General features: G+C 37.0%; 1 long non-coding RNA gene and 1 pseudogene across 1 annotated transcript; one reads left to right on the top strand and one right to left on the bottom strand.

The window, feature by feature from the left end:
• Positions 1–130,291: 130,291 nt before the first annotated feature.
• Positions 130,292–467,207, bottom strand: LOC135968995 (uncharacterized). The gene is made up of 4 exons (XR_010584045.2): positions 467,008–467,207; positions 425,335–425,462; positions 340,149–340,221; positions 130,292–132,679 (listed from the first exon to the last, which is right to left on the bottom strand). It is a non-coding gene; the product is annotated as an uncharacterized lncRNA (long non-coding RNA).
• A 23-nt stretch (positions 467,208–467,230) lies between these two features.
• LOC135968788 (MICOS complex subunit MIC26 pseudogene) lies at positions 467,231–469,309 on the top strand (annotated as a pseudogene).
• The last annotated feature ends 107,407 nt before the right edge of the window (positions 469,310–576,716 follow it).

The following is a 576,716-nucleotide window of genomic DNA, read 5'->3' as shown; positions in this document are numbered from 1 at the left end:
GTAGGGAGAGTAGATAAATACAGGACATTGTTAATGTTATGTGAGAGCTAGAGAGATACACATGTGCACACACACACACATAATTCTCTAGCGTCTATAAATGCAGTAAAAATTTAAAAATGAAGTGAAAGCAGAAGACATTCACTGGCATGCTAGCCACATTTTCCTTTAAACTAAGACACATATTCCCTGATGCTAAGAGAAGTGAAGGCTTGGAGCTTCGAAAAATCTAGAATCAAATCCTGGTTCTGCACTTGACAGCTGGGTGAAGCTTGACAAACCAACTTATTTAAGCCTTAGTTTCTTTATCAGTGAAATAAATGAAATGAAATAATCAAATACATTCTATGAGGGTGTTTAACACGATACACATACCAAGTTTGTAGCAAGGTTCTTAATCCAAAGTAGAAATTAAGTAAATATCCATTATTATTACTGTAGTAAAATATATGGAGTTTTCTTTCCACCGTGATGGTTCAGTCATTCTTATCAGATATTTTTTCTTCTTTATATTACTTTCTTAATTAAAAATGTAATTATTTTGTTAATCACAATTAAACTTTGTCAATGCCCCTTTGTTAATTAAATAACCTCTCCAGTTATCTATCTGTATCTATTGATTCACTGAGTCATATATATGTATATCTCATATACAGATATGTGTGAGACATGTGTACGTATACATTTACATATATATAAATTTCAATTGTTAGATATATCTATTTGCCTGGACCCTATCTTACTGGGGAAGTTAAGTCTTTATTTCCCAGATGGGAAAACAGGCAAACACCTCCCAACTCTTATACAGAGTTTTAGCTCTGTAAGTCTTTATTCTAATCCTATGTGTTAATATCATACAGTCAGTTTAAAGGTTTTTTCTATTTATCTATCCTATATTTGCCAAATGTCCCTTTATAAGGGACTTTTTTTTTTTATTAGACAGGGTCTTGCTTGTTGCCCAGACTGGTCTGAACTCCTGGTCTCAAGCAATCCTCCTGCCTTAGCCTGTCAAGTAACTGGGATTACAGACATGTGCCTCCACTCATGGCCCTATTTCAGGATGTTTCAGATATTCTATGTATGACTTGAAGACCTAATAATCAATTGTATAGGAAGAAAGACTATCAAAGAGAGGAGGAAGAGTAAATGAAGTATACAAGAGCTCTTTAGATAAGAAAAGCATTGTTTGAACACCTAGAGTCTATGGAAACACTCAACACTGAGGGATACAACTCCCGTGGGGGATAAACTGATCACAAATTGGGTTGCCCACCAGCTTCAAAAGGAATGTCCCTGCAGTGAGGTGCACTGTGGAAATGTTGCATGGTCTAGTCCCGTGGATTTTCCCTTTTGTGGGGGGAACCAGGATTAAATGTAAATATGGGGCCGGGCATGGTGGCTCACACCTGTAATCCCAACACTTTGGGAGGCTGAGGCAGGCAGATCACCTGAGGTAGGGAGTTCGAGACCAGGCTGACCAACATGGAGAAACCCTGTCTCTACTGAAAATACGAAAATTAGCCGGGCATAGTGGCACATGCCTGTAATCCCAGCTACTCAAGAGTCTGAGGCAGGAGAATCTCTTGAACCAGGGAGGTAGAGGATGCGGTGAGCCAAGATCACACCACTGTACTCCAGCCTGGGTAACAAGAGTGAAACTATCTCAAAAAAAAAAAAAAAAAAGGCATTCTTGATTTTGGGGGATTTAAGTTTCTACCTTTCAGCTATACCTACTTTTTACATACGATAAATATTAGGCCCCAGAAATGGCAAATGCTTTGTGGGCCCAATTTGTTAATAGACTCCACCTTAAGCTCAGTGGTCCAGCTGGAAACTGGAAATAAAATGAGAAGCTAACTACATAAATGAAATTGATCTCCTTATAAAATCCTGTAGTGAATTCCTGTAATTTTGTGTTACCTTGGCATTCTTTTAAAATTTTCCTCCAACACACTGAACTCCCTTCTTAGAAAAGCTAAATTGTCATGCTGCACTTTCACATGTAAACTTGCTACCCTGTTTGTTCTAAAGCTCTGAAAGGGCTTTGGCCATGTGGGACAGATAAACTTTAGCTTGTTCCATTTACAAAGTTTGAATCAAACTGTCCTTTTAAGCTAGTCAGTTTTACCCTTCTCATAGCTAAAATTTAAAAATGAAAGCCATAAAAATCCTTATTTGTCTGTATTTTATGTATACTTGTGTATGTGCCTGTTTGTATATTATCTACATAATGCCAAACTGACTTATAAATAAATGAGTGCCTATAAGTCAATAAGCCCAAACACTATTCAAGTTTACATGACTTTGACTTTCTTCCAGATTTTTTAAAGTCATAAATTCACCCATCCTCCATCCATAAAAGGGCAATTTGGAGTTGCCAAAAAAAAGGGCCTCTTTCTTTGGTGCCCTCTTGCTTTTACCTAGATGTTTCTCCAGCTGGGAATTCTTTGCCCTCTTTGCCTTGCTTTATTCCACTCATCTTACTTACCACTTTCTCTAAATGACCAAGCTTTTCTCCAAAAGACAAAACAAAATGAGTAAACAAACCAAAATAACCCACCATTCCCTCACTTGTGTAGGAATAACAACAGTTGAGGAGGTCAAAGTACAGTGGTGACGTATACACAACCTTGAGAATTTTTTTTTAAAAAAAATTGATTTGTACACTTTAAAAGGTTAATGTTATAGTACATGAATCATATTTCAATAAACAAATGAAAAAGTACGAATTCAAAATCAACCTGTGTTTGATTTTTCATTCTGCTGCATATTGTCTGCATGAGCTTCAAGGAGTTATTAAACTTTGTAAATTCCAATTATTTAATCTGTAGAATGAGGATAATTATACCTGCTCATTAATGTTTTCTAAAGATTAAATGAGATTATCTGGGCGAAATTAAGACAGTCTGAACTGTCTGTGACTAGCAATGACAGAAATAAATATATCCACATGAAATGAATATAGCCCCATATGTGCAAAAGTTATGCACGTATGCTAAAAGTCAAAATCTTAACTAACAAAAATATTCTTAATCCTTCTTCTATCTTCAATGTTACATTCCTTTCTTCTTCTGAAAGAATACCATGTCTTGCTTTCTTTTCTAATATATATCAGATTATCTTTTCCAGATGTATATTCTACTTCTGCTTATTGTTAAATCTCTTCTCCAAATGTTGACTAGCATCGTTTTCCAAATAGATATTGCAAGTCGTTCATTCATGAGTACAAAGACTTTCCTCCCTTTTGAATTCCAAAGTAATTCTAAAGAATTAGATGGGAGGAAGCCGGGCGCGATGACTCAGGCCTGTAATCCCAGCGCTTTGGGAGGCTGAGGTGGGCGGATCACGAGGTCAGGAGATCGAGACCATCCTGGGTAACACTGTGAAACCCCGTCTCTACTAAAACTACAAAAAATTAGCGGGGCGAGATGGCGGGCGCCTGTAGTCCCAGCTACTCGGGAGGCTGAGGCAGGAGAATGGTGTGAACCCAGGAGGCCGAGCTTGCAGTGAGCCGGGATCACGCCACTGCTGCACTCCAGCCTGGGTGGCAGAGTAAGACTCTGTCTCCAAAAAAAAAAAAAAAAAAAAAAAGAATTAGACAGGAGGGATTTGGGGTTGCATATATGTGTAAAAGAGAACTTATAAAACTACTGTGTTAAGAAATGAGATTGGAGGCCGGGCGCGGTGGCTCAAGCCTGTAATCCCAGCACTTTGGGAGGTCGAGACGGGCGGATCACTAGGTCAGGAGAACGAGACCATCCTGGCTAACACGGTGAAACCCCGTCTCTACTAAAAAATACAAAAAACTAGCCGGGCAAGGTGGCGGGCGCCTGTAGTCCCAACTACTCGGGAGGCTGAGGCAGGAGAATGGCGGGAACCCGGGAGGCGGAGCTTGCAGTGAGCTGAGATCCGGCCACTGCACTCCAGCCTGGGCGACAGAGCCAGACTCCGTCTCAAAAAAAAAAAAAAAGAAAGAAAGAAAGAAATGAGATTGGTAGCCCTGGTCAGTGGTAAATCACTCTCATTTCTTCTTGTTTGCCACATTCGTAGTAAACAGTACAAATCATATTTAAAATATGTCTTATTTCCACAACATTGTCCTGCAGTAAGCATTCACACAATTGGCATTCTGATCATGATCTACAAATCGGCAAATCTCTCCCTTCCCAGCCTGACCACAGGCCTTTCATCATGCCCTGAGCCCCACAAACAGGCATTTCCTCCATTCCTAGAGCTGCCACCCTCATCTCTACCTTGGCACCTTTGCCAATGCTTTCTCTTCTTTTGCCTGAAATGTTCTTTTCCCAGTTATTCACACCAATGGATTTTCTCATCCTTGTGATCTCAATTAAGATGTTTGTTTTCCCCAAAATAGCTTGTCCACCCTATCAAAAGTACATTCCATATTCTACCATCTTATTTCCTTTCAGAATATCCAGGTTGTGATAAATAATTTTACATCATCCTTTCAGAACAATTTTTTATTTCTGAATTGTTTGATTTATTGTTCCTTCTTTTCATTGACTATTCTCCAATAAGACAATGACTATCATCTCCTGTATTCTCTATTGCATTCCCCACACCAGCACAACTCTTAACACAGAGTAGATACATAGTTTAACTACTGAAGAATAGTAGCCTTTCCCCAATCCAGTGATTTGGGGAAATCTCTAAGGATGATAGAGAGAGTCAGTGCTCTCCTTCCTTAATGGCTTCAGTAGACCTCCCACAGTTGTATTTTTTAAAATCTGACTAATGAGTCAAGACTGATGGGTCTCACACTAAGAACAATCATTGCCTCTTCCTAAGAGTAGACCACAGATCCTAAATTGCTTTTCCTTTCCTCTCCGAAGCAGCTGAACTGGTACTTGCAAAAGGGCAGATGGCGTCACTCTGCCACACTCTGGATATGTCTGTCTTAGTTCCTTGTTGAGAACATCCGCTTCTTTCCACTCTTTACAACAGCAATTCCTCACCAGTGGGGAGACACACACCAAGGGCTCTGGCCTCCATTGGGGCAGGGAGCCACTTTGTGCTAATTCAGAGAGATGTCCAGAGGTGAAGGCAGGTAGTAGATGACTAGGCACCCAGTGGCACACACATCCTGTAGCAAAGTACCAATAGCAAGCTGTTGTTGGAACAGCAATATACCTTAATTTCTACATCTGAAATTTGAGGGAAAGAAAAGAACAACCTCGGTCTTTTTCTTACTGACTTAATTAAATTATATATCAGAGGCCAGGTACAGTGGCTCACGCCTATAATCCCAGTACTTTGGGAGTCTGAGATGGGCAGATAGCTTGAGCTCAGGAATTCAAGACCAGTCTGGGCAACATGGGGAGACCCTGTCTCTACAGAAAATATAAAGATTAGACAGGCATGGTGGTACATACCTGTAATCCCAGCTACTCGGGAGACTGAGGTGGGAGAATCGCTTGAGCCTGGGAGGTTGAGGTTGCAGTGAGCTGAGATCGCACCACTGCACTCCAGTCTGGGAGATAGAGCCAGACTTTTTCCAAAAAAAAAAAAAAATACATATATATATATATATATATATATATATATATATATATATATATATCAGAAACACCGAAAAGGAAGAAAAAAATCATTGAGTTCGGAAGACCAGGCTTTGCATCCGCACTTCTTCATGTATTGACATTGTCCCCTAAGATTCGCTAATGTCTTGTGTCTCAGACGAACTTTCCTTGCTTATGAAATGGATATAAGTAGGTCTGCTTCATGGGCGGCTATGAAAAGTCATGTTTCTTTTTTGACTTATTTCATTATTTCTCTACAATCATGCTTATTCTTTTTGTATGTCACTTATCTCAAAATGTCCTTAGACAACGTGCATCAGAATCACTCACTTCCCAGGTAATTGGAAGACATACTAAAGATTTTTCTAAGTCATTTGATTAGATCAAAATCTCAATGGTACAGGCTAGGCCACAGGCAAAAGGTATATTTTTCCCAATCTGAGAATTACGTTCCTTAAAAACTCATGTAGAACAATTTATAATCAAGAAATCTGGGACTTCATATATTTAAAAATTAGTTTGGCAAAATGTATGCTGTGGGTAAACTCCTCCCCCCGCCACACAAAGACTTTACAAAATTTTGAGCCTACAATTTTTTCGTATAGACAGAACACATTAATATAAAATTAGTGACAAGATTGTATATATCTTGAGACATCAAGATGGTGGGGGTTTTTTCTGTTTTTTTGTGTGTTTTTTGGGGGTTTTGTTGAGATGGAGTCTCACTCACTCTGTTGCCCAGGCTGGAGTGCAGTAGTGCGGTCTCTGCTGTCTACAAACTCTGCCTCCCAGGTTCAACTGATTCTCCAGCCACCTGAGTAGCTGGGATTACAGGCACCTACCAACACCCCCAGCTAGTTTTTGTATTTTCAGTAGAGACGGGGTTTCACCATGTTGGCCAGGCTGTTCTCAAGCTCCTGACCTCAAGTGATCTGCCCACCTCGGCCTCGCAAAGTGCTGGGATTACAGGCGTGAGCCATTGCGTCTGGCCTAAGACAGTGTATTCTTGATGGTGGTATTATTAACATCTGTTAATCATATACTTAGAGATATCCCTTTCCTACATTTTTCTAAGAGACATGGATAATTCCATCTGGCTTTGTAGCAGATCATCAGGGAATGATGTCATGCCTCTGCAATGTTTAATATGATTGTTATTTTAAAACAAGATTGGAGACTGGAGAATTTAATCTTTGTTAACTAACAATTACATACATTCACTATAACATTTGCTTAGTTTCCAAAAGGATAGCATATAGAATTTATAGTTTCATTCTCATGAATGCCCAGGATACTGGCAGCTAGGAAAAATCACCGACCCAGCAGCAAGCCAAATCCAGCATCTATATATACAGGATTAGCCGACAAGCAGTATGTCCATACGCAATAGATTTATAGCAGGTCAGCAGGATGGGAAAACTGCAGTCTGGGGATTGAAGCTAGGTTTAGAACAGGGCACAATGCTGGTGGAGGAGGAGGGGAAAAGAGTCAGAGAAAAAACAGCAGTGATTATCACTTACTGATTTCTTAGTAACTTAACTACACTGTCTCCAGCCTATGGAAGAGGTTTTATCAGCAATAATGGTATAACTGGATAATAGTAACTCTTACATTTTTCAGTCAACAAACCAAAAATAACAAACCATTTGAGAAAAGAATATGAATCTAAGTCATCTGACAGCATTCCACTGGCACTTTCTAATAAAATTAAGTACCAGCAATTTTTTAAAACAGTGATATTGGCATCACAGAAAATGGAGTAGGAAGCATCAAGTCACTCCACTGAAGCAATTATAAAGCTGGAAAACACTGATGGAATTAACCTTTGTGGAACTCTAAAATCTGAACAGAACACTTACAACAACCAAGTGAGTACTTAATGAAAAAAAGCGGCTGCTAAATTTTGGTGAGAAAGTGGTACGGTGATTTTGCTCACTTGCCTATCACCAATATTCTCCAATTTGACAGTAGTCATGGTGGTTTTTGAAGTTACCAGAAGGTGCAATATGAATCCCATTAATATCGTGACTATGCTTTTTGGCCTGTCTGATAATTGTCCAAGCGACCAGCACAGAAGCTTGCTTTCATTTTGCCCTCCTCTGGCTGGAGCAGCTTCCTGGGCTGATGTCGATCAAAGCATTTAAAGACCTGTACTACTTAGAGCTCCCTAAGGCAAGGCAGAGAAGATGGGGATTGCATATGGGCAAGAAGCAGACGGATTATAAAACCTGAGAAAGAGAAAGCTAAGAGGATAATTCTTGGGAAATAAGGGCTTTTAAGGGTTACTGTGTATATCAGGGACTTCAGAGTGCAAGATCAGGATGGGATACGAGCTCAGGAAAGACCTAAGAGGACCCTAAGCTTCACCCCTGGCCAATCTTTGAGCTCTGTGCAAGCAGAAGGTGAATGTTAAGTCAATGCCAAGGTGGGCTGGCTAAGCATTTCACAAGTGTCTCAGCTCAGAGATAATCTGCAAAGATAGGGATAGTAAGTTCATTTTCTTTTGGGTTCCAGGTGTTCAAAGAAATTTCTATCTGTTACTAACTTACTGCTGGGATATCAGAACAGAGGTTCTGGTGACTACATCTGACAAGAAAGACAGCCTTTGCAAAAATAGTTTGGAAAAGTCTCTAAACGAATGACTGCAAACCTCAATCAGCAACAACAGAAAAAGTTGGGGAGGGTAGAGGGATAATTCAATCTCCAGATGTACCACATAATAGTATTCAAAATGTTTAGTTTTCAACACTAAATTACAGAATATGAAAACACAGGAAAGTATGACCAATTCACAGGAAAAAAAATAATAGAAACTGTCTCTGAGAAAGCTCAGACATTGGACTTACTGGACAAAGACTAAATCAAATGCCTTATATATGCTTAAAGAGCTAATGGAGGCCAGGTACAGTGGCTCACTCCCGTAATCCCAGCACTTTGAGAGACAGAGGCAGGTGAATCACCTGAGGTTGGGAGTTCGAGACCAGCCTGGCCAACATGGTAAAACCTTGTCCCTACTAAAATTACAAAAATTAGCCAGGCATGGTGACAGGCACCTGTAATCCCAGCTGCTCAGGAGGCTGAGGCAGGAGAATTGTTTGAACCTGGGAGGCAGAGGTTGCAGTGAGCCGAGACTGTGCCATTGCACACTCCAGCCTGGGCAACAAGAGCAAAACTCTGTCTCAAAAAAAAAAAAAAAAAAAAAAAGAAAAAGAAAAAAGAGAGAGAGATAGAGATAATGGAAACCTAAGAAAATAACTAAAGGAAACCAGGAGAATAATATATGAAGTGGAGAATATCCAAAAAGAGACAAAAATTACCAAAAAGAACAAAATAAAAATTCTAGAAACAAGTCAATAGCTCAAATGAAAAATTTACTAAAGCATTTCAACAGCAGACTTGAGCAAGCAGAAAAAATAAACAGCAAATTTGAAGATAAAACAATTAAAATTATCCAGTACGAAGAGTAGAAATGAGAAAATGCAGAAGAGTGAATAGAAGCTAAGAGATCTGTGGGACACTATCAAGTTTATCAGCATATTCACTGGTGGAAATTCAAAAGTAGAAAAGAGAGGGAAGCAGGTAGAAAGAATATTTGAAGATGTAATGGCTGAAAACCTCCCACATTCCTACACATCTGAGAAGCTTAGCAAACTCCGAGAAGGATAAACTCAAAGGGATGCACACAGAGACACATTATAATCAAATTTTTCAGAAACAAGGACAAAGAGAAATATCTTGAAAGCAATAAAAGAGAAACAATTCCTCACATAAACAGCATCCTCAATAAAATTAACAGCCAATTTCTCATCAGGAACCTTGGAAGCCAGAAGGCAGTGGGAAGACTATTTATTTATTTAATTTTTAGAGACAGGGTCTCACTCTGTTGCCCAGGCTGGAGTGCAGTGGCATGATCATAGCTCACTGCAGCTTTGAAGTCCTGGGCTCAGGCGATCCTCCCACCTCAGCTTCCCAAAGTGTTGAGATTACAGGCATGCATCACTATGCCCAGCTGGAAGACATAAAGAGCTTAAACTAAAAAAAAAAAAAAAAAAAAAAAAAAAAAGTCAAACAAGGATTCTCTAACTGGCAAAATTAATCTTCAAAAGTGAAGTCAAAATAAAAACACTCCCAGATACAGATAATTTGGGGCCTTCCTTTGCTAGTATGTCTATCCTATAAGAAATGCCCCAGAGGCTGAAGCAGGAGAATGGTGTGAATCCGGGAGGCAGAGCTTGCAGTGAGCCGAGATCGCACCACTGCACTCCAGACTGGGGGCGACAGAGCAAGACTCCATCTCAAAAAAATAAAAATAAAATAAAATAATAATAATGCTTAAAGGGGTCAGGCTAAAATGAAAGAACACTGTACTGTAACTTGAAGCCATACGAAGAAATAAAGAATGCTAATTACATAGCAAAACATGAAAGCCATTGTTATTGGGTTGTTTGCTTTGTAACTCCTCTTTTTCTTTCACATGTGATTTTTTTAAATGCATTAAACAATAATTATGAAACTACATCAAGGAGCTCACAGTATCTACAAATGGAAACTGCAGCAATAACAATATAAAGAGGGAGCACAGCTGTAAAGGAGCAGAGAATTTCCATGTTGTTGAATCTAAGTTGTTATCAATTCAAACTACATTGTCAAAAATTTAGGATGCTGGCCAGGCACAGTGGTTCACATCTGTAATCCCAGCATTTTGTGAGGCTGAGGTGAGTGGATCACTTGAGGCCAGGAGATTGCGACCAGCCTGGCCAACATGGCGAAACCCTGTCTCCACTAAAAATACAAAAATCAGCTGGGCATGATGGTGCACGCCTGTAATTCCAGCTACAGGGAAGCTGAGGCAAGAGAATTGCTTGAATCTGGGAGGCAGAGGTTGCAGTGAGCTGAGATCATGCCACTGCACTCCAGCCTGGGCGACAGAGCGAGACTGTGTCTCAAAAAAAAAAAAAAAAAGAAAGAAAGAAAAGAAAAAAAAATGTTAGCAAAGATGTGAAGAAATTCGAAGACTTTTATGTTGCTGGGGATATATAAAATGATCTAAAATGCTATAACCACTGTTGAAAACAGTTCCACAATTCTTCAAAAAGTTAAGTACAGAATTACCATATAACCCAGCAGTTTCATTCCCGGCTACATACTCAAGACAATTGCCAAGAAGTACTCAAATATTTATACACACATATTTATAGCAGCAATATTTATAATAGCTGAAAGATAAAAATAACCCAATGTTCATTAACCAATGTATAGATAAAGAAATTGTGGTAAGTATACATAATGAATATTATTCAGCCATAAAAAGAAATGAAGTACTAGTCAGGTACAGTGGTTCATGCCTGTAATCCCAGCACTTTGGGAGGCTAAGGTGGGCAGATGACTTGAGGCCAGGAGCTCGAGACCAGCCTGGCCAACATGACAAAACTCCAGCTATACAAAAAAATACAAAAATTAGCCAGGCATGGTGGTGAACACCTGTAATCCCAGCCACTTGGGTGGCTGAGGCATAAGAATCGCTTGAACCCAGGAGGTGAAGGTTGCAGTGAGCCCATATTGCACTGTTGTACTTTAGCCTGGGCAACAAAGTGAGACTCTTGCCGGAAGGAAGGAAGGAAGGAAGGAAGGAAGGAAGGAAGGAAGGAAGGAAGGAAGGAAGGAAGGAAAAGGGGGAGGGATGGAGAGAGGGAGGGAGGGAACAGAGGGAGGAATTAATACATGCCACAGTGTAGATGGACCTTGAAAACATTTTGCTAAGTGAAAAAAGGCAGACACAAAAAGTTATATATCATACAACTCTTTATGTGAAATATCTAGAATGGGTAAATCCATAGGGACAGAAAGAAGATCGTGTTTGCCAGGGGATAGAGGAAAGGAGCAATGGAAAGAGACTGCTTAATGAGTATGGTTTTCTTATGGATGATGAAAATGTTTCAGAAGTAGGTAGAGGTGTTGGTGGCTCAGCATTATGAATATACTAAGTGCCACTGATGGTACACTTTAAAATGGTTAATTTGATGTTATGTGAACTTTAACTCATTAAAAACACATATACACAAAAATTGGATTCAGCAGCTTGTAAGCAAATCCCAGAGTTACCAGTGAAGCCCCTCGTTTAGAAAATGTAACATTCGTGTTGTATTAAAGGCAAGAATGTTAGAAAATACAACATTATCAACACTTTTGATGACATAAAGGATGATGCTGAATGATAATAAACAAACACCAACAATTCTAAATAAATTTCCAAAGAGCTGCAAACGGTCTGCCTCTGAATCTTAAGATGATGTATAAATGCCTAAATTCTAACACATTTCATACTAGAGAGAGAGAGAGAGAAACACAGATGATAAAAATGAAATTTGTCTACAAAAGTCTACAAAAAATGTCTATAAGAACTTACTAAAATTATTCCAAGTGTTGAAAAAGCATTGTATTAGAGTACACTTGGCAAATACTTATTTATTTTGTACATAATGCCATGGTGTTGTATTTTGCAACTAATGGCATCTTGAGTTTTGTGAAAATTAGCAGATAAAATCAAAATATTACTACACTTTCAACAGATGCTTTATATTACAATGGTGACCCATTCATTCACGTACTCACCTTCACTAATCAAGGCTCTCGAATGTGCTGTGCTGAATTCAGAATCTACATGATTAAAAATTTCACTGTGGCAAATTTGAAGAACATTTGATTAAAAAAGGATTTAGCATCAATTTCAAGAAGCATTCACCACCTTTCAAAAGTTCATTATTAAGTAGGAGAGAAACCTAAGAACTTTATTGTAAACTGAGTGCTATTGCAGAGGTAGTTAAAAGATACAGTTTGGTTTCAAAGCAGTGACTATGGCTTCCTAGAAGTTTATAGGAGGCTTTGTAGAAGCAGTAGTGTTTTAGCAGCTTTTTTTTTTTTTTTTTTAGACAGAGTCTCGCACTGTTGCCCAGGCTGGAGTGCAGTGGCGCGATCTCAGCTCACTTTAGCAGCTTCTTACAGGACAGATAGGAATTTTGAGTTTATCTCATTAAAATAAAGCAAGAATACCATTTCAGGCAGAGGTAATTAGCGGGGGAAAAGGGTATAAAGTACTTTGTGAAGAGAATGCAAGAGGAAAGGGGACAGGTAAAGGGTAGGGAAACAGGAGACAAGGCCAAAAACCAAATGAAGAAACTGTTAAAACACTGGATTTCTAAGTATCACATCAATAACATTTTCTTACTTAGCTCTCTTAACAGAAAGTTAAAGGCATTAGGCCATGCCATTAATCTTTATTGGTCTTTTTGATAAACCAAGTTTGATATTTATAATGACAGGAAGCAGCCAAATGCCTAGACAGATAGGGATGGGTGCCCAGTGAATCTCCACCTCCAAGCCAAAGACAGTTTAAAGTCTGAAAACCAAGCTACAACTTCAATCCTCAGACCAGATTGAGAACTTGTCTTCCTGTTTGATGCACTTCCCCTTGATTGATCCCCACCCTTCCTATTTTACATATACCTACCCTTTCCTATTCGCTTTTTTGCAGTATCACGCTCACCTTTGAGTAGTGGCTTCGTTTTAACCTTTTTTGCACACTGACAAACCAATCAGCATGCACTCCCCATCCTGTGCTTATAAAGCTCCCAGACTCAGTTGATGAGGCAGAGAGAACCACCCAACTGCAGGGACTGGGGACCAGACCACTCCCTGTGTCTCCTCTCCGCTTATTCAGTCACTCAATAAAATCCTTCTCTGCCCTAATCATCCTTCAATGTCTAGCATATCCTTATTCTTCTTGGGTGTGATACAAGAGATCGGGCACCACTGAACACAGGTACAAGCTATGACACAGACAAGCTGGGGCATGCCAGCATGGCCAAGTGATATCCAGGTGAGGATATCAGTTGGTGAGGTGAGTTCCTGTGAGGCATTGTTGGCTGGGGTTCCCTGGCTTGCAAAGTGACCAAGAAGAAAAATCCTACATCAATATAGTACCAGGACCGAAAGAAGGTTTAGACTTTGACCTGTATCCATGGCATATTATCTACAATCTCTACTCAATTAAAAAAAAAAATCAAAATGCTAACCCTATACAATAACTCACAATTATTGAGGATCTTCTTTTATCCCAGTAATCAAATTCAGTATACACACACACACACACACACACTCACACACACACACACAGATCTTTCAGCCAATATAATCATAGGACCACTTAAAAGATTAAGAAATATAACCTCATAGAGGTCTGACAAAATTTGCATTATCACAAAGCCGTAAAGCTGCTTAAGTCAACATTTAAGATTTCATCCTTCATTTACTCACATAAATGTGTATTGAGTAAAGGTCTGCATTATCCATTTTTATAAATTATTTAAAGAATCTTTTATGTATAAGAGTAATATAAATGTGTTTTTTCTAATTTCTCTGGGCCAAGCACTGATTAAAGCAGATGTGCTATGACCTCATGATCTCAATCCTGAATTCCCTTGGTTAATTTTGCAAATGGTGTGTGTGTGTGTGTGTGTGTGTGTGTGCTCTGTATAAATGATTAATCTAAAGAAATCAGAGGTGAAACATCTATTATTTTTGTTACAAACTGTCTTTAGTAGTGGCATAAAATATACTTCTGGGAGTGTTGACGCATATGAGAATCACAAACAATGCCATCTTTGACATAATCCTGTGATATTCCTTTTTGTACGTTCAGAAATCAATAGACAATTATACCTATAATTTCTTTGAAACAAATTATTGAGACCTGCAAGTATGTCCCTTTACTAGAAAGAAGAGACTCACTGAGAACTGTGGTTAAATTATTTTTTAAAACAGAAAGAAATTATCCATGACATACATGTTCATGTTCATAATACTGACATTGTCAAAACATATTTAATTTATCTTGGAATCAATGCTGTTATTTATATTATCATCTGTTCTGCAAATTTGGTATACTGCACATTTCAATTTATTTCTCTACTCATGTCCCTTCCCCTAACACCATGAGTTGCTTGAAGGCAAGAATGATTTCTGATTAACCTTTTTATCCTCAGATTCTAGCATTACTCCAAGTATGGAGCAACCTCTTGATAGCTGTATGAACTGGTAAAAAGAGAATGAGAGTGTGTTTAAGTGAGTGACTGAGTGAACATATCAGTAAATAATTGAGTAGGTAGCTCAATTATTGTAGGTTTCCCGTTCCATAAATGAAGAATTTGAACATTAGAGAATGCAAGTGATAAAATATTACATGCCATGATTATTATCAAGAAATGATTATGGAACAAGCATTCTAAGTTATTTGTATGTGAAATTTTCAAGAGATCTTTCCTGAGACTTTTGAAATCTACATAAGATGGGCTTGAATTTGGATGTCCATACACTTTATTTTACAAATGGCAACAAATATGAAAGTGAAAAGTATTAAAAGAAAAACCGTAGGCAAATTAAATTTAACAGTTTATTTGAGGAAAGAATGATTCATGAATTAGGCAGTACTCAGAACCAGAAGAGGTTCAAAGAGCCCTGCCCAGCAGTGTGAGCAGTAAGCTTTTATAGGGTGAACAAAAGCAAAGTAGATGATTGGCCACAACTAGGTGTCTGCCTTGTTTGGGCATGTTGTGAGCAGTTGGTCACCTGTGATTGGCTGAAGCTCAGCTATTTCTGATTGGCTGAAACTTGGAGATTTGTTCAAAACAATACTTCTGAGTTTGGTTTTAGTTTGTTGACATCCTAAGTTAGGTTGTAGTTTGTTATATAGGAATTCAAAGTACAGAATAAGCCTCAGACTAGTGGCCTCCTGCTTATATTTAATTTAACAAAAAAGGAATTGTTAATAATTCTCTAGGACAATAGAGGCAAACTAGAATTGTTCCAGGGGAACTGAGATTAATTATCACCCTACCTTAAACTGTAATATCATACAATTTTTTTTTTTTTTTTTTTTTTTTGGAGACAGAGTCTCACTCTGTCACCCAGGTTGGAGTGCAGTGGCACTATCTTGGCTCACTGCAACCTCCACCTCCCAGGTTCAAGCAATTATCGTTCCTCAGCCTCCCAAGTAGCTGGGAATACAGGCGCTTGCCGCCACACCTGGCTGACTTTTTTGTATTTTTAGTAGAAATGGGGTTTCATCATGTTGGCCAGGCTGGTCTCAAACTCCTGACCTCAGGTGATCTGCCCTCCACAGCCTCTCGAAGTGTTGGGATTACAGGTGTGAGTCACTGTGCCCGGCCAGAAATTTCTAAAAAATTATTTTTAGACTATCTCTGTTCATGTCTGACTCTGTGCTCCAGACTCATGAGAGAAAGAACATAGCTACAATTTTGGAGCAAATGTAACAAAGAATAGCATCTTCATAAAGCATTTATTAACAAAGCAGATTGAGCTAGTGAAGATTTGGAGATAAAAGTGAAAGAGAAATTTTAGCAAAACATAACCAAGAAGCTTGAGTTGAACATGAAGCACTGAGAATTTAAGTTACCCCATAAGCAAATTTCTACTATCCAATTTCCCATATAGAAATAACCTCAAAGAACCTATCTTACTTCTCAATCTTCTCACTTCCACTTTCCTCACTTTCAACTGTATAGGCATAAAAGGACAGATATCCTCTGTTGTTTTTGTTTTTTTTTTTAATGCATGGAGTTTCATCACCCCTTAGTTACCTGTGGTTTTCTTTCCTTCCTTTCTTTCTTTTTCTTTCTTTCTTCCTCCCTCCCTCCCTCCCTCCCTCCCTCTCTCTCTCTCTTTCTTTCTTTCTTTCTTTCTTTCTTTCTTTCTTTCTTTCTTTCTTTCTCTCTTTCTTTTTCTTTCTTTCTTTCTTTCTTTCTTTCTTTCTTTCTTTCTTTCTTTCTTTCTTTCTTTCTTTCTATCTTTCTTTCGAGACACGGTCTCCTGCTCTGTCACCTGGGCTAGAGTGCAAGGGCACGACTTTGGCTCACTGCAACCTCCACCTCCCAGGTTCAAGAGATTCTCACGCCTCAGCCTCCCAAGTAGCTGGGATCATAGGTTCACCACCATGCCTGGCTAATTTTTGTGGGTTTTGCATAGATAGAGTTTCACCATGTTGGCCAGGCTGGTCCCGAACTCCTGACCTCAAGTGATCTGCCTGCCTCAGGCTCCCAAAGTGCTGAGATTACAAGTGTGAGCCATTGTGCCTGACCCAGTTACCTGTGTGTTTGAAAATCCTTCATGGACTTATCTTCTATTCCAAAGGGAATATCAAGGTATTTCTTATTTCTGAGGCCGGGGCTGGTGGCTCACACCTTTAATCCCAGCACTTTCGGAGGTTGAGGCAGGCTGATCACTTGAGGTCAGGAGTTTGAGGCCAATCTGGCCTACATGGTGAGACCCTGTCTCTACTACAATTACAAAAATTAGCCAGGTGTGGAGGCGTGTGCCTGTAGTCTCAGCTAGTCGGGAGGCTGAGGCAGGAGGATAAACTGAGCCTGGGAAATGCAGGTTGCAGTGAGCCAAAATTATGCCACTGTACTCTAGCCTGGGTGAAAGAGCAAAACCCTTTCTCAAAAAAATAAAAAAGTGCTTCTTATCTCTGAAATCAGCAACTCCTCTCTTCTGGAAATAATTCAGAGACAGTTTTACATTACATTTTACAGTGTCAACAGAATTTAAAATATTTGTGACAATAACTTGTGAATACTTGAAACCACTTTTGCAAAATTATGACTAAGACACTGAAAGAAATCTAACTTAACCAACTCCATCTTGCTTCTAACCTCCAAGCTGTCCTCACTCATTCCAGGGCATAGACTGAACTAACTTTAAGAGGAACTTAGTTTATAAGTTATAGTTTAAAACAAAGATGATAACAGCCCTTTCCCACGAACAAACCTCCTTCTTGCCTGGGGACTGGACTACTAACATCAGCCACAAGATTAGAAATTATGGTTTAGGAGTCAGGCAGCTGGAGGCTAAAAGACTCTGACCCTCTCTAAACTGCTCCTAAGATCAGTGCTTAAGATGTTTGGCAAACCCTGTACTTGATGGATCAACGGGCACCACCCAGATCCATAAAGCTGGCTCATCTGATCTTGTGACCCCCACCCAGAAACTGACTCATCTCAAGACAGTGACGCCCTATGATTTTATCTCTGACCCAACCAATTAGCACTCCTTGACTCACTGCCTCTCCCCACCCACCAAATTGTCTTTAAAAACTCTGATCCCTGAATGCTCTGGGAAATTGATTTAAGTAATAATAAAATTCTGGTCTCCCGCACAGCCAGCTCTATGTGAACAGCTCTTTCTCTATTGCAATTCTCCTGTCTTGATAAATTGGCTCTCTCTGGGCAGCGGGCAAGGTGAACCCATTGGGTGGTTACATACCTACTGCTTCTAACTTCCTACAAAGGAGTCAGGTTACTTGCATGTCCCACCTAAGCTTTCGCCTAAGATCCTAGCAGAGTACCTAAGAGTCTATTTCTTTCCTGTTCCTTACACTTTCATATCTTACAACTGGGATTTTTATCCCTAGGATGTTGTCTGGAGGAACTTCCCTTCTCTGACCTCCACCTGCACTCGACTTTTACAATGCAACTCTGAAACTGCTTCAGATCATCTCTCAAACTTGCTTGGGACTGATCTGGGTTCTAACTTCTTGTTGTATGGGCACTGTAAGTATTGTTCATCCTCTCTGAATTATTAATCTGTTAGTTATAAGTGACAGAAAATCAACTAGACTAGATTATTCAAAAAAACAAAACAAAAAATATACTGGCCAATGGCCATTGTGCCCTGAGGTTAAAAAGTTCAGGGTAAGTGCTGGATTCGGTGCCTTGGTATTTTATTTGCTGTCTTCTTTACCTTGTATTAATCTTATTCTCAGCCTGAAAATGATGGCAAGATGCCAAAGGTAGCATTTTCTTTAAATCCTCCTAGATAGAAGTACCTTTGAGAAAGAAGATCCTCTTTGTATTAGTCCTTCCAAAACCAATTGAGTTTCACTCTCATTTAATTGGCTTACATTATATGTATACTGATCACTGAACCAATTTCTGTTGCCAGCAGCATTTGGGTCTTTGATATACCTGGCTTGGGGTCATATGCTACAGGCCTGAAACTTAACTCCAACTAACATGAGATGAACATAGTAAAATGTAGTAAATGAGATCTACATAGTAAAATGTAGGTCTCAATAGGAAGGAAGGGTTAGTAAAAGGCAAACAGCAAATGTCTTCTACAACTTCATTTTCAGATTACTTTATTCTCCCTCAGTTTTCTTTTTTTTTTTTTTTTTTTTTTTTTTTGAGACGGAGTCTGGCTCTGTCGCCCGGGCTGGAGTGCAGTGGCCGGATCTCAGCTCACTGCAAGCTCCGCCCCCCGGGTTTACGCCATTCTCCTGCCTCAGCCTCCCGAGTAGCTGGGACTACAGGCGCCCGCTGCCTCGCCCGGCTAGTTTTTTGTATTTTTTAGTAGAGACGGGGTTTCACCGTGTTCGCCAGGATGGTCTCGATCTCCTGACCTAGTGATCCGCCCGTCTCGGCCTCCCAAAGTGCCTCCCTCAGTTTTCTACATTCCTGCTCATGTCCCTTCCCTGTAAATTAATTACTTATCATGTTTCCTTCCACCAAGGTATAGGGCCACAGTCCTGAAGTTATTAATACTGACATAGTGGGAAAGATTGTGAACAACACAAAAAGTGAATTTCTCAGTTTAAACTCCTCTCACCATCTTTTCCTGTAGCATACAAATAATGCAGCAGTAAAGCAAGAATTTTGCAAAATGTTCACAAGGCAATACATTACGAAGTAGGCACTTGATAAATATTTGTTGATAGATGTTAAGTCCCACTAAACCACTTCCTGAAAGCCCCTTTGGCCCAATTAATATCTTTGCAAGAAAAGACAGATCCACAGAGTCATGCTGAAAAAAAAAATAGATTGATTTTGTATATAGCTTAGTCTATAATCTTCAAGATATATATTGCTTGGAGAGGTACTCAAGGTGGTTTGTCATTCCTATCTTGTCTCGTTAGCATCAATAAAGAATATGATAGGGAAAAGAACACAATTTCCCACTAAATATTGTAGCAGCAAACACTAAGATTTACTAGAAAAATGAAAAATATCAATTTGTTTTCTATGTTTAAAGCCATTACTCAAAGCAAGTTGGCTTTATAAAGAATGAGGTGTCTGTATTCTTTTATTTTCTGATGAAGGCAAACATAAAGCAAAACAAATTTTTGGCAATCTGGAGTGGGAGACTTCACAATGCAGTTGTATTTTAGTTTACATAGAAATGCTTCTATATTCACTGGGTAAAGTGGCTCACTCTTGTAATCCCAGCACTTTGGGAGACCGAGGCAGTCAGATCACTTGCGGTCACAAGTTCAAGACCAACCTGGCCAACATGGTAAAACCCTGTCTCTACTAAAAATACAAAAATTAGCCAGGCATGGTGGCATGGGTCTGTAGTCTCAGCTACTTGAGAGGCTGAGGCAAGAGAATTACTTGAGCACGGTAGGGAGATGTGGCAGTGAGTCAAGATCATGCCACTGCACTCCAACCTGGGCGACAGAGTAAGACTCTATCAAAAAGAAAAAAAATCAAAGAATGCCATAAAAAACTATGCATAAAACCAACAACGATAACAGCAAAGAGACAGATCGGAAAATTATTATGATATCTTATGAGACTTAAAATACTATTTTCTTGTGTTATTTGACTTACAGAATAGAAATTAGTCAGAATTGGGTTTTTTAAGCATTACTTGCATTACACACCATCCTTGTTTCTCAGTTTCTTGCTGTAAAAGAGAATAATGGTATCTACTTGCTGACAGTACTGTAAAGAGTCAAGGAGAAAATGCTAATAATATCTTAGTATAATGATGAATAAATATTAATATTACTTCCCTATTAACACCTACCATTGCACTCAAGAGGCCATGATCATAAATTGCTGGTACATCTATGAGCACTAGCCGCATCTCCCTCACTGTCCTGTGCTTCTCTGCAGTCTACTCAATGAAGTGTAAGGAGAGCTTCTTTAAGTGAATATCTGCTGTCAATCTTCTCCATGAAGTCTCAGCAACGCTTCTATCTCAGGTTAAAATTTTCTGTCCCATCAGCATTTAGAGCTACATAGCACTCAACGACTGGTTGGGACAGAAGTGGTACACGGGTTCATTTTGAAGAGCTCCTTTTGTTAGGGTTTCCACAGGAAAGCAATTTTTCTTTGGCCACCGATACTGTCAAAACTTTCCAGAAACTCATGTGGCAGAAACTCTACAAACACTCATGTCAACTGAGAGGATGTTACTGTGAAACATGGACATTTTTTTTTCCTCCAGAATAGTGTTCCCTGCCTTTCTATTGTTGTTCCTGTTTTCATTTCCTATCATAAGAGTTAGGAGGAAGAGTGGTAAAATAGTGTCATCTCTAGTCATCTCTTGTTAAACACTGCTTTCTTCCTGCATATGTCAGAATGACCTGAGGCACAGGTAGCAAATGTGGTTATCAAAACCATGAAGCAAATGTTTCTCTGTTTTTAAAACATTCTGACCACAAGAGTAGTCATTATCATCACTCCCCTTGGTGAAAACTTGCCCTGAAAGCAAATAATTTCAAAAAGGCTCAAAGAACAAACATAAACAACACAACTTTGAGAAGAAAAAGAAATGGCAACGTGATAAAATCATTTACTGATGACAGAAATTATTGCTTAGAGTGAAGTTTACAATATGGAATTTGAATTGGACTTTGAACTCACGTTTTGTGACCTTGTGATTAATCGCCACAAATGGATCTTTGTTTCGTAACCATTTAATCAGTGAGTTTCTTCCCTAGAGAGAGACTTTATTTTCAGTAGAAGAGTATCTCTTAATCGGCTCAGCGTAATATCCTCGTGTGTATTCGATAGCAACTTTTCATTTGGTAAAAAGTACTTGCAGGCTTGGGAATCAGAAAACTGTGTTTCAGAATTCACGTTGATGATCATGAGTTATAGCAATTTAGGTGCTCTCTCTCAGTCTTGAAAGGTCTTTCTACCATGATAAACTTTGTACAAACAAATTATTAAATGAAAAGAGGAGAAGGTTCAATAGGATTTTGAAGCAATGATAATTGAGGTCAGATTCACACTTGTTTCTAGTATCTCCCTAAGAAACCCTTAGAAACTCTCTGAGGAAAACAGTTTGAAAAACAATGATCTCCTTAAATTCAATCCCTTTTGTAAAAGGCTAGAAAATACCCCTCCTCCAAGATATACGCATCTTAATTCCTGGAAAGGGTAAATGTTATCTTATTTGAAAAATAAAATAAAAGGGGTCTTGAGAAGAGAAAATTAACATAGCAAAGTCATTCCCGCATTTCATACAAGACTAGACTGTCAGAATTGTGGTATGGTTCTTCCCTGAAAATACTTTCATCTTCCACCTTCACTGAGCATTTGAGCAACAACCTGAATTACAGTAGTCTTACTATCTTTTGTATCAGTCAGAGAACAGTGGACACAATATACACTATTAATAGTAAAGGGATTTATCACATTTTAAAAACACAACAGCCTGGGTGCAGTGACTCGCTTGCAAACCGAACACTTTGGGAGGCCAAGGAGGGTGGATCACCTGAGGTCAGGAGGTCAAGACCAGCCTGGCCAACATGGCAAAACTGTCTCTACTAAAAATACAAAAAATCAGCCAGGCATGGTGATGGGCGGGCCCTCTAATCCCAGCTACTTGGGAGACTGAGGCAGGAGAATTGCTTGAACCGCGGAGGCAAAGGTTGTAGTGAGCCGAGATTATGCCATTGCACTCCAGCCTGGGCAACAAGAATGAAACTCTATCTCAAAAAAAATAAAAAAAATAAAAATAAAGGCCGGGTGTGGTGGCCCACACTTGTAATCCCAGCACTTTGGGAGGCCGAGGTGGGTGGATTATGAGGGCAAGAGATCGAGACCATCCTGGCCAACATGGTGAAACCCCGTCTCTACTAAAAATAGAAAAATTAGCTGGGTGTGGTGGCGCACGCTTGTAGCCCCAGCTACTCAGGAGGCTGAGGCAGAGGTTGCAGTGAGCCAAGATGGCGCCACTGCACTCCAGCAGGCAACAGAGCAAGACTCTGTCTCAAAAATAAAATAAAATAAGAGAAAATGAAAAACACAACACAATAAAAAAGCTGGCTTCAGAATTGTTGGAAAGCCTGAAGACACAGGTCCCTAGCTGAGCTTCTAGTAATGACTTCCCAAGCAACAATGTAGGAGGAGTTTACTGAAGGAGCTGCTGTCCCTGAATGAGGAAGCTGCAGAATGAGAAAGTTATCTGTTGAATGAATCCCTGACATGGCAACCAGCTCCATAAACATATGTCTTCTGGACCATAATATATAACAGAAAAGAATGAATGTCTCCTTCCCTGCCTCTTTACCTGACTTGTTCCAGATCAAATTTAATTCAGGCTTATTTGATTGGCAGAACCTAAACTAACAGAGTTGCCCCCTCTGTCTAGGAATATGGAAAATGTACTTTTAAACTTTCCCACCATTGCTTGCTTGAAGAGGGATGAAATGTAATGTAAGCTAGTTGATTCTCAGTATCTACCTCCCTGTCTGAAGGGAAAGATATTAAATATGATTATACAGCTTCTGTATTTGATTCAAGGGAGCCACAGAAATTTTAAGTGTCTTTGGAGGTTAAATTCTCATCCTAGACAGACTTTGGTATAAACAAAAACTTTGACTTTAGCAAGACTGGCCTGAACAGTGGAAAAATGAGATAGTGAATGAATATAGAGGCCCTATAATATGTAGGCTTTAGGTAAGGCATCTTATTTAATGTTTATAACGTCCATATGGGATGGGAATTCTGAGGCTTGGAGAAGTGTCACAATCTTTCAACATTAAAAAACAAAATTCCTACTCACTCCATTTTACATCTCAGGCCTCTTGATACTCTGGCACCTTAGCTCACCTATTTTAGTGAAGTTGTGAAAGCCATATGTGTGACACCCTCACATTTATTTCACTCTTGCTGTACTCAGTAGCTCAATAACATGAGGGTAAAACTGCACATAGTATGTAATATACCATTTTGCAAAATCCCAGAACAAAACAACTGAATATAGAAATGTATGTGTACTCCCAAATGTCCACAAGAGAATCTTCAGAAAGGCAAATTTCCCATAAAATCATGTCATTTGTTCTGAAAAAATTAATAGTTGAAAAGCAAAGCTAAAAAAGACAAGAGCTGAAGGAGAGTCACTTGAAAGCTTATGTGAGAAAAGAAGATTTGCCCCAGAGACTCAGAAAGTAGAAAGTATATTAGACAAAAATATGTGAAAATGTGTCAAGAAATATTCATCACCAGGCTGGGCACAGTGGCTCGTGCATGTAATGGCAGCACTTTGGGAGACTGAGGCAGGATAATCTTTTGAGGTCAGGAGTTCGAGACCAGCCTGACCAATATGGTGACACCCCATCTCTACTAAAAATATAAAAAAATGCCAGGTGTGGTGGTGCACGCCTGTAGTCTCTGCTACTTAGGAGGCAGGAGAATGGCTTGAACCCAGGAAGCAGAGGTTACAGTGAGCCGACATTGCACCACTGCACTCCATCCTGGGCAACATAGTGAGACTCTGTGAAAGAAAGAAAGAAAGAAAGAAAGAAAGAAAGAAAGAAAGAAAGAAAGAAAGAAAGAAAGAAAGAAAGAAAGAAAGAAAGAAAGAAAGAAAGAAAGAGAGAGAGAGAGAGAGAGAGAGAGAGAGGGAGGGAGGGAGGGAGGGAGGGAGGGAGGGAGGGAGGAAGGAAGGAAGGAAGGAAGGAGAAAGAGAGAGAGAGAAAGAGAGAAAGAGAGAAAGAGAGAGAGAGAGAGAGAAAGAGAGAGAGAAAGAGAGAGAGAGAAAGAAAGAGAGAAAGAGAGAAAGAGAAAGAGAGAAAGAGAGAAAGAGAGAGAGAGAGAGAGAGAGAGAAAAAGAGAAAGAGAAAAGAAGGAAGGAAGGAAGGAAGGAAGGAAGGAAGGAAGGAAGGAAGGAAGGAAGGAAGGAAGGATCACCTGAGCAACATTTTTATGCATATTTCTGTGTGTCCCTGAATTTATAAGTACAGATTAGGTGAACAACCCTAGGCTATACTAAGAGAAGGTCACTTTAGGACCTGTATGTCTCCAAGGTAGAAGGACTTGTGGGTATGAAGTGAGTGACCTCCCACACCAGAGCTGAGAGGTATTCTTTGAAAGGGATTCCATGGTAAAATTAGTTAAGGAGATACTACTTAATCCACTCAGTTTCTTAAAGGGTTGCCCCTCACATTCCCACAGGACTTCTCAGATCCTCTAAAATCAAAGTTTGTACACATATTTAACAAAGTTTTTCTCAAATCTATTGACCAGTGAACCATTTGTGGATGTGGACGTGTGTGCATGTGTGCATGTGTGTGTGTCATGTATCTGAATCTATACCTATATCTACATAATACTTGTTCACATTCTGTAGATACGAAGACACTAAAGTAAAAATTCTGACCTGACTCACCCTCCAACTCCATCAGTTAACAGACAACACTAGATATGGTACAGGGAAGCGCGTCACAGGAGACATACTGCAAAAAGCATATGGAAGGCCAGGCAGAAAGCAATCATATATATACCTAAAGGAAAAATATGATTTTGAGTATTCTTTGAGAAAAACAAAATTGTTAGGGTCTTCTACCCTAGATGGAACCCTCAATAAAAGCACTTACTTAGACCTACTGAAATTTCAAAATGTATCATAACAATTAGCAAGTGATACAATTTATGTTCCACATTCTGGGTAACATTGACAAAGCAATTTTATAAAAGATTAATATCAATCTCAGATGAATACTATTTATAGGACTTGGTGGATCCATAATAAATTATTCTGAATGGGGTTGGGCAAGGTGGCTCATGCCTGTAATCCCAGCACTTTGGGAGGCTGAGGCAGGCAGATCACAAGATCAGGAGTTCGAGACCATCCTGGCCAATATGGTGAAACCCCATCTCTACTAAAAAAAAAAAAAAAATACAAAAAAAATTAGCTGGGCGTGGTGGCACATGCCTGTAATCCCAGCTACTAGGGAGGCTGAGGCAGGAGAACCACTTGAACCCGGGAGGCGGACGTTGCAGAGAGCCAAGATGGCGCCGCTGCACTCCAGCGTGGGTGACAGAGTGAGACTCCATCAAAAAAATAGGTAAATAAGTAAATAAATAAATAATTCTGAATTAATGAAACAGACATTGTATATTTGTTAGGTTTCATTTAAATGTGGTGAATATGAGTGTGAATAATAATTTTGTTAGGCAATGAAGCACACAAATAGAACCAAATGATAGTGTATTGTCTTAGATACATTTCACATTTACAATATTTTACTTTTAAAAAGCACCCACTTTTAAAGAAACAATCATCAGAGGATAAAATTACACAAAGCTCACCTTTTCAAGCTGTTAACTTAGAGCTCTTTTTCTTTTTTTCTTTTACTGCAGTCTAGACTTTTTTATTTTCAACTCCTAATAAATATTTATTATTTAAAAATTGTTGTTCATATCCCTTTTTACCTGTATTTTCTCTCCTTAGTATTTTCCCCTCCTATCACACAAAATACCTGGACTAATCTCTCCCGCCTACATCCTCAGTTCATCTCAGTGCTGTGGGAGATAAGATTAGAGGCCTTGATCCCCCTGCTGTTAGAACAAGACCTCAATCTCTCACTGTCTCTCTTTAATCAGGTCCCTATTTTAGCTGCCACAAAGCTGTCAACAAAAGAAAATCAGCTGTCCCCCCATCAAGGGGTTAAATTGGATTCCACAGTGTGCAAAGGCTGCTCTGAACAAAATTCCACCTGCACCCTCTGTCAGGCAAATTACTTCTGACTTTTAATTTATTTCTCCAGGAAATGGAAAGGTATGGCATCACCAAAGTCAACAGGGAATAAAAGTACAAGGTATAATAAGGTGCTCACCAATAGCAGGCCCCCTTCACTGTCAGCTTTAATAGGTTCTCAGAACACATAATTTATAGAATGCACAACATGTCCTCACTGTTCTGAGTTTTGTTTTGGACTTGTCTAGTTAACGGCCCAACAAGTGACAACTGATGTTTGCTTGATGCAACAGTGCCTGGAAGATACGTACATCATACATTGAGTTTAAGTCTGAGAGGCGGCCGGGCGCGGTGGCTCACGCCTGTAATCCCAGCACTTTGGGAGGCCGAGGCGGGCGGATCACGAGGTCAGGAGATCGAGACCATCCTGGCTAACACGGTGAAACCCCGTCTCTACTAAAAATGCAAAAAATTAGCCGGGCGAGGCGGCGGGCGCCTGTAGTCCCAGCTACTCGGGAGGCTGAGGCAGGAGAATGGCGTGAACCCGGGAGGCGGAGCTTGCAGTGAGCCGAGATCGCGCCATTGCACTCCAGCCTGGGCGACTAAGAGAGACTCTGTCTCAAAAAAAAAAAAAAAAAAAAAAAAAAAAGTCTGAGAGGCTGCAAAATAAGAATAGTAATTAAACTCTTGGGCTCTTGGCTTCTTAATGCATAATACCTACACTGGAGAAGAAATCTGATTCAGATGATGGCGATATTCATTTTGGAGAATTGTGGATGTTAAGTATAGGGGCGCACGCTGAAAACCAAGAAATATATATTTTTCAGATGAGGTTACCATATTGTGGCCAAATCACCTTAGTAGCAAATTATTAAATAATTCAAATAATAGTTTAATACATCACCTTTTTCAAAATTTAGCTAAATATAAAAGTATATGATTTAATTTCACAAAATCAATTTTAAGGGATGGAGTGAATTTATGTGAATTAATAACTGCAAGTACGTATTGCTTTGGGGGAAATGGCAGGCATTTTTTCTAAGAAATTAAAAGTCAAAAATTACAAAGGTACAAGTTTTGTATGTGTGCCCAGGGAATGCCTCTTCAGTGAAGGAAAAAGGAAATAATGAAGATAATTTTATTTTCATTCTAAATTAAGAGCTAGTGTAAATTCAGATACATGACACACACATACATGCACACATGTGCACACACATATCCACATCCACAATTACAAACATGTAGGCAGTTTTTGTTTTGTGTTTTCTGATGTTATTTAATGTTTGATTCAAGCTTGCTTTGATTTTCATACACCCCCAAAGAGTTTCAGTCCTTCTTCAATTGTAAAATACTGTTGACTAATATTATATTTTGATCAAGCATTTGAATTGTTAACAGGAGGATATTTATTGAGTGGAAAATTAGGGGAAGGTTATTAGGCAGTAATAATGTTTTCCAACTGTATATAAATAAAACATATTGGGTTCACCTAATAGAATAGACTTAGAAATTTTTTTTGGATATTTATAATGGTTTCATTGGTTATTTAAATCAACCTTGGCAAACCAACTGTAGATTATAGATTTCAAGAGGATATGGGTTTTAAATGAGGATCTGGTTATATAATTAGAAAATCCATACTCATTGTTATAAATGGGGACCTGTCCACGGTATTCTAAACCTGGAAAGTTACTTCTGTGATTTTCCATGAAAAAGACTTATGGGCTTGAATCACTCATGGAATACATAAATTGACTATATTTAAAAAACAAAAAAGCTGTAGAGAGCTCTCATCTTAAACAGCTATCTTATTGGTACATATAAAAAGATACAGCAGAAATATAACCCTAAAAACTCCCTTGGCAAGATTTTCTATAAAGCAGAAATCAGATCTAAAACAAGTTAAAATCCTTTGCATGCTCAAACTACCAGTTCTGGATCCTCTGCAGATCCACAATGAAGGGCACTCCAGCTTGTACTCCAGTAGCTAAGATCCTATGCTTTCACTGCTGCAGCCTGGGTTCGATTCCTGGTCAGGGAACTAGTCCCCTGAAAACGAAACACTTATAAGATGAAACACTTACAAGAATCGGTTCAAATCATTTCTTTTGAATGTGTATTGTTTGCCTCTTGACTTTTTGGGGTACTCATGTGTTATTGATCCTTTGCCTCCAATGGACAGTTGTTGTTTCCTGTTGATCTCTAAGTCTTTGTTTTGTTTTGTTTTCTTTAGGTGTTTTTGGGGATGGCTCTGGATCCTGTGAGGACCACGTCTTTGTACCTCTTTGGAGACATCTCATGTGTTCTTGGTTAAGTCAAAAAAACTTAATTTTATTTCTGAGTCACTTGGTAGATACCTTTGGCTTAGCAAAAAGAAAGTTCAAAAACCAGGAATATTGACTGTTTAGGCTGCATAAGAATAGTAAGAGATGTAAAGTTTCGTGGGGTTTTTTGTTGTTGTTGTTGTTTTAAGGGCTCTATGATCAGAAGTCAGCTTAATTAAAAGCTAATATTATTAAAAGTTGATATATATTTATATAAAATATTTTATACATACACACTCACAGCCTGAAGTATATACATATGTGTGTGTGTGTGTGTGTGTGTGTGTGTGTGTATGTTTGGTTTGTTTCCTTTCTTGACATGTTTTTGCTCAAAAAACTGTATTGCGTTGGTCTTTTGGGGAAGCTTATGATCTTCCCAAACTGGTTCCGCCAAGACTTATTCTTCCATTTGCTTCTACTCCTCTTTCATACCACCTATGACCTTCCATTCAGTTATTTTAAATCATTAATATTTTCCCTGTTAAGCCTCTACTTTTTTTTTCCATTGGTGGTCAGTGGATAAATAATAAGAAAGGACATCCCAGGTATTTCTTTGCATATTTAGATAAGAAAAGCCTCGGATTTCTGACTGAGTCAAACAGAAACTAACAGTAAGTGGCAATTTGGTATGAGAAAGTCACTAACTAGGTTGGTCAGTGAGGAATCTCAGACCCAGGACGACGGCTTGACAGTGAGTGCTGTTTGGTCGTTTGGAGGCTGTGGAAACACCTCCCCCCAGGAAAAGAAAGCCTACGGGGATGAGCTAATCACAGAAAGGGCTGGTTGGAGTTAGGTCACCCACCAGCCTCAGGGCAATGTCCTTGCAGCGAGGTATCAGACCCAGCTGGTGGTATTTTCCCCTTGCGCCTTTGCCTCCGCTTTGGGATACCTGAGATTCAGTTCAGGAATGGGATCCTTGATTTCTGGAAATCCAGGTGCTTCACTTTACAGCTGTACCTGCCTTTTACATGTCTGAGTACTGGGCCTGAGAAGCTTCAAACGCTTTGTCGGCCCTATGTATTTATTTGTTGCTTCTGACTTCAGTGGTACAATTGAAAAGTGGAGACTAAACTGAAAGCTGTCTATCTAACTAAAATTGAGCTTCATATAAAATCCTATGATACATTGTGGGGAAAAGAAAGAGAGATCAGACTGTTACTGTGTCTATATAGAAGGAAGTAGACATAAGAGACTCCATTTTGTTCTGTATTTGAGATGCTGTTAATCTGTGACCCTACCCCCAACCTTGTCCTTGCAAGAGACATGTGCTGTGGTGACTCAAGGTTTAACGGATTTGGGCTGTGCAGGGTGTGCTAAAAGTCATCACCATTCTCTTAATCTCAAGTACCCAGGGACACATACACTGCAGAAGGTCGCAGGGACCTCTGCCTAGGAAAGCTAGGTATTGTCCAAGGTTTCTCCCCATGTGATAGTCTGAAATATGGCCTCATGGGATGGGAAAGACCTGATCGTCCCCCAGCCTGACACCCATGAAGGGTCTGTGCTGAGGAGGACCAGTACGAGAGGAAAGAAGGCCTCTTGGCAGTTGAGATAGAGAAAAGCATCTGTCTCCTGCCTATCCCTGGGCAATGGAACATCTCCGTGTAAAACCCGATTGTATGTTCTGTTTACTGAGATGGAAGAAAACCGCCTTAGGGCTGAAGGTGGGACATGCTAGCGGCAATACTGCTCTTTATGCACTAAAAAGGTTTATGGAGATGTTTGCATATGCATATCAAGGCACAGCGCTTTTCCTTAAACTTATTCATGTCACAGAGATCTTTATTCATATGTCTTACTGCTGACCTTTTCCCTACTATGACCCTATTATCCTGTCACTTCCATTTTCTAAGATGGTAAAGATAATGATCAATAATTACTGAGGGAACTCAGAGACTGGTGCCAGCGCGGGTCCTCTGAATGCTGAGCGCCGGTCCCCTGGGCCCACTTTTTCTTTCTCTATACTTTGTCTCTGTGTCTCATTTCTTTTCTCAAGTCTCTGGTTCCACCTAACGAGAAACGCCCACAGGTGTGGAGGGGCAGGCCACCCCTTCATAAATTCCTATGATTTTGTGTTGCTGTGGCATCCATTTTTAATCAACCTCTGTGTCTCCTCTGACACACCCAACTCTTTCTTGTAAAAACTTAACAGCGTTGGACCAGGCGCTGTGGCTCACGCCTGTAATCTCAGCACCTTGGGAGGCTGAGGCAGGCGGATCACAAGATCAGGGGATCTAGATCATCCTGGCTAACACGGTGAAACCTCATCTCTACTAAAAAAACAAAATAAAATACAAAAATTTAGCCAGGCGTGGTGGCGCGTGCCTGTAGTCCCAGCTACTCGGGAGACTGAGGCAGGAGAATCGCTTGAACACGGGGGCCGGAGGTTGCAGTGAGCCGAGATCGCACCGTCACAAAAGAAACAAAACAAAACAAAACAAAACAAAAAACTTAGTGTCTCTCTGTGCTTTCAGATGTAAATTTGCTCCCTTATTTTTTCTAAAACTCAAGAGCTTCTACTATGTGCAACAGATTAACTTCGTTCCATTTAAGTCACAGTTTGAATCCAACTGTCATTTTAAGCTAGTGAGTTTTACTTATCTTACGGCTAAAATTGTAAAACTAAAGCTATAAAATTTATATTTCTGTTTGCATTTTTATGTATACGCATGTACCTGTGTTTGTATACCATCTGTGTTTCTAGTGGGTAAATCTAGGACACAGATAAGCCCTGTCCTTCATAGCTACCCTGGATGTTATGTGTAAACCCAGGACGATTGGAGAAGACACTGGGGAGGGTACCTGTGTCCAGTATCTCACACACTTTGCTTAAGATAAGACTGATGAATGCAGGATTAGCTTGGTTTTGCTTTTTCAAAAGAAAAATATAATATAATTTAAATGGCTAGCTTTATTTTTCATGAACAATTCAAATATAATTGTTAAAAATGAGTAAATTAGATAAGTCTAAACAAAATAAACTTTTTAATAATAATTACATTTCATGATCAGTTTACTTAAAAGTTTTCAAATCTCTTTGATAACTGGTAAACTTACAGTTACGCTTAGCTAAATTAAATGAAGAATATTCATTTAATATCTAGATTATTTCCAAATTTAACATAATGCCAAAACAATCATGACTAAATGAGTTTAAGCATATATACTTTTGTCTTATTTTAAAGAAACAAAAGATATTTGAGTTTGTTGGTAAATGTAATCTGTTTCACATTGAAAAAAATTGTTCTACAAATGAGCCTATGCTTCTAGAAATTATAAAATATGTATTCCTAAAATGTTTTGGTACATAACAATTAAAATTTCTTACTTCCTATATTTTTATGGAAAATTAAGGTTATAAAGAGTTACAATTGGCCGGGTGTGGTGGCTCATGTTTGTAATCCCAACACTTTTGGAGGCCGAGGCTGGCAGATCACCTGAGGTTAGGAGTTCGAGACCAGCCTGGCCAACATGGTGAAATCCTACCTCTACTAAAAATACAAAAATTAGCTGGGCATGGTGGCGGGCACTTATAATCCCAGCTACTGGGGAGGCTGAAGCAGGACAATCGCTTGAACCCAGAAGGTGGAGGTTCAAGCCAAAATCGCACCATTGCACTCCAGCCTAGGTGACAGAGTAAGAGAGTAAGATTCGGTCTAAAAAAACTATAGTTAATATATATAATTACAAGCGTAAAATTCAGAGAAACAATTTCACATGCTAAGTACCAAAAACAAACAAACGAAGAAAGACATGTTTTTGATGAAAAATGTTTTAAGCAAGTCATGAAGAAGTAGATTTTATTAAAAGAAAATTAATTTTGTTTAGTTTGAGAGTTATCTAGATGTTGTTTCAACATTTTAAAAAGGCAGGCAAAAGTGAGAGGATATAAAAAGTTAGGAAATTTTTTAAATTTTTAAGTGGTTATGAAAAGTGTATGGGTATCTTTGTGTGGTCAACGTTGAATGATATTAGACAGATTTGTTTACAATGTTTAGTTAAAATTAGCTTTAGTGGCCGGGCGCGGTGGCTCAAGCCTGTAATCCCAGCACTTTGGGAGGCCGAGACGGGCGGATCACGAGGTCAGGAGATCGAGACCATCCTGGCTAACACGGTGAAACCCCATCTCTACTAAAAAATACAAAAAACTAGCCGGGCGAGGTGGTGGGTGCCTGTAGTCCCAGCTACTCGGGAGGCTGAGGCAGGAGAATGGCGTAAACCCAGGAGGCGGAGCTTGCAGTGAGCTGAGATCCGGCCACCGCACTCCAGCCTGGGCGACAGAGCGAGACTCCGTCTCCAAAATAAATAAATAAATAAATAAATAAAATAAAATAAAATTAGCTGTAGTATTAAAGACACATTTGTACAAAAGTTAAGTTTGTTTTTCTCTTTTCAACAAGGTTTTTGTGTAATATTAATACAAGATAGCAAAAGATTTTTATTCACCTTTGAGTGAACTACAAAAGGGGAAAGTTGAGAAAGAGGAGAGATTTTGTGTGTCTCACATGGTCTTTATTAGGCCTTTTGATTACTTGGAAAATTTAGTTTTCTCTCTCCTCAATGAGAAAAGATTTTTGATTTTTAAAATGTTTTACTTATCACTTTGGCTAAATGAATGACTTAATTTACAGTGACCTATAATCTTTTTTTGATCAAGTGTTATAAACCTTTGAAATATTTGACAATCTTCCCCAAATCAAATTTTGTATTCTAAATTAAGTCTTTTTGACTTCAAATAGAAAAATACAGAGAAACCCTGAAAACATCTGAAAGAAAGATAATAAACCCAATCAGGCTTATTTAATATGTTAAATAATATAGAAGACATTAGCAAATAAAAAATGATGCTTAGCCTTCTCTGAGTTATATTTGTATAAATGTATTGTTGGTATGCACCTCAAACTTGTTTATGATTCCTAAAAATCTGATATGTTAAATTGTTGTAACAGAAAGTAACCAAATTTCCTTGTCAGTTCCATCTTTAACTATGGCCATTGTAAGTCTTGTTCTCCACAGTTAAGAGCTTTAATTCTGATGATTCTTCTCAAAAATCTTTGCAAGCAACTATAATTCTAAAGTATTGTGTTTTCATGGAGGTTCTTCAAAAAGGTTAAAAAGACTCTGACAGGTACTCTGAAATACAGGCTTCTGCTGATGACTGAAATTATTCAATTAAACAGGGTAAGAATTTCAAAAGCTCCAACAGGAGAAAAATTGGATTCATAAAACTGCTAACCAAACATCAAGCAGAACAAGAATTAATCACATGGGACCGAACTGATGAAAAATTATGATTTTTTATAACTTTTTTTGTTTGAAACACTGCTGATCATGTTATAAGAGTTATTAAGAAATTATTTTAGGCAGATAAAGAAGAAAAGGGGTCCTTGGGAAGTTTTTGTTTCTTTTAAAGCAGCTCCAGAAACGTTTCTTGTCTAGCAGGAAAGTCTTGACTCTTAGAGCTGGGCGGACAAGTTTTGATATGCAAATGCAGCCATTAAAAACTGGGTCCACCCTAACATTGATATTCCCACCATCTTTTCCACTGTCCCCTCATGCGCCTGGCAACATGGCCACCTCCACATATCCACACGTGTGTTAAACATTATAGTGCCCTGCATTTGCATATTAAAAGGCTAGGGTGGGAAGGCCAGTTTTTTCGCAGGCTAAATGAATGACACACCCGGGCAAACCAAACCCCTGAGCCCTATGCAAATCAAACACCGCCTCCTCCTTCAGCCTCCTCATATAACTGGCTGTTTGCCGTTGCACTGGGGGTTTCCTCTCTCAACTTGGAGCCCGCCTCCCTCTGTCTCTGTAAAGAGGAGCTTCTTCCTTCTTTCTTGCCTTTTAAACTCTCCGCTCCTTCAAACCATTCCACGTATATCCATGTCGTTTTATCTAAATCAGCCCAAAACCAAGGACTCTGGTGTTCCTCCAGTCATTGAAACCTTATCAATAATTTTTATATTTTGTTTTCCAGAGTACAAAAAGCTTTTTTTCTTTTAAGCTATTTATAGCTTACAGCAATTGGGTAAACTATACTTTTCTGAACAAAATTGAAACATTTGTCTTTCTATTTGATTCCTCCAGAATTTGGACGATTCATGAGTATTACTATTTCATGGCAATACAGTTATTTGCATAAGCTCACTAAAGACCTGTTTTCTTTTGTAACAGGACACAATTGAAGATGCAAATTATTTTACCCAGACTTTGACTGGAATGTCATATCTTTAGACAGCTTTGAGAAGCTGGGGTTGACTTTATAGAGCCAACATCATACCCTTGGAAAGACTTGCCTAGAACCTTACATACACAGTACCCTCATAAAATTCCTAGCCCTGTGGTAAGTAAATAATGTCACTTTTTGATAGGCTGAGGAAACTCAAGAGAAGTTTTAGAGACCTCAAGAAGAGAGGAATTCACCCAATTCATACAGGTATTACCAGTCTGAAGGTGAGTCAAATCCTTGGCTTGGTTTCTTAGCCTTCAGTGGCTTTTAAAAGTCTAATCTTGGATTCCTTTTGAGAAGTTACAGCAAAACTGATAAGTAGAGCCTGTATGATAAATCATGATCCGTAACTTTACAGAAAGTTACAGGTCAAATTAATGCAAGTTATTTTACAAACAAGTTAGTCTTTCCATAAATAACTTTGATGGAAATGAGGGACCAGAGAAAGAAAAATTATGTTTCAGAAGAAAATTATTGCACACCTACTATTAGATTCTAGTCCTGTCCATAATTTTTGAGTTATGTTTTATTATCTGGACTGAATACTGAATTTGTAGCTTCCTCCAATATCTGGCTGCAACTCTCCATACTGTTTCCCATTTCCCCCCACTTTTCTGACTTAAAATCAGCAGAAATTAAAACTTCCTTTTTCCTGACACTCTATAAACTGAAGTTAGACAGCTTGAGAAACAGGAACCACAGAAATCACCACAATGGCTTTTGTATAGACAACCTTTATGCTAGGAAAATTTGTGAGATTGCCACTACCCTCCCTTCTCTAACTAAAGATGCTTCAGCCTAGATGCAGTTGTCTTTGCAACTGGCTGCCTTCCAAACTAGAGAAAAACTAGTTTATAGACTACTGTACACTGTAAACTTTGGTGTTTTTTTTTTCCACCTTGTTTTCATAAAAATACCTCTTATTAACAGTCTTTTGGCCTGTATCATATATAGAGGCCTAGCTTTGAGAATATATCTGCAACACCATCTTACAGAATGAGAGACAACTGTTTAATTGACTGGCCTATTCCCAGAAATGAGAGACTGGTTTAATTGGGTGTGAAGAAAAGTGCTCAGATTCATTCTTTTCTATGTATTCATTCTCATCCTAATCTATTTTGTTTTCTTCTTTCTCAGATCCCTTGCCGTTTAATTACCAACCTGATTTCTCTCTTCATAACCACCAATCCTATTTTAATATGTGAAACTTTCTAAAAACATTATTTAAAATGGGAAACTGAAGGAAACCAGAATATTGTATCCTGAAATATGGCTGAACTAAGGAAACGACACCGGCATCTGTCTGACCTTCCTCCACTCCTGCCTCTTCACCCTTTGTGTCTCCCAAAGCATTTTGGGAGGCTTTTCTCTGAAGTTCTCTTACCTACCTAAAATCTGGGCCCCCGAAGACAAACGCAATCGCCTTCCATCCTCTCCCTAAATTCTCATTATCTATGGTAGAAAAGAAGACTGAGGAATGCAACCACACCAGGAAAGAATTTTTCACATGATAATGTCTTCCTCTTGGGGTCTTTCAAATTTCAGACAGAATTACTTAAAAGTTAATTTCTGCCTTCCAGGCCCATTCATCCTCTCTAAAAATCAATTACTGCCTCTCAAAAGAATTGTCTCTGTGCCCCGCCTTCCCCCTACCCTACGTGAAGGATAGATAAGCTTTTGTACCCCATTGGGTTATTGGATAATCACTCTTCTGCAATGTCCCCACTGCTATGTGTGTTAAAATGAATTTAGTATGCTGTTTGTTTGTTTATTTATTTATTTATTTATTTATTTATGAGATAGGTCTCACTCTTTCATCCAGGCTGGAGTGTGGTGGCATGATCATAGTTCACTATAGCCTCAAACTCCTGAGCTCAAGTGATCCTCCTGCCTCAGCTACCTGAGTAGCTAGGAGTACAGATAGGAGCCACCACATAAAAAAATATTTTTTATTTTTTAGTTGAGATGGGGTCCCAACTATGTTCCCCAGGCTGATCTCAAACTCTTGGCCTCAAGTAATCCTCCTGGCTTGGCCTCCAAACGTGTGGGTATTGCAGGCGTGAGCTACCACGCCTGGCCTATGCTTTTTCTTCTATTAATCTTCCCTTTGTCAATTAATTTTCAGTGAAACTTCAGAAGGTGAAGGGGATGTTTTACTTAGCCCCTACAATACAAAATAAAAACTAGTTATTTAGGAAATCTACTGGCATAGTCATTAAGCAGTGCTCCTAAACTTTTTCTTATCAAGGAGCAAAGGGAAAGTGGTCTATTTTTAAGATGCACTGTGATAAATGAGTTTTCTCTCAGCCAGGAAGGATGAGCCCTAGGACCTTGCCATTTGTCTCTGAATACTGAATGAATCAATATTTTGTCATACCTCCCAGCTCACCAGTGTGCCATGGACTATGCCTTAATCATGATTAAGGGCTTTTTTATAAAAGACACACTTGTTGACAAATTTTCTCAGGCCTTGATACAAGTAAGGTCTATGTTTTCCTAAGACTGACTCTTATTATGGCCTTTAATGCAAGTCCATGGAACAAAGTCCCGTTCAGTAAAAGCTATTCCATCATAGGCTTAAAGATTATGGCCCAGGTACCTGACTTTGTGATTATCTGAGTAGACCCAGAGAGAAAATTTACCATATCTAGAGAAATGGATAGAGTGCTTATCCTTCAGGCGTATTAAATTCCTTCTAGTTGATAAAACCTTGAGTAATCAGGAAATGAAGGAGACTAATAGATTCACCCTTGATGAAAATTGACACCCACATGCAAGTCTCAGGGAAAGTGAATTTTCCAGACAAAACCTGCTTGCGTAATGTAAATCAGGCCTGGGAGGCACCATTTGAATGCAAACAGACTTAAGGACTTAGTGCAATTGCTTTCTGTCATCTGGATCACAAATAAGATGAACAGATTTAAAGTGAAAGGCTTAGCTATAAACCTGGTGGAAAATAGAGCTAGATCATTGTACAAAGAAATGAAGAAACTTAAAGGGGGGAAGCAAACATCCATCCAATTAGATCCATCCATCCATCTAAAATTGAAAGACCTTATCTTCTTCAGGGGCTTGCTCAGATACTTGGTATCTTTTTTATTCCATCATCACTATTAAACTCTACTCTTATAAACGACTTAGTTTTTAAATGTTCATAGGTGTTTTCTCATTTATTTTCATATATAACTAAGGGGATTAAGGTAGAAAGAACTCTATAGGCATATACTCCAATGTTGTTTGGGGCACTGTAGTTTGTCTTTTGTGTCTTAGTGATGTTTAAATGTAAAACAGAAAATATCTGTTTATTGGACTGGTTATACCTTTTATGGCCAAATTTTCTTCTTCGCACCGTATTACTTGCAAGGTATCCTAATTTATCCTATCTAGATTTAAAAGATTACAGATGTGTCATAAGTGGAGATATTCTACCACTGTCAAATTCAACATTAGCTTAAAGAATAAATTCATTCTGTTGACAAAGGGAAAGCAAAAATAAAGTGGTAGGTGAAGTAGATCATCTTGGTAAGAAAGCTAAGAATTGGTGGCAATTTCTGTGACTAGGAAATAGGCGAAAAAGAAAAAGATAAGCAATAGTGAATATATCTGCATTCCTCAAGTGAGAATAAGAAATGAAATTGTGGCCGGGCACAGTGGCTCATGCCTGTGATCCCAGCACTTTGGAAGGCCGAGGTGGGCAGATCACGAGGTCAGGAGATCAAGACCATCCTGGCAAACACTGTGAAACCCCGTCTCCACTAAAAATACAAAAAAAGAAAAAAAAAAATTAACCAGGCGTGGTGGCAGGTGCCTGTAGTCCCAGCTACTCAGGAGGCTGAGGCAGCAGAATGGGCTGAACCTGGGGGATAGAGCTTGCAGAGAGCCGAGATCAAGCCACTGCACTCCAGCCTGGGCAACAGAACGAGCCTCCATCTCAAAAAAAAAAAAAAAAAAAAAAAAAAAAGAAAAGAAATGAAATCATTTGGGAGTGTTTTCTTGCGTGTTTGTTTGCAAGTGAGATAGAATTCTATCCAAAATGGATTAAGTCATATGGATATTTGACGGCTATGGTAACTGACAGGACCAGGAATTAAGGGTTTCCAGCATAACTGATTGAGAACTCAAATTATAACATCAGTTCTTATTTGTTCTGCCTCTTAGGTTTGCCTTTCTTTGGTCATTTAAATCCCACCACTTCACGGAACTAAGATGCTCTAACTATAGCCTTCCATGTCTCAGGTTTATGACTGACTAGTGGAGAAAAGAAAAGCTGAAACAAAAACCCCAGGTTTTCTCTGACTTTTCCAATGATCTTAACTTAAATCCCATGGTTATGACATCTGAACCAATTGCTGTCAAGAAGATTGAACGCACTCAATGACTGAACCTAAGTTATAAGATTCCCTCCTAGATGGAAGAAGTAGGCATTGGTGTTGTGGAGAGCCATCAGATCATCATAGAGTAAGTGTGATAGAGGTGTGCACAAAGGGCTGTCACTAAATGTCGTGTAAATGGATTTCATCAGTCTAATAAGAGGAACAAACACAGCACCAAAAATAACAGCAAGAAGAACAGAAATAACAATTAACATTTACTGAGAGCATGCTATACATCAGGCCTTATTATATACCTTGTTAGCTCATTTAATCTTCACAACAATAGGACGCCTCACATGGTATGGGGCAGAAAGATAGGAAGCTAGCTCTCATGTTTCTTCTTACAAGGGTGCCAATTCTATCATAAAGAATTCACCCTCATGACATAATTACCTCTCAAAAGTTCCACCTCAAAATGCTATTACACTAGGGACTAGGTTTCAACATGGATTTTAGGGGGAAACATTTAGTCCATAGCAATCTACTTCACCCAAAGTGAATGTCAGATATTCTTTCATGATTATGCTTAATGTGCTTCCTGAGATATACATGATCTGATATTTGGTTCATTCACCAAGATTTTGTCGACTCAATTTTAGCATTTAATTTGTGGGAGATACTTGTTGTTTAGTGTGGTACAACATATATATATGTGTATGTATGTGTGTGTATATATATATATATATTTTTTTTTTTTTTTTGAGACAAAGTCTTGCTCTGTCCGCCAGGCTGGAGTGCAGTGGTGCAATCTTGGCTCATTGCAACCTCTGCCTTCCGGGTTCAGGCGATTCTCTTGCCTCAGTCTCCTGAGTAGCTGGGATTATAGGTGCCCACCACCACGCCAGGCTAAGTTTTGTATTGTTAGTAGAGACAGGATTTCACCATGTTGGCCAAGCCAGTCTTGAATTCCTGACCTCGTGATCCGCCCACCTCTGCCTCCCAAAGTGTTGAAATTACAGTCATGAGCCACCAAACCCAGCTATTTTAGAATTTTATAATAATAATTTGTTATATATTGATATATATTAATGTGTTGCACACTGTACTAATGGATATACATTAAATTTTATCTTTACATCTTTCCAACAACCTTATATTTTAAAATTGACCTAACTCTCCTTCTGAAAATAGTTTCTTCCACTTTTGCTTTTTGTGACACCACATTTTTCTAACCTCCTCTTTCTTCCCGGCAGTTTTTCTTTCTTTTTTTTTTTTTTGTGAACTATAGTTAGTTCCTATCTTCCAAACTTCTAAATGTTAATATCTTTGAGGTTCAGTTTTTTATCACATTTTCCCTTGTTTAATACTGTATTTAAATGACATATCATTCCCATGGCCTAAAATTCATGCTATAACTTTCAAATTTGTTCAAAGTTACTCTACTCCCAGTTTGGACCCAGAACTATTCTGGATAGCTGTGCAACACTGATATGAGTCTGGGTGATGAGCAGTTGTCTTAGTCTGGTTTGTGCTGTACAACAGAATACCAGAGCTTTGACAATTTATAATAAACAGAAATTTATTTAGCCCACAGTTTTGGAACTGGGAAGTCCAAGAGCATGGTGCCAGCATCTGGCAAGGGCCTTCATGCTGTGTCATCATCATCCCACAATGAAAGGTGGAAGGGCAAGAGAGGACAAGACCAAGAGAACAAGAAATGACTAAACTTGCTTTTACAACAAAGCCACACTTACAATAACAAATCCACCCCTACAAGAAAAACATTAATCCATCATAAAGACAGAGCCCTGTTGACCTAATCACCTCTTGAAGGTGGCACTTTAAAAATAGGTACGGAATATGCAGCCATCATGTTTAAAAAAAAAAAAATTACTCCCAGAAATAGGGTAAGAAAGCACAAAGACTCTTATAGCCACAGAGAGTTAGAAACAGTCTTTGTGCATACAGTGTCTCTAGTACCTCACAAATTGGTGGAGACTTCCAGTCACAGAACTGTTAACCTGGGATACTGGGTAGATCTTCTTGGGATTAGATTTTCCCAGGACTGACTAGGCAACAAGAGTTAAGACAGCAGAAGCTTCTTATATATAGGACTTATTAAGAAACATTTTCCTGACTGGGCACTGTGGCTCACACCTGGAGTCCTACCACGTTGGGAGGCCAAGGCGAGTGGAATGCCTGAAGTCAAGAGTTTGAGACCAGCCTGGGCAACATGACAAAAGCCCGTCTCTGCTAAAAATACAAAAAATTAGCTGGGCATGGTGGCATGTGCCTGTAGTCTGAGCTACTCGGGAGGCTGATTCAGGAAAATTGCTTGAACCTGGGAGATGGAGGTTTAGTGAGCTAAGATAATGCCACTGCACTGACTCTGTCTCCAAAAAAAACAAAAACAAAAAAAGAAACAAAAAAAGAAAGAAAGAAAAATTATCCTGACAGCCTTGCCCATTAGGAACGAAGAGTATGCTGCCTAATATCTGACGTGTCGCAGTACTCCAGTCCTTTCAGAGTGGCCACTGTATATGATGCAAAAATCACGCCTTCCAAATGGTGAAGATCAAGAGAGAGTGCTCCCACTTGGTCACAAGTCACCATCTCATGGACATAAAATGAGAAGGAATCTACAGAAAGACAGAGACAAAGGACAAAGTAGAGACTATTTTGGAGAGGAAAAGGATCGGACAATAGGAGTATACCAAACATAGACCAGAGTCACTACACCTAAGACTAGTCATACAAATGCTTTTCTCTCATTAATCTCAAATTTGAAAAGGAAAAACAGTGATTTTTATTATCTATTGCACTGGATTCCACAGAGAAGAGACCAGGACTGCTAAGAATTTCTTACCTTTGCCTGTTAGTCAAGCCCTGTATTCCTTTACAACTGTGGCTTCCAGAAGAGCAGAGCAATATTGGTTACTCTGCTGATAGCACCAAAACTGTAGGGACCAAGAGAAAATGGTGCTTTTGCCCTCTGAATATTCACTAAAAAATCACCTGACAAAAGGCAGACTAATAGGAGAAAAGGCATACAAAATTCATTTTAATATGCATAGCATGGAGAAATTGCAAGAGTCTTGAGGTTTGGCCAGCCTGCCTTCCTTCCTTCCTTCCTTCCTTCCTTCCTTCCTTCCTTCCTTCCTTCCTTCCTTCCTTCCTTCCTTCCTTCCCTCCTTCCCTCCCTCCCTCTTCCTTTTCTTTTTTCCTTTTCTTTTTTTCTTTCTTTCTGTTTCTTGGAGTCTTGCTCTGTCACCCAGGCTGGAGTGCAGTGGCGTGATCTCAACTCACTGCAACTTCTGCCTCCTGGGTTCAAGTGATTCTCCTGCCTCAGCCTCCCAAGTAGCTGGGATTACAGGCGTGCACCACCACGCCTGGCTAATCTTTCACATTTTTAGTAAGACGAGGTTTCACTGTGTTAGCCAGGATGGTCCCAATCTGACCTCATGATCTGCCCACCTCGGCCACCCAAAGTGCTGGGATTAGAGATGTGAGCCACCAGGCCTGGTCTTTGTTTGTTTGTTTGTTTTTGAGAGGGAGTCTTGCTTTGTCCCCCAGGCTGGAGTGCAGTGGCATGGCATAATCTCAGCTCACTGCGACCTCCACTTACTGGGTTCAAGCGACTCTCCCACCTCAGCCTCCCAATTAGCTGGAACTACAGGCATATGCCACCACACCTGGCTAATTTTTGTATTTTTAGTACAGACGGGGTTTCACTATGTTGTACAGACTGGGAAGTTTCATTCAAATCTATGTTTGTTTTATGACTTTAGTTTGTATGTTTACAGGTATGTGCATGCATACCCTTTGTGAGTGTGTGTTCGTGCATTTTCTTTTTTTTCTGTTTTATGGTAAGTAATTCTGTTAGTCACTGTCAAGAGAGACAAGGTGACATATGGGGGTAACAAAATATTAAAAAATACAAATATAGGATGTATACATTAACAAAACTGATTACTTATGAAACAAAACAGTTTTAATTTATTCTCAGGCCAATTTAACATATAGTAAAATTCTATCATCTTTTCAAATAAAGGCCAGTAGAAGGTGTATTTCTCATAGTAAAACTGAAAAAACATAGCAAAAAGTAAACTTTGGATTTCTTAATACAGGAACAAAGTATATTTCTATTGTTAAATTCAGTTAATCTCCTCAGTTAGTCAAACTTAAACAACATCACAGCTGAGAAGAGACAGTAAAATAAATCAAATGAAAACAACAAAAACAAAACTCTGTTATTGAGTGTTCCTTTGAGAATACAGTTACTGATTTTACAGCATCAAAAAGGAGGGAGATACATTGATTAAGGAAAGACAACATATCAGAACTTTATTTGCATGCCATTCACTCCATTGCTAACCACTCTGTGAAGTCGTATTATGCACGTCTTACAAATGAAGCAACTGAGGCTTATAGAGTTTCAGTATTTTCTTTAGGAAAACAGCATGTTAAGTGTCATTGCCAGATGCAAACCAGAAGCAGTGTAATTTCCACTACTAGAATTTGTCTTTAATAAACCCATAAACAGTGTTAAAACACTTGACAAGTCTTCGTGGATACCAGTTATAAATGTAACTGATCATTTCCATCTGGAGAAGATGGTAAGGCCAATTGTCCAGTGTGGCGTACGCCTTCATCCCAGAATGGTCTTTTGGTTGTCTAAGTCCTAATTCAGGTGGAAGAACAGAGCAGCAATAGAAATCCAAATATGATGGAAAAGGGGGAAAGTGAATGTCTGCAAAAAGCATATCTTCTGCTTTCCAACCATGCTCAGACATTATCTAGAAACCTGACTAGGAATCCTCTGCAGTACTTATTGGTCTTTGTACAAGGTGTCCTCACTGTCTGGTTTGGTTTTAATTCCATTCTACTGGCTAAGAAATTACCCGACCTTCTATTTTCCTATACTTATTCATTCAGCAATTGTTTAATATGCTAGGTGGTCTCACCATTGTCTCTTATACATACTTCTGTCGTAGAACTTAACCAATTGTTGACATATTTTTGTCTTCTTTTGTATGAGAGTTCGTTTCTTGGATAATTCTAATTCCTAAGGATTCAGCAATGTGGAAGACACAAAGTCAGCCCTTGAGATACTGGGGGTGCTTGTTACTAGGCACCTATGCAGGCTGATGATATGAATGGATGAATGAATGAACATTTAGATTGGCCAACTTGACACTTGTGGGAACTTAGAGAAGAAAAAGTTCACATGATGGTCTGTATCAGACCTCTGAGCCCGAGCTAAGCCATTGCATCCTCTGTCACCTACACGTATAAGCCCAGATGGCCTGAAGTAACTGAAGAATCACAGAAGAAGTGAAAATGGCCTGTTCTTGCCTTAACTGATGACATTCAACCACAAAATAAGTGAAAATGGCCCATCCTTGTCCTTGCCTTAACTGATGACATTACCTTGTGAAATTCCTTCTCCTGGCTCATCCTGGCTCAAAAAGCTCCCCCACTGAGCACCTTGCGACCCTCGCCCCTGCCCGCCAGAGAACTACCTCCTTTGACTGTAATTTTCCTTTATCTACCCAAATCTTATAAAAATGGCCCCACCCCATCTCCCCTTCGCTGACTCTCTTTTTGGACTCAGCCCGCTTGCACCCAGGTGAAATAAATAGCCTTGTTGCTCACACAAAGCCTGTTTGGTGGTCTCTTCACATGGACAAGAGTGAAAGTCTGGTGACCTATTAGAACACTTATCTGATAAGAATAAGGGAAAGGCTTCAAAATATTCATTTGCACATATTTAAAATCAAGTGCTAAATGCTCACATAGGTGCTAGAGAAAACATAGTCAATCTTCTTGGATGCAGAATCTCTTCCTCATGTGAATAGGGCATATTGGTAGTGAGTGGCAGGGTAGAAGAATCCATTCCTTTATTTTTTAATGTGTGCAGTCATTGGGGCTCACTTTAATCTTCTGTGAAACTGTGAGACAGATTGATAGCTATTCAGTACAGACGTAAAACTGGCTTTTGACTAAGCTACTACCTCTACAGAAGGATGAAGGAGCAGACCAGTGTCTAGGTATTGGTTTAAAGTTTGAGAATCACTTTAAGAACATGTGGGGAAATGCAGGTTGCCAGGCCTACTCCAGGCATTAAGCTTTAATAGATCTGCTGTATGAACTTAGAATCTATGTATTTATGTTTCTATTTTATCAGATTTCTAGGCAACCGTAGCACCAATTTTGGGAAGCATTTCTTCATGCACGTACGACCCATGAAATGTGATTAGACTGATGAGTGCCCAGGGGACTGTTGAACTATGCCACTAAAGAAAAAAAGAAAAAAAAGATTTCCAAAAAGTTTTTTTTTTTTCCAAAGAGTATTTTCCCTTTTCAATCTTGAGAAAGATCTGCAGAGCTTATTCTCTTGCTATTGAAGGCAGTGCTTTATATTAAAGGCTCCCTGCTGTGGAGCTATCAACGTCAGGACCAGCCTTGGCTTTTAAGTGTTAATGATTATCAGCCCTCTTTCCCCAGAGGAGTGAAGCAAGCTTCTCTGTCCTCTTTAGGGGCTCTCAGCACCAGGCTCCAGTGTGGGCCTGATATTCTGGGAACGGTCAGACAGCAGAGGCCTTCCTCTAAGGTGTAGATATGTTCTTCTCCAAAATCACTCTCTCACTTTGCCTGTTTGCTGCCTGTAATCCAGGGATTAATGATGGAATCTTTCTCCACAGAAATGTCTTTCTGAAAATCTGTGAGTACATTGAGTGTGTGAGAAACTGATAGAAAGGCTTGTAGTGGGGTGGACCTGGTTCAAAAAGGGATTGGCCACTTACTAGGTGTCTAACATTTGCTACTTGATACCTCCAAGTTTCCCCATCCGTAAAATGAGAATAGTAAATCTGCCCTCAAAAAGTTAATTCTCGTAATGTGCACATATACATTGATTCACTTTTAAGGACCAAGCACACTGCTAGGATGGGCTATATGATTATTAATAAAGTGTGCTTGGAGGGGCTGTCTGTTCATAAAGAAACAGTCAGCGTCTCTGCCTTTTGGAATTTGGGAAGACAAGGAGTGCTGATAAAAACAGCTAGATGCCCAATTTCAAATTATGGTAACTTTCATGAAGTAAGAGATGCAATAAAAGATTATATCAATGGTTAAAGGGTGAGATTGGAATACCTAGAATGGCAGAATCTTCCTGGGGAAGTAACTTGGGGGAACACAGTTAAGCAGACAAACAGTTGGAAATGGCATACAAAGTAGAGAAAAATGTGAATAAGGTCCTGAGTTAGTGCGGACTTCACCAAGGAGAGAAAAGGAGAAAAGGCCAATGGCACCAGGAAAAAGCAGTAAGTTTGGAGTTTGGAGAGTTGAATAGTGGCACAATCATTAACAGCCTAAGGAGCCAGAGATAGGAATTTGGGTTTTATTCTAAATATAATGAAAAATTATTTAAAGGGAAAAGAATATTCCAATTACGAGAGTGATATTAAATATGACAGTTTCTTGTATATAACAGGTATTCTATGAATAGTAGTTCTTCAGAAGTCATGATTCAGATTCCCAGTATAACTAAGCTTTCTATCCCTGAACGTGACAGAATAACAGAATCACATTGGTTAAGGAACTCATCAAATTATTGACTGTCACATAAATTGGAATGGCCCAATCTATACAATACTCCAGTTCTCATATCTGTGACTTGATCATATTTCCTACAAATGCTGAAAAAAATATCAAAGGGCATTGTTTCAAAATATAGAATGGGAAAATAGGTACTTAAGGAATATTGAGTGAAATAAAATATTTTTAAACAAAACATTTTTATGTACTTTAAAGCCTATATGGAATAGAAATTTGCTAAATACCTACTCTGTTAATTTCATGGTGGATATCATTAACTAATGCTCGCTGATGAAGAGGGTATGCTTCAGGGTGGTTAAGTAACTTTTCCAATGACATCCAGCTAGTGAATGAGAGCTGGGAAGACCAAACAAGCCATATCACTGTTTCTTGTATTTACAACTATAAATTCATAGACTGCGGAGTTCTTGTAGTTTTCATTTGAAATAGAAAACAATGCAAGTAGTAGAAAAAAGAGCAGGTTAACTAGGCAATTAAATGTAAAGTTACCAATAATTGATAGCAGGTAAAAAGATTATGCAAGTGAGCTATGCGCTGTGGCTCATGCCTGTAATCCCAGCACTTTGGGAGGCCAAGGCGGGTGGATCACCTGAGGTCAAGAGTTCAAGACTAGCCTGGCCAACATGGTGAAACCCAGTCTCTACTAATAATACAAAAAAATTAGCCAAGTGTGGTGCTGGACGCCTGTAATCCCAGCTACACAGGAGGCTGAGGCAGGAGAATTGCTTGAACCGGGAGGCGGAGGTTGCAGTGAGCCGAGATCGGGCCATTGCACTCCAGCCTGGCTGACAAGAACAAAACTCCATCTCAAACAAAGAAAAAAAAAAAGATTATGCAAGTGAAATATTTAGTATTTTGACTGGCCTAATGACAACAGAAGACAACAAAACCTCAGCTCCCATGGGACTAAGAATGGGATTAAACCAAATCGCCTACATTTGAATAATAACAAAAACCTCACTTGGTTAAAAATTAGTAAGGCCATTCCAACTAGAAATTAAATCTAGTGGTATTTAGCATTTAAAATAGAATAAAAGGGCACCATTACTCTTCAAATAATATCTAAACCAATCCCCCCTTTCAGTTCATGCTTCTGGATTTAACAAGGCAATCTTAATTTATCATCATAATGACTCAAAACGATGATGTTAGTAACCATGCAGTATGAATACATGGTGAAATGCAATTTCGAAATTGTAATACAAAGAAGAATGATGCATGAGATTTCTGAATAAGATAAAAAGGACAGCTGCTATTTAATCAGACGTCCTGGCTCTGCCATATGTATGGCATAGGTCCTTGTTCAACTGAAAAGCAGCTGGCCTCAGTTTCCAGTTACGCTTCCCCAACTATAAAACATGAAGAACACTCATGTTCATAAGATAATGAAAACGAAAACACTTTTCAACACCATGATGGTGTTTGTTGCCACATTTAATGAATCTAAATCACTTATTTTTATTTATTTTTTATTTTTTTAGGAGCAGAGGTTTAATAGGCAAAAGAAAGAGAAAGGAGAAAGGAAAACAACTCCCCTCTCTAGTGAGAGAGAGGGGACTTCCGAGAGAAAAAGGTCCTCTGAATCACTTTTTAAAAACAATTCCTTTAACAGGGATATGAAAAACCACGTAAAATACAAATGTCAGCAATCAATGTAGATGTTAGAGTCACATATCCTTCCTCCAAATAATCAATTCTCTTCAAACGATTTGCTTATTGGTGTTACTGGTTTTTTGGTTTTGTTTTTTTGTTTGTTTGTTTTGTTTTGTTTTTCCTCCCTTTTCTCCTTCCAATCACAGATATCAAAGATGTGTTTCTTCGTGGAAGCCAGCAGGTGGCTCTCTGGTGTACTGCTGCCAAAACCAAAAAAAAAAAAACCTCTCAAATCCCCAACTTTCTCATAATCCAGTTTGAAAATTTATAATCATCCCCAAAACGGACAGCTAGAAAGCTCATATAAAATCATTACTAACATCACAACCCTCCTTTAGTGCACTAACTTCAAAGTTGAAAAACAGTAGTTTAATTTCTGTTCAAAAGTCAACAAGCTAGAATGAATTTCTCACCATTCTGACAGCTTCGCATAGGGAGGTAATTTTGTTTTTTTCCTCCTCCCTATAGTAAACAGTAACCATTAGAACAAACAAATGACAACAAGCAAATTCAACGAAGAACACAAACACGAATACCTAAAATGGCAGAGTTTACATTTCTGGAGGACCAGTGTTAATAAAGTAAATGACATGAATTTAGTATTGATTTATTTAAACTCATTATTATCCTTATAACACTCATTTCATAAATCTCAAAACAACGTTGAGCCAAACTCAGCTGAAGTCATATTGTTACAGGAAAGGGGTCCCGATCCAGACCCCAAGAGAGGGTTCTTGAGTCTCATGCAAGAAAGAATTCATGGAAGCCCGCAGTGCAAAAATGGAAAGCAAGTTTATTAAGAAAGTAAGGAATAAAAGAATGGCTATTCCATAGACAGAGCAGCCCCGAGGTCTGTCGGCTGCCCATTTTTATGTTACTTCTTGATTATATGCTAAACAAGGGATAGATTATTCATGCCTCTCTTTTTTAGACCACATAGAGTAACTTCCTAAGGTTACCATGGCATTTGGAAATCGTCATGGCGCTAACGATTTCCAAATGGTTCCAGTGAGGACTACCAGAGGTCACTGTCGTTGCCATTTTGGTTTGGGTGGGTTTTGGCTGACTCCTTTACTGCAAGCTGTTTTATCAGCAAGGTCTTTGTGACCTGTATTTTGTGCTGACCTCCTATCTCATCCTGTGACTTAGAATGCCTTCACTGTCTGGGAGTGCAGCCCAGTAGGCTTCAGCCTCATTTTATCCAGCTCCTACTTAAGATGGAGTTTCTCTGGTTCACTCACCACTGACAATTTTAATATACATTCAGTCAAACTTCTGGTCAGATATAATAGATTAGTGTGTAGTTTCTGATAACTGATCATTATCCCCAGGTTTCACAGGTATGCCATGCCATGTTCACTACTCAATTGAATACATTATACTCAGAATCAGGTTTGTGATTTACAAGATACAGATCTAGGGGAATAGATTATGATATTATATCACAGATCTCTGAATTTGAGGCACAAACTGCTGTTTGGATAAAGATTGTTTAAAAGACAGTTACGTATTTAGCTTTTTAATCATAACTAGCTAAAACAGGTTATCTCCAGCCACACATTTGTTTTGCCAAAGGAACTCAGAGTTTACTGTAAATATGGTTTATTAGGAATGAAACGCTACAATTTGGAGTGCTACTCAAAGCTGGTAACTTGAATGAATTAATTACTTATCACGGCTTTAAAGTTAATTCTTACTTGAGGCTTTATAATCATACATATTTTAACATCAAAAGCTAGATAGTAGAAACTAAAAATAATTTTTAAAAACTCTCACAGTACTCCAGATTTGAAATGAGCAGGTTATTTGTGTGTTATTCTGTAAAGGAAGAAAATTAACTATCCTGGATATATATTTTTTTTTCTTGGGGAAAAAAGGAAAAAGAAAAGGAAAGTAAATACCCAGATTTTGGCTTCCCATCTATTTGTGGAAGTTACAGTGATGAAACGTGATTTTTCTTTTTTTGAGATGGAGTTTGGCCCTTGTTGCCCATGCTGGAGTGCAATGGCACGATCTTGGATCACCACAACCTCTGCCTCCCGGGTTCAAGAGATTTTCCTGCCTCAGTCTCCTGAGTAGCTGGGATTATAGGCATGTGCCACCACGCCTGGCTAATTTTGTATTTTTAGTAGAGACAGGATTTCTCCATGTTGGTCAGGCTAGTTGTGAACTTCCGACCTCAGGTGATCCGCCCGCCTCAGTCTCCCAAAGTGTTGGGATTACAGGTGTGAGCCACTGCACCTGGTAAGACAAAATCTGGTTTTTCAAGATTCATAACGATGCTGTAGAATCAGGACATCAGAATCTGCCCCACCCCCGCCACACACACACACTTACTGACTCCTTTGCTCAGGACTGTCGGGCAATCTTTTTACACCATCCTTCTTGTCAAGGCAGCTAAAAGTTATATTTACAGGAATGCACATCTGCAAACTCAGTCTTAATCAGTGACCAAAACTGTTACAGTAGGTACTGTCAGTTGAGACAAATGACAAGACAAGTCTCAATCATTTTAGGAGGTTTATTTGTCAAAGTTAAGGACGTGCACCTGTGACACTGCCTCAGGTGGTCCTGACGACACGTGCCCAAGGCAGTTGGCGCACAGCTAGGTTTCATTCATTTTAGGGACACATGAGACATCAATCAATACATGTAAGAAGTACATTGGTTCAGTACAGAAAGGCGGGGACAACTCAAAGCAGGGAGGGGCTTCCAGGCCACAGGTAGGTAAGAGAAAAATTGTTGCATTGTTTGAGTCTCTGATAAGTCTTTCCAAAGGAGGCAATCAGAATTTCACTCACATCCGTGTGAAGAGACCACCAAACAGGCTTTGTGTGAGCAACAAGGCTGTTTATTTCACCTGGGTGCAGGCGGGCTGAGACCGAAAACAGAGTCAGGGAAGGGAAATAGGGATGGGGCCATTTTATAAGATTTGGGTATGTAATAGAAAATTACAGTCAATGGCGGGGGGAGGACGGAAGGCGGGAGTAGTTGTCTGGAGGTCAGGGGTGGTGGGCAGGGGACACAAGGTGCTCGGTGGGGGAGCTTTTGAGCCAGGATGAGCCAGGAGAAGAAATTTCACAAGGTAATACTATCAGTTAAGGCAGGAACAGACCATTTTCACTTCTTTTGTGATTCTTCAGTTACTTCAGGCCATCTGGATGTATACATGCAAGTCACAGGGGCTATGATGGCTTAGCTGGGGCTCAGATGCCTGACACAGAACATGTATCCATTTCTCAGTGAGCAGAGGGATGACTTTGAATAGAATGGAAGGTAGGTTTACCCTGAGTAGTTTCCAGCTTGGATCTTACTTTTAGCTTAGTGATTTTCAGGGCCCAAAGTATTTTCCTTTCACAATAGCTAGTCAGACATAAACAGGGCAGGAGAGGGCTCCGCCCTCATCCCTCCATCCAGGAATATCAGGTGACTCAGGTGATGGTCAGGTGGTTGTTAACTGTCTCTCTACGCTGTCTAAAATAATAATACACGCAGATGGCACCAGGGAAAGGCAGCCTCCACATAGAAAAAACCTGAAAGTGGTGATCAACAGCTTCCTGATAAGATCTGGGGTGAGTGACTCAAGCTTGCTGAGTAAGAGGCAAAATGGCAGAGTTTAACCAGTAAATGACCTCGCAGGGACATTGATTTGGTAAGGGAAGAATGCCTCAAGTGAGCATGCTACAACTCCAATAAACACAACGAGAATGCTCACTTCCCAAGTGCTGGTAGGTCACTGCACATGAGGACGGCTGAGCCCAAAGGAAGAATCACGGGAGAAGTGACACCTGACCTCAGAGGTATGCCATCATCTAGAACCCCAAGTCAAAAGGTCAATCCGTGCTCTTGTTCTTCAAGTTGTTCACTTGGCCCTCTGTCAAGTGTCCTTTCCTTCCTTTTGTTCATTTCTGCCCGAAAGCTTTTTCATAAACGTTCACTCCTGCTCTAAAACTTGCCTCGGTCTCTCCTTCTGCCTTGTGCCCTTCTTTCTTCTGAGGAGGTAACAATTCAGGTTGCTGTAGACCCGTACTGATTCGCCATCTGTAAAAAACCTTAGTGTTCCTCTGATTGTCCATAAACTTTTTTTTTTTTTTTTTTTTTTTTTTGAGACGGAGTCTCGCTCTGTCGCCCAGGCTGGAGTGCAGTGGCGCAATCTCGGCTCACTGCAAGCTCCGCCTCCCGGGTTCACGCCATTCTCCTGCCTCAGCCTCCCGAGTAGCTGGGACTACAGGCGCCCGCCCCTGCGCCCGGCTAATTTTTTCTATTTTTAGTAGAGACGGGGTTTCACCATGGTCTCGATCTCCTGACCTTGTGATCCGCCCACCTCGGCCTCCCAAAGTGCTGGGATTACAGGCGTGAGCCACCACGCCCGGCCCATAAACTTTTTTTAAAAAGACAAATTTTAGAGCAAATTAAGTCTCCAGTGCCTCTGTTAAAATAATAAAGGCTGGAAGTTTGATTCAGGTGAGGCTGGATTGAGGAGGCTTCTGTGGGTCAAATTTGTTCGAACCAAGGAACAGTATATTTCTCCCTGCCACACAAACACACACACAAGCACATGCACGGGCACATACACACATCTTCTGAAATTCTAATTTTTTTTTCACTTGGCTTGAGGGATTTCTGCTCCTTAACTCAATTGTGTGTTCATCTCCCTACAATCTAAAATGCAAATGACATCCCAACTGACTGTGTAAAAGGGAAAGATTATCTATGCCTGACAGATGCAGAGTCCCTTGCACTATTCCACTCTTCCCCATTATGAACTATTCTTCACAAGGAGGCAGAGGCTATAAAAGCCACTGTCAGTCGGCCCCCCATCTCCTGCTGTTGGTGGTCGATATGCTGCCTTCCCACTGTGCTAAATCATTCAGTTCCTCTCCCAGCAACACCTCTCATTGATTACTCCAGAGGGGCTGCCACTGAAAATGTTGATTCAACTCGGTGGGGAAGATGGGCTGGTGCAGGCGGAGTGGGGAGGACTGGCAGAGACTCTTGAAAACAACGTAGCTCCTAATTTTCATTGGCAGGAAAAGCAAGCACATCGGCTCCTCCAACCCCACCCCCGCACCTTTTAAGCAAACTTCTGCCAGCCTGGCGAGTGATTTCAACTTGAAGTAAAGAAGGGCAAGTAGAAAATTCATCACATTGCATCACACAAAACACCTGTTTATGTCTGTCCTTGCCCTATATGCATACTCCCAGAGAATCTGAAATGCAGCGGCTTTCAGAGTTCTCCTGCCTGAATCTGTCTAGATTCTAAACCTGGAAAATTTAGATTAATGAAAAGTACTTTTGCCACTAAAAATACCTTTCCCAAAGCAGTCATTTCCTAACCCACAACTGTTTAGACTAGCATCGTTTAACAATGTTTATAAGTCATAAAACATGCATTGGGTTGATGTATGAGTTTGTATCTTTGGAGGAACTAGAATTGCAAACAAACAAAAAAAACGCAGGGAGAGAGAAAAGAAAAACGTTCTAACAGATGTGTTCACTACTAAATAGAACACACAACATGTGCTGAAAAATAAAAGAAGCATTTGGCAACATAAAATATCTTGGCATCTGTGTTAGATTTGTAACCACAGTAAAATATTGATATGGATCATAAAATTCAAGTTCTCTATTCCTGGGCTTCTGGGTGACTCTGCTTTGAAAGACTTTTTGCACTGTGGAATTGTTCTTGTTCATCAGAGACATTTTATGACAAACCTGCTTTATGACATTGCATGATTGGCTCATTTTCAGAAAGTGGATGCAAAAAATAGAAATGTCCATTAATCCCAAAGCAAGGCATAAATTTGACATCTTAAATGAGCAGAGAAGATACAATACAGCTTGAACCTAAGGGAGGAGACCACCCCTCATATTGTCTTATGCCCAATTTCTGCCTCCAAAGAAAGAAGTAAAAACTAAAAGGCAGAAATGAAATCCACAAGCAGATAGCCCGGCACCACACCCTGGGCCTGGTAGTTAAAGATCGACCACTGACCTAATTGGTTATGTTATCCATAGATTACAGACATTGTATAGAAAAGCACTGTGAAAATCCCAGTCCTGTTCTGTTCCGTTCTAATTACTGGTACATGCAGCCCCCAGTCACGTACCCACTGCTTGCTCAATCGAACACGACCGTCTCACGCGCACCCCCTTAGAGTTGTGAGCCCTTAAAAGGGACAGGAATTGCTCACTCGGGGAGCTCAGTTGTTGGAGACGTGAGTCTTGCCGAAGCTCCCGGCCAAATAAAGCCCTTCCTTCTTTAACTCGGTGTCTGAGGGGTTTTGTCTGCGGCTTGTCCTGCCACAAACCCATTGGTAGGAAGGTGTATTTAAGAAAATTAGGTCTACATAAAGATAATTGAATACTAAACATAAGTTTTAACATTATATTTTGAAAATATATCATGAAATTGGCTATTTTCAGAATGGATCTGATAAAAAGGTACTATCTATAAAGATCTAGAATATACTATATAATATTTTATAAATTAAATAATTATATAACTGCATAATTATCTAAGTCATACAATATACATTTTAATAAAATATTAATTATAATTTACATCCACACTTTTTAACAATGTATATAATTGTGTGATAATAAATATATCTTTGATCTCTGTGTCTGATTTCTGGAAAGTGGTTCCTAAAATCCTTGGGATCTCTGGGTGAAGACTACCTTCTTTTTTTTTTTTTTTTTTTTTTGAGATGGAGTCCCACCTGTTTAATCTCCAGAGAGAAGAAAGAAGCTGAAATTTGAGTTGATCTTCAAAGCCCAATGATTTAATTGGTTGTGCTTATGTAATGAAGCCTCCATGAAAAGCTAAAGAACAGAATTTGGAAAGCTTCCACATTGTTGAATATGCAGAGGTACCTGGCGGGTAGTGCTCCCTGAGAGTGCATGGAAGCTCTCAGCTCCCTCTCCCATACCTTGCCCTGTACATCTCCTCTATCTGGCTGTTTATCTATATTTTTTGAAATACTTTTTATAATACATGGATAAATGTAAATAAGTCTTCCCCTGAGTTCTGTCGGTCATCCTAGCAAATTAATTCAACACAAGAAGGAGGTCATGGGAATCCTGATACATAGCTGGCTGGTCACAGGTTACAACCCACAGCTTATGATTGACAGCTGAAGTGGGGGACAGTCTTTTGGGACTGAGCCCTCAACCTGTGGGATCTCACACTATCCCCAGGTATATAGCTCCAGAATTGAGTTACATCGGACGACACTCAGCTGCTGTTTACTGGAAGATTGCTTGGTATTTGGAAAAACCTGGTGTCAGGCAAAAACCTGGTGTCAGGGTGTTGTATTGAGTGGCATGTGAGAATACAGAGTAGAAGAAAAAAATGGTCTACTTTTCCTCTGTAGGGCAGGAGGAACCTACTAAAATAAACTGGCATTAGACCATTAGACAGGTGAACAGGAAAAAAAAGCATAAACATTTATCAAGGTGCACATCTGCATGGGAGCCACAGAAAATATGAAACTCAGAAGGCCCAGATGACTAAAGTTTTTATATTGTACAGAAAGGGAAGGAGCTTGGAGATCCTGGGAAAAGAAACACACTGCAAACAAAAGTTGTTGTCTTATTCTGCAGATAAAGTCTCTCAGGTCCAGAAGAACAGGTGATAGCCTTTGGTAAAAGTGTCTTTGTCAGACCTTAAAATGTGTTAGACTCTTAATTTTCTTTTCCTGTGAGTTAGTCCTTCCTAGATCCAGATAAGACAGGGAAGGGGCTTTAAGAGAAAGACTGCATCCACTCTTTGCTTCACTAATGTAGATTTTCTTTCTAGAAGTAGATTTCTTTTCCAAAAGGACATTTTTTTAAAGCTAAGCCTGTTTCCCTGAATAGCCGTCTGGAAATATGCCAAAGAAGTATATTCTGGGTGGCATATTTTAACCTCTCACACCTTCAATAATTATTATAATATAAAATATAATACATATTTTAAAGTAACATAAAAACCGTAGTTCATAAAGATGAAATAGTATACAAATACTAACAGGTTTTTAGAAAATGCCTTTTCTAAACTCCACTACTTTAAATTTCTTTAACTTTTTCTTCTGATAGCTATCTCTGTATTTTAAAAGTGTATTTATGTTGCTATTTCAAGGCTTATCAATTTTAGACACTGTCAAGTTCCCAATATAAATGATGAATATTTAGTGTTTTTACATGTATCTCTCAACATATTTATATCACAGTTATGAGTTAAATAATAAGCAGTTAAAGTTACTTTTTATTGAGCAATATTTATGCAGTAGTAGTGAAATAATCATGGTATACTGATTTCCTCAAAATGAGACAGAGTAGGGACCCCTTGTAGGGGCCAGCTTAGAAAAAGAAAGGAAAATCTTGAGTTCCTTAAAGGAAATTCTAGCTACCTAAGCTAGCCCTGAGAAGTAAACAGGCAACTCAACAAGTGAGAAGGTCATAGGAGCTTAAAACAATAGCCAAGGAAGTTAAAATTGTAGGATGTTTGGTTCCCTACAGAAACTAAAGATAACAGTTTAACATATGTCCATGAGTCTTTCAGAAATCTGGACCTCCACCAGACAGATCTGCTGTCACATAGACCTCGGATAAAGGGAAACTGAGGACTGCATTCTGACTGCAGGTCTTTGCTCTAAAGGTCTACCTGAAAAGCCTGGAGAAAATCATATCCATGAGCCAGAGCTAACCTTCTTTTCTGTTAAACCCATGTTTTAAACAAAGCTTCTCTTCCTACCAATTACAAATAAGGAAACCTTTGCATCTATCTATAACCTGTAAGCAAGCCCCCAAATAAAAATATCCTGCCCTTTTAGGCCAAACCAATGTATCACCTTAATGTATTCACTTAGGATTTTGCCTGTAACTTCTACTTTCCTAAAGTTTACCCCTTCCTTTAAAGACCCTTACTTGAAAGCTCTCAGAAAGGAAAAAGTTAAGGCCTTTTTTTTTTTTTTTTTTTTTTTTTTTTTTTCAGACACCCTCGCTCTGTGGCCCAGGCTGGAGTACAGTGGCTTGATCTTGGTTCATTGCAACCTGAGCCTTCCAGGTTCAGGCGATTCTTGGGCGTCAGCCTCCCAAGTAGCTGGGATTACAGGCATGCACCACCACGCCTGTCTAATTTTTATATTTTTAGTAGAGACAGGGTTTCGTCATGTTGGCCAAGCTGGTCTTAAACTCCTGGATTCAAGCAGTCTACCCACCTCGGCCTCCCAAAGTGCTGGGACTACAGGCGTGAGCCACCTCGCCCGGTCTGAAAGGTCAGGTCTTAAGTGTGAGCTGCTGGTTTCTTCTTGTGTGGCCCCCTCCAGATAAACACCCTCCTTTTTCCTGCTGCAAACCTCAGTGCGGATGTTTGGCATTACTGCACCAGGTAAGTGGATTCCAGTTCAGTCCAATAACAAGAATGAACAGAGAGTCACCTCTTGCTAAAGTTTATGAGTTGATTTGCCCCTATTAATAGTTCATCACAAACTCTAGCAGGTACATAAACGTATGCAGAAAAATTTATCAGGTAATATCACCAAATGCTTATCCCTGCATTCTCATCTGTCACCGGTTCTGGCACATCCTTCTTAAAGCCTTCTGTCCATCTCTGCCTGCACTGTAAGTCCTCTTTCTTGGCCTCTTTACAACTGTCATCCTGGAATTTGTCTTCTCTGCTTCTTGATGACTTGCTTCATTTCTCTTATGCACTGCAGTCTTTCTTCCTGAATTCTTTGTAATCTTGCTTGTTGGATTACTTTCTCATTTTCTGGAACACATTTTCTAGTATCTTCCTGAAAAATGGTGTATGAGAGGGCAATTTCATTTTGAGACCTTGCACGTCTAAAAGTGTCCCCCATTTCTCCCTTCCGCCAAATTAACAGTGTAAGCATTGAAACCAAGTTTGAAAATAAATATTCCCACATTCAGCATGTAGAAGGCCATTTCTCAATGGCCATCTAGCTTTCTGTTTTTCTCAGAAATATCGGATGTCCTCATGAGTCACAGTACTTTCTGAGTTTTTGAAGATCATCTCTATCTCAGGTGTTTAAATTTTTATGACAGTAAGTCTTGTTGCAGGACTATTTTATTATTCATTGTGCTGGTCCATGGTGAGTCCTTTTAAAAAGGAAAAATGTGTCCTAACTTTGGGTACATTTTATTGCATTCAGTTCTTTTACAGGAATTCTAGAAAACATAAAAGAGATAAAATGGACCTTGGATTTTATCTATTGGATGTTAAACCTCCTAAACTGGTTCTTGTTTGTTCACTCTTTTCTCTTTAATTTTCTCTCTCTCTAATGTTTTACTTCCTGAGATACTACCTCAATTCTATCTTCCGTCATTCCTTCTTTTCTTTTTTCTTTTCAGGATGGGGTCTCGCTCTGTTGCCCAGGCTGAAGTGCAGTGGAGCAACCTCAACTCACTGCAACCTCGGTTCACCACAACCTCCACCTCCCGGGTTCAAGTGATTCTCCTGCCTCAGCCTACTGAATAGCTGGGATTACAGGCTAATGGCACCATGCCTGGTTAATTTTTGTATTTTCAGTAGAGACAGGGTTTAGCCATGTTGGTCAGGCTGGTCTTGAACTCCTGGCCTCGAGAGATCTGCCCACCTTGGCCTCCCAAAGTGTTGGGATTACAGGCATGAGCCACCATGCCTGGCCATCTGTTTTTTTCTTAATATTTCTGACATCTCATTTTTACTTTCCAAGAGTTCTTTTTATAACGGTTTTTTCTAGTTTCCTTTTTAGAGAGAATTTTCTATTTAAGTTCTGTTTGTAATGACTTATCTCTCTTAAGATATTAATTGTTAGATTTTCCTTCTGTTCCCTTTATTATCTCTGTTCCCTCTAATCCCTTTTTGTTATTATTTATTTGACTTCTATTTTTCACCTGAAGAATTTATTTATACATGTGGTGGTCAGAGGCTATCTGTTCACTTTTAAAAGTGAGACTCTTGGGATTTAGGCAGAGTTTGTACACTGAAGGGCTTAACTACCAGGAAGGAAAGAAATTATTTTGTTCTCCCATAGGGATTTATTTTCTGTATGCATTTTTATTAGAAAAGTCATATTTAATCAAAATAATATTAACTTGTTTTTCTCTTAGCTGTAAGAAAACAGAAGTTTAAATTCAAAAGAAGATTACATTTAGACAGTACAAAAATCAATAATAGAAAAAAATTATAAATCTTTTATTCCATAGGGAGAATTGGAATAAAACTTTTACAATTTATTCTCAGATCACTTTGTCTTATCTCCTTTAAATTTTCTCTAAAAATACCAAGGGTCTTTAAGAGTGATAATGCAAAAGAAAACAAATGATTTTATTATGTTAAATATAACTGGAATTGGTAAGGTTCCTCTAAATATAGCAAGTGCATAAACACGCATAGACCACATTGCCAAAGATAGATCACTGTCAACAATTATATAAATTAAAGGAAGGAATTGTTTTCCCAGAATTGAATAAGCAAAACGTGCACACAATGTATGAGATAAGCCATTAGTAGGAATAAACTTTCAGTCTTCCAATAAAGATATGACTAAGTAGTTTTAAAATATCCATTGTTCCACTCAAGGTGACTTATGTGTAATCTCAGGGAGATAGAACTAAAATATAAAGTAACTTAGAAAGGACATGTCTAAACAATTGCATCAAACACTGTTTAGAAAAAGACAGTGTGAATAAAAGAAGAAGTTTTTTTTTTTTTTGAAACGGAGTCTTGCTCTGTCACCCAGGCTGGACTGCAGTGGTGTAATCTTGGCTCGCTGCAACTTCTGCCTCACGGGTTCAAGTGATTCTCCTGCCTCCGCCTCCCGAGTAGCTGGGACTACAGGCGCACGCCACCACGCCCAGCTAATTTTTCGTATTTTTAGTAGAGACGGGGTTTCACCGTGTTAGCCAGGATAGTCTCCATCTCCTGACCTTGTGATCCACCCGCCTCGGTCTCCCAAAGTGCTGGGATTACAGGCGTGAGCCACCGCGCCCGGACAAGGAAGTTCTCTTGATGAAACACAAATAAGAAAAACCCAGTGAGCAGTTATGTTGGCAAAAGTCATCTGTTCTACACTAACAAAGTGGTAAATCGATAAAATAGATTTATCAGGGTATTACAGGAAATTTGCCCTCAAGCTTAAGAAGACCATGTACAGGCCTTAAAATGTTGCCATATTATACCAGAAAAATAATTCCCAGAAATTCACCTTGCATTTGGAGATGTCTCTATAATTATTCTGCCATGACTGTAATGACCCCAATGAGATGGTGCCGTATTTGATCACCTGTCCAGATGTAGCCAGCAGCCTATTCTTTGATTTTCTATTGCACAGCTGATAACAAGACAGAATATTGAATAAGACCTTACTAAATAGTCTAATAAATGAAAAAAGAATCTTAGTAGGATAAGCAAAGAAATATTCAACTGCAGTTTTCTACTTACGAAGTTCAATGGCCACAGGTTTTGCTTGGTGCACCCTATAGTATTATTTACGCCTCTATTGCCACAAAGCAAAGCCAAGTTTCAAGAGTCAAATAAGAAATAACAAGTCCAGGCCGGGCACGGTGGCTCACGCTTGCAATCTCAGCACTTTGGGAGGCCGAGGAGGGTGGATCACTAGAGCTCAGGAGTTTGAGACCAGCCTGGCCAACACAGTAAAACCCTGTCTCTACCAAAAATACAAAAACTAACCTGGCATGGTTGCGTGTCTGTAATCCTAGCTACCAGGGAGGCTGAGGAGGTAGAATTGCTTGAACCCTGGAGACGGAGGTTGCAGTGAGCTGAGATCACGCCACTGCACTCCAGCCTGGACAACAGAGTGAGACTCCTTCTCAAAAAATAAATAAATTAATTAATTAATTACTTAATTAATAACAAGTGCAACCATGTCCAGGCTTAGTAAGGAGCTTCTCTCAACTGCCCAGTTTTCTCCTTTGTGTCTGAGTACTTCCCTTCCCCTGGGTGACTGGCAATGGGAATATGTATCCTCTTCAAAAGATTACTCTGATATTTTGTCACAAAGGATTGCTTTTCTTCTGTGGTATCAAAAGAGAGACATTAGAAGATCAGTCTACTTCTTAACACTGTGTAGTAATCCAAACTAAAAAAATGCACGTACACTGTAGCATAGAACTGTCTTATTTTTAGGAAATGGGCAATACAATTCATATATTTAAAGATATCTGTACTACCTCTCATGCTCTCATTGAGGGATCATACTAAGTAGACTTTATACGGGAGACATGTATATTACAGAAGACAGCTGGCTTTTCCGTATACATTTTTTCCATAGACAGGGGCAACATTGAAGATGCCATGGAAAGCAGAAAACCAACAAGATAACTTAATTTTACTTTAATATTTACAAGCTATTCTTATTTTTTTTGGATTGTTCTGCAATCTTTTATTAAGGTGTTTAGTTAAAGCTAGCCTCCTGAATCCTACCAATCTGAGGACACTGACAAATTTGGGTTTCTTATCTTGCACAGCTGATGACAAAATCTTTTGTCATAGAGACTGAAATAAGATATTGTCTAACCAGAAATCTTGAAACTCAGTCTGCCTATCTCAGTGATAGTGGTAAGCAGTTAATTGCAGCCATCACACTCTATGGAAAGGAGAGGTTATAGAGAAGGACCGAGGCAGGACAAGCAAGCCCCCAGATTGAGGCTTAGCCCAGGAGGGTTCTTGCTTTGCCCAGGAAAGAATTCAAGGGCAAGCTGGTGGTGTTAATCCGTAACTTGTATTGAAGCAGCAGAGTGTACAGCAGCGCACGGGTACTTACCACTCCTTGTTAAGCAGGACTACCCCATAGGCAGTGTGCCCACAGTAGCAACTCAGAGGGAGTTCTGTACTCCTATTTATACCCACATTTAATTACATGCAAATTAAGGAGTAGCTGACGCAGAAATTTCTAGAATAAGGATGGTAACTTCCAGGTTGTCAGGTCATTGCCATGAAAAGGGGTGGTAACTTCCAGGTGTTGCCATGGCAATGGTAAACTGATATGGCACACTGGTGGGCATATCTTGTGGGGCGGTGCTTCCACCCCTGACCTGTTTTAGCTACTCTTCAGTTTGGTCCAGTGTCCAGGCCCTACCTCTGGAGTCAAGTCCTGCCTCCTACCTCAAGATCATCATTAGATAACGAGTAAGAAAACACCAATGACACTTTAGGATACGAGAGGGGCTATGTTAGCATCAGGTTATTAAAGAAAACAATATACAATATTAGGTGATCAAACAGGGAAATTCAGACCAGAAAACTGCATTTCTTACAGACACTAAAGAAGGAAAATTGTTCCAAAGTCACGATCTCTGTGTTTGCTGTATGACAGGTGTTGGTTCAATGGGCCTGAAGTCCATTTACTGGCAGAACAGCAGGCATGCTGGAAAAAGCAGTAATGTCTCCACCCCTCCACAAACCATGGCAAAGCTACTCACTAGTGACTCAAGGCCTATGAACACCCAGTGAGACTGGCAGAATCATGTATTGTAAATTGTTAAATTCAAGACTGTCCTATAGCGTGTTTTAGCCTCTGAGTCTCATTCTCTGAGGGATCCACTAAATCTAACAGCAGGGTGACAATTAGCACAATCTGTCATATGGAGACACCTGTTTATTAGGAATTGAACTAGAACTATCCATTTTACCTAGGCTACAGAATGGGAAGTAACTATTACAAAGTAATGGCTTCCAGCCGCTATTGCTGAGAGCCAGTTTTGGATTAGTGGTGAGGAACTAAAAAGGCCTTAAGTACTTTTACAAATCCCGCAAAATGTTCTCCTTAGTTAAGTATATAATGATGCATGAGGGCAGAGACCATTTGCCTACACCAGGCTTTCATCTTAGATGTGCATAGTCCTCGGTACCCTTAAAACTTGTAGACACTCATGTAAGAAATATTTGAAGTTATTTTCTCATGAAGTATAGCCACTTCATAGTACACATAGTTTCTTTTTGCTTTAAAAAATTTATTTGATCTGTACATTTAATGTGGTTCTATTCCTTATTATTGCCCCTCCATTTTATTCATTTATTTATTTGTTTCATTTTTTTTTTAGAGATGAAATCTCACTCTGTTACCCAGGCTGGAGTGCAGTGACACAAACGAGCTACAGTGGGCTCAGGTGATCCTCCCACCTTAGCTTCCTAAGGTAGCTTCCTAAGTAGCTGGAACTACAGGTGTGTGGCGCAACATTCAGTTTTTGTTTTCTTTTGTTTTGTTTGTTACTTTTTCTGTAGAGACAAGCTGTGCTGCCTAGGCTGGTCTTGAACTCCTGGCCCCAAGTGCTTCTCTTACACTGGCCTCCCTAAGCACTGGGATTACAAGCATGAGCTGCTGGGCTCAGCCCACTTTTTTAACTTTTAAATTTATACGAGTATCTATGGGTTTGAACACCTACTTCCCTTCACATAACCACCATCACAATCAGGATACAGAACAACTGCAACTTTCAAATAATTCCATCGTGCTGAACCTTCGTATTCAAATGTTCTCCTCACTTCAAACTGTGACAATACTTAACTGTTCTTTGTTCCTATAGCTTTGCCTATTTCTGGAATGTCACATAAATGAATTCATGCAGTTTGTAATCTTTTAAGTCTGACTTTCTTCACTTAGCATAATGCAGTTGAAATCTATCAGCATTGTGTATCAATAGCTCATTCTTCTTCATTACTGAGTAGTAACCTCATTGCATGGAGGAATGACAGTTTGTCATTAAAAGACATTTTGGTGGATTTCAGTTTGGTCTATAATGAATAATACCATTATAAACATTTCTATATAGAAGTTCACATTTTTTTTCTTGGATAAAGACCTAGGAGTAAGATTTTTGGGGTTATATAACTTTTGGATGTTTACTACTTGCTCTTATTTAGAGTTGACCATATGGTTAGATTCTGACTGTGTCTATACATAATCAATATATCAGTATTTTGTTATGAAGTATGTATTACATTCCAATAGTGCTAGGTACTGATGACTTAGAGATGAATAATGCATAGTATATTAAAAGAATGCACTTAGGTGTAAACAGTGTATTAGTTTTATAGGGCTGCTCTAACAAAGTACCACAAACTGAGTGGCTTATTGTTTCACAGTTCTGCAAGATGAAAAGTCCAAAATCAAGGTGTCAGAAGAACCATGCTCCCTCTAAGACTCCAGGTAGAATTCTTCCTTGTCTCTTCATAGCTTTTAGGGGTAGCCGTCAATCCTTGGTTCTCCTTGGCTTTTAGACATAGCACGTCAATCTCTGCCTCCCTCTTCATATGACTTTCTTCCCTTGTAGCTTCCATTGTCTTCTTTTATGGACAAAGATCATATTGGACTAAGGGCCCAGCCTTCTTAAGTATGACCTTAATCTGCAACAACATTATTTCTAACAAAGCTCACCTTCCAACATTGTGGAAGTTAGGATCTCAATATATCTTTTTGGCAGACACAATTCACCCCATAAAAAATAGTGACAATGACTTTCTTCATAGAATTGGAAAAAACTGCTTTAAAGTTCATACGGAACCAAAAAAGACCCCACATTTCTAAGACAATCCTAAGCCAAAGGAATAAAGCTGGAGGCATCACACTACCTGTCTTCAAACTATAGTACAAGGCTACAGTAACCAAAACAGCATGGTACTGGTACCAAAACAGAGATATAGACCAATGGAACAGAACAGAGCCCTCAGAAATAATACCAAACATCTACAGCCATCTGATCTTTGACAAACCAGACAAAAACAAGAAATGGGGAAAGGATTCCCTATTTAATAAATGGTGCTGGGAAAATTGGCTAGCCATAAGTAGAAAGCTGAAACTGGATCCTTTCCTTACTCCTTATACGAAAATTAATTCAAGATGGATTAGAGACTTAAATGTTAGACCTAATATCATAAAAACCCTAGAAGAAAACCTAGGTAATACCATTCAGGACATAGGCATGGGCAAGGACTTCATGTCTAAAACACCAAAAGCAATGGCAACAAACACCAAAATTGACAAATGGGATCTAATTAAACTAAAGAGCTTCTGCACAGAAAAAGAAACTACCATCAGAGTGAACAGGCAAACTACAGAATGGGAGAAAATTTTTGCAATCTACTCATCTCACAAAGGGCTAATATCCAGAACCTACAAAGAACTCAATCAAATTTACAAGAAAAAAACAAACAACCCCATCAGAAACTGGGCAAAAGATATGAACAGACACTTCTCAAAAGAAGACATTCATACAGCCAACAGACACATGAAAAAATGCCCATCATCACTCGCCATCAGAGAGATGCAAATCAGAACCACAATGAGATACCATCTCACAGCAGTTAGAATGGCAATCATTAAAAAAAATCAGGAAACAACAGGTGCTGAGAGGATGTGGAGAAATAGGAACACTTTTACACTGTTGGTGGGACTGTAAACTAGTTCAACCGTTGTGGAAAACAGTGTGGCAATTCCTCAAGGATCTAGAACTAGAAATACCATTTGACCCAGCCATCCCATTACTGAGTATATACCCAAAGGATTATAAGTCATGCTGCTATAAAGACACATGCACTTGTATGTTTATTGCGGCACTATTCACAATAGCAAAGACTTGGAATCAACCCAAATGTCCACCAGTGACAGATTGGATTAAGAAAATGTGGCACATATACACCATGGAATACTATGCAGCCATAAAAAAGGATGAGTTTGTGTCCTTTGTAGGGACATGGATGCAGCTGGAAACCATTATTCTCAGCAAACTATCGCAAGAACAGAAAACCAAATACCACATGTTCTCACTCATAGATGGGAATTGAACAATAAGATGACTTGGACACAGGAAGGGGATCATCACACACCGGATCCTATTGTGGGGAGGGGTGAAGGGATAGCATTAGGAGATATACCTAATGTAAATGATGAGTTAATGGGTGCAGCACACCAACATGGCACATGTATACATATGTAACAAACCTGTACGTTATGCATATGTACCCTAGAACTTAAAGTATAATAAAAAAAAAAAAAGTGACAAAAATGTATTATGTGTTGACAGTTGGTCTGGCATTGCCCTAGGTATAGAGGATAGAATGGTCAGCAGATTAGGAAAAGCTCTGCGTTTTGTAGACTTTAGAGCCTATTAGGCAAGGCTGACTTTGATACAATTATTATAAAGAATCTGTTTATAAAAGTATAGTAATTATTTTTTTGAGACAGAGCTTTGCTCTGTCTCCCAGGCTGGAGTGTAATGGTGCAATCCTGGCTCATTGCAACCTCCTCCTTCCGGGTTCAAGTGATTCTTTTGCCTCAGCCTCCTGAGTAGCTGGGATTACAGGTGTGTGCCACCACACCCTGCTCATTTTTGTATTTTTAGTAGAGACAGGGTTTCTCCATATTGGCCAGACTGGTCTCCAACTCCTGTCCTCAGGTGATCCGCCCTCTTTGGCCTCCCAAAATGCTGGGATTACAGGCGTGAGACACTGTGCCTGACCTTAAAAGTATAGCCTTCTTAAGAGGAGCACAAGATCCTCTGAGAATGTAAATAAGGGGCCCCAATTTGGTTCAGGGTTTAGAGAATGATTTTTTTGCAGAAGTAACATTCAAGACAAACCAAGGACTAAACAACCTTAGACAACAAAAATGGAGGAAAGAGTACCCCACACAGAGAGAAAAGAACATAGAAAGGAGGATTGCAAGTTGGAGATAATATCATGTTCCAGGAATTCAGCATAAAAGTGTGAAAGAAAAGTGTCAGATATGGCCAGAGAAGCTGGCAGGTGTTTGATGACACAGAGCTTTGTAGACCTGCCTTGGATTTCAGACCATACTTTAAAGGCAATGTGAAGTCATTAAATGGTTTTATTTCAGAGGTTGGTATGATCATAAATGCATTCCCCATTCAGTTGAGAATAAACTGAAAAGAGAAAAATAAATTGAAATGAAGAAAATTAGAATATTTAAATGTTTAAAAGAAGATACAGTTGTCAATTTGACTAAAGTGGTATCAATGGAAGTAAAGAGATAAGGTGAAGATTGAGAAGTGTGTTAGGTGTTGCATCGATAAAAATTAGATCCAGGCTGGGCACGGTGGCTCACACCTGTAATCCTAGCACTTTGGGAGGCTGAGGCAGGCAGATCACGAGGTCAGGAGTTCGAAACCAGCCTAACCAATATGGTGAAACCCCGTCTCTACTGAAAATACAAAAATTAGTCAGGCGTGGTCGTGCGCACCTGTAATCCCAGCTATTCAGTAGGCTTAAGCAGGAGAATTGGTTGAACCCAGGAGGCAGAGGTTGCAGTAGTGAGCCAAGATTGCGCTATTGCACTCCAGCCCAGGAGACAGAGTGAGACTCCATCTTAAAAAGAAAAATACATACAATATAAAGGTGAGGGGAACAGAGATGTCAAAGAAAGCCTTCGAATTTCCGGGGTGAGACCGTAGGTGAGCGAAAGTGCCTTTTCGGACTGAAGAACCACTTGCAGACATTCCATTTGGAGTGTGGGATGTGCCAGGAGTTCCATTTGTGACACACTGAGTTTTAAATATCTGGAAAATACTCAGATGCTTCTGTCAAGCTAGGAGGTGGATGTAAGACTCTACAGCTGGAAGAGGTGTCTGGGCTAGAGACATACATTTTTGAGTCATCAGCATATAGATAGTAATTTAACTTAAAGAATGGATGAAATTATCTAGGCAAGGAGGATAGAATTAAAAGAGCTAAAATTGAGCCCTGAGGAGTTCCATCATTAAAAGGTCAGGCAAAGAGGAAGTGCTGGGGAAGGAAACTGAAGGAAGCTGACATGTTTGCCATTAGATACAACCCTAGCACAAGGGCTGGGGGTGGGAGCAAATGGCCGACTCTGGATGCAAGGGGAACAATGAAGAAAAAAGGCAAAGCTGCAAAAAAGTTAAATTCAAAACATTTTGGCACGTTGGTTAGTTTGGTTGCAAAACAGAACGCAAGAATTGACTCAATAGCAGGGAAGCCTTTAACATTAGCGATGGTTCAGATCAAGGAAAGCTTTGGCTCAAACATCTGACTTTTTATCTAATCAGTATCACTTAAAGAAAATCACTTTAGAACAGTGTTAAATGAACTGCCCTGCAATCAATCCCAGAGGTGGGGGAGTTAATTCAGACTTTATTTTAATAGTGTACTTTATTTTAATAATGTAAAACTAGATCCTAGTGTAGAGACTCTTTTTAGGGACCAGTATCTTATGCTTTCTTCCTATGCAAGTGAATAGTTTCTATTTATTCCAAATGAAGCTGACTTATACCTGATAGTGTAAATATGGCCTTCCTTCTCCCAACTGTAACAACAGTTTCTTGAAAGGCAGTCTTGGGAAAAAAAACAAAACAAAGTCCGGTTAAAGAATCTTTTTAAAAAGTAAATATTGCAATCAACTGGCGATTTGATTTCTGGCAGTCACACACACTTTCTAAGTCCCTAAAGTGTGATTTTCCTATTCCACTGAGCCAGTGTAGGCCACCATGGAAATCAGTCAAGAGCTGGAAGTGACTCAGTACCCAGCACAGTGACTGGAGACATTAGCTACAGTGTCAACCTAATTGTAATGTAATTCCAGTAATATATGCAGTTAGTGCTGAGCACAATTTAGGGTTCCCTGCCTAGAGTTTCAGGAAAGCCATGCTGTTATTGTAATGAATCCACTGCTTTGCTGCTCCAGTTTTAGTCCTTAGTTTTATTACTCAGGAAGAGCAACCCAGTTATTTCCAAAACTTCTCTAAAAGAAAGAAAGGTAATGATTCTGCATACCACTATTATATTACTTAGAAAAATGTTATAAATGTTAGCTATTACAAGCTATTTCATACCTCAAGACTGTACTTTTTGCATGGATTATATAATTTAATCTACTCAACAATCTTATGGGTAGGCACTATTGTTAACTGTTAGTTTAGAGAACTTGATCAGAGTCACACAACTAGTGAGTGGAGGTGGTAGCGTTCAGACTGCCCTCAGTCTGACCCCAGACTTTACATTATTGTTAGTATCCTGCAGTTTTACATTCACCTGTAGTTGCATGTTAATTTTCTCTCTCAATTGCAGTATCAGATTCTTCAGGAGTTCTGCTTTTATCAGATACTTTGCAGACTCATAAAATACTCAGTGTTCACATAGAGAAGGAAAAAAACATTAAGAAAAGAGAATGAAAAAGAGAAAGAAGAAAGAAAGAAAGAAAGAAGGAAGGAAGGAAGGAGAGGAGAGGAAGGAAGGAAGAGGAGGAGAGGAAGGAAGGAAGGGGAGGGGAGGAAGGAAGGAAATTAAGAAAGAAAGAAAGAAAGAAAGAAAGAAAGAAAGAAAGAAAGAAAGAAAGAAAGAAAGAAAGAAAGAAAAAGAAAAGAAAGAAAGAAAAAGAAAGAAAGAAAGAAAAGAAGGAGGGAAGGAAATTAAGAAAGAAAGAGAAAGGAAGGAAGAAAGGAAGGAAGGAAGGAGGGAGGGAGGAAGAAGAAAGAAAGAAAGAAAGAAAGAAAGAAAGAAAGAAAGAAAGAAAGAAAGAAAGAAAGAAAGAAAGAAAGAGAAAGAAAGAAAGAAAGAGGAGAGGAAGAAAGAGTCGCTACCACAAAATTGGGAATGGCTAAGCTAATGTTGAGAAATCTTTATCAAGTCTTTTTTTTTTGGTAAACAGTAAAACAAATCAAAACAAAGAATTCCAAGGTAGGAGCATTTTCATTTATTTGATTATAGATTTGTGTATTTACTAGAAAAAAATGATAGCAATATTAATTTTAAATGCCTGAGCTCTTAAAATACTGAATTAAACTAATTCTGGAATATTCATCTGTATGGGAAGTTTTGTGGTATGAAATACATAGCAAAGCTTCAAATCTGGTTCCACTCTTCTTAGCTGTGCAATCTTTCATAAGTTGTTTAAACTGAATCTCAAATTCAACTTCTACAATATGCATATAATATCATGAATTTAATAAAGTTTATGTGAGAATTCTACTTTATACAGTTTTGGGGAGAGCTCTACCTTATAAAGTTTTGGTCAGGATTCCACCTTACAAAGTTTTGCTGAGGTTGCCTGCAAGAGTTAGATGATTTGGGATTTTCACCAGGTTGAGGATGATTTCACGCTAGGATATCCCCAAATCATTCCCTGTATCCATCTTTGTTTATCTGGAAAATTCATGAAATTGATGCATGAAATTCCCTGTTCACTTTTGTTCATCTATTCCACACACTGAGGAATAGCCTTTCTCAGCAAAGACTGGAGATGACCCCTTCCTTACTACCACGAATTTGGAAATCAAACCCAACAGCAACTCAGAAAGGTAGGTATTATGGTTCTTATTTTACACATGTAGACACTGAAATTCAGGTTCACACAGAAGACTCAGAATGTAACAAAACCAAAAATAATGGTGAATATTTATTATGCACTTGTATTGTGCAAAGTTTGTTTTTTTCTCCATCACATAGAACTTAACTCCTGGAATGATTATGAGAATTTCATTATTTTTCCCATTTTATAATAGTAAAGATTAAATGTTTGAGAAGTTAATAAACTTCCTTGAAGCAAAGCTGACAAGAGATAAAGCAGAGACTTAAATTTAAGTCCTTTTAACTCTACAGTCATACCCTTGTCCAGTATGGAATGTCTTTTCTGTGGACAGACTTGAGAAATTTGGTGACAAGGACACATTTGAAATATTGCATATTTTCCACTGATGTTTGTCTACTTCTCTGACATCCTTAAGTCTATATTTTTAGGGCACTGATTAGTAAGAACATTAGTTACCTATTGCTATGTAATACCCCAAAACAAAAAGACATAAAGCAAAATAATCATTTATCATGGTTTCAACGGGTTGGGAGCTTAAAAGTGGCTCAAGGTCTCTCATGAGGTCACGCTCCGGATGTTGGCTGGAGCTTCAGTCTCCGAATGCTTGACTGGGATGGGAAGACCTGCTTCCAAGGTAGCTTACTCACATGGATGGCAGTTTGGGGCTGTTTTTCAGCAAGTTAATTCAGTTTCTTCCCACACTGGACTCTCTACATTCTGTTTGAGTGTCCTTATGACACCACAACTGTCTTTCCCCAGAGAAGGTAATCTAAGAGAGACAAAGGTTGGAATCACAATTACTATTTGGACCTGGCTTCAGAAATGACACTCAGTACTTCTCTTGGACATACAGGCCAGCCATATTTCCATGTGGGAGGAGACTGCATAAGGAGGTGAGGCTCATTGGTGTCCCTCTGGACTCTGGTGTAGGGGTCAAAGAAAAATTACCCCTTTGCCGTGTGAAAGGTCACTGAAAAGTCAATTCACAAAAGACAGTCTAATTGGAGAAAAGGGATACAAATTTATTTAGCGCATATGCACAAGAACCTTCAGAATGAAAACTCAAACATACAGGGAAAATTGCCTGTTTTAATGCTTAAGTTCAATAAAGTATGAACAGCTGTGAAGAAATATAATTGGACAAAAAGGGTCTGATCTAATGTTAATAGACTGACCGGGGAAACCCAGTGAGGTTGGCCTGTCTAGCCTCTTCTTGACCTCTCTGAGTATGCATTTCTTTCTTCTGCGCATGGGGCAGGACCCTCTCTTGAATAGGGGTTCTTATGACCTCGGTCAAACAAGGTATAGGTCAGATAATTTCCTTATGGCCAGTTTCTACAGAGAAAAGTGGAGGAAAGTTAAGAGTAATGTTTTTAGGCTTTTTGACTGGCTGTGGGAAAAAGAGGTTCTGGTTTCTGTGACCTACCTTGGAGAAGAAGGATTCTTCTAGTTTTTATGGGTAGCTTTGGGTGAAAATAGGACTGAAAGAGGAAAGGAGGAGGGCAGAGAGAAATTGTTGCTTCTGAGGCTGCTACTGAGGCCCTCATTTTGGGGGTGTTGTTTTCTAAGTCCCAATATTGTCTACCATAGTAAGGGTCAAACCAGGAAAAAAGAGGAGGTTCAGTATAGACAATTTGTTTCATAGGTGGTAGAAGAGATAAGCCAACAAAGGAAAATGAGACAGTCCAGATATCAGCAACAAGAAACCACTACCATCATTCCATATGCTGGAGAGACAAAGGAAGGAAGAAGTGGAATCAGCAAAGCCCACAGCTTGGGTCCCATGATGCACACTGGAACCACAGTTCATTCTAGGGGAATCCGGAGATGCAGAGGAGGTACAGCTGCTGCTAGAGTTGTTTCTGGAAGCAGAAGACTAGGGAAAACTACTTATTTCTCCCTTCCTCTAGCCCTGCGGTCACCCTGTCTCTCTGGTTGAACCAACCAGAATCTATCTGATGCAGGATCCTTACAGCATTCAAGGTTCAGCTCATCTGCTGTGCCCAGCAGAGCAGGGGAAAGTTTGGGAACGAAACAAAGGTAAAATAGGTTCAGGACTGGTCCTGGATAAAACTAAGGAATAAAACATAATATATCTATTTTCTTTTGAAAAGAAAATCAAAAGCAAACTCTTCTTACACCGTCTTGTCTAATATAGCACTAATTGCAAGAATCATTCTATAAGAACCCCAAAAGTGAGATTTGTAGACTTCAACTTGTCTTAATGGATGTGGAGGTATGAATATCTGTCATAAGTCTAGACAGGAAGGGGGGTAACTGACATACCTCAAATATCACCCTCTCCCTAACACTTGTATTTTTCTTTCCTTTTACCCTCTTTTCAACTCATATCATTTATTATTTCCTGAAAACAAATATGTATCTGTTTATTGGTTGTTAATATGTCCCATGAGGAAGCCTGTCATTTTCACCACTCGGACCTGGATCAGCATCTGCAACATAGACAATGTTCAATAAATATTTACTCATTCATTCAAAAATAATTGCCATCTCTGAAATGTAAATGTATGGGCAGAAGGAGTAGGTACTTTTAACCAAAGACCGATGGAAATCAAAATATGAAAACACCAGCTTCCTCAGATAGGACAACTCTAAGGTCTCATTTATGTCTGTAGGATGAAGCTACACTTTTCAGGATTTTGTCTGAAATCATTCCCCTGCTTAGCTCCCTCCCTTCCCTAGCCTGTTTCTTCTAGTTTCTTACTGATTTCCTTTGGGAACAATTCCTTTAATAACTTATTTGCACATAAACCCTTGTCTTTGACTTCTGCTACATATGCTGTGATGACTTACAGTTAAGAAAATCAAGACAAGGCAGAGTAAACTGTCTTTACTAATTTACCTATCTCATAGGATGACTGGGTCAATCAAAAGAGATCAAATATGATAACCTTTGCATAGAAACTGGAGTATTTAGAAGTAGTAACTAGCTTTACTAACAGCTCCTCAGCAGCATACACTTAATATGGTGCTTTTATTTATGAGCTCTCTTTTGACCATCCTAAGACTCCTCCAAACTTGAGAACATGTTGCATTGTCATGGTTATTTTAGAGATAATGCTAATAAAGTTCAAAGGAAGAGAAGCAACTTAGATTCAGGACCAGTCCTGTTAATGGTTGTGTGAATTTTTTAACAGAGGTCCTTGGTCTCCAAGGTCATCTGTCTTTACTCACTAGGAGATTTTTAGTTCTTTTACTTGAACAGATCATTCTCTATTTTGAAAAGCATATATAGGATTACAAACTGAAAATGTGAGAGTTCTCCAGTGCACAGCCTCCATCTACCCAGCTTATCCACGATGGACCCCAGAAGGCTCTTCCAAATTCCTAAGGCACTCCTGGACCCAGCTTAAAACTATGTCACTTCATCATGCTCAAGAAACAGCTCTGGTAGTAGCCCTGTCATCTCACAGCACAATCTAAAGGAGCTCAGCAGCTCAGGATGAAAAACTCAATCACTTCCATCCATCACTAGTGAAAGGCAGGAAAATAATTGGATGGGTGTCCTGAGCACGTTGGTCTCCACCAACTTGCTATATTAGATGTTATTACTAATGGAAGAAGGAGTGAGTAAATGCCCTACTGTGTATAATATCACCCGCATGAGTCTCGATAGATAAATGTAACTTTTGCAAACTTTATGGATTAGCCATCAAGAACCTCCACCGTATTTGCAGACAGGTTTTCAATGCCACCCTGGATAGCTGGGCACTAATATAAGTAAAGCAAACACCTATGCTCAAGGGAAGAGCTGCAGTTGATCTTTAATGGTCCGGCCAGAGGAGACCTTCAGTTCAAAGGATGAAGAATGAGGTTCTATAGCATTTATGGTTTCCCTTTGCCAGGTACTTTCTATCTGTTATTGCAGGCAAGGCCTTCATTGATCGTTTCTTTCAGCTGTTATTTATTCTTTTCTTTTAGCCTCAGCAAAGGAGGAAGATGAAGGGTTCAGGTACTTTGTCATTCTCCAGTACTTCTAAACAATGTGGCACTTCCTAGATAAGAAAGCCAATAGTTATTTTCTTCAGCGCTGTCCACTACAGTTTGCTACCCTTGGGAAAGGAAGGGCTGCCCCTTGGGAGTAGAGAGATTAGAAAGGGCAGGAATTGAGAATATACCTAATTTATTTTTCTTCTTTCACTTCTTTTGGGATCTGTACTCTCTTGCACATCTGAACTTAAAGCCCTAAACTTACAGTTTCCAAAAATACAGCATGCTCCTTCACCTCCAAAACGATTCCCTCACTTTTAGTATATCCATCTCTTTCTTCTTTCCCTGCTCAATTTATTCCATCATAGGGCAGGACATCTTTGTAGCAGGATAATTGGAGAAGTGCCTTTGGCATCACAAAAGACCCATGTTCTAATGCCAGTTCTATCACTTTTTAGCAGTGTGACCTAGAGACAGGTTCATAACTTCCCTGTGCCTTAGCATGCCCTCTATAAAAATAACAATAACAGTACTCACTTCCTAACATTGTTGGGAGAGATAAGACGATGCATGTAAAGAAGTTGTTTTATGGTAGACAACAATATGTCAGTAAAGACAAATAATTATTTAATGTTATTTAAATGAAATTAATAGTAATGACAATAAAAATTCAGTGCTTCTTTCTTTCCCCCTAGGGCACCTTTCTTGATCTGGCAGTAATCTGATTTAGATGTCTTTCTCAGGCCTCACTTATAGCCTATACTTACTATATTAGTTTGTTCTCACATTGCTATAAAGAAATACCCGAGACCGGGTGATGTATAAAGAAAAGAGGTTTAACTGGCACACGGTTCTGCAGGCTGTACAGGAAGCATGGTAACGTCTGCTTTTGGGGAGGCCTCAGGAAGCTTCTAATCATGATGTGAGTCAAAGTGGGAGTGAAATGTCTCACATGGCAGAGCAAGAGCAAGAGAGAGTGAGAGGGCGAGGTGCCACACACTTTTAAATGACCAGATCCCATGAGAACTCACTCACTATCACCAGGACAGTACCAAGGAGGATGGTGCTAAAGCATTCATGAGAAATCCACTTCCATGATCCAATTACCTCCCACCAGACCCCACCTCCAACACTGGGGATTACAATTTGACATAAGATTTGGTGGGGACACAGATCTAAACCATATCACTTGCCTACATTACAGAATTATGATGGTCAATTTATATATCTCTCTCTTCCTCTAGATTTTAGGTATCTAGAGGCAAGGCTTACACTAGATGATTTTGTGTGCTCAACACGTAACAAAGTACCTGCAACAGGGTAAAATAAATGATTAGTGACATTGCTTCCTTTGCTTTATTCTAACACATTAATCATTTCAATAAGCATTTAACATCTTGACTATGCTCTATGGATAGCTGGGCACTAATATAAGTAAAGCAAACACCTATGCTCAAGGGAAGAGCTGCAGTTGATCTTTAATGCTCTGGTCAGAGGAGACCTGTCTCTCTTAGACGTGTTGGAGACATAGGTATGCATTAGACAGAGGTGTTGGAGATGCAGGTATGCATTAGATTTGGACTCAATAATTCATTGTCCAGATGAAGAAAGACATTTATAAACCAATAGTTTCAATTCAATGCAGTGCATTGTATGATAGAGTGATGCCCAGAGAGCCAGAGGAATAGAAAGAGAACTTGATTGCGGCTGAGAGTGAAGAGGTACAAAGAAAAGAATCATGAAGGTCACCCAGTGGAGGAGATACTCAGATGGGATCTTGAAAGAAGAGAAGTTGTTAAGCAAGTAGACAATAGGGAAAGAGCTGATTCTTACAGGCAGAAACAAAAATGACCTCTGCAAAGGAAACAGAAGAGCAAAACGGCATAGAGAATTTAGGGCATATTACACAGTTTAATATCCCCCATCACCAATATCAAGGCAGTGGCAGGAGATGAGCCTTGAGAGGTGGGCAGAGAGAGGTGGGCAGAGGCCAGATCACAGAGACCTTGAGTATGATAACGGTAAAATGCCAAAAGCCTGGGAAGTACAATGGGATACATTTTTTAAACAACTCAGCCTACAGTCTTGACCGGCTATTTAATGTGAGAGGGTGACCTATATATTAAAATCCTCCTTTTAAAGTGGCATAGATAGTATTCAGCTGGGAGAGCAATTGAAGTGTTGGTATTCAAAGTGCAGTTCCCATCATGAAACACCTTACAGGTCGGAGTCACAAAGCGGAGGAAATAACAAAGTGCATGGATAGCAAATTGCCTCAGTAGGCAGAGAAAATGGAGCATGAAGTTGGAATTGTTGCTAACCTGTCACAAAGTACATGACTAGGAAGAAAACTTACCTACGGTGAGGTTACAGGAGAATGTCAGCACATAGCAATGAAAATGAAACTCACATGGTCAAACCTAGCATCCCCATGAACCTATAATTAAGGAAGTGTGAACTCCACAGTGTCTTTGTTTAATGTGTGGCATTCATTTATAATTAGAGACGTGAACTGAATCTTCAGATCTAATTGTTATGATGAATATACCTATGGTGAGATTTTCTTCTACATTACCTCCTCCTAAAATGTCTATTATGAGCCTATTAATGAGGATTAAAATGGGCATTTTGAAATATATTGTTTCTCTGCTCGAAAATGCATACTTAATTTAAAAATTATGTTCTTTAGCTTCAATACATATTTATTCACCTTCAAGTTTTTTTCTAGGCAGTACTCTGATACCAAAAGATCTTAGAAAGAGTACGGGCAAAATTGGAGTCATATATAGTATACCTGTTTTACCAGCTGTTGTTATTTTAAAATTCAGCCAATATTTGGCAACAAACTTTGAGATAACAGACACTGTGCTGTATACATTTTTATTCAATCTTGATTTACAGTAAAGTCATGACTTAAATCTTAGTATCCCTGAGAAATCTGAGGTCCAGAGAAATTAAGTAACTAGCTCATGCTACAAAGCTAGTTAGAGGTGGAAATGTAATTTGAACTTAGGTCTGCCTGGTTTGAAAAGCTATGCTTTCCGAATATATGGCATTAGATGTCACTGTGGCAGATCCAGAAGGCAAAATTGGAACAACTGGGACAAGATGAGACTTAGAAGCCCCATTCTGAGAACTGAGCCAAGAACACATCACCCAACAGAGTGACTTTGAGATAACCTTCAGTTAGCATGAAAATCTGAATATAAACCAGATTCTATGGTTGAGAACCACTGGTTCATCAAAGCCATCATTATCGCTGACCTGGACCACTGCAATTGCATGTAAATACATTCCTGCATTCACCCTTACTCTTCCATCCCAATACATTATCTACAGAAGCCACAGTGACCCTCTCCAAATATAAAACTAATTAGGTAAAATGTTCTTCATCATATTGTATTGTTCTTTTAATAGACTTTATTTTTTAGGGCAGTTTTAGGTGCACAGCAAAATCGAGTGGGAGGTTCAGGAAATTCCCATATATCCCCTCTCCATTACTTGTACAGCCTCCTCCACTATCAACATCCCAAACCAGAGTGGTTCATTTGTTACAACTGATTAACTTACGTTGACACATCATTACCACCCAAAGCCCATAGTTCATATAAGGATTCACTCTTGCTGCTGCATCTTCTATGGGTTTTGAGAAGTGTATAATGATGAGTCCACCATTATAGCATCATACCAAGTAGTTTCTTCACTCTAAAAATCCCCTGTGCTCCACCTATTCATCCCTCAGTCTCCTCTAACCCTTGACAACCATTGATGTGTTACTGCCATCATGATTTAATTTTGCCTTTTCCAGAATAACATGTCAGTGGAATAACACAGTATGAAGCCTTCTTTGTTGTTTTTTGTTTATTTCTTGTTTTTTTTTTTTTTTTCTTGTTTTTTTTTTTTTTTTTCTTTTTGAGATGGAGTTTCTCTCTCTTGTTGCCCAGGATGGAGTGCAATGGCACGATCTCAGCTCACGGCAACCTCTGCTTCCCAGGTTCAAGCAATTCTCCTGCCTCAGCCTCCTGAGTAGCTGGGATCACAGGCATGCACTACCACACTAGCTAATTTTGTATTTTTACTAGAGATGGGGTTTCTGCATGTTGGTCAGGCTGGTCTCAACCTCTTGTCCTCAGGTGATCCACCTGCCTTGGATCCCCGAATTGCTGGGATTACAGGCATGAGCCAGCGTGCCTGACCCTTTTTTTTTTTTTTTTTTTTGAGATGGACTCTCAGTCTGTCTCCCAGGCTGGGATGCAGTGGCGTGATCTCAGCTCACTGCAACCTCTGCCTCCTGGGTTCAAGTGATTCTCCTGCCTCCGCCTCCCGAGTAGCTGGGACTACAGGCACGTGCCAACACACCCAGCCAGCTTTTTTATTTTTAGTCGAGATGGGGTTTCTCCATGTTGGCCATTTCTGGTCTTGAACTCCTAACCTCAGGTGATCCACCCGCCTCAGCCTCCCGAAGTGCTGGGATTACTGGCGTGAGCCACCGCGCCCGGCCTCATCGTTTTTAAACAGTCATTGCTTCATAGCTCTCAGTCTAAAGATCAGATTCTTAATTAGCAGAGATCCTGAGGTCCTGCTATAATCTAGCAGTCATCTCCCCTTTCCATTTGTGTAGCAGCCCCAGTGGCTTTCTTTCCGTTTCTTGGATGTACTTTGTTTCCTCCTGTCAGAAGGTCCTTGCACATGCTATTCCTGTGTTTTTTTTGTTTGTTTTGTTTTTTTTTTTTGAGACGCAGTCTCACCCTGTTGCTCAGGATGGAGTGCAATGGCGCGATCTCAGCTCACTGCAAACTCCGTCTCCCAGGTTTAAGCGATTCTCCTGCCTCAGCCTCCCAAGTAGCTGGGATTACAAGCACTGGCCACCACGCCCAGCTAATTTTTTTTTTTTTTAAAGTAGAGACGGGGTTTCACCATGTCGCCCAGGCTGGTCTTGAACTCCTGACCTCAGGTGATCTCAGCCTTCCAAAGTGCTGGGATTACAGGTCTGAGCCACTGCGCCGGCCATATTCCTTCTGTCTTGAAAGCTAAGTCCTACTCAGTATTCAGAGCTAACTTAAGTTGTCTCACTCTCCAGGAGTCTTTTCCTCACCTCCCAGTCTAGGTCAGTTCCTTTGATATTCAATTTCATTTACTCTGTCTTCTCCTCACTGCACTAATTTCAGTTTGTATCAGTGTCTTAGCAGCATATAATACGTTTGTTGTGGTTCTCGAATCGGATTATAAATCCCTATAAATTCAATCTCTATCCTGTTTACCAATACACCATAGGCCAATTAGAGAATCTGGTACATATTTGTGAAAAATAAATAAATGAATGATTAAAAAAAAAAATCTATGCCTAGAAAGGGAATTATAGCAAAAGAACAAGATCATTGGAACCAGATCTCAGTTGAATCATCTCTGGCACTAACTAGCTATGTGCCCTTGGATACCAGTATTTATGGATTTATTTTGTTCTACGAACTTTAATTCAGCTACAACTTTTGCAAGGTGCCAGGCCAAACAGAAAAGATACAACAATGAGCAAGACCCATGCAGTCCCTGACTCACCATGTCTACATAGTAGGGATTACAGGTTTTGTTTCTTTGTTTTCAACTGAATTTTTTTTTTTTTTTTTTTTTTTTGAGACAGAGTCTGGCTCTGCCGCCCAGGCTGGAGTGCAGTGGCCGGATCTCAGCTCACTGCAAGCTCCGCCTCCCGGGTTCACGCCATTCTCCTGCCTCAGCCTCCCGAGTAGCTAGGACTACAGGCGTCCACCGCCACGCCCGGCTAATTTTTTTTTTTTTTTTTTTTTTGTATTTTTAGTAGAGACGGGGTTTTACCTTGTTGGCCAGGATGGTCTCGATCTCCTGATCTTGTGATCCGCCCGTCTCAGCCTCCCAAAGTGCTGGGATTACAGGCATGAGCCACCGCGCCCGGCCTCAACTGAAATTTTTAATGAGAAATCTTTGCATATACATACAAATACAAGGGATTCTGTGTATACTTTTCCCAGTTCATGCCAATAGTAACATTTTACAAAACTATGGTAGAATATCACAACCGGAAAACTGACACTAATACCGAGGTACAGATTTTAAACAAATAATTGCAAGTGCAATAAACATTAAAAAAAGGGAGGGAGGTAGAGACGAGCTCAGGAGTTCGAGACCAGCCTGGGCAACATGGCGAAACCCTTTCTCTACTAAAATACCAAAAATGAGTCAGGCATGGCGACATGTGCTTGTAGTCCTAGCTACTTGGGAGGCTTAGGTGGGACAACTGCTTGAGCCTGGAAGGCAGAGGTTGCAGTGAACAGAGATTGTGTCACTGCACTCCAGCCTGGGTGACAGAGCAAGACTCTGTTTCCAAAAAAAAAAAAAGTGGGAGGAAGTTCAAAAGTGGAAAAATTCCAGAACAGTAAAAGCAGAGAGACTAAAGTGCAGAGACAAATTCCTGAGTCTGGAGTGTTAGACTCATGCTAGCTCACAAAATAGATAGATACATATATATATATATATATATATATATATATATATATTTTTTTTTTTTTTTTTTAAACAGAATCTCACTCTGTCACCCAGGCTGGAGTGCAGTGTCGTGATCTCAGTTCATTGCAACCTCCCTTGCCCAGGTTCAAGCAATTCTCCTGCCTCAGCCTCCCAAGTAGCTGGAATTACAGGTGCGCGCCACCACACCAGCTAATTTTTTGTATTTTTACTAGAGACATGGTTTCACCGTGTTAGTCAGGCTGGTGTCAAACTCCTGACTCCGGTGATCTGCCTGCTTCAGCCTCCCAAAGTGCTGGGATTACACACATGAGCCACTGCACCTGGTTAATGTATTATATTTTAAAAAATCAATTGGGAATACTCATCAGAAATAATAAAAGAAAAAAAAGAATAAAATGCTGCTAGATGCCGCAACATGGATGAACCACGAAAACATTGTGCTCTGGGAAAGAAGCCGACCAAAAGAAGCACATATAATATAATTCCATTTATATGAAATATCCACAAAAGGCAAATCTATAGAGACAGAAAGTAAATTATTGGTTTTTAGGGACTATAGATGAGAATGAAGACTATCAATAAACCAGTATAAGGGACTTTGTTGAGATGATTCAAATCTAAAACTGGGTTATACTGATTGCAGACTACAACTCAGTAAATATGCTCCCAAATCCTCAAATTACACACTTGAAATTAGTGTACTTTATGGTAAGTAAACTATACCTCAATAAATTGGTTAAAAAATAAAAATTCATCTTATTAAAAAGAACTTAGTCAAGGGGGCACCTTTTTCGTGAAATATAAAGCATCATTTGTTTTACATTCCTTACCTAAAAAATGAAAATATTTTTTCTGCTTGCCTTAAGATATACCCAACTCCAGTTTTCCTTTTCTGAAAAACAATTTGTTTATTCCCATATCCTATAGGACACGGCTGCCTTGTTGAAACTGCTTTTCTTGGGCAATTTCCGAAACATAGATTTTCTGTTGTTTGTCCATTGACTTTTTAATTCCTAAGTTCTTGACAATAGGGACTCAATATGTGCTAAAGGTTTAAAAACACCAGATGAGACGAACAGAAAATCTTTGTTTGCTAAGTTTGAGTAAAATCTAATACAGGTGGGTGTGTGGCTAACATTTTTGCCACAAGATAGAACAAATGATTTTCATCGAACTTTCTCTCAAAAGCAGTTTAGGCAGATGCTGCATAGGTTTTGCTTCCATTTCTCAAGCACGAATGAGCAAGTGGGCTCAAGGCATCACAATATTACTCTCATGTCCTCTACACTACAGACAATAAGCCTTTTCCAAAGAAGAATAACAATGCAATTAAGAACAGTCACATCCTGCAAACTAGTGGTTCTCAAAGTGAGATTTTCAGAGATGTAGTAGCAGCGGCATCTGGGAATACAGAAATGTGAAGTATTTAGCTATACTCAAGACTTACTGAATCAGAAACTCTGGAGATGAGAGCCAGAAATCTATCTGCACATTCAAAAGCCATCCAGGGGATTCTGATCCATGCTAAAGTTTCAGAACTACTGCTATGATCACAAGAATTCAAACGTGGGTGTCAGCAGATCTGGATGTGATCCATGATACTAGACTGACATTGCAAGACACGTTTGTGTGTAATATATTTAACTTCCCTGAGCCTCAATTTTCTGTAGGTTAAATGGCAATGGCAAAACCTGTATTAGTTCCCTAATGCTGTTATACTACCACAAATTTAGTGGTTTAAACAACATAGATTTATTACCTCACACTTTCCATAGGTCAGAAATTCAGGCAGAGTGTGGCTAAGCTAGTTTCTTTGCTTAGAATCTCACAGGGCCAAAATTAAAGTGTCTGCCCTCTAGGTACTTGTCTGGAGGCTTTTAGGGAAGAACACACTTTCAAGCTCACTCGCATGTTATTGGCAGATTTCAATTCCTTGTGATTGTTGAAGTGAGATCCAGGGTCCCTCTACCTTCTAATCCTTTTCATGCTTTGACCCAACAGAGCATCAAATCCTTCTCATGCTTTGAATCTCTCTGGATTAATCTTCTCCTTCTACGTTTGTCTTCTACAAGCCAAAGAGTGTTCTCTGCTTTTAAGAGATCATGTGATCATTAGTGCCTCTGCAATAATTCAGAATAATCTCTTTTTTTCTTAGGACATCTGATTAGTACCTTTAATTACATATGTAAATTCTTGTTTGCTTTTTTTTCTTTCTTTGAGACAGAGGAGTCTCACTTGGTCACCTAGGTTGGAGTGCAGTGGCTCAATCTTGGCTCACTGTAACCTCTGCCTCTTGGGTTCAAGCAATTCTCCTGCCTCAGCCTCCCTAGTAGCTGGGACTACAGGCATGCGCCACCATGCCCAGCTAACTTTTGTATTTTTAATAGAGACGGGGTATCACTACATTGGCCAGGCTGGTCTCGAACTCCTGAGCTCAGGCAATCCACCATTCTCGGCCTCCCAAAATGCTGGGATTATAGATATGAGCCATTGTTTGCCTTTTATGATAATATAATTGCAGGCATAATAGTTCCTCAAATTCCTAGTGTGAAATCCTCTTGGGCCATAGCATTGCTTATCACAGAACCTATTCTTGTAGGTCCTAAAAGAATACCCCCAAAGGTATTGGAAGGGCTGAAGTATGGGAGTGTTATTAAGCATTAACTTCAGTGATTCCTGGAGAAAAGAGTGGGGATAGACAGAGATGTCTCGCTGGGTCACCCAGTCTGGAGTGCAGTGCGGTGATCTCAGCTCACTGCAACTTCCACCTCCCAGGTTCAAGTAATTCTCTTGCCTCAGCCTCGGGAGTAGCTGGGGATACAGGTATGCACCACCACGTCTGGCTAATTTTTGTATTTTTTAGTAGAGAAGGGGTTTCGCCATGTTGGCCAGGCCGGTCTCAAACTCCTGGCCTCAACTGATCCACCCACCTCAGCCTCTCAAAGTGCTGGGAATACAGGCGTGAGCCACCGCACGTGACCTTGTCTTTTCTTAAAGTACTACAAAGTAAGACCTCTCCAGGTGACTACTACATTTCACCTACTTCTTGGAGTTCTAGAACCATTTCTCTCTAGGTGTAGTCGAATGTGTAGATACTGATGGAGCCAATGTAGCTGGATAAAACATAGCACCATGGCAAAGGATAAAATGTATTGTTTAATTAAAGATAAAGGTCACAGGATAATATCATGAGTGAGTCTAGAGAGTGTAGAACTTGCTCTCTCAAGTTTCAGGGTTAGGTTCTTACTGGCCACTAACGAGAGGTGATTTGTTCTACCCTATCTCACATAAAAACTTTTATTGCACCTTAAAACACAACTTACTGATCATTGAAATAATTTAATCTGTAGTCTTCTTTTAAAACACTTTACAATCATATTTAATCCATGCAATATACATGCATGGATAAAATACTAAAAATAAAAGATAGAATAAAGGACATATTATGAAGTATAGCATTTTCCCTCCTTTTTCAACGTACCAATGAGATACAGCCATTCTACTGAGGGAATTAATTTTGATTTTTCTTTTTTAACTCTTCCTTCTAGTTATTTTTTGCAAGTTTTTGTTTAACCCTTGAAGTATGATACTTTTATCAAGAGAAGATGAATTTATTTTTTCAATAATGGTAGGGTCTTATGCCCTTAATCCTTTTCAATTTCCTTGCAAATCATCTTCCTTTGGTCTTCATCCTCTAACTTTTTTTTTTTTTTTTTTTTTTTTTTGGAGACAGAGTTTCGCTTTTGCAGCCTAGGCTGGAGTGCAATGGTGCGATCTCGGCTCACTGCAACCTCCGCCTCCCAGGTTCAAGTTATACTCCTGCCTCAGCCTCCCAAGTAGCTGGGATTACAGGCACCTACTTTTAGACGTATTTTCAAAACATGTTACCAATGAATGAACAGGTCTTTAAATTTTCTGCCAAATACAAAACCACACAATTGGAAATTGCCTCTACATTCCACTATTGGATGGATCTTTTGAAAAAGTTCATAGAGATTGCAATATTTATATAGTTGTGTATGTTTTATATAATGTTAGCAAAAATACACAAATAAGTATTGAGTTTATATTTATTAAAGTGCCTTCAACTTTGAGGCAAATGTTAAAAAACTTATCCTTGGGATTGTCTTATTTTCCCAGCATTCTGCTTCAATATGTTCTTATTTCTGATTTGAACATTTATATTTCTCTTTGCATTGACACTGTGAAATATGTACCATTTTAACAAATATTTATTGAGCACTTACTATATGCTACAAGCTTTTCTAGGCATAAGGATATAGCCACGAAAGAAACAGACAAAATTCTTGACTTCATAGGGTTTACATTCAGCATCTAAAGATATCGAGGTGTGATGGGAAACACAAAACTTTTCTGGAATCTGTTGTCTCCTAACATTTCATTCAATTCTTCAGCTGACATCCAACATTGGGTTCCTATATAAAAGGTAATTAATGTCTCTGGGCTTTTACTTCCCTGGCTGGAAAGATCCTGGGACTATCTACTTCATTTATGTAAGCATCTCACAAACAGGAAATACAACAATATTGTAGATTTTAGGGTGTTTTTAGAAAGAATGAGAATTTTAAAAGTAATCTAAGCAAATCAAGATTATCTCAAAAGCTGAGTATCAGTATATATATATACAGAGAGACAGAGAGAGAGGAGAAACAGAGAAACAGATTGATTTTATTACAGTCTAACACCAATTCACTTTAAAGATACTAAAAGTTGCCCCTAGCCGGGCGCAGTGGCTCACGCCTGTAATTTCAGCACTTTGGGAGGTTGAGGCGGGCAGATCACCTGAGGTCAGGAGTTCGAGACCAGCCTGGCCAACATGCCAAAACTGCGTCTCTACTAAAAATACAAAAATTAGCCAGGTGTGGTGGCGGTCACCTGTAATACCAGCTACTTGGGAGGCTGAGGCAGGAGAATTGCTTAAACCCAGGAGGCACAGGTTGCAGTGAGCCAAAATTGTGCCACTGTACTCCAGCCTCGGTCATAGAGTGAGACTCTGTCTCAAAAACAAAACAAAACAAACAAAAAACAGTTGCCACTAAAGAAGGCCTGCAAGGTATGAGGCAGCTTACAGACCATCTACTGTATTGATATGGCATGGTTGCTACAAGGAGATGTACCTGCAAATCTAGTTTTGGTTTGGATATTGGCAGTATTATGGAATGTCTTAAGGCAGGTTGCCTTTGGCAAGGACTTTCTTCTTTCTACTCTATTCAAAGAAAGGATGTTTTGAGGATGGTTGTATAATTTATAAATCCAAGCCAGTATCATTTGCTTTGGGTACTATTTCCGGATCTTTGCCAATCATTATAGCTAGTCAATCATATCTTACTCACATTGCTGTGCCTTTCAATTAGTGGGTATCTGATACAGAAGAAACCATGAAGTGAAAAAGTCTTGCTCTCTTGGGGCCCTGGATATGTGAGTAGGGATCAGAGTAGTCTAGCCAGTCTGTTTTCTAGATTGTTCTCTCTTACCTTACTGAATGAATGCCTCATTTTATAGAGGTCCAGAGAAGGAAGGTGACATTCTCAAAGCACATAAAAAAGATGGAAATCTGAGATTTGATGCTAGACAGCCATGGCTTTCCGAGCTCTCCTACACGATGCCACCAAAAGAGAAATAGCGAAAAATCCATTGGCTAATTATCACTTTTACTATTGATGAGCTTTGTTTGTCCTACACATTAAAGCCTTTGTAATTGCATCGTGTGATGATAATTTTAGGAGTCAACTTAAATGGATTAAGGATTGCTTAGAGAACTGGCAAAGCACTATTTCTTGGTGTCTGTGAGGGTGTTTCCAGAGGAGATTGGCGTTAGAGTCAGTGGACTGAGTGGGGAAGGCCAACAACCATGAATATGGGCAAGCACCATCCAATCAGCTGGGGCCTAATATAACAAAAAAGGGAGAGAAAAGGTCATCTTTTCTCTCTCTCCTGCTCTTTTACGTAAGAACTACAGGCTTTTATACCAGTTTCCCCCACCCCGGGCTCTCAGGTCTTCAGTCTCAAACTGAGCATTACACTATCGTCTTCCCTAGTTCTGAGGTTTTTAGACTCCAGCTGAGCCATGATACAAGCATCCCTGGGTCTCCAGTTTACAGATGGCCCACTGTGAGATTTGTCAGCTTCCATAATCATGTCAGCAATTCCCCTAATAAATTCCTTCTCATATTCTATCTCTATCTATATCATCTCCATCCATATCATCTGTGTCTCCATCTACACATCCAATTGATTCCGTCTCTATGGAGGACTGAACAATACACATTGTTCCCTATCAGTGCTTATTTATTATTCTCGCACTGATATATTTCCAGAATACCTACATATGCCAAGGTCGTAAGTTGGGGAACTGATCCTGTGAAATAAAGAAAATGTGCTATTAGTTTGTCAGAAATGGTGAAGTGCAAATCCTTCATTTACTCTGAAAAGCTCCTCTTTTCAGCTTGCATTTAATATCAGAGAAGCATCCCATCAGAGCTTGAGATCCATATTGGTGATTGCATAGTTACATTGCGTGCTCTGCTCTGCCGTTTCTTGATTATAATTGAGTCACTTACACAAATCTGAGTAAAGGCAGGAAATCAGTCATTTGTGATGAATAATTCCTGCAAATTGAATGCAAAGCTACATTTTATAAATTCAGATTTGGTAATATTTCAGATTCTCAAGAAGAACCCTACAGGTATGTATATTATATGATCTCACTCAATAACACATTCATTACACACAATTACGTTGACTGCATGCCCCATTGTCTGGGACAGTCTTGGTTTATACCTCTTGTCCTATTTACTATTTGTCTTAGGCAAAAGTAACCCACTTGGGAAGGTAAATTATATGGTCATCCTGCACAACATACATATAATGTATATGCCTCTCAATAGGCAATGCAGCCCTTTAGAAATTGCATAGGTTTTAAAGTCAGTTGGTCCTGAGCATAAATTTCAGCTCTGCCATCCATTAGTTAAGTAATCTTAGGAAAATTTCTAAACTCTCTGGGATTCTGCTTCCTCAAAGTGAAATGTAAAAATCTAGCTCAGATTTCCATATTAAGATCATTGTGAAGATTAATTAAATCCTGCGTGCACACAATGCCTGAAATATAACCTGGTATGTGGTTTTCAGTAAAAGTTACACATCTGTGTGTGCGTATATATGCATGTATATAACTTTAATGTTTTATGTATATATAAATATGTACTTACTTTTATAACTTTACTGATATACACACACACACACACACACACACACACACAATATCCCCTGTTTTGGGATTTGTCTTTTATTTTTGTTTATTTATTTTTAGATGGAGTTTCACTCTACCACTCAGGCTGGAGTACAATGGCCTCATCTTGGCTCACTGCAACCTCCGCCTCCTGGGTTCAAGTGATTTTCCTGCCTCAGCCTCCCTAGTAGCTAGGATTACAGACGCCCACCACCACACCCGGCTAATTTTTGTATTTTTAGTAGAGACAGGGTTTTGTCATCTTGGCCAGGCTGGTCTCGAACTCCTGACCTCAGGCGATCCACCGGCCTTGGCCTCCCAAAGTGCTGGGCATACAAGAGTGAACCACCACTCCCAGCCAGGATTTGTCATTTAAAAGAACTTACACTTACTTCAAAATGAATGCAGACTGAATTCTGCCTACACACTCCCCCCTAAAAAAACACCATGAAATTTGTCAAACTAGCTAGTTTTACAAGTAGAAAAAGATACATGTATGAAGTGAAATAATGGATAATGGTCAGGGAAGTTTTAGCTAACCAATGCTAAGGGATTGGTTTCCTTGAAACTTTTTTCTGCTAACTCTATCACCTCATAATCCCAGCTTTGCTATTTATTTCCTTCTTCCTCTCTCTTTCTCCTCTCTCTTTCTATGATCCTTGAAGGAGGCAAAGCATGACTGCTTCTCCACACCCCTATGTCAGACATTGGTGGATTCACGAGATGCTGCAATTAGAAGTATTCCCAGCCTTCTATGGCATCTTCAGCTAGTCCCCCAGAAAGCAGGATGTGTACTCTCATGCCTTTGATTTTCTCCTTTAATGATGAACAAAACTCGGCATCATTGAAGAGAGACTTGCAGAGATTTGTTGGACTTCACAGTCAAATCCATTAGCCCTTTGATGTTCCATCCTCCTCAGCAACTCCTTTCTCATTTTCTTCTGTGAAGTCAATAGCTCATTACTGTTTTCCATCTGCACTCAACCTCTCAGTTACTATCTACAATAATAATAATTGTATTCAAGTTTATTTCCAATCTGAAGATCCACTGATGTAGATAAATTGCAAATACCCATGCTGCTTTTTCTTTCATTTTCAACAGAAAGCACCACTTGAATGATACTTCAATAATACAGATTTTATAATCTTTCATAAATACTTTATCTAGGTAAAATGCTTGTGCTTCTGGAGGGTAAGACTATTGCAAATTTTAATGTATGTGTTTACAAAAGTCTTCAAAATAACTCCAGCTACTACTTACACAAAATCTTACTTTAAGTAAACTCATATTAGCTACTGTAATTTTCTCAGTTTATGTATTTGGAGTCAAAATGTTTAGATAAGATTCTTGTATTATTTTTTAGATAAGATCTACAATTGTATTAAAGATATAAAAATCCTCTCTGGAAAAAGGTTTGACAAAATTATGTGTACTATGATGTGTGTGTGTGTGTGTGTGTGTGTGTGTGTGTGTGTGTGTCTATAGAGTATCCAAAGAATGAACCATTACTAGCCCACAAATCATTCTGTAATTGTCAATCCAATTTCTCCCTCCTTTTGCATCCTATAGAGGAAGATACCTAGATACAAATAATAAAATCGTGGGGAGGAAATTAAGAGAAAGAAGGCCAAAGCCTTAGAGTATAGGGTACAAAAGATCCAGCACTTAATGTAAAAAACTGCAGCATATTCAGGAGGTAGATGAGGGCAATTTGGTGGCCAAATTGTTCACAGTGAAATAGCTGATCCTGTCCTTGACCACTGTATTGTCCCACAATTTCACAGTCAAATCATTATCAAATCATGTCATGTATACTTGCAAACTGTACACTAAGACCTTGGTTGAAGTTTTCATCCTTCCGTGTTTTCTGATTTGCTTAACTGCTTCTGTTCTTAGACTCGTATAGACTAGATGCAACAAGACATGCCGAGTGATCCTTTTAAGACAGGATGTTCAAAATGCTTTCATAGCTCTCTGTCTCTCAGAGTGGCAGTCAAGGCCTTAATGCATGGTAGGCCTCCAAGGAATATCGCCAGGTCTAGCAAATAAAAATACAGGATGCATAGTGGAAAACACAGAACACTTGTACTGAACTGTAGTAAAGTTTCTCTGTTCCTTTACATTTGCATGACTCAATGAGTTTCCATTTCCTGCAATGGAGGAGGCTGTCAGGTGAACAGGTTTGGACTGAGAGACATGCTCAAATATCATCTCATCAGAGAGGCCTTTCCTAGCACTTACCATAGCACTTATTACCACCTGACAGATAATGATACAAACTGTTGACACGTCTCCCTCCATTAAAATGTGGAGCTTCACAGGGAATGTGATTTCCTACTGCCTTGTGACTAATACCTAGAATGTTGCTTGCTACAAAATAGGTGCCTAAAAACTCTTTAATGAACAAACGCTTTTCAAGAGACTCAAGTAAAAACAATGGAAGTATTAAAATTTTCAGTGCATTGTTCAAGGCTGCATCACTAGGAAAAGGCAGAGCTATGATCAGAAGCTATTAAATCTAGCCTCTTAACAACTATCTTACCTTTGTTATATATATATTTTTGTTTTGTTTTGTTTTGTTTTTTGAGACGGAGTCTCGCTCTGTCTCCAGGCTGGAGTGCAGTGGCACGATCTCGGCTCACAGAAACCTCCACTTCCCTGGTTCAAGTTATTTTCCTGCCTCAGTCTCCCGAGTAGCTGAGATTACAGGCACACGCCACCACACCCAGCTAATTTTTGTATTTTTAGTAGAGACGGGGTTTCACCATGTTGGCCAGGATGGTCTCGATCTCCTGACCTTGTGATCTGCCTGCCTCAGCCTCTCAAAGTGCCGGGATTACAGGCGTGAGCCACCGCGCCTGGCCTCCTTTGTTATATGTTTTAAGTGGGAAATAGAAATTTTTCACTCTTCTGTCTAGAATTTGTTTTTTATCCATTATTCATGATAAAACAGTATTTCTCTGGGACAGATAAAAAACTCATAAACTGAATTTTTTGTCCTTACCACTTGTATATGATGCTATTTACTTTATAGTCCTCAATTTTCTGATAATTTAAATTGATTAGAAAACAAGGAAGCAGTGATAATGGATATTGTGTTTAGGGTAACATTGACAACTCTCTAAAATCCAATCATAATGATTTACACTGTCTAATCTGATAACTGTACTCTTGCATGCTGTATCACCCCCCACTTGGCTGCTGAAAGCTCATCAGAATGGGAATGAGAACAAAAGGAGGAAAGAATTAGTATAAATCCATAATCATAATTCTAGAAAATACACTGTTCAACTTCTTTAGTACATATTATTTCAAAATGTTCTAATACACAAGTAGAAATGAAATTTTTCATTTAGCAAATGTGGAAACTTAACTCATTTTAATTAATCTGTGTCTTATCTATAAATTAGAACAGTATTTATAATCAGTCAGCTATTTCTTTATACACTAACTCCATAAAGGAGCTTAATCAATGGTAAGGTAGCCTTTCCTACCTGGACATATCCCTGAGAGAGAAGTGTGGAGCTCCCCCTTGACCACATGAATGTGATTAACATATCGTATTCCTTTTTGTTAACCATGTTGTGAACAAACGTGATGTAAGGGAGAAAAAATAATTCATACTTTTTATTTTATTGGAAAAGTTGCTGAGAAATGGAGAGTTTTCATAATCTCTGAAGGGCCACGCAAGATAAGGATCCTAATCTTTCTACTCTCTATTCATAGCTATATTCTTTAGAGAACTGTAATTCAAGCAAGAGCCTATATAAAGAACACTCCCAAGGAGCTAAAAACATATTAAAAATTCAAACTAATTACATCTTGAAGGAGAAAAATATATTTTTGTTACAAACATCCATAATCATTTATGTATATATAGATAGACGCATATATCTGTATCTATATATACACATATATACATTAGAAGATCTATTTATATCTTCTAATGCATGTGCAAGGAGCTGAGGGACCTAAGGGAAATAAGCCCAGTGGGAGAAGCCCACATATATAGTCTAAGCAAGTGGATATAACTGTGCAATGATGGTTTCTCATAGATGCTGTTGGTGTCCCTCTAGGATCACTTACACTTTAGTGTACCTATCATACAGGATTGTTTTAAAGTAATATAGATAAAACATTTTTTACAATTTTTGACGTGTCTCATGCTCAGTAATTGACACAGAAGTTAATGTTTATATTCTACTATACAGTAGAATCTCTGCAGTATGGAGTGTGAAGATACCATCTCCGATTTTTGGGAGGGTTCAAGGCCTAAATCCCACTGAGCCTCGGCCTCTGGCCTCAATCATGATGGTTTGTATAAAAGCCAAGTTTTACTATGTGAGGCAATGTAAATGAGATTTTTTTTTTTTTTTTTTTTTTTTTTTTTTTTGAGACAGAGTTTCACTCTTGTTACCCAGGCTGGCGTGCAATGGCACAATCTCCTCACAGGTTCAAACAATTCTCCTGCATCAGCCTCCCGAGTAGCTGGGATTACAGGCATGCGCCATCATGCCTGGCTAATTTTTTTGTATTTTTAGTAGAGATGGGGTTTCTCCATGGCTGGTCTCTTGAACTCCCGACCTCAGGTGATCCACCCACCTTAGCCTCCCAAAGTGCTGGGATTACAGGCGTGAGCCACCGCACCCAGTCTGGCACACAGTTTCTTAACAAGACCTCTACCATATTTGGTTTACCAGCCAATTAATTGTGCAACATGCTTTGTTCTTTTAAAAAGCTCTTATCTGGTAAATTCAGTCTTTGAAAGACTGATTGATTATAGTCTTGAGTTCAAACAGTGGGAAATGCCACCACATTACCAAATTTCTATTTCGCTTGATAAAAATACGTAGGATTTTAATCTAAGCTAGTAGGCTTCAGATCTAGTAGGAGATCCCAGCCAAGAAATCACATAGTAATGAGGGACTCACTTCCAAAAGGCAAGAGAAAAAATTAAAACTGATTCCAAAAGTGAAACTGAACAGGAGAATATATGTAAGAATCTTAGCTAGGTTACCTTGCTCTGATAATTTTTAAAAATATTTTTACTTAAAACCAAAGGACATGCTAAGTATTTTCAAGATGAAAAGGCTATTGGACATTGTATTAAAATAGTATTACCTTTGGTCACAATTCCAATATTAAGAGTGCCTATGAGAAAAAAAAATTGCAAAATATGTTTTGGAATATTTGAAGTCAGAGGACACTGTGTTTCATCTTCACATTTTTAGTGCCTAGCCTAGTTGTTCTAGATCTTTTCCAATTGTCATTCCAGATTCCTTTTCTACTTTGACTCCTTGAATTCTCTGCCTTGGGCAGTGGATCTTCATAAACCACACTCACAGTTCACTTTACTCCCAGGTTCCTGTTACATTTGACTAATGAGGACCCCTACAGAGACCCAAGGAAGTTATGGAGGACAGTCATGGCAGGATACTTAGTCCCCAGTTTTTCTCACTAGGAGATCACCTTTAGCTTGCTGTGTTCTTGACCTAGAGTTACTGATTTCAAAGAGGCATCCTGCACTCTAGTATTTGTCAAACATCAACATGCATTCAAATCAACTTGGGAATTTATGAAAATATAGTTTTTATTCTGCCAGTCTAGGGTTGGACCTGAGATTGCTTCTTTTCCAGGTAGCTTCCAGGTGAAATCAATATTGCTAGTTTGTGAACCACATTTTGACTAGTAAGACTTTATGTGACTGGGTCCTTTTGATTTCCGATTTTGTCCTTTGTCACATCCTTTTTGACCCAGTTGCAGCATTACAGTTGCAATGAGCTTGTACTACGTTCTGCACTATCCCTTGTGGTCTCTTATACCACATGCAGGCCTTTTAAAATATTATCTTTGAAAAGAAACCAAACTTTCCTCAATTGGCTGGCTGGTACCTTCTGAAACACCTGTTCTTGGCACATATAGTAATTCAATAAATGGGACATCAATCTCTCTGTATTATAATTATATAGTGGAGGTGGAACTTTTTAAAACATATATTCTGCTATAATTGTGTCTGACAAAAATTCATAGTATATAATTTGAAAGCGTGAAAGAATGACTTGAGTTTGAACAGTTAAAAGATTGGTGGTGATAATGTGGTTTGGCTGTGTCCCCACCCAACTCTCATCTTGAAGTCCCACATGTTGTGGGAGGGACCTGATGGGAGGTAATTGAATCATGGAGGCAGGTCTCTCCCATGCTGTTCTCATGACAGTGAGTAAGTCTCACAAGATCTGATGGTTTTAAAAACTAGAGTTTCCCAGCACAAGCTCTCTCTTTGCCTGCTGTCATCCATGTAAAATGTGACTTGCTCCTCCTTGCCCTTCCACCATGACTGTGAGGCTTCCCCAGCCACTTGGAACTGTGAGTTCTCCATTAAACCTCTTTCTTTTTTAAATTGCCCAGTCTTGGATATGTCTTTATCAGCATCATGAAAACTGGCTAATACAGGTGACTTTAAAAGTAAATAGCTTTCTCTTATTTTCTTATGACATTCAGTATAATGGCAGAGAAAACTGATACTAAGGTAAAGGAGGCAGTTACATAATTGAAACAACTTAATTTAGAAAATATTTGACATTTTCCCTGGGCATGTGAACCAAACACTAGCAAATCACACAAGTTGGCATCAGACCAACAATTTGGGAAAGAACATGACATTCCAGCATGTAGTCATTATAAAGCTTTTATACAATATTCAAAAACAGCTGAACTGGAACATATGCTATCTAAGGGAATTCCTTTTCCTTCAAAGTATGTATTTAATTAACATTAACATTTGTGAAATTTGGAAATGCTGAAATACGTAAAAAGCATATTCTGTAATAAGTAAGCTTAGCTATCCAGATTAGTTTCATCTACTAGCAAATGTCCACCAATTACTTGGGTATAAAAAGTCAGAATGAAAAGACAGCTGGATTTATTCAGCAAGTTCACTGAAATTTTACTGCTTGCCTATTATCTGCCATGCTATACAACAGATTCTGTATTTATTTATTTATTTATTTATTTATTTATTTATTTATTTATTTTTGAGACAGAGTCTCATTCTGTCACCCAGGCTAGAATGCAATGGTGTGATCTTGGCTCACTGCAACATCCGCCTCCCAGGTTCAAGCGATTCTCCTGCCTCAGCCTCCTGAGTAGCTGGGATTCCAGGCATGTGTCACCATGCCCAGCTAATTTTTGTATTTTTAGTAGAGATGGAGTTTCATCATGTTGGTCAGGCTGGTCTTGAACGCCTGACCTCGTGATATGCCCACCTCAGACTCCCAAAATGTCTGAATTTAAATTTTATATGACAGCTCCTGAGTTTAAGTCTCATCTTTATCATATAAGAACTAAGTAATCCCGAGAAACCAGAATTAATTTGTTGAAAGCATTTTCAGAAAGCTAGTATATGTGAAAACATCCTTAACCATAAAGCACGGGCTAAAATTAGACTTTTTATAAACATGTAATATGCATGAGATATTTTATGAACATGTCAAAAAGGATTATATTTAAACTAGCAGTATAAATAAACTTTTTATTCAGACATATATATCTTGATTCTTATTGATTCTTGCTTCCTGCTGTCTTTCATAGAGAAGACAAGGAACAATAGTTAAGGAATATATGATTTTTTAATGTCACCTTCAGAATCGGTATCATTCATTAAAAAAATAGTTCATTTTTGTCAAGCAGTTTTAGACTCACAGCAAAATTGAGCAGAAAGTTCAGTGTTTCCCTGTATCCTTTGTCTCCCCACTGGTATAACCTTTCCCGCTATCAACATTACACATTAGAGTGGCACATTTGTTATAGTCCATGAACTTACATTGAGGCTTTATTATCACTTGAAGTCTATGGAGTCCATTAGGTTTCAGTCCTGGTGCTGTACATTCTATGGGTTTGGACCAAGGTATAATGACTGGTATCTACCATTATCATGCAGAATAGTTTTATGGCCCTAAAAATTTTCTGTGCTCTGCCTATTCCTCCCTCCCTCTTCTCTAATCTCTGGCAACCACTGATCTGTTTACTACCTTCATAGTTTTGTCTTTTTCATAATTTCATATAACTAAAATCATATAGTACGTAGGCTTTTCAGACTGCCTTCTTTTACATAGTAGTGTGCATTGAAAATTCCATCATGTCTTCTCATGGCTTGATAGCTCATTTTTTCTTTAGCAGAGAATAATATTCAATTGCCTGGATGTACTACAGCTTTTTTATCCATTCATCTACTGAAGGACATCTCTCCTGCTTCCAAGTTTTAGTCATGATGAATAAAGTTGTTATAATCATTCCTTTGCAGATTTTTGTGTGGACACTTGTTTTCAACTCATTTGCGTAAGAAGTGTGGTTGCCAGAATGTATGGTAAGAGTTCATTTAGTTTTCTAATAAACCACCACACTGTCTTCAAAAGTGATTGGACCATATTGCGTTCCCACCAGCAATGAATGAGATTTCCTGCTGATGAACATCCTCACCAGTAGCTGGTGTTAGCATTTCTAATTTTAGCCATTCTCATAGGTGTGAAGTGGTATCTCATTGTTTTATTTGCAGTTCTCTAATGGTCTATGCTGTTGAGCATCTTTTCATATGCTTATTTGCATCTGTATACCTTCTTTGGCGAGGTGTTTGCAGGTCTTTTGCTCATTTTTTAATTGGGTTAAGTTCTTTATATACTTTGAATAACAGTCCTTTATCAGATATGTGTTTTGCAAGTATTTTCTCCCAGTCTGTGGTCCTTATCTTCTCATTCTCTTGACAATGTCTTTTATAGAAAAGATATTTTTAATTTTAATAAAGTCCAGTTTATCAATCATTTCTTTTATGAATAATGTCTTTGGTGTTATATTTAAAAAGTCATCATCATAACCATGATAACCTGTATATTCTCCTGTTACATTCTAGGAGTTTTACAGTTTTTGATTTTGCACTTAGGTCTACGATCTGTTTTGAGTTCGTTTTTGTAAGGGGTGAAAGGTCTATGTCTAGATGCATTTTTATTGCATGTGGATGTCCATTTGTTCCAGCACCATTTGCTATGTTTCACCCAATTTTAGAGCTAGTAAAAGCTATTTGGGAGAAAAAAACCTAGGCAGCAAGTTGGACTTACACATATTTTTCTAATGCAACATGAAAATTACTCTACTCTACCTCCAAGAAAATAAGCTATTTAGGCCGGGAGAGGTGACTCACACCTGTAATCCCAGCACTTTGGGAGGCTGAGGCAGGCAGATCACTTGAGGTCAGGAGTTCAAAACCAGCCTGGTCCACATGGTGAAACCTCATCTCTACTGAAAATACAAAACAGTTTAGCTGGGCGTGGTGGCGCGCTTGTAATCCCAGCTACTTGGGAGGCTGAGGCAGGATAACTGCTTGAACCCAGGAGGTGGAGGTTGCAGTTGAGCCGAGATCATGCCACTGCACTCCAGCATGGCCCACACAGCAAGACTCCATCTCAAAAAAAAAAAAAAAGAAAAAAAGAAAAAAGAAAAGAAAAGAAGGTATTTAGGCAACAAACATTTAATGCATTCTCTTGAAGAAAAATTGAATGCAAATTGAATACAACAGAAAATGAATAAGAAGAGAGGGATCCCAGAATGATCTTTGTGGGCCACAATACAAAGCTATATCTATCCCACTGTGTCTGTGGTTGCTATGCTTGTGATAAAACTTTTATAAACTTGTATTGCCCATGGCATCTTCACTAAGGCAGATCACTGTGAAAAACGCCATAGAGACCTATTTAGTCGATGGTAGCCTGCTCAGCTTATTTCTCTCAGTACTAGTGCCTATATCCTATGGGTTGTGGGCCAAAGATAGCAAAAATTCCTTCCAGGGGTGCTATAAGATGGGGCTTCAATATAAATACTCAAAATGGAAATTGTTAAGGAGCAATGAAAATTTAGCAATGTGGTTTAGGTAAAGTAACAACACATATAATTGTGAGTAAAAATACTCAGTATTATAAAGATGAGCCATCTTCAATAGAGTTCTGTAGAAGTAGAGCCTGAGTAGAGACTATTTGTGAAAAGTATTCATAGAAGAAATGTTCTCACGATAATCCCACAAGAAAGTGAAGCAAGCAGGATAGAAAGGGGGAGTTAAGGAACTATATCATATCAGCTGGAATCTAGTCTCAGCTTATTCCATTGCAAGCTCTGAAGCTTAAATGACGCCATGGTTTTGAACTACATGGAAGTAAGGGGACTGAGTTGTTGTAGTGGGTCATTCCATTATTGGCTGCAGGCTGCCCCAGGGAAGGACATACGCTCTCAGGCACTTCCTAGTGAGGTGGCTCCCAAAGGCAATTCTCTACAGAAGAAAGAGTTATGAGGTGGCAGCCGAGAATGCACATTACAACTGGGGCATCCAAAGAGATTATAGCTTAGCAGCATCTATGAGAGGCCATCTTTGTACCAGTAGAATGAGTTGGTTCTCCAATGTTTATTTTGTCAAGCATAAGCTCTCCATAATTCTGGTTGGTCACAATATGGGGAGAAATTTATAAGAGGAAGGCAGGTGAAACAAATTTCACTAGTCTTGCAGTTGTCCTAAAACCATAACATCATCTGTTGTTTCTACCAGCTTTCTAATTTCCCCTCTTCCTTGGCTACCTATTCCATTGGTCTACATGGCTTTCAACGTGCAATACCAGACTCTCATCCCTGAGGGGCCTCAAGTCCTTGTTAGCATGTTCTCATCAGGCTGTAGCTACAGTAATTCCACACTTAAAGTTATATTTGGGCTTAGAAATATCAAGAGATGTCTCAGTGGATCACCTGACTGCAAAATCTATGCCTCCCTGCCAGCATTAAATGGCAGCAGAGCTACTTAAAGTGTTGTAACTCCTTTCTTTTTCTGCTCACCTTCTAGCCTAAAGTTCCCAGATGGTGGGCATGGCATTGAGTCAAGTGAGACTCTTGCTATATGTCTTGGTAGGGAAAGTCCCCATCTGGAACCCAGACCTCTGGGCCCACACAGCCTACGTATAGGGAAGGAGCAGAAAGCTCTAATACCTCAAGTGATAAGTGGAAGTGATGGTGGGAGTGGTCACTCTTATTCTCAAAACTTGTTTCTCATGCTTTTTTTTACATCTTAGGTACCTAACTCAATTTAAGGTATATACTGCATCTCAAAAGATACAGTACTTTCAGGGAATGTCACTCCCAAGTTGATTCCTCAGCAGCATATTTTAAAGACAATTCCCGTACTCTTTCAGGGCAGCAACTTCTGAATGCTATTGTTTGCAGCAAACATAGTGAATCTCGAAGTCATGCGCCCAGGGATGCTCCTTTGTCTTAAAGTTGCAAAGTGTGTCCCTTGACCCAAAGTATACGGTATCCTGTGTCAGTAGGTCAGACACTCTATGAGTCCTCAGGTAATGGTTAGGCACTGGGAGCAAAAAAGAAAAGCACATATAGAGAATGTGTCAATATCTGTTTGGGTAAGTTATCGCCCTTGTTAGAGAAGGAGTTTAATGTAATCAACTTTCCACCAAAGGGCTGGCTGTTCTTCTGGAAAGATGGGACTATATCAGGGGCACAATGTAGGTCTTATTTGCTGACAGATGGAACACTCATCAGCAGCAGGAGCTAAATCACACTTGATGGCTGGGCGCAGTGGCTCACCCCTGTCATACCAGCACTTTGGGAGGCCGAGGCAGGAAGATCTCCTGAGGTCAGGAGTTCAAGACCAGTCTGGCCAACACGGTGAAACCCCATCTTTACTAAAAATGCAAAAATTAGCTGGGTGTGGTGGTGGGCACCTGTAATTCCAGCTACTGGGGAGGCTGAGGTAGGAGAATTGCTTGAACTCAGCAGATGGAGGTTGCAGTGAGCCAAGATTGCACCACTGCACTCTAGCCTGGGCAAGAGAGTGAGACATCATCAAAAAAAAAAAAAAAAAAAAAAAATCACACTTGATGAAAGGGGACTATGCTAGGATGCTTATCTCATAATTCATTGATCAAAGGTCACTGTGGCAACTCCATTCAAAAGTCTATTGCATAAGCATCGAGGTGGTCAAGAAAAGAGGTTTGCTAACTCAACTCTCTGAGTCATCCTATTCTTCTTATTCATTGTCTCTTTTGTAGTGGGGGCTCTCTGATAGGCACTAACATCTAATACGAGAGTCTGGCACTTTGAGCCAACTTCTTTAGGAATCTTCGATGCCTCTTCCTACAGTCTTCTTATCTCAATTTTTTAATCTTCCTATACAGTGGCGCTTTCTATATACGTAGCTAGTAGATTAGCATAAGTGGAGTGAAGGAGAGAGACAAAGAGAGTAGTTGAATTGTCCATTAGAAATAAGAGAGGCAAAGAGATGGCCAAGTCAATACAGAAAATAAACACCAACGTTTATGTTTTAACTTTATGTACAACAGGAACATATGAAGGTGTTGACACTTCTGGGGGAATAGCCTAGAAATGACTTAGGGAAAGATTACTCTGACACTGGTATTGGATTGGAAGACAAGGAGGCCAGTTGGTAGAGAGGGGGTGATAATGGTAGCAAATGCCCCAGTTCTGACATACAATGAAGTCTGTGAAAATGAAAAAATGATGAGTTTGATAGATATTAAAAAGGTTGAATCTAGAATTTGGTGATTGATTAAGATGTAAAGTTTAGTGGAGATTAAATTTTTAAAAGTTCAGGGAGTTTGGGCATTATCTGGTCTCTCAGGACAATAGGATAATTCTTTATTCAGCACGTTAAAAGCACCTAACAGAAAAATACAGATGGTGCTCACACCTGGTATTTAAAAGATCTTTCTTTCTATAATTATCACACTATGTATATTCTGTAATAATATTCTTCATAATTGGTACAGTATTGTTGCATTAGTTTTTGAAATGTGTGTTTTTGCTTCAAATACACTGAACCACAGCTTCAGCTGCTTTAATTTTTTCTTCCCTTCTGGAAGTTAATAATGCTCCTGAAAAAGCAATTAAACTGAAAAATAAAGCTTCATTTTGAAGAATAAGCAGCTTGCAACCTGGTTTAATGCTGAGACGGCACTAATAACACAGCACTTATGATCTAAGGGAGAAAATGAAAAGTCTTTATTATTTCCCCAAATGATGAAACAACCAGGGCCTAAAGACACAGTATCACCATTTATTGCACTAGATAACGTGCATTTTTGTAAATGAAATGCTTACTTCTGAGCATTATATCCTCCACTTTAGTGATTTGGCTAAATAGTTAATTTGATCTCAAAACATAAAGAGGTCTAATGTCATTTCAAGACTCAAAAGCCAACTAGAAAGGTGAGAGGAAAACAAAACTAAGCAGAGCCAATGAGGCAGGCTCTACTCGGAGGTACCTGATGGGGCATGAATACTCATTTGTTTGAACCCAGAGAAAATAATCTTCGTATTTTAAGATCAGGCTATTGTAAGAAAACCTTCTTTCTAATCCCAGCACTGCTTTCAACAAGGCGAAGGATTAGACAGCCAGGTTATTTCAGTAAAATAAAAGTAAAACTTGGCTTTTAAACGTGAGATTTAAGCCTTGCTTTCTCTATTCGCCTCGAGAAATTGGACCCACTCTTGTAGTTGGCATCCTGAGTGGTTTTAGCACAGGAAAAAAAAAAAGCTTTTCACAGACAGCCCTTATGCTCCAGAAATGAGCACATCTTAATTCAATTTGACCCTACATTAAAAAACTGCTATCCTAAAGAGAAAACTTTGTATTTAAAGCAAAAGCCATTTTAAACAAATGATTTAAAGTTAATAAAATGCCTAGTATTTCAAAACTTTCAACACCACCACTAATGGTCACATGGTCACTATGCTCACCTCTTCTGATGGTGGTCAGCAGGTGATTAGGATGAAGATTGTGTCTTCTGAAAGAAAGCCATGTATCTCTCATTAGCATAGACACCCTTATGCCATGCAGCTTACACTGATTCTGAGAGCAGAGCAAAGTATATAACGCTTATTTTCTTTCCAGAAATAGATTCAAGCTCGATGTTAACAGAGGAGAAGGAATCTATGCCTTATTCTACTATCAACCCCAATTATTCCTCACTGGTTGCTGGAAAATTCTGTTGGCAGCCCTTATTTTATTTCAGGTATTTCTAAATCCCCTCTCTTCTCTCTCTAAATGGTTTTAGGTAACTTTTTTATCCAAATAATTTCAATTTCCTCAGAGAGCAAATTTTTTCAGTTTAACTTTTCTTGTAGTGAGGATCTGTTTTCAGCTTTTGTGTGTATGAGAAAGTATAGTTGACTTTACAACCCAAGCATTAGGAGTACCAACTCCTCCACCCTTGCAGTTGGAAATGCATGTACAACTTTTGATTCCCCCAAAACCTAACGACTAATAGCCTACTGTTGACTGGAAACCTTGTAGATAACATAAACAGTTGACTAACACATACACTACTACCTGCATATATTTTATACATTCATTACAAACCTAGCTTTTCTAAATTTTTTCAATATTTCTAAGCTACAAGGTTCATCTGTGATTTTTTTCAACTTGTACCTTAAATTCTGGGATACATGTGCAAAATGTGCAGGTTTGTTACATAGGTATACACGTGTCATGGTGGTTTGCTGCACCCATCAACCCGTCATCTACATTAGGTATTTCTCCTAATGCTATCCCTCCCCTAGTCCCTCCCACCCACAACAGGCCCCAGTGTGTGATGCTCCCCTCCCTGTGTCCATGTGTTGTCATTGTTCAACTCCCACTTATGAGTGAGAACATGCAGTGTTTGGTTTTCTGTTCCTGTGATAGTTTGCTGAGAATGATGGTTTCCACCTTCATCCATGTCCCTGCAAGGGACATGAACTCATCCTTTTTTATGGCTGCATAGTATTCCACGGTGTATATGTGCCACATTTTCTTTATCCATTCTATCATTGATGGGCATTTGGGTTGGTTCCAAGTCTTTGTTATTGTGAACAGTGCTGCAAGAAACATAAGTGTGCATGTGTCTTTATAGTAAAATGATTTATAATCTTTGAGGTATATACCCAGTAATGGGATGGCTGGGTCAAATGGCATTTCTGGTTCTAGATCCTTGAGGAATCGCCACATTGTCTTCCACAATGATTGAGTTAATTTACACTCCCACCAACAATGTAAAAGCATCCTATTTCTCCACATCGTCTCCAGTATATGTTGTTTCCTGACTTTTTAAAGATCACCATTCTAACTGGTGTGAAATGATATCTCACTGTGGTTTTGATTTCCTTTTCTCTAACAACCAGTGGTGATGAGGTTTTTTTTTTTCATGTTTGGTGGCCACACAAATGTCTTCTTTTGAGAAGTGTCTGTTCATGTCCTTTGCCTACTTTTTGATGGGGTTGGGTTTTTTTCTTGTAAATTTGTTTAAGTTCTTTGTAGAGTCTGAATATTAGCCCTTTGTCAGATGGATAGATCACAAAATTTTTCTCTTATTCTGTAGGTTGCCTGTTCATGCTGATGATACTTTGTGGGGTTTTTTTTTTGTTGTTGTTGTTGTTGTTTTGTTGTTGTTGTTTTGCTGTGGAGAAGTTCTTTAGTTTAATTAGATCCCATTTGTCTATTTTGGCTTTTGTTGCCATTGCTTTTGGTGTTTCAGTCATGAAGGCTTTGCACATGCCTATGTCCTGAATGGTATTGCCTAGGTTTTCTTCTAGGGTTTTTATGGTTTTAGGTCTTACATTTAAGTCTTTAATCCATCCTTAGTTAATTTTTGTATGAGGTGTAAAGAAAGGATCCAGTTTCAACTTTCTGCATATGGCGAGCCAGTTTTCCCAGCACCATTTGTTAAATAGGGAATCCTTTCCCCATTTCTTGTTTTTGTCAGGTTTGCCAAAAATCAGACGGTTGTAGATGTGTCACATCATTTCTGAGGCCTCTGTTCTGTCCCACTGGTCTATATCTCTGTTTTGGTACCAGTACCATGCTGTTTTGGTTACTGTAGCCTTGTGGTACAGTTTGAAGTCAGGTAGCGTGATGCTTCCAGCTTTGTTCTTTTTGCTTAGGATTGTCTTGGCTATGAGGGCTCTTTTGTGGTTCCATATGAACTTTAAAGTAGTTTTTTCCAATTCTGTGAAGAAAGTTAATGGTAGCTTGATGGGGACAGCATTGAATTTATAAATTACTTTGGGCAGTATGGCCATTTTCATGATATTGATTCTTCCTATCTATGAGTGTGGAATGTTTTTCCACTTGCTTGTGTCCTCTCTTATTTCCTTAGCAGTGGTTTTTCGTTCTCCTTGAAGATGTTATTCACATCCCTTCTAAGTTGTATTCCTAGGTATTTTATTCTCTTTGTAATAATTTTGAATGGGAGTTCACTCATGATTTGGCTCTCTGTTTGTCTATTATCTGTGTATAGGGATGCTTGTGAGTTTTGCACATTGATTTTGCATCCTGAGACTGCTGAAGTTGCTTATCAGCTTAAGGAAATTTTGGGCTGAGACGATGGGGTTTTCTAAATATACAGTCATGTCATCTGCAAACAGAGACAATTTGACTTCCTCTCTTCCTATTTGAATATCCTTTCTTTCTTTCTCTTGCCTAATTGCCCTGGTTTAAATGGTCACAAATCTCAAAAAAAGTTTCCAATATATTTATTGAAAAAAATTCAAGTACAGGGTACTCACACAGTTAAAATCTATTTTGTTCAGGATCTGCTGTACTTATCTCATCTACAGTTTTGAAAGTAGACATGTCTTACAACTGCTGGAAAGACCGAAAGAACTAAAGTATGAAAAGTGGGAATAGCTGAAGAAGCAAAAGAAAAAAAAAAAGAAGAGGGAGACTGTTAATTCAAATACCACAGAGTTGCTACTGCCCCCAGACAGCAGTCTACAAGTTCTAGCCTTTCTTCCTTCTGTTCTATCCACTACCTTCTGTTTTCTAGTCATCTAACATACTTTGCAGACTTTTAGTCCCATCAATACAGAAGGGAGTCTATAAAAGAGTAAATATGAACCTGAGAGAAAAGTGTTCCCATCTGGCATAGATAAGAAACCTTTGTGGAGAGCTGCTTGGCAATAACAATGTTTTTAAAAAGTGCATGTTTGAATCTAAAAATTTATTTCTGAAATCTAAAGAAGAATAGTTCTGTGTATGCTCAGAGTTATGTATATGGATGGGCACTGCAAAATTTTTCTAACATTATCCTATTATGAAATAGGAAAAAACAGTCCACAAATGTCTGATAGTAGGGTCATGATTAAATAAATTCTAGTTTATATCCATAGTATGCAATTTTACACATAGATCTTCAAAATATATAGTAAAAGAAAAATATCATAGTAATATTTTTCAATATTTATTGACTATTATTGTTTTTCAATATTCATTTACTATTTTCAATACTTATTTCAATAACTATGTTGCTCCACGTTGGATAGAAGAAACCTCTCCAAAAAATTTTAATTATTTCATTTCCCTTTATTTCCAAATTGTAGGCAAATGAAGAAAACAAATGTGCCAAAGCTTTTTTGAAGTGGGCAGAGTAAATATCTTATGATAATAAAATCCCAAATAGCCATAATTTCAAGGATTCTTTATTAGATTTGATTCCAATTCAGTCACATAGATGTCCTTCAGTTTTCATTAGCTTCAACTATGAATACTTTTGTGCTCAGGAAAGACATGTCTATTTTGTTTTGTTTTGTTTCTTTTCAAACTAGGTGCCTGAATGTTGAATTTAGATAACAGACAATGGAATTGTTATAGTCATGATTATTATCATTAATATGTAGAATTTATTGTACACTAAACGATGTTCTGGTAATAGTAAGTTACATCATGGGATTACAATGCGAATTCTCACATTGACCTTTTTATGGTGGTACACTATAATATCTATTTCATAAAAGAAGAAAGTTGAAATGTGGAGGTGAAGTATCTTAGAATAAAACCCAGATAACTTGACTCCAGGACCCACGCATTAGCCACATCACAAAACTGTATTAAAATCAAAGTTTGTTTAAAGACATGAAGGAGATTCTGGTCATCTTAGGTGTCATCATGCTCATGGCTATTACTGGATGTCACTGTCTGATATGTTATACAGACCAATCACCTTTTTGACTTCTTTGCCAGGATGACATTGTCATCGTTTTCCCCTCAGGTGGCAATATTAGGCCATTTTGTCACCAATGAGAAGCCAGCAATTATTTTTTTTAAAGCAGTGTCTTTTACAAGATACTACCCCAAATGCCCTACTTCAGTCTACTTCTTAGTTAAAATGAATGCTACCCTAAGTGTCTGGATGGCGGGAGAGGACAAAGACGACTAAGATGGCGCATTTCCAGGTTCTTCATCACCAACTTACTGGCGCGTGAGAAAACGCAGCCCACGCCCGGGAAAAATGCAGACCAACTGCGCAGGCGCAACATGATGTCCGAAGGAGGAGACCAAAACCTACCTAGCCGCGCCTATGGAACGCCCCCCTACACGCCCGTGTCCTGCCTACTGCCCTCCCACTCCCAAGCCCTAGACATAAAAAACAGCTCCCGGCAGACGTTGGGCGCGAACTGCCTCGGCCCCTCCTCATATGCGGACCTAGGAACCTTGCCCGAGAACGCCGGAGCGACTTCCTCGGCCTCCACTGCCGGAGACCGGTGAACCTTGCCCTTTCCTCCTTCACATTGGCTAGCTAATAAAGTTTTTTTTTTTACCTTGCCTACTTGCCTCATCTCTGGCGCCTGCTCCGGTGGTCGCATAAAACAAATCATTAAGCTTTTCAATCAAGTTTGAATTAAATGCATGTGAAGGACTCTGTGGGCTGGGGGATTGTGTGGGGGTGTCCTCATTTCACATTCTTTGCTTTTTCTGGTAGATAAACCCAGATAGCAACAGACCATGACTTGGGCTGCTAGTCATTTCCAAATCAATAGTTATCTGGAGAAATTCATTAGTTTCCAAAACAAACCAAAAAAAAGAAAAAAAAAAAGTCAAGTGTCAAGTTGAACATGTTCATGCACTCAGGAGAAAAGTAGAGCAGTAAATAAGACATAGAAAATCAGAAATAGGTTAATCAAGAACTGTTAAAGCATGAATATGTAGCTTCTGAGCGAGCCCTCCAGGCCCCAGTTAAACATACTATATTTACTGAGATAACTCCCCTGTATCTGGGAATCCTGGTGGCTATTACTTCAACTGGAGAGGTAGAAAGTTGGTAGACTTAACTCTTCTCAAAGGAGAGGGGAAAAATAGGAAAGGAAGGTGGCTTTTTTCCATTGTTAAAAGGAGAGGGGTTTTTTTTCCTTTTTTTTCCTTTTTTTTTTAATTTTTTTGAGATGGAGTATAGTTCTTGTTGCTCAGGCTGGAGTGCAATGGCGTGGTCTCGGCTCACTGCTACCTCAGCCTCCTGAGTTCAAGAGACTCTCCTGCCTCAGCCTCCCAAGTAGCTGGGATTACAGGAGTCCAGCACAACACCTGGTTAATTTTTGTATTTTTAGTAGAAATGAGGTTTCACCATGTTGGCCAGGCCGGTCTCGAACTCCTGACCTCAGATGATTTGCTCGCCTTAGCCTCCCAAAGTGATGGGATTACAGGCATGAACCACTCCACCGAGCCTATTTTTTCCTTTTTTAATTTGTATTTTTATTTGCATAGAGCAGAAGTCTGAACTGTGGCTACCATATGAGACTATGAGTGCTATCATTGCTATTGCTTTCAAGGTGCCTCTGACAGGATTCCTATTTCAAACTCTAAAAGAATCTGTTATTGTAAAAATAAAAAAAAATTGTGTATATATATGTGTGTGTGTATATTATATATATATAAATACATATATATATAGACTGTGGTCTATGAAAAATAGGAGATTGATTGAGGACATTTAAGAGGTGGCAGGTAAGAAAACAATCCACTCATAGCTTAACCTGAAACCTCAATTATGTATAATGTACCTTAATTAGGAAAGATGAAACAATTGAAAGGAAACTGCAAGAACACATTTTTACCAAGACTGGTGACCTTTTAGCATACTTGAAGAATAATTATTCTTATTGTTTTAGCAAACCAAACGGAACACACTTTTTCAAATTGGGGCTTGCATTTAATCTCATCATTTAAGTGATTATTGCCTATTTGAAAATATGTGCATGAGCATTACCATTACCAAATCACCTTTTCTCCCCTCATTTCCTTATTGAGCTTATGAATACAATTGTTTCAACATCTTTAGAAAATAAATATGCCTACAAGAGTTTTAAACTTGTGGTTTATTAAAATATAACACTTGCGTGTTGTAGAGGCCAAAGTTTCAATGTTAAGGTTCTTGTTCAGAAATTTTTCTACTGACAGATAATCAGCTTTTCTTACAAGATATCTCATGACATTACTGAAATGCATAATTCTGGTTTGATTGATTGAGACAGAGTCTTGCTCTATTGCCCAGGCTGGTGTGCAGTGGCATCATCTCTGCTCACTGTAGTCTCTGCCTCCCAGGTCCAAGTGATTCTCCTGCCTCAGCCTTCCAAGTAGCTGGGAATACAGGAGCCCACCACCATGCCTGGTTAACTTTGGATTTTTAATGGGGATGGGGTTTCACCATGTTGGCCAGGCTGGTCTCAAACTCCACACCTTAGGTGATCCGCCTGCCTTGGGCTCCCAAAGTGCTGGGATTACAGGTGTGAGCCACCCCACCTGGCCTTAAATGTATAATTTTATAGTTCCTAGACACAGAGGAGATTCATTTACTAATCTTTGAAAATTGTTTTTTAAAGCAAAATGAACTAACTGAACTTCCTAATTTAATGCATTGCATTTAGTGTTAGGCTGATTCCAAAATGAAAAAAAAAGACAAAACTTGTATTTTCAGGCTTACATGAACCAACTTTTAAAGCAACATTGGGCATTTTTCTTTTCTATTTGGATAGATAATTTAAACATAATTTAGGTTTCTGGATTCATAATGGCATGAGAAAGCATTTGAATAAATGACTTTCCTTCATTGGAAATAGTAGAAAATACCACACGATAAAGAGAATCTCAAGTCAACATGTGACTACATTATGTGTAGGCAATTTATAACCAGTACAGTGGGGAAGAAATTGATATTTTCATTTAACAGATGATATTTCAAACACTCTAGATGGCACATTATTTGTTAAAGAGAAAAAAAAGAAAAACACTGTAAATTGACTTATATTACAGATTATGCCTGTCTATATTTGCCATCTATATTGCATGATTTAAATCGACATATGTCTTCTTTCATCTGTGAAAGGACTTATTACCTTGTCTTTTCTAGGCTCACTCTTTGAATTTTATTTATAGATAGTGAGCAGAATTTATGGAAGAGGCCATAAGTAAAAAATGCAATTATTTTGAGAGCGGTATCTGTTATCAAGTTGGTGCTAGAGATAGGATTAATAAAGTTTCTGATTCTTTCCAATGACTTTTAAGTAAACACTGAGATGTACCTAATTAATCACCACAATGTTATTTACTCTGTCAGTCAGTGTTTTAAAACTAACCATAGGACGCATATTAGATGTGGAAGGAATGTGTTAATTTTATTTAAAATGGGGAATACCTGGTATGGGAAATGCTTTTCACGATCTTACAATGAATCAGCCTACGCATGACTTTAGGATTATGGGGAGCTAGCAATAAAGAAATGGTTTTGCTATCTCTAAGCTTCCCAAGCCTCTACAAAATATAATTTTTTTAAAAAAAGGAAAATTATATGCAATTATACACTTAGAGTCTGTTTTTAGTTTGTTTATTGTAAGCTTCATTAGCAAAGATTTCTGGGAAAGATCTATGTCTGGTAATTATATATGGAAATCCTGAAATACGAGAGACTTCACAGTGTGTAGTAGTTTCTTAGTGATTTTTTTACCCAGCTTGGAGAAACAGAAGTGGAGAAAGGAAAAATAATGTCAAGTTCCTACCATTCGTTTTGATGTTATGAAACTCCCCAGTAGGGAGTCACTATTTTTATCTAATCTAATACAATATTCTAAGTGTTTACTTAATGATTGGTAACTCAAAAATTTGGCAATTCAACAATTTTCACTTCAGTATCTTTCTAAATTTTATATTCTAAGAATTCTAAAATGTCTTGTTTATCTGAGTGTTGTTATTTAAAAGAAATGTGGGAAGATTAGACAAGAAAGTCTTGACCTTACACTGTATGAGAACAACGCAGAAAACATTCCTATATTCTACATGTCTCTTGTCAAGACTTCAACAATTCATGAGACAATTCTACTATGAGTCAATTTCACTGCCACGTGTGCCATTTTTTCCCATTTGGGTGGCTGACATCTAATATAAATAACTACTTTTTAGTTGGTAAGTTTTCAGCAAAATAAATTATGTAAAGGAATCTGAGCATAAATTATTATTTTTCTATAAGATTTTGAAAAGTAAGTTGATTTTAGAAGTAGATATATTAATTCCTCATAAATCAATGTTAAAAAACCTAATCGACTTTGCATTATCAGGAGAAAAATATGCCACCATGACATAAATGCAAGCCCATTATTAGTTCAGATATAACACTTAACATTTAAAGGTGATTTATCCTAATTCAGCCACATCATATTCAGTTACCTTTTAAAAAGTTAGCTCAAATCAGGACTCTAATATATGTTCAGTATATAGTATAAAGAAAGTTTAAAATAAAGCCTTCTGAGAAATATTTAGTGCATATTAGCAGTAATAAACTCCTTAGTAACATCAAAGAGTGAGGATGAAGTGAAAGAAAAAGGCAGGACAAGAAAATAATTTAATTTACACTTTATACTTTTCATGATACGGCAAATATATACATGAAAATACTTTTATATATGTCTTTTTAAAAGCAAATGTTTGTATTAGAATTATTGTATATATTTGAAATGTTTTAGAATGACAGCCAGAATGTTATGACTACATGCAATAGTGTTTTTCTTCAGAACATCAAGATTGAGTAAATTTTAAATGCATAATTGTATTTCATCATTCAAATATGAAGGTTGAATAGTGAAAATACTTGGCTATATCTGTAACTTTATCCACATTAATGGTTCTTTCTGTTCACTTTCTGTAATATCTCCAATTTTCAAGCTCTATTTAAATTTCTTTCAGAAAAACTTTTCATAATCACTCCCCAAAATATCTGCCAACTCTAACCTGATGTCTTCAATTTTATCCGATGAGTAAGAACTACAGGAAGAGAGAGGTTTCTCATTCTCAGATCTATTTTGTGCATATCCTCCATCTTTCTTTTTTTTCAAAAGTAGAAGCAGTGTTCTAACTTCTTTGTTATGTCACACAAAGCTGGGCATATTCTGAATGTTTGTTGAATAAACACATATTTAATAATTTCGTTGTTAGCATTTTTTTTTTCATTTAGACCCACCTGTTTGTTTGTTTCTTCAACTTTTTTTCTAAGTTCAGGGGTACATGTGCAGGATGTGCAGGTTTTTTACATAGGTGGTGTGCCACAATGCCTTGCTACACAGATCATCCCATCACCTAAATATTAAGACAGCATCCATTAGCTATTCTTCATGATGCTCCCCCTCCTCCCACTCAGCCCAATAGGCTTCAGTGTGTGTTGTTCCCCACTGTGTGTTCTCATCGTTCAGCTCCCAGTTATAAGCGAGAACATGCAGTGTTTAGTTTTCTGTTCCTGTATTAGTTTGCTGAGGATAACAGCTTCCAGCTCCATCCATGTCCCTGCAAAAGATATGATCTTGTTCCTTTTTATGGCTGCATAGTCCTCCATGGTGTATATGTAGCAAATTTTCTTTATCCAGTCTATCACTGATGGACATTTGGGTTGTTCTATTAGACCCCCCTGTTTTCATAGAGATTATCTTTTGAATAGAACGGAGTCCTTATTTTAGGGTCCTGCAGAATGTCGTTGTTCTGGTTGCTTTTACATACTTTTAAATAGCCCCCATCAATGTGTGTGTGTGTGTGTGTGTGTGTGTGTGTGTGTGTGTTGACAGGAATTTTGAGGTTAAAATTGAAATGAAAACAAGTCCAGGTATATAACTACTCAATTACAAAATACAAAAATAGAAAAAATGAAACAAAAAAACCCACAAAGGAAACCAAATAAATACGTCTTTCAATCATTTTACATTATTTCCTCACAGCACTCATAACACTAACTTCATGACACTAAGATCTCCACATGGCCAATCCAGGGAGCCTCTTTCTTACTCTCTGTTCTTAGCCTTTTGAGAGCACTGGCATACAGCACCTCTCCTTTCCACATGAAAATCTTTCTCTTTTCCCAGCAACTCCCATCTCAGGTTTTTGACCATGACCTCCACTTCTGCTAATCTTCAAATATTCCAATGTGGAGAGCTTGCTCTGGAGTGGGGTAGAAGCCTCCACAGCCAAAATCGAATGGCGAGTGTGGAAAGCATCCCAGCAGTAGGCACTGAAATTATGCTCTCCCCCGTCACAGATGTCCCCTGAGAAGACAGCTGTGGCAGACACAGTTTCTTCTGGATAATGAGACGCAACCAGGGCCAGTTTGGCAACCTATAAGCCATCTGTCTGTGCCACTGCTGGGTGCCTGCTTTTCTGAGCTTGTGGTGAAGTGGAGCCCTCTACACTCCAACTCCAGGCATATCTCCAGGCACTCACAATACCTGCCCACCCAGATTAGCACCTGAGCCACCCCACTCACCCTAAGAAAAGACCTTGGTGATGTCCTGTTTGCTTCACGTGCAGACATATCTGCAGGCATTAGAGCACGTTTCTGCCCAGATTAGCAATCTCAGCCTCTCTACTCTTCAGGTGCAGACAGCATGGTACAGCAGGGCCCTCTCTGGCCCCTCCACTTCCAGGCAGACCTCCAGGCCCTTGGAGGAATCCAGGCATTCTCCTGGATTAAGAGTTTAGGCCACTCCCCTTCATCCACTCTTCATGCAGAGAACTTGGGGCAGAGGAGGTTTCCTAGCTTCATGCCTAGGCACACCTCTGGATGCTTGATAGCTTCCCTCAGGACCACCCCCTTGCTGCTGTTGCTTGTGCCTGCAACAGTCCAGCCCTACCTATCCTGGTACCCTCCTCCAGGGCTGAGCAAGGAGCTCAGACCACTGTGTGCTCTAAGAATCAATGCATTGCCTGAGGCAACAGAGAGCTTCTCCCACTAAACAATGATCAAGTATCTCCTCAGTTATGTTGGCTATGGCTGGCTCTTACCCACAAGAGCCTCCTACTGGCCCAGAGGTTGAAGGACACAACACAATAAAAAATCTGCTGACACAAGCACACAGCATGGGAGAATGGGACAAGCTTCCTGAGCCTGATGTCATCCCAGCCCCACAGGAGCCAGTGAGCCTATGGAAACACCCAGTACATCGCCGCTGCAACCAGCGTTTGGGTAAGCCACTATACAAAGACTACCTATAACCAAGGAACTTATACAGACTCCTTGCCACTAAAAATACTTAGAATCAGAGATCTAACCTTCAACATGGCCTGACGCTGAGTGAGAGGGGAGCGCAGGCCACCAAAGACCCCCTTCAGTCAAAGGAAACAGGGAGGCATTATGAGCTGCTGAAGATGGCCTCACCATAGGCCAAGAATAGACATGGGAAGGGTGGTCATCTCTCAACCCCTGGTTCCCCCGATGAGTGCACTATTGTGCACTTGGCAGTGGCTCTTTCCTTCAGGGCCTGGGGAGAGTGGGCTGAGAGAGACCACTTCTCAGGCTTTTACAGTGGCTCCACCCCACTGAAGGCAAATGCCCTCAGGAAGGGTGCTTTTCGTGCTTTTCTGTTACCTCCACTCTTGTCCCATCTGCTAACTTTTACTCTTTTGTGCCACTTATTGGACTGTAGTTTGAACTACACCACCAAACAAAATTACAACAGTGTTTCAGAAAGCCACACCAAGGAAACTCATACAGAGCCTTGCCACCCTAAAAGCACTCAGAAACAAAGCTAGTCAATCATAGACAATATAAATCACAGTCATTTCCACCTTGGAAAAAATATTAAAAAATCAAGGAGCCCCATCCAACCAATATCAAATGCAGAAAACAAAACAAAACCAAACCAAAAAAACAGCTCTCTCAGATGAGAAGAAAACCAGAGCAAGAACTCTGAAAATACAAACACCCAGGGTGTTTTGTCACCTCCAAAGAATCTCATCAGCTTTCAAGCAATGAATCCTAACCAGAATGAAATATCTGATAGGACAAACATAGAATTCAGAATATGGATGCAAAGAAACTCAATGAGATCCAAGAGAAAGTTGAAATCAGCACAAAGTAAACAGCAAAATGATCTACATTTTAAAAGATGACATATCTATATTTTAAAAGAGCCAATCAGAACTTCAAGAGTTAAAATATTTTCTACACGTATTTCAAAATACAGTTAGATGCCTTAACAACAGACTAAACCAAGAAGAAGAAAGAATTTCAGCAGTCAAAGTCCTTTGAATCAGCCACATTAGAAAATAACAAAGAAAAAAGAACAAAAAATAAATAAAGCCTTTAAGAAATGTGGGCACATATAAAGTGACCAAATATATGACTTATTGGCATTTCTGACAGATAAGAAGAGAAAATAATCAACTTGGAAAACATATTTGAGGATATAGTTCAGGAAAATTTCTACAATATTGCTAGAGAGGTCAGCATACAGATGGAGCAAATCCAGGGCATTCCTATGAGATACTCTACAAGGTGATCATTCCTAAGGCACATAGTCATCAGACTATACAAGGTCAAACCAAAAGAAAAAAAAAATCTTGAAGGCAGCTATAGAAATGGTCATATTACGTATAAAGAGAAACCTGTCAGACTAACAGTGGATGTCTCAGCAGAAACCTTACAATCCAGAAGAGATTGGGGGCCCATTTTTAGCATGTTTTTTAAAAAGAAATGCTAGCCAGTAATTTAATTTCCTGACAAATTAAGCCTCATAAACTAAGAAGAAATAGTCTTTTTCAGAGAAGCAATGACTAAAGGAATTTGTCACTACCAGACCAGCCCTACAAGAGATGCTTAAGGAAGTTCTAAATATAGAAACAAAAGAATAATGCTGGATATCACAAAAGCACACACAAGAACATAACCCACAGACCCTATAAAGCAACTATGCAATTGAGACTACAAACCAAATAGCTAACAACACTATATCACAGAAATTAAACTTATCACATGTCAATATCAATATTAAACTATATCACATGTCAATATTAACCTTAAATGTAAATGGCCTAAATGTCCATTTTAAAAGACATAGAGTGGAAAATTGGATGAAAGTAAATAAGATCCATCCTTCCGATGTCTAAAAGGGATGCATCTCACATGTAACAGCACCCACTGACTCAAAGTAAGGGAATGGAGAAAAATCTATCATGAAAACAGAAAACAGAAAGAGCAGGGGCCATTAGCCTTTTATTAGATAAAATAGACTTTAAGCCAACAACAGTAAAAAAGGACAATGAAGGGCATTACATAATAATAAAGAGTTCAATTGAAAAAGAAGCTTTAACTATTCTAAATACATACACAGCCAATATTAGAGAACCCAGATTTATAAAACAATTACTTCCAGACCTAAGAAAATGCTTTGGCAGCCACACATTAATAGTGGGAGACTTGAAAACCCCAATATGGCATTATACAGATCGATAAGGCAGAAAACTATCAAAGAAATTCTGGACTTAAATTCAACACTTGACCAACTGAACTTAATATACATCTACAGAATATTCCACCCAGCAATCACAGAATATACATTTTTCTCATATGCACATGAAACATGCTCTAAGATTGACCACATTCTTGGCTATAAAGCAAGTCTCAATAAACTTAAAAAAAAAATGAGAGCCTACCAACCATCTTTTCAGACCACGATGGAATAAAAACAGAAATCAATATCAAGAGGAACTCTTAAAACTACACAAATACATGAAAATTAGACAACTTGCTCCTCAGTGACTTTTGGGTACACATAAAATTAAGGCAGAAATCAAAACATTCTTGGAAATAAACAAAAACCGAGTCAGAACATACCAAAATTTCTGGGATACAGCTAAAACAGTGGCAAGAAGAAAGTTTATAGCACTAAATGCCTACAAGAAGATAGGTTTCAAATTAACAACCTAATCTCACACCTAAAGGAACTAAGAATAACAAAAACAAATGAGCTAGGAGAAGAAAAGAAATAACTAAAATACGAGCAGAACTAAATAAAATTAAGAACTATATAAAGGGTCAATAAAATTAAAAGTTTGTTCTTTGAAAGCAAAAACAAGATTGATAGACCTCTAGCTACATTAATAAAAAAGAGAGAAGATCTAAATAAGTTGAATCAGAAATGCCAAAGGTAACATTACAAACAATCCCACAGATGTACAAGAGATCCTCCAAGACTACTATGAACATCTCTATGCACACGCATTAGAAAATCTAGTGAAAATAGATAAATTCCTGGAAACAAAGCCTCCCAAGTTTGAACCAGAAAGAAAAAGTAATACTAAAAAAAATCAGTAACAGGTAACAAAATTCAGTCAGTAATACAAAAAAATCTAACAATAGGCCTTGGACCAGACAGATTCACAGCCAAATTCTAACAGACATACAAAGAAGAAATGGTACCAATTCTACTGACACTATTCCAAAAAAAAAAAAAAAAAAAAAAAAAAATCAAGGAAGAAAGACTCCTCTCTAACTCAATCTGTGAAACCAATATCATTCTGATACAAAAACTGGGCAAAGACACAGCAACAACAACAACAAAAGAAATAAAGCAAAAAACTATAGGCCAATATATCTGATGAACATAGACACAAAAATCCTCAACAAAATACCAGCAAACTGAATCCAGCAGCACATCAAAAATTTAATTCACCATGATCAAATTGGACTTTATTCCTGGGATGGAATGATAGTTCAACAAACACAAATCTATTTTGTTGTTGACGTTGTTCTTATGAAAATAAAACATACCCCAGTGTATTCCAGGCAAATAAATGTCTTCCCATTGTTTCTGTATTGTCAGAAACAGAATGTCTAAAAGAAGAGCAAAATAGATCCTCCCTCTTCTGAAATGAAATGAGGTGACACCGAGAAATTTGTATCAAGGCACTTGAGGAGCCACAAAAGCTGGTTGATGGGTAGGCTTATTGCACTATTTAAAACCTTTTATTTTAATGTCCATCTGAGCACAAAATATGATTGCATTTTGCTAGTTTAATATAAATATCTCTGTTCACTAGTGAGGTTAAGTGCCTTTCTACATGGTTATTGCCACTGACACTTTTTTGTATGATTTGCTGTGTGTATTTTGGCCATTTTTTTGTGTGTGGTGGGTTTTCTGTCTGTTTCTTTCTGATGGAAAGAAGATATATTCAAATGTTGGGTATCAATACTTCGTATCTTATGTATTGCTTGTCTTATGTATCATATTGCTTGTCCTTTAACATAATTTACATTGTTCAGTAACACAGATTGGTTTATCTGCTTTTGTAAAAATTATATTTATTATAAAAGGATACAACTCAGGAACAGTAAGATGGAAGAGGGGCATAAGGCAAGGTAGAGGGAAGAGCAATAGAGCTTCCATGCCTTCTCCATGTTTACCAAACTCCCAGTGCCCCCACAATTTCCCACACCTAGCAAGTCTCGAAATCCCACCCTTTTGGGTTTCTATGGAGGCTGTATTATGTAGGCATGACTGATAAATCATTGGTCATTGGTGATCAACGCTACTTTTTAGCTCCTCTCCCCTCCCTGGAGGTCAGGGGATAGGGCTAAAATTTCAATCCTCTAATCACATGGTTGGTCTCCCTGGAAACCTGCCTCCCTCCTAAGGTTACCCAGGAGCTCTCAGCCATCAGTCATCTTCAGGTACAACAGGATCTTTATCATTTAGAAGATTCCATAAATTTTGGGAGCCATGTGGCAGAAAATGGGGGTAGAGACCACATGTGTATTTATTATGACACAGTCCAATCCTGGTTTCTGGCCACAGATCCCTTACAGGAAACTGGTCATAAACATCATAAGAAGTCGCATTTAGCTGTCAGCAATTTAGTAATTAGCCCAGTCCATCAATATGTCATATAAAATATCTCCAGGGTGAGGCTACCCAAGTTTACAGGTTTCTGTTAGAAATGGTATTATGTCCTGCAGTGCCACATGCCTACTCACTCACAGATCTAGGTGGCCACCCTGAACAAGCACATGAGAGCATCTACTTGTCACTTCCAACCACCTTCCGAATCTGGGAGTTGTTCCGATGGGCATTGACTGACATGTCTTACTTTAATGCACACCCTCCTCAAATTCCCACAGTAAATTACACAGGGCCTTCCCTCAAATGGGCACCCCTGTACTAGGTCAGGTTTCTATTGTTCTTTTGCCTGAATGTGTGGCCAGGTCACTGGTTCTGAATCACAAAAACCTAAAGATAAGGGCTCCTACTACTGTTCAGTTCTTCCATCACTGTCAGAAAAACAGCATATCATGTAGCCCACTGTGATAATTTGTTTTTATGTTCTTTAATCATAGTAGTGGCCTTCCAAACAAGATGTTGTCCATTCATTTTGGAACTGCCATCCCCAAGTTAATCAGCTCTTTGTTGGTTTGTTTACAGGACACTGTCCAAGTGATAATAGAATCCAGTAGCTCCTCACACAGTCCCAGAGTCAGCTCTAGGGGAAAGGCAGCCCCCCGCTTGTAAATATCTCCTCTTTGCAATTTCCCACACAGCATGATCCCCTATAAACCACCTCCCATTTTTTTTAATGAAACTTTCCTGGGCACTGCTATCCCCATTAGAATGTTTCTCTTACATCACCATGACAACCTGGGTATTTCAAGTTTCAAGATTATTCGATGTCCTTAGTCTTTGCAGTAGTTTCAATTAACATCCAAAAGAAAGCTGACAATTGCCCCTTGAAAGGATATTTTTTAGTACAAAGTCCCAGTAGTCATGGCTGGGAGGAACTCGCAGGCTTTTACCATGAGCACCAGTCTAGACTCCACATAGGACCTAGCACCAAGAATTTGTTCCTACCAATGTTACAGCTTCAGTTCTATACAGTGTGGGATTGAGCCATCTTATTGGTTCCCATTTAGCATACCCAATTAATATTATTTATTTTTGGTTTTAATTGTAATCAAATCTCCTAGATGTTCTTTGAATATTACATCTTAAAAGATGGAAGACAGCGTAGCAATTCCTCAAAGACCTAGAACCATAAATACCATTTGACCCAGCAATTCCATTACTGGATACATACCTAAAAGACTGTAAATCATTCTACTATAAAGACACACGTATGTTTACTACAGCACTATTGACAATACTAAAGATTTGGAATGAACCCAAATGCCCATCAATGATAGACTGGATAAAGAAATGGTGACACATCTACACCATGGAATACTATGCAGCCATCAAAAAGAATGATAGGATGTCCTTTGCAGGGAAATGGATGAAGCTGGAAACCATCATTCTCAGCAAACTAACACTGGAACCGAAAACCAAACACCACATGTTCTCACTCTTAAGTGGGAGTTGAACAATGAGAACACATGGATGCAGGTAGGGAACATCACACACTGGGGCCTGTTGGGGGGTGAGGGGCAAGGGGTGGGAGAGCATTAGGACAAATACCTAAGGCATGCAGGGCTTAAAACCTAGATGTAGGGTTGATGGGTGCAGCAAACCACCATGGCACATGTATACCTATGTAACAAACCTGCACATTCTACACATGTATGTTATCGAAAACATAGGAGTAGGCCGGGCGCGGTGGCTCAAGCCTGTAATCCCAGCACTTTGGGAGGCCAAGACGGGCAGATCACGAGGTCAGGAGATCGAGACCATCCTGGTTAACACAGTGAAACCCCGTCTCTACTAAAAAATACAAAAAACTAGCCGGGCGAGGTGGTGGGTGGGCGCCTGTAGTCCCAGCTACTCGGGAGGCTGAGGCAGGAGACAGGCGTAAACCCGGGAGGCGGAGCTTGCAGTGAGCTGAGATCCGGCCACTGCACTCCAGCCTGCGTGACAGAGTGAGACTCCGTCTCAAAAAAAAAAAAAAAAGAAAACATAGGAGTAAACCTTTATGACCTTGGGTTAGGCAATTACCTTAGCTATGACATCATCTTGGATATGTCATCTTGTGTTTGACAGAATTTCTTCTGGGGTTAATGAAATATTCTAAAATTGATTTTGATGATTGTACAACTCTGTGAATATACTAAAGAGTACTGACTTAAACAGTTTGAATTACCACCTACAATGGTATATGAAATACATCTCAATAAAGTTGTTAGTAATGATATTTTAAAGATTTAATTCATATTAAACAACCAGACATATAAAATTCTGGTTCATATCTTTAGTAAATATTGGGATATGGGGGAAATATACAGAAAATAGAGCAAAAATTCTGGCTAAATGAAAAATGAATGTGGGAGTATGCTGAGACAACAATGTATTGTGTAAAAAGACATCAGATAAATCAGCTAAATTTTCAACTTTATCCTTCTGTTTTTCATGGCATGGCAAGAGAGTTTATTCCCTCTAAACATTGTCATTCTCTCATTGTGAAACATATTGCTGTATCTCTTTAGTGACATAAACACAGAGCTCCAAAAACTTTACCTAAATAAGTAAACTGATTTCATCTTGCTGGTGGTAACAATTCCCTTCGATTTGCAAGTTAATCTGAACCACTCCTGTAAGAATAACCTTTTGTTATTAGGTGTGCCTACTGGGCCAGCTCTGTGGGCAAACCTTGTCTACCCACAGAAAATGAAGAGGAATGAATAAGTAGGGACAGAAGATTTCAATTTATTACCCAAGCTGCATCGCATGCCTTCAAATCTCTTTTAAAGTTACAGGTTATATATATATATATTTTCATTTGGTTTAAGAACTCAAAGAGATTTCAATGAATATATGGTCATAATCTTGTAGCAGAAATACCTGGTAGTTCTACAAATTACATAGACCATTTGGAATATATTTTCTGCTTTGGTAATGAGTCCACTTATATGGTTGAAGTTATGCGTGTTAGTTCCACATTATAGATTATTTAATTTTACTTTCCACACTCCTCATTTTCTATAGAATGTTTTTTCCCAAATTATAATTTGTCAATAAATGCTGAAATTCTTAATTTATACTCACAGGGTTCCAGAGCTTATTAATAGAAATACACATTTGTATGATGCTATGTCAAAATATTTGGATCTGTAAACTCCCTCTATTATTGTGAAACTGAATTAATACAAAGTCAACTAATCAGAAATCTGGAAGAAGCTCTTTGGTATAATAGAATTAGCACAGGTTTTGGAATCAGGGAGACTGGTGTTAAAAAATGGGTTCAACCCTTTATTATCTGGGTGACACAAACAAAGCACTTAAATACCTTAAAGCCATACATTCATAATTTTTATAAAAGGGTCCTTATGCATACCTTGGATGTTTTTTAGGAGATTAAATACAATAATAACAAGAAAGAAATTAGACTATGTCTTAAGTATAATAGACCCTCAGAAAATATTTTGTTCTCTTCTCCCTTTCTCTTGTGAGTTTAGAATACAGTATTTTTTGTTTGCATACAAAACGTACCTGCTAGAAGCTTGTGGTTCACTCTAGAAATGAAATGGAAACAAATGCACATAAAGACAAGCAAACATCAAACTGTGTTGTAAGTTTATGCGTGATTTGGAGATAATGATGAAGGGTTAAGTAGCAGTGGTTAGAATTAAATTCTTAAGAATTACTAACAAAGAGTAAGGAGGACTATATTATCTTTTAAGGAAAGGGAATACAGAGAAAATCAAGGATAAAATGTCGAGTTCTCAAAATACTGAGTTCAAGCAAAACGGTATCACAATTAGATGATTCCATTGACTATTTTGTGAGAGACAAAGAATGGAGACGTTGAATACGGAAGTGATTAAGAAAATAAATTAGGGAGAAAAGACAAGGATCATTTAAACATTTTGAGCCTGATTGTGAAGATGAATACAACATTGGAAAACCATGCAGAATGAAAAAGAGCTAGTTTTAGGATGCCAAGTTAGCTTGCTTGTCTTCTTAGATATCTCATTAAAAATGTGTAATATGAAGTGTGTCAGGTCAAAATCACATAGCCCAATTTTTTTTTTAATCTAGGTTCTCTCCTACTATTAGCTATATGCAGTTAGATACCTTTTTTAATGTCTCAGAAATTGATAATTTTTATATAAAGAGTGGAGATATATTTAATGAGAAAGTTTATTGTGAGAATTAGAATTAATTAATATAAATTACTTATAGTTTTGAGATCTTATTCTTATAGGCACATATTAATGGCAGAAATATCATTGTGAGGCTTTCAAAAACGTGCATTCCTTTCTTCTTTTAGGAAAAGGATGTGAATAGTATTTGAAAATACTAGTAAGTTTTAGCTTGGGTCACATAAGTTCTGCTATTTAAAGTTCTGTTTACAGTAGAGTCTGTTTTCAGGTAAGCTCTTGGTAAACTCCTTCATAGTTATATAGAAAGAGAGTTAATCATCCTCCTATAAGGCTACAGGGATCTTTTTATCTTTCAAACGTGTAAAGTCTCGTTTCAGTTACTCAGAGGATTCCAAAAATGGTTTCCCCCAGCCAAATCACCATGCTAAACCACCTCTTCTTGTTTGGCAGTTTCTCGTGAGAAACAACAACAAAAAAGTCCCTCAAATTGTTAAACAAGATAATTAGAAGCAGCTAGAACTGGGCTGATAATAGGCATGGGAATTTTTCAAGGGCTTCCATGTCAAAAATTTTATTTAATACAGGTCCAAGATTTGTGAAAAACCATACAAAGCGAAATGTTGCCTCTGTGGCTCCCTGAGGAGTTCAGTTCTTGGCCAACATGAATGGGCTGCATTGTGCACAGTCCATTGCTCCATTTCTAAGCAAAACATTGAAGCGGTTAGTGTCAGTCTGATTCTTATATCTTCACAGTTAGCAACTTAAAAAGAAGAAGAAAAAGAAATGGATTTCAAGCCTTTTAATGTTACACATTCAGAACTCTAGCCTGGGAATTTTATACTTAAATGTAAGAAAACTATGATAGTTAAAATATTATGTAAATCAGCTCTTCTCAAGGGGAACAAGAAAACATTTTATAATGGGAGCATGTGATTTCAGAATAATTTTTTTGTTTGAAGAAATACATTTATTTGTAATTGACAATTAACTCCAATTGCTCATTAGTGCTTTTCAAAAATATTAAATGGATGAAGAAATGAAAAGTCCTGAAGTAACCTTTTGCTTTTACCATTGCACACACTGATCATTAAAAAAATGACTCAACTCTGCATTCACAAATATCTTGGTAAATACATGTGATGATGGATACATTTAACAACAACAAAATGTCCCCTAGAAAAAGGCTTTTGGGCAACAGATAGTCTAGAAAAACTTCAGTAGTTTTTTCTTTCTTTTGTGATCAGACATTTAAATGGTATAACATTATCTTAACCATCTCTAAGAGAGACAGTGCATTGTGTTAAATGAGATACATTTAAACAAAATCCTCTGAGACACTACCATTCTTTAAAAACTTCACCCCATGCTATTTCCTACTATTCTTCCACCCTAAATATAGACCAGAAGATTAAGGTTCCCCTCTTTTTTTTTTTTTTAGACAGAGTCTTGCTCTGTCGCCCAGGCTGGAGTGCAATGGCGGGATCTCGGCTCACTGCAACCTCCACCTCCTGGGTTCAAGCGATTCTCCTGCCTCAGCCTCCCAAGTAGCTGGGATTATAGGCACCCGCCCCTACGTCCGGTTAATTTTTGTATTTTTAGTAGAGACGGGGTTTCATCATGTTAGTCAGGCTGGTCTCGAACTCCTGACCTAAGGTGATGCAACGGCCTTGGCCTCCCAAAGTGCTGGGATTACAGGCATGAGCCACCGCGCCCCGCCCAAAGTTATTATCTCAGATCTGTCTCTCACCCACTAAAAATGTCCTGACACATCATTTAGCAATACAGAGGCTTCATTTTACCAAGTTTAAAGATTCTTTGTACTTTTAAGCTACACAAATATCTCATACCTGCTGTACTGATGCTTATAAGAAAATGTATCCATGTTGGCCAAGTAATCTATTTCCTCTGCTTCTATAAACACAGGGAGACTTCCTTAGGAAGGCTATTACTTCGGACATGGTGAATAGGTTCCACAAAATTTTATGGGAAGTAAATACAACTAAAATGGATTTCCAATTCTGGTGAAGACACAGTTACGGATAGCCTACATATACTCCAACCATAAAACTACTATACTGATGGATAAATTATATGAAGCAGCTATTTGTAGTCATTGGACAACAGAAAGAAGGGAAATTCTGTACGTGATAAAAGCTCAACATCTACCTTATATTCTGTCCGGCTGAAGGCTTTTTCCAAACTTTGTCATAGGGGAGTAGTGGTCAAGCAGAGAACAATAGTCTCACTGGGCAGGAAAAAAAGAGATCAGAATTTGAAGCTGTTAAACAGAAATTTATGGGGACCGGAAGCAGCATAGTGCTTTTCTTCAGGCTTTGCTGAATACAAATGTGTACTTTCGAGGTGAGACTCTGGGAAGACTGGCAGAAAAGAACTTTTTAAATGAAGGTCAAATAGTGCAGGTGAAATGGGAAAAGTTCCCTTGTCCCCCTCGCAGGGCGTGTGATGGGGGAGTGGCTCACTTCTTCGGTGCCCCCCTGCTCAAATCTCTAGGGTAGCATAAGACAGGCAGGTTGTGGAGCTCCAAACCCACCGCAGTGTCTAGGGGTGAATGTTTACAGCTGAAGCCCCAGTGGGTGTGTGTTACAGGATGCTCTTTTAGTTTAGCCATCCATAGGTGTCTTGTGTTAAAGTCAGCTCAATTAGACCCTTGCCTTATCGCAAGGACAGAAGGCTTTCTGTAACCTGGGGTTCTTCCCTTGGTATACTGAAAGAATCTGATCACATGTGGGCTTGGAGAATGAGTGCAAGATTTTATTGAGTGGAAGTAGCTCTCAGCAGATCAGGGAGCCAGAAGGAGTTTGTTTTGAGAGGTGAAGCCAGCAGGGCTTCTGGTCAGGTGGGGACTTGGAGAACTTTTCTGTCTAGCTAAAGGATTGTAAATGCACCAATCAGCGTTCTGTGTCTAGCTAAAGGTTTGTAAACGCACCAATCAGCACTCTGTGAAAATGGACCAATCAGCACTCTGTAAAATGGACCAATCAGCTCTCTGTAAATTAGACCAATCAGCAGGATGTGGGTGGGGCCAAATAAGGGAATAAAAACAGCCCATCCAAGCCAGGAGCAGCAACCCAGTGGGGTCCCTTTCAACACTGAAGAAGCTTTGCTCTTTAGCTGTTCCCAACAAATCTTGCCACTGCTCACTCTTTGAGTCCATACTGCTTTTATGAGCTGTAACACTCACTGTGAAGGTCTGTAGCTTCACTCCTGAAGCCATCAAGACCATAGACCTTCACTCCTGAAGCCATCAAGACCACGAACCCACTGGGAGGAATGAACAACTCCAGACGTGCTGCCTTTGAGAGCTGTAACACTGACTGTGAAGGTCTGTGGCTTCACTCCTGAAGTCAGCAAGACCACAAAGCCACCAGAAGGAAGAAACTCCAGACACATCTGAACGTCTGAAGGAACAAACTCCAGACACACCATCTTTAAGAACATTAACACTCACCACAAGGGTCCGCAGCTTCATTCTTGAAGTCAGCGAGACCAAGAACCCACCAGAAGGAACCAATTCCGGACACAGTTTCACCACACTCCATTACCTGACTCTTCCCCAACAGCCCTGGCTAAACTCCGCTTCGTGACACCAGTTGATGGCCTGCCGCCATGCCCATGTGTTCCTATATGGGTGTGTTCCTCTTGACATCCAGCTGCCCCTGTGTTCCTCTGCTAATGTGCTTCTCTTGAAGTCCAGCCACCTATGTGTCTGCCTGCTAGGGTCTCGGGGTTTTTATAGGCAGAGGATGGAGGCGTGGTGGGCCAGGGTGGTCCTGGGAAATGCAACATTTGGGAGAGAAGTCAGGAGGGCCTGCCCTCACCTAGGTCTGTGGGCACAGGCCCAGGGGTGGAGCCCCAGCCAGGTACCATACCTTCCTCTTCCCAGCACTTCCCTGCTTCACCCTCCTCTGTATCACTGGGAATAATTGGAATTTATAATCAACCATATAAAGAGACATCACTGAACACCAAGTCATTCAAGTAAAATTCCAGAAAAGCCTTTCTTTATAAATAGAGCTGATGTAGCCTTAGAATAAGAGTAACTCTAGATGATTCCTGCTAAGACTTAAAACTAGCTTGAGTATAATTAAGCTAATCAAACAGTAAGTGAAATGCTTGACAGAACAAAAGTGAAGGTTCTTGAAAAAGAAATCCAGATACACACAGTGCAGTTTAAAAATTTGTAACACATACCCAGGAGAAAACAGTGAATAGAAACATACTGAGTCATTATGCTATTGTAGGAATTAGCAGAGTAGTGACTTAAAGCAGCTATGTGAATATGTTCAAAGATTCAACAGAAAAGATGGATATAATAATGTATAAAAAGATATCCATAAACTCAAGTCGAAGTAAAGGCAGGTGGAAATAAAAGAGTCTCCAAACTTTATAGAAATATTAACCTACAGATTTAAGAAACAAAACAAGCCCCAACCAGTATAAATAAACATATAAAAAAGGACAAACCTAAGCACATTACTGCTTACATTGCCGAAAACCAAAGAGATGAAATCATAAAACAACTCAATGAAGGAAGACAAAAACACCTTAGGGTCCATCGATAAGAATGGGTGATAATGTTTCATCAGAACAATGCAACAAGGAGCTAACAAATTTTAAATTGCTAAAAATAAAAAATTATTCTTTAGTTATTTGGTCAGAGAAAATGGCATTAACCATGTAAGCAAAATAAAAACATTTTTAGTTTAAGAGCTAACAGAGGCCGGGTATGGTGGCTCATGCCTGTAATCCTAACACTTTGGGAGGCTGAGGTGGGTGGATCACCTGAGGTCAGGAGTTCGAGACCAGCCTGGACAACATGGCAAAACCACGTCTCTACTAAAAATATAAAAATTAGCCAGGCATGGTGGCAGGCGCTTATAATTCCAGCTACTTGGGAGGCTGAGACAGGACAATCGCTTGAACCCCAGGGTTGGACGTTGCAGTGAGCCAATCGCACCACTGCACTCCAGCCTGGGCAAAAGAGTGAAACTCTGTCAACAACAACAACAACAACAAAAAAAAACTGACATAATTTGGCACCAATAAAAAGGAAGTTAAAAAAATATGCTAAAGTAAGTTTTTCAGCCTAAAGGAAACTAATAACTGGTATTATCATATTCACATAATTGAAAGAAGAGAAAGCAAACTGAGAATTTGTGTGCAAGTACTGTGGACTACTCTCTTCCCATTTAAAAGAATATTTACAAGGTAATTGTTTAAAACAAAATAACAGCGAAGTATTTGGGATGTATAATAAGTGTAATAGAGTAGAAAACAACTGAAACAGAAAGGAAGATAATTGGAAATTGAAGCTTATTATTTTAAAATTCTTACATGTGAAGTGGTAAATTCACAACATAGTACACTGTAGATATTAACACTGAATATTATAATCCCTAGATGTGCAGCTGAAAGCTAAATAAAACTGAAAAAGTCAGGGGCCTTTTAGAAGGGGGAAGGTGGGAGGAGGGAGAAGATCAGGAAAAACAGCTAATGGGTACTAAGTTCAATACCTGGACAGTGAAATAATCTATAAAACGAACCCCTATGACACAGGTATACCTATGTAACAAACCTGCACTTGTACCCCTTAAAATAAAGGTTAAACAAAAAGATGAAGGTCAAGGAAAACAAAGTACTTAGTTAACCCCAAAAAAATTCAGAAGAAGGATAAAATAAGGACAGATGGGGCAAAAATACTAAATTTAAAATCACATAATGGTAAACATAAACAAAAGCATATCATTAATTATATGAAAATTCAATGCAAGTCTAATGAAAGACAGAGATTCTCAGATTAAGTAAAAAAGGGAGACCCAACTATATACTGTTCACAAGAGGTGCCCTTTATTCTACTAGTAAATAGTTAAAGGAAAGCAATGGAAATAGTAAGGAAAAGCAGGTACACTTATGTGCGTATCAAACAAAGTAGACCTCCAGAGGAAAGGCTTATTATCAGAGACAAGAAGGCATTTTGTAATGATAAAGGTCAATTCATCAAGAAGACAGACACTCCACCCTCAGTAATTGATAGAAAATGTAGACTAAAGTTCAATAAGGATTTAGCCATTCAAATATAACTAAGAATCCAGTTGATATTTATAGAATACTATGTACAACCAATATGAACATACATTTCACAAGAGCACATGGAACATTCACAATGATAGACCATATTTTGAAGCATAATACTAGTCTCATTGAATTTCAAAAGTTTGACATCATATAGTATGTATTCTAAGATAGAATTAAATTAGAAATTTTAAAAAAATTGGGAAATCAAGCAGCATGCTCATAAATAACTTGTGGTTAAAACAAGAGCTAAAAATAATTAGAAAATACTTAGAATTTAATGACAATTAAAACATAGCATATAAAAATATGTAGGGTACCACTCTCATAGTGTACAGAGAAAAAATTATAGCATCACTTGCTTATATTAGGAGAGAAGAAAGGCATATAACCAATTATACAAATGTCTATCATAAAAAAACCCATAAACATGATCTAATTCACTCAAAACAAATAAAAGCAAATAATAATGATTAGAGGGAAAATTGAAGAAACAGAAACAGTCAAACATAGAGGAAAAGCAATGAAACTAATTATTAGTGGTATAGAAATATTGTCTCCTTCTCCAAAATATAAAATAGATTAATATAAAATAAAATTAAGTAGCCCATAACTATAATGACCAAGGGTAAAAAAGATTTAAAAGAAGCACAGTTATCAGAAAAGAAAGAGGTAGCATCAGTACGTGTACTACCATTATAAACAAGTTGATGGTTATAAATTTGACAACTCATATAAAAAGACCATTCTTTGAAAAACACAATAGGCACAAGAAGAAACAGATAATTAAAATAACTCTATATTTGCTAAATCTATTATATTTTTGTAATTAACACTCTTCCCACAAAGAAGCCTTCAGGGACAGATGGCTTCACTGTTGAATTCTAGAAAACATTAATGGAAGAAATAGCATCAATCTTGAAGTCTTTTGGAAAATACTGGAGGATGGAACTCTTTCTAATTCATTTTATAAGGTCTACATAACCTTGATAAGTAAACTAGACAAGGACCTAACACGAAAATAAAAACCCAAACCAGTATCCTCAGACACAAATAACAAAATATTTGTAACAATATATGAGAAGGAAAGAAGAAAATATAAGATGATAAAGTTGTGTTTATCCCTAAATGGAAGACTGGTTTAACATTTGAGAATCAATTAATGTAATTCACCACATTAACAAAATAAAGGAGAAAAACATATGATTATGTCAATAAATGCAGGAAAAGCATTGACAAAATTTTACCTACATTCATGATAAAATTTCCCAACAAACTAGGGCGAAACAAAAGAACTTCCTTAGTTAGATAAGGCCCTTCGTGAAAATCCTACTAATATCATAATATTGAAAGACAAATAATTTCTTTCTAACATCAGGAGTGAGGTAAGATGGGCTGCCCTGACCAGTGCTACTTAGCATTGTTCTGGATGTCCTACCCAGTGCAATAATAACAAGAAAAATAAAGAACATAAACATTAAAAGTATAAAGGTAAAAAAAGGCAACATAAAATGTTCTTTTCTGCACATGTAGAAATCTTAAAGAAATTCTAAAGTAATTACTAGAGCTAACAAGTGAATTCATGAACACCGCAGACTACAATGATGATATATCAGTGTTATTTATATGCACTAGCAATGAACAATTGGCAAATCAAATAAAATTGGCATATACAACAGCATAACAAATTATAAACCATGTAGTATTACTTTTAATTAAAAATGTACAAGGCCACTCTACAAAAAACTGCAAGACTGGAGAAATTTTATAAAGAAATTTTATAAAAACTTAAAATGTTGGAGAGATACTCCATGTTAATGAATTGGAAGGCATAATATTATTAACGTGCCAGTCCAGTTCCTAACAAAATCCCAACAAAAATTGCTACAGAAATTAAAAATTCTTCCTTCATTTTGATTGTCTGCTTTCCTCCAGTATGAGGGTCTTCTAGTCAGAGTTGGGTGAAGATAAATACATATTTTGATGCATATTTGTCAAGTACTTTTCAAAACACTACTGCTATATCCATAAATTTGGGAAACTAACTAAAATTGCTCATGTATCTTTTCACTTAACCCTAAGAACACTATGACACAGGTATTGTAATTCTTTCCATGTTGCAGGTGACAAAATTAAGGCTTGCACAAGCTATGCTACTGGCTCAAAGTTGCATAACACAGAAATAGAGAAGTCTGGATTCAAACTCAGTCATATCCAAAGCCAGAGTGTTGGCAGTAATAATTTCCCACATACTGCTAGCAGGACAAATGATCCATAGGCTTGCCACAACATCATGGAATTGTTATTACTAAGTCAACATTTTTTTTTCCATCAAGTCCAAGGAAATTCAGTTATAATAGAGGCATTTACCACAGTTACATTTTCATCATAACTAATGCCAGCTAATATTCTGTATAAAATTACTATCATGAATTAACTTTATGTCTGGAGAAAATGGGATTGTATGTAATTACTGATTTCCACTCACAATAAAATAAGCAAATTATCTTCCCCAACATAAATGCACCATAAATTGTTTTGAAGCATAATGAAGAAATGAATTTCTGAAAGAAATATGAGCCAAATCTGCCAAATTATTGTAAATGATAGCCCCTTTAAAATTAGAGCATGTAATTGCAATTGGAAAACATTATCCTCTGAATGGTTACATTATTATTTGGGTGGACCAATAATCCTCTTTGTTGATGTTCTATTTCTGGGGTATTGACAGATTTTACACATTTTCATATCAAAATGCCATCAAATTTATATATAGAATAATTTACTGTTTCCTATACGAGATGTGTCATAATGGAGTGTCATCCATGAGTGTAACATAATGACATTTTAATTGAAAGAAGATGCTTTGGCAAATAAAAAAGAAAGCTATTTTTCTTTGGATATTTCTGAGTTTGTTGACAATTTTCAGCTGAGTATATTTTCAATTCAAAAGATTGTTCTAACATATGGCCACACACATTTAATCTTCATGAGTGAAAATAACCTTTACTATATGACATTTTAAATCAAATAGAATAATCAGCCTAATTTCATTATAGTATTTTATAACAATTATCTATTGCATTTTGCATAAGAATGCAACATCTGCATCACAAAATGTCACAGATAATAAAGGTGTGATCATTTTTTTAACAATATCCTGTTATCTAATAGTGAGAATCATCTGTGTTATGTAGCCAATTCTAGCCAACCAGTAACACTCAATTAAAATATTTTCAAATCAAACTTTTATTGAATTCAGAGTACCTAATCAGTGAGTGATTTGAAAGAGTCAATGAATTAAGTAATGTGACCCCTTTTCCACATTGCATGCTCATTTAACTGAGAGACATGCATGCTAATTTTCTTGTAATTTTACTGGTATTTCTCCAGCATTCACTTCTCCAATTGTGACTTCTCTACAAAAAAGTGCATCTATTTACATGCACACATATAGCAAGCACTATGTTAAACACTTTGAAACACTCCATTAAGATGATTCCTCTAGGGATGTTGTTTTCAAAACTCACACATATCACAATATGTGATCATTCTTATAATAGTAAAAACATCATTCTAAGTGATTATTCCTAATAATAGGAAAATGAATACATGTATGGGAACCAATTTCATTTTGTAAAGACAAAAGAGACACTGGGGAAATTATTTACATATTAGTTTTTCTTTTCTTTTAAATTTGAATTATTTGGATACTGATTGCAAGATGAAATTTATCTTATGAATTTGGTAATAATTGCTAAGAATTTCCTACATTTTTTGTCATGATAATCTCATTCTTTGAGGCAGAGATACTAGATTTACTAATGAACTAAATTTTATTTTCCAAATTCCTATTTTACCTGGGATTCCCCCTTTTCAATCCCCACTATATAAACGTTTCTAAGCTTGGAAAAACTTGACTAATGAAGAATTTATTTTTACCTACTTATTTTCATCTTCAGCCTTCAAAATCTCTGAAAACTGCAACACCTAGAGGTAAGAAAAAATCGTGAGAAATAACACTTGGCTCTATTAGAATTGGCAAAAACAAACTATTTGAGCTTCATTTTACTTATGTGTGTAACACGATCAGAATAGTATCTACCTTAGTGGAAAATCTAGATGACTGGTTGACAGAATATGTGTAAAACAACTGGCATGCTAATGGTTACTTCTACAAGTAAATTGTTTTGAAGCATAATGAAGGTCTGTGAGTCCAGGACTCATAACTCAGATGTAGTTTTGTGGGAACAAAAGACAGTTAAGTGCAATCTGGGCGCGGTGGCTCAAGTCTGTAATCCTAACACTTTGGGAGGCCGAGGCGGGTGGATCACTTGAGCTCAGGAGTTCAAGACCAGCCTGGCCAACATGGTGAAACCCTGTCTCTACCGAGAAAAAAAAAAAAAATAGGTAAGTGCATAGTGTGGTCCAGACTAGATTTCCTTCACAAAATTGTTTTTATAGGAATTTCTGCTATGAACTAGTTAGTTTCATCAAATATGGCATGGCATATTTGATGAAAATCATATATAAAAGAACAAATCTATGTGTAATGACCAGAACAACTAATTTTGTGGTTTTAAACAATAATTATTTCATAAGTATTATTTGAGCAACTGTGTGTGTGAGATACTACGCTGGAAACCAAGGATAACATTGACAAATAAGGCAGACATTCTTCTGAAATGTGTTGTTTCTGAAGCGTGGTTACCATCTTCCTTTCTTTTTCAGATTCCAAACAAGTGAATGATACTATGTATTATAACACGAATTATTTCAACTAGAAAAAAATTATTGCAACTTTGTGAACTAGATTTTTTAAATGGACTTCTAAGTACACTATAAATATGAATAGCACACTTTACAGCTCATTGTGAACCATATCCACTAAGTGTTTTGTAATAGATTTCACGATGGGACCTCTCTTCAGGAGGCATGTTTGGCTTTGTCTTGATCAAAAACTGGATAAAGATATGAAAGCCACATGCAGTTTGAATTTAAATCAAAACCAGGGCCAACATCCAAAATAACCTCAACAAGCTGTAGTGAAGAACAAAAATCAGCAGGAATAAATTTGACAGCTGAATGTTGTCTTGCTTTTATGTGTAATATCCCTCCTTATCACTGTACATGACCATCATGTGAAATGGCTACCTGACAACATTGCTTTGCATGAAGTCTAGAACTCTCGCTAACTCCACACTTGCCCCTGGTGGGGCTACAAACCAAGCTAGAACATTCTGATAATATCTGTGCCTATCATCTTGCTTGTTCTGCAATTTACTCACAATTTCATAGAATAAAAGAAGGTAGTTGTCCTGATTTCAAATCTTGGATCCACTATTACTACTTAATCAAACTATTCAGCAGTTAAAAATAAAATAAAATCATATCATTCGCAGCACCACGAGTGGACCTGGAGGTCAATGTCTTAATGAAATAAGCCAGGAACAGAAAGACAAATATTGTATGCTCTCACTCATGATGTGGGAGCTAGAAAAATGAAACACAGAGGTAGAGAGTGGAAAAATAGATAACATGACTGGGAAGGGTGAGCAGGGGGGATAGGAATGAAGAGAAGTGGGTTAAAGGGTACAAACATACAGTAAGACAGATAAATTCAATGATTGTTGCAGAGTAGGATGACTATACATAACAAAAATGTATTGTATTCAGGTGATGGACACCCTGAAGACCCTGATGTGACCACAACATATTATATACATATAACAAATTTTCTCATGTATCCCATACATTTGCACACAAAAGAATAATCTGTAGCCTTTTGTCAGAATTGAAGAAGATAATGACCTTAGTTCTATTGGTATACATATATACATATTACCATTTATTGGGCATCTTCCATGAGCTAGAAGGAACTTGATTATCTTACTGTCCATATAAGTAGAAACAGAATCAACCAGAAAATCAGTAAACATTTCTAAGGTCCTACTACTGGCAAAGTCATGAGTAGAATACAAATGTGTTATCCAAATCTACACTCAATTTAAAAATAAATGAAAATCTCTGTTCATTCCTATAAAGGTAAGTACAGAGCTGTCTTTTTTAATGCAGCTGCAAACTGATAGTTCTTCAAATACTTGTCTTATTACTGCTTCTTAATAAGTGCTATAATTCTTTTTCTAAGGTGGCCATCTTAGCCCACTCTAAAGATTTTTGTTTATTTGTATAACAATTGAAGTCGTCTAATAATTCTGTGGATTTTCTAATGATGGAAAAAGTTCTGTATTACTGGCAGTTATCAAGGAACACTTTCATAACTTATTCCACAAAGGAAAAAAAAGGCAATTTCCTTTGAAAACAAACCAGTGACTTTTTGATGGATAACATTGAAGAGTCTCAAATAAATATTTTCTGTCATTTTGTTTCCTGCAAATTGAAATTTCGCTATTTTATGTGTTTCCCCCATAGCCTTACACGAGGAATCTCTGAAAATAGAGTAAATGGAGGCAAGATAATACTCCCTCACATACATACTTAAAGGAAATTTGGGAAATGATAAAAACGCTTTATGGCAGGACCTAACATTAATTCAGCACTAGCTGAATTCTGATAGTAAGAGTTCTGGTATTTCTGGAAAAAACAGGTTGCAGGAATTAATGCCACTTCCTGAGAGGAGAAGTACAGAAAAGAACAAATACTGGAATAGCTACAGCGTACCAGAGATAGTGTGCTGGGTATTTTATCCACATTTTCCAGTTCAATTATTCAAATGCTTTGGAGACAGGTATTACTATCTTTATGCATGTAAAGAAACCAAGGCTTTGGAGAATTTAAGTAATATACTTCAGTTGAAGCTAAGAAACAGTAGAGCTAGAATTCAAATGTAAGTGCAATATATCTGACTTCAAAGCTCAAGCTTGTTCTCTGATATCAGGCCTTCTCCTACCAGTTGGCTTCATTCAACATCTTGCCTAGAGACCTAGGATTTGCAATTTGTTGGTATTCTGCTCCTCTGCTGTTTCATTTCAGTTCTTGCTCTGTAACCTCAAATTTGATTGGGAGAACTCGTTGGATTTAGAAACAAGATTGACCTTGTCACATTTATTTTATCTGCACCCTTCTTACCCATTCATATGAGTTAGGAAAGTGACTGACAGTTGGTTTAAATTTCTACCATTTAATTTCTTTGCAAGTGATTTTGTTCTAGTTAGCCTTACCCAAGTTTTCAAGGAAGTGCAGCCCTATGTCATTGCTGTGTAAAACAAGGACAGTTCTACAGAGTCTGTGGGGATGCTGATGACTAGGAAATTATTTTATAATGAGAAAACAAGCATTCACCATGATCAACATGAACAATATGCTGTTTGCCCTCAAGCAAGAGAAAAAGCCGCTGGCATGTAATGTTGAGACAAATAGTCAAGGGAGGCCAAGGAAAGATAAATAACATATACATACATACATAAAACATCTAGAACAGAGGATGTTCAATATCACATCGGAATCTGGAAGGATTAACTATCTATCTATGTTTCCCTCTTTAAAAATAATACAGAGTGTGAATTTATTGTAAATCAATTTCTTTTCTAATGGTTTTGGTGATTATAAAGTAAATACAATTGACTTTAAGGTCAGGCTTACATATTTATATTTCCAATCAGCTAAAAATGTGCATGTGTTACAATAATAGTTGCATTCTTGAATGGAATAAGTTTTCTTCTCTAGAGAAACAAGGCTATTTCTGAAGTCTATCTGTAATGTAATAGAGCTCTAAAAGCAGAGAGAAAAATATCTGCATTTTGATTATTTATTTAATTGTAACAGAAATGAAATACACATGTGTAAAAAATGCAATAATTACAAATAAGTGTAAAATGTTAGTGTTTTTATTTTATAAAATCAGAAATTTTATTTTTTGTAAAGGACAATTTTAAAGAAATGTAGCAGCCTTTTCCCCTAGTTTTTATATAAGTTTTAAGTTTCCAGTTCATTTCATTTTGATGTGGCATCATTTCACAAAAATATCTTGCCAACCATTTTTGTTAACATTCTAATATGATGAATAAAAGCAGCAATACAAAAATGACAATGGTTTAGCCTCCCCCAAATTTAAGATGCTAAAATCTTTCTTAAGCTTTCATCATTATAAAACACCAATTCTGGATGTGAGGTTTAGTAAACTGAATATGAAGGCATAAGCGTACATATAACTGCCCTATTGCCTCAACCTAGAACGTTGCACAAGGTTAACGGAAATGGGTCAACCACCAAGCATGTTAGCACTGTTCTAATCTGTGCACAAAATTCTCTTATTTAAATATTCATAACAATTAGGAAATATAAATTTGGACAGAATGGATCCTCTCATCTGTTCATCATCTTCAAGGACGCTTATTCTTCCCTCTTGGTGGGACATAGATTGTGCTGTAGTTTAAGTGAACAATAAAAAAGGCAATCTCAGCCTCCTACTCCATATGCCAGAGATAGGAATCAGGGACTAGGCCTGTGTATAGTGTTTCACGCCTGTAATCCCAGCACTTTGGGAAGCCAAACAGGAAGGATTGCTTGAAGCCAGGAGATCGAGACTAGCCTGGGAAACAAAGCAAGACCACTACAAATAATTTTTCAAAATTAACTCGGAGTGGTATCATGCACCTATAGTCCCAGCTACTCAGGGGGCTGAGGCAGGAGGATCACTCGAGCCCAGGAGTTTGAGGCCACAGTGAGCTGTGATAGCACCACTGCACTCCAGCCGGGGTGACAATGAAATATCCTGTTTCTTAAAAAAAGACCCAAAAAACAAAAAAGAATCAGAGACTTTTGGCAAAAACCACACACTAGAGCTGATTAATGTTAGGCAGAGAGATACTGAAAAATCACTAGCTCTTAATAATCATGAAAGTCTAAGAAGGATTTTTCATACCTCAACTCTTTTTGTTAACTAAATTGCTGTTATGTTTTCACAAAAGATAGTACAGGCAAAGGGGAACTAAGGTATTTCTCTCCCTTCATGTCACCCTGAAATTATTTCCAGCTTCATCAAAGGGAAGTTCTTATAAATAGGAATGACTAATTGCCTAAGCTACAGACAGTGAAAAAAGAATGTGTCCTGGGAAAGGAGGGAAGTCGGGGTAGGGTGAAGAGATGAAGAGAGTAAAGGTTCAGTTGGCAATTTATGAATGATAAACTGATAGGTGACCCTAGGGAGTAAGGGTCACATAACACCACCCTTAAAGAATTTCAAATTTTTTTTAAAGCACCCTTAAAGGATTTCAGGACTGAATGGAGTGCTGTACAAGGTCACTACTGGTAAAGTTTATGATATCTTACAGAGCGCTAGTCTTTACTCTGGCAAGGTCATATTTTGTATTTTATAAATATTAGTTTCTAAATTTAATTAATCCTCACAACTACTCTCTATCGTAGATACTCTTATAAGCCCAATTTCACAGTTAAGAAAAAGAAGATTCAGGATGGTTAAGTTACGTATTGAATGTCATACCTCCAGTAAGGGGCTGGACCAGGATCCACTGGCAGGTACAGCTGTATTTAGACATACACCTCTTTATCTTCATGCAAGAATAGAGAATTTCACAAGTTGGCCTTCAGAGAGGCAGTTTGGCAGGGGTGCCGGGGTGGGAGCAGTTGTGGGGGAGACGCTTAGCCTTGAGGCAGGAGAATAGGGTCTGGAGGCAGAAAACCTAGGGCCAATTCAGTCGGATTTCCTAGAACTGAATCAAAAGGAAAACCCCACTTCTTCATGCTCAAGTAACAAAAGGATTAGAGCCTACTTCTTTTGGAAGCGCCCCTGCCCTCTCACCCCTATTTTCCATTTTCCCTGTGAAAAATGGAAAGTACCTCTGATTGGCCCCCTCCTGCAATCAGTCAGATTGGTCAGGGGCCAAGCCTTTATGTGCAACTTCGTAACTTCTCTTCAGCCTCTGATTGGTTGCCTCCCGCGACCAATCAGACTGGTCATGGGCCACTCCTTCATTTACATAAGGTGTAACCAAGTAACCAATGTGAAACCTCTAGAGGGTATTTTTAAACGCCACAAAATCCTGTAACCAGCACTCTTGAGCTGCTTGCTTGAGCTCACTCCCACTCTGTGGCATTTACTTTCCTTTCAATAACTCTGTGCTTTCTTTGCTTCATTCTTTTGTTGCTTTGTTTGTGTGTTTTGTTCAATTATTTGTTCAAAACGCCAAGAACCTGGACAACTCATGAAGTCAACAAGACCCTCCGCCGGTAACAGCCTGGGAACAATATCCCTAGTATGCAATTGAGACAGCGAGAACAGAACAGGGATCCCTCCCGGTTTTTCCTTGCTAACTCCTAATGGACTAGCTACACTCAGCCTGGAAGCTGCGCCACCACAGACGCTTCCTCTCACAAAATCGACCGATTAGGCCTGAAAGAAACAAAGCACTTTAACCGCAAACATCTTGGTTGCCAAGTGTAGAGACTTTCTAAGAGATCTTCCCCATCGCTAAGTAACATCTTAGTTTGTCCTAACTTGAACTTTGCTTCATTTTAATAGTAAAAGTCACATTTCTGGGTGGAGATTTAAGATGCAAATGAGACATACCACGCATGTTAAGGTATGACATGAGACTGTGCAGACACAACCGCTGAACCACCCCAAGAATGTCACCTGGAGGAGGCTCAAAGGAAAAGAAAAGCCTAAATTACCTGATTTGGGGAAGCCAGCAGCAGGTTCCTTCCTGATGTTGTCTCCCTTTCTGCTTAAGGTGAAAGCCCCAATAAACTGCCTTGTTCAAGCCCATTTCAGACTCTTGGTTTACTTTTTTTTTTTTTTTTCTGAGACGGAGTCTCACTCTGTCGCCCAGGCTGGAGTGCTATAGCGTGATCCCGGCTCACTGCAACCTCTGCCTCCCGGGCTCAAGCTATTCTCCTGCCTTGGCCTCCCATGTAGCTGGGACTAAGGGCACACACCACCACGCCCAGCTACTGTTTTTGTATTTGTAGTAGAGACGCGGTTTCACCATGTTGACCAGGCTGGTCTCAAACTCCTGAACTCAGGTGATCCATCTGCCTCTGCCTCCCAAACTGCTGGGATTACAGGCGTGAGCCATCGCGCCCAGCCTCTTGTTTTACTTCTATTTACGGAGGGTCAAGATCCACCACTGGTAACATTGTAAGAAGAAAACCATGGACAGGGACTACTGATAGAGAAATGGTGGGAAATCACTGGCGAATGTGAGTTGCTCTGCATGAAGTCATCATCCACATAGCTAAAGACAAATATCTCTGTGCGTTGGGACAGAGGAAACAAACAAACAAAAGTTGCTATGGTTTTCTTTATTCTACATAGGTGAAGGAACATGCATCTCTACACTTACGGCAGAGGATCTGCAAAGCTTTTCCAGCCTCCAGCATCCAAGACACACACTCTTACAGGAACAAACAGGAAATTAATATTAGGAAACTTTTGCCAAAAACAAACTGAGGCAAAAACAAAGACGATACTTAGGTGACTTTCCCAAACATGAATTAGCCACTAGAACTAATGCATGTTAGGAAGAAGGATACTGAAAGATGACCGGTACTTGATAATAATGGAAGTCTTCTATGGTTTTGCAAGATCCGGGTAACAGAATTAGTACAAAGAGCAAGAATTCAAACACATATTATGTCCCATCTCAGACACAATGCTCTTTGCTGTGCCTTTTTACATGCAGCTAGACAAAAGAGCAGGAACTAAGTTGCAAATGAATTGAAGCAATTATTATAAGTAACTGTTATAGAATATCTCTACCTCTTGCTGTGGAAATTATTCTTTCCTTGAGTAAGCATTTTAACACTTATATAATTAATAGGGGAGAAATCTAGCTCTGAGAATAATTTCTGCCAGAGCTTGTTTGTTGATAGTCTTCCCTTCAAGGTTGACCAGAACAAAACCTGATGAGAAAAATAGTTCAAACCATAAATTTTACCACTGAATGAATGAACTGGAGAAATAAGAAGCTCAACGTGCAAAGATATTCTACCCTTTTCAGAGGAACTAATATTGGAATCTTTGAATAAGAGATTTATTTATTTTTTCCTACAAGTGATTATTAGGCGACTTGTAGACAAGAAATGAAAATATTTTTCTGAAGCAGTTATTAAAGTCTTCTGACGAAGCACTACTGACATTTGCAATATTTACTTAAGGTTTATAAAGCACTTTTGTCTTCTGGGATTAAAGACACTAAAGCATTTGGTGAGTTTATCATCGTATTAATGTTAATGACTGGTATTCAATTGCTCATCAAAAATAAGATGGTGTCCAGTGTTCCTGTATTAATTTTGTTTCCACAACAATAAATTTTTAGCAGAAAATAAAGGACGCATTTTCTCCAAAAAACAACCCCAGAACTATGAAAGAGATAGCTTATGAGTGACAGATTGTAGGATAAAACACCATCATCAGTGAAAATGTATGATTTAGGGAAAGCAAATTCCTTCAGCTTCTGGTGGCTGCTCTAATCCTGTGAATAAAATAACAGCATGCAAATGCTTGGTCTAGAGTTTGACAAGGCTGTCACTTTCCCTTATCGGACACAGTGCTTTATCACAATGCAGTCAAAAGAAAGGAGGAAATGAGGTGGAAAATATTATTATAGGATTTTTAGGGTACTTTGATAGAAACTAGAGACAGCTGTTAAAACTACAGTATTTAAGAACAAATGTGAGTAATGAACCGTAAAGTGAAATATGTAAGGCAGGGAAATATTTCTGGCAATACATATGTTCTATATAAATTTTACTTATGTATAAGGATACTAAAGTGTAGGATGAGGCTACATAGAGACATTGATTAAGCAATCACCAGCACCACTTTGTTTATACATTAGTGCTTGTGTAGTACTTTCTGAAGAGTTGCAGAGTTGTCTTGTGTCATGAAATAGTAACTATGTAACTTATCTCCTTCCTTCCTTTCTGTTTTTTTCTGCTTCTCTCTCCCTCTTTGCACTGGCTACCAGGGAGCACAGAGTGTGATATACTGAGCAAATAGCTCAGCCCTGCCTTGGAGCAAACTTATCACTTTCTTATTAATGATACCTGTTTTTCTAATTTTTCTATATCCTTGCATACCATTTACAGTGTTACACAACTGGTTTTATTATGAACAATTTCAAGTACCTTTTAGAGAAGCAGATTGCTAATTCAAAGCAAACATGAAAGAGATACCAGCATTTGTAATTAATTTTGAATAAATTTCAAAGAATACAGCAGGACGGTGATCTGATTCTTTTCCTTTTGCTTTTTTTAATTCTCTTTGCTGACTTTAATATACAATGAGGTGGTGCCAACAATGAGAATGTGCTGTGTTGTGTTCAGAATCCTTGCTGACAATGTTTTCGGGCAAACACATGAGTAACAACACATTGTACTGATTGCCGTTGTATTGATTATCATTGCACAGTTTTTCTGTTAAAGCTTTGTTATTATTTTTCTGGCATTGTCAGGGGGAAATCAAATTTTTAAATGTATTACAAAAATATGCGTATCATTTGTGTAGCTATCTGTCTCCCTAGACAATATTTTGAAGTTGGTGTAAAATAAATATCTAATACTTCAAAGAAAGCCCATTGAGTTGGAAAGATTTATTTTGATTTACAAAATACTCTCCTTTGATTTTTTTTTATTTTAGATGACTGATACTGGAGTTTTCTTCTATTTAATTGTTGTTTTACTTCTGAGTAGTTTTTTTTTTTTAATATTTGTTGGGGGTAGAAAAAGAAAGAATATTTTTAAAGAGTTTGTTAGATATATGAGAGGGTAGGAGGAAATAAAGGCAATACTACTTATGCTTAAGCAAGTAGAGATGTTTTTTAAAAGCAAGTGAGACTACCTATAAAAAAAAAGAGGGCGGTCATAGGAGTCACTGCAGTAATTCTATACACTAAGAAAAGGAGGTTAGAAATAAAACCTCACCTACTATTATCAAAGACGGAGCTGCTTGGCCAAGCAGCTAGCAAATATTTCTTCCCACAGAGAATGCTGAGAAAGGAAAACACAACACCTCCAGTTTGAACTCCGAATAAAACCTGGCCCAACAGCCTTAAAACCCTAGTGGTCAAATTGAGAAGAATCTGGAATGAAATGCCATTTTAAACTCGGAAGCAAGCATCTGTCTTGCAGGAGTCAGAGGCTTGAATATTCCTCTGGGGTGAGCTGTCACTTCTTCCTGGCAAACAATTTTAGGTGCACAAATGTGAAGGCAGCCAGCACCCATGAGGGGAGCCCTTATCGCCATCAACCTCAACTGTCTTCCATTACCCACGGCTACCAAGAAGATGTTTGTGTGTGTGTGATTTACATGAAAATCAGGAAAGGGCTCATTTGGTGTGTCTTTATTTATTTATTTATCTTTAATAAGCATATGTATATTTATTACCTTTTAGGGTACTTATGTAATCCATCTCCAAAATCTAGATTTATGTGAGAGTAAAATAGGGCTCTATTAACAATGAGAGCAGGACAGCAAAAACAAACTGGAATTAACATGGGAATTTAATCACGCTGATTTTGTTACCTTGAATATAAGTTTTCATTTGGGATGCAATCATTATCATCATTTTCAGTAGAAGGTTTAGACGAAGCAAACATCAATATTCCAGAAGCAGGATCTTTAACTATCAGAACCAAAAGGTGTGACTAGATGCTGAACTGATTCAGTATTTAGCCCAAGCCATCATCCCTAAGATTTGCTAGAGTGTCATAACTTGTTCTTGTAAGGGTGAAAGATTTCTCTAAACTACTACTCTTAAAATTAACGGGCATATGCATAGACCCAGGGAGGGGAACAACACATACTGGGACCTGTCGGGGAGGCAGGAGGAGAGAGAGCATCGGGATAAATAGCTAATGCAAGTGGGTCTTAATACCGATGTGAGGGGTTGATAGGTGCAGCAAACCACCTTGGCACACGTTTATTTATGTAACGAACCTGTACGTCCTGCACATGTATCCCAAATTTTGAAACAAAATATAATTAAATTAAAAAGAAAAAAATGAATGTGTGAATGAATCACCTAGGCATTTTGTTAAAGTACAGATTCTAATTCAGGAATATTGTGGTAGGGCCTGAGATTCTCCATTTCTAACAAGCTTCCAGGTCATGTCAATGCTGCTAGTGTATGAACTCCACATTGAATAGCGCTTCTCTAAATTATTTTAGTCAAGTCACAAATCTTGTTTATCCCTAATGTTGCCATTGAGAGCTCATTTCATCACCCTACTTTACAAGATGCTGCTAGATTCCCCCAGTGAAACTCCATGTTAGTATTCAGTAAACTAGTTAACAAAGCATTGGCTACTGATGATAAATAGGAATCTTAGGAAGGCTTCTGTTAGCCAGCTCTGGAGAAAAGCTCTTGAAATAACTTTTTAAATTAATTTATTTTTAATTGAAAACTATTAATTGTGTATATCTGTGAGTACAACGTGATGTTTTGACCTATTTAGAAAACACCGTGGAAAATTTTAATCTAATTAACATATTCTTCACCTCACTAACTTATCAGGCATGCTGACCATAGATAATAATAATGTATTATATATCCCCAAATTGCTACAGGAATAGAATGGTTTATAATGCATGTCATGACTATGGGTTGTTCTGAATCTTCTTCCTAAAAGACTTTTATATTTTTGCTTGTTTCTCTGATCCTTTCCTCTAGATGGTAATGACCTTACTCTTTGTATCAGAATTCCCCTTCTTTTGTTTGGAGAAAGTAAATTTCATCCATTATCTTCAAGATCGGTTCTGAGATTTCAAAACCAATGGTGTCCTCTGCACTAGAAAAATGCTTCAACAATATCAGCTCTTCTTCTCTTATGAAAAGAATCTTTTGACACTACCCTGCTTTCGTCAGTCCCTTATCTTGGGAAGAGAAGAAGCATATAGGAAAATTGGAGAGGTAGGGATTGGAACAGACTACTTATCAGTGTGGATTAAGGGGCTGCCAATTAGTTACCTCTTTGTTTAGAGACATCACATGCAGATAACCTTTATATCTCTTACAAAACCATGCATTTGAGACCATTGGAGAAATGAATAAATGTTTATAGAGTTATCTTTATATGGTGCTCTCACCCCTAGCCAGTAAATACATCTTGACACCCTTAATCAACAAAGCAGGTATACTCTTTGACATATCCATATTGTTTTCAGAAAGGAGAAACACACACCTACACATGCTCACATAAAACTCCCCACATTCAGTACATAGAGTCAATGCCAGGACATTTATTAACTTTCTTGTTCAGCAAATATTTATTTCATTGTATGAAAAAAGGAATAAAAATATTTTTATTCCAAACAAATCAAAATAAAGAGAATCATGATAATATGAGAGTTGAAACAATCAGATTAAGGAATTTTAAAGAATTATCTGAGGTACCACCCTCATTCTAGTTCCAGTTTACTGCCAGAACTGAGATAGGTTATTGATCTGGCCTGCTCCCCAAACATCTTTGTCAAACTATACTCAAAATGCTTAAAATGCTCCCAAATATACCTTATTCTGTACACTTTAAAATTAGGTACTCCCTGTTTTTCTTAACTTAGGCACGTTCATGGAATCTGGTGATGACTGAAAAGTCTATTTTTCATTCACTGTGTTTTCTGGACATCCTTGCTCATCTATAACAGCCATAACTAACAGTTCATATACACTTCTAATATGTATCCACATTTTTGATTGACCATTACAAAAGTCATTCTAATAAAAATGAAAAAAAGATCATATCAGTGCTTCCCTACAAGTCCAATGTGATGTGGCAAAACACTATCACTTAAAAGCCAGATTAAATGATTAGAATTCAGTCAATCCTGATGTAAGAATAAACAAATAGAGATTGGTGACAGGACAAGATAATTGAATAGAAGCCTCCACTGATCATCCTCCCTGTAGGAACATCAAATTGAACAACTAAAAAGCATCTTTACAAAAACCAAAAATCAAGTGAGTCATTACAGTACTTTGTTTTGACTTCATATCACTGAAAGAAGCACTGAAAAAAGTCTTAAATTGCATATGCCACCGCTTGCCCATCCCTGCACAGCAGCTACATGGCATGGAGAGAGAATCTGTGCATTTGGGAGAGAGAGAGCACAGTGACTATGGACTTTGCACTTGAACTCAGTGCTGCCTTGTCATAGTGGAAAGCAACACCAGACAGAAATCAGCCAGCGCCCATGAAGAGAGCATATAGACCACCCCTAGCCAGAGGGGAATCACCCATCTCAGCAGTCAGAACCTGAGTTCTGGCAGGCCTCACCACTGTGAGCTAAAGTGCTCTGAGGTTCTAAATAAACCCCCAAAATAGTCTAGGCCACAAGTCATGCAATTCCTGGGCAATTACTGTTGTTGTGCGGGGCTCAGAGCCAGTGGACTTTGGGGGGCACATGACAATAAGACACCAGTTGGGTTAGTCAAGAGAGTGCTTGTACCACTTCTCCCCTATCCCCAGGCAGTGCAGCTTACAGCTCCAGGAGAGATTCCTTCCTACAGCTTGGGGAGAGGAGAGGGAAAAGTAAAGAGGACTTTGTCTTGCAACTTAGATACCAGCTCAGAAATGATAGAATAGGGTATTGAGCAGAGTCATAAGGCCCACATTCCAGGACCTTGCTTCAGAATGACATTTCTAGACATGCTCTGGGCCAAAGGGGAATCCGTTGCCATGAAGGGAAGGACATAGTCTTGGCAAGATTCAACACCTGCTGACTAAAGAGCCCTTGAGTCCTGAATAGCGAGCAGTGGTACCCATGCAGTACTCACCGTGGGCTTTGAGTGAGGTTCACAGACATGCTGGCTTCAGGTGTGACCCAACACATTCCCAGCTGTGGTGGCTATAAGGTGGAACTCCAGTTTGAAAATAAAGGAGGAAGGAGTAAAGGGGACTTTTGCAGCTTAGGTACAAGCTTGGCCACAGTGGAGTAGGGCACCAAACAGGCTTGAAGTCACAAATTCTAGGATTTGGTTCTTGGATGGCATTTCTGGACATTCTGTGGGCCAGAAGGGATCCCATTGGTCTAAAGGGAGAGTCTTAGACCTGGCAGAATTCACTGAAAGTTGACTGAAGATCTTTTGAGCCTTGAGTGAACATTGGTGGCAGCCAGACAGTACTCACTGTGAGTCTGGGGCAGCGGTGGCCATAGGGAGAGACTCCTCTACTTGTGAAAAGGAGAGGGAAGAATGGGAAAAACTTTGTCTTGTGGTTTGGGTGTCAGCTCAGCTGTAGTAGAATAGTAGAAGCCTAAGATTTCCAACTCTATGTCCTGGTTTCTAGATGGTATCTCTGGACTCAACTAAGACCTAGGGAAACTCACTGCTCTGAAGGTAAGGCTGGCTTCACAACCTGCTTATTGTAAAATCCTACAGCCTTGAGAAAACTCAGGCAGTAGCCAGGCAGTGGTTACTACGGGTCTTGGGTGAGACCCAGTGCTGTGCTGGCTTCAGGTCTAATGTGGATTCCAATGGTGGTGTCCAGAGGGGTGCTTGCTTCACCCCTCCCCCAGATCCAGGCAGCTCAGCACAGAGAAGGAGACTTCAAAATTTGAGAGAAAGTCAAGCAAGAGAACAAGAGTCTCCACCTGGTAAGCCAGCGAATTCTTCAGGATCTTATCTATGACCATTAAGGCAGTATATCTACAAGTCTGCAGGAGCCACATCTTTACTGGGCTTGGGGTACCCCTCAGGCAGATATAGCTGCAGTGACCAAAAATCTAGTTTATAATACTCAAGTCCCTTCAAATACCTGGAAAGCCTTCTTAAAAAGGATATATACAAACAAGCCCAACTTGTAAAGACTGTAATAAATACTGATGAACATCCACAAACATCAAGACCATCCAGGAAAACATGACCTCACCAACTTAACTAAATAGAGCACCAGTGACCAATCATGGAGAGACAGAGGTATGTGACTTTTCAGACAAAGAATTTGAAATAGCAGTTTTAAGAAAACTCAACAAAATTCAAGATAACACAGAAAAGGAATTCAGAATCCTATCATGCAAATTTACCAAAGAGATTGAAATACTTTAAAAAATCAAGAAATTCTGGAGTTGAAAAATGCAATGGACATACTGAAGAATGCATTAGAGTCCCTTAACAAGAGAATTGACCAAGCCAAAGAAAGAATTAGTGAAGTTGAAGACAGGTTATTTGAAAATACACAGTCAGAGGAAACAACAGGAAATAAAATAAAAAAGAATGAGCATGCCTAGAACATTTAAAAATAACCTCAAGAAGGCAAATCTTCAAAGGGATATCAAAGAACTTCCCAAACACAGAGAATGATATCAACACTCAAGTACAAGAAGGTTATAAAACTCCAAACAGATTTAACATAAAGAAGAGTACCTCAAGGCATTTAATAATAAAACTCCCAAAGATCAAGGATAAAGAAAAAATCCTAAAAGCATCAAGAGAAAAGAAACAAATAACATACAATGGAGCACCAATACATTTGGCAGTAGACTTCTCAATGGAAATTTTACAAGCCAGCCAGGAGAGAGGCTTGACATATTTAAAGTACTGAAGGGAAAAAAACTTTTATACTAGAATAGTATATTAGTGAAAATATCTTTCAAACTTAAAGAGGAATAAACACTTTCCCAGACAAACACAAGCTGACAAATTTCACCAACACCAGACCAGTCCTACAAGAAATACTCAGGGGAATTTTTCAGTCTGAAATAAAAGGATGTTAATGAGCAATAATGAATGTTCTGAAGGTACAAAACTCACTGGTGATAGTAAGTATATAGAAAAACACAGAATATTGTAACACTGTCACTGTCGTGTATAAACTACTCATATCTTGAGTAGAAAGACTAAAAGGTGAACCAAACAAAAATAATAACTACAGTTACTTTTAAAGATATAGACAGTAAAATAAGATATAAACAGAAACAACAAAATGTTAAAAAGGAAGGGGGAAAAAGCCAAAGTGTGGAAATTTTATGAGTTTTCTCTTTGCTGGTTAGTTTGTTTAAGCAATCAGTGTTAAGTTGTGATCAGTTTAACATGGGTTATAATACATCATTTACAAGCCTCATGTAACCACAGATTAAAAAACATACAACAAGAAATTAAAACAGACCATCAGAGAAAATCACCTTCACTAACAGGAAGACAGGAAGGAAGGAAAGAAGGGAGAGAAGACAACAAAGCAGTGAGAAAACAAAGAATAAAATGGCAGGAGGGAGTCTTTACTTATCAATAATAATATTGAATATAAATGGACTAAACTCTCCAATCAAAAAACAGAGTGACTAAATGGATTAAACAAACAACCAACCAAACAAAACCAAAAAACAAGACCTAGGATCTGTTGCCTACAAAAAACACACTTCACTTATAAAGACATGTATAGATTGAAAATAAAGGGATGGAAAATAAAGGGATGAGAGACGCGCCTAGTCTCTCAGCCTACATCTTTCTCCCATGCTGGATACTTCCTTCCCTCTATCCTCAGACTCTACGTTCTTCAGTTTTGGGACTCTGACTGGCTCTCCTTGCTCCTCGGCTTGCAGACACCCTAGTATGGGACCTTGTGATGGTATAAGTCAATACTTAATAAATTCCCCTTTATATACATATATATCTTATTAGTTCTGTCCCTCTAAGAGAATCCTGACTAATACGGACCCAATAAAATGATAGCTAGAAACTTCAATACCCCACTCTAAGCATTAGACAGATCTTCCAGACGGAAAGTCAAAAAAGGAACATTGGACTTAATCTGCACCATAGACCAAATGAATATAGTAGATATTTAAAGAACATTTCATCCAGTGGCTGCAGAATACTCTTTTCAGCACATGGATCATTCTCAAGGATAGAACATATGTTAGGCACAAAACAAGTCTTAAAAATTTTTAGTAAATTGAAATTAAGTATCTTCACTGATCATGATGGAATAATACTAGAAATCAATAATGAAAGGAATTTTTGAAACTATACAAATATATGGAAATTAAACAATATGCTCATGAATGACCAGTGGGTAAATGAAGAAATTAACAATGAAGTTGAAAATTTTCTTGAAACAAATGATAATGGAAACACAACATTGGAAACAAAACCTATGGGATACAGTGAAAGCTAAGAGGGAAGTTTATAGCTTTAAGCACCTATATCAAATAGGTAGAAAAACTTCAAATAACCTAAAAATGAATCTTAAAGAAATAGAAAAACAAGACCAAATCAAACCCAAAATTTGTAGGAAAAAAGTGATTGTAAAGATCACAGCAGAAATAAATGAAATTGAAATGAAGAAAATAATACAAAAGATCAACAAAATTAAAAATTGTTTTCTTAAAAGATGAAACTGACAAACTCTTAGCCAGACCAGCTAAGACAAAAAAAGAGAAGATCAAATGAGTAAAATTGGATATGAAAAAGGAGACATTACAATCAATACTGCAGAAATTCAAAGAATCATTAGAGTCTACTGTGAGCAACTATATGCCAATAATTTGGAAAACTAGAATAAATGAGTGCATTTTAGACACATACAACCAACCAAGATTGAGTCATAAAGAAATAATAAAAACTGAACAAGTGAACAATTAACAAGATCAGAGCTGTAAGAAAAAGCCTCCAATAAAGAAAAGGCTGGGACCTGATGGTTTCACTGCTGAATTTTACCAAACATTTAAAGGAAAACAAATACCATTCCTACCCAAACTATTTCAAAAAATGGAGGAGAAAGGAATGCTTCTAAACTCATTCTGTGAGGCCAGTATTATCTTGGTACCAAAATTAGACAAAGACACATCAAAAACAAAACAAAAAAACCTATCAGGTCAATATCCCTGAATAAACATTGATGCAAAAATCCTCAACAAAATACTAGCAAAACAAATTCAACAACACACTAAAAAGGTCATTCATCATAACCACGTGGGATTTATCTCAAGGATGCAAGGATGGTTCAACATATACAATCAACATGATACATATAGACAGAATGGAGGACAAAAACCATATGATCATATCAATTGACGATATAAAAAAAGCCTTTGATAAAATTAAACATCTCTTCACAGTGAAAATAAAACCTTGAAAAACTGGGTACAAAAGGAACATACCTCAACACATAAAAGCTATGCAGAGCAGACCCACAGCTGGTATCATACTGAATGGGGAAAAACTGAAAGCCTTTTCTCTAAGATCTGGAATATGACAAAGATTCCCACTTTCATCACTGTGATTTAACATAGTACTGGAAGTCCTAACCAGAACAATCAGACAAGAGAAAGAAAAAAAAGGCATCCAAATTGAAAAAGAAAAAGTCAAATTTTCCTTGTTTGCAGATGATATGATCTTATATTTGGAAAAACCTAAAGACTCCACCAAAAAATTATTAGAACTGATAAATTCAGTAAAGTTGCAGGATACAAAATCAACATACAGAAATTGGTAGCATTTCTGTATGCCCACAGCAAACAATCTGAAAAAGAAACCAGGAAAGTAATTCCATTTATAATAGTTACAAATAAAATTAAATACCTAGGAAAAAACTTAACCAAAGAAATGAAAGAACTCTGCAATGAAAACTGTAAAACACTGGTGAAAGAAATTGAGCTAGACACCAAAAAATGGAATGATATTCTATGTTTATGGATTGAAAGAGTCAATATTATTAAAATGTCCATACTACCCAAAGCAATGACATTCTTCACAGACTAACCCTTTAAGTTTATATTCTGGAATGAGAAAAGACCCAGAATAGTCAAAACTGTCCTAAGAAGAAAAGAATAAAACTGCAGGAATCATGTTACCTAACTTCAAATCACACTACGGAGCTATATTAACCAAAACAGTATATTACTGGCATACAAACAGACACACGGCCAACGGAACACAACAAGCAACCCAGAAACCAATCCATACATTTACAGTGAACTCATTTTTTACAAAGGTGCTATTTAGTCCGTTCTCAGACTGCTATAAAGAACTGCCCAAGACTGGGTATATTATAAAGGAAAGAGGTTTAATTGACTCACAGCTCCCCAGGTCTGGGAAGGCCTCAAGAAATTACAATCATGGTGGAAGGGCAAGCAAACACATCAGTCTTTACACGGTAGCAGGAAGGAGAAGAATGAGAGCCAAGTGAAGGGTAAGCCCCTTATTTTTACCATTAGATCTCTTGAGAACTTACTATCACAAGAATAGCACGGGGGAAACCATCCCCACCATTCAATTACCTCACACCGGGTCCCTCTCACCACACGTGGAGATTATGGGAACTACAACTCAAGATCAGATTTGAGTGGGGACACAGCCAAATCGTATCATGTGCCAAGAACATTCACGGGAGAAAGCACAGTCTCTTCAATAAATGGTGCTGAGAAAACTGGATATTAATATGCAGAAGAATGAAATTGGACTCCTATCTCTAGCCATAAAAGAAATCAAATCAGTCTGGTGCGGTGGCTCACGCCTGTAATCCCAGCACTTCGGGTGGCCAAGGCGGGTGCATCACCTGAGGTCAGGAGTTTGAGATCAGTCTGACTACCACGGCAAAACACCATCTCTACTAAAAATACAAAAATTAGCTGGGCGTGGTGGTGGGGGCCTGTAGTCACAGTTACTCGGAGGCTGAAGCAGGAGAATCGCTTGAACCTGGGAGGTGGAGTTTGTAGTGAGCCGAGATCCTGCCACTGCACTCCAGGCTGGGTGGCAAAGCGAGACTGTGTCTCAAAAAAAAAAAAAAAAAAAAAAAAAGAAATTATTAAATTAAAATTGATTAAAAACTCAAATCTAAGAAGGAAAACTATGAAATTACTTTTTTAAAAAATTGGGGAATCAATCTCTCCAGGACATTAGACTGGGCAAAGATTTTTTTCTCACTGCTGAGGAGGGTATTGGGTTGGGTGAGGGGAAGCAGGAATGGTTAATGGTACAAAAATATAGTTACATAGAATGAATATGATCTAGTGTTTCATTGCACAACAGGATGACTACAGGGAACAAAAATTTATTGTACATTTAAAAATAATCAAAATAATATAATTGGATTGTTTGTAACCCAAAGAAAGCATAAGTGCTTGAGGCAAAGTATACCCCATTTACCCTGTTGTGATTATTAAGCATGGTATGCCTGTATCAAAATATGTCATGTACCCCATAAATATATACACCTACTATATACCTACAATATTTTAAAAATTAAAAGAATAAACAAATGTATAATAACTGCTCTTTTTTCCCTTATAAAAACGTTTCTTCTGCATTTCCTATTAAAATTAATGGAATTAAGTAAAAAGGAGGCAAAAAAGGTAACCATAATTCTGTGCCTTACTAAGTGTGAGATGTTGGAAATATTTCTCTGCCTAATATTTTTATTATAGTGATTGATTGTTATGATTAGAGATTAGAAGACAGTTTTCAATAATAGTTGTCATTTGTTGAAGACTCCCTTACACCACAAGCTAGGGACTCTATATTAATCGTTTGAAGTGCTCTTAACTGGGTTTTAATATTCTCATATAGTGGATAATGGACCTAGAGACCAGAGAGTTTAAGTAGTTTCTTCATGTCTAACAGCTTGTTAGTGGCAGACTTTGGAATCAGACAGACTGGTTTTCATTTGAATTATAATTTCATGTGCTGGCCATGACATTTATATTTTCTTAAAAACTGCGTGCCCTGAATGCACCCTGTTCTTTTATGTTGTCCAAAAGTATGTGTACATTGATAGTTTCTGAAATCAGAAAATGAAGAGAAAAAATTGCTACTCCCCAGAAATACTATTTTTCACAACTTAAGCATAGGACTATTCATATTTTGTACAAATTTCTTTTTCTCCATCAATTGTTTTTCTCTTAAGAAATTTGTGCCATAATCATAGATAAAATTAATCACACTATTTTGAGTTAATTATTGCATTAACCATCTACATTTCTACCTTTATTTCTGTAACAATTCGATGCTACTCTTATTTGCACTTTTTACATTCTTGCCTCTCGTATTTTTGAGACATAATATTCTAGTATTGCACACCAACAACAACAAAAACCTGCAGAAACAAAACACATAATAGATCACAAAACAGTGAAACCAGAGGCATAGATGACTTTTCACAAGTACCTTATGTCACTTCTAGGGGTAAAACCAAGCTGACTTGGTCTTGCTTTAAAGAGTATCTTTGTTCCAGTTTATGAAATTGATATGCTAAAACTCCATTGATTGAATTATTTCTGGATACATGACAATATTTTATTAATCTATGTACATGTGTTTTTCTGTGATGTGCATTATGATTATTCCTTCCTCCTCTTCTTTCCTTTCCTCTTCTCCCGCCTCTTTTTTTTTTTTTAATTTTCTAAAAGCAATATCTCAGGTTTAATGTACTTGATTGGTTTACCATTGCCTAGATGAGTAACAATCTAAACATTTTTTAGCATGCACTTATCAGTAAAATATGTAAGCATGTATCCCCAGTTCATGCATTTTTATTTGCAAATAATATACAAGGACTTCTGCACTAATATATTCTGTATATTATCAAATATACAGAAAATAAAACATTTAAAAGTTGATAAGCTATAGGAAAATAAGTTGTCACATTTGCTTTCCACATTTCAAAAAATTTATTTCTCATTTCACTTTGGCTCAGAACATAATGTATAATCTCTGAACTCTAGCTTTCATGGTCTAATGTACAATAATGATACCAAAATAATGCTCTAACTCTACCTCCTATTCATCATTTATCATTCCAGGCAGACATGTTTTTCTTTGCATGGGCTTTGACCTGGGAAAGGGAGTAAAGTGACACGGTCTGGGTGAACTTGAGCATCAATAACTCTTGAGTAATAGAACATTTGGCAAATATCTCTTGGCACATTTTTAAGCATAAAAATGTTTCCTGTGCTTTGACTAAACAGCCAGGACCTAAAGGATATGTGTCATAAATAAAGGGTATACTTGTTTTCTTTTTTCTGCAAACAATTCAGAGTTAATTTTTACATCCACTGACACCACACAATTTAACGAAAGTTTCTTAGGAAGGCAGGAAATGACCTCATTGAGCAATCTTTGGAAAAGCAATTTCTTTATACTTTTCTACCAGATGAAAAATGTGATTAATGGAACATCAGAATATTTCAAGTGAATAGCTTATTTTACATTCTTTAAAATTAAAAAAAGCAATAACTAATATAAATTAGCTTTTTCCATAGATGTCATAAAAAGTAGGTAAAATGTTGCCCATAGATGCCTTAACTACTCTGACTTTCTACATAAAGACGCATTTGTCTGAAAATAGAATAAACTTTAAGAAGGTATTTCAAAAAAAGATCCTCCTTTGTGGTAAGTGCCAACAAAGAACACATTTTACATTAATTGGTTGTCTCAGTCCAGACCATCTGTCTCTCCAAATGTAATGAATGCTGGCATTCTTATTGGTATGTACTCAATAGTTCAAATTGGTCTGAAATAAACCCTGCTCAAAATCTTGTTATAGTACCAGCTTGTGAGTTGTGGTATGAATGTTAAGTTTCCTTTTATCAGGGTCTCTCCCAGTGAAAAATTTGAGTTTCATTCCATGTATCTAGAGCATGGGCTTCAGAGAGATGTATTTTCTATTTGCATAGTTGTATTATACATTGTTCTCACATTATATAACTCATGTATATGTATATGATATTACATAATATAGCTGTTTAGCATTTTATATATGAAATTAAATTTTATGCATACCTTTTAATGGAGAGTGCCACTGGTTTCTGGCAATTTTGTCAGATATGTAGGGAACCATCATTAGCTCCAGATGAGAAAATTATTCTCAGATTACAGGTAAGAATATTAAGGCTTAGAGGCACTGTTTGGTTTAGCCCATGACTATTTCTCATGTGATATTCTTTTTTTCATCCTGTTGGCATCGACTATCTGATCATTTCATATAGGCCAAACTCCTTCCCACCCTAGATCTGTGTAATTTATGAAAGAGGGAAGAGGGAGAGAAAAGTTTCCCTAAGCTCCCTCTCTAGAGAGTGGCATGAGGCTCATCTTAAATACGCCATCACCACAAAATCATTCCTTCTCTCAGACCAGGTTAGATTCCTTCTATGTGCTCTTATGGATACTTACTTTTTCTTTTAAAAATAATATCATAGGCCAGGCATGGTGGCTCACACCTGTAATCCCAGTGCCTTGGGAGGCCGAGGCGGGCGAATCACAAGGTCAAGAGATCAAGACCATCCTGGCCAACATGGTGAAACCCCGTCTCTACTAAAAATACAGAAATTAGCTGGGTGTGGTGGTGCACACCTGTATTCCCAGCTACTGGGGAGGTTGAGGCTGGAGAATCACTTGAACCTGGGAGGTTGTAGTGAGCTGAGATGGTGCTCTAGCCTGGTAACAGAGTGAAACTCCATCTCAAAAAAAAAAAAAATTATAATTAAAATAACAAATACAAAAATATGCTCCCCCAATATAAAGTAAACTCCAGGATGAAAAGCAGAGACTGTCTATTTTTCTGGTTACAGTCAGCAATGATATTCAATTCCTAACACTGATTAGAAAGCTAATTATCAGATGCCATACTAGTAGCACAATCATAATCATAGACTGAGAAATATGAAGCTTTCTCTCAGTAATCCTTTCTGTGCTAAAAGACAAATGGAAAATGTAAAAGTACTAACTTCAACCAATACTGTCATCTGTTGTGGAGCTTGTGAGGAGCTTTTGGAATTAGATAGGTTTGAGATTGGTTGGTAGTTCATCCAGACTCTGGGTGTAACATTACACCTGTCACTCTGTTAACTCTGTAACTATTAATATCATCTTATTAGAAACATCTATTTAGATGCTTTGAGAATTTTTCAATTATTTGGAAATGGTTAGGAATACATGCCTTAATAATACGATCATTTGATAGATAAGAATTTCTCTTGCTCCCTTGTCTCCAACAAGATAGCTCATAAGGTTAAATGTAAAAAGCCTAGATTGTGGATAGCAATCATTGATATGGCTGGAATTACAAAATGAGGAAACCTTAAAAAATGACTGATTGCTTTAATTCGTAGTTAACACCTAATTGCAGTGAATTAAAAAAACAAGGGTTACTTGACCACTTTCCCAAAAGAACAGAAGAAAATGCACCCAACATACCAAAGTCTAAAGCTGAGGACCAAGAGGTTAACTTTGTAGAGCTACCTATGATCTGGACAAACTATCTCTACCCAGGTACTGTTTAGGAGTTCTGAATCCTTTGCTGTCTAGATCACTGCTACCATTCTGTTAATAAAAAGTAGGACTAGCAGAGGGGATTTTGGTCTTTGGGGCAGGAGAAGCCTCTTAAGGAAGAGGCTATACTTTCGCCATGTGCCATTTGCTGAATTCAATTCTGTGATCTAATGGGAAACAAAATAAACAGATGTAGGTCCTATCATCCGAGAGTTTATAGTTGACATAAGTTAAACAAATTACGTGTGATTGTCTCATCAGTGCCTGTGAGAAACAGGCATGTGATTATCTGATCAATGCCTATGAGAAATCGAAGCAGATATGAATGTGCATGGTATGAGAACCAGATGTGGTCTGGAAGCTCAGGGCATTTCAGAAGCAATTAGAATAAAAAGAGGTTCTCTATAGGAAAAGTAAGGAGGAACAGGGGGCATTTTAGACTGAGGAAACAGTAAATGCAAAGGTTTTGAGATTGGACGGAGCATAACACAAAAACATGTAAAGCCTCATTCATCTTCCAGTCACTGCACATACATTATCTCATTTAATCTTCACATCTACCCTATGAAATAGGTACTGTTGTATTCCCTAGGGTCAAAAATGAAGACAAGTGCTTAGTCAGAATGACTGACTTTCCCAAGGTCTCAGAGCCACTGAACTCATATTTGAACTCAGATCTCACATTTCTGATCCAAAGCAAACTCAATCTCAATTAAAATGCAGAGTTTATTAGCAAACTATAATAAGAGCTTCCTTGGGCAGTTTGACGTGAAAATTAGATAAATTGATACACTTTAAGCATCTAGATCAATCGATTCTGTATCTGCAAATTCCAAATTAATGTATAAATAGTTTTGGCTTATTATTTATTGGTAGAATGAATATTAAGTGATGGCATTAAAATTAGCCAGCATCCTACACTTTCCTTGCAAGCACAGACTAACTTTGAAATTATTTAAGAAGGCTGACAGATGCTTCAAGATTATCCAACCTGTTTTAAGTAGAGAAAAATAGATATCACATTCTATTTTTTTCACTCCTACATTTAAATGTTTAAAACTCATTCTAAAATTGACTACAAAATATCTACCTTTGAATATAGAGCTATTTATTGCAAAATGCCATACTAGCACATATGGTTTATAGCAAGTGGCCTTTTCTCCTACCGAAAAGAACAGAGATGAAGTGGACTAGATTCACAGTGACAATCTTCATGATTTTTATTTATGTTCTTATGCTTGACAGCTTCTCAGATAATATTATGCCATAGGAAAGGTTTCAGTTATCAGGCCTATATGATTTATCTAAGAGCTTAAAAATATGTAGGCAGAAAAAAAATACAGGAATATTTGCCTATCAAAATAATAGATTCCTTTTTTTCCATGTATTCAGAAGAGATGAGTGACTTTGAGTCTCATTAGATTGACAACTTATTTTGCAACATTTCATGGTCAGCTATCGTGTTTTTCTTTAAATACTGAAAAAAATGTTTCCAAATTTTCAGGAACAGAAAACTACATATGACATAGATTGTTTTCCATGCTGCTACCAACAAACATTTCATGCTTTGTGCTCCCTTAAAGTCATGCCCAATCATGTTTTAGACAGTTTTCTGGGAAAACCACACTAAAGCCTAGCTCTATTATCAGATACTGTGGTCCCTAAGGAGAGGCCAGTGGCAGGACACTACATATTGCATTGTTTGTGTAAGGCTGAAATACATATTATAAAACATCTGGGTAGACTTTTGAAAAAGTCATGGTCATCATTTTCCAAAGTCTCCAAAGATAAGATGTCAGCCATGATGATTAAAATTCCATTTAAATCATAAATTTTTGTTGGATTTTTAAAATACTTTTAATTCATAGTGTGGCAGATGCTAAGGGGATTTTTAAAACTTTCTACATACAAGGTGATATGGTTTGGCCATGTCCTCACCCTCATCTCATTTTGAATTCTCACGTGTTGTGAGAGGGACCGAGGGCAAGTTTTTTCCATGTTGTTATCCTGATAGTGAGTCTCACCAGATATGATGGTTTTACAAAGAGGAGTTCCCTGGCACAAGCTCTCTCTCTTTACCTGCTGACATCCATGTGGGATGTGACTTGCTCCTCCTTGCCTTCCACTGTGATGGTGAGGCCTCCCCAAGCATGTGGAACTGTGAGTCCAATTAAAACTTTTTCTTTTGTAAATGGCCAGTCTCGAGTCTCGAGTATGTCTTTATCAGCAGCATGAAAACAAACTAATACAGTAAATTGGTACCAGTGGAGTGGGGCACTGTTGAAGAGATACCCAAAAATCTGAAAGTGACTTTGGAACTGGGTCACAGGCAGAGGTTGAAACAGTTTGGAGGGCTCAGAGGAAGATAGAGAAATTTGGGAATGTTTGGAACTCCCTAGAGACTTGTTGAGTGGCTTTGACCAAAATGCTGAAAATGATATGACAAAGAATTCCAGGATAAGGTGGAGATGAGGAACTTGTTGGGAACTGGAGCAAAGGTGCCTCTTGCTATGTTTTAGCAAAGAGACTGGTGGCATTTTGCCCATGCCCTAGAGATTTGTGGGACTTTGAACTTGAGAGAGATGATTTAGGGTATCTGGCAGAAGAAATTTCTAAGCAGCAAAGCATTCAAGAGGTGACTTGGGTGCTATTAAAGGGATTAATTATTATTATTATTATTATTTTTGAGATGGAGTCTCTCTCTGTTGCCCAGGCTGGAGTGCAGTGGTGCGATCTCGGCTCACTGCAAGCTTCACCTCCCAAGTTCACGCCATTCTCCTTCCTCAGCCTCCCGAGTAGCTGAGACTACAGGCGCCCGCCACCACGCCCGGCTAATTTTTTGTATTTTTTAGTAGAGACGGGTTTTCACCATGTTAGCCAGGGTGGTCTCGGCCTCCCAAAGTGCTGGGATTACAGGCGTGAACCACAGCACCCTGTCGTCATTCAGTTTTAAAAGGAACACAGAGCATAAAAGTTTGGAAAATTTGTAGTCTCACGATACAATAGAGAAGAAAATTCTATTTTCTGAGAAGAAATTCAAGCTGACTGCAGAAATTCGCATAAGTAACGAGGAAGCCAATGTTAATCCCCAAGACAATGGGGAAAATGTCTTCAGGGCAGGTCAGAGGTCTTCACAGCAGCCCCTCCCATCAGACACCCGGAGGCCTAGGAAGAAAAATGGTTTTGTGGGTCGAGTCCAAGGTCCCGGTGCTGCGTGCAGTCTAGAGACTTGGTGTTCTGCATTCCAGCCACTCCAGCCTTGACTAAAAGGGGCCAAGGTACAGCTCAAGACATGGCTTCAGAGCAGGGAAGCCCCAAGCCTTGGCAGCTTCCACATGGTGTTGAGCCTCAGAGTGCACATAAGTCAAGAAATGAGGTTTGGGAACCTCCACCTGAATTTCAGGAGATGTATGGAAATGCCTAGATGCTCAGGCAGAAATCTGCTCTAGGGACAGTGTCCTCATGGAGAACCCCTGCTAGGGCAGTGCAGGAGCGAAATGTGGGGTGGTGCCCACACACAGAGCCCCTACTGGGGTATCACCTAGTGAAGCTGTGAGAAGAGGGTCACAGTCCTCCAGACCCCAGAATGGTAGATCCACTGACACCTTGCACCATGCTCCTGGAAAAGCCTCAGTCACTCAACATGAGCCTATGAAGGCAGCCGGGAGGGAGGCTGTACCCTGCAAAGCCACAGGGGTGGAGCTGCCCAAGACTATGGGAACCCACCTCTTGCATCAGCGTGAAATGGATATGAGACGTGGAGTCAAAGGATATCATTTTGGAGCTTTAAGATTGACTGCCTCACTGGATTTCGGCCTTACATAAGGCCTGTAGCCCCTTTGTTTTGGTCAATTTCTCACATTTGGAATGACTGTATTTACCCAATGCTTGTACCCCCATCGTGTCTAGGAAGTAACTAACTTGCTTTTGATTTTACAGGCTCATAGGCAGAAGGGACTTGCCTTCTCTCAGATGAGACTTTGGACTGTATACTTTTGAGTTAATGCTGAAATAAGGCTTTTGGGGGACTGTTGGGAAGGCATGATTGGTTTTGAAATGTGAGGCCATCAGATTTGGGAGGGGCCAGGGAAGAATGTTATGGCTTGGCTGTGTCTCCATCCTAATCTTATTCTTGAATTCCCCTCTTGTGTTGTGGGAGGGACCCAATGGGAGGTAACTGAATCATGGGGGCGTGTATGTCTTTTCTCTGCTGTTCTCATGATAGTGAATAAGTCTCATGAGATCTGATGATTTTATAAAGAGGAGTTCCCCTGCGCAAGCTCCCTCTTTGCCTGCCGCCATTTGCGTAGGATGTGACTTGCTCCTCCTTGCCTTCCACCATGATTGTGAGGGCACCTAAGCCACATGGAACTGTAAGTCCAATTAAACCTCTTTCTTTTGTAAATTGCTTAGTCTCAGGTATATCTTTATCAGCAGTGTGGAAACGAAGTAATGTACAAGGTAACGCAGGTTTACATTTTCTACTTTGTATGATTATTCAGGTTACTGTCTCTTTCCGCCCATGTGAATTGCTTTAACTTCTCTCTCTTTGTCAAGATTCTTTTTGACGCAAGAAACAAAAACATAATTTGGCTAGCTTAATCTTTTCAAGCAATTGGTTGAAGGGACACTGGGTAACTCACAGAATCAAATGTAAAGCTGAACACTTGTGGTTTGGCTCTTTGTCCTCACTCAAATCTCATCTCAAATTATAATCCCCACGTGTCAGGGGAGGGGGCTGGTGAGAGATGATTGAATCATGGGGGTGGACTTCCCCCTTGTTAATCTCTTGATAGTGAGTGGGTTCTCATAAGATATGATTGTTTGAAAGTGTGTGGCAATTCCTCCCTAGTGAACTCACTCTCTCCTTCTCCATCATGGTAAAGAAGTGCCTGCTTCCTCTTCCTTTTCTGCCATGATTGTAAGTTTCCTGAGGCCTTCCAACCATGCTTCCTGTTAAACCTGTGGAACTGTGAGTCAATCAAACCTTTTTTATTTGTAAATTACCCAGTCTCAGGTAGTTGTTTATAACAGTGTGAAAATGGACTAATACAACACCTGAATACCTGGGAAGAGAAATCTAATCACACGTTGAAATATATCTGTAACAAGTACTAATGCACAATATCTTTATAGCATTGACATCTGCTGTGTATCATTATGTTAAGAATTAATTGTAGGGATTGTTTTAGTTTAGGTCTTGAACTCACCATAGTTGTGAGATGGAGGAAGGGAATTATTATAGGAGACTCACTAGTACAGTATAGAATGTAGGAGTGGAAGATTCGCAAATGACAACTGAGGTGTTGTTACAAAAAAGGAGACAAAGGAAAAGAATGCTCATAAATATCGTTTTGATTTGGTTTGTTTGTTTGTTTTTCTTTTTTTTTTTTGCTACTCAAATGTCCATCAGTCATAAAGGGAATAAGGTCTGAAATATGCACACAATGGAACATTATACAGTAAGGAGACTATGCCTTCTATAAATGTCCACAAATATGGATTAATCTCAGAAACATAATATTGAACAAAAGAAGCTAGACAAAAGGAGAATGTCCTGTATGATTTTAATTATTTAAATTGCAAAAATAGGTGAAACTGATAATGTTAAAAGGCAAGATTTTGGTAACTCTTGAGGAAAGAGTAGGAGTGACTGAAAAAACACATCAGGAGGTTCTGGACATATTGGTTATGCTCTGTTTCTTGATCTGAGTGCTCATTTCAAGGACTGTGCTTTTTTGGTGAAAATATGTTGAGCTGCAAAGTTATCCACACAATTTGGTGTGGACATTGCCTGAAGCAAAAGGAAAATTCAGTAATACTAATCCTGTCTTTTAAAAATTTTTTGCCGGGTGCAGTGGCTCATGCCTGTAATCCCAGTGCTTTGGGAGGCCAAGGCGGGCGGATCATGAGGTCAGGAGATCGAGACCACGATGAAACCCCGTCTCTGCTAAAAATACAAAAAATTAGCCGGGCACGGTGGTGGGTGCCTGTACTTCCAGCTACTTGGGAGGCTGAGGCAGGAGAATGGAGTGAACCCAGGAGGCGGAGCTTGCAGTGAGCCAAGATCGCACCACTGCACTCCAGCCTAGGCGACAGAGTGAGAGTCCGTCTCAAAAAAAATAAATAAATAAAAATAAAATAAATAAAATAAAATAAAATAAAATATTTCATAGCTGGGCACAGTGGCTCACACCTTTACTGAGGTAGGAGGATTGCTTGAGCTCAGGAGTTTAAGACCAGCCTGGGTAACCTAGTGAGATGCCATCTCTACAAAATAATAATAATAATAATAAGCCAGGCATAGTGGTGTGCACCTGTACTTCCAGATACCTGACAGGCTGAAGTGGGAGGATTGCTAGAGCTTGGGAGGCAGAGGTTGCAGTGAGTTGACATTGTGCCACTGTACTCCAGCCTGGGTGACAGAGTGAAACCCTGTCTGAAACAAACAAACAAATTTTGATATTGTGTTAATCATGGACTTTGATCCATTAGACAAACCTGACAAAAACAAGCAATGGGGAAAGGATTCCCTACTTAATAAATGCTGCTGGGAAAACTGGCTAGCCATAAGTAGAAAGTTGAAACTGGATCCCTTCCTTACTCCTTATACAAAAATTAATTCAAGATAGATTAGAGACTTAAATATTAGACCTAAAACCCATAAAAACCCTAGAAGAAAGCCTAGGCAATACCATTCAGGATATAGGCATGGGCAGGGACTTCATGTCTAAAACACCAAAAGCAATGGCAACAAAAGCCAAAATTGACAAATGGGATCTAACCAAACTAAAGAAAGCTGAAATTGGATCCCTTCCTTACACCATATACAAAAATTAACTCGAGATGTATTAAAGATTTAAATAGAAGACTCAACACCATAAAAACCCTAGAAGAAAACTTAGGCAATACCATTCAGGACATAGGCATGGGCAAAGACTTCATGACTAAAATACCAAAAGCAATGGTAACAAAAGCCAAAATAGACAAATGGGATCTAATTAAACTAAAGAGCTTCTGCACAGCAAAAGAAACTACCATCAGAGTGAACAGGCAACCTACAAAACGGGAGAAAATTTTTGCAATCTACCCATCTGACAAAGGGCTAATATCCAGAATCTACAAAGAACTTAAACAAATTTACAAGAAAGAGACAAACAACCACATCAAAAACTGGGCAAAGGTTATGAACAGATACTTCTCAAAAGAAGACATTTATGCAGCCAACAGACGTATGAAAAAATGCTCATCATCACTGGTCATCAGAGAAATGCAAATCAAAACCGCAAAGAGATACCATCTCATCCCAGTTAAAATGGCAATCACTAAAAAGTCAGGAAACAACAGATGATGGAGAGGATGTGGAGAAATAGGAACATTTTTACACTGTTGGTGGGAGTGTAAACTAGTTCAACCATTGTGGAAGACAGTGTGGTGATTCCTCAAGGATCTAGAACAAGAAATACTATTTGACCCAGCGATCCCATTACTGGGTATATACTCAAAGGATTATAAATCACGCTACTATAAAGACACATGCACAAGTATGTTTATTGTGGCATTATTCACAATAGCAAAGGCTGGGAACCAACCCAAATGTCCATCAATGATAGACTGGATAAAGACAATGTGGCACGTATACACCATGGAATACTATGCAGCCATGAAAACGGATGAGTTCTTGTCCTTTGTAGGAACATGGATGAAGCTGGAAACCATCATTCTCAGCAAAATATCACAAGGCCAGAATACCAAACACCTCATGTTCTCACTCATAAGTGAGAGTTGAACAATGAGAACACATGGACACAGGGAGGGGACCATCACACACTGGGGCCTATTGGGGGTTGGGAAGCTGGGTGAGGGATAGAGTTAGGAGAAATACCTAATGTAAATGACGAGTTGATGGGTCCAGCAAACCAACGTGGCACATGATACCTAAGTAACAAACCTGCACATTGTGCACATGTACCCTAGAACTTAAAGTATGATTTAAAAAAAAAGAAAAAAAATGTATTGCATTATAATGTTATTTGTTTTGAATGCTGGATATTTGGTGTCCCTTAAATTTTGTGTTCAAGGCAAGTCTCTCACTTGCTTTTTACCTTAGACCAGGCCCTATGCTCACCACAGAGAGAATAAAAGCCAAAGGATGCTAGATGACTGAGTCAAAGTCACAGAGATAATTTCCTCTAGTGTATTTTTTTTTTTAAATCAGTTATGGATCCTTCCATGCCTACATTCTGCTTTTATACGGTTATATACCATGAAATGAGTCTCACTACCTTTCATATTTTCCATTATTCAGCCAAGTCATAGTTTGCATTTCCAAGAGAAAAAAAAATTCAAAACCCCAAACAAACACACAAAAAACAAATGACTTCTTCCTCAAGACTCATTCACGTCAAAGTGAAAAATTGTTTTTTTTCTCTAAATGTCAGCAAATTAAGGAAATTCAGTTACATTAAGGTCCAAGGTCAGAATAGCTTTTTAAAAAATATGGACTCTACTATTCAATTTACTCAAAGAAATTTACATTTTAAAACCATCAAATATTTCAAGATTAATTATCTTTCTTTAGGGAGATAACAATAGAAGGCAATTATAACCCAAAGTGGCAAAACAAAGAATTTATTATTTTCAATTATTGCTTAGTACGTGTGGTTTTTGTTTTTTTTTTACCTTTTCTTTAACAATAAGATGTATTTAATGTAATCGGGTTCTTTTCTTTGACAGTTTAAAGATCTATTGAGTACTTTTGTCTCTCCTTTTGCCTTGGTTTTTGCTTTTGGATTGCCTATTTCTGATTAACAGAAGGTTGAAAGTCTCTGGCTCGGAAGTCAATCAGAATGCCACCGTTTAATAATGGTACACTGAACAGTTGACACATTGCCGGGCTAACATCTTTTTGACAAAATGATTACATCTACTGCACATCAATCACTTGACATAACCAAAATAAAGCCAGCTTAATAGAACAATATCTCATGATAAATACCTTCCCTTGAAACTTCCCATCTTTGCCTTCACACTTCTATATTGATAAATGATGTTCCTTCACCTTGATGTTCTTTTCCTCCAAGCAGAAGCCCTATTGTCCTGTGACAGCCTCCTGTTGAATTCACTGCAACACCTAGATGTTTAAGGCAGTTTTCAAACAATGTCTTCTCTGTCTCTGGTATTAATTAACCAGTTAATCAATAAACACCAAGAGAGAGCCCAACGTTTAGAAAGGTAGCTGTTTTCCCTCATCCAATGGAACAAGTAAGACACCTGTTTTTTACTTTCTGTCATCTTTATATTCACCAGCAAAATCATGAGCTAATATCTGAATCCCTGCCATTCTTAGCAAGTTTAACAGGTCCCAGGTGAGCGTGAACTCAGTCTGAGCTTCCACCTTCAGTGGTTTGTTCCCTTAATGGAGTGAGACAAGCAATATTTATTTCTTGAACACTTATAGTAAGACAATCAAAAGCAACTGTTGGAAATGCACAAGACAGGCTTAATAATGGAGACATCATTTTTTGATTGCTATAGAGCTTCTTCGTAAGTCAGTTTTTGCTATCCTCTAAATGAGTTAAGACATTTTCTTATATAAATTCTGTATTACTCAGCTCTTGCTGTAAAAAATGTCACCCCCAAAATCTCTAGCTTTTAAAAAGAAGTATTCATTATTGCTCCTGAGTCCACAGGTCCTCAGGGATGATTTGGTGTGGCTCAGTGTTGTTTCCACACTGGCAGGAACTGATTGCTCTAGTGTGGCTTCAGTCGCATGCCTGGAGATGGGATGGCAGTCAGTTTCCACAATGAGGTGACTGGGCTACTTACGTCCCATCTTCCCACAGACAAGCTTCAGCTTATTTACATGGCAATGGCAGAACCCAACACACTCTAAGAAAGCACAAACCACAACACTGCGTCTGACACATTCTGTTGGCCAGAATAAATCACAAAGACAGTATAAATACAAGGGATGGTGAAATACATGCTACCTCTTGATGGGAGGAGATTCAAAATTGCATTCCATGGGTTCTGAATATAGGAAAAGGAAAAAAATATAATCAATTTTGTAGTCAACTTATGGTAAAACCAGTAGCGCCCAAATAGTCATATAATAAGAAATATATTTGCATAAATTTAAAAAAGTATTACCCATAATTTGCTTTATTTTGTACAACCAGTTCAATATAATTATTTCTTTTATACATTGTTATATTTTTTTGAAATTCCACTAGTGGCTTTGTTTTAATTTTTGGATATCTGTTAAGTGGAAAGCAACATTATAGGTATGAACTCTATAATATCAATTTCTGCTTTGGTGACACCATTTCAAATTCATATAAAACATTTTTAATTGCATAAACATTAGCATTAGGAATTTAGAATCTTAAGTAAGCTGTATCTGAAAGAAACAACAATGTATATTTTATTTCAAATGACATATTCTTTGGTATAAAGAGTGAAGTGTTCATACATTATATAACACAAAAATAAATATCATATCTGTTCACTTTGGTCACCATCCAGTCATTTTGATTTGCCTTTAGAAAGCCCAAAGGAGCATGTTATACTCAGAAATTTATAGCAATTTCATAAACGGAATGTTTAAAAGAATACAATTAACATCAAGGAATTTAGCAAAGTTAATATAAGCAAAAATATGTTTAGAACAATTTGGTTTATACAAGGGTTAAATAAAATAATGTATGTAAAGCACTGCTAGCGTATCTCATATTCATCACTCAACAAATGGTGCTATTTTTATTCTAGAACTTAGCATAATATTCGTTTTTTAAAGGCTAGCATATATTTTTGAACAAATTCTATGAACAGCATACATATATCACTGTTATGCACTTGTGATATTTATTTTTCAACAGTAAATATTTTCATGCTCTACTGACTATAACAACCTGGCATTTTGTAATTTAACTATTTTTTATTCTTATTTATGTAGCTTCATTATTTTCTGTCAATTTGTTCCTTAGAGGAAGATTGTTTTCAAATAGAAACTATGCTATTATATTAGTAGGTAAAAAAAAAAAAAAAAAAAAAAAAAAAAAAAAGAAAGAAGGAATACTACAATTTCAAATATGTATTCAGCACTAAGCAAACTATGTAAAGATGAGAAATGATAATAATCCTAACTAAGGTTTCAATAATCTACAAGAGGAGACACAAGAAGTTAATTTATTATAAGAAAAACAATGAAATAATTGTTTAAACAAATATTTTAAAACTTAATTACTATTTCTGTATTTTAGTCATTTTTTTCTTTAAGTAGGCTTGTGAAAACTTTAAATTTTGATATTGAATTTTCATGGTTCACTACCATGAGATGCAATTCTACAAAATGTATGACAAATTTTTGTTTGTTATTTCATTTTTTCCTCTGAGATCAAATCATCAGCAAACAACACAACAAACTTCTGAAAGGGTCATATAAATTGTCTGCAAACAGAAAAGGGAAATTCAAGAAATCATTATAACTGACACCATCACAAAACCCTTTTTGCCTAATTGAGGGTTTACAGTGAAGAAAAAAATATATGTCTCAAGAAAAATGGCTAGTCAAGTTAGCTTGGAGACTTGGAAACATTTTGTAGAATTATTGTGAGATTACATAAGATTATTGTTACAAAGTGCTTAAAATAGTACATGCCCAAAATGCGGGCTGAAAACAGTATTATCACCATCATTATTAACATAATTATTATCACCATTACAATCTTTAAAATGTTTTGAAATGTTTAGATATTTACAGAGTTCCATTTCGTGAAAGAAGTGCTATAAAAGTATTTGAATTTATCTCTTCTATCCACAGCTTTTTACTCTTATCCACACATGTTTTAACTGAAGTTGATATAGGGGAAGAGATTCCTAAGTACAAGACTTTAACGAAGTGTAATTATAATAATAAACTAGGGTATGAAGAGACAAAGTGATACTGCATCTTCAGCTAATGTTCTCTGTGTGCTCAGCCATTTCCAAAGCAGTATAGTAAACCTCCAAGTTAGACACAGCTAAACTTTTTTTCAAAGAAAACAATACTATGTTCTCTAACACTTTATATAAACATTTACTTTTGCAGTCTTTTCCCATTTTGGAATTGCATAAAGACCTAAAGCCAGGTAAACGCCGACCCCTCCTTCTCCCATTCAATTCTGTGCCATCCTCCTTCTTCAGTTTCACAAATACCCTTTCTCTGGGATGGAAAACGGAACACTCATGTGCAGCCTCAGGTCCCTCAAGAACTGACTGTCTCTTAGGTGTACGGCTCTTTAAGAGAAGAAACTGCGCTGATTGAACTTGCTTTGCACAGTGTGTACACAGTAACAGAGCTCAGAAAGATGCTTAATCAATACTGACTACGGATGATAATTTGAGAGGTGAAGGAAAATCTATGTGGATTTCTTTGGAAAAGCCTGAACCATCAGAAACAAGATATCAATTTAGAGTTTAATCTGTTGTAACAAATTTATACAAAAATGTTTTAAGTACGCCACAATCATGTCAGCATATTTTTGAGTACCACGGTGATTTGGACACTGTGTTTGTTGTAATGTAATGTAAATGTCATTAAGGCACACATTCTGCTCTGGAGAAACACTGGGAGCAGTCTAGTGACATTTTCTGGGATTTTTTTTTATATTTTAACATATTGAAGAAGAATAAGAGGACATGATAAAAATAGTGCCTTTGAATTCAAGGATAAGATGTTAATACAAACAATCAAATGTTTATCAATAAGCATTTCAAGGAATTAACAAAAAAATGCATTATGTGTATTCAGAACAATAATTTATTAGCTAGTACTACAGCAATCAAAACATGGTAAGCCTCCATTATTAAGCCTGTCTTGTACATTTCCAATAGTTCTTGTTGATTGTCATAGTATAAGTGTTCAAGAGATAAACATTGTTCGTTTCACTCCACTAAGGGAACAAATTTTGAAGGTGGAAGCTTAGACTGAGTTCACACTCACCTGGGACCTCTAAAACTTGCAAATGGCAGGGATTCTGATATTAGCCCATGATTTTGCTGGTGAGTATAAAGATGACAGAAAGTAAAAAACAGGTGTCTTGCTATCTAGTTCCATTGGATGAGGGAAAACAGCTTCCCTTCTAAACTTTGGGCTTTTAGCATTTATTAACTGTTTAATATACAGAGACAGAGAAGACTTTGTTTGAAAACTTCCTTAAACATCTAGGTACAGGAAACTTAGATAGTTTATGTATCAGGCCTTCAGATTTTATCCATCTTCATCCACTGGGCTTATGATGATTGCACCCAAAGAAGCCTGGTCTACATATCATGACGCTAAGTTACTTGTAGGATATAGCTCTACAAAGATCACAGTACTCTGTTATCTTTTTAGGCAAAAGAAAACTTGTTTAGCTTCTCTTAACATCTTGGTAAGTTTAGAATAAGCAACAATTTGAATTTTCTCAAAGACTAACTTCATGTTCTACACACTTTGTTATATAAGATTTCTTTTCCTTCTTCATTAAGTTAGTTGATTGTTTCCTGGAGAATAACAAAAGAAAGAACAGTGACTTTGTCTCTTTGTCTTCCTTTTTCCTTCTCTCTTCTCTTCTCTCTGTATAAAGTCGCACTAGTACTTTTCATATGGGTTATTTCAGTAAAATTTCACACCAATAGTTTAAGTTCAGTTTCCCATTACATAATTGAACACTGCAAAGTAACATTAGCTGAAAGAGAATTAAAGTCTATTTTCACACATATAAAGTAAGTTTGAACATAGTCCAGAGGTGACTTGGTGACTTCATAGTGATACCCGGGACTCGAGCTGTGCCATCTTTCTGTTCTGCCATCCAGTACATCATATATTTTCAAGACCACTACATGGATCAAGATGGATGCTGAAATTCCAGTCATTAATGTCAACTTCCTTCTTCACAGAACAGAAGTGGAGAAAAAGCAGAGGGGCAAAGAGGGGTCCTCTACGTGAGATAGCACCTTTAAACTTGAACCTGCACAGAAATCTCATGCAACATTTCTGCTAACATCACAGTAGCCAGAACACAATCTCTTGACCAGACTTGGAAAACAGGCACATTTCACTCCTGAATAATATCACAGTTGTATTCCCAAGGAGGAGGAACAGAATGAAACAAAAGACTTGGAGACAGACAACTAGCTGACACCATCCCCAACAAACTTGTGAGCTTATCCAAGTATCTAAGAAGAGAAAACCGAGATTAAATTTTCAAACTCACTCATCTTTTTGTTGCTCACTCGTTCTTTGGGGCAACTAACAATATTATTGATTTTTTTTTCTGAGGTATAAAGAAAGCAATGTCTAGTGCCATGGTAGATACTGTAGGTATTGTACTTGCTTTTACATTGCCTCCAGTACAGTAACAAAGTTTTATCAAGAAAAAGGAAAATACGATATAATGTGATATGGTCCATGGAAGGGTAGGGGACTATGAGAGCAAGCAGACAAGAGCTATTCTGTTTAGAGGCCACTTACCGTGTGAAATTTCTGATCAATTAAGAGTTATAATTGGGACTTGCCCAAGTGAGATCAAGAAATGTGACTGTTCGAGTACAGAGACAACTCATGGGACAACTCAAAACCACAGAGATCATAGTATTGAGGAATTTTAGTTCAACATGACAGTTGCCATCAGGAATGTAACAATGGACAGAGGAATAGAAAAGGCATAGACAGAAACATAACTTAGTGAACCACTTAGATAATTTTCTTTTTCAGAGTGGAGCTAGCCATTGGGTGCAAACAGAAAAAAAAGGACTGGATTAGCTTTGCCCTGAAATATGTAGAATTCCAGAACCAATGAATGGCACAACTGGTCTACTAAACAAAAACTTCATATGCTTTTCCAAACTCTCTTTTCTAAATAGGATGATACTATTTTCTGAATTCAAATTTAGAAAACAGCATGAAAAACAGAAGAAATTTTATCTGTCTTGGAAAATTCAATTTCATATTTCTGTATTTATTGAAGAGCTTTGCTTCACATGAGATGTGTACTATTTAAAATCATATATAGGATTTACCATCCTTCCTAAAATCAATTTACATAGTTTCTAAAATAATTTTCATATCTTTAATGAGTTTTGTAAATCACCTCTGAGAACACACAGACTAATATTCTTTGTGAAGCTACTGGAAGAACAGTACTCATAAAAGAAAGCTATGTTAATGAATGAATTGTATTGGAATATTTTTTCACTTTATGTTTTCCATTATTTTAATCAAGCAAGTGACAAAGAGAATCTCCATACTCATTGTGCAACAACAACAACACCTGCAGAAAAATGAGGACTATGGCAGTTCGCAAATGTAAAACATCGAGTATGTTAAGATGAGCAATATTTTATCAAGACTGAAAATAACTCCTCAATACTGCAAGAGGAAGGGTTTATATTGTCATTCACAGGAGTTAAATATATAATTATAACAGATCCTGAAATCCAGTCAACATAATCACTGTATCTTAGTTGTCTGGGATTAAAAGAAGAAGAAGAAAAGAACTGTGATTATATAATTTTCTTTTTCAGAGAAAATCATTAACCAGAAAAAAAGTGCTCAATTGAAAAAAGAAAAAAAAAATCTTACTAAAGTGGAATCGTTTTTGTGTTAATTATGTCCAGTGAAACTTCTTCAGTGATACTAAAATGTACATGCTTATATGACAGATAATTATAATGTCCCCGAGAATGAGACAATATGAGCTTTATTCAGTATGAGTTCTGGTATCAAGGCATCAGAATTATTTTGAAAAGAGTCCTTACTCTACATTTAAGAAATGACAAAAGAGACACACATTAAATAAGATACTGATAATCTCAGAAAAATAACTTCCAAAGTATATATGGTTCTTAATAATTTTGACATAAGGAAAGTACTTATGTTTAGATTTGTCTGAACTGCTCACTGTGACATCAAACCAAACTGGATATCAAATAATTCTTTAGCCACTCTCAGAGAGCCTTTGCTCTCTTGAATAAAGCTATAGAGCATATTCATGCTGCCTTCCTTCATTTATTAATTTTATTTTCATACCTTCTTCAAATAGTTAAATTCAACTGGGAGTCTGAAAGTGTCTTAGGCTTGTTCAGAACTGAAGTACTCTCAGAAATCTCCAGTAGTAAAGTGAACTGGAAAACTAGACTTCCATAACTTCAAAAGCAAAGTTGAAATTTTGATACAAGAGAGTTGATGAGAGAGTTATTTGAAAACATAAAACCTATTAATATGCGAGTTCTTAAATAGTCATTTTCTATTTTAATTGCTGTCCTATATCAGGTCCATCAATTGGAGAGTCAATGTTTTATGCGTGCATAAATGGTACTGTGGATAAACTGGATATCAAAACGGTTGTTTAGAATACTGTTTCAACAAGCACACTTCAATACATTTATTTAATTTTTTAATTAAGCCACATTATTAATATATCTTTATCACTTTCTCGGTATAGATTTTAGTTGTAGGTCCTAGGTAAGTGTATATCAGTGAATAGAGAGACATAATATAGTACATAAAGGGGAGAAATAGAACTAGTATATATAAATATGCTCTAGGGGATTATGGAAGAAAAAGGAATTCTCTGAATTAGTATACTTAGGGCAAGTTTCCAGGAATCCGTTAGCCACTCTTAACCTCCACTTACCCATCCACCAATCTATCTTTAAAACACTATTGATTGACTTGACTACTCCAGATCATTTCTTAATGCTGAGTACATATAACGTGACTTCAAGTATATTTTATGGAAACAGAGAATTAAAAGATAAAAATAAAAAATATAAACTTTATTTCTCAACAGAAACTCAATCAAAATCAAGATAGTTTTTAAGTGATGATACCAGCCGTTTAGTCTATTTCTGAAGAACTGAGGGTGCTGGGAATTTAACTATGTCAATGAAGTCTTTTATACATTATTAATGGAAGCAAAATGGGCATTCTTTAAAGATTCTTTGAATTAGGAAAGAAAAAAAAAATCAGGAGGAGCCAAGTCAGGGCCGTAAGATGGATACCTCATTATTTCCTACTGCAACCATCCCCATATTGCCCTTACTTGATGAGAGGAATTAGCAGGAGTATTGTCGTGGTGGAGAATGGCTCTCTCGTGATGCTTTCCTGGGTGTCTTCCTAGTAAAGCTTTGGCTAACTTACTCAAAACACTCTCTTAATAAAGAGATGTTATCATTCTATATCATCTCTCTCATTTCCTGAGCTCTGCCTATGGCTGAAACCTTGTGGTAGCAAGCCTCCAAGATGGTCCCCAAATTTTACTCCTTCTTGGCATTGACATGCTGTGAATTTTCCTCCTAAATCACACCGCAATTGGTCTGTGTGATCAATAGCACATGGCATAAGTGAAGCTATGTCACTTCTAAGACTACAGCTTCTGTTGTGAACACTCTCTCCTTTACACAGTCTCTCTCCAGTACTTGCTTAATTTGCAGTGTTGTATAGCCCTAAGGAGAGGCCTATGTGGTGAGGAACAGAGGCCTCTAAACAACAGTCATCAAGGAACCAAGGTCTACCAACAACCATGTGTGTAAGCTTAGAAACTGCTTCTCCATGCCCAACGGAGCCAACAACTTAAATGCAAACTCAATGGAGATGATGATCCAGAACCACAGAGCCAAAGTGTTCATATTCAGATTCAGGATAAACAGAACTGTGAAATATATATATATATATATAATTTATATATATAAATATATATATAATTTTTAAGCTGTCAAGTTCTGACGTAATTTGTTATGCAGCAGTAGCAAACTTTTATACCCAAACAGATTTGAGTACCTGAATGTGGAGTACTGCTGTGGCAAAAATCTAAAAATGTGGGATGGGCTTGGAACTTGGAGGTGGAATTTGAGAGGAGCGTTAGTAAAAGCCCTGTTTGTTGGTGAAGACGTTACTAGAAGCCTCGTGGTCTCTGATAAAGCTGAAAGTGAGGGCTTTAGAAAGTGAGATAAGTGCTATTGGAAACTGAAGAAACGGATCCTTTCTAAGTAGTCACAGACATTTTAGCAAGACTGTTGCCTGCAATTATGTGGGATATGATAAAGGTATCTAATGAATAAGATAATCTAACTAAAGAGATCTCCAAACAGAATACTGAACCTGCCATCTGGTTTATTCGTGCTTATAGTAAAATGTAAGAAGAGACAGATAAATAAAAGAAGGGCAGTGAAACAAAAAATATCTAAAACTTGGGTTTGAAAATTCTCAGCCTCTACAGAGAGCAAAATGCAATCTAAAGATAAAACTAAAAGTATGACTCTAAAATCTTTTTTTAAGACCTCAGAAAGATCAAACATGGTATCACAGAGTAGGATTATGTCAGACAAAAAATCTTTTAAAGGAATTGAAGGTATACACATATATTCTGTATGAAACAACAGAGCTTCTAGGATGTTTAAAAGTATTGTCCTCAGCAATCTCAGCAGAAGCTAAAGGTAAAGGATTATCACAGATACTTGTGAGTGTGGGTTTTGTGTTTCTGTTTTTGTTTTTGCTGATGAAATGGACCCCAAAGAGATTCACAGAAGATCTACAAAGCTTTTACAAGCTCTATAAATGCAGAAACAGTCAGTTTGAACTGGGTTGATAGAGTGCAAAAAGGAAAAACTTTTAGACACTCCAATTTCTACTGACAAGAAGCAGAATGAGAAAATGACTTAGCTGCAAACATGTGGTGCCTTTCATGATACAGGAAGAATTACTGAGAGTTCTGAGCCTTATCTATCTCCTCCAACATACGGGTCTGACATAGAAGATGAGATTCTAGAATTTGAGCTGATGCTTGATAGAATGATAACTTGAGGTGCCTGGAGAAAGGATGCATATACATTGCATGTGTGAAGGAAAGGAATGATTAGGGGTCAAAGAGGAGATTGTGGTCACCTGTCTGCAAGGTGACCACTGCAAGGACCCACAATTATCCCTGCTTCTTGGTACTCCCAGCCTTGTGTCATCCCTCCATGATGTTAGAGTTTGGTTCTGTGTGATTCGAAGCATACGGTAGTATCTCACTTCTGAGATTAGGTTATAAAAGACTTCAGTTTCTTCTGTCTTTGGTGTTTTCTTGTTCTCATGTTTCTCACTCTTAGATTCCTTGTTCTTAGGAAGCCAACTGCCCTGCCAAGTAGCCCCATCATGAGCACATAGTGAGGAATGGAGACTTCCAGTCAACAGCCAGCTAGGAACGAAGGCCTGCCAATATGAGTGTAGGTGATCTTGGATGCAGAATCCCCATCCCCAGTTGAGCTATGGGATGACTGAAACCTTGAGCAATAGCTTAACTGAAACTTCATGAGAGACCCTGAGTCATAACCACCAAGTTAAGTCATCCCTGGTTTTCCAAACCATAGAAAGTGCATGATAATAAATGCTTAGTGTTTTAAGCTGCTAAGTTTGGAGGACATTTGTTAGGAAGCAATAGGCAATTAAAATGCCATCCTCACCTCTTTGAAATGCCTCATCTTTTGTTAATGGTAAAAACGTAATACTAGGTGCTATGGCTTGAACGACGGGCAAGGCAGGTTTGGGGAAAAGAAAAATGGACAAACAGAACAGCTTCCAACTGGAAATCTTTTTAAGGCAATTTATTCTCTGCAACCAGCTCTCTTTAGAAGCTTAAAGGTCTGTCTTTATTCACAGAGGTGAATTTGATAGAGAAATAGTCCAGTCTTTTCTGGTAGACTTATTCATTAGCTGAGAGTGGCTGCTGTTATATTCAGTATACCTGTATGTTTCTGACTGAATATGAAATGTTATCCTGGGAATGTACTTGAATCTCTTTTGAGGGGTTTAATTCTTTTATGGTATTGATAGAAATCGCCTTTCATGGACCTGCATGGAAGTGGAATCCTGACCAAAAAAAATTGTTATTATGGAACTTGACAACACATATTTTAGGCATGTTAACACCAAATGACAAGTCAAGTTATTACAATAGCTAGACATTGGTTCTCACGTCCTGAAATTGCATATCAAATATCCCTTAATATATAACTAATATTTCAGATCCTGTATTTAAATCATATGTGAGCACTCACATTAAATAATGAAAACAGCATTTATCTTTGCCTTCTCTACACAGCTGAGAAAACAAGGCAACTGAATGCTCAGTTCATGCACTGAGTTTTAAAAGTAAAATTTTGCTTATAAATCCCTTGAATCATAAAGCATATTCTGTGCTGTTCTTTCCAAATGCGGAAATAATTATTTTTAAAAGAATAAAAGTTCATTCTAAGGGACAGAGTAATTAAGATAAGAAAAGTAATATAAAAGTGGGTGTTGGGGTTGGTGACAAGATGAGCTAAGTGTGCAGGGGAAGGGAGAGCTAGGAGTGTAAGCAGAACTCCAGGACTGGCTGAGGCTGTGACTTTGAATGTGGAAGTAGAGCACAGAGGTGAATCTCAATGTACACCAATAATGTTGGTTCAGATTGAGTGGAGTCTGGGTTATTACTAATTTTATAGTCCATGATACTGCTCTAAGGAAAGCTGACACTGGCAGTCATTATTGGACGAGTTCAACATTAAAAGACTGAGAAAGAAGTCATTGATCTTCACACTTAGATATAGCCACCATTCTTAATTTTTTTCTACTATAAAACAAATAATCATTGATTTTTATATCCGTGAAAAATAAATTATATTAATGTGTCATCGTTGTGCATGCTAGCTATAACTCTATCATTTTTCTCTGTTACTCAAGAAATTATTATAGGAATATAACTGTGTGAGCATGACATTAGCTGTCTCGCTTGCTTTTGTACTAATTTATTACAAAAAAGGAATAGTCCTCTAACATGGATACTGTTATCACCAATGGTGACATTTCTCAAGATCCACATCATTGGCCTGGCATGATGGCTCACGCCTGTAATTGCAGCACTTTGGGAGGCAGAAGCAGGAGGATTCCTTGAGGCCAGGAGTGTGAGACCAGCATCAGCATAGTGAGATCTTATATATTACTATATATGTATATATAGTAGAGTCAGTGCACCTGTAGTCATAGCTACCCAGGAGGCTGAGGTGGGAGGATTGCTTGAGTCCAGGAGGTCAAGGCTGCAGTGAGCTATGATCAAGCCACTGTACTCCAGCTTGGGCAAAAAAAAATGACACTTCATCTATTTAAAAAAATACCCACATCATTAGTAAAAACCAAGGTTGTAAACCTTCAAAATACAGAACAAAACAAAACAAAAACACAAGTTTGTTCAGAAGGCTATCAAAGTGGTGGCCAGTTAAAAAGGAACAAAAAGAGGATCCCAGCAACTGACCATTGTGATAAAAATCAGAAGGGTGTCAATAGGCAACTTAACATATTGTGAGGTTAAACTGTTTTAAAGAATTTTCTATGTCTCAAGCTATGTATGTTTCATTTTTTTTCACCCTGGTTGGATTGAGGTTGGATTGAAGGAGTATCTCGAAATGCTACTATATTATTTTTCAGATGTTTCTGGTTGGAACCAATAAGGCTATGGCCCGTGGTCATAGCTACTCAGGAGGCTGAGGTGGCAGAATGGCTTTCTAAGTAGCTAGAAATGTTGAAAGGGGCGAAAGGGAGAGCATTCAGCAGGTATCTTTAGTCATGGATTTAGTAAGTACATTGAAGTGAAACTGATCATTGATTGGCGGAGGGTCTGGCAGAGGGAAGGAACTAAATACATGTAGAATATGAGTCCTCAAAAATGGATGACACCCACTAGAATTCCTATGGCAGCCGATTCTTTTGAAAGCTAGAGAAACTCAGCTTCTTTTTTTCCCGAATGATTTAGAGAGGTAATGATAACACAGTTTAAAACTTAGACTGTGGAATGGCTCAACCACTTATTTGCTCAATGCGGTTGAGCAAATGATTTAAATTCTATGAAACTCACTCTCCCGAGCATAACAAGTGGTTGTTCCAAGTTCTAACATTTGTGTAAAGTGCTTAACAGAATGCCTGACACACAGAGAGCATTCAAGAAACGATAACAGGAACATTAGTACACAAAGGTGCTAACAGACCAGAGATGAGGATTGATGTCACTTGCATCCAACGCTATTTTTACATCTATTCTCAAATTCTAATTGAACTATTATTTATTGACCTTTTACGCATGGTACATATTAATTTCACATATGTCTTGCTAATCTTACAGCATGCTGCCTATCAGTTTTCCTTATGATCTCTTTCTGTCAGAATTGCTGTCTAACAGTAAATGTCACTACAACCAGCTCATTTTTTTCCTAGTAATATTCCTTCTGTTATAATTCCTGAACATTTCAATTCATCAGTATTAAAGATAATTTCCTCACCTCATAAAATATTAACATTCTTTTTTTGTGTGGTTAAGAATGGTCTTCAAGCAAACTTCTTCCTGTCGTTAATTAAAATAATGAGTAGTGTAATATTAAGTGTGTAATTCTCTGACAAGTACTCAAGTGTTTGCCAAGAAGTCCCTTTCTACCAAAAACATCTGGAAAATAATTTGGTAAATTAAAAAGCTGATACTTTAATATACTACAGGGTAATCCCCCAATCTAGGTAGGCAAAGTGCCAAATTGGCAAAGCTCTTGCCCCTGGCATGGTGCCACGGTTTCATTTTTCTTTTCTTCGTGTGCTATATGAGGATTTTGCTCAGCCCCTCTCTATTTCCACTGCATTAATTATCAGACAAGAAAATGACAGCAAACACATTCCAACACAGGTTAGCGTTTCTGCTTGCGACAGACAGTGTTTCACACAGACACAGCGATCATAAATATTTTAGGTACTCTAATAGACTTGGGAACAGTTGTAGTTAGTAAAAATAGTTGCATCGCTCCTGCCCCAGCAGTAAAAGTAAATTGCTCCTTCTCATTGGTTTTATGACCCCTGCTAGATGCATTTTAATGGGCATTCAGGTCCTCTGAAAAGAAGCCACTGTCCTTTCCTTCTTTTTTCCCCCTTTCTCAACTTTATCTTTTCAGGGTGTTGAATAGTATATTAAGAGCTTGAAGCTTTAAAACTCAGTCATCCCACACTTTGTGAAATGAGTTGCTTGATTTGTCCAGGACTTAATGTTCTGATTACAACTCTACACGGCCATATGATGTTTTACAGTTCATACAAGACTGTCGTATTCCTAACATCCTTGCTCCTCAGATGTCCGCAAAGAAGGGCTAATTTTCCCATTTTTCTATTGAGAAAACTGAAGCTCAGAATTCTAAGTGGTTCCTCCCAAAGTCAAGAGACAGAAAATGCAGAGATGTGCTTAGTAAAATGTAAAATTTGCATAAAGATAATCATTCTACGTATTAGATACATGTAAGTGGAAAAACAAAAAACGGGACTAGAATTCAGATCTTTTTGACCCTGCATCCAGAAATCTTCCCATGGCAGCACCACGAATTACAAACTCTAGGGAGGAGGAAGAGAAATAGTGTATGAAAATAGTATATGGAAAGGCTTTCCGATCATATCCAACTATGTCTCACTCATTAAGTCCCAGGAAAAATATCATCGAAGACCTTTTCCCTTTCAAATAAAAACAATTCCATATTTCTCAACATCCCTGCAGAATTTTTCTCTTTTATAGTGTAGAACATTTTCTACTTTATAATTTCATTATTTATATGTATATATTTTACTCAGGGTACATCAGAAACTCCTTGAGAATATTTGATTAATTTGTCTCACGAGCTTCCCAAGTACCTTGTACTGTGCCCTGAATACAAAAGGTGCTCATTAAGTATTTGGCAATAAATGTATTAATTTATACTCATATTCTCCAGCTGAAATCCAGGCAGGAGGAGGAGTGTGAGACTCCAGAGTTGGCTCCTCAATGTAATTATCCGTGTACTTAACGATTGCATTTAGAAGGTAGAAGCACTGTGGCATGAGTCTGTCTATGAAGGCAGTGACTATGACTGTACTCTTTGCGCCAGTATTTCTACCACCTACACAAGATAAGGCACATAAAAGAGATACTGTAAATTTTTTTCTGACATTTTATTATATTACTTTTTAATAGGGAGAAATATTTATCTGATGTCATTACTGAGGTGGTCTATAAAACTTCATTTAACAGATGGGTGAAACTTAGCTTTTTGCATTTATGTGAACTTTACTCGAAACTACAAGTCAGTTGTACTGCTACCATGATAGGCACCTCCCTTGACTCTTGCTATTACAATTCAAATTACTTTTCACTTCTTGTCAAAGACTCATTATCAGAATGTAATGATCATATATATGTATGATGTAATCACTTTCTCTAACCCTCAGTGTATTAAGTGCTTCATGTGCATGATTCCATTTCAATTTTAACATCATTATGAAGTTAGTATTCTTTCATGTCTTCATTTTTCAGCTCAGGACACCAGAGGGTAAGTCACACTCCTAAGATCAAAGAACTAGTAAACAGTGTGGCCATACCTTTTTCACTGCACTCTGCTATACAGAAGATTCAAACTCAATACATTAGCTTAATCCATTAGTTTTTCACAAATCCGCTTCCTCAGCAGCACTACACATCAGGGTTAAGAATCATCACTTCCTTGTCAACCAATCATCTAAACCCAACTCATTTTTGGCCCCCAGTTATCCAAAACTCATCTTTAATCATCCTCCTCATCTAGTTGCCAAGAATCCTTACACTTTCAACTCTTAAGAGCCCTGAATTAATCCTTCCAATTCTTGCTCAGTCATCTTAAATATGAAGACCTGAAAAACTTATTGCTCCATGGTTACACTGACCCCCTTGCTCCCAAGAAAACAGAATAATCCTCTCCCTCTAAATTCCTTCTTCAGTTTCACAGTTCCTAAAACAGGATATCATGCACTGAGATGGGCCAAATTGCAAAGGAAAACAATTCCTTTCTGCAAGATTGCAACATCTTCCTGACCAAAACCTACCTCATTGCACCTATAAAACCTTTCTCATTCCCCATGATTGGAAGGCACACCATGTGGGTGTTCTCTCTGTTACAAGAACCTTAAAATACTTTTTTTCCTTATAATTTGAGTCAGAGGTAATTTTTTAAAGTTTGATAGCAGAAGCCATGATCTCATTATTTTTACCACATACTGCAACAACATCTTTTGTAAGTTTTTTTTTTTGTTTTTTTTTTTTTTTTTTTTTTTTTTGAGACGGAGTCTAGCTCTGTCGCCCAGACTGGAGTGCAGTGGCACGATCTCGGCTCACTGCAAGCTCCGCCTCCCGGGTTCACGCCATTCTCCTGCCTCAGCCTCCGGAGTAGCTGGGACTACAGGCGACCGCCACCACGCCCGGCTAATTTCTTTTTGTATTTTTAGTAGAGACGGGGTTTCACCGTGTTAGCCAGGATGGTCTCGATCTCCTGACCTCGTGATCCGCCCGCCTCGGCCTCCCAAAGTGCTGGGATTACAGGCTTGAGCCACCGCGCCCGGCCTTGTAAGTATTTTTTAAACGAGAGACAAAATTTAGCATAAAATTTCTAATAATAGAAGAGGAAACAGAGCTAGGATAAATCACTATCTGTGTTTTTTCCTATGGCCATTTGACTGATCTTTCTCTTTCAGTCATGTACCATAAAAAACAAACAACAACAAGAAAACAACAAATGAAAACTCTTAGTGACTTCCCAGTGTCCACAAGATAGCTCTGAATTCCCCAGCCAAGGTCTTTATGCTCTCTTCTTCTCTATTAGCCACGTATTCAGTCCTTCCCTCCAACCTCACCAAATCCATGCATTATGCCTACTTAACCATTGTCTCTTGCCTCTTGCCTTTTCTTGGTATTTTAAACAAATAATTCCTTTTCTCTATATCTTAGGTAAAGTTCTCCAGGAAACATATTATAAGATGGATATTTGGACCACAGGAAGTTTACTGGAGCATGGTCTATGGGAAAAAAGCTGAAAGGAGTAAGAGAAGTAGAATTGGGTAGCAGGAGAAATTAAACTGTGAAACCATTGAAACCAAGACCTTAGAAAATCTTATTTGCCACTTTTCTGAATTAAAGCAAAGAAGCCAGGACTTTGTAGTCAAAACTGACCTGTCATTAAATGTGGTATCTCTCTGGGGGGTATGGAGGTGTAGTCTTGAACAAGGCATCTTTCTTTGGCTGAACGTAAGCAACAGAAAGAGATTCAGCTATAAGCCATCAACAGCCAAAACTCCAGACAGATGGAAGCATAACTTCCTTGGTCTAAAAGATGAGTCTGAGTAAAATACCACAGTGTCCCCCTTAGCCTGTAAAGCCATTCTAGGCTCTTTAAACAAGACAAATATGGGGCAAACACCATTGCCTTTGTGAATCCATCTGTAATCACTCATCTACAGTTATCCTTACATCATTGGTCTACTATATATTGTATGCCTCTAGAACAGTATTTGTCACAAGCCTCACTAGGCTATGGGCTTTATGAAGATAGGCTCTGAATCTTTTTTATCACCTTCTCTCCAGTGCCCAGCAGAACACCAGGCTATAGTAATTAATGAATATTGAATAAAAGACCCACTGAGCCAACAGCATACTGAATACTTCCCTCCTTCATATCTCAAAGATGTAATGGAAATTAAGTCATTTTCATGGATAAAACTAGAGATTATTTGCTGGTGTTCTGTCCTGGGGTTCTTGCCTGAAACATTTTGTTGAGGAAGGATTTGTATCATTTACCCAGAAAAGAAGGTAATATAAGAGACAGTTGTAGTAGGAATTGCACATAACTTAAAGTTAGGAGAGCTAAGCTCCAGTCCAGACACAGCCATGTGCTAGGTGGGAGCTCTTAGGAAGTACTAGCTCTCTGTATACTATGATTTCCTAAATAATAAGTGTGTAGTTTAATCATAGAATGATTAGAAACTTCTGGAAACCTCAAGTCTTCTGGAACTTCCAGAAAACTTCTGGAACTTCCAGTCTTTATTTTATATCACCAGGATGAAGTGAGGAGTGTTGAAGGAATGGAGTATATATTTATAACGGCAAAAGGAAAGGAGTAAAAGGGAAAATAGCAAAAGAAAATTGAGAGTCGAAAACATTACGCATACATCCTGTATCAGTTTCCATGAGCAGGGGAACATTTTTAAATAAAAGATTACATGTTCCAGTATTCCTTTTTTTTTTTTTTTTGATACGGAGTCTCGCTCTGTCGCCCAGGCTGGAGTGCAATGGCCGGATCTCAGCTCACTGCAAGCTCCGCCTCCCGGGTTTACGCCATTCTCCTGCCTCAGCCTCCCGAGTAGCTGGGACTACAGGCACCCGCCACCTTGCCCCGCTAGTTTTTTGTATTTTTTAGTAGAGATGGGGTTTCACCGTGTTAGCCAGGATGGTCTCGATCTCCTGACCTCGTGATCCGCCCGTCTCGGCCTCCCAAAGTGCTCCAGTATTCCTAAATGCATTCTTAAATTCGTTTTGTTTAAAATGTCTTTGGCCAGGCGTGGTGGCTCACGTCTGTAATCCCAGCACTTTGGAAGGCTAAGGCCAGTGGATCACTTGAGATCAGGAGCTCAAGACTAGCCTGGCCAACATGGTGAAACCCTGTTTCCACTAAAAACACAAAATTTAACTGGGTGTGGTGGTGAGCGCCTGTAATCCCAACTACTGAGGACACTGAGGCAGGAGAATCATTTGAACCTCAGAGGCAGGGGTTGCAATGAGCGGAGATCACACCATTGCACTCCAACCTGGACAACAGAGTGAGACTCCATCTAAAAAAAGAAAAAAAGAAAAAAAGTCTTCTAGAAACCTCATCAGTCTAATGTTATTTAATTTTTCTATTATGAATATGGCTAAACCTATAAAAAGATGTACTAGTCCACATTGTTACTAGACGGATTCCCAGTAACATGTACTGTTGTCAACCAAAAGATTTTGGAGTCCAATTAGAATATTACATGTATAAATACAATGGTAATTGTTGAATTTCGTTCTCTTTGAAGAGGTACCTGTCCAGGGCTCTAGCATTACAACAGATGAATCTCTGAAATATTTCATCTCCCTTTTGATTTCATTTGTGATATTTTTGTTCTGCTTTGCCTAAATTATATTTCGCTGGCTTTTGTTTTTAAAAGATCAAAGGGGATTTCCATGTGTGGGAGAATGCTGACTTTAGCTGAAAATGTTTGAGGGTTTTTGTAGTTTATTGTTTCAAGTCAAGATAGAAAGTGAAGTGTGGGGTATAGTTATCCCAGAAATGAGGAAGCTATGAGAGGGGGAAATCATAAAAATGTGAAAAGAAACTCCTTCCAAATTATTGAATGATTCCTAAACTGTGCATATGCAGAGTGAAATTTCAAACAAAAGCAATAGCTATAATTGAACAGTTTCAGCAACTGTCACCATAAAATTTAGGATTTGACTCTAGACAGTTTAGCTGGTTAATCAATTAAATACTCTGCAAAGGAAAATAACAGAATAGAGTGCCTCTAAAATGTATTATTCACAATGTTTAGTATGAGATAAAAAAAGATATATACAAAAATAAAGATATATTTATCTTTATATAAATATAGATACATGTATAACCTAAAATTAAGAAAAAAAGAGGTAACTAGAAGCTGCCCCAAATTACATAGATATTTTAAATTTCAGACAGGGTTTTAAAGCAGCTATAATAAGTATATTAATAACTTTTAACAAAGATAATCGTAATGAGTGAAAATATGGAGACTTTTAACAGTAAATGGAAATAATAAAAATATAATAAAATGGAAAAGTATAACATTTGAAGTGAATAATTCATTTGAAAGTCTTAACAGCAAAGTGGAGAAGTAGAGGCAGCAGAGAAAAGGGTCAGTAAATTTGAAGAGAAATGGGAAGATATTTATCAATTTTATAAAGACAAAAAAGAAAGATAAAAGAGAGATGAAAGAAGTTTTAGTTTTTAGTGACCTGTGGAATAATATCAAACCATAGGGCTAGAGTGGAGAGACAGAAAGACAAGAGAGAGAGAGAGGAGAGGGAGAGGTGAGGGAGAATGGAATAGAAAAATACATGAAAGAATAATTTTAAAATATAGATATAAACACACACACACACACACAGTTTGTCATTTTCTTCCATCTTAAAGGTTTTAAAAGTAATGGCACACCCTTAGCAAAAAAGATGCATAGCATTCAGGTTCAGTTTTCTAAGTGCAACCCTTCTTTAAACTAAGTTAAGGTGGCTTGGAGGAAAGATTGACTTCAGGGCTGGGTCAGGGAAAGTAAACAATAAACTTGATACTCTCTCTTTTTTTTTTAATGTTTTTTTCACGCATTTATTATTAAGAAATTCTTTCATTGGATTCACTGGTTGAGGATTACCTAAATAATCATAATGCAAGTCCCCTAAATTTGAATTAGAGAAACACAAACAGTGGTCGATCTGCTTCCAATTAAATTTCTCACTTGCTTTGTCATATGCTATTTTGTTTTCTTTTTTTTTTTCTTTTTGATATGCCTTGAAGTGAGGAATATATAAAGAAAGTACATATCCAAGTGACACAGAAGCCACCTTAAAGGGACTTGACTGGCCAAAAACTAAAAACAATTTGGACATCAAAATAATAATAAGAGTAATGGGCTATGACTCATTGCGTAACAAAAGGATTTGTGAGTTCAAAATTATATAGATAATTAACTGAATAAAGAAATGAAAAAGAAAATTCTTCCTTACAGTTGAAGTTTAACTAATAAATGCAGAACGAACGGTAGCTTTGGAAAACCATCAATGGAACTAAGCTATTGAGTGATACTTTGTCAAGAAAGAGAAGAGTTGAGTATTTTTAGGATACCTGTCCACAAGCGACTCATTAATTACAAGGAGAAAATAGTAACTTCGTGGTAGATATAACTCAGACACTTCAAGTGTCTTAATGTGTTCTCACTGCCGTAACAAAATACCTTAGACCAACTAATTTATAAATAATAGAAATTCATTTCTCACGGTTAAAATGGCTGGAAAGTTCAAGACCAAGAAGGTAGTAGATTCACTGTCTGGTGAGGGCTCATTTCTGCTCCATAGAAGGCACCCTATTGCTGCATCCTCACATGGTAAAAGGGGCCAAACAGGCAAGGCAGCTCTCTGTAATCTCTTTATAAGTGCATTCATCCCATTTATGAGGGCAGAACTCCCATGACCTAGCGTCCTCCCCAAAGCCCCTCGTCTTAATACCGCTGCATTAGGGATTCAGTTTCAACATATGCATTTTGGAAGGACACACACATTTAGACTATAACACCAGGTTCTCAAAGTCAATATCACCAACATTGGGACTAATGGATATCATGTGCTTATGATAAAATACACTGAGAAGGATACAGCACTATCTCTGTAGTATTCCTTCCAGGAGAGCATATAGGAATCTAATTATTAAACAAAATCAGATAAACTCAAATTTAGGACACTCTTCATAATAACTGTCCAGTACTCTTCAAAATTCATAGTCAACAAACTTGAAGGAGGGCTGAAAGGCCATTCCAGATTACAGACTAAAGAACCATGAACACTAAATATGCTATGTAATCCTGCGTTGGATCCTGGTCTAAGAATAAAATAGTATGCAAAACATTACTGGGATAACACACAGATTTTAAATATGGACTGTAGAGTACATAACAGCATTGTATCCACGTAAATTTTTCTAATTCTGATCACAGTACTGTGCATATGTAAGATACTATCTTTATTCCTAAAAATTACACTAGGAAGTATTTAGAGAAAAAGGGATATGATATTTACAACTTCTCAAATACTTAAAAAATTGTGTGTGTGTAAAATTAGATCATGGATCATGCAGCTTAGTTTTATATGTGTAACATTTATTTTACATATATACTCATACACACAGAGAGCAATAAAAGCACTTGGTGAATCTGGATACACAGTTTACAGTTTTCCTGTAAGCTTCCAGTTATATCAAAATGTAAAAGTATAAAATTTAAAAGCACAAATTCAAAAGGCAGTTGCTGAAACTGTTCAATTATAGCTATTGCTTTTGTTTGAAATTTTACTCTGCATATGCACAGCTTAAGAATCATTCAATAATTTGGAAGGAGTTTCTTTTCATATTTTTATGATTCCCCCACTCATAGCTTCCTTATTTCTGGGATTACTACACCCCACACTTCACTTTCAATCTTGACACATGTAAAAATATCTATTCATTTAATGTGTATTATATAATGTTTTGTGCTATGTATAAGCTTGTATGGGTTAATATGATTTTATTTCTAGATAAATACATTAGTTACTTTCAAAATTAAAAACAATGTAACAGTGATGGATGCAATGTTTTCTTTTCATGTTTCATCATTCAGAGATGGAACATATTAAAATACATATATATGTTTGATTAGTAATCCATATATAAAATACTAGGAAAGCTTTAATTCAATAACAATGACTCCAGTAATATATCACATGGTTTGTAGCTTGCCCTAATTCACTCTGGTATTAAGCGTATACCTTTTATTCAATTTGTTGTTAACAGTATCCATTACACATTGGCCACATTTCCAAAGAGCATAAAATATGTAATTCAATAAGCTTTTACTGTCTAACAAGGAGTCATCACAGGTCAGATTTAACAACATTAATTTTAAGAAGGTCAAACTAAACAAAAATAGATGGCTGACAGAGCAGAGTATGAATCCTAATCTTGCTAACCAGGTGAACTTGCACAAGTCACTTAACTTCTCTGAGACTCATTTTCTAAATGTAGAAACTAGAACTAATAGTGAGGTAGCAGAGAGATGGTTAAGAGATTGGAAAGACAGGAGAAGAGAGAGAGGAAGAAAGGAAAGGGTAAAGCAGAGGGACAGAGTTACAGAGAGAGTGGGGAGAGAGGATCTACCCACAATTTCAATGAGAAGGGAAAAGACAGAGAAGATAGTGCAGTGAGAAGATAAGCCAATGAGAAGACAAAGAGACTGGAAGGGCATAGAATAAAGTTGATCGGTGAAAAAGAGAGTATAAGACAGTAAAAGGCAGTATAAGAACAGGAATGTTAAGTGTTCTGTTTCAAGGGTATACATTATTGGAAAATAGAAATGAACCATTCCTCTACACTACTGTGTTCCCAGAATCTTCAATATTCTGCAAATCATTTGTGTTAAATGGAATCAAGAAACTGAGAAATTGCAAAATTCCCTATCCTGACTAATTAGGTTGGGGTAAGAATGACTGTATATAGAAACACAAACCACAAACATAGAGAGCCTTGAGAATGCAGTTAACCCATTAAATTCCAGAAATATTGGTGGTTGATTTAAACTTCTGTGGAACACAGGACAGGGGTTGAAACAGGGATATGTAACTCTCAAGAGATCAGGAACACATACCTGTCATCTGGACCATATTGTGTTTAGAAGGAAAAAAGTATACTGTAAGCATTGTCTTAAAATAGTGGAATTCTACCATGCAAGAAAGAGAGTAATTTTATTTATTTTTTTCTTCATGTCTCTAGAAAGCATAACGTAGATTTTTTTTTACAAAGGTTACAAAGAGGCTAAGTTGAGTTCATTAAAATAAAGCCTATTTTGACAATTAATCATGTACAAAATTATTGGGATGTTGGGAACCAGCTGTTCCATAAATTGCTTAAACAGAACAAAAGGACCACTAGTTGCCATTACTGCAGAAAGGATTTAAGAGTGAGAGAGGAAAATAAAGTGGCAGGTCTTTGGAGCTCCTTCTAAAAAGAAGTGTAGAAAAGAAACAAAACAAAAGAAAAACATTAGAAAAGGAACAAACTGTAAAATTTAGTAATAACTGGTTCTGACTTGAATGCAATTTTTAAGAGAATAAATTAAGTCTAAATGACAGAGGAGGGCAAGAATCTTGCCTTCAGAAAATTCTGAGAATAACAGACACTGGGAAATAATGATGTAGGAGTATGGATACACAACATTTGAAGCAGAGAAATACTTATAGCCTAATAGTGCCCCCAGGGCTGATTTTATGGTATTAATATGAGTTTGAAGCCAATAAAGCAAAAAATGTGCATCTGAGAGATGTGAGAAATAAAAGTGAAAGCTGTCATATATATGTCTCTATAACATGTGGGCAATGTAACAATTTGCACACATCTGGGAAGATATGCAATGTTTAAAATATTTTCTATCACACAACAATGATTTATTGGATACCAACTAGGTTTTGGGTCTTATAGTTGAAATGATGAATTAAATATGGGATAGATATTCAGAGTTGACTATAGATAGCCAATTAAGCACATAGTCATACCATTGTTTGGTAATGACAAATATATTTGGTCTTATCTGTAGATGCTAGAATCAATTCCCACCTTCCCTATTCACTTATCATTTGACTATTGTTTAAGACCTTAAGTTCTCTTTGGAGAAGTCAGAATGTAATAGAATCTTTTCAAAATTATCTTACTTATTTTGCTATTGCTCAAGACTATAAATTTAAATGGCTTTTCTACATCATTTTGAGGTCTTATTCCATAGAACCCTTGTTTTAGTATCTTTCTGTCATTCTCCTTCATTCTTTTCTCCCACTTTCTCTTTCAGAAAATAACTATAAAGAATTTCTTTCATCTTTCCAGATTTCCACATTCTCTTTCTTCTTTAGAGTGAAACACCCCGTTCTGCCTTCTTCCCCTTTTTAAATTGGTAAACATTTTCTAATCACTCAAACTTCAAATTAAAGAACACTTTCTCAAGGTGGACTTTAATGATACCTACACTATGGCATTCTTCTTTTCCTAGTGTTCAAACTAGACCAAACACTCATTGCACATTTCCTTGTAACCACTTGTTAAAGCTTGTCTTTCAGACAAGAATGTCAGTGAAGCCAGGATAGGTACTACTGTCTGTTCATTCACTGTGTCTTCGTTACGGTTCATTCACTGTATCTTAGTTACCATTGAGTATCATATAAAGAGCTCAGTATTTATGTGAGAGCTGATAAATTATTGAATAAACAGATGGCTAGATTTGTGGATTAAAATATAAATTAATAAGTCTAAACCTACCAGGTACCAATAGTAATCTAGATAATATGGGAGTGAAATATAGAATTATATTGGATGTGGCCCCTTACCTTAAGATGATAAAAATGTCTATCAAGAGATGCAAGTGTTAATGACTAAAATCAAGGCAATAGAATAAAACACACGTTATTTCAAAAAGTATAAGTAAAGTACTGCTGGCAGTGCAAAGGAAGGAGTGAGTCTAACTGGGAGCATTAGATAAGGCATCACAAAAGGATGCCTTCAGTCTAAAAAAAGGAGGAGTTCATGTCCTTTGCAGGGACATGGATGAAGCTGGAAACCATCATTCTCAGCAAATTAACACAGGAACAGAAAACCAAACACTGCTTGTTCTCACTCATAAGTGGGAGTTGAACAATAAGAACACATGGACACAGGGAGGGGAACATCACACACCGGGGCTTCAGTCTTTAAGAAATACTAGGAGACTGATAATTGTGGGGGCAGTGAAAATACCGTCCCAAGCTGTAGGAGCAGCACCAACAAAGGCTCAGAAGCTTGGTTAAAGATGAGTTAATGAAGACTGTTAGGTCTAAGCTTTGTATAAGTACATTCCTATAAAGTAATTTAATCAGAAAAAACAAGGGCATAGAGAAAAATAGATAACTTTAACAATTAAGCTAAAGAGTTTAGAATTTATATCTGTAGGAAACAGAGAGGCATACAACATTTTGAGAAAAATAGAAGTTATTTTTTTTAAGGATAATAGGTCTGGCAGTAATATGGAGAGTTACCTATAGAGATTGAAAGTATCCAAATTAAATAGGTCATTTAAAAAATGATAATGACAAGAGATGACGACAAATGTAATGCCATCACAAAAACCCAATCATATAAAGTTCATATGGCCTACTACATTTGAACCACCATCCTCAATGTATTTGTAACATGCACATCTATTTAGATGTAATGCTGATAAGCCATTTACCAAAATTTATATCCTCAAACCAAATTTAAAAAGAGACATGTATTCAAACACAAATTAGAACAATGAGCTCATTAGGAATATTTATCTGTTAAGTCAATCAATATTAAGTTTATACATGTGTCTATGGCTTACATATGGGAAGCCTCAATTGTATCAAAATTTGTCTTTAATACTGTAATGACTTGTTTTGAGATCAATAGCCAATAAATTGAAATAACATGTTACATTGGTAGCTGAAAATTTTCATGACATGTATATTGACTTGGGAACTTATTTATTTAGCTTTTCATTGTGCATTTTTTTAAGTTATTGCAGGGGTTGTGGGGTGGGGGCAGATATTAAAAGAAGGTGATTGAAATGGCTGAATTTATTTTAAGGTCCTTGGATGTGTGTGTTTGTTTCACCCAGATTAAGCTGCAGCTTGTGTTAACCTTGGTGAATGCATATCTTTTTCCTGATTTAATTGCAATTGCCTGGAGCTTCAATCTGCATCTACCACTGTGACAGCTTATAAAATAACAACAAAACAAACCCAAACCCATGTCAGCTGGAAGGAAGAGGGAAAGTGAGAAGTGGGGGCTTTCCATTGTGAGCACATTATATATTTGTTAACACCAATTTTTTCCCTTCCAGATGCTATCTGCGTCCTCTTTCTCCCAAGCAATTTGGTTTTTATCTACAGAACAAGGTTAGGATGTGTTTTTTTAAATCAGGTTTTCTAGGTGTTACCAACTGTGAAATGGAAGAATAACTTAGTTTACATATAACAACTTAAAACAAAACTACAAAAGATGCTTCATTTTAAGCTCTGATGCTTAAAAGCTTCAGTAACAAAATAGTTATTTGGATTTTAACAGTTGCTTGTATGCGCTCCTGGTATAGCCGGCTTCTTTGATACACAGTCTATATGTGCCCATGAGGATGGTACAGGATTAGATAGGCAGAGAGGACATTTTTAACTGTGAAGTCCTTATATGAGGCTGGTGAAACAGCCCAGTCAAGGTGACGAGTAAACCAGAAATATGGTGGAGAGAAGTCAAAGTGGAAATTTAGACAGAGAACTCTAGTTGCAATTACAAAGGATGAAAAAATGCAGGAAGAATGAATGATAAACATCTAGGTTAAATACTGGGGAATATAGATGGAAAGCAAATTAGTTTTTATGAACTGTTTTCAAAGAACAGTCAAGGAAGACTGTTAATTTCAAGAGAGACCAGAATTTCCAAAAAATTTGATGTTTTCCCAGCCCATTTGGGTTCAACCCACATAGTCACATAAAAGAATCACTAAAATTATGTTGCTATTTTAGTTATTGCAAAATATAATTGGGCCTTCCTGACCACCACCCCCATCCTTCTGAAGTCCTCTGCTTCCTCTGCTTCTGAGATAATGCATTAGCCTTGTTCCTTGTCTCCTCTCTTCTAGCGGCTCATCTTTTCCTCAGACCTCCCATATTGAGGATCTCAAGAAGAGTACAGCCAGCTGTTATGTGGCCTTCTAGGTGCACTTGTGGCATCTCACAATCAATATACCAATGGCTCATTTTTTGTTGTTGTTGTTTGTTTGTTTGTTTTGCGAGATGGAGTCTCACTCTGTCACCCAGGCTGGCATGCAGTGAAGCAGTGAAACAGTGAAGTGATCTCAGCTCACTGCCACCTCCGCCTCCTGGGTTCAAGCAATTCTCCTGCCTCAGCCTCCCTAGTAGCTGGGATTACAGGCATGTGCCACCATGCCCGCCTAATTTTTGTACTTTTAGTAGAGACGGGGTTTCACCAGGTAGGCCAGGCTGGTCTCGAACTCCTGACCGCGTGATCCACCCACCTCAGCCTCCCAAAGTGCTGGGATTATAGATGAGAGCCACTGGGCCTGGCCTCAGATGCTCATTTTCTTTATCTCCACACCAACTTCTTTTCTTGATTTCTGAAGCCATTTTATAGCATCTTTAGCACCCAGGATAGTATTCTCCTGATCACTTTTCGGCTCCTTCATCTTTCTTGCTCACTCCATCTGTGGTCCTCTTCTATTCCTATTCTTGAATTTTAATAACAATAGCATAAACAGAACAGCATTAAAGATAAGGGTTATACTGAGAAATAAAATAAAATCTGAAAGTTCCTATTATTTTTCCCTTAGATGTAAATTTCTTATATCTGGGGAATTTCCTGTGTGGGATTTGAATTCTCTTGTTTAGACGTATTCGTTTTAATTTATTTACCTGTATAACAGATGTTCTTACAGATTTCCTTCCAAAAATATTTTGTTGTGCCTCTCTTAGTTGTATGTATGTGTATTGTTTCTGTGTGAAAAGCACATTTTCATCCCTCTTGAAATTTGTGTATTTTTCTCCTCACCTAAGTCAATTAGCTACTGCATAAGCAATTGTGAAGGTAAATGGGTGTAGAGCTCCTAATAGGGTCTTTGAGGTACATTAGGTGCTAGATAAGTGCTGTGGTTGGTGAATGTCACCAATGCTGTTGCTATTATGGTAGGTATGCTTTAAGCAAGAGTGATGTTGAGACCAGCCTGGCCAACATGGTGAAATTCCGTCTCTACTAAAAATACAAAAAATTAGCCAGGTGTGGTGGCGGGTGCCTGTAATCCCGGCTTCTCGGGAGGCTGAGGCAGAAGAATAGCTTGAACCCAGGAGGCGGAGATTGCAGTGAGCCAAGATCGCACCACTGCACTCCAGACTGGGCAACAAGAGCGAGACTCGATCTCAAAAAAAAAAAAAAAAAAAAAGAAAGAGTGATGTCCATTAAAGGGGGTGGACCTAGGGAAATGATAATACATGTAGGAATATAGATACCAGTAAGCATAATAACTGACAGTTGGACTCATAATATAGAAGATGAATCAGTATTATTATTATATAATAAAGTCAAGGGCTCATAAGACAAGGACATATGTGACCAAGCAAAATCTGCTCACGCGTCATTAATACTCACCAATGGGACTCATTTCATCATGATCCAATTATTGATGCAATAAACTCTGGGTCATTTAGAAAATAAATATAAATTTATCTTAACTTGGTTTAAGAAGACAATGAAGCATGCATGTCATTTAGAAAGGTTTCTGTTAAACATTGTTAATATTTTAAGTTAAAAAGGTGCATTTAACTGAAGCAATGTAGAAAACTGAGAGAAAAATTGCTACACAAATATTAATGTCCTAAGAGAATGGCACATCTGAGAAAAGAAAATACAAAACAAAGCCCTTTTACCAGAAGTTGGCAGCCTGTATTTCTACCTGCTTTGCATGACTGCTTGGTACACAGGTACCAGGTCACGGATGCAAGATGTTGAGGACCATTATACAGTGTAAATGTTTATAATATATCATAATTATGAACACACCTGTGGTAAATAACTTTGGGAGGTTCTGCAGCAAAGATGCTGAAAATGCTCAATAGAGAAAGCAAGAAATAAAACTCTCATTTTTAACCTACTTCTGGATGGGATCCAATTTGAATGTTTCTTAAGTTGAAATAGCTACTTGCAAGGCTATGAAACAGAAGTTTGTGTTTAATGCATCCTATGCTCCCCTTCTTCCCCACCACCTCCTTAGCTCCCAATATCAACCAGCCAGGTTGCTTGGGGACCGAATCTATTCCATTGCCTTGTCTTCTTTTCTAAGAAATGCCTTGTGTTTAGCTTTAAAGAAAAACAAATAAATTAGGTATTTACTCAAGAAGTCAAGCAACCGTAATTAACAAGTCAAAAATTATAATTAACTATTGTAAATCCTAAGTCAATAATTTTAGTGAAGTTTTTCAATATTAAACTGACATATTTATTATCACATCACAAATTAATGTATTTGCTTCTTTAGCTGTATGTTTTGCATCCAGTTTGTCTTAATGATATACCAGAAAGAAACTTGGTCCAAGATGGAATGTTCTAACAGATCTGATGGTGGCCTCAACTATGCACTGGAGAAAATTCTCTGGACACCAACACCACTGGAGATTTAGAATGCCTGTTTTAAGACCTAGTCTTGGATTACATGGGATGAATAGAAAACTCCATATTTAGACAGCATTACTGTATTCTTCCTTCTTTCACCCAACTTCATTCCATTTATGTTATTGAAATGTGTTTCAACCTTATACTAATGGGCAAATTGAGAAAAATTCTTCAAAGTGGCATCTGTACTACAAGGATATTTTTGAAGAACTGTTTTCATTACAACCTATAATATCCTCCTGAGTACCATTAGATGTTAGAGAAATTGAACAAACAGAAATGATGAATACATTTTTTTTTGGCATGTGTGTTTTGTTTACTTTTCCCTTTCTTCCCTCTAGAGACATTTGAAAAGGCTTAGAGTCCCAGGGTTAATTATGAGAAAGTTTAGAGCCCAATTGATGGCCCATCGCTGAAAAGGGTGCAGGTTTTCAGGATAATAATTGTGGGTAGTAGCGTCATTCTCATTTTTATTATCTCATTCTGAGTCTCATTTTCCATTTGTTCTAATTTCTTCACTCTCTTCTTTTAGATTTTGTTTTTATCTTAGGTGTTTATATGTAACAGGAGACACACAATTAGTAAATATTTTCAATGTATTGAAAAAAGAAAACTATTATCTAAACCTTTGCCTTGGCCTATTTCATCTCTTCTCATCAAACAAGCAAGCTGAATAATAAAAGTAACCCCCCAAATTATTAAATTGCATCCTCTGGAGAAATAAGACCAATGGCATAACAAAGAAACCACGTGTCTGTTGTGGAAAGTCTCAGAAATAGATGTTGTGAATACCTAAGCCAGAGCCGATGATAGCTAATTATTTTTTTTCCCCCAGCTTTTAAGTTAACATTTCAAACTGAACTCTCTTATGGGTCAGAAGTGCTCACAAAGGAATAGGCAAATGCTGCACAGCCCAGCAAGGCTGGATGTTGATATACTTTTAAGAGGGAGAGGAAAATCTTTACCCCATGAACTCACTGAGAAAGAAACACGGCCTGAGGCTATATCAACAGGGAATTAATGAGCCACAGGACATAAAGTCTAATAGAGAGCAAAGCATATTAATGAGCTCAAAGCTCTTGTTCACCCTCAACCAATTAGTCCGAGAAGACCTACCTGGTGTCCCTATCTCTGATTCCCCCTCAATGCATGATTCACGGTGCTGCCAGAGGGTCACAGCATTCCACATTTCAGTTCACTGTAACCTAGTGAATGAAGTCCAGAATGTTTCATCTAGCATTCAAGGCCATCCATAATTAGATCTAAAATTACCTTCCTGCTTATCAGATATCTCATATTACTTTCAGTCATGCATTTTGCCACATTTTTATCTGAATATTTCATTCAATTACAAGTTCTTTTGGATCTTTGGTACAGGATGATCCTTTAGAACAGAATATCCTTTCCATCATACTCTGCCTGCTCAAAGCCCACTCATTCCCCAAGATACAGCTCAAACGTAAAATTCACTGTGAAGGCTACCTACATGTTCTTGTCGGCATCTTCCTAGATGCAATTTGTACCCTGGAAAAAAACTAAATTTATGGTGCCTAGCATTTTGATACATAATAAAATGAAACTGACAATTTAGTGGGGCTAATGTTAGTGTTTAGTTCAAAGGTTTGCTTGGAGAATTTAAAAAGTATCTAATACATTTTGTCCTTAGTATTGAATACATATTAATTACTTGGTAAGTATTCATACCAACAAGTGACAATTTATTAACTCTAAATCTGGGCTCTCTAACTCCAAGAGTTATCCTTTACAGGTGAGCATACTTGTGCTGAGGTATGATGTTACTCTAGTACTGCAAACTCTGTGTTCTCAGATTGGTTTATTTACTCTCTTAGCCTCTTAGAGACTCATCCTTAACAAAAGAACTTATCGGAGCTCTTTGATACTGTGTTTCAGACAATTGCAAGACCTATTCAAGTCTAAAGATGCAGATACAGATGGTAATGGAACAAGGAAAAAATTAAGCAGTGCAAAAGCTTGTAGTGCTGTACCAAGTCACAGGGAATGGCTAGCGCAAGATGGAATTTATCAGATTTTTTTGGAGTTTTGACTTTACCATATGGGTTCAGACAAAACTGAAATGCAAAACAGAATTCTAAATCATTCAAAACTGTGAATGAAAATTGCCAAGTTTTACTGTCTCAACTATGAAATGGCAAGACCATGAGAAGCAAGAGAGTTGTCTTACAGGGAGAAATGACTTCATCCTCTTCAACTTATACTTAATGAGCACTTACTATGTATGTGACATCTGCCAAAGATGATGGGGAAAACAAAGAAAAAACACAGAAGAAAGCTCTCCTTTTTAGCCGTAGCAGAAATTAAACTGTGGTGAAATGAACTCCACTTTTAGAAGGAGGATATGTTTGTGGTGTCCTTCCCTCTTCCCTTCAATAATTGTGATATCCTGGACAACACAAATCTTGGTTGAACAAACAGTAGTTGTATGTCTTCTTTGAGTCAAGTGTTTTTGTATATTTAGTGATCCAAAGATTAAGTATGATAATTACACCTGATTTTGAGAGGAGCTAAAAGACCCAATTATTATGAACATTGGATGAAATATTTTAAAAACAGCCATAGACACATGTGGGATTATATATACTTCTCTTCGTACATAAAAATATTGAGTGATACCAGGTTTCACATATTGACACACAATATGATTTATTATCACCAATATCTTTGCCTTTTTAAAAAATTTAGCTAATATTATTATTAATCTAATGTATGTAAACATATATAACATACACAGATATAGTTACCAATGTATATTTATAATGTGATTTATTTCACAGATTTTTACATTTTTTACCATAAAAACAATAATGAAAACTATAAAAACTATTTTTATTATAAAAACAATGCCACTTTCTTTTTTTCTTTTTTTATTTTTTATTATTATACTTTAAGTTCTAGGGTACATGTGCAGAATGTGCAGGTTTGTTACATATGTATACATGTGCCATGTTGGTGTGCTGCACCCATTAACTCATCATTTACATTAGGTATATCTCCTAATGCTATTCCTCCCCCCAGCCCCTCCCCACAGTAGGCCCCGGTGTGTGATGTTCCCCTTCCTGTGTCCAAGTGATCTCATTGCTCAATTCCCACCTACGAGTGAGAACATGCGGTGTTTGGTTTTCTGTTCTTACGATAGTTCGCTGAGAATGATGGTTTCCAGCTGCATCCATGTCCCTACAAAGGACATGAACGCATCCTTTTTTATGGCTGCATAGTATTTCATGGTGTATATGTACCATATTTTCTTAATCCAGTCTGTCACTGATGGACATTTGGGTTGATTCCAAGTCTTTGCTATTGTGAATAGTGCCGCAGTAAACATTCGTGTGCATGTGTCTTTATAGCAGCATGATTTATAATCCTATGGGTATATACTCAGTAATGGGATGGCTGGGTCAAATGGTATTTCTAGTTCTAGATCCTTGAGGAATTGCCACACTGTTTTCCAAAATGGTTGAACTAGTTTATAGTCCCACCAACAGTGTAAAAGTGTTTCTGTTTCTCCACATCCTCTCCAGCACCTGTTGTTTCCTGATTTTTTAATGATTGCCATTCTAACTGGTGTGAGATGGTATCTCATTGTGGTTTTGATTTGCATTTCTCTGATGGTCAGTGATGATGAGCATTTTTTCATGTGTCTGTTGGCTGTATGAATGTCTTCTTTTGAGAAGTGTCTGTTCATATCCTTTGCCCACTTTTTGATGGGGTTGTTTGTTTTTTTCTTGTAAATTTGACTGAGTTCTTTATAGGTTCTGGATATTAGCCCTTTGTCAGATGAGTAGATTGCAAAAATTTTCTCCCATTCTTTAGGTTGCCTGTTCACTCTGATGGTAGTTTCTTTCGCTGTGCAGAAGCTCTTTAGTTTAATTAGATCCCGTTTGTCAATTTTGGCTTTTGCTGCCATTGCTTTTGGTGTTTTAGACATGAAGTCTTTGCCCATGCCTATGTCCTGAATGGTATTACCTAGGTTTTCTTCTAGGGTTTTTATGGTTTTAGGTCTAACATTTAAGTCTCTAATCCATCTTGAATTAATTTTTGTATAAGGAGTAAGGAAAGGATCCAGTTTCAGCTTTCTACTTATGGCTAGCCAATTTTCCCAGCACCATTTATTAAATAGGGAATCTTTTCCCCATTTCTTGTTTTTGTCAGGTTTGTCAAAGATCAGATGGCTGTAGATGTGTGGTATTATTTCTGAGGACTCTGTTCTGTTCCATTGGTCTATATCTCTGTTTTGGTACCAGTACCATGCTGTTTTGGTTACTGTAGCCTTGTAGTATAGTTTGAAGTCAGGTAGCATGATGCCTCCAGCTTTGTTCTTTTGGCTTAGGATTATCTTGGCAATGCAGGGTCTTTTTTGGTTGCATACGAACTTTAAAGCAGTTTTTTCCAATTCTGTGAAGAAAGTCATTGGTAGCTTTATGGGGATGGCGTTGAATCTATAAATTACTTTGGGCAGTATGGCCATTTTCACGATATTGATTCTTCCTCTCCATGAGCATGGAATGTTATTCCATTTGTTTGTGTCCTCTTTATTTCACTGAGCAGTGGTTTGTAGTTCTCCTTGAAGAGGTCCTTTACATCTCTTGTACGTTGGATTCCTAGGTATTTTATTCTCTTTGAAGCTAATAATGCCACTTTCTAAATGGCACAACACATAAGTTTATCTTCATATTTTCTCATTTTATTTATGTATATAGTTTTTGCTTCACAAGTTTTAGATCTATAGAAAAGTCGGTAGAATATGAGAGTTCTCTTACATCCTATGCATGGTCTCCCATGTTTGTTAACAACTTCAAAATGAATTGGCCAGTATTGATAAATGATAATTTACTAAAGTTCATACTCACTTCAAAGCTCCTTAGTTTTTTGTTGCTTCATTTTGTAAAGAAATGTTTACCTTGAGGGATGAATGCCACACGCAGTTGTACCAAATAATAGAGAGATCTTCTGTATATTCAGTTTCACCCAATGGTAATATCTTAGAAATCTGTAGAATAATTTCACAACCTGGATATTGACATTGATGCAATTGAGACACAGAACATTGCCATCAATACAAGGATCCTTAACCCTTTGATAGCAATAATCACTTCCATCTCACTCCTACTCTCTCATCACTGACAACCACAAATTTCTTTTCAATTTCTATAATTTTGGTTATTTCAAAAATCTGATATTAAGTAACATTTGAGGATTAGCTTTCTTTTTTCACTCAGAATAATTCTCGGGCTATTCATCCAAGTTACTGCCTGTATCTATAGTTTTTAATGTGTTACTATTGAGTAGTGTTTCATGGCAGAAATGCACCACAGTTCATGTATACATTGAAGAATACCTAGGTTCTTCTCAATTTGGGTTATGAAAAAGCTACCATAAATGTACATATAGACTTTATGTAAACATAAGTTCTCACCTCTCTAGAATAAATATACAAGAGTTCGGTTGTTAGGTTGTATGGTTAATTTTATGCTCAGTTTTTAAGAAACTGCCAAAATTTTTCAGAATGGCTATGCTTACTGAGTGACAAAACAATCTATACATTGACCCCCTGTGACATGCAGTTTACCTATATAACAAACATGCACATGTACTCCTAAACCTAAAATAAGATTTATAATGAAAAAAGAAATGGCCAAACTTTTTCAGAATGGCTATGCCATTTTGTACTCTCACAAGCAGTGTATTAATAATCTAATTTCTCTTCATCCTGTAAAACATTTGGCGTTATCAGTGTTTTTTGTCTGAGTCATTCTGATTAGTATATAGAGATATCTCATTATCCTGTTAACATACATTTCCTTAATGACTCATCATTTGAACATTTTTATGTGCTTATTTGCCATCTGTACATACTCTCAGGTGAACTGTCTCTTCATGTTTTCTGCCTATTTTCTAATTAGATTATTTTTGTACTGTTGAGTTTTGAGAGCTCTTTGTATTTTCTAGATTCTACTCTGTTGTTGGATATGTGGTTTACAATATTTTCTTCCATTTTGTGCTTTCCTTTTTTAACTATTTAACAGGGTCTTTTGCACAGCAAAGGTCTGAAATTTTATGGAATTGAATTTACCCATTTTTCCTTTCATGTATTGTGCTTTTAGTATGCAGTCTAAGAACTGGCTTAGCTGTGTATCTCAAAGATTTTCTCTTACTTTTTTTTCTAAAAGATTCATAGTTTTACTTGTAAGTTTGTAAGGGTGTGAGATTAGGTTGAGGTTCATTTACCACCTCCTTGTAGTCCAGTTGCTCCAACATCAATTTTGATTAGACTACCTTTACTCCATTAAACTGCTTTGCACTATTGCAAAATATTAGTTGGGTATATTTGCATAGGTCATTTCTGAGTTATCTGTTGTTCTCCATGGGTCTCTATGTCCATTCCTTCACAAATACCATACAATCTTGATTACTGGAACTGTATAAGTTATGAAGTTGAATTGACTGATTCCTCCTACTTTTTTTTCAAAATTGTATTAATTGTTTTAATTCCTCTGTCTTTCCATGCCAATTTTAGAATAATCTTGCCTATGTCTACAAAAAACCCTGCAGGATTTTAAAAGCAATTGCTTTAAATTTGTAAATCAGTTTGGTAAGAACTGACATCTTTACTGTTGAGCCTTCCAATCCACTCATATGTGTGGTATGTCTTTTCATTTATTTAGATTTGCCATTCATTTCTTTTTGTTCCAAATTAAGTTAATTATTTTTAAATGGGTATATAAAATTGTATGTATTTTTCATGTACAACATAATGTTTTCAAACTTTTACACATTGTGGAATGGTTAAATTAACAAATACATTTATTACCTCACATGGTATTTTTGTGATGAGGATTTAGTATCCACTCATCGTTTTTTATAGCTAATAAATGCAAGCTAACAAGTTTTGTTATATAGACTATATCTATAGTGTACACATTAATTAGCTCCTCCTTATAAGTGAGAACATGCAGTTTTGACTTTCTGTTGCTGAGTTATTTCACTCAAGATAATGGCCTACAGTTTCATCCATGTTGTTGCCAAAGACATGATTTTATTTTTTATGCCTGAGTACTATTCCATGACATATATACACACCACATTTTGTATCTAGTCATCCATTGATAGACACGTAGGTTGATTCCGTATTTGCTACTGTGAATAGTGCTGTGATTACCAGGACAAGCAACTTTTTGGTAAATGATTTTTTTCCTTTGGGTAGATACCCAGTAGTTCAACTGATGGATAACATGGTAGTTCTATTTTTGCTCTTTGAGAAATCTCTATACTGTTTTCCAATAGAAGTTGTACAATTCACATTCCCTTCAACAGTGTATAAACATTCTCTTTTCTCCACCCTCACCAGTGTGGGTTACTTTTTGACTTTTTAATAGTAACCATCTTAACTACTGTAATATGGTATATCACTGTGGTTTTAATGTGCATTTCTCTGATATTAGTGATGTTGAACATTTTTTCATGTACTTGTTGGCCATTTATATCTGTAATTTTGAAAATTTTCTGTTCCTTTGCCCACTTTTTAATTAGGTTATTTGTTTTTTTTTCTGGTTGAGTTGTTTCAGTTTCCTGTAGATTCACTGGATATACAATTTACAATTATTTTCTCCCATTTGACAGAATCTTTACACTCTGTTTATTATTTCTTTTGCTGTGCAGAAGTTTTTTAGTTTAAGTCCCACTTGCCCACTTTTGTTTTTGTTGCATTTACTTTTGCCTAAGCCATTTGCTGAGAGTTTTTCCAAGGTTTTCTTACATAATTTTTATATTTTTACATCTTACATTTGTCTTTAATCCATCTTGATTGAATTTTTGTATGGTGAAAGATGGGGATCAAGCTTTATTCTGAATACGGCTATTCAATTTTACCACCAGTATTGATTGTATAGAGTATCCTTTCCCTAGTGTATGTTTCTGTCAGATTTGTTGAGGATCAGTTTGGTTGTATGTATGTAGCTTTATTTCTGAAATCTCTCTTCTATTCCATTGATTTATGTGTCTATTTTTATACCAGTACTGTGTTGCTTTGGTTACTATATCCTTGCAGTGTAATTTGAAGTAAGTTAATGTGATGACCCCAGCTTTGTTATTTATGTTTAGGACTGTTTAGGCTCTTCAGGCTCTTTTTAGGTTGTATATGAATTTTACAATAGTTTTTTTTCTAATTCTGTGAAAAATAATTTGGATATTTCAATAGATCTGTAGTTTGCTTTGGGCAGTATGGTCATTTTTTAATGATATTGATTCCTCCAATTCATAAGCATGGGATTTTTTTCATTTGTTTGTGTCCTCAACAATTTCATTCATCAGTGTTTTATATTGGATACTGATGTACCTTTCACCTCCTTGGTTAAATGTATTCCTAGGTATTTCATTCTTCTATAGTTGTTGTAAATGAGAATTAGTTCTTGATGTGGTTCTCAACTTGATCCTTATTGGTGTATAGAAATGTTACTGATTTTTATACATTGACTTTGTATCCTGAAACTGTATTGAATTCATTCATTCATTAAATCTAGAAGAGTTTTGGAGTTGTTAGTGTTTTTAATGTTTTCCAGACATAAGATCATATCATCAGCAAACAGAAAATTATATTTCCTCTTTCAAATTCAAATTTTTTTTTTTTTTAATTTCTTTCTCTTGCCTGATTACTGTGGCCAGAATTTTCAGCGCTGTGTTGAATAGTTATGGTGAAAGTAGGAATCCTTGTCTTGTTCTGGTTTTTAGGGGAATGCTTCCAACATTTCGCCATTCAGTATAGTATTACTATGCCTAGTTTTTGGTAGTTTCTATCATGAAGTTATACCGAATTTTATCTAATGCTTTGTCTACATTTATTGAGATAATTTTATAGTTTTTGTTTTTAATTTTGCTTACAAGGTAAGTATCATTTATTAATTTGTGTATGTTGAACCATCCTTGCATGTCTGGGATAAAACCAACTTGGTTGTGGTGCATTATCTTTTTGATGTGTTGTTAGATTCGGTTTGCCAGTATTTCGCTGAGGATTTTTGCATCTATATTCATCAAAGATATTGGTCTGTAGTTATCTTTTTTGTTGTGTCCTTACCTGCCTTGGTATCAGGGTGATATTGGCTTCATAGAATGAGTTAGAAAGGTTCCCCACTCCTCAGTTTTTTGGAACAGTTTCAGGAAGATTAGTACCAGTTCTTCTTTGTATGTCTAGTAAAATCATCTGGTCTTGGTTTTTTTTTTTTTTTGCGGGGGGAGTTTTAAAATTACTCATTCAGTCTCACTACCCATTACTGGTCTGCTCTGGATACCTGTATCCTCCTGAATCAGTATTGGGAGGTTGTATGTTTCCAGGAATTTTTCCATTTCCTCTATGTTTTCCAGTTTATGCGCAAGTATTGATTTTTAAAATTGTATGGAGACTTGTTCTGTGGCCTAACATATAATTTATCTTGCAAAAGGTTCTATGCACTGGTGAGAAGAACATATATTCTGTAGTTGCTGGGTAGAATTTTCTATACATGTCTATTAGTTTCATTTGGTCTACAGTCCAATTTAAGTTCAGTGTTCCTTTATTTACTTTTCTTTTGTCTTGATGATGTCTAGTGTTGTGAGTGTAGTATTAAATTTCTTCATTATTATTGTATTGCTGTCCATCTTTTTTCATAGGTCCAGTAGTATTTGCTTTTAAATAAAGGTGCTTTGGTGTTAGGTGTATATATATTTAGAATTTTTATATTTTATTGTTGAATTAATTTTTTATCATTATATAATGATCTTTTTAATCTTTTCTTTTTTTCTTTTTACTGTTGTTGATTTAAAATCTGTTTTATCTAAGTATGGTTACTTCTGCTTTTTTTTTTTCTTTTGGTTTTCAGTTACATGAAATAACTTTTTTCATCCCTTCACTTTCAGTCTATGTGTGTTTTCGCAGGTGAAGTAGGTTTCTTGTAAGCAGCATAGAGTTGTTTCTTTATCCATTCATACATTCTTTCAGTTGGAAAATTGAATTCAGCTACATTCAGTGTTACTGTTGGTAATAAGGAGTTACTACTGCCATATTGTTACTTGTTTTCCGGTTTTGTAAATTCTTTATTTCTTCCCTTCTTACAGTCTTCCTTTGTGGTTAAGTGACTTTCTATGGTAGTACATTTAAATTCATTGCATTTTAATTCTAGTGAATCTATTGTGAATTTTTACATTGTGCTTATCATGAGGCTTACAAAAACATCTTATAGACATCACTAGCTATTTTAAAGAAATGACAACCTATCTGAGATCACAAAGAATAGAAATAAACAAATTTTAAAGAACTAAAGAAAGTCTTACACTTTAACTCTATTCCTCCCAACATTTTGAATTTTTAAAAATCTCAATGTACATAGTTTTATATTTTATATTGCTTATTCCTTTTCATAGGCTGCTATAGATATTGCTATTTATTATTTTTAATAGATTTGTCTCTTGGACTTTTTACTATAGTTATGGGTTGATTGCACACCACAATTACAGTATTAGATTACAGCATATTTGTCTGATACTTAATTTTATCAGTGGGTTTTATAGTTTCAATTGTTTTCTTTGTGCACATTAATTTTTTTTCAGACTAAAGAATTCTGTTTAGCATTTCTTATAAGATGAGTTTGATGGTGGTGAATTCTCTCAGCTTTTGTTTGTCTGAGAAAGACTTTATGTCTTCTTCATATTTAAAGGATAACTTTGTGGGATACAGAGTTACTAGACGGCAGTTTTTTCCCCAAGACTTTGAAAATGCTGACATACTTCTTCCTTGCCTGTATGGTTTCCATTGAGAAGTCTGTTGCCAGACAAATTGAAGCTCTTGTATATGTTATTTGTTTCTTTTATCTTATTGCTTTTATAATTCTTTTTTTGTTTTTGACCTTTAAGATTTTGATTATTATAACCCTTTGGGTAGTCTTAACTGGGTCAAATCTATTTTGTGTTCTCTAACCTTCTTTTTTCTGGATATTCCTATCTTTCTCAAGTTTTGAAAAGTTTCCTGCAATTATTCTTTTAATAGGCTTCCTACCCCTTGCTCATTCTCAACTTCCTGCTAAAAACCAATATTTAATTTAATCTTTTGAGGTGATTTTCTATATCTTCTAGGGAATCTTCATTACTTCTCAGTCTTTTTTTCTTTTTTCTCCTCTGTGTATTTTTAAATTGCCTATCTTTAGGTTCAGTTATTCTTTCCTCTGCTGGATCCATTCTATTTAGAGACTCACATAAATTTTTCAGTTCATCAAATATATTTCTCACTTCTAAGATTTCTATTTACTTTCATGATTATTTCAATCTTTTTGTTATTTTTTTCTGATACATTTCAGAATTGCTTGTCTGTGTTATCTTGGTGATCACTGAGTTTCCTTAAGCTGCTATTTTGAATTCCTGGTCAGATTGCTCACATGTCTCCATCTCTTTACTGTCAGTCAGTGGTTCTTGGCTTTGTCCTTTTGGAGAGGTCACGGTTCCCTGTTTGCTGTTGCTTCTTGTGGATATGCATCCATGTTTTTGTATTGAAGTATTATTTATTCCAGTGTTTTCTGTTTGGCCTATTTTACTTTCTGTTGTATATGTTTGCTTAGAGATTCTTAATTTTCCATTTAGATTTATCCATTTTTCCCCTCCTTTTTGGTGCTAGATGGTGCCTTAAGCCCAGGTTTGCTTCAACTGTAGTAACTATCAGAGCACTTCCCATGCCAAATGAGAGGAGGTCCCAAAGGGAATATCCCAGCAGAGTGGTAAGGCTTGCTAAAGGTTTCTACCCAGGGAAATTATGGAACCTGCCATGTACAGTGTGATGCTGCTGAATAGCAACTCTAATTTTAGCATTGCCTTCCCCCAAGTTATAGGGTAGTTTCCACCACTGAGGATGATAGTCTCACTTTCCCCTTTGTCTCTGGCTGTCCTTACAGGTACTTCTGAAAGGTACTTCTCCTTTCAGTGCTCATTATGTTTTCCTTAGATTGACGCAAGGACAAGCCTCCGGCCAGTGAATTCAAGATGGTAGAAAAATTGGTTGCCCACCTCAATCTCAAAGACAACATGGATATGGATGTCTAGTTCTCTCACCTTCTGCTCAGAGTTTTCCACTCTTCTGTGTTCTTGAGAATTAACTATTAAAGTTCTGGGATATTGCTGGTAATAATTGTAGTGCTGCATATTTGTTTTGTGTTGTTATGGTTTTGTAGGGGTGAGGGGAGAGTGAAACCAGCTTGCTTTTATGCTGCTATTTTGGAACCAGAAAACTTGACCATTTATATTTAATGTAATTATTGATACAACAAAGCATAAGTTTGCTATTTTATGTTTAGATTGTGACTATTCTCATTGTTTGTATTTTTTTTTTTCTTCTCTGCCTACTCATGAGTTACTTAAACAATTTTTGGAAATTCATTTGTTATATTTAAAGTGATTTTGAGTGTGTCTCTTTATAGCTTTTAAACTGTTGTAGGTATTATTTTACAAGTTCATGAGTCATCACAATATGCCACAATGTCAGTTGCTGATGTCATTAATTTACAGACTGAAGTACTGCATGAAACTTGCTTCCCATTTTATCATTTTACCATTATCTTTAATAATGTAATTGTCTTGAATATTTTTATATAAGTATTTAGAACCACATCAGACAGTGCTATAATTTTTGTTTCAAATGTCAAACATAATTTAGGAAACTCAAAGGGGAACAAAATGCCTTATGTTTACCACATTTTTACTCCTTCCATTATTCTTTCTTTTTTATTCTTATGTTTCAAAACTCTTTCTAAAAATTGTTTAATTTCCTTATTACAACCAGGTAAGAGTTGAAGACTAGCCTCTCCATTCAGCCTTTAATATTGGGGTAAGCATGAGGCTACAGCTTTTTCTAGAGCATGTGGCTAAAATAGAATGATTATTGTTTAAAAGTTTTTATCTTGCTAAGCTCCCCTTTCCCTTGTTTTTGAGCTACAAAAAGCAGACTCTTGTTGTTTGTTTTTGTCTGTGCCTGTTTGTATTTCTGGATTGCTGGTTTCTTCAACTCCAAGTCTGAGGCATGTAAGACAGGAAGAAAACCTAGAGAATTCACTACTCTACCATTTTTTGGGTCCTGAGTTTCCTAGTCAGCATGCTTTCTTCTATCCAATTTTTCAGAGTCTTGTGTTTGTTTTCTGTATAGTATCCAGGATTTTAATTTGTACTTAGCAAGACAAGTAGGGACAAATACATCTACACCATTTTTCTGGAAGTGGAAATGCTCTAATTTTATTTTTAATGTTGCTGCTCTGAATTGCATTTCCAATTATTCCAATTATACTCGGCTGTAGGAAAATTCAGAATAACAATTTATTTTTGTACCAGACAGTCCTGGATTTTGATTACAATAATAGATTTTTTTGTTTCCCTCTCTGTAGAATAAGATTAAAAACATCTACCTGGCTGGATTCTACTGGAAATCAAATAAAAACATAAATAAAGCATTTGGCAGAGTGCCTCACACATAGCCACTCAAAAATAATCCAAACTTGAACTTTTTAAAATTAAAAGCCCCATGCGATTTTAAACTTCATATTTTAAAAAATGCAAGAAAAAGCTACCATTTAAACCACAAAACTGTTCTTGGTTTAGAATAGAAATTCATGGAATTTATATTGGTACCTCTAGCTAGAACTTGAGACAGGGATTATCAGCAGAATGTCAGAAATAAATATCAACTATAATTATACATTTTGGAGTCCACTGAAATTTCTAGTCTGAGGATCAGAGTGAATGAAGCAAAACAGCTCATACATTTAGTCTTCTGATAAATGACTTCATCCTGAAAGGATTCCACAACTTTATTCAAAGTATATTATTCCTTTGGATACTTTCCACTGGATATGTTACTTGTCTGCCAGAACCAGTAAAATTCCTTTCTGCTTTCTCTTTCAGAGAAGAAAACTGAGATGCACAACAACTAGCCTATTGATCATTCAAGCAAGACGGCAGAGCAGTTGTAATTACTTCATCTTAAACTACATTTAAGGATAGGGCAGAAGGGGCTGGGACTGTTCAATCTATACCTTCACCATTCTACAGCTAGGCATCAGACCAGCAGCATTGGCATTATGTGTGACCTTGTTAAAAATTCCGGTACTCAATTCTGACCCAAGACTTACTGAATGGAAATCTTCATTATTTTAATAATTCTTCATGTTAATCTGTCTGCATATTATCATCCAAGAAGAACAGTTTTAGGAAACCGTAACCACTTTATGTGATTTTCATGATTTAGCCTACCTCAAAAATATAAACTAACCCACAAAATGTAGTTCAATTGCTGTTTTTTTCTTGTAAGAACTTGGAAATTCACAAACACCAGCCACCAAATTTTACTCTATAGAACAATAGGAGAAGGGGCAGTTAAGATACTACACAGATAATTATTTCATGGACTTATTCCAACATTAGCTATGATATTTATCTTCCTTATAATTATGGGTATAGCTAATTATAACATTGTTTATCCAAGTTGACTAATTGGTAATGGAAGAATTTCATGACTAGCCAGCTATTGTACTTTGCAGGTATTCTTTAAGCATGCACTGTCTCTTTTTCACAAACCAGTCAAGGGTCTTTTCTTTAAAGAACAAGGTAAAGGGGATGCTGACAAAGTTACAAAAATTGGGGGGAAACAGTGGTTTAAAGATTAAAAGTTTGGACTATTTTGATGCAGGGCAGACAAGCCCCAGAACTGGGGCTTACCCTGGGAGGATTCTTGGCTTCTCCCTGGAAAGAATTCAAGCACGAGACAGTGGTGTTAGACAGCAACTTTTACTGAAGCGGCAGTGTACAGCAGCAACAGAGGTACTGATCTTAGAGGAGCAGGGCTACGCCCAGAGAGAATGTGCCCAGAGTAGCAGCTCAAAGGCAGTTCTGCAGTCATATTTATACTCACTTTTAATTATATGAAAATTAAAGAGCAGATTATGCAGAAATTTCTAGAAAAAGGATTGTAACTTCGGGTTGCCAGATCATTGCCATGGAAAGGGGCAGTAACTTCTGGATTGCCATGGCAACGGTAAACTGACATGGCACACTGGTGGGTGTGTTTTATAGAAAGGTGCTTCTACTTTGTTTCTGTTTTAGCTGGTCCTCAATTTGGACTCAAATAGAATTAAGCTTGGTAGGTTAAACTGGGGTATTAGAATTCAAAGAATCATAGACACAGAAATTGTCAAGCTTGAAGGAAGTTTAGTATATAATTGCTTTAAGATCCTCAGATGAACAAAGCAACATGGAGTGATCAGTGCCTTGCCTGAAGATACAAAATCCATAAATAGCAAATTTACCTCAACTTTCTAGACCACCAGTCCTGTTATTATGAAAACTATCCATTTTTCTTAACTGCTCATTTAATCTGAGTATAAGTGAGAAAATACGATATAACAAATGGATAGCTGCCCCAATTCAGACACAAAATAGTGCTCAGCATTTTGTTTTCTTTCTTCATTGCCTGATTTTTACCTAGTTTGTCATTGTCTGTCAATTTTTCATTTTATGTTTTGATTTCCTTTGTTTATCTGTCTGGTTCTCTTCCTGGATATCTCTTTCATTTATTTAAAAACTTCTTTAAAAAAATTGTGTACTAGTTTTGGATGAAATAACGATCTCCATCAAAAAGACAAGCCACAGCAATTACTTTCAATTTTCAAAAGTATTAACACATTTAGTTGATCCTAACACATTAAATTTTGGCTAGGGTCAGGTACTGTGCAATGTGTGTTACAAGTATTATCTCATTTGAACCCCCAGCTCCATGCTGACAGGTAAGGAAGCTGAAGTTCAGACAAGTAAAAATTACATGACCTTGGTCTAGTTACTTAAGTAGCGGGTCAGAAATGAAACCAGGTCTTAATACACCAGTAAGCATATTCTGTGGTGACACAAATAGTATTTCATGATTTCCCATGGAAAAAGTATGCTTTAGCAAGCTTCCTCTTTTGTAGGCCTTTGCAGGTTAGCTATGAATTCATAAATGGATAAGGAAAACAAGGATGGTAAATTGGGTTATCTCCACTCTGACCATTTTCATCTTATTAAAATTTTAAACATATTAATTACTAATTAGAGAAATTAAGATGATAATCACAGTGATTTAATTTACCCAATATCAATTATTGGAGGGAGAGATTTGTCAGTTGGAAATTATAATTAACGCATCAGGAATGTTCTGCAGTTGTTAAAAAAAAAAGTACTCAGGAGTTATGCTAAAAAAAGCAGTTGAGGTTCTATGGTTACTAAATATATGGATGCAAGGCAAAACAGCCTTCCTGTAGGTATCTTGCTTGCAGCTCTAAAGCAGGTATTCTTAGTAAAAAGATAACACTAGAAAGATCTTTGGATATTTTAACATCTTAATGTAAGTTGGAAGGTCTGTGGGTGTTGGGTTTTCTAATGCCTAATTAGAATCACAAATTACTTTAAAAATTTTTTGGTGTATGTTTTTGTGTATTTACAGAAGAGATTTACTACTTCCATAGCAATGCTTTTGTTTTCCTTTATCATCTCATCTCCCTGTTTCTATAACATACAAATACCACAGACAGTCACAGAATAAGGAATTTTATTACAAATGTTATAGAGCAAAGAAATGTTAGATTTTAAAATTTCAATGTTCATTGAGAACATATGTGTCAAAAATTTAGATGTGAATATTAGCAAGAGTACTGCATTTATTAGGAAATATTTATATACAAAATCAGTTTCCATTAGCCTTTATAAGATCATAGAAGGAAGTTTAAACTTTCCCTCTGAAGGTTCAATAATTGAGTCATCCTAGTAAAGTAATTTGACAACAAATAGATTAACAGAAAAAAAGGCATACAAATTTATTAACATACATAAGCACAGCAAAAACACAAAATGTGAGACTTGAGGAAGACCCACATGACTAAAATTTTTCTTTTGCAGAGAAAGAAATACATGCTTGAAGCATGGTGAAAGGTCATAGGAGTGAGAGGGGAGGAAAGACATGGTGAGCAAAGCCTCACAGGTAGTGGGCCTCTGAAAGAATAGCTGGTAGCCTATGAAAGTGTCTCTGTTAGACCTTTAAAAGCATTAGACTTTTATTCTCCATGCTCTGTGAGTTAATCTTTCCTAGATCTGAATACGGTAGATAAAAGGGACCCAGAGTAAACCTGTTTGCATTCTTTTTTTACTTCACTAATACAGATTTCCTCTATAGATGTGAATCTACCCTAAAAGGACAGCTTTTCAGAGCTATTCCAGTATCTGCAGCCCTCTGAATAGCCATCCCAAAATATGCTAAAGAAGTATATTTTCAGGTAGTATATTTTGGTTTCCTTCAGTCACCTATATAGTACTAAGCGAATTGCATCAGCTTATAATAGATCTAAATCTAGATGTGTAAAAGACTCAAATATTTTATTGGCCTGACTTTCTTGATTACTGCAAAATATTTTTATCAGAATAATAATTTTTAATTACAAAAAATCAAAATCATCTTTAAAGATAAACATTTAAACATATAAAAATGAATAAGAAATATGTGTGTTTTTAATGTCTAGGTACAGGGCATATAATAGATTATTTTGCACTGTTCTCTGATATGTTTATATCCCAAGTTAAAATAGTAACAGTCCATACCTTTTTGACACTATAGGACTCCTCTCCAAAAACACTGCAGTTCCCCAGCAGTGATATTTAAAGATACTCTCTAAATAGTGGTTTTTCATTATGAATTTTGCATGTAAACACTTTGCATGTTCTGATTTAATGAGGCCATTCAATGCTTTCTTAATACCACTGAAATTTTATCCCTCAGGACTCATTTGATTGCTCAGAAGTATCTTTGATTCATTTGCATTTACTAATTCAGGAAACCATGAGGACATTTTCTAAGCCCTTTCTAAATTCCTAATAGTGAGCCCTCAGGATACAGCAATAAACAAGACAAATATGGTCCTTGCCTTCACTGAGCTTGTAATCCACTGACTAAAACAGATTTTTGAGAAAGTAATTAAAAGAACAGTGAAGTTAACCAAAAAGTTAAAGGCATAATGCAAATATAAATATTTTATATAATATAAAATTATGTTAAAATTTTACATTTTTTCATTATAAGGGAATCAGAAATATATTGAAATTGATTCAAATGATAATTTAATTTAGAGAGATTTATGGCATCTTCCTGATAAAATTTATTCCATTACTATGAATAGTAATAATTTGCATTGCTCTAAACAGAAAGTATTTACATTACTATGAGTTTTCTTCAAGTTAACTTCTATCTCTAAATAGTTGTAATATAGCCTAATCAATCAGAGAATTAAAAACACCCCTGTAGAATCAGATAATCCCATAAATCATCAGATAATATCCAGCATTCTTCCAAATGAACACCCAGTAATCACCTTTGCCCACTTCCAAATCTTTGAAAATTTGTCTTTGTAGTTTAAAAGGGGTAATCTGGAGATAAGATTGATAATATTAGAACCAAGAGATAACTTGGCCTCACAAACCTTAAATGAAAGACATTCAATGAGCATTGAATGAGTAATAGAATCTCAAAAGAAGAGGGACAGGACTCATACAAAATTGGAAATTCTATCATTTTTAGAATATGCATCACTGTCTTTTATTTCTAAGAAAGGTATTCACAAAACCCTTGGCTTCCTGTGATTCGGTATACCAACCCATAGCTTTATGCCAATAATCCTTAACAATTAATATGGAGCTACTCATTTTTCAAATGCAAACTGTGTTCGATGGAGGATTATATGTGTCAATGTGCCTGCGTCATGGAGTGTCAACATATTTAGGCAAACATTATTCTGGAGGTTTCAGGATGATTTGACATTTAAATTGACAGGCTGAGAAAGCCAGTCACCTTTCCTAATGTGGATGGGAATCATTCAATCAGTTGAAGGCCTAGGTAGAACATAAGGCTGAGCTTTTTCCTAAATAAGAAATCATTTCCTCCTCCTGTATGACTGTCTTGAGCTGAAACATGTGTTTTCCTATGTTTGGATTTGAAGTGAAACATTGGCTCTTTCTGGGTCTTGAGCCTGCTAGCCTTCAAACTAAAACCACACCATCAGCTCCCCTGGTTCTCAAGCCATCCTATTAGAACTGGAACAACACCAGTGGTTCTCCTGTGTCTCCAACTTGTTGACTGCAGATATTGGGACTTGTCAGTTTCTGTAATCACATGAGCCAATTTCTTGTAATAAATTAGTTTTTATTTGGTTGCTGTTTCTGTGGAGAACTCTGATAAATACCCTGTGTGTTTATAACTTCAAGATTTAAATATCTATTCATCATCATTTATGATTTTATTACACTTTTTGATACCATTTAGTATTCTCTTGAGTATCAAATAAAAGATTCAAACTTCAATTCCACCTCCAGGAGGTGACATTCACATTTTTTTCTGTGAATACGTGTGTATTTTTAAAATATATACTTATGCTTGTTTATATGGTATGAGAAAAAGTATGCAACCTCATACATTTAAAGTTGCTTGAAAATATAGAGAACATGGAATCATTAAAGTAATGTGTGTACTATAGTCTATTCAATCATACTTCAATTGGATTTTAGTTTTTTTAAGTTATGAACTATTAAAATAATACTGTAATAAGTATCCTCATATATACATGTTTGTTCACAAATCTAATAATATCATCTGTCAATCTATTTCATAGGTAACTAAAATTAAAAGAATAGATTTTTAAGTGATGCAAAGTGTCATCTTGTCAGGGATGCAATTTTGATTGCTCTTTCCTTCCTTCCCTTTTACCCTCACTTTTCCCAACACTAATCGATTAGATTTTTATTTTTAAAAAATATCTCTCCTTTTTATTAAAAAGAGAGATTTTATTAATATTATTATTATTCTTATTAATTTCATTACTTTTATTTTATCATTATTATTTACCATGATTCTTAATTAATATCATGTTTAGGACCAAGTAGGGAAATGCCCTTTGGGGGAACATTGCTTGTCCTTTCTCCTGTTGGCGAGTTGAAAGGAAAATCATGAAGAATAATGAATTCATGAATTTCAATAATTTAGAAGTATCTAGAAGTCAGAAAAATATGCTTCTGAATTCAAAATGAAAGGGGTGCATAGCCAGTAGATACACTTTGCTAGCAACAAGAAGGCCATTTAAACATTTCCTGCCACAGAAAAAGGAATACAGATAATTTTCTTATACTCTTTTGAATGATGTTTTAAATTAGAGGCCAGGTTGAGAACTTTGGAAGATAGAGGGATAAGAAAAATAAGTGGAACAGGAAAGGCATTAGTGAAAACAGAAAAATATGAACACAAAATAATTCATTTAGTTCACCACTTCTCTTGAATGTGACTGACCTAGTTGAAAAATATTAATGCCTTTACCTTTTGGAAACTATTAGTCTTCATAAACTACCCCAAAGCCACTAAAATGGAAAAACAGTGCATGCTTATTGAAGTGAAGACTTATGATCCTTCTGGTGACTCCACACCTCCAACCTGTTCTAAAAAACGCAAAATAGAACAAGTAGATAAAGAGGATGAAATTACTGAAAAGAAAGCCAAAAAAGCCAAGATTAAAGTTAAAGTTGAAGAAGAGGAAGAAGAAAAAGTGGCAGAAGAAGGAACATCTGTGAAGAAGAAGAAAAAGGGTAAAAAGAAAGACATTAAGGAAGAACCACTTTCTGAGGAAGAACCATGTACCAGCAAAACAATTCCTAGTCCAGAGAAAAAGAACAAAAAGAAAAAAAAAGAGAGATAATGAGAACTAACAGAAAGGAATTACAATTATATCACCCGGACGCATCATGCTTAAGATTCAACTGGGAGCGTACCAAGGATGCTCTCTAACCTAAACAAGGGGAAGGTTCATTAAAACAAAGTGATTTATCATCTATAACTTCAAACCTATTTGTGTCTGACATCAACTCTGTTAACCTTATGTCATCATTTCTTAGAGTCTTTGATATACAAATAAAATTTTCTTTGTATTAAAAAAAAAACTCAATCATTTGAGTAGTAACTCTGGGACACATGCAGCAAAGAAAGGAACGTAAGCTGTCCGTCACAGACATAATTTTTAAAAGTGTTTTGAAACAGCAAAGCAAATCAATATTTGTCATAGGCAGAGCATGACTTTAGTTTCTTTTATGGAAGTGTTGAAATGGGGAATGTGTTTGTTTTATCATTTAATATGTAGGACACCTGAAATTTATGCAGCCAGCAATATACATGTTCTATTAAGTTGTAAATTAAAATAATGGACTCTATAAATGTACACTTTCCAGATGGTTAAAGTTGATACTAAATTTTAATTTAGCTCATGTCAACCATCCTATCTTCACTTTTTAAACCTTTTCTCAGTCATATGAACTCACTGAGTTGGATTATAACAGCACAATTAATTTGTGTGTGGGAGTGATTAACACATCATACTCTATCTATACCTAAAAATGATTTGACATGACTTATGCTATTAAAAAAGGGAATTAGGCCAAATAAGAGGAGGATAATTGTCTTGGGGCCAGAAATATAGTATTTATTACATTAATAATTGTTTATTTTGTAGTTCCTAGAAACCAAAATCAAAAGGACAATTTGTGTGCTGTGGTTTGGATATGATATTTTTGTCCCCACCAAAAGTTGTTGAAATTTGATCTTCAATTGGCAGCAATGGGAAGTAAGGCCTAGTGGAAGGTGTTTAAGTCATAGGTGTTGAGCCCTCACAAATGTCTTGGTGCTGCTCCTATGGTATTGGGTTCTCACTCTGGCAAGACTGGATTAGTTCTCTGAAAATGAATTAACTCCAATGAGAGTAGGTTATTATAAAGGGAGTTTCCTCCTTCTGTTTGGTCTCTCCTCCCACATGGATACTTTCTTTTTGACCCTCTCTGCCATGTTTTGATCTAGCATGTGGCCCTCACCAGAAGCCCAGCAGATGCCTGTGGCATGTTTCTCATTCTTTCCAGCCAGCAGAATCATGAGCTAAATAAACCTCTTTTCTTCATAAATCACTCAATCTCAGCAGGTAGTCTCTTACAGCAACACAAAATGGACAAAGACAATGGGTCTTTTTATTTTTTTAAAATCTCCTGTTATAATGTATCAGGATATTTTAAGATTTTAATATATCAGAATCTTTTACTGTATCAGGATATTTTAATATATCAAGATTTAACATCCTGATATTATTTATTAAAAAAATGAGACCTATCAAAAAGAAAACGAGATGTGTCTGATTATATACAATATACATATAGCTTTTTCATTGACACATTGTAATTGTACATATGTGTGGGGTAGAATTTGAGGTTTTAACACAAATATATAATAATCAAATTAGGATAGTTAGAATATCCATCACCCCATTCATTTATCATTTCTTTTGTGTTAAGAATATTAAAAAGCCTCTCTTTTCTGGTAACCACTATTCTACTCTCCGCTTCTATGACATCAACCTTTTTTGGCTTTTTTGTTTGTTTCATTTGTTTTAGATTCCACATATGAGTGAGATCATACAGTATTTATCTTCCTATTTTTGGTTTATTTCATGACGTTTTCCAGGTTCAAACATGTTGCTAAAAATGACAAAATTTCACTCATTTTATGGTGGAATAGTGTTCCATTGTGCATATAGATCACATTGTCTTTCTTCGTTCGTCCTTTGTTGTGCAGTGAGGTTGCTTCCATATCTTGGTTATTGTGCACAGTGCTACAATAAACGTGAAAGTGCTGATAGCTCTTTCACGTATTTTATTTCCTTTCAGTATATACCCAGTAGTAGGATTCCTGGATCATATGGTAATTCTATTTCTGATGTTTTGAGAAGCCTCCACACTGCTTTTCATAATAAATCTACTAATTTACAATCTCGGTATGTTGTACACAGTATATAAGTGTTCCCTTTTTTAATATCTTCATCCACACTTACTTTCTTTTATCTTCTTTATAATAGCAATTCTAATGGAGTGAGGTGGTATCTCATTGTGGTATTGATTTGCATTTCCTTTATGATTAGTAATGTTAAGCATGTTTTCATATTCTTATTGGCCGTTTTTATGTCTTCTGAGAAGTTTCTTTTCAGATATTTTGCCCATTTTAAAATTGGGTTATTTTGTTTTTGCCATCCGGTTAAAGTTTCTTTTATTTTCTGGCTATTAAGCCCCTGTCAGATGCATGATTTGCAATTATTTTCTCCCATTTTGTAGGTTGTCTTTTCATTCTGTTAATTGTTTTCTCTGGTGTCACAAGCATTTTCATTTGATCCCATTTGTCTATTTTTGCTTTAATGCCTGTGCTTTTGAGATCTCATAATAAAAAAATTTGCCCAGTCCAATTTTGTGAAACATTTTCTATTTTTTTGTAGTAGTTTCATAATTTTGAGTTTACATTTAAGTCTTTAATTCACTTTCAGTTGATACGTGTTTATGGTGAGAGGTAGAAACCTACTTTCTTCCATATCTGCTATATGTGGATATCTAATTTTCTAAGCACCATTTATAGAAAAGGCTGCATTTTCCCAATGTGTGTTTTTGGTGCCTTTGGCAAAATCAGTTGGCTATAGGTACATGATTTTATTTCTGTGTACTCTATTCTATTCCATTGTTCTATGTGTCTGTTTTTATGTCATTACCATGAGATGCCTCTAGCTTTGTACTTTTTGATCAGACTTACCTTGGCCATTTGGGGTCTTTTGTGATTCCATGTGAATTTTAGGATTTTAAAAAAATTTCTGTGAATTTTAGGTATTTTTAGAGGGATTACATTACATTTCTGGATTGCTTTGGGTAATATGACCATTTTAACAATATTAGTTTTTCCAGTCCAAGAACACAGGATGTCTTTCATTTTATTTGTAAGATTTTCTATGTCTTTCATCAATGTATTATAATTTTCAGTGTAGAGATCTTTTATCTTCTTTAAGTTTATACCTAGGTATCTCTTTTTTTGTAGCTATTGTAACATTCTTTTATCAGTCACTATTAGTGGTATTGATTTGCATTTCCTTTATGATTAGTGATGTTAAGCATGTTTTCAAATACTTGTTGGCCATTTGTATATCTTCCTCTAAGAAATGTCTTTTCAGATATTTTGTCCATTTTTTAAAAAGGGCATTTTGTTGAGTTGTTTAAGTTTCTTTTATTTTCTGGTTATTAACCCCTTGCCAAATGCATGCAGATAGTATGATGCCTCCAGCTTTATTTTATTGATCGATAAATGAATGTTATGGTTTCTACAAAATTTTTGTATGTTAATTTTGTATTCTCTAAATTTATTGAATTTTTTTTTATTAGTTTGAACAGTTTTTTGGTAGAATCCTTAGGGTTTTCTGTGTATAAGATTATGTCATCTGCAAAGAGGAACAATTTGACTTCTTTTTTCAAATTTGGATCTTTTGATTCTTTTCCCTTGCCTGAGTGTTCTGGTTAAGACATCCAATTCTATGTTAAATAAGGGTGGTAAAAGCAAACAGCTGTGTCTTTTTCCAGATCTAAGAGAAAAAGCTTTCAAATATTTACTATTTGGTGTAATGTTAAACTATGGGTTTGTGATCAGAGACCACTATGAAAATCTATGTTCACAAATTAGAAAACATAGAGGAAATGAATAAATTCATGGAAACATTCATCCTTTCAAGCTTAAGCCAGGAAGAAATTGAAATCCAGAACAGAAAATCAAAAGTAGTGAGATGAAATTGAATAAGTAACTTAAAAATCTCCCAACAAAAAATGCCCAAGATCAGATGGATTCATAGCTGAATTCTACCAAAAATACATAGAAGAATGAATAACAATTCTCCTAAAACTGTTTCAGGAAATTGAGGAGGAGGTAATTCTCTGTCATTTGTTCTATGAGGCCAGTATCACCCTGATACCAAAACCAGACAATGACACAATGAAAAAAGAAAATGACACACTAGTATCCCCAACTTAGATACAAAAATCCTCAGTAAAATACTAGCAAATCACATCCAACAGGACTAGAAAAGATAATACACCATGATCAAGTGGATTTTACACCAGGGATGCAAGGATGGTTCAGCATACACAAATCAATAAATTTCATACATCACATGAACAGAACCAAAAACAAAAACCATATGATTACCTCAATAGATGTAGAAAAAACATTCAATACAATTCAGCATTGCTTTATGATAATAAACCTCAACAAACTAGATATAGAGGGAACATATTTCAAAATAATGAAAGCCACATATGACAAACCCACAGCCAACATTATACTGAATGGGGAAGAGTTGAAAGCATGTCCTCTAAGTACTGAAACAAGACAAGGTTAATTTGTATTAACCAATAACAATCTGAGAAAAAATCAAGAGGGCAATCTCATTTACAATAGCTACAAACAAATAAAATAGGATATCTATGAATGAATTTAAACAAGGAAATGAAATAGTTCTACAAGGAAAATATCTCTACACAAATGTCAGAAATTGAAAGGGACATAAACAATTGGAAAAACATCTCATGTTTATCGGTCAGAAGACTTAACATCATTAAAATTAAAATAACTGTACTGCCCAAGGCAAACTACAGATTCAATGTAATCCCTATCAAAATACCAACGTCAGTTTTCACAGAAATAGAAAAAATAATTCTAAAATTTGTGTAGAATCAAAAAAAGTGTCTAAAGAGCCAAAGCAATTCTAAGCACAAAAAGTAAACTGACTTCAAATTCTACTATAGTTATAGGAACCAAAACAACACTGTACTGGTATAAAAATAGACATATAGATCAATGGAACAAAATAGAAAAATCAGAAATAAAGTCATATTTCTAGCTAACTGAACTCTGACAAAGCAGATCAGAACACACATTGAGGAAAGAACAGTCACTTTAATAAATGCTGCTGGGAAAATTGGATTGTCACATATGGAAAAATAAAACTGGAGCCCTATCACTCCCCATATACAAAAATAAAGATGGATTAAAGACATAAACATAAAACCCAAAGCTATAAAAATACTAAAAGAAAATCTATGGAAATTTCTTCTGAACATTTGTGTAAGTAAAAATGTATGACTAAGACCTTATAAACACAGGCAACCAAAACAAATGAGACTTAGTTAAACTAAAAATCTTCTGCACAACAAATGAAACAACTGAATGAAGAGACAATAGGATGAATGGATGCAAATGTTTGTAAACTACTCATCTGACAGAGGACTAGTATCCAGAATACAAAAGGAACTCAAAAAAAACTCAACAACAATAAGAAAAATCTCATTAAAAAAGTGGTCAAAGGTCATTAGACATTTTTCAAAAAAAAGACATTCAAATGGCCAACAGATATATGAAAAAGTGCTCAACATCACTGATCATGAAAGAATTGCACATTAAAAAAGCAATGGCATATTATTTTACCCCAGTGAGAATGGATGTTAATAGATAAAAAATAACAGCTGTTGGTGAGGATGTGGATAAAAGGAAACTGACATACACTGTTGGTGAGAATGTAAATTAGTACAAACCCTATGGAAAAGAGTATGGAGATTTCTCAAAAAACTAAAAATAGAACTACCATTTGATCTAGCAATCTCACTACTGGGTATTTACCCAGAGGAAAAAATAAAGAAATCAACACATTAAAAAGATACCTGCATGTGGATGTTTAATGCAGCACTATTCACAATAACAAAGATATGGAATCAACCCAAGTGTTCCTCAATGTATGATTGGATAAAGAAAATGTGGGCTACATACACAATGGATTATTATTTGGTCATAAAAATTATTGCAGTTATGTCTTTTGCAGCAACTTGGATGCATCTGGAGGTCATTATCTTAAGTGCAACAAGCCAGGCATAGAAAGTCAAATATGGCATGTTCTCACTTGTTAGTGGGTGCTAATAAATATGTATACATGGATGTAGAGAGTAGATTGATAGATAATGGAGACTTAGAAAGGTGAGAGGGGAGGAAGGGGTGGATGATTCAAAATTACTGAATGGGTATGATGTACATTATACAAGTGATGATTACACTAAAGGCCCAGACTTTGCCACTACGCAATATCTGTATATAATAAAACTGCACTTACACTCCATAAGTTAATACAAATAAAATAAATAAAAAAGAAGCCTTCAAATTATTCTCTAAGTACTTGATATAGTTTGGCTCTGTGTCCCCACCCAAATCTCATCTCCATTTGTAATCCCCATGTGTTGAGGGAGGGATCTGGTGGGAGATGATTGGATCATGGGGGCAGTTCCTTTATGCTGTTGTTGCGATAGTGAGGGAGTTCTCATGAGATCTGATGGTTTACAAGTGGAAGTTTCCCCTGTGTGCTCTCTCTCTTCTGCTGCCTTGTGAAGAAGGTTCCTTTGCTTTTCCCCATGATAGTAAGTTTCCTGAGGCTTCTTCAGCCATGCTGAACTGTGAGTCAATTAAACTCTTTCCTTTATAAATTACCCAGTGTCAGGCAGTTCTTCATAGTAGTGTGAAAATGGACTAATACAGTAAATTGATATCAGCAAAGTGGGGCACTGCTGTAAAGATACCTAAAAATGTGGAAGCAACTTTGGAACTGGGTTACAGGCAGAAGTTGGAACAGTTTGGAGGCCTCAGAAGATGACAAAAAGATTTGAGAATGTTTGGAACCTACAAGAGACTTGTTGAATGGTTTTGATCAAATGTTCATAGTGATAGGGACAATAAAGTCTGGGCTGAGGTGGTCTCAGATGAGATGAAGAACTTATTGGGAACTGGAGTAAAGGTCACTCTTACTATGCCTTAGCAAAGATACTGGTGGCATTTTGCCCCTGCTCTAGAGATCTGTAGAACTTTGAACTTGAGAGAGATGATTTAGGGTAGGTGGCAGAAGAAATTTTTAACCTGCAAAGCATTCAAGATGTGACCTGGCTTTTTCTAAAAGAATACAGTCATATGTATTCACAAAGAGATGATATGAAATTGGAGCTTACGTTTAAAAGGGAAGCAGAGCATAAAAAATTTGGAAAGTTTGCAGCCTGACCATGTGGTAGAAAAGAAAAACCCATTTTCTAGGGAGAAATTCAAGTTGACTGCAGAATTGTGCGTAAGTAACAAGGAGCTGAATGTTAGCAGCTAGGAAAATTGGAAAAATTTCTTTAGGGCATTTTAGGGATGCTCATAGCAGCCCCTCCCATCACAGGCCTGGAGGTCCAGAAGGGAAACATGGTTTCCTGGGCCAGGCTCAGGGACCTGCTGCTTTGTGCAGCCTTGAGACTTGGTGCCCTGTGTCCTAGTCACTCCAACTTTAGCCTTGGCTAAAAGGGGCCAAGGTACAACTCTGGCCATGGTTTCAGAGGGTTCAAGTCCCAAACCTCGGTGGCTTCCACATGGTGTTGGGCCCTCAGGTGTGCAGAAGAGTTAAGCTTTGGGAACTTTCACCTAGATTTCAGAGGATGTATGGAAATGCCTGAATGTCCAGGCAGAAGTCTGCTGCAGGTGTGGAGTCCTCATGGAGAACCTCTGCTAGGGCAGTGTGGAAGGGAAATGTGGGATTGGTACCCCCACGTAGAGTCCCCTTGTGTCACTGCCTAGTGGAGCTCTGGGAAGATGGCCATGGTCCTCCAGATCCCAGAAAAGTAGATCCACTGACAGTTTTCATTGTGTACATGGAAAAGCCACAGGCACTCAATTCCAGCCTGTGAGAGCAGCCACAAGGGTCATACCCTGCAGAGCAACAGGGGTGAAGCTGCTCAAGGTAATGGGCGCCCACCCCTTGCATCAGCATGCCATGGATGTGATTCATGGAATCAAAGAAGATTTGAGAGCTTTAAGATTTAAGTCTTGCCGGGTTTCAGACTTGCATGGAGACTTTGGTCTCTTTGTGCCAATTTCTCCCATTTGGAACGGGAACATTTACCCAATGCCTATACCTCCATTGTATCTTGGAAATAACTAACTTGCTTTTGATTTTACAGGCTCATAGGCAGAAGGGACTTGCCTTGTCTTGATGAGACTTTGGACTTGGACTTATCAGTTAATGCTTAAATGAATTAGGACTTTGGGGGACTGTTGGGAAGGCATGATTGGTTTTGAAATGTGAAAATGACATGAGATTCGGGAGGGGTTGGGGTGGAATTATATGACTTGGCTGTGTCCCAACCCAAATCTCATCTCAAATTGTAGTCCCCATGTGTAGATGAAGGGACCTGGTGGGAGGTGATTGGATCATGTTGTTGGGGGGGTTTCCCCATACTGTTCTCATGAGAGTGAGGGAGTTCTCACAATATCTGATGATTTGCAAGTGGCAGTTTCCCCTACATACCTCTCTCTCTCTGTGTCTCTCTCTCTCTCTCTCTCTCTTTCACTCTCTCGCTCTCTCACTCTCACACACTCTCTCTCCTGCCTCCTTGTGAAGAAGATGCCTGCTTTCCCTTCATCTTCTGCCATGATTAAAAGTTTCTTGAGGCCTCCCCAGCCATGTGGAACTGTGAGTCAAGTAAACATCTTTCCTTTTAAAATTATACAGTCTCAGGCAGTGCTTTATAGCGATATGACAATAGACTAGTACAGTACTGCTTAACTGTAGATCACAAATTTTGATTTGCCCTATTTCCATTTTCTTTCAGTTTCAAAATATTTTCTAATTTTCATTCTGATTTATTCTTTGACCTATGGGTTATTAAAAAATCCATTGTTTAATTTTCAAATATATAAAAGTGTTTCAGATATCTTTCTGTTATTGATTTCTATTTTAATTATGTTGTGATAAAAGAATATGCTCTGTATGATTTTTATGCTTTTAATTTTGTTGGGACTTATTTTATGACCCAGAATGTACTCTACCTTGATAAACTTACAGAGGCATTTGAAAAATATGTGATTTTTTTTTGTCATATGGCATTTCTAAAGATGACACTTCTATTTAATGATGTTCATAGTTCTGTATCCTATAAATTTCAATTATTCTACATGTATTTACAGTGTTCACATCTCCTATATCCCTACTGCTTGTTTACTTTCTATCATTTTCTGAGAGACATATATGAAATATACCATTATAAATGTAGAGTTATCTGTTTCTCCTTTTTCTTCTATTGGTATATGTTCTACGCATTTTGAATCTCTTATGAACACACACATTTCAGTTTTATAAGTCTTCATGAAGAATTAACCCCTTTATCATTACAAAATGTAACCTTTTATTCCCAATAATATTCCTTTTTCTAGTGTCTACTTTCATATTAACAAGGCCACTATAGCTTTCCTTTGAAGCATTTGAAGCATTAGCATTTGTATAGTTTACTTTTTAAAAACATTTACATTTAGCTATCTATATTTTTCTATTTAAATGAGTTTTTATAGAAAGCATATAGTTTGTTCTTTATATTCTGACTACTTAGTTTCTGCTTTTTAATTTGAATGTTTGGACAATTCTTATGATTACTTTCTTAGCATTTGCTTTTTAAAATTTTTCTTTTTAGTTCTTGGGTACAGGTATGGGACGTGCAGGTTTGTTGCATAGGTAAACATGTGCCATGGTGGTGTGCTGCACCTGTCAAACCATCACATAGGCTTAATGGTGCATTAGCTATTTTTTATGGTGTTCTCCCTCCCCAACTACCCCTTGAGAGGCCCCAGCATGTGTTGTTTTTTGCCCTGTGTCCTCATGTGTTCATGAGACAATGTGTTCTCATTGTTCAGCTCCCACTTAAAAATAAGAATTTGCAGTGTTATGTTTTCTGTTCCTGCATTAATTTGCTAAGGATAATGACTTCTAGCTTCATCCATGTCCCTGCAAAGGACATCTCTTTCAGATATTCCAATTAGTTGTAGGTTTAGTCTTTTTACATAGTCCCATATTTCTCAGAGGTTTTGTTCATACTTTTCATTCTTTTTTCTCTAATCTTATCTGCCTGCCTTATTTTAGCAAGATATTCTGATACTCTCTCTTACGCTTGGTCAATTAAGCTATTGATACTTATATTTGCATCATGAAGTTCTCATGCTGTTTTTCAGCTCCATCAGGTCATTTATGTTCCTCTCTAAACTGGTTATTCTACTTAATAGCTCCTATAATCTTTGATCATGGATCTTAGCTTCTTTGCATTGGGTTATAACATAATCCTTTAGTTTCCCGAAATTTGTTATTACTCACTTTCTGAAGCCTACTTCTGTCAGTTCACCCATCTCAGCCTCAGCCCCATTCTGTGCCCTTGCTGGAGAAGTGTTGCCATTGTCTGGAGGAGAATAGACATTCTAGCCTTTGATATTTTCAGCATTTTTGGGTTGGCTTTTCCTCATCTTCATGATGTATCTACCTTTAATCTTTGAGGCTGATGAATTTTGGATGGTGTTTTTGTTGGGTCTTTTTTGTTAATATTGTTGTTGTTGTTACTTTCTGTTACTTTATTTTTCTTCTAACAGTCGGGTCCTTCTTCTGCAGGTCTGCTGCAGTTTGCTGGGGATCCACTCCAAACTCTGTTCACCTAGGTATCACCAGTGGAGGCTGCAGAACAACAAAGATTGCTGCCTGCTCCTTCCTCTGAAGCTTCATCCTAGAGGGTCAACAACCTAATGTCAGCTGGAACTCTCCTGTATGAGGTGTCTGGCAACCCCCGCTGGAAGGTCTCACCTAGTCAGTAGGCACCGGATCAAGGACCCGTTTAAGGAAGCAGTCTGTCCCTTAGCGGATCTGGTGTACTGTGCTAGGAGAATCTCCCTCGCTGGGATCAGTCAGTCTCTTTAGAACCAGCAGGCAGGAAAGACGAAGTTGTGTCCCAGGGAGATGAGAGTTCTGTCTGCAAGCCCCCCAGGAACTCCGTTGTCCCAGGCCGACTCCTGACTGCTGTGCTGGCTGTGGGGATCTCAACACAGTGGGTCTTAGCTTGCCGGGCCCCATGGGAGTGGGACCCCCTGATGAAGACCACTTGCTCCCTGGCTTCAGCCACTTTTCCATGGGAGTGCACCGTTCTCCTGCTTCACTGAAGTTCCAGGCACCGCTGGACTAGGTAAAAACTCCCGCAGCTCAGTGTCTGCCCAAACAGCCGCTGACAGGAGCGGCTGTCATTGGTTTGCCCAGTTTTGTGCTTGAGACTCAGGGCCCTGGAGGTGTGCGCTCACGAGGGAATCTCCTGATCCCCAGATTACAAAAATTCGTGGGAGAAGCATAGTACCCCTGGCAGGCACCTCTCACCCCTTCCCGTTGCTGGGAGAGGGAGGTTCCCCTGCCTCCATGCAGCTCCCGGTGAAGTGACACCCTACCCTGCTTCTTCTCACTCTCCGTGGTTGTTGCAACCGCCTAGTCAGTCCCAATAATATGAGCTTGGTATCTCAGTTGGGGATGCAGAAAATCACCTGCCTTTCACATTGCTCTCGCTGGGAGCTGTAGACGGGAGCTGTAGACAGGAGCTGTTTCTTTTTGGCCATCTTGGCCCTTCTTCAAATCCAGGGATTTTTTTTTTTTAATGAAAGAAATCTCACTTAATTAGCCTTCTAATCCCCACAGTAGGTATTGTTTAATCATTTGTGTAAATACAAGTTTTAATTTGTTTTCATTTTTTTCTTAAAAAACTTCCTTTAGTCTTTTTTATAATGTCAGTCTGCTGACACCAAATTTTCTCTGTTTTTATTTGTTTCAAAAAGTCTTTTTTAATCTTCACTTTTGAAGGACATTTTTCCTGATTATAGAATTCCTTTTTCATTTTTGGGGGACTTTAAAATGTCATTCTGTATTTTTTCTGCTTTTTTTCCTCTGTTGAGAAATCTGAGGGCATTCTTATTTCTGCTCTTCTTATGTACTGTGTACTTTTAACTCAATCTGTTTTTAAGATGCTGTTTTTACCATTGGTTTTCTGCAACTTCATTATGATGTACCTTGATGGATTTTTCTGTTAATCTTGTGGATTTCCTTGGATCTGTGGATTTATAATTTTTATCAAATAATTAACTTCCAATAAACCTTCTTCCCTTTTTTTTTTCTGGGACCCTAATTACACTTATTTTAGTTTGTTTGATATTGCCCAATATAATTTTTTTAAATCTGTGCTTCAGTTTAAATAGGTTATATATCTATGTTATCATGCTCACTGCTTTTTTTTTTTTTCCTTCAGCAATGTCTCAATTGCTGATAATCTTTTGAATGACAAATTTCAGACATTATAGTTTTCATCCTAGGAATTTCTTCTGATTCTTTTACTTTCTTTGAATTTTTTAAAGTTCATGTTTTCCATTAAATTCTTGAGCATATTTAAAATGGATTTTTCTGGATATAGGTCACATATTACCATAGTTTTTACATTTTGACAGAATGTGGTATATGGTAATTTTTTTTTTTTTGAGACAGAGTCTCACTCTGTTGCCCAGGCTAGAGTGCAGTGGCTCAATCTCGGCCCACTGCAACCTCTGCCTCCTGGGTTCAACAATTCTCCTGCCTCAGCCTTCCAAGTAGCTGGGACTACAGGCGTGTGCCACCACGCCTGGCTAAAGTTTTGTGTTTTTATTAGAGACAGGGTTTCACCATGTTAACCTGGATGGTCTTGATCTCCTGACCTCATGATCCATTTACTTCGGCCTCCCATAGTGCTGGGATTACAGGCATAAGCCACTGCACCTGGCCCAAGGTAAATTTTAATAAAATGCTGGACAAGGTAACTTTATATTGTGAGATGTTAGATTTTATCGTTTTCTTTTAAAGTATAATGAATCTTCATTAGCAGGCAGTTATCTTTGGATGATTTGGATGAATTTGATTCATTAAAGGGTTCTTTTTTTTTGAAGCTTTATTAAGGAAGATCTAGAGTATACTTTCTCTCGAGCAACTTTCATCCTGCCATTGAGGCATAATCCTCTGGCATCTCTACTAAATTAATTCCTTGTTTCACACTGTCTAGAGCAAATGTGAATGTTAGTCCACCTGTGCGTGAAAGTGAAATTCAGTTTATAGATCTCTGTTTTGTTTTGGCATGTTTTGTTTGTTTGTTTTGGGGTTTTTTTTGGGCTATCCTCATGGAGGTTCACCCAACTTGACTTATTATTCAGCAAGAGAATCAAGAAGAACCCCCTGGACAGATTCTGAAACTTTTTCTTGGTGTAATCTCCTTCTGTCTACTCTGCTTTATATATTCCAGCTGTCTGAGCCTTACTGACCTCCTATCTCTGTCACTTCAACTCAGAAAGACCACTGTGCTTTTATTATGTCTTCCCTCCCCTCAGCAAGGTCCATAAGTGCTTCCAGGAAGAAAGCTGGAGTGACTGTAGAATTCACCCTATACTCCCTTTTCTCAAATACCACATTCCTGTGCTTCCTACTGTTTCCACTTTCTAAACGTATTTGTTTTGTTCAGTTTGTCCCATTTTCTCTCTCTCTCTGCGTGTGTGTCTGTGTGTGTGCGTGTGTGTGTGTGTGTTGTGTCAAGAAGGAAAGTTTGCTCTCAGCGACTCACAACTCCATCACGGCTAGAAGTCCCCCAGCTTTCTTATACTATTTCTCCAAAGCTAAATTTAGCTCCAAAAGACACTTTCCTAGGCATTGTGCTATGACAAGGCTGCTCACAACATGATGAGTGCTATTGATCCACAGGTAACCTCAATGGTCTCATCTTCCAAAAGAGCACACAGAAGAAAACTATAATTGCCTATCAAATTATTTTCACTACAGAAATGAGTAATGTGATATGACATTTTATCTCATAAAAAGACTTGTCAAAATAGTTTATGGCTTCTCAATCTGTGGCTTCTTTGATAAAGAAAAATAAAAACTAACTGTGCTATTTACGATCCAACAAATTACCTTTTACACACATGTACACACACACAGAAAAATCACAAAAATTTCTGAGCAAGAAAACTATAAAGTTGTATCTATTTATGATACTTATTAGGGTAAATAGGTTCCTGCAGTTAGTAAACATGGTCTTATTGTTAATTAGTATTCTTATTATCGTGAATGATAAAGAAACTGAACCCCATCCAATGAGACTCCATGAAATTGTGCCCAGATACTTTGTGGCAAAATCAAAGGTTGTCAATCACCTCATCTGTCTCTTCATCCTATGCTATATCTACCATAATGCACAAGCAATATTGTGCATCATGTATATAAAAGTCTGCTTGGAGTCTGTTACCTGAGAGTGGTAGTCTTTATTCAGTCAATAGACCCGTGATTTATTTTCAAGTCAATTTCACATTTGAAATATTATTGAATCCTCGTGAAATACATAGTAACAAGAAGTTAGTTTTCAACATCAGAAAACTTGGCACTAAATCTTAGCTTCACCACTTCTAGCCCAATGTCACACAGGTAGAAATCTTCTAAGCTTCGGGTTTCTTCACTGGTTAGGCATTAATTATAATAATAGTTCCTAACTCACTCAGTTTTGGTTTTCGGTAATATTAATGAGTTACCGACAATCATAGCAGATGCTCACTAGCTATTTATTAAAAGATCATGTGTAAAAAGCTTACTAATAGCCAGTATTCACTGAGTGGCTAATATTTGATAGCTACATGAAATTACAAATGTTTTAAATGTAATTTTACAAAGTCAATTTTTCAAAATGTAGCATTTTAAACTCAAAATAAGAGGCAACTGTAATGAATCAGGGCATTGTTCCACAAGGTGGTTCACCAGTTAGCATCACCTTGGTGTAACTCAGCATTCTACAGTAGACACACAATCTTCTGCATGCCATGGAGTGGATTTGTTTCATAAATGCACCAGGACAATGACATTTAGCTGTTGTTGTTTTGGGTGATCGAAAGTACTAGAACCTGACAGATTTGTCCTTGAATCAATGCACAACCTTCAAAGAATGTTGTTTCGAAGGGCACTAGTCACCGTCACTTTCCTATGAACCAGGCTAATTAGTCTCTCTTCTGATTGACACACACATGTGCGTGCACACACACACACTCTCTCCTTCTTTCTCTCTCCTCTCTCTCTCTCCCTCTTTGTCTCTGTCTCTCTCTATAACTTTTCTCATAGAGGTCACAGTCCAGCCTTATTGATCTGGAGCTACCTGCCTTTTCAGATGACTGTACTAGTTGTTACATGTTCAGAGAGGAATAGCATGTTCTATTTCATACTATGATTGAACGGCACAAGAGTAAACGGTTGTATTACTTCACACGGCAGAGCTATTCTTGTGCAATTTGAAGTGATTCACTTGATTCAGAGTGTGAGACAATTATAACTCCTGATTACAATTGGGAGAGACGTGAGGAATCCCAATAATGATTTGTTTTTAGGAGAAAAATAATATTGCATTGATTGTTACAAGTTCAGAAATAAAGTGGTGGCATTTTCACATCTGGTGGTATATTTACAACTTACGAAGATTGACTTCCATACTGGCATTCAGCACTCAAGCTGTCATTCACTCGCCACTGAACGGCAGCATGTGAGAAACTGAGAGTTGAGCAGAAATTCAAGTTCAGAGTGGGCCATGCTTGATGGTCACACACATTCTTTGTCCCTTAGGCTGCATTCAATGCTGCTTGAGCAAAAATAACTAGAAAATGGATTTCTTATTCTGCAATGTACAGAGATTAAATTCTCAAATTGTGATCAAAATGCCATTATAGATGCCTTTCATAGAGTCATTATCAATGTATCTCTTTTATAAAAAGTGTCTCTTCATGGGCTTAATTGGTTGCCTTGAATAAATAATTTAAAATATTTCAAAATTATTAATTCAGAACATAAGTATGCTTTACAATTGGCAAATATCTTTGACAGTAAAAATTGTTTTGTTCTCAAAAAATTACTAAAGCACTTATTAAGCATCATGCATTTCTTTGCCTTCCATCATCTTTATATAGAACTTTTTAAGTGCCTTTATAAGGTCTATAATAACTTACCTATGCTAAGAAAGTGAATGTTAAGTCTTCTCACCAAAAATAACTATGTGAGGTATTGTATATCTTTAGCTAGATTTAGCCACTCCACGGTGTGTATATATACTTGAAAACATGTTGTATAAAAGAAATACATGGAATTTAATCAATTTATAAATAAGTATGTAAAATAATGTATTGTTTTTTCATACCATAGTAACATTTATTCTAGCATGGTGCCTGGAACATAAAAGTCACTCATTAAATATTTGATGAGTGAATGAATAAATCAGTTTTGAAAAATTATAAAAGTTATTGCCTCTACCATCCCCCTCTTTCCTCCTCAACTTCTCCTTTCTTTCACTGATACAGTTTATGGATTAGGGGGAGGGGAGGGAGAGTTTGAGAAGGAAAAGGAAAAATTGAAACTGTCAAGCCATTTTCAATGCTTCCTATTTAGAAAATAATACTATTTTTGTATTTTAAAATGGGAGCTGTTACAGAGGTTTATCTTGGCATCAGGCAGTGGACTATATTCCAAAAACAGAATAAACTCAGAAAGATAAATCAATATATATTTGACCAGACAAATATCAATGATAACTTGAAGCAAAAGAGGAAGAATCAGCATGTTTAATCATCCAGTCAATAAAGGGGGAAGCAGTGACTTTATATAAATAGAACATGACTTGAAGAAAACACACACACACACACACACACACACACACACACACCAAAACCAGTTCAAGGTTATTTGATAAATTTGAATGTATATGCTTAATTATATATCTAGGTAAAAATGAATCTATGCATTTTACTTGAAACAATACAGAAATCATTTGTGAATTCAGAAAACAAGTAAAAACTCTGTGAATACATGTTTTTTAGTTGGGAGGAATGGAGGTTGATGAATGCAAATTGCTTTGACTCCTAGAGTCAGACAACCTGTGTTCCAAACATGCCTTCATCATTTATTCACCATGTGATGTTGCTTGGCCTCCCTTGAAGAGTTGCTCTGAAAATTGAAGTTAATATGTAACAACACTAAACTCAGTCTTGTCTGTACTGTAGGAACTCTGTGATTGAAAACTTTTCTTCCAAGACATTTAATTTTATTATAGATTTATTTATGTGTGTGTGTATGTGTGTGTGTGTGTGTGCATGTGAGAGAGAGAGAGAGAGAAAGAGAATATGCCATAGTTTGTTGTTCATTTTCTCAACGATTTTTTCAAAATATATAGGTCATAATTATATTATCTTTCCCAGATGAAATCTAATTGAAGCATTAAGTGCTCCTCTGTCTCTGACAGAAAATGTTGTTTCCTGGTGATTTCACTTGATATTTTAGCTGGGTAAAATGGGAAGTTGCATAGGAAAAAGAAAGATGAAGGTAAGTTAGCTGGGTGTGGTGTCAATTACCTGTTAGTCCCACCTACTTGGGAGGCTGAGTTGGGAGGATCACCTGAGCCCAGAAATTCCAGACTGCAGTGAGTTATGACAGCACCACTGCACCTCAGCCTGGGCAACAAAGCAATACCCTATCTCTAAAATAAAATGAAATAAAATAAAAACCTCCATCCACTGGATGTTTTGATGGTGAGTGCAAGTGTTATGCATGCAGATGGACAGCCTACTGACAAACGTGGCCTTTGCAATATTTATTTTGAAACTAAACACTGCAGTACATAAAAATCCTGAAAAAATTATTTATTTTTGAAAACACAAGCATTTAAAACAAACATATCTCTTGCTTCAGTGAATACTCAATAGACTAAATGTTATAATTGCTTTTAAGTGCCAAAGAAGTTGAAGAAATAAAAGATAAAATTACAGTGACTGCTTTCCTCATGAAAAATCATTCTTTTAGTGATTCAGTAAACAGAGGAGCTTGGATGATACTGGTCATCTGTGAAAAACGCTTTATGACAATGATGTCTCTGTGATAAGGATTAATTAAGACCAACCATCTGGTTTTAAGAGTTTTTATCTAAAAGAAAAAGGAAAAATGTATTATTGAATTATTTTAAAAGGCAAAATTTGTTAAAAATAGATATTATTATTGTGATTAATTTAGGGAGAAATGTGTTTTATGTTTAGGAAAGAAGGGAATGACCTTGCTTGGTTAAAAAAATAAATAAATATCTCTATCTAGATCTGTATCTATCTACATCTCTCTGTATACGTCTATCTATAGATCATATGTGGCCCATAGTATCATTGTTTGAACTTTGAATTTAGACTTTTAAATGAAGTATTTAGGCCTTTGAAAACTTTCCTCTTAGAATAAATTTTGTATACTTCTCCTTCCCCAATCCCATATAAAAGTAAGTTTATAGAGCTTTCTGCCTGTTCTATGATTTTTATTGCATCTTTCTTTAATTCTACTGGAAATTTCATAGAAAAATCCTAATCATTGAACAACTTCTATTGTCATGAAATTCTTCTGTCTCCTTAAGTTTAAACCTTCATAAAACAGCTGCATACTTCTACTCCTAGTAGTAAAGATAAATATATATTTCAGAATAAAGGTGATGTTGGCCTGCTATTGCATATATGTTATACTTGAATACGTTTCTGGAGTGTGTTTATTGATCGAATCAGGTAGGAATGAGGCAGTTAGCTCCCAACGCCCATAGTTTTTCCAATCCACCCAAAAGACCTTAATTTAAATCTCTGTGTCATTTACTAGTCAGGTGGTCTGGGACAATTTCACAGGATAGTTAAAAGATGAGTTCTCTTGTTATTTCTCCTGATAATCTTGCTAGCTGTTTTTAAAATGTTTAGCATGGGTCTAGCAAAGAGTGGGTGCTCAATCAGTGTTAGCCATACAGTAGCAACAGGTTTTTAGAAAAGGCTTATGGCTGGATGCAGTGGCCCATGCCTATAATCCCAGCACTTTGGGAGGCCAAGATGGCAAGAGCACCTACTCTTTGCTAGACCCATGCTAAACATTTTAAAAACATCTAGCAAGATTATCAGGAGAAATAACAAGAGAACTCATTTTAGTTATCCTGTGAAATTGTCCCAGACCACCTGACTAGTAAATGACACAGAGATTTAAATTAAGGTATTTTTGGTGGATTTATACCACCAGTTTCTCTAGTTCTCAGGCCTTTGGTCTTGGACTGAATTACCCTGGCTTTTCTGGGTCTCCAGCTTGCAGATGACAGAACTTGGGACTGCTTAGCCTTCATAATCACAAGAACATATTATTCATAATAAATTTTTCTCTTTCTCTCTCTGCCTCTCTCTCTCTCTATGTGTGTGTACACAGTCATATGCAGCACATGTTTCAGTCAATGACAGACAGACAGCAAATACCATGGAGGTCCCAAAAGATTATAATAGAACTGAAAAATTCCTATCACCTAGTGATATCATAGCCATCATAACATCATAGCAACACATTACTCATGTGTTTGTTGGATGCTGATGTAAAAAAACATACTGTGCTGCTACTTGTATAGAAGTATAGCACATATAATTATATATAGTACATAATACTTGATAGTAACTAGAAACAACCATGTTATTGGTTTATGTATTTACTATACTATACTTTTTATTATTCTTTTAGAGTATATTCCCTCTGCTTATGAAAAAATGGTTAACTGTAAAACAGCCTTAGACAGGTCCTTCATGACGTACTCCAGAAGAAGGCGTCGTTCTCATAGGAGATGACAGCACCATTCATGTTATTCCCTCTGAAGACCGACCAGTGGGACAAAATGTGGAGATGATATTGATGATTCTAACACTTTGTAGGCTTAATATGTGTGTTTGTGTCTTAGCTTTTAACAAAAACGTTTAGAAAGTACAACAAAAAATTATTTTTTAAAAACCCAACATAACAAAAGGCTTATAGAATAAGGACATAAAAAATAAAATATTTTTGTGCAGCTGTACAATGTATCTGTACTGTAAGTTGAGTGTTATTGCAAAAGAGTCAAAAAGTTTTTAAAAACTAAAAAGTTTATAAAGTGAAAAATTACAATAAGTTGTAGGTTTTTGACTTTCAGTAATAGAAGTCAGTTATTGAAGAAATAATTAAAAAAATAAATTTAGTGCAGCTACTTTATTTTTACTGCACCTTTTGTCTTTAACTAGTTTAGATACACAGGTATTTATAATTGCGTTACAACTGCCTACAGTATTCAGTACAGTAATATATTGTAGAGGTGTGTAGCATGGGAGCAATAAGATATACCATATAGCCTAAATATATAGGACGCTATACCATCTAGGTTTGTGTAAGTGCATGCTATGATGTTCATATAATGAAATAACCTAATTACTCTTCTCAGAATGTATTTCCTTCATTAAAAAACACATTACTATACTGCTCCTGTTTCTCTGGAGAAACCCTGATTAATAAAATACCTATTTCCACAAAATCTAATTGAGGTTTTGGAGGTAAATGAGATAAGGTGGCTTTTCTAGAGATATGATTCTCTGTTTGTATTCCAGACAATGATTACTCAGAAACTTCTAACAGTTCTCAATGTCATTAATAGAACATATAATTTCCTGGAAAGATGTGTTCTGTGAGTCTAGGTTTTTTTCTTTCTACTAGAGAACTTTCCTTTTAACAATATTGATCTGGTGAATGTTCTACTGAATCAGAAGAAGATGACATTTCTGGCATTGTACCCAATATACAAATATCCCATGTACAATAGACAAGTAAATATTCACTGAACGTGTTTGAGGTGTGAGTGCCTGAGGTGAAATCATACAAACAAAACTGCAATGAAAAAAAAATCATCCCTGCATCAGGCAGAAACCAGTCAGCAAACAGAGACTATACATTTATTTTAACATAAAAGATTTTATATAAAATAAATTATTGTTAGCTAGATATTGACAAACTGAAAAGGAAGAAGATAACACTAAAATATTACAGAAGGAACAAACTGAGGAAGCAGATACCATCCCTGGGATTGGCAGAACCAAGAGAAGAATTATTGAAACATAGAAGCTTGAAAGTGGAGCCCTGTACAACTGAGATTCAAGCCTCTGGGAGGCCGGACTGGACAGAAGGTGCTGGTATGTTTCTGAGCTCAGAGAAAGGCCCATGTGTTTGGGACCCAGGCGGATGCCAATCAGTTAGTTCTGCTGTCTCTTAAGGGACTGAAACAGAAGTGATGGGGTTGATTCTGCAGGTGATGGAAAATCTACAGACTGAAACCTTGCTGTGTTCACACTGAGAGGAAGATAAAGCAAAAAAAAAAAAAAAAAGAAAGAAACATCATCTTTTTTTCCTCCTTGTATTAGTCTGCTCTCATGCTGCTATGAAGAAATACTTGAGACTGGGTAATTTATAAAGAAAAGAGGTTTGATTGACTCACAGTTCTGGAGGGCTGGAGAACCCTCATAAAACTTACAATCATGGTGGGAGGGAAAGCAAACATGTCTTTCTTCACATGGCAGCAGGAAGAAGAATGAGAGCCAAGTGAAGGGGGAAGCTCCTTATAAAAACATAAGACCTCATTAGAACTTATTCATTATCATAAGAATAGCATGTGGGAAACTGCCCCCATGATTCAATTATCTCCCACCAGGTCCCTCCTATGACTTGTGAGTATTATGGGAATGACAATTCAAGATGAGATTTGGGTGGGGACACAGCCAAACCATATCATTCTGCCCCTGGCCCCTCCTAAATCTCACTTCCTCACATTTCAAAACACAAGTATGCCTTTCCAACAGTCCCCCAAAGTCTTAGCTCATACCAGCAATAACCCAAAAGTTCAAGTCCAAAGTCTCATCTGAGACAAGGCAAGTCCCTTCTGCCTATGAGCCTGTAAAATCAAAAGCAAAAGCAAAAGCAAATTTGTTACTTCCTAAATACAGTGGAGGTACAGGCATTGGGTAAATATACCCATTTCCAAATGGGAGAAATTGGCCAAACAAAGGGGCTACAGGCCTTATGCAAGTCCAAAATCCAGTGAGGCAGTAATTAAATATTAAAGCTCCTACATAATCTCCTTTAACTCTATGTCTCACTTCCAGGACATGCTGATTCAAGAAGTGGGCTCCCACAGCCTTGGGCAGCTCTGCCCTTGTGGCTTAGCAGGGTACAGTCCCACTCCAGGCTGCTTTCTCGGGTTGGTGTTGAGTGCCTATAGCTTTTCCAGGCACCTGGGGTACAAGCTGTTGGTAGATCTATCATTCTTGGGTCTGGAGAACCGTGGCCCTCTTCTCACAGCTCCACTAGGCAAGTGCCCCAGTGGAGACTCTGTGTGGGGGCTTCAGCCCCATATTTCCCTTCCACACTGCCCTACTAGAGGTTCTCCATGAGAGTTTTGCCCCTGCAGCAAACTTCTTCCTGGACATCCAGAAGTTTCCATATATCCCCTGAAATCTGGGCAGAGGTTACCACACCTCAATTCTTGACTTCTGTGCACATGTAGCCTCAACACAACGTGGAAGCTGCCAAGTCTTGGAGCTTGCACCCTCTGAAGCCCAAGCTGTATCTTGGCCCCTTTTAGCCACAGTTGCACCAGACGGGATTAAGGGCAACAAGTCCTGAGGCTGCACACAGCAGGGGGGGCTCACAAAACCATTTTTTTCCTCCTAGGTCTCTGGCCAAATGTCTCTGACATGCCCTGGAGACATTTTCCCCATTGTCTTTGGGATTAACATTCAGCCCCTCGTTGGTTATGCAAATTTCAGCAGCAGGCTTGAATTTCCCCATAGAAAATGGGTTTTTCTTTTCTAACACATCACCAGGCTGCAAATTTTCCAAACTTTTATGTTCTGCTTCCTCGTGAATGCTTTGCTACTTAGAAATTTCTTCTGCCACATACTCTAAATCATTTCTCTCAAGTTCAAATTTCCACAGATCTCTAGGGCAGGGGCAAAATGCCACCAGTCTCTTTGCTAAAGCATAACAAGAGTCACCTTTGCTCCATGTCCCAACAAGTTGCTCATCTCCATTTGAGACCGCCTCAGTCTGGACTTCATTTTGCATATCACTATCAGCATTTTGATCAAAGCCGTTCAGCAAGTCTCTAGGAAGTTCCAAACTTTCCTACATCCTCATGTCTTCTGAGTCCTCCAAGTCTCTAGGAAATTCTAAACTTTCCCACATTTTCCTGTCTTCTTCTGAGTTCTTCAAACTGTTCCAACATCTGCCTATTACCCAGTTTGAAAGTTGCTTCTACATGTTGGGGTATCCTTATAGCAGCACCCTACTCTACTGGTACCAATTTACTGTACTACTAGTCTGTTCTCATGCTGCTGTGAAGAAATACCTGAGACTAGGTAATTTATAAAGGAAAGAGGTGTAATTGACTCACAATTTTTCATGGGTGGGGAGACCTTAGAAAACTTATGATCATGGCAGGAGGGGAAGCAAACACATTCTTCTTTACCTGGCGGCAGGAAGGAGAAGAATGAGAGCCATGCAAAGGGGTAAGCCCCTTATAAAACCATCAGATGGTTCTCACATCACCTGAGAACTTATTCCTATCCTGGGATAAGATAGGGAAAACTGCCCCCATGTTTTAATTACCTCTCATTGGATCCCTCCCACCACACGTGGGTAATATAGGAACTAAAATTCAAGATGAGATTTGGGTGGGGACACAGCCAAACCATTTCACTTCTCCTCTTTCAGCTTTTTTGCCTTTCCCCAGTGACTCTGAGGGGCAAAGCCTAACAAGTACCCAGTGTTCTTTGGATCTGAAAGAGTATGGCTTAATGACCGACAGAATCATCATCACCAATACAATTTTATTTTAAGAGCAATTACAGTGTTTCTCTAGTAGACATTCAGAGATAAAATAGTAAATAAACAGAAAAAAGTAAAGTTAAATAAAATGTAAAAACCAAAAAGAGAGTGGCAGTAAGGGATGATGAAAGAATGGAGTATGTTAAAACAAACAAACAAACAAACAAAAAAACCAGAGAATTTGTATAAAAGAGACAAAATAGCATATACTTTCTACTGTATCTCCCCAGAATAGCATCCTGCTTTTCTCAACTAGTTCTCCTTGCATTTTGTTATTCTTAATAGGGTTTGAGGGTCAGCAGTGAAAGTGGATGCTGTCATTTTCATACATGTTATAAATAACTCTGAATAGAAATCTACACCCAGCTCAGTCAATCACAGTAAGTTACTCCCATAGCCATAGCCCCAGTTGATGAGCAAATCAGTACTCTTTTATTATTGTTGCCATTATTAATAGTATTTTAACTTGGGATTCAGTTTCTTTCTGTTGATGAAGAAGGTGTGAAGATAGGTGCTGCCAACAGCCACATTTTCACCCACGCAGAGGAGACGAAACAGAATGAATTCATCCCCGATAAAAACATAGCTGGAAAAAGAGGAAGCAACTTGGTGGCATAAGTCCTATCTTCCAGGGCCCGTGACACTATGCTGTTCCCCTCCAATCCCTGTGATTTAGTGACTTTCACCAATAAATCTCACCTTCTGCAGAATCGAGTTTGACTTTGGTTTCTCTCTTGGAAGTCAAAGTCTTCACTGGTCCAGTGTATCTTCCCTGATTTAAAGCCCGATAGCTTCTATTACAAGGTCTATTAAACATACTTTCCCCTTTCAACACTTTTTTTTTTTTCTAACTCACTGTGGCATGCTTTTCACGGAGAGACTAAATTACTTTAAGAATAACCTTGATTTTGTTCCAATTTATAGTACAAGAAAATCCTTCGCAAATTTCAATATTTTTACTAAATTTGTGTGAGTTACTTAAGACTCATATTGTATTAACAATACGCATAAGAATCACACTCACACTATTAATGCATTTCTCTTTATTGTGTTTTTTCTCCTCTGGAATGTTTTATCCTTTCTTTCCCTCCACCTGTACTCTGAAACTCTGAACTGATGTTTGAAGCATACATAGAAAGTAGACATGTAAAAACCACTTCCGGTTGGTCGCGGTGGCTCATGTCTGTAATCCCAGCACTTTGGGAGGCTGAGGTGGGCAGATCACGAGTTCAGGAGTTCATGATCAGCCTGACCAACATGGTGAAACCCTGTCTGTACAAAAAATACAAAAATTAGCCTGGCTAGTGGCACGCACCTGTAATTCCAGGTACTTGGGAGGCTGAAGCAGGAGAATAAGCTTGAACCCGGGAGTTGGAGGTTGCAGTGAGCCGAGATCGCACCACTGAACTACAGCCTGGGAGACAGAGTCAGACTCTGTCTCAAAAAAAAAAAAAAAAAAAGAAAAGCGAAAAAAAAACACGTCTCCATGCAGCCTTCCTGAAATTCTTCTCAAGGCTGGAATTTAGCAGTTTTCCAAACCTCTCATGACATTTCCTCAGATGGAAAATACCTCAAAGTTTAGATAGACACTAATACACATGACTTCTTCCTATGCAACTGCAAGCTCCATGAGTGTGAATATGAGTTTGAGTGATTAATGTTCATAATTAAAATAACAGTGGCAGGTAATACATCCATACTGAATAGCTCTGTGTCCTATTAGTTATCTATTTCTAATGTGCCTTATATATACAGACTACTTTTTGGTTGTTTTGGGGTGGCTTCATTGTTGTTGTCCATGAATCTGAAATGGATAAAAATATTTTTGTATTTTGAAAGTAGAAACTATACTCTTACTATTCTATTATTCTCTCTCTCATCTACCACTACCCTTTTCTATCAGCTGTCCCTAGATTTTCCCAGCTGTCTCAAAACTGTTTATTATTCCTGTTTCCAGGTTGTTTGAAAGGCATTTGATAGCCTTTGAATAATTCTGAGGGTTTGCTTTTTTTTTTTTCTCTTGGATATTGTTAAACAGCTTAATTGTTAAAGTTGTTATTTTGTTATTAGCTGATTAAATAATAGAATCCTGCCAATGATAGTTTTTTTTTTTTTTTTTTTTTTTTTTTGAGACGGAGTCTCGCTCTGTCACCTGGGCTGGAGTGCAGTGGCCGGATCTCAGCTCACTGCAAGCTCCGCCTCCCGGGTTTACGCGATAGTGTTTTAAATTATCTATTTTCCTTATAGTGTTTTGCATAGTTCTTAAGCTTTTTCTCCAGCAATTCAGTGGCTCCTAGCTTTCAGTATGGTTTTGACTATTCGCATCCATTCCTGAAGACACATGGCATGTAGTGATTTTTCATTTTCCTGGTGTTCAAATTTGAAATGTGTGAATTATGATGCTGAAGTTCAGAGAGAGTCCCTTGGCCAGAGACTGAACCTGGCTGAGCACTTGGACTCCAACTCAACATCCATTTTTGCTGTGGCAGCATTTAATCACTAGTTCTTGCTGAAAATACTGATTAATCAGGAAATTCTTGTCTTAATGTAGGAATTTTTATGTTCCATTTCTCTCTGAAAATAACAATTACTGGAATTTAGAACACAAGTTTCTTGTATATCGAAGGAAAACAAACATTTAAGAAGAGCTGGGTTCATATTTTAGTTCTTATGTCCTCTTGTGTCACAATGGGAAAACTCTTGTGTCCCAACCTTTAAATATAAACATGATATTTTTCATTTTCTTGCTTTTTTAAAGATCCTGTAGTCTTTGCTTCTTAATACTTAGCATGGTTATTAGTTGATATTTTCTAATGTAGCAACATAGTATCAATCATTATAAAACATGTCTAACCTAGAGATTTTTTAAAAATTTTTTCTGAAATCGCTACACTGTCTGCTGGGAATCCTTAATCTGATTTCAATGGGTTAACATTCTTTTTAAAGTCTAACACTTCTTAAAAGACATGAGGTATAGAATAAGAAAGTCAATTCAAAAACTAAAAATTAATTTATTGCTTTAATATCTTTCAAATATGTTTATTTTCACAAAAGCATTCTAATTTTTAAAATCTGAAGAAAAAAGACCCTCTATTCTTTGTATGTGTTTTCCACTGACTTTACAAGGAACAAGGAACCTGCTCTTTCAAAGCAAAGCAGGCCCTCTAGTTGTCTATAGGGATTTTGCTGCATAAAGATTATTTTTCATCCCATCATTTTGTTCCCAAATAAATTCTATTCTATGATATTGAAACTTGTGGTCTGTGCACAATCACTCTTTTGGGAAAGGGGAATCAACTCCGAAGGAGAGGTAAAGTATCCGAAGCAGAGAGAATCATCATTTGGAGGCTTATTTGTATTTTACATCGCATCGCAGTTACCCTAACTTTGAAATAGGAGCCCAGAGTTGGTTTGTGCCGTTGCTAGGTACCCTTTCCTAAAATGTAACACTGCTAACTCTTCCTTCGAACTGTTCTGTTGCTGAGAAGAGTGACACTGTTTAAGGTAAAATGAAAGGGGACTCAAGTAAAATATTGATTATGAGGTTAAGCCACCAAATATCGTAACATTTGCATGTGGAATTATAGGCAAGACCTTGAAAATGGAATATTAGCATGGATCCCATCATCTTTTTTCCCCCTTTTTTTCCAGTGTACAAAAATTGCCTGCTGGCTAGTCTCCTTGCCTCTAGCTTTGACCTAGTTAAGGGAACATTGCCTATAGGACTTCTAGCAGGTACTCTCTAAAAAGTAACACTGAGCATGTCATTCCTCTGTTTTCTTTGTGGGTTTTTTTTTTTTTTAATTGTAATACCATTGCAGTTCTTTGTGATTTTCAACAGGAGACAGGCTGTTCCTCAACATGGCTTACAATGTTTCTCCATTATCTTGATCCTGCTTACACATCCTGCTTTCTAGTCGCATCTCCTGCCAATTCATTATTGCTTTAAAAATGTAACAGTCAGAGTTCCAAAATCCTCCTGCTGATCACTTTGCCCAGAAGTTCTGTCCCCTCCTTATCACGTATGTTACTGTTCCTTTATTAGTATCTTAACTCTTTATAAATCATTTCAGGCCTGGCTTTTCCAGAATAGCTTTCTCTGGATTCCCCAAGATGGACTGAGTATCTATCATCGATGTTTGACATAATTTAGAAACTTTAAGACTTAAATACAATATATTTGTCTGTTTTTTCATTCCCCTCTGGATTATGTACTTCTTGAAGAAAGGGATTATTTTACATTTAAGTTTGTTTCTCTGCATCCAGCCTAATGCTTATCCCACAGTAGTTATTTAGTAAATGTTTGCTTAAGGACTGTGTAAGGTGAGTAGGCGCTGTGTCTCATGCATGTAATCCCAGCACTTTGGGCGGCCAAGGTGGGCAGATCACTTGAGTTCGGGAGTTCAAGACTAGCCTGGCGAACACGGTGAAACCCCGTCTCTACTAAAAATACAAAAAAAAAAAAAATTAACTGGCCATAGTGGCGGGCACCTGTAATCTCAGCTACTCGGGAGTCTGGGGCAGAAGAATCACTTGAACCCATGAGGTAGAGGTTACAGTGAACCGAGATCGCACCATTGCACTCCAGCCTGGATGACAGAGTGAGACTCTGCCTCAAAAAAAAAAAAAAAAAAAAAGATTATGTAAGGTAGAAAAACGATTGAGACTTAAAAATCTGCTTTTAAGTCCCATTAATTTTGCAGGGTATTTTCTTATTTATTTATTTATTTATTTATTATTTTTTTTTTAAATTTATTTTTGAGACAGGGCCTTATATTGTCACCCAGGTTGGCGTGCAGAAGCATGAACATGGCTCGACCTTCAAGGCTCAAGTGATCCTCCTGTCTCAGTCGCCCAAGTAGCTGGAACTACAGGAATGCACCCCCACACCCAGTTAATTTTTGGGTTTTTTTTTTTTTGGTAGAGATGGGGTTTTGTTATGTTGCCTAGGCTGGTCTTGAACTCCTGAGCTCAAGTGGTCTGCCTGCCTCGGCCTCCCAAAGTGCTGGGATTACAGGTGTGAGCCACCATGTCCGGCCCCAGGGTGTTCTCTCAATTGGATTATGGGCATAGCCATCTAATGAGGCTCCACGTTACTCTCCACTTGTCTGCAGCCCATTTTAGGTATCACTGTAGTGGAGTCTTCTGAAATCACAGGTAAAATGGTGCTAAGTAATCATAGGGCATCTCTTTGTTGGGCTGGAAATGTGGATGATCGGGTTCAAGTATTCTAACTGAAATAAAAGGATAAAGCACTGATTCCTTACTTGTCTTTCAAGATATCCCATGCCATTTTCTCATCTTTTCTGAACCCATCTCCCAGTCTTCAACTTATATGTTTTCGTGTGGATTTTTACTTGATCTGCAATCTCTCTCTACATCTTTGTTTCTGTGCTTATTCTTGTCTGCATTCCAGCCATGTCTTGTTCTCTAATTTTTAAGGTCTTGTTTAATGTCTCATTATCATTGAAACCTTCCCTTATTTAATTCCCCAGCAAAACTGGAGTCTTTTTCCTCTTCAACTCAAATTGTGCTCTGTACATAATTGATAACATATTTTTAACATAATTAAAATTATGCATTTGTTTCTCCTCTTCTAAATTGGAACATAGCTAGAGGAAGGAACCTATCTAAAGTAGTACAGTGAAATACTAAGAGCACACCCTTTGGAATCAAATTTAAATAGCAAAAGTGACTCTAAATTGTTTTGCATTTAACTACTTTCTCTTTTTTTGTCATTATTTTTTGAGTCTCAAGTTTTCTCTGCTAAAGTTGGTATGATGGAACTAACTTTTTAAAATAAAAGCTCCAAATGAAGGCATCAATATTTGTGTAGCTAGAAAAATGAGATTTCATTTGACAACATAGAAAAGCGCTGAGAGCATGTCTGGTGATGCGCAGGTAAAGGAAGCAACTGCCCTGGTTTGGCTTGGGAGGTTCCAGCTTTTAATACTGAAAGATCCACTTCCCAGGAACCGCCTCAGTTCCAGGCAAACCGTGATGGTTGGTCACTCTAGAGCTAGCTGGTATAGACATTCTTATAGCTCTTTGACAGACATACACATAAGATTTTACGATTTGTCAGATTATGAATAACAGAGGGATTAACTAGGGAAAGACTGAGATCAGAATAATCAAGTAGAAAAGTGTTATGCAAACCCAGCCCTAAATAGTGAAGCCATTCTGCTGGTAGAATGATGAATAGGTAGGACTTCAAAGAAATAATAAGCAGAATTTGGTGACTCACTAGATAAAAGAATTGAAGAGAAGGAACTACAACCTCAACAAATTAAACTAAGAACATTGCCAAGAAACAGATTTCGGATCATCGTGGCGGATGGGAGGCAGGACTAGATTGCAGCTCCAGACAGAGCAGTGTGCGGAGGCTCGCATGGGGAATTTTACCTCCAGATTGACTGTGAGAACAAACCAGCAATCCTGAATGGACCCACAGACCCTCTGAAAGAAGCAGACTGCTCCCACAGGACCTGGGAGACACCCAGGTGGGCGTGCAGTGGCAGGAACATGGCTGTGAGTGCCCCAACTGCAGAAGGGGGAAAGGGAGACCCTCCTCTCCCAAACACACACCCTCACTGGAGAAGCTGACGGTCTGTTTGCAGGAGAAGTTTCCGACTTTACCTGGAGCTGAGTCAGTTTACAGAGCTGAGCGAATTATAGTGGTAGAGGAAGCAGCAGAAAGGCCCTGGGAGCTCGCTGGGTCCCCAAGCCGGCCATTCCTGCCTGGCACCACAGGGATCCATCAGGAGGGCGGCCAGAGGAGCAGGGGGTAAAACTCCACAGGGAGAAAGAAATTGCCAGCTGAACTTTGTAACATTTTGAACGGGGCAAGAAGCCTCATGGGCAGTACCTGGGGGAGGGCAGAAATCTGGTGTGCAGACTCCACAGGTAGGAAAAAACTAACCCCCTTTCTTTCGCCACTGGGAGGCAGGGAGCCTGGGGCAAGTTTTCAAGCCTGTCTCACCCACCTCCTGGAAACAGACTCCTGGCTGTTGTGGGCGGGGACATGGTGGGAGTGAGACTGTCCCTTCTGTTTGCATGGGAGCTGGGCGAGTCCTGTGACTGCTGGCTTTCCCCCACTTCCCTGACAACCTGCGTGACTCAGCAGAGGAAGCCATATCCTCCTAGGTACACAACGCCATTGACCTCAGATTCTCACTCCCATCCCCCACAGCAGCTGCAGCAAGACTCGCCCAAGGAGAGTCTGAGCTCAGACACACCTAGCCCCACCCCCACATGTTGGTCTTTCCCTTCCCTCCCTAGTAGCAAAAGACAAAGGGCATATAATCTTGGGAGTTCTAGGGCCCCGCCCACTGTTCGCCCCTCTCCATACTACTATAGCTGATGCTTTCTGGAAAGCGCCACCTCCCAGCAGGAGGCCAACCAGCACAAAAATAGAGCATTTAACCACCAAGGCTACGAACCCTCACAGAGTCCACTGCACAGCGCCCCTGTCACTTCTATCAGAACAGGCGCTGGTATCCAAGGCTGAGAAACCCATAAATGGTTCACATCACAGGACTCTGTGCAGACAACCCCAATACCAGCCCGGAGCCGGGTAGACTCACCGGGTGGCTAGACCCAGAAGAGAGACAACAATCACTGCAGTTCGGCTCACAGGAAGCCACATCCTTAGGAAAAGGGGGAAGAGTACTACATCAAGGGAGTACCCTGTGGGACAAAAAAAGCCTGAACAACAACCTTCATCCCTAGACCTTCCTTCTGACAGAGCCTACTAAAATGAAAAGAAACCAGAAAACCGACCCTGGTAATATGACAAAACAAGGCTCTTCAACACCCCCCCACCCCAAAAATCACGCTAGTTCACCAGCAGTGGATACAGAATTCAGGAGAATAATTTCTAAGCTAATTAGGGAGGCATCAGAGAAAGGAGAAGCCCAATGCAAGGAAATCCAAAAAACAATACAAGAAGTGAGGGGAAAATTATTTAAGGAAATAAATAGTTTAAAGAAAAAACCAAAAATTCAGGAAACTTTGGACACACTTTTAGAAATGCCAAATGGTCTGGAAAATCTTAGCAATAGAATTGAACAAATAGAAGAAATAAATTCAGAACTTGAAGACAAGGTATTCAAATTAACCCAATCCAACAAAGACAAAGAAAAAGGAATAAGAAGATAAGAATGAAGCCTCCAAGAATTCTGGGATTATGTTAAACGATCAAACCTAAGAATAATGGATATTCCTGAGGAAGAGGAGAATTCTAAAACATTAGAAAACATATTTGGGGGAATAATGAAGAAAACTTCCCTGGCCTAGCTAGAGACCTAGACATCCAAGTACAAGAACTGCCAATACCACCCATACCCCAATAATTTACGAGAAATAATTGCCAAGAAACAAGACAGAATTGTCATCAGATTCATTTCTTGATGAAGATGATCAGCTAAATATTCCCAGAACATTGAGATGATGAATATTATTGAACAGGAAACTGTGGAAAAACAAAATTTAAGAGTAATTGAAATTGGAGTGTCAGATTTTATTTTCAAGTAAATCAGACTGTACGACATTTTAGACTTAGAGTGGAGAACATGTATGAACATGTCTGAAGAATGAGTCAGAACGGATCATAGGAAACTAGCAAGGAAGCAGTTTAGGTTAGAGTGTGCTCCAAATTCTGCCTTTCATTTTTCTTTCCTTTTTTAATTTTTTATTTATTTAGTTTTTTGAGATGGAGTCTCACTCTGTCGCCCAGGCTGGAGTGCAGTAGCGTGATCTCGGCTCACTGCAACTCCACCTCCCTGGTTCAAGCGATTCTTCTGCCTCAGCCTCCTGAGTAGCTGGGATTACAGGTGCACGTCACCACGCCCGGCTAATTTTTGTATTTTTAGTAGAGATAGAGTTTCATCATGTTGGTCAGGCTGATCTAGAACTCCTGACCTCATTATCCACTCACCTCGGCCTCCCAAAGTACTGGGATTACAGGCATGAGCCACTACGCCTGGCCTCTCAATATTTATAAGTGATAACAATAATAAAAATAGTAAACATTCAATAAAACAGTCATAAACATGTCAGTCAATGTGCTAAACACAAAAGTTATGTTACATCTCAAACATATTTAGACATTAAGATCTATAATACTTGACAAAATACTTGGAATAGTTCTATTTGAGGAGGGAGGAAACTGACAAAAGAGATAAGAGTTTTGCTAGGAGGAAAATGAAATGGTCAAGAATACTACACTTCCAAGTAGGCACATTTCACCTCAACCATCATAGAATCAAAGGCACAAGGCAGCTAGCAACAGGACTTGACAGTAAAAGGGGAAGCCATGCCAGAGACAGATTTGATATGATGTCACATATTAAATTATGAAGTGACTCTGAAGAAACACATTTATCAGCAATGTTGTCTGTCAATAACTTAATGGGTAAAATAATCATTACTGAATATTGAATTGTATTTCAAAATATAATACTTCAGATAATATCTCAAAGAGTCTTGTTCTTGGACATTAATTTTGAGATTACATTTGAAAGCTTCTTCCTCAAATTTCACATTACAGATCAGAAAATGAAAGAATAATTGTCAAATAACACTTTTATAGTTAAATGTTAAATGCAATTTGACTTTCCATCAAGATGCTATAACCTTTTTGAGAAAAACTATGATATGGAGTGGGGCTGAAATAATACTACTGAAATGTAACTATGGAAACAAAGTTGTTTTCTTTGAAGTAAGTGCACTTTAGGCGTGTGATGGAGAACTAAGAGTACATGATATTTAGGAATATTATGTCTTGAGAAAGTTAACGAGATATAGCCCATTTATAGAACATTTTCTTTTTATTTAAGCATAGGAGAACCATTTGTCAATATTGTTCTTAAATCACTTCCAATATCTGGCATTAGGAATATTCAATAAAAATTTATATTATTTATCTGGAACTTTTTCATCCTATACAATGCAACTAAGGCTGAGAAGGAGTTTTTACAGACAACCTTTAAACAATTAGGCAATTTAAGTCTTGAGAATAATCTTTTAAAAAACCACTTTAATATGCCTATTCTATGAATGAGGAGACTAAAGTTAAACTAATAGGGCACTTTTCAATTAAAAGGAAATCATTTTAACAAGTATTTAGATACAAATATCTATTAAGTTTCAGACATTGGATGTATATCAGTGAAGAGCATGAATGTATCAGTGGCCCTCATGGTCTTTACAGTCTGTATTGCTTAACTATGGCCACAAAAATGCAGCATATCATACAACCATCACATCTCAGAATCACAATAGTAAGTATCTATATAGCACACAAATATGGGGATTTGCTGGAAGTTGGCTGACCTAAGAGAGGTCCAGCTGAGTGGCACTGCTGATCTTTGATGGGCCCTCTCACACATCTCAACTGACCACTCATCAAGTTTGCTAGTTCTTTCTTCTGCCTGCTTAAAATCTACTTTTGAACTCCTCTAGTGGATTTTTCATTTCAGTTATTGTAGTTTTTAACTCCATAATTTCTATTGGGTTCCTTTTTAATAACTTCTCTGTTTATTGATATTTTCTATTTGATGAGACATTGTTTGTATACTTTCTTTTATTTCCGTAGGTATGACTTCCTTTAGTGCTCTGAATGTATTTAAAAATAACTAACTTAAAAACAGAAAGACTTAAGTCCAACATCTGGGCTTCCTCAGGTACTATTTCTGTTAACTGCTTCTTTTCATGTGCACGAGTTTTACTTTCTTAATTTTTTCATGTCTTGTAATTTTCTGTTGAAAATTGGGTATTTTAAACAATATGGTTTAACCAATATAAAAATCAGATTCTGACCCTTCCTCAGAATTTGCTCTCGTTGTTGCTGCTTGTTGTGCTTGTATGACTTACTTCAGGTAAGTCATAACTTGTGTGTGTGTGTGTCTAATGAAGTTGTTGTCAGTTCAATTTGTGGTAAGCTAATAGCCAGATTTCCTCAAATGCTTGAAACCAGTAAGTTTCAAATCTTTGCTAAGAGGTTCAGTGTGCATTTTGGGGCCTGCCTTCAACATTCAACTGGGTAGTTTACAAATTCACCTTAACTTTCATTTCTTGCTCATGCTGAGTCTCAAGATGAACCATAGGTGAGAAGTGACAGCCTTCTCAGGTGTTTCCTGAGAATGCACATTCTTGCACATGTGCACAGTCTTCTAGATTTTTAGGAATCTGACAGAGCTTTTCAAAGCTCCCTGTGAACATCTCATTCAATTGCTTTTCCCAGCTGACATACGCCACCTTAGTCAGCCTTTATATTAAACAATTGCCTCTGATGGTTTAAAGCAAATGCTCCCAGGGAAGAATGCTGTTTGTCCTGAGAAATCTCAAGGAAAGACAGCATTACGAATATGGTCATCTAAGGAACCATCAGACAAGACATTTAATGATAATTCCCTGGAAATGGGACCTTGAAGGAGCTGCATCCCATTCTGCCCTCTCCAGTGTCTTCCAAGTTACTGGTTTTCCTGTGATTATGGGCAGTTAGTTTCCAAGGTTACCATGAAGCAGGAACTGGGGGGTCATAAAAATAAGGTGAGTTAAAATGTCATAAGAATTGCTGTTCTCGTCAAGATTTAGGCATTTTTCTGGAATAAATGCTTTCCAGAATGTTGCAACCTTTAATTTACAGGTCACTGAACATGTTGATAATGATAATTTCTTGCAGTATTCCTATTGCTTTTGTGGAAAAGAGCAGAGGCATTTTGGAGGTCCTCAATTTACCATTTTTGCTGACATTCTGTCTCACATATCTAGATGTTAGCTGATTTAGACTCTTCTCTACTTGTCATTTATATTTCATCTGTGACTACTGGGCTTGCCTAAACATGTTCATCTCAGAGTGCTGGCAGAGACAAGAGGAAACATGAAAGCTTTTTTACAGCCTAGGCACAGAATTGACACAATGTTAGGTATCAACAATTCACAAGGCAAAGAGGGTAAATACAGAGATGTGTGATGGTTGGAGTTTCTACAGTCACAAGAATCTCATGGGTAAGACAAATGTTAAATAAGTAGCTCACTTGAGATGAGTGTTATGAACAAGAGAGTACAGGGGGTACCGAGGATTAGCTGGATGGGTGATCACTTGTACAGGCACACAGACTGAGCAAACCAGGAAACAGATATGATTAAATGGAACCAACTTAGGTATGAAAGGAAACATTGTACTGTATTGATTTTAGGGTGGGCATGAGCAATATCATTTTAAGTTTGGAAAACCAAGAGTCACGAACATTTTTCTGGTTTACTTAATTTATTCTCTAACCTTAGTGACTGTCTAAATTTTCTCTCAACATACACAAGTGTTATTCTGATACTTAGGAGGAATGGTATATTAAGGAAAAAAAAACACTGCAAGTAAAGGGACCAAACCTCAAATCAAACATTTCACTGATGTCTCACCTTGTACAAGATTTTCACTTCTGGCAAATTTTATTTCCTCAGCCATAAAGTGGAGGTGGTTATACAGGGTTGTTGTGAAACTCAAGTAATTTACTGTATGTGTAAGAGCTTTATAAAGCATTAGAGCATTATGCAAATACAAGAGACTCTTACTATGCTATAAACACAAGTGTGATATTGTCCTGCTGGCTTTATTGGTCAATAAATGCTGTGTCTTGACTATGCGTAAAGAAAAATAGGGAAAGATTTTACTAACAGCTTTTACCAGCATCACCACCAAGTTCAGAATTGTACTGTGGACAGATTGCTACAATCTCATAAAGAGTTATAGAATTGCAGAGATAAAAGAGTGGTCCTTTTGGATGTAGTAATTCTCCCAGGTACGCTGATAATGCATGTAGTGCAAAAGGTTATAGTAATTTACTTCTGTACTACTGCATAACTTGGGTAGAATAGCTTTGACTTCATATCAGAACTACTACATTATTATCATTTTATAGCTTTTAAATAATAATGACTAATATTAAAATACGATATCATTACTATTTATAAATATTAGTTATATTTAAAATATATAAATACCATTTATTATACCTGCACTTCTACTTTATAGTTTTGTACTATTAAAATTTATATAATACTATAATTACTGTTTGTATTTAGTTTTTAAAATTACTGTAATAATAACAATGAATTATTACCACTTATTAAATATTATATATGTCAGGTCCCTTATTAGACAGAGGTAATCCTTTTAATTGCACAACTGGGTATGAATTATCATCCTAAATTTACAGATTTTTAAATATAGAGACTTAAGAAGTTTAATGAACACCTATAGTAAATGGCCAGGATGAAACTTAAACAAGATTGTCTGATTACTCAGTCTGGGCTCTTGACACATCTTTTTGTTCTCTGGTTAAAAGTATTTAAACCAAACCTCTTTGAAGTAATATATTTATTTTAACATAATATTATTTTCGATATCTAACACTTGAAGCCCTTTCCTATAACATAAGGGACACTCTGACATATAGCTGTGAAGAAATACTGACACGGTAAAATGAAATTGAATAGAAATAAATTGGAATATTCCTGATGATGTTTTCACTAAAGCTCTCTATTAGTTGGTAAGGAAATTCTTAAGGGATCTCTGGCCCTGCTCAGTGTTCATAAAGCATAGCAAAAAGACCACTTACCTTCCCTGAGACATACAGCTAAAGCATGTAGCCCTATTTCTTTGCAGGGTTGGGTCAAATCTTTAATATTTTAATATCATCATATGCACTGGAGAGTACCACATTTAGTGATTAGTCAAAGTTTAGCTTAGAGAGGACAATGAAATCTGAGCAATGGAAACAAATTTATATATGGATGTTTTGATGTTTTTTATTTCAAAGAGATTAGTTTAGGCAAATGGTATATTTATCAGTTCCTTTTTAATGAGTGAGCACACACGCGCGCACACACACACACACACAAATCTATCTGCATAATGTATTTGGAACAAACCAACCTTTTGATGGTTCTTTTGGACTTAGGATTCTTCCCTGACTTTTAAAAAATTTTGGTAAAAAACATAACATAAAATTTACCATCTTAACCATTTTTAAGTATACTGTTCAGTAGGGTTATGTACATTTACATAGTTGTCAGAAACTTTTCATTTTGCAAAATTGAAATTCTGTACCCATTAGACAATCACCTCCCACCTCCTCTCTAGCTTCTGATAACCACCATCTTATTTTCTGTTTCTATGAGTTTGGCTACTTTAGATAGCTCAGATAAGTGGAATTATATAGTATTTGTCTTTTTGTGACTGGCTTATTTCACATAGCACAATGTCCTTAAGGTTCACCTATGTTGTAGTATGTGGCAAGATTTCCTTCCTTTTTAAAGTTGAATAGTATTTCATTTTGTTTATCCATTCATCTGTCAATAGACATTTGGGTTCATTCCACCTCTTAGGTATTATGACCAATGCTGCTATGAACATGGGTGGGCAAGTAACTAATTGAGATCCCACTTTATGTTCTTTTACATATACACTAAGAAGTGGGATTCCTGGATCATATGATAGCTCTATTTTGAATTTTTTTTGAATTAACATACTGTTTTCCATAATGGTTGCACCATTGCATAATTATGTCAATAGTGCCACAAAGAGTCCAATTTCTTCACATCCTCTTCAACACTTGTTATTTTGCATTACTTTTTATGGTAGCCATTCTAATGGTGTATGCTGATATCTAATTGTGGTTTTGATTTGCATTTTCATGATGATTAGTGATGGTGAGCATCTTTTCATGTGCTTGTGGGTCATTTGTATATCTTCATGTGAGACATGTCTATTCAAGTCCTTTGGCCCCTTTTTCATTGGGTTATTTGGGGTTTCTTTTGGTTGAGTTGTAAAAGTTATTTATGTATTCTGAATATTAGTCACTCCCCAGATATATGATTTACAAATTTTTTCTCCTGTTCCATAGATTACATATTCACTCCGACGATTTTATCTGTTGATATGTATTAGTCCGTTCTCACATTGCTATAAAGAACTGCCCGAGACTAAATAATTGATAAAGAGGTTTGACTCAGTTTCCTTATGGCTGGGGAAGCCTCAGGAAACTTATAATCATGGTGGATGGTGAAGGAGAAGCAAGGCACCTTCTTCACAAGATGGCAGGAAAGAGAAGTGCTGAGCAAAGTGGGAAGAGCACCTTATAAAACCATTAGATCTTGTAAGAACTCACTCACCATTATAAGAATGCCATGGGGGAAACTGCCCCCCATGATTCAATTACCTCCACTTGGTCTCTCCCTTCACAGGTAGGGATTATGGGGCTTATAGGGATTACAATTCAAGATGAGATTTGGGTAAGGACATAAAGCCTAACCATATCAACATACAAAAGCTTTTTAAATTTGACACAGTCCCATTTGTCTATTTTTTGTTGTTGCCTCAGCTTTGGGTGTGATATTCAAGAAATCATCACCAGTTCCAATGTCATGAAATTTTTTCCCTGTTTTTTTTTTTTTTTTTTTTTTTTTGGGAGTTGTATGGTCTTACATTTGAGTCTTTTTTTTTTTTTTTTTTTTTTTTTTTTTTTGACAGAGTAATCTCGCTCTGTCACCCAGGCTGGAGTGCAGTGCAATGTTGGCTCTCTGCATCCTCTACCTCCCAGGTTCAAGTGATTCTCCTGCCTCAGTCTCCCAAGTAGCTGGGATTACAGGTGCCCACCACCATTGGCTAATTTTTATATGTTTTAGTAGAGACAGGGTTTCACCATGTTGGACCAGGCTGACATTTGAGTCTTTAGTCCACTTTTAGTCAATTTTTGTGTATGCTGTAAGATAAGGATTCAACCTCATCTTTTTGAATTCAGATATTTCAGTTTTCCCTGCATAATTTTTTTAAAGAGATTGTTTTTCTTCACTGAATGCTCTTAGTACTCTTGTTGAAGATCATTTGACCATATACTTAAGAGTTTATTTCTGGAATCTTTATTCTATTCCATTGGTCGATCTGTCTGTCATTATGCCAGCTTTGATTACTGTTTTGATTATTGTAGCTTTGTAATATGTTTAAAAATCAGGAAGTGTAAGACCTCCAACTTTTTTTTTCATGGTTGTTTTGGCTATTTGGGGTACCTGAATATTCCATATACAATTCAGGATGGATTTTTCTACTTCTGCAAAATACACCATGAGATTTTTATGGGAATTATGTTGAACCAGTACATCACTCTGGTAGTGTTGATATCTTAACAATATTAAGTCTTTCAGTCTATGAATACAGTACCTGACTTTTAAAAATTACAAGTATTTCATTAAAAGTGTACTTCTTGTGGTAATTTGTTTTATTCATAATCTCATTGTCAAGGTCTTTGGAAAAATATTATAGTAGAGCCAACATATGAAATATCACCCAAGTTTAAAATTCACTGCCTCATTTTGCATTATTTCTCTGTTTGTAGCCAGCAGTACCACTATTAATGAAGCCAGTGACCTGAGATTCATTCTAAATGACTTTGGTTTCTTACTCCATACAACTCATTGTTCAATAGCTCTGCTGATAATGATTTATAAATGTCACTCAAATTTCCATAAATTTCAAACCACAGCCAATGCTTAGTTTAATTCATCTTCCATTGCTGAAATCATAGTCACAGCCAGCAATAAAAATTTGAGAGCAGTCTCTCAATCCTCTAGTTTTGAGTCTATCAAAAAATGTTACCTCATAACCCATCAAATACAAGATAAGTTAAAAATGCTTGACCTACAAGACCCTTTATGAACTGGCTCTTTTCTATTTCTTAAGTCACTCCTTCCAGTTTCCTATATTTCTGTCATAGATTTATTTACAGTTTTTGATAGTTGAGATTCCTCACTTTTCACTACCTTTGTACCTGATGTATCTTTTCCCTTGAACGCTCATTCTTTTCCTATTCTGAAAGTCTTCTGATTATTATTGAGTCTCAGATTTAGCAACGGTCGAAAGGAAAGCTTGGTGCTTCCATAGCATCGTTTCTCACATTCAAGGCTAGAAGTTATCTCTACACATGGTAATTGTTTCATTAGATATTATTTTCCTGATCTTTGGATTCATTACATTGGGGTGGGGAAATAAAACAAGTACCGTTTCATAGCTCCATTGTCTGTGAGAACATGAGCTGACTGAAGGAGATGACATAGAAACACAGCTTTAAATCTTGCTGTGCCCTAGCTATGAGTCACTCTCAGGAGAAGAAACACTCTGTATTTGGGAAAAGGTTGATAAAGAATCCCAAGCCAAATGTGTGTCTCCCTTTTACATGAAGTAAGATTATCAGTAAATGTTGCTGAATATTTTACAAATTTAAAATTATTCAAATTGTTTTGGATTTCCACAGTCAAGACTATGTCAGTTATGATTTCATACATAGCAAAAAGCTATCTTGGTATTATTCCTCCTAGGTGTTCTAATAATGGAAAGTATTTTCCATAGACAATGTACACAAATACTTTTTTATTACCGGCAAGAAATATTTATTAAGAAAAATTAACAAGAATTTATGTTTATAAACATTAGTGTTCCTTGCATCCAGTTAGTTTGAATGAGCCTTCCCTAAATCTGATGAACTCTCAATGGTATAATCAAGCCTTTGGAGATAATTTGGAGAGAAGAGCAGAGCCTGGATCTTGGTAGATTCTGTTATGGTTTGGGCCTAACCATTTGGTCAGTTAGCATCATTTCTGAGCCTTTAGGCAAAATTTTTGCTTTTCCATACCAAATCAATTTTTGGTGTCTGCCTCATTCACATGCCTGTAATAAAAATCTTAACTTCTGTAATTAAACTTCCTCAGTTAATTCTCCTATTGTCTCTACAGTTTAAAATACTAGGATGGACAAAACATTTCTGATATATGTATGTATGTGTATATATATGTGTGTATATTTATATGCATATAATATACATATGTAATGTTTGGTATATATTACATATGTATACGTTTCATACAGTACCATTATACATGTAATATATATACACATGCACACATATATAAGATCTCTATATATTACATATCATATAATAAAATTCTGTTTTTAACTTTCAATATCTCCTTACTAAAGAAAGCCTTAATGAGTCGAGGCTGAGTTAATGGGCTTTATCCAAGGCTCATCTTTGACCAATGGTCAAATCATCTTTAATCAATGGTTTCCAAGACTGTTCTGATTTCTTTCTGTTTTCCATTTGATTCTGTGTCTCATGTTATTTGTTTTACCTGCAATATTCAATGATATATGTACTGTGAGCCTAGTTCAATCTCTTCAACTTCAGTTGTTCAATGTTTACGAATTTAAGTTGAAGATTTTAAATTGTACTTTTATTTCTCTTACTCAGCCTGTTGCAAACTGGTTACCACAAATATCCATGCTGAGCTGACTTCCCACTGTCTGGTCTAGAAAATGCCTGCTGCAATTTACCCTTCTACTTGTGGTTGAGTTCACGCTGTTCTGAGAACCCTCTGATGTTGAAGTGGCTGCTGTAGATTCTGACTGGAGCAAGAATGACTTCTAAGTTGTATGTGACCTAAAAACAGCTCCCCTACTGAAAAGAAGATACTGACTTTTATGTTTCCCCCTGTATGGCAATATCAAACATACTGTTTGTCGGTAGCACCCTGGGTCTTTGTTGTACAGCCATTTCATGCTCTCCTCTTTGTAGCATACTCATTCTAGAGTGCTATTTAACTATGTTTTTAGTTAATAAATGTCCAACCAAATGGATGAGTAGATGAATTATTCCATACATGAGCTGGTAACATGTTAATATGTTCCTTTGTGGCTTTGTTGAGCTTAACCATGATGAATTTTATATTCTTTCAGATTTAAAATAAGCCCAGCCTCTGTTTTTAAAAATTATGTACAATGGGAAAGTATTTGATCATCTTCAAATGAGATACGCCAATCACTAGACAATAATTCTAAGCAGACATTCATACAAAAATGATAAAATCTATATTTAATGAATAAGAACAAAAATCCTAGGAAAAGAGAGCACCAAGGATATCGAAGATTAATCTCCAGTAATTTGATGTTGACATAGCTGAAGAATAATATCACTATTGACTGAAATATATAATGTCCTTAGCGAATAGCTTGTCAGGACTAATATAATCAAATACAAAATTGATACAAGGAATCATGACCCTACATCTCAAACACCACTCTGGGCTTCTCCCACCCAGAGGAAAGTAATTAATTAATTTCAGCTGGAGAATGTCTTCTTGTCTGTAATTAACAATACGTGCACCTACCACATTCTAATCCTCCACTGTGGTGAGGATGTACAAGGTGATTAGTGAAGGCAAATTGCAAACACGCCTCTTGGTTGTTTCTTCTTCCACCTCAAACTCTCTCATCCTCCCACCCCATCCCACTTTCCTTGTCAAGTATTAAATGGAATTTTTAAAATCAATTAAAGCATAAAATATGTATTTTACTTGTTTTCTCACATACGTATTTTTACTTTAGGTTTATATCCTGAATCATAAACTTTAGTGTGAACTCCATTTTGGTTTATTAATAATTGTTTAAAGTGCTCATAAAATGCATATTCCACATACTCTGTCATCTTTCATTTTTTACTTTTTATTTTTATTTTTAATTTTTTTATTTTTACTTTTTTTTGAGATGGAGTCCACCTCTGTGGCCCAGGCTGGAGTGCAGTGGCACAATCTCGGCTCACTGCAAGCTCTGCCTCCTGGGTTCACACCATTCTCCTGCCTCAGCCTCCCGAGTAGCTGGGACTACAGGCGCCCGTCACCACGTCTGGCTAATTTTTTTATTTTTAGTAGAAACAGGGTTTCACCATGTTAGCCAGGATGGTCTTAGCCAGGATGGTCTCTCCTTCCTGACCTCATGATCCACCACCTCGGCCTCCCAAAATGCTGGGATTACAGGCATGAGCCTCATCTTTCATTTTTAAAGTCATTTTTAACTTCTAAAGTATTTAAAAGTGATATTTATAAATACATGGTAAAGATGCAACATGTTTGCTTTATTCAAGATTGTGGCCTTGAATCTCTGCAAAGTAGCCAGCACAATAAAATAATCAAGGAAGTGGAAAAATCAGCAAAGTGCAATAGCACAAGGTTGGTGTTACAGCCGAACTTTAAACTTTGGCTTTGCCACCTCTTAGCAGTGTGCCTTTGGGCATATACTTAACTTCTCTGTAACTTTCTTACATTACCCAGGAGACATCAAATGCTAATAATATGGCAAGCACATGATTATAGATATATTTAAACTATTAAATATAGATACAGTAGTTTCCCCTTAACCACAGTTTGTTTACTTCAATTTCAGTTACTCCCAGTCAACCATGGTGTGAAAATATTAAATGGAAAATTCCAGAAATAAATAGTTCTTAAGTTTTAAATTGCACACTCTTCTGAGTAATGTAATGAAATCTCACGCCATTCTGCTCAATCTTTCCCAGGATTTGAATCAACCTCTGTCCTGTGTATTCACGCTGTAGATGCCACTCCCTGCCCATTAGTCACACAGTTATCATTCCACAGCACCAGTAGAAAATAACGGTGAGTATAGTACAATAAGATATTTAGAAAGCAAGAGACCACATTCATACACCTTTTATTACAGTATATTGTTATAATTGTTCTATTGTATTATTAGTTGTTGTTAATCTCATTACTATGCCAAATTAAACTTTCTCATAGGCATGTATGTATGGGAAAAGCATAGTATATGTAGGGTTCAATGCTATCTGTGGCTTCAGGCATCCACTGGGGGTCTCGGAATATATCACATGAAGATAAGGGGGAACTACTATATTTACAAATGGACATTTAACTGAAGAATTTACACACACAGCAAATCAAATATGTGCACAAAAATAAGTTCAATATCATAAGCCATCAGAAAGTTGCAAATTAAAACCATGGTGAGATACATTACATGTCTGTTAGAACAGCTGAAATAAAAATTGGCAAAATGTTAGAAAGGATGTAGAAAAAATGGATCTCTCACACATTGCTAATGAAAATTTAAAGTAATACAGCCACTCTGAAAAACAGTTGGGCATTAAAACAAAAAACTAAACACATATGTACTATATGACCAATTAATTACACTTTGGGGGTATTTATTCAGAGAAATGGACACTCTGTCAACACAAAAACATGTACATTAGTGCTTTTCTGTGATAACCAAAAACTGCAAATAACTCATCTATCCTTCAATTGGTGAATGGTTAAACAACCTATGGTACATTCATACCAGGTAATACTACTTAGCAATGAAAAGAAATAAACTATCAATACATACAACAATATGTATGAATCTCAAGGGAGTTATGCTGAATAATGCCAATATCAAAAGATTACATAGTATATAATTCCATATAGTATTATTATAATTACAAAATCATAAAAACAGAGAGCAACTTAGGGGTTTTGTACTTGAAGGATCTTTATGTGGATGGAACAGTGTTTCGATTGAGGTGGTTACATAAATTTATACCTCTTAAAAATGCATGGAAACACACACACACATATGCCTCCCCTGTATACAGATGAGTATAATAAAATCAGAATAAGCTTTGTGAATTGTAGCAGTGTCAAATTCCTGATTTTCATACTGTATTAACTGTGTATTATAAAATATTACCATTTAGGGAAATTGGCTGAAGAGTACAAGGGACCTGCCTATACCATTTGCAACTTCCTGTAAATATACATTTTTTAAAGTTAAAAATGTAGATATTTAAGGCACATAGCCTAGAGCATGGAACATAGAAGTAATTAAATAATTGTTATTATTTGTATCACTAGAAAACACAGGTTCCAGTCCCAGATATACCATTTATACATTTTGTCACAAGGAAAATTGACCTAACTTCCTTTTTCAAAAAAAATGTATGCAATGATAAAAGCAATAATTTCCGGGCCTATCTCAGTGAGTTCTTATGAGATTAAATTAGGTCTGTTTTTAAATATTTTTTTTCTGTTATACTGATATAGTCACCAATAAAAATGTTAGTGATTAGCCCTTGCTTGGCTTGCCTCAATAAAATATACCAGTGTCTGCCATTTCACTTTTCAGTTTTCTTGATGAACTATTATTTTAAACTTATAAAAGAGAAATACATTCTTTCTCCCTCTCCCTCTCTCCCTGTCTCTGTTTCTCATATATATATGAGAAACATATATATATGTTCATATATGTATATATGAGAAATATATATATGTTCATATATATGTATACATATGAGAAATATATATTTTTTATATATATATGAAAACAGGCTTTTATAAAAGAGTTTGTGAAACTTATTTTACCATTATTATTATTTTTTTCTGAGACGAAGTCTCGCTCTGTCCCCAGGCTGGAGCGCAGTGGCGCGATCTCGGCTCATTGCAAGCTCCGCCTCCCGGGTTTACGCCATTCTCCTGCCTCAGCCTCTGGAGTAGCTGGGACTACAGGCGCCCACTACCACGCCCGACTAATTGTTTGTATTTTTAGTAGAGACGGGGTTTCACCGTGTTAGCCAGGATGGTCTCGATCTCCTGACCTCGTGATCCGCCCGCCTGGGCCTCCCAAAGTGCTGGGATTACAGGCGTGAGCCATCTTATTTTATTTTATCTCATTTGCCAAATACCTAATTTATTATTCTAATTCTGAGATTGCAAAATGACAATATAAAATGTCCTAAATATTTAGGACATTTTGTTAACCTTTCGTTCTTACCCACTCCAGGACTCATCTCATTATCATTAATATATAATATGGTATTAAAAATAAGGTTCTCATCATTTATTGTGAATTGGAGTAATCAGTTATATGTTTTCATCTACTTATTAAGATCTCATTTATATTTAACAGAATTTTATTCTTCCTAATTGTCCATTGAGTGTGACTCAATCTTTGGTCAATTTATTGATGGATTCCTTCATTAACACATTCATTCATTTAAAAGTAATTTCTGATTGTCTCCTACATTCTAGGAATGTGATTGAATTGTACATTCTATACAGTCTTTGGTAGCACGGAATATGCTATTTTAAAGAAATAACCTTCTTTACTGCTTCATGAAGAATAATGAACTAGGGCCGGGCGCGGTGGCTCAAGCCTGTAATCCCAGCACTTTGGGAGGCCGAGACGGGCGGATCACGAGGTCAGGAGATCGAGACCATCCTGGCTAACCCGGTGAAACCCCGTCTCTACTAAAAAATACAAAAAACTAGCCGGGCGAGGCGGCGGGCGCCTGTAGTCCCAGCTACTCGGGAGGCTGAGGCAGGAGAATGGCGTAAACCCGGGAGGCGGAGCTTGCAGTGAGCCGAGATCGCGCCACTGCACTCCAGCCTGGGTGACAGAGCCAGACTCCGTCTCAAAAAAAAAAAAAAAAAAAAAAGAAGAATAATGAACTATGCATGTCATTATGGGATGAAGAACAGGTACCAAGAGAACAGGTGGAAAGAGCATTTGGCTCTGACCTCCCATTTCAGGGAAAGGTTCTTTGAAGAAGTGGCATATTAGATAAGAACTTGAGTAACTGGGAGGAAACACTAAACAGAGCCATGGAAAAAGAATATTAGTCATTCCTATGGAAAGGACTGGGTGGGTGCCTTACACAAACGATATGTTGTATAGAGGAAGAGAATGACGAAAAATATAAAGGAAAGATCTCATTTAACCTTGCTTTTTAAATTATGCCTCTTATAGGTAAAGACAAGGAGGACATGCAGAGAACTGAAATGTTGAAACAAAGACAAGAAATTCCTATAACCAGTTAAGAAGGCAAAAATTAAGCAAAACAAACAACAGCAAATGTTTTTGGTGCATTTCAGAGGTAGGATTGCAAAGCTTTCAGCAAGATCATTTGCTAATTTCTAGTGCTTATGACCAGGGGCACATCACCTTTTTCCAAAGTGCCTGAGGCTGGACTAGAAAAATTTTATTTGTTTGCTTGTCTGTTTTTCTTTCACGCCCAAAAATGAACTAGTATTGGCACTGTCTTTTAAGGGTACTTATAATTTATAAAGAAAAAATATTGGCGTATCTATCATCATAATATTCCTACCAGCAGCTTTCTTAAAGCCAGAAACATACCGAGTCCGTCAGAGAGCATCAGTGCAATGACAGCATTTCCAGGGCAGTTAAGTTACTCTGTGTTAACATAGTTTTTATTTTGGAGGAACTCTGAGAAAACTATTGGATGAAGAAACATGCTTACCTTTGTAAATGAGCATGATTATCCATAAAATGGTGTATATTGTGCTAAATTGTTAGCTCATTATCATTTATTTGGTTGCAGATGTGCACAAGAAAAGTTGGGGTTGTCAACAGAAGACTATGCATGGAGGAAAAAAGATAAATAAAAAACATTACTTTGTCATATTGAAGTATAAAACTTAGGTAGCAGGAACTAATTTTATTGTTCTCTATTAGTCTGACTGTAATATTAATGCAGAGAGCAACTAACTTGGCACATTTTTCTATAAAAATATTCATTCATACATTATCAAGTGAAGTAGCTCTTAGGAGGCACTTGCTTCATACTGATCATTATTTAATTACATGAATTTCTTCACAATAGTTGTATTTTAAATAGGGATTTTCTTTTAAGTTGCTCATACCCATCCATAACTTAGTTATTTCTGTGTTCACAGATCTTCACATTTTTTTGCATTCTGCTGTAACATAAAAATGTATATGATTCAGGATATTTATTTTCTTCTTTTATCTTTCTTTTTTCTTTAATTAGGGAGTAAAGACAGAATTTCTCATGTAGCAAGATGGCAGACTAAGAAAGCTTTAACACTATCACTATAAGTATGTTAAAATACTGGATAAACTATTTGAAAATTATTTATAATAAATAACTAAGCTTACAAGAAAGAAAGAGAGCCCCTAAGTTGATAGAATCAAAGAGGTAACTGAAAACAAGAGCTGGAATATTTGTTTATTTCAAGCTGTGTGTGTGTGTGTGTGTGTGTGTGTGTGTGTGTGTGTGTGTACACGTGTGTGTGTCCAATGGGGAGACAGACATGGAAGTTGGATGTAGCTGGTGTTGGTACTCCAGTGGCTTGGTATTTAAGGTCAAATCAGACACCTCTCAAAAGAAGACATCCATGCAACCAACAAACATATGAAAAAAAGGTCAACATCACTAATCATTAGAGAAATGCAAATCAAAACCACAATGAGATACCATCTCACACCAGTAAGAATGGTGATTATTAAAAAGTCAAGAAACAACAGATGCTGACGAGGTTGTGGAGAAAAAGGAACTCTTCTATACTGTTGGCAGGAATGTAAATTAGTTCAACCATTATGGAAAACAGTGTGGCAATTCCTCAAGGATCTAGAACCAGAAATACCGTTTGACCATTTGGGTATATACCCAAAGGAATATAAATCATTCTATTGTAAAGATACATGCATGTGTATGTTTATTGCAGCACTATTCATAATAGCAAAGACATGGAGTCAACCCAAATGCCCACTAACATTAGATTGGATAAAGAAAACTTGGAACATATGCACCATGGAATACTATGCAGCCATAAAAAGGAATGAGATCATGTCCTTTGCCTGGACATAAATAGAGCTGGAGGCCATTATTTTCAGCAAACTAATGCAGAAACTGAAAACCAAACACCACATATTCTCACTTATAAGTGGGAGCTGAACGATGAGAACACATGGACACATAGTGGGGAACAACACACACTGGGGCCTGTTGGGGTTGGGGTGGAAGGTGGGGAGAGCATCAGGAAGATGCTGGCTTAATACCTAGGTGATAGGATGATCTGTGTGGCAAGTCAACACGGAACATGTTTACCTGTGTAACAAACCTGCACATCCTGCACATGTAATTCTGAATTTAACATAAAAGTTGATACAATTCTTTAAAAAATTGAAAATTAAAAAATAGGCTGGGCATTGTAGCACACACCTGTAATCTCAGCTGCTCAGGAGACTGAGGCAAGAGAATCACTTGACCTGGAGACAGAGGTTGCAGTGAACTGAGGTTTGTGCCACTGCACTCCAGCCTGGGTGACAGAGTGAGATGCAAACTTAAAAAAACGAACAAAAACGAACAAACAAACAAAAAAACATACTTTGAGTAAATAAGAAAGAAATGAAGAAACAAAGAAACAAGGCATTATAAAAGAAACCAGCAAAATATGAAAAAGAGCAAATAGGCCTCTGGAAAGGAATATATCTCTGTAGTATATACCACACGAAAATCTGATTACATAAGTTTATCAACATATTTGACACTGAAGAAGTAATTACTGGTTTATGAGATTATTAGGAATACTTCAGGATTCAGAAGAGAGAGACGGGTAATATCTGAAAGAGGTTAAAAGACATTGAGGATCAGATGCCAAATTTCAACATGTACACATATAATTAGAATTCCAGAAGGGGGTAAGAGAAAGAAGGGGGAGAAAGCCGTAGTAAAAGTAATTGTGAAGAGTTATAGATGGCTACAAATCCTTTGATCATAGGGTAGAGTCCATTTGATATAGTTTGAATGTTGTCTCCTGTAAATCTCATGTTGAAATGTAATCCCCAATGTTGGAGGTGGGGCCTGGTGGAAGATGATTAAGTCATGTGGGCAGATTTCTGATGAATGGTTTAGCGCCATCCCCTTGGTGCTATCCTTGTGATAATGAGTGACTTCTTGTGACATCTGGCTGTTTAAATGTGTGTGGCATCTTCGTACTTGCTCTCTTGCCTCTGCTTTCACCATGTGACATGTCTGCTTCCACTTTGCCTTCTACCAGGTTCCCTGAAGCCTCCCCGGAAGCCATGAAAATGCCAGTGCCATGCTTGTACAGCCTGCAGAACCATCAGCTAATTCAACCTCTTTCTTTTTTAACGACCCAGTCTCAGGTATTCCTTTATAGCAATGCAAGAATGGCCTAAAACATCCTTTTCGCTCCTATTGAATCTGGATAAGCCTATGACTGCTTTGACCAACAGAGTACAGTAAACTTTGGACTTAGACTTTAAGATGACTTGCTACTTCCTCTTACTAGCTGAGAGTTCTGGGCTGTAAGAAGTTCTAGTGCCTTGCTGTAGAAACAGTATGATCTCAAGTAGGAACCTTTAGGTAGGAATCTTGAGATCATACGGAGCTAAGCCTAGCTTTCCAATCACCTCTGCCAAAGCACCAGCCTGTTTGGACCCTGCAGATGAGACCCATCACCAGCTGAATACCACTGAGTAAACTCCCAATGCAACTGACTACCACTGAGTAAACGCTCAGTGCAACAGGGAGCAGAAATACCCAGCTGAGCCTTGCATGAATTGTGAAGCTTAAAATCATGAGGTATAATTAAGGTTTGTGGCTTAAAGCCATTACATTTTGAGGAAGAAGCTAGGAAGCAATAAATATTTTTTTTAAAAGTCTGAGAATTTTGCAGAATGAACAAAATAGGAATCCTTAAAGAATCACATAAAGGCTCAAAAATAGAATAAAAGTTATCCCTACTGGGACATACTGTTGTGAACTGCAGAACAAAAGAGGAAAATGAAATCACGAATAAAGCAAAAGAGGAATAGGTTACATACAAATAAACAATTTTAATAATTAATGTACATTCCATTAACACCAATAAAAGACTAGAATGTAATGGAATAATATTTTCCAAGCAATAAGGGAAACTGCCGACCTAGAATTCTAATGCCCGCCAAATCATCATTCAAGAGTAAGAGCAAAATCAAGACAATTTTGGTCCTAAAAGATTGAAAGAATGTATTACTAACAAAGCATCTCTGAATGAACTTCTAAAGGATGTATTTCAGTACGAAGGAAACTAAACTCAGAAGGAAGATGCATGAAACAATGAGTCAAAACAAATAGCACTCTCTACCCATAAGAAAAACTCAAACAAAAAAGCGACTTAGGCAAAAGTAAATATCTTTTTATATAAATTCCCAAAGGTCTTCAATAGCAGATGAGTATTTATGTATGATAATTATTAGTATTATCATTATTTCCTGATAGTTTGTGCATGACAGAAATCATACCTTATCTCATTTAAACCGATGAAATATGTTTCCACAGAATGAGGAAAAAATGGGGATTAAAGAACAAATCAGAATTTGAACAGCTAGTGAGTTGTGGAGATGGAGTTTGGAAACAGTGATTGCAAAGATAATGACCAGCTCCTCTAAACTATGTAGTCTCCTGTGTATTCTTTCAGAATTTATTTTGCTTGAATCTCTTACTTTTAAGGAACTTACACATCTTGTGTATATCCATTTCTCTTTTCTAACTCCCGATATACTCATCTTCTCATTTTCCATCAAACACCATTGATATCAAATGAAAGGCTGTTTACTCTGAAGACAGAGAATTATCAAAACAAGTTTCCCATGACAAAAACTTCCATGAAAAATGCCAAATTATATATCACCTTGCAAAATAATCATCTTTGCGAAAGGATAATTATCTGGCTCTGAAGGACAGAGATGGTAGCTCTTGTGTATTTAGCAGAGGAGGTATTGTTACTCTTATTTTAAAACAGAGAATAATTAAACTCAGACAGGCTACATGATCAGTTCGAAATCGCAAAACTATTTAAAAATAGAGAAAAATTCAAAATAATGTATTGTGTCTCTGAAGATAAGGCATATTCTATCACCCAGGTTGACTCTCACAGTTTGGGAAAGTCTGTCATGTGTCTGCCATTGGAATTTGGGACTATAAACAACGCTTGTCATAAGCCTTTTCTGGTATTATACACTCAAGTGCTAACAATTCCAAATGGCACTCACCGACATTTATTTATTGATTATAATTTTTTGCTCGTTGGATTATTAATTTACATGGGCACTATAATGAGGCATATCTCTGGAATGTGGACAAGACATGACTGGTATAAAAATCAAAATAAAGGTGTGAAGGAAGTGAGGGTAAAGTTTTGGGGGATATTCAGGCTACATACATCCCTCAGCTACTTTTTCAAAAGGAACAGTGGAGAATCTGACTGTAAAAAGTAAATAGAGGTTCCTCTTCAAAGACTTTCCTCCCCGTCTAATTAGGAATAAGTAGTAACTTCTCTTAAAAAGCAAAATGGATTCAAAGACCTGTGCTAACATTCTTAAATATCTCCTAGCCGTAATAGATAAATCAATGTACTTTATGTTCTTAGCTCCCACAATTTAGCCTAAATATTTGCCCTGGCACTCTTATACTGGTCCAAGCAAGCATTAGGTCATAGCCTGTTCTTCCTCCTTATTTAAAAGTATTTTTACTTTTCTCAGAATTCCTCAAGTTACTTCCTCCTTCCTTTGTTCTCCTCTACTTTTGCCTCTTTTTAAAAAAGTTCTAAGTTGCTCGCCAATCAGGATAAACACAGAACATGAGGTTCCGTTACAGTCAATGGAAACCGGACACAACAGTAGGGTGGACACTTCAGGTTACAAATGACTCTGTCTCCTTTGCTCAGTGTACTCTCATGGCAAAACTGCTGGCGAGTGTACCCTTTCTGCAGGAAGTAAAAATGGCCTTACTAAATAAATTAGATTTATGTTCAAGTGCTATTTCTTTACGGCACAGGAGAACAAGCATTTCAAACATGAGTAAACTAAGTTAATTATTGTAGTGATATTCTTAAGAGAGGCATTGTGTAGTAAGAGGAGAAATTCTGAACCTGGAGCTAGGAAAAAGGGGTTTAAATCTAATAGACTCTTCTACTTGTTGCTTCATTGGTCATTCTAAACTTTACTTTTTTGGACAGTAATATATAAAGTGACACTTAAATCTAACAGTTGTGTGAGTGTTGGAAGACAGCAGGGGATATGAGACACTGAAGATGAAAACACATCGCATAGTACTTAGCACAACAAAGTTCTTTAAAATATCACGTGATTGTTTATTGACTGAGAATTCATCATGTTGTTTGACAAAAGAAGCTAGTAAAGAGATTAAATGTCAGCATTAAAAGCCTATTTTAAGAATGGGCATTTTCCTCTCATTTAAAAAAAACAAAAATGTTTTTATTAAATGTTTTCATAGTGTTTTCTCTATTAATTTTAATTAGGTTCTATTAAATATTCAAGGATGTTTTAAATGATAACCAGACTTACTATTGAGATATATCATTAATTGTACATTAAAATTCTTGCTCGTTGGATTTGTGTGTGCGCGTGTGTGTAATTTAGTGTCATTTAAATGTGGTCCTAATGTGAAATCCCATGAGGTACCCTCAAAAATGACACTATATGCTGTATGTATTGTACACAGAGTACAAGCATTCCTCTCAGTGGGGACTTTGTCCTGGATACTGTAATTATAGTAAGAGCAAAAAGTTGTATGAGTCATCAATCTGTTACCATATTTTAGTGGTCACCATAAGCTAGAAATTTAACTCTGGCCATACAAGTAAAACTCATCTGCCCAGACAACTAACGAATACTTTTCTCTACTGATAATTTGTAAATTGCTTCTTTATGAATCCACTGATACAATCCTTCAAAATAGAAAAGTATCTCATGAAAGAGAAGGTATTTAAGTTTGAAAATGATTTATGGAGACAGATCTAAACTCTCATGCCATAGATCGAGATGGTGATAATAGCTGCACCTAAAGACTGGCAAGCCGACACAGTGTCTCATTTCTATAATCCCAGCACTTTGGGAGACCAAGGTGGGTCACCTGAGGTCAGGAGTTCAAGACTAGCCTGGCCAACATGGTGAAACCCCATCTCTACTAAAAATACAAAAATTAGGTGGACATGGTGGCACATGCCTGTAATCCCAAGTACTTGGGAGGCTGAGGCAGGAGAGTCACTTGAAACTGGGAGGTGGAGGTTGCAGTGAGCTGAGATCGCACCACTGCACTCCAGCCTTCAACCTGGGTGACAGAGCGAGACTCTGTCTCAAAAACAACAGCAACAACAACAACAACAACACCCAAAACAAACAAACAAAATACCATTGTGGCAAATAGTTGGGTTTAAAAAAGTGTTCTTAATGAATTTCTTATTCATTGGTTTTTCTTTCATTTGTGAATTTTCCACACTGGACTTGAGTATCAAAAAAGGAGTCCTGAAGGAAGGGATAAGTAAGCTTTAGCAGAGAGAGAGAGAGAGAGAGAGAGAGAGAGAGAGATGGAGTAAATATTTCTAATGCCCACAAAAGGAAGTAGTTGGAAATGGTCTATCAGCTTGAAATTTCAGCAACTATAAAAGTAATTTAGAACTGGATAGTAGCTGAAAGTAAGATCAGAGAGCTGTACAGTGATATATCATGGAGGGACTTCTGTGCTAAATTAAGAAGTTTGAAATTTATTCTGAAGATTATAAAGAGTCACTGATCAAAATTGATGCATTAGTTTCCTATTGCTGCTGTGAAAATCTATCACAGATTTAGTGGCTTAATACAACACAAATGTATTATCTTGTGCTTCTGAATTTTCAAAGTCCAAAACAGTTTCACTGGTATGAAGTCAAAGTGTTATCTTAGCTGGTTCCTTCTGGAGACTCTGAGAGGAGAATATATATTCTTGCCTTTTATGGTTTCCGGAAGCCGCCTGCATTTTTAAGCTTATTGCCCCTTCCCCTCATCACCCCTACCTCTTGCTTCCATCATCCCATCTCCTGCTGGTGATTCTCTTCCTCCTGTTTCACTGTTATAAAGACCTCGTGAACACGTTGGGCCCACCTGAATAATTCAGGATAATCTTCTCAAATCAAGATCCTCAACTTAGGTACAATAGCAAAGTCCTTTTAACCATATAAGGTAATGTACTAATAAGTTTCAGGAATTAGGACATGGACATCTTCTGTAGGCTATTATTTTTAACTTATTACAAACTATAAGTAGAGATATGACATGAAAAGTTTTATATTTTAGAAAGAGTTCTCTGACACAACCTGAGTTAGTTTGAAGAAGTATCAGTCTGGTAGAAGGGGAGGAGGGTTTTTTGTTGTTGTTTTTAAAAAAGCAATTGTTGGGTTCCTGTTGAAAAATGACTTATTCCAAATCTAATGATATGCAACCTTAAATCCAAGACTACTGCTCCCTATTTCTTTCACAGAAGAAACAACCCTATAATGAATAGCAAAAAACATTTGTAGGATACCCTTCAGTGGAATCTATAACTGGATAGGGAGAGAAATGAGTGGTAGAGGTAAGGAAGTGTCTTCAATTACCAAATTTAAATTATCCTTACTAGAAATAGGAAATTTAGGAAATGAAGCAAGTGAGAAAGAATATAGAGTGTTCAATCAAGGACCCTATTAGATTTTGGAGCACCTTTGTACAGATTAGGAAAAGACAGCCCCTCTGGATAGATGGAGTCCCACAGGCCCATGGCTTTGTCAACAGCCACCTCTTCATATAGAGAAACAGATGTCCCTCCCTTCCAACTGATGCAGCTTCTTTATAGGGCCTAGTAGGAGCCTACCACAAACCACAGCCACAGCAGATAGAGGGCCTGAGCTCAGTTTTGTACATAATAGATATGAAGCACCAGTAAAATTTCACATAAAATTGTCGAAAAGGCACTTCTCAGAAGAAAAGTAAATGATCTGGATGCCAGTTTTAGAACTATCAGCAGAAAAATAATATACGAAAGTCTAGAATAGTTGAGATTGTACAGGAAAAGAGTTACATGATTTAAGAGACAGTCAAGGTGAAACATAGAATGTCTAAAATCACAGTATCATTGCCAGCATCAGAATGGGACAATCTTGTCACAGTCTTGGTGAATAGTTAGTGCATTCCATCAGTGCTCATGACAAACCCATGCCTTTACCATAGAACTATTTGTATTTTTATGAATGTTTTAATGTATTAAATGTTGAAGGTAAATCATTTTTGCAGCAATAATAAAAAAAGGAGTAAATCTACATTATTTGCTATCAGCAAAAGGGAAGATTAGTATAGGGACATTTGAGAAATATCAACTGTGGGTGAAAACAGCTAGAAAATCCCTTGATGCACACTTAAATCAAAGTCTCTTAGAAACCTCTGGAAAGGAAAAGAGACAGAATTGAAAAAGGGAGAAAGTGAACAATTTAATTTAAAATATTTTCCTTGATTTTTCAACCAATTTATTTTTATGCTGAATTAATTCCATAAAGTGATGCATGATCCTAGTTATCTGAACCTATGTGAAATGTTTTGACAGAGGAGAATGCATTTCCTTAAATTCCAATTGTGGAATTTAGTTATCTATTCAATATATGTATTTCATTTAACTTCAGCTGATTTGAGATACCCAATTCTCCATTGGGAGGCACTTGGCTTTTCTCACAAATGTGTAATTTTCAGCTTGAAGAAACACTTGCACCTTCAGGGAGCAATATATTCTCTTTTCCCAGTAGTTCCTTATTTTATTTACCCTGTCAAGTAGCCAACAAGAATATTTTCTCATACTGTACCAGACATCAGGAGTGAAGTTCAAGCATTCAGTTTGCCCAACTTTTCCAGAAGAAAATTAAAAAATAATATCAAGAAAAGTACCTAATAAGAGTTCTTATTGAGCCATAAGCCACCTGTTTAGAATTATCAATTAGATTAACTTCTAGAATAAAGACCAATTATTTCTTAATGTAATACATTTTGAAAGTGTTTGCATTTTGCATTTGGCATCTCTGCAAAATATTGGAAGAAAAGAGTCTGAATCTTGTGGCATACATTTGTTAATTGTTTCATTTTGCAATAATCTAAGCATGAAAAAGTACAAATGCTCTCTCTCTTATTGGTCATTTAGTGAGCTGCATAAAATTAAATATGGCAAGTTCTGATTCTTTGGATTGGTATTTGTTGAAAATGTGCATAAATGAAGCTATCAAAAATGTTCCTTTTAAATGAATATTGAATAGAAAGCAGTGGCATCTTTCCAATAGAGTTATTTCTTCCTTAGTTAGAATGGCCTTACTTAGAGGGGAAATCCTATTTCAGTGCCATTCTTTCCTCTTCTCATTTATAGCCAAAGCATATCGTATGTAGAGATATTGCGTCATGGACCCAGTAATAGTTCTGCTGTAGACAATTTCCACCTGACTGCATTTCTATTACTGTGGCTAACCTTCAACTCAGGAACAGCATTCACAATTTATAGAGAATATAGGAAAAAAGAGGTCTTCCATATAAATCCAGAATTCTAAGTGTGTGAAATATAAATGAATTGCGTAACTTTGAAAGCGAATATGAAATCCTTTTGTGTTTGATCCTTATGGGATGAATTGCTAGATTGTCACTAACCATGAAAGTTTTCTTGGATGTGCTCTTATTTTTCTTGTGTCATATGTTTGCAAGACATTTCCTTGATATTTCCCCCAGTGCATGGAGAATCAGATTTATTTTGACTAGAAGAGGCTGAAGATGAGAAATGTAGTTAAACAAGAAGCAGTGGCAAAAACTAAAGGCTAGTTAGTTTTGTTATCCTGGGTCTGGCAGACCAGAGATTGATTCAGCGAATCTGGCTCAAAGAAGAAGCATTAAAGAATACTATATTTAAGCAGACAACATAAAGTAACCTGGAGCTGCCCATGGCAGATCTGGCTATTATTACTGGCTCTGTTAATAATGTGCTCTGTAACCTTTAAGAAGTAAACTAACACATCTGTGGTCCTTTTCCTCATCTTTAAAAAGGTGATTTGAATTGTCTGATTTATAAGATTCCTTCAAACTCCAATCTTTTCTATTTGAAAGAGGGACAGATTTAGTGAACACATAGTATAAAGAATTTATCTGACTACTGGGCAGATCTACTATATGTTCTCTGACTTTTTTCCTGTCCTGTCATACATGAGCAGGGCAACACTTATACATGATGGTTTTCAGCCAGAGGAAAAGAATGAAGATATTCACTAGGTTCTTTTAAAGGCATAGTTTAGAAAAGTGAAGGTCTATATAAAATGTCACGTCATGACAGAAGTATAATGTAGGCTATAACCACATTGGGCTAGGTGTGGCTAAAAATTTCATCCATCCATCCATTATTCATCTATTCACCATTCATCTCATCCATCCATTCTCCATCTATCTATCCATCCATCCATCCATCCATCCATCCATCCATCCATCCATCCATCTGTCCTTCATCAATACTTGCATTCAACCAGTATGTACTGTATACGTAATATGTTCAGTTTCTATGTAAGTGCTGAAAATACACTGGTCAACAAGACAGGCTTGTCTCTACTTCATGGAATTGTACTAAATAAACATATAATTAATTAATTACAGTTGTGAAAACTATTATTTAAGAAAATACAGAATAATAACAGTGTGTTTAACAGGCAGCTTTTTCCTCTATAAGAAGCAGGACAGACATGACTAATGTCTTTATTCAAAGGAAGGTGGAGATGCAAGTTGATTAAAAAGTTAAGAGTAACATAACTTTTCAGTGTTCAACCATTTGCAAGACTGTATCATCACAACATTAACATTACTGGGTTCTGAATAACAAATCATTAAATTTAGAAAATTTCTCATGCCTGGCATGACTTCCAAAGAGGTTTTGGGAAAGATTTTGCCCTTGTGAAGACAAACAGAACTACTGTAACCTTTAATATCAAATCAGTATTCCAAGTACACTAAGGCAATAAAGAAGAACAATAACAATGAAGTCCTGAAGGAAATAACCGATTCAGCCTTTATTTGGCAGAGAATGGCAGAGAATGGCATGCAATTATAAAGCTATCAAGACTCCAAACCCATAAATTTAATTAAGAATGAGGACGGGTGAGTATTGAAATACTAATGAGGAAACTTTATTCTTCTTCTAATGAGATTATGCAATTATGACCCAAATATCCCTTTCTGGATTAGATTGACCAATTGTCTGTCTGTTTTGTCTGGGATCTAGGGTATTTTCAGATGCAAGACTTAGTGCTAAAACCAGGAAAGTTTTGAACAAAGTGGGACAAGCTGGTTCCCTACATATCTTCTATAAAGTAACAATAATGTAAGATTCCTATGATATATGGTTCGGAACTACTTTGATTTGTATTCTCTAAACACTTGGCAAGCCACATGCTACCCACTCATTAGAAAAGGTCCTTTTAGAATCCACTAATAGGTCAATACAATTATGTTCTAAGCAGGGAGTATTTTGTCCAAAGTAGTATTAAGAACCAAACATGTGTCAGCCCTAGTGAGTCTTTGCAGCTCTGTATTTCCACCTTCACTGGCATCTATACTAAATCAGCATCATTAGCAAATACCAAGATGCATCAGCTGGCTATCCTATTGCATACTTTCACTGGCACTGCAATCAGGTACCATTTGATTCTAGCTCCACTTCTTAGCCTACTATATCCAAAGTTACTCAGTTGTAAAAATATCAACACATTAGTTAACCTCCCTTAGCCTCAGTTTCCTCACCTTTAAAAAAAACCTTTGCATTAAATTAACTCAGGATGGATTAAAGACTTAAATGTAAGACCTAACACCATAAAAACCCTAGAAGAAAACCTAGGAAATACCATTCAGGACATAGGCATGGGCAATGACTCCATGACTAAAACACCAAAAGCAATGGCAACAAAAGCCAAAATAGACAAATTAGATCTAATTAAACTGAAGAGCTTCTGCACAGCAAAAGAAACTACCATCAGAGTGAACAGGCAACCTACAGAATGGGAGAAAATTTTTGCAATCTACCCATCTGACAAAGGGCTAATATCCAGAATCTACAACGAACTTAAATTCACAAGAAAAAAACAAACAACCCCATCAAAAAATGGGCAAAGCATATGAACAGACTTCTCAAAAGAAGACATTTATGCGGCCAACAGACACGTGAAAACATGCTCATCATCACTGTTCATCAGAGAAATGCAAATCAAAACCACAACGAGATACCATCTCACACCAGTTAGAATGGTGATCATTAAAAAGTCAGGAAACAGCAGGTGCTGGAGAGGATGTGGAGAAATAGGAACACTTTCACGCTGTTGGTGGGACTGTAAACTAGTTCAACCATTGTGGAAAACAGTGTGGTGATTACTCAAGGATCTAGAACTAGAAATACCCTTTGACCCAGCCATCCCATTACTGGGTATATATCCAAAGGATTATAAATCATGCTACTATAAGGACACATGCATATGTATGTTTATTGCAGCACTATTCGCAATAGCAAAGACTTGGAACCAACCCAAATGTCCATCGATAGACTGCATTAAGAAAATGTGCCACATATACACCATAGAATACTATGCAGCCATAAAAAAGGATGAGTTCATGTTCTTTTTGGACATGGATGAAGCTGGAAACCATCATTCTAAGCAAATTATCATAAGGACAGAAAACCAAACACTGCATGGTCTCACTCATAGGTGGGAATTGAACAATGAGAACACATGGACACAGGGTGGGGAACATCACACACTGGGGCCTGTTGGGGGGTGGGGGGCTGGGGAAGGGATAGCATTAGGAGAAATACCTAATGTAAATGATGAGTTGATGGGTGTAGCAAACCAACATGGCACATGTATACCTATGTAACAAACCTGCACGTTGTGCACATGTACCCTAGAACTTAAAGTATAATAATAATTAAAAAATACTTTGCAGTTATTTGTTACAAGTGAAACAAAGTCTCCTGTGCCTAGGGTTGTATTTGGTAGATACAAATAACTGCATAAAGTTGTCAGCTAAGTCTTTTATATGCATTACATGAATATATGGACTGATTTGTTTATTTTTTCAAGAAATTCTATGAGGTATGCATTTTTATTGTTTTTTATATATACACACATGCACAAACACATATGTGTACACTCTCTCACAAACACACACACACATATATATACTTAAACAAATACTTTGCTAATTTACCTATGATAACACATATTTATAGAGTAATGGTTAACTGTCCTCTAATTACCTTTCAGAATTGCCAAGGACCAAACAATGTAAGTATATTTTAAGCAAGAATGACACCTAAGCTTTTGTTTATAGCCATCATGTATCAAGAACTAAAATCAACATTTTCTTCATAGTAGTCACTAAGTTATGGAATATTTCTAGTTTGTTCCTTTAAGCATTTACAGTTTCTGGTTTTCTCCTGAGCCTCTCAGGGTAGTTTTAGAGCTGAGACTGTGTTTCCTAGTTCCAGAATAGGAAGATATTCTCAATTTTGCTTAGTTTAAGGCAGACAGTCAGCCATGGACAACAACTGAAATGACCATGCAGTACAAGATGGCATGAAACGGAACCTAGGGATTATGTCCTCACAGGTGATGTAGGTGATGGAAGAAGGAGTCAAGGTGGGTGGATCACCTGAAGTCAGAAGTTCGAGACCACCTGGCCAACAAGGTGAAACCCCGTTTCTACTAAAAATACAAAAAATTAGCCAGGCATGACATGGTGGCAGGCACCTATAATTCCTAGCTACTCAGGAGGCTGAGGCAGGAGAATCACTTGAACCCAGGAGGCGGAGGTTTCAGTGAGCCAAGATCGCACTCCTGCACTCCAGCCTGGGCGACAGAGCAAAACTCCGTCTCAAAAATGAAAGACAAAACAAGACAAATAAAACAAAACTAGAAGGAGAGTGTATAGATAAATGTTGAATGTCAACATTTGAGCTTTCTCAACAGAATCAAGAGACACGACACCTTCTCATCAGTTCACAATGGCAGTTGCCTTCAGATAAGAGGAAATATCAGAATCTCTTGCAAGGGGACAGGAAGTGTCTACTGAATCTCTGTTCTACTGCCCATTCTTGAAAGGCAAACGTTTCCTGGAAAATAGTTAGATGAACAATCTCAGAATCAGGATTCCTAGATTTTATCCATCTTTGACCACTTACATGGGATAGTAGACATGGGGTTTGTCACATTTTTCTAGCCTAGATTTCCTTCTAATAGTTTGGGTGACAAAATTGATGTGCAGCTACACGACGTATTTCTCACACCAACTTAGCCAGGGAAGCTAAACTTTTTCAAATAAGAGGAATGATAGCTCAATTTTGCTCTTTGTTATTAAGAATCCACCAGCTATGATATACACCATCTGACAACCATATGGTAGTAGAGATGTTGAAAACATAACATTTCCAGGAGAATGACCAGAGCAATGTCAGAAAAACCAAGCAATTGAGGATTTGGAGGAGAAAATAATACTGTTTAGATTTGAATGAGACAGGTGAGGTGGGTACATGCTAGATGTAATTTATGAGATACTTGAAAATAGTCACTTTCTATTTACTAGTTCTTTAACTTTCTTCTAAAAGACAAAACCAGTCATTAGAAGATAAAATAAAATTACCTCCCCAAATTTTCAAATGTGTTCAAAACTAGAGCAGCATATCTTATGTATGAATGAGTTTCTATTGTGTAAACACTTCAAGCAAGAGTGTCAAGTGAAGTATTTCCAAATATTGTTTGTACTATGTCTGTGATTTATACTTACATTTACAAGGTGTGTAGCATGAAAGAGTAGATCCAGGTTAGGTTAACTGGTGCTCGTTAAAATATATTATTAATATATTAATACATTATTGAATGTTATTGGAAAACACTGGGTTAAATTCAGTTGGACTTTTTTATTGCAGGACTTATCAGAACACTTCAGATAATATTGTACATCTCCAAGCAATGACTGGAAAGAAGGGGATATGAACAAAAATAATCTCAAAATTCATGGATCTGAGATCCCAAGATATATTTTTGCCTTCTCATTAACCTTGCTCAAAATAATTTTTAAAAAATGTGTCGCTTTGCAATGTAGGATATTAAATAAAAATAAATACAAATAAGTTCTAGGTATATCATGGGGTTACCCATTCATGTAACTGAAGTCTGCTATGAATAATCCTTTTCTACTGTCAGTGAGTCAGTTGACATGGACCAGTCCCTGACCTGTTTGCTCTCAGATCTAATTCTTTACTCTTTGTCCATTTTGCTCTGGGTGACAGGAAAGCTGCTCTCTGAAGGTTCTCATATTAGCCAACTTCTGGGTAGGTTCAGCTAACAGGAGGGGTTGTTGAGAGGAGAAACAGGAGATGCAAATATATTCATCTTCTTTTTCTGCCTCAGGCTGGATCTGGAGACCATCAAAATTACATTAGTGGTTCTAGCTGCCTTCAAACTCTGGTTCTAGCCCTTGGAATCTGGCAATTCTGCCCCTTCCCTGGTACCTCCTGCCTAGGGTGGTAAAGGCTTTTGCTTTTGTTAGTCTCTGAGTTGCACCAATCTTCTTGTGGCTTCTTAGCAATTCTATCACCCATATAATAAATTTTCCCATCATTGTATCTTCTTGACTTACAAACTTTTTTTTTTCTTTTTTTGAGACAGAGTCTTGCTCTGTCACCCAGGCTAGAATGCAATGGCATGATCTCAGCTCACTGCAACCTCTGCCTCCGGGTTCAAGGGATTCTCCCGCCTCAGCCTCCTGAGTAGCTGGCACCCGTCATCATGCCTGGCTAATTTTTGCATTTTTGTAGAGACAGGGTTTCACCATGTTGGACAGGCTGGTCTTGAATTCTTGACCTCAGGTGCTCCACCAGCCTCAGCCTCCCAAAGTCCTGGGATTACAGGCATGAGCCACTGCACCCATCCCACATACTTTTTGTGGTTTCTGTTTCCCTCAGTAGATTCTGACAAAAATAAGGATCTACATTTAAGATGCATAATTTTTTATATTAATGCATTATTATTTTCTCAGAGAATTCCAGAGATGAAAAGGACCTTAGAGATTGCTGAGCCAAATGGCCAGACTCCAAAGTGTGGTGGGGAAGGGGAGAGATCCAAATGGGTAGAGTTGTGAAACTCCTACCTTTGCTTCTACAAAATCACCAGAAATATGTACTGGTTCCGTTCAGAAAAAAAGTATTCCATAGATATATTTGCTTTCCCAATATTACAGAAAAATCTCAGATAAGGATTAACTTTTAGTCCAATTCACTTTCTACTACATTCTTTCAGATTCAGCAAGCTTTTATTAAACAGATTCAGTTCTTTTATTTTCTCCCCAAGCATTGTAAGGGACATTACCCACGTTGTTTTGCTTTATTGTCTCATCAACTCTTTGAAGGTGGAAGCAGTATTCAGAAATTGAGGTTTAAAAAGGTGAAGTGGCTTGCCTACATCTACACAGTAAATAAGCATCCCAAACCAGATTTAAATCCCAAATTAAGCTCTTTCCACAACACGGTCCTGCTTTCCTTGATGATTAAATGCTTATCTGATCTTAAAGTTGCAAGAAGAGTTTTAGGAAGTAAAATGATGAATTTAATTGTGGAGATGTCAAATAAAAAACAGGTGAATGTGCCTTTCAGCAAGACTTTAATTAATCTGATGTCTGATCTACCCTGATGCAGTAACTTTTGCCAACTTTGTTGTTTTGGTTCAAAAAGTATCTTATAAAATATCCATTCCCTAAGCACAGGATGGATACTAGCACCAATAAACTTTCCTCTTGCCTACCACTTAGAATATGCTTTGCTCACAAATCGTTCCATCCAAGTCTCACAATAAATATTAATATTATAGCCCTCACCATCATCCTCTCCAGAATAAGTCAGTGTGCAAACTTTGTTTCATGAGGGAAAGGAGAGACAAAAATCTTTAACAGACTCACATATGGAAGGGAAAAGCCAATTAAAGATTATCTCTGAACCAGGGATGCCAATATGAGATGAGGTGCATAACTAATCAGCCCAAGACATACAACAGGTGAAGTGATGAAAATGTGATTGTGAGAAACGCAACGACAGTCTGATGTGCATAATTCATTTTTCCCATGGAACCTCTGCCCATCTGCTGTGGCTCAATTGAATATCAGAAAATGGAAAGAGGCCATCATTCATTAACTCACTAAACTCCTTCAGGGCCCGGTGTCTCCTTCATTTTGTTTTTGTTCTTGTACCAAAGACTTAGAAACCACTAATATTACTCTATGAGTTTCTGAACTTTTCAGGCTAGGATCTCATCAGCTTCTCTTCTAAAGGGAGCGGAGGTGTGAAGTGCTTTATACACAAAGCAAAGAGAGTTTAACATTTGTTAAAGCTCTGAAGAGTGGCCTTCTCCTCTGCTATGATGTATTAAAATCATGAAAACAGGAGTCTTAATCCTAATATCCTTGGAAATAATCCTCTCAGGCTTTATTTTTCCTATACCTGCCTAGACTCATGCAGGTTTCAACACTGTTTCCATTTGGCCTTTCTGGTCATTGCTCAAAAGAAGTTCTGAACTTTCAGGCACACATGGAATGAGTAGATGCTTTCAATCTAGTTGTGTATGATATATGGGACCTTTCTTTAAAAAGTATTTATTAAATGATGCTTTGTATTGAGATGTCCTTAGTTAATTACCTATTTGTATTTTAGGAGCAGTGTGTATTTTTCTCATTCAGTCATGTATTCACTTAATGACTACATAATGAATGCCTTCTGTGCCAAGGTAGGTATTAGGGGTTCAGTAAACGCTAAAACCCTGTTCCTTTTTTTTTTTTTTTTTTTTTTTTTTTTTTTTGTCTCAGATGGACTCTTGCTCTGTCACCCAGGCTGGAGTGCAGTGGAGTGATCTCGGCTCACTGCAAGCTCTGCCTCCCGGGATCACGCCATTCTCCTGCCTCAGCCTCCTGGGTAGCTGGAACTACAGGCGCTAGCCACCACGCCCAGCTAATTTTTTTTTTTTTTGCATTTTTAGTAGAGATGGGGTTTCACCTTGTTATCCAGGATGGTCTAGATCTCCTGACCTCGTGATCCACTCGCTTGGGCCTCCCAAAGTGCTGGGATTACAGGCGTGAGCCACCACGCCCAGCCCCCAGTTCCTTTCTTTAATGAGCGCAAGACCTGTTTGTTGCCTGTTATTTATATTAATGCCATAATAAGAATGTACATTATTTTCCCTCTCAGATGTCCTCTCCAAATTCCTGAATCCTGTTCCCATTCTTCAAGTTCTGTGTAAACTCCCTGAGAATGGTGACTGTGTCTGATTTTACTCGTGAGTTGTTTATCTCTAGTCCAAATAGGGCCTGTGACAAACTAGGCGTTCAGTAAATATTTGAATTACTTTATTCATTTATTGAAAAAAGACGTTTTATGAAGCCAATGGCTTTTATTTCTTGGAACTCTACTTTGACAAACCATTGGTATCAAATACTTCTCAAAATGCATAATTAATATTTATCTATATTTACTTATTCGCTTATTGACACTGGGTCTAACCCTCTAACCCAGGCTGCAGTGCAGTGGCATCTTAGAACTCACTGCAGCCTCGAACTCCTAGGCTCAAGTAATCCTCCCACTTCTGCCTCTCGAGTAGCTGGGACCACCATCCCCTTAGCTAATTTTTATTTTTTATATTAAAAAAAATTTGTAGTTATAGGGTCTCCTTATGTTGCCCAGGCTGGTCTCAAACTCCTGGGCTCAAGTGATTCTCCCACCTCAGCTTTCCAAAATGCTGGGATTACAAGTGTGAGCCACGGCTCCCTGTCTATGTTTAGAAACTAGTTAGTGTTATAAAATGTGCACTGTTTGAGGGCAGGGACACATCTTAAATATATTGGTAAATCTTTTATTCTTAAGTGCATCCTTCATGCTCCCTGCTTTTTTTATTGTTGTTTGATGGATTTTCTGTCTGACCAGTAGAAAAGCAAACATCATTGTCTAATAGAATTATGAATAAAATGCCTTTTTAGTAACATTTTTTTCTTCTGCTAAAAATCTAAGAGAATACAAGAATACTTAAGAATATTAATAAGAATTTATATTATATTCTTATTAAATATAGTAGTTAATAAGAATGATATGAAGATTGTCTTGTGAGTTTTATAAATCTGTATAGAAACATTTTGATTTTGACATTACCCTTTTAATGGGTTATTAACAATTGAGAATTCTGTATCCATTGGATTATTCATCAGTGGACTCATTTTCCAAGTTTTCCCTATTAGAAATATCAGAACACACATGATTGTTTTATTTTTTCTCAATTGTCAATATGATCAATCTATTTTATTTAAAAAAATTAAAATTAAAATCAATGTTTGTCCTCAAAAGAAAAAAACTTTGTGAAAGAGTGAAAGGGTATGAGAGAATAGCTTTGGATAAAACATTGATACTGCATTTTGTGGATATGCATACCTTGAAATATAAAACCTACTTCTTTTCCTTGGGGACTCTTCCTTAAATCTGAGAGGGTTGGCCAGAGCCCACCACCTTTGGTTCCAACAGGATAGTAGCCAAATGTCATGGTTTTCCTATAATTTCCAAAAGCAGATTAGAAATATAAAGACCTTAGGAGCTGCTACTGGAATGCAAAAATTATGCAGCTTCGAGGATTATATTTAAAAATGTCTACCAAGATTCTTAAGAATGTTAGCTTATGTGAAATTGAAAGGCTATGAGTTCTGCTTTCCTGCCAGAAATCTTAATAAACTGAAACCACTGGCATGGCCCAAAAACAATAAACAAGATTAGCAGAAGTTACACATCCTACTCATTATCATTTTGTTGAAGAGTCACTCAATTGAGAGAACAATATTACAGGAGTTATTTACACTGATGTGAATCATTTGGTCCATAAACAAATGAGTAATGACCTGTTAGTCCAGGAGATTAAAAGCTAAGCAGATGTTTCACAAGAATAAAATTAGTCTGGGGGAGGAAACAAAATAAATTCATGTTCAACATTGGCTTGCAGAGCTGAATGGTGTTAAAGAACTTGAGTTTGCTGCATGGGACAAGGGAGCGATTTTGCCATTTTGCTCAGGATCATTGATAAAGAAGTTTCGAAGGTCTTTTTTGAAAAACCGTTTTTTAAACAAGGAAGTAGCTACTGAGAAAATGGGTCCTCAAGCAACTCGCCACCAACTACCCCCTTTGGAAAAGGCTGCCTAGCATCTTTTGGATGGATTGAAATGTATGGATTGGTGGTATATTTTATTGGGCTCCATGCAAATTATTGATCCACGAACCCAAAGCAGTAGGTAATACTACATCCTATAACCTTTTTATTCTACCCATCAATAAATTAGAGATTTTGGAGAAAGATGAACAATAGGAAAGTGAAGTCAAGAAAAGAAGAAACTCTCCCAATGGAACAGATCAAGAGAATTACTCTGATACAATGTGGTTAGAGCAGATGATTCATAATGGCCCTAAAGTTGGTGATTGTGTGCTTCCAAAAAACCATGAATGGATTGTCTACAATAAGCATCGCATTAAACTAAATACTGATAATGCAGAGATTCACTTCTTTTTACCCAGGAACTTACTATCTTATTGAAAGTACTTTATAGTTTTGTAATGAGATGTTCTGAACCTGCATCTCTGGGCTGGCAAGACCGACTCTTAGAACCCCGTTAAGTGTTGGTCACTTAGTTCAAGAAGATTACTGATGCTGAAATGAGGTGAGGATGTGGATTTACATTGATAAAGCAGCTGATGCTTAATTTTGGAATTTCACATGCTTTTTTTGTTTTGTTTTTTACAGAAATATAACTACTCATTTATTAACACCAAGTCCTGAAGATACGGCATTCTTTATCTCAATTTTCATGATCATCATACGCCTTAGTGAAAAATTAAAATCATGATATTTCAGTTAAGGAATCTAAGATGCTGTGTTTAACAAAATTGCTGAAGTTACCACAAATGTAAGTAAAAGGCCAGGATTAAACAATCCAGGTAGGTTTCAGTCCAATCCAGTGTTTTTTCCACATATCCAATGTTAGAGTATTTCAAGGCGATCAAGGTATGAATCAAATGGGAAGCTTTTAAAAGTATCCATATCTAAACTGCATCCTGTGAAACTCTTATACTATTATTAAAATATACCTCAATTTAGCTAGGTGCAATGGCTCACAGCTGTAATCCCAGCACTATGGGAGGCCAAGGTGGGTGGATCACGTGGTCAGGAGTTCAAGACCAGCCTGGCCAAGATGGTGAAACCGCATCTTTACTAAAAATACAAAAAATACAAAATAAAATATACCTCTTTTTTAAAAAAGCAAGCATTTAAAAATAATGTACTCTTTATTAAAGGTGTACTGGCTTAGTGTTTTACAGGTTTTAGATTTCTTAACCTAGGCACACTATTTGAAAATTATCCAACTATGCAAACTAGGATATTCATTGCAATGTCCCAATTAAGAGTATAACATTCTTCTCAATGTAATTTAAATATGCCTTTTAGTTAAGCTCTAAAGCTACATGAATATTAGAAAATTTTGAATGCATTTGCTAATATGCTGATTACATAATCAATGATACTGATCATGTAGTAGGATAAATTGCCATTGACTTTGAACTGCCTTCAAATTCCCCAAACATAAATTACCATACATTTTTAATTTGAACTAACTTTGTTTCTGGAAAAAGCATCAGAGACTATCATTTTGTCTATGTAGTTATTTGTAATTCATTGACAATTAGTGTTCTTAATATATCAGATGAAATATTTCAGCTGAACATTTTCCTGCAAAAAAATATCTAGGGCAGGCTTCTGTTTTCCCCACCACACACTTTGTGCTTATTCCACACCTGATAACCTCCCCTCCACCTCATTCCTCACATTTTCTATCCTTATAAGTTTTCCCTTGTGTGTGTTCAAACATCACATCCTAAAAAATGTATTGCCTGCTAGTGCTGGTTCTTATATATAATCTGTGACTAATATATTCTCATGGACAAAAAAAAGAAAAAAAAAAGAAAAATATAATTTAATTATACTAATGCTAATGTTAATAATAGCAGCTAACATTTATTTATACTGACTCTATTAACAGCTTTATAACAGTCATGCTGTCAAGGACCTCCAGCTAAAACCACCCAGTAAATATCTATGGTTCAACAAGTCATATTTATTACTCACAGCAAAAGACATGGTGTGTGGGTTCTCACACCATAAGGAGCCATGGACTATCTCAGTAATAGCCTGTTAAGAGGGATTTATGATAGGATTTGTTCTTTGGTTGGGTTGTAGCAGATTCAAAAAAGAAGGCCCTTGCTCTGGGTTAGGAATGTCAGAGAGTGGGGATGGTTCTATGTTTGAGCATTTCATCAAATCCTGTGTGTGGGGAGGGCCAAATAAAGAGAGGCTAAAGCTGTAATTGGGAAGAAGAAAAAAAAGCGGCAGTCAGTCACACAAGCTAGGAGATGGAGTTTTTGGTATTTTGTGGCTTGGATAATAATCATATTTTGTCAGTTTTTAGACTTGATTATGGAGGGTCTTGTTTTCGTCTTAGTCCATCATGACTACAGTGTTCTTGTCTGATGTTGATATTCTATGAAATCATTTATTTTCAACACTAGAAGAGCAAGTCCTAGCGGTGAGTGCTGACACAACTTGTAGGTGATAGTACCAGTATAGCTTCTTATGTTAGAGACTGCTTTTCTCTTTCTCAGTGCATGCCATTTCATTAACCAACAATGCAATCATTTTTATACTATTATCATCTCCACTGTACTGGTGAGATCAATGAAAGTCAGATGGGTCATGTAACTTGCCCGAGGATGCCGTGAAAATAACTGGACCCAGTATTTGAACATCAGGCTGTGTGCATCCCTGATTCCAGGGGCCACACTGAATTAAACTAAACTCTCCATAAATACACATATAAGAGAATTAATAATTTTATTCTTCCCTTTTAAGCCAAGTTATTACCCTAAGACTACAAATATTAAAAAGTGTTCTCAGTCAGCCCCAGGTACTTGGGTGGCTGAGGTGGCAGGATGGCTTGAGTCCAGAAGTTTTCAAGGTTGCAGTGAGCTATGATCACACTACTGCACTTCAACCTGGGCAACAGAGTGAAACTCTGTCTTTTAAAAAAGTGTTCTCATCTAGATCCACTGACATTGTCCAACATTTTAAATTTAGCCCTTTCTTTTCTCATTTATTCTTCATAATGTTTTGGGTTATAAAGTTATTATATTAGTAGTTTGCCCTGTAGTGTTGGTAGGGATACTGATGCAAAGTATGTTATTCTTATGCCTTAAGGCCGAAATATGGAAACCATATAAATGTTTCTAGGCAGAGCCACCCAAATCCATAAATAGGTAAAGCTTCCAACCTTAAAAAAAATATGAGCAGAGAAGCTTTCTTAACTAATTCCTGCAACAACGTCTGAGGTGTTTAAGGATATATTTGGTTCACAATTCCAATCACAGCAGCTCAACACACAATATAGCTTCCCATGACTTCCTTTTATACAGGTTGGCTTTATCTTTCCACCTAGAATTCAAGCACTTTAGGAACAACTCAAAACCATCTAACTCCAGATTCCACAGCTTTAATATAAAAGACCATTGATAGTTTGACCCAAAAGTTGGCTACTTTGAATAAAAAAATAAAATGCTATTTTATTTTTACAACCATATCACATTTTGACAAAATTACATCATGTACTAAGCACATTGCAGAAGGTCTATATATTATCAGAGATAAAATACTAGTTTCACAACATGACCGCAAATTCTTTGACACTCTTCCCCACGAGAAGTGTGGTAAGTCCTATCCCTTGGGATTTAGACAGACTGATGACTGCTTTTAACATTAAAATATGGCAGAAATGATACAATGTGACTTCTGAGGCTGCTTCATTAAAGGCCATGTAACTTCTTCCTTGTTTGTTGGAAAACTCATCCCTGAAGCCCTGAGTCACCACATGGCAAGTCCATTGACTCCAAAATAATCCTGACTGAAGAGATGCACCAACTCTGATGAGCACTGAACATTTGAATGAAGCTGTCCCGGGCCCTTTGGTCATTTGCCATCTTAAAACCATTGGCCAGCATCTGACAGCACCATGTAGAAAGAAGAATCATTCAACCAAGCCCTGACTGAATTTCTAACCCACAACATCGCAGCATGCAATAAAATGGTTATTGTTTTGTTATGGTTTCGTTTACCGAAATAGGTCACTGGAACAAATACACTTACCTCTGAAGAAGTGACAGAGGCAAGGAGTTTCACATGACCAGAGAAATCATTTTTGTCTATTATTTTCCGGTTAATTAAAATACACTTCTGTCTTTTTTCCAAATTCAGTTCACCATGAACAGGATGTGTTTTTTTCCCAAAGAAATACAAATGTGTGGATGTATTCAGAGGAAAACAGGTATTCCTTTAAATTCTTTTATGTAAAATATACCAACTATTATTCATTTATTCAGTCACTCAATCAATAAACCATCCTTCACTGCAGAGAATATATTTTAATTTGGGCTTTACTAGGTGCCAGGCACTGTGCTAAGCATTAAGCTTACAATAGTGAGAATGCACACCGTTTCTCCCCAGGGATTTTGTAGTTTGGGGGAAAAATACAAACATTTGAAAAATTCCGTTATTTTCTGTGAAATATTTACAGTCATTATTTTTTAATCTGTTTGGTCATGTGTCTTAATTTCTGGGTTAAAATGTCAGCATAGAAACACATTTAAGTATCATAGATTATATCAAATAATGAACATGAGAGTGATCTTAGATAGCAAGAAGTGATGTCAGTAGTAATACCCACAATTTCCTTGATCACAAAGATATGGTTACATGATAAAAATTGAATTACCTAATGTAAAATTTACTAAGTGTTAGGTTAGTGTCAATAGGTTTCCCATATTACATCCATATTTTGTTTCATAAACTTTTTGTCAAATGTGTCCAGTAATTTTTAACTTAAAAAAACCCTGAAAACCTTGTCAGTCAATTATGCATTATTTGTCTTTGGAACTGGAAATATGTAAATTCAAACGAGGAAGATCATGATTGATCCCATTCTTGAAGCTTAGTTTGGAAAAAATACATTAGGAAAATATGCTTTTTGTCCTAACAAAGCATAACTCTACATTTGACTGCTAGTTACTAAAAATCTGTAAACCTTATAACATTACAATGTTTTATCATAAATAATCAAGATTTCTGCTGAGTAACAATAACTTTTTAAGTAAGTAATGTCTCACTGTAAATGGTTAGAACATAGGGGTAAATAGAAGTGTTTAGAGACCCACGAGGGGATCACAAATATAGTATAATGAATGATGAAACAAAGGTCAACTAGACTGATAAGAAGTCCAGAGGAGGCACTGAAGGAAATCCTAATGTGAATCATTCACAAATTCTACCCAGGAACATAAAGTGGGACGCGTGAATTGATTTGTGGCTACATATGCTTACACACTGGTGCTGTGAACCGCTGTTTACATAAATGCAAACTCATTCCGCATGTGGTACATAAAATGATTTCAGATAATATCACAGCAAAATATAAAATTAAATACTATATTGGGAAAGTCATTTTCCTTTCAATAAACCTTTCACCCTTTTTGAATACATCAAAAATTTCAGAGGTTCTGAAACGGCAATGTAATCTTCATGGTTAAAATGCAGCAGACCGTTAAGTATTCAGCTCTGTCAGGTCTGGAGAAAACATATCTTCCCAAGAACAATTTTAGTACTAGCTGATGCTACCTCTGGAATCCCAGGATAAAGTAGGTGCCATGTTGAGATAAGCTACATGTATGCCCGACATTTGGACATTTGGGGATACCTGCATTCTGAAGTCTTTTTTTTTTGAGACGGAGTCTCACTCTGTCTCCCAGGCTGGAGTGCAGTGGCGCGATTTCGGCTCACTGCAAGCTCCGCCTCCCGGGTTCACGCCATTCTCCTGCCTCAGCCTCCCGAGTAGCTGGGACTACAGGCGCCCGCCACCACGCCCAGCTTTTTTTTTTTTTTTTTTTTTTTTTGTATTTTTAGTAGAGAGGAGGTTTCACCATGTTAGCCTGGATGGACTCTATCTCCTGACCTCTCCGCCTGCCTCGGCCTCCCAAAGTGCTGGGATTACAGGCGTGAGCCACCAGAGTCTTTGTATTCTTAACTAGGTAAATTGGTATTAGTAATTTAGCCTTATCTAGGGGAGTGTGTGTGTGGCTCTAACCAAAGTGTTATCACAGGGATGCCTTAGTGCTAGTAAAATTATTAATTTAAATCAATTAATTTTAAAAGAACTATTTATAACAAGTTACCATCTAGATAGGTTAAAATCCATGGAGATTTGTACTAAAGACTCATATGTAGAAAACTCTCCCCAGATAATATAGAATTCTTGGAGGGAAATGAGCTAGGGATTCTGCTGTCAATAGGGGAAAAAAAGAAAAACAGGATCTCGTTCAGTAGAGAATGTCTCATTTGGGATACTCAGAACTTACCACATTAACAGTATTTCACAGGTTAGTGTGTGGATACCCTTCTTTCAAAAGATGATTAAGTGATAAAAACAGAATGGAAGGATGATTTATTAAGACGAAGTGTCAAATAAGCCTAATCCCATGCACCATTTACTTCCTCAGTCTCCATATAGCTCTATTGTTCCTAAGAACATTACATATCTTCGAGAAGGTTGAATGCTAATACGAATGTTTTTCATGAAGTTAGATTATGTTAATAATCTTTACTAGATGTTGTGTTTTTAAAATTTTTGCGATAAGTTTATAATCATTTAAATAGCTAATGTATTTGTGAAATTAGAATGATAAATTTCTGGTCTTTATAAGATGAATACAATCTTCAAAAATATTAATGCTTTGTCTATTCAATTCCTCACTAGTTCTCAAAGCCCAGGCTTTGTTATTTCTCATAAAGAAACCAAAATCCTATGGTTCAGTACTGGATTTACGCAGCCCAAATGACAGGATACTGAAGCAAGCAAGAGAGAGAAGCTGATCACTCATCCACTCCATCATCACCATACTCCTAAAGCTCTCTCTGTTTTTCATTTCACATCGTGTATCAGTAAAAATGTGGCAATGACAAGGTAATAGAAGGATGATTAGCTTTAATGTACTCCCTTTCATGTTTGTAGTTAGAGCAAATATGAACTAATTTATACCCTCAGCTATTTTTCTTTTCTGTGTATATTGTAACAAATACGAAAATTGCTGGTGTAAGTGCAATCGATCAATTGAGATAAATGCAAGTCGAGTTCAATGACTCTTTAACAAATTTTCATAAGGCAACCTTTCTTGGCAAAAACTGTTAGTAATTTTTATGTCACCATAAAGACTGTAGATTCCTGGGAACTCCAGGTTCTGGTAGACAACATAGATTTTTTGATTAAACAAGTGACTCAAATAGCAACAAATCAAAATAGCAAACAATTGGGTGATGCAGAACAAAGAAATCACAGAGCTTGCATTTGATTTTAAAGATGCATTTTATGTTATCAACAGAACAGTTAATCAATATTTTTGAGGATTTGGACAATCATAAGATTGTGCAGCCAGCAAGTTCTGAATAACTCTAAATGAAATAAACCTACAAATTATTCACTATTCTATTTGGAGTTTTATTTCTGTATACCCTTTAAATAGTATGAAATGCAATGAGAATGACTAATAGAAACTTCATAAAGTTTAATAATATATTTAATATATTAACAATAAAGATCTCAAGTTCATTTTGAAGGTATATGCAAGCATAAATTGGCTCAAGGTTTCCACTAATAGAAATTATATATATGTATTTTCACCAAAAAAAACTAATTTAAGGCCAATATATTGATAGGGCTTTGTTAGAACTCCATATTTTGTTAAAGTAATAAACATTAAACAACATTTTGTGAGGTCTCTAATATTAACCTTGAATGATAGAATGATGAGGGCAAGAATAAAACCATTCTATTGAAACTAATTTCACAATACAAAATTCTAGGAAATGGTAATATATATCTTGTTTTGGTTTAGGGAGAAAATAAGGGGAAATTTGGAAATAAATATGTTTTATAAAATTTTCCTGATTTTTTTTTCTGATTTAATAATGTATCCTAATTTTATTATCATTAAAAATATATACTTTTATATTTATGAATAATTGAAAACCAAAGCCTTAGGAATAATCCAAACACACGTACGACCTAGAAACATATAAAACTCAAAAGCACCTAGAGATACCTCAACAAATAATAGTCCTTGCTTAATTTCTCATACCTTGCTCAAATAGCTAAAACTGAACATAGAATTTTCAGCTCCAACATCTGAAGATTTTGGAAGTCAACACTCACAAACCTACAAAACGAAGTTCGTCAAACTTATAATCGATGACTTTTCTTGGACCTGTCAAAGGTGTGATGTTACAGGAAAAATACCACCCCAATATCTGGAAAGACATGTACATCCAGAAAGACACAGCTGAGATTTGTTTACGTGGAGCAGAAGCCACTGAAGGCACAAACTGGTAGAAACATTTCCATGGTAATTCTGACAAATTGCTAGAGGCTGACTGTGGAGTAGAGTGAGTGAGAAGCTCCTGGTGGCTGCAGTCTTGGAGGGATACACTTTTATAGAATTTATCCCAAGAAACTTCACTAGGTTCTCACAGTGAAGATCTGAGGAAGATAATCACAGGGCTCTGGCAAGACAAGGAAAGAGGAGTCATGTGACACACACTCCAAGTCTTCCTTATAACAAAGGCCAAATCTCCAAGGATTAAATATTTTCTGGGAGCCCTATCTCACTTAGCAAAAGGAAATTTGTCCTGCTTTATCCCTGTCTTGCCTTCCTGTCTCATCTATAGTGAAGAAAAAGAAACAATATAGTCAACAGGACTCAGAACTTCAAGGAGATAGACTGGGAATCCTGCACACAAGAAAGGGATAGCACGGCGGGGAGAGAATGCTATGACACTGAATGCTTGCAAAGGTCATAGACCCAAGATACAGCCCCAATAAAAACCTGAGATTTTATTGTAAGATTATAAAATATCCTCCTTTCTCCACCTCTGACCACATGCCACCTTAGACTGGGTAATTTATAAAGAACAGAAAAGTATCTCTTAAACAGTTCTGAAAGCTGGAATGTCCAAGATCAAGGTGCCAGCAGATTCTGTCTCTGCTCAGAGCTCACTCCCTACTTCCAAGATAGCACCATTTTGCTGTGTCCTCAAATGGAAGATGAGACAGAAGGGCAAGAAAGAGATGAACTCTTTTTGTGGTGCCCTTTTATAAGGACACCAATTCCATATATGAGAGCAGAGCCCTCATGGCTTAATCACCTCTCAAGGGCATCACCTCAATACTATTACTTTGCGTATTAAACTACAACATGTAAGTTTTGGAGGGACACATACATTCAAACCATAATGACAATAATAGTAGCAAAATATTGCATGTGAATAAGTGAAATGGACAGCATTAATGTCACAATGAATAAGAGGGAAGAACTGGGAATACTGAGTGCAGGATAACTTTTAAATATATTTTGTCTTTATCCCATATTTCTGGCACAGAGCTCCTAAAATCTTGGAATTTTCTGAATGATGGGGTTATCTTTTGTTATTCATAACAAGCCCCTTAATATTGTTGATGTCAATTTTTCTTTACTTGATCTCTAGATTCAATGAAATCTCAATCACAATCCCAGCATACTATTTAGAGATTCTGAAGTTTACATGGAAAGCAAAAGACCCAGTGTAGCCAACACAATACTAAAGAATAGAAAAGATGGAAGAGTCACACTACTATATTTCAAAACTTACTATGAAGTTACAGTAATCAAAACAGCATGGCATTGGCAAAAGAATAAATAAATGAAACAGAGTAAAAATCTCATCAGTAGATCTATATAAACATAGTCAACTTATTTTTCTCAAGATCACAAAGGAAACTCAATTGAGAAAGGCCAGACTTTTCAAGAAATGATGCTAGAACAATAGAATGTCCAAATTAAAAAAAAAAAAATGAACCTAGAAAACACAGGCCTTACACCTTACCCAGAAAACTAACTAAAAATGGATCATAAACCTAATGTGTAGGTATAACATTTGTAGAAGAAAAAATAGGAGAAAATTTATAAGATCATGGGTTTAGTGATGAGCTTTTAGATATAACATCTAAAGCACAATAAATACAAAAATTATAAGTCCATCTTAAAATTAAAATTTTTAAATTTTTAAATTTTCTGCTGTGTGAATGACACTGTTATAAAAAGACAAGCCACAGACTTGGAGAAAATACTTGTGAAATACATAACTGATACAGATCTTCTATCCAAAATACACAAAAACTCTTAAACTTAAAACTAAGAAAACCACCCAATTTAAAAATAAGCAAAATATCTGAAGATACCTTGCTAAAGAAAATGTACATACAGCAAGTAAACATGTAAAAAGATGTTCAACATATTTTGTTATTAGAGAAATGAAGATCATAACAAATGAGATACTACTAGATGACTATTAGAATGAGAAAAATCTTTTAAAAAATGACTGTCAATTGCTGGTGAGGATGCAGAACAATAGAAGAAGGTCTCATTCATTGCTAGCAGGAATGCAAATGATGTAGCCACATTGGAAGACAGTTTGACAGTTTCTTATAAATCTAAATATTGTCTTACCATACAATCCTGGAGTCATGTCCCTGGTATTTACCCACCTGCTTTCAAAATTTATGCCCACAGAAGAACCAGTATGCAAGTGTTTAGAGATACTTTATGATAATTACTAAAAAGTAAAAGCAAACAAGTTGCCCTTTAATATGTGAATGGGTCAACAATCTATGGTACATTCATGCAATGGAATATTACTCATTGATAAAAAGGGATATGCAATCAAATCACTCAAAGACCTGGATGAATTTTAAATGCATATTGCTAACAATAATGTATGGAGACATTTATATGCTCTTCTAGCAAAAGCAAAACTATAAAGATGGTAAAGAGATCAGCTGCTGGCATAGATTAGAAGGTGACAGGAGAACATGAGAAGCACAGGATAATGTTTAAAGTGCTAAAACTATTCTGTACAATAATGTAATGCTGAATATATGACACTAAACTCCCCAAACCCATAGAACTATAGAGTACAAAGAGTGAATACAAGATATATATATATATATTTGCGAGATCAGGGATCCCAAAATGGAAGGCAGGATGTGATGAAAAAATCTTATTGTTTTGCAAGTATATGAAACAGTCTTACTTAAGGTGTTGGGGAAATAAAGTACTAACAACTTTAGAATTAAATGTAATATGTAAGGGTAAAGACAAAAGAAATTATATGTAAGTGTGGCATTATAGTCAGTAAAGTTGTTCCCCACATGAGTATGTGTTAACAATTCTGAAATCATTATACACATATAATAAAACTGAAAAATTACCTAAATGATGGCAGATGGTAAGAGTTTTCTTACCATTGGAGCAGAAAGTAACAAATAAGAGGATAATGCTAGAATTATCTATGTAATAATAAATTAGAGTTAGTGACTCAGCTTAGCTTAGCAGTGATACAAATGCAGTTTAGCAGGTCAGTTTAGCAGTGATATATCATTTAGTGGTGATACATATAGTTAAAATTACAAATATGTATAGGCATGCATATATTTATGGGCTAATGTAATCACCTATCTTTGCTCTGTCAGCTAAGAAATCCTAGAAACAATAATCCAGTAGCAATGAGCACACTAAGAACCCAGATCTTGTTTACTAATGCCATATTGAAATAAAAGGAATGTGGTTCCTTGAAGAAATGGCTTATTCTAGGACTAGGTTAGAAAATATAGTAGATGGAGCATCTTATAGTGCTAGAAAATAAAGAAAATGCTAAAAACAAAACAAAACACAAAAACCCATAATGAAGGAGTTGCATTAAAGAGACATTGTAGTATACTGAAAGAGCTCCCAATTGGCCAAATTTGAGCAACACAATAAATAAAGAAGTAATAACTGTAACCTAATACATAAAATAAGTATCCATGAGTCTTTACTGACATAAATAAACGATTGAAAACAAACAAATAAATGGAAAAGAATAGAAATATCTTTGATCAAAATAAAGATATTTATCCAAATACTTTGTGGAGATACTTCATCCTGAAAGAAACAAGCATAACTTTCCACTCCTAAGCGGAAACTGTATCTAATGACTTCCCTCCAAAAAGAAGAGTGTGGAAAGAGAATAGAAAAGTGTAACTTTATAGTGAAGAAACATGGCAAGCATTACCTCAGCCAAAGTGATCAAGGTCAACATTAACTGTGATAAGTCATGTTGATACTATGTATTGTGATTTGATGATATGATTTGGTATCATCTAATGATAATAATATGATCTGATGATAATGCCATTTTACCTGTGTGATCATCCTCCTTAAAACCTGTTAAGTACCATCTAATTGTGATAAAAAACATCAATCAAATCTTATTTGAATGGCAGTCTACAAAATACCTAACCATTACCTATTAAAACTGTCAAGGTCTTCAAAAATAAGAAAAGTCAAAGAAACTTTCGCAATTCAGAGGATGCTATGGAGACTAAGTGCAATGTGGTATCCGGAGTGGACTCCTATAACCAAAAAGGCCTCAGAAAACCACTAAGGAAATATTAACAATGGATTTTGATTCATAATAAAGCATTAATATTTTCTCATTTATTATGATAAACTATACAAATGTAAGTTAGAAGACACTGAGTTTGTGTAATAAAGGAAATCTCTGTACTATTTTTGCAACTCTTCTATAAATCTAAAACTTTTACAAAGAAAAAGTTTATTTGAAAAAGAGTGTAGCATTGTATCTGAGTTTTAACCAATATTAAAGAATAATAACAACAACAAAAACAAAAGCACCACAGTGACAGTGGCAGAAAACCAATTTTATGATCCAGATTGAGTTTGTCTTGAAGAAACAATAATTTTCTTTCATAGGTACAAACATTGCTAATACAACATGCACCTCATTTTCATTTAGTGTTTGGGCCTATTTAGTTTGGGGACAAAAATGTTGACATAAATAAATGTGATCCTAAGATATACAGAAGAGTGAACTATGGAACTTGGCATTTCTTCAAAAAAAGTACAAATGGCCAACAGATATATGAAAATATTTTCAATGTTACTAATCATCAGGGAAATGCTAATCAAAACAGCAATGAAATATCACTTCACATTGGTTAGGATGGCTAGCACACACACACATGAAAACATGAAGACAACAAGTGTCAGTGAGGATGGGAAGAAATTGGAACCCATATACACCATTGATGGGAATGCAAAATAGTGCAGGTGCTTTGGAAAACAGTATGGATGTTCCTTAATGAATTAAAAATAAAACTACCATATGATTCAGTAGTCCCACTTCTTGGTATTTATCTAATAGAATTGAAATCAAGATCTCAAAGAGATATTAGCACTCTCATGTTCACTGCAATAGTATTTGCAATGGCCAATATGAGGAAACGAGTAAGTGTCCATTGATGGAAAAATAAAGTGTGGCATATACATAAAATGGAATATTGTTCGGAATTAAAAAAGAAGGAAATCCTGTAATATGTGACGACATGTATTAACTTTGAGAACATTGTGCTAAGTGAAACAAGCCAGTCACAGAAGAACAAATACTGCATGATTCCATTTATGAGAGTTATCTAAAAGAGCCAAGCTTATAGAAATAGAGAATTGTGGTTGTCAAGAGCTAGGGGCAGCAGAAAATGAATAGTTCCTAATCTATGTGTAGAAAGCTTCAGTTATGCAACATGCAGTTCTAAAGCTCTGTTGTATTGCCTTGTGCCTGCAGATAATAATTCTGTATTGCACACTTAAAAATCTTTTAAAAGTAAAGTTGGGTATTCTTATGCTAAAATAATGTTTAAAAACATATAAAATATGCTCTGTGGCATTGTATACTCAATTCACCAGATGGATAAATATTTTTTCTTAGAAATATGTATTTAAACATGTTAAATAGGAACTTCAGCACCTAAATGAATTTTACAGATATTTGAAATGACAAAGCATTACTTAATGTAAATGTCAGCTACATTTTATTCCTAAGTACGTCAGTCTTTGTCATGGTTTACAAAGTATTTCTGGTTCCCCATTTAATCTAACAGTAGGATTGTGTTTTTCTACTTCAAGATGTTAACATGACCATATGATTTTCAATCATCAATGTAACCTGGTTGGAAATAATGTGTTTGACTTATAAGTGGAATGCAAAAGTTCCCATATTTAATGTTTCTGCCTTTGCAATCATGAGAGCATAGCCAGACATTGAATTTACTTTATGGTGGGTCTCTGAATGAGGGTGTTGTAGAACTAAGTCCATCAACTACCCTGTGCAGTTAATGTACTATGAACAAGAAGTAAACCTGTGTCATTTTAAACTACTGACATTTTTAGGGCTGTTTGTTATGACAGCATAATATAACCTATTCTGACTAATACATTTGTTATTACATTTATATCTTTTCCTATAAAAGAAGAAACACATAGTTCATATTTTCCAAAGCCATATGAGAATGAATAAAATATCAAATATTGAATGCATATAATTTAACGTGGAATGATATGATATGCTCTTTTCCTTCAAAAATCATTTCACCAGATTAGAGGGCATGTTAACAGTCATCTGTCAACAAGTTGTCACTTCGCTCATGTTAAAAGAAAGTTACTTTTTAAAATCCTTTGATTTAAAATGTTTCATTATTAATTTTACCCAGAATCCTATCTGCCATGCTGTTATGACACCAATCAAAAATTAAAAAATTATACTGATCAAAAATAGGATATGATAACTTGACAGCTGAAGGCATTTACCTTTTAAGACTGATAAAAGTTCAAAAAGTTGAAAAGTACATTTGAAAAAAGGCACACTCTCTGCAATAAATATCACATTTCTGAAAGAGAATTCACATTGCTGGTTGCATACTAGATATACCAACAGAAATCACATTTGAATGAAATAAGACCATATGAATTGGAAGTGTCTGTTTCCCGTCCCTTTACTGTCAGGTGAATCTGTATGACAAGCTCTGCCAATAAAATGTGAGTAAAATTGATATATATTATTTTGATGTATGAGGAACTATAAAGTTTATGCTCGATTTCTTATAATCCTTTCCCAGCTCTGCAATCAAAGAAGTCACATGGTTTAGGTAGGGCAGGTGAAATATGGCAGCATCTTTGTCAGTGCTGCACTATTTCTTGTGGTGCCTTTATACTCTGCTAATACCTTAGTCAATTACCTCTTTATGAAACATTCCTTGAATTACACTAATTTAAATATGCAATCTGTTACTTGCTGGGCCCCTGACTGATAGAATTAGGCCAGGTCCAAGAGTTTTATGTAGAAAACAAGCCCTCATATTCACCAATCTATGATAAATATATAACTTTAAGAAGAAATATACCTGATATATTAAGCCACTGAAATATGGGGATTATTTGTTAAGACTCTGTAAACCTAACCCATCCTGACAAATACACATATCAAACTAGATAATGAATGATTCATATGCACCTGCTCTTCTAAGAAATTCTCCCAGGAAAAACTGATAAGGGAGTGGACATTGAAGAAAAACCAAAAGGGGATAGAATTTTAGGATGCTGGATACTAAATAGGTCTGCTAAAAAAGAAAAAATTAATTTTAGGATGCATTATCCTGGTTTTTTGGAGGGAGTTCTAGAATATAAGTGACATCTCAGAGTTTGTCTGCAAATGAGATGAGAGGTTTGAGTTTCATAAACAGCATTCCTTGATAATTATAAGGTTTTTAAAATACCTCTGTGTATGGGCAAAGGCTCTATCTTAGGTTGTTTTCTGCTATATTTGCAAAATATACAGAAACATAAATTTATTTAGTTCATGGTTCTATAGGCTGCCAGCATCTGGCAAGTGTCATTCCATGGCCAAAAGCATCACATGGTGAGAGCACAAGCACAAAAGAGAAAATCAAGACAAATGCATACTTTTTATCAGATATCCACTTCCATAATAAGTAACTGACTCCTGCAATAATGGCATTAATTCAATTATGAAGATGAACCCCTCAGAACATAATCATCTCTTAAACGTGCTGCCTCTCAACTGTTACATTGAGGATTACACATGAGCTTTTAGGGGATGCATTCAAACTATAGCAGGTTCAATGGGTAGTTTTCAAAAAATGTGCTCAAAAACAGGTAAGGGTAACATCACACACCGGGGCCTATCATGGGGAGTGGGGAGGGGGGAGGGATTGCATTGGGAGTTATACCTGATGTAAATGACGAGTTGATGGGTGCAGCACAGCAACATGGCACAAGTATACATATGTAACAAACCTGCACGTTATGCACATGTACCCTACAACTTAAAGTATAATAATAATAAATAAATTAAAAAAAAAAAAAAAAAAACAGGTAAGGGTAAAAGGAGCCTAATGGAGTTTGTTATATAATAGCATAAGCAGTGTCTGCTAGAAAAACTTTCAAAACAGAGCACTTTATCATTCAATATTAGTTGTTATAATCTATCACATATAATTAGAAGGAGGAAGATCAATATTTATATTTATAAATATCACAAAAATTAAAATATATGGCCTCAATGTAACTAAAAATTGAGTACATATAATTTTCAAAGCTTTCCATTTTAAATTATATAAACTGGGAAAAATTCATTATTAATTCACTTCTTATATTTTAAGTTACTTTCTAAAAATAATGAAGGAAGAACGATATCTGGTACTTTATAGCCAAGAAATGTTATTATTTCTTTAAAGAACTGTTCACTGTGGGACTGCTATATACCATGGGGAATACAACAATAAATATAACAAATTCTAGTTCTTTCAACGCTTACATTCTAATGGTAGAGACAAAAATATAAACAAATAAAGCTATAATATATCACTATGTGGTAAATAGTGTTATTCAGAAAATATTAGCAGTAAAAAGAGGATAGCCAGTAAAAAGGAGTGGTTCTTTTAGATAGTGAGGTCATAGTAAGTTGCTATAACCAAATAATTTTACCTCAGGAACCTTAGTGAATTGAGGGAATGCATCTTGAAAATATGTAAGAGAGTAGTATTCCGGGTAGAAGATACACAAAATAAATGTTCCCAGAGCCTCAAGCTGTTTTATTATGCTAGAAGACAATGAAGGCCAGTGCTCTGGTTATGGCTAATGGAGGGAGAAAAGAAATATTGGAAAATACAATTGAAGAGGTAACTAAGGCCAGATGATATACAGTTCTGTAGGTCAAGGTAAGATGTGTGTGTGTGTGTGTGTGTGTGTGCTTTGTTATTATTTTTACTTTTAGTTTTGATGCAGTGAAACCATTAAAAGATCATGAACACATGTGTGCCATTAATTCTAGATATGAATAAGGAACAAGGACTGAACTTAATCTCTCACTATAAACAACTAGAAAACTATATATAAAATGTAAAACAAATGTTTTTGCACGTTGGAAAATAGGTAGCACAGAATGTGATCCCTGAAAGAAAGGAAAAATGAACTGAGTCCTACATTTGCCCTCGACTTCTAGACTGGATGCTATATCTAGGCTGTAGTCACAGAGAGGGGAAACACAAACAGAACCACGCAGTCTCATTGAGTTCAGTACATGGAGACCAGAATTCAGTGAGGATTAGCTGGCTAAAAGTAGCAGGAAAAAATTCTAGAAGAAATAAGTATGCAGTAACAAGAAATCTACAGGAGGGTTTCTTTAAGTCTCTACTTAATACTTGCTTATATATGCATAATATAAAATTCCACAAATCTTAGACAAAAATATCATAAAGTTGTAAGATAAAAATTTGGCAAAGTTCACACCAAGCAAGGAGCTGTTTAAAGTCTAACCAGCCAGAAGGTATTGATTGTTCTTGGTGATCAGCCAGGACATTTGGTGGAAGCTTTAGCAGAATCCTATTTTTTAATTATGGCTTAATTATCCCAGGAGTAGATACTACCCCAGATACACACTACAAAAACTTAAAACAGGCTTCAAAGTCATAAAATCAATGCAAAATAATTTAATTGCCAAGTTAACTGCCAAATGGTAGCATAAGATTAATAAGGCCCAATCTCTAATCAAAATATTTCATACATGCCAAGAAGCAAGAAAAAAGTAATGTATGACCAAGAAAAAAAATTTAATAAAACTAAACAAAGAAATAATGGAAAAATAAGAGAAAATGATATTAAGATAGCTATTATAACTATAAACAAGCATTTAATTAAAAATATAAAGAAATGAGAAAAATTGATAATATAAAAACTGCTACTTCCATAAAACAATACTATCTAAAATTAAGACACTATTAGATGGGATAAATAGCAGATTAGACATGGTAGCATAAAAATAACGATGAACTTCAAAGCATAGCAATAGAATCAAACCAAAAGAAGGAGAAAACAAAAGATTAGAAAGAATAAAAAGAGTTTTTGTGATGTGCAAGTTATATTCAATAGCCTAATATATATATAAATGGTCTCCTAGAGGGAGAAGGGAGACTGAGGAGACATAAAAATATCTGAAAAAGTTGTGGCTAAAAATGTTTCAAATTTGATAAAAATTATAAGGCCATGGATCTACAAAGCTCAGTGAACTCAAACAGAATAAACATACACAAACATGTCTGGCCATTACATGTGAATTAAATAGCTGAAAAAAATCAATGAAGAGAAATATATCAAAAGCCACCAGAAAGACAAAAATGCACATTCTGTACAAAGAAATGACTATACGAATAAATGCCACTGTTAATACCCCAGAGTCAGGTCTGCAGACCTTAGTTCACTGTGTATCCTGAAGCAGCCTTGCAACTCAGTTCCATCAACTCTCAGCCACGGTGCAGGGCCTGTCCTGCCCACTCAAGGACACACAAAATGACCTGGTGAGAGCCCTGTCATGGACAAGGTGAGAGTTATCCATGTATGCACTAGGTAACAGGCCCACCATCTGAAGACCCAACTGTAGACCGCAAAATAGATCTGTGTGCTAGCACCATCTTTACTGGCTAAGACTCTGAAGGAAGTCCCATCTGCCCAGGAACCAAGCAAGATCCATGCTGCCTGAGTCTCTGGTAGCACGCCCACCAACCTTGAACCTCACTGCAGACTCAGTGACAGCCATGTGACCTGCCTTTAACTCTTCTTGTCAGAGATCCCAGAGGCAATCCCATTAGCCTTCGACCTGGCAGGAAAAAAAATGCTTCACCTTCCAAAACCAGTCTTTAAGGATTAAAATATGTTTGCTCCTTCAAAAGTACAGACACAGATGTAAGGCCACGCATTGTGAAGAATCTGACAAACATGATACCACCAGAGCAAGCTATTAAAGCCTCAGTATTTGACCTTAAAGAAATGGAAATCTGTGAATTACCTGACAAATAATTCAAAATAATTATCTTTAAAAGGTTTGGTGAGATGTAAGAGAACACAAATAGACAAAAAAACAAAATCAGAAAAATAATACATCAAGTATATAGAGTTTGATAAAGAAATAGAAACCCTGAAAGAGAGCCAAACAGAAATACTGGGGATGAATAATACAACGAATGAACTAAAAAATACAATAGAGAACTTCAATAGTAGTAGAAAAGGTCAGGAAAAAAATAAACAGTGAACTCAAAGACAAGTCATTTAATATTAGCCAGTGGGAGCAACAACAACAACAACAAGAATGAAGAAACATAAGGAGCTTATGGGACAACATACAACATACCAGGACTTATTCATGAAGAAATGATTACCAAAAATGAGTAAGGAGTTTGAATTGATAATCAAAAATCTCTCATCAAAAAAGACCATAGCCTGATGGCTTCATGACTGAATTCTACCAAACATTTAAAGAATATGAATTTTTCTGCAATTCTTACAAAAAATTGAAGAGGAGAGAACACTTTCAAATTTATTTTACAAGGCCAGTATTACCCTGATACCAAAGTCAGACAAGGATACTGTAATAAAAGAATATTATAGCTAATATTCCTTCTAAACATAGACATAAATATCCTCAATAAAATGGTAGCAAATTAAATTCAACAGCACATTAAAGGATGATTTACCATGATCAAATTGAATTTATCCCTAGAATGCAAGGTTGGCACAACATATGCAAATCAATAAACACAATATACCACATTAATTTAATAAAGGTAAAAATCATAGGATCATCTCAATATATGCAGAAACATTTGCCAATATACAAGATCCTTTTATAATAAAAACACTCAACAAATTAGTTATAGAAGGAATGTACCTCACCATAACAAAGATCATATATGATAAATCCATAGCTAACATCATACACAATGGTGAAAAGCCAATAAGGACATCCCCTCTCACTACTTCTATTTAATATATTATTGAAGGTTCTAGTCAGAGCAATTAATCAAGAAAAAGTAAATAGAAGATCTCATTACTCATTATCTAAATTGTAAAGGCAGAAGTAAAATGGACATACTCTTACATAGAGAAAACCAAAAAACTTGTAGAATAAATGAATTATAGCAAAGTCATAAGGAAAGAAATTAACATTTGAAAATCAGTATCCTTCCTCTATGCTGACAACAAACTATGAGAAAAAATAAATTATAAAAATATCCCATTTATAATAGCATCAAAAGCAATAAAGGACTTAAGAATAAACTGGAACAATTATGTGAAAGATCTATACACCAAAATATAAGACACTGATGAAATAAATTGAAGAAGACAAATACATGAAGAAATCCTATTCTTATATAAAGGAAGAATTATTGTAAAAATATCCATCCTACCTAAAGCAATCTACAGATTTAATTTAATCCCTATTCAAAAATTTAATGACTTTTTTTCACAGAAATTAAAAAAAATCTTTAAAATCATAAAGAATCACAAAAGACCCTGAATAATAAAAGCAATATTAAGTAAAAAGAACAAATTTGAAGGAATCATCTTTCTAACTTTAAATTATATTACAAAGATATAGTAATCAAGACAGTATGGTACTGGCATATAAATGGACACATAGACTAATGGAACAGAGAGCCTAGAAATAAATTCACACATATAATGCACATATAGGGGATGGTAAGGGGAAGAGGAGATATTGGTCAAAGAGTACAAACTTTGTTATAAGATGAGAAAGTTTCCCAGCAAGCACATATACAGCACACTAGGAATAACCCAGCAACAATATGACTTGTCTGCCAACTATGGCCTCTGAGTGAGTGAGCCCTGTGGACTAGAACACTCAACAAAGAAAATGGGGGCATGGAGACAGTAATAAATGGTGAAGAGATAACGGTTTAGCCATATGCTGAAGACTGAAACTTTCTTTACACCTTATACAAAAGTCTTTCTTACATCACACACAAGAATCAATTTAAGATGGATTAAAGACTTAAAGGTAAAACCTACAATTGTAAAAACTGTAAAAACCTACAAGCAAAACACAACCTACATATTACAATTCTGGACATAAGACTTGGCAAAAATTTCATAAGGAAGAAGCCCAAAAGAATTGCAACAAAAACAAAAATTGACAAATGGGACATAATTAAAGAGCTTCTGCACAGCCAAAGAAACTGTCAACAGAGTAAACAAACAACCTACAGGATGTCAGAAAATTTTTGCATACTGTGAATCTGAAAAAGGCCTAATATCCGAAATCTGTAAGGAACGTAAACAAATGTATAAGCAAAAAACAAATAAGCCCATTCGAAAGTGGGCAAAGGACATGAACAGACCCTTTTTAAAGGAAGACTTACATGCAACCAACAAGCATATGAAAAAATGCCCAACATCACTACTAATTAGAGAAATGCAAATACAGACCACAATGAGATACCATCTCACACCAGTCACAATGGCTATTATTAAAGTTTGTGAAGAAAAAGGATTGCATATACACTGTTAGTGGGAATATAAATTAGTTTAGCCATTGTGGAAAGCAATTTGGCCACTACTCAAAGAACTTAAAACACAAATACCATTTGATCTAGTCATTATTGGGTATATACCCAAAGGAATATAAATCATTCTGTCATAAAGACACATGCACATGTGTGTTCATCACATCATTATTTACAATAGCAAAGACATGGAATCAACCTAAGTGTCCATGAATGGTAGACTGGAAGAAAATATGGTACATCTACACCATGAAATACTACATATACTTTACAGCAATATAGATGGAGTTGGAGGGCATTATTCTAAGCAAATTAATGCAGGAGCAGAAAACGAAATACTGCATGTTATCACTTATAGTGGGAGATAAACACTGAATTCATATGCACACAAAGAAAAGAACAGCAAATACCAGGGTCTAGTTGAGGCTGGAGTGTGGGAGGTGGGTGAGGATCAAAAAACTACCTGTTGCAGTCTATGCTTATTACCTGGCTGAATAAACAACCTGTATACCAAACCCCTGCAACATGATATTGACCTGTACACCAAACCTGCACATGTATTCCTGAACTTAAAACAAAAGTTAAAAAATGAGGAAATTCTGAGGATCTAATACAGAGCATAATGACTATACTACTTCAGCTTTGTAAGTTCTTAAAGGTAATGCCTCCATTTCAGGTTTTTAAATATTTTAATCCATTCATCTATTAATGGACATTTGAGTTGCTTCTAGTTTTGGGCTGTTACAAATAAAGCTGTCATGAACATTCATGTACATTTTTTTTGTATGGGACATTTACTTTTATTTCCCTTAGATAAATAATAATCAATGGGATGGTTACATGATAAGGCAGATGCATGTTCAAATTTCTAAGAAATTGCCAAATTTTTGTATTATTTTTCATTCCCTTTACAATATATGAGAGTTCTACTCCCTCCACATACTATATAACACCCAGTATGGTTAATATCTTTTCAATTTTAATATTTCAAATAGGTATATAGTAATATCTCTTTGTGATTCTTATTTGCATTTCTTTCATGGGTAATGATGTTGAGCATCTTTTTATGTGCTTATGTGTCATCCATGTGTCTTCCATGGTGAAATGTCGGACCAAATCTGTTTTCTATTTTTTATTTTTTGGTCATTTGTTTTGCTATGTTATTTGGTTTTGAAATGTCTTTAGATGGTCCAGACAAAGTTTAAATAATCGAGTATATAATTAAAAAATATTTCCCCTAGGCTATGGCTTGTATCCTAATGAGCTTGGCAGTATCTTTTGAAAATAAGTTTTTAATTTTAAGTCCAACTTACTTTTTTATTTATATGCAGCATGTTTTTGATATTGTGTCCAAGAAATCTTTGACTAACCTAAGGTTTCAAAAAATTTTCTCTTATATTTTTGTCTGGAAGTTTTATAGTTTTAGGAGTAAATAAATTTTGTAAGACACAGATCAAAGTTGAAATTTTTGGCATATGGCTATCTAATTACTCTAACACTATTTGTTGAAAAGTATTATTTTTTATCTATTAAACATTAAATATTTATCTGCTAAATACTAAATAATCTATTTTTATCTATTGACTTTACAACTCTTCCAAAATCAATTTTCCATATATGTGTGGATCATTTTCTGGACTATTTGATTCATTTAATTGATCTGTTTGTCTATCATGATACCAATACCATACTGTCCTGATTACTCTAGCTTTATAATATATATTTAAATTGGTAGTGTTACTTCTCCAAATTTATTCTTTTATTTTTTAAAGTTGTTTGCCATCTTTAATTATTTGCACTTCTATATAAATGCTAAAGTCAGCTTCTTAATCTCTCCTGCAATAGTGCCTGCAAGGACTTTAAGTTTATGTTGAAACTATTAATCAGTTTGGAAAAATTTATCATCACAACCTCAACTCTTCAGACTAAAAATCATTATATATATACATATATTATATATTATATAATATATAATACATACATTTTATATATATGTGTATATATATAAAATCCACCTTTATTTAAATTATTCTTTAGTTTCTTTCTCAAAAGTGCTTTGTTTTAGTTTTTAGTATACATTTTTGTTAGATTTATCCATATTTCATATTTTTGATTCTACTTTACACAGTATTGTTTCCTAATTTTATTTTCTAGCTTTTACTAGTATATAGAAAAATAGACTTTTTAATATTGATCTTGTATCCTGTGATATTTACATATTCCCTTATTATTTGTAGCAAAGTTTTTTTGCTAGACGTGATAAGATTTTCTATATAAACACTGATGTAATCTACCAGAAAAACATAATTTTAGTTTTTTATGTATTTATGCTTTATTGCACTGGAGAGAACATTCAAAACAATGTTGAATACAATAAGTGGTAGGTAGAGGCATCATGTCTTGTTTCTAACCTAAGAGACAAAGAGTTCAACTTTTCACCACTAAATATACTAACTTTAGGTTTCTTTTAGATGACTGTTACACTGTTATCAGCTTGAAGGAAGTTTCATTCTATTCCTAGTTTTCTGAGAGTCATTGTCAGGAATGGTGTTGGGTTTTGATAAACATTTTGGGGCATTATATTGAGATAATCATATAAGATTTTTAAAATTGTATAAATATAATAAATTACATTTGTTGTATTTTGAATGTTAAACCAAACTTTCTTTACTAGAATATACTCCAGTACAATATTTTAATCTTAGAAATTTTGTTTTTATATTATACATTCTCTATATACAGTTTTGAAATGATAATACCATTACACTGTTCATATATGCTTATTATAATACCTGCATCATTTCTGGATCAGTTTTTATTGACATTTTTGCATCACTATGAGTCATATTTTTCCATCTTTCCATATCTGTTTATTTTTTAGGGGATGTCAGATATTGTACTTTTTATCTATAATTGCCTATAATTTACATTCCTATACATATTCATGAGTTTTTTTCTGGGATGCATTTTAGTACAAGCAAACAGTTTGATTTGTTTGAGATCATGATTTTTCTTTTGTTAGTTTTGTTTTGAAGTTTTGTGAGGCGGAAACAGATCAGTGGTGAAGCTAGGGCTATTTACTTTCCCACTATTAGGGAAGTGCTTGTAGATAATTTGACCCAATGCCTTGTGAATTATGAGATTTTTCCATTTCAGCTGGTGAAAATAAGCACTCTTCTTGACCCTGTGTGAGCCCTGAGTAACATTATCTCTAATCATTTCAGGTTATTCCTTCCTCACCCTATATAGTTTCCTCACACATGCACAGATACTCTCTTGCTGTAAAGAGAACATCAGAGTTCTCGTTTCATAGCTCTCCTATTTCTGTAACTTGTCCTGTGAAATCTATTGCCTTAATCTATTTTCTCTTACTATAACAGAATGACACAGACTGAGTAATTTATAAAGAAAAGAAGTTTATTTGGCTCATGGTTCTGAAGACTGGGAAGTCCAAGGGCCTGGTGGCAGTTTCTGATGAGGGCTTTGGTACTGCAACAAAACATGGTAGGAAAGCTGAAGGGCAGGTGAATGTGTGCAAAACAGAGCAAAACACAAAGGGTGACCTGCTTTTGTAATAGTTCACTCTTGTGGTAATTAAACCAGGTGATGAGAGCAAGTACTCACTTTCACAAGAATTAACCTAGTCCAGTGAGAGTGGTATTAATCTTTCTTAATTACCTAATCACCTCTCAAAGTCCCCATCTCTCAACACTGCCACACAAGGGGACCAAGTTTTCAACACGTGAATTCTAGAAGACCCATTCAAGCCGTAGCACATATCCACACCTATCCATCTTGGTCTTTATGGACTCTTAGTTCCCTCTCCTCAACTCTTCCGGGAGACAGGAAGGAGTTTGAGATCACTCTCCCTGAATTCCGCCCCTGCCAACACTGGAAACTGTCTCAATATAATAAGATAGGGCAATTGTCTGGCTCATTTCTTTTCCATCACTAGAGATTCTTCTTTGCTGTCTAATGTTCAATGTTTTAAAAACCATTTGACTCATTCTGTCCTACTTTTTTTTAGTTTTTCAGATGGAAAGGTAAATTCAGTCCCTGATACTCAGGACAACTTTACAACTCTTTCAAGTATTCCTTTTCTAATGGCTTTCCTTCTCTTCTCTCTCAGCTCTAGGGCTGGTTATGGTACATTATCACTAGCTATGAAGTTCTGGAAACAGTTCCTTCATTTAACTCTCCTCAAGTTGCCAAATTCGCATTTCATCTAGTTTTTGTTTTACTTTGCTTTACATGAAGAGGTGGAATCTCAAAAGCAAGTGAAAAGCTTGTTTTTACAATGAAAACAAAATTACTACCAACCACCACAACCACAATAAATGCAAAAATTGTTCATCTATTGTCATAGAGAAAAATATACATCATGTGGATTAAGATTAGGATGGGTTGATAGATTTATTGGTATAGATAAAAGGCAGTCCTTTATTGTTATAAATAAAAAGCAGTGCTTGACTTTCCTTAATAAGAGCAAGATGATTAATTGTGAGAAAGAAAAGGGACATCAAAGGTTTCAGAAACATGTTGATGTCTAAATTAGCCATCAGAGAAAATGCTAAAATAGTTTTATTATAGAAAGAAAATGTAGGACACTACATATACAGTGATATCTAAAGTATGAACATCCAAAGTCCGTTTTCTCATGATTTGTGCATTTCTAATACAAAAGATCTTTAGGAATTTAACTCACAGCTGGAAATGCTGAGAAAAACAATATTTGATGGTTGGTCACATCATGATTGAATTACATTTAGTTCTTTAGATGATGAAAGTGAAAAGATCACCAAGTCATCCATAACCCTAAACGTTTGGCTTTCTAGTACTTTGCTTCACTCACTGTATTCTAAATACACTGACTTTTTATCCAGTTTTCTGAGCAGCATGCCAAACTTAACCCTATCCTGTTTTTGCTCATGCTGTTCCCTTTGCTTGTAATGCTCTTTTCCAGGGACATGGACTTCTAGTATTTAGTTTCCTGCTCACACATCACTCCTTTATAAGAATAACTGTCATGTAAGCAATAGCAGATGGAAGCAGAAAGAGTAATGTTAAACGGAGAGATCTACTTACTTCCAAACCACACTGCAGACTTATTTATTTTTAAGAGCATATCATTATGTTAAATTATTATTTTGTCTATTTTTCAGCCTTCTCTACAAAGGATGATATGGAATAAATATATGTTGGCCACTACTATATTGACTTCCCATAGACAAGTGCCAAATATATGCTGGGTACTAAGCAAATAAATATGTGAAAGGAGAAAGTACAGAAAAAAAAACCTGGATTTCAATAAATGCCCCAAAAAACTTTTTCTCAGTTTTTGGCCTTGGGTCACTTGCATTCTGTTTTGAATCTGTATAAATTAATTTTCTTATTGGGAGTTAAAATGTTATCTAGTTTGCTCTTTGGGAAATAATAAAGTGAGATGAAATTGAGATGACATTTGGCCAGTATGCCCTCTCTCAAGTTCTTCTAAGGAGATGTATACACAAGAATGAAGCAAGGCAGAGTAAAACTTTATTAGTGGCTGTCATTTGTCCCCAAATCCCTATGAAGAACACTAGTGATATAGGCAGGAACAGTTGGAAAAATCATTTTTAAATCTCCTTTGATGACCTATGTAAGCCATAATAAAGAAGGCTAACCGTTGGTTTTTGTCAATTTTCACCCCAAAGAACAGACACAATTCTCAATTCTTGGCGTTGCAGAGAAAAAGACTGGCCAAAAATACAACTCATTGGGAAAATAAACATCAAAAGAAAATATGTTTTTATGACCTAGCATCATCATAGACCATGGTTATTATTTCCTTGCTTAGCTACTATTTTGAAAGAAAAACAATTTCTTAAGAGAAGGAAACTGCACCTTCACAAACAACTAAAAAAGAGATGTCTAGGTTTTCTTTCTATTGAAGCAAACTTTAACTCTTTAAACAGTGGAGGGATAATAATTTGGTGAGGTATGATCAAGGTTAATAAGCACATGCATCTCTCTTTCTTATGTGATACAGAGGGTAAAAAATGGCCAATTGGTCAAAAAAATAAAAAAAAGGATGGCTATAACTTCTCTCAAAGAGGTGAGGCAACAGCTTTACTCAATATTTCTTTTAATTATGAGATCGCAAAATGACATAAGACAGAAAGGAAGAGATGATTAGTAATATGGGTCCAAGCTCCTCCCTCATAGGAAGAGGGTCTCCCTAGTTTATGTGAATAAAGCAAGAGACTGAAGATAAAAACAGGCAATAGCCAAGCCATTCATGACAAGAGGAAAAACTCTGACTCACAATCTCTGCAACACCATTCCAGAAAGCCAGACCGTAAGCTCTTTTTATTCAACCCAGAGTGGTTAGAACTTAGTTTTAAATCACAGCTTTCCTATTTTTGCCTCTGCTTTCAATGCAGAACCAATAAAAGAAAGCTAAATATACTCAAACAAATTATTCACATCAGATGTTTCACGTCTACTGAGTCCACCTCCAGCTTCTGTGCCAACAACTTCAAATCAAAGGATACCTGAAGTCTTCCATGTTTTTCACTATGAAGCTCTCCCAAACCCCTGCCAACTTTGAGTCTTGCCAAACTCAAGTAATAGCAACTGACTCCCTGGCTATATAGCAAGCCCTGAATGAATAGCCTTTGACTGTCTTCATTTGGGTGGTCATCATTTATTTCTACAAAAGAGAGATCAAAATAAGACAATATGACCTTTATCCTTATACACAATGAAAAGTGTTAAATTGCTGTAACAGCATTTTGTTTTCTAAAACAAGGTATTTCTTATCTTATTGGTAAGGATTGGTACCTTGAAAGTCCCTTAGATTTCCAATTAATCTTATAGCATAATATCTAACTTTAACCCTTGAATCATGGTAAGTTTAAAATCAAACAAACTTATACAAATAACTGTTTATGTTATTGCTGATAACAAAACGAGAGAACTCTACAGCTTTGCGTGTTGGGTTTCCTGTTTGTCTTTGTTTTGTTTTGTTCGTAGTGTTTTACCATCACAAGATGAAGCAAGAGGGGATTGTATAGAGGCTGATACAGGAGATTCTCCCCCAACTATTCAGTCTGAGCACCACTAGCTTCTCAATGAGCAAGATGCTATAAAAGGTTCAGGAGAGAAAAAAAATCCTCATTCCTTTAAACCTGGTGCCTCTCTTATCTTCTACATCAATAGCTCCTGATCTCTAACCCTTTTGTAAAACATCATCCAAATTCCCATCTTTTCTATTTTCTATCACATTGGGAATGAATTCGTAGGCAATTGGGTTGCATTCTAAGTGATATGGAGACAGAGGTGCATCCTCAGATCTTGTGAGAGGCGCAATTTTAGGACAATCAAACTTTGTACTTGGGCAAAATGGGCCTCTTCTTAGCACAGAGCTAGAAACTATGCTAAATGCTTTACTCACCTCATTTAATTTAATCCTCATAATAATCAAACTAAAGAGTAATATCCCTTTAATGCAAATGTAGTTTACCATGAGAATGGGGAAGGTTTAGTGACTTTTTATCTATAAGACTATGAGAGAGTAGAGAAGCTGGTATGTGAAACCATGTATCTCCTTGACCCCTCAAAACGGTATCCTTAATCAATACTCAATGCATAAAAAATATTATTGGAAAAGGGCATGTTTCAAAGACATAGGCAACAGTAACATATTTGTTTTTCAAATTTGGATCTCAGCTTATTATTCCTTAAAGCCTTCTTCCTGAGTAGTGGTAGCATTGTTGAGGACATAGGAACGAACTTGATAATTGACCTTCAATTTTGGCTTAGCATGCTCTGTTTTATTCTGACTCAATGGGAAATGAACTCAATCTGATCTGTTTATTGAAACATACTGTCACATCGATTGGGAAAATAGATATTATTTCAAATGTTGTGAAAAGTCCAGAACCAGAGAGTTAGCCCAGATTTCCTAGAAAACAAAGCCTGAGGGAAAGCTTCAGGTATAATAGTGCCGGAGTTATGTCCCCAGGGCAACAAGAACAAGGTTGAAACTGTATTGGGTTTGAGAAGGGCTGAAAGCAGATACAAGTGGTACATTACTGAATTGACAAGATCAGGACTACTTCAGATGTGTAGGGAATCACTGTGCTTCAGAAAGGTCTATGGGAAGAAGTAAGAAAGAGGAATTTATCTTCCAGCCCTTACCCAGTTCCTGGACTCATTGGTCTAAACTTGCCCCTCTAAGAAAGAAGAGCCCCACCCTTCCATATGCCCACAAACTGACCTCTCTAGTATATGCAGTGATGGGAAGAAGGCACTGGGAGACTAGGAGAAGATACATAATCTGAGTCCCATGCAGAAATTTCATGAAATCTGTATTCAATATTCTGCCAACATTCCTGCTGATTATTTCCTAATGAATGAACAATATATGTAAGTGAGATGTGTCATTTGAAAAACAAAACACAAGTGGTAGGATATATTTAACAAACTATATCCAAAAGTTATCCATCCTAGATTCGTTTGTCATCTATTAGTTTATTTAATTAATCTCATTCATTCACTCAGCATCTACTTATTGTTAGTCTCTATTGTGGGATCTAGAATTAGAGCAGCGGACAAAATAGAAAAAAAAAATCCTGGTTTTTTAAATTTTAATTTTAATTAATTTATGTTTTTGAGACAGGGTCTCACTTTGTCCCCTAGGCTGCAGTGCAGCAGTGCAATCCCAGCTCACTGTGACCTCTATCTCCCAGCTTCAAGTGATTCTGGTGCCTCAGCCTCCCGAGCAGCTGGGATTATAGGCACACACCACCACACCTGGCTAATTTTTTGTATTTTTAGTAGAGACAGGTTTCACCATGTTGGCCAGGGTGGTCTCAAACTCCTGATCTCAAATGATCTGCATGCCTCGGCCTCCCAAAGTGCTGGAATTACAGGCGTGAGCTACCACACCTGGCCAAATTCCTGTTATTTAGAGCTCAAGTTATTAAGATAGCTAATAGATACTGTCATCCAGTGATAAATCTTATGAAGAGAATAAGAGAGTGCAATGCATAGAAGGGGAGAAACAGTTAATTTAGATGGGTTTTGAGTCCTTAATGATAAGGAGAGAGCCAAGCTAAATCGGGGGCATGGGCAGAGATGAATAGTTTTTGAGGGGGATCAAACCACAGGTGCAAAAATTCTATGGTGCCATGAACCTGGTGTGTTTGAAGAAAAAAATAATAGAATGCCCGTTTTAAGATTTTCCATTTCTCATTCTTTTTGCTAGCTGAGATGTGTAAAGTTTATATGGAAAATTATATCTGCAGATACATTTCTAAGAACGTTATTGGGGGATGAAGAGAGCAGGTGGTGGAGTGCAGAGTATTCCTTTATTACCTCCAAAAGGATAGCTGTGATATAAATGCAGGAGAACTCTCAAAAATACATCCATGGCTCCTAGAAGAAAAGTTATACTTGGGTAAACCTTAATCAGCCATGAAGAGTAGCTAATTTCTACCTCAGGGCTTTTAGTGAATAAAAAGTTATATGTTCATGAAAAAAGAAGAAAATTTTGGCCTTGGTCATATGAACAGATTTCTGACACAAAATTGTCCCTGTACCCAGAGGATAAAACTTTGAAGCATAAGTCTTGTTCAATATTTAAACCAAAAGCCAATCTGAATGCATTTCTTTAAACATAAATTTTTAATTCAAAAGATAAATGCAAATTAAATATATCCACAGAGGAATGCATTCAAGTTACTTTATTTCACTTTGAGAATGTTGTGTTGTGTTTTGTTCATTGACTCTCAAGCAACACCTAGAAGGAAAGATGGAAATGAAAGAATAGAAGGAAGAGAAATACAGCTGCATTGGCTTGCCTTTCCATAAGATTACAGATGCTTGCATGAATTCATGACAGATAATTATGTTCTATATATCACACTGACTTTTGTTACAGTGGTACTACCAAGTTCTGGTGAAGGTGAGGTACATTTGCTCTATCATTCACTGATAAAATAAGTATATTCAATCTTAAAATCAGCATCTATCAAGAGCTTTTGAAACCAGTATTTAATCTAGTAATATGACATTAACTAGCTTTAACTTTAAAAAAAATAGATTTGTAAGAATATTTTTTCTCAATCTGTTAATGATAACAAAGTATAGCAAAGTTTAAAAAAATTAAAACAGAAAGGAAATACCAGAAATGTACAGAAAGCAGAATCTTTAAATTATGATATAGGCAAGGGTGGAAAATTAGATTATCTGTCAAAAACAAAATTGTTATTGACATGGGAAAACACAATTTCAATATTAAGGAGGAAAATCAGATGCAATAGCTATTGTATTACAGAGTTTTACACGTTCACCAAATTTCACGCTCTTTCTTCTGCAGAGTGGAGTTGTCATTGGTAAACAATTGTTGAACCACTTATTACATTTCCTAGCTTCCCTTACCTCTATATGTGTCAATGAGACTTTTGATTGTGAAGAGAATACGAGGAGAATTGATGTGTGCCATTCTCAGTCAAGGCTTTTTTAAAGAAGAGAATGTATCTCCTCCACATTTTTGTTTGTTTGGTTCCATTTTTACCCATATCTTGTACAGAAGCATTAAATAACTACAATGCCCTAGAGAATGGCAGACACATAAGATGAAAGGAGCCAGGTCCAGGCAGCACTTCAAAGAATAGGTCTCCCAGAGACACAGAAGAGCGCCGCTTGTATGCAAAGCCAAAATAAGCCCCTATTAAGTTTGAATCTTTATGTGTTTTGAGACTATTTTTAGCAGCTTTTGTTACCCTAACTAGTTCAGAAATCTACTTGGCATACTGAAAGAAAAGCACTGAGAAGCTAAACTACATCTTGCTAGGTGGCAAAATTGCAATTTCTAATAAAATTACAAGATTTGTATAAGTTCATGCATTTTATGATTTCTACTCCAAAATATTTTCATTATTCCTTAAGTATAAACATAACTTTATGTATGCATGAATGTATGTATGTATTTATTTAATGACAATCGCTCTCTTACCCAGGCTGGAGTGCAGTGACACCATCTCAGCTCACTGCAACCTCTGCCTCCTGTGCTCAAGCGATCCTCCTGCCTCAGCCTCCTGAGTAGCTGGCACTACAGGTGTGCACCACCATGCAGGGCTAATTTTTGTATTTTTTTGCAGAGACGAAGTTTAGTCATGTTTCCCAGTCTGGTCTCAAACTCCTGGGCTCAAGCAATTCATCTGCCTTGGTTCCCAAAGTGCTGAGATTGCAGGCATGAGCTACCACGGCTGGCCTTCTAATTTAAATATGATGATATGTACATGCGTGCATACACACAGGCAATCACAAGTGCACAGTCTTATGGGTTTTGAAAAATGTATACACTCATCTAACCCGTGTACCCATGCATTACCCTGGAAAATTCTCTGTGCTTCTTTCCTGCTATTGCTCTCTTCCCAAGGCAATTGCTGCTTTGATTTCTATTGTGATAGATTTTATTTTCCTATCTTGAAATTTACATAAATGCAATCTTGACATATCTACTACAAGTATTTTTCTTTACTTTTTAAACATATTTTAGTTTGAGATAACTGTGCATACATAGGAAGTTAAAAATATTTTACAAAGAGTTCTTATACACTCAACTTCTCCTAGAGTTAACATGCTACATAACCAATTAACATTGTTTGTAGTGCACATTTCTGTTGACCGTATAATTATACACTGAGAGCTTATACTTTGAATTTAACTCAAAAATGAAAACTAAGTAGCTCATTACATTACCTTAAACAATAATGAAGTAAATATTTTTAATTATTATAACTACTTGTCATCTATACAGAGTATTCTATAAATATTTTTTCTATTGTTAAATTTATTCAAACTATGGGTCTGAGGCCTTCACTATGGTAAGTAGGTCCATATTTTTATTTCCTGACTACAATTTAATACAACTAAGTTACCATATTTGCTCTGACAAAAATCTCTTTCATTATAGAGAAACTTACCTTAAAAAGACAAAATTATAGGATAACTAGATTTCTACAAAAATAGTCCAAGTTACTTGTGATCATTGTAAATTGAATTTATTATATTTTATATCACATTATTTTTATGTGTTTTATTATTATGTCTTTAAAAGCAAGTGTGTAATCTGAGAATAGGTGGAGAAAATTGGATGAATCACATGGTGAAATAGGTAAGAACCATTTTTGGTGATAGTCAATACTTAGCTTTGTTTAATATACTTCTACTTGCATCAGTACCCAAGCAGCTACTTTCATTAATTGAACTGCATAATCAGGGGTCATGACAAAATCCTTGAAAGAGACAGAACCATCTTTGTAAACTGTGCTAAAGACTTCAATGCCCAGTGGATATATATCAAAAGCTAATTTAAAATATACTATTGGAAGATGATTTTTATTGTCAATCCAGCATTTCCCAGTTTTCTGGATGCTAAGTGTTTTTTCATGGTTCCATTCAAATGAACACAGGAAAACAAGAATATTGTACAGTCTGACTCAGATTTCAAGGGGGATGAGTACCTGTACCATACTGAGCCAGAATCTCTTCTTGGGAAGCTTGGCAATGGGATTAAGATATTCCAGCCTCATCTCTCTGTTATCTTAGGGAGAGGAGATATAAAACTGCAAATATAATGTAATGCGTGTTCTACCACGAAATCTGAAACACAGCAAATGTCAGTTTCTAACAAGAAACAAAAATAAAACCAATATGCAAAAAGATGAGAAAAACTTTTCTGCTGGTGTCCAAGTATCTGATTTCAATGCATTCCTGAGACCTACTTTTAGACCTGTCTTAAGATCCTAACCAATCAAACTCTTGTAATAAAATACCTTTTACTTATGTAAGGACAAGTAGGTATATTTTGCTTGCCCTCAAGAGTCTAAAATAAAACTCTATTGTGTTTTCAACTTTATGTTCTCACTAAATATTTGTATTATATTTAAATTATCTTAATTTAAATTATAATGAAAATAAATAGTATTTAGTGAATGAGACTCAACAGTATATATAGGGATGGAATTATTTTAGTTGAATATTTGACCTGTTTGGATACCTCTTGGGCACATATTCACCCTATGATCCACACCTTGTGCATTTCAATCTTATATACTAAATAATGACAAGCAAGTACGCTTAGGCAGCAGTAACTCTTATTGTCCTTGGCTTAGTTAAAAGTGAATTTCAGGTCATTTCCAAAGAAGGGCTACCTTATGAGGCTAGATTTTCAATAGAATTATTGGTCCACCAGAGATAGTATCCCCCACCCCACCGAAGAAAATATATTCTACATTGTGGTTGTGAAATAATCCTAAAGGTTATGAAACATGGTAAGCTGTGTCTTTGTTTTAGAATTAGCACTTTACAATCCATGCTCACTTCCATGTAAATAATGTCACTGAACCCTCAAGGTTTAGCAAGTTCTTTAGCTAAAAGTATAATCAACTTTTGCTTTGATCCTGCTTGAAACTTCTCAGAACACTTAAAGCTGATTTATTCCCTAAACCAACATAAAGAATGAAAATTATTTGCCCTCTGAAAAAGGACCTGAATGCAACTTGAAAAATCAAATCAAAATATCCCAAATCTCAGACAGAATTTTATTTTATACACTGTAGAGAAAATGGCATATTAGGTTGATACTCCATTTTTTATAAAATTTACGCTAAAACGTGATATTCTTACATTAAAATACTTTTCCAGAGCAAAACTAAACGAAGCCAGATTATGCTAGTTAGAAATATTATATTTGTTTCTGTTTCTTTCTCTTTTATTTTTGTTCTTGCTCAAGGTCCATTGTAATTCACTCAAGTTTGAACTAATTATGTAGCTTGAGTGAAGCAAAATAAAATATTTGAAGTCTTATTTAAGGAACAATAGATACTTTATAGATGTTTGACTATAGATTTATCTACAGGTTTTCTATCCATTCTACCCCTGCAATTCTCCCTTTACCCTCCAACGCATATGCACAACTGTCATATTACTAAATCCAATGGAAATCCAAGTTTCCTCCTGACTCATCACTGACATTTTATGCAGATGCTCCTTCCTCCTTGACGAAATCTTACCCTTTGGCTCACAGAACCCCAAATATCCTTGAGGGTATTCCTCTCCCCTCACTGCCTCTCTTTCTCTGACTTCTTTGATGGTTCCTATTTCTGTTCTCAGCTCCATGTTGAAATGTTCAAGGCTCAGTCCTTGGTTAGCTTCTCTTTTTTATCTGTACTTACTCCCTGGATGAGCTCATCTAGTCTATTGATTTAAAATTCCATATCTAAAAACTCTCATTTTTCTCCAGCAAAGGCCTCTCTCCTAAACTCCAGATTTATGTATTCAACTGCCTACTCAAAATCAACATTTAAATGTCTAAGAGACATTGAAGATTCAACATATCGTATAATGAACTCCTGAAATTTCCCCCAAACCTGCCCCACCTATAGCCTTCCTAATCACAGTAATGGCAATCATCCTTCTTAGTTGTCGAGGTTATGGAAGTTGTCAGAATCAAAATGTAGTCACCAATGTTAAGAAAACCCTGACAAATAGAGCCAGGAAAGGCCATGAAGTGAGTGTTCTCATGCTTGTATGCCTGAGAACAAAAACTGTCACAAAAGACTGCAAAAAACACAACCTGGCAAAAAGACCATTGCAATCTTTCACCAAAAATACTTCTGCAAGGGTATCCTCCCAGCAGCTGCTTGTTCAACCTCAGACTCGTGTCACCCTTGTTATTGAAGGATAATTATTCCAGAACAATTATGTAATCCTCATTTTGTCCTTTAAAAATTTTTGCCTTCTTTTCCCCCCTTAAATATGCACATAGTTTACTATCGCATGCATATTGCCATTGCGATGCATTATTCCCAGATAAATATCTTTTCTTTTATAGAGCCTCTTTCTGTTTGGTGTCTAGGTTGACAAGGTCAAAATATTGAACTTATTTTTGACTCATCATTTTTTCTCATGCCCTACATCCAATATATCAGCAAGTCATGCTAACTCTATCTTCAAAATACTGCTGAAATTTACCACTCCTAGGCACATTTGCATTGAAATACAAATTATAAAGTATATTGTTTTCATTGAATAGAGATATGCAGTGGTTACGCATATTTTTAGAAAGCTCTGATTGATCATATTAAGTTATTAATAAAAATTATAAGATGTTTGAATCCTACCACTGGTTAGCCACACCATTTTTACAGTTATCTTATAGCACTAAGCCTTAGTTTGCTTACATTAAAAAAATGGAATTAAGATCACCAACCTAAAAGAATTTCTGTAAGAAAGAATTCTGATCTCTAAGGTTTCACCTCTAAGAATCATAGCTCTAAAATAACAGAGGATGGAGGGAGAAGAGAAAACAAAAATGCCCAATATAAATCTTTTTTAGTACAACTTACTCAAGGCTAACTTTCGTGTTGCTTGCAGAATCTCTTCCACGTGGTCAGCTGTGCTACACTGTGAATTCAGTGCCTCTACCAATTCCCACTATAAAATGAAAGTTGGATTCAATATTTCAAGCCTGGATTTTATTATAAAGTAGGAAAACAGATAACAAGCTGGTTTGTAGGGAAAGTGATGGTTTGGAGGGAAGAACATGAATGTAGGGTATCATATATGAGAGACCCATAGAAGAAGCAAAGAGAGCCCCCTCAAATGTTAGAAATATTGCCAGGAGCTCAGCAGGAGGTGGGGCACTATAATATATAGTTGAACTTTTGGAGGATGATGACATCTTTAGGTGAAAGAACAGAAATAAAAAGACCTAAGAAGACAAGGCAGTGGAGCCAAAAGTCTTTTCCTAACCTTAGCTTTTGAGCTTTTGTAGCTCTATTTGCAATCAGCATAGGAATATTACTCTTGCATATTTTTTCTCTTGTCCAAGAAAACATGCTATGTTTTAAAAACTTTTTCTGGCAACTAAAAGGTCTTGTGTTGATTAATGGACCTTACAAAATCAACCTGCGATTCACTAAAAAGTTGTCCATGACATTCAGGACATCAAACTGCCTTCTATATGAAGCACTTCTTAACAAAATCACTTAAATAATTCAGTGGCCTAGCTTATGTGGATACATTCTAACACAGACCTAGCTTATCTAAAATTCCACTCTGCAACAAGCAGAGGACAAGCAGGGTGCTGCACAGAATCTGCTTGAAGGCCATTTGCAGTGTAGCATCATAAAGAGCTCCAAAACTGTGAAGTCAGAGATCTGGGTTTTAATTCTACCACTTTTACAGTTTTTGCCTTGATAGGCTATTTATCTTTCTGTGAAATATACACCTTCCTTGCAGTAATTTTGTGAGCATTCGATGAGATCAAGTACAATGAAAATAAAGCAACTGGCACAGTTGCAGACTAATGCTGACTAATGAGTTTTGCCTCATTTGTCAGCATTTGTACTGGGGAGCATAAGATAGATAATTGGGCTCTATGTAAACAGGCATGGAGCCATTATAAAATTATCTTGAAGAGTACATAGAATCCCCTTCCTGGACAGCCCAGGTGATAGATTTTTTCCACTGACTGACTCTTGTGAAAACTGTTCTCAATATTTCCCCTTCTTTTCATATAAACCTAAGAATAATCCAGAAAGACAGCTTGAATGCAGTCAATAACAATGTGAAACATGTTCCCAAGAATATGAAAGTATTCTTATTATGGTCTCTGAAGGTCTAATATTGTTACTTGATGATCTTGAAATGAAAGTGAACCTATTATGGGTTGATAGCATTACTTTTCCCATATCATGTTCTCAGGAATATAAAACTAGATTGAACTGGCAACCTTATTTTAAAGGTACTTTAATTTAAATATGTAAATGTGTAAAATTTTATTATGCACACTCTTGCCACAGGAACATATGTTGGATTTTTTATAAACTTGTTTTTGTATTAAATATAAGTAGAAATGAAAAGAGGTGCTCCAATACAATGTTACTATAAAAACCATATGATTATAAGAAAATTGTAACTTCTGAGAGCTTCCTAATTTCAATAAAGAGACACGATATGACCAATATGGAAACACTTGTTAAAGAAGGTAAAATCTATTAAGCAGCAGCGATCTGATTCTAACAATTCAGACTTAATGAAACATTCAGAATATGCTATTACTGATACTGTTCATTTAAATATGCTATTACTGATATTGTTTCATTAGGTATACAATTTCTTGCTCAGTGTTTTCATGCCTAAGTGACCTCTAAATTGGTCTGATGCAAATCACTGCTAATAGATTCACAACCATCTACACCACTCAACCGTTTACAGAGACTGAACGACACAGAGGAGAGGTTCAAATTTCTCAGCAGACGAATAAATCTTCAAAACCAAAATATGCTTCTTTTCCCTCTGGTTTATCTCTTTCTCTCTTTTTCCCTCACCTTTGGCTTCTCCCTTCCCTTTCCCTTTTATCTCCCTATTTCTCCTACACTCTGTTTTCTCTTTCCTTCCATCACCCCCCACCAGTTTTCACATACACATAGCAACTGTGAGTATAATTGAGAAGAACCTTAGAGTGGAATGCTTTGCTCTCTAGAATAATAGACTACATTGTCCAAAATTCTGACTCATAGAAACATGAGTAGTAGAATTTCTCTGTTACTGTATTCTACAGGACAATCTGATCTGTCAGCCTCAGGTCGACACACTAGTTATCATTGGAATGTAAAAGGGGCACGGATTCTGAAGTTTGACAGCATGAGTTCAAATCCTGAATCTCACTACCTATTTAGCTTGGAGAAAGTTATGTATCTTTGCAGTGTGTCTTTGTCTGTTCAGGCTGCTATAACAATATCATAAACTGGGAGATTTATAAACAGCAAACATGTATTTCTTACAGTTCTGGAATCCGGGAAGTCCAAAATCAAGGCGCCAGCAGATTCAGTGTCTGGTAAAGACATGCTCCTTAACTATGTAAATGCCTAACATTTTATTGCCTATGTTTATGCACTTTCTTTTGTAGTGAGTATAAGTAGAAATGAAGAGGTGTCCAAATACAATGTTACTGGAAGAAACCTATGATTCTAGCAATATTGTAACTTTTGAGAGTTTCCTAACTTCAATAAGGGGACACAATAAGACAGCACCTTCTCTCTGAGACCTCACACAATGGAAGGTGTTAGCTAGCTTTTTGGGTTCTCTTTTGTTAGGGCACTAATCTCAATCATGAGGGAGCCCTCATGATCTAATTACCTCTCAAGAACCCCAACTCCTAATACCATTACCTTGAAGGTTAGGATTTTAACATCTGAGTTTTAAGCAGGACACAACATCCAGAGCATAGCATAGAGCTTTTGCTTTCCATACTGATTAAATAATGCATTTATTTGATAAATGTTTATTGTTTATTTACTCTGGCTAGAAACTGCTCAATGACCTGGTAATATATCAATAAACGAAATAGACAAAGCCCTTGACCCATTGGAGCCTATAGTCTGGTGAGAGGAGGCAGATTCTAAACAAATATAGAAAAATGAGAAGAAATGATAACTGCAATAAAGATAATGCATATGAAGTACTTAGTAGCATGGTTAGAATGTAGTAAATGCTCAGTAAGTATTTACTCATTCAGGGTAATTTTCAGATAAGGTTACCTGGTAGGAAGGCAAGATCCATCATGAAATGAACATAGTCATTAATCTTAGCCCTGGGCTGAAAACACCAGGGAGGCAATGACTGCCTTGAAGCAAGGGAGGATCTGCCAGCTGCCTGGATAGAGGGGTATAGAGTGCATTTCTTCTGTCCTCTATGCAGCCATGTGCCCTCCGGCCCCTGAAAGGTGAAAATAGAGGCTGTTTTGTTCTGCCCATAAAATAGCGTGTTCAGTGCCAGGAAAGAGGAAGTTGTTATTTTACCCTGACAAGGTCACTAATAAAACTAATATATAAGGATCTATTGATTTTTTTGGAGTTAGTTTTTTGTTGTTGTTGTTTTCCTTCAAGTTTTATGTTTACCATGCCCAAGTAAAAGGGGATTTATTTTGGATTCCAATAAGTTCCATCAAGGAGTCATTTCAGAGTTTCCTTTGAAAATAAGTGCATGGCAACAAGATGACCTGTGTGTTCACATAATTGCAACTAGCTGCAGGAAAGGGGAGCAGAAACCAGTGAGGCCTGGGAATGTCTCTCCTATAAATAGAGGAGTAAAAGAGCAGCTGAGAGACATGAGAGGGAACAGCAGGGGATAGTGAAACAGGAAAACACCCAATTAAAAGTCAGAGGCTCGTGTTCTATAGACTACTTGGCATTTAAGCATACGTAATTAAACAACAAAGCAATGTGAGACTTGATATTTGGGAGGTTGCCCTGACTGTCCTTTACCGGCCACCTCCAGCAACTTCAGAGAAATGAAACCATTAAGTGGGGAGTGCCACATCTCTTCCCTGATGTGCACTTAATTTGTCATTGGGGCCATCATCCTTAAGAATAGCAGTGTTTGGGCTGTTTCTTGCTGAATTGGCAATGCCACTGAGTTACTCCATAAGGGAAGTCCAATTCATTCCCCTAATTTATGCCTTTTAAAGCTCTCTGCTTACCGGAATCAATCTAATGGGCCATTTATGACACAATAATACCCATTCGTTTGAGCTGCCTCTGCCAGATTTATCAAATCATTTGGAGGGTTTAGTATGGTATAATTTTAGTCCTCTAGAGTAAAGCACGACATGCCACTACTAACTGCAGATTGCTTTGGGGATAAAGGGGATATACATTATTTTACAAATAATATATAGGTATGTCTGTGTATGTGTTTAAGTACTCATCACATAATGCCTTGGGATAGAAACAGAAAATAGTGGCAGCAATTTGCTACAGGCTGAAGATATTTATAAACGATGATTATAAATTTAACACGTGCTGGAGGAGCCAAAGCTTATTTGTGCTGAAGGCTAAAGGGGCCTTAGGGTATCATTGCTTAAGAGTTGCAGGATTTCAAATAATCATTGCTACCCCCAATTTTGTTTTACAAAGTCTGAAACATAGCTTCCCTCCTTTGCCTCCACCTTATCTGCTTGGATTGTTCCCAGAAAAGTCAAGAATCTTTGATGTACCAAATACTTTCCCTGTGATATTAAGAGAAATTAGAGGATCATAGGAAAAGTCTGAGAATAAAATAAGACTAAATATAAAAGGGTCTTGGCCAGGCACAATGGTTCATACCTATAATCCCATCTTTTGGGAGATCGAGGAAGGAGGATCACTGGAGCCCAGGAGTTCATGCCTGCAATGAGCTGTGATTGCTCCACTGTACTCCAGCCTGGACAACAGACTGAGACCCCATCTCTTAAAAAACAAAATTGTAAAACAAAAGGGCCTTAGCACATGGGAAAGTGGTCAAAAGCTGATGATGTATTCGAGGGAAAGTAAGTAAAGTAATATATCTGGAGTACAGTGAGTCCAGGAGAGCATGAAACAAGAATTCAGAGAAACACCATTCTCTACACGGTTTGTAGCAGAGTGACTGATGTATGGTGATTACTGGTTGAATACCTTGTGGAAGGAATGAAAGAAAAACCGAGGGAGGAAGATTATTATTGCCATGGTTTTAAATCACGTAGTTGGCATATCTTACTTCCCCAGCATGCGCCATTTTGTTTTATCCACTGTCCACACTTTTATTTCAGCGGGCATGAGGAAAGGAAGGGCTTGGGTTTTTTTTTTTTTTTTCATTTCCTTGCTTGTTTTGCTTCTAAGATAATGTGGCATGTTTGAAATAATACAGCCGTGTCCTAACACAGACAAGAGTCCCAATTCCATTTCTGACACTTTCTAGTTAGGTGACTTTAGGCGGGTTACTTTCTGAATCTCCGTTTCCTTTTCTAGAGTTGGGACAGTAATGCCTGCACCTTAGAATCATCATGGGAATTAGATGAGCACCAAGGGTAGTAGTAATAGCTGCATCCTTAAAGGAGGCAGACACAAGGTGATATGGAGCAGTTCTCTAGCATACGTGCACCCACACACACGTGCACACACATACGTGCACACACACACATTCTACTGGGATCCTCCCTTTGAACAGCTTCTCGTTCCTTCCTCAGATGCTCCAAGCCTCCTGCATCACTCACAAGTAGTTTATAGTGGGGTTCATTGCTCTCAAGCTCTTTTCTTCCATATTCATTCTTCAGAATTCCAGTTGTGACTCAATGTTTACAAGGCACCGATCTCTGAATTTAGTAGGGTTTCTATATCCACTGGAGTTACACAATCAAAATAAACTCAGTAATTTTTTTTTCTTATATTCCCCAGGGGTATTGAAATCTGAACAGACATCCATTCCTTAATGAATCAGGCCAGTCCATTTCTGGAGACTGTAAGGGAGGGATGCTCTGAAGCAGGATCCTGGCAACAACTAGAAAATAATCTTGTGACATCCCCCAAAAGGACTATGGACACATTTTATATGAGTCCTGTTGTGTCCCTACAGAAACCTTTCAGCAACTTTTCCTTCCAGATAGCATATTTTACTGAATTTATCTGTAATACAAATATTATTTCTGTGCCTTTTTCTTTTCTGCTTCTTGCTCACTAAAACATAGCTAGTGTAACTAGTGCTTATGTTTAAGTATCCCGGTAATGTGAAGGAGGCAACTGGGAAACATTTGCTTATTTGGGATGAAAACACAAATGTGTCTTAAGGTGTACCTATGAATTACTTAAAGTAGTTGTTTTTTAAAAGGTAGATTCGCCGGCTCCATTACTCACATGCTGATTCAGAATCCAAGAATTGTGGATCAAGAGCACTGCATTTTAATAGATTTTCCAGGTGATTCCTATGTAGGGTTTAGGAAGAGTTCAACTTGTAGGTAATCATTCTGAGTAACTCAGGAACCATTTGGATCACACATAATTTGCCTTTGTGATCTGACCTAAGGGTCAAACCATTGCTAGTGCACATGAACAATGATGCTGATGTTCACTGAGAATTCATTGTATACCCAGGGTTCCTCCAGGCCCTTGCTAGGCGGAATCTCATTTACTCTTTCCAGCAAAGCTATGAAAAAGTTTGATTATTCCCATTTTCCTGATGAGTCAATAGAGTCTCAGACAGATTAAGCCTGTAAGAGGACAGTCCCATAGCCGGCAGATGGTAGAAAGCAACCTGTCCACCTGAAAGCCTATCCTATGGCCCCTGAATGACTAACTGAATGAATTTTTCTTAACAAATTCTTACATACTGTCCTTTAAAAGTACTTTCTGGGAGGCCAAGGCAGGTGGATCATCTGAGGTCAGGAGTCTGAAACCAGCCTGACCAACATGGTGAAATCCCATCTCTACTAAAAATGCAAAAAAAAGAAAAAAAAAAAATAGCCAGGCATGGTGGCGGCAGCCTGTAATCCCAGCTACTTGGGAGGCTGAGGCAGGAGAATGGCTTGAACCCAGGAGGTGGAGTTTGCAGCGAGCCAAGATCACGCCACTGAACTCCAGTTTGGATAACCAGAGTGAAACTTCATCTCCAAAAAAAAAAAAAAGTACTTCCTGGGTTATTTATCTAATTCATGTTTATCAAACTGAGTTGGTTTCATTAGTTACAAACTTTTATGACTCGTGTTTCTGGTTATTACTGACAATATGCTTTTCCTACAGTTACTTGGTAGTTAAATCCGCATGTTACTATCTGTCTGGCTTTTTAACAGAATGTACTTGTTTGCACAATCCATTCCCTGTGCAGATGTTTGTTTCTTGGCCCAGCTGTAGATTAATTATAATGCCCATGCTCATGTTTTTATGGGTGCTGTAATAAAATAATTTTTAAGTTCGTTATTAAAAATGCTAGATGATGTAAAAGCCATTGTTGTTTTTATTCTTATAAAAGATCTCCTAGTTTAAACTGCCTAAGTTCTAATCCAAGGACAGAAATTAATTTTTTGGTGTGAAGTTGAGAGCAATTTATGGAAGCTGATGGAAATAAAGTGCTTTTCTTCTATAATATACGTAATATTATTCTACAAAGTCAACAAATACATTTTAAGACAAAAAGCAAACACTGTCACACAACTCCTAGAATAAATAACCTGCAGGATTTAGAAAAGTACAATAGTCCCTTTATGCTCGGGAGATAAGTTCCAAACCCCCGTGGATCACTGAAACTACAGAGAATACTGAACCCTATATATATGATGTTTTTCCATATAGACACCTATGATAAAGTTTAATTTATAAATTAGGTACAGTAAGACATAACAAGAATAACTAATATTGCAAAATAGAAAAACTATAACAATATGCCGTGTTACTACTCTTGCACCTTGCGGTCATTGTTAGGTAAAAATAAGGGTTACTTCAGCATAAGCACTGCAGTATGGAGATAGTTACTAAGTGACTAACAGGTTGGTAGCATGTACAATGTAGATACACTGGACAAGGAAATGACTTAAGTCTTGGGCAGGATTGGACAGTACTATGCAAGATTTCATAATGTTACTCAGAGTGATATACAATTTTTTTTTTTTTTTGAGACAGAGTTTTGCTCTTGTTGCCCAGGCTGGAGTGCAATGGCATGATCTCAGCTCAACGCAACCTCCACCTCTGAGGTTCAAGTGATTCTCCTGCCTCAGCCTCCCAAGTAGCTGGGATTACAGGCATGGGCCACCATGCCTGGCTAATTTTGTTTGTTAGTAGAGACAGGGTTTCTCCATGTTGAACAGGCTGGTCTCAAACTCCTGCCTCAGGTGATCCACCTGCCTTAGCCTCCCAAAGTGCTGGGATTACAGGTGTGAGCCACCATGCCTGGCCCATAATTTAAAACTTATGAATGAATTATTTATTTCCAGAATTTTCATTTAATATATTTGGACCTTGGGTTGATCATTGGTAACTGAAATCACAAAAAGAGAAACCATGGATAAAACGGTGATATTGCACTGGAATTTTAGTTCAGTCACACATTCTAAGTATGACCTGTTTGAATCCAACTCCTTTAGAGTTAAACTGTAGTTTAATCATTGTCCACATGTGACGTTAAGGTCCAATATTATGTACTACTTTGACAGCTGGTGAACTCAAAAGGGCCTCAAATGGCCTAACCACAGGTTCACTTCTCCACTTTGCTCCTGGGAATAAGGTCCCTTAGCCAAACAATGCTATTGTCAAAGACCAAGTGCAGTCTTGGAGTAGTAAGTTTTCAGTTTTTTTGTTGGCTTATGGAGCTATTGAAATAGGTCAATCACATCTTTCCTACAGGAACTACAGGGCACCGCCTCCTTTTGGTATTACAAAGCCTGCCTCCCACATCCTCTGGTTGTGCACTCTGTTCTCCCGTGCAATCCACGTAGCCCCACAGGGCATGCAGTCTCCTTCTCTTGCAGACTGTGAGTACATGTAACCAATACATTAATAATTTCATCTGTCCAGTGTGGGGTATCTTATGTTTAATCATCTCTATAACCCTAGGGAGGGAATCCTCCCCTCAACAATGGAGTAGTTGGAAGGTGATTAAAACACCATGCCATTCTTTTCACTCTTCATGTTCAGAATCTGTAAGTCCTTTCCTTTCCTTTCCCTCCCTTCCCCTCCCCTCCCCTCCCCTCCCTCCCCTCCCCTCCCCTCCCCTCCCCTCCCTCCCCTCCCCTCCCTCCCCTCCCCTCCCCTCCCCTCCCTCCCCTCCTCTCTCCTCTCCTTTCCTTTCTTTTTCAGATGAAGTCTCACTCTGTCTAGGCTGGAGTGCAGTGGTACGATCTCGGCTCACTGTAACCTCTGCCTCCCAGGTTCAAGCAATTCTCCTGCCTCAGCCTCCCGAGTAGCTGGGACTACAGGTGTGTGCCACCACGCCCAGCTAATTTTTGCCTTTTGAGTAGAGATGGGGTTTCACCATGTTAGCCAGGATGGTCTCGATCTCTCGATATCGTGACCCACCCACCTTGGCCTCCCAAAGGGTTGGATTACAGGCGTGAGCCACAGCTACCAGCCTAGAATCTGTAACTTCTATGAATCTAGCTGAGCTCTTCATGGTAGAATAAGTTAACAGGGAATATCTATATTTTGAGAACAGACTCCATAAGTCAAACTTGCTTAGCCAATATCTATATGGTGAGAAATCCACTCATCCAGGTTAACCAGGTTTAGAGACTAGAATATGCTTGGCATGGGAAATTGAGAGAGGAAACACTCATCAGAGTTCTGGGCATTTTGATGATACTGCACTCAAGGAATTATTTCTTCAGATCTTCCTCTATGACTGCTGCCTTCAGTGAGAGCATCTGCTAAGTTTCTTTTTACTGGAGAATTATGCAAAATAGACAATCAGCATAGCTGTAAGAACACAATGTACTTCAAAATTCACTCAAAAATTACTGAACAAAACTAAAGTAAAAGTCACTCACAGTCTTACATATATTTCAATAAAAATGAAATTCCATCCTTTCACTTCAAAAATCCCAGCTCTAAGAACTGGATGCGCAGCCTTCTTTGTTTTTCCCAGACGTTCATAAACATCATTACATGTACACATGTACATGCATATGCATCATTTTGGTTTACAAAATTAGGATCATTCGATACTCACAACTCTGTAACTTATTCTGTTTTTATATTTCCAACTCACACTATATCATGGTTATATTTTAAGGTCAATACACAGTTAATAACTCATCATTTATTTTTGTTAATTATCATTCTATTGTTTTTGGTGAACAATTTAACCAACCCCTAGTGCGTTGGGACCTGCAGCTTATTTTCAGTATTTTGCCATTACAAACAGTATGCACAGACATTGACATCAGATTAGGGTTTGAGTTGCACATCTATCACTTACTAGGTACCTCATCTCAGCAATTTACTTAATTTATCTAAATCTAATTTTCATTTTATACATACAATGGGGAATAAAATAACTCTTCAGTGTTGTTGTAAGACCAAAATAAGATTATGCACATAAATTGACAGTACATTCTATGTAACTGTTTAATAAAGGACATAATTTAGAAATCTAAAAACTATTGTTAAATACCTTAGGTATTTTGCTTATTAAACAGTTTAGACTTTCCTCAACTCCAGTCATTTATAGAACAGCTATGAATTTGCCATATTTTTGAGCTACCTTTACTCTTATTTAGATAATATTATACGTAAGCCATTTGTTTACATTTAAAAAGTTGTTGTGAGGTGAAAACTTTAAATTTCTACCACAAAATAATAAATTTGAGTCTAATTATAATTTCATAGTAATCATAAATTGTAATCAAAATGTTAAATAATTTTAAATATTAAATAATATATATTCCATATTATTCAAAGATCAGCCAGAAGACAGAAATCACACAAGTAATTTCAGCAGGAGAAAAAGTAATATAAAAAGGTATTAACTAGTAAAAGTGGTTAACTACTAAACAAGATTAAAAAAAAAAAAGCCTTCTAAGAAATAGGGACATAGCAGCTATAGGGAAAAGCTGCTACCTCCAAGGCTGAGGGAAAGCACTCAAGAAGTGAATGAAACATGAAGAGCCCGGGCTCCCAATGCTGAGATTCTGTCCTTGAATGCAGCTCTCTGGAAGGGGGAAAGGTTTTTTGACATGACTTGGGGAAGAGCTTATGCACAGGAAGCCACCAACTAAGATGTCAGTGAACTGGAGCTAGCCCAAAAGAAGTAGCCTAAGAAACTGATTAAACATTGAATGCCACTGAATGTCCTGCACACCACTGAGAGCCACAAGAGGAAGGAAAACACAGGAACCAAGAGAACAAGCTCTTTGCTCTTTCTGCACCTTCCCACATTTCTCTTGCATCCTCTATTGACAAAGCCCAATATTTCACCACCTGTCAAGGGAGAAGTATTTACTTGGTCAAGTTGAGAAACTACATCAAGGCAAAGAAGAGTGGATTTGGAGCTGAGAGGCAATGTAATCACTTGCTTATTTTTTCCCTTGTGTAAAATCATCTTGTGTAGTCCTAGTGGGTTATGCACCATATGGGAAACACTGACATGAAAAACTCCATTTTAAATACACAGTTCCACATCTATTATCACATGTTATTCTTACACTCTCTATGCAGGTGAATAGTGTTGATAGTCTAGACTTAATTCCATTTTATAGATTAAAAAACTGAGGCAAAAGGTTATTACCTATAATAACCTATTTAGCAGACATAACAGAACTCTTCTGATGTCCAATTTGGCTTCTTGCTAGATATTTAACATCCTGAAGTGGTGAATTATGACATGAATGCTCCTTGATTCTTCCAAATAATAACTTTCAAACTGTTCGGCTAACTTCCTAGGTTTTGTCTTATTTTAAATTAGAAAATGATAACCTTACATTGAGTTGGAAGGTACTGTAGCACTACATTAGATTTGACTAGATCGGGAGAAGGATCTAATTTGCATGAGAATAATCCTATGCTGAGAGTTCTGATGTTTTAATTTTAACCATACATTTTCCATAGTTCTGCCATGTGACCTAAAACAAATCACTTTCACCTTTCTCTAAGTGTCAGTTTCTTCATCTGTTAAAAGCAAGGAGGAATTAAAACAAAAGTTATCTGCAAGCTTTCTTGTAATCCTATTATTTTGGAGGTAAGATCAGTGATCAGAGTTTGGCAGTCTCCCTTGGGACATACAGAATTTCACTGGTAATCATTCTTCTCTTTCAAACTGCATAAACCTCATGCTTTACAGGATAAATTCTGAGCATCTGAATATGATATACCAAGCTTTCTTTTTTTCTTTTTTTTTTTTTTTGAGATGGAGTCTCACTCTGTCACCAGGCTGTCATGCAGTGGCTTGATCTCGGCTCACTGTAACCTCCACCTGCCAGGTTCAAGCAATTCTCCTGCCTCAGTCTCCCCAGTAGCTGGGATTACAGGTGTCCGCTACCAGACCCGGCTGATTTTTGTATTTTTAGTAGAGACGGGGTTTCACCATGTTGGCCAGGCTAGTCTCGAACTCCTGACCTCATGATCCGCCTGCCTTGGCCTCCCAAAGTGCTGGAATTACAGGCGTGAGCCATTGCACTCGGCCAATATACCAAGCTTTCTAAGACTCTGCTCTTACTTTTTATTTCAGCTGCATATCTCACTCTTTTTTACTTCTTGGACTACTTCAGCTGCTCTACTGATTCTATTTCTATTGGTCTCTGTGCATATCCCCAACTAAAATGCACCACCCTCACTTCTTCACTTGAATGGCTAGTACTTGTTCTTCATCATCCAGCCCAGAGTCCATCTCCTCTAAGAAGCATTACATGAACTCCTCAGCAGGCTGTGTCCTTGTTTCATCCTCCATCACAATACTTTGCAGTATTCTTCTAGCACTAAGCATCTGTTTGTGGGTAGGCTGGAGTTATCTATTTTTATGTCCTCCTCATGAACATGAAGGAAGCAGCAAGAACATTAATATACGTACCTATATCATTCAGTACGAACAATGAAGCAAATACTCCCAAGCTTTTTACTACTTCTTTGTTCCTACCTTCTTTTCTTCCTACTACTTTAAGAAAGCTTTGTAGAACATTGTTCATATTTATATGTGTCCTGAAAAGTCTGTGTTAATATTTGACCACGTGTTAACCAATCTAGGTGTCAAATAAATTTATTCCGAAGTGATATTTAGCATCCTTGGGCAAAATCTCTGCATTTGTGGATGTAGGTGTTAATAGCACTATAATATCAGAGTGTCATTTCTGATCTGGAAATGCTTCACTTCAGCCACAAATGAATATTGTCAAAGGTGATTAACTGTGTCACCTTAATAGATGAGGCCACTCTCCATGCCTGCCCTTGCAGGGGTGTTCACCTGGAAGAAATGTTGCTTTATAAAGAAATGAAAAGGCAAAGGGGCAATCTGGTAGAAAGAACAGTGAAGCAGACCATTAGCTTACTGAATGTGCAGGGCACGGTTTTTAAGTTGAGTTGAGGTTCAACGGTTTGGCATTTCTGATATTGTTTAACTATCTAGAAATTGAATTAGACCCAAGTGCTTTTTCCTTAGTGACCCAGAAATTTCTCAGGTGAGAAAAGGAACAACGTGGAAAAACAAAAACAGAGGCTGCTTTCAAATATTTCCATACTGAATACAACCCAGAATGGCTATTCCATACATTACTTGTATTAATCAAATGCACTAATATTTACAAAGTTTAAGGTACTAATTGGGTAAAATATATTTTTTCCTGCCTCCACAACTTCCTCCACACACATACCTCATGTTCAACCCTTAGTAATCCTAGTTTAATGATTGTATTCATTCATTCCCAACAATTTAAAGTACATAATTTAATTTTCTATTTAGAACTGCAGAGAAAATCTTAGGTGACAAAAGAACATGAAAGATCTGTTGTACATGTTATCTCATATTTTTAAAAAAAGGTAGAACGCATCATCCGAGTTTCGGTAATGAAAGTTACATTCCTTGAGTATAGGCTTGAATTAAGAGTTAGCAGTCACATTTTTTCCCATAAGCAATGTTGTAGTGTGGTAGAAATCACATATATAGTGGAAGTTTGGTGATTTTTCCTGTTTCTTTGTCTTTTGTGAAACATCCATTTAAATGAAGGTGAGAGAATTCCAGAAAAGATTTATAAGGTCCTTTCCAACTTTAACCACTCATTTTGTAGGTGAAGAAACTGAGTTGCAGAGAAGTGATTTGAACTGGGTGATGTCGGTTAGATGAACAAACCTAGAATTAAAACTGAGACTCTCAAGGGAAAAATACACTATTTTTCCTCCCTTTTTCTCCTTGCATAGAATTCAGCCCTTTCCGTTGACTATTTAATGTATAAACCTATATAGTTTTAATTTTTGAAATTGAGGCAGCTTGCACAAATGTATGCGTCAATATAAACAACTATGACTAATAGGATGAGGGTTCTAATAAAAAATGAGTATGGTTTGCAAAAACAGATGGGTGATATAAACAGAAAGATGGAAACTCTACAAAAGAATAAAATACTAGAAATCAAAATCATTGTAACAGAAAGAAAGAATACCTTTGCTGAGATAAATAGACTGGACACAGGGTAGGAAAGCATCAGGGAGCTTGAAGGAATAGCAAGAAAAATTTCTTAAACAATAATGCAAAGAGAAAAAAAGAATGTAAAAGACAGAAACAAATGATCAAGAAATGTAGAAAAATCACATTACAATTAGGCACAAAACCACAGATTTAAGAAGTTCAGAGGACACCAAGAAGAATAAATAATAATAATAAAAAAGATAGTGAGAGAGAGAGCAAAACCCCCAAAAACTAAACCTAGACATATACTCAAACTTCAGAAAATCAAAGACCAAGAGCAAATCATTAAAGAAGCCAGAAGAAAAGCAAACCTTACCTATAGAGGAACAAAGATAAGAATTCTATGAGACTTCTCAGAAACTATGGAAGCAAGAGAAGACTGAAGAGAAATGTTGATACATGCCCCTCCCTCCCCGCCACAAATTTCTAACTCTTTATCAAGAGAAGTCATTCTTCAAAAGTGAAGGAGCAATAAAGACTTTCTCACACAAACAAACACTGACAGAATTTGTCACCAGTAGACCTACCTTGCAAAAAATGTTATAAGAAATTCTTCAGAAAGAAGAAAAATAATATAGGTCAGAAACTCAGATCTATATAAATAAACAAAAAAAGAACATTAGAAAAGGAATAAATTAAATCAAAACAAAATCTTTTATATCCATTATTCTTCATAGATTTAACAGATAACAGTGTGTTCAAATAATAATAGTAGGAAAACTAATAAGAAAACATTGGTTGGGAACTACATATTAGACCAAATGGAACTAGTAGACAGATATGGAAATTTCCACCCAAGAGACCTAATGTGATATATTCTGAGAATGCTCCATGTTCACTTTATACATTCTTATATATAAGAAGGTCTAAATATGCCAAGTATCTTTTCTGACCATGATGGAATGAAATTAGTAATCAATAACAGCAAGAAAATCAAATTTACAAATTCGTGGAAACTAAACAACACACTCTTGAACAGTCACTGGGTCAAAGAATAAATCAAAAGGAAATTTAAAAAATATCTTAAGACAAATTAAAATGAAAACACAACAATAAAAACTTACTAGATTCAGCAAAACCAGTATTAAGAGGAAGGTTTACAATGATGAACATTGACATTAAAAAAGAAGAAATTGGCTGGGTGCAGTGGTTCACGCCTGTAATCTTAACACTTTGGGAGTTCGAGGAGGGTGGATCACCTGAGGTTGGGAGTTCGAGCCTCACCAACATGGAGAAACCCTGTCTGTACTAAAAAGACAAAATTAGCTGGGCGTGGTGGCACATGCCTGTAATGCCAGCTACTCGGGAAGCTGAGGCAGGAGAATCGCTTGAACCTGGGAGGTGGAGGTTGCAGTGAGCCAAGATTGTGCCATGGCACTCCAACCTGGGCAACAAGAGTGAAACTCCATCTGAAAGAAAGAAAGAAAGAGAGAGAGAGAGAGAAAGAGAGGGAGAGAGAGAAAGGAAGGAAGGAAGGAAGGAAGGAAGGAAGGAAGGAAGGAAGGAAGGAAGGAAGGAAGGAAGGAATGAATCTCAAATGAGCAATTCAACTTTATACTTACAGGAACTAGAAAAAGAGGAACAGGGCCAGGCATGGCGGCTCACGCCTATTATCCCAGCACTTCGGGAGGCCGAGGTAGGTGGATCATGAGGTCAGGAGATTGAGACCATCCTGGCTAACACGGTGAAACCCCATCTCTACTAAAAATACGAAAAAAGTTAGCCAGGCATGCTGGTGCACACCTGTAGTCCCAGTCACTGGGCAGGCTGAGGCAGGAGAATCGCTTGAACCCTGGAGGCAGAGGTTGCAGTGAGCCTAGATCTGCCACACTCCAGCCTGGGTTAACAGAGCAAGACTCTGTCAAACAAACAAACAAATAAACAAAAAGTAAAAGAGAAAGAGGAACAGATTAAGGCTACAGTTAGTCCAAAGAAAAAGTAAATATAGTAACGATGCTTTGGGAGACTGACAGGAGGATTGTTTGAGCCCAGCAGTTCAAAGTTACAGTGAACTATGTTCTATGATCATGCCACTGAACACCAGCCTGGGCAATACAGCAAGACTCTATCTCTAAAATTGAGCAACCCTTTTAGCTTGACTAAAAAAGAGAGAGAAAAGACTCAAACAGAATCAGAAATGAAAGAAGATGCAATACAATAGATGCCTCAGAAATGGAAAGGATCATGAGATTGTTACAAAAAATTATATGCCAACAAACTGGATAACCTTTGAAAAATGAATAAATTCTTAGAAATATGCAACCTACCAGAGTGAATCAAGAAGAAACAGAAAGCCTGAGCAAACCAAAATCAATAAGGAAACAGTAATCAGAACCTTTCCAGCAAAGAGAAGCCCGAGGCCAGATACTTTCATAGGTGAATTCTACTAAATACTCAAAGAATGAACAGCAATTCATGTTAAACTCTTCCAAAAAATAGGAAAAAAAGAACATTTTCAAAGCCATTTTTTGAAGCCAATATCACCCTAACAACAATGCTGAACAAAGACACCACAACAAACATAGATACAAACATCCACAATAAAATATGAGGAAACTGAATTCAACAACAGAACAGAAAAGATTATGCAACATGACCAAGTAATATTTATCACTGAGATGCAAGATGGTTTCAACATATTCAAATTAATCAGTGTAATACATCATATTAACAGAATGAAAGATATAAATTACATGACCATTTCAATAGTTGCAGAAACAGTATTTGGTAAAATTCAACATCTATTCATAATAAAAACTTTCAACAAAATAGGTATAGAAGAAACTTATCTCAACACACTGAAGGCCATCATATCATAGTTAATGAGTAAAATGGAAAGTTTGTCTTGTATGCTGCAGTACAGTACTAGAAAGCCCATTCTTGCCACTTTTATTAAACAGTGTACTCATCCTAGCCAGAGCAATTAGACAAGAAAGAAAAATAAAAGATATATAAACCAGAGAAAGAATTAAAATTACCTCCAGTTGCAGATTACATATTTCTATATGTAGAAACCACTAAGACTTCATAAAAATTGATTCAAATTAAAAAATAAATTCAGTAAAGTTCCAGAGTATAAAACCAATACACAAATATCAGTAATGTCTCTTCATATCAGCAATGAAATACTTGAAAAAGAAATAAAGAGTCAATTCCATTTAAAAATCATCAAAAAGAATAAAATAATTAGAAATTTAACAAGGAGGTAAAAGATCTGTACACTAAAACTATAAAGCAAAATTATAAAGAAATGGAAGAAGACACAAATAAATGGAAAAATATCCTGTGTCATGGATTGAAAAAAATAATGTTTTAAATGTCCAAACTATCTGTATTAGTTGGGGTTCTCTAGAAGGATGGAACTAATAAGATAGATGTATACATGAAGTGGATTTTATTAAGGAGTATGGACTCACATGATCACAAGGTGAAGTCCCAGAACAGGTCATCTAAGCTGAGAAGCAAGGAAGCCAGTCTGAGTCCCAAAACCTGAAAAATAGAGAAATCAACAGAACAGCATCAGTCTGTAGCCAAAGGCCCGAGAGCCCCTGCCAAACCACTGGGGTAAGTTCAAGAGTCCAAGAGTTGAAGATGTTTGAAGGCCAGAAGCATCCAGCACAGGAGAAAGATGAAGTCCAGAAGACTCAGCAAGTCTGCTCTTTTCCACCTTCTTCTGCCTGCTTTATTCTAGCTGCACTGGCAACTGATTAGATGGTGCCCACCCAGACTGAGGGTGCGTCTGCCCCTCCCAGTCTGCTGATTCAAATGTTAATTTCCTTTGGCAACACCCTCACAGACACACTCAGGAACAATACTTTGCATCCTTCAATCCAATCAAGTTGACACTCAGTATTAACCATCACACTATCCAAAGTGATCTAAAGATTCAACATAATCCTTATAAGTATTCCAATGGCATTTTTTGGCATTTTTTACAGAAATTTAAAAAAAGTACTAAAATTCATATTGAACCAGAAATAACCCCAAATAATCAAAGTAATCTTAAGAAAGAAGGACAAAGTTGGGGGCATCCCACTTCCTGATTCCAAATATATTTCAAATCTATGGTAATCTAAACAGTATGGTATTGGCATAAAATTAGACACATAGATGAATGAAGCAGAATAGAGAGCCCAGAAATAAATCCATGCCTATACAGTCAACTAATTTTTGATAAGGGCACAAATAATATACAATGGGTAAAGAAAGGTCTCTTCAATAAATGGTGTTGGCAAAGTGGATATATATATATACAAATGAATGAAATTGAAACCTACCTTATACCTATGGACAAACATTAACCAGAAATGAACTAAAGATTTAAATGTAAGTCTTGGAACTTTAAAACTCATAGACGAAAACATAGGGAGCTTTTGTTCCTTAACATTGGTCTTTGCAATGATTTTTTGGATATGACACCAAAAGCAACGACAACAAAAGCAAAAATAAACAAGAAGGACTACATCAAATTAAACAGTTTCTGCACAGCAAATGCAACAGTCAACATTTTTATCTGTACGTATTTCTTTAATTTTTTTATTTTTTATTTTTGTGGGTACATTGTAGTATATTTATGGCATACATGAGATATTTCGGTACAGGTATGCAATGTGTAATAATCATATTATGGAAAATTAGGTATCCATCCCCTCAAGCATTTATCCTTTGTGTTACAAACAAGCTGATTATACTCTTTTAGTTATTTTTAAATGTAGAATTAAATTATTGTTGAATATAATCCCCCTGTTGTGCTATAAAATACTAGGTCTTATTTTTTCTAACTGTATTTGCACTGATTAACCACCTCCACCTTCCCCCACAACACTCCCCCAATCATTACTCTTCCCAGACTCTGGTAACCATCCTCCTATTCTCTATATATTTCTGAAACCATCAGTTCATACTGTTACTTTCAATTTCAATCCAATACACTTTATTTCAGCCATTTTTTTCTTTATTTGTAACTTCTTTATCAACATGAGAAACTTGGTTCTCATTATAAATAATATATTTAATTATTTGTTCAACATTTAAATATACATAAAGTAGTTAAAATTGCTAGCCCATACTCTTGAGAGAAATAACTTTACTAACTACAGGGCAGTGTTTATGTACAGTTTGTCTTTAGCCTTGGAGTATCCAATCAAAATACCCTTCCCCCCATATCCTTGTTGATTTGTTTTTATTTGCATACAGTAAAATTCATTTTTTGTGAGATATAATTCTATGGGTTTTGACAAGTACAGAATCATGCATCTTCCACTGTAGTCATGACAGAGAGCATTTTAGACCCTGTATCCATCAGTTCTTGAAATGTTTGGGCTTTTTCTTTTACCAAATTTATAATAGTTCTAGAAAAGGGCTTTAGGTTTTGTTGTGGAAGGATAAAGATTATTACTGAATACAATTTCCATAGTCCTGCGCATTCAACCTCTTTTTTTAATAAATGGGTTCTAGGCCTAAGCACTGACTCAGGATCAGAAACTGGTCAAGGGATAACACTTTTTTAATTTGTGTAGTTGCACTTTGCCTCTTAATCAACCATTTTTTAATAATTTCTTTCCACTATATTGTTCAAGGTATAGCCTTGTTAGCTGCCCATCTATCTTGCCCTTAAGAATATTATTTTCTATTAACCAACTCCACTGATCTCCTCAAGTAACTCCTCCCGACTGCCACTTTGACCTTGCCATTTATCTGACAGTTAAACACTATGACCTCATCACTGTTACTTTAAGATTGTATCACTGCATTGCTATCAATTAGCCCAGTTCCCTAAAAACATTTCCTACCATTGGTTTTGGTCTATAAAACACAACCATCTTTGACTTTCTCAACAATGCCAGTGCTCTCTCACTATTACATTACTGCTAAGCTCCCAGGGCACACAGACTTCTTATGGACACCACTAGCTTACCTAGTATGTCAACTCTATCATGCCCACCTCACTGAGCTGTTTGGTACCTTCTTCTATTGTCTAGCATGGAAATCCTGGCATATTTATGTCATTTAGCATGAGGCAGTCTTTTATCCAAGTTTCCAAGAACCATACTAACGGTATACTACCACTGGCCCTCAGAGTCCTTGCCTGGATATTAAAGTATGTATCATGGGATACTAAACCTTCTCTTACACAACTTTATGACCCCCTCAATTGCAGCATCCTCAAGATACTTCCATACAAAATCTAGTTTTCCTCGGATACATTTTGGCTAGGTCCTGCATCCCTCTTTGGGTATGTATGTTCTTTTTTCTCCTTTCATGCCCCCTTGCCAAACTGTATTATGACTTGACCTGACTCATTGGTCTGGTGGTCAAAACAGAATTGGAGGTACATTCCAAGATGTATTCTTTTTATGGTCCTGCAGGCATAGTTCTCTATATTTTTGTCAAGGAAGACTGGAATACTTTCCTTAACAGGTCACAGCAGCCTACTTCTGTAAGCCCAGGGCATAGTAAGGCATTTGGAGATTCAAGACATTTGGATACATCCACCAAGATATTTCCATTTCATATTTTCAGAAGACCCTACTCTTTCCAAATCAAGGGTCTGATTTTGGCAAAATCTATTTTCTAAGATGGAGAATTCAATCTGTTTTTCTGCCACTTATTAAGTCCTAGGCCAGACCTGAATTATTTTATGTTTTTTGATTGCATGAGATAAGAGTTTCTCCATATGACATTAACAGTGCCTGCTGACTTTACACGTAGCCATTATTCATCTAATTCCATTGTCCTATAATTTACTACCTCCTCTAAAATTTCTCATATATCAGAGATGTTACCCTTGCCAGCACATTTTCTTTCACCAATACCTTATTCATTTTACCACAACTGAAAAATTTTAAAATTACACAGCCATAGTATGCCAATAGGGCTATCCATACTCCATTTAGTCTAACACCAAAATCCTGTGTCAGATCTTCATTCTTCTTGACACCACCTGCCTTAGGCTAGATCCCCCAGGAGAAAAATTCTAAAAAGATTTGCATGTAGAAAGATTATTAGAAAGCGATGGAAGTATGATCAGACAGAGGTCTGGAGCAATTTAATTTCAACGCATTGACAACAAAGCTATCAGCTGATTCCATGGGGAGTTTTGGGTTGGGATAAACTTTCATTAAAGTTGTAATGACTTGAGGTTAAGAAAGTAGGCATTTTCACCCCCATATTGAACAATCAGTAGATGAGAAATGTCCCAAAGGAAAGGGCATGACTATGGAAGAGGGAGCTTTTTTTATTTTTTGTCTGAGGACAAATTCTCAGACAAAATTTCAGCTATCAGCTGACAACACTTCAGGTAGTTGGGAGAATGTGTGCTTCAGCCCGGACAAAGGATCTGCACATACATCACAACAATATGAGATTCTAGACTAGACTCTCCGGTGAGATTCTTCATTCATACTTTCTCTGACCAATACTGAGTGTTTTATGGATATGTTGAAAATCAGAATCCACTTGCAATTCAAATATTTATTATCTTGGACAAATCACTTAATCTTCTAGGCATCTGCATGTCTACATGACATGTAGAAAGAGTAGAATCTTCCCTAACTTACTCCTTTACGTGTTGGTGAGAGGAAAATGAAATGAATGAAGCAATTAAAAATGATTGTATAAGACCACCTGAAAAGGATTCACATACACTCCTACTTTTGCCTAAGCCTGAATTCATGCCTGTTTCTCATGTTGTCATACTACATAGTGTCACGAGTCACTGGCTGGGTGAAATTTGATGTATGAAATTTTTTTTTGAACAGGAAGAACGTAAATATCTGATAAGAACTTATGTATTCTTTTATGTTGGTGAATTTCAGCACATATTTTACTTTTAATACACCAGGGGCAGAGCAAGTGGAAGATGTATATAAGTAGTTGGGCATAGCCAGTGAAAAGATTTAGCTGGCAAGCAAGCAATAGATGACAGCTTCTATCTTACCCTCAGGGGACACCTAAAACCACCCTTCTAGGAAATTACCAGCCAAGGCACTCTGAAACATTGAACAAGTACATAAAAAAAGAACTTTTTTCCCCCTTGTCTTAGAAGTGGAACAAAACAAAATAAATGACCTGCTTCTATCCACTCCAGGACATAAAAAATAAGGAAAGAAAGAAAGGAAAGAAAATGGTTCCATCTCATGCCAAGTTATGCAACTGTTAGATAGAGATGACTCAGAGCTCAGAACCACCCACACTGCTTGGGTAGAATGCCAGCAAGCAGATGGAACAGCTTGTAAAATATCTTCAGATGGCCCCAACCATTTATTGCATCTGTTTTTACGATGTGAATAAATGAAAAAATAATTGTCTTTGGCTTCTTAGATTTTTATTGGTTTCAGAAATCAGGTTATATCATTTTAAAATCTGCCTGCACAAGGAACTTTACTTAATTAAATCATCCCAATAATGGCTGGATTTAAGCTTTCAGTGTTGACTGGATTGTATTGATGCTATTTACAATAATCTCTCTGTGTAATCTGCTTTCAAATTCAGCCGTTCCTTTGGATGAAGCAAGTTTTTCCTTACATCTCTGCTAGCCATCTTTTGACCATTGGGGGACTAGCCTGAGGAACATATTCGTTGCTAGAGCACAGCAGGGCAGAAGATGGAGACAGATCCTTCATGTCAACATCAAACCTCTAACTAGGTTATCAAACCTCTAACTAGCTTACTTATGTTAGGACTTCTTGTTACAAGATATGATCGCATTTTTTCTTATGTGGTTAATTCATTTTGCATTGGATCCATTGTTACATCTGAACAAATATACAAAGATAAAGAAATAAACTCAGAAGGAGTTATTTATAATTTAGGCAGAAATGACACTGAACAAAATACACCAAAAAAGTTGGGCTATAGACTGTGCTCTACTCTTTATTAACCATGTGGATTTGCATCAATTACAATTTTTCCCACTGATCAAATGGAAATAACTGCCTTATCTTTCCTGTAGAAATTTTGGGAGAAAAACTATGATAAATGCTGTGGTCTGAATGGCTGTGTCTCCCCAAAATTTATATGTTCAAAACCTAATCCCCAGTGTAATCGCCTTAGAAGGTGAAGCCTTAGGCAGGTGATTTGATCATAAGGGTGGATCATGAATGGCATTACTGTCCTTATGAAAGATGCCTTAGAAAATTGCCTTGTGATTGCACCACGTGAGGACACAGCTAGAAGACACCATCTATGAGGCAGGAAACACCCCTCGCCACATACCGAATCTGCTAGTTTCTTGATCTTGGACTTTCTCACCTCCAGAACTATAAGAAATAAATCTCTGTCATGTATAAGCTAATCAATTTATGGTATTTTATTATAGCAGCCCAAATAGACTAAGGCAGTGAATGTATGTGGGGAAAAAAACACCTTTGCAAGTTACTAAAGATGCTATACAATACGCTTTGAAAATGCAACATTCCACAAGTTTATGCTATAATTTTAACTTAGAGAGTTGTGGCAAAAGAATGACTTCCATGTGTGAAATATGTGTTTAATGACATGATGACTTTCTATAACTAAATGAACTAAAGCTTTATGTCATATCAACAGCCATAGGCCCTTCATACATACCAATATGATCAGAGGTGGTAATTTTGATTGGAAAAATTAAATACAACATGCAAGAAAACAGAGATTTCCAGAACAATGCAGCCATTACAAAATCACTTTCAGGATATTAGGGAATTAAAAATCCTTCATTTATAAAATCATGTTTTCCTGGTAACTTTGATGAGTTGCAGTTCGATTTTTCATTAAGAAAAATGACAGTAAACGCTTAGCTCTTCCAACAGGCTGGTGTAAATGGAATGAATTTGTCTCAAGGGACTGTGTGTCAAATTTTTAAAGATAAATTACCAAGGTTATCTTAAAAATACCCATTTGTCAGAAATGATAAAAATGTAACACTGAGTAATCAATATCAGGATTCCACTAATTCCATTCAAATCATTAACCACTTCATTCAAAAGCTGACTCACACATGGGTAAATAATAATAATAAAGCTGGCACAGAACATGCTTTCAGCACATATATATTTTTTTCTTTTTACAAATTGACTTTTAGAATATCAGTGATGGAAGATTCTGAGTGAAGTTTAATCACTCACCACCATACCATATTTGAACTTAGCATAGCCAAGGCTTAGAAAAGATAAAAACCACCATTTATTGATACTTATTATGTGGAAAGGACTTGACACTCATGATTGAATTTAATCCTTGCAACAGCCTGTGATATTGGAGCCATTATCTTAGTCTTACAGATGAAGACAATCAGGTTAAATAACTAATTCAAGGTCACACAGCCAGTAGACGAGAAAGAAGAGACTCAAGCCCACATTTATATGACTGGAAGGCTCATGCTTATGCAGGCTTGGAAGTCAGGAGACCTGAATTTTTAAGTGAAAATGTGAAGGTATTTGAATCAGAGAGGTGTGGCTGAGATGTGGTCTGTGTCACTTGATGCCAAACTGTATTTTTCACCATGTTTGTGGAATTGAAATAGGATGCTAGAGATAATTTTGAATTTGATTATCTAATATTTAAGATACAAAAGCTTCAACTTTGCCAGAGAGATCCAAATGTTTCATTCAGACTTATTTTAGTGAGGAACTATGTGGCACACATTGGCAAAGCTGATGGTAAACCAGATTACCCACAGGAAATATTTTATCCATATGCCTGTTGTAATGGGCTACATTTTATATTGGATGTCATGCTTAGTAACTTTTTTTGTTACATTTACGTCGCAGTTTTAAACCCAGTCACTGAAGGTACTGGAAAGAATAATACGGCAAGATCTAACCTAGCTGCTGTTTTTCACTTCACTTACGTGCTGTCCTCAGTGGAAACTTAGTGTTCCAGAAAATTGAGACTGAATGAACAACAACAAAAAAAGAACAAAGATTCAAATATTTATCTCTTAAATTGCCTTATTCAATAATAACAGCAACAACAATATTATCAATAACAATAGACACATTTTTTGGGTCCTTATGACGTGCCAGGCACTGTGACTGACGTATTTTACTACACTGACTCACTGCAATATCCTGAGGTAGGATCCACTGTTACCCCATTTTACAGATTAAGGAATAAATGGTTACAGAGGTCATGCACCTTGCTCTCAAACTAATGCGCTAGTGGAGCCACAGTTCAGATTCAAACCTAAGCCCATTCTGTCTCAGTGCCTGAACTCAACCACTGCATCATTTTTTGAGAATTATAAATATCATACTAAATATTCTGATTCTGTTCTTGTTAAAATTCCTCTTTCCTGTCATTATTTTATCAGGTCTTCATGACAGCCTTGCCACCTAGGTATCACCATCTCTGTACAGGAGATGAGGATGCTGAGGGTTAGAAGACAGAATGTCACTCATGTGAACCGTCTACCGACACCTGATCTCCAATGGGAAAATATCGGGAAATGAAAACCTCTCCCTTTCAAACAAATCTCCATTTCTTTTCTCCACTTTTCTCCTGAAAAAGAAAATGCACACACTCCACACACACAAAGAACATTATTTTGGTTACATTTTCATAAAGCTATACATTGTAATTATGGAAATGAGATTGTCATCAACTTTAATCACGCTAAAAATGCTCATCTTTTTTTTATAAGAAAAAGAGGAATAAATACTCATTAACACTGAAGGCCTCAAGAACTTAAATTAAATTTTACTTTGAGATAGAAAATTGGTATGAAAAGAAGCCTGCATTAGTTATCCCCATCCACTCTTCCCACCCTCTTCCATTAAAAAATAATTTATACAAGTAATCATCTTTGAAGCCAAAAGTGATTTTAGAGGAAACTTCAATCATCTACTGTTTAGAGTTTAAAAAGCATCAAGCCACACCAAATGTGAAGCTAAGTGTTAACACTCTTTTCTGCCTAGAGAGCCTCCCCTTTTTGGTCTCCTAAGTCTCTGGAAGATTGAAGGGGTAGGATAGCGGCAGGAAAAGTTGATTGTGCCTTGTATATTATGTGTGTTTTTGTGCATATATACATGCATACATAAATATACATCTTGCATGATTCTTGTGTGTTGTGAGAATTAAAGTATGCATTGTAAGGGTCCGGATATAGTGAAAACCCCAAGTATTTCAGCTGTCTTCCTGAAATCCTTCCTTCTAGGTCAACCTGCAACTGCTTTTAGGTTGTAGCTATATTTGCTCTGTTTTAAGTAATTGAATTATCTCTTCAGAACTTCACAATTCTCCTGGCCAGGAATTGGCAGAACCACTAATTTACAAAAATGCAATATGGTTTACTTCTCTTTTAGCAGCAGCATCCACCTCTTTCATCCAATTAATTTCAAGTGTGCCAGTTTGACTTACTACTCTTCTGTCCAGGAAAATGCAGGGACATTTCTGACTACTATGAACAATTATAGCAGAAAATAAACTACTATTCATGATAACATTTAACATGTAGTTTTTTTATGTGGACCAGGTACAACTCAAAGGGCTTTACATCTTTTTTTTCTTTTCATTCTCATAGCAATCCCAAACAGTACCTATTATTATTATTAACTTTCTGATATGGCATTGGGTTTGGGGAAGAATGAGTGACGTACTCAAAGCAATGCTGTCACCGAGTATCAGTGTCACCATCAGTTCTGCATTCTCACCAAGAACTTGCTGACTTTACAAACTTCTCTTAGTCCTCAGAATAGGTCACTTGCTTATGTTTTAGATCTTTCCATTCTTCTTCCAGATCCACCCCGCCCCCCCAACCCTTTCACACACTGCTCCATTCCAAAGGGAGCTGACAAGAGTGTGTGACAGGCAAAGACACTCTGGCCCTGTGCTTCCTAGTGAATCCAGTCCATGATGAGCACCACAAGAAGAGCAGAGAGGAAGACACAAGAGAAGGCATGGCTTTTATCGTCTGGGTTTTCCCATGTGCTGGAGGGTAGCTGTGTTCTTTCACGTGGCCCTTTCACCTGGGCTTCTCTGTCACTGGGTCTTGAAAACCATTCCTTCCCTCATCCTTCCAAACCTGTGTTGTTTCTGATTTCAGGATTCTGCATGGTCCTCTGTAGTTTCCTCCACCCTGCCCACATCTTTAGAAACGGTCTTCTTATCATTCCCTTTTACAGTCCCTTTTATTGATTCCAATTGAGTGTGCCATTTGCTTCCCATGAGAACTTGACTGATGGATACATATCCTTGTCTTTCTATAATTCTGAGCACAGACAGACAAGAGCAGAGAAACACTTATTTACTAGCTGAGTTGTTTACTCTTTCGTCTGTATTAGGGCAGAGGCTATGTCCTCTTTACTCAGTCTTGTATCCTTGGTGCCCAGCAAAATGCCTGGTGCTCAGATGGCATGGAAAAATATTCACTGACTCAATAAATGCCTCAAGGTAAGCAAAGGGTGGTTTATAAGATAGCTCTGTAACTTATTGTTTGTCTTTCAGAAAAAAGAGAGACTAGAACACCACCCCAAAGCTACTGAGCAGTTTCTTCACTTAAATGCACGAATGAACAAGCATTTTGGACATTTAGCATAGTAAGTAGGAACCCAGCAGGCATTCCAGGCCAGAAACCTAATCTCTAAAACCATATAGATTCTTTTCCTCTAAAAGGAATTGAGTATTGTGAAAGTGATGACGGGCTGAGAAATGACCAGGTTTGAGGCCTGAGATTTCATGTCTCCATCAGGTTTTGATGTAGCCTTTTACAGTGTCCCTTAAAAAATGTCTATGGAGACATGGAAAAATAATAAAAATCACATCACAACAATAAACAAAGATTGACAAATACATAACCATATTCCAGAATGAATTTTTAAAAGGCACTAATTGATAGAATATGGAGAAAGGGCATTATGATTTATGCAACAAAGACTGCTCAGATATTAAAATGCGGAAAGATAGAGTACTTTCTACCTCAACTCTCCATCCCTTCACTCAAGTCTTGGGCCTGTACCAAACTGATAACTTGACAATTCTCTTCCTACCTTTTTAAAAAAATATATCTAAAATGTATAAACATCAACCTGTAGCTTCATTAAAATAATAATGATCTAGTAAAAGAGTCATAGGGATACAGTTTCTTTAAAAAGAAATAATCTCTTTCAAAACAACAACCAATATTACCTTTATAGTGTAATAGTAAAGCTGGTCTAATTAAAATCAGAAGCATGACTAAAATTTAATGCTACTATTATTAAACATTGTTCTGGAGGTTGCGTTCAATGTACTTAGCAGAAACAAAAGCAAACCAAAATAAAAAGAACAAAATTTCAAAAAGAGGGGACAAAACCATTATTCCTTACAGATAATAGAAGACAAAACCATTATTCCTTACAGATAGTAGATATATGTATAGCATGGGCAAACTTTAATGCATCAACTGAAAGTCTTATTTAATAGGTGAGTTCATAAAAGTGTCCAGTATACACGTACTTAAAATAAGTGTATAGAGTCAATAAAAACTTTCAGGACTAGCCAGAAGAAAAAGAAAAGAAACGAAAGAAAGGAATGGGATCCTTATTGAAGTACATTTAAAGAAGAATGTTGGAAATTAAAATCCAGTATTAAAACTGCTTTGTATCCTACACACCTCAAGTCATTGCATGTGTTACTCCGAGGTGCTTAGTCATGGTCTTAGAATCAGACTAATCTGGGCCAAATGCCAGCACTGCCACATTTTGGCTGTGTGAACATAAACACAATCCATAGGAAACATTCTTTTTTACCTGCCACATTTCTCCTATTTGTAAAATGAAGATAACAGTATTGCTTACTTCAGAGGCTGTTGTCAGAATTAAACACAATAATGTATGCAAAGTGCTTAGCATTTTACAATAGATATTACTTTATCTACTTTAGTAACTAATTTGTTAAAAATAAATAACTCTCAGTAATCTATTCTTTAAAAGAAATATTTCTTCTGGCGGATATTAGTTGGAATGTCTTTGATTGTAAATATTAAAAAAAAACGTGGAAGACAATTAAATATTACAGAGAATTTAGTGGATTATGTAATTTAAATATCCAGAGTGAATTTAGGTATAATTTGGTCAAAGTTGTGATTTATTTATCTATTTTTTTATTGTCATTTTCTTGGTTCAGTTTACTTCAGTTTTTTCAACTGAATGTTCAAAGAACCTTCACTTCAAGAAAAGTGGCTGTAGAGATCCTGTATTTCCTGTTTGTGTCCCATGATGTCCCAAATGAGATCAATATGTTTAAGATTCTAAGGCAAAATGTTGACTTTCTTCGTAATTGAACCACAACTCAAATCAGCTAAAATATCTAGAGGAAGCCATAGTAGCCGTTGGCTTAGGCTTAGATGAACTGAACCGAAAACCGTGGCAAGATATGATTAACCTGTGTCTGAAATCGGTGGGTTCTTGGTCTCACTGACTTCAAGAATGAAGCCGTGGACCCTTGCCGTGAGTGTTACAGTTCTTAAAGACGGTGTATCCAGAGTTTGTTCCTTCTGATGCTCGGACGTGTTTAGAGTTTTTTCCTTCTGGTGGGTTCGTGGTCTCGCTGGTTTCAAGAGTGAAGCTGCAGACCTCCGCCGTGAGTGTTACAGCTCATAAAGGAGGCGCGGATCCAAAGAGTGAGCAGCAGCAAGATTCATTGTAAAGAGCAAAACAACAGAACAAAACTTCCACAACTTTGAAGGGGACCCCAGAGGGTTCCCCTTCTGGCTGCTGACCCAGGCAGCCTACTTATATTCTCTTATTTGACCCCGCCCACATCCTGTTGATTGGTTCATTTTAGAGATTTGATTGGCCCATTTTACAGAGAGCTGATTGGTCCATTTTGACAGGGTGCTGACTGGTGCATTTATAATCCTTTAGACATAAAAGTTCTCCAAGTCCCCACTAGATTAGCTAGACACAGAGCACCGATTGGTGTATTTACAAACCTTGAGCTAGACGCAGAGTGCTGATTGGTGCATTTGCAATCCTTTAGCTAGACACAAAAGTTCTCCAAGTCCCCACCAGATTAGCTAGACACAGAGCACTGATTGGTGCATTTACAAACCTTGAGCTAGACACAGAGTGCTGATTGGCATGTTTACAAACCTTGAACTAGACACAGAGTGCTGATTGGTGTATTTGCAATCCCTGAGCTACACACAGAGTGTAGATTGGTGCATACACAATCCTCCAGCTAGACATAAAAGTTCTCCAAGTCCCCACCTGACTCGGGAGCCCAGCTGGCTTCGCCCAGTGGATGCTTTGCCAGGGCCACTGGCAGAGCTGCCTGTCAGTCCCACAATAAGCACCCGCACTCCTCAGCCCTTGGGTGGTCCATGGGACCAGGCAACACGGAGCAGGGGGCGGCGCCTGTCAGGGAGGCTCAGGGGACAGGAACCCATGAGGGTAGCGGGGAGGCCTCCGGCAGGGCGGGCTGCAGGTCCCGAGCCCTGCCCCCATGGAGAGGCGGCTGAGGCCCAGCAAGAATTTGAGCACTGCACAGGTGGGCTGGCAGTGCTGGGGAAACTGGCGTACCCTCTGCAACTGCTGGCTGGGGTGCTAAGCCCCTGACTGCCCTGGGCTGGGGGCGCCAGCCAGCTGCTCCTAGTGTGGGGCCCGCCGAGTACTCACCCACCCGGAACTCGTGCTGGCCTGTGAGTGCTGCATGCAGTCCCGTTTCCCGCCTGCGCCTCTCTCTTCACACCTCCCAACAAGCAAAGGGAGCTGGCTCTGGCCTTGGCTAGCCCAGAGAGGGGCTCCCACAGTGCAGTGGTGGGCTGAAGGGCTCCTCAAGTGCCACCAGTGGACGCGGAGGCCAAGGAGGTGCCAAGAGCGAGGGCTGCTAGCACATTGTCACTTCTCAAACCCACTTATTTCTGTCAGAGCCCTTGCCTCTAGAAGTGGAGGTGGGTTTATGGGAACTTTGAATTATCTATTTAGGACAGTTAGGAAGCAATTAAGGACTTTGGAAATACAGATATATGAATGAAGCATTGTGAGGACAATGTTCTTCCAGGAGACTGCATATGTCTGTATTAATAGAATAGCATTTTCTGTCGTGGGGTGGGGGAAGAAGGGAGGGATAACATTAGAAGATATACCTAATGTAAATGACGAGTTAATGGGTGCAGCACACCAACATGTCACATGTATACATATGTAACAAACCTACACATTGTGCACATGTACACTAGAACTTAAAATACAAGAATATATATATATAAAAAGACTTCCTCACTGAGTTCTCACATTTGCAGGCACGGTACCCACTTTTAGCTTGATACCTGGAATCTCAATCATGCTATAGTCTATAACCAAGCTCAACCATTAACGAGCTGCAAGATTTTCAGCAAGTCACATCTGCTCCCTGGAAATCAGTGTGGTCACTTGTAATAAAGGAGGCTTGAGCAAATGAACTCAAAATTCCAAGTAGTTCCATGGGTCTCTATGAACACAATACATTACCTTTATAAATGGGGAAGATGCCCATTAAGCAATTTCTCAACTTCTGTTCTGAAAATTACACAAAATGACCCAAGATCCTTTTATCTTTCTTTGCTAGGACTATTTCCTATCCCTTTTATCTCTTTGTTGATATTCTAGAGGCCTGCTTCAATATTTCCTCCACATCCCATTCTCTATATGAAATTTCCAACTGAAAAAATAAATCTGTTAGAGATATCAATAACATCTCCTAAGTAAGGAGATCTCTATTTCAAGAAATCATTGTGAATTTTGCCTGTGTGTTTAGCAATGCTTTGTTCTTGCAAATTTTCATCTTAGACAATTTTGACAGTTGTTTAAAATATATTGCTCTTTAAAGAGTTTACAGTTATTTTTATTTGTTGTAAAATTTAAACACAATGAAATTTACAGTTCTTATTACACATTTACTGAATTTTGACATGCATCTACCTGTGTAACCCAACCTCTTATCAAAAAATAGAATCTTAACATTAAGAGTGTTCCTCATGTTCCTTCCAAGTCAATCATCACTCCCATGGCTACAGAAGAAACCATTATTTTGATTTTTTCCCCAAAGATTAAATTTGCTTGTTCTCGAACTTAATATTAAAAAACATGCAATATGTGATTATTGTTAAAATTCAATTGACTAGATTTGTACATGTCAATCTCTATAGATCCTTATTCCGTTCTGTGGGTCTATATATACTTATTAATTGGCCAATCCTATACTGCTTAATTTCTGTAACTTTATAGTAAGCCTTGAAATCAGTTATTTGACATTTCCTGCTTCAATATTCTTTTCAAGTTTGTTTTGGACCTTTGAGTTTCTTTGCCTTCCTGTATGAATTTTATGATGAGCTTATTGATACCTATGAAGAAAATTCTGGTAGGATCTGCAGATAAATTTTCAGAGAATTGGCATCTTTGTAGTATTTAGACTATTGATCCAAATGTAACTTTTCATTATTAAAACAAAAAACATCTTTTGGTTTCCTTCCTAGCTATCTAGAAAAAAGAAAAAGCCAGGATTTAAAATAGTGGCACTAGTCTTTGGAAGAGAGGAAAAAAAATCCAAAGCCTTGAGGAATCTCTGACTATGGATAAGAAACTAAAAATTATAATTTCAATAAACTAAACAGTCATTTTTGAGATCCAACTGTTGGTGGATTGACTGACACCAAAATAAAGTAAAGATGCTAAAGCAGATCACCAAAAAACATTCTGTGTCAATCTTCAAATTGATCAAGCATGGTGAAGGGAAAATGTGGTGATAAAAGGCAGCTGAGAGCCATGCAGTATTAAGTTGACAGGGGCTTGGTCTAGTTGACTCTTTTTATATTCTGAACTTACAAACAGAGAATCCTTAAATGGGATCAACTGTCTCAACAGTTGCAATACATTTTTGTTTTCGGTGGGGTTTATTTGTTTGTTTGTTTTGAGAAGGAGTCTCTCTCTGTTTCCCAGGCTGTAGTCTGGAGTGCAGTGCTGCCATCTCAGCTCACTGCAGCCTCTGCCTCCTAGGTTTAAGCGACTCTCGTGCCTCAGCCTCCTGAGTAGCTGGAATTACAGGCACACGTGACCACACCCAGCTAATTTTTTGTATTTTTAGTAGAAATGGGGGTTTCGCCATGTTGCCCAGACTGGTCTCGAACTCCTGACCTCCAGTGATCTGCCCCCTTCGGCCTCCCAAAGTGCTGGGATTACAGGCATGAGCCACAGTGCCTGGTCAGCTGCAATACTTTCACAGGAGATCACAAAACTAAGGGGTTAAGTACAACAAACACATTTTTGATTCATACTGAATCCCTTGTTCCAGAGTTGCGAAGTTATTGTATTACCAATAAGTGATGCAGATGTTCAAGGAGACAATGATGAGTTTCAAAATATGTTGATGGAAGGACATAAATTTGAATTCAGTACTAAGTAATAGTTACCTTTTAGATTTTTGGAAAAATTGAGAAAAGTTAAAATAATGCTAAAAATGCTTTGCTGCTTTTCTTTATCCCTTCCCCCCTGTCCCCACCATATCTTACTTCTTTCATTCTGATGGCAAGCATCAGGTGTCCTCAGTGGACCAGTCTCTTGCTATGCTTTGAGACCACAATCATATCTTTACTTCTCTCTCTGGCTCCTTATTCCTGGCAGTGAATTTCAGTTAAATATCATTGCTTCATTAAAGTTATTCTAACCTAAAGAAAATCCTTTTCTGTTATTCTTTATACAAGTCACTTATCCCTCATTTATCTCCATCATTACACTTACTTATTAATTTTTCTGTTATTTTTTCCTCCGGTACAATAAACACCATGGTATACCCACTACTTCACTAGATGAATGTATTAATAAACAGGTGTCTTCTTCGACTACTTTGTAAATCTTTAGAGAGAAGAAACTTTCTCTAATTCATCATTTGACCTGAATACTCTGATCTCAGGAGAAATATCTATAAAAAATATTTAACATATGAAGTGTTACAAAGGTAATTATAGAATTTTGCATAAGGTAGGTGGAGTTATCTCAGTAGGAGTACTTCAATACCCCAGAGAACACAGAAGGATTTCAAAAAGGCAATAAGCTACATGCTGGGTCTTCAAAAAATACGAGGCATTTACTTGGCAGATGAAGGGGCTCAGCTCAGACAATCTTACCGGTTTTGTTGTAAAACTTAAATCCAGTCATTTATTCTCTCATTTAATAAGCATTTATCAAAATACTATGTCAGCTCTATCCTAAGCACTTGTGATACATGGTAATGAACACCAGACATAATGTGTGCTGTCATTTACCTTAAAAATCTCACCCCATGAGGGGGTGAACATTAATTAAATAAACATAAAAGATACAGTGCTTGCATGCATTCATCATTTTTTCCATATTATTTCATTTAGTTCTCACAAATACCTTGTGAGATAGTTACTATGATTAGCACCCACTTTATAATAATAAAATTGAAGAAAAAGAAGGAATTAAAGATGACAAACCCCCACACCAGGTAAGCCAAAGTAGGATTTATACTCAGACTAATTCCAAGGCCTGAGCATTGGAATAATGTTGAATATAAAGTCAATGGTACAGACCCCCAAATATGTTATGTAATATTAATTAATAAGAACTAAATACTTTTAAAAATTAAGTCAAATAGCAAAATACAAACTGATGTGAGCTTAGATTTGAGGGTTAGACAGGACCAAGCTTGCAGTGGCCTTGTAGGTCTCATAAATATATATTGTTTTCTTTTCAGAGCAATGGGAATCCACTGACGGGTTAATGCTGATGAGGAAGACGGTAGGCAGAGTGATGTGAAAATGTTGGAGATGGTCCAGAGGTCTTTGATAAAACCAATAAAGAGGTCCCTGGTGCTTGGAAGGCTGAGGCAGAAGAATCGCTTGAACCCGAGAGGCAGAGGCTGCAGTGAGCCGAGATTGCACCACTGCACTCCAGCCTGGGTGGCAGAGCAAGACTCTGTCTGGGAAAAAAAAAAGTTATTGCATTATTCTGGATAAAATTAATGGTAGTTTGGAATAAGATGACAGCTATAATTGAAGGAAAGATGAGTGGATGAATTTGAGAGCTCTTTAGGAAGGTGCCTAATAAAAAATATATTGATGGAATAAAGTATAAGGAGACCCTAGCACAGTAGTATTGACCGAGAGATACTACATTACGTGGCCATGAGGAAGGGAATTATTAGGAATAAATCTAGAGAGTAAGATAGGCCAGTATACAGCTTGTTGTAGCCTAGGAATGGAGGTAGTGTCCTATGGTGGATAGAGTTTTCAGTTTGAATATCATGCTTGCAGTTAACTTTCTGAGTAACTTTGGGCGAGTTATTTTTTCCTTACTGGAAACTTATCAATAACCCAGGAAGATCTGAGACGAAGTAACATTGTGTGTGTGACAGGTTTACAGAGTTTCTGGCTCTTGGGAGGAAGGAAATGCTACTATTAAAATTATGAATTTGGCATAATAAAGAACCTTCTTCTCCATAATCTGTCTCAAGTACCAAAAATACCCAAATATCTGAAGTCATGATGCAGTTTGATTTTCAAGGGTAAAATAGATAATTTATTCACCAATTACTGATTGGTCCACAAAAAACATATAGAACTCATTGTATATGCCCTGCCAGACCATGCTGTTGGAGCCTACATTCTGATCTCTAAAGCCAGGTAGAAAACATAGTAAGGGAAGCCTTTTACTAGGGTTTACAAACTTTTAATAGACAATTGGGGATTTTATTACATATGATACATAGACACAAAATATTTTTTCCATTCATTTTAAATTATAAAACATAATTTCAGACCAAGAATTGAGAGGCCGGGCATGGTGGCTCATGCCTCTAATCCCAGCACTTTGGGAGGCCAAGATGGGTGCATTATTTGAGGTTAGGAGTTGGAGACCAGCCTGGCCAACATGGTGAAATCCTGTCTCTACTAAAAATACAAAAATTAGATGGGTGTGGTAGCATCCCAACTACTCAAGGGGCTGAGGCATGAGAATCACTGGAACCTGGGAAGTGGAGGTTGCAGTGAGCTGAGATCCAAGATCATGCCACTGCACTCCAGCCTGGGTGACAAAGCAGGACTCCATTTCAAAAAAAAAAAAAAAAAAAAAAAAGGTTTGGGAGATCCAAATATAATAAATAAATCTTAAGAATTAATTAATATAGCTGTCCATTCATGGTAGCATTAAAAAAGTTTGAGAAATTTAGAAGGAATGTTATCTAGATATCAAGAAATAGACATCAGATGTGATTCACGTTATATCTAATTCTGTGGTTGGTATCTTGCTAATATTCATAATTTATTGCAAAGACAATTTTCCCAAAGTTTTCTTGCTCAGCCAGAAGAAGTGGGTAATAAATTAGATTGAGTCATGGAAATTTGTATTGAGTTGAATTGAATAGGAGAGAGGAAAATTCAGTTTTCCAAGGGAAAATGCATAGTAGATACACAATGTGTAGCAGATTTTCTGAGGAAAAGAAAGTAACATAGGATGTGGTACTGTTTCCATTGTTTCAGATCTCTCAATTTATTTATTTATTTTTATTTTTATTATTTTTTTTTATTGAGATGGAGTCTTGCTCTGTTGCCCTGGCTGGAGTGTAGTGGTGCAATCTCAGTTCATTGCAACCTCTGCCTCACGGGTTGAAGCAATTCTCCTGCCTTAGCCTCCCGAGTAGCTGATATTACAGCACCCGCCACCATGACTAGCTAATTTTTGTATTTTTAGTAGAGATGGGGTTTCACCATGTTGCCCAGGCTGGTCTCGAACTCGTGACCTCAAGTCATCCACCTACCTCGGCTTCCCAAAGTGCTGGGGTTACCGGTGTGAGCCACCGCGCCCAGCCCAGATCTCCTAATTTACAAAGAAACTTTAATCTGCCATGCCAATCCAAGTAGCTAGGATCATTATAAAATAGATCAGTGTAACTTTTCAGCATCCCAGTGTTTCTTGCAGAGAACTTGCCTTGCTCTTCCAAACAAATATATGAATTTTAAAAGTTAACATTTAGTAGTTTGTGCTCATGTGCCTTATTTTTAATTCAACCAAAGATAAAAACTGTTGGAAATAACGAAGTGAATGGGCGAGTCTCAGTATCTCTCTTTAAAACCTTATAATTATAGTTGTGCATGTTTCTCTTTCTGAAATATAACACTAGTGGAACACAGGAAGCCCCTAAAACATGAAGATATTAAAATACAGTGGGTGTTCAAAGAAGAATATCACATTTTAAAAACCTGTAAAAAAGTTTCATGAGATCTATGAATTCAGCATTGGATTAGGGAATGTGATGGGCAATGAGAATGTTCCAGACATAAAGAACTGAAGAAGAACTACAAAGAGCATGATGGAGGAATCCTTCACTTGGTCCAATCCTGTTTATCTTTGCAGTATTTTTGGTCAGAAAGTCCTAGAATATAAGTCAATGTAGGTCTTTGTGTATGGCCCATTTGAATACAGGAAAAAGCAAATTGTTCTCTCTCTACTCACACATACCACACAGCACAGAATGCTTCTATGACTCTGTGTGTGTGTGTGTGTGTGTGTATGTGTGTGTGTGTGTGTTTCCAGCATACCAAGCAATTCTCCAGCAACAGACACCAGTGGGGTGTCCTATAATTTAATTCAATTCTGACAGTATCTACCTGAAGATATCATCAGATTTCACAAGTTGAGGGCTCAGTCCCTCAAGACTGCTCCCCACTTCAGATGCCAATCAGTACCCTCAGATTATGACCTGTGCTTCTGACCAACTGGCTATAAATCAGAGATCCCACCACCCCTCCTGGAATTCAATTAATTTACTAGAGTGGCTCAAAAAACTTTAGTAAACACTTTACTAGATATCACATCTGATATCGCTCTATTTCTCAATATCTAGATAATATTGCTTCTAAATTTCTCAAACTCTTTTAATGCTACCAAAAATGGACAGCTAAATTAATTCTTAAGATTTATTTATTATATTATGATTTCCAGATCTTCTAATTATTGGTCTGAAATTAGGTTGTAAAATTTTAAATGAAAGGGAAAAAATTAAGTCTATGCATTATAAGTAATAAACTCTCCAATTGTCTATATATTTAAATTTGGTAAACTCTAGTAAGACTTCCCTTACTATGTTTACTAGAGTTAGGGGAAACACTTTACTTATGTCTACCCATATATTACCAAGGCTATTTTAAAGGTTACAAATGAACAGCGAGATGAAGACATACACAGGGTGAGGTCTGGATGAATCATGAGTACAAGAGCTTCTGTCCCAGACTGAAAATGACCTTATTCACTGACCTGGAAGCTCACTACACCCAGTCCTTTGGGTTTTTGGAGGCTTCATTTCATAGGCATGATTGATTAAATCATTGGCCGCTGGTGATCAACTCACCTTTCAGTCCTTCTTTTCTCCCTGGAGGTGGAGGTAGGGTTGAAAGTTCCAGTCTTTTAACCACATCATTGGTTTTGTCAGGAATAACAAAAGACACTCCTCTTTCCTTTATCCCTCCAGAGCTGTTCTACAATCCAGGACAAAAGGCCACATATTCTAACAAAGGATACTCCTATTGGTCTAGTCACTTAAGAGTTATAAAGGTTTTAGGACCTCTGAGCCAGGAACTGTGGATCAAATCCAAAATTCATGCAGTCAGCCCTCAGTATCTATGGGTTCCATATCTTGGATTCAACCGATTTTGGATCAAAAGTATTTGAGGAAAAACAAAGGATGGTTGCATCTATACTAAACATGTACTACATGTATGGACTTTTTTTGGTCATTAATTCCTGAAAAATACAGTACAACAAATATTTACATAGTATTTACATCATGTTAGTTATTATAAGTAATCTAGAGATGATTTAAAATATACAGGAGGATGTGCATAGCTTATATGCAAATACTATAGCATTGTGTATGAGATTTGAGCATTCATGGATTTTGGTATCTGCAGGGGGTCCTGGAACTAAGCCCCCAGGCACACCAAGGGATGACTATATTTCACAACATCACAGGCTGCTAGTGACACAGGCAGGCTTGGGGAGGTAAAGCCTATCAATATGTCTCTAAGACTTGTGATCTGAGAGACTAAAATAGATATCCCTATATGGACTAAGATAAACCCTAAGGTTAAGAAAACAAAACTTACCTACTTGTTTTCAGGACTCAGCTGGCATGGCACCTTCCTAAGTTCCTATGGCTATAAGAAAAACCACACTATTGCTAAACTCCCTAATAGGACTTATCAGGCAAATTATCAGACCTATCCTAACTCAGATTTACAACCTAAACCATTACAACTCTGACTGGACAAAGGACCAGCCTTACAAACTCTTTTTTTTCTTTTTTCTGAAAAGTAACTACAGATCTTGAGCCAGTTTCAGCAGCTTAAAGAGCCGACACAAACACTTTGTGTCCTACAGGTCACCTTTTGATGTGAAGAACCAAATTCTACCTCATTTTAATGTTAAAACCCTGCCACGCAGTGAATAGGAGATGTTTGTTACATATGTGTTTACTCATTGCACGTGTTCTTGACTCCTCTCATAAATATGTTTATCTTTTCCCCCAAAAGTGCTGAATATGTATGAATCTATTCTGTGACACAGGTGCTATAATGCCATAAACCCCCAACTGTCCTTTCCCTCTTCAAAGAGAGTTCCTTGGGCCACGCTGGAGACCGTCTCTTCCTGGCTTGCAAACTAATATTGACAATAAAACTCTTCTTTCTATAATTTATCCTTCTTGGTGGTATATTGGACAACACACTTCAAATATGACTGACTCAAAGGTGTGTGTAGTGTGGAGTTGTTTTTTGTGTTTTGAGACAGAGTCTTGCTCTGCCACTCAGGCTGGAGTGCAGTGGTGCGAACTCAGCTCACTGCAACCTCCGCTTCCTGGGTTCAAGTGATTCTCATGCCTCAGCCTCACAAGTAGCTGGGATTACAGAGGCCCACCACCACACCCGGCTAATTTTTGTATCTTTAGTAGAGACAGGGTTCCACTGCATTGGCCAGGCTGGTCTCGAACTCCAGATCTCAAGTGATCCACCCCCTCGGCCTTCCAAAGTGCTGGGGCTACTACCAGGCGTAAGCCGCCGGGCCCAGGGCTGTAGTGTGGTTTTAAAGAAATGTTCCCAGCACAAAAGAAGGAGTAGATTTAGGAGATATTATGACATCATTCTGTAGATGTGTGATATTTGAAATTCCAGGTAAATGTGCCCTTTGGCAATTATAAACACAGCACTGAAGTTTGAACAACGATAAGAAGACTGCAGCTGGATTTTTACAGCACTTTCCACAAGAACACTTCTGTGTATCCCCGTAGACTAAACTTCCACTGCTAAATCCAACACCCACGCAGCTTCATACTCCAGGAATGCTAAACTTTGAATTTCCCAAATATTTTCTGCTGTCCACTACCCCCATTCACTTTTCCCACTATTTCTCTTCACTTAGGCTGCCTGATTTATGCTAGACTTTCTAGTAAGTGCCTATGAAACTTTTAATCATCAGTTTAAATGCTTGGCTTTCTGTGAAAAATTTCTGAGCTTCCCCTGACTGATTTGAGTTTATTTTCCTTCTCAGTTCTTACTTCATTCTATAAACAGTGGGATGGATGCCTTGCTGCATTTGGATTATTTGCTGTTACGTGTATTTTCCCAATAGGCTTAAATATAGTTAAGGAAAGGCAGAGTGCCAGTAGTTTTATCTGTTCATGCTTGGGCCCGAGAAGTGCATGGGATGAAGTTATTTTACTAGGAAACTTATTCAAAGGTTTCTTTAGCTAGTGTAGGGTCTGAGAAAATGATACCACATAATGAAGCCCTCAGAAGCAACTCTCTCTGACCTTCCCCTGACCTCCCGTCTCTGGCCCCTCATTCTCCCCTGAGGCTAGTCAGAAAAACTAGAACCCCTTTTCTTCCAAGCCATCCACAAACCCTAAAAATATTAGTCTAATTTCCCTCCCTACCTTCCTGTGTAAAACCTGGCCATACAGAAATTATCTGAGCTACCTTGTTTCATTATAGTCATAATACCCGTATTCCAGAGAGGGTCACGTTCCATGCTCAGAGAGGAGGAATGAATGTACAGAGAGGCCAAGACGAATCTAGACAGACAGGTCTTCCTAGATATCGCCACTAAGTCTGTTAGCATTAGGTTACAACCTTTTTTTGACCCTAATAGGTTTGTTGCCTGAGACCCATGGCAAGTCAATACACGAAGACACCAGCTTGCAGCAGAGAAAGAGGTTGAACAGTAGGGCCATTGGATGAGGAGACAGGAGGAAACCTCAAATCCATCTCACTGAGGAACTTGGGGTTAAGTTTTTAAGGATTGTGGAGTGAGCTGAAGTGTGGCGATCAGAGATCACTGATTGTTGAAGACTGCAGGGTGAAGTCATGGAACAGGGAGAGGAAGAAGCTGTATCCACACGCTGATCCTGTTCCTCTGTGGGAGTCCTCAAGCTGGATACTGGAATTCAGGGTTGAAAAACATTTCAAAGGATCCTTAAACAGGAGCCTTATGATTCTAATGTCAGAATCCTGTCTATAGGAACAATGGGGATGCAAATCAATTCTTAATCTTTCTTGTGACTCTAATGTCAGAACTCCTATCTGTAGAAACAATGGGGATGGAAAGGGTCAGTATCTGGTGTTACCTGACTTTCAGCAATAAGGAAACAGGCCAGAATGCAGCCTGATTCATGCTTAATTATAACTATATTTCTGTCAAGAAACTAACATGCAAGATGGGTGGTTTTATTTTTGTCCCAAAATATTTCTACATGGCTGTCCATATGTTGTTGAACCCATGCATAAAAATGAACAGTTTCCGCTATATCTTTGGGTCTTCATTCTAAAGACTCCCATGACACATAAAACCATGACCAGGTAAATTTGTATGCTTTTTCTCCTGTGGATCTGCCTCTTGTCAATGATTTTCAGTCAACAGTCAGACGGCAAAGGAGAAGTATTATCTTAGTGCCCTCACTACTAAGAATTTTCTGCAAATGGTATTGTTACTGGAAAGGGGTTCTGATCCAGATCCCAAGAAAGGGTTCTTGGATCTCATGCAAGAAAGAATTAAGGGTGAGTTCGCAAAGTGAAAGCAAGTTTATCACGAAAATAAAGGAATAAAAGAATGGCTACTCCATAGACAGAACAACCCCGAGGGTTATTTTTATGGTTATTTCTTGCTTATATGCTAAACAAGGGGTGGATTATTCATGCCTCCCCTTTGTAGACCATATAGGGTAATTTCCTGACATTGCCATGGCATTTGTAAACTGTCATGGCACTGGAGGGTGTGTAGCGTTGAGGATGACCAGAGGTCACTCTGGTCACCATCTTGGTTATGGTGGGTTTTGGATGGCTTCTTAACTGAGACCTGCTTTATCAGCAAAGTCTTTATGACCTGTATCTACCTTGTGCCAACCTCCTATCTCATCCTGTGACTTAGAATGCCTAACGGTCTAGGAATGCAGCCCAGTAGGTCTCAGCCTTATTTTATCCAGCCCCTATTCAAGATGCAGTCACTCTGGTTCAAATGCCTCTGATAGTATTTGTAGGCAAGTGAAATGACAAAGCAGATGAGCCTGAGACAAAAGCAAGATGGGGAAGAGGTTGGCAAAACCTGGAAAGAGAGAAATTCAAAGCAAACCAGCACCCAGGTTATCAGATACCCAGAATCTAATGGACAGCACCTTCTCTTACATACATAGATTCTTCCTTTACCTTAGCCTATTTCCCCATGGGGGTTCTTCACATCAATGAGACAGGGATGTCATTATATTTGATGCATTCTTTTCACAGTTAAAAATATTAAAAGGGGTCGGGCGCGTGGCTCACACCTTTAATCCCAGCAGTTTGGGAGGCTGAGGCAGGGAAATCACGAGATCAGGAGTTAAGAGACCAGCCTGGCCAACATGGTGAAACCCCATCTCTACTAAAAATACAGAAAGGTAGCTGGGCATAGTGGCAGGCACCTATAATCCCAGCTATTCCAGAGGCTGAGGCAGGAGAATCTCTTGAACGTGGGAGGCAGAGGTAGTGAGCCAAGATTGCGCCACTGCACTCCAGCCCAGGTGACGATGCGAGACACCGTTGCAAAAAAAAAAAAATATATATATATATATACACACACACACACACACACATATCTATATATGTGTATATAGATATATAAAAAGTAAGTTTTTAAAATATTAGTAACTCTTTGCAATTGTTTTATCTTTTCTTATTTTGTCATATAACCTCAGGACCTAGCAAAATATTGGACACATAAGAAAGACCCTCGTTTTACTCTGTCAGGGTACTTGACATATTTACCACAAGGTAAAATAATTTGTGTATTATTTCCATTTAAAATTTAAATCTCAGTATTTGTTTAAGTAGTATTTATTAAAATATGTTGTAAGTAGGGTTTAAAATGTAGAATATCTCAAAGTTTGGTAAAGTTAGCAGAAATTATTCATTTAACTCATATTAACTTAGTATTTGGTAATAAAAAGGATCAAATATATAATTAGTTTGGGTTTTTTTAGTCAAAAAGTATTTTTAATATTATAGCATTAAATTATAGAGTTACCATTATTAGTCATATTTATTCATGAGAAGTAATTTGATATCTTACAAAATAACCTAATATGTGGTATAACCTCTTGTAGTCTAATTTTTCATGGATGAGCTCTTGCATACTTAATATCCTTGGAGGTTATATTTTAACAGAGTCTAATTACCACTTTCCTTTTATTTCTATTCAGTTTGACACAGCCACTTTGCCTAAAATAATTTAATATTCTTATGAATGAGATAGTGTTAAAACTAGCCTATAACATGAATCGCCTTTGTTTATGCCAACAACTCTATTGAATTAACATACTAGAATGTGAGAACAAATGGCCCTTAGAGGGAAGCGAAAAAATGTTCTTCACAATTTTTAAATGATTTCCGAAGAATTTTAAGCATTTCTAGTTTGAATACCATTTATCCGTACTACAAGTCAGGGTCCTTAGTAGTCTAATTAATACAGATAAGAAAAAATACTTTGATCTCTTTCTTTTCTTCTTTTGCATCCTTACCCATCCAACCAGGGCACCATGCTGCCAGATTGGTCCCAGGTGCTTTGGGTGAGACCAGAACATCTTTGGTAAAACATCACGTGACATTTTCACATGCCTCTACACAGACACTCAGACAGCTGGTCTTCGCACAGCGGCAGTTACAAGTGCAATTCCTGAAGGCCGATGCTTACAACCAAATCCTAATATTGACTCTTAGCAGTCATACTGCTTTGGGGGAGATGTTGCTTCCTTAGCCTCAGTCTTCCAACTTCTAAATCAGATTAATAACAGTACCTACCTCATAAGGTTGAGCAGATCATGAGAATTAAATAAAATCATCCATGTTAAATAAGTATTTCAGTCTGGCATATCATATAGTAAAAGTTCAAATACTATCAGTTGTTTATTATTATAATTACTAGCACTGGCCTCAATTTTAGAGGATTATTCATTTACTCTAATGTCAATAATGTCAGTTATTCCTTTACTCTAATGTCAATGCTTCCTGCATCCTTCAGGGTGCATCATTTAATAGAATTTAACAGATGTCAAGGATCTATCATAACCTTAGGGACCAGACTGAGACCTTCCAAAAGGCCGATATACTCCATAAGATTAAAGAATGTGATCTCAGCTCACTGCAACCTCCACCTTCCAGGTTCAAGCGATTCTCCTGCCTCAGCCTCCTGAGTAGCTGGGATTACAGGCGCCTGACCACCACACCCGGCTAATTTTTGTATTTTTAGTAGAGATGGGGTTTCACCATGTTGGCCAGGTTGGTCTCGAACTCCTGACCTCGTGATCCACCCACCTCAGCCTCCCAAAGTGCTGGGATTACAGGCATGAGCTACCTTTTAGACCTGATTCTAGTATCAGCAGCAGTTTATGAAATGACTGACAGTCATGTTACCATAATAAGATATGTTTCTATGAAGACATCAAGAGCAATGTAGAAAGCAAAGGATAAAAAAGAAAAAAAAAATGATCATAGTCACTACCTTCCATTTCATAGTTAGCTATTGGAAAAGAAAACATTGTAAACTGCAATGGGCCAAAGCCACAGGAAATAACTATTCACAAGATCATGATTGTGAAACATTGAAAATCTATAACAGACATTTATAATTTAATTCTCAGGATGTTCTTGCTAATATATTTTCCTTGGTTGAAAGTAGATTCAGTCTCCAGCAAATGTGGGCAACACTTAGAAATAACCAGAAACATATTGATTTGCAGATTTTATGTTTTGGTTTCTATCTATCATTGCAAACGTTGTCTGTTAAATACAGACATTAGCACCACTTCTGCAGAATGATCTCATCATGGTAATGCAGGAGAACAGTTTTGCAATCTGTAATGTCTTCAGAAAGCAACTCTAATGAAATAAATCAAAATACACATTTCTTCTCATTTCTGGACTCTAATCTACTCATGTGCTGAGTTTAATACTCATTCCAGGATTCTCAAATCTGATTGATGATGTCTTTGAACAGTTTGGAAAAGGATAATCAACCACAAAGCCCAATTTGAAGCTGAGCTGAATTTCCAAACCTAAACATTTAATGTGCTTTGATTTATACTTGCTGAAAGGCTTAAGAAATTCAGGTTGTGTATGTATGTGTCATCATTCAAAGGCTTACAATTCAATTCATTACCTGAGATATTCTGTTCGTGAAGAACACTCTTGACTTACCACATGACCTTCAGTAAAACTTACAATCAGGATGATGACCATCTCATGCCATTATTGGATAAACCTACACAATAGAAGCTACATTTCATATGTCATCAATATTAATTATGTATGGTTTATTGGTGATTATGAATCAAATCTTGTGATTGCTGAAATATTTTGAATAATTAATCTAAGACATTGCTATAACATTCCAGTGCAGGAATATCTAGAATTCCTCTGAAATAGAAGTGATTGTAAAATACTTGTCACATAAAATTCTCTGCTATTCCCACCCCCACAAATACTAAGTTTGTTTCAGGGGTTCAATTAAAGACACCAGAATGGAGGCTGAGGTAGGAGGATCGCTTGAGCCCAAGAGGCCAAGGTTGTGGTGAGCCAAAATTGTGCCACTGCATTTCAGTCTGGATGATAGAGCAAGACCCTGTCTCAATAATAGTAAGAATAATAATAATAATAACAAAAATAAAAAATGACACCAGAATGTCATGTATTAAGGTGTTATAATTACAATTTCATATTCTTCTGCATTCCTCTCAGAATGTTCATTACACTGTAATTGAGAAATTCTGCCTATTGTATGTTTGTATGACAACATATAATTTACCTTTCCGGAGAACATGCTAGACATTTGATATGTATAATTACCAAATTGTATTTTCCTTACAAGCTTATTACCTCTAGTTAGGAAAATCAGACAAATAAGTGGCCTAATTCTTACTTTCAGCTACCTGAAAGACGATTTGGAAAGACAATTGTTTTTCACTGAGACTTTAATGTTATCTGATGACAGGTTAGAAAAATGAGAATTACTCTACAGGGGACTACAGATTGAAATCTGTAGTTATCACCGCTCTTATTAGATGCATAAGAGAGCTAATGAGTTCATTTCTGAGCTGCCTCATTTTCCCATGGATGGTGAGCCACCAGGAGACTAATAACAGAGATAGTCAAAAAGACACAGATGGATGCAAATGTAAATTCGTGTGCTACCCAGTTTGGGGTACGTGTGGCATCCAGGATGTGCCAGTCACACACCAGAGATCGGACCCAGTCAATCATCATTTATACAAAACGTTCCTCATGGTATGGAAGTGTCCAACTCACACATCCCATTGACACCATTAGAGTATTCTAATTCCCTACTCTTGAGTGACAATGAGATTATAGTTGTAATTCATTCTGCTCTTGGCAATCATGAAGATTTTATTTTATTACATTTTTAGCATCTCAAAAAATAATTACTGGATGAGAAATAATTGTTATCAAATTACTGGGAAAATTTAGGTAATTCAAAATTCTCTACTCCTGAACATGATTTTCTAGCTCTTAAATTCGCACAAATATACAAAAGTCAATGCCATTTACTAAGTAATAATCATCTTTGTTACCTTAGATTAAAAACATCATCTCAACTCCTATTATGCATTAAATACTTGAAAAATACACCTGACCTGCTTACAATACCCAGCAGCCATTAATTAGACTAAGGCAAGGAAAGAATAAAATAGATATTTTTAAAACACAAGATACATGTTAGGATGGAATTTGGTTATTTCTTTTAAGAAAAATTAAGTTTACATAGTTAAAAATTTATAATGGTAAGAGTTGCCATTTTGCCCATCTTTGTTGTAGGAGCCAAGGGAAAACTTCCCTTTTGCCCTCTGAAGGTTCACTGAAAAGTCAATTGGTGAAAGGCAGATTAATAGGTGTTAAATTAAGTTTAACCTAAAACTGTCTCCTTGTAAGTATAGTCTAAAGGTTTCTCCATATACAGTGACCTGTAAACTATACATAAATGGGCTGTAACCCACTCTTGTACCAATCATCAAGTGTTGGCCAATCACAGGGCACCAACTGTTCGAATAAGACAAACACTGAGCTGTAACCCATCCAGCTGTTTCTGTACCTCACTTCTGTTTCGTTTACGGCGCTTTTCTGTCCATAAATCCTCTCCAACCACAGGACAGCACGAGAGTCTCTCTAAACCTATTCTGGCTTGGGGTATAGGCTGCTTGATTTGCACATTGTTCTTTACTCAATTAAATTCTGTTAAATTTAATTTGTCTAACATTTTTCTTTTAACGTAGGAGAAAAGGCATATGCATCTAATAATGTGCATGTGAGTCATACAAAATACAAGAACTCAAAGACGTGGCCAGGTTATGGGAAGGGGAGAAGAGGAGGCCTGGCTGGCAAAGATGGTCTTGTTATGTAGATGAACCTCACAGGTAGCAGCCTCCAGATATAAGAGTTGTAAATGTTTCTTTTGGGTGTTTAACGATGTCAGACTCAATCTTTCCTAGATCCAGATGAGGGAGGACCACAGAGAGTGCAGAATCTGTAGAGTGCAGATTCTCTACAGATGCAAATCTCCTCCACTTAAAACAGCTTTGCAAGGCAACTTCTGTTAATATGTCAAAGAAGTATATTTTGCGGTGAAATATTTTGGTTTTCTTCACTGTGTTTTGCCAGCACTAGCAGAGTCAACCTATTGGAGGTATTAATACAGTGAAAATACAAACACCATGTAAAATGAATAGTTTACTCTATCAAAGTTCTTAAATCTTGGGGTTGAAGGTAATCTTTGAGTAATATAGCTCAATATTGCACTCACAGCAGGTCTTTCCTTATAAAAATATATTCTTTTAGTGGCTACCTGGCATCTTTTGCATACTTTTAAGGAAAGGATAGGACACATTTAGTGGCCTATGCTACCTTAAAATACTTTTGTTACTATTACTATAATTTGTATTATTATTATTAGGTATTTCTATTCCCTTGTGCTAACCTGAAACTTGCCTTCTATATTTTTCACTCACCTTTTGCCCACAGGACTTGTGCAGAATCTCTCTTACAGATGCCAGTTCTATTCAGGTCCAATCAAACATCTCCCATCTCTTCAAAATGTTTCTATTTCTCCAAGCATGCTACTTTTACCAGATCCAATTGGAACAAATAGCCCAAGCAGGACAATCAAACACACTTCACTCTTCTGTGTCCTTAACACTTCATACCTTGTTAAGTACTCTTAGCTTACAGTTATCTTATAAAGTTTAATTGACACAAAATAATTCAGAATTCACATTGTCAGCATTAAATACTAATGAGCTGTTTCTCCTGATGCCAGATTCACACAGATTTGAACATGTGTAACCACATCTCATTGTCTGAGGAACATTCTTCCTAGTCCGTCTCCTATGCCTTTTGTGAACCTCCCACACCAACCTAGGATGGTTTTCAGTTCATTGCAATCCCTGATGCTCTTCCAGAGTTCCTGAACCACACATAATCTCTCTTGGTTAGTATGAGTTTTGCTGATGGCAGCATTTCTAAAAGAAGAGGGAAAAATCAGACTTGCTTTTCCCTTCCCTCTTGCATAGGCATATCAAGCGTCATTATCTTCAACACCATCGTCATCACCACCAGCACCATCACTGCCCTTCATTCATCCTATATTTATGCTAAATACTTGACATATTATAGCCAATCCTTAAAATGACTTTATGGAAGTCATTTTAATGACTTTTTTATATGAGACATTTTAGTATAAGAAAGGGATTCAGAGAAATAATGTAATCTGTCTAAGTGATACCAGTGGGAGAAGAGAGATCCCTAAATGCCAGTGGGACCTTTTACCCAGGCCAGTGTCCAGGCTCTTAGATACTGTTTGTTTCCAGAGGTGAATCAAGAACAAATCAGGAAATACTGAAAGTATGGGACTTAATAGCAAAGCTAAAATACACACTCAAGAAAAGGGAGTTCGGACATACTCAAGAGAGATTGCATGCCGTGAGGTTTGGGGTTTCTATCTTTACAGGTTTCTTTAACCAAAAGGTAGAATATTCAAAAAGATTTCTGGAAAAAAGTGAAGATTTCTCGGAACCATGGCGTCACTCATTTTTACACCAAATACAAATGTTCCCAGAACTGTCATGGTGCTGGTGGGTGTGGGATTGAGTACGTTAATGAGCAGCCATTCAAAAAAAAAAATTGAGTCATTTATAGAACTAGTGGTGATCATTTTTTCTAGTGTGTGGTTGTGAGGATTGTTATGTGATAATTGGTCAAATGTTTAACGTATCACACTAACCAAGAGAGGCTTGTGTGTGGTTCAGGATCTGCGGAAGGGCATAAGGGATTGTAGTCAACTGAAAACCATCCTTTTTTTTTTTTGTGGGAGGTACACAAATGGTACAGGGAGACAGACTAGGAAGATGCCCCTCAGCCATTGCATTTTAGATGTATTCAAACAAGGCAACTGTTTTTTTTCAGTTATGCCATCTCCTCTCTTTAATCCATCTTTTCACATAGCCATCATTTTATTGCTTTGCTTTATTTTTCTACTCCCCCCAAATGAAAATGGCCTGAAGAGTCTTCCTTGCATATCTACCAACACCCCTGGAGTAGTACTTCCTGTTTATAATCATTTCATCCCCTATGGAGAGTAGAGGCTAGTGTGTCACATTTGTCTTTTCTCACTGCCATGTGAATTCCACCAACATAGGCTTCTGTCTTCCACTCACACATTCAGGGCATGTACACAGCAGGTGCCTCAGTACTGACAACTTCTGGGTTTTGATTTCTTAGCGCCTTAAGTATTCAGTGTTACCCAGTCAGGGGGAGGGGAAAGTAGGGTTTGAAATCAACAATTCCAAAAGAGACCTAGATATGAGAACAGACAGAAAATCAGATATAAACTTGCAATGTAATATGCTGACATTTGAGGAAAAATTTGCCCTGAATATGTATGGACACCGTGCTATGATTCCAGGAGTTGATAATACTTCTTTCTACAATACCGCTGAGGATTTACCTAAAACTCTTTCTCCAGTTCAGCTCGATAATGCCTGTCATCCTTTTCCTTTTTGAAAAAATATTTTCCGTTTAAGCCACTTAGTAAAATACCTTATGATGTTCAACAGTGAAGATATTAAAGTTGCTCCTTACTTTCGTTTGTGTCCTTTAAAAACTTCATTCCGATTCTGAATGCTTCCCTCTAACGTGCCTTAAGCAAATCAAAGGCATATTTTGGATGCAATTTTTCACCTCGGAAGCTTCACGTCTTTCTGTGACACTTTAAGGGTCACCTGGTGAATAGCACTGATCGTATTCTATGCATGAAAGAGCATTCGCTGAACCCATTCTTTGTTTCCCAGAAAACATCAAAGACTTGATGCTACCAAGTATCCTTTACTCTGAATCAGTATGAAACTCTTATATTCAGGAGAAATGTCTGTAATTGAATAATCTATTTAGAAATAGCCTTACAGATTCTGCTTAATGTTAGCTTGTCCTTCATACAACCTTTATGGAGCTGAGTGTCCAAGACAACATCCACATATCTCCTCCGTATCTCTCTGAATGTCACTCTGACCCTCAAGCCCCTATGTTTCACCTGTTACCTCCTTTTCTCCCTCCTCAGTGAAACAAGCAAAAACACTTTTGCCAACTAGTGGCAATTTCAATGTCATTCAGTCAGTCATCTGCAAAATCATTACAGAGACTTAAAGGGCCTATTATTTGAGAAACATGAGATGCCAATAAACACATAATGCACTTCTCACCCTCAGGTTGCTTGCCGTCTAGGAGACACAGATAGAAAATCATTGAGGAGCCATGTGAGAAATGCTAAAAGAGATGCATGCAGTATGTCATGGGCTCATCTCAAAAAGAATAGATAACTGTTTCATCTTGAAAGCAGGGAAAGTAATATTAGAAAAATCCAGAGGGAGAGACGAGGATAGAGAAGGACATACAGAGTATTACTACAGATACAAGCGTATCTAACTCACACACTGAGCACCTCCCACCTTCTCTCTCACAGCAGTAGCATTCCGTAAGTGCAGTATGCAAAGTGTCCTTTCTAATATTAGGACCTTTATTTAGCATGAAAGCTAGAAAAGGCACCACTGAGGATATAGAATTAACACTTTACTGTTCTGTATGGAAAGAAAATGAGAGTATTTATCTGTGGCCAGGCAAACCTGAATTCTAGAAATCCTATCCTATAACCTTGAACTAGTTACCATGTTATCTGAGATTCAGATTTCTCTACCAGAAGACGCCAGGTTTCTTATTCCATGTAGTGTTGCTATAAAGGAATACGTGAGGATGGTCATTTATAAAGAAAAGAGGTCTATTTAGCTATGGTTCTGCTGGCTGGAAGGATCAAGACTTGGCATCTGGTGAGGACCTCAGGCTGCTTCCACTCATGGTGACAGATAGAGGGAAAATGATGTGTGTAGAGATCACATGGCAAGAGAGGAAGCAAGAGAGACTGGGGAAAGAGTCAGGCTTTTTAATAACCAGGTCTCATGGGAACTAAGAGAACGAAAATTCACTCACACCTCTGCTCCCTCCAGGGAGGGCAGTAATCTATTCATGAAGGACTTGCCTCAATGACCCAAACACCTTCCATTAGGCCACACTTCTAACATTGGAGATAAAATTTCAACAAGCGGTTTGGAGTGGACAGATATCTAAACTACAATAATAAACAAGGTGATATTTAAAGATAATTAGATGTCAAAGAAGCAGTGATCAAATCCTTGTTTAGCTAGCAAGTAGCTGAATAACATGGGCACAGCTTCATGTAACAGTTTCCTCATTCAGAAAAGGGGGCGGTTATAAAGCCTGCTTAATAGTATAATAATGAGGATGGAATCTTGCATATAAAGCACACACAGAATAGCATGCAGTAGATAAACTAGCTACTATTAGGGAATGCTTACTTACAATTACTAATAGAAGTAGTAGTAGTAATTGTTGTAACAGTAGTAGCAGCAGTTGAGTTGAATGAGGAGGAGGAGAAATAGTACTGGCTGTTAGAAAGACCAGAAAACCCAGCATGTTTTTGGTTCTCAGGCATAACAGACCTGCACATTCTGCACATGTATGCTGTCAAAAACATAGGAGTAAAACTTTATGACCTTGGGTTAGGCAATTAGTGATTTCCTGGTGTATCACAGAGGTGTCAGGAGATGTCATTCTCAGATTAGGGGAGGTTTAACTGTACCTTACACAGAGAGGCAGAGAACACTAGGATTCATAAGAGTCTTAGCAGAGTGTCCACCCTTCCGGCGAATAGAAGACATATCCTACAAGTCTCCGTGAAAGGCCGTACATAGGAGGCACACACACACTGATGACAGATGAGGGTTGTCATGTTGGCAGCCAGCCAGCAGCTTCCAGCAAACAACTGGGGAATGAAATATGTGAGACTGGAAAATAAATTTGTTGTCTTGGACTGATGGAAGTTGTGCATTTTCAGTGCTTTGAAGAGAGAGTCATAGAGTGTTTGCAAGCATCAGATGGTTGTTCGCATGTAAACCTTTATTTCTAGGAAAGCTCTGAGTTCGGTGCAGATGGCACAACAGTGAATCAATAACCTACTTTGATGTTCACACATGCTGACCTCCCCATTTTACCTAGATGTGGGTGGGATTTATGGGGCATTAAACATGTCTTGAGTGCTGGACTCAACATTTCTTATGAATGTCCTCATTTTATCTTCCTAACACCACAAGCTGCGACTGTAAAGTCAGATGCTTAATTTACTAGTCTGTGTGACTGTGGCAAGTTAATCATCATTTAAGTCCAAGTTTTTCTCATCTCTAAATTACAGAAATAATAGTATTGTTTTGTAGTCACTCCAGAGAAATAGGACGGACCCCCTTCCAAAGTTTGGTTCAGATGTTAAAACTGAAGACATACACACACACACACACACACACACACACACACACACACACACCCCAAAAGAGTATGAAATGTTTATTAGTCACAAAATGAGTCTTTCTGGAGAGAAAAGGGCAAGCTTCCCAAGCTGATCCTTAAGTGTTTGGAGAGATCAAGGAAAGGAGATAGGCTTGGGGCTTTTATGATAGTTGGGGTGAGGATGAGATGAGAGTTTCCATTGTTTGAACTCCTTTCTAAGAGCACTCAGGCTTTCTTATCAGCTTGCCCAGATGTGAGGCAGCAGGGAAGAACGAGAGGTGAAGTTTTAAAGCTCCTGTGGACACAGGGAGGGGAACAACATACACTGGGCCTGTCGGAGGGAGGGGTGAGGAGCAAGGGGAGGGAGAGCATCAGGACAAATACCTAAAGCATGTGGAGCTTAAAACCTAGATGACAGGTTGATGGGTGCAGCAAACCATCATGGCACATGTATACCTATGTAACAAACCTGTACATTCTGCACATGTATCTCCGAACTTAAAAAAAAAAGGAAAACAACAACAACAATGATGGAGTCAGAATTCTTATTACTAGTTTCTACCCTCGGAGTTTTCATGTGAAGATTTAATGAAATAATTCAAGTTTAACTTTTCATGCAGTGTCAGGCAGAAGCCAATTGGTCAACTTGTATTTACCTACATATCAGTGGAGGCAAAATAATCCCCCTTTAACAAGTAAGAACATTGAGGTTATGAAAGAAATATGAGTAACATTGCACAACTGACTAACAGAAGAGCAGTAATTCCAACCTAGGTCTTAGGAATTTCAAACACTGGTCTTTCAACTATCATACAAATAAATGCACATCAGTACACAAGCATTTCCCATAGCTAAGAAAAGAAAATACTGAATATAGTGCCATGATATGTTTGTATCAATAGTGCACAACGCTTCACTATGTTAGCTTTGCTTAGGCAATCTTGGCTTGAGTTCTGGCACTTCCAGATAGAACTGAGTGACTTGAGTTTGTCATATTTAGTAAATAAAAATATGGGATGAGTAACATATTGCCTGGTCTCATAATATCCGTGGCAGAGGTTAACATACATTGCCCAATTTCTGTATAAATTCTTCTAACTTTCTTTACAAGTGAAAATATGCTTTAGGACAATTAGTGCCAGCTCTTAATTTAGCCATGCATTAAATCTTAAAAATGTTAAAATCCATGTAATGCTAAACATTTGTATTTTAGATTGCTTGTTTCCCTTTTTAGAGTAGACAAGCACATGTATGCATGCACGCACCGTAAGTAAACAGGATCGCTTTTTACCCAGGGAGACAGTTCTAACCAAGTCCATGGTAATTGTGGAATCGCTTCATTTTAAGTCTCAAAAGGCAAGTGGATGATTCCTTTTTTTCTTTCCCAGGGGAATAGTGTCTTACATTTTGCAATAACTAAAAAAGCTATCTTGGGATGGAGCAAAATGCTGAATTAAATGCAAATGCTCTGACTTTGATGAGAATATTCCTTTCTAACATAGTCTGGTTTCTTAGCCTGGAGTCAAAACCCGTTTTCAAAGGAATATGCATGACTCTGGGATTCAAGCCAGCTTGGCATAAAAAATCCTTCCATGTGGTTTTTCTCAGCTGCCAGCAGCTTTGGGTCCTCCAGAGAGAGAAAGAGAGAGAGAGAGAGACAGAGAGAGACAGAGAGAGAGAGAGAGAGACAGACAGACAGAGAGAGACAGACAGAGAGAGACAAAGAGAGAGAGAACAACTTTAACTGCTTACTCCTAATTGCAGAGAAAACCTTAGTTTGCTTTTTGTCACTTTGCTCTTCTGCAACTGTATGAGGAAAAAAATGAAAGGGAAAAGCCTCTGAATGCATTGCTGAGTACATAATACCTGTGAATAAGTTCCTTCTATGGTTTATAATCTAAGAAGTGGAGAATAGAGCTGCCTTCTCTACCAGCATCTCTATTGAAAGATGCTAGCTCATTGCCATAGGACATTTAAGTGCACTAATGCACCATCCTTATCTCTCCACCTCCACCCTGCTTACTCCATATGCAAAATTCTCTCCATATCTCTGTCTCAAACTTCTTGCTAATTTTATGGATTTCTATCTATTTTCCAAGATTCAGCTCAGGAGTCACCATTGCACGAAAGCCTTCACTATTTGATGACCTGTATCCCCATCTCCCCACTCTCTCCCATGGCATGATGTCCCATGGCTCTATCTCTTCCATGAATGAACTCACATCATATACCCCATTAGACTATGATCCCTTTGTGTCATTTATTTTGCTATCTCAGTACTTATATAGAATGTAGTTAGATGCATTTGACCAAATGTGCATGGATATGGTCATTACTCTCTTGAAACAAAGAGACTACACCATGTTTGAATTGACAAGGTCAGCCTTAGGATACTTGTGATTTTGTGTGTAGAGATGGAAGATGTTGTTTTGCCCCACCCATATACCCTTGCCCTCACAGTTGCAGTGCATGTTTGACTTCTAGCTGGGAACAGCTGCACTTCTTTGTCATAGATTTGTACTGGCAGCTTGAGCCTGCTTTGCCCATATCAGAAGTAGTTCAAAAAAAATCCTCCTGCCCCAGCACATCCCCTGCTAGGAGCTGAATTGTGCCGGCACAAAATTCATCTGTTGAAACTCTATCCTCCAGGACTTTGGAGTGTGACAGTATTTGGAGACAGGACTTTTAAAGAGATTAAGTTAAAATGAGGCCATTAGGGTTGGCCCTGATTCAATCTGACTGATGTCCTTATAAGAAGAGGAAATTTGGACACACAGAGAGACACCAGGGATGCATGTCCAAAGAGGAAAGACCAGGTGAAGACATATTGGAAGGCAGCCATCTGCTAGCCAGTAAGAGAGGCCTCAGAAGAAACCAAGCCTCCCAACACCGTGATCTAGGACTTTTAGCCTCCAAGTCTGTGAGAAAACAAATTTCTATTGCTTAAGCCCCCCAGTCTGTGATATTTTGTTGTGGCAGCACTGAAAAACCAATATGGACCTCAAACAATGACTGTCAGGAGTTGATGTTTAAATGCCCTGGACTCCTCAGATCTTGGGTGAAATACTCTTGAGATGTGCTGTACCCCATTTCCTGAGGGATTAAGTTTCAATTAATGCAGCAAAACTACTGCAAGTAAACAGAAAAGACTCTATTCAAGGTGCCAGACCAGCTAAGTTTTTGTTTACTTTTGTGAAATTCTCACAACATACAGTTATGAAAATGGACTCCTCCATTATCCCACAGCCACAGAATGTCATTTTATGAATGAAGAAAAAAAAGGTGAAAGGGAAGAGTGTTAATTCAGACCACTTTCATTAACATAAGAAGTATATTGAATTTGCAAAATTCACATTTACAGTTACTTCTATTTTTAAAAAGTTCAAAGCACATTATAACATAGAACCAATAAAATATCTAAAAAGGATACCCCCAAATTTTTGACATAAGTAAAATATAATATGTTATCAGGCAACTAGGGTAAATTGTCACTACAATTACACTTTTAACTCTAAACTTAAAGATAGGCAAGGCAAATTAAGAAAGAAAAATGTAAATATGGTAACATTTTGTGATGTAAAATCAAGGCAAAAGGACTTCTTTTCTTTCTGCAAGCCATGGAATTATAAACTGCATGTTATGTAACCTCAATTCCTTCCAAGTATGTTTTTTTAAATTGCATATTGTGCTAAACATATACAATGAAATGCTATTCAGCTTTGAAAATGGAAAGATATAGTACAATTTGCAATAACATGGAATAGTTTAGAGGACATTATACTAAGTGACACAAGCCAGACACAGAAAAAGAAAATACTGCATGATCTCACATGTCTTTGGAATCTAAAATATTGAATACATAGAAACAGGAGAACAATGGTTCCACATGGTTTAGAATAATTTACAGTAGCATTAATTAAATATGTGATTCTCAAACTAAATTTTGGTCTTAGGATTCCATTGCAATTTTAAAAATGGACAACCTCAAGGATCCTCATATGTTTGGGTTATATCTATCAATGTTTAACATAATAGCAATAGTAAGGGAGATACAGGATACAAAGCTATACAAGCACATGAGGCATTCCCAATCAGAGTATTGTGGCCTCTGGAAGCCCCACTGCATACTGGTGAGAGAAGCAGAATAAAAAAGGCAAACAATATCTTTATATTATGAAAAGAGCTTTTATGAAATAGTTTCATGGATCCCTGAATGAGTATTGAGGACTTTCAGGGATCTCTGGACAACATTTTGTAAAATGCAGCACTAAATGAATGTTTGTAGCATTGGTTAACACTAGAGCAGTGTGAAGCAATTATAAGGTGATTAAAGTCTGAGGCTTTGGAATTCATCTGTCTGAGGTTCATGTTCTCAGTCTCCCCTCTACTACTTGCTTGCTATGTGAACTTAAGTTTCCAGTTACCCACATGTTAAATGGGGGTAAAGTGGTACCTACCTCTTAGCACTGATGTTAGTATGAGAGGACTAGACCTGGCTATGTATTGTTATTGTTATAGTAATAACAAAGCATTTCATGAAAATTCAGAAGTACCTCTGTGGTCATATAATGCAATATTATCCAGATATGATTATCTCCTTTATTTGTCTTTACTATGTGTAAGGAGGGAACTCAGATAATTTCAGAATAAGACTGAACATTTCTAGAACAAAAACATCCCTATTGTTAGCATTTCAATCATTCTTCTGATGAGTTTCAAAGTTCAGTGTCTGGAAAATGGCTTAGGTGCCAGTATTAATACCAGAGAGATATCACATGCTGGCAGCATCAAAATCGTAAGAGGCAAGAGCTGTTCTGGTGTGAATATTAGGGCTCTTTTTAAAATTTACTTTTTATACATAGAGGCCCCTTTCTTTGACATAGAAATGATTAGGGAATTGCCTTCAGATTGGATAAACTCCTTTCAAAAGATAATTTTAGATGGTGATATGAAGAGTAACACAGACTCTCTCACTAGGGAAACAACTATAGCTGGTGAAAGTGTATATTTTAAAATAATGCAAATGTCTGGAAATTTTCTTAAGGCAATGAAGCCAGCGAAGAAACACTTATTTTTAAAAAGCTACTAAATTTCAATAAGAACAGCAAGTCTGCGGTAACTGAGCCAAGACTAGCTCCCCCACTCCCAGCCACCCAACTCAGCATTATGGGGGCTCCATTTTGGTGGGTGCAGTCAAGAACACATGACTCCTTTTCCCTCTACTTCTCGGTTAAGGGTGACAGTATCTCCCTGGGAGACGCAGGTTGCCAGTGTTTCTCATATTCCCAGCTACCTGTTGCAGGACCTCTATGCTACACAAGACTGGCCAAGAGGTCTGGGGTTTTCTTCATCCATTCAGCTCCCACTCATTGGTAGAAGTAAGAGCCCAGGTGTGGTAGAGTGAGAATACAGTGGCCCCAAGGGCCCTCCACTCAGTTTGCTCATAAGGTAGATGTTACACCTCGCAACAGGCAACCAAGAAAACCAGAGGCAGCTTCTCCACCTCATTGCCCCACACGTGAAGCAGGGGAGTCATTCCTCAAAAAGTGGATCTCTCTCCCCTTCCCAAGTTCCTAAGCAGTGGTGCAGAGGTTTTGCTTAGAGGGTGGAGAAATTCTACAAAGAAACTGACATTATTTGGAATAAGTGTAGAAAAGGTCAAGCCTAGCAATTAAGAGGATGCTGGTAGCTCCAGAAAAGCTAAAAACAAGCTATAGGTTTAAAGAGAGAACCAAGAAGTGACAGCTAGAAAAAGGAACAAACCTCAAAAACTGGACTGAAAATTTACCTTTGAAAAATGGCCTGCATTTAAGTGAATTGGACTAGAGCAATTTATATCCCCAGGGAATAACTGAAAACAATAAAACAAACAACTGGAAATTAGTGGAGGCTAACGGCTTTCTGTGATACAAACTAAGGCAGACAGCTTAACAAAGAAATCAAGAAAAGATACAAAGAGAGATTTGGGAAAGAGTGAAAAATTAGTATTCAGGGTAGTTACAAGACTTTTTTAAAATGTCTAGTTTTTAGAACAAAAATGTACAAAATACACAAATAAAGACAAAACATGTAACTCCGAGTCATGGGAGAAAAAACAGGCAATAGGAACTGCTTTTGAGAAGGCACAGATGTTAGATCTAGATAAAAACAAAAACATAAAAATAGATATTTTTATATATATATTCAAATAACTAAAGAAAGCTATGCTTAAAAAAAGTAAAGTGTGATAATGTCTTATCAAATAAAGAATTAAAATAAAGATATAAAAATTATAAGAAATAAATTTTGGAGCTGAAAAGCACAATAATTTTAATGAAACATATACTGCAGCAATTCAGCAGTAGATTTTAGCAAGCAGAGGAAAGAACTAATGAACTTGGAGACAGAGATTTTGCAATCTGAAAAATAGAGAAAAAAATAATGAAGAAAAAAGATCTGCCCCTCAGAGAAACTCTCACCAACCAGAAGCTCAGTAACAAATGAATAATGGGATTATCAGCAGAATAGAGAAAGATTAGAACACATATTCAAAAAAATGATAGCTGAAAACTTCTTAAATTTGATGAAAAACATTAACCTGCCCTTCCAAGAATTTCAATAACCACCCAGTAGGATAAACACAGTAAGATCCATATTAGACACATCCTAGTAAAAACGTCAGAAGACAAAGAGAACCTTAAAAGCAGCAAGAGGAAGACAAGTTATCACTTCCAAGTAAGCTCCAAAACATGAATGGCTGGTTTCTCATCAGAAACAATGTAGTCCAGAAGGAAGTAGAATGACATCTTCAAAGTCTTTCAACTAAGAATATTATATCCAGCAAACCTACCTTACAGAATGAAGGCAAAATAAAGACTTTCATAAATAAATAAAAACAGATTTTTTTTTGCTAGCAGATCTACCTTATAAGACATATTGAAAGAATTTCTTCCAGCTGAAAACATGTAATCCCAGAAAGTATTTCAAATCCACATGAAAAAACAGACTGCCAGTAAAGATAATTATGTAATTATAAAAAAGAGTACACATTCATATTTCTTCCTTAATAAATTTTAAAAAGTTATTTTATTCAGCAACCAGTATGTACCTTAACTGCTTTGTTGGGCTTATATTTGACAGTAACACCACAAAGGAGGATAATGAAAGAAAAATTGTATTGAATAAGGAAATGACACCAGATGGTTACTCAAATTCATAGAAATAGATCAAATGATAAATAAGGGTAATATAACAAAACTCTAGAAATGTATACTTCCTCTCCTTTGTTTTCTTAGCTCCTTTGATAGCATAAACTCATGTAGAGTATAATAATGTTATTTTGGGCTTGTAACATATGTAAATATAGTGTATTTAAAAATAATAGCACAAAATGAGGGTAAGAAAGAATAGGGCTATCTAGAAATAGGATTTCTACTTCTCATTGAATTTAAGTTGGTATAAATCTAAAGTTGATTCTGATAATGTATATTGTGGGGAAACCATATAGAAACCACCTTTTAAAAGCCTCAAAGAATACAGTGAAAAAAAGAACTAAACAAATTAAAATGCTCTACTACAAAATACTCACTCTATGAAAAAGAAAGAAATGGAAGAATAGGGAAACATAAAATGATTTGAGACACCAAAAGCAAAAGGTTAAGTGACATACATAAATCCAACCATATTAATAACAACATTAAATGTGAGTGGATAGAACAGAGATTTTCAGACTGGATTTAAAAACAACAACTATGATTCAACTATGTGTTATCTATAGGAAACACATCAGAGATCCAAAGAAACAAATAGATTGAAAGTAATAGGGTGGAAGAAGATACATCATTCAAAGAGCAACCAAAAGAAAGCTGAGTGGCAGGGCACAGTGGCTCACACCTGTAATCTCAGCACTTTGAGAGGCTGACGCAGGTGGATCACCTGAAGCCAGGAGCTTGAGACCAGCCTGGCCAACATGGCAAAACCTCATATACACTAAAAATACAAAAATTAGCTGGGTGTGGTGGCGTGTGGCATGTGCCTGTGATCCCAGCTAGTTGGGAGGCTGAGGCAAGATAATCACTTGAGCCTGGGAGGCGGAGGTTGCAGTAAACCAAGATTGTGTCACTGCACTCCAGCCTGGGCAGCCTGTCTCAAAAAAAAAAAAAAAAAAAAAAAAAAAGAAAGAAAGGAAAAGGAAAGAAAGCTGACGTACATAATATAGTAATAGAAAAAAATAAATTTTTTAAAACAAAAATAATACTAGAGATTACAAGAGATATTTATACTGATAAAAGAGTCAGTCCATCAGGATCATATAAAAATTATAAATATGTATACATAAAACTAAAACAGAGCCTCAAAATAGATAAACCAGAAACTGACAGAATTCAACTATGGTAGTTGGAGACTTAAAATATCAAACTTTCAGTAATGGATAGAACAACAAGAAACATCACAAGAGAAATAGAGGACTTGAACAAGACTATAAATAAATGAGACCTAATAAACCTAGAACCTAGAACCTAGAACACTCCATTTAACAACAGAAGAAAATACATTCTTCTCAAGTAGACATGTAATATTTTTCAACATAGAACATGTGGTGGGCCTTAAACAGGCCTCAATAAATTTAAGGGAATTTAAATCATGCCAAGTATACTTTCCTACTACCTTGTAATTAAATTAGAAATCAATAACAAAGGCCAGGTGCAGCGGCTCATGCCTGTAATCCCCGCATTTTGGGAGGCCAAAGAGGGTGAATCACTTGAGGTCAGGAGTTTGAGACCAGTCTAGCCAATATGGTGAAACCCTGTTTCTACTAAAAATACAAAAATTAGCCAGGTATAGTGGCAGGTGCCTGTAATCCCAGTTACTTGGGAGGTTGAGGCAGGAGAATCGCTTCAACCTACAGGGTGGAGGTTGCAGTGAGCTGAGATTGCGCCATTGCACTCAAGCTTGGGCAACAAGAGTGAAACTCCACCTCAAAAAAAAAAGCAATAACAAAGTGAAAATTTTTTTTAAAATTGCAAATCATATATCTGACAAGGGACTAGTATCTAAAAAACATAATGAATACTTACAGCTCAAAACTTAAAAAGACAAATAACCCAATTATAAATGGGTGAAGGCATTGAATAGACATTCCTCCAAAGAAGATGTGCAAAAGGCCAATAAGAACATGAAAAGATGCTTAGCATCATTAGCCATCAGGAAAATTAAAATCAAAACTACTGTTATGAGTTATATAACTCATAACACTAAGATGGTTATGATTAAAAAAAAACAGATAATAGTAACAAGAATGTGATGAAATTGGAACTCTTGTACATAGCTTGTTAGAGTGTAAAATGGTGCAGTCACTTTGGAAAACAGTCTGACAATTTCTCAAAATGTTAACCATAGAATTATCATCGCACCCAGCGATTCCATTCCTTGATATTTTCTCAAGAGAAATGAAAAGATACATCCACACAAAATGTGTAAATGAACCTTCACGGCAGCATTATTCCTAGTAACCAAAAAGTAGAAAGAACCCAAATGTCCTTAAGTAGATAAATGAATAAATAAAATGTGGTACATCCATATAATGGACTTTTGTGCCATTAGAAGGAATGAAGTATTGATACAAAACACAGATGAACCTTGAAAACATGGTAAGTGAAATAACCCAGTAACAAAGATCATATGTTTTACAATTATGTTTATTTAGAATGTCCAGAATAGGCCAATCTTTAGAGCCAGAAAGCAGATTCGTGGTTGTCTGAGGCTGAGTTGAATGTCAGTGGGGGTAAGGAGGAATGATGGTAGACATGGGCTTACTTTTGCAGTAAAGAAAATGTTCTAAAATTATATTTTGATAATACTATTGGAATATATTAGAATATTAAATTAGAATTTGGTAACACTGTGATTATATTAAGAACCACTGGATTTTACACTTCAAATGGGTGAATTGTATAACATGTGAATTATATCTTAATAAAGCCACAAGAAGTAACAATTTCATTTTGTGCAACAGATTGAGCAAAGACTCAAATGAAACTTCAGTTTTCTGTCACATAAACTATTGACAATATGCCAAACAATTCATTAGATGCCCAATACATGCTTGCAGTGCAAAATGAAAAAGGTTTAATCATTTGGGAAAATTCCATTGCCATGCAATATTTTCCAACATAGGACATATGGCAGGCCTTAAACTGGCCTCAATAAATTTAAGAGAATTTATGTCATGCAGAGTATATTTTCCCACTACCATGGAATCAAATTAGAAATCAAGAACAGGCTGTATTTATTGTAGCTTACTCGTAAGTGATGACTTGCTGCTTTTAAGATGGCTCTGTTCTAGCTTCTTTCCTTTCTCTCTCTGCATATCAGGAACTTAAATGATGAACAATAAAGTTTGATGAAATAGTAAGAGGTAAAATCATAATATTACTCAATTTACTAGAAAATCAAAAATTCAATACAATAAAAAGAAAATAAAGTCTGGTAGAATCACTGATATTTAACTGTGTCTCCTCTCTGCCTCTTCACACCACCTTGGTAAATGTTCCACTAAAACTGTGTCCACATTTGTAGGGTTCTGGATTGCCTTTTCTTTCATGGTGGTAAAACATATATAATATACAATTTACCATTTTGCCCATTTTCGGATGTGTAGTTCAGTGGCAGTAGGTACATTCACATTCTTACATTTGGATGACCTTTTACAAACACTGTAACATCAGCATGTAAGCCACTGCAAGGATAAGGATCCACCTCAGTTAAATGAGTGTTTCCATTTGTTTGGGATAGATTTGGTTTATAACTGTTGTCCCACTTTACTTCATAGTGTCCCCTTTCATTTTATAAAGTGTCCTAATTTGGGCACTCTATAATTATGTCCTTAATTATATCATCATCATAACTCCATTTCTGCTTCCTTTTTTCTTCTCTCCTGCTGTTTCTTCATCCTGTAACTGGACTCCTGGACTTCCTTTATCTGGCAAATCACTACCCATCATTGAAGGCCCTGCTCGGGTCATGTCTCCTGCACTGCCCCCTTTAAAGTCTGGAAGATCTAATCCCTTGCTTGTCTGCATCCACACTCTATTTTTAAAAAATATAAATAAGGCAACCAGGTCTTTCCCATCATGCTGGAAATAACTCCAGAATTTAGGACCTAAAATAATTATTTTCACACTCCCTACTTCTTATACAACGTGTGACACACAGAACACACTCAAATGATTGTTACATGAATGAATATTTAATGATTTATGCTTTCCACAAAATCTAGTTTGTGGCATTGTAAGGATGGTAAATATATAACTATATTTATTAGGTAACATTATTTCTGTGCCATGTTTGTTTGATGAGCTCTTAAAATAACTACATGCACATACACAACAAAAACAAGAAAATTTCCCTTCCCCATGGCTACTCAGTAAATAAATAAATAAACCACACTCATAAAGCTTGTCAAAGTACTACTTCCCACAGGAGAATTGTGCTCTTCTCTCTCATTTATCTAGGCATGTGTAGAGGCTTTTGACCCAATTTAGCATAGATAAATGACCCATGATGTGAAATTTCCCAACAGTTTAATAACGCATTTAACTCAAAGTGACACTTGCTTGCAGCTGCCTTAAAGCACTTTGGAGACCGATATATGTCTCTTTGAAATGATGGATGGTGAGGAGGCAGGCCCGTGTGAGAGATTCCCCCACCTATCTCCCCTAGGGAAGAAGTGAGGAAATCCTCTGTAAATTGCCTGCTGCAAATTCAGAGCTTGTGAGACTTAATTTACTATATACATTTTCCAATACTTTTTACAGTTATGACCATTAGACTAACTGTAGCATAAAGCTTTTTGTATCCTATATAATACTCCTTTTTTTACTGTCACATATTTAAGAGGTTTTGATTTCCCCCTCCAAAACGTCAAGAGCAGAATATTTTTGCTCATGGCTTAAAATACTTTCACAATCTACACAGTAATTTAGCTGAAGCACAATTGTTTTGCATGACTTTAAAACAATATGCTGTGGATGAGAAGTCTTTACCTTGTTTGGGCTAAATTCAATAAACATCAAATGAGTAAATCCAAACAGAGATTTTTTTGATCATGTTTAAGATTCTGGTAAAAAAAAAAAAAGGAAGATGAAAGAAGATGAACTGTTTGTTTTTTTGATTTCACTTTCTACTTTTTTTTAGAACCACAGTTCATATTTTGTTATAACAATATGTGTTTTGTGGTAGATACTAAGAACAAAAAATTTTGCTATTTTATCTCATCACGTAATTCTTCTCAGACATATTTATAACCCCTCAGAGGATACAATTAAGCAACAGAAAAAAATGTTTTGAACTGTCTATATCTGTAAAGTTGTTTTATTCAACTGTATGTTTTGAGACAAAGTTTCACTCTTGTCTCCCAGGCTGCAGTGCAATGGTGAGATCTTGGCTCACCGAAACCTGTTCCTCCTGGGTTCAAACCATTTTCCTGCCTCAGCCACCCGAGTAGCTGGGATTACAGGCGCCTGCCACCATGCCCAGCTAATTTTTGAAGTTTTAGTAGAGACAGGGTTTCACCATGTTGGCCAGGCTGGTCTCAAACTCCAGACCTCAAGTGATCCACCCACCTTGGCCTCCCAAAGTGCTGGGATTACAGGCATCAGCCACAGCACCCGGCATATTCAACTATATTCTTTGAGTTCGGTAACTAGTTTGGGAGCGACTCCAACACTTTAGCATTCAGTAAAATATGATGTAATATTACAGTCATTTACTGAGTTTAATATACACAAATAACTATATCCATATGAGAGATACGGACAGAATTTTTTTGTGGAGTACAAAATAGAATTGAGTGAAAGATGACTAGGGATATGCTATCTGGAGGCCACGGCCTGTCAAATTCCTGAACCAGACTGCTGACATCTCAAACAGAGCAAACTTTATCTTCTAGACTCTATTCTTTCCAGTATTGATCTGGTATTTTCTATAGACATAGCTTGAATTTGTAGATGAGCAAAGGCACACATTTATGCACAGCCAAAGTGCATGCACACAATCAAAAGCAGGCGGCAAAGAATAATGGGCTAATATTTATATTCTTATAGGTGATAGTACTAATGTCTCTAAATTCACATTCCACCTGACTCCAAACCTGAGCCCACATCCTGACTGCTGATCAGAAGTTTTGAATCAATTGAAGCCTCTGTCAATAGTCTCAGGGTTAAGCCATCTTCACTCCTGCCTTTACCTGGCCTTGTGGTTCCTCCTTTATGTGTCAATCCCAGTGGTTCCGGCAATGTTTTCTATTTTTTTTTCCCATCCCCTACTAACCTATTCAGTAGAAGGAAATTTTGATTTCAATCTTTGTGTCATGGACTGGCAGCTCTTCCCTCCCTATGATGAACTCTAATATCTATAAATTGGCCTCTTTTTCAGTTTCTGCACCTATCAATGGCACACTTATTCTCCTGACCAGATACCAAAGTTTCCATTAATATTCTGTTAATCTGCACCTTTAATGTTATCCAATAAGCACCCATATTTCCCTTTGTCATTGTTTTCACTTATTTGGCTATTCACCCTAGAGAAATCAAATAGCCAGGTGACTCAAAGATAGCAAAATATTATTGAAAAAATACAGGCGCTGGGCGCGGTGGCTCACACTTGTAATCCCAGCACCTTGGGAGGCTGAGACAGGCAGATCACCTGAGGTCATGAGTTTGAGACCACCCCGGCCAACATGGTGAAACCCCCTCCCTACTAAAAATACCCCCCCCCCAAAAAAAAATTAGCCAGGCATGGTGGTGAGCACCTGTAATCCCATCTACTGGGGAGGCTAAGGCAGGAGAATCACTTGAACCCAGAAGGTGGAGGTTGCAGTGAGCCAAGATAGTGCCATTGCACTCCAGCCTAGGCAACAAGAGTGAAACTCTGTCTCAAAAAAAGAAAAAAACAAACACAAACAGGGAAATACGGGCTTTGTCAATGTAGTTTAGAAAATGAATTCAAATTTTCTGTGCCTGTTTTCTTATTTATAAATATAGGTATTATTATTCATCTGCCACAAGATTATTGTAAGAATTTCATGAGACAACATATGCGAAAAGTTGTAGCATGATGTCTTTCTCACAGTAAGGACTTTGGTTAACAACACTAACTCCAGAGTGAGAATTTCTGGTTTTAAATTCCATCTACTTCAGACACCAGTTGTGTGACTTTGGAAAATACACACAAAGAATATACTAAGATTCAAGTGCTGGAAGATGTAAAGCTAGATTTTAAAGTCCAGATAGATTAATAAATGCATTATCTAATCTTTCTAGTCTTGTTTTTCTCCCCCTGAGAAATGGGGATAATAATAGTAGCTAATCCACAAGGTTGGTGTGAGTATTCACTAAGTTAATATACAAGAATGATAGTCAACGCTTACTGTTAGCTACTTTCACTGCTTTGATAGCAGGAGGAGGAGGCTGGGGAGGAGAAGAAGTAATGATTATTAACTTACTTCATTTTTCTCCCTTTATGCATACCTTTGTACTGATTTACATAAAATATAGAATGCTGGAAAGAGTTAAGATATATACAATCAGCAGAATTAGAGTTTAATGTAGTTCATTTAATTTTTTAGGTATCTGATTGGTAAAATTGTTCTGTTAAGAATCAGGGCCCGAGAGAATATTTCTATGTTATCTACAGGTGAGTGACAATGATGATGTCATAGACCCCAGGGTCAGGTAGTAAATGTTATTGTTTCCTCTTTCCTCACCTTCACTTTTTTGGGTCTGTGCACCCATTTCCAAGCTCCTGAAAATGTTGGTTCACATTTTCTTCCACTCATCACATAATTGAAATTTCATCTAGTAAGAGAGTCATTCTATTCTAATGCGTATTATGACATTCCATTTTCAAAATAGTCCATTAGACTAGGTTTTAGGATTTAAATTTGCAGATGAGAAAAATGAAAAATCAGAGAGGTTAAGCAACATACCTGACGTCAGTGACAAATTTAAAACTCTCAACCTCCAGCCAACCTTATTTCAAGTCCAAGGCATTCTTCATGGTGCTGTGGATTCATCCACACTCTGTCAACCCCTCCTTTTAAGAACAAAGAAATCTCCCCAAAAAAGGAATAGGCTGACTTTAGTAAAGCTCAGAAAATGTTAATTTTTTCTTCTTTTCCCTCTGAATTATCCAGGGATTTGTCACTTAAATTATCCCAGATGAAGTACCTGGCCTTAGATTAAAATTACATCTACATCAGTTACTCATATATTTTTTTTCAACCCTAGAGCCCCTAAAAATTAGTACAGTTACTTATATTTTTACAGTTAGAAATATATTTATGCCCACATGTGTCTCATTACAATTTATATAGAATGTGCAACCAGAAGACCTTTCTGAGATAGGAATATTTATACATTTTACAAAGGAAAGGCACCTGAGAAATATTTCTTATGCTTATATGTGACCGATAACTTGAGAGTAGGAAAAATACTCAAAGATTTTTTATGAAAAATCCGAATATAGACTTCAATTGTCCTCTTTAGGTAACTGCATGTCCTTAGGTAACTCTATGTTCGTAGGTGAAGCACCTCTCTGACCCCCTCATTTCTTCATTTATAAAACGTAAAACATGACACTAAAGAGGCATCATGATATTTAAGTGCTTGAGGTTTGAAGCAGAGCAAACCTGGGTCTTCACATTGCCCCTCAAGTTCCAGTTGTGTAACAAGGGCTAGGTTCCTTCCTAAAGCTCTTATGTCTTCTCTCTAAAATGGGGATAGTTATTACCACCTATAATTAATTTCAAAGACTAAATGAGTTCAGTATAATCATATTTCACTTACAGAGCACCAAGTCTGAAATATAAATTCACAAAATAAGTTATTTCGGAACAATATATACGCAAGCATGCTTTATAAAGTATTAATGACCCATCATGGTTAATAATAATTTTATCAATCGATTCTATTATAAACTATGATTGATAATTCTTTAGAGAACTAAGACCATACAGGTGTGAGGAAACAAAAATTAAGGAAAATTTAAGATTTATTTGCCACCTCTATCCCAATGAACTGATGAGATTGGCCTTAATCTATCAAGCTAGACCAGTATAATGAAGAAGATGAAGGTGGATTATTCTACATCCTAAAAGATAACACCTGTACCTCGAGGAGATAAGAGTGCCATATGGTTGTGTTTGCCAAGATGTAGTAAGGTACTTTATTTAGTAAGATTATTTTTCTTCTTACACTTAAATTCTTCATCTGAAGGTCCATTTGTCTATTTAGCCTCTCTGAATTCAGGTCAGAGCTTGCTATAAGGAGAACAAACAGCCCATCCAAAGAAACCAGACCCTGCCCCAAGTATCATTCCTTCCCTGAAATATCACTGAGTGCTATGTAAATATGCAAATGGATTTATAAAATCTGAACAGCGTTTCTTAAAAATGATATATCCGACTATCTGGCAACATTAGTACTTGTTATATATTGGCAGTTTAAGATTACCCATGCTAACAAAGGGTTTCAAAACAGTGGGAATATAAACTTTCATATTTTCAGCTTCCCTCCTCTCACTCTGCCTTCACCTTCATCATCCTAAGCACACAGCAAAGAGAAAAGATGAGACATGAAATGTTTGTATTCTCATTGCTGGGAAATCCATGATCACTATGGAAGTTTTAAATAGCATGCATATTACAAATGTGAATTTCTTTTTCTTTCTCTCTCTTCCTTTCTCCTTTCTCCCTGCCCTTCCTTCCTCCCTTCCTTTCATCCTCTGCCCTTCTCTCCCCATTTCCTTTCTTTCTTTTCTTCCTCTTTTCTCCTCCCCTCTCTCACCTCCCCTTCTCCCTCTTCCTTTTCTTCCTGCTTTCTTTTCTCTCTCCCCTCTTCCCATGCCCCTCTTCCTCTCCCTCCCCTTATCCTTCCTTACCTTCTCTTCCCTCTTTCTCTTGCCTTCTCTGTCTCCATCTCTCTTTTCTCTCTCTTCTTTCCTGCCTTCCTTCTTTTCTTATTTCTCAGTTCTTAGGTATTATAATCAATTCTAATTGTACTCTCCTCACTGCTTCAAAGATACCACAGGAACTAGAACACTAAGGTAAAATTTTAATCATTCTTCAATAATTGCCTCAATTTTTCTGCAGTGAGATATCTGCCTCCCTATTTTATCAAACCACTGTGCTATACTCTGGATTTTTCTGCCAACATTGTCGACTGGAATGTGTCTGCAAGAAACCTGATGTGATCATGGGGCTCGTCTTGCTTATTTCCCTTTTCTCAGGGGTCACGATCTTATGGTGCTTCTTCCCACTGTCTAAAATAAGTCATTTTATATCTTTCATTCGGTGTTTACTGTAGGAGGGTAAGTCCAATCCCTGTTAATTCATCATGACCAGATGCACAAGGAATCAGTAATAATTTATAATTTGTCTTGTTTCTCCCAGATCTGAGCCCATTAATTACTATTGCAACCATAATTAATGAAAATAAGAATGCATTCTCTAACTACTATGTTTTTTTCCCTACTTAAACTTTAAATGACTTCCATATCTATTAGCACTGCTTCTCAATATTTAGGGAAAATATTGGTCATGTTCTAAAATTACTTGGACTATAAATATACGATGTATTGTCAAGGCTAAATGTAACTATATGTACATAATCTTTGTAAATCTACTACATATCTTTTCAGCAAAAACAAATTATTTTATTACATCATAAGTACATTTGCATTTTTGGTAGAATAACCATTAGGAGGTAAGTTTGAGATACCCTGCCTTAGAATTTGCCCTAGTTGACTCTAGCAATTTGTGAATAATTTTCCTCTTTCTTCCCCTGCCAGTGACAATCAAGGTAAACAAGCAGAAAGGAGCTAACAAGGTGGATATTCATAACTGGACCCAGAAATGATGCAAAGAAGAATAACAACAATGAAAACAAGTTTTATGTTTAATTGTTTTATAAACTCCGTTCTGACAGAAAATCTGAAAGCCCATTTGATAGTTGAATCTACTCCACAAACAATGTCATATGATATAGCAGCAATATGAGTAGAAGAGAGGAACAGCATGATTTAATGCATGAAGAGAACAAATGGGCATTAACTATATCATTCCAGCAGAAACACTCCTAAAGTCTTAACTGAAGAAGGGTGTGCAGAGGAAATGGCAGGCCAATTACACTGATTATAGCAGCTGCAAATATGTGTGGCTACCTTCATGCTTCAATGATGCTGTAATTATGTTTCTAAGAAATGCTTTATGCAGGCAACCTCATTCCTACTTCAGTCCTGCTGTTTATTTCCTGGCATTTTAACATGCACTGTTACGAGTGTAGGAATACATGTTACACTACATAATGGGGTACCCCTGCCGATCTGCCATGAAAGTCACAGGCTTTTTAAAAGATCATTTTACCCATTTTCTTTCTATTTTAGGAAAAGTTCCACCAGTCTTTATCAAATCAATTTGTGCTAACATGGCACTTTAACAAATTTAACATCTTACATATAAATCCATTGCCTGACCTTAAGACTTAGGGTGAAATTGTGAAATAATGATTAGGGATGATCTGCCCATAATTATGCCATAAGATTATATATCTTTTACTATCTCTATACGAGCATTTCATTTGAGAATTAAAGGCATTATCTGCATATTTCAATACTAGGAAGATGTTATACTTTTAAACTTTTCATCTTGTTTGTTTTTAGTGTTTATGTCCATTAAAGATATCCATTAATATGTGGATATCATCCACATACACATGTGGAATATGTGGGAATGTGAAATGACTAGTTGAATAAGTTTCGGTGAATAAGATTCCATAAAGAGCCGACATCCAGAATAGTTTCAAAATGACCATATGTGTTCCTTTTATCTCTCAAAACAAACTCCTCCCACTTCCAACTCATTAGCAACCGCACCTTTGGGACATGAACTTTCCTCCTTCTCTTATTTTTAATTGCACTTTGGAAAAATAACTCTTACATTCAGAAGTTGGCCTGAAGGTCACAGCTGAGGCTAGAGACAAGAGTCCCTAAAGATGGGAGAATATGACTCAATAGGAAGACACTACTGGGATAGATCAAGCAAGATAAGATGAGAGTTTGGTTGGGAATTTGGTGATGAGCCTGAAGAAAAGTGACCAGAACTTGTTAACTAATTGATGCAGGGCTGAAGGGAGAAAGGTAAATCTAAAATGAGTTTCACATTCTTTTTAGTTATATGGGGGAATGGTGATGATATTATTGAGATGACTTTATAAGAAGATAATTAGTGCAATTTTGAACATGAATTTTAAGTATAAATGGGATTACTTCTCTACAAAGATGAACGTTATTTCACTCCCAAGAAAAAAGGGGAAGGTCAAAGGAAGGAATTAGGGACTTTGCTGAAAGCTGGAAAATGCATCTACAACTTCAATCATCCTTGAAATAGTCAGAGAACAGATTAGGTATGCTAAAACAACTGCTTCTCTTTACTATGTAATTATTTATCTGAATCTTCTTTAATGGAACCTTTGGTTAACCTAAAAATATAATATTTTGGTATTTTAATTAACACTAACATTATTACGTAGCCAAACATTTAAATGATTTTTAAATCATTAGATTCAGAATATTGAACTCTTTCTGACAATTAAAGTCATAATTCATTTCTACTCACTTAGGCACCTGGAGTGAGTTGCAAAAAGGTAATTATATTCATTGTTAATTTACATGCAAGACATATCCCGGTAAGCATTCTGCAGGAAAGTGTTACAGGAAGACACAGGTGCTTAAATTAACAAACATTAGGAAATCAGCAAGAGACTTAAACTACACTAGTTATTGTTTCCAAACTAATTATTTAATAATTGAACATTTCTATACACCTGGTCCCAAATCAAGGGATTCCACGACCTCATGAGGCTTCGGGTTCATACTTGATCATTTAATATCAAATTTGCATAGTGCAGGGCAGTGAACTGGGTAGTTGTTGGAGGGCAATTTAAATTTCCCTGAAGTTCTCCAGAAAGTTCACAAATCAAAACACTCACACTTGTAAAACAGGAGTGTAATTAATTGTTAAGAAGCCTTGTTAGTACTACAAACCTGAGAACAAACAAGACGTGCTGCACACAACTAAGTTCCCTGGCAGAATTTTTGAAGGAGGCATTAACTCAGTGATTACTTATGGGCATGACATAGCAATTGTCATATTCTCATCTTTGGGACAATACTGTCTCCTTGTTTTAAGGTCTGTCCAACGGCTATACTTTCCAGAACTCCCAGAGGCCTTTAATTTCTACCTTAGGCATTGACATTCTGAAAACAGCATGTTAGCATGAGGAATTTCAGTAGACTCCTTTGCAGCTAAAGCTATCACAAAGAATCTATGTACACTTTTGCCTTGTGTAAAATTATTAAAAATATAAAAGAAACGTTTAGAGTAATGTTTCTGTTTTACATACACCTAGCACATAGTACATTAGGCATTCACAAAAATATTTGTTGAAAAATTATACAGATGAATGAATAAATGACCAAAGGAATAACTGACTGAATGAGTGAATTGATACATTAGTAAATGGGGTAATTTTCGGACTTCCCAATAGTAGTAACAGCAAGAGTAATGACTACCTAACCCTTTACCCATTCATAACAACTCTGTTTTCCCCTTACAGGTTAACTCATTTATATACAAGAAGCTCCCTTTCACTGGAGTATACAGAGAAAATTACACATGCCCCAGATTATGAAATCCAACGTCAGGAATTAGTTAAACTCTTAAACGTGTTTTGAGTACTCTTTGAAGAGTTGACCAGTAACACCTTAGATATGTCAGATACAAGAAAAATTAAGCAACCTAAGAAAATCAGAAATCATATTCAAGGTTTATAAATTATTTAATTAAAAATATTCAATTAATTTTTGAATTGGGTAAGAGAAAAAAAACTATCACTTAGGGAGCTCTAACTAATATGTGCTAACATTCTATGAATATCATCTTGATCTTTTCCCACTCTGTGGGAAAATTACATAGGGTCCTCTTTTATTTAACAGATAAAGCAACTGAGACTTAGATAGTTTAATCTTTTCAAAATCCAGCTTATCAGTGACAGAGCTGGTTCTAACACCCTTGTAATTTTGATTCTAAATGACTTGCTCTTTCTGTATCATGGTACTTCCTGAATTCTCAATAGAGTATAGGATGTTAGAACTTAACTCAAGTCTAAAGGATCAAGCCTATTTTTTCCTAAGATCAACAAATTAAGTTTACTCCTAAATTGTACCATAGATAGGGACATTTAACTATGATCCATAAAGAAGACAAAATAGAGAGGGAGAGAGGAAAGGTTTCTATAAGACTGTGCAGAGACTTTTTAAAAAATTACTTATTTTTTTCTAATTGAAGTATATAGCCTTTATTTTAAAAATTACAGATTTTAGGTGTGCGGTTCAATGAGTTTTGTATCCATTATCGTGATTAAAATATACAACATTTTCATCATACTAGTCAGTTGTTTTCAGGACCATTTTTAAGTCAATCCTTTCCTTTAGAAGCAACCATCATTCCACTACCATAGTTTAGCTTGCATATTTTTAAACCTCATATGAATGAAATCATACCATGTGTATTCTGTGTTTTTCTGGTTTCTTTAAAAAATATTTTAAGATTCATTTATGCAGTTATGTGTATCAATAGTGACTCCATCTAATTGCTGAGCAGGATTCCATTGTGTGAATACCACAATGTGCTTATGCCTTCATCTGCTGACAAATATTTGGGTTGCCTTGGTTTTTAATTGTTATAAATAAAACTGCTATGAACATTCTTGCACACTATTTTATAGACATGTTTTCATTTACTAAAGTAAATATCTAGAAATGAAACTCCTACATCATGGGTGAAGTGTCTGTTTAAATATGTGAGAAACTTTCAAATATCTTTACTTTGTGGGTTTGCCATTTTACACTCCCACCATCATTGTCACAGCAATTAGTATTTCCGGAGTGTTCATTATTATTATTGTGATCAATATTATTTGTTGTAAGTCACAGAATGTTATACCAGGTGGTGAGATGACTAATAATGCTAAGCGTCTTTTCATAAGCTCACTGGCCATTCTTTTCTTTATGAAGTATCAATTCAAGTCTATTTAAAAATTTTTTAATCTTGTATTGTTTTTCTTTTCATTTACTTCTCCGTAAGGTGTCTTATCCTGCACATAAATCCCTTCAGTTTTATGTATTGCAAATATGTTCTCCTACTCCATGGTTAACTTTTCATTTTCTTAGTGGTGCAGATCTTTAATTAAAATTCACACAATATAAAATTCACCATTTTAAAGCATACAGTTCAGTGGCTTTTAGTACATTCTGAGTGGTGTGCACCGATCACTACTGTCTAGTGCCAGAACATTTTAACCACTCTCACAAAGAAAACTCATAGCCATCAAGCATTCCTCCCTTGCCCCAGCCCTGCACAACTACTAATCTGCTGCCTATCTGTATGGATTTGCATATTCTGGACATTTCTTGTAAATCTTGATGAAGTCCACTTCATCATTTTTTTTTAATCACTGGGTTAGTGCAATTTGTCTTGTCTGTGTAATTTTTACTTACCCCAAGATGGTAAAATTTTCATTATAGAAATTTTACGGTTCATAGTTAGGTCTATGATTTATATTTAATTATTTTTTGGATGGTGTCAGGGGGAGACTGCTGTTTTTCCCAATGAATATCTACCTGTTTCAGTTCCATTTGTTGAAAGACTATCCTTTCCCAGTGGAATTACCCTGTCATCCCTTTACAAAATAGACCCAAACATGTATTTCAGTCTACTCGGAGGCTGCAGTGAGCTGAGATAGCGCCACTGCACTCTAGCCTGGGTGACAGAGCAAGACTCCGTCTCAAAACAAAACATACATCAAAATTAGATTTGCAACTCCTCCACCATTCTTTTACAAAATTTTTTAATTTAACATGAGATGCTTTGAATTTTTCTAACATAAGAATCAAGTTTTAATTTATAAGAAAAAATTATATGGGGACTTGGATCATGATTACATTTAATGTATGTATTAGGAAGGATTGACAACAAAAGACACTGCTAAATAGCATCTTGAAATTCAGGTATATGGTATGTTCTGCCATTTATGTACATTTTAAAAAATTGTCTTGGGCCGGGCACGGTGGCTCAAACCTGTAATCCCGGTACTTTGGGAGGCCAAGGAGAGCAGATCACCTGAGGCCAGGAGATTTGTTGTTGTTGTTGTTGTTTGTTTGTTTTTGAGACAGAGTCTCACTCTGTCACCCAGGCTGGAGTGCAGTGGCAAGATCTAAACTCACTGCAACCTCCACTTCCCGGGTTCAAACAATTCTCCTGCCTCAGCCTCCTGAGTAGCTGGGATTACAGGTGTATGCCACCAAGCCGGGCTAATTTTTGTATTTTTAGTAGAGACGGGATATCACCATGTTGGTCAGGCTGGTCTCGAACTCCTGACCTCATGATCCGCCCACCTCAGCCTTTCAAAGTGCTGGAATTACAGGCGTGAGCCACAGCGCCCGGCTGAGGCCAGGAGTTTGAGAGAATCGCTTGGAGCTGGGAGGCAGAGGCTGCAGTGAGAAGAGATCCCGCCACTGCGCTCCAACCTCGGTGACAGGGAGATGCTGTCTCAAAAATCAATCAATAAATAATTGTCTTGGCAATATTTCGTGAGTTTTATTGTATAGATCATTCACAATTTGTTGTGAAAGGGTTTCTAAGAATTTATGTATACGTCATTGGAAATAACATTATTTAATTTTATTTTCCAATATCTCTTGCTGGCATATAGAAATAAAATTTTGTGTGTACATTGATTTTGAATCTTGGGAACTCAATTTTTTACTTTTACTTTTGAAAGAATAAGTAAATTTGCTTTTATATAGCATTTTCACTTTCAATCTCATAAAGAGCTAGTTCTCTGTCTTGATTGAAAAATTCATCCAACTCCCATAACATTTTGGGGGGAAAAAAGTCCTATGATTATATTTGTATAAACACAGTCACAACTTACAAATTAAAATGCATAATTCCATCTAATTAAGCTAAGAATTTAATCTGAACTGGATTTAAAGTTAAATCTTGCCTTCTCCACATTTCTCATTCTTTCACACCGAAAAGTCTACAGTGCAGAAAGACGGCATGATCAATTTCCTCTTCTTCCCCTTTCCTTAATATCAGCTACCTAGAGTTCCTCCAAGTTTGGAGCTGGGAGAGAGAGGAAACGTAAGAAAAGACCTTACTGGCCGGGCGCGGTGGCTCAAGCCTGTAATCCCAGAACTTTGGGAGGCCGAGACGGGCGGATCACGAGGTCAGGAGATCGAGACCATCCTGGCTAATACGGGGAAACACTGTCTCTACTAAAAAAAAGAAAAAAAAATACAAAATCTAGCCGGGTGTGGTGGCGCCTGTAGTCCCAGCTACTACGAAGGCTGAGGCAGGAGAATGGTGTAAACCTGGGAGGTGGAGCTTGCAGTGAGCTGAGATCCGACCACTGCACTCTAGCCTGTGCGACAGGGTGAGATTACGTCTAAAAAAAAAAAAAAAAAAAAAAAAAAAAAAAAAAAAAAAAAAAAAAAAAGAAAAGACCTTACTTGATTGGTACTGTACTGTTGTGGGCTGTGTGCTTATTGAATATTGCAGAGGTTGAAATGTGACATAGAATTTTCATGAGTCCTTAAGCAACCTTCCATCATTCTGGAGTTATTTGATGTGTGTGAATGCATCTATACACTAATTCATATTCCTTCCTCAGTTCTTAGGAAGCTAGTAATATTTTCAGCTTCTGCTAAAGTTCTGTCTACTCTTCCAGGCAGTCCTCGGAGATAAGATGCAAGATGAGTCTACTGCCATCTCTCTTACATGTGGCCCCTCTTTGGTCCATACTCAAGTTATACGCAATTTGCCTTAGAAATTTGACCACTTCTCCTCTTATACACATCAGTAATTAAGCATCTCATTTCTTACCCTCTGGATTTATTTTTTAATTGAACATAAAAATGGTATACATTTATGGAGGACAATGTGAACTTTTGACATATGAATACATTGTGAAATGATTAAGTCAAGTTAATTAACACGTCCATCACTTCACATACTTTTTTTCAGGTAAGAAGATTACAAATCAACTCTCTTAACACATTTTAAGTATATAATATATTGTTATTAACTATAATTACCACGCTGTAAAGTAGATCTCCAGAACTTAGTCCTCCTGTCTGGCTGAAACTCTGTACCCTCTGACCAACACTTTCTGATCCTCCCTTTCCTGGGATCTAGTAACCACACTTGTATTCTCAGGTCCTATGAGCTTGACATTTTTAGATTCCTTATACAAGTGAGATCATGAAGTATTTCTCTTTCTGTGCCTGGCTAATTTCACTTGGCATAATGCCCTCGAGGTTCATCCATGCTTTCACAAATGACATGATTTTCTTCTTTTTTGTGGACGAATGGTATTAGTATTTCATTGTGTATATATATCATATTTGAAAAATTCTTTCATCTGTTGATGGACACAGGTTGATTCCATATCTTGGCTATTGTGAACAGTGCTGCAATGAACATGGGGATGCAGATATCTCTGACATACTAATTTAATTTCCTTTAAACATATATACCAATTAGTCGGATTACTAGATCATATGGTAGTTCTATTTTTTATTTTTTAGCAACCTTTATGCTGTTTCCTATAATGGCTGTACTAATTTACATCTCTCCACCCTCGCCTTTTGATAATAGCCATTCTAACAGAAGTGAGGTGATATATTATTGTGGATTTGATTGCATGTCCCTGTTGATTAGTGATGTTGAACACCTTTTCATGTACCTGCTAGCTATTTGTATGCCTTGTTTTTTGAAAACATGTCTATTCAGGTCCTCTGCTCATTTTGTAGTTTTATAATTGGGTTGTTTTCTTGCTATTCAGTTGTTTGAGTTCTTTATTTTAGATATTCACTCATTATCAGATGTATGAATTGCAAATATTTTCTTCCAGTCTGTAGATTTAGGTTGTCCCTTCACACTGTTGGGTTATTTTCCTTTAAAGGGAAGAAGTTACTGAGTTTAATGCAACCCCTTTTATCTATTATTGCTTTTATTGATTGTGCTTTTGGGACCATATCCAAAAAATCATTGCAAAGACTAATGCCAAGGAGCTGTTTTTCCATGTTTTCTTTCAGTAGTTTTACAATTATGTTTAATTCTATAATCCATTTTGAGTTGATTTTTTTAATATGGTGGAAGTTAAAGGCCCAATTTGATTCTTCTGCATGTGAGTATACAGTTTTCCTCACATCCTTTATTGAAGAGACTACCCTTTCCCCATTGTGTGTTCTAGTTGTGTGTGATCTGTTGACTGCAAATGTGTAGATTTATTTCTGGGTTATCTACTCCGTTCCATTGGTCCACGTGTCTGTTACTATACCATTCAATTAAGATTGCTATTTGATTACTGTAGCTTTATAGTATATTCTGAGATTAGGCAAGGTGATGTCTCAGCTTTTCTTTTGTTTTGCTTTTTACTTGAGATTGTCTTGGCTACTCACTGTCTCGTGCAATTTCATGCATTTTTCCGTGATTTTTTTATATTTCTGTGTTTTTAATTTCTATGAAAAATGTCTTTAGAATTTTGAGTGGAATTTTATTCAATGAGGGAATCACTTTAGGTAGTGTAGAAGTTTTAAGTATCAATTCTTCCAATCAATGAACACAGGATATATGGCCAGTTATTTGTCTTCTCCAATTTATTTCATCAATGTCTTATAGATTTCTGAGTACAGCTTTTCTTCTTGTTTAAATTTATGCAGATAAGTCTGATTTTTTGATGCTATTTTAGATGGGACTGTTTTCTTGATTTCTTTTTCAGATGGTTTGTTGTTGGTATATAGAAAGAGCATTGATTTTTGTATGTTGAGTTTGTCTTTTGCCACTTTACTAAATTTGTTTACTGTCATTAACAGCTTTTTAATACAGTTCTTAGAGTTTTCTATATATACAATCATGTCATCTGCAGAGACAATTTAACTTCTCTATTCCCAATTTGGATGTTTTTTTTTAAATTTTCTTTGGCTTAATTGCTCCAGATAAGATTTCCAGTACTATGTTAGATAGATGTGGCAAGAGTGGGCATCCTCGTCTTGTCTGATCTTAGAGAAAATGCTTACACCTTTATACCACTGAGTATGAATTTAACTGTTAGTTTACCACATGTGGCCTTTATTATGTGGAAGTACATTTGTTTTTTACTTAATTTGTTGACAGATTTTATCATGAAGACATGCTGAATTTTATCAAATGCTTTTCCTGCATCTATTGAAAGAATCATATTTTTAAAATTTCATTCTATTAATATGAAGTATTACATTTAGTGATTTTGGTATATTGAACCATCCTTGCATCCCATGAATAAATCCCACTTATTCATGATGATTCATTTCATGCACTGTTGAATGAGGTTTCCAGTATTTTCATGAGGATTTTTGCACCTAGGTTTATCAGGGATATTGGCCTGTAATTTTAGTTTTCTGGTAATGTTCTTTCTGGTCCTGGTATCAGGCTAATACTGGCATTGTAATGTGAGTTTATAAGTATTCCCTAATTTCAATTTTTCAAAAGGGTTTGAGAGGGATTCTTATTAGTTCTTGTTTAAATGTTTGGTAGAATTTAACCATGGAACCATCAGGTTTTTCTTTGATGAGATATTATTTTTCACTGATTCTTATTCATTATGGATTTGCTCGGATATTTTCTTGTTTCATCACAGTGTAAGTCATTGTTGGTTGTGTGTGTCCAGGAATTTATCATTTTTTTCTAGGTTACTCAATTTGTTAGCATATAATTGTTGATAGTAGTCTCTTTCAATCTTTTGTATTTGTGTGGTATCAGTTGCAACATCTCCTCTTGCATTCATGATTTTATTTATTTGACTCTTCTCTTTTTTTAGACTAAAGATTTGTCTGTTTTATTTATTTTTTAAAGAAAACATAGTTTTGTTGATATTTTTTTCTAGTATCTATTTAATTGAATTCTGCTGTGATTTTTATTATTTACTTTCTTTTACTAACTTTGGACTTAGTCTGGTTTTGTTTTTCTAGTTCCTTGACATATAATATTTGATTGTTTCTTTGAGATCCTTATTCTATTTTAATGTAGGCATTTATTGCTATAAACATCCCTCTTAGAACTGCTTTGGCTGCATCCCATAAATTTTGGTGTTTTGTATTTCCACTTTCTTTTATCTCAAGATGTTTTTAAATTTCCCTTTAGATTTCTTCTTTAACCCACTTTTTTGTTTAGAAGTACATTGTTTATAAATTTTCAAATTTTTTCCTGTTATTGATTTCTAGTTTCATATCATTATGATTGAAAATAACATTGGATATGATTTTAAACTTCTAAAATTTGTTAATCCTCATTATGTGGTCTAACATGATCTATCCTGGAGAATATTCCATTTGTGCTTGAGAAGAAAGTGTATTCTGCTGCTACTGGATGAAATAGTCTGTATGTGTCTATTAAGTCCACTTGATCTAAAGTGTAGTTGAAGTCCAGTGTTTCCTTATTAATTTTCTGTCTGGATAATCTGTCAATAGTTGAAAGTAGGGTATTAAGTTTCCTACTATTATTTTTTAACCATCTATCTATCCCTTCTGATCTACTAATATTTGGTTTACATATATGAGTAATTCAATATTGTGTACATATGTTTACAATTACTATATTATTTTAATGAATTGACTCATTTATTATGATATAATGACACTCTTTTTTTCTTTTTACAGTTTTTACATTTTTTTCCTCTTGAGATGGGTCTCACTGTGTCATCCAGGCTGGAGTGCAGTGGCACAGTCACAGCTCACTGCAGCCTTGACCTCCCTGGCTCAAGCAATTCTCTCACCTCAGCCTCCCAAGTAGCCAAGACAACAGGTACATGTCACCACACCCAACTATTTTTTTTGTATTATTTTATAGAGATGGGTTTTCACCATGTTGCCAAGCTGGTCTTGAACTCCTGGGCTCAAGAGATCTGCTGGCCTCAGCCTCTCAAAGTCCTGCGATTAAAGGTGTGAGCCACTGTGCCCTGTCAGTTTTTAAATTAAAGTCTGTTTTGTGTAAGTACAGCTACCTCTGCTCTCTTTTGGTTCATTTTTATAAAATACATTCTTCTATCCCTTCATTTATAGTCTATGTGTGTACTTAAGGCTGAGTGTCCCTTGTAGGCAGCTTATAGTTGAGTCTTGTATTTTTATTTATTCACTCAATCTATATGTCATTTCATTGGAGAATTTAGTTCATTTACATTCAAGCTAATTATTGATAGGTAAGGATTTACTGCTGCCATTTTGTTCATTGTTTTCTGGTTAATTTGAAGATCCTTTTTTTTTTTTTTTTCTTCCTCTCTTGCTGTCTTCCTTTGTGAGTAGATTATTTTCTTCAGTGGCATATTTTGATTTCTTTTTCTTTATATTTTGCATATCTATTACACATTTTGCGTTGTGATTACCATGAGGCTTACATAAAATTTACTATAGTTGTTACAGGCTATCTTAAGGTATTAACAACTTAACATTAACTGCATACAAAAGCGCTACATTTTTATTGCCCAATCATATTTTACATTTTTGATGCCACAATTTACACTTAATATTGTATATCCCTAAACAAATTATTATAGCTATAGATTTTTAAAAATAATTTAGACAGTCAACTTTCACAATAAATTTGTAAGTGATTTATATATATATACCACCATTAGAGTATTAGAGTATTTTGAATTTTAATATGTACTTACTTTTACTAGAGTTTTATACTTTCTTTTTCTTCTTTTTCTTTTTCAGTTTCTTTTTTTTTTTTTAGATGGAGTTTTGCTCTTGTTGCCCAGGCGGGAGTGCAATAGCATGATCTCGGCCCACCACAACCTCTGCCTTCTGGGTTCAAGTGATTCTCCTGCCTCAGCTTCCCAAGAAGCTGGGATTACAGGCATGCGCCACCATGCCTGGCTAATTTTTTATTATTTTTAGTAGAGATGGGGTTTCTCTATGTTGGTCAGGCTGGTCTCGAACTCCTGGCCTCAAGTGATCTGCCTGCCTCAGCCTCCCAAAGTGCTGGGATTACAGGTGTGAGCCACCATGCCCAGCCGTGAGTTTTACACTTTCATGTACTTTTATGTTGCTAATTATTATCCTTTACTTGAAACTGGAAGAAATCCTTTTCCCATTTCTTTTTTTTTTTTTTTTTTTTTTTTTTTTTTTTTTTTTTTTTTTGAGGTTTTGAATCCATTTTTTGGTATGTGAAAGTTTTTTTTTTTTTTAATATAGATACTTTAAGTTCTAGGGTACATGTGCACAACATGCAGGTTTGTTACATAGGTGTATATGTGCCATGTTGGTTTGCTGCACCCATTAACCCATCATTTACATTAGGTATTTCTCCTAATGCTATCCCTTCCCCTGAACCCCACCCCACGACAGGCCCCAGTGTGTGATGTTCCCCATCCTGTGTCCAAGTGTTCTCATTGTTCAAATTCCACCAATGAGTAGAGAACATGGAGTGTTTGGTTTTTGGTCCTGGTGGCAATTTGCTCAGAATGATGGTTTCCAGCTTCTCCAAGTCCCTGCAAAGGACATGAACTCATCCTTTTTTATGGCTACATAGTATTCTATGTTGTGTGTGTGCCACATTTTCTTAATCCAGTCTATCATTGATGAACATTTGGATTGGTTCCAAGTGTTTGCTATTGTAAATAGTGCCGCAGTAAACATACGTGTGCATGTGTCTTTATAGCAGCATGATTTATAATCCTTTGGGTATATACCCAGTAATGGGATCACTGGGTCAAATCGTATTTCTGGTTCTAGATCCTTGAGGAATTGCCACACTGTCTTCCACAATGGTTGAACTAGTTTACAGTCCCACCAACAGTGTAAAAGTGTTCCTGTTTCTCCACATCCTCCCCAGCATCTGTTGTTTCCTGACTTTTTAATGATAGCCATTCTAACTGGTATGAGATGGTATCTCACTGTGGTTTTGATTTGCATTTCTCTGATGACCAGTGATGATGAGCATTTATTCATGTGTCTGTTGGCTGCATAAACGTCTTCTTTTGAGAAGCGTCTCTTCATATCCTTTGCCCACTTTTTGATGAGGTTGTTTCTTTCTTGTAAATGTGTTTAAGTTCTTTTTAGATCTTGGATAATAACCCTTTGTCAGATGGGTAGATTGCAAAAATTTTCTCCCATTCTGGAGGTTGCCTGTTTACTCTGATGGTAGTTTCTTTTGCTGTGCAGAACCTGTTTAGTTTAATTAGATCCCATTTGTCAATTTTGGCTTTTGTTGCCATTGCTTTTGGTGTTTTAGTCATGGGGTCCTTGCCCATGCCTGTGTCCTGAATGGTATTGCCTAGGTTTTCTTCTAGGGTTTTTATGGTTTTATGTCTATCATTTAAGTCTTTAATCCATCTTGAATTAATTTTTGTATAAGATGTAAGGAAGAGATCTAGTTCCAGCTTTCTACATACGGCTAGCCAGTTTTCCCAGCACCATTTATTAAATAGGGAATCCTTTCCCTATTTCTTGTTTTTGTCAGGTTTGTCAACGATCAGATGGTTGTAGATGTGTGGTATTATTTCTGAGGCCTCTGTTCTGTTCCATTGGTCTATATCTCTGTTTTGGTAACAGCACAATGCTGTTTTGGTTACTATAGCCTTGTAGTATAGTTTGAAATCAGATAGCATGATGCCTCCAGCTTTGTTCTTGTTGCTTAGGATTGTCTTGGCAATGCAGGCTCTTTTTTGGTTCCATATGAAGTTTAAAGTAGTTTTTTCCAACTCTGTGAAGTAAGACATTTGTAGCTTGATGGGGATGGCATTGAATCTATAAATTACCTTGGGCAGTATGGCCATTTTCACAATATTGATTCTTCCTATCCATGAGCATTGAATGTTCTTCCATCTGATTGTGTCCTCTTTTATTTCCTTGAGCAGTGGTTTGTAGCTCTCCTTGAAGAGATCCTTCACATTCCTTGTAAGTTGGATTCCTAAGTATTTTATTCTCTATGTAGCAATTGTGAATGGGCGTTCACTCATGATTTGGCTCTCTGTTTATCTGTTATTGGTGTATAGTAATGCTTGTGATTTTGCACATTGACTTTTTATTCTGAGACTTTGCTGAGGTTGCTTATCAGCTTAGGGAAATTTTGGGCTGAGACGATGAGTTTTCTAAATATACAATCATGCAATCTGCAAACAGGGACAATTTGACTTCCTCTTTTCCTAATTGAATACCCTCTATTTCTTTCTCTTGTCTCATTACCCTAGCCAGACCTTCCAAAACTATGTTGAATAGGTATGTTGAGAGAGGGCATCCCTGTCTTGTGCCATTTTTCAAAGGGAATGCTTCCAGTTTTTGCCCATTCAGTATGATATTGGCTGTGGGTTTTTCATAAATAGCTCTTATTATTTTGAGATATGTTCCATCAGTATCTAGTTTATTGAGAGTTTTTAGCATGAAGGGCTGTTGAATTTTGTCGAGGGCCTTTTCTGCATATATTGAGTTAATCATGTGGTTTCTATCGTTGGTTCTGTTTATGTGATGGATTATGTGTATTGATTTGTGTATTGTTAACCGTTGCATCCCAGGGATACATTCTACTTAATTGTGGTGGATAAGCTTTTTAATGTGCTGCTGGATTCGGTTTGCCAATATTTTACTGAGAAATTTTGCATCGATGTTTATCAGGGATATTGGTCTAAAATTATCTTTTTTTGTTGTGTCTCTGCCAGGCTTGGGTATCAGAATGATGCTAGCCTCATAAAATGAGATAGGGAGGATTCCCGCTTTTTCTATTGATTGGAATTGTTTTAGAGGAAAGGTACCAGCTCCTCTTGATACCTCTGGTAGAATTTGGCTGTGAATCCTTCGGGTCCTGGACTTTCTTTGGTTGGTAGGCTATTAATTATTGCCTCAATTTCAAAACCTGTTATTGGTCTATTCAGAGATTCAACTTCTTCCTGGTTTAGTCTTCAGAGGGTGTACGTGTCCAGCAATTTATCCATTTCTCCTAGATTTTCTACTTTATTTGTGTAGAGGTGCTTATAGCATTCTCTGATGGTAGTTTGTATTTCTGTGGGATCGATGGTGATACCCTCTTTATCATTTTTCCTTGCATCTATTTGATTCTTCTCTCTTTTCTTCTTTATTAGTCTTGCTAGCATATCAATTTTGTTGATCTTTTCAAAAAACCACCTCCTGGATTCATTGATTTTTTGAAGGGTTTTTTGTGTCTCTATCTCCTTCAGCTCCGTTCTGATCCTAGTTATTTCTTGCCTTCTGCTAGCTTTTGAATGTGTTTGCTCTTGTTTCTCTAGTTCTTTTAGTTGTGATGTTAGGGTGTCAATTTTAGATCTTTCCTGCTTTCTCTTGTGGGCATTTAGTGCTTTAAATTTCCCACTACACATTGCTTTAAATGTGTCCCAGAGATTCTGGTATGCTATGTCTTTGTTCTCGTTGGTTTCAAAGAACATCTTTATTTGTGCCTTCATTTCATTATTTACCCAGTAGTCATTCAGGAGCAGATTAAGTTTCCATGTAGTTGTGCGGTTTTGAGTGAGTTTCTTAATCCTGAGTTCTAATTTGATTGCACTGTGGTCTGAGAGAGTTTGTTGTGATTTCTGTTCTTTTACATTTGCTGAAGAGTGCTTTACTTCCAACTATGTGGTCAATTTTGGAATAAGTGCGAAGTGGTGCTGAGAAGAATCTATATTCTGTCAATTTAGGGTGGAGAGCTCTGTAGATGTCTATTAGATACACTTGGTGCAGAGCTGAGTTAAATTTCTGGATATCATTGTTAACCTTCTGTCTTCTTGATCTGTCTAATATTGACAGTGGGGTGTTAACATCTCCCATTATTATTGTGTGGGAGTCTAAGTCTCTTTGTAGGTCTCTAAGGATTTGCTTTATGAATCTGGGTGCTCCTGTATTGGGTACATATATATTTAGGATAGTTAGCTCTTCTTGTTGAATTGATCCCTTTACCATTATGTAATGGCCTTCTTTGTCTCTTTCAATCTTTGTTGGTTTAAAGTCTGTTTTATCAGAGATTAGGATTGCAACCCCTGAATTTTTTTTTTTTTTTTTTTTTTTTTTTTTTTTTTGCTTTCCATTCTCTTGGTAGATCTTCCTCCATCCCTTTATTTTGAGCATTTGTGTCTCTCTGCAAGTGAGATGGGCCTCCTGAATACAGCACAGGATGGTTCTTGATTCTTTATCCAATTTGCCAGTCTGCATCTTTTAATTGGGGCATTTAGCCCATTTACATTTAAGGTTAATATTGTTATGTGTGAATTTGATCCTGTCATTATGATGTTAGCTGGTGAGTTTGCTCATTAGTTGATGCAATTTCTTCCTAGCATCGATGGTCTTTACAATTTGGCATGTTTTTGCAGTGGCTGGTACCAGTTCTTCCTTTCCATGTTTAGTGCTTCCTTCAGGAGCTCTTGTAAGGCAGGCCTGGTGGTGAGAAAATCTCTTAGCATTTGCTTGTCTGTAATGGATTTTATTTTTCCTTCACTTACAAAGCTTAGTTTGGCTGGATATGAGATTCTGGGTTGAAAATTCTTTTCTTTAAGAATGTTGAATATTGGCCACCACTCTCTTCTGGCTTGTAGAGTTTCTGCTGAGAGATCCGCTGTTAGTCTGATGGGCTTCCCTTTGTCAGTAACTCAACCTTTCTCTGACTTCCTTTAACATTTTTTCCTTCATTTCAATCTTGGTGAATCTGACAATTATGTTACTTGGGGTTGCTCTTCTCGAGGAGTATCTTTGTGGTGGTCTCTGTATTTCCTGAATGTGAATGTTGGCCTGCCTTGCTAGATTGGGGAAGTTCTCCTGGATAATATCCTGAAGAGTGTTTTCCAACTTGGTTCCATTCTCCCCGTCACTTTCAGCTACACCAATCAAACGTAGATTTGGCCTTTTCACATAGTCCCATATTTTCTTTGAGGCTTTGTTTGTTTCTTTTTACTCATTTTTCTCTAAACTTCTCTTCTCACTCCATTTCATTAATTTGATCTTCAATCACTGATACCCTTTCTTCCACTTGACCGAAACGGCTATTGAAGCTCGTGCATGTGTCATGTAGTTCTCGTGCCATGGTTTTCAGCTCCATCAGGTCATTCAAGGTCTTCTCTACACTGTTTATTTAAGTTAGCCATTCGTCTAATATTTTGTCATGGTTTTTAGCTTCCTTGCAATGGGGTTTGAATATCCTCCTTTAGCTCGGAGAAGTTTGTTATTACTTACCTTCTGAAGCCTACTTCTGTCAGCTCATCAAAGTCATTCTCTGTCCAACATTGTTCTATTGCTGGCAAGGAGCTGTGATCCTCTGGAGGAGAAGAGGCTCTCTGGTTTCAGATTTTTCAGATTTTATGCTCTGGTTTCTCCCCATCATTGTGATTTTTTTCTACCTTTGGTCTTTGATCTTGGTGACCTACAGATGGGGTTTTGGTGTGGATGTCCTTTTTTTGATGTTGACGCTTTTCCTTTCTGTTTATCAGTTTTCCTTCTAACGGTCAGGTCCCTCAGTTCCAGGTCTGCTGGAGTTTGCTGGAGTTCCACTCCAGACCGTTTTGCCTGGGTATCACTAGTGGAGGCTGCAGAACAGCAAATATTGCAGAACAGCAAATATTGCTGCCTGATCCTTCCTCTGGATGCTTCGTCCCAGAGGGGCACCTGCCTGTATGGGGTGTCAGTTGGCAAAGATTCCAAAGGTGTCCAGTTGCCAAGGCTATGGGTGCCTGCAGGGATGTTGGGGTCTTTAGTGACAAAGGCTTCTGAGGTCCTCCTGATATATTTTTCTCCTATTGAGGAAGTCATGTATAAGGATCTTGGTACCAGATATGGATTGCAGATATGCTCACAATGGTTATGGCACTGGTGTCTGATGTGAGGCACCTTTGGAGCAGCCACAGAGCAAAGATCTAAAGCATGAGTATTTGTAGAGCTACTGGGGCTCCAGGATCTGGGGCAGCAGTGCCATCAATGTCTGAGGCACAAATATCTTACTATCACATTCGTAATGGTTTGTAAGATTATGGTCTTCTTGATCAGTCATAGAACTGGTATCTGGAGGATGAACAGGCATAGATTTACAGAAACTGCTGCAGCTGTCAAGCCAAGGTCTAAAGCACAGGTATGTACAGAGTGGGGATCTGGGGCAGCAGTGCCATCAATGTCTGAGGCACAAATATCTTACTATCACATTCACAATGGTTTGTAAGGTTATGGTCTTCTTGATCAGTCAGGGACCTGGTATCTGGAGGGTGAACAGGCATAGATTTATGGAAACTGCTGCAGCTGTCAACCAAGGTCTAAAGCACAGGTATGCACAGAGTGATCAGGGCTCCAGGGTTCACATAGAGGCTAGGTCATAGCAGTGGTGGTTCTAGTGTTTGAGGCAAAAATGCATTGAGGCCACAGAGCAGGATTCCGGAGCGTAGGCATGTATAGAGTGACTGTAGCTCTGGAGTCAGGGGTACACATAGGGTTAGGTGGAGTGGCAGCTTCAGTCCTAGTGTGGCACCATAGCAACTCCTTGGAGGTGGACACAGCCATTTCTCCCTTGCCATGGGATTTGTGGCAGAGGTGGCTGTTAGTTACCTCAGTGTCAAAAAAAAATGTCAATGTCCTTTGAAGAGCAGTCTGCTGCAGACCATAGTGGGACCTGATGCATGAATGACACTGATAGCCTCCATCCTTCTTTGTTTCTAGCCATGACCAGACTTCTCAGGTATGCCAATGTCCCCAGTGATCCTTTCTGTGTGGTTAGTCTCCTGTTTTTTGTTGTGCGTTTGCTTGTTTGTTTTGTTCTGCTGCATTGCTGCATATTTTTAAATGGACCCTTGAGCTCTCACTAGGTTCACATCATTTGTGGTTATTTGTTGGAGGAAAAAATGCTTATATCACCAATGCTGCCATCTTGCTGATGTCACTCTCCCTTGCTAACTTTACTTATTACATCTGTTTGTTATTTTGGGATCCTTTAGATTATCTAGATAAATAATCATATCATCCGTAAATCGGAAGACTTTTTTACTTCATAATTTCCAAATTCTTTCATTTATTTTTCTTTCCTTATTGCCTTGTGTAGGATCATTAGTGTAATGTTGAAGAGAAATGTTTGAGGTAATATTCTTATTTTTCTCTGATTTCCCAAAGGGTCAACCAGCAGTATGTTATTAAGTTACGGCTTTTTATAGTTGCATATTATTACATTGAGAACATTCCTTTCTATGTCTAGATTTCTGAGAGTATTTATCAATCATAGATGCTACATTTTGTCATTTTTTCTGCATCAGTGTGTAAATTGCATAAAATATTGATCAACTCTAACATTCTTGTAATAAATATGTTTTGGTCAGAATGTATTACATATTTTTGGTAAATTTGATTTTTTAAATATGTCATTAAAGTTTTGGTTGTTGTTTTTCATTTGTCTTTCTTAGACAAATGTCTATACATTTGTCTAAGTATAATATTAGTCATTAATTTTCTATTATTTGAAAGCTAGTGAAGCCATTTAGAATTGGTGCTTCTGTATGAGAATGTTTTAAATTACTCATAATTTGATAGCTGGGTGTCTAAAGCAAGCCCAAGTACTACCAGAACCACAAGTTTAGAGTGGAATGCTTCACAGGGGTTAGTTAATAAATTAAAAGTTGATGAGTGAACATCTATAAAGTGCCCACTACAATGCTCACTGTTGAGAGCTTGGAACAGAATCAAAAAGAAAAGCCAAAAACATCTTGCTATATTTTGTCCCTTTCAAGAAGATTTCTTAATATTGAAAAATCACTAACTAAGGCTCGGGTCCTAGAAAAGGATAGGTGAGAAAGGTTTATGACCCTCAGGCATCTGCTTTAAGATAAGAGATAGGGGTACCAAAACAGAGATATAGACCAATGGAACAGAACAGAAGCCTCAGAAATAATACCACACATCTACAGCCATCTGATCTTTGACAAACCTGACAAAAACAAGAAATGGGGAAAGGATTCCCTATTTAATAAATGGTGCTGGGAAAATTGGCTAGCCATAAGTAGAAAGCTGAAACTGGATCCTTTCCTTACTCCTTATACGAAAATTAATTCAAGATGGATTAGAGACTTAAATGTTAGACCTAATACCATAAAAATCCTAGAAGAAAACCTAGGTAGTACCATTCAGGACATAGGCATGGGCAAAGACTTCATGCCTAAAACACCAAAAGCAACGGCAGCAAAAGCCAAAATTGACAAATGGGATCTAATTAAACTAAACAGCTTCTGCACAGCAAAAGAAACTACCATCAGAGTAAACAGGCAACCTACAGAATGGGAGAACATTTTTGCAATCTACTCATCTGACAAAGGGCTAATATCCAGAACCTACAAAGAACTCAAACAAATTTACAAGGAAAAAAAAACAACCCCATCAAAAAGTGGGCAAAGGATATGAACAGACATTTCTCAAAAGAAGACATTCATACAGCCAACAGACACATGAAAAAATGCTCATCATCACTGGCCATCAGAGAAATGCAAATCAAAACCACAATGAGATACCATCTCACACCAGTTAGAATGGCGATCATTAAAAAGTCAGGAAACAACAGGTGCTGGAGAGGCTGTGGAGAAATAGGAACACTTTTACACTGTTGGTGGGACTGTAAACTAGTTCAACCATTATGGAAAACAGTATGGCGATTCCTCAAAGATCTAGAACTAGATGTACCATATGACCCAGCCATCCCATTACTGGGTATATACTCAAAGGATTATAAATCATGCTGCTATAAAGACACATGTATACGTATGTTTATTGCAGCACTATTCACAATAGCAAAGACTTGGAATCAACCCAAATGTCCATCAGTGACAGACTGGATCAAGAAAATGTGGCACATATACACCATGGAATACTATGCAGCCATAAAAAAGGATGAGTTTGTGTCCTTTGTAGGGACATGGATGCAGCTGGAAACCATCATCCTTAGCAAACTATCACAAGAACAGAAAACCAAACACCGCATGTTCTCACTCATAGGTGGGAACTGAACAATGAGATCACTTGGACTCCGGAAGGGGAACATCACACACCGGGGCCTATCATGGGAAGCGGGGAGCGGGGAGGGATTGCATTGGGAGTTATACCCGATGTAAATGACGAGTTGATGGGTGCTGACGAGTTGATGGGTGCAGCACACCAACATGGCACAAGTATACATATGTAACAAACCTGCACGTTATGCACATGTACCCTAGAACTTAAAGTATAATAATAATAATAAATTTTAAAAAAATAAATAAAATAAAATAAAATAAAAAGATAAGAGATGGGGATTGAGTGCCCATGGGGTGAGTGTGGCATGGCAGGATTGAAGGATGCAAGGATGCTATGAGTTGGGCGTGTTGAGGGAAGTTGTGGTTGAGGAAATAGATCTCAAAAGGGTAATGAGTCTGCATTACTATCTTCTGTCCTCCAGGGTTTGGCTTTGCCTTTGAATGGCTTCTGAGTGAAACCAGGAATAAAAGACACTATGTCCACTCCGGTATGACTTGCTTTCATATGCATGGGCCCATCAGTCATGATGATGGATTTATGGGTGAAGAGATATCTTGAAAAGAGGTATGGTAAGGTTACCAGGGGAGTGGTGGGAAGTCCCTGAGAAGATAATGAGCCTGACCTTGGGAAATATCAATGAAAACAGCTTTCCTGATTATGTCCCATGAACATCTACCTAAAGAGGAGTGATTATTTGAAATACACACACACACACACACACACACACACACACACACACACACAAGAAAGTTTGAGTAGTTAATAATCATAAAGCAAACACCCACATAAATCTCCTGCCAATTAAAGACAAAGTATTTCCAGGACTTCAAAAGCCCTCCCCATTGCTCCAGCTCATTTTTATAGGTAAACTTAATCTTGACTGTCATAATGACTATGCCTTCACTTTTTTCTATAGTTTTATCATCTATCCCTAAAGAATATATTAGTTTGTTCTATTTTTCATTTGTATATAATAAAATCATACTTTAACATTTAATTTCTTTAGTAGTTATAGAGCCCTTCAAAGTTACCATTTCTTACAAAAAAAAATTAGCTGGACATGGTGGTGCATGCCTGTAATCCCAGCTACTCAGGAGGCTGAGGCAGGAGAATCACTTGAACCTCGGAGGGAGAGGTTGCAGTGAGCTGAGATCGTGCCACTGCACTCCAGTCTGGGTGACAGAGTGAGACTCCATCTCAAAACAACAACAACAGCAACAACAACAACAAAAGTTACCATTTCTGTTTTCTTTTTCAGTTTGGACTAAGGATTTTCAAGGAATTGTATATTTCATCTAAGTCATCTTATTTAATTTCCAATATTGCCCTATTGTCCCTTTAAGATGACTAAAGTATACATTGGCATCTCCTCTTCAATTTTGGTCGTGTTTTGCATGTTCTCTCTCCTGCCATTCACTTGCTTGTTCTCACTCTTTTGCTGTCTCTAGCTCTTGCTTGCTTGTTCTCACTCTTGTGCTGTCTCTAGCTCTCTGATTGGTTCAGACCAGATATGCATTCATAATTTTAATAACATTTTCAAAGAACCAACTTTTGGCTTTGTTGATTTTTTAATATTGTTTGTCTTAGATAGAGTTCTGTTCTATTTTTTTTTTCATATTTCTGCTGTATTATTTTCCTTGATTTTAAATACCTCCCCCTTCTCTAACTTCTTAAAGCAGAAACTTGAGTCATTAATTTTAAGCATTTTATGTCAGACAGACAGACAGATAGATATAGATGATAGATAGATAAATAGGAGGCAATAAGGATCATGGGAACAGAACATTGAAGTAATTAATTAATAGCTCTTATTTGGAATAAAATAGGAAAAGAACTTCAATCTTTATTTCTTTGTGTTTTAACATAAAGTATTTATCATGGTAAAATTTAATAATAAATGATTATTCTTCTAATAAAACTTTTCACCTTTTAAGTGTCACATTCTGACAATAATTAAAGAATAAAAGAAGAACATACATTAGTATGATTTTTTTTGGTATTGAAATTAGGACAAAACTAGTAACATACCCAACATTGGGTAATATATCTGTGAATCTGACTGTATGAAATATGCAATAAGAAAACTTTCTGATTTCCTCCTATTAGATTAAAATTGTTTCCAATTTACACCTAAATATTAATCCTTGTCCCAAAGGAATTATTGTTACATTTACAGGCAGAAAACTTCAGATAGGACAGAAACCTATTCCCTCCTCTACAGGAAGCCCTTCTCCCACCACCACCATTTTACAACACAGAGTTCAGTTGAGATGTCTTACAGTGATGATATAAATTAGGGTGTTGGCTAAGTGTTTGTGTCCTCTGGTGTAAAATGGTGAACTGAAAAATGATAATAATAATAATGAAATCAAACCCAATTCTTAGATGAACCCTCTAAAAAGGAAGAACTAAAGAAAAAGCAATTAATTAACGTGACACTAGATTTTCAGCAATGGAGACTTTAGAAGACGTTTTTTAAAAAGTATATAAGTGTCTATTCTTAATAGCATAGTACCTAGAGAATAATGCTCAAGTGTCAGGAAAAAATATCCTTCAGCTATCATTTTATTCTCTTTTCATATGTAGTACATGTTTATGACAAAATATTTATAAAATATTGATACATAAAAAGAATACATGGAAGAGGTTCCAAGATGGCTGAATAGGAACAGCTCCAGTCAGCAGCTCCCAGCATGAGTGATGCAGAAGACGGGTGATTTTTGCATTTCCAATTGAGGTTCCAGGTTCATCTCACTGGGGCTTGTCAGACAGTGGGTGCAGCCCACAGAGCAGGGCAGGGCATCACCTCACCCAGGAAGTGCAAGAGGTCAGAGAATTCCCTTCCTTAGCAAAGGGAAGCCATGACAGAGGGTATCTGGAAAATCAGGACACTCCCACCCTAATATTGTGCTTTTCCAATGGAATTAGCAAATGGCACACCAGGAGATTATTTCTTGTGCCTGGCTTGGAGGCTCCCATGCCCATGGATCCTCGCTGACTGCTAGCACAGCAGTCTGAGATTGAACTGCAAGGTGGCAATGAGGCTGGGGTAGGGGTGTCCGCCATTGCTGGGCCACAAAGTGGCCCAGAAATTCAAACTAGGTGGAGCCCACCTCAGCTCAAGAAGGCCTGCCTGCCTCTGTAGATTCCACCTCTGGGGGCAGGGCATAGCTGAACAAAAGACAGCAGAAACTTCCGCCACTTAAACATCGCTGTCTGACAGCTTTGAAGTGAGTAGTGGTTCTCCCAGCATGGAGTTTGAGATTTGAGAATGGACAGACTGCCTGAAGTGGGTCCCTGACCCCCGAGTAGCCTAACTGGGAGACACCTCCCAATAGGGGCTAACTGACACCTCATACAGCTGGGTGCTTCTCTGAGACGAAGCTTCCAGAGGAAGGATCAGGTAGCAACATTTACTATTCTGCAATATTTGCTGTTCTGCAGCCTCCGCTGGTGATACCCAGGCAAACAGGGGCTAAAGTGTACCTCCAGCAAACTCCAACAAACCTGCAGCTGAGGGTCCTGACTGTGAGAAGGAAAACTAACAAACAGAAAGGACATCCACACCAAAACCCCATCTGTATGTCACCATCATCAAAGATCAAAGGTAGATAAAACCACAAATATGGGAAGAAACCAGAGCAGAAAAGCTGAAAATTCTAAAAATCAGAGTGCCTCTTCTCCTCCAAAGGAACGCAGCTCCTCACCAGCAATGGAACAAGCTGGACAGAGAATGACTTTGATGAGTTGAGAGAAGAAGGCTTCAGATGATCGGGAAAAACAAACTTCTCTGAGCGAAAGGAGGATGTTTGAATCCATTGCAAAGAAGCTAAAAACCTTGAAACGATGGTAGACAAATGGCTAACTAGAATAAACAGTGTAGTGAAGTCCTTAAATGACCTGATGGAGCTGAAAACCATGGCACGAGAACTATGTGACGCATGCACAAGCTCCAGTAGCTGATTCAATCAAGTGGAAGAAAGGGTATCAGTGATAGAAGATCAAATGAATGAAATGAAGCAAGAAGAGAAGTTTAGAGAAAAAGGAGTAAAAAGAAATGAACAAAGCCTCCAAGAAATATGGGACTATGTGAAAAGACCAAATCTACGTTTGATTGATGTACCTGAAAGTGACAGGGAGAATGGAATCAAGTTGGAAAACACTCTTCAGGATATTATCCAGGAGAACTTCCCCAACCTAGCGAGGCAGCCCAACACTGAAATTCAGGAAATACAGAGAAAGCCACAAAGGTACTCCTCGAGAGAGTATCTCCAAGACACATAATTGTCAGATTCACCAAAGTTGAAATGAAGGAAAAAATGTTAAGGGCAGTCAGAGAGAAAGGTCGAGTTACCGACAAAGGGAAGCCCATCAGACTAACAGCAGATCTCTCAGCAGAAACTCTACAAGCCAGAAGAGAGTGGTGGCCAATATTCAACATTCTTAAAGAATTTTCAACCCAGAATCTCATATCCAGCCAAACTAAGCTTTGTAAGTGAAGGAAAAATAAAATCCTTTACAGACAAACAAATGCTAAGAGATTTTGTCACTGCCAGGCCTGCCTTTCAAGAGGTCCTGAAGGAAGCACTAAACATGGAAAGGAACAACTGGTACCAGCCACTGCAAAAACATGCCAAATTGTAAAGACCATCGATGCTAGGAAGAAATTGCATCAACTAACAAGCAAAATAACCAACTAACATCATAATGACAGGATCAAATTCACACATAACAATATTAACCTTAAATGTAAATGGGCTAAATGCCCCAGTTAAAAGACACAGACTGGCAAATTGGATAGAGTCAAGACCCATCAGTGTGCTGTATTCAGGAGGCCCATCTCACTCACAGATACACACAAATGCTCAAAATAAAGGGATGGAGGAAGATCTACCAAGAAAATGGAAAGCAAAAAAAGCAGGGGTTGCAATCCTAGTCTCTGATAAAACAGACTTTAAACCAACAAAGATCAAAAGAGACAAAGAAGGTCATTACATAATGGTAAAGGGATCAATTCAACAAGAAGAGCTAACTATCCTAAATATATATGTACCCAATGCAGGAGCACCCAGATTCATAAAGCAAGTCCTTAGAAACCTACAAAGAGACTTAGACTCCCACACAATCATAATGGGAGACGTTAACACCCTACTGTCAACATTAGACAGATAGAGACAGAAGGTTAACAAGGATATCCAGGAATTCAACTCAGTTCTGCACCAAGTGGACCTAATAGACATCTACAGAACTCTCCACCCCAAATTAACAGAATATACATTCTTCTCAGCACCACATCACACTTATTCCAAAACTGACCACATAGTTGGAAGTAAAGCACTCCCCAGCAAATGTAAAAGAACAGAAATGATAACAAACTGTCTCTCAGACCACAGTGCAATCAAATTAGAACTCAGCATTAAGAAACTCACTCAAAACCACTCAACTACATGGAAACTGAACAACCTGCTCCTGAATGACTACTGGGTAAATAATGAAATGAAGGCACAAATAAAGATGTTCTTTGAAACCAATGAGAACAAAGACACAATGTACCAGACTGTGGGCCATATTTAAAGCAGTGTGTAGAGGGAAATTTATAGCACTAAATGCCCACAAGAGAAAGCAGGAAAGATGTAAAATTGATACCCTAACATCTCAATTACAAGAAGTAGACAAGCAAGAGCAAACACATTCAAAAGCTAACAGAAGGCAAGAAATAACAAAGATCAGAGCAGAACTAAAGCAGATAGAGACCCAAAAAACTCTTCAAAAAATCAATGAATCCAGGAGCTGGTTTTTTGAAACGATCAACAAAACTGATAGACCGCTAGCAAGACTAATAAAGAAGAAAAGAGAGAAGAATCAAATAGATGCAATAAAAAAGTATAAAGGGGATATCACCACCGATCCCACAGAAATACAAACTACCATCAGAGAATACTATAAACACCTCTACACACATAAACTAGAAAATCTAGAAGAAATGGATAAATTCCTGGATACATACACCCTCTCAAGACTAAACCAGGAAGAAGCTGAATCCCTCAATAGACCAATAACAGGTTTTGAAATTGAGGCAATAATTAATAGCCTACCAACCAACAAAAGTCCAGGACCAGATGGATTCACAGCCGAATTCTACCAGAGGTACAAATAGGAACTGGTACCTTTCCTTTTGAAACTATTCTAATCAATAAAAAAAAGAGGGAATCCTCCCTAATTCATTTTATGAGGCTAGCATCATCCTGATACCAAAGCCTGGCAGAGACACAACAAAAAAGATAATTTTAGACCAACATCCCTGATGAACATCGATGTAAAAATCCTTAATAAACTACTGGCAAACCGAATCCAGCAGCACATCAAAAAGCTTATCCACCACGATCAAGTTGACTTCATCCCTGGGATGCAAGGCTGGTTCAACATACACAAATCAATAAACATAATCCATCATATAAACAGAACTAACAACAAAAAACACATGATTATCTCAATAGATGCAGAAAAGACCTCTGAAAAAATTCAATAGCCTTTCATGCTAAAATCTCTCAGTAAACTAGGTATTGATGGGACGTATCTCAAAATAATAAGAGCTATTTATGACAAACCCATAGCCAATATCATACTGAATGGGCAAAAACTGGAAGCATTCCCTTTGAAAAATGGCATAAGACAGGGATGCCCTCTCTCAACATACCTATTCAACATAGTTTTGGAAGTTCTGGCTAGGGTAATGAGACAAGAGAAAGAAATAAAGGGTATTCAATTAGGAAAAGAGGAAGTCACATTGTCTCTGTTTGCAGATTACATGATTGTATATTTAGAAAACCCCATCATCTCAGCCCGAATACTCCTTAAGCTGATAACAATTTCAGCAAAGTCTCAGGATAAAAAATTAATGTGCAAAAATCACAAGCATTCCTATACACCAATAACAGACAAGCAGAGAGCCAAATCATGAGTAAACTCCCATTCACATTGCTTCAAAGAGAATAAAATACCTAGGAATCCAACTTACAAGAGATGTGAAGGACCTCTTCAAGGAGAACTACAAACAACTGCTCAACAAAATAAAAGAGGACACAAACAAATTGAAGTACATTCCATGGTCAGAGATAGAAAGAACCAAATTGTGACAATGGCCATACTGCCCAAGTAATTTATAGATTCAATGCCATCCCCATCAAGCTACCAATGTCTTTCTTCACAGAATTGGAAAAAACTACTTTAAACTTCATATGGAACCAAAAAAGAGCCCCCATTGTCAAGACAATCCTAAGCAAAATGAATAAAGCTGGAGGTATCACACTACCTGACTTCAAACTATACTACAAGGTTACAGTAAACAAAACAGCATGGTACTGGTACCAAATCAGAGATATAGACCAATGGAAGAGAATAGAGCCCTCGGAAATAATACCACACATCTACAACCATCTGATCTTTGACAAACCTGACAAAAACAAGAAATCGGGAAAGGATTCCCTATTTAATAAATGGTGCTGGGAAAATTTCTAGCCATATGTAGAAAGCTGAAACTGGATCCCTTCCTTACACCTTATACAAAAATTAATTCAAGATGCATTAAAGACTTAAATGTTAGACCTAAAATCATAAAAACCCTAGAAGAAAACCTAGGCAATACCATTCAGGACATAGGCATGGGCAAGGACTCCATGACTAAAACACCAAAAGCAATGGCAACAAAAGCCAAAATTGACAAATAGAATCTAGTTAAACTAAAGAGCTTCTGCACAGCAAAAGAAACTACCATCAGAGTGAACAGGCAACGTACAGAATGGGAGAAAATTTTTACAATCTACCCATCTGACAAAGGGCTAATATCCAGAAACTACCAAGACCTTAAACAAATTTACAAGAAAAATAATCAAACAACCCCATCAAAAAAGTGGGCAAAGAATATGAACAGACACTTCTCAAAAGAAGACATTTATGCAGCCAACAGACACATGAAAAAATGCTCATCATCACTGGCCATCAGAGAAATGCAAATCAAAACCATAATGAGATACCATCTCACACCAGTTAGAATGGTGATCATTAAGAAGTCAGGAAACAACAGGTGCTGGAGAGGATGTGGAGAAATAGGAATGCTTTTACACTGTTGGTGGGACTGTAAACTAGTTCAACCACTGTGGAAGACAGTGTGGCGATTCCTCAAGGATCTAGAACTGGAAATACCATTTGACCCAGCCACCCCATTGCTGGACATATACCTAAAGGATTATAAATCATGCTACTATAAAGACACATGCACACATATGTTTATTGTGGCACTATTCATAACAGCAAAGACTTGGAACCAACTCAAATGTCCATCAATGATAGACTGGATTAAGAAAATGTGGCACATATACACCATGGAATACTATGCAGCCATAAAAAAGGATGAGTTCACATCGTTTGTAGGGACATAGATGAAGCTAGAAACCACCATTCTGAGCAAACTATTGCAAGGACAGAAAACCAAACACCGCATGTTCTCACTCATAGGTGGGAACTGAAGAATAAGAACACTTGGACGCAGGGTGGGGAACATCACACACCAGGGTGTGTTGTGGGGCAGAGGTAGAGGGGAAGGATAGCGTTAGGAGATATACCTAATGTAAGTGACGAGTTAACGGGTGCAGCACACTAACATGGCACATGTATAAACATGTAACAAACCTGCACATTGTGCACATGTACCCTAGAACTTAAAGTATAATAAATAAATAAATAATAAAAGAATACATATATTAATTGTCCATTATCTCACCATTAATAAATAACACTCTTAACATTTTGATGTGTTTTTGCCCTTATGTGCCCAATTGCACACCTACTTGCCCTCCTACTCCCAGAACCTGCATCCCTTTGTCAGCATCTCTAGACATTGGAATCAGTTCTTTCAGTGTGCATAGCAGGTAAGAAATGTCAGCGAATTAATGCCCCTTAGCACCCCAAGGGCAACCCACAACCAATAATTGATGGGAACGGTTACATAAATACTCTAGCTTTCTCCCCGCTTGAATAGAATAATTCTGAGGTTCTACACTGTTATCCAATATTCCCCAGTCAATTTCACCTCAGCTGCAGCTGCTCACAATGATATCTTAGTTGAAAATACAAAACATATTAGTTTTTCTCACTTCCTGGTCTTGGTTCCCCACTATTCTCTTGGTCTTTCCTGGACCAACCTCCACTATACAGTACTGTCCAAACCAAATCTACGGAGGAAAAGAAGGAAATTCAGGTGCTCATAGTTAAAATACTGCAGTAACCCTCTCCAGGTAATAAAACATAGCTATGATTCATCTTTGACTTAATATTATAGGTCTGGAGGAGATGTAAATGCTATGAATTGAGACAATGTTTTAAAATTATCTTATATAGCTGTGAGTCTTTACAGTTTTCAAGGTTACAATGTCAATGGTAATAAAAACGTACAAAGCCAAAACATTTTGTGTATACTTCTCTTATTTTCAAATAATAAACTATGTGGTAAGGCAATAAAGGCTTGCTATTTGTTGTCTTGAAGGTAAGGTTGTACCTATAATTTCCCATTTCATGGCTGAAGATTGTGGGAGAAAGATCTATTTCTTCATTTGAAAGATGGGACCACAAATACATAAGAGAACACATATGAAATGCCTTTCACTGTGTATGGTAGACAGAAATTAATTCATATACACAAATCTTCTCTTCATTTTCTTTGTGGAAATTATTTAGGGAATGCTCTCCTATTCCACATTCTTTTGCCTTTCCGGGAATACCATTAACCCTGTATTCTTGCATGAACACGTTGCAAAATGGAATGGCAGGAAGAAGTGATAGGATCTAGTGGGGCAAAGTTCTGCATTTTCCTCAACTGTTTAGATTGTTTTTACTATTATTATTGTCATTTTTAGCAAATTTGATAATCCACTTATTTCTCCTTTATACTTTGTGACTAGCACTGTAAGAAAAATCAGTGTGTTTTTCTCTTTGGCAATATGATATCTCATTGTTCACAAACTCAACTCATGTCTAAGAGGAGAAAGTGACAAGCATGAATGACCTAGTCTGGAAGTAAAAGAAATTTGTTGAAGTCCATCACACACCTTGAATCCATGTCTCGAATTTTAGGCTGGTAGGCTTGGAGTCCAGTTGTCTTCATTTCTCTTCTACCACATCCATGGCCACCGAATTGACTCGCAGCCTTCTTTCTTGCTCCACACAAATCTGCTCTCTGCACAGGAGACGTAGTGAGCATTTAAAATGTATACTGCATACTATTTTACTCTTCTGCTTAAAACTTCTTCTAGGGTCAGCATTAAGGATCTAATTACATTTCAAACGACCTCAAAGCTCTTACATACTGTACAGTCTGACCCTTGTAGACTTTTCAAATCTCTGCTCATTCTACCCTTCCATTCACCTGCCCTATGTCAGCTACCCAATTTCCATTCAGGTCTTCACATCGTTGAGCTAGCTGAATCTGAACTTTTTTTCTCACTTAGTACTGTGGTGCATGGCATGTAAGAGAAATCACAATCAATATTTTTGAATTAATGGATAAACAACTAAACAGTAAAGTATTTGAAGATGAGAAAGATTTTCAAATAAAAAGTTGTCAAGAAATTGAAAGGGAGGATTTAGTACATTATCTGGAAAAACAGTGGATATTGCTAAGGCTTTTCAAGGGCCTGAATCTTCCCACACTGTCCCTGATTAGCCTGGAAATAAAAGTGGTCTGTTGGGCATGGTACAGAAAAAAGCTTCATGCATACATTCTTCCAGGTCAAAATATCGGGGCAGCTGTGTTGATTGTGTTTTTATTATGTATGTGATGTATACCATTGTTTGATGTTAGCAGTTTTCTGATCTTTCAGTTACTGTGGCACATGAAGTTGGGGAAGGTGACCAATGACTGCAATTCAAAGTAGTTTTGCCATAATAAAGTGTAATCTTGCTTATTTTTCTTATCACTACTATTCAGACTATCAGTACTACACAGAGAGGAAGGTATAAGGACAAAAAAAGTAGTTTTGAATTTAAACCACATCATTTAACAATAGATGACCTTGAGCAAGTTATGTAACTTGTTAGAGCCTCAGATTCTTCATCAGTAAAGATGTTTGCAAAGCCTGAATTATGGAACTTAGATTCTAGTTCAATATCATTCTTATAATCAATGCTCAGCAGTTATTTTTTTCTACTATTACTTTGTTTCTGCATTTTTGCCATTACAATGACAATAAGCTGGTGGTCTTTGTGGGTCTGCAAAAGCCTACAATGAAGTTTCCAAGGTTTACCTAACAGTGACATTTTTTGGAGGATGGCAACCTGGGGAGACACGACTATTCTGGAGTGAAAATAACAGCTCATGCATTAATTTAGCAACCATTTGTTAAGTGCCTTCTCTGTGCTAGGCATTCTCCCATGTGGCAGGATAAAACAATGAACCAAACACTCAAGTGAAAGATGAGGATCCAGTTTCATTCTTCTACATGTGACTTGTCAATTATCCCAGCACCATTTGTTGAATAGGATGTCCCTTCCCCACTTTATGTTTTGGTTTGCTTTGTCAAAGATCAGTTTGATGTAAGTATTTGGCTTCATTTCTGGGCTCTTTGTTTTTTTGCCATTGGTCTGTGTGCCTATTTTTATGCCAGTACCATGCTGTTTTGGTGACTGTGGCTTTATAGTATAGTTTGAAGTCAGATAATGTGATGCCTCCATATTTGTTCTTTTTGTTTAGTCTTGCTTCAGCTATGTGGGCTCTTTTTTGGTTCCATATGAATTTTAGGATTGTCTTTCTAGGTATGTGAAGAATGATGATGGTACTTTGATGGGAATTTCATTGAGTCTGTAGATTGCTTTTGGCAGTGTGATCATTTTCACAGTATTGATTCTACCCATTCATGAGCATGGGATGTGTTTCCATTTGTTTGTGTCATCCATGATTTCTTTCAGAAGTGTTTTACAGTTTCCCTTGCAGAGGTCTTTCATCTCCTTGGTTAGGTATATTCCTAAGTATTTTATTTATTTTTTTGTAGCTGTTATAAAAGGGGTTGAGATCTTGATTTGACTCTCTGGTCACTGTTAGTGTATACAGGAGCTACTGGTTTGTGTTCATTAATTTTGTATCCTAAAACTTTGCTGAATTCATTTATCAGTTTTAGGAGCTTTTTGGAAGAGTCTTTATGGTTTTCTAAGTATACAATCATATCATCAGCAAACAGTGACAGTTTGACTTCCTCTCTACTAATGTGGATGCCCTTTATTTCTTTCCCTTGTCTGATTGTTCTGGCTAGGGCTTCCAGTACTATGTGGAATAGAAATGGTGTGATTGGGCATCCTTGTCTTGTTCCAGTTCTCAGAAGGAATACCTTCAAATTTTTCTCATTCGGTATTATGTTGGCTGTGGGTTTGTCATAGATGGCTTTTGTTACATTAAGGGATGTCTTTTCTATGCTGATGGTTTTAATCATGAAGGGATGCTGGATTTTGTCAAATGCTCTTTCTCCATCTATTGAGACAATCATGTGATTTTTGTTTTTAATTCTGTTTACGTGATGTATCACATTTATTGACTTACATATGTTAAACCATCCCTGCATCCCTGATCTGAAACTCTCTTGATTATGGCAGATTATCTTTTTGATATGCTGTTGGATTCAATTAGCTAGTATTTTGTTAAGGATTTTTTCATCTGTATTCATTGAGGATATTTGTGTGTTGTTTTCTTTTTAGTTGTTGTTGTATCCTTTCCTGGTTTTGGTACTAGTGTGATGCTGGCTCCATAGAATTATTTAGGGAGGCTTCTCTCTTTCTCTATCTTATGAAATAGTAACAATAGGATTGATATCAATTCTTCTTTGAATGTTTGATAGAATTCAGCTGTGAATCCATCTGGTCAAGCTAGATCAAAGACTGAAATCCAGGACTTGAAACCATAAAAGTTCTAGAAAATAACATTGGAAGAATCCTTTTAGACATTGGCTTAGGCAAAGACTTCATGACCAGGAACCCAAAAGAAAATGCAACACAAACGGTTATAAATAGGTGGGGCTTAATTAAACTAAAAAGTTTCTGCACAGCAAAAGAAACAATCAGCAGAGTAAACAGACAGCCAACAGAGTGGGAGAAATTCACAATGTATACATTTGACAAAGGACTAATATCAAGATTCTACAAGGAATTCAAACAAATTAGCAAGAAAAAAAAAACAATTCCATCAAAAAATGGGCTAAGGACATGAGTAGACAATTCAAAAAAGAAGATATACAAATAGCCAACAAACATATGAAAAAATGCTCAACATCACTAATCACCAGGGAAATACAAATCAAAACCACAATGTGATACCACGTTACTCCTGTAAGAATGGTCATAATCAAGAAATCAAAAAATAACAGATGTTAGCAGGGATGCAGTCAAAAGGAACACTTTTATACTGCTGGTGGGAATGTAAACTGGTACAACCACTATGGGAAACAGTGTGTGGATTCCTTAAAGAACTAAAAGTAGAACTACCATTTGATCCAGCAATGCCACTATTGGGTATCTACCCAGAGGAAAAGAAGTCATTATATGAAAAAGATACTTGAACACACATGTTTATAGCAGCACAATTATCAATTGTAAAAATATGGAACCATCCCAAATGTCCATCAATCAATGAGTGGATAAATAAATTGTGAGATATATATATACACACACACACACACACACACCACAATTATATATATAATTATATCTATATACTACAATTATATATATATACACACACACACACCACAATCTATCCACTCACTGATTGATGGATATACATATATATATATATGAATGCCATTCAGCCATCAAAAAGAACAAAATAATGACATTCACAGCAACCTGGATGGAACGGGAGACAATTATTCTAAGTGAAGTAACTCAGGGATGGAAAACCAAACATTGTATGTTCTCACTCACAAGTGGAATAACCTAGGAGGATGCAAAGGTACAAGAATGATACAATAGACTTTGGGGATTTAGGGAAAGAGTAGGAGGGAGATGTGGGATAAAAGACTACCAACTGGTTACAGTGTATATTTCTTGGGTGATGGGTGCACCAAAATCTCACAAAGCACCACTGAAGAACTTATGTAAACAAACACCACCTGTTCGTCAAAAACATAGGGAAAAAATAATAATAATAAATAAATAAGACACTCAAAGCCCTTGTCTTCATCAAGCTTGTCAGTTAGTGAGCTAGGCAGATAAGATAAAATAATGTAAATGAGTTGCTTAGAATAAAAAATAAATCAGGGCAAGTGAGTAAAGGGTGACAAGGGAGGCACGGGAAACTGCACCCTGAGTAGGCACTATGTAAGTGTGAACTCAGAGGATGGGAGGGTGTGAGCCACAGAGATTTTAGAGGAAAGAGCTTTCCAGTAATGATCCTGAAACAGGAAAATGTTGGCATGTGCAGAGGTAGCTTCAAGCTTGGTGCAGGCTGATGAGAATCAGGTGACAGCCAGTGTGGGAAGACATGAAACTGGACGGGAAGGCAAGATTCTGTATGTTGGGATAAGGACCCAGATTCCATTCTCATTGGGAATCCTTTGAAAGTTTTCTAGTCAAGAAGGGCCATGATCACATTTTCACCAGGAGCACACATTAGCCCACAAGAAGCACATGTGTGATCTGTTTTTCTTCCTATTTACCTCCCCATTAGAAATTGACAAACAAGGCTCTTATTCTAAGACTGAAAATAGTTCATGATTTCACATTATTATTATGTTTTGCACCTAAATATACATTTAAAGCTCTCAGAGGGTGATTTATGGGTTACTTCCCTTGTGAATCATTTTCTTCTACACATTTTATAAATAGGCAAGCTAAACTGAAATAAGATGTTAACTCTATTTTTCGGCAATGCTTTATCTGCTTTTTAAAATTGGGGTTCTTCTTTAGCTAAGCTATAACTTTCCATTCATAGGTCAGATGGTCATAGGTTCAAGTGTGAGTCTATTACATACTACTTGTGTAATACCTTGGGCCTGCGTATCACCTGTGTAATAACGTGGACAAGCTATCTAACCTTTCTTCTTCCTCTGAGTAATGGGGCTATTATTACCTACATTACTGATATGGAGCTAACACATTGTGCAACACATAATAATAGATGGTTCAGACCTTTCTCTTTCCATTTGAATCTAGCAGTTTTTTGGTTTTTTTTTTTTTTTAAACTCTTATTTTAGGTTCAGGAGCATATGTGCCAGTTTGTTATATAGGTAAATTGTATGTCATGGTGGTTTGGTGTGCAGATTATTTTGCCACCCAAGTAATGAGCAGTTTTTCATTGAGTCTGAGCATGAGTCACTATAAAGATTTGTTTGAATTTGAGAATAGTAAAGGCTGACAAAGGGAAATGATCAAGCACGGTGTAATAACCCTTGATTGTCTTATAATAACTACAGAAAGGTGTGCTCAGTACAACCATTGTCAGACAAAATATTTTGATCAAAGTCCCAGTCTGAAAGATTAGTACCTTCTTGAGAAATGGGCTGTGAATTCACCAGGACTAAATGAAGATAAAGCTTTCTATGGTGGCGATAGACCTTGCTCTCATAGTTCTGTAGCTGGACATAGCTCAGTTCTGACAGATGGTACTGGAGGGAGGCTTTCAGTGTTAAAAAAGTTATTTATTTACAGCTACAGGCTATAATTGAGGTCGTTTAGTCTTCTGGTCTCCAGCCCACATGGGAAAGTGGTTAATTTGAAAAGTGGGAGAGTGGGCATCCCTGCAATGTTGGAAAAAACACAGAATTTCCAGGAAGAGGTCATGGTTCGTATTCTATTTCTGAGTCCTTTATTATGTACCTGATCTGTCTTTGCCCCTACCCCCGGAAGCCTCATAGTTCAGATCTGGCTCTGAGGTCTGCACAATCTGTCCAATTCTAATGCTCCATATGTCTATGAGAATGTTATTAAAAGTTACCTAGGTAATATGCAAAAATAATCTTGGATGTTCAACCCTGTAGTGATATTTAACATCTTAGAAATCTTTTCTTTAGGCTGTGACATCTATCAAGAAAGATGACAGTTCTGAAAAGCAGTTAAGGTGAGAGAGGATTTATCAAACTTCCTATTAACTGCAAATTCGTGGGATGTTTGAAAGTTGTGAGTGAACTCTTAAGACCGTGGTCACGGGGTGGCCTTTAATGTGAAATAGATCTGTGGCTGAATTATGTCTTTAAGACTTGGTGTTTTAATGAGGTTTTATCCCATGTGAGCAGAGACAAGGAGGCCAGCAAAAATGCTATGTCTGCTAGACACTTGATAGTTTTTGTTCCGGGGAGAAGTGGTTAGGCTATGTTCGAGACTACACAATTTTAGGCATTCTTCTGTTTCTTGAAGTACCCCAAAGCTTTCACATGCAGGTCAACTATCTCATGTCCTCCAATGCCCACCTATATCTAAAGATAAAGAGGTAATGGACATTTCCAAATTTATGGCGCCACATTGCCAAATCATTTACTTTCCTGACATTTCAAAGTGATCTTCTACCTTTGTGACCTTTAGAACAATAGATTATTTATGTAGGCATTTCAGAAGATGTACAGAAAGTTTAAATTACTGAAGCATTTTGTGGGCTGGTGGGGACATGGAGAAGACTGAAGTGTGAGAGAAATGGCGATTCCCTTTCACTTACTTTTGAAATGGCTTAAATCATCACCAGAATAAAGGTTACACTAATAAATGTCTCATTTGTTTTAAATTCTCTGAAATGTGAACACTTTCATGGAACATATAAAATCATATACAGCAAATGGGCTGTGGTGAGATACTATGAATTGCAGAAATTCCTTTTCAGAGTTGCTCATTTATTCTCCTTCCCCTTGACCAAGTTCTAAATTGGAGTAGAGTGGGGGTGAGAAATACAGAGTGGCAGACACTGATATCTCTGAGATCAAAAATACTCTTAAAATGCAGAGTGATTCAAAATGTGGTTTTCATTATTAACATGGCATAAAAGAAATTATGTAAAGTGACCATCTTGTTCTTTCCAACATATCCTTCCATCCTTTTCTCTTCACCCATTAAAAGTGAATACCAAACTATAATTCCCCAAATATGCCATGCCTTTGCACATGTCTAAAGTGTCCATTCCCTTATCTTCTATTTATCCTTGGAAATCCAACTACTCTTAGAAGCACTATTGCAATGTAATTAATCAAAGCTTTTGCTAAATTAACTCTATCTTGGAATTGCATTTTCAAGCTGCATATTTTAATGCTTAACTGTGTGGATTCTAAAGTCAGATTGTCAGATTATAAACCTTGGCTTCATTATATATTTGCTGTGCAACCTTGACCTTAGGTACATTTCTTAATCTACCAGTGTATCTTATTTATATCCAAAATATGGAAATGTAGTTTGCCAGTCCACATGGCTTTTGTAAGGATTATAAAGGTATATACTAAAAAATTTTAAAAAGCAGTGCTTGACATAAAGTGTTCAATAATTGTTAGCTATTGTTGTTATATCTCTGTTATTGCATATGTAATACAACGTGAAAATTAGGTGAAACCAACTACATTGGTAATGTTTCACTCCCTAATACCTTCCCTGGAATAATAATGATCTTTTGTACTACTCTAATTCAAGATCATACTGTTAATCCTTTGGCCTTGTCATTTGTACCAGTGCTCACTGCCTTCCAGCCTTCATTCATCTCTCAAGGAAATACGGACATTGGTTTCTTGATTTTCCATGCAAAGGTAAATCCAGTTAGGGAGCAGCCCTGTTTTATCATTTTTCTCCAAACATTACAAAGTAGGATTTCGCTTCTTTGGAATATTTTGATTATTCCACAATTCTGCTATAACTAAATGGCTTACATGTTCCATGAAATTTGTCTTCTTTCCAACAAAAAAATTTTTTAAAGTAGAACTTAGTCTGCAACATTTTTCATGAGTCCATCTGTTCAAAGCATTGTTCAAAGTTATGCATTGTGCTAAAACTGTGACTCATAACAGGTATGTATAGTAAGCCTAGAGCTGTTAGTGGTCCCCTTTGGTACTTCGAGAAGATGTCGCTTTTAGAAAATAAAACAGTAAGTCAGTAGAAATCAAGCTACGCTACAAGATAGAAAGAAAATACATGTCTGAAGACATCGTTTGAACACCTAGATCGAGTTATGTCACTTCCCATCTTTATGACCTTTAAATAATAATTCTTGATATCAGTAGTGTTAGTGAGGGCCATAGTAGCAGTACTTTGCTCATACTAGGTTCTATGTAGGGTCTGTCAACGTACGCTGGAATAATACTTCTCGTATACCTGACAAATTTCCTCATTTTAAAGGGATATAAAAATCGGGTATTTTCATTCTTCATATATTTTCCCAGTTCATGGTATATTCCTGATGCCACTTGAGGCATTGGGATACAGCAGTGAACAAGGTCTATACACTCTTGGGCCACACATTTTGGATGTACGTGACAATCCATGGGTCTGGCACATGGCAGAAATACAATAAAGATAGGTCCTTTCCCTTTTACTCCTTCTGAAATTATCTGGATAACTTAATACCTTTGTTATAAATCCAAAAATATATAACCTGACATTCAAGAAAATGGGAATATTTAGCCAAGAAGGTAGAAGATATTCCAGAACACAATAGCCATCTTCGATTATTTGACACAATGTCACATGGTAAGAAAGTATACTGTCTTATAGAATTAAAAGGAAATAAATGATGAGGAACAATTAGAGACACATCATGGCTTCATATAAGAAATTCTTTTTTACAGGCATGAACATGTTCTTCATGAGGTCAGGAACGATGTCTGTCTTATTTCCCATAAATTTTATGCTTAGGACAGGAGGGGCACATGATGAGCTTCAATAGGTATCTGTTGAACAGAGTAATAAGAACTTGGGAGACTGAGAAAATGAATGATATAAGGCAATAAGCTGCCTCTTAAGGTTGTGTCTTTCCATTCACTTGAGTTTTCAAAAAGCATTTGGGCAACCTTGCCATTAAAAGTCCTCAGTAGCTGGAACGTAGAATCTGATTAGGGCTAAATGACCTTAGGGTCCTGTTTGCGATTCAATGCTTAGAATCCTTTTTCTATGATTCGATACCTTGTCATAGGTTATCCTCTCTCTCTCTTTTTTTAAATTTGCCAACACGGAGTTCCCCTCCATTTACATCAGCATTACTGCGTTCTGCTCTATTAGTTTCTTAATCTCTTTGCTAATTCCCATATGTTGCTGCATCATTTAATTAAGGGTCATGCTGCTGTGTGGCTGGGGCTCAGACAACGTCCTTTCCTGCTGCGAGTACAGCCAGGCTCTTGGGAATGTGGAAGGACTCGCTCCACCTGGATTTTAGAAAACCTGGTCCAGCTTACATTTCTTGAAAATTTTGCTATGAAAGGGATTCATGCATACATCAAACACAATCAGAATCTTGGAACTGTTGTTTATTCTGTAGTTTTTCAATCAGAAGAAGAAGAGTAAAAATATCCCAAAATAATAGTAGTGTTTTGTAAAGTATCTGATAGAGAGGTGGGAAAAGACCAGAATCCAATAAAAGGTTTAGTCATCTAGCTACTAATGGCATGACTTTGGGAATAGGAGTAGTTTTTCAGCACTACAGATTCTCACCAATAAAATGAGGATGAGACAAGCTATAATTTTATTTTCTCTTACTATTTACAAATCATTCTACCAGATATTTTCAAAAATTAAATTGAATCCTTCAACAATCCCAAAAGGTAGGTTGAAGATGTGTTTGCATTGAAATTTACAGAAGCCTCCTTCTATAGACTAGAAAGTTGATATAATTTTAAAAACTGTATAGTGTAAAATGCTCTGTAAATTGTTGAATAAAACTTTAATTTCTTCACAAAATGTATAAGAATTACTTAATCTACTTTAACACCACACATACATAAAAAACCTGATAACATAGCTCATTATTTTTCTACACACTTACAAGAATTCCTTAAAAACAGAATGTTTCATAAAATCATCCAGAAACAGAATCTATTAAGTGTCCATGATATTTCCACTACCATAGTAAACACTGAGGAAAATGAAGACAAAATACTAAGCCTTCTAAAAACGCTATTTCAGGTCATTAATAAATGAGATGATCATTCTCTATATTACTTAGACTACATCTGGAATAGTATATGCCAGTTGGGTTCATCCCAAATTAAGAGAGTAATTTTGTTTTTGGCAACCCTTCAAATGTTTTCAAAGGATCTGAAAATCATGAACTATAAAAAATATTTGAAAGAACTGGCATTTAACCAGACAAAGGAGAAACAAACCCTCAAAAGCGTATGACGGGCTTCCAGTTTGAGCTGGAAGAGCTTGGGTGTCATCAGTCCCATCCTTAACAACAAGAAAATGCTGGGCAAATTGAAAAACAATCATCTTTTGGGGGCTATTGTGAATAGAGTTAGCAGGACAAACCAATTTGAAACCTGGAGAGATGGGCAAATACAGAGAATCAAGCCAGGATCTGCTTACCTGTAGCAGAAGCTGCTGAAGCCATAAAGAAGTAGAAACATTTAAAGGGCAATTCTGATCAACTGCTAGAAGTTGACAGTGGACTAGTTTGGGGAGGGCTCCACATATTCATGGGCTTTACGTTCGGGAACATTACCAAGTGCTCTTGGTAAAGATATAAGAAAGATCCTCACATGGCCCTGGCAGGGGGAGGAATAAAGAATAATTGTGACTATGCCAAAATTTTTATTTATAACTCTCTAGGCAAAAATAATTTATCAGAGCCTGTCCTAGAGACATGGGAAAAGGGAATTCCTCGCCATGCAGCCACATAGAGTCTCTCCGTATTACCTGAAGAGAGTAGAGGGGGCTATATATGAAGAAACATCTTGAAAGTCGTAGGTAAGAAAAACAGACCCACTAAAAGACTTAAGTTTAATTAAAAGATTATATATAAATTCCCTGCTCCAAACCTTACCACCATATCAACAGTGGATAACAGTTAAAGGAGCTGCAAGAAACAGACCCTCGGAAGAGTATTTGAGGAAGTTCAAAGTCAAGAAGAGAGACAAAAACAATGATACTAAAGGAAGTTAAAGCCTCTGAACTGTACAGCACCAGCAAACAGTAAACAAAGCCCAACTCCTAGCCAGATTCACAAAATCATAACACTTGAGGCCTATGTTCTCCAGTTCCATGTTACCCAATATAACATGTCCAGCTTTAAACATAAAAAATTATAAAACACACCAAAAAACACAATCTGAAGAAACAAAATAAACATCAGAACAAAACTCAGATAAGGCATAGATGTTGGAATTATCAGGCAAGGAATTTAAATAACTTTGATTTATATATTAAAGGCTTTAATAGGAAAAATAGGTAAGTTGCAAGAACAAATGGATAGTATAAACACGCGAGAGGAAAAACTCAAATAAAGAATCAAAAGGAAATGCTGGAAATCAAGCACACTACAACAAAACTCAAGAGTGCCTTTGATGAGCTCATCAGTAATTAAAAATGGCCAAAGAAAAAATTAGCAAGTTTAAACATTGGTTAATGGAAATATCCTAAACAGAAATGCAAAGAGAAAAATGGATAAAAAGTACAACAGTATCCAAGAACTATAGGACAATTTCAGAAGCTGTAATATAGGCATAATTGGAATACTTGAAGGTGAGGAAAGCAAAAATGGAGTGGAAGAAATATTTGAAGTAATAATGGACAAGAACTCTTCAAAATTAATGACACTAAACCACAGACCTAAAAAGCTAAGAAAGCACCAAATAGCCTAATACCCTCTCCCCCAACAAAAGAAAGCCTATATTTGGGGATGTCATATTTAAATCCACAAAACCAAACACAGAGAGATAATCTTGAAATAAGTCAGTTGGTGGGGGTGGGGGAGACAAGTTACCTATAAGAAGAACAAGGATAAGAATTACAGAAGACCTCTTGCCAGAAATCATGCACTCAAAAAGACAGTAGAGTGAAATAAAATGTTGAAAGAAAATAAAAACACAAATCTAGAATTCTACATCCAGGAAAATTGTGCTTCAAAAGTAAAGAAGGAATGAAGACTTACTCAGGAAAAAAAAAAAAAAAATTAAGGAGTTCTTTGTCAGAGACCAGACTTGCCAGAAATGTTAAAAGACTTCCTTCAGGCAGAAGGAAAATGATACAGGTTAGAAACTTGTTGAAAATGCATAATATAAACTCCAAGGCAACCATCATTTTTGTGAAGAATAGTATCAATAAAGGAGATATAACAAAATCAAATAAAATGCTGTTAAAACAAGAGAAGGCAGGAAAAGTAAAAATTTTAACAATGTAATGGAGAGAAAATAGTTACAACATATTTGATATTTATCCAGATATGTCAATAATCCTTTTAAATGTTAATTATCTAAATGAACCAATTAAAAGACAGAGATTAGATTTTTTTTTTTTTTAAAAAAAGGAAACTCACTAAAAGAAACTCACTCTAAATGGAAAAACTCTGATAAGTTCAAAGTATATAAATCAAGAAAGATGAGCCACATTAATACTAATCAAAAGAAAGCTGAGTAACTATTAATTTCAGACACAGCAGACCTCAAAAGAAGGATGATTATCAGGAATAAAAAGGGGCCCTATATAATGGTGAAGTGATCGATTCTACAAAATTACAAAATAATCGTAAATGTGTCTGCACCTACCAACAGAACATCAAAATATGTGTGGCACAAACAGATAAAACTAAAAGAAAAAATGGACGAACCTGTGATAGTTGGAGATTGCAACACCCATTGTCAGCAAGTGTTAGATAAATCAGTCAGAAAAAAATCAATAAAAGTGTATTTCACCTGAAAAGCACTATTCACCAACTTGATCTAATTGATTCTTATAGAATATGTCTTTGAACAACAGCGGAACACACATTCTTCTCAGCTTGCATGGAACATTCACTAAGGTAGACCACATTTTAGGCACAAATCATATCTTAGCAAATACAAAATTATAGAAATCATGTACTATCTTTTCTCAGTCTACAATGGAATTGAATTATAATTCAATAACAGAAATATAGCTGGAATATCCCCAAAGGTATTTGGAAATTAACTAACACACTTCTAAATAACAATGGTCAAAAAGAAGTGTTAAGAGAAATTTAAAAATCTTCTGAAGTAAATACAAATAGAAACATAATGTATCAAAATGTATGGGACACAGAAAAGGCAATGCTTAGAGAGAAATTGATAGCATTAAATGTATATATTAGAAAATGAAAAATAATTTAAATCAATAACTGAAGCTTCCACCTTAAGAAACTAGTAAAATTAGAGCAAGTTAAGCATAAAGCAAGCAGAAGAAAAATAATAAAAATTAGAGCAGAAATTAATGAAATTGTAAACAACAGAAAACATTTGCTGAACCAAAAGCTGGTTGATCAATGAAATTGGATAAACCTCTAACCAAGAATAAAACAGAGATAACACAAATTATCAGACATAAAATATCAGAAAGTTTAAAAATGATTTTTTCTACTGATCCAATGAGCATTAAAATGAAAATACAAAAACACTACAAGCAATTCTATGCCCACAAATTTAATAAATTAGTGAAATGAACCAAATCCTTGAATGACACAAACTATGAAAACACATACAAGAGAAAGACAATCAAAATCAATTATTAATAATCTTAAAAATAAATTACCAGACCCAACTGGTTTGCATGGTGAATTATAGGAAACAAGCAAAAATGTGGTACTAACTCTCCTCAATCACTTCCAGAAAATAAAATTAGAGGGAACACTTTCTGACACATTCGAAAATATCAGTAAGTGTTGGCGAGGATGTGGAGAAAAGAGAATCCTTGCACACTGTGGGAATGTAAATTAGTATAACAATTATGGGAAACAGCATGAAGTTTCCTCAAAAAATTAAAAACATGTCTGTTGTATGACCCAGCAACCCTACTACTGGGTACATAGCCAAGTGAAATGAAATCAGAATGTCAAAGAAATATTTGCACTCTCATGTTTATTGCACCATTATTCACAGTAGCCAAGATATGGAATCAACTTAAGTGTCCATCAGTGGATGAACGAATAAGGAAAATATGAAATTTATACACAATGGAATACTATTCAGCCTTAAAATGAAGGAAATCCTGTCATTTATGACATCACAGATGAACTTGGAGGACATTGTGCTGAGTGAAATAAGCCAGGCACTGCAAGACAAATACCACGATCTTGCTTATGTATGAAATCAAAAAAGTCTAACTCACAGAAGCAAAGTAGAACAATGGTTACCAAGTACTAGGGAGGGAGTTGAGGCAAATTAGTGAGATGTTACTCAAAGGATAAAGAATTTTGGTTAGACAGGAATAATAAGTTCAAGAGATCTATTGTACAACATGATGACGATAATTAATAACAACTGATTATATACTTGAAAATTACTAAGAGAGTAGATTTTGTGTTTTTACTGCAAAAATAAATTTGCGAAATGATGGTTTTGTTAATTAGCTTGATGTAACCATTTTACAACATATACCTATTTCAAAACATCATGTTGTACACCATAAATACATAATTTGTATTTGCCAATTAGAACAAGAAAAGAAAATGTTTTAAAGTGAGCATTTCCCTAATAACAAAACGAGATAAAGACATAACAAGTAAATTAAATACTAATATCTCTCATGAATACAGATACAAAAATTATCAATAAAATATTTGCCAATTGATCTAACAGTGGATAAAAAGAATAAAGATGCTATAACCAGTTGGGAGGTAGTCCAAGCATCCAAGTTTGCTTTAACATTCAAAGATTAATAAATGTAACCAATGCAACAGGCTAATGAAAAAAGTACATGATTATATTATCTGAAGCAGAAAATTTGACAAAATCCAGTATTAATTCATGAGGAAGACTCTTAGCAAACCAACGACACAGGGAAACGTCTTCAACTTGATAAGAACACCTACAAAAACTCTGCCGCAAACATTACACGTATTGGCAAGAAACCAGATGCTTTCTTGCTTAGATAGAAAAGAAGGCAAGATGTTTCCTGCCACTATTCTTATTTAACAGTGCACTGAATTACTAGCTGGTACAATAAAATAAGAAAGAAAACAAAAGTATACAGACTAGAAGGTAAGAAATAAAGTTTTCTTCGCAGATGATATCATTATTTATCTAGAGTATCCTTCAAAAATCAAGACAACAAAACTTCTGTAACCAATGAGCAAGTATAGAAGGAGATAGGATATATGGTCAGTGTACAAAAGTCAGTTGTTTTCTATATACCAGTAATGAAAAATTGCAATTTGAATTTTAAAATTATCATTTACAACAGCACAAAAATACGGCATATCTAGGTACAAATCTAAGAAAATACATATAAGATACATATGGGGAAAACTATAAAAATTTTGAGAAGAATATAAAAATATCTAATAAATACTTTGACTGAAATAAATAGATATTCTAGATTCATGAACTGGAGGAATCAATCTTGTTAAGATGTCAATTTTTCCCAACATGCTCTAAAGGGTCAAAGCAATCTCAATAAAACCCCAGCACACTCTTTTGTAGATATTGAAAAACTAGTTATAAAGTTTATATGGAAAGAGGAAAGACCTAGAATGTCCAACACAATACTGAAGAAAAACAGAGCTGGGAGATTTACACTACCCAATTTCAAGACTTATTAAAAAGGTAGAGTAAATAATACGGTATGCTATGAACTAAAGAAAAAACAACATATAGAAGTATGGAACATAAAAGAGAGACAAGAAATAGACTCACAAAATATGGTCAATGTATCTTTGATGAAAGAGTAAAGGCAATTCAAAGAAGAAAGGATAGTCTTTACAAGAAATAATCCAGAAACACTGAACACCCTATTAAATAATAATGATATACAAAATAATATTAACAAACCTAGAGCCAGACATTAAACCTTGCACAAAAACTCATTTCAATGAATCACAACATCTAAGTTTAAAATGAAAAGCTCTAACACTTTAAAAAGAAAGCATAGGAGAAAATACACATCACCTTGGGTTCAGTGGGGGAAGATTAAAATACAATATCCATAATACACTATATAATAGAAAAACCCATAAATAGAACATTATTAACATTATGATTTAAAAACTATCTGCAAAAGATTCTATTAAGGAAACTAAATACAAGCCATAGGCAGGGAGAAAATATCTGCAAAAGACATGTCTAATGAAGAATTTGTATGCAAAGTAGACAAAGAATTCTAAAAACTCATGATAAAAATAACTAAAATATAGATAAAGTATTTAAGACACCACCAAAGAAGATATACAAGTGGCAAATGAAAGCATATGAAAAGACATTGAAAATCACTTGTCATTAGGGAATTAATTTTTTAAAAAATGTGATACCACTCTCCACCTGTTAGAATGGCTAAAATCCAAAAGCTTAACAATAGCAATTACTGGTGAGGATGTGAAAGAATGGGAACTCTCATCCATTGCTGACAGGAATGAGAAATGGTACAGCCACTTTGGAAGATAGATTGGCAGATTTTTACAAAACTGTACAAAATCTTATTATATAATTCAGCAGTCATACTGCTAGGCATTTACCCAACTAATTTCAAAATTTATGTCCACACAGAAACTGGCACATAAATGTTTACAGCAGCTTTATTTGTAATCATAAAAATGGAAGCAACTAAGACGTTCTGCCAAGAAAGAATCGGTAAATAAACTGTGGAGCATTCATACAACAGAATATTATTCAGAGATTTTAAAAAAATGAACTAAAAAGCCCTGAAATGACATGGATGAATCTTAAATACATATTGCTAATCAAAATAAGTCAGTCTGAAAAAGCTATATACTATACTATTGCAGTTATACATTCTGGAAAATGCAAAACTACAGAGAACATGAAGAGATCAGTGCTTGCCAGGAACACAGTGGGTGGGGAAAAGGACAGGGCTAAATAAATAGAACACTGAACATGCTCAGGGTGGTGAACCATTCTGTAAGCCACTGTAATGATGACTATAATGATGAATATACTTAATATATTCACATTTTCAAAAATGAATATACTTAACCTATGCAAATTTAAAAAAAAAATTAAGAGGCTGGAGAATCCCAAGATCCAATGTAGAATGTGACAAAAAACAATTCATTACAGATTTATGAAACAACCTCACTGAAGTGGGTGGTGGGATAGGTGGAATAAGTTGCTGATACAAGTAACTTTAAATGTGAATAAAGTCTGTAGGACTAGAGGCAAAAGGAACAGTACATAAGTATATATTCTAGTTGATAAAGTTGCTCCCCATAAGTGTACAAGTTAATGGTTCTAAAACCACTGTGTCATGTATACTGGAATTGAACAATTAAGTACATGGATGGCAGAGGTAGAAGCAAATGTTTTCACTGTCGGAAAGGGATATTGCAGATAAGTAATGGAAGATGAAAAGAGCGTTTTATGTAGTAATGGATCTGAATTGGAGACCTCAGTATAAACTCATGTTTAGCTTATTATAGGCACAGAAATACTTGCAGGTATGTGTGTGTGCCTGGGTTAGCATACACACATACCTCCTTGCTTTGTCAACTGAGAGGTCCTGGAAGCTGTGATATCTCAGTAGCAATGAGCACATCCAATACTCAGAACTTGGTTTTTAATATCATTATCCAATAAAAAGAATGAGGATTTCTCTGAGAAATGTCTAATTTTATGACTGGGATAAGACATATACAAGATGAACTTGGAACATCTTATAGATCCAGAAGGTAAGGAAGTGATAAATACACACACACACACACAGTCACTGAGGTATGTGAAAGGGACACAAGAGCAAACTGAAAGAACTCACAGTGACCAAAGCTGGAACAATTTGAGCAACATCATAAAGTAGTTATGAATTATAATCCAAAATATAATATAAATGTCTATAAGTCTAAACTGATATAAATGATTAAATAAATAGATAGTAAATGGGAGACAGACAAACCTCCAATGCAGAAGAATTGCAGTTTGTGAAGACACTTCACCTTTAAAGAAGCAGAGCATATCTCCTCACTCAAGTGTTAATTACATATAACAACTGCCTTCCAAAAAATACAGTGTGGAATAGGAGAAAAAAAGAATAACTTTCCAATGGAGACACCTGACAAACACAACATCTACAGGTGATTAATATTAACATCAACTGTGGTAAGTCATGTTGAAAGTATGTGCCCTTGATATGATGTGATGAGAATGGTATTTTACTTCTATAATCTTCATTTGAAAACCCAAAACTCCAGTTGAATTATGAGAAAAGCTTCAGACAAATCCGAATTGAAGGACAGTCTACAAGATAACTGACCAGTAATTCTCAAAACTCTCAAGGTCATTATAAATAAAGAACGCCTGAGAAACTGTCACAGGAAAGGAGTCTGATATAACATGATTACTAAATGGAATTTGGTATCCTGGATGGGATCCTGGAAGAAAAAAAGAGACATTTAGGGAAAAATCAGTAAATCTGAATAATGTATGAAATTAAGTTAATGATAATGTATCAATATTGGTTCATTAATTGTGACAAGTGTACTATTCTAATATAATATGTTATAATAGAAGAAACAGAATATGGAATATGTAGACTGTCTCTGTATTATATTTACAATGATATTTGTAGATATAAAAGTGTTCTAAACTTTAAAGACTATTTAAAATAACAGAATATGGCAGCTGTCTTCAAATACTGGAGAGGATCTCACATGAAAACAGTTGTGTTCTCCATTGTGCTTTCCAAGATTAGATCTAAATTAATGTGTGGTCATAGTCCAGACATATAACAGAAAATGACAATTTCACATTGCACACACACACATCTTTATTTAGAAAAGCTTGACCCAGATGGTAGTGAGGTATCAGAAGAATTTTTTAAAAGGCTGGATGATGAACAGTGATGCGGTACTATAATTCTAGCAGCACATGGATATTATATTACTGTCTATTATGGCCTGTGGGCTGGCCACCTGTTTTTGTAAATAAAGTGTTATGGGAACACAACCATGATTGTTTGTTTATGTATTATCTATGGCTGCTTTTATACTATAATGGCAGAGTTGAGTAGTGATAACAGAGTATGACTTTCAAAGCTCACCATATTTATTACTGGTCCTTTACAATGAAACTTTGCCAATCCCTGCATTAGAAAATATCACCAACATTTTGGGCCTTTAATTACCATGATTCCACATTCTCTTCCTCTCCACATGAGCCTAGGTTGAATGCTTATCTGTTATCAATATTCAATCCACACTTACTCTATTGAAGGTTCTGCTTAATACGCCGTGCTTGCCAGCATGGCCTATCAACTTAACTAAAGAGAAGGCAAACATTGCCTCCAAATAAACAATGATGATCACACAAAACCATGACATCAAATGTCTCATCTATGTGGTCCCTGAGGACAGGTGTAAAAAGTGAATAATCAGATAAGCAGTGAAGCATGTAATATTAGTGTATGCAACATTACCCGTAGCACATTGTTTTAAATCCATTTCTGCCCCTTTCACCCCAGACCTCATCTCCTACCAGTAGTAGAAAGGTGACACTAATGCTACAAAACACGTGGTTTCATAAGCATAGAAAGTATGAGTTGTTTATTCTTTGTCTCCAATTTTTCTAACAGAAATCTCCTTCCTTCCTCCCTTCCATTTATCTTCTCTTCTTTTCTATTTCCCTTGTAATAATTTCTTTGTTCATTTATCTTTTGAAAATGTATTGTGTATAAAAGTGACATCCAGAGTCAATGACACAACTTCTTCCCTAAGGAACTCATCTCATTTTGGAATAGTCTGAGAACTACTCCAAAATGTACTATGACTTATTAAGTAGTATAACAAAGGTACAAATAAGGCCCTACTATGAAAGATTTTCAGAGGAATTGAGGTGTGTGTAACATTTTTTATTGCTTACTCCTACAAGTACCAAATAAAGAAGATATTTGGCCTTAAAGTTTTAGCACAGAGCATCAAGACTCACTCACTGCTTCCCACATAAAAGTGGATTGTAGAAATAATAAAGTATGATTAATCATTATGTTTATAGTACATGGAAGTTCACAAGTCATTTTTATATTCAGTATTCCAAAGACAGGCTTGTGCAAAACAAAAGATCTAACAGACAGAAGAGGTGAGTATGTGGTATATATGCATCCCTGCTGTCATTTTATACCCAAATCTCTGTTCCATAATGCTGTTTCCCACAGAGTTCATTCATGACTTACATCTCTTCTCAGCAGGAGGCTCTACAGCCCCACAAAATCTGACATGCAGGTTGAAAAAAGTGTGCAATCTTTTCTGTAAATTACATCTTAAAAATATGAAAGCTACTATGTAATGGCACCTGTTGCTTGGAAAGTGTAATCAAGTGAGAGTGAGTAAAAGAGAATCAGAATGAGTAAGCTGTGTAACTCTGGGGCTTTTATGTGCAGCTCCTAGAACCTTATTTTTATCAAACTGAATTTGCCTTGAGGGTAATTATTACATCCTGCAATCCTTGTTTTCTTAGCCTATCACAATGTTCAGTACCAAAGTGCTCAAGTGAGTTTGGCTTAATTGAATGAATTTTATTTTTCCTTGACAGTGTCAATTCTCCTCGGCATCCCCTGGTGACAATGTCTCCCTTGATATCTTAGGGGCCTTTTCTTTATTTCTACTATTCTGTAGCTTGAATAGTCATGGATTTGACGTCACTGGTCTTTTTAAGTTATGCTGGCTCTACCTGTTATTTGTGAAGAAGTGGGCTTGCTTTGTCAGGAAATGGGGTGGAATAGTTTTCTCATCAATTATTCTCTTTACTCTTTGCACTGCTCTTCTTTCCACCAATGTTGTTCTACCTGTCAGGAAAAAAGATCACCACCTCCAGTATTAATATTTTCTGATTTGGTGCCAAAGATGTAAGCTGTTCTCTTTTAGGATCTCACTCTAAACTTAGTGTCACATTTACTTTGCACATACCAATCTCCATAATTTTCATCCCATCCAAAACTTCACAATGCTTTTCTTCTTATTTTAAGTTGCCTATTAAAGAAAATGTAAAAACTGATGCAGCTCTCAATTCCACTCCTAGCCAGATTTCTCCCTAAAGCCTCTATTTAGAGTAGGCTGATATAAATGACTCTGGATTAAATCCAATGTACCACTTCACAAGATGTAAAACTCCAAATTGTCCCTCCCTTTTCAAGGGGCATCTTTGCTCCACCCTACAATGGGTTGAACTGGAGGGTATACAGTATTCTAGACTAAGCCAAGTATTTAATAGATGAGTTATCAGCATAACAGAGATACTCTCAGATAGATCAAGGGGACTGACACTCTTCCTTCCCAAGGGTCTCACATCCAGAGCAAACCATCCTGTCTATAATACTAGAATTGTGTTTCCAAGAAAGTATTGTAGCAATATGAAGGTCACTTTGGTAGTAAGTCCCTCCCCTATATCTATGATTTAAAATAACTCAGGCCAGTTCATAGTAATTTTTTGGACCCTATCTGCTCTTTACAATTATAAATATCAAGACTCCAAAGTGCCCCCATGAAAATCAATATTGGTCAAAAATCACTTATCTGGACATTTAATTATCTCATTCTGTCTCACTGTCACCTCTACATCATAAATTCTCTGAGCCTCAGTACCTTCACTTATAAAATCAGTATTATTATATTCTCCTTCCCAAAGGATCATTTAAAAATCCAAAACGAGTTAATGCAAGAAAAATATTTCTCACAATGATGCGCATTTATCAAGGGCTCAATAAATAGTAAGTGCATTGTACAATATAGAAAATCTGGAAAAGGTCTTTAAGGGAACAATCTATTTTCTTTTCATATAGATAAGAATGAGAAAGTATCTTTTAACTTTCTCACCACAACACTTTTTACAAATAAGCAAATGGTCCATTTGGCCAGGGAAATACTACTTTGCAGAAAATCTAAGCCAGGCATGGAAGATGACTAGGAAGATCAATTTTCCACCATATTAAGACAAGAAAAAATTTACTTTATGAAGGGAACAGCTTTGAAAATGTTAAAATTTCAAGTTCTTTCATTTTCTTTCCCCTCTACTCTTCAAAGTTACAAATGTTGAGACTCCTAAATGCTCTGTGAGTTGCAACATTTATGTTATTTCTGTTAAAAATTCTCTAGCTGAAAATCTTCTGGCTTAGAAACATGTTCAATATTCTTTGTGCACAACTGAGTATCAGGAAAAAAAAAAGCAAAAAGAGCTCAGGATTTCTAAACTGTATGTTGCAGAGGGCACGCACTGAGGTCAATTACTCTTTGCTAAAAGGGAGTCTCTTGGATATTCACTCAGAATCCATGTATTCCTGTCTTGCCACAATTGTGATAATGGTTGCTATTTGATATATTGGTTTACAAAATACTTTTAGTATCAAATTAAAAATATCAGTTACCAGAGTGTTCTGGGTTGAGCTCGTATATATGCAAACCTATTCCCAAAGGCTGGGGGAGATGAGAGGCCAATGAAAGAGGCTGACAAATCCAGTTTTTCAGAAAGAAATAAAGGAATAGGGACTAACGAACAGAAATGATGCCTTGGGTGACTGTGAGACAGTGGATCCTCTATATTCACCATCCAGAAAATAGCCTTTAAGTAGCAAGCTTTTAGGATAAGCCAGGTGAAGCTGGTCATGTCTTCAGACTTTCTTGTCAAAGGATCATGAACATTTGGGTAGGTTAGAGAAGCATCTTTATGAGGTGTTATCTATGCTACAGGCACTGTTTAAAGACCTTCCTGCAGAACACCTATGGGAGGGTCAGACAGTGGTCATCATGGCAGTTTTGCTTCAAGGTGGCATTACTCTCACCATGCAACATGCTGTTTTCCTACACCTGAGTTAGGCACACTAAAAGATATTAAGAAATTTAAAGGAACAGGAAAAGAAAGAAGTAACAGACTAACACTAAAATTAATCAGAAGAATTTCAATGTGAGGAACATTGAGAAAACAAACACTTAGGAATCCAAACACCACCATTGTTCCCCAGGAAAGTAATTATCGTGGTTTGAAACATTAACCTGGGTGATATCAGCAACATGACAGAAGAGTAGGCTCTGGACTCTCCCTCTAGCTACGGATACACTGAATAAACAGCTACACATGGATCAATACCTCTAAGAGAAATCCATAAACTAGTTGAGAGTCTCCTGCACACTTGGTAAATGAGAAAACGACTCCACATTGACATGGGTAGAAAATGGGTAAGACACACACTTTTGTCATAAATCTCATTCTCAGCACAGCACCATACAACTGGGAGGGAATCCCTAACTCCAAGCTTCTCCCTGAGGAGCAAAGAGTGTGTTGAGACTACACATCTAGCACTACAACTTCAGGGACTGGCTCCAAGCCCACTCACCTATCTCTGAATGAGGTTCAGCATTTACTAGTCTCCATGGACCACAAAGAAACAAGAGGTGGCTTTAAACAACTGCATAGAACTTTCCTTGCCTTTTCCTCCTAGCTCATCACTGAGCAAGCAGGCAATAAAGCTGAACTCTCAGCTTCTCCCTGGAAGAGGTTAGACCGCACATCCAATGTTCTGACTTTTCTAGCTGCTTCCAGAGGATCTGGCTTCTAACTTGCCTGTCTCTAGGAACTGACAGGACAAGAAATCACCAGTTTCCTTGAAATTGAATGGGTATGTGGATACTTCCTGTGGCCTAGAGATTGAACAGGCATGTGAGCATTTCCCTTGGCTCCTCCCTTCAGCTCATTCCATTGATAAAACCAAGGATGCAGCTTCTCACTATAAGGAACTGAGCTGCACATCATTCGCCCCAACTTTTCTAGCTGCTATCCAAGGACTGACCTCTAACTTGCCTGTCTCTGAGAACTGACAGGGCCCAGCATTTGTTAGGTTTGTGGGGGACAGAGGGCAAAGCAGTGGTTTGAAATTGCATATGATCTGAAGGAGAATGCAGGTATTTGCCACAATTCTTCTCCATGCTCACTACAAACAGATGATAAACTTCAACTCCTAGCTTCTCGCTGATGAAAGAAGGAATTGGGCCATGCATCTAGCACCTCAACTTTTCTGTCTGCTACTCAAGAAACTGGCTCTGTCTCACCTGTGTTGGTGCACTGATGGAACTTGGCATACTCTTGTTTACTGGGAGCTACTAAAAACAAAGGCAGTGGTTTGGACAAGCACCAAAGAAGGCAAGCACTTGGAAGAAGGCAAACAGAATCTCTGTCTGGGCTGATTGGCGAGGTTCATCTTCTGTACAAGGCAGTCTGTAAGGAGGGGCAAAGACAGATATTTTATCTAATGTGTAGAAACCAAAGATAGAATTAAGGAAACTAAAAAAATGGGAAAATATACTCCAAACAAAAAAAAAACAAGATAAATCTCCAGAAACCAATCCTAATAAAATGGAGATATGTAATCTATCCAACAAAGAATCAAAATAACTGTCATAAAGGTGCTCACTAAAGTCATAAGAGCAATGAATAAACAAACTGAGAATTTCAACAAAGAGATAGAAAAAACTTATTTAAAGTACCAAGCAGAAAGCAGAGCTGAAGACTATGATAACTTAATTAAAAATGCAGTAGAGGAGTTTAGCAGCACACTCAGAAGAGAGGATGAGTGAACTAAAAATCACCCAATCAGAGAAGCAAAAAGGAAATAAAAATGAAGAACAAAGAGTGGAGAAAAATAAAGAATAAATACAACTTAAAGGACTTATGGGACACTATAAATAGACTAATATACACATTATGAGAGTTCTATAAGGACAAGAGAAAGTAAAAGAAGCAGAAAGCTTAATAAAGAGTTAATGGTAAAAAACACTTCCCAAATCTGGAGATGGAAATAAACAAACAGATCCAGGAAGCCCAAAAGACAACAAATAAGATGAATCCAAAGAGACCCACATTGAGACACCTTATTATTAAACTGTCAAAAAATAAACACAAAAAGAATTTTGAAAGCAGCAACAGAAAAGTGACTAGTTTTATACAAGGGAATATCATTAGACTAGCATAGACTATTTCAGTAGAGAACTTGAAGGTTAGATGCGAATCAGATGAAGTATTCGAAGTGTTGAAAGCACTTTAAGCAAGTAGTATTTATCCCTGCAATGCAGTTAAACATACACTAATCAATCAACATGATACATCACATTAATAAAATAAAAGATGAAAGCCATATTATAACCTCAATGATATGGGGAGAAATGCTTAACAAAAATCAACATCCATTCATGATAAAAAGTTTTCAACTAAATAGGTATAAAAAGAACTTATCTCAACACACACACACACACAAAAGGCCATTTAGTGAAAAGTCTATATCTGGCACCACAATCAATGAAGTAAAGTAAAAGCTTTCTTTCTAAGATTCAGTAGAAGGCAAGGATGCCCACTCTTGTGACTTTTATTTAATATACTACTGGAAGTCCCAGCCAGAAATATTGGGTTAAAAAAACTAATAATAATAGACACCCAAATAATAAAGGAAGACCAAAAAGTCTGTGTTTGCAGACATCATGATTATATACGTAGAAAACTCTAAAGACTCTATTTTAAAAACTGTTGAAATAAATTCAGTAAAGTTGCAGGATATAAAATCAAAATACAAAAATGAGTAGCATTGTTTTTAACATCAACAGTGCACTATTTAAAAGGAAATCAAGAAAACAATTACATTTACAATAACATCAAAAGTAACAAAATACTTAAGGAATACATTTAGCCAAGGAGGTGAAAGACTTGCAAAATAAAAACTATAAAACATTGATGAAATAAACTGAAAAATAAATAAATAAATTGAAAGACATGCAGTATTTATGGATTAAAATTAATTTTGTTAAATGTCCACACTTACCAAAGCGATCTACAGATGCAATGCAATCTCTGTCAAAGTTCTGATGGTATTTTTCACAGAAATAGAAAAAAACAATCTGTTCTGGAAAAACTTTCAAACCATATTTTTCCTCTGCTCTCCTACCAACATAACAACAATCAACACAGAAAACTTCTGTGATCCCAAAATATATGAGGATTTCTCCTCACTAGCAAGTAAGCAATCAATTGTGCGGTGGATACCAGCACAATTCAATTATGACACTATCTGCCTAGAGATAATGTCAGACGCCACAGGTTCAGAGCTAAGTTCCCAGGACTCCCCATAATTGCTGCACTGCACCATCCTGACACCAGTCGTCAAGTCTGGGCCTCTGGAACTTCTGACAGACTGGCTTCAAGTTGAGGCTTCCATAACCCCCTTTTTGTGTATGATTAATTTGCTGGAGTGGCTTCTAGAACTCAGGGAAACACTTACTTACATTAACCAGTTTATTACAAAGGATACAAATGAAGAGATGGGTAGGGCGAGGTATGGAGGAAGGGGCACAAAGTTTCCATGCCCTCCCTAAGCATGCCAGTTTCCAGGAATATTCACGTGTTTAGCTGTCCACAACTCTCTGAACCATGTCCTTTGGGTCTTTTATGGAGATGTCATTGCTTGACCATGATTGAAGCATGGACAACCATGTCAAAATGTGATTGGACAAAAAGGGTACGATCTAAACCCAGCAAGGCCTGTCTGTACAGATTCTTCTTGGTCTCTCTGTTTAGCATTTCCTTTTCCAAAGTATGAGCAGGACATTTTCTGGAATAAGGGTCTTATGCCTCAAAATCAGATTAGAGTCTTACCTTAGGCAGGTGAAAGGAGGGAAGGATAAGGTCAGAGAGACAGAGAGAGAGAGAGAGAGATTCTATTTCCTGAGGTCTGCTCCTAAGGCTTAAAGCACCCAAACATTATAACAAAATATTGTAACAAAGGCAATGGGTGTTATAAGCCAGGAAACATGGACAAAAAACTGTATATATATATATAAAATCACCTAATATCACACAGTATAAAATTCATATGGTACCACAAAAGACCACAGGTAGTCAAAGTAATCTTGAACAAGATTAACAAAGCTGGAGGCATCATACTTTTTTATTTCAAACTATATTATAAAGTTATAGTGATCGAAATAGTATGTATTGGCATACAAACAGACACAAAGACCAGCAGAACGGAGAGCCCAGAAATAAATCCATGCATATTTGATAAATAAGTCTTTCACAAGGGCACCAAGAATGCATAATAAGGAAAACACAACCTTTTCAATAAATGACGTTGAGAAAACAGGGTCTCAACATGCAGAAGAATTATATTGGATTTTTACATCACACTATACATAAAAAGCAACTCAAAATAGATCAAGGACTTAAATGTAAGACCTGAAACCATAAAACTCCTTAGAAGCTAACATAAGAGAAAACATAGAAAAACTTAAGAGAAAGATCCTTTCACATAAATCTTGGCAATGATTTTTTTGGATATGACACCAAAAACAGGTAACAAAAGCAAACAAACAATTGGGACTATATCAAACTAAAAATGTATACACAGCAAAGGAAATAATTAACAGAATGAAAAGGCAAGCTACAAATTGGGAGAAAATATTTGTAAAACATACATTTAATAAGGAGTTAATATCTAAAATATATAAGGAATTCATAGAACTCAAAAACACAAAAACACATAACCTTATTTAAAAATAAGCAAAGGATCTGAACAGATGTTTCTCAAAAGAAGACATACATATGACCAAAACGTATAAGAAAAAGTGCTCAACATCACTAATCATCAGGACATGTAAATCAAAATGACAATGAGATAACACATCACTCTTGTTAGAATGGCTATTATGAAAATGTCAAAATGTAAGTGTTGGTGAGTATGTAGAGAGAAAGGAATCCTTTTACACTGTTGGTGGGAGTGTAACTTGGTATGGCTATTACAGGGCTTTTTAAAAAAAATTAAAAATGGATCGAGCATATGATCCAGCAATGCCACTACTGAGTATATATCCAAAGGATATGAAATCATTTTCTCAAGCATGATGTCTGCAATCCTATGTTTATTGCAGCATTATTCACAATAGCCACGATAGGGAATCAACTTAAGTGTCCATTGACAGATTAAGGAGTAAAGTGAGATCTATATATATGTTCACAGACAGTTCAGTCTTAAAAAATAAGGAAATCTCATTATTTGCTACAATATACAGAACATTATATTGAGTGCAATAAGCCAAACACACAAAGATAAATACTGTATGATCTCACTTATATGTAAGAGAAGTATATACTTTAGCATGAAACTAAAGGGAAGTATACAACAATACTAAGAACATCATTTTAAACACGTCTTTGGTAACTTTAAGACAAAACATCCTTTGGATTAGTTACTAGAAATGTCATTGACCAAAAGTAGGTGCTTCTAACTTTGATGTATAGTGCTGTCTACTTCTCCACAAAAACGTAAACTGAAAAAAAATAATTCCAAGTGTATCATGCATTGGTGGATGCTCACCTCTAAATTATACTCCTTGTGAGAATGAGAAATCACACTGTTAACTATTAGAAACAGGCTAGTCTTGATTTAAGACCCAAAGTGATTACAGTCAGACCAAGAAATTAGCTGTGATTTGGATTCCTTTTAAAATCATTTTAACCAAGAATAAAGGAAAAGTATGCAATTAAAAATCACCATTCACTGACATAAAACTTATATTTAACCTTTAATATATTCCAGACCCTCTGTACAAAATGATGTGCTTAACTTGAAGGAGATTATCCAACATGTTGGTGAACTGAATAGACTGGTTGCAACTACGGCTACAATTATTCCCCTATCTGTATACAGAACCCTTCGCTTCGTGTAATGTGACTCTGTGGCTCCTCCCACCAAGAGGTAGACTTTATTCCCCACCTTGAATCCGTGCTGTCCACGTGACTTGTTTTGACAAGTAGAATACAACATAGGTAACATTTTGCCCGTGACTTGTTTTGACAAGTAGAATGCAACATAGGTAACATTTTGCCGGTTCAGAGTCAGTGCATCAGCTCACTCTTGGAACCTTGTCTAGTCACTATAAATTGGCCTACCCTGCTGAATGACAAGAGGCATATGGCCAGTTTTCCCCATCACTGCAGCCAAGGGCCAGCCAAGTCTCTAAAGCAGAGCCACAGATGCATGAGTAAATCCAGCCAAGACCAAAAGACCAACTAGCTAAGCCCAGCTCAAATTGCCAAACTACAAAAGCAAAAGCTAATATATGGTTGCCATTTTAAGCAATTGACTTTGGGAGTGGATTTTTATACAAATAAAGTTAACTGGTACATTGAGTATCTTTCTCATAAAATTTATTTAAGAGTAAAGAGAAGAGCTCCCAGAACTGGGAGAATAGGGAAATATTTTTTCTATAAAACACAGCTTTTGGGCTGATCCTTGAAGGAACTAAAATTCAACAAATAATATTTACAAAGGAGTATTCCAAGCAAGTAGAACCATCCCATAGTTATCAACCCTGGGGGATATTAGAGGAATGTTTTATGGACACTGTTTAAAAGATGGAGAATATTACACTATAGGGTGAAAGCACTTTTAGCATAGGATTATTGTAAAAATAAACAAATCAAAATATGTTGAGCACCAGAACAGTATCTAGTATGTAGTAACTGTTAGCTATGTCTTATGTCTAGTTAAGAGTTTGATTTTTTGTTTACCTATCAGACTGTTTTGTGCCATGTGTGCCCATGCACACATGGGTATGTGTAGGAGGCAGCCAAGCACAGAAGGTAGAGAAAGAAATTTCTGGGAAAGGTGGAAGCATGAGCATAGAAGTGAAATATTTGGGCCATGCCTCTACATAGTGGCTTGTAGTTTTACAAAGAATTTTCAAACCGCTTTTTGCTCACTGTCTACAGCAAACTGAATAATTCAGCACATGCATATTTGTGACTTTTACATTTCAGGCACTGTGCTAATTAACACTTGAATAATGTAGGATCAACTATAGGTAATATTAAATTTATGGACCCCAAAAGTCTTGCATCTTACCAAGAGTTCCTCTTTAAATTTCCTAAGAGGAAACTTAAATAAAATATTCAGCCCAATTCTAGTAAGTGTTCACCTTTGTGTATTAACATTGTCCCAATTTAAAATTATTCTTCTATTTTTATCATTTTTAATACACCGAATTAGTGTCTTTATTTCAGGTTCCCAATTTTTTTTAAAATAGGGAGAAACATTAACACCTAGTGAAATAAATTCTTAGCCAGATTAGTCACTCCTAGGTTTTTTGCTTTGGAAGGTGAGTCACAAACCTACATTTGAAAGCAACTTTTTATAAACACAAATCTATAGATTAAACTGACAGGAAAATAATGTAGATTTGTTTGCATTTATAAAGTTTGCCTCCACACATTTCTTATGTCAGAGTTACTCCTTACTGTATCAATATATTGATGTTTCAAAATCTTCTTCTTGATTTTTATTATAGATTTAAGGAAGGGTTTGTCATCCATGGCACTATTGACATCTTAGATTGGATGAGGGGAAGAGGCTTTCTATAGGATGTTTAGCATCATCTCTGAAATCTGGTATGGGAATTTTGCTTCATTCATTTATTTGTTTGATTTAGAATATTGTTGAAATAGTATGGAATAATCCAAGAGTCTAAGTGACCTCTAACAATCACAGCTGGCAATAACTAAATTCATGAAATTACAAAGTATAGCAATGACTTTCAAACTGTAAAACATAAGACCAAACTGTCTTTAGAATGATCAATTTGTACCAAAACAGCAGGAAGTGTATTTCCCTTCTAAAGAAACAGATATATTTCATTAATTATCATGTTAAGAGAAAAAAGGCCCTATTTGTTTAGCAAACAATAGACAAAACTACATGTTTTTATCAAGGATTTTCTTCTTTTCCTTGCAAAATACTCATTCAACTCCACTGAGTTTTTAATGTGCAGCATTTCATGTGCAATAAAACCATTATGTTAATATAACAGATGTCTTTCAAACTGTCAAACATTAATTACAATTAACCAGAGTGTTTTTAAAATACGATTAAATTGTGACTTATTTTGAATTATGGTTCAACAAGCTAATGTTCTTTTCTCAAAGACTACATATTGACTGATCATGGTAAATAGTGATTGCAAGATAGATTTTTTAAACACTATACTCAGAAAATAATGTGATATTTTGTGCACTATCTTTGAAATGCTTCTCAGTCCTTTGCATATAGTGCAATAGATGTTTACTATATTTAGAGCAAAAACATGTCTGTATTAAGCAGAGGCTGAAAAATGCCAATTTAAAAATTCTTATCAAGAAGCAAGGGTTCTAAAACCACTTAGCAATCTTGGATATGTTTGCAATAATTTATTTTTGGTAATATTTAGTGTCTGCAGAAAAGGAGATTGCAATCTTTAATTTTTAGATTCTTCTAGCAAAGCCTCAAAATAGTAAGTAGACATTGATCTGGGTAGATCAATGTTTGTCTTGCAAATGTTAAAATCCCTAAAAGGCACTTGCATAATGCATGTCAATTTGACTTGTAAACTTTTGACTAATATTACTAATTTGTATTATAATTTAAACTGATATTGAACTTAAACATATTAAATCTATATAATAAAACAGGTATTCCCTAACTTAGATATTATTTGATACCTGCTGACCATATATATTCCATTACTATAAAATAGTAGAAGTTAAAATTATGTGGTACCCTTAAAACATCACTAACTCTAAAACCAAATTTAGTCTCAAATTCCTGTCATATCACTTACTATGGATGTGAACATGAGCAACTCATTTGACATTTACTTTCTAACTTTCTCACCTATAAAACAAGACAATTGGCTGGGCGCAGTGGCTCATACCTGTAATCCCAGCACTTTGGGAGGCTTAGGCAGGTGGATCACGAGGTCAGGAGATCAAGACCATCCTGGCTAACACGGTGAAACCCTGTCTCTACTAAAATACAAAAAATTAGCCAGGTGTGGTGGCAGGTGCCTGTAGTCCCAGCTACTTGAGAGGCTGAGACAGGAGAATGCCTTGAACCTGGGAGGCGGAGCTTGCAGTGAGCCAAGATTGTGCCACTGCACTCCAGCCTGGGCGACAGAGAGAAAGTCCGTCTCAAAAAAAAGAAAAAACAAGACAACTGAAATAAATTCTACCTCCCACTTTGTTGTTTTATTTTGTTGTGTATTTTTCTCAGGCCCATTCTGGCACTTGGTAAATGTTGGATGAATATCAGCTCCATTAAATTTCCATATGGGGAGTTCCAAAATTTGACGTGTGACATATTAGAAAATTCTTAATGTATTTCTGGTATTTGTAGTTGAGAGATCAAATAATTCTAATGAAAATAATATTTTCATTAGAAAACACCGTACATAAGAAATTCTGTGACGAACAGAATAACAAGTTCCCCATGATGTCCAAGTCCTAATCCCACAAACCTGTGAATATATTACCTTACATGACAAAATAAACTTTGCAGATGTGATGATAGTTAAGAGCCTTTTATTTAGGGCTTATTTTTCAAACTATACAAATAATAAAATGAAAGTTATACCTCTGACATTAACTTCCAAAATGGATGAATCAGCCCTGTACCATTTCTCTATTAAAATAATTTCAGACTTCCTTTCTGCTAAAATCGTTTTGGTGGAACATATCAGATTATTGTTTGTTTCTCTAAAAGTAGGGAACCAAAGCAATCAACCTCAACCTCTTTCAAAGTCATCAATTTTACCTAAATTTTTTTTTTCAAAATCCAATTCCAACACTTCTAATAAGTCTCATAATAACTCTGGTTTCCTCTTAATACTTATAGTATTAAGTATTGTATTGTACTGAATATCCTATAAAGTACTTACTATTCATCCTATAGTATTATATATTATCTGGTAGACTTTAAACTCCTCAACTGTTACATAAAATTTGTTGAAAAAACATATACATAGGTATAAATAGTATTTATTTATATATTTTATAAAACATTTATTTAATCCCACTACATGCAGGCACTGTTCTTTTCAGAAAAGAGTAGAAATGCTTATCAGAAGATCCTTGTAAAGAAAACTCTGTTTGTTTAAAAAGATTATTATAATCTGATTAAAAATTTTAGCAAAGTTACACACTATACATAATGTATGAGTAAGACCTTCAGCAGGAAAGAAGATCCAGCCCAAGAAACCACATATAGGGGGAATACACACATGTACGTGAACAGAGTTAAGGGATACTGAGGCACCCAAAGACTAGCAACAGTAGTAATGCATTATCATCCCTAACACAAAAAGAGCAAGAAGACATTTATGCACCCAAAAAACATACTTAAGAAAGCTCAACATCACTGATCATTAGAGAAATACAAATCAAAACCACAACGAGATACCATCTCACACCAGGCTGAATGGCAATTATTAAAAAGTCAGGAAACAACAGATGCTGGTGAGGTTGGGGAGAAATAGGAATGCTTTTACATTGTTGGCAGGAATGTAAATTAGTCTGACCACTGTGGAAGACAGTGTGACAATTCCTCAAAGACCTAGAACCAGAAATACCATTTGACCCAGCAATTCCATTACTTAGTATATACCCAAGGAAATATAAATAATTCTATTACAAAGATGCATGCATGCATATGTTCCTTGCAGAACTATTCACAATAACAAAGACATGAAATCAACCCAAATGCCCATTGATGATAGATTGGATAAAGAAAATGTGGTATATATACACCATGGAATACTGTGCAGCCATAAAAAGGAATGAGATCATGTCTTTCTCAGGGACATGGATGGAGCTGAAAGCCATTATCTTTAGCAAACTAACACAGGAACAGAAAACCACATACCACATGTTCTCACTTATAAGTGGGAGCTGAACAATGAGGATACATAGACACAGGGAGGGGAACAACACACACACTGAGGCCTGTTGATTGGGGGACGGGGGGGAGGGAGAGCATCAGCATAAGTAGTTAATGCATGTGGGATTTAACACCTAGGTGATGGGTTGATAGGTGCAGCAAACCACCACAGCACACGTTTACCTACGTAATGAATCTGCACATCCTGCACATCCTGTACATGTATCCCAGAACTTAAAATAAAATTAAATTTAAAAAATAATAAAAACAAAAAAGACATTACAAAAAAAGTAAGAAAAAATAGAGAGTTACTGGAGCACAATGTGAACTGCAGCCATGGAGGAAAGGCTGTGTAACAGGAAAGGGGCCATGGAAGGACACAGCCATGCCAGGAACAAAGCTTAAAATAGGTAGAGCACAGGAAGGAATGGCCTCCTCTTCCACTGACTCCTGCATCCCACAACTTGTGATTTTTTTTCTGGGTGCCATAGTCTTAGCCCAAACAAATGATATAAAGCAAGAGTAGGGAAATGGGGGAAGCACTTGGAATCAGACTTCTGAGCACTGGGGCAGGAAAAAAAAGTCTGGACCATGAATCTGAGTACATAGAGGTAGGGTTGTGCAAAGGCAGGATAAGAAGCATACATACTCAGTGTAGAAAAACAGGTATGCCGGTTATATTTGAATAGAAGGGAAGGGAGATCTACAGGGAAAAGGTTAATTGGAAAGACAGCAAAGGCATTCCAAGTAGAGACAATTGCACAAACATGTGAGAAGACCTTGGAATAACAAGAAGGTCAATGTGCCTCCAAAGAGCAGGTATTGGCTGGAGGAGTCTGGGAAAGTATCTGTAATCTATACCATGTTACCTCTAATGCCTGAGCCACAAATGTGAGCAGATATTCACTGACTAGTGTTGGGTGAATGAATGACCAAATGAATTAACTGAAGTTTCTTTTATGCTGATTTTTACGCAAATCAAGAACGGCAGATGCAGTATTTCTGATCATCATACCATAGTTCTAGTACATGCTCTCTTGTGAAATATGTTCTAATAATTCAACTTCAATGGATTCCAATTGTTTTTCCCATTAGCTTTTTGTTGTTGTTTGTAATGAATAATACACTCTGGCCTTGAAATGTTGAGTACAATTTCATACCAAGATATGCATATGCTTTTCTGTAATATTTTACATTTCAAAGGAAATTGAAAATTTGTAGTAATTACTATTACTACTTTTATTTAATTAAAATGAAGTTCAGAAATATAGTACCAGATAAGATAAAAATAGAACACAAAATATAATGTTAATGATTATTAGAAATAAAATAAAAATTGAAAAAAATGAATATACAATCTCACAATATTTTTTCATTTCAATACCTCTGAAGTCTGTTGGTACTAATTAATAACCTAATGTCTTAAAGTTCGTGAAAAAAATAAGATCTATAGGCTACATGAATTAAACCACCTTAGGAGAAACTGATATATGTCAATACCCAGTATAAACCTTACGTTTATCAGCTCAGGCAGATGTCATTGTATTACATCATCATCACAACATTTCTTGAGTTTTTCTAATGCTCTTATTTCTATGACAAAGACATTGTATGGGCTATTTCATTTAGATATCATAATAATCCAGTGAAGTAGGGACATTTATCCCCACTTTACAGATGAGAAAACTGCTTCAAAAAGTTTGAGTAGTTTGCATTAAAATAGATTAAACCATAGTGTCAGAGGCATTAGAAGCAGACTGACTCCTATTTTGAGTGGAAGCTGGGTAAAATGAGGCTGATACCTACTGGGCTGCATTCTCAAGACATTAGGCATTCTTAGTCACAGGATAAGATACAGGTCACAAAGACTCCTCTGATAAAGCAGGATGCAGTAAAGAAGGCTGCAGAAATCCCCCAAAACCAAGATGGCGACGAAAGTGACCTCTGGCCATGCTCACTGCACACTAATTATTGTGTATTATACCTATTTATAATGCATTAGCATGCCAAAAGACACCCACCAGTGCCATGACAGTTTACAAGTGCCATGGCTACTACGTCCAGAAGTTACCCTTACATGGTCTAAATGGAAGGCAAATCCTTAGTTCTGGGAAATCCTCATTCCCTTTCCCAGAAAACTCATGAAATAATCCACCTCTTGTTTAGCATATGATGAAATAACCATAAACATAGCCAACCAGCCTTCAGGGCTGCTCTGCTTATGGAGTTGCCATTCTTTTGTTTCTTTACTTACTTAATAAACTTGCTTTCACTTTACTCTGGACTCACCCCAAAATTCTTTCTTCCATGAAATCCAAGAACTCTCTCCCTCATGAGGTCTGAAGCAGGACCCTTTTCTGGTAACTATAGGGCTGGTATTCAGACTGAGATCTGACTTCACAGTCCACACCCCGAATCATTATGCTTTCCTGAATATGTGGCATACTTTTTAAAACTAGAAGTTCTACACCTATTTTTGTATGCACATAATCCAACTAATCTTGAGAATCTGGTTGAAGTGGCCTGTTCCCTGAAATCACTGCCCATTGCCTCAGTCAGAAGTGATTGTTCCCCACATTTTGAGGCAGGAGGTAGGTGAGACTTGATTGGGGACTAGGTTGGAGACTGGCAGAAACTGGAAAGAGGAACTGAAAGTACCTTTTCATAAGACATGCCCACCAGCACCATGACAGTTTGCCATTGCCATGGCAACACCTGGAAGTTATTGCCTACTTTCTAGCTTTTTCTGAATAACCAGCCCCTTAATTAACATGTCCATAAAAGGGGGTATAAATATGACTGCCTATGGAGTAACCTTGCTCTGCAGGAGCTCATAGAACTGTAACACTGCTGTCCACCTCAATAAAGCTGTTTTTTTAACCACCAGTTTGCTCTTGAATTTCTTCCTGAGTGAAGCCAAGAACCTTCGCTGCTTCACTTTGAGTTGCTAAGAGTTGCGATTTGAGTAAAACAAATATTTGTTTTGAACATACCACGATGGAAGCACTGCTTTTCAAAACTTTTTTTGATTTTTAAAACAATATATAAGTAAAAATAAAATCAGTATACAGCTTATTGAATTTTCACAAAGAAAACATAGCACTGTAACTAGCATCCAGAACAAGAAACAGAATGTTACCAAAATCTCAGAAATCTCCTGTTGCTCCTTTTTTAAAAAATCATATTCCTTCTTCCATTCCCAAAGGTAACTGTTACTCTGATTTCCAAGAACATAGACTAGTTTGGGGCAGATATTATTTTAAGTACTTTACATGCAACTTACTCAATACTGTTGAGTCCTATGCACAGAGATAATCTATCTATACTTCTGTATGGTTCATGTGGCAAATAATACCTTATGCCTTGTTTTCTCATTAGTTGTGGCTATACCTATTTATTCCAGATAGACAATAAATTCCCAAAAGATAGGGTTTATATCTAGTCCATTATATCTTGTTTAACATTCAGTGTAGTGTGGGGCCTATCCACTTAATAAATATTTGCTGATTGACTAAATGAAGGAATAAATAAAATGAAACAAATAAATGTTTATTTAAAATGCTATGCAATGACACTCTAGAACCTCGGCAATACTAAAGCAATTTCCCCTCACAGCTGAAAGCACTGCTTTTTATTTCTCATTGCCACCAAAGAACACATTCCGTAAGCCCCAAGTCACTCAGTGTTTTCCAATAATTGCGTATTTTCCATTAAATATAGTCATGTAAGCAGTAAAAACCTGTGCAGAACATGTAATGTTGTCTGATGGGATTTGGAAGATAAGAATTTTTCCTTAATATGAATCGTCACTACTCAGGCAGCATCTTTCAGCCTCAGATTACAAAATACTTAACTGTTTTATTCGCTTTTTTCCTCTGCTGACACTTCTTATTGTTATAAGCAAGATGACTTTGATAAATCCCTCTCTACCACTTTCTCAGAAGTAGCAATTCTGTTAGTTGTTAAAATACATTTCTCCCCAGTACTTACAAAGTAATATTTTCATTACTATAAAATATTAAGCAAGAGAGGCAACATCAGTAAATGTCAAGGCTAATCCTTCAGAGTTACTACTGGTTAAGATTTTAGAGGTTGATGAGCTGAGCTCACCTCTTCACCCAGAGAGGTGAAGTGAGTTGACTAATACTACCAGCTTGCTGAAAGAATTGCACACCTGGGAGCTCTGTCATGTTCATTCCACTACTCCACTAGAAAGGACTATCTTCTCCTTTCTAGTTGAAGGCCAGGTGATGAATCACCTCTCTTGATCTTGCCCTGAGATCCTTGTTCATTTCTTCTTAACTTAACCAGGGCAAGAGGGGTCCCTCTGCTTCAAATATTGCCCTCCTTTTCTTTGCTCTGCCTCTCACCAAAAGGGTATAAATAGCCCACACATTCTGGGCCATGCAGTACTAAAACAGAAGTCAGAAATGGATTGCAATTAAGATGAATGTTTACTTATCTTACCCTATGAGAGTCATGGAGCCTATGCTTCTATCAAATGAAAGGTCCAATTTTTGTCTCAGATTCCACTTGAAAGTTATTAATTGCACAAACCAAACAATGCAGTTTTGACCATTAGTGATAGCAAACACTGAAGATTTTTTGCAAATAGTAACAAAGACATGGATTTGAATTTTGGCAAGCTTCATGCGATAGCCCGAATACATGTTTTAATCCCACCCCCAAAGATGTTTTAATCCTAGTCTCAGAACCAATGAATATTTTACCACACATGATAAAAGGTACTTTGCATATGTGATTGATTTAAGGATCTTGGGATGGAGAGATTAACCTGGGTTATGCTCATGGGCCCATTGTAATCGGGGGCAGGGGGAGGATTAGAGTCAGAAAAAAGTGATGTGTTGGGCAAAGAAAGACAAAGATTGGAAGATACTATGCTGCTGGAAGAAAGTCGGGGCCATAAATTAACAAATGCAGGAAGCTTCTGGAAGGTAGAGAAGGCAAGGGAATGAATTCTCTCTTGAGACCACAGAAATAGCACAGCCCTGCTAACCCATTTTAGATTTCTGACCTCTAGAGCTGCAAGAGTGACAAATCTGGGTTGTTTAAAGCCACTACATTTGTGATGATTTTTTACAGCAGCAATGCAAAATAATGTATACACTTCATGTTAAAAACTATGGGACAAAAGACTCGGATGTACAGACTGAGGATCAAAAGAGATGAAGAGAAACCTGGAATAACAGAGAAAAACAATTTAATAGCTAAAATAGGTTAAGAATGTACATTAACTATTTAGAAGGAAAAGAAATGGAAAAATATTGGAATTCACTTCTTTATCCTTTATAGTATTTGAACATAATGCTCAATTGTATGGAATAGTAAAATTCTATGTTGTTTCTTCTGTACAGATTGGTTTGGTTCATTTCAAACTAAATAAACATTTACATCTTCATATAAAATCTTGTATTGAAGAACTCCTGCCAGATTTACTATAGATTAATGCATGTCCTCAACTGATTTTTGTAAAATTATAATTGTAAGTGGAAGATTTACATTATGCTAACAGGCAGATGTGTGTGTATTTGTATGTGTGTGTGTTGAATCACCATCTGGTTCTATATTTAAAAAGTTACTATTAACAAGAGTAAATAAAGCCCCTTGAACAAAATTTAAATTTCAATGTCATATATTCTCCTACATGAAATTATTTTAGTCAGCTAAATTTTAAAGTTTCCAGAATGTCACACTGAGGCCTGTTACACAGACAACTTTGTACAGAGTTGGAAAAGGCAAAACCAGAAAAAGAGAAGAAGCATGTGGTAAGCTAAATAATGACCCCCAAAATGTATCCACATCCTACCATCTGGAACCTGTGAATGTTACCCTACATGGCAGAAAAGGATGTTGTGGATTTGATTACATTAAAGATCTTAGAATGGGGGGGATTATCTTGGATAATCCAAGTGGGCCTTCAGTGTAATCCACATGTGTCTTCATGAGAAGGAGGTTTGACACAGAAGGAGAAGGAAATGTAGCTGCAGAGACAGAGATTAGATGTACATGGCCACAAGCCAAGAAAGGCTGGCAGCCACCAGAAGCTGATAGAGGCAAGAAGCAGATTATCATTTAGAGCTTCCGGAGGGAGTGTAACTCTACTGATACCCTGATTTCAGCTTAGTGATATCGATTTCAGATATTAGATCTCTAGAACTTGGAGAGAACAATTGTTTTAAGCCACCAAATTTGTGATAATTTGTTATAACAGTCATGGGAAACATACAGATTTTGGTACCTAAAAACTACGTATCTAAAACCTGGAACAAATATCTAAAATGTTATATTTAACTAAATACCTAAAAACTGTCTTTAAAAATCTTGTAACAAATACCTAAAAATGTGAACATGGCCTTGGAATTGAGTAATAGGTAGAGGCTCAAAAAATGTTGAGGTACTAGAAAGGAAAAGCCTATACTGCTTTAAACAGACTCTCGGTAGAAAAACGTGTATTATAGGCCCTGTTGATGAGGGCTCAGGAGTAAGTTAAGAGAATAGGAGAGAAAGTCTCTATTATCTTAAAGTAGATGTATATTACCAACAACAGAATGTTGGTAGAAATATGCACATTAAAGGCTTTGCTGTTGAGGGCTCAGAAAAAAATAAGGAACTCGATCTGGGGAGCTGGAGGAGAAGAGACCCTTATAATATAGAAAGAGAAAGCCTAGCTGAATTCTGTCCTACAATTACGTGGAAGCACAACTTGTAAGCAAATAACTTGGCCGTTTTTCTGAACATTTTAGGCAACATGTTGAAAGTACAGTCAGATTTCTTCTTGCTGCTTATAATAAAATGCAAGAGGAGGGAGATAAATTGAGGAAGACTATCAAACAAAAACCAGGATTTCATGATTTGGGAAATTCTCTGCTTATTCATTTTGCAAAAGAAGCTAAAACTAGATTTATTCTTAGGAAAATGTGTTCTGAAGAGAAAGTCAAGGGTGTGGTTAAACAACTATTACTCAGTGTCTCAAAAAGACCAAAAGGTGAGTGTATGCTCTCACCCGGAGAGTTCTTTGAGGTGATTAAGCATGTGACTCATGGATCCATTGAGCATCTCAGCAGAATCCAGGAATATAGATGAGAATACATAGGAAGGATCTTAAAAACCAAGCAAACAATACTTACTGGGTTCCTCCTAAGTTTTATTCTTCAAGTCAGTAGTTTTAATATACATTATTTTATATATTTTAAAAAACTGGGCCGGGTGAGGTGGCTCATGCCTGTAATCCCAGCACCTTGGGAGGCCAAGGTGGGAAGATCACCTAAGGTCAGGAGTTCGAGACCAGCCTGACCAACATGGAGAAACCTCATCTCTAGTAAAAATACAAAATTAGCCGGGTGTGGTGTCACCTACCTGTAATCCCCGCTACTCAGGAGGCTGAGGCAAGATAATCACTTGAACCCGGAAGGCGGAGGTTGCGGTGAGTTGAGATGGTGCCATTGCACTCCAGCCTGGGCGAAAAGAGCAAAACTCCATCTCAAAAAAAAAAAAAAAAAAAAAAAAAACCTGATACCACCTTTATGAGTGAAGTATAATCATTCCCATTTTACATGTACAATATATTAGTTACAGTTTCCCATGTACAATATATCAGATTTGTTTTTGATTGCAAGCAACAGAGACCACGGCAATTAACTTAAAAATGGGTGTTAGTGGAAGGTTCGTAGGCAGCTCATAGAACTGAAGGAGAACGTAAACAATCAGATACTGGAAAGAGAATACAAACATTGCAAAATTCGGACATTGGAATTTTGGAGGTGTAGTAACCAGGACAAATGGATAGCGCTTTGGGGATGACTACCAGAATACATCAGTTCTAAACCTTTTCCATACTTGTGTCACTTCGCTCAGGACTTCATTTCCCTGTACGGAGAGACTGGTGAACTTAGCTTGTGGAAACAATTAACGTTGTGTGCCAGAGGAGGGCAGGATACCTGAATTGAAAGTCCCGTCAAGACCACTGCACTCCAGCCTGGGCGACAGACCGAGACTCCGTCTCAAAAAAAAACCAAAACAAAAAAAAAGAAAGTCCCGTCAAGAGCACAGGCAGGAGTGACTGAACTAAGTCTTCGCGGCACCGAGTTTGCCCTACTGCCGTCACCCGCACCACGGCTTGCTTGCTGTTAGGGAAATCAAGGCCCTACCGGGCCTCCGTAGCCACCTCTCTGTTGTGGGCGTGGCCGAGGCTGGGGTGACCGACCCTTCCGGAGCCACAGTTGCCAGCGACACGTTAGACGTAATTCAGAGGGGTCCGTGAGGCCAGCCAGCCTGAGCTTGTTCACCTTCAAAGTCTGTGCAGCACCGAAAAAAGACTCACCTCCCAAAAATTCCGTGAAGATTGACGAGCTTTCACTCTACTCAGTTCCCGAGGGTGAATCGCAGTGTGTGGAGGAGTCGAGGAACCCGCTTGAAGAAAGCATCTCACAGCTCCGACACTTATTGCGAGCCATACACAAGCTGGTGTCAGGACACGTACTCCCAAAGTAAGCCCAAGATGCAAAGTTTAGTTCAATGGGGGTTAGACAGCTATGACTGTCTCCAAAATGCACCTCCTGGATTTTTTCCGAGACTTGGTGTTAGTGGTTTTGCTGACCTTATTGAACTCCTTTTGGCTAGAGGTTCAAAAATAAAGAAGCTAGCGTATCCGCCTGGTTTCGTGGGATTAGCTGCCTCCCTGTATTATCCACAACAAACTATCGTGTTGGCCCAGGTCAGTGGGGAGAGATTATATGACTGGGGTTTAAGATTTGTGGAAGGAGAACTTTCAAAAGCCAGGAAACGTGAAGAATTCACCTGGAACTAAGTAGAAAACTCCATGCTTTGCCCATCTTAATCAGTTGTAGGTAAACATTGGAAACTCCATAGAGTAAATCAGTATTTCTACAGAAAAATGGCAGAGAAGTCAGTATTGAATGTATTAAATTGGCTTTCTTCTTCAGGAAATACTAGACCAGACCTCTGTTATTTTGGGTGGTACCATCCTACAAGCAAACTAATCTGAAATCCTCTCACCTAGAGATCATGTACAGACCTTAGAACTCCTCGTTCTCATGTTGTTCATGTTGCTATTTACGTACATAATTAAAACCCAAATTAAAATAATAATAATAAAAAGCACAGGCAATTCAGGATTTCTGTAGTTCTCAAAGAATAAAGTGAGGTGCTGAAGGAGGGTGGAATAGCTGCTGAACAGACTAAAAACACACATAGGGTAAATGAATATTCTCTACAATGATGCCCAGAGTTGTCCAGTGACTTGCCCAAAACCCCTATCAAGAGAGTGGCTTAGCCCTTACTCAGACCACTCAATTTAAATTAAAGAGTTCATGTGTGTATAATACACATGCTAACCTTCTCCTATGGGATTTCAGTCCTCCCGTACACATGATGAGGGAATTGGGCATATGTGACCTTTCAGGGTTCTTGTAACTTTCAGCATTCTCCTCAAATGAACTAGCCTGTTGCTTTGAGGCACTGAATGGCTGTTTCTATCATTGACAACAGATATACTCACTTCATTCTTATTTACATAGACAGAAGCTGTGTAGTGACAAGGTCTCTTCAAGGCTGGAATACTTCCTTAATAATATGAACAAAATAGCATCTGGTATCAATCTTGTCCCACTGACTTGACTGTAGTGATTTAAAGCTTTCATTCTTTGAATTCAAAATCTAATTTTTAATGCACTTTCTGTCAGCTGTCTTCATAGATTCTAAATGAGTTTCTGTCATCCTGACAGAGTCCCAGATAAATTGAAACTTAACTAGGGAAAAAAATAAGTGTTAAAAAATGATTTGTTATGAATAGAATAAATGTGATATATATTTTGGTTATTTTCTCCCTAAATTGTCATTGGCTTCTCTCTATTAGTGAGCTGATGGGCATGTGTGATGATCAACTGCTTCTGTAATTTACTGCCTGACAATAGTTTGTAGGCAAATTGCCAGACTGACTTTGAACCCATTACACATTATTTCTTTTCAAGTAAACTGACCTGAAGAAAAGACTCAAATAAAATTATTTTTTCAGCATAATGTAAAATTACTGAGTAGTCCAGCTATTATTTCCTCCAGGTGTTCACTTTAATTGGATGTGTAATCATTTTACATGAAGAAATGCCATTATGATGGCCAAAGGTGGGTGAGAAGGCAATATTGTGGTTCTCTTTCACTGGTATGGAACCAGGAGACAAGAACATTAAGCCAAGGAGAGAGCAGGATGAGGAAAAAGAAAAAGGGGAGAACAGAGAGGAAGAGAGATTAGGCATGTGGCATTTTATGAGGTTCAACCAGCATACAAAAGTCTAACTACCCAAAGCGTTCTGTATTAATACCCCGAAGTGCCTGGTTCTCTCAAAATGCATATAACCATCCAAACTTGTAAGGCAATGTACTACTTAAATGTAATGTTACTTCCCTCCTCAGAGTCTCAAAATACAATTTAAGCATGAAGAGCTTTATTTATAAATTAGGACCTGAGGTTTCCTGAGGACAAGTGATTTAATCCATGTCACACAGCTGGTTGATGGCAGACACTACATTAGGACCAGGTCTCTGCCTCCTCAACCCAATGTAATATCCATATCACCTCATTGTGTTTACACCAGAGATCCTTAATTAACTTCCACCAGATGTTAATTACATTCTTCTTTTCTTGAAACTTTCCTGAGACAGTTTTTGTTGTTGCTTTTGAGAATGTTCTGCACCAAGTAACACTAATTTCTGAAAACAGCCTTGAATTCAACCGATGTTGAATTGAGGCCACCCTACCTTGCTGGTTAACAAGATGGGACCCTGGTACAATCTTAACTAAAGAAAATTCCTCAGTTTCTCGAGAAGCGTCATGTGGGCACCCTCGGCTTGGATCATCTGAGTTCTAATATTTCATTTGTTATTTGTTTTTGAGCAACACACTTAAAGTATTTAGACTTCATGTCATTAACTCTATTCTCTTAAGAAATGAGCTAATTCATGGGAAAACACATGTAAGATGTTAATGTTAATAAGACGACATTTCTCCAAAGGGAGGGCCAATATGTACTTCAAATACTCTTTGTGATGACTGAGCATTGTGCAGGAATGGAAAGTGTCTGCTGCAGAATATCTGTAGCAGATGCTGTTAACACCTCACCCACATCTCCTCAGGACCTACCAATCCCATACTACCTGTGGCTTCCGAAAACAAGCACTGGAGGGCTTTCTCTGGCATTCTGGGCTGGTGATAGACACACAAGGATTGCAGGGTTTGATATTCCCAAGAAATAGCTGTCTTGTCAGTGATAGGTAAGAGTTGAAGGACAAATACTCAGCTTCTTCTCACTTCAGGTGGAACAGTTCTAAGGAATCCTTTTTAAATTACAATGCTTGTTGTAGTACAATGTTAATAATCTTAAAGAAATAAGCTCTAAAGCAGCTGAATAAATCAAATGGGACATTTTCATGCTTACTCTCTCTTCTCAAGCTCTCTATGACCCTAAGGTCATAGAAGCAGAGGGAATGTATCCTAATAGCCACACTTGTATTTTAAGATCTAATGACTGTCTAGCATTGTTGCCTTCATGCAGACTATGTAGACATGGTGGATAACTAACCATGGCATTTTATAACCCTATGAGAAGACTTAATGCCAAGGGTGTATACATATTAGAAAATTTTTTCTGCAAGTTATAATACTAAACTTATTGGTGGAGGTATAAATCTTGAAAAATTAAACAGAATCGCCTGAAGGTCTTCTATATTTTTTAAATGGTTGATAGGCTGAAAGGAGGAGAAACTAGAGTAAAAAGATGGAAATTTATTTCAATTTCAGAGACTATAAAATCTGTGTTTTGTTTATTTTGTCCTAGCTTCAAGCTTGAACTAGTTCACTTCCTGACTCATGAGACATATTAAATGTCTTATGACCAATAAAATATTATTAAAAATCTTCTGGTCTAGTGATCTATTTCAAGTGTCTATTTTAAGTTACTGCAGAACACTGAGGTCACAGAAGCAGAAGGGATGTATCCTAGTGTCCACATCTATATTTTTAGATCTAACTTTATCTGTGTCTCTTATCTACATTGTTATATATTTATTCATAAAATAACCCAACTACACATACGTATGTAAGTGTGTGTGCATATATAAAATATGTAGAGATGCACACTTTTTCTTTAAACCAAACTGCTTGTGTTTGAATCCCAGTTCTGCCACTTGTGATCTGTGTGACCATAAGCAAGGTACTTAATATCTCTGTGTGTCAGTTTCCCTTTTGAAAAATAGGGATGACAATAGAATATAACTCTTAGCGTTACTGTAAGAATTAAATGTGTTAATATATATAAAGTCTGTGATATGGTTTGGCCCTGTGTCCCCACCCAAATCTCATCTTGAACTGTAATCCCCACATGTAGAGGGAGGGAGGTGATTGGATCATGGGGGCAGTTTCCCCCATGCTTTTCTCATGAGAGTGAGTTCTCATGAGATCTGATGGTTTTGTGTTTGACAGTTTCTCCTTCACATGCTTCTCTCTCCTGTCACCTGGTGAAGGTGTCTGCTTTCCCTTTGCCTTCCACCATGATTGTAAGTTTCCTGAGGCCTCCCCAGCCATATAGAACTGTGGGTTAATTAAGCCTCTTTCCTTTATAAATTACCCAGTCTCAGGGAAGTTATTTATAGCAGTGTGAAAATGAATGAATACAGTCTGGCACAGATTAAGCACTATTAACACTTATATTATCTTAGCATATATTCTATCAACCCATATATATATTCTATATTTTATATATATCACCAGTATGCATATATAGATAGAATTTGTCTATACATATTTCTGAATCCTATACAGGTGCAGCATAATTATCATATGCACATAGCATAATGAGTACACAGTGTGACTTTGGTGATGATGCTGACTAATCCTGTTAAAAGGCAATCTCCCTCCTGTGGGGAGTTAAACAGGGTCTCTCTGGGTGCTCCATGATAGATCCAACCCTGAATAATTAAAAATCTTCGTAGCACCACTTGAAATACATCTTCCAGAACCATTATTCAATTCTCCCCTTACTGGCTAAATTTATTTGCTTCCAGTTTCAAATGAAGCAATCAATCCCTTTAAAAGAAATAAATAACAAAAATAATAACATAAATAATCATAAGCTGTCACATTAATTGGAGTCATTTTCCTCCTGGGTGTCTCTAGATGGTATATTCCTTCCCTGATCAGCCTGCTGCTTTCAGATTAATATTCAGTGCACCCTGCAGCTGTTCTTCCCACAGAGTTGTGAGGTGAAGGATCTAATAGGGGACAATGAGAAAACTCAGCTGTTCAGCATGATGGTCACTGAGGAGATTCCCTGCCATGTTACTTATAGAAAGGACTAGAGAATTACCATTGTACAGAATTGAAATTACTATCTATTGGGATAAAGATAGCAAAAGAAAAACATGATAGAAAAATAGAAATCGTAATTTAAATTGTCCCCATGGCTACTTCCCTGGGTTTATCTCTTCTCCCTTCCTCTAGCCACTAAACTCCAGACCATGAAACTAAGGTCACCTAACCAAGTTTTGTCACATCTTTCTTACCTTTGCCTAGCATTCCTATACATTACTTACCTATTCTACACAAGGAATTCAAATACCATCTTCTTATTTGAATATTTATATTCTAGATATGTTTATATGAAGATAACTGCAGGCTTGATTTGGATGGAGAAAGGCCAGAGGAAATTAATGTTTATTTAGGGCCAACTATGTTTCACATATTTTATTTTGTGTGCATTATTGTATTTCATCCTCATCTCAATTATTTGAGATATTGTTATCTCTGGGGCATAATTGAATGATCAGAGGCTTAAATGTGTTGAATAATTTGTACAGTGGCACATACTGATGAACTACACAACCAGGATTTGAACCCAGGCTTGTCTTACTCCCAAGTCCAAGCTGTTCTATTTCTGCTGCGCTACAGAAATAGCAGCCATCAACACAAGAAAAAAAAAAATCTGATTTCTGTTATCAGAAATACAAGAGCTTGTCCATGATCATTTCACGAAGTTTTTTTGTACATTAAAAGTAGCCATATGTACAATACAAGTGTAGAATTTCAAAACATTGCTCCAAAATTCTTTGATATTCCTCCCATTTTCCACAATAGGCAGGGGCTATGTGCCCTGGTCTAGAATCTAGGAGAGTTGTCACTGCTTCTACTCATAGAGTGAAGCAGAAGTGATGCTCAGTGGTTTCTGAGAAGGGCCATAAAGGACACTGGGACTTTCTCTATGTTTGCTGAACACTTCCCCTTGGAGACCAGAACTACAATAAGAAGTCTGACTTCCCTGAAGCCACCATGCTGTGGAAAAGTCAAGTCACATGGAGATGCTTTGGCTGGCAGTCTTTGTCTTTGAGTCACACCAGCCAGAATCCACATATGATTGAATGAAACCCACAGCCCTTTAGCCTTCCCGGATGAAGACCCAAACATTGTGAAACACAGATGGGCTCACCCTGTGCTCTGCCTGGATTCCTGACCTCAGATTCTGTGAGCATAATAAATGAGCTGGTTTAAGCTACTGAATCTTGGCATGTTTGTTGTACAGCAAAAATAATGGAGACAAATAAACAAATTGAGATCCAACAGAATGCAAAGCACAATTCTAAATATTGTGAAGAAAACAAAGCTGAAATACTTGTAGTCTCTGAATATAAATCTACAAAGAAAAAAAGGCATATATGCTGTTATTTCTGATTCTGAAAGAAATCAAAAAAAGAAGAAAGTCTCTTTCAAGTTAGGTCTAAAAATAAAAAAATAAGTAATATTTATAGAGAATCAAGAGTAGACAATAATGTTCCAAAAAAGGAAATCATATGAACGAGCTGCAAAGCCTGTTTTGGAAACGACGCTTGGAACAGAATAATCAGAATATTTAATCTGTGGAAGACAGTGAGAAGTCAAGGCCACGCCATTGCGAATTTCTGCTTAGAAATTTGGGGTTTATTCCATAGGTAACAGGGGACCCTTGAAGATACTGAGCTTTACAAGCATATTTTCTCATAATATCCAGAGGCTAGACTGGAAGTCAAGAAAAGGATGGTAGAAAAAATAATGAATAGCTTCTTTCAGTTTTCCAGATTATGGATGACAAACGCCCAAATAAAGTCAGTAATAACAGGAATAGAAGAAATGGAAATGTACAATGTATTTTTTTAGAGCACACAGAAGTGACTCAACCAAAGATAAAAAGAACAGCCTGAAGCACCTGACAAGGCATAGTAGAGGAAATGCATGGTAATAAGGAAAAATAATTTTAGATATTCAGTACATTGTAATACCAAAGAAGCATGTTTTTCTATTTTTATATGTGTAAAGAAATCCAGTCACTGCTGATGTAAGGCATAAAGTACGTTAGAGATTACTTTTATTTGACTTGTCTTGAGTCAATATGATGCATGTGCACTGGGCTTTTGTGTCCCTTTGTTTTTGTTTCTAGACATAACTCATGGAAATTAATTTATTTTTATTTCTCATCTACTCACATTCTTTCAGTACAATTCCATTGTATTAATACTTAAAATCATTGTCTTCAAATGACTTGGTTAATATAATTTTTTTTTGCATTTTCCTGTCTTAATTCCAATATATTTGAAATTATAAGCCTAAAAGAGGGGGAAAAAAAAACTACAGCAATCTCTTCTTGCCTTGTTTTGTAGAGACCAATGTGATTTCCTCACCATTGAAATGCATTGGCCATATTCTATCGTCCTTGCATATTTTCTTTTAGACCTCATACAATTTGTCGCATCTGATTATTGTTTAGTAAAATACTTAGAGATTGATTTGCTTGCAGTAATAAAGCTTTAGAGATGAAAAATAAATTTTAAAAATATAAAAATAGGAAATGAAACAAATATGTAAGAATAAAGACAAGAGAAAATAATTCTTAATTAACTCAACAAATACTTCTTTAGTACTATTTGCCAAATACTGTGGTAAGTGCTCAGAGTACAGTAGTCAATAAAATAGACAAAGTACCTACCTTCAGAAAATTTACAAACTCATGGTGGGAAGGTTTAGTGAGAAAATAAGTAAGTAGAACTCAAGTATGTTAGATGGTTACATGTACATTGGCAGACAGTAAGCAGATGAAAGAGGAGAGAGACTTTTGGAGGCAGACACGTGGGAGGTGGGGACAATGTGACATTTGATCAGATACTCAAATAAGCAGAAGGAAGTTAGAAAGAGCACATCACACAGACTTTTTGGGAGAAGACATTTCAGGAAAAACAACAAATGTAGAGTCCCTAAGGCACAAGTGAGTATACTTGACATATTTGGTGAAGAGTAAAGAGACCTGGGTGGCAGGAGAGGAGTGATCTAGCAATGAAATGAAGGAGATTAAATTAGAGAAAGAATGGGCAGTGAGAGGCTGTCAGATCATAAATGGTCTTCTAAGTCAAAGTAGCTCCAAGTGAAATGAAAGTAGATTGCACTGTGATTTGGGTCCTGTCTCTGCTACTGCCTAGCTCCATGATTTTAACAAGTTACTCAACATCTGAGCCTTAGTTTTCTCTTCTTTTAGAGATAAAATTTGATTTCACTTGTAAGTTTCCTGTGTGGGTCAAGTCAAATAATATAAAGTAACCCTTTAAAAAAGTGCTTAGTAGAGTGACTGAAAAACAGAAAAATCCCCAGCTAACAGTATTACTATTATTTTAGAAGATAATATGTAATGAGAACCTTAAATGTACTAATTTGGGGAATGATGTGGTAAAGGTAGTATCCTCAACTTTTAAACTAGAAAATAATAAAACCATTTTAAAAGACTCCTCATATGCTTCTATGTGATGTCACATGAACTGATCAAGAAATGTGATGATGAATGGCAAGAATGAACAGAAATGCACTTTACCTTCGTTTCCTACCTAGAACAATCCTCATCATCATACATGTCCAAGGCATCTTCATGATTGAATGTGCCAGACAGAAAGTATGACCTCCTACAATAAATAAAATCATTCTCATCCCTATCAATTCTATTTGGTCCTTTGTTAAAGCTTGAGGAACGGCAAATATTTATCTTGGATATTTAAAAGAAGTGATCATTTAACTCATTTTGCATTATATATCATTTTTCCAACTTTTGAACTCAAGTTGAAGTCCGATTCTTTGGAATTTATTTCTATTCAAAGTAGTATTACTCTTGAAACTTATTTGACATTTGGAAATTTTCATAATTTTTAGGGGTGAGTGTCAACCTTAACCTTGACTTTTTTGTTTCCCACTTTGCAGTGGAAAGTCCTAGCCATTTCTTTCTGTCCTGCATTCTACAAATGGATGGTGATGAGTGGGATGGGCTTGAAAAGGAGAAAGATGTCCGACCCAAATATTACCCCAAATTGAGGTAATGGACAGAGGTGCCCAAGTACTTGGCGACAGTCAAGTATACCAACACCAGCCCTACTGGTTCTACAGGCAGAGATTCTTACTAACTACATCAGCCTCTTGAAATATTTTGGGAATTCCCATATTTCCAGGAGCTTATTTTACTTCTGATGCATTTTCCTCTATACTCCTCTTTAAATGTAGATATGTCTCTTTCTTCTCTGTTCAGTACCTGTATGGTTGAGATTGGGAAAATACTATATTTTTGTCAAAAGCTTTTTGGGGCTGTGTACTGTCTACAAGAGTTTTTTCTCTTTCTGTGAGATAGCATCAGGTTTTACATCTAAACAGTTCCATTGATTAAACAGGTATAGGAAACGCAGGAATAAACCAAGGTAATTTGATTTCTTAGTGAAAGACTTCTCAGATCTGCTTAGACACTAATGTACATTTTAACTTCTCGAGGGGGAAGATATCAAGTCAGAATCTTCTAATCGTGTATATCCATGGGTCACATTTTCGAGGGACAAATATGGCTGCTAGTGTCCTGGGAAACTTACTTTGGGGATTTCTAAGTTGGATTTCAAGATTTTTCACTATTTAGTACAATTTACATCCCATACTTTTTCTCACTCCTCCTAGCAGTTTTCATGCTTCCACCACACAGAACTAACCCCGTTTCTTGAATATAAGGTGCTTTTCAATGCTCTATGCCTCCAGTGCAGAGAAGACACTAACAAGTAAACAAACCTTTTTAATGCAAAGATTAACTTTATATCTTTCTTGTATTCATCCGAGAGCCTAGCAAAGCCATTAGCACTTGATTACTAAAATCAATAAATACTTGAACTAATTTATACAGCTACAGATACAGTCAACCTAGAGATTATTCTTATTTCTCATATTTCTTATTACTTATTACTTAGGTATTTAATTTTCTTAACATCATAATCCAGATCTTTCATTTTGATGAAAAACCTACATACAGAATCATTTTTCATGTGAATATAAGAATTAGCACTTTTTTTCTGAAAATATACAATGTAAACTTTTCTGCAAGATTTGATTAATTTATTTGTAGTTAGAGATTGTCAGTGTAATTGTATTACATTTTCATATTTTGGTTTTCATTACTGTGAACCCATTGAAAAAAAGTCTACTATGTAATGAAGAGACAAATAGAGAAGGGAAGGAAGGAAGGAAGGAAGGAAGGAAGGAAGGAAGGAAGGAAGGAAGGAAGGAAGGAAGGGAGGAAGAAGGGTGGGAGGGAGGGAGGAAAGGAAAGAAGAGAGGAAGGGAGAGATTGAGGGAGGGAGAGAAAGGAATTTGTAAATATCAGGAAATAGATAAAGTAGGTAAAATATCTCCTGGTAATTTAGTGATGTATACACAAATGGAAAATTGGAAATAAAATTTGATCCCCCAAATTTTAGTCCTAGAAATGTAGTTCAAGTAAATAACTGCAAGTGTGGGTGAATATATGTGTAATGCACACACACAAACACATATATGTGTGTGTGTATATATGTATGAGAAATAATTACAGCTTTACCTGTAACAACAGGAAAAAGAAACAAAAATGGAAACCATAGCATTTTCCAACAATAGGGGATTAATTAAAGAAATGGGATTAAATTATATGGATATTTTAGGTAGCCACAGAAATAAGAGTATCGAACTATCCTTCAAGCTATGTGTAAAGGAGTCATCAGGGAATAACTGATTTAATCTTAATCTAATGATTTTGTGTTATAAATGTGTGTAGTCTTTTTTTTTTTTTTTTTTTTTTTTTTTTTTTTGGAGACACAGTCTCACTCTGTCACCCAGGCTGGAGTGCAGTGGCGCGATCTCAGTTCACTGCACCCTCCACCCTGGGGTTCAAGTGATTCTCCTGCCTCACCCTCCCGAGTAGCTGGGATTACAGGCAGCTGCCACCGCGCCCGGCTAGGTTTGTATTTTTAGTATTCTAGTATTTTTGCATTTTCACCATCTTGGCCAGGTTGCTCTTGAACTCCTGACCTCATGATCCACCGCCTCGGTCTCCCAAAGTGCTGGGATTACAGGTGTGAGCCACTGCGCCTGGCCATGTAGTCCACTTTCTAAAATGACCCAACTTTGAAAGCCTTCCAGGCATTCTGTGAATATGGAATTATTGTTTTGCATACTCTTAGTGTCAAGATATGCACAAGGTGGTTGTTAGTTTTCTCTCATTCACATTCTTTCTTACCTCAGGATTCCATGACCTGAGGATTGGGATTCTTTGGGACTGGTTTGAAAGTAGAAGAAAGTAGTAGAAAGTAGAAGAAGGCTCTTGTCAAATGAGCTGTGTCTGCTGTGCCTCATGGTCCTATTTGAAGATCTGGAACAGATGTGCAGGAAGATTCAATTTACCTTAATTCATCCCAGTTTAATTAGCAGCTGAGTTACTCCTGGCTCCAGAAAAGCAAGAAAATGACAGTTTGTGTAACGTAGCGTCTGTCCTCTGGAAACAGCTTTCCCTCTGGAATGCTACTTGATCAATAGAGAAAACTTACCATGTTGACGCCAGAAGGGACATACATCTACCATCAGTTAATTCTAAACAAAAAAGCCATTCTCAGCTTAAAGTAAATCTTATATCTTATTTGATCATATGCTATACTATTGGAGGGAAAATGGCAGATGAATTAAAATATAATTCTCCACCCAGCCTTGAGAGTTCAGTTCACATTTGCAAGTTCTCCATCATTGAGAACAATTTTCAGGAGCATAAGCTGTTATGAAAATAAAGTTAAGGTAAAGTGAACAAGTTTAGGAATAAATCTATTATATCATTAAGTAGAGAAATCGGGAGAACTAACTAAAGACTAGTCAAAATCCTCAAGCCTTAAAAAATTCACTATTTCTTTTTTACGTGTTAAGCCATTGAAGATGAGTTTCCTAGAGGTTCTCAATGAAGTGTAAACTGTGTTCAGTTAGTTGTAGGAGAATAATATGACTGCTGAGAGTCTCCTTTGTTTTTTCTTTGTTTGTTTCATCTTCTTGATTATGTGATACATTTACAGTTAACTCCTGTCTCCAAAGGTTAACTCCTGACTTCTGTCTCCCTTCTCCCCAGTTTCCTTTTCTAGTCCTTTTCTATGTGTATGTGTGTGTGTGTGTGTGTGTGTGTGTGTGTGTGTGTGTGTGTGTGTATGTCTTGGAATATTCTTTCTCACATACATTATAAGACCACAAGCACAAGTTTACCTTGCTCATTTTCCAAATGGGCCCACGAATTGTTTGACTTATATGAAAATTCATTTCCTTCAGATTGCCAAGAAGGTGTACAGAAATACAACAACATATATTACATTTCCTATACAGGAAAATATCTGATAGGAATGCAGTAAAATGTCAGGGTATGTGAAAGCATTAAATACTTTTAAATTAGACTAGCCAAGTATATATAGATAATGCTACTTAATATTTGTGGACATTTGCACCCTGAATTTATGTTCTTACATTGTGTTTACTGCAAAGATATAAAGGCAGATCACTTCATAATATAGGTATAATCAGAATACGTGGTGGTTTAAATGAGTGAGTCATAACCAAGAAGTAACTGGACTACTAAAGTCAGAAGTCACTCAGAGAGGAAAACACTGCAAGATCATCTCACTAACTAGAATATCTAGCATACATCAAATTGCTGAGGAATTTGGGGAAAAAAAATGTGCTGAATACTGTACTTCACCAGTTGATCCTACCTAGAACCTGATCTTCTTTGGGTACCAGGCCAGTTCATTTTCACTCAGCTTTCCCCAGTTCATGCTTTCCTCACATTGTTTATCCTGTAAACATGGGTCCTGGTAGAAATATGTGAAATCCTTCCATATTGCTGCTTCCAGCATCCATCCAGATGCTGAAGATGGCTTCATCCAGAAGATTGCTTCATGCTCTTGGTGCGCATCCCATGTACATGATGTTCTCTTTACTATGATGCTGCTATGTCACTTGTTCTATTGACATTGTTGAACTCTCTAAAGTCACCTGTGCTCTCTCAGGCTATTTATTATTATTATTATACTTTAAGTTCTAGGGTACATGTGCACAACATGCAGGTTTGTTACATGTGTATACATGTGCCATGTTGGTGTGCTGCACCCATTAACTCGTCATTTACATTAGGTATATCTCTTAATGCTATCCCTCCCCATCCCCCTCCCCACAATAGGGCCCAGTGTGTGATATTCCCCTTCCTGTGTCCAAGTGATCTCATTGTTCAATTCCCACCTATGAGTGAGAACATGCAGTATTTGGTTTTCTGTTCTTGCGATAGTTTGCTGAGAATGATGGTTTCCAGCTGCATCCATGTCCCTATAAAGGACACAAACTCATCCTTTTTTATGGCTGCATAGTATTCCATGGTGTATATGTGCCACATGTTCTTAATCCAGTCTGTCACTGATGGACATTTGGGTTGATTCCAAGTCTTTGCTATTGTGAATAGTGCCGCAATAAACATACGTGTGCATGTGTCTTTATAGCAGCATGACTTATAATCCTTTGGGTATATACCCAGTAATGGAATGGCTGGGTCAAATGGTATTTCTAGTTCTAGATCCTTGAGGAATTGCCACACTGTTTTCCACAATGGTTGAACTAGTTTACAGTCCCACCAACAGTGTAAAAGTGTTCCTATTTCTCCACATCCTCTCCAGCACCTATTTTTTCCTGATTTTTTAATGATTGCCATTCTAACTGGTGTGAGATGGTATCTCATTGTGGTTTTGATTTGCATTTCTCTGATGGCCAGTGATGATGAGCATTTTTTCATGTGTCTGTTGGCTGTATGAATGTCTTCTTTTGAGAAATGTCTGTTCATATCCTTTGCCCACTTTTTGATGGTGTTGTTTGTTTTTTTCTTGTAAATTTGATTGAGTTCTTTATAGGTTCTGGATATTAGCCCTTTGTCAGATGAGTAGATTGCAAAAATGTTCTCCCATTCTGTAGGTTGCCTGTTCACTCTGATGGTAGTTTCTTTTGCTGTGCAGAAGCTGTTTAGTTTAATTAGATCCCGTTTGTCAATTTTGGCTTTTGTTGCTGTTGCTTTTGGTGTTTTAGACATGAAGTCCTTGCCCATGCCTATGTCCTGAATGGTATTACCTATGTTTTCTTCTAGGATTTTTATGGTTTTTGGTCTAACATTTAAGTCTCCAATCCATCTTGAATTAATTTTTGTATAAGGAGTAAGGAAAGGATCCAGTTTCAGCTTTCTACTTATGGCTAGCCAATTTTCCCAGCACCATTTATTAAATAGGGAATCCTTTCCCCGTTTCTTGTTTTTATCAGGTTTGTCAAAGATCAGATGGCTAGATGTGTGGTATTATTTCTGAGGGCTCTGTTCTGTTCCATTGGTCTATATCTCTGTACCAGTACCATGCTGTTTTGGTTACTGTAGCCTTGTATTATAGTTTGAAGTCAGATAGCATGATGCCTCCAGCTTTGTTCTTTTGGCTTAGGATTGTCTTGGCAATGCAGGGTCTTTTTTTGTTCCATATGAACTTTAAAGCAGTTTTTTTTCCGATTCTGTGAAGAATGTCATTGGTAGCTTAATGGGGATGGCATTGAATCTATAAATTACCTTGGGCAGTATGGCCATTTTCACAATATTGATTCTTCCTATCCATGAGCATGGTATATTCTTCCATTTGTTTGTGTCCTCTTTTATTTCACTAAGCAGTGGTTTGTAGTTCTCCTTGAAGAGGTCCTTTACATCCCTTGTAAGTTGGATTCCTAGGTATTTTATTCTCTTTGATGCTATTGTGAATGGGAGTTCTCTCAGGCTATTTTTTTTAATGAGCCCCTACGCCGCCTCTACCACCCATTTCCAGCTCTAATGAGAAATAAATGGTAATGCTTGTATAATGCATGTAAAGAGAGGTCAAATAATATGATACAGAAGAAATGTGTAGAGAAAGGTCATACACAGCTGGTGAACAGCAAATATTTGCCTAAATACCATTAAGTTCCTGTTTTTAATAGGCACCAATAATTACTTCACACTGCTTGTAACTTCCATAATACTATGGTTTGCATAAGTGGACCAAATCACATTCCTAAACTATTACATTTTACTTGTCTTATACCCAGTACAATGGCCTTTAGGTCAAATGGGTTTTCTTTTAATAATAAAGTTTTAATTATTCTTCATTCATCAGATATTTACTGGACACCTCCTATGAGCCAGATAATGTGCCTGGGATGAATTCAGCACAAGTATACTCTTAAAGCATTTCGATAGGGCCGGGTGCGGTGGCTCAAGCCTGTAATCCCAGCACTTTGGGAGGCCGAGACGGGCGGATCACGAGGTCAGTAGATCGAGACCAGCCTGGCTAACACGGTGAAACCCTGTCTCCACTAAAAAATACAAAAAACTAGCCGGGCAAGGTGATGGGCGTCTGTAGTCCCAGCTACTCGGGAGGCTGAGGCAGGAGAATGGCGTAGATCCGGGAGGCGGAGCTTGCAGTGAGCTGAGATCCGGCCACTGCACTCCAGCCTGGGCGACAGAGCGAGACTCTGTCTCAAAAAATAAAAAAAATAATAAAAATAAAAAATAAAAAAAAGAATTTCGATAGAGATAATTACATTGATAATCGCTGTAATTTTTCATTGATTCTATAAATGGGTAAGTAGGAATGCTATGGAATTACATACATATAAAGGATACCCCTTAAGTCAATATCAGGGGATGATTTTTCAGGACAAAGAAAAGTCTAAGCTGAACTATACAGGGTACTTTAAAGTTGGCTATTCAGTCACTCATTCTATTATATAATAATGAGACAGGAGACTGGCAGGGCCTATTTTCTGGTCACAACCCTACTGACTAAAACAGTATCTGGTTCCGACAGGATAAAATGAAGAAATCAGCTGAAACCAGCAGATAGTGACAAAAGGTATCCCAGCTGCCCTCATTGCTCATAGGCATAAGGCACTCCCACCAGTGCTGTGACAGTTTACAAATGCCATGGCAACCACCTAGAAGTTACCAGCCCTTTCCATTGCAAAGACTCAGAGGTTGCCACCCCTTTTTAAATAAGTTCTAGAAACCCACCCCTCAATTTGCATTAACCTTCCCATTAATTTGCATAAAATAGAAAGTGGATAAAAGTAAGTATAAATACAGTCACCAACATTGCCCAGTCTGGGCACACTGCCTATGAGTTAGCCCCGCTCCCCAAGGAGCAGTACCATTCAATAAAATATTTCTGTCCAGCACGATTGGCTTACCCTTTAATTCCTTTTTGAGTTAAACCAATAACCCTCACAGGCTAAGCTTCAATTTTGGGCCTCACCTGTCCTGCATCTATAATACATTGAGAACTTTGTTTGACAAACACACAGTATAGTGTCCTAAATGTACTAAGAGTAGAAAAAGGGAGTGTAAAAAGTGAGAATGGACTTGACTTTCAGGACCTCATAGGTCATCTATACGGAGACGCTTGTTTCTGAATTCAGAGCAAATATAGAAAAAATTAATAAAAGTGAAGATTACAAATAAGATCAAAAGTCTCTCTTTTGAACAACTCAATTTAATTCACAATTAAAATGATTTCTCATCCTATCCTTTGTAATATCTTAAATCTGATGAAGTATTGGACTAATTCATTCATACCTTATTTTTTGACAGTTGCTATGTTCATGCATACAAAATATACAGACATATAAAAATTAATTTCTGCCATTAAGAAGTTCAAAAAAATGAATTGCATGTGTTTTTCTCAAACATTATTCCTTTAACAGTCACCAAGTATTGCCTCACACTCTCGCTTTTCTGAAATATTAATAGGAATTTTTGAAGGGAAGGGCCTCATGATCAAACATACTTAGGAATTAGCTTATATTTGATCTGCTTCTTGGTGATTTGCACTGCGATTAACATAATGGTGCTAAGAAAACCTGTTGCAAAGAAACTTGCTTGAGTTTATTAGCCATGAAACTTACTGTTGTTATAGTTTGTGTGCTTGCTACATATTAATATCCCCTTAATAACATTACTCTTTATTTTTCTCTCATGTTGATATCTACTAATACAAATTCTAATGATTGTATATTTTTACTTCCTTCTAGCCTTAAGCCCAACTGGACTTTCAATCACACATATTTTCCCAGAGAGGTGCATGACAAATGTGCCCAGCACATCCTCAACTGGAAGTTTGAAGCCAACTTTCCCCAACAATCTTTGACTTTTCCAATAGTTCACAAAATTTTATTGTTTTAGCAAATTTTCCAAAGCCCACACTATATTGGAAAATTATGTATATATTTATATATGTAAACATATATAGTTATATTTTCTCTAAATCCACTTTAATAATTTTTTGCAATTATCTAAAATATTTGTGACATAATGGGATTGAGATGCTATTTGGATTTGATAATATATATTTTAAGGAAAATTCACGCACTACTTAAAATCATCTCACATTTTATAAGTGTATGGGCTGAACACTTTGAGAAATAATGAGTTAAATAATAAAATCTCTCTCTTTTCTGTGATCACATTTATAGATGCAAAATACCAAGATTTCCTAGAACAACAGTTGGAATTTTCAGTTAAACAAAAATACAAATTTTAAGTCAGCTTCCTCTTCGGTAATTCATGTAAAATTATAGAGGTTATTAGTAATTAACAAGATATTTAAGAAGGTTCAATAAAAACAAATCAATCATCTTGTCTTGAAGGTAACCTTAATTGAAAAATAAATACCCTAAAATAAAGACTGTAATGAGAGCATAAAAACAGCCAAACAGAAGATAAAATATTTAAAATAGACACTGTAATTGCAGTTGACAAGTAAGAAAACTGTATTTTCAATGATATTTGAAAATGAGTAAACAAGACGGGCATCTCCCTTTGATTTCCAATTTCAGTCAGAGATGACCAATTCAGGGATTGATGTGGAGTTTTTGTTTCTAGGACTGTGCCATCTCCAGTTGAATCTGACATTTACTTCCTCGTGGCAACAAATTACAATAAAAACACTGCATATTTATAAGGTCTATAGCTTAATGTTATAGCTTTATGTTGTCATCAGTTTGGGTATAGCATTACAGAATATTTTTATTCTTTAAGACTCTCTGTCAAAATCAGTTCAATATGGTTTCCTTGAAAATATTTGAAATCTTTTTTTTTTTTTTTTTTTTTTTTTTTTGAGATAGAGTCTCGCCCTGTTGCCCAGGCTGGAGTGCAGTGGCACGATCTCAGCTCACTGCAACCTCCTCCTCCCAGGTTCAAGCGATTCTCCTGCCTTAGCCTCCTGAAAATCTGAGATTACAGGCGCCCGCCACCATGCCCAGCTAATTTTTGTATTTTTAGTAGAGACGGGGTTTCACCATGTTGGCCAGGCTGGTCTCAAACTCCTGACATCAGATGATCCACCCGCCTCAACATCCTAAAGTCCCGGGATTACAGGCATGAGCCACCGTGCCCAGCCGAAAATATTTGAAATCTTAAATGGGTCTGTGAATGTACAGGGATGACACATTAGAATGAGAGAAATATATAGTCCTATTAATAAAACAGTCCAGCTCTACTACAGATTAAATGGGTTTCGTGGGTCTTCCTGAACATCTAATTACAACACCACCTCACAAATATTAAAATGAAATACACATCAATATGCATACACTATTAAAAATTTTAGAAACATTTAGAGTACACAAATTGTTCATAAGCTGAAACATTTCTGCCTGCTACCTCTACCACCATGGCCACTGTGACTACAATAAATACAGATAACTAACTTTTCTTTAAAGCATCTGCAATATATTTTACTAAGATCTTTATATAACTTCATTACTCTTCAAAGGAATCCTAAAATTAAGTAATATTATCTTCATTTTCAGATGAGGAGACTGAAATTTATAGAGATTGAAAGACCGAATGAACTATATCATAGTTATAATAGCATGGATCTACATAACACATGAGCAAAGACAAATTCACATTCCTTTTTTGAAGCAACCTTAATGACAACATTTGTGAATAATTGTAAAATTCCAAGTGCAGTCCTTGGTACATGTTAGGTGCTCAATACATTTTAGTTCTATAATCCTTTATCAAATAAACTTAGTAGTAAAACAAATGGTGGCTATTTGTGTATTTTTCTTATCAGATTCATTGAATCATTCATGATTATTTGAAGTAGATGGTACTAATAACTAATAAAGGGAATTGAAGTGATTTGCTCAAGTCCTATTGCTGTTAAATGATGGGGCCAGAATGAAAACCAGGCCTATGACTTACAGATAGGATGTCCTGTTTATCTTCAACGTAAAGGGGGCTCTCTTTTGCACCCATTAGAAGCTGGGGTGAATTTTATTAATCTCTAAGAAATGTAGGTAAGTTACAGGAAACACCGAGGACCATGTAGAATGAGAACAGATAAAGAAATGACAGGTAAAATGAATGAGGAAAATGATGATACAATTTTAGGAATGTCAATCTCCTTGGAAAGTGCACAGTTTCAGAAAGAGTGAATGGTGAATTTACTCTACAGCAGCAGCGTTGGAAATGAAAAATGGATTGTAAAAGTGTCTTACATTTCAACGAAGTGTTCAACATATAGAAAATGGGATGCTTGCAGGAGCTTAACAGGATTAAACCAAGGATCATACCAAAATGACAGCTCCACTTAAAGGATGAATTGTAAAGTCACAAAAGTTACAGAGGGAGGTCAAGCCACAGCAGGAGTTTATTGCTAAATGATTGATGAAGTGACATTTTCCAATAAAGGGAGAAAAAGATTATTTTGAAAAATAAAATCAGAATTATATTCTGGGCTTCTAGGAAAGAGTATAGATGCATTAGCAGGGATCCTTTGAAAGACACAGAATATTTTATTTAGTGTGTAACCAAACCGCTAAAAATATCCCTATGCATGTTCCGAAGTAAAACAATGTATTAGAAAAACATCACCTTCATGTTAGCCTGTTAATGGGGTTAGTTCTTAATTAGTTGTATGTGCCAAAAGTGAACAATATCTGGAAAAAAGTCTAATTAATATGCACACAAGCTAAGCAAAGGATTTTGTCTTGAGATCTAAAAACAAGATGGAGAGAACTGCAAAGGATGCAACTTAGTAATTCTTGATGAATTTTATTGCATTTGAGTATAAAGATTCAAACATCATCTTTGATTTTCATTACTACTCTTGAGACCTTGAGGGTATTTGCAAGATTTTTTTAATGACAATTTTTATTTAGCACTTTTTAGTTCAAAGATGCATACTTAATTTCCATTATCATTGCTGTAATAATGAAGGTGTGATGGGACATGCGAACATGCCACAGAGTATACAGGAGACAACAAAATCAGATAAATTTATGGAAGAAAGTAAATGACTTAGTCAAAGTCAACATTACTGTTTAGGAGCACAACTACCACTAGCTGAGTCTTTGCCATTTGCAAAGTAAAATATAACCCTAAATCTAAAAGCTTCCCTGTGCTGACTTGTCTTGCCTTTTTCAAGTATTACTTTGCAAATATTTTCTGAATGCATAGACTTTCCTTGGATTTTAAAGTATATGATACTAAAACTGTAACAATTTTGCATGTCCTCTACTTTTAAAATTCACATTGGTATATTGTTAAAATGTGATTGCTTGTGTGTCTCTACTTGGTGGGAGGAAGGGGAAGAGTGGGGAGAGTCTATGAAGAAGAAGAATGTACTTTATGCACATATCTTAGGAAAGACTCATGTTTATCATATTGGCACTCCAGGAAGAATTTCAGAATAAGAGGTAGAGAGCCAAAAGAAACAAGTTTCTTAGGACCTAGTTGACTGGTTTTAAACCCAGGTGTAGATACTGCCTGATATGCCTGGTTATTTTTAAACTTTATTTATTTATTTTCATTTATTTATTTTTTAGAGACAGGTTTTTTTCCCTGCCACCTAGGCTTGCATGTGGTGGAACAGTCATGGCTCACTGCAGCCTTGAACTCAGGGGATTAAGTAATTCTCCTGCCTCATCCTCCTGAGTAGCTGGGACTGCAGTCACCCACCACCATGCCTAGAGAATTTTTCAAAATTTTTAAAATTTTTTTTTTGTTTGTTTTTTTTGTAGAGACAGGGTTTAACTTTGTTACTCAGGCTCATCTTGAACCTCTGGCTTCAAGAAATTCTCCCCCCTCAGCCTCCCAAAATATGCCAGATTTTTAAGGCCAAGTTGGCACTTCTCAAGAATGATAGGCAGTAGGTTATCCTAGAGATACTAGTGAGCTGAGTGGAAGGTAGTGGTGATGAGATGTTCGTAAGGATGAGCAATAGCAAGTGCAGAGAAAAATAGATGGAACCGTGGTGGTGAATTTGACTACTTAATGCAATTAAAGCCAGATAATTTTTTTTTAACTGACATGAGTAGGGACCAAACAATCTCAGTGCCAAGAAAAAGATTCATAGAACCAAACATAAAGAAAATTAAACGGGGTCAGACGTGGTGGGTCACGCCAGTAATCCCAGCACTTTGGGAGGCCAAGGTGGGAGGATCACCTGAGGTCACGACCAGCCTGGCCAACATGGTGAAACCTCGTCTCTACTAAAAATACAAAAATTAGCCTGACGTGGTGGCGGGCACCTGTAATCCCAGCTACTCAGGAGGCTGAGACAGGAGAACCGCTTGAACCCAGGAGGTGGAGGTTGCAGTGAGCAGAGATTGCTCCACTGCACTCCAGCATGGGAAACAAAGAGAGAAACTCCATCTCAAAAAAAAAAAAAAAAAAGCATAGATGTTAGTGGGTAAAGAAAGATACAGAGTAGGGTGCGGGAAATTCTACTGGACAGATATCTTAGTCCTGTAATTTTCCTCTCTTTACATGAGTTCACATCTTAAGTGTCCCAACGATTACCCTTATCAAATTAACACATACTTGAGTGAAAGTACATGGCAATACATGAATTTATGTATAAAATTGAAATTACTTTCTGGGTTCTCTCTCCTCCCCCCAATTTCCATGATTTTCAAACAAAGCTTCCATTGAAAACCTTTAAGACACTTCCTAAAGGGGACTTTCAAAGACAAGTTTTTGGGTAACAGCTGTAAAGAGTTACATGGAAATGGTCATAAACATTTTAGGTTTTGATTAATAGTATTTTCTATATTTCACTCTTGTAATGGTCCCAGCGCCTAGAGCCTAGAGTGTGGTGTTTACATGTATGATGATTTGGCTCGTGGTTGCTTCTGGTTAGAATTAAGACCTATTGATACATGATCAGCAGAAGAAACTACAGCAAGACAATAAGTTCAACAAGGGCTTTGCAACCCATATATGGTGTATTAGTCCATTTTCACACTGCTATAAAGAAATACCCAAGAGTGGGTAATTTATGAAGGAAAGAGGTTTAATTGACTCACAGTTGTGCATGGCTGGGGAAGACTTGGGAAACTTACAACCATGGCAGAAGGCAAAGGGGAAGCAGGCACCTTCTTCACAAAATGGCAGGAGAGGGTGCGAGCAAATAACCCCTTAGAGTAAACCATCAGATCTTGTGGGAACTCACTATCACAAGAACAGCATGGGGAAACAGTCCCCATGATCCATTCACCTCCCTCCCTCCACACATGGGGATTACCGTTCAAGATGAGACTTTGGTGGGGACGAAGCCAAACCATATCACATGTTATTATATAAATACACTAAAGTTGAAATCAGTCACCTGAAACCCAAACACTTAAACCATCTAAGTTGTTATCCAATAATATTTCATTCCTTAAAAATATAACATAAGAAAAGACATGGAATCAATCTAAATGCGTATCAGTGATAGAATAGATTTTTAAAAGTTGTACATATATACCATGGAATACTATGCAGCCATAAAAAGTAATGAGATCATGTCCTTTGCAGAGACACAAATGGAACTGGAAGCCATTATCCTCGGCAAACTAACACAGGAACAGAAAACCAAACACCACATGTTCTCACTTATAAGTAGGAGCTGAACGGACACAAGGAGGGAAACAATACACACTGGAGCTGTCAGTGGGGAGCAAAGGGAGGAAGAGCATCAGGATAAATAGCTAATGCATGCTGGGCTTAATACGTAGGTGATAGGTTGATAGGTGCGGTAAATAATCATGGCACATGTTTACACATGTAACAAATGTGCACATCCTTAACATGTATCCTGAAATTCAAATAAAATATATATATAACATATACATGTTGTGAATGATATTCTGTTATTGATTTGGCTCCCAGCTTGGATGTTATTGATATATTAGAATGCTACTGATTTTTGTACATTAATTTTTGTATCCTGAATCTTTGCTGAAGTTGTGTATCAGAGCAAGGAGCTTTTGAGCAGAAACTATGGGGTTTTCTAGACATAGAATCAAATTATCTGCAAATAGGGATAGTTTGACTTTCTTTCTTCTTATTTGAATGCCTTTTATTTCTTTCTTTTGCCTGCTTGCTCTGGCCGAGACTTTCAGTACTATGTTGAATAGGAGGGATGACAGAGAGCATCATTGTCTTGTTCCAGTTTTCAAGAGGAATGCTTCCAGCTTTTGCCCATTCAGTATGATGTTGGCTGTGAGTTTGTCACAGTGGCTTTTATTGTTTTGAAGTATATTCCTACAATGCCTAGTTTGTTGAGGATTGTTAACATGAAGAGATGTTGGGTTTCATCAAAAGCCTTTTCTGCATCTACTGAGATAATCATATGATTTTTGTTTTTCATTCTGTTTATGTAGTAAATAATAATTTTCATTTATTAATTTGTATATGTTGAACCAATCTTGCATCCCAGGGATAAAGCCTACTTGATCATGGTTGATTAGCTTTTTGATGTGCTGCTGGTTTTCATTTGCTAGTATTTTGTTGAGGATTTTTGCATCTATGTTCATCAAGGATATTTGCCTGAAGTTTTCTTTTTGCATGTGTGTGTTTGCCAGGTTTTGGTATCAGGATGATGCTGGCCTCATATAATGCATTAGAAAGGAGCCCTCCCTCCTCAATTTTTTGGAAGAGTTTCAGTAGAAATGGTACCAGCTCTTCTTTATACATCAGGTAAAATTCAGCTCTGAATTTCTCTACTCCTGGACTTTTTCTGGTTGGTAGGTTTCTTATTACTGCTTTCATTTTGGAGCTTATTATTGGTCTGTTCAGGGATTCAATTTCTTCCTGATTCAGTCTTGGGTGGTTTTGTGTATCCAGGAATTTAACCACTTCTGCAAGACTTTCTACCTTGTGTGCATAGAGGTGTTCATAGCTATTTCTAAGAGTTTTTTGTATTTCTGTGGGGTGATACTTTCCTCTTTACCATTTCTGATTGTGTTTATTTGGATTCTCTCTCTTGTTTACTTATTTGTCTAGCTAGTAGTCTTATTTCTTTTTTTCAAAAAGCCAATCTCTAGATTCATTGATTTTTGTATGTTTTTCACACCTCGTTTTCCTTCAGTTTGGCTTTGATTTTGGTTATTTCTTTTCTTCTGAAAGCTTTGGAATTGATTTGCTTTGTTTGTCAAGTTCTTCTAATTGTGATTTTAGGTTGTTAACTTAAGATCTTTTCAACTTTTTGATTTGGACATATAGTGCTATAAACTTCCCTCTTAACACTGCTTTAGCTGTGTCTCATAGATTCTGGTGTGTTGTATCTTAGTTCTTATTAGTTTCGAAGAGTTTCTTGATTTCTGCCTTAATTTCATTATTTATTTAAAAGTCATTCAGAAGCAGGTTGTTTGATTTCCATGCAATTGTGTGGTATTGAGTGATTTTCTTAGTATTGATTTATATTTTCATTGCACTGTGGTCCAAGAGTGTGGTTGGTATGATTTTGGATTTTTCAAACTTGCTGAGGTTTGTTTTATGGCCAATTATATGGTTAGTTTTAGAGTATGTGCCAAGTACAGATAAGAATAATGTATATTCTGTTGTTTTGGGGTGAAATGTTCTATAGATTGCTATTATATCAATTTAGCCATGTGTTGAGTTGGGTCACAATTATCTTTGTCACTACCAGTGGGGTGTTGAAGTCTCCCATTATTATTGTGTGGTTACCTAAGTCTCTTCATAGGTCTCTAGGAACTTGCTTTATGAATCTGAGTGCTTCTGTGTTGGCCGCATATATTATTTAGGATAGTTAGGTCTCTTGTTGAATTCAATCCTTTACCATTATGTAATGCCTTTCTTTGTCTTTTTCGATTTTGTTGGTTTACAGTCTGTTTTGTCTGAACTTAAATAGCAACAACTGCTTTTTTTTTTCTGTTTTACATTTGCTTGGTAGATTTTTATCCATATCTTTACTTTGAGTCTATGGTGTCATTGCATGTAAGATGGGTCTCTTGAAGACAGCACACTATTGGGCCCTACTTCTTTATCCAACTAGTCACTCTATGCCTTTTAGTTGGGTCATTTCACCTGTTTACTTGCAAGGTTAGTATTGATATGTGCAGGTTTGGTTCTGTCATCATGTTGTTAGGTGGTTATGATGCAGACTTGTTTGTGTGGTACCTTTATAGTGTCACTGTTCTGTGTAGTTCAGTGTGTTTTTGTAGTGATAATGGTCTGATAATGTTCTTTTCTTACCATGTTTAGCACTCCCATCAGGATCTATTTTAAGGCAGTTCTGGTGGTAACAACATCTCTTAGCATTTGTTTGTTTGAAAGGGTTTAATTTTTCCTTCACTTGTGAAGCTTAATTTGGCTGGATATGAGATTCTTGATTATAAATTCTTTTCTTTAAGAATGCTGAATATAGACCTCCAATCTCTTCTGCCTGTAGGGTTTCTGCTGAAAGTCCCCGTTATCTTGATAGGGTTCCCTTTGTAGGTGTCCTGCCCCTTCTCTTTAGCTGCCTTTTACGTTTTTTTTCTTTCATTTCAACCTTGGAGAATCTGATAACTATGTGTTTGGGGGATGGTCTCCTTGTGTAGTATTTTGCAGGGATTCTCTGCATTTCCTGATTTTGAATGTTTACCTCTCTAGTGAGGTTGGAAAATTTTTCATGGATGATATCCTGCAATATGTTTTTTAAGTTGCTTACTTCTTCTCCCTGTGTTTCAGGGATGCCGGTGAGTCATAGATCTGATCTCTTTACATAATCTCATATTTCTCAAAGGTCTTGTTTATTCTGTTTTTTGTTTTGAATGATTTTTTTTTCTTTTATTTTCTTTAATGTTCTTAGGGATTTGATTGTGGTATAAGGTGGATTCAGTTGACTAGCTTCATTTCTGGTAGATTTTGGGGGGTCCAGGGCTCAGCTCAGCACCCCTGGGCTGTGTGCTTTAATTCTGGGTGACTGGTATTGGGCCCCCAGCTTTTCTCTGTAGCCCCTCATGGTTGGAAACCTGCTATTCTAGAGTGGTCAAGGAGTTCCTGGACCACTGGCCCCCACTCTGAACAGTGGTTCCACCCAAAGAGCTTTGTTGGACTGTGCCAGCAGAATCTGTGCTCATTCGCCCATGCCAGCAGCAGTGACAGCACAGCAGGGTGCAGGTTCATCAGCTGGGAAGGGGCTGTAGCAGGCCCAGGGCTGCTGGCCTCCATGCAGATCTTGGCAGCAGCAGCATTGGCCACCCAGGGGTAGTGGGGGGAAGACAGGAGGGGTCTGCTGAGGTCCATGTTCGTATTCACACCAGTAGCAGTGTCAGCACAGGGGCAGGGCACCAGTGGCCACAGGGCTGGGGCCTCCATGTGCGTATTCATGCCAGCTATGATGGTGGCATGACACAGAGGGCAGGGCCATCACTGTCCCTCTGTGTGATACCACTGGCAATGGCAGTGTAGCCACGGGGGGCTGGTGGGTGCACTCATGCCAGGAACAATGGCACAGTGGGGTGCACCCATACTCATAAACTGACAGGGAAGGAGAGGTGAGGTCTGCTCTCATACACACATGCACTGGCAAAGTGAAGAGAGGGTATCCCTTGGGCAAGTGCATACTGGCAAACTGGCATGGGGAGGCTGTGGTGGGGGCGAGTGGAAGTGACCTTGTACAATTCAGCAGAGGTTGCTCTGCCGGAGCTCTCTGATGGTCAGGTTTGGTCCACCAGTGCAGAAGCTATGATGCAGGCTCCTGGGATACACCCTGGTTGGGAATCTGAGGCTGGACTGTAAGCAGGCATGGCCAGGCTAAGGCCTTGGGAGAGGCCAACAGACAGATGAGCACTCAGGTCAGACTGACCCCATCTCAAAGGCAAGATCACCCTACTCAGTTCAGGTCTGACAGTTCCCCTAAGGCTAGAGTCTCCTAGAAAACATGGCAAGCCTTCAGAAATGGGTAACCTTGGCTGTGCTCCCTGAAGACATACCCACACCAAACCCTCTGGACTCTCCACAGGCTGGAATATTGCCCCTATTACCTCTCTAAGCAGTTCTCCCTGTCAGTTCAAGTGTTCCTTGGGGCTATGAGGTCTCCTGCTACCAGGATGCCAGAGGTCCATGGCGAGAGTGGGTCAACCCTTACCTGCTCAACTCACTCTCTCCCCAGGAGTTGTTGGGGGCTAGGAATGAGTCTCAGTGCATGGTAGCCCCATGTAGGGTTCCCAGCTTCCTCCTGCTTCAATGCAGCCTGTGTCCTCCCTCCATCCACTCTCAATGGCTTCCTTCTGAAGATCTTCTCGGAGTGCACCAACCTTCCTGGTGTCCAGGTACCTTGGTGGCAGATGTTCCTAACTGCACCTCGTCAGCAATCTTGCCTCTCTTCTGTTTTGTTTTGTTTTTGCTATTGTTGGTTGTGCTTTAAGGGTCATATCCATAAACTCTTTGCCCAGACCAACATCATGAAGATTTTCCCTTATGTTTTCTTCTAGTCATTTAACCGTTTCAGATTATTTTTAACGTCCTATGAGATAAGGGTCTAATTCATTCTTCTGCATGTGGATATCCAGTTTTCTCACCAGCATTTATTGATGACTATCCTTTCCCCATTGTGTATTCTCAGAATCTTTGTCAAAAATCAATTAACGACAAATGAGTGGATTTATTTCAAACCACATTTTTACCCAAAGAACATAACAGGGCTATTCCCTCAGTTGGTCTCACTTCCCAGGTATTTTGTATGATTTTTTTATGTACAATGTGGTCGCTTGAAAACAAGATGTCTGCTTACTTTGGGATTCAGTAGGAGAGAAAGTAATGTTTCCATTCTAAAAACAAAAACAAGCCGGGCGCGGTGGCTCACGCCTGTAATCCCAGCACTTTGGGAGGCCGAGGCGGGCGGATCACAAGGTCAGGAGATCGAGACCACGGTGAAACCCCGTCTCTACTAAAAATACAAAAAATTAGCCGGGCGCGGTTGTGGGTGCCTGTAGTCCCAGCTACTCGGGAGGCTGAGGCAGGAGAATGGCGTGAACCCGGGAGGCGGAGCTTGCAGTGAGCCGAGATCGCGCCACTGCACTCCAGCCTGGGCGACAGAGCGAGACTCCGTCTCAAAAAAAAAAAAAAAAAAAAAAAAAAAAAAAAAAAAAAAAACAAAAACAAAAACAAAACAAAAAAGAAAAAGAAAAAAAGAGAAAAATGTTCTACTTGACCCACTTGTAGATGCTTTTTTCTATGCTGTAGTTTATAAGTGATTTAAAGGCTTTTTGAGGGTAGTTTTCACCCTGCTTGCTGACATTAAAACAATCATTATATGTAAAAACATCATCCTTCTGGAGAATCATCCTAAGCCAGATGTGTAATCTTGTGAAAGTCACTGGACTCCTTAGGCCTCAGTTTCCTTATCTACTAAAGGAGATAAGTAATCATTAAGATCCCTTTTATCTCTAACATTTTCTGACTCTAGAAAATACTGTTCAACGCATGAAATGTGCACAGAAACATTTTATTTAATGTGAAATTATATGTTTACATATTCTCACTCTCAGAGCCACTACCATTGACAAGTCTTTCTTATCCACCTGTTTCCTCAGACCTCACCTAATGGATATTCCATCATCAGAGATATTAACTGTAAACCTGAGAATGTTTTCTTATCCAGATTTTAAAACTTGGTTATCATACCTATTTTTTTAGATTATAACATAGATTTCAAAGCTGAAGTATATTCAAAAAAAATAAATAAATAGATAATGTGATTCACTTTCAAGATATTAGCAGAAAATGGAAATGAGATTTTTTAAAACAAAAAAATCAAAGTTACAGACTTTTGGAAAATAGAGGGTGGGGGGAAATCAAAACTAAATTAGATGTTTTTAGGCCAAATGAGTCACTTTTATTCATAATCTTCAAATAGCCAATAAAATGTGTTATGTCTAAGAAACAGTAGGTATTTTATGGAGCAAAAATATCAACTATGAGAGAATGAGTAATAACTCATGTTTTCAAAAGTGTCAAAACACAGCCTTTGATCATTGATCTAAAAAGACACCTGATTTTTGTATTATTTCCTCTTCTTCTTCCTTTATTCCCTTAGATTCACTCTAGTTTTGATGATAAAACCCCTTACGGTAATGATTTGTTATAGCCACAATCTTAAAGTACTCAATAACACACAAAAAAAATGTTCTGTTAAGAATATTCTAAAAACACATTTGTTACCTAACAAAGGTTTGCTTTTTTTTTAGAAAGGAGAAAATGCAAATTTTGAAGAAAAATTATAAATAAAAGTATCTTTGAATATATAGGCAGAAAGGACTAATAATGCCTGTGCACCCTTTCTAGTGCTATTATTTTTATTAAGAAGACATTTTGTCCCTTAGAATGACACTACCTAATGCACTGGGAATCACAACTAGAAGGCCCCTCAAAGATCTCCTGCAGTCCTATAAATGGCTCAGTGACTTGGCAGAACGACTGGCAAAGTTTATGATTCCAGAGCCTGTCTGCTCTCATCTAAACCATGACTTCGTTGCTAAATGACCCCCTCTTTCTCCTGTATAATTTAGTTTTCTCTCTCTCATCATTCTATTAGCAAATAAAGACATTGACACCTTCCACCTTCAGAAATAACCAAACTAAAACTTCCTTCGAAACAACTTTCTCCTCCAGCTTTCCAATCATTTTGTTTTCCCCTTTATAACCAAACCCCAGTAAAGAATGTCCTACTCTCTTCATTTTCACTTCTGCCATTCCACTTTTGTCTTCAGTTCCTTCCCATTCTCCTTGTGAGTTGCGTATCTACTTACACCACTGAACCTGTCTCAGTGGTCACTTCTTGTCACGCCTCTCTCTACGTTTTCCTTCTAATATTTTTAATCTCAGAATTGTCTCTTCTCTCTGCCTTTTTTTTTTTTTTTTTTTTTTAATCCTCCTCTTCTCCACCCTTCCCTGGGAAGTCCATACTGACTTCCCAGGAGGTGGCATTGAGTCCCACTCCATAGTTCAGTAAAACATCTTTACATTTCAAACCCAAAGCTAATTTTTAAGCTTTTCCCCTGAATATCTTTTTGCCTTTCAATATCTTTATTTAAAAAATATTTTTCTTTGATATACGTGTATTCATCTTAATGTTATACACTAAATATAAAATGTCTTTGTCTTTCCAAACAGCAACAACACATATTGTCTGACAATAATAAAACATATTAATAAGTGTAATAGTATAAGTCCGGAAGATTTCTAGATGTAAGGTAGAAAGTGTGATGAGGAAATGTGCTACACTCCAAAACAACTACTTGAGTTTTTTTATTTATATAAGCAAAAATCCAGAAATAAAGGAGTGGAAATGGGAGTGGCACCACTCACTGTTACCCCAAGTGATCCACTAGCAAAATTTGGCTTTCTGTTCCCCTGGCTCTGCTGTCCCAGAGGTCTTGGTTTCAGAGGGAGGAATGGTTCCTCCAGGAAACACAACAATGATTCCACTGAACTGGAAGTTAAAGATGCCACCTGGCCACTTGGGTCTCCTCATGCCTTTGAGTCCACAGGAAAAGAATGGAGTTGCGACGATGCCTGGGGTGATTGATCTGATCCACCAAGGGGAAAATGAACCACTACTCCACAATGGAGCTAAGGAAGAGTGTATCTGAAACCCAGGAGATGCTTTAGGGTATCTGATAGTATTTTACCATGCGTGTAATTAAGGTCAATAAAAACTACAATAACCCAACGAAGGAAAGACTACAAATGGCCCAGACTCTTCAGTAATGAAAGTTTGGGTAAACCTGCCAAGTAAAGAACTGCAACAAGCTGAGGTGTTTACTGAAGGCAATAGGAAAATAAATTGGCTACTGGACATTAGTTATAAATTCCAGCTATGACCATAGGAGCAGTTATAGGAATGGGGATTGTAATTGTCATGAGTATTTTCTCTTTGTTACAAATATGTTTCTGTGTATATATAAATATCTTAAGAAATATCTTTGTTCTCTTTCCTCTCATATTCCCTTATTATGTAATGTATGATGTATTGCTATCAGAACAAAAGTAAACATTATTCAAGGATTTTGCGTGCTCTTTCTGGAAAGGGGTTAGTGTGTTTTGAGTTGTACATAGGACAGTTCTATCATGAGAGGTGGAATTATAACCTTGTTATTGTCTTTGTTTGGAAATTAGATTTGGTTTAAGGAAATTAATATGGGTGCCAATTTGAGAAGTAGTAGACTTCAGTTGGTTAATTTACATATCAATTTGACAGAGGTAAGGGATATCTAGATAGCTAACAAAACATTATTTCCAGGTGTATCTGTGAGGGTATTTCCAAAAGAGATTAGCATTGAATTGGCAGACTGAGTAAAGAAGATCACCCTCACCAGTGTAGGCAGGCATCATAGATTCCACTGAGGCACCCTTAGGACAAAAAGGTAGAAGAAAAGTAAATTTACTCCCTCTTCTTTAGCTGATGCATCCATCTTCTCCCGCCCCAGATATCAGAGATCCTGGTTTTCAAGCTTTTGAAATCTGGGACTTAAACCAGCGGCCCAAACCAGTTCTCAGGTCTTTGGACTTAAACTAAATTGCACTGGCTTTTCTGATTCTCCAGCTTGGAAAAAGCAGATGATGAAATTTTTATGATTACATGAACCAATTTCCACATCTCCTACTGGTTCCATTTCTCTGGAGAATCTATACTAATATAACCTATCAACATTTCCATTTTAAAAAATATTTTTCTTTGATGCATATATATTCATCTTCATGTTATATAACAGTTAATATACAATGGCTATATCTTTCCAAACAAAAACATCACCCATTGTCTGATAATCATAAAGTATATTAATGTGAGTATAACAGAACAGTTATTAGATATGAAACAATTTTAGAAAAACCCAGATTACCTATGTAATATTAAAATGTATATGCTCTTCTTGGCTCGTGGAATATTTTCTCACTAATATATTGAAAGATCTTTTACTTTTCATAGTTTTATGCAATCCGTTATTTAACTTTGTAGCATGGGAAAGATAGTTCCTGTCAAGACATGTCCATGAAATTGAATTATACTAACAGAGATATAAATTCTCTTCCTAACTAATTATAAAAGCAACAAAAATTCAAAACAAATCACATTTGCTATACACAATAATATATAACTGCACAACATTTTGTAATAAATCATCTTGGAGGACTACTGGAAATAAAAGTCAGCAAGACCGAAGTAAGAAAGAAGTATTTAAGAGCAGCAAGGAGTTGACTTATTTTGTCTCAATAAATTGAGTATTTCCTCTATTTTCCCGCAATAGAAAAAAAAAGTAGTCTGGCCTAGTAATAGGAACAATGTTTATTTTGGCAATTTTGTTTGCTGGACTTGGTTTTTTATTTTTTTTAATTAATAATAATAATTGCATAGATGTATGGATACAATGTGATGTTTTCATACATGTATACATTGTAAGATGATGAAATCAAAATAATTGGCACATCCATCATTTATCTACTTATTTTATTGTGGTGAGAGCATTTACAGTCTACTCTTTTAGTAATTTTGAAGTATACAACACATAATTATTAACTTTTATCACCATGCTGTCTTACTCTATGACTTTCTTTCTCCTATCTTGTTCCCTTCTTATAGAATGTTACCACTTTCTTACACTATGGAGATCACTTTTTTATAACAGTGACCAGATATGAAATATTGAGGGCAAAATATGGTTCCGTCTAATATCTGTATCTATTCTACAATAACTTTTATTGTATCTGGGAGAAATTAGGACTTCATAGTTGCATCAGTTAGCTTTTGCTGCATAGAAAAGCATCTCAAAGTATAGTGGTTTATTAAAAAGCATATATTCATATTTTGGGGTTGGAATTTTAGGCTTGGTGAAGTGAGGTGGTTCTTCTGGACTCTGCTGGGCTCACTCAGGCATCTGCAGCCAGCAGCTTGGGTAGCTGTGCCAGTTTGGGCTGGGCATGCACACATGGTTGGGATAATTACTATTTGATCAATATGGCCATTCATCCATGCTGCAGCCCGGGGTTCTTCTCACAGTTGCAATAGAGAGACTAGAAGTTTGCAAGGCCTTTTGGAGCTTAAATGCTCAACTGGTACAATGCTGCTTCTACCGCATTCTGTTCACTGGAGCAAGTCACACAACCAGAACAAATTCAAGAAATTGGAAAATAGACTTGACCTTTTAAAGTAGGATCTGGGAAGTCACACTGTAAAGGCATTAATACAGGGAGGATGATAATTTATGGTTATTTCTGCAATATATCATAATAATTTTAGCATTTTTCCAATAGTCATTGATGGTTTAGTAGTCCACAGATTTTTGGTCTAGTATTGCATGTATTTTTTTTCTCTCGGTATATGAGAATTTACTATTATAACCACTACTTAACATTTAATGTGGGGATCATTGAATAATGCACTAAATGAACTAGATAAGAATCATAGTGCATTTATTAAATCCTGATTTTTAGATAAAAAACTGATGCCTGGAGAACTCCCATGACTAGCCTAAAATCAAGAGATGAATCAGCCCTAGAAACCAGGTCTCCTGACTCCAGTTCACTTTTTAGCAATCCACGCTACAGCCATACTTATATTAACAACTTATCTCTAACATTTATTTTTAGTTAGCAATATTTCAAAGAATTTTTATTATAATACAAACATCTCATTGTCTCCAAAGCTGGAATTTATTTATAACTGACATATTTGATAGTCTTTTTAAAGATTAATTATTCCCAGAAACCCTTGCTTTAAGTATTTCCTTTGAAACCAGATTCTAATTTCTTCATTCAAATTTTTCAAATATATGTATTATACATTCAAATACATGCTACTAAACATAGATACATCAGTGCTATTTGATTTAAATGGCCATAATTAAGACACTGAAAAAAAGTTAATATACCATATACTGAAATATTATGGAATAAAAGGCAGCATGAAAAAATTATAAATTATATATATAAAAGCTAAATATTCATTGCTTCCCTTATTCATTACATAATGAACATTTCAATGATCTCTTTCCATGAATTATGTCAAAAATTAAAGTCAGAATGATGCTAATAAATAAAAAAAGAAAAACAAGAAATTTCCAAGCAAACTGACATGTCTGCATGGGTAACTATCCAAAGTGTACAGTATTTAAAATAATACACCTAATATAAAAAAGAGCTATATCAGTGAGGTTAATTACAAACATGAAAACACAGATAACACCAGATCAATGTAAAGTAAATTTCCTACTTGGAAATTTCTGGAAACTAGAAAATATGAAAAACCCAAGGAATCTGTACACTACTTCTGAATTATCAGAAGGATTGTTTTGGCCAATTATTTATCCTCATTTTATTTTTATTCATATTTTCATTTACCCTATCCCCAGATAACCATCCAGGATTGTATTAAGAAATGGCCTACATATAAGGTGCTTGAATGCCAAGTAATAATAAAATGAAACAACAGGTGCAAATTCACATTAAAAATTAGAACACAGTATATAATTTTAAAAGATGATGATTATATAGCTGTTTTACTAATGAATAGGTTGCCAAGGCTCAGAACTTTGGGGGCAGAAGCCAGTCTATCTGCTTCCACGTTGAATTCTAAGTGTTGAAGAACAAGAGATAGGTCTTGGCTTATAGGAGAAACTGAAGAAAGGCTTGCCAAATAAATGAGTAATACTTCTAACACTGTATTAGTGTCATTCCGTATTACAACATATTGCATGACTCTCCATTTAGAAACTGGATTAGTTCAATTAATTAAACATTTTTATGTTACAAAATATTTGTCTCCTTAATCTAAAACTACAAAATCTGAAATACTGCAATATCTGAAAATTTTTGAGAGCCAACATGATGCCCAAGGTGGAAAACTCTACACCTGACCTCATGTGACTTTGTTAACACTGAAAAAGTGCCTGTAGATGACATAGTGAAGACAGATGATGGGCTTATTGAGGGACCACAGCAGCATGCGTTCATAGTAGAACAAGCAATCATGACAGTTTATAAAATCAAAGAGAGGAATTTTAAAGAAAAAAAAAAGGCATTGTTAACAAGACGGGTGACTCTGGTGAAAACACTTTAAAAAGCCATCTAGCAGAATGCTTCCTTATCCCTTTAGGAATAAAGAGAGCCCTCTTCCTGTCCCTCAACTACTTCTGGTGTTTCTTCTCACCTAAAAAAAAATTATAATAATACAATGCACAGTAACCTTTTTACCAAAACATAGTATCATAGGTGGAGACTGAAAGCCTGCCGTTGTTTGCTATTGCTATTGTTTAACACACGTACAGTTATTCTGAGGATGCTACTGTGCCACTTAATACCCTGAGCACGTTTTGTTATTGTTGTTGTTTTGTTTTTGCTTTTGTTTTCATTTTGAGACAAGGTCGAACTCTGTCACCCAGGCTGGAGTGCAGTGGCGCAACCATGGCTCGCTGCAGCCTTGACCTTCTGGGCCCAAGCGCTCTTCCTACCTCAGCTTCCCAAGTAGCCGGGAGTACAGGTGTGTGCCACGGCACTCAACTAATTTTTGTAATTTTTGTAGAGATAGGGTTTCACCATGTTGCCCAGGCTGCTGTCCAACTTCTGGGCTCAAGTGATCCACCCAACTTGCCCTCCCAAAGTGTTGGGAAGCAGGCATGAGCTGCCAGATAAAGGAGCACGTCATTTTTTCACTATGTTAATTATTTGTCATATGTTTTTTACTGTTAAGTACTTATGTGTGAATAAGTGTAAGAAGATGATTGCCTATCAGTAGTATATATAAATTCAAAATCAGAAATGATGGTGATGCCAAACAATCACAAATTGTTTACATGGGTGGCTAAGATAGTGACACATTTGCTTTCTGATAATTCGACGTACACAAACTTTGTTTCAGGCACAAAATTATTTAAAATGTTGTAGAAAATTACCTTCAGGCTATATGTATAAGGTATATATAAAACAAACGAATTCTATATTTAGATTTGGGTCCCATGCCCAACATCTTTTATTATATATACGCAAATATTCCAAAATCTGAAAATGAATTGAAATCTGAAACTCTTCTGGTCCCAAGCATTTCCGATAAAGGTTACTCAACTTGTATTATAATAAAAATCAACCTAAATGTAATTTCTTCTTTGTAGTCACAAATCACACTCAAAGGTGAAATTCGGATTATAAAATACACCAAAACAAAAATTTTTACTTTAATTAGTATTGGAGGTAGAAATTAATTATTAGATCTATGATTAAGAACAAATGTATACAGTGCATTCTATTTTACAAATAGTCATCACTCATAATTTGTTTTTTTTTTCTTTATAACAGTCTGGATAGTCATTTCATTATAATACTTTTGACAGTGAGAATGAGTAAATTCTCACATTTTAATTATGTGAGTTGAAACTGAGGATCAGATATTTGAGTTATACTAACTTTCTCCTCCATAGCAAGGATGTTTCTATTTCCTGTATTGAACAACGAAGGGTTTGGTTTGTTTGCCTCACTGAGAATTATGAGGTCTTTTCCATTTTTCAAAAAAGTTTATTCTAAATTCTAGACAATCAATTCCAAACACACTTGAAAAAAGGACAAATGTACTGAGAATAATGGGAAAAAAATTTAATCCAAGCAAAAATCTCTAGAGAAATTACCAAAGAAATGTAGCATACCCAAACAGGTGAGAATGAGAAAATAAATATTATAACTTCAATTAAAAATAGAGTACTTAATGGACTGTAAAGAGAGGTGGGAATTAACTGGCTGATAGATTTCAAACTGCTGAGTTAAATCTATAATACCTGTTTGCCTTGCTGTAATTTGGAGTCTACCATTGCCTAGAGGTCACCTTTGCAGAAGCAGAGAAAATCAATACATTTCACTATAAGTTAAGTAGCGTCATTTACCTCTATTAAATAAGGCTTTCATAGTTAGGGAAAAAACACACAGAAAACAACCCAGACCAGCAGTGGATTTTCTGGTTTGCAAGTAGACATTCCTTGTATAGTTCTTTATAGTTGTCAAGATCTTTCTGATAGTCTCTGATATTTTGTAGGAGTGAACCTAGCAGGGCTTCTGGTCAGGGTACTAATATTAGGCCGATATTTCCAGAGGCATAAATGGTCATTCAAAGTTTAGAACTAGAAAGCCCCAAAGGATTCAATAAAACCTCTGTCCTAGAAAATTCTGAGGATCAGAAGGAAGGGAAAATCTAATAGGACCATGAACGTAGCCCAAGGAATGATCCCAGTAGGAATAACAAAAATGATCAGAAGCCAGGGAGCTGCTGGAATGGAGTTAAAGATGATGATTAATGATCAATTATTAATAATACATTAATTCCTTACTTGGATTCAGCTGAGTTCTTATAACAAGACAGCCATTGTGCAAAACACCGGAACCAGAATAATGAACAAAGCAGACACGTCACCTCTCCAAAAGTTTTCACTACCAGTTTAGTGAAATTCACATCATTTCATGTGGAATTTTGATTACCACATAACCTGCTATTGAAATACTGAATTAAATGCAAATCTTAGCAAATGTTTTCGTTATAGAAATTCCAATTTTACAGTGATATTATTTGAGATTTGGAGTCCGACTGCTTCCTCTAAATCTAAAAATAAACCCATCGTCATCTTTCTACTCATTGAAAATTAATTTTAATGGAGTTCATTCTGGCAAAATGTATTTCGTAGTCAGTAGATCTTAATTTATCCTGGTCACAACCATGGTCATCATCAATAGATTGACTTTTTGAATGACGTTGATATGTGGTGATAATCCACAACAGAATATCTTCACAAATTTTTAAATTTAAACATGCATTTCATTTCAAACGTGATGGGGAAATGGATTAACTGGTTCAAAGTAAAGTAACGTGGTCTCTGTGTTAGTTAAATCATAGAGTCTGGATCTAAACTTTATGCAGCTGATTCCTAATTTGTCTGTTTAATAGGAGTGTAAACTTGGTTAATTTGAGACTTAGTTTGTGCAAATGAAAACTGGGAAAATTCATAGAGTCCTTGTAAAGATTAAACATAATAAGATAAATATGTAGTACAGTGTTCAGAATAGGAGTTATCTCTATAGGAGTTATCTCTATATGAAATTCTTACCAGAAAAACATTATTGATATTTACTAGTTACTTCCATAGTAAAAATGATATAATAAATTGTTACTTTTGGGCATCACAAATATCTGAGACCTATACCTGCATTATTAAATATTATGGTAACCAATAGCCCTACAAAAGCATATTTTTTTAAGATGGCACAGTAAATAATAAATCAAACGGAAACAGCAACATAAGTAAAAAATCATAATCGGTTACCCTTTTAATGAGTTAAGATGAGCCTAAAAGGCATAAACACAAAGACTCTACTTAACCACTTGAAACAGTCCTCATTTAGCTAGATGAATTGAAGAAAAAGAAAAAAAAAGCAACATATCAAACACCTAGTTTGCCTCAGATCAAACAAATAAATCACCAAGTTCAGTCATCACAGTAAGAAGTACAAAACATACTTTCTCTTGAAAATCGTGGACGTAGGATCAGATTTTTACATGTGAATGTTTCAGGCTGTGTGAAAAAGCTACCTCAGTGATTTAGCAATCTCAGTCTCAGGAAAACATGGTCAAATACAGAAAGTGCCTTCATGAAAGCTGCAAATTACCTTTATAATGTTTAGCATTATTATTATCAGGCTAAAAACCAAAATAAGTTTTCTCATATTTGTTTTGGAAGATGTACTTACCTCCATTGCAGAATAAAAAATTGTCTAATTTCAGAATATTAAGATAGTAAATATCCCTTTTTGTTTTCCTATTGAGATGTCTAAAGACGTATGTCTGAAACAACAACATATAATTTATCTGTCTAATGAGATTTCAAATTATTTTGATAAGATAGAGACGGGATAGAGAAATTTATGTCATTTAAATGTGTACAAGTGTTTTGTTTGTAGATAATTAATGAAATCTTTTTAATATTTTTATTGTCAAACTAAAAGGGAACTATGTATATTTTGCTGTAGGTGTGATCAATTAATTGTGCCTTCATATTGTGCATACTTAATTCCAAGTACAAAAATAAATTGTTTGCAAAGGAGAAGAAAAATATGAAACTCAGTGCCATCAGATTATGACATTATAAAGATAATTAACAATAAAAATATACCCACCCAAGGGAAAAAAATATGGATGACAATTCATTGCTCAAGATTAGCCGGAAATCTTGGGACTGTTTTCTTCCCATGAGTGACATGCACGAATCTCTGTTAGCATTGTTCAGCAACATTAGCCCCACAGGTAATCCTCCTCCGCATGATATCCCACTTTTTTTTACAACAAAATTATTATGTGTAGCCGTGAAGGAATAGCACATTCTTTGGGAAGTTTAAATTACTAATATCAAATCCTTAGATTATCAGATGCCAATCGCATCACTTTACTTGGGTAATGGGAAAGCCAGAGAAGATATCATAACCTTTTTTGGTTTTAATTAAGACTGTGGAAGCACAAAGTGTCTCACGTGGAAAGCATTCCATAAATCTCAGCTTACCCTCATTGAATATGGACATTGAATATGGACACAAAACAAACAGAATTTCTGTTTATAATGTTGGGCTGGAAGGGATTGAAGCCAACCCTTAAAAGAGTCCCAAGAGATTAAGAAATTAGTTTTCATCTCTTAAAAGATGAGATGACTGACAAATTTAATTAATTAAAATGACATAAGCAAAGTAAAAAGCCAAATGACACAGTGGGAAAAAGTGTTTGCCACCTATATCATGAAGTATTCATATCCCAGATATATAAAGAGCACCTCAAGAACAGAGAAGAAAAATGCTAGCAGTGCTGTAAAAACTTGGATAGTTCAAATAAAAAGAAACACAAATGCCTTTCAACCATTTGAAAAGATGCTCAACATTACTCATAGAAAGAGAAATCCATATTAACACTTTGCTAGGATAGCTATTCTAACTATCAGATCAGCAAAATTCTAGAAGTTTGACAACACAGTCTGGCAAAGCTGTGGGTAAACAGACTTTTTCTACATTGCTGATGGTAATGCAAAATGCTAAAACTCTTGGGGAAGGAAATTTGGCAATATCTGGAAAAAATTACATATTCATTTACTATTTGATGAAACAATTACAGTTCTAGGAATCTATCCCAAAGACACAGTGGCAACATATTAAAAAGACATATAAACAAGGCTATTAGTTGCAGCAAATGTATAAATAGGATACTGGCACACAGTGTATTATGCACCTGTAGAAAGAAATGAGGAATATGGCTGTAAACAACAATGGAGTATTCTTTAGGGTACATTGTTAAGTAAAAAGAGAACCAAGATGGAGGGAATGTGTTAGTATGCTACCACACTAATTCATATATTATCTTCCATCTCAAGAAAAGGCAATGGGACAATGAACTGTAAAATAAAAGGGCTGCTTTTAAGCAAAGGGAGGGAGAAGGATGGAGAAAACAAAGAGAGAATCCAGACTTTTAAGTATCTACCTTGCTTGAATTTGGAACTATACACATTTTTTACGTAACTATTTTCCAAAATTTAAAAAGCAACTCATAAGAAACAAAAGTGGCATGGAATAATGATCTTATTACGTATTCAGTTGTCAGCATAACCACCTAGAGAGTTGTTCCAAATAACTATAAAATGCTAATTTTCCTGCACATCCCTAGTAGCATATAATCTTCTTGGTATAAAGAACATCAAGTAAATAGATAAATAAGAGAATCAAACAAACTGTTTTCAGTAATCGGATTTTTAGTGCTACTGTTGTTATTGTTATACATGAGATAGCATAAAGAAAATGAGTAACTTGATTGTTAATTGGAATTTTGCCATTATTAAATAGCAATATGATATAACATGAATGAGATTAAGTAAAAGCCTGAATTTTATTTAAAATCATTAGTATGAGCTCATTATGCATTTTACCTTAAAATTATAAAATGCAGTATCTTGGTGCATTGAAAAGTCCCAGAAAGAAGAACCAACTTAAAATACCAGAATGCACTCATGGTATCTAGACTGATTGCTAATTACCTTTTCCTAAGAAGAAATCAACACTTAAATTCTGACTACCAATCTCGGGCAGGACCTATAAAATATGAACCTGGAACATTTTGTCACATCTGAAAGCAGGCAAGCTATCGAAGGCAGACTAGGTCTAGTCTAGACCTAACTACCAATTTTCAAGAAACACTAGGTTGGACCACTTAAAATTGCCATTTTGTAAATTAAGGCCAGTTGAATATTAGTAATTTCATATGATTAGGGCTAATACAAGGGAAAGAGGATCATTAAATAATACTAGAGAAATATCAGCAGTAAGTGTATGGCTTGTGGAAAAATCTACAAGACTAGCAACTCAATTTCTGTAACAAAAATTTGTGAGAACAACAGATTCAGGGAAGCCTATAAACTGAAAGAGAATAAAGATGTAGAAGACATCAAATAAGGTCCAATAATATAGAGACCTTATTAGGTAATGATTCAAATGACTCAATCTTTAAAAATCAGGAAATGTGAGTTTCAAGTGGATACTGATTATATGAAGGAATGAATCTTATTTGTAAACGTGATGTTATGACTTTTTTTCTTAATCTTATCTCTAGAAATTCATACTAAAATATTTATAAGAAGATATTTTCTTCAAAATATTATGGGTGGGGGATGTTGGGGTAGATAAGATACACATGAAGCAAGATAGGTGTGGGCTTATTAGGGTTATTGGACTCCATTCTCTACTTTTGTATATATTCAAAATTATTCCTTATAAATTACTATTATTAAAAGTAAAAACAAAGGCAAGCTTGAGGATTTTTTTCTTCTTACAGAGAGAAAATCCTTATAAGGCTTCTTAGATTTTGTTGAGGAGGAACTTTGGGGAATTAAGAAAGAAAATTACAATTTGTTGATTGCTTATTATAGTCCAGAAATTTGTGCTTGGAGATTTGCATGTGTTAGCTCAAATTATGTATGACAATGAGATTTGAGTAAAAAACAAGGTGGCTGTTTTCAATTTAAAATATGCCTCAATGTATATCTATTGCTGGTATACAAGATATAGGAGCTTCCATGCATGTGAAAAACACCGGGAAGCAAGACTGCAGCATTAACTTTTACAGGATCCAGAAGGTAGGCCGCGGTAGAAGGAGCTCAAAATAAACCAAAACATTCCAGGTGGTTGGCATGAGGATTATGGGAAGGACTCGCTTTTCTACTTCTCATTCAGCTATTGAATAGCCAGATCTTTCTGACTATGCATATGACTGACAAGTTGCTAAGCAGATAATATTTATCCTCTTTCTTTCTGTCTGTCTATCCGCACATGCACTCCCTGCTTAAAAATTTTAAGCACTATAATAAATAACCTTAATCTATTCTCCAAATGGTATTCACGGGTAACGTTTTTTCTCTTGCAAGTCTCATTGACAAATAATGATATGATTAGGGAGTATTGTGGCTCTGTGAGAATCGTGCTAGTTACTTATTTTTATCATCATAGATATCTCATCTGTATAATGGGAAAAAAAAATTTTAGTGTATTGTGATTGTGAGCATTAATGTCTATACTGCATGCAAGACTCCTGGCATACTAAAGTAGCATGTCTCAGATAACCTAGCAGAGTGTTTATAATTAACAAAATTAATAGACTTCATATCAAAGCCTGGATCTGTCATTTAGGAGCTGGGAGCTCTTAAGCAAGTTTCTTTTACTCTGTGAGATTCAGTTTCTCCGCCTGAAAATGAATCTCACAAATCTGTTTGAAAGGCTAATATGGAATAAATAAAGGGCATATTTTGATGTCTGGCAAATAATGCTCAATGCTGGTGAGTCGTCCTTTATAGGCTTTTGATAATAATTTACTAATATTATTCTTATATTTTATATGGAATTTTATGTTCTGCTCTTTTTCAATTAATATCAGAGCAGTAACATTTACCATGCCGTTAAGAATATTTCATAAACGTCCCTATTAATGGAAGAAGTACTATATTGACAGGTGCGTATGGATGCTGGAAGACCATTTTCTCCTGGAGGGGCATCTCCTATGCATTTTTATGGGCCAGATTTCCTGAGTAGTAGGTGGTGACCAGTTAATCATTTTGTCAAACTATTTTTTAAGGCTTCAAGTTGTCCAGCCATAGCCAAATGCCTATATTAATTTTGTGCCACTTAATTTTACTAAATGCAATCTACCCTTCCTGTGTGTGGATGTGTACATGGAAAAGCTTTTGTCTCCTTGAACATTATTGTCCATCAAGAAAGGAGTTTCATTTTTGGCTCCTTTTTTTTACAATAAGGGCAGATAAGCTCCTGAGTGACAGTTAAATTTGTTGACAGTATTAAATTGCTAATGCTAATGCATTTTACAATCTTTGGAACTGATTTAATATATTAGACTGCCACTCAAAGTTGTAATAAACAATACCACACTCTTAGTTGGAAATCATTCTGTCAGATCTGGAGGCTCTCAAAAATGCCTACCTATGTTCAGAGTTTACAAACACATTTTTATTTCTCTGTGGGCTGCCCCACAAACCAATGACATAAATACTTCAATTTGCATTTCTTGTCATAGGGTTTGGAACTCGCGGGGAGCTGTAATAAACACCTGGCAGGATATCTCTGAGGCTGGGAAATCACTCTCCACTTAAGGAGGTAAGGATGCTATTTCACATAAGGGAAACACATGTAAAACTTATTATCATCTAACTTCATGTGCTTGTCATGACTTCATGTGTATTTCCCATCTTTGAATAGAGACAATAGGCACTCACAGGCAATAAAATGACAACAAAAGCAAGAAAGCTTATCTGCTGAATAACTGAAGAAGCCTAAGACTGAGATTTGATTGAGTTAAGAAAAGAAAATGTGTATATATATATATTTCTTTTTTTCTTTGAGTGTCTTCTTAGCTGGCAAGAGAAAGTGTTTGGGCCATCTTAGTTTAATGACAATAATAATAATATCCTAATAACACTCCATTTAAAAATTCAAAAAGGATTTTATGTATGCTCTCATTTGATTTTCACCATGAACCTGGAAAGTAGAGAGGAAAAGTAGAAAATCCATAGGGAAAAAAGTGATACATCCAAACTTACACAGCATACTATATAATACACTGTTCAATATTATATAAGACAGTCCGATATATGGGATCCAAACGAACTCAGATACTTTGCTTTACAGTTCTAATGGTTCATTATACTACAGTAACTTTCTGGGAAGAAAAATGTAATTTCCTTATATTAATTTGGATGGAAACTTTATTAAAAAAATAGGTAAGTTTGGGATTTGTTCGGGGTAATGTAAATCTAAATCGATTTTAGTAAGCAAAATAACTACAGGTTGGGCATCCCTAATCTAAAAATCTGAAACTCCAAATGATCTAAAATCCAAAATTTTTGAGTGCTGTCATGACACCACAGTGGAAAATTTTATACCTGAACTCATGTGAAGGGTCTGGATCAAATTGCAGGTGCAATTGTTCAGCGTCCCCAAGGGATAAAAGGCCCCCTCCCAGCCCTGTTCAGCTGTGATACATCTTTTCCATGCACAGCATGATGGTGATGCCAAACAATCACAGATTGGCCAAATGGATGGTTGAGATAGTGACACCTTTGCCTCCTGATGATATAATGCAGGGGTTCCCAACCCCCGGGCCCAGGACCAGTGCCAGTTTGCGGCCTGTTAGGAGCCTGGCAGCATCTAGGAGGTGAGCAACAGGGTGAGCAAGGATTATGGCCTGAGCTCTGCCTCCTGTCAGATCCGCGGAGGCACTAGATTCTCACAGGTGCCCAGACCCTGTTGTGAACTGCGCATGCGAGGGATCTAGGTTGCGCGCTCTGAGACTCTTTTAACTAATGCCTGATGATCTGAGGTGGAACAGTTTCCTCCTGAAACCATCCCCACCCGTCACCGGCCATAGAAAAATCTGGCACCGGTCCCTGGTGCCAAAAAGGTTGGGGACTGCTGGTTTAATGTACATCAATTTTGTTTCATGCACAAAATTATTTAAAATATTGTTAAAAATACCTTCAGGCTATGTCTATAAGGTGTATGTAAAACATAAATGAAATTTGTGTTTAGACATGGATCCCATCCCCAAGATATCTCATTATGTTATGTGCAAATGTTCCAAAATTTTGAAAAAGAAAATGAAATCTGAAACACTTCTGGTCTCAAGCATTTCCAATAAGCAATATTTTACCTATAGTTCCCAAAAAATGACAACAAAAGTGGGGTTGGAGACAGTAAAGAAAATAAGACAAAGGTTCGGTCACCAGAGAACTTACTTTCTGACAGAAGAAACAGAATACAAGTAGCTATCCATATCTGGTATTATATTGTGTAAGTATTATGAAGAAAAAAACTACGGAATCTGGGGATAAAGACTGATGAAAGGTGTCATGTTAAATAGGAGAAAAACATTAAACAGAAATAAGAATAGTATGAAAGAGTCAAGGAATACTGAGGAAGAAAACATTCTAAGAAGTAGCTACAGAGGTGACTGATAAGATGGAATCTTATTGTACCACTTATTTATTGAATATTTTTCCAGAAAAAGAAGCAAACAAATAGCAAAGAAGAATCAAAATAAAACACTGGAGACTACAGATTTATTTTGAAATGCTAGCGACCGTCCTGAATACAATGTATTTTCGACTTAACTTACTATCCCATTTTATTTGATCTCTAACTCATGAAAATGCTAAAACTTCTGGAAAGGTGGTCTTTGATGCTGGGGAGGGTCACCAGGAAAGACCAGCTGCCAGCGTTCCATAGCCCTCACTTGGGATTGCATTCATTACCATAGCACAGGACCCACTTCATTCCTGCAGTCTCAACAATGCTTTTGTCAACTCAAAGAAAGCAGTTCTGTGTACGTGCATGCGTCAATGGGAAGTGGGGTGGCTGTTCATAGTCTTCAAATTCATATAACCAATGAATAAAACCAAAAGGACAATTTATTTATGCACAGTGAAAAATTTAATTGTCCATTGAAGTAGAATGTCCTTAAACTGAAAGAATATTACAATTCTTTTCTATAAAGTTCTTGACACTTAGTATGAACTTAATTAAATTCTGATTGAGCTGGATGTTTCCTTGTGGGAAGATAGACTGTGTGATTAGGCACATGATAATCAGAAGGATGAATTGTGAACATGACTCAGAGCAAAGAGAGTTCTCCTTTGAAAAACTTGATAGATTGATGCTTCTATTTGTACAATATCCTTGACAATTGCACTGTAGCATTCTGACCATTGCAAATGCTTGTAGAAAAAGAGTTCATTCTCCCTTCACCCTTGCTGGAACTTAACCAGATAGAATTGGACAATATGAACTAGCTTATGTACTAATTCTCCTCCAGAACTCCCATTGCTGACCAAATTGCCTTGGAGTATCCATATTCTTTCCTCAGATTTGTTAACACATTCCGTGCAGACTCGGGCACACCAGTCATGCAGCCTCTTAAAAGGGACCTAGCATATTCCTGCTTTAATGAATTCTGTGCTGTATGAGGCCCCCTCTTTCAGAGGACTCTATTCTCTTCTTGTCGACCTAACAAAAAGTAGTGGAAACAAAAATAATGCAGAGTTTATTTGAGCCAAGGTAGAGGACTGTAGCCCAGGACACACTTCCAAGCTGCCTGATGCTCTGGAGAACAAGAGAGAGGCTCATGGGTTTTTTGTTTGTTTGTTTTTGTTTTGTTTGTTTGTTTTTGAGACGGAGTCTCACTCTGTCATCCAGGCTGGAGTGCAGTGGTGCCATCTCAGCTCACTGCAACCTCCGCCTCCTGAGTTTGAGTGATGCTTCCTGCCTCAGCCTCCCGAGTAGCTGGGACTACAGGTGCTTGCCACCATGCTCAGCTAATTGAGGCTCACGTTTTTAAAGGGTGAATCAGGAAAAGAGGGCAATTACAAAAGTTGTTTGTCAGGAATTCTCATTGGTTTACAGGAATACCATTGATTGGTGATTGCACATACATTGTTGGCCTATATGGTGTATGTCATTTTATGGCTACTTGGCATCAGTATAGAGCCCGTATCTCAAACTGTCCACCTTTGCTGAAGTATTTTTTAAAAAATCCCATTACAGGAAGAAAGGTTGGAAAAAAAGTGAAAATTCTCAGAATACCAAAGAGGTTTAAGATTCTGTACTGGGCAAAAAAAAAAAAAAAAAAGAAAAGAAAAGAAAAATTAAAATACCAGGCACAGTTGGTAGCTCCCCTTTGCCGGGAGAGGCAACAGTTTTGTCCTGCTAAACCCATAGTTGGATTCACCCGAAAAGCAGCAGCAGGGGAGTTCCCACAAAGGAGTGCCCCCAAACCTTCCCAGGAGAGGGCTAGTTGTGATTTCAAAGAAGAAAACAGCACTCAATGCCTGGAGGATCCAGCCAAAGCATTTATTAGGAGAACTTACTTAGAGAGGTGCTGCAGCAATCCTCACAATGGTCATCAAGAGAAAATGGGTGTTCTCTCCAGGTATGTCTTCAGAAAGGGGATCAGGATATGGAGTCTTTCTGAGGGTTTAAGGAACTTGTCTCAAGGCCAGGGCCAGTTTCTTTCTGTGTTTTGGGCAACAACCTAGATTCCTTTATTAGTGCCTGGGAATATTCAGGACCTGGTTTGGGTTCAATCCTGCTAGGAAAAACCTGCAGCTGACTGAGTGACAGTTGTCAGAGCACTCAGTGATTTTTCAGTCAGGACACAGGAAAAAAAAAAAAAAAGGGGAAACAGGGAGATCTTACAACTTCAAATTTCTTAATATTTACTGAGCCAAAACTCATTGAATAACCTTTATGTTTCAAACTTCATGCATGCTCTTGGGATGCAAAGATGATGAAAACATAATCTTTTGTGATCTAATGCTGGCATACCTGTTCCACCTTGTCTGCCACCATTCCCCTAAAACCTTCAGTCATTCTGAGCGATTACTGTGCAGACTCACCCAACTGTTCAAAGCCTCAGATCTTTTGTAAACATTTTCCTTTATGTGGAATGCCTTTCTTGCCACTTCTGCCTAGCAGACACCTTCTCTTCTTTCAAACGTCAAGACTTTTGACTTACCCAACATTAATTACTTCTATTTTCTTAGCTCTAGTTATACTGTTATAATATCCATTACCCTATAACATAATTCTTTATTCATTTATCTGACTCACCTTAGTTTCTAAATGACTGGAGGTCAAAGACAATATCATCCTCTTTCTGACTCCTCGGCATCTTATTCAGTGCCTAACATTCCATACATGCTGAGCAAATGTTGGTGGAAAGAATTAATGAATATATTATAACAAAAGTAAATGCTGTAAAAGTTAATAAAAGAAAAGGTTCACAGTAGGATGGTACTAGTGGTGTGCTGGCAAATATTTAGTGGCCGGATCCCCAGGAAATCAAAAGACCGCCATTTGTAACGTTGGCTGGTTTTCATTATGTAAATCTCTCACTATGTCTCATTTCAACATCATGTCACTGAACATGGAGATGGGAGGCAGTAACACATTATTACATAATAATTCCACCATTCTCATACAATATACATAAGTAATAAGTAAAACCCAGAGCATAGATTACAGCAATGTGGTGAAACAATCAGGAAGTAATGATTTTTATTGTGTATTATTTTGATTTCTAATATAATTTAATTAATTGTAAATTCATATATAATTATTTTTAAAACAATGACCACGTTTAACAATTGGTTCGCAAAATTTCTGAAAATTTAAAAACCCGGCTCTCTTGAATACTGATATGAATTCACTTCAGCCCACCATTAAATGAGACATTTTTAGGTGAGATAGGTAAAGTAGTATGAAGATCTTACAGAAAAGGTAGCAGTTAATCTGCTCATTATGAAGCAATTATTTCAATAAGACAATTAAGTTGGATGGAGAATATATGATCCATGAGGACGCCGATTTTGGTCAGTTTAATTCAATGTTTTATCCCTGGTGCTAAGACGAGTGCTGGACTTAGTGCTCATTAAATATTTGTTAAATGGATAACTTTTTAATAAAACCACATTTTATAGGCCTTTTGAATGCAATGCTAAGTCAACTTTAAAAAGCCTCCATTGGTGAGGTCTGGAGAAAAGGGCAGTTAATTGAATCTCATTCACACAATTTTTACCCTCTGCTTATATTTAAAAATGAAGAAGAATGGTGAGTGTCTTGCCCAACCAGAGACCTCAGTCATCTGAAAGTGGTTGGTGGAACAAACAGCATGGCAGTTAGGCCAACAGGTCAGTTTGGGGTTCTTACTAGAGTGGGATCTCACCAATGACTTAGCACATCCTTTGAAGCTAATGCAATCAAAGCTCCTTTTGGAGCTTCCAGCAGGACCCTGAAACTGCATGGGGGTAGGTTTGAAAGGGCAGAGGGTAGAGAAGACTGTCCAATGCTCCAATTACAACAGTAGAAATAGTCTATAATTTTATCCTAGGGACATTGACTTGTGCCGCACAGAGGCATCATTTATAGAGCTTAAGCTTTGGGTTTTGTGGAAATGCTCCTGAATCTACTTTTTGCAGTAAATGCTTCCATGCCCTGAAAACACACAGAGAGCAAAAGGAAAATTACTGAACCTAAGGATTAGCTCTGTGGGTGAAGGGCAAGAAGAAGGTCAAAAAGCATCAGTTTAGGGCTGTATCCCTGTGTGTTCAGTACCCACCGTACCTGAGTGAGATCAGAGAGCCATTCAGTGACAGCCACCCTTTTGAATAATTTAGTCCTGGGAAGGAGAGGACATTGCAAGGTCATTAAGAAGTGGGTTTAGCAGAAAGAGTGTCTATGCTGTGAATTACTTAATAGTAACAGTGCCTGTTTCCTTACTTGGAAAATGGGGATGCTAATACCCACCTCATATTGTCTTGGGAGGACAAAATGTTATAATGTATGAAGGGGTAGAACAAAATGCCTGTAATATAGAAAGTATTTAGTAAGTGGTATTTATGGCTGTGTATTTTTATCATCACATTACTATTATTGTTCTGCATTAACAACAGGAAAAGGTTTGAACTATAACATAGACTGTTTAAGGAATAGTCCTGAAATATAAGGCAAAATTCCAGGCCTGAAGCACATAGATGTGCCATGATGAACCACATTTCTTTGATTGAATTTTAATCGCTGTTATCAATAAGAGTTTTATATTCTGTGACAAAGTTGAAATTTCCATATATTTCCGTATATTGGCCTATGCCAATAGCGGCAAGTGGGTTTACGGAGGGAGAAAGGAAAAACTCAGTTTTATAGCATGTTAAATTTGAGATGCTTAATAGGCTACATTAAATGAAGGCAGAAATTAAGAAGAAGAGTTATTTCTTAAAATATGGATTTGGAAGACTTGTACAAATGTGCAAATGAAACGACTACAGCAGAGCTGGTCAATTCCTCTAAAACAGACATCATGGCAACCTCATTTTCTTGGACATTGATTGGTCCAAGTATGGCAATGTATTGTTTTCCTGGCTAATAAGGCATTTAAGGAAGTCTTCTTGGGAGGGTTTTCCACTCCCAACCTCAATATAACTGACCGTTGAGCAACACAGGGGTGATGGGCACCACCTCCTGCACAGTCAAAAATCTGTGCATAACTTTTAATTCTGCCGAAACTTAACTACTGATAGCCTACTGTTGACCAGAAGTGGTAAAATAAACAGTCAACTAACATGTAATTTGTATGTTATATATATTATATACTGTCATCTCACACTAAAGGAAGCTAGAGAAAAGAAAATGTTACTAAGAAAATCATAATAAAGAGAAAATATATTTAGTATTCATTAAGTGGAAGTGGACCCTTGTAAAGGTCTTCATTCTTATCATCTTCATGTTGAGTATTCTGAGGAAGAAGGAGAAGAGGAGGGGTTGGTCTTGCTGTATCAGGGGGACAGAGGCAGAAAAAAATGTAGGTATAAGTGGACTTGTACGGTTCAAACCTATGTTCAAGGGTCAATTATATATAGACAAAACCTTATTAGGTAAACACCTTTGCCTTTTAATATTTTTTCCTCTCTTTCTAGCATGCAAGGGTGCCACGGCCATTCTACACTCATGAAGAATAAGGCCAGTGTTCTAAAGGAACACTCCCCAGGAAATCAAAAGACCACTATTTATAACATTGGCTGGTTTTCACTGTGGAAACATGGAGGCATGCAAAAACAAGAAAAGCTTATATCATTAAAAACATCTGTGAACAGCTGAACTAGTAACAGATTCCATCTACTTTGACGTTTCTCATTATGAGAGTAAAAAAATCCACCATTTGTTTAAGCTACTCTAGGTTGAATTTTGTGTTACTTGAGGCCACTGTGTTTTGTAACTAATATAGGTAAGGCAACATGATGGAAAGCTATTTTTCCTCAGCACGTGTGGAGGGGAAAAAGGTAAAATTGATAGTGGAGTCAGTCTGCAGCCCATAAGCAAAATACCTGGGACATCTGAGCACAACACAAGTTTATCATGCAAAAGATGGTAGGCTGTGCAGGGCATATAGGGAGCCAGAGTACAAAAGACACATAAATAAGCTGCCTGTGATAATGGAAGAATGTCATCGAAGATATTTGACATTCCCTGTACAGTTTGAGAAACTGATAAAATCATAATGGTAAACAAGTCAAGCCGTATTGCCAATCCATTGCTGCTTCTTGCATGAAGTCTGATACATATGTCTTATTGCTCAGCACAAGCAGCAGAAGGAATGAACAAAAAGAAAAGAGCAGTTTCCCCACTGTAAATTGGAAAGTCTGCCTACCAGCTAAGTGATCTGCTATCAATCAGTGTTAAATTCTCCTTAGCTGCAGAAAATTCAAGGGCTAACTATTACTGAGAGATTTCACACAGTGACTAATGGTATATGACAAACACATTTAAAATCTGCATAGACCAGCCCCAGTTTAAAATGTAACATGAATAACAAATAATTTTAAAGAAATCTTAGCATGTGAAATAAGATATAATCTTTTCTGACATAAATTACACAGAGAAGATTATAGTTCTAGAAAGGCATTTGCAAACTGACCAAAACAAAGTCAAAAGTGTAATTCATTCAGAAGGCGACTATATTTGATGATTTTGCATATAAACAGATTTTGAAAATGTTAGGCAAATAAGCTATAAAACAGCAGTCACTAAGGTGTAACCAGGAAAAAAAAAAAATCTCAGGTCTCTGATCAGTATAAATGGCCATCAGTGAGAATTCTAGACAGACACAAATGCAGCAAGACAGGCTTTCTTTCTCCCAAGAAATACAGTCCTTTTTGAGAATAATAAGAAAATATTCTCTTTTTTAAAAACCAAGCTGAGGTGCAAACCTGGGAGAAAAAAATGTATAGATGAAAGACAGACATTGGAGGATTTAAACATAAAATTCTCTTCAGTTTATGGGACTTTGTATTGGAGAAACAAAAAATAATGGCACTGAATTTGAATGAGACTCTATTCCCAAACTTACTGTCTCACTTTCCCTGTAGATTTTGTGTAAATAACATGACTAACCTCCTAAGACACTTGTGATGGGTAAATGAGGCATAATGTTGAGAACTCATTACAAATGGTAAAGGATCATGTACATATTTATTATGATTGTTTTCTCTATTATTTGGTTTCAATCTAGGATTAAATGAGTATTTGGGTGTCAGAGGAAAAATCATTGTCATGGATAAGAAGCAGGGTATTTTTTACTTGTCTTGAACACACACACACACGTGCACACACACATACATACACAATCCCAGCTTTTATAAAGTATTCAGATAATAAAAACAAGCTTGCTGGAATGAAGCTCCTGGAAGTTTTGACAATTTAGAAATTTATATAAACAGGCAATAAGTAAAAGCAATTTTTAATCATAAAAACTAAGTTTTGTTAATTCATTTTCCAAATATTAACACATTTATTCTTCAATTAAGTCACATTTTTCACAGGTGTGCTGAGATGAACTATTTTTTTCTTGATTGTATTTTAATTGTTATTATCAACAAAAGTACATCTTTTGACGAAATTGAAATTTCCATGTATTAGTTTTGAAAATTAGTATAGAACTCCTTCATTCTGAAGCAGTAGGAAGCAGTATACAATACCACTGAGATTTTATTTGCTATTTAAATGAAATTGATGACCCCTAGTAATTGTGAAAGCATAAATAATAATAAAAACAAATCTATTGATGGAGAAATTTAAGAATAATATATAACATTTTTAAACTTTTATCTGGTCCTCACAACAGGCCCCTGACATAGGATGAGCCAGCACTCATATTTCCTTTTGAAAGATGAGAAAATCAACTACTGAAATGTTCTTGTCAATCTCCCAGCAAATTCATAACATTGGTGTGATAAGAATTTAAGTCCTTCCACACTCCTCTGAGCTATATTTTGTTCATACCAATCCTAGTCATGTTGAAGACAATCACCCTCATTTGCTATCTGAAAAAAATAGCATTAAATGCATGAAACTATAATTTTTGAGTGCTTTGTTAAACTAAGCTTTGCCTTTTAAAAATATTCAAAGAAACTGAAACCATACTAGTAAAACCATTTAAAATACCACTGTGGTCTTAGTCTATGCTATTTTATTATAGCGGCCCAAGCTGGCCAACACAGGGTGCAGTACAGTCCTCCAGTGAGCAATGGAGTGGAGGAGGGCCAGGTACCAGTAAAACAGTGGTAGTGCCTGTCATGGGGAAATGTGACATGCAAAGTTATCTAGATTAACATAATAGCTCATTTAAATCCCATGAAAATTCTGAGAACATCAAATCATTTGCCATCTATTACCAACAGGAAGCAGGCTCTGAGAGAGTAAAGGATCACTCAAGACTATCTTCTCCCAAACCACACTCTATGTAGAGTTCTGCAGGTGCCTCTGTCATTATGAGGTTTGAAGCTATCTCTAAAAACTAAATAGTGATGGGGTCAGCATATTTTCAAGTATATGATCAGGTACTGAATGTTTAACTCAGGTTTTTATGGTGAAAGATAGAATGTGGATAACAGTAGTTTGGTGAATAGATATTGCCTACAATGTTTAGGAAAATAGCACTCAATTGATAGGGGAAAAATCTGCAAGAACAAAACATGTCCAAATGGGAAAGAGAGAATACAGTAAAAGTTTTAACACTGGAGAATCAAACCTTTGAACTTAAACCATGGGAGAGAACCACTGGAAAAGAGCATTCACTCACATATGTGTGTATGTGTGTATGAGTATGTATACAGATATAGATATATCTGTGTATATATTGTGTGTATATATATGTATAATTAATATTTAGGCTAATGTGTAGTAGAATATTTCTAAGGCCAGATAACAAAGTTATTTTAGATGGATAGATAGATAGACAGATAGATATAAAATATCCCAAAGAAGTAAAAAGTGCTATCATAAGAAATGTTTTCAAATATTAAATATCTTGCTGTATAACTGATAGCTCCCATTTATTCTGTCTGCTATCAATATGACCAAGCATTATAGTTAATACTTTATACTCATAGTTACATTTCATCTTTAGAATGATCCCATATGTCATAAATTAATATCACTGCTTTCAAAAATAAGGAAACTGAGACAGAGAAATGTATTAACCTGCCACAGTTCGCACAACTCCAAACCAAGCCTGTTTAATCCAAAGTCTGACCTGTTCTATTGCCCTGTGCTGCAAGGCAGGTCTTGGCTTTGCAGTAGTTCGTTTTTATGATTTTCTGTTGCTTCTTTCATATGTGTGTTTTATTTTATTTATGCTGTATTACAAGAATAATAAGATCTTATGCAGTGTACCATCCCATGTACTCTTGGATTTAAAGAAAACAAAAATTCCTCAAAGTGCAACATTTGCTTGATTTAGTTGATCACTATCAAATCAGATACTATGAAAAAGTAGTAAACTGCTACACCACATTAAGTATTCCATGTTGGAAATTAACAGATGGCAGCCACTGTAACTTTCTCTTCAGCAGCTCTGTCTGCAGCATTCACAAGTGTTATACCTGCATATTTATGTTAAGGAACAGGACAGGAGCAGTGTATTGGTTTGCTGTAATTGTTCCATGATTCAGCAACTGAATCACTTAATGACTCCCACACATATACCAAGTCATATAATTTTAGGAAGGGTCTAGTGTGTGAACCATCTGTTACAATAAATCCGCAGTGCCTTGGGAGATTACTGGGTAATACTTGTGGTGCCCCTTCTTCAGTAACTAGGCTATGCTTTTACTGCAGATGAAAAGCATAGAGAGACTGTGTTGGAATTAAGCCTCCTGAGGATCGTACATAGTTCATTTCAACTCGTTGTGGCATATTAACAACAACCACCAAAAGAATCTTGCTTCTGACCAACAAATGGTGTTAAGTTTTTTCAATCTATCAGGAATTTGAAATCCCCTTTAGAAAAATATTCATAATTTAACATATGTAGCTTCTGGCTGGAGGCCTAGAGCCACAAGGTAGGAATTGTGCCAGATTCTATACTCAGTGTAGTCACCTCTAGGAGTAAAATAATATAACTTCCTTGATATACATTTATAAAAGATGTACAAATATGACCGAAGGACCTAAAAGAAAGCTCAAAAGACCAATGTAAACAACAAGCCAACCATGTATTAATTTCCTATGATGTGTAAGTCACAATGTTAGGCACTGATGATGTAAAAATCAGCATTCATGGTCCACAGCAGCAAGGACTCATGGTCTACAATATGATACATAACTATGGCAAACTATCACAAGAGCTATGAAAGAGCTAAATGCAGGTTATTACTGAAATGCAAAAGCAAACAAACTATACAGACTATAGCTGGAAATAGAGGGAGGATAGCTATCATAAATATTAAATCTAGGAGATGATACAACTGGAATCGAGTCTTGAAGGATCTGTGTTTTTGAAGTTCACACATGATATGCATTTTCTGTCAGGCAATGCATAGTTCATCACCCTTCAGATATTCACTGAAGACTTCACCTGTGAATATCTGTGGTCAAAAGCCCAGCTGAAGTCTTGTGCATTGATAGTGGAAATGCAAAATGAAACAAGCTCCTGTGAAGGAGAATCTGGCAATATCTAGCAAAATAAAATGAGTACTTACTCTTTGATCTAGAAATCCCATTTCCAGGAATTTACTGGAAGATGCTCAGAAAAATATTTAAAAGATATGCACAAGACCATTTACTTCAGCACTATTTGTGATAGCAAAAGACTGAGGTAAAATAAATTTTCATCAATAGAGGACACTTTCAATAAAATACTGTACAACTACACATCACAGTATCATGAAACAGGATAAAGTAATTCAGAATAAATCTATAAGTTACTGTAAAATGATATCCAGAAAATACGGTAAAACGAAAAGAAGCAAGGAGCCGTAAGGAGAGAAATATAATGATTCTATTTTGCGTGTATGTGTGTGTGTGTGTGTGTGTGTGCAGTTGAGCAATCTCGACTCACTGCAACCTCTGGCTCCCAGGCTCAAGTGATTCTCATGCTTCAGCCTCCAGAGTAGATGGGATTACAGGCATGTGCCACCATGCCCAGCTAATTTTTTTTAACATTTTTTTTAGTAGAGACAGGGTTTCCCCATGTTGGCCAGGCTGGTCTTGAATTCTTGGCCTTAGTGATCCATCTGCCTCAGCTTCCCAAGGTGCTGGAATTACCAACATGAGCCACCACGCACAGCCAATGATACCATATCCTAGTAAGAGTGTATACACACACACACACATACACTCTCAATCTCTCACTCTCTCTCTCACCTCTTCTTTTCAATGGAAGCATAAATCACATAATGAAATATAGATTACCTATGAGATGAAAAGGTCAGGGATGAACTAGACTAGACTACTTTGAATATACCTTGTTTTATAGATCTGACTGTGAAAATGTAAATATTTTATGGAATCATAAAACAATTTAATAACAAAACACTCCTTTAAAAATCAGAAGTAAAATTCAACAAATGAACAGATACCTATATATGTTATTTTCAGCAATAGTGAGAAAGTCTGCCAGGGGTCAATAAAACAAGACCTTTACAACTTGTTTATAGTAGAATATACCTTAAGGCAAAAACACTACAAAATGAAATGTCATTTTTGTTTGTTTGTTTTAGTAATCATATTATGAGTAGGAGTGTAGCTATTGCCATATTAACATTATTGTGCATATTGCTATTATAGGATCAATAAAATGGGTATTTATGCTGATATCATTGAAAACCAGGTTTCCAAATTGGGATGTAAGATCAATGTAGTTAAAGAAAAATCCCATACTCCTGAAATTGAGTAGAAAATATCAGTATGAATTTATGATGTATTTTATCCTAAAAACAAACAAACAAACAAATAAAAACAGACATTCTACCTATGCCTACTGAAAAGACCCAGAAACATTGACCAACCCCATAGCCAGAAGCATCTCTTAAGGCCTAGAGTTTGGTGTATAAATACCATTCCCTTCTATTAGGAGCCAGTCTTCCTTAAAGAAGCAGCTCACTCCAGTTCTGGAGTAAGAAATACACAAAATGGGCCAGGCACAGTGGCTCACGCCTGTAATCCCAGCCCTTTACGGGGCCAAGGCAGGCAGATCACTTGAGGTCAGGAGTTCAAAACCAGCCTGGCCAACATAGTGAAACCCCCTCTCTACTAAAAATACAAAAATTAAGTAGAGGTAGTAGTAGATGCCTGTAATCCCAGCTACTCGGGAGGCTGAGGCAGGAGAATTGCTAGAACCCAAGAGGTGGAGGTGGCAGTGAGCCCAGATTGCGCCTCTGCACTCCAGCCTTGGCAACAGAGTGAGACTCCATCCCATCTCAAAAAAAAAAAAAAAAAAAGAAAAAGAAAAGAAAAAGAAATAAACAAAATGATGGAGATCAGAGCACAGATGCTTTCAAAGAAAATAGGTTCATGTGGAGTCAACTTGCATATGCTACTACTAGCAGAAGTTAGGGTAATTTAAGCATCGAGTCAGTACATTCAATAGCCTGAAACACATAGGTGTTTCAATTCACAGATTCATGATAATTCTGAAAAACAAACCTCATTTATCAGTTTTGAAGGATTACAGAGAAACAAACAACACTATTTTAAAAACTGATCAGTGGAAAAATGAAACTACTTGTCTTTCCTTAAAAAAGGAAAAGTCAACAGGATACATGTACTATACATATATGCATTAGGGATAAACCAATAAAACTGTTAACTGTTCACACACCATGAAATTTTTTTTTTTTTTTTTTTTTTTGAGATGGAGTTTTGCTCTTGTTGCCCAGGCTGGAGTGCAGTGGCCCGATCTCGGCTCACTACAACCTCCACCTCCTGGATTCAAGTGATTCTCCTGTCTCAGCCTCCCCAGTAGCTGGGATTACAGGTGCACACCATCATGCCTAGCTAATTTTTGTATTTTTAGTAGAGATGGGGTTTTGCCATGTTGGCCAAGTTGGTCTCGAACTCCTGACCTCAAGTGATCCACCCGGCTTGGCCTCCCAAAGTGCTGGGGTTATAGGCATGAGCCACCGCACCCAGCCCACTCCAAGAATTTTTAAGTTCCAAGAGTATGTAGGCTCCCATCTACAAAGCTACACATAAGAACTAGATTGTACTGCCCTCTAATATATCTCCAGTGATTTGCAAGTAAAGATGTCCCTATCAACCTTATGATTCAGTGAGGGTGGATATACCAGGAACTTCTTCAGATGTTTATAAAAGTGTTTTCAAGGACATGAACTTTTTAAAATATTGCTCAATAATGTATCCATAAAGAACACAGGTGCAATTTCCTCTAGGAGCATAAGGTAAAATAACGAAAACAGTAATATCTTGGTCCTGAGGACAGATGACATTGTTTACTATGAATAAGAGTTGTAACACTAATAGTAAAAGTTGTAGTAGTCTTTCAAAATGAGGGATGCCTAAGAAATTGAGTTCTTATTTGTGCACCATGATTTTTAGCAGGAAAGACAAATTTGTTGTTATAGTATATAACCTCTTTCTAAAAAATTTTTTAAGTAGTATACAGCAAAACATATGTATATAGAAAGTATAGAAATAGAATAAAAATCAAACAGTGTTGTTCATTGAAAGGGAACAACATATCAACTATCCAGATAACAGTATTTATAACTGTTAAACTGAAGTTACAACTATAACCTCAGGTTCTGAGCTCCCTGATAGGCAAGGGAAAAGGGAGGATATGGGTGTTCATACTGGTGGTCTTTATCGGAATAGAGAAAACTCTAGTTCCTTAAGGCTTTTTCTATGTTGAACTCTTTTTTTTTTTTTTTTTTTTTTTTTTTTGCTTTCTGAGACAGAGTCTCGCTCTATCACTCAAGCTGGAGTGCAGTGGCTTGATCTCGGATCTCGGCTCACTGCCACCTCCATCCCCCCAGGGTTCAAGCGATTCTCCTGCCTCGGCCTCCTCAGTAGCTGGGACTACAGGCGCCCACCACCACACCCGGCTAATTTTTGTATTTTTAATAGAGACGGGGTTTTGCCATGTTGACCAGGCTGGTCTCGAACTCCCGACCTTGTGATCCGCCCGCCTCAGCCTCCCAAAATGCTGGGATTACAGGCGTGACTTCTAAAGAACATTTCTTTAGCAGGTCTCCAGAAGGGACTCCAAGATATAATGAAGACTATTCCGCCCAGAATGTCTACATTCCTGTAACTATATCTTAATTTTAATTAAATAATGCTCGAGGGCTTAACACACCAACACCAAAAAGGAAAAAAGCAAAGAAAGTGAAAGCGATTCTCCCCCTCATCCAAAGAAAAATAGAAAACCCAGTTTTATGTCTAAACACTATAGCTTCTTTTGGCTTCCTTTTCCGTATATAGTTTTCCTTTCTTACCTTTTTCAGTACTTGATTTTGACTTCTAATCTGTGCAAATGACTTATGATATCATATCTTGCATGCTTGCTATAAGTTGCCTGAAAACCCTCTTTGGAAATAGGCAGGGTTAAAAGGCAAACAAACAGGGACATTCCTACTCTTCTACTGAGGAGAGGAGCTTGCCCTTTGCCTTTGAATGACCAAGGCAAAATTGTATTTAAGTCTCCAGGCCGAGGGGAAAGAAATCAGAAAATTAATGAAATGAAAATGAAACCCAAAAAAAATGCCTGGAGCCTTAGAAAGTACAGAGAACAAAGGGACAGCAAGAGCCATGAATAGTAATGAGATTCCAACTACACTGGTATCAGGAACTATTCTTCCCTGTCCATTTAACCAAGGCCTCAAGTCACCTCCCCTGCCCTGTTGAAAGAAACCCAATCTATTAAGTCTTCCTCAGAATTGAAACATTCAGTGACATTGGAAATTGTTATTAGCTATTTAAATTCGGCTTTTTGTGTTATTGGGGTAGATTCACGTCCATTTTAAATGAATATATAAGTCTACGACCACAAATACTAAATCGAAAAATACTTCTATTTTAAAATGTGAGAAGTATATTGCTAAATTAATTCATATACTTTTGGCCCGATTTGAAGAACAGTGTCCTTTTACAATAATAATCATTATTTTTCTTATTAATTACTTTATCTACAACAATTAGTCCAGCATTCAGAAAGAGCACAAAAAGGGATAAATATGTTTTATATGTTACACTCATTTAGTTCTAAAAATAAATCTGTAGGAGAAATATTATTTCCAAGTTACAGATAAAGGTACACTGAGGCTTGGAAGAGCTATGTTGTTTGATCAAGGTCACACAGACAGTAATTGCAGAGCTGGGCTAAGGGAATGGAATTAGGTTCTGTCAGCTGTCAGAAACACACTGGATTTTAAGAAAGAGATATAGTATAAATTGAATATTCAGATTTCTCAAATATTGAATGAGATACCACTAAAGCATTGGCTCAGGAAAGATAGCTCCAACAATATTAATGGTTATAATAACAATGCTCATTAGTTATATTATTAAGTTAACATGTCCAGCTATTGGCTAAGCACAGTGGCTTACACCTGTAATCCCAGAATTTTGGGAAGCTGAGCTAGAAGGATCACTATAGCCCAGGAGGTGAAAACCAACCTGGGCAACATAGCGATATCCGTCTCTACCAACAATAATTTAAAAAAATTAGCCGGACATGGTAGCACATACCTTCAGTTCCAGCTACTCAGGAGGCTGACGCAGGAGGATCATTTGAGCCCAGGAGTTCAAGGTTACAGTGATCTGTGACTTCACCACTGCACTTCACTCTGAGCAATAGAGCAAGACCCTGTCTCTAATATGTGTGTGTGTATATACACACATGCATACATGTATTAATATGTGTAACTATTATATATAATTACCATTTATAAATATAAACTAAGGACAGAGCAATGAGGTAGAAGGCACGAGATTGTAGAGTTAGCAAGTGACAGGATCAAAATTATTAACACACCCTTAACTAAAACGTCATTCAGGAAAGATAGTGTCCTTGGTTCAACTCTATCCTCTTTTGGAACTGGGTGTGTACTCTTGATAATTGCTCAATGAACTTCCATTTCTTTGTCTGTCACATGATTTGTATAACAGTAACTTCCTTACCCTTCTCACAGTGTTGCTTTAATGATGAAATCTATCACAATTACAGTCTCATTAAAAAAATTAGAACAGAAGCATACACATGGACAGCACAGACAGGTGAGAAACACTGCAGGCCTGAGGCGAGAGAATGGTAAGTGTTGAAGTTCTGCTTACTTACACTCAGGCTCTGTATTACCAACCTCTTTGGAGATCAAAGTTACCAACATTAATCAAAGGTCTAAAATGGTATCTGAACTCAAGTAGCCAAGAGAATTAGATAAGGTGACTTCAGGGTTCTTTGTGTATTTGAGATAGGATTGCTAAGAAAAGACAAATAAATCTCCCTTGTTAATCACAATGCACATTTCCTCTTGCACCTCCACGCACTGTTCCTTGTACATCCTCCATTAGAACACACTCAACCTTGTGGTTTTTCAACAACCATCTATTGAGTTCTTAATTTACTAGACCTTGTGGGCAAAAACCAGACACAATTCCTGCCTTCTTAGGACTTAGAATCTATAGGAACATGAGATAATCACACTACAAAATAGCAAATTATTACCAGGAAGGAGCTACAAAAGAAGAGAGATTTGTGGAATTGCATGTAATTATAAAAGGAAAATGTTCCTCTTTCAGGGAGGAGGTCAAAGTAGACTTTCCTGAGGAAGTGCTTTTGAGCATAGATAAGAAAGTTGGCTGGGAATGAAGTACATGAGACAGGTATATCCTACGCAGAGAGAAGCATGTACATGAAGGGGAGTCAATGCTTCCAGACCAGGTATTTTTAGGAAGGTGACGCATCTGAGAGGTGCAAGAAGGCTTGTGTGACTGGAGCAGAGAACAGGGTGAGTTGTCTCAGGGAAGGCACTGAATGCATGGGGACCACGCCTGATCATATTGTAAGTTGTACTAATGATTTCCATTTTGGTCCTAAGAGCAGTGGAGGTCATGGGTTGGTTTGAAACAGGCAAGTGACATGATCAGATTTGGATTTTGGAGTGATTACTTTGGCTGCATTGTGGAAAATACCCTGAAACAGGGCAGAATTGAAGCAGCAAGAACAGGTAGGTGGTAGCTGCAGAAAGACAGGAGCTCTAGCTTGGGTGTGACCTCTAAGAAAACAGGCTCTGTTCTGTGCCTGCATTCTCAGTGACTGCATAGGCTCAAAACATTAAAATAATACTAAAAACAATAATTGTGATACAATATGATCAGTAATGGAGGCACACATTTGATATGGCAGCAGGAGGACTATGGTGAGAACTGTCAGCCCTTATAATATGTAAGGCATGACAGTTAAGGAATCAGCTTCTGAGTCACATGAGTGGACCTGTGTTTTAATCCTGGCACTGCCCCTATAACTGTGTTAGCTTTGGTTAAATTCTTGATTTTTATGAGTAGCCTCATTTTATACATGATAAAATCGAGAATCTACTTCATAGGGTTGTTATGGAGATCAGGTGATGTAACCAAATCAAAGTGCTTAGCCAAGTGCCTGAGGAGTATTGAGCAGTCACTGAATGATCATATGATTATTTTTGTTTTATGCTGTTTTAACAATCATTACTTTTACTATTATCTATAAGGGAAAATAATTGATCTTGATGAATGAGGAAGAATTCAGCAAATGAACAATAGGAATCATGTGTCTACCAAAAGATCAGAATGCAGCATGTAAATGACTATTATTCAGCATTGAAGAATGAATATATCGTTATATAGTGTCTGAAGAAATCAAGAAACTATAATAAATTAAATGGAATTTGACAGTCAACTCTCAAGGCTCATAACAACTTCACAGCTTTTAAAATTAATAAGAGAACACAGAAAGGTAAGTAACTGGCTGGAAACCAAAGCTGAGTCCAAGTTCAACACCTGCCGCGGTGAATCAGCTGCCATAATCTGCTGCTGCTTCCTCATCCATCTGTCTCTGCCTTTAGCCCCAAGGGGCTTTTAGTAGCGATGATCGCCTTTAACATTTTGAGAGTTCTTCCTCCACACTATTTGGATTCTGTCCTTTGCCACCAAGTAAAGAGACTCAGAACAGAAATCCTCCATAGAAAGAATAAATTTCAAGAGATCTCTTGTACAGCAAGGTGACTATAGTTAATGGTGTTATATTGTATTCTTGAAAAATATAGAGTGGATATTATATGTCCTTACTACAAAAATGGTGCGAGGTAATGCATTTGTTAATTACTAGACTAAACCACCCCACAAAGTATATGTACTTCAGAACATTATGTTGTACATGATAAAAACATACAATGTAATCTGGTAATTTAAAAACATAAAAATTGTTTTTTAAAAAATCCTCACAGAGTGCTTTGCATTTTGACCTTCAGTGCTTCGCATTTTGACCTTCAGTGCTTCAGCTCAATTGCCTTTTTGGGCAAACACTATTTACTACTATTTATTTATTTATGGAAATTGTGTGAAGGTACCAACCAAACACATCCTAGCTGTCTAAATATAACTCTCTGTATCCATGGAACTACCTACCAATGTCCCCACGAATGACACAAGCAAGGACTGAGGGCCAGGATTCTGGGGGCCTTGATATTAAACAGAGAGCAAGAAAATTCCAGCTTAGCCCTAGCTTTGGCTCAAGATCTAATTAGGCAACATTTCCAGTTTGGTTGAGGGGTGAGAGGAGAGGGAAGACTTACTCTACAATGCTACATATCTAGCACTCTAATTCTAAAAAGAAATAGTGATTTATAATAAGATATACAGGTCAGTGGTAGGTCATATTTGGTGACAATTACAGTTGTTACATCATTAGTTTATAATTCTGCAACTGCACTCTCAACCAAAGAAATCAAATCAAGAGAGAGTAAAAAACAAAAATAAAAAGAATTTGTGTCATTTCCCAAGGACTTAAATAGTTATTTATTGCAGACATAAGAACTCAAAGTTGAAATTGGTTTCTTAATTCTCCCCACAGTTGCTGTAGTTAAGACTGTTGCTTTTTATTTGGAACTGTGACTTCGCTTGTAGTTTTGTCTTCTTTTTTCCCATAAAGACTTCATAAAAGCTTAAGGGGCTAATATTTTTTGGTGTGTATGTGTGTGTTAAATATTAATGGCAGTTTGTTCTGAGAGTCAGCCTTCCCTATAGAGTCTTTAAAAGCTGAATTATACCAAAAGTTATGACATTACACAAGAGGAGCAGCAATCTTTTCCATAATGAAGTCATTTGTTCATCAGTCTTAAAATATTCAGCAGCTCACTTATGCCTCCCCTTCCTCCTCCCTTCCTCTGAGACAAGAGAGCAAAGGACACAGCAGCCATTACTTAGCACCCATTTTAGCTGGAGCTCCCCCTTCCCTTTGATACCTGACTATTGAACATAATTACATTAAAAAAAAAAAAGTGGGCCTTTTCTCTGAGCATAAACACACATTTCAATGCTCAGTAGCAATTGGTGAGAGGAGCTCTTTTAATATTGGAACAAGCTGGATACGTGTTGAGCACCGTTTTGGTTGGATGTGCCAGGGTGAGGTGTGAGGAGGATGTAATGGGGTGCCCACACATTAAGCCCTTGAGTACTTAGGATGACTTGTTCTCTGCCCTAAAGAAGTCAATATCTGCAAGTATTAAAATAAACTCCTGTCAATTTGTAGATATTTGCTGAAAGTCTCCCATGTTCTGAGGACTGTACTGTGCAAGAAAAATTACTATGAATAAAGCATTGATATTCTCGGGAATCTACCATTCATGGAGGAGATGGCCATGTGCAAAGTTTTAGGGGGATAAAAGGACATCAACTAACTTATATATAAAAAAGAAATAATTTGCCCTATACAACTGGGTGTAACTGAGTACCACCATTTTTCTAAGAGATATTTCAATAATTTTTTCCTCTTTTCTTGGCTTTGCCTCACAATTCCCCACTTCCTACTTTGCCCTTTAGAAATGCAAATATAGCCTTTTACCTCCCATTCACCAGTCACTCCAGGGCAAGTTCATCTAACTACTGCTTACAAGTTCCAGAAAGAAACTCTCACCCACTAGGAGGTTACCTTGAGAGATAACAGATCATTTCTATGAGATTCCCTCCCACCAGGAGGGAATACAAGAGATACAAGACTCGCTCCCACCTGGGGAGTTTTCTGACTAGTCCTGCCCAGGAAGGCACCAGCAGTCAACCAGCTTAACTGCCCAGTAGATAAAGCACCAGAGCTGGCATATGGACCACCCTCCTTGCTCTCTTCCTCCCCTGCATTTTAAAAAGTGCCTTCTTTCTTATCCAAAAGCAAAGCAGTACCCTTAAAGCGGGAAGTCTGTATAACTTCCCCTAAGCTAGCTTTAGAGTAAATCACTTTCTTTATACCAGATCTTGCTCTTGTTAACTGCAAGCAGCAAGTAACTAACCTGCATTTCAGTTGCATGGGCACTCCAAGGTCTATCTTTAGAAAATAATCATTCTCAATAGCTCTGGCCAAAACCCTGGGTTGAGAGTGAGGAGGCGCTAGGGCAAGGGCTCTTATTAGTCAGCCTTAGGACATCTCCCCAGCCTTGAAGCAAACACTTGTAATCCAGGGATTGACATTCCCACCAGAAGAACATGAAATGAGGATGTAGTCATTTTCCAAAGTAAAATTAGGGTGCTGATATGGTTTTGCTCTGTGTCCTCTTCCAAACATCATGTTGAATTGTAATCCCCTATGTTGGGGGAGGGACCTTGTAGGAGGGCAATTGGACAATGGGGGTGGATTTCCCCCTTGCTGCTCTTGTGATAGTGAGTTCTCATAAGATCTAGTGTTTAAAAGTGTATAGCACTTTCTCCTTTGCCCTCTTCCTCCTGCTCTACCATGTGAAAAAGGCATTTGCTTCCCCTTTACCTTCTGCCATGATTTTTAAGTTTCCTGAGGCCTTCCCACTCACGCTTCCTATACAGCCTGTCGTACTGTGAGTCAATTAATTTTTTTTCATAAATTACCCAGTCTCAGGTATTTCTTTATAGTAGGGTGAGAATGAACTAATACAGAAATTTGGTACCAGAGAAGTGGGACACTGCTGTAAAAATACCTGAAACTGTGGAAGCAACTTTGGAACTGGGTAACAGGCAGAAGTTAGATGAGTTTGGAGGGCTCAGAAGAAGGCAGGAAGATGAAAGAAAGTTTGGAACTTCCTAGAGACTTGTTGAATGGTTGTGACCAAATGCCAATAGTGATATGGACAGTGAAGTCCATCCAGGCTGAGGTGGTGTCAGATGGAGATGAGGAACTTTTTGGGAACTGGAGTAAAAATCAATCTTGCTATGCTTTATTAAACCAACTGGCAGCATTTTGCCCCTGCTCTTGAGATCTGTGGAATTTTTAAACTTGAGAGAGATGATTTAGGGTATCTGGCAGAAAAAATTTCTATGGGGCAAAACATTGAAGATGTGGCCTGGCTGCTTTGCGTATACTCATATGTGTTCACAAAGAGATGATTTGAAATTGGAACTTATATTTAAAAGGAAAACAGAGCATAAATGTTTGGAAAATTTGCAGCCTGGCCATATGGCATAAAAGAAAAACCCATTTTCTGAGGAGGAATTCGAGGCTGCAGAAATTTGTGTTAAGAGGGTCTGAATGTTAATAGCCAAGACAATGGGGAAAATGCCTCCAGGGCATTTCAGAGAGATCATGGCAGCCCCTTCCATCACAGGCCTGGAGGCCTAGGAGGCAAAAATGTTTTCCTGGGCCAGGCCCAAGGCCCCACTGCTCTCTGAAGGCTTGGGACATGGTGCCCTGTGTCCCAGCAACTCCAGCTCCAGCCATGGCTAAAAGGGGCCAAGTTACAACTTGGGCCATTGTTTCAGAGGGTGTAAGCCCCAAGCCTTTGCAGCTTCCATGTGATGTTGGGCCTGTGACTACACAGAAGGCAAGAGCTAAGGCTTGGGAGCTTCCCCTTAGATTTCAGAGGATGTATGGAAATGCCTGGATGTCCAGGCAGAAGTCTGTTACAGGGGCAGAGCTCTAATGGAGAATCTCTGCCTACTAGGGCAGTTGCAGAGGGGAAATGTGGGGTCAGAGACCCCGCACAGAGTCCCCACTGGAGCACTGCCTAGTGGAGCTGTTAAAAGAGGGTCACAATCTTCCAAACCCCAGTATGGTAGATCCACAGGCAGCTTGCACTGCACAGCTTAATAAGCCATAGGCATTCAATGCCAGCCCGTTAAAGTAGCCATGAGGGCTGTACCCTAAGGAGTCATAGGGCCAGAGCTGCCCAAGACCTTAGGAGCCCACCCTTTACATCACTGTGGCCTGGATGTGAGACATGGAGTCAAAGGAGATTATTTTAGAGCTTTAAAATTTAATGACTGCCCTGCTGGGTTTCAGACTTGCATGGAGCCACTAGCCCCTTTGTTTAGGCCAATTTCTCCATTTTGGAATGAGTGCATTTACCCAATGCCTGTACCCCCATCATATCTTGGAAGTAACTAACTTGTTTTTTATTTTACATGTTCATAGGCAGAAAGGACTTGCCTTGTCTCAGGTGAGACTTTGGATGTGGACTTTTGAGTTAATGCTTGATTGAGTTAAGCCTTTGGGGGACTTTTGGGAAAGCATAATTTGTTTTAAAATGTGAGAAGGTCATGAGATTTGGGAGGGGCCATGGGAGCATTCATATCATTTATGGTTTGGCTCTGTATCCCCACCCAAATCTTGTGTTGAATTGTATTCCCCAATGTTGGGGGAGGGACCTGTGGAAGACGATTTGATCATCGGCCAGATTTTCTCCTTGCTGTTCTTGTCATAGTGAGTGAGTTTTCATGAGATCTGGTTGTTTAAAAGTAGCACTTCCCACTTCACAATCTCTCCTCCCGGCCATGTGAATATGTGCTTGCTTCCCCTTCACCTTCCACCACGATTGTAAGCTTCCTGAGACCTCCGCAGCCATGATTCCTGTATAGCCTGTAGAACCATGAGCCAATTAAATCTCTTCTCTTTATTAATTACCCAGTCTCAGGTAATGCTTTATAGCAGTGTGAGAATAGACTAATCCAGGTGCTATAAGCAAAAAAAGGAGGACTGGCTAGTCCTAAACAGCAATGTACTCTTTAAGAATATCTAATCCATTCCATTTTTCCCAGAAACAAAGATTCCTTTAAAGGCAGACAAGTAGGAACACCCAATACCCACATTTAAGTCATACATTGTACAACACTTTATATTTTGCAAAGTACATGCAGTATTGAGACCAATGCTTAGAAGACTGACATTTATATTTAACATAGTGGGAAGGTGAGTCATATACTCAAGACCACAGAGTTTAGCATTCCAAAATTTCAACCCCCACTTTATTACTGTGAGCCTGGTCCAAAGACAAAAAAGTAAAAGGTAAAATTTCCTTAACTTTTCTGGGTCTCAGCTTCTTCATTTATGAAGTGGAAAAATACAATGACATCTAAATTAATTTCCTGGACTTAGATAATTGACAAGGGTTTAGTCAATGCATAATATAGACAGGGTAAATTTCTCAGTAAAATGTTGTACAATCTAATAGACACATAGGCACACCCTGCTCTGTTGTATTATGTGCATGCCTGTCCTTGTGAAATGTACCTTATTAGTAATCTTTGAAATCTTGGTATTGATTTTGTCCTCATGTATTCCTTATCTAATGAATGAGGAATTGACTATATATGCAAATAAGTGAATGAAAAGAACTTGCTCTGACACAATGTTCTACCACCTATTTTTTATATTAAATGATGTTTAGTAAAATTGGAGATATGAATAATGAAGTTTTTCTCAAAGGAGAAACACAGCCGAGAAAAATATAGAGATGGAAAGCAGGTATTGGAATCCATGGAAGAGCAAGTGATTTTACCTTGACTGTATCTAGAGTGCACCACATCTGTGAGCCTAAGAACTCACAACGAGATGTTCTGATTTGAGAAGTCTTTATATTAGGGTTGCTACCTAAAATGCCACCTAGGAAATGGGTATAAAAGATTCCTGGCACTGTACCATGTAGGCCCTGATACAAACATGAATCAAAACTTCTGGGTTGATTGCCTATTATTGAACTATTGTTAGACTTCATTATCTCACACTCTTAGAAGAGCAATTCTCTTGTAATCTAAGGAAGTCTCTATGGGTGGTAGGTAGTTCATTCATAAATTCAGGTACCAGACTGCCTCCACTCATATCTTGACTCTGATCTGTGAACTTGAGCAAATTGCTTAAGCTCTTCATGTCTCATGAAGAATAGTACCTAATTTATAGATTTATTGTGAGAATCAAATGAGCTAATGGATATTAAATACAGGAAAAATACCAACCACAAAGTAAGCATTCAATGAAGTTTAGTTAACAGAAGTAGAATTATGATTTCTACCTGTCTTTGATGTGTCATCTTTTTTTTTTTTTTTTTTTGAGACGGAGTCTCACGCTGTTGCCCAGGCTGGAGTGCAGTGGCGCGATCTCGGCTCACTGCAAGCTCCGCCTCCCGGGTTCACGCCATTTTCCTGCCTCAGCCTCCCGAGTAGCTGGGACTACAGGCGCCCACAACCGCGCCCGGCTAATTTTTTGTATTTTTAGTAGAGACGGGGTTTCACCGTGGTCTCGATCTCCTGACCTTGTGATCCGCCCGCCTCGGCCTCCCAAAGCGCTGGGATGACAGGCGTGAGCCACCGCGCCCGGCCGATGTGTCATCTTAAGTCAAGTCTTATGAAATGAGAAGTGACCCAACATTTACTCATTGCACACTGCCAGCCAAGGCACTGGATACTAATTCCTGGGTTATTCATATACTATTCCCCATAGCCCTGTGAAAAGTGGGTAAAGATTGTAAACTGGCTGGATCAGTTTTATTCCATCATCCTTATACTGTTCCTTACTGTAAACAGAAAGATGGAAAGTTAAATTCTCAGTTTCCTAGATTACCTTACTACTTTGGATATCTTCTAAAGTCCTTCAGAACAATACATCTGCATGATGTTTTGTTTTGTTTTTTGAGACGGAGTCTCACTCTGTCACCCAGGCTGGAGTGCAGGAGTGCAGTGGCACGATCTTGGCTCACTGAAAGCTCTGCCTCCCATGTTCATACCGTTCTGCCTCAGCCTTCCGAGTAGCTGGGACTACAGGCACCCGCCACCACACCCGGCTAATTTTTTTGTACTTTTATTTTTTTAATAGAGACGGGGTTTCACCATGTTAACCAGGATGGTCTCAATCTCCTGACCTCATGATCCGCCTGCCTCGGCCTCCCAAAGTCCTGGGATTGCAGGCGTGAGCCACCATGCCCGGCCATCTGCATGATATTTAAGAGGAAGTAAAAGTTGCATATCTCTTGTTTCTGCTGGCAGGTATATTTAAAAGCTGTGTAATACTTCTGTTACCAATACCATAGTGGGTGAGCAAGGGTGGAATAAATCATCCATTCAGTAACATTATGAGTGTGAGCATACAGGGCACAGGAGATGTATTTTGCTTTAGGGGATTGTGGCTAAAGCAGTGTAGTACTGAATCCAACACATAGGCAGTGTGGTGAGCAAAATTCTAAATTGGTCCTACAATCTCCACTCCAAACAACCACTTGAGCCTGGAAGAGGACCCAGAGCCTTGAATGAGACACTCTGATTGCATACATGTGAGACCTTGAGAAGAGGCCCCAGCTGTGATTACCTAGAGCTCCTGCTCCATGGAAGTCATGAGATAATTATTATGCTGCTTTTTAAGTCACTACAGGTGTGGTAATTTGCTAGGCAACAGTAGAAAACTAATACAGATAGCAATTTCCAAATTACCAGTTTCTTTATTACTGTAGCAGTAGCTACTCTGTAGTGTTTATCAGGCAGTCATCATTCCTGGAAGCTCACCATGAAATCTTTTCCTTCAGCTTCTCCAAAGGTTTTGTGAGCATTTTATTTTCTAAATTAAATCCTTTATATTTCTACTCTGCTCAAACTGAGACTGACAGGTGTCATATTCCTATTTTACAGTAAAATTTCTGACTCTTGGAATTTTCCAGTAAGTTGCAGAAAGTTACATGGGAAATGAGATCATATGTTTATTCAGCTTAGAAGTCTGATTAGCTTTGAAGCATACACCTCAAATCACAAGGCTTTCTTTGGCTTCCCTGGACTACAATCAAGTTTTTTCCCAAATATGCTACTATCAAATTCATTTAACACCTAAACATATTGGCATTTAAACTTTATGTCCAGGTTTTCTAGATATATATTTACTCATAAGATGATTTATCCAGAGCAAGGGTCTTATTAATCAGTTCTATCACCACACAATGGGAGAAGCAGTATCATCGAGATGTTCAACTTGGCTCATCTTTTCTGTCTCTCTACTCTTCTATCCTGTATCAGAAGTATGGGAGATCTAAAAATAATTTCAATATCATATGTAAAATTCTAAACTGATAGGGGAGCATGGAGAGCCCTGTCTGGGCATGCACCCTACATGATTGGCACCTACAATCCACATATCCTAATAGTCTTGTGCTCACTCACCTGACTTTCAGAAAACAAGAATTTTGTGCCTTCTGTCGAACCTGCAAAACTTGTTCCTGCTTTATGGTATGTGTTCTTACTGTTTTCTCTTTGTGAAATCTTTTCCCTAATGATTGTCATTAGGACAACTATTAGTTATTCAGTATCATCTAAAGTCATCTTTTCAGAGAGGTCTTCATTAAGCACCCAGATTAAAATATCTGTGAAATTTCATCTACTAAATATATTACATAAATATAATAATATTATCCTATTTTTTATAGAAATTATTAAAATCAAAGTTTTTACGTGTTTAATTCCTCTCTCCCAAAGACCAATTTCCATGGGGAACAGAGACATTAATCTTTTTCACCATTATATTCCCAGTACCTACAAGAGTGCCTGTTATAAAACTGAGTGTGAATTGATATTTTAAAGACAACAGATAAAGGAAGAATTGAAGAAAGGAGGAAAAAGAAAGGAAGAAAGGAAAGTACTGGCCAGCCGGTAGATGGCAGAGTTTGTGAAACAATCCAAACAGATTGACATAATTGTGCTAAATTAAGTGTGGTGGTTAGTGGAGGTACTGGATTATTTGCTATGTGACAAGTTTTCACCACATTGTAAAAGATGGTCTTGGCTTGATCAGCTGTTACCAGGTTAAAATTGGTGCTTACATGATTCTGAGAGTGAAAGCCTCTATAAATATTGTGCCCTAGGTATCTCACTTGCCTCACCCTAGTCCCACTCCTGAAGAAAGGCTTGAGCCATCCCACTCCCTGGAAATAATCAACATACATTATAGCAAGGCAAAAGCAAAAGGTATTAATGTTAAGTAACATTTAATATCTCTTGCTCAACATTATAAAAATATTTATTGCTTGGTTATACATAGTATTTCTATTAAAGAACTTCCAGATTAAGAAGGTAAAAGTTGGATAATCATCAATTGTTGTGGGTTTCAAAAGGGATATAGGTAACCTTAAATTCTAGCAAAGCAGGTCATGTTCATGGAGCTGTACTGTGACTGATGGAGACAAAAGAGGTGGGAATCTTCCTTGTTTCAACAACTAAAACAAAGAGATAAATTGTAACAGAAGAGGGCTTAGAAAACAAAGAAGGGTTTTTGAAATCATTACGTAATATTATTTCAAGTACACAAAGAAAAGGGCATAGTGAAGAAAAACTTTTTGGCTGATGTCTATTGAAAATTTCTGATTCTTTTTTTACTGCCATATTAAAAGAATATATGTATTAATTTAGGGACAGCAAGAAGAAGAGGATTTCCCTAATTTTTAGCCTTTTAGCCATGAATGTCCTTAACAGTAAGGATTTAATTTACGTTCAACCCTGGTCAAAACTGAAAAAAAAAAAAAAGTCTGGAAATGGGAATCAAGCTAAATATTTAGAAGAGTGAAAACTAGAAAGATGCAGAAAAGGAGAAAAGTCTAGAATAGAAGTAAGGAACGGTAGTGGCTATTGGGGGCATGGAAGGGCCAGTGTCATCTAATGGGTAGATGATCACACAGTGTACTGGTGAGTCGGTACAACTTAAAGTACTAAACAAGAGGAATGAGATAAGAGTGGCACCAGCAAGATAAGAGTGGAGATTTTACACAGCCTCAGGGTCCATATTGAGTTCCGTTGTCTCATCTACAAACTTATATTTAGGATCAAGTAATCTTCACTTGTAAAGTATGAGAGCTTTCCACACCACATTTGACAGAAGAGTCTTAATAGAGTCATAATTTAAGTGAGGTAAGTGGTATATCTCTTTCTGGAATCAAATTGCCTACCCCTTGCCCCAAGAATAGGTAGGTTCAGGTGATTATGTCAGCTGGACAGGGTGAGGGCATTATATATTTAGAAAGTCATCATTATCTGGTAAGTCATATAAATAGAAGTATCAACTTCTTTCACTGATTTATTAGTTTATCCTTTCAATAAAGGTTTATGCAGCAGAGACTTCTGTTTCTGACCATAATTAAACTGGCACCAAACTATAGGCCTCTCAACTAAACAACATGAAAGTTGGATAAAATTTATGAGACAATAGTTCTTAAGTAGGCAACACAAGCATGAAATCTCAAACAGAAGGAAAACTCTTGAGGCAATCACCACAATCCCCCAGCTCTCTAACAAGGAACAATTTCCTAAAGCAGCACAGAAACAATTCCAAGAATGATATAGTAGTACTTCTAAGATTCGATTTGAGGGGAACTCGTGGGTAACATGAACATTTGATGAAAAGGGAATGGGAAAGGAGGAACTTTTGCAGAGAGGAAGGCCGAGGAGTCTACAAGGAGGTCTCACACAAGTCCCTGGAAGGGGACGGAGATGCACATAGGCAGGTCAAGATCACAAGGCTTGCCCAGTCTCAGCTGCTGTGAGGTTAATAGGAGATCAAAAATACTAGAGGATAATCAGTCACACAGAAGAGCCAGCTGGAAGACTTTATAATTCAGGCCCTGTCAGACTAAAGAGATCTTCTTCATACCCTGTTAAAATACCTGCCACTCAGCAGAGATCACAGAAAGGTCATGACTAGACCTTTCTGTCATGCCCTAGAATAAAACCTATCCTACACTCATTTTTACAAAGCATAAAACAAGTCCTAAAACAATCTTCTAGGAATTTGAGCCTCAACAGTACTGAATCATTTGAGAAACACTGTACACAAATTCCCACTTACAAAGTATGAAGCCAAGTCTATATAAGTTTAAGATGATCAGGTTGTAATTGAACTGACTGCTAAAAAAAAGGGTCAACATTCTCCAGGGGAAAAATATAAAAATCTAGACTTTCCAAAATGTAAAAAAATAAAATAAAAATAAATGAAAAACAAAAACCAAAAATCTGTGATTCCTGATAAAGAAAAAAAGTCAACAGAAATTGAACCTGATGGTCCATGGTGGAATTGGAAGACAGAATATAAAGCATTATTATTATTATAAATATATTCAAGAATTAAAGGAAAATGTGGTCTTAACAAAGAGAAGGTGCTTCATCAGAAAAGAAAAATAAAATTATAGTAAAAAGATGCAAATGGAAATTTGGAAAACCTAAAGCAAAATAACTAAAATGAAAAATTCACTGTAGGAACTTAAGATCAGATTGGGAAATGAAGAAAAATGTCAGTAAATCTAAGGACAGATTAATAGAACTTATCCAATTTGGAAAATAGCAATAAAAATTTGGGAGAGAAATTAACAGAGCCTGAGAGACCTGTGAGACAATGGGAATCATCACCTGAAATAAAAAAGAAAAACTGGAGTAGAAAATAAATGAAGAAATAATGTTTGAAGTCTTCAAAATGTTGATGAAAAATCAGACAAACAAATAAACAAAAAGTCTGACTTACTGGTTCAAGAATCTTTAGCAAAATTCAAGCAGGATAAAGAGAGAACCATACCTAAGCATATAATAGTGAAACTCCTGAAAACCAAAGATAAAGGGAAATTCTTCAAGGCAGCAAGGACCACTAACCTCCTACCGCACCACAAAAGTCTCAGATATATCATGTCCATAGGAACAGGAATGGAATGAATACAGACTTTCTTATCAGAAACAATTGATAAAAGAAGATAATGAAATAATATCTTTGTAGTGATGAAAATAATGTTTTAAACTTTCAACACAGAATTCTATATCTAAAAAATATTTTTTTTCAAACATTAGGGTGAAATACAGATAATTTAAGATAAATAAAAGTACAGATACTTTGTCACCAATAGATATGCACTATAAGAAATGTTAAAGGATGTCTGAAAGCAAAAGATAAATGATACCAAGGCAAAAGAGAAAGATGGAAAATTGAATCTACAGGAAGGAATAAGGTGCACTAGAAATCATTTTTAAAATAGACAAATATTTTTAAAAGTGTTTTTCAACTTATAATTTATTTAAAATACAGCCAGCTATTTAAAGCAAAAATATAATTTACAATATTTAGAAGTAAAGGGTATGATGACAATTGCACAAAGGACTGGAGGTCACACATACAATTACAGTGTGGTAGCATCATTACTTTGCAGTGTGGGGTATATGAATGAGAAGCAAGAAACAGGAAGTGGTAAGGAAAGTAGGAAATGAGCAGGGCTGGGGGTGGGGAAAGAGAGTGAGTTAGGAAGCGAGAAAGGGCCAGATGTGAGGCACATAAAAATTAATGTATGGACTTTTTTTTTTTTTTTTGAGATGGAATCTGACTTTGTTGCCCAGGCTAGAGTGCAGTGGCGCAATCTCGGCTCAGTGCAACCTCCACCTCCTGGGTTCAAGCAATTATCCTGTCCTAGCCTCCCGAGTGACTAGGACTACAGGTGCCCACCACTAAGCCCAGCTAATTTTTGTATTTTTAGTAGAGACAGAATTTCACCATATTGGTCAGGCTGGTCTTGAGCTCCTCACTTCAAATGATCCAACCAACTCGGCCTCCCAAAGTGTTGGGATTACAGGCATGAGCCACCGTGCTTGGCTAAAGTATGGCTTTAGCTATTTTTTTTTTTTTTTTTTTTTTTTTTTTTTTTGGATACGGAGTCTTGCTCTGTCACCTAGACTGGAGTGCAGTGGTACGATCTCAGCTCATTGCTACCTCTGCTTCCTGGGTTCAAGCAATTCTCTTGCCACAGCCTCCCGAGTGGCTGGGATTACAGGCACATGCCACCATACCCAGCTAATTTTTTTTTTCATATTTTTAGTAGAGATGGGATTTCACCATGTTGGCCAGGATGGGCTCAATCTCTTGACTTAGTGATCCGCCCACCTCGGCCTCCCAAAGTGCTGCAATTACAGGTGTGAGCCACCACGCCCGGCTGGCTTTAGCCTTTAAATAGACCTTTAAAATGTTCATCAATTGGTGAATAAACAAACAAACTGTGATATATCTGAACAATGAAATGCTATTTAGAAATAAAAAGTAAAAAAGTGATGACACATTTAGTAATGTGGATAATCCTTAAAACATTTTATTCTAAAATTCTGTTAATACAACAGTTTGGTCACTGCAAAACTGCTGGTACAGAAATTAGACTTTTGATTGCCAGAGCTGGAGACGGGAAGAAGATTGTCAACAAAGATTCCTGAGAGAAAGTTTTGGGATGACAGAACTATTTTACATCTTGATTGATACATGCCTGTATACATGTGTCCAAAGTCATAGAACCATATATCTCTAGTGCATTTTGCTGTATGTGAATAAAATCTCAGTGAATCTGATATAAAATTAAATTAATGATTTCTGTTCAACAAAGAACAATATGGACAAAGTTAAGAGACAAAAGACAGATTTGGAAGTGATACTTGAAATATCTAAAACCAACAAAGGATGATTATCTAAGATATACAAGGAACTTGAGTGAGTCAACATCAATGGAACAATGGGCAAATTACAGAAAAAGTAAATTTACAGATATAAAAACCCAAGAGACTAAAATGTGTATGCAGAGATGCTCAAATGTATTAGTCATCAAATAAATATAAATTTAAATAAGAATGCAATAACATTTAAAAAATTTATTCAATCAGCAAAAATTTAAAAATAGGATAATTTCAAGAATTGGCAAAGATGTGGGGCTATGTTAATCCTCATACCCTATTGAAGGATGTAAGGATTAATAGAGGTATTCTGAAGCTAATGTAAAAATACTTGATCAAATTAAGTATAGTGAAACTCCTTGGCTCAACGATTACATTCTTAACTATTTATCTCAAGAAAGTCTTACACATATTCTAAAACAGCAGTCTCCAACCTTTTGGCACCAGGCACTGGTTTTCTGGAAGACAACTTTTCCATACACCAGGTTGTGGAGGGATGGTTTCAGGATGACTCAAGTGCATTATATGTATTGTGCACTGTATTTATATTATTATTACTCTGTAATATATAATGAAATAATTATACAACTCACCGTAACATAGAATTGGTGAGCTTGTTTTCCTGTAACTAGATGGTCCCATCTGGAGGTGATAAGAGATAGTGACAGATCGTCAGGTATTGGAGTCTCATAAGGAGTGGGCAAACTAGATCCCTTGCATGCTCAGTTCACAGTAGGGTTTGTGCTCCTATTAGACTCTAATGCCACCGCTGATCTGATGGGAGGCAGAGCTCAGACAGTAGTGTGAGCACTTGGCTGGCTTGCCCACTGCTCACCTCCTGCCATGCCGCCCAGTTCCTAACAGGCCACAGACCAGTATTGGTTTGTGGCCCTGGGGTTGGAACCACTATTCTGAAAAGAGCACTATGAGGTTGTTTATAGTGTTATGTGTGGAATAGTTATAATTTGAAGGCAATTGTAGGGTCTATTACTGAAGAGTGAAGATGTATGGTGTGTATGGCATGAAGCGATGTATAATTTACGGTATGAATGTAGTGAAGAGGTAAATTGTGGTAGATACGTGCCACAGGACACCATGCTGCAATAAGTAATGGACTACATGTACATACAGAAATATGGATATATCTTAAAAACAACACAGTGAAGAAAATAAGAAAAACAGAGGTATAGTTTCATTCATGTAAATTAAAAATACATATGCATACAGAACAATAATACACATTTTGCAAGAACTTACCTAAAAAATGATATACTATTAAAGAACAGCAAAATGGCTGCCAATTGAAGGAGGGAGGAATAGGCCTACTAGGGAATACATAGAAAGAAGAGAAGAGACTTTCACAAACTAATGGTGATAACGTGCCTTAAACTGAAACTATGCTTAACTCAAGCATCTTTACCTAAAGTGAAGAAGTAAAATAAATATGTTTGAATTTCTAAGAAAAAAAAAGAAAAGAAAGAGATTAAAAGGATACAGGGTACATAGAGTAAGCATATGAAGATACATGTGACCATTTTAACTCCAAATTAAAAGAGACATCAAGATAAGGAGTTTTATGAGAGATAAGGGAGGAGATTATATAATGGTGGAAGAAACAATTTACTGGGAAGACATATCAATCAAAAACACGTATGCTTATAATAACTAAGCACCCAGTGCATGAAGCACAGACTGATAGAACTAGAGTGAGAAATAAGCAAATATAGAAGAATAGCCAAGGATTTTAGCATCCCACTCTCAGTAAGGGAAGAACAGGTAGAAAAAAAAATCAGTAAAAATATATATAATCTAAATCACTCTATAAATTACCCTTACCTCACTGACCAAGTACAGATGGGATGTTCAACAAATTAGACCATGTTGGGAAAGAGAGGCAAAAAAAGTCTCAGTACCTTTCAAGAAATTAAAATCTTTATATTTTCATTTATTTATTTTAAATTTATTTTTATTGATATTAAAATCTTACAAAGTATATACTATGAATACAACAGAATTGAATTTGAAATCGGTAACAATAAGGTATTCAGACAATTCTCAAATATTTGAAAATTAAATAACATGCATCTAAATAACCCAGAATCCAAGAATAAATTACTAAAGAAATTAGAAAATATTTTGAATTGAATGCTAATGAAAAAACAACACTAAAATCTTTGTAATTCAGTTTAAGTCATTGCAACAGGGAATTTTATAAACCTAATTAAATATTTAAGAAAAAGGGAAAGACTGAAATCAAGCACTATATGTTGTTCTCCAATTTAAGAAGCTTGAAGCTTAAGAAGCTTAAAGAGCAAACAAAACACAAGAAATGTTCAAGATAAGAGCAGAAATCAACAGAACAGAAAAGAGGCAAGCAAAAGAGAAAATCAATTTGGAAAAAAATTGCTAATCAGCATCATGGTGAGTATCAAACATTCAAGGAAGAAATAAGACCAATACACAAACACTTTTAGGAAATCAAGAACACTTCCACCCTTGTTGAACAAGGCCAGTGTAATCATGCTATTAAAATCTGACTCCAAAGAAAAAATTCCAAGAAAGTTTTTGATCAATATCTCTCATAAAAATAGATGCAAAAATCTTTAAGAGTACGTTAGAGAATTAAATCTAGGAGTACATAAAAAGGAACATATGTTATGATCAGGCAGGGTTTATCCCATACATGAAAGCTTGATTTAGTATTCAAAAATCAATTATTATAAGCCACCACACTAATTGAATAGAAAGTTACATGATCATGTTAATAGAAAAAGAATAGCATTTGATGAAGTCTAACACCATTCCTTAAAAAAAAAATAAAACCTCTTGGTAAACTGTAAGTAGAATAAAATTTTATTAACTTGTTAAAGAGCATCTATAAAAAAATCCTACAGACAACATTGTACATAATGGTTAAAGACCAAATTATTTCTCTCTAAAATTGGAAACAAGAAAAGTATGTTCACTCTTAAAATTTGTATTCAGTATTGTATTATCCATTGCAATAATACAAAAAAGGAATGAAGTGCATAAAGATTGGAAAATAGAAAGCAAAACATAACTGTCTGAATAGTATATCATAAGGAACACACCAAAAAATTGCTAGACTTAGTAAATGAATCTATAGGGAAATGTCTAGAAGTTCATGGAAAAATGAAATTAAAAGATAAAAATAAAAATAATAAACTTTATTTTTAACATAAGCTGCATCAAGGCCAAGACACTTGATTAAGCGATGATACCAGCCATTTAGTTCATCTCCAAAGAACTGACGGTCCTAGGAATTTAACCATGTCGAAAGAGTCTCTTTTACGTTATCAACTGAAGAAAAATTGGTACTCTTTAAAGATTTTTTTAAGACTAGGAAGAAAAACAAGTCAGAAGCAGCCGAATCAAGACTGTAAGGTGTATGTCTAATGATTTCTCATAGAAACTCTCACAAAATTACCCTTATTTCATAAGAGAAGTGAACAGGAACATTGTTGTGGTGCAGAAGAATGCTCCAGTGAAGCTTTCCTGGGCGCTTTTCTGCTAAAGCTTGGGTAACTTTCTCAAAACACTCTCATAATAAGCAGATGTTATCATTCTTTGGCCCTCCTGAAAGTCAACAAGCAAATTGCCTTGAGCATCCCCCCAAATGTTTGTCATTACCTTTGGTCTTGACCTGTCTGCTTTTGCTTTGACTGAGCCACTTCCACCTTTTGGAAGCCATTGCTTTGATTGTGCTTTGTCTTCAGGATTGTACTGGTAAACCCGTGTTTCATCTGCTGTTACAAGTCTTCAAAGAAATGAAACCTTCTTTGCAAAAATTATAACTGAGGAAATCATGACAGTGAAATAGACCTCACCTAACTGATTTTATCTTGCTTCTAACCCCCAAATTGCACTTGTTCATTCATGGGCATAGATCTAACTAACTTTAGGAAGAACTTAGTTTATAGTTTAACATTGAAACAAAGATGGTAACAGCCCTTTCCCAAAACAAAACCCCTTCTTGACTTGGGCCTAGACCACCTTTGCAGGACTAACAAATTAGTCACAAGATTAGAAATTATGATTTAGGAGTCACTGTTGTAAAATTTTGATGTCAATGGTTGAGATATTTTGCAGACCCTGTGTTCCAATGCACCAGCTGACACCACCCAGAAAGACTGATAAACTGGCTCATTTGATCTGTGGTCCCAACACAGGAACAGACCCAGTGCAAGAGGATAGCTTCGACTCCCTACAATTTCATCTTTGTCCTGACCAATCAGTATTGCCCACTTTCCAAACCCCTACTCACTAAATTATCCTTAAAAACCCCAATCTGTGAATTTTTTGGGAGACTGATCAGAGTAATAATAAAAGTCCAGTCTCCCTTACAGCCAGCTTTGGGAGACTTAAACTCTCTATTTCAATTCCTTTGTCTTGATAAATCAGCTCTGTCTAGGCAGCAGGCAAGGAGAACCCATTGCATGGTTTCAGAAATGTTTCAGGATCTTGTCCTCACTTGTATATAATTTCAATTGAAAGCTCTGCTCTTGTCTTCAGCTAATGTGGGCACAACAATTTTGGCACCTGTAATGTGGAAAGTTTGATCAAATTTAATTTTTCAGTCCTAATTGTGTAAGCTGAGCCAACAGACATGTCTGTGGTGTTGGCTATAGTTAGTGCTATTAACTATCAGTCCTCCCATCAGAGTGAACAGGCAACCTACAGAATGGGAGAAAATTTTTGCAATCTACTCATTGACAAAGGGCTAATATCCAGAACCTACAAAGAACTCAAACAAATTTACAAGAAAAAAAAAAAACAACCCCATCAAAAAGTGGGCAAAGGATATGAACAGACATTTCTCAAAAGAAGACATTCATACAGCCAACAGACACATGAAAAAATGCTCATCATCACTGGCCATCAGAGAAATGCAAATCAAAACCACAATGAGATACCATCTCACACCAGTTGGAATGGCAATCATTAAAAAGTCAGGAAACAACAGGTGCTGGAGAGGATGTGGAGAAATAGGAACACTTTTACACTGTTGGTGGGATTGTAAACTAGTTCAACCATTATGGAAAACAGTATGGCGATTCCTCAAGGATCTAGAACTAGATGTAGCATATGACCCAGCCATCCCATTACTGGGTATATACCCAAAGGATTATAAATCATGCTGCTATAAAGACACATGCACACGTATGTTTATTGTGGCACTATTCACAATAGCAAAGACTTGGAATCAACCCAAATGTCCATCAGTGACAGACTGGATTAAGAAAATGTGGCACATATACACCATGGAATACTATGCAGCCATAAAAAAGGATGAGTTTGTGTCCTTTGTAGGGACATGGATGCAGCTGGAAACCATCATTCTTAGCAAACTATCACAAGAACAGAAAACCAAACACCGCATGTTCTCACTCATAGGTGGGAACTGAACAATGAGATCACTTGGACTCAGGAAGGGGAACATCACACACCGGGGCCTATCATAGGGAGCGGGGAGGGGGGAGGGATTGCATTGGGAGTTATACCTGATGTAAATGACGAGTTGATGGGTGCTGACAAAGTTGATGGGTGCAGCACAGCAACATGGCACAAGTATACATATGTAACAAACCTGCACGTTATGCACATGTACCCTAGAACTTACAGTATAATAATAACAAAAAAAAAACTATCAGTCCTCTTTAACTAGAGCACAAACTATTAATTTTTTTCTCATAACTTGATGTTGATGGTCTGCTGCTGTGGGCTTTGGCTTCAACATTATTTTGTCCCTTCTTAAAATAAGTTATCCATTTCTAGACTGCTAATTTATTTGGGACGTTGTCTCCATTTTTTTGTAGAAGATCAATGGTTTCACCATTATTCCATTCAAGATTCACCATAAAGTTGATGTTTGTCCTTGCTTCAATTTGAGCAGAATTCATATTGCTCTGATAGGAGCTCTTTTGAAACTGATGTCTTATCCTTCTTAGTGCCTCAAGCTAGATCCTGTTCAGATGTGTTGTAACAAGTTAGTCCAAATTTATTTTGGTGCAAAAATAATTTGAAATTCATGCTTAGGTTTTTCATAACAGTGTCCATGAACTTTTTGAAGACCCCTTGTAAAAAGATTGCAGGATATAAAGTAAATATACAAATGCCATTCATGTTTCTATATTCCAGCAAAAAATGATTGGAAAACAAAAACAATTATAATAAAAAATGAATTTCACCAAAAACATTAAAATCCTCTATACTAAAAACAGAAAACTAGTGGGAAAGAGTCATTGCTGAGAGAAATATTAAAAAGTCTACATAAATGAAGAGATGTCTCTCATTTACAAATTGAAAGATTCAATATTATTAAGATGCCCATTCTTCCCACGTGAAATCTCACTGAAAATCACAGCAAGCATTTTTGTAGAAATTTCCAGACTGAGTTCAGAATATTTATATGGCACATTATAAAGGATCTAAAATAGTCAAAAATATTTTGGGGAAAAATCAAAGTTGAAGTGCTTACATTCCCTATTTCCATTAGTCATCACAAAACCACAGTATCCAAGATGCAATGGTATAAACATAAAGATAGATATGGATAAATAAAAATAGATAAACCAGAAATACAGTTTTGCTTCATTTATCTATATATCTGTCTTTATGTTTATACCATCGTGTCTTGAATACTGTAGTTTTATAATTAATTGATTATATATAATTTTTATAAACTTTACTGGAGTAATATAAACAAATCACATCCTACAATTTATCTATTTAAATTGTACAATTAAATTATTTTTAGTATATCCACAGAGTTGTGTAACAGTCAACACAATCAACTTTAGAATATTTTTATCACTCCAAGGAGAAACCCCACAGGATTAAGTCTGTCTTCTTTTTCCTTAAATATCTCCTCCAACCCTAAGCAACCACTAATCTACTTTCTGTTGGCACAGAGTTGTCTATTCTGAACATTTCATATAAATGGAATCATGTAATATGTGGTCTTCTTTTGTGACTGGCTTTTTTTGCTTAGCATAGTGTTTTCAAGGTTCATCTGTATTGGGCATGTATCAGTACTTCATTCCTTTTTTATGGCCAAATAATATTCCATTGTATGGATGTACCACATTTTATTTATCCCTTTATTAATTGTTGGACATCTGGATTGTTTTCACTTGGCTATTATGAATATTGATGCTGTGAACATGCATGTATAAATTTCCCTGTGGACGTATGTTTTCATTCTCTTGGGTCTGTATCTAGAATGTAATCGCTTGGTCAAATGGTAACTTAATGCTTGACATCTGGAGAACTTCCAAACTGTTTTCCAAAGCAGCTGCATCATTTTATACTCTTACAAGTTGTGTATGAAGAGTCCATTTTCCCCACAAAAACATAGTTATTGTCTTTTTTTATTATAGCCATCATAGTAGGTATGAAGTGGCATCTCCTTATAGTTTTGATTTCCATTTTTCTAATTTTGATCAATTGATTTTTGACAAAGGTACCAAAACAATCCAGTAAATAAAGAGTAGTCTCCTCAAAAACTTGTACTGAAACAACTGGCTGGGACTACAGCCAGTATAAACAGACATATAAACACACACACACACATAAACACACATTAATGTGACCCTTATGTTATAGGATTCAAAACATTTAAACTTGTATCATAGACCAAAATGTAAAAGCTAAAATTATAAAACATCCAGAAGAAAGCAGGACAGTATCTTTGTTAATTTGGTGTAAACAATTATTTCTTACTACAAAATAGCACCAAAAATTAATATGTTTAAAGCATTAACAATTAATAAATGAAAAATATATAAATTAGACTTTCTCAGAATTAAAACCTATGTTCTTCAAAAGATAATATATAAAATTCTAGAATAGGGCAAACTATTCTTTAGTGATAGAAATCAGATCAGTGTTTACCAGGTGAGGCAGGCATCATGAACTTTTCCTGGGTGATGGTAGTGTTCTCTACCTTAATCAAGCAGTTGTTATAAAATGTTACATGTGGCTGGGCGCAGTGCCTCACACCTGTAATCCCAGCACTTTGGGAGGCAGAGACGGGCAGATCACAAGGTCAGGAGATTGAGATCATCCTGGCCAACCTGGTGAAATCCCGTCTCTACTAAAATACAAAAAATTAACTGGGCATGGTGGCGCATGCCTGTAGTCCCAGCCACTTGGGAGGCTGAGGCAGGGGAATCACTTGAACCCAGGAGGCAGAGGTTGCAGTGAGCCAAGATCACACCACTGCATTCCAGCCTGGCAACACAGCAAGACTCCGTCTCAAAAAAAAAAAAAAAAAAAAAAAGTATACATGTTTGCTTTACATTTAAATTTTGTGAATTTTATTACATGGAAATTATACTTCAGTAAACTTTACATTTTTTAAAAAAGGACTATGAAGCAGTTGTTCTATTCTAAGCACTGTGTTGTGTGCTGGATACACAATGATAACAGAAACATGGATAGCCCCTGGTTACATGAAGCTTATAGCCTAGTCTATTTTACATGTATTGTATTATCTTATTTAACTCTAACAACAATTTTGTAAGGAGATGTGGGCTGGAATTATTATTCCCTTTTCAGAATTGAGGGAACAATGGCTTAAAAATGTTAAGTGAAGGCCAGTCACAGTGGCTCATGGCTGTAATCCCAGCACTTGGGGAGGCCAAGATCAGCATATCACCTGAGGTCAGGAGTTCGAGACCAGCCTGGCCAACATGGTGAAATCCTGTCTCTACCAAAAATACAAAAAAATTAGCCGAGCGTGGTGGTGCACACCTGTAGTCCCAGCTGTTTGGGAGACTGAAGCACGAGAATCGCTCGAACCTGGGAGGCAGAGGTTGCAGTGAGCTGAGATCATGCCATTGCACTCCAGCCTGGGTGACAGTGAGACCCCATCTCAAAAAAAAAGAAGAAAAAAGAAAAAAAAGAAAGAAAAGACAAAGAAATGTTAAGTGAGTAGCTCGAATCAAAGAGATAAAGGACACAGCAAGGACTTAGGCCGAGATTTTCCAACTCTAAAGGCAACCTCTTTCTACAAAGTATAAAATGAGCCATTTTACCATTTCACAAGTATCTACACAATACACACACACACACACATAATAATAAAAGTGTAACTTATAGGAAGCAGTGTAGTTCAGACAGATTTATCTGTATTTTAGCTCCATCTCCTCTTCTTTCCAGTTTTATTACTGTGGAAAATGTTCATAACCACTTTGAGATTCAGTTCTTTTTCTCTAGGACTGGGAAGAACTATCTATGTATAAATGCCAGAGATGTTACAGCTAATCTGGTTTTAGAAAGTTCCTTCTATACCTTCCTTTATGCTTATAAGAATATGCATAAATACATATATAGTTATTGCAGTCTTTGATAATGGGAAAATTCATATATATATACACACACACATATATGTGTGTGTGTTTGTGTGTTTGTGTCCATAAGAGAGAGAGAGAGCATGTGTGTGTGTGTTTGTGTGTGTATATCTCAGGCATATGCATTTAAGCTCAGTATAACATACATCATTCAGGTCATTATGTAAATAACTCATTCTTTTTAATAGCTACATACTCATCATTGTGCACATAACTGCATTGGTGCTATTAGTTCTATAGGATGTATTCTTTAAAAAAGATTAACTGCTTGCTGAAAAGTTATGCATTTGTACTTTTAACAAATATTACCAAAGTATTGTCTAAAAGTTTGTGGCGATTTGCAGCCCACGACGATGTATGTGGGTACATAGTCCAGTCACTTTCCAGCTGTGATTTTCAGTCCAAATAAATAAAGCTATACTTGTCATGTCCCACCCACTGCAAGCTCAGTGGCTCCATCTTCCTTTCCATCTTCCTTTATCCTAGGCAAGTGTCATCATGTTGCAGCTGAGCTATACTAAGCCATCTCTCAAACACAGGGACTCTGAGCAGAGAGCCAGTGTGCCAGGGTCCACCGAGCGAGAACAAGAGAAGCAGGCTTTTGCTGCAGTCTAGCAGCTCATGTATTTACTCTTTTCCACCTGTCTGAGCTAATGAATCTGCTGATCTCAAGCAGAGGATTACACTAAGCCACTCTGTAATGCTCACTTGACTGAGGATGAACTCAGGATGAAATGATGTTTGCAATTTTTTTTTTCAGGAATTGCAAGCCATTGAATTTGTCAAATATTTATATTGCATAGCTGTTAGGTACAAAGTGCCTACAGCATGTATCTCTCTGGCTCTTTGGCTCTCTATCCATATCTATCTATTAAACTCTGCTCTTTTGCCCCATACTATTTTCAAAGGGTTTACAGATATAATCTATAACCAGACAGGATATAATCTCATGTAACAATATCCCAAATGAGAGTACTGATAATTTTATTTTGCCTACTGAGACTATATTCAGTCCTTGTATTAGTTCATTTTGACACTGCTATAAAGAAATATCAGAAGCCGAGTTTATTTATTTATTTATTTATTTATTTATTTATTTATTTATTTACTTGAGATGGAGTTTTGCTCTTGTCGCCCAGGCTGGAGTGCAATGGCATGGTCTCAGCTCACTGCAACCTCCGCCTCCTGGATTCAAGCTATTCTCCTGCCTCAGCGTCTGGAGTAGCTGGGATTACAGGCACCCACCACCACACCCAGCTAATTTTTGTATTTTTAGTAGAGACGGGGTTTCACCATATTGGCCAGGCTGGTCTTGAACTCCTGACCTCAGGTGATACGCCGACCTCAGCCTCCCAAAGTACTGGGATTACAGGCGTGAGCCACTGCGCACAGCCAAGACTGAGTAATTTATAAAGAAAAGAGGTTTAATTGACCACAGTTCCACATGGCTGGGGAGGCCTCAGGAAACTTACAATCATAGTGGAAGGCAAAGGGGAAGCAGGCACCTTCTTCACAAGGTGGCAGAAGGGAAGTGAGAGAGCAGGAAAAAAACTGCCATTTTTAAAACCATCAGATCTCATGAGAACTCCCTCATTATCACAAAAACAGCATGGGGGAACCGCCCCATGATCCATTCACCCCCCTTACTCAATATGTGGGGATTACAGCTCCCTCCCTCCACACATGGGGATTACAGTTCCCTCCCTTGAAACCTGGGGATTACAGGTCCCTCCCTCGATACGTGCAGATTACAATTGGAGATGAAATTTGTGTGGAGACACAGAGTCAAACTCTGTCAGTCCTTTTAAGAGCCAAACTCTGTCAGTCCTTTTAGCCATAACCATAGATAGGGCCCAAATGCTCCTTATTTCCTGCTCCCTTTTCTTCTTTCAGTTTCTACTCCTCTTCACTTCTTCAAAGGCTCTAGCTTAACCTTGAACCTATTATTTATAATTGAGATTGTTAGGATTCACCCTGGTTCCAATTTGGATGGCAATAGGTAAACTTCAGTGAGGAGCATCTTTAAGCCTCTGCTTTGTTAATAAGAATGGTTAGTGGGCATAGAAAGAATGAATAAGACATATTTGATGGCACAATAGGGTGACTACAGTCAATAAACTGTACATTTTTAAAATAACCTAAAGAGTGTAATTGGATTGTTTGTAACTCAAAGGATAAATGCTTGAGGAGATGAGTACCCCTTTCCCCATGATGAGCTTGTTTCATATTGCATGTCTCTATCAAAACAATTCATGTACCCCACAAATATGTTTATATATACCTACTATGTACCTTAAAAAATTAAAAAATAAGAAAAGAAAAAAATCATTCTCTATAGAAATCTGGAATACCCAATATTCTTCTAAAATCTCTTTTCCCATAAGAAATAGGAGTGGGCAGGAACCAAGTTCGGGAAGAAAACAGAAAATCACATCCTTCCATGTTTAGGTGAATGAGTCACAGTCCCTGATCTCAAAGAGCTCCAGCAAGATGAGAGGCATACACAACTAGTAAAAAGGACACAAGCTCCAATGGGACAAAGATGGGGAATCAGAATAAGGAGCACAGGGCAACTTGATAACCCAGGCAATTGAGTATCTTGCCTAGATTTAATTGACAGGAGAAGGCTACATACATGAGCTGGGCCTTCAAAGAGGGGCAAAACAAGAAAAGGCAAAAAAAAAAAAGGACATCAGTGAAAGCAGAGTGGCAGTAAGGAGTACAGCACCTTGAAGCATGTGTTGCTTTGTGAACCTAAGACATCATAATTAGATAAAAGTTTCAAATTTAGATTAGTGGATTATGTTCGTATGGATGTCACTGGAAGAAATCAGAGGATATTTTGTTAAGATAATCATGGGGACTTTTTTGCAGTTTGTCATTATTTCTCGTTTTTTAGCTCAAGCTCCAGTGCACACACTGAATCTCAATATTTCCAAAGATCTCTGCACACAAAAGAGAATGAGAGGTGATTTACAGTCAGGGAAACAAGCCACTTCGTACACACTCAGAAAGTGGCAATTCTGGGCATTGTTAATTCTGACCCTGTGGCTAGAAAATCTGAGGACGCCAGCAGAGGCAAAACCAGCCCTTCCAGCTCAAAACCTGCAGGGAAATACCTTTATAATATTAGGGCCCAGTGAGCCCTTGATTCTTTATATATTTGGGAAGATGCCTAGAGGCCTGGTCTGATAAACCAGGCTCTCTCTGTCCTGAGCATATAGACCAGGATATGATAGGTGACAGGTTAAATTGCTGTTAATGCTAATGAAAAGTCACATCTCACTTTCTTTACAATAAAGACAGTAAGTCCTTTTTGCTAACACTGCATGGGGGAACTGAAGACAATAACAAAAGTGAAATGAGGCTTATATACGAAAGTGAAAAAATAGTCATCTACAAAAATAAGACCTTTGCCAAATCAATTGTTTTTTGGTAACTAATGTAGGAACAAATGAACAGATCTGCTTGCAAACATCAAATGTGAAGTCAGCGCTTCATTCCAGATAATGAAAATGACCAGCAACAAGATCCATTATTAAACATTGCTGGTCAATCTCATAGTAACTGTAGCAAAAAACAATGTTATAGAACAGTGTTTGTTTTAGGTTTAAGTTGTGGTTGCCAATGTTATAAAGAGCGTATGGGAATAATGGGTTTGGAAGTACAGATGAACTGGACATATAGAGATCCATAGGTCTCTTCCTTGGGACCACTGCATGTGTTTACCGCTTTTGTCCAGAATCTGACCTCATTTTTCCCTCAGCCTGTTAAGAGAAATGATCATTCATTTTCCTCTTGTTTTATTCTGTGAAGTATGTGTGTATGTATTTGTGCATGTTCATATGTGTCCGTGAGCCACAAGTGTCTGCATTTGAGCACTTGAGTGAATATATACATATCAAGTGGCAGGTGGGAAAGTTTTCAATACTGGAAATGGAACATCCAAGATAATCAAGCTTTATCACAATACTTCAATATATCTTTGTGTTGGGGTCTGTTGTGTTTTTTTTTTTTTTTTTTTTTTTCTTACCTGAAGCCACAGTATCAGGGGCAACTTTTGTTAACCCAGTTTCCACGTGCCAGGACTCAGAATTAAATGTGTATAGACCAAGACCATGGAATGGGGAGGATGTACAATATTATCCTTACCTTCAAACAATTTGTCAAGCAAACAAAATATGAGAAATTAGCAAACTATTAGCCATCGTACCCTTCATTGTAGAAAAGAAAAGGTGCAGACATTGAAATTTATCTTTACTTTTTTTCCCATATTCTTTTTTTCTGGTCCTTTGGTTTATCTTCCTCCCACTGACTGACTTAGCTTTGCTTTTCATGGAATATGTGATCTTGATAATCTCGCTGCTCAGTAAAATCAAAATCACATTCCCATAGACGGCATTTATATGCCACCTTGGGTGGAAGATTGATAAAAGTGTTTCCAACACCTTTAAAATCACAGAACTTTAGAACTGGGAAAAAATAAATTTGAAAAGGATCCAGTTGTGCTGCATCATTTCTAATGGGTTATTGAAAAGCAACACCAAACATTGGTGGCAAGGTTTGGACTAGAAACCAGCAAGATCTATTTAATTGTCATCCAGGGCTTTTATTGCTATCTCATTCCTTCTGTCCTATATTCATACATGCACTTAAACAGTATTTAACTGCTTACCTGTACGCATTCTAACAAGAACTATAAAATAAAATGTGTAAATTGAGACCAATAAGAAAAGAACACCTGTCCTCAAGTAATGCAGTCCTCAACTGAAGACATGAAACTAACAGTTGTAGTATTTCATGGTACAAGAGAGCTATTGTAAATCACTTGTTTCTCACTATAACTCTACAAGAAAAAAAATTCGTAGAACAAGTGCACAGAGATCAAAGACATGTATAATAAAAAGTCATGAAAAACACAAATACTTATCATTGATTATAAGCATATGCTATCCTGATGTGTTTTGGCTGTGTCCCCACCCAAATCTCATCTTGAATTGTAGTTCCCATTATCTCCACGTCATGGGAGGAACCAGGTGGAGATAATTGAATCATGGGGGTGGTTTTCCCCATCCTGTTCTTGTGATAGTGAGTTAGTTCTCATGAGATCTGATAGTTTTATAAGGGTCTTCTCCCCCATCGCTCTGCACTTTTCCTTTCTGCCACCAAGTGAAGAAGGATGTGTTTGCTTCTCCTTCTGTCATGATTGTAAGTTTCCTGAGGCCTCCCCAGCCCTGCAGAGCTGTGAGTCAATTAATCCTCTTTCCTTTTTAAATTACTCAGTCTCAGGTATGTTTTTATTCACAACATGAGAACAGACTAATACATATTCTTTATGGAGAAAACAAAGCCTCCAAAAATAATTGAAGTTAAATTGAATTTTTACATGCTTTGTAATGAGTCAAGTGGCAGAATATTTTTGCATCAGTGCTTATTATTATAGAATGTTTACCTTGGGGAAGTAATTCTGTTTTTCAGGGCACAGTTTTGTCCTGTGTAAAATAAAGGATATAGGTTTAATGTCTGTGGTAGGCAGAATAGTGGCTCCCAAGATGTCCATATTCTAATTCCCAGGACGTGTGAATATGTTATGTGGCATGGCAAAGAAGAATAAAGGTTCCAAGTGAGACTAAGATTGTTGTCAGATAGCCTTAAAATAATGAGACTATTCTGGAGTATATGGGTGGCCCCACTGTAACTTCAAAGGGCCTTCAATGTAGAGGAGAGAGGCAGAAGAGCCAGTGTCAGAATAATGCAATGTGAGACTCCACCAGCCACTTCTGGCTCTGAAGATGTAGGGGACCACAAGCCAGGGAATGTAGGCCATCTCAAAGCTAGAAAGGTCAAAGATGTGTATAGTATCCTAGAAGGTCCAGAAGGAATGCAGCCCGGCTTGTACCTTCACTTTAACCCAGTGAGACTGATTTTAGACTATCACTATATGATAATAAATGTGTGTTATTTTAAACTTCCAAGTTTGTGGTAATTTGTTACAGTAGTAATAAAAACTTAACACAGTGTCCAAAGAGCTTTACAAGGTTATGATGACAGTTTTCTCCAAACCCAGATTCTCTCTGTCTCTTTCTGTCTCTCTATCTATCTTCCCCCATCCTTACTTCTTCCTTCACTCCCTTCCAAAAATCTTTGAAAACTCCCTCCATTCTACCTTACCTTTGTTTTATAGGCCTCCCTTACTCCTTTCTCATTTCAGGCCCTTTTCTTTCTGTTCTACATTAATATTGTTTCTATTCCATTAGAAATTAATGAAATCTTCCTTGGTTCCTCTCAATTCTCCCTTTCACCCATTCTCTTAGTGAGTATGACAAGATCAGTAATCAAGAAAACAAAGATCAAATATTACTTAGGAAGAGGAAAGTAAGAAGTTGTGAATATCAATATTTATTTACTTATATATTTATTTCTCATTACAATAAATTTTCTGAAGAAACTAGTTTAAAATAAGAGATAATCATGCCTACTCTATCAGGATCTTGTAAGGTCACAACTAATTTATAAATAATTACTAATAATATAGAAGATGCTTAGATTATAAGCTAATGAAAACATTAATTTGAGTTCAGGTTCAGTATCTTGAAATCACCATTTTCAAAGCTTATTGAAATTTCTTTACATTTATCATGAAAGATATGTATTAAAGAACAAAAAGAAAGAAAACAAATATAAAAGGATACAGAAAAATGCTCAGTTTTGTAAATAATGCATTTTGAATATACTTGAGTTAGACATTTCCTTGAATTTATCAAAATGCAGTATTCAGTAAAACTGAAAACTAATCCTGTTTCAAACATGGCTCAATGTGCATTGAAGAAAAAAAGAGATAACCGAGTATGTAGAGCACATCTGAATATGCATTCAATATAAACTAATAGCAGCTGGGGAAATAAAATGCTTTTGATGCAGATGGACAAGTGTTCTATAGAAAACATTTTCATCCTTTTTTAATAGAGTTCTCTCTTTTAATGCAGACATAAACTTAAAGAAAATTTCTAAGAATTCATTGCAAAGTTCATTTTTAGAAAAATCCATCAGGTTTTTAAATTTTCTCTCTCTCTGTCTCTCTCTCTCTCTCTCTCTCTCTCTCTGTGTGTGTGTGTGTGTGTGTGTGTGTGTCTGGTGTGTGTCTATAGAAGACACATATATTCCATACAAACAGGTTAGTTTACAAAAGTTTATTTTCAAGCAGTCATTTAAGACTCAAAATATTGTTTCCCATCACTTGATCTGGCAATCTAAAAGCATATTTAACTAACAATTACAATAAAACAGTAGATTTTATCTGAAGAAATAAAAAAGAATGTTGTAATTATTGGATCAATTAACAAAATTAATCAGTAGGTAGTTAGCCTTCTGGAATACCTATTTTTAAAAATGTGGAATTTACTGGGTACTACATATTTGAAAATATGTGAATGACATTCATTAGTATTTTATGATTAGAATGTTAGAGGTATGAGTGACGGAAATTCCTTGCCTGTTCAAGGGATGTATGACTCTAATCCCATAACTGTAGCTCTTTCCACAATACCCTCTTATCAGAACAAAGCAAGCCATCATCACTACATTTCAGCAGACACTCTACATACACCATTAATTATTTATTCATTCAATAAAACGTATTGAGCACAGATAAAGTGTCCGGCAATATGTTGTTTCTTTCTCCACAACAGCCTTGTGAATAGAAGATTGATGTTCCCATTTTAGAGATGAGAAAAGTGAGACTCAGCATTTTCATAACATGTCTAACTTTCTGTATACTCACTATATGACTGAGAGAACGTGTCATTTCATTTAATCCTCACAACAATCTGATGAGGTCAGTATTTTTATTACTCTTACTGTACTGAGGAGCAAACTGACAATTACAGAGTTAAGAAACTGGCCAGAAGTTAAATAACAATTTAGTAATGGAGCCACAAGCCAATCCTGAATTTTGTTTGATGCTGGATCCCAAGCTTTTAAACTGCATGTTTAAGTTATTTGTCAACAATGCAAAATTATTAAGAAGTAAGTTTGGGCTTGAACCCACATTTCCCTTTCATTTTATGTACTTTATTTTGCTGTTTAATTTAATTTAATTTAACTGTATTTTATTTTGTTGAGTTGGGATCGGCTCTGTCACCCAGGCTGGAGTACAGCGGTGTGATCATAGCTTATTGTAACTTTGATTCTCAAGCTCAAACTATCTTCCTGTCTCAGCCTCCCGAGTAGCTAGAACTATAGGGGATGTGACACCACACCAAGCTAAATTTTTAAATTTTTGTAGAGATGAGGTCTCGCTATGTTGCCCAGTCTTGTCTCCAACTCCTGGCCTCAAGTGATCCTCGACCTTCCAAAGGAATGGATTTACAGGCATGAGCCACTGTGCCCAGCTTGAACCCACATTGCTTACTTCAAAGCCTAATGACCAATTTCATGAAGGAGGTAAGACATGTAACCCAAGCGTTATAATACAATATGAAAAGTGCCTTAAACAGTGTGTAAGGGGCTAAAGCAGAGTAGGCTTTACAAAGCAAGTTTATTGAGCTGAAATTTCAGGGTGAATGTAAATTAAATAGGAGACAAGTAAAGAGAACAGCATTTCAGCAGTGGGAAGATGTTTCCTAGTGGCACAGGCACATGGAAGTGAATATTCAGGGGACTACAAGTCTGCAAAATAATGGAAACATAAAATTCATCGTTGGAAGTGGCAGTAAATTAGACTGGAAATATAAGTGAAGATCAATTTGTACACTCTCCTTATAAAGTTGGTGATTTCTTGCTTTGAAAAGAATAACTAATTTACCTGGTAAGAACCAATGGCTCTTTACCTTTACTTTGAAGAAACAGACAAATAATGGCTTTGCAATGTAGTTAGGCTTTGTTTTTTCTCTTCTCTTTTTTTTTTTAAACAAATCACAAACTTTGAAAAAGTTGAAGTATAACACACATAGAGTACACTGCATAGGTCACCAGGATACAGTTTGCTGAATTCTCCAATTCTCCAATTGCACACGTACGCATACCCAGAGCAGCCTAAGAAACTGAATTGACCAGACCCCCAGAGTTGCCCTGTGCTTCTCCCAACCAGTTCATCCATCTCAGGGAGACAATAAACCATAGCCTGATGTCTAATACCATGGATAGGTTTTTGTTACTTTTGAAATTTATGTAAATGAAATAATACAGTATGCATTCTTTTTGGGTCTGGTTTCTTTCATTTAACCTCATGCTTGAAAACCATCTTCTGAAGTTAAGTTAAAAAAACTTTAAATATATAATGCATTGAAATGATTTTTAAAAATTCAAATAGGATAAAAAGATTACAGTGAAAAACTCTTCTGTCTCCCAACCCAGTTCTCTACCTCCCTTCTCTGAAGATAACCAATATTAACAATTTATTGATCATCTTTGGAAAGAAATTTTAGGTACAAATAGGCCTCTGAATTGTTATCTTTCTTCCCCTGCACATACCACACATAGAAGAAAAGTCCTTGGGAGATGTACTAAATATTTCCTGAGTCCTACTGTTTGTTCATTCCTATTATTCCACTCATGTTAAGGAATACAGCGATGTTACTTTGAAAAGACTGTAACTCAGTTTGGGTTTGATTCATGTTTTGTTGTGATTAGATTCAGCTTATGTACTTTGTTGGCAATGATACTACAAAAGAGATATTGTGTTTTTCTTAGTACATTATATCAGGAGGGACCTCATGCAGCTTTGTGCTATTACTGGTGATGTGAATTTCAGTCCTTTAGCTAAGGTGAAGTCAACCAGGTTTCTACAATATTACCAATTTTCCTCTTGTAATTAATCAGTAATCAGTGAGGAGATTCTTTGAGACAATGTATAATTTTGTTTCCTCGTCGAGTATTCATTCAATGGTTTTAATTTCCATTGATGAATTTTGCTTGAGTTAGTCATAATTATAACAATTAAAAACTGATATTATTAAGTTTATTTTTATTTTTCTCAAGGTCTGCTGCACTCACAAGCCAGGTTATGTCAGCTGGACTATGTGGTGCCTTTTGTACCTGTCTGCATCCTGCCATCCGTTTGCCATCTGCAGAGGGCTCAACTTGCAGTCCCAAAGGAAAGGTACATTTCCAGAAGAGTGAAAGAAAGATCTAGGGCCCAAGCTAATGACATCAAGTACTCTGAATTTGTCTTGGTGTCCACCTTGTTTTGGTTCCAGAGAAATGACACAGTTGCTAATGATGTTGGTACTACCTTGCATAGCTTCTAAACCTCAAACTTACCTTGGAGATTTTGTCCCTTGCTTTTTCTTTGTTCTCAGGTCTTATCGCTCCCTTTTTTTCTGGACATGAAATCTAGATCTTTGATTTTGAAAAGAAATTTGACTATGTACTCCCAAATTCTTTAGCAAGTTGTTTTCTGGACTTAATGCCAGACTTAGAGTTGTTTATAAATACCTTGATGCTAGTGTGTGATTGGAAGAAGATGTAAGTGTTAAGACACTGCCTGGCTATTCTGCTTGGAATCTCCTCTTCAGGATATTCTTGGTCTTGGCTTAACTCTAAGGCCTTCTCAGGTCCTGGTCTTTGCTGGAATCAGCACCTCACTCTTCAATTCTGAAACCAAATCTGGATTCTAGACCAGATTCTTTCCTGTTTTGATTTCTAAAGCAAGTTTTCATTTGTTAGCATAACGTGGGTAAAGTTTTTTGTTGAATGAAAATTTCCAACTGATCTGTGAAGTTGGTGCTACTGCACCTATAATTTTTTGCTACGATCTTCTTTGGAGAGCTGTCCTCAACTAGTCCATATTGGAAAAGTCTTGGTACCTATGGATTCAACTAGGCATCTTCTGGCTCAGTGTTCATTGTATGCAGTTATGTGTAAGCACTAGGAACCGAGCCTGAAAAGTACCTATGAGGCAAGATAACTTTCTTGGTTATTTGTTGGAATGTCAGAAAAAGTCTTGAGTGGTTCACATGAAAACTGTTAATTTAGCAAGAACACAATTTAGAGAGGGGAAAACCTAGCTTTGCTCACTGACGCATGTGCAAGATGAGATGCTGGCAGTGGAATTGTGTATTTATGATAATTTTGCTATTGCAGGGCAAGGGAGGCCGCCTACCAGGGAATTGCAGTAATTAGATGAGGAAAGTGATTGTTCCATAAAACTCAGCTAAAATGTTACAGTGGAGCAGAGAGAAATGAAGAATAAAGAGTATTTCCCAAGTCAGAAAAGATTGTTTTATTGTCTATTTTACAAGCATAGTTAGGATGTTAAATTGGAAGCAAATCTAGCTGGAAAGCAGTAACACACCAGATTTGGCCATTAAATTAATTCTGTCGTAATGAAATGTGAAATTTGACTGAAATGAAGAGGAATTGGATTCAGGCTGCTTATGCTGGTGGCTTTCAATTATAACATAACATAATACACATCCTTTTGTAAAACATAAAAATAAATGCTGAGCAAACAGAGGCAACTACTGAACAACAACAACAACAACAACAACAACAACAACAACCATAAAAAGAATTGCCAATCCAGACATTTCCAACGCTTACCTGGGAGGTCATCTGAAAAATGAGGGGATCAAAATACATAATTTCTAATGTCCTTTACAGCTCTGCTATGAATGCCTGCAGCCATAAATTTAGGTCTTAGGAAAGATCAATGTGTCATGACACACAATAAAGTATTAAAGTTGGCAAACAATTTACTTCTTTATAAGTTAAACAGGTTCAGCATTATTCCTGTAATGATGGCATGCTTGTTGTCCTGATTTTGACTATACTTTCTTAAGATAGAAATTGATTAAATTATAGCTAGTATCCTAGGCCCATGTGAGCATGGGTGCCACTGGAGGAGTGGAGATATGTATGCTACTCACTTATGTGTTAGCCCCAGAGCATAGCAAAATTTCTATGATTGTTTGTAGGACTTCTCTCCATACTTTTTATCAGATTTCTTCCTTAAGAGAGAAGAACTGGACATATCTTTATGCATTTTATTTGACTTTTCTGCACAGGAATGAATTAGTGAGACAGTGCTATAGTTTGTATGTTTGTTCCTCTCAAAACTCATATTGCAATTTTATCCCAATGTTGGAGGTAAAGGCCTAATGGGATGTGTTTGGGTCATGGGAACAGATTCCTCATGCCCTCTATTAGTTCCCAGGAGAGCTGGTTGTTTATAAGAATCTGTTACCTGCCCCTCCTCTTTCTTTCTATGTAATCCCTAAACATGCTGGCTCTCCTTCCCCTTACATCATAAGTGGAAGCAGCCTGAGGCCCTCACCAGAAACGGATGCTAGTACCATGCTTCTTGTATAGCCTGCAAAGCCATGAGCAAAATAACTCTCTTTATAAATTACCCACCCCTAAGTATCCTTTTATGGCTAAACAGACTAAGACATGAAATTGGTACTTAGGACTGGGGAATTACTATAAAGATGCCTGAAAATGTAGAAATGTCTTTAGAAATGGATAATGGGTTGGAAGAGTTTTAAGGCCTCAGAATAAGATGAAAAGATGAGGGAAAGTTTGGAACTTCTTAGATATTGGTCAAATCGTTGTTACTAAAATGCTGATAGAAATATAGACAGTACTGGCTGCACTTGGTGGTTTATGCCTGCAGTTCTAGCAGTTTGGGAGGCTGAGGAAGGAGGATCTCTTAAGGACAGAAATTTGAGACCAGCCTGGGCAACACAGTAAGAACTTGTCTCTAAAAAAAAGAAGAAGAAGAAAGAAATGAAAAAATATATACACAGTAAAGGACAAGTTGATGAGGTCTTGAATGGAAATAAAAAACCTATTGGGAATTGAAGCAAAGGTTACCCTTGTTATACCTTAGCAAAGGACTTGGCTGCTTTGTATTCATGCCTGAGGGCTTTGTGGAAGGCTGAAGTTGAGATAGGGTATCTGATGGAAGAAATTTGTAAGGAGCACAGACTTCAAGAACTGGCATAGCTATTTTTATCAGTTTATGATCATACGCAGCAGCAAAGGAATGGCCTAAAGGTGAGATGTATAATGAAAAAGGACACAGAGCACTAAAATATGGAATATCTACAGCCTGGCCATGTGGCAGAGAAGGAAAGAGCATTATCAGAGAGGACTCTGAGGGTGCTGATGAGCAAAAACTTGCTAGAGAGATTAGCATGAATAAATGGATATCAAATGTTAATAATCAAGAAAATGCCAACAAGGACCTGAAGGCATTTCAGAAATCTTCAAGACTGACCCACCTGTCACAGGCCCAGAGGCCTAGGAGAACAGAATGGTTTGGGGAGTCAGGGCCAAAATGCTACTTATCAGCACCATCTCAACATGCTGCTCCCTATATTTTCACTGCTCTGGTTCCAGCCACAGCTCAAACAGCTCCAGGTACAACTCAAGCCACTGCTCTGGAGGGTGTAAGCAATAAACCTTGGTGGCATCCATGCAGTGTTAAGTCTGCAAGTGCCCAGAATGGAAGAGTGATAAAGGCTTGGCAACTTCTACCTAGATTTTAGAGGATGTATCAGAAAGCCTAGATGCCCAGGTGGAAGTTTGCCACAGGAGCTGAGCCACTACAAAGAATACCCACAGGGGCAATATCTAGTGGAGCCATTGAGGTGGGGCTAAGATGAGGACCCATAATAATCAAGTCACCAGTAGCATGCAACTGCAGCCTGAAGAAAGACACAGGAATTCAAATCCAACCTGTGAGAACAGCCACATGGGCTGGGCCCAGCAAAGCCATGGGGATGAGGCTGCCCAAGACCTTGAAAATTCACCCTTCACACTAATGTGCTCAGGCTGTGAGACATGGAGTCAAGGGAGATTATTCTGGAGCTGTAAGATTTAATGTCTGCCCTGCTGGGTTTCAGACTTATGTGGGAGCATGTTACACCTTTCTTTTGGACTATTTCTCCATTTTGGAATGAGAATGATTACCTAATGTCTGTTATACCATTGTATCTTGAAAGTAAATAACTTGTTTTTACAGACTTATAGCTAGAAAGAACTTTCTTTGTGTCTCAAATGAGATTTGGGACTTTAGACTTTTGAGTTGCTGCTAGAACAAGTTGTGGGACTTTTGAGGACTATTGACAAGGGGTGATTGTATTTTGCAATGTGAAAATGACATGAGTTTGTGTGGGGAGGATAGGGAGAGGAATTCTATAGCTTGAATGTTTTGTCCACCACAATCCATGTTGCAATGTGATCCCAATGTTGGTGGTATGGTCTAACGGGAGGTGTTTGTGTCATGGGGGCAGACTCCTCACAAACATATTAATGCCCTTACTGAGGAGAGGGAGAGTGAGTTCTCCCTCTATTAGTTCCTGGGACAGCTGGTTGTTATCAAGAGCCTGGCACCTCCCCCTTCTCTCTCTTGCTTCCTTTCTTGCCATGTGATCTCTGTACATGCCAGCTTCCTTTCACCCTCCACCAGGAGTGATGCCTGATGCCCTTACCAGAAGCAGAGGCTGGCACCATCTTCTTAGACAGTATGCAGAATCATGAGCTAAATAAACTATTCTTTATAAAAAATCCTCAGGTATTTCTTTATAGTAACACTAAACAAACTAAGACAGAGAGACTGTTGAACTGCATTAAAAGTTCACTCTTCAAATCCAAAGCAAGGGGAAAAAAACATTAATTATGCCTTCTGTTATAAGTTTTTATATTGATAGCATGTTAAAATAATAACATTTTGGATAGGTTGAATTAGATACAATATATTATTAAAATTAATTTACCTGTTTTTCTGTATATGCTTACCAGAAAAATTTAATTATATATGCAGTCTATACTATATGTCTATTAAACCATGCTGATCCAGACAATCCACAGAATAGCACACTGTCACACTAATTTAGTGACAGCATGCCCACTGCAACTGAGGAGCATGTGTATTGCGTGTCATAGTAAGCCACATAATCTCTAGAGGCTGGGAGGACCTAAAAAGTTTCAGGAGCTTACTACATTGGTGAAATTTTTGGGCTGGTGCATGCTTGGGCATCCTCCCCAAAGTAAAGGGTATCTTACTGCACCTTGTGCCACCTATCACTAAAAGAAAAGTATATTAGAAGATCTCTTCAGTTATTGGAGATATCCCACACTTGAAAATATTGCTCTAATGTGTTTATTTGGTGACAGAAAAGACAATTGATATGATTTGACTGTGTCTGCACCCAAATCTCATCTTAAATTGTATTTCCCATAATCCCCAAATGTCATGGGAGAACCCCAGTAGGAGGTAATTGAATCATGGGGGCAGTTACCCCCAGGCTGTTTTATGATAGTGAATGAGTTTTCATGAGATATGATGGTTTTATAAGTAGCTTTTCCCACTTTGCTCAGCACTTCTCTCTCCTGCTGCCATGTGAAGAAGGATGTGTTTGCTTCACCTTCCACCATGATTGCGAGTTTCCTGAGGCCTCCTCAGCCACACGGAAATGTGAGTCAAGTAAACCTCTTTCTTTTTCAAGTTACCCAATTCTCAGGCAACAACAGACTAATACAGTGAATTGGTACTTGTAGTGGGGCGCTGCTATAAAAATATCCAAAAATGTGGAAGCAACTTTGGAACTGGGTAACAGGCAGAGTTTGGAACAGCTTGGAGAGTTCAGAAAAGGATGGGAAAATGCAGGGAAGTCAGAAACTTCCTAGAGACTTGGAGGGCTCAGAAGACAGGAAGATGTGGGAAAGTTTTGAATTTCCTAGAAATTTGTTGAATGGCTTTGACCAAAATGCTGATAGTAATGAGGACAGTGAAGTCCAGGCTGAGGTGGTCTCAGATGGAAATGAGAAATTTGTTGGGAACTGGAGTAAAGGTGACTCTTGCTATGCAAATAGATGGGTGGCATTTTGCCCCTGCCCTATTGTGATGGTTAATACTGAGTGTCAACTAGATTGGATTGAAGGATGCAAAGTATTGTTCCTGGGTGTGTCTGTGAGGGTGTCTCTAAAGGAGATTAACATTTGAGTCAGTAAACTAGGAGACACAGATCCACCCTCAATCTGGGTGGGCATGTGTAACCAGCTGCCAGCATGGCCAGGATAAAAGCAGTCAGAGACACATGGAAGGACTAGACTGGCTAAGTCTTCTGTCCTCCATCTTTTTCCTGTGCTGGATGCCTCCTGCCCTTGAACTCCAAGTTCTTCAGCTTTTGGACTCTTGGACCTACATCAGTGGTTTGCCAGGGGCTCTTGGGCCTTTGGCCACAGACTGAAGGCTGCACTGTCAGCTTCCTGACTTTTGAGGTTTTGGGGCTTGAACTGGCTTCGTTGCTCCTCACCTTGCAGATGGCCTATTGTGGGACTTCACCTTGTGATTGTATGAGTCAATACTGCCTAATATACTATTTTTCATATATGCAGCTATCCTATTAGTCATGTCCCTCTAGAGAACCCTGACTAATACACCTAGAGATCTGGAACTTTGAACAAGAGAGAGATGATTTAGGGTATCTGGCAGAATATATTTCTAAGCAGAAAACCACTCAAGAGGAAACAGAGTCCAAAAATTCAGAAAATTAGCAGCCTGATGATGCAATAGAAAAGAATACCCCATTTTCTGGGGACAACTACAAGCCTGCTGCAGAAATTTGCATAAGTAAAGAGGAACCGAACATTAATCACCCGGACAGTGGGGAAAATGTCTCCAGGGCATGTCAGAGACTTTCATAACAGCCCCTCCCATCACAGGACCAGAGGACTAGGGGGTAAAAATGGTTTCTTGGGAAAGGCCCATGGCCCCCCTGCTCTATGCAACCTCAGGACATGGTACCCTATGTCCCAGCTGCTCCAGCTCCAGCTAGGGCTAAAAGGGGCCAAGGTTCAGTTCAGGTCATTGCTTTAGAGGGTGCAAGCTGCAAACCTTGCTGACTTTAACATGGTGTTGCAAGTGTGGGTGCACAGAGTTTAAGAATTGAAATTTGGGAGAGATAAAACCCCTATCTCCCTGGGACAGAGCATCTAGGGGAAGGGGCAGCTATGGGCACAGCTTCAGCAGACTTAAATGTCCCTGCCTGACAGCTCTGAAGAGAGCAGTGGTTCTCCCAGCATACCATTTGAGCTATGACAATGGACAGACTGCCTCCTCAAGTGGGTCCCTGACCCCTGTGTAGCCTGACTGGTAGACACCTCCCAGTAGGGGCTGACAGACACCTCAGAAATGAGAGCTCTGACTGGCATATCTGGTGGGTGCCGCTCTGAGACAAAGTTTCCAGAGGAAGCATCAGGCAGCAATATTTGCTGTTCTGCAGCCTCAGCCGGTGATACCCAAGCAAACAGCGTCTGGAGTAAACCTCCAGCAAACTCCAACAGACCTGCAGCTGAGGGACCTGACTGTTAGAAGGAAAACTAACAAACAGAAAGGAATAGCATCAACATCCACAAAAGGGATGTCCACACCAAAACCCCATCTATAGGTCACCAGCATCAAAAATCAAAGGCAGATAAAAACCAAAAGATGGAGAGAAACCAGCACAGAAAGGCTGAAATTCCAAAAACCAGAATACCTCTTCTCCTACAAAGGATCACAACTCCTTGTCGGCAAGGGAACAAAACTGAATGGATAATGAGTTTGATGAATTGACAGAAGTAGGCTTCAGAAGGTGGGTAATAAAAAATTCCTCCGAGCTGATCGAGACCATTCTAGCTAATGTGGTGAAACCCTGTCTCTACTAAAAAAAATACAAAAAACTAGCCAGGCACGGTGGCAGGCGCCTGTAGTCCCAGCTACTCGGGAGGCTGAGGCAGGAGAATGGCGTGAACCTGGGAGGCGGAGCTTGCAGTGAGCTGAGATCCGGCCACTGCACTCCAGCCTGGGCGACAGAGCAAGACTCTGTCTCAAATAAAAAAAAAAAAAAAAATTCCTCCGAGCTAAAGGAGCATGTTCTAACCCAATGCAAAGAAGCTAAGAACCTTTAAAAAAGGTTAGACGAATTGCTAACTAGAATAACCAGAGTAGAGAAGAACATAAATGACCCAATGGAGCTGAAAAACACAGTATGAGAACTTCGTGACACATACACAAGCTTCAATAGCCAAATCAATCATGCAGAAGGAAAGATATCAGTGATTGAAGATCAACTTAATGAAATAAAGTGAGAAGACAAGATTAGAGAAAAAAGAGTGAAAAGAAATGAACAAAGCCTCCAAGAAATTTGGGACTATGTGAAAAGACCAAATCTATGTTTGGTGTACCTGAAAATGAGGGGGAGAATGGAACCAAGTTGGAAAACACTCTTCAGGATATTATCCAGGAAAACTTCCCCCAATCTAGCAAGGCAAGCCAACATTCAAATTCAGGAAATACAGAGAACACCACAAAGATATTCCTCATGAAGAGCAACTCCAAAACACATAATCATCAGATTCACCAAGGTTGAAATGAAGGAAAATTGTTAAGGGCAGCCAGACAGAAAGGTTGGATTACCCACAAAGGGAAGCCCATCAGACTAACAGTAGATCTCTCAGCAGAAACACTACAAGCCAGAAGAGAATGGATGCCTATATTCAGCATTCTTAAAGAAAAGAATTTTCAAGCCAGAATTTCATATCCAGCCAAACAAAGCTTCATAGGTGAAGGAGAAATAAAAGCTTTTACAGAGAAGCAAATGCTGAAAGATTTTGTCTCCACCAGGCCTGCCTTACAAGAGCTCCTGAAGGAAGCACTAAATGTGGAAAGGAACAACCAGTACCAGCCACTGCAAACACATGCCAAATTGTAAAGAACATGGATGCTAGGAAGAAACTGCATCAACTAACGGGCAAAATAACCAGCTAGCATCATAATGACAGGCTCAAATTTACACATAGCAATATTAACCTTAAATGTAAATGGGCCAAATGCCTCAGTTAAAAGACACAGACTGGCAAACTGGATAAAGAGTCAAGACCCATCGGTGTGCTATAGTCAGAAGACCCATCTCACATGCAAAGACACACATAGGCTCAAAATAAAGATCTACCAAGCAAATGGAAAGCAAAAAAAGCAGGGGTCGCAATGCTAGTCTCTGATAAAACAGACATTGAACCAACAAAGATTAAAAGAGACAAAGAAGGACATTACATAATAGTAAAGGGATCAATGCAACAAGAAGAGCTAACGATCCTAAATATATATGCACCCAATACAGGAGCACCCAGATTCATAAAACAAGTTCTTAGAGACCTACAGAGAGACTTAGACTCCCACACAATAATAGTGGGAGACTTTAACACCCCACTGTCAATAATAGACAGACCAATGAGACAGAAAATTACCAAGGATTTCCAGGACTTGAACACAGCTCTGAACCAAGCAGACCTAATAGACGTCTACAGAATTCTCTACCCCAAATCAACAGAATATACATTCTTCTCAGCACCACATCACTTCTAAAACTGATCACATAATTGGAAGTAACAAACTCCTCAGAAAATGTAAAAGAACAGAAATTACAACAAACTATCTCTCAGACCACAGTGCAATCAAATTAGAACTCAGGATTAAGAAACTCACTCAAAACCGCACAACTACATGGAAACTGAACAACCTGCTCCTAAATGACTACTGGGTAAATAACGAAATGAAGGCAGAAATAAAGATGTTCTTTGAAACCAATGAGAACAAAGACACAACATACTAGAATCTCTGGGACACATTTAAAGATTGTGTAGGTGGAAATTTTATAGCACTTAACGCCCACAAGAGAAAGCAGGAAAGACCTAATAATGACACCCTAACATCACAATTAAAAGAACCAGAGAAGCAAGGGCAAACAAATTCAAAAACTAGCAGAAGACAAGAAATAACTGAAATCTGAGCAGAAATGAAGGAGATGGAGACACACAAAAAATTTTTTTCAAAAAATCAGTGAATCCAGGAGGTGGTTTTTTGAAAAGATAAACAAAATACATAGACCACTAGCCAGATTAATAAAGAAAAGAGAGAAGAATCAAACAGACACAATAAAAAATGATAAAGGGGCTATCACCACCAATCCCACAGGCATACAAATTACCATCAGAGAACACTATAAAAACCTTCACAAAAATAAACTAGAAAATCTAGAAGAACTCCTGGACACATACACCCTCCCAAGACTAAACCAGGAAGAACTCAAATCTCTGAATAGACCAATAACAGGTACTGAAATTGAGGCAATGATTAATAGCCTACCAACCAAAAAAAGTCCAGGACCAGACAGATTCACAGCCGAATTCTACCAGTGGTACAAAGAGGAACTGGTACTATCCCTTCTGAAACTATTCCAATCAATAGAAAAAGAGGGAATACTCCCTTACTCATTTTATGAGTCCAGCATCATCCTGATGCCAAAACCTGGCAAAGACATAGCTAAAAAAGAAAATTCAAGGCCAATATCCCTGATGAACTTTGATGCAAAAATCCTCAACAAAATACTGGCAAACCGAATCCAGCAGCACATCAAAATGCATATCCACCATGATCAAGTCGGCTTCATCCCTGGGATACACGGCCAGTTCAACATACACAAATCAATAAATGTAATCCATCACATAAACATAACTAACAACAAAAACCACATGATTATCTCAATAGATGCAGGAAAGACCTTTGAAAAAATTCAACAGCACTTCATACTAAAAACTCTCAAAAAAAGTAGGTATTGATGGAACGTGCCTCAAAATAATAAGAGCTATTTATGACAAACCCACAGCCAATATCATACTGAGTGGGGAAAAACCTGGAAACATTCCCTTTGAAAACCAGTACAAGACAAGGATGCCCTCTCTCACCAGTCCTATTCAACATAGTATTGGAAGTTCTGGCCAGGGCAATCAGGCAAGAGAAAGAAATAAAGGGTATTCAATTAGGAAAAGAGGAAGTCAAATTGTCTCTGTTTGGAGATGTCATGATTGTATATTTAGAAAAGTCCATCATCTCAGCCCCAAATCTCCTTAAGCTGATAAGCAACTTCAGCAAAGTTCAGGATAAAAAATCAATGTGCAAAAATCACAAGCATTCCTATACTCCAATAACAAACAGAGAGCCAAATCATGAGTTAACTCCCATTCACAATTGCTAAAATGAGAATAAAATACCTAGGAATCCAACTTACAAGGGATGTGAAAGACCCCTTCAAGGAGAACTACAAACCACTGCTCAACAAAATAAAAGAGGATACAAATAAATGGAAGAACATTCCATGCTCATGGATAGGAAGAATCAGTATCATGAAAACGGCCATAATGCCCAAAGTAATTTATAGATTCAATGCTATCCCCATTAAGTTACGACTGACTTTCTTCACAGAATTGGAAAAAACTACTTTAAATTTTATATGGAACCAAAAAGAACCTGCATAGTCAAGACAATCCTAAGTGAAAAGAACAAAGCTGGAGGCATCATGCTACTTGACTTCAACCTATACTACAAGGCTACCGTAATCAAAACAGCATGGTACTAGTACCAAAACAGAGATATTGACCAATGGAACAGAACAGAGACCTCAGAACACCACACATCTACAACCATCTGATCTTTGACAAACCTGACAAAAACAAGCAATAGGGAAAGGATTCCCTATTTAATAAATGGTGCTGGGAAAACTGGCTAGCCATATGCAGAAAGCTGAAACTGTATCCCTTCCTTACACCTTACACAAAAATTAACTCAAGATGGTTTAAAGACTTAAATGTAAGACCAAAAACCATAAAAACCCTAGAAGAAAACCTAGGCAATACCATTGAGGACACAGGCATGGGCAAAGACTTCATGACTAAAACACCAAAAGCAATGGCATCAAAATCCAATATAGACAAATGGGATCTAATTAAACTAAAGGGCTTCTGCACAGCAAAAGAAACTACCATCGGAGTGAACAGGCAACCTACAGAATGGGAGAAAATTTTTGCAATCTATCCATCTGACAAAGGGCTAATATCCAGAATCTACAAAGAACTTAAACAAATTTACAAGAAAAAAACAAACAACCCCATCAAAAAGTGACAAAGGATATGAACAGACACTTCTCAAAAGAAGACATTTATGCAGCCAACAGACACATGAAAAAATGCTCATCATCACTCGCCATCAGAGAAATGCAAATCAAAACCACAATGAGATACCATCTCACACCAGTTAGAATGGCAATCATTAAAAAGCCAGGAAACAACAGATGCTGGAAAGGATGTGGAGAAATAGGAATGCTTTTACACTATTGGTGGGAGTATAAATTAGTTCAACCATTGTGGAAGTCAGTGTGGCAATTCCTCAAGGATCTAGAACTGGAAATACCGTTTGACCCAGCAATCCCATTACTGGGTATATACCCAAAGGATTATAAATCATTCTACTAT

Source organism: Macaca fascicularis, chromosome 20, assembly GCF_037993035.2.
Source record: "Macaca fascicularis isolate 582-1 chromosome 20, T2T-MFA8v1.1".
NCBI classification, from domain to species: Eukaryota; Metazoa; Chordata; class Mammalia; order Primates; family Cercopithecidae; genus Macaca; species Macaca fascicularis.
This window is presented reverse-complemented; position numbering and strand designations above follow the sequence as displayed.